Source organism: Apis florea, unplaced genomic scaffold (assembly GCF_048593485.1).
Source record: "Apis florea isolate Af1SG1 unplaced genomic scaffold, ASM4859348v1 contig_2897_pilon, whole genome shotgun sequence".
Lineage (NCBI taxonomy): Eukaryota > Metazoa > Arthropoda > Insecta > Hymenoptera > Apidae > Apis > Apis florea.
The window spans coordinates 1-427,500 of NW_028256665.1; the positions used below are offsets into that span (position 1 = coordinate 1).

At 38.2% G+C, this 427,500-nt stretch overlaps 15 protein-coding genes, 7 long non-coding RNA genes and 1 other non-coding gene across 49 annotated transcripts; 13 read left to right on the forward strand and 10 right to left on the reverse strand.

The window, feature by feature from the left end:
* Positions 1-5,555: 5,555 nt before the first annotated feature.
* On the reverse strand, positions 5,556-37,315 carry barc (RRM1_TatSF1_like and RRM2_TatSF1_like domain-containing protein barc). Its single transcript, XM_003697332.3, has 7 exons — positions 37,129-37,315; positions 36,093-36,456; positions 35,527-35,883; positions 14,349-14,518; positions 8,564-8,750; positions 6,644-6,780; positions 5,556-6,114 (listed from the first exon to the last, which is right to left on the reverse strand). The coding sequence occupies exons 2-7, from the start codon at positions 36,387-36,389 to the stop codon at positions 5,814-5,816; spliced, it is 1,449 nt and encodes a 482-aa protein (XP_003697380.1). The 5' UTR covers positions 36,390-36,456; positions 37,129-37,315; the 3' UTR covers positions 5,556-5,813.
* On the forward strand, positions 26,504-35,094 carry LOC105736564 (uncharacterized). 2 transcript variants are annotated; one of them, XM_012491693.3, is made up of 5 exons: positions 26,504-26,884; positions 32,143-32,412; positions 32,723-32,956; positions 33,108-33,309; positions 33,827-35,094. In XM_012491693.3, the coding sequence occupies exons 1-5, from the start codon at positions 26,848-26,850 to the stop codon at positions 34,044-34,046; spliced, it is 963 nt and encodes a 320-aa protein (XP_012347147.2). In that variant the 5' UTR covers positions 26,504-26,847; the 3' UTR covers positions 34,047-35,094. The 2 variants fall into 2 exon arrangements, with proteins under 2 accessions (XP_012347147.2, XP_086763562.1); XM_086907436.1 differs by lacking the exon at positions 26,504-26,884 and adding an exon at positions 31,225-31,785.
* A 1,586-nt stretch (positions 37,316-38,901) lies between the features above and the next one.
* Positions 38,902-43,308, forward strand: LOC147657693 (uncharacterized). Its single transcript, XR_015291868.1, has 5 exons — positions 38,902-39,033; positions 39,804-40,065; positions 40,156-40,232; positions 41,123-41,177; positions 42,778-43,308. It is a non-coding gene; the product is annotated as an uncharacterized LOC147657693 (long non-coding RNA).
* A 2,475-nt stretch (positions 43,309-45,783) lies between these two features.
* On the forward strand, positions 45,784-106,648 carry vg (transcription factor vestigial). 10 transcript variants are annotated; one of them, XM_086907445.1, is made up of 8 exons: positions 45,784-46,291; positions 46,452-46,954; positions 47,276-47,673; positions 88,327-88,528; positions 88,682-88,834; positions 94,885-95,008; positions 96,004-96,218; positions 105,413-106,648. In XM_086907445.1, the coding sequence occupies exons 3-8, from the start codon at positions 47,470-47,472 to the stop codon at positions 105,457-105,459; spliced, it is 945 nt and encodes a 314-aa protein (XP_086763571.1). In that variant the 5' UTR covers positions 45,784-46,291; positions 46,452-46,954; positions 47,276-47,469; the 3' UTR covers positions 105,460-106,648. The 10 variants fall into 10 exon arrangements, with proteins under 10 accessions (XP_086763571.1, XP_086763565.1, XP_086763566.1 ...); XM_086907439.1 differs by having other exon boundaries at positions 45,793-46,309; positions 88,676-88,834; XM_086907440.1 differs by having other exon boundaries at positions 45,793-46,309; positions 46,489-46,954; positions 88,676-88,834.
* Positions 73,062-73,144, reverse strand: TRNAS-UGA (transfer RNA serine (anticodon UGA)). The gene has a single exon. It is a non-coding gene; the product is annotated as a tRNA-Ser (tRNA).
* A 17,065-nt stretch (positions 106,649-123,713) lies between the features above and the next one.
* eIF3g1 (eukaryotic translation initiation factor 3 subunit g1) lies at positions 123,714-125,578 on the reverse strand. The gene is made up of 3 exons (XM_086907450.1): positions 125,439-125,578; positions 124,596-125,057; positions 123,714-124,504 (listed from the first exon to the last, which is right to left on the reverse strand). Exons 2-3 carry the CDS (start codon positions 125,038-125,040, stop codon positions 124,092-124,094), a joined length of 858 nt encoding a protein of 285 aa, XP_086763576.1. The 5' UTR covers positions 125,041-125,057; positions 125,439-125,578; the 3' UTR covers positions 123,714-124,091.
* Positions 125,579-125,639: 61 nt separating this feature from the next.
* scaf6 (SR-related CTD associated factor 6) lies at positions 125,640-132,951 on the forward strand. 4 transcript variants are annotated; one of them, XM_003697329.4, is made up of 8 exons: positions 125,640-125,782; positions 126,293-126,463; positions 127,072-127,735; positions 127,822-127,893; positions 128,090-128,486; positions 128,565-128,968; positions 129,050-129,415; positions 129,488-132,951. In XM_003697329.4, exons 1-8 carry the CDS (start codon positions 125,764-125,766, stop codon positions 129,780-129,782), a joined length of 2,388 nt encoding a protein of 795 aa, XP_003697377.1. In that variant the 5' UTR covers positions 125,640-125,763; the 3' UTR covers positions 129,783-132,951. The 4 variants fall into 4 exon arrangements, with proteins under 4 accessions (XP_003697377.1, XP_031774859.1, XP_012347124.1 ...); XM_031918999.2 differs by lacking the exon at positions 125,640-125,782 and adding an exon at positions 125,802-126,189; XM_012491670.3 differs by lacking the exon at positions 125,640-125,782 and adding an exon at positions 125,820-125,878.
* Positions 132,952-133,545: 594 nt separating this feature from the next.
* LOC147657694 (uncharacterized) lies at positions 133,546-136,367 on the forward strand. The gene is made up of 3 exons (XR_015291869.1): positions 133,546-133,973; positions 134,561-134,648; positions 135,482-136,367. It is a non-coding gene; the product is annotated as an uncharacterized LOC147657694 (long non-coding RNA).
* Positions 136,368-137,020: 653 nt separating this feature from the next.
* cwo (transcription factor cwo) lies at positions 137,021-172,034 on the forward strand. 3 transcript variants are annotated; one of them, XM_086907449.1, is made up of 6 exons: positions 137,021-137,038; positions 139,171-139,817; positions 158,615-158,744; positions 169,186-169,369; positions 169,451-169,690; positions 169,811-172,034. In XM_086907449.1, exons 2-6 carry the CDS (start codon positions 139,753-139,755, stop codon positions 170,392-170,394), a joined length of 1,203 nt encoding a protein of 400 aa, XP_086763575.1. In that variant the 5' UTR covers positions 137,021-137,038; positions 139,171-139,752; the 3' UTR covers positions 170,395-172,034. The 3 variants fall into 3 exon arrangements, with proteins under 3 accessions (XP_086763575.1, XP_012347069.1, XP_031774886.1); XM_012491615.3 differs by lacking the exon at positions 137,021-137,038 and adding an exon at positions 138,703-138,929; XM_031919026.2 differs by lacking the exons at positions 137,021-137,038; positions 139,171-139,817; positions 158,615-158,744 and adding an exon at positions 168,094-168,730.
* LOC147657695 (uncharacterized) lies at positions 149,715-151,032 on the forward strand. The gene is made up of 2 exons (XR_015291871.1): positions 149,715-150,007; positions 150,417-151,032. It is a non-coding gene; the product is annotated as an uncharacterized LOC147657695 (long non-coding RNA).
* LOC116415042 (uncharacterized) lies at positions 150,226-155,626 on the reverse strand. Its single transcript, XR_015291870.1, has 4 exons — positions 155,442-155,626; positions 154,615-155,366; positions 153,988-154,545; positions 150,226-153,901 (listed from the first exon to the last, which is right to left on the reverse strand). It is a non-coding gene; the product is annotated as an uncharacterized LOC116415042 (long non-coding RNA).
* A 1,021-nt stretch (positions 172,035-173,055) lies between the features above and the next one.
* On the reverse strand, positions 173,056-179,474 carry Ef-1a-f1 (translation elongation factor eEF-1 alpha chain). 4 transcript variants are annotated; one of them, XM_003697321.3, is made up of 4 exons: positions 179,126-179,474; positions 174,975-175,814; positions 174,280-174,773; positions 173,056-173,273 (listed from the first exon to the last, which is right to left on the reverse strand). In XM_003697321.3, the coding sequence occupies exons 2-4, from the start codon at positions 175,795-175,797 to the stop codon at positions 173,205-173,207; spliced, it is 1,386 nt and encodes a 461-aa protein (XP_003697369.1). In that variant the 5' UTR covers positions 175,798-175,814; positions 179,126-179,474; the 3' UTR covers positions 173,056-173,204. The 4 variants fall into 4 exon arrangements, with proteins under 4 accessions (XP_003697369.1, XP_012347071.1, XP_086763573.1 ...); XM_012491617.3 differs by having other exon boundaries at positions 178,636-179,132; XM_086907447.1 differs by lacking the exon at positions 179,126-179,474 and adding an exon at positions 178,180-178,568.
* Positions 179,475-179,811: 337 nt separating this feature from the next.
* On the forward strand, positions 179,812-180,853 carry LOC147657696 (uncharacterized). Its single transcript, XR_015291872.1, has 3 exons — positions 179,812-180,078; positions 180,180-180,347; positions 180,423-180,853. It is a non-coding gene; the product is annotated as an uncharacterized LOC147657696 (long non-coding RNA).
* Positions 180,854-180,972: 119 nt separating this feature from the next.
* Positions 180,973-183,285, forward strand: LOC100868350 (popeye domain-containing protein 3). Its single transcript, XM_086907452.1, has 8 exons — positions 180,973-181,088; positions 181,190-181,257; positions 181,379-181,513; positions 181,604-181,785; positions 182,110-182,349; positions 182,415-182,567; positions 182,683-182,827; positions 182,940-183,285. Exons 2-8 carry the CDS (start codon positions 181,203-181,205, stop codon positions 183,110-183,112), a joined length of 1,083 nt encoding a protein of 360 aa, XP_086763578.1. The 5' UTR covers positions 180,973-181,088; positions 181,190-181,202; the 3' UTR covers positions 183,113-183,285.
* Positions 183,286-185,369: 2,084 nt separating this feature from the next.
* Positions 185,370-185,897, forward strand: LOC147657697 (uncharacterized). The gene is made up of 2 exons (XR_015291873.1): positions 185,370-185,451; positions 185,582-185,897. It is a non-coding gene; the product is annotated as an uncharacterized LOC147657697 (long non-coding RNA).
* Positions 185,898-187,678: 1,781 nt separating this feature from the next.
* On the forward strand, positions 187,679-230,438 carry LOC100868226 (popeye domain-containing protein 1-like). 2 transcript variants are annotated; one of them, XM_086907453.1, is made up of 8 exons: positions 187,679-188,644; positions 188,739-188,979; positions 191,369-191,676; positions 221,381-221,722; positions 222,378-222,775; positions 223,025-223,446; positions 224,023-224,288; positions 226,578-230,438. In XM_086907453.1, exons 4-8 carry the CDS (start codon positions 221,393-221,395, stop codon positions 226,599-226,601), a joined length of 1,440 nt encoding a protein of 479 aa, XP_086763579.1. In that variant the 5' UTR covers positions 187,679-188,644; positions 188,739-188,979; positions 191,369-191,676; positions 221,381-221,392; the 3' UTR covers positions 226,602-230,438. The 2 variants fall into 2 exon arrangements, with proteins under 2 accessions (XP_086763579.1, XP_086763580.1); XM_086907454.1 differs by lacking the exon at positions 188,739-188,979.
* A 4,285-nt stretch (positions 230,439-234,723) lies between these two features.
* Positions 234,724-236,529, reverse strand: LOC105736550 (uncharacterized). Of its 2 annotated transcripts, XM_086907768.1 has the most exons (5): positions 236,247-236,529; positions 235,890-236,101; positions 235,348-235,552; positions 235,160-235,252; positions 234,724-235,073 (listed from the first exon to the last, which is right to left on the reverse strand). In XM_086907768.1, exons 1-5 carry the CDS (start codon positions 236,262-236,264, stop codon positions 235,056-235,058), a joined length of 546 nt encoding a protein of 181 aa, XP_086763894.1. In that variant the 5' UTR covers positions 236,265-236,529; the 3' UTR covers positions 234,724-235,055. The 2 variants fall into 2 exon arrangements, with proteins under 2 accessions (XP_086763894.1, XP_086763895.1); XM_086907769.1 differs by having other exon boundaries at positions 235,019-235,252; positions 236,247-236,394.
* A 3,659-nt stretch (positions 236,530-240,188) lies between these two features.
* On the reverse strand, positions 240,189-243,806 carry LOC100867623 (uncharacterized). Its single transcript, XM_003697320.4, has 4 exons — positions 243,461-243,806; positions 243,168-243,346; positions 241,722-242,001; positions 240,189-241,100 (listed from the first exon to the last, which is right to left on the reverse strand). The coding sequence occupies exons 1-4, from the start codon at positions 243,479-243,481 to the stop codon at positions 240,855-240,857; spliced, it is 726 nt and encodes a 241-aa protein (XP_003697368.1). The 5' UTR covers positions 243,482-243,806; the 3' UTR covers positions 240,189-240,854.
* A 2,255-nt stretch (positions 243,807-246,061) lies between these two features.
* On the reverse strand, positions 246,062-264,328 carry Nep2 (M13 family metallopeptidase neprilysin 2). 2 transcript variants are annotated; one of them, XM_031918996.2, is made up of 10 exons: positions 263,011-264,328; positions 252,061-252,209; positions 250,503-250,640; positions 250,180-250,425; positions 249,847-250,055; positions 249,304-249,480; positions 248,551-249,045; positions 248,141-248,432; positions 247,777-248,027; positions 246,062-247,662 (listed from the first exon to the last, which is right to left on the reverse strand). In XM_031918996.2, exons 1-10 carry the CDS (start codon positions 263,040-263,042, stop codon positions 247,324-247,326), a joined length of 2,328 nt encoding a protein of 775 aa, XP_031774856.1. In that variant the 5' UTR covers positions 263,043-264,328; the 3' UTR covers positions 246,062-247,323. The 2 variants fall into 2 exon arrangements, with proteins under 2 accessions (XP_031774856.1, XP_031774857.1); XM_031918997.2 differs by having other exon boundaries at positions 250,503-250,607; positions 263,011-263,377.
* Positions 264,329-273,771: 9,443 nt separating this feature from the next.
* Positions 273,772-276,815, forward strand: Ada2a (Transcriptional adapter 2A). Of its 3 annotated transcripts, none has more exons than XM_012491611.3 (3): positions 273,772-274,152; positions 276,130-276,310; positions 276,423-276,815. In XM_012491611.3, exons 1-3 carry the CDS (start codon positions 274,089-274,091, stop codon positions 276,595-276,597), a joined length of 420 nt encoding a protein of 139 aa, XP_012347065.1. In that variant the 5' UTR covers positions 273,772-274,088; the 3' UTR covers positions 276,598-276,815. The 3 variants fall into 3 exon arrangements, with proteins under 3 accessions (XP_012347065.1, XP_086763581.1, XP_012347064.1); XM_086907455.1 differs by lacking the exons at positions 276,130-276,310; positions 276,423-276,815 and adding exons at positions 274,340-275,759; positions 275,873-276,003 and having other exon boundaries at positions 273,966-274,152; XM_012491610.3 differs by lacking the exons at positions 276,130-276,310; positions 276,423-276,815 and adding an exon at positions 274,340-276,003 and having other exon boundaries at positions 273,966-274,152.
* Positions 276,816-277,715: 900 nt separating this feature from the next.
* On the reverse strand, positions 277,716-278,534 carry LOC147657698 (uncharacterized). Its single transcript, XR_015291874.1, has 2 exons — positions 278,193-278,534; positions 277,716-278,113 (listed from the first exon to the last, which is right to left on the reverse strand). It is a non-coding gene; the product is annotated as an uncharacterized LOC147657698 (long non-coding RNA).
* A 1,628-nt stretch (positions 278,535-280,162) lies between these two features.
* Pde9 (phosphodiesterase 9) lies at positions 280,163-381,317 on the forward strand. Of its 4 annotated transcripts, none has more exons than XM_086907770.1 (12): positions 280,163-280,409; positions 281,384-281,480; positions 305,730-306,014; positions 342,485-342,727; positions 342,833-343,066; positions 359,747-359,871; positions 360,853-361,060; positions 362,097-362,211; positions 372,588-372,825; positions 373,073-373,459; positions 373,534-373,785; positions 373,874-381,317. In XM_086907770.1, exons 5-12 carry the CDS (start codon positions 342,937-342,939, stop codon positions 375,854-375,856), a joined length of 3,438 nt encoding a protein of 1,145 aa, XP_086763896.1. In that variant the 5' UTR covers positions 280,163-280,409; positions 281,384-281,480; positions 305,730-306,014; positions 342,485-342,727; positions 342,833-342,936; the 3' UTR covers positions 375,857-381,317. The 4 variants fall into 4 exon arrangements, with proteins under 4 accessions (XP_086763896.1, XP_086763898.1, XP_086763897.1 ...); XM_086907771.1 differs by lacking the exon at positions 280,163-280,409 and adding an exon at positions 280,491-280,950; XM_086907772.1 differs by lacking the exon at positions 305,730-306,014.
* Positions 381,164-384,994, reverse strand: CYP6AQ1 (cytochrome P450 6AQ1). The gene is made up of 6 exons (XM_003697371.4): positions 384,837-384,994; positions 383,730-384,263; positions 383,289-383,654; positions 383,026-383,210; positions 382,617-382,905; positions 381,164-381,601 (listed from the first exon to the last, which is right to left on the reverse strand). Exons 2-6 carry the CDS (start codon positions 384,250-384,252, stop codon positions 381,423-381,425), a joined length of 1,542 nt encoding a protein of 513 aa, XP_003697419.2. The 5' UTR covers positions 384,253-384,263; positions 384,837-384,994; the 3' UTR covers positions 381,164-381,422.
* Positions 384,995-427,500: the final 42,506 nt, after the last annotated feature.

The following is a 427,500-nucleotide window of genomic DNA, read 5'->3' on the forward strand; positions in this document are numbered from 1 at the left end:
GAATTGATAAATGACCATGTGAAAGGGAATTGATAAATGATCGTGTGAAAAGGAACTGATAAATGATCCTGTGAAAGGGAATTGATAAACGATCGTGTGAAAGAGAATTGATAAATGATCGTGTGAAAAGGAACTGATAATTGATCGTGTGAAAGGGAATTGATAATTGATCGTGTGAAAGAGAATTGATAAATGACCGTGTGAAGAGGAACTGATAAATTATCGTGTGAAAGGGAATTGATGAATGACCGTGTGAGGAGGAATTGATAAATGACCGTGTGAAGAGGAACTGATAAATTATCGTGTGAAAGGGAATTGATAAATGATCGTGTGAAAGGGAAATTGATAAATGACCGTGTGAAAGGGAATTGATAAAAGATCGTGTGAAAGGGAATTGATGAATGATCGTGTGAAGAGGAACTGATAAATGATCCTGTGAAAGGGAATTGATAAACGATCGTGTGAAGAGGAATTGATAAAGGAGCGTGTGAAGTGGAATTGATAAAGAAGCGTGTGAAAGGGAATTGATAATTGATCGTGTGAAAGAGAATTGATAAATGACCGTGTGAAGAGGAACTGATAAATGACCGTGTGAAAGAGAATTGATAAATGACCGTGTGAAAGGGAATTGATAAAAGATCGTGTGAAAGGGAATTGATAAATGATCGTGTGAAAAGGAACTGATAAATGATCCTGTGAAAGGGAATTGATAAACGATCGTGTGAAGAGGAATTGATAAAGGAGCGTGTGAAGTGGAATTGATAAAGAAGCGTGTGAAAGGGAATTGATAATTGATCGTGTGAAAGAGAATTGATAAATGACCGTGTGAAAGGGAATTGATAAATTATCGTGTGAAGAGGAACTGATAAATGACCGTGTGAAGAGGAATTGATAAAAGAACGTGTGAGAAGGAATTGATAAATGACCCTGTGAAAGAGAATTGATAAATGACCGTGTGAAAGGGAATTGATAAAAGATCGTGTGAAAGGGAATTGATAAATGATCGTGTGAAAAGGAACTGATAAATGATCCTGTGAAAGGGAATTGATAAACGATCGTGTGAAGAGGAATTGATAAAGGAGCGTGTGAAGTGGAATTGATAAAGAAGCGTGTGAAAGGGAATTGATAATTGATCGTGTGAAAGAGAATTGATAAATGACCGTGTGAAAGGGAATTGATAAAAGATCGTGTGAAAGGGAATTGATAAATGATCGTGTGAAAAGGAACTGATAAATGATCGTGTGAAAGGGAAATTGATAAATGACCGTGTGAAGAGGAATTGATAATTTATTCTAAAACACGTGTATCTTAATTTAATTAAATTCAATCGTAGTATGTTTTTCGTTAAAAATATTGGTAATTATATTAATAATGCTAATAATAAGAATAACATTAACGATAATAACATCTAATAACTATTTTTCATCCATATCCATAAAAATCGATAATAAAATTACTATTACTATTAATATTCTCGCCAATATTGTTGACGATATAAACGGAACGAACGTGTTCTTTTTTTCTCTTCCAATTCCTATTTTATCGCTATACGATCTAACGAAATATTATCCTATTAATAATTCTTTCGTAAATAAAATATCGGCGTATGTATCTAAAATCTATATTTTTACTCCAATAAATTATAAATTCTATCCAAAGAAAAATTAAATATTAATGTTAATTCGATGCGATCCAACGATAAAATAAACAAAATCAAAGCTCGAAAAAAAAAGAAAGAAAGAAAGAAAGAAAGGTAGGAAAAAAGAAAACTTCCAATCGTCCTTCCTTCTTTTATTCCATTTCCAATTTTTTTTTTTTGCGTTTTATTAGTTAATAATTCTTTCCCGTATAATACGAATTAATATACGATCAGTGCCATCTATCTTTTTTATAAACCCCGTTAATATAGATCGCGCCACTTGTCCACTTTCGTTCTACCCTCCAAAAGTAGAAAAAATTACCTTTAATATTTCATTCTTCCGGTAATCAATTTTTTTTCATTTTAAATAAAATAAATATCCTAGACGGAATCGTTATCTTCTAAATTCCATTCTTCTTCCTATCTTCCATTAAATATTCCAATTACCAATCCTTTTCTTTTTCTTCCACTGTTTCCTTTAAATATTCTCCTAATAAATTTTCTTTAATTTTAATTTCCGTTTAAAACTTATCTCTCCTTCTTATTAACCGTAATTCTTAAATCTTCTTTTCTTTCCTTTAATTCTCATGTTCTTTCGTTACGCGATGATAAACGATAAATAAAATATGCGAATTTAACTGAATCCATATATTTTAATTCTTAATCGTACCTAATTGTACGTATCGTGAAATCGTGATACTGCTGCCAGTGTTCGATCTTAAAATTATCGATAAAATTTCGGTCGACTTTATGTTCTGTGACGTATTAAAATTACAAATTTCCATTCCATCTCTATGCACACCATAATTATTATATTCTCTTTCTCTTTTCCCCGTTTTAAACTTATATTTTGTTAATATCGAAAAAACAAAGATCCTATTCCTTTTCTCTTTCCTCTCTTGCTTTCTTTGATTCCTGCCGACGGAGCTTCTTCTCCTATTACCGGAAGACACTCGATACCTTTCCGCGCCATTTAGCTAACGTCGAGCCGCGAGTAGAGCCACGGCCCGTGGCCCTGTACCCGGGAGCAAAAGCAGGTAAGAGAGACCCGATATAACCCTCCCCGTCTAACCTCCGCCAGCGTCTCCTCCAAAATTCGAGTCCGGCCCGGGGGACACCCCCCGGACCGGAGAGAGTGGTCTCCTGGGTGAAAAACCCCCTAGACCGGAGAGTGACTTCCCAAGTCCTTAGAGCGGGAGAAAGACACCGAGGGTCATTCCCTCGTGGCAAGTTTAGAAGTTGTCCGTCGCGCGCGAAAAAACTCGAGTTTCGAGAACGAGTCTCGAACCCGAGTTCTTCGCGTGCGGAAGAAGCAGCGTTCCGACTTAGCCACAGCCCCTCTAACGAGAGTTTCTAATTTTTGGCTTTTTAAGTTTCTCCGGAATATTCTTATGAAAATTTTTTTTCATTTTTCCGGATCGTTTTCGTCGTTCCATCGCCGGAAAAAAAAAACATTTTTATTTAAAAAAAAGAAAAAAGAAGAAACTCCGTACTAACCCGTAAAATCCATTCGAGGACTATTCTTGCGTCGTTTCTTCGTCGCCTATTCACTATTTTCTTCCAATTTCATCTATTTTTCGATATCTCTTTTATAACAAATTTAATTTTTATCCTATTTTCCATTTTATTCTTTCTTTTACTTCGTCCGTGTTCCGATACGTAACAATTTTTCTGTCAAGAAGAACAAATCGTTCCAAATTCTACCGATCGAACGAAAATCAAAGATACCAACGAAAATATAATAATAAAAAAAATTATACCGATTCCAATTATTTCGTTTCGTCGTTCCAACTATTAAAGCGCCACGAATAATAAAAAAAAGAAACGATAAATTTCTCCAAAATATATAAAACATATCTTTACCAAAAAAGAAGCGTAACTAAATTTTCACGAATAAATGGAGTTACGATACTGATGATTTAAACGATAATTCAAAAAAAAAAATGATTAAATTAAAAGAAAAGATAAAGAAAAAATATCCTTTTATCAATCTCGTCGATTAATAATGAAAAAAAAAGAAAGAAAATTAAATTAAACTATTCGAAAAATGAAAAAAAAAAAAGAAATGTTAAAATTAATGATCTATAAAAATCTATAGACGTAACGTAAAAAAAAAAAAAAAAAATAAAAAAAGAACCACCGTGATAATGATTGATGTACTAATAAAATGAAATAAATATTAATATTCCTACGAATTATTATAGCGAACGTGAATCGCGGCGCGGTGTCGCGTCGATTGTTATTGTATACGTATCGATTGAACGTAGTCGTTTTTCGAATACGGAGCGGAACGGACGTATTCCTTCTGTTCCCCGAAACATTTTGTCGCTGTATCATGTAATAAAATCTTAAAATACGAGTGATTGTTAAATAAATAAAATATAAAAACGTAATTATAAGTCGATAAATCGTAAATCGATAAGTGAGAAAATTTAATATTCATCCCGTATAAATACCATAAAATAAAGAACGAAATTTAACATTGAGAAAATATTCCAACGTTTGATCCATTTATTTTTCTGTTTAATGTAAAGGTTAAATAAGTTTTCTATTATAAAAAAAAAAAAAATTAAGCGTTGACTTTAATATTCTCTTCTTTCTGTAACGCGTTTTAAACGGTTTCATCGATTAAAAATCATCTTTTTCCATGATAAATTCTTTCTTCTTGTTTTAGACGAATTTATTATTTTTTTTTAATATTATTATTTTTACGCGTTCGATGATTCGATTTATCCCGTAAAAAGTACTTGTCATACGCGATTGCGCGAAACTCGCCGTTTTAATTTGCTCGTCGGGTTAGGTTCCGATCGTACGTTGTTTTTCTTCGACGTTTAGCTTATGAATCGATAAATTCTATTTTTTTAGGTAAACGCGATTTAGAGACGAAATAATTTTTACCAAGGAATATGAAAAAAGAAAAAGAGCTTTTAGAATTGGCAAAATGTTTGTAATGTTTGTAATGCTTATAATATTTCAATTTGTTTCAAAGTTCTTCGTAGGAAAAGCATCGTAGAAGAGAGAAATAATAAAAAAAAAATATGCGATTTTGAATCGAATATATGCATAATCTTAAAAAATGTTAAACAAAGTAATGTAAATAAATAGATTGTTAATGGATAAAATAGTTTGATACTTTGTTTGAGAAATTTTTATTTCGCTTTTTTTTTGTTTTTTCTTTTTTTTTTTTTTTACATTTGTTTAGATTTTATTTTCAGATTTCATCTTCCATTTTTGATACCTCCGTGCGTTTTCTCTCTTATTTTTTTTTCGTTGCACGTAACGCATTTTTATTACGAGTATTAGAAAGGAATAAAATAAAAAAAATAAAAAAAAAAGAAACCAATATTCTTGATCGAGTTTTTCAATTTATAATGATTGACGGCAGCTCTTGCACTAACGATCGTTTATTTCTTGTTCCCGATAATGGAATTCTATAATTCTAGATAGAAATTTGTTACGAAACGAACAACGTGCTTTCGACGTTAAAAAATTAAATAACGATCGAGTTGAAAACTATATTGACGAAACGAGAAATCATCTTCGAAATTTTAATCGAATAGAGCGTAACAGATTTTCAGAAATTTTTCTCGTACGATCCTGCGATACTTTTTAAATACGTATCTCACTTTTAAGATTATAAAATTCGTTTGTTCGTTCTAGGAATCATCTCTGCTTGTAATGTTATATATATATATATGTTATTAAGTATTTTTTATTAAGTATTGGTAATTTAAATATATTAAAAAAATATTTCCAATTTAAACGACTTGTATAAAATTTACTTGCGATTGTAAGAAGATAATTATTTTAAAGACGTATTGTATCTCGTAAATATCGATTGTAAAGTAAATCGTTGAAAACGCAAAATAATAAGAAGCGAAATTGAAAAGGTGAGAAAAAAAAAGTGAAAGAAAAATTACGGGGAAAATTATTTTCCTTTATTTCTTTTGAGTAACGAGAACGTGATTTCCAATTTATACATTTGATATAATATAATATTTGAATGTTCAACGATGAATTACGAGTTACTTGATCAAAAGTTATCGACTGTTCTAATACTTCTCGCTGATCACGATCATCGATGTTACTCTTAATTATGTGTTTCGTACAAAGCATGTGCTTTTCCCGCGATCGGTTCGTGAATGCGTATCTCTCGATAGAATTTTTATTACATCTATTCGATATTTTTTATTGCTTCCTGCGAATTTAATGATATTTCGCTTCGTTTTGTATTTTCCAACGTCTTCGCGTATTTCGCTATATTCGTGAGTTGCGTCGTTTCCGATTTTTCCAATGTCTTCGCTATTGTTTCAGTTAACCCCGTTTTCTCTCTAATTACGGGTCTTTCGTCTTGTTTCGACTCCTTTCGTATCTTGTTTTTCGCAATTTCCTCTTCCTTCTTTTCCTCTTCGCTTTCCAGATATTTGTCCCATTTAGCGATTCGAGCTTCCGTTTCCGCATCTGTTTCTAGAATTCTAAAAAAGAAAAAAAAAAATCGATTTGGAAAATGTTACGTTTTCATCGTTCGTCTTTGTATCTACTCTGTTATAATTTATCGATTCGTTGTCCTACCGATTTTTTGTAAATTCTTAAACGAAAAAAATTAAGATTAATAAAGATTAATTATTATTTCTTGTTAATTATGTAATTTGTATATTTTTTTATAATTTTCTAATGATATGATGATATTATGATCATTAAGTGATAAATGTTATCTTAAATATTAAAATTACTAAATTATTTAAATAATAAAATATTCAAAATATTTGCTAAAATCGTTTTTCCGCTTGAAACGAAGATAAGAAATATTTTCTTTTTATCATCATGAACGCGAGATACGATTAAATCGCTATTTTTTTAATTCATGCGATATGTATGCTATGTAATAATGTTACGTAATAATAAAAAGCAAGCCTCGACGGATAATGAACTGACGTTAAATAAAGTTTTATGTCAGTGGATAAAGACAATGACTACGAAAAATGAGAGAATAACCAAACTCACTTGTATTTCGTTTTACCATCCCAGATTTCAGCCGATATTTTCCTTTGGCTGAACCAACGACCGTTTAATAATTGAATACAAGCCTGTGCTTCTGCTGGTTCCCGAAATGTTACCTGTGCAACACCTTCCGGATGTCTCTGCAAACGTATAATGTAAAAATCGTTTTTGAATTCAAGAAAATTTCCTTTTATAACGATTAAATATTAATCCGTGCAATATTTTTTTCTATATAAAAAAAAAAAAAACTATTATGTTTTGATTTGCACGAAGAATTTCGTTTTTTCAGTTCAAAATTATATGTTACGCGAAACCATAAAACGAAAAATGAGTTGAAAAAACCGGTTAAAATTTCGAATAAAGTTACTTTCGAATAATACCCGTTCAATTGTGAATGACCAAGCCAATCGGGATTATTCGAAGAGCGATTAGTTCGATTAATTTCGAACAAAAGTTTAACAAATGTAATAATAATTTTAACTTAACTTACATATTCGAAGGTTTCGAATAATTTGAATAGATAACAAGGATGGATCGCGCAAAGCACGAAGTCGTTTATCGGTACCTTGGATCGACAACGAATACGAAACTCGACTTTCGTTCGTGTTTCGTTTATCGATACGATAAAGATCGTATAAAATAACAACTACCGAAACACGAAGAGAAATTGAGAGCTCAAACGTTTGAAAGAGCTCAACGAAAAAATTTATGATCTATTGTTTCGATGTCACGTTACACGCTTCGTTGGATGGGGATATGCAAGCGAACAAAAATACTTGACGGCTTTGATAATCCTTTTTTTTTTTTTTTTTTTTGTTACATTTTTTACATTTTTAACCAAGTTTCATTCTTATTCGAGCTAAAGAATAAAACTTACTTTGACATTGAATGATTTCGCGAAACGTATCGATTATGAATGTTTTGTTGTTAAATTTAAAAGATTAGATTATTTTTTTCGGAAGAATATCCGTGAATTTTTTGCGATTGTCATTGTTTCGGCGCATTATCGAAGCGTGTATAAAAATATAAACTATTAAAAAATTAAAATGGAATAATTTTGCGAAATTATGTATTTATATGATTCCATGTGTAACAAAAAAAAAAAAAAATTACGATTTTAAATTTATAATTTTTTAAAAAACATGATATCTTTCTAAAAATGAATTAAACGAAAGAAATTTTATTTTACGAGATTATTCCTTTTCTTTTCATATAAGAAAAATTAAATTTTCAACCTCTGATTTATTTAAATTTGATCACATTTTTATCGATCGCCATTTATTACAATTTTCTTAAATCTATTAATTATTGCCAATATTATTATTGTACATTGGTCCGATACGCGAAGTAAATAATAATTACTTTGATATAAAAGATGAAAAATATTCGATATTGATTCAAGGTATCCGATATTGAAAGAAGAAAGATCTGTTCCATTTTGCATGGGTCATTAGAGAAATCTATAGACAAAACGATTCGATTGTACAGCGCACATACACGGATTGTAAGTACATATATACAGTTATAAAATATTACGTGGCATTACTTCATTAGACGGTGATGATCTAAGCGACACAGAATGCTTTAATAATCGATCTAAATTGATGCTTTAATGATCGATTTTTTATAGATATTCGTGAATTCATTAATATTTCATTAATTATTAAAAGCATGATAGATAAAATAAATTTATTACGTGAAACAGTTTATTAAAAAATCATTGAGATAAGAAAATTTTTTACAAAGTAATATTATTAGATCGAAATATATAGATATAATTTAATTTCATTCTTATTATTCTTATTTTATTAGAATTAAAAATAATACGTTGATACGGACTCGTATATAAAATGATCTAATATTTGGGTGCATCTATTTTTCCGAGAATAATCTAATAAAAACGATCGTATTAGATGTACTTACATCGTAAATAACAACTTTCCGAACGTCACCGCATTTCAAACATTCGGATCTGATGTCCTGTTGATATTCGAGCAGTAAGGATACCTCTTTGTCAAAGTCTTCCGGAGAGAATAGATTTTTTATAATTACTACTCTTTCGTGTTTCGACGGTTCTCCTGGTGCACGTTCAGGCCTCCAATCGAATAATCTGTGACAAAAATAATAAAGATAAATAATAGAAATTTATAAGTAATTGAATATTTTTTTGTGCGTATATTTATAGAAAAATTTAAATCTTTTATTTATTTTTTGTCATATATATTTTTTATATATATTTTAAATTATATTTATCGTATTATCTGTGGATTAAAAATTCTTTTTTTCATTATTTAATAAATAAATAAATAAACTTAGGTAAAAATTCGTAAAATTTTTATAAATTAAAAATATATGTATACATATATATATACTAGAATTTTAGATTTTATTGATTTTACGTTACATTAGTTTTATATTATATCATACAAATTGAAGACATAAATCAATAAACTTCGTATAAATTACGATATATATATTGTTGATAATTTTTAATTTTCCAATTTTATACCTTCGTGTTACGCTTCAACCGTAATTTGTTATAATTATTTAAAAATTATTTCTGTTTCGCGTTTAAAAAGATTTTACGCGTGTAAACGAATTAATTTTTGTAAATTGTGTTTGTTACTTGCATTCAAATTATATTTTATATACATATATAGGTATATTGCAAGAGTCTTTCAATTAAGCGAGAAAATATAAAAAATGAAATTTGCATTTAAAGTAAAGATGTAAAATTTCAAACGTAAATTTGCATGAGCGTAACGAGATAATCAAATTTATTATTTATATACAAAGACTAAAAATATATACGGTATGATATAAGAGTAAATGGCACGTGTGGTCTTTTGTAATTTGCAAATAGACGTAGACTAGAAATTGCAATGATTTTTTACAAGAAATAAATATCGTCAAGTCGGTTTCAATTTTATATATAGTAAAAATATATATAATATATATATATATAAAAAATATATCTAATACGAATCAAAAAATGTTTCTTTAATTATTTAAATTCGTATATGATTGAATGAATTATGATGCATGTAGTATATATCGCGTAATAATATTTATTTTATAATTAAACAAGTATGAAATCGACAATTGTATATCAACAATAATGCATATAGATCAAATGCTTCATTTACAACGTCATGATTGATAAAATTCGCAAGCTGATTTAATTAGAAAAGAAAATAAATTTATCAAGGTATCGGTCAATATTTATCGAAAGTTTATCGAAGTTTGTTTGTATGCGTAATCAGTTTATTAATCATTTATTAATTAAAAGTATTACGTAATTTTTTATGTATAAAATTATATCGATAAAATAAATACATATAGAAATTTATATGTACATATATACGAGTAATAAGAATCGTTAAAATTGGATTAAAAGGATACTCGTCGAATAGAAAATTACAGCATTGGATTTATTATATCCGAAAGTTATTTACTTTATAGTATTTTACAGTTTTTCTTGTTGTATAATATTCACTTATCGCAAGTAATATTTGCGGGAAAAAATTAGAAAAATAAAAATTTTATTTTCAATTGTTATTTTTGTTGCAAAATAACAGGTATACGTCATGTTGATGACCTAAATGACGTAAGCCAGAAATAATGTCCTACTATCGATAATAATACTATCGAATATATTAAATAATCTTAATATATTTCTACATACTTAATATATATATTTTTACGGCATTTTTAGGTTAAAAAGATTTTTATATATATATATTTTTTAATTTCTTATTGTATAAATATTACATAACAAGAGCAATGATAAAGCAATTTTCGATAGGAATCATCGAACGAATTAAATTTATTTTTAACTAATTTTTTCTTTCGTTCAATTCAACATCTCCAAATTTTTTTTTTTTTTTTACAAGAAAAAAGTAAAAATAAGAGTAGCGAAATAAAATCTCATAAATGAAAAATGATTACGTTTCTTTCTATTGATTTCGAATATGAAATCGTATAAAAAATTGAAATACGAATCATGTATAGGATATGTATAGAAACTCAATAATTCGATGGAAAAAACAAATCTATAAAGATACGTGGTATCGTTGAAAACATAGGAATCGTTATGAAATTGATGAAAGCCATGAAAGAAAATTGATTGATCGATATCGAGGCCATGAGAGAAAATTATTCGAATAGGAAAACGACATAGACAAATAGAAACCGATTTGAACACGAAAAGACCGTTAGAGCTGAGACTTCCGGTAAGGAACAGTCGAGATGGACCTCAAGTTCGTTCGTAAATAACTGGTTTTCGCAAAGTTCAGGGCATCGAACTCTCGTCCTTAAGCGGATACCTCGTGCGCACCAATGAAGACGGCAAACACTCGACTAACTGATGATTACGAACACTATCAGTGGATAGAACTACGGATAAGGACCCTCTATTTAAATATATTCACAGATTTTAGAATCTATGCCGATCTTAACCGCGAAATTTTCAAACGCGAAACTATTTCAACTGGAATAGGGAACGGGATAGAAAAAGAGAGAGAGGAAGAGAGAGGAGGAGGAGGAGGAGGAGGAGGAGGAGGAGGAGGAGGAGGAGAGAGAGAGAGAGATCAATTGGAACGATTAATTGATTTACGATACTAAATGATTTAAAAATTTTCAATATAAATTTTATAAATTATCTATCATTTTATCATTTTCCACTTCTTCCATAACAAAATGAGATATTGGAGAAAAAAACAAGTTCGTAACAACAATTTCGTAATATTTTTCATGTTTTTTTCATGTTTCAGATTATTACAAATCAATTGAAAAATCTCCATTTATTTCCAAAAACATTGTAATTTCTACCAAAACAAAAGTGTGACAAAATTTGTATGATATTTCAAAAGATTTCAAAATATCTCCTTTAAAACAAATCCATGCGACGTGCATTTAACAATTTCTTCCTTTTTATTCGTTAAAAAAGAAAACCGAGGAAAAAATTATATTGTATTACGTGAAACATTTATTATCTCTATATCACAGATGGATATCTTCGTCTCTATTAAAAAAAAAATTCTACGCGAATTTTGATATTAATTCCTAAAAAATTATTCAATTTTACGTGAAAAGATTAAAATTGAAAACTTATATATCAAAAATTTCAAGAACTTTCAAATACTTAGAAAAGCTCGATTATATATTTTCTCTATATTTCCTTGGAGAACATGAAGAACGGAAGATCGTTATTGATCATCGCGTTGGCAAAGAAAAAAAAAAGAAACAAAGTTATGATGCATGGTAAGGCAGTATCGCGTATGTCTGGATTACGAGATGAGAAAAGAATCGTTTCTTCTTGCTCATTGAATGGACATGTGTAAGAAAGTGATCTGGATGCAAGAACGATATACTAACATCATGGCGCGTGAGTAATTGAGCCGCGCAGCTGCTTTTACGGGAATTCACCAACGCCAAACAGTCTGGCCCTATTATCTCGAGCCTCTGTGATATCCGGTTTATGGAACGTGATCAAGTTCACCTCTGCCGATCGTTCGATTCCATTCCACAACCTCGAGCACAGAGATGAACGGAGAAGGGAAATGATTTTATTCGTTCGTTTCGAATACATTTTATAATTTTCTATACGCGTATATAAATATATATATATATGTAAAGAAGAAATTTCAATTTTGAAAGGATAAAAAGAGAAAATATACGTTATAAAAGTTTAGAAATTCAGAATTTAGAATTGTTATAATTTTAATATTAAGAACTAATAATTCCTAATTCCAGGAATTAATAATAAAACTTAGAAATTCTAGAGAAATAAATATTGGAACGTTTTTATGTACTTTTTAGCTTTGTGTTTATTATTTATAATGTTTCGTATAATATCTATGTAAAATAATTAATCGTATAGAATATTATTTTGATGCATATTTTTATTTTTGATTTATTCTTATTTTATTTACATATTATATCTTATTTGATTTATATTATTTTATAATATCGATTGGAAAATATATCGATCGATCAATATTTTCGAAATTTTCGATCAAATATTTGAAATTTTAATACAATATCGAGCTTTAATGACACTGAAAATGACTCATTATTATACATATCATGCGAAACTCGTGTAATTTCGTTTCATAATCAAAATGAATACTTACATATTACGTTGTTTATGAAACTTATAGATATTATTATTTTCACATTCGTGAACATTGTTGATTGATAAAAATCCATGAAATGCGATATTGTGATTTCGTGAATACGACTTTTGTGACTATTGACAAATACATTGTCAATAATTCCGTATTCGTGAATGGATATGTGAATACTGATAAATTTTAATAATAACGAAATTTAATTCGTTGATGGATCAACGATTTTACGCGAATTGAGATCTTGGAATTTATGATTTCCGAAACTATGGAAAAGCTATGATAATTTTAATTAATATTCCATAGATCGAAATTATTTCTCGATTGATATTGTTGGACTGTAATTTTATGCCTTCCTATACGTCGAAATAACTTGTAGTCACTTATGATTGAATGGTACAATTTTGGAAACAAACAGCATACCATATTCAAATTTGATATAATTTCTGAAATATACGTCAATTTTTTTCTACCAACTTGTTGTTTCGTAAGAGAAAAATTTAGTTGCACACGATATTTGAATTTTTGTGCTTCGTTCGCTTAAATCAAGCCTTGACGAGAAAAAGATATGTGAATAGTAGTATATAATATACCTAGAGACTATATAGTAGTATATAATATAACTAGAGACTAACTAGCATAAAGATGAAATTATTATATGTATATTGATTCCTAGAAGATTGAGAGGTAACGTGCGTTGTACGGTATTGGAATGAATTCTGAAACAGCTGCCAACAAGATAAGATGAATGAAGATAGACATGAATGAAAAGAAACGCTCGAAATATACTAATCGGATAAGATGCGATTTTAAGATGAAATTATTTGGAACGAAATCAATATTGTGAATTTTTCATATTGAAAAATATTGAAAAAACCGACTTGACATTTCTTTCTACGCTTAGTAATTGTGAAATCACTGAATTTATATATGATAAGTATACATAATTCTTCAAGGTTTTTTGTACAACGAAGAAAATATAAAGAATAATAATAAAATTCTGATAAATACGATTGTGATATATTTTAAATCACTGGATATATTTAAATATATTTAATATCCCTTTAAATTGAAATTAAAATTAAAAATATAATATATATATTTCACGCAAACGGTTATTTTAATACTTTTTATTTTAGTATACTATACTTTTAAAATAATCTTAGGTTTGCATCTTTTTCTGATAAAACATAAATAGAAATCTATGAAATTAATTTGTTTTTTTAAGAATTTAGAATTTAATTAAAATAATTAAATAACTAAACCGAAATCGAACCGAATACGTAGATAATACACGTATACTATGCAGATAATATATGTATATATATTTCAACTGCGATAATTTCATTATTAACATATTAAAGATAGAGATAAAATTTACATTTTTTGCATTTTGTCTTATTTTCATTATTATTCGAGAAGAAAAGAATAATAAAATAAAGAAAAATAAAGCAATTTAGTTAAAAAAAGCCTTACCTTGATCCTATCTTACGATTACCTTACGATTAACTATCCATCTACAATAAGTAAAAAAAAAGAAAGAAATTCTAAAAATGAAATATCTACTGTATGCGACTTACTTTTCTTGCAACTTTTTTTGTCGTTCCTTATCCTTTTTTTTCCGTTTCGGTTTCAAGGCTGGGTCGTACGCGTCTCCTTTCATTTGAAACTTTGCCCTCTGAACAGACAACGTTTTACCCCTGATTTGCGATTTATCCAAGATCTTTAATGCCAAATCCACCGATTCGACCTGAATAAAAAAAAAAGTAAAAAAATGAAAAAAAAAAATCGTAAAGATTAATCAAACGCAGGAGATACATCGCGAGGAAGGCGTAGTATAACATAAATGACTACAAGTTTCTATTTAAAAGATTAAATAGAAAAGAAAATTACGTATTTTAGGAAACTACTAATTGGCAAACTTATTCAAATTTTATTTAAATATTCATTTTATTTCCCATTTATAAATATTTATAACAAATATGTCTTAATTTATTCTATCTAAATTCTAAATTCTAACTTCTAAATTCCTTCCGTTCTATATTATTTTATGATACAATTTTTTCTTTTGATTTTACATTTCTTTTCGTATCTTCTATTCTATCATATTTTCCATTCTTTCATATTTATTCGATCAATTATTAATTATTTAAAATTTTGATTTATTTCATTTCATTTTTTATTATTCAAATTATTTCATTACTCATCCTATTAAAATTATTTCGTTTCTTTTAACGAGAATACTAACTCAGTATTATAAAGGAAAAATAAATGCAAGGCCATTTTAATATCATCATCATTTATATGATATGTATGTCATTGATTCGCCCTCGATTCGTCCATGAACAAATAAATTGACGTTGATTTTTATATAATTCAGATTTTCACGATAATAGTCGGGAATAGTTCGCGCAGTTTTAGTAAGGAGTGTACCATCGACAATTAACGCCCACTGTAAAATATTATCAATCACGTTTAACAGTTTATCGCTTGGGAATATGTGCGGATATCGTCTGCAAGTCGTCTACAAATGCTTTTAATTTTAAATCTTGATAAAAGACAAATAAAAAAACTTGAAAAAAACTCTCCTAATTTGGAATAATATTTTTTCTCTTTACAACATTATCTTTTGAAATAAAAATTAAAAAAGATGGCTAAATATTAAAAAAGAAAATTGCAAATATGATTCGTTTTTCATCGTTTCCGTTTCCTTTTTTTTTGTTTGACATTTCTTATCCTTGTTCTAATAATAATAATAAGAATAAAAATAAGAAATACTGCGTTTAAGTTAAAAGAGATAATTTTTTTTTTATTTTTTTTTTTTCATTTTTCTCAGACAGAAAAGTTGCGAGAAAAATAATTGAAATGTATGCAGATATCGAAATCGTAAAACAATTTCAAATGTGCCTTCGTCGAAAGATGAAGAAAATCGTTATATATTATTATATCTATTGCCATATATTTTAATAAATGAGTGATATATATTTTATTCTCTTATAAAAAGTATAATAAAAAAATGTAGTCGTTCAATGTTTACATGATTGTATCAAAAAAATTATACCTATTTTGCAATGAAACAAAATCGAATTGATGCATAATCACAGATGTATAACTTGAGTTATACAAAAATATAGGATAGATATTAATACTAAAAATAGGAAATTCCGGCTCCATTCCAGCAGAATGGATAGAACCGGTAGTTCTGTCAGATTTATTTTCAAACTACGTGCCAGTTTCAATGTTCGATCAAAGTAGTATCGAAATACTTTTAACCGTGATTTCATATCTTTCACGAAACAAAGCGTACGAGAATCGTTTGTTGGTAAAAATCATTTGAAGGAATTTTATATAGTCAAATTTACGTAGAATCAGAGATAAGTACGATTAACGTATAAAATTATCTTAACCTTAATTTTGAATAAAATGTTTTTATTTTATTCATCCGTTTTGGTGTTGTTATCCAGTTTCTCCTCATTAAAAAAAAAAAAAAAAAAAAATGGTAACGGAAATACATAGGCGTGGTAAACGAATAATTTCGAATGAATGATTAAACGGTAACGGAAATACATAGGTAAATTTACTGGTGCCAAGTTGAACGATGATGTAACGATACCGGAACATATCCGGTAACAATGAAAAATAGAAAAATATTTTTTCACATTATTCGGCTAATAAAAATGTTTAAAATTTACAAGTGATGCGTATTTCTTTCTTTTTGTATTTTTTAAATCTAAATCTAATTTACTAATTTTAAAATCTAAAGTCTTTGTATTTTTCAGTGTAAGAGGAATTTGAAAAAATCCAATTCAACCATGTTAATTTTAGCGATCTTTTAATTTTATAACCGATTATATTAGATATTATCATTTATTATCTATTGTATTGTGTATTATTCTATATAAACAAATTTACAACAAATAATTATTTGAAACGTATAAATATTTAAAATACAATAATATTGTTAATAAAGAAAAATGATTTTTATTACAACATCATAATTGAAGAATTATTATCTACGATAATATTTTTTAGAGACTATCTTCGATATTTGGAAACAATGCATAGAATTTATTTTGCATAGAATCATGCTCGTTAATGATAATCATTTATGAAATGGTTGGAAAATAACAATAATATTATGATGTCTAACAAGGATTAAAGAGAATTTTAAAAGATAAAAATTTCAATAAATAAAGATAATATAAAAATAATATATATATATATATCCCACCCCCATCCACCCACTTCGTCGTTTTATCGTCGTATTTCCACCCACGTGATGACGAACAACAGCGAGGAATAATACAAGTGCCGACAGGCAAAAATCGGGAGAACTCGTCTGGCTGAATGAACCTACGCACGTCTTTTTGCTTCGAGGATGATCTTGCTTCGTTCCTTTCACGAGGACATTCGTATTTCCATTTCCCACTTCGAACATTTCGCTTTCACCTCGCCTAAACGGGCACAAATCGTGTCCGTTTACGCGTATACGTTCCATACTCACGACGGGACACCAATATGCTCGTTTTATGTGCACCATTCTTCATTCCCGTATTACTTGTGTCGTAGTTCGAGCGTTGAAATATCATCTAATTAAACATACTTCTATTTTTAGGGTTCCAACAGAGATTGATTGTCCGAAAGAGGAACATCCTTATAAAGAGATTTATAACGATGATTGTTACACTATGATCAAAATTGGTATCGAATCGATAGATAAAAAGATATATGCATTTACATTTTTTTTAAAAATTCGAATTCGTTCCAATTATGGATATTTGTAAATAAATAATTTATATAACCATTAGCCTGATAGAAGAATGTTAAAATTAATAGTATACTTTGATATTGCATTCGATAAAATATAATAAAAATAAGATGTTATCCTTATATATATATATATTGGTATAGAAAAAACAATTGTAATATTTTTATTTATAGAATATCCTCTAAATGAATTTGTAAACATTAAATCTGATATTTTGTATAATATTCGTACGCATCCTTATATCGATTAAAACTGTCGTTCCCTTTAAGAAGGTAATTTTTAAATTGCTTCACTTTTCCAATAAATGTACGATATGATAAAAGTACGAATATAATAAATAAATACGACAAAAGTATAATATATCGTCATGTATTCTAATATCATTTCAAATTTATTTTCCTTCCATTATATTTTTCTTTTTTTTTTTTGCAATAATTCATTAAAATTAATTTAAGATCTGTATCGATGATTAATAACCAAATCGATCTGTGAATTTCGACTCGTTGAATTTCGACGAGGTAATCAGATATCAATGAAATTTATCGAATATCCTTTAAATTTAAATAAATCTTCGTCATTACCAATAACGTTCGCTTCTCAAATTGTCCCGTATTGTATGCAAATCATGAGAAAAGCATTTTTTATTTTGAAATAATAATACGCTTTGCCTGCCATTGTGAAACATATTATTTAATTCCCATCAAAAAACATCGATCGAGGACAGAGATCACATTAGAATCTTTTCATACATTAAAGAAGAAACAAAAATATTAAAAAAGAAAGAAAAAACGACAAAGAATTATAAATTATTAATATTATTTCTTTCTCTACTATTTGATTAATTACTATTTAAATGAAAAAGATTTATTCGAATTTCATTCAAAAATAACACAATATCTGATTTATTAATATTTATCCTTCCTTATGTGCAAATTTTTCCGTTCTTTTGTTTTTGCGTAAAGTTGTACGTAAACTCACAAAAAGAGCATGAAACAATAAAAAAAAAAAAAAAAAAAAAAAACAGAAATTTGAATGCGCATTGAACGTTAGTTATTTTAGATTGAAATAACGAAGCGTTCGAATTTTACGCCAATCAGGATTGCATGCCTGTGCTATTTGCAAAATTTTAGTATCCGCTATCAAATCGATATCTCGAACATCATACTCTTTGAAGCTGTACTTTTCATCAGAAATTCTATACATGTTTGCGCATTTCGTTATCGTTTAACGTTATTCCGAATGATAAACGCGATTTCGTTTTTCCGTGGAAAAAATAACACGAAAACATTTATAACGCTTCTGTTACAAATTTACGATTCTTAAAATTACCGATTACTATTCGGTAAAGAATAAACGAGATATCTGTGATATTTCGCGAAATAAATATTTGTATCTTGAAGAAAGTTTTAAAACTCGGATGTTTACGATTAATTTTCATAACAGACTTTCAGATTTTTCTATAAATTCTTTCGCTTATTATTCACAGTTATGTTAATGCAATCTAAATAATAAATATCTATGATTAAATTAAACGAAACATCGAAACTCTGAAACGCGATAAAATAATCTCATATATCCAACAACGAATGGAACGAGTCTCTTCTTAAAAATACTACGACCATATCCATAAATAACATCTCTAAATCGAGTCACTGAACTACCGTTTCGATGTCAACCGAAAAGACAAAGGGAATCCATAGTTGATAAAAAGAATAAAAAAGGAAGAAGAAACGAGAAAGAGAGATACGATATAACGGTGCAAGGGAAGTAACGGTGTAGCTAGCTAGTTTCTCTAGATTCTTATACGAAAGAAAATAGGAAAATCATGTAAGTTTTACGGATTACTCCAAACATAGCGCCGCGAAGAATTTTCAAATCTGCATAGCGTGTGATGGATCAATATAAATTCTTGCTAAACATATAACACGTATGAATACGTGTATATGTTTATGCATAATTTTAGTTTGTCTTTTGGCCGAGTAAATTTTTCAAAATGTGTATTTTTCGAAATACTATTCAAATACTTTTCAAAGTATTGAAAAATCGTGTCGCATCGCGTTGAAAGAAAAAGAAGAAGAAATACCATCAAAGTTACCATATGGCACGATTATTAAAAATGATTATTAAAAATAGTCTATTAATAGTCTATCTATTTAATACGTACATTTGAAACGTATTAAAGAACAGTAATTTCGCGATGTTGTAACGTTCATTTAATAATTTATTCGAACACGTTTATATACAATCGATATTCCGTTTAAGTGCATTGGCGGGAAGAAAAGCTTGTATCGACGATGGACAAACTTCTCGCAATAATTCTCTATATTCAATAGTGATTAATTTTACGAAAAAAATAATATAGTGCAATTATGGCTGCCTTATAAATCCAGAGAAATCAAACGATTCGATATTGATAAACGAGAAACATTTATTTTTATTAATATTATTATTACTATTTCTGGATTAATTAATAAGAAGATAATTAATAATAATGTTATTTCAAACATTTCGAATGGAAAATCAATAATCTAGATACATAATTTCGTTAGCTATCAGTATCGAAAAGAGAAGACGTAATGCCAATCTAGATTCATTTAGATTACATTATATATTATCCGTGGTCAATATCGGTATGATACCGCAACCGTGATAAGATATTCCATTAGCAACTATGCGTACGAATCGATTAGTTAAAAAGAAATGGATTCCTCGCATCCAGGCATATCTCGATTAGCGACTCGAATACGCGAAACGAGCCTGATTTGTTTCCCTCTTGAGTATTTCTCCGATACTAATCGTATTATATTTTTACTAAATTTTCTCTGAACTCAGATCAGACATGTAAAAGAAAGCATTTATGTAGTAATTTTTAATCTTGATAGATTAATAATTGATCTTTTGATTAGCGCTCGTATCACGAAAAACACGTCGTGTGGAAAGGAAAACGGCGCGAGGATTAATCGACGATGAACGAACAAACGTAAAGCAAACCATTGAAAAAAAAAAAAGAAGAAACTTGATTCAAAGACCAGCTTATATATAGAAGTATTTTCTAAAAATCATTTCAATAACAATAAATAGATAAATAGTAATCAAAAAATTGCAATGAAAATGTGACGATGAAATTGCAGGCAGAATAGCTTCCGATAGGATACAACAGTATATTGTATTATATATAGCGACTTTAACTTGAAATCGAACTACGGATTCGAAATGCTAATAATTCGCTTCATAATTTACGTTTACTAAACTTTCGAAATATAAATATTCCATTATTAATTATTAATAAAAACGTAAAATGAAATAAATCAATGTATTAAATATCACACATATGTGTGATGAAACACAATTTCCATAAACATAAATTGCTACACATGTGCAAAGGCCTAAATAATGTTACGTAATAAAAATACCTGTAAAAAAAAAAACTTGTCAAAGTTCAAAAATTTATCACGTTATTTAATCAATATACCGAACGATCGGAGAACGATCGAAGAGGAAGTGGTATTAAAAGATGGTCGTGGAAAAACGTTTTTTGGTTTGAAAAAGCGGCAAAATAAATTTTGAGCGTCGACGAAATATCATCTTTTTTTACCTGAGATTTGGGTACACGGAGAGAGAGAGAAGAGAAAAAGAAGGGGAGAGGAGAGGAGAGGAGAGGAGAGGAGAGGAGAGGAGAGGGAGAGGGAGAGAGAGAGAGAGAGAGAGAGAGAGAGAGAGAGAGAGAGCGACAATCATGATAAAAATTTCAACGAAACAGCACTGCGGATGAAATCGCGCGATACTCTCGGTCTGCCCTGAATTCATCGCCGACCTCGGCCGGATCTCATTGGGCTGGTTAAACGCGACGTGAAGGAAAAAGAGGCGATGACGGTATAACGCAACATCTGAATAATCGTGGTGGCGAACAGAGCCGCAGCCAACAGAGAAAACTTGTATATTCTTCGCGTGTCGTCTGAGTCATCCAGGAAAGTACTTATTCGTAAATTTATTCACGGCTAACCGTACGAGATGGCTTCGTTTGCATTGGCCAATATCATCGGGAACACTTTGCAAAATTTCTTTCTAAGAAAATAATTAATTGGAAAATTTGAATAAAAAAGAAGATATTTTCAAAGATTAAAATTTTAAACAAGATTGTAATCAATTTTGAATCGTAATAATATAATAACAATATGAATTCTCCTCTCAAAAAAATTTCATTTTTTTCTAAAGATAATGTTAAAAATTGATACTTATCTATGGATACGATTCATATATATCACTCGAGATTTTGATCATAATGAATAAGTTCTTTCTCAAATAATGTATTTAAACGCGACAAAATCGTATTAATCCAATTATAACAAAATGTCTTATACTACATCTTATCATCGTGAGCGCATTCGTCGTATAGATTAAATGGAGCGTGACAGAATTCTTTGGAAAAAGAAAAAAAAACTAAGAATTTCATGGTTTCGTTTTACAAAATAAAACGATCGCGAGAAAACCGAGTCGAACGTGTAACGATTTTCGAAGTTTTAAACGGTGCGCTGTTCGAAACGCCCTTTGAAACTCGAACTCTTCAATAATTTCTTAGCCATATATAGAGGCCATTTTGACATGTTTGTTAAAAATGTTTTCCCCTCCCTTCCTCCTCTCCCACCTCCAATTCATTGAGAATAATGATACAAATACGTATATAACGAAACAATAACGTTTTTAATTTTGCTTCGATGACAGGATTTTTGATGTTCAACAAATAAAAATAATTGTTCTTTCGATCAATTATTTTTTTCTATATAAATTCGATTAAAATATCGCATTTTTTTAAAATATATATTTATGAAGAAAAAATCCTAAAACAAATTAATAAAGATTGTTGTGTTCCGATCAGATCCATATTATCCCATCAAAGATATTTATTAAATTTATCCGTTTATACGTACTCTTTTAGTATCTTACATAGTATCTTTTTACGAATAAATTCACGTTTAAATCATCGTGCACGGTTTACGGATACAAATGTTTAACATTTAATTGATAACTTTCTTTATTGTGACGTACTTAGATTTTTAAATCGTACGTTTGACTTAAAATAAATATTTGATAACAATGGGATATAAGAATTAAAAGAAAATATGAAAATAATCATAAACATATCATAGACATTGGCAAATTTTAAATTTTTCCAAAATAAATGATGCGGTAATAAAATTATACGGTATTATTTTCAATGCAATCCAATGAAAATTCACTTTCAACGCAAAACGAAAGCGTCGTATACGTATACATGTGAAAGTAAGATGATTTCTATGCGATTAAAAAATTTGAGGAAACATGACGAAATGACTTAGAAGACGATAAATTAAATTTTATAATAAATCAGAGAGATATTGATAAAAATGGTCGCGTGCCAATTGGACAGACGTTTAACAGACCTATCTATTCGATGTGCGATATTGGCGGAATCCGGAACGGAATCTTTTGATGCCGTTACTCTTCCACGCTTGAAGAAATGCTTTCGGACAACTTATTCCAAGAATTTCGAGGTTAATTTCTCCGTTATACGAGTCATTCCATATATTCTTTCCTTTTTTTTCAATGCTGATCATCTATTTACCACGAAATTATTCAATACGAAAATTTCATTATACCTTAAAAGATCCTTTCTTATTATATCCAATTATTTCCTATATATATATGTATATATATATATATATATATAAAATATACCGCAAAAAAATGTAAAATATCCAATAAGTTTTTCGAAAATTGTTATTTCTTCGATTTGAAGCATATACATGCATAGTAATTCTTTTTTTTCTTTCTTTTTAAAGAAAAAAAATTTTTTATAAAGAAAAAGAAAGATAAAAATTTAATTTATCACATTGTTTTCTAGAAGAAAGTTTTTTTGAGCAGAAAGACGCTACACGTATGTAAAAATATTTTTTTTCAAGTATTTTTTTCACCCAATAAAAAATTATTCAAATTTGTTTCATATTTCTCTTTCGTTCTCTTAATTTTTGCATGATCATTGTTCTTTTTATTTACAATGATTAAATTTTTTCATCTGTATATATCATAAAATATTACGTATTACGACACAGTTGTTCTACTTTCTTTCTCGCAGTATTCGAACATGTAGTTTACCCACTGATGAAAAATAGTGTACTGATAAGTAAAATCAACATTATATTCATTGCATTTATAAATCATGTAATTCGTACAATGTATAGGAAAAGTCAGACAATGAAATACAAATCAACAATTTCTTCGTATTTCATCTATCGTTATCAAATGAAACGTGAAACATAAAGATTATATTGAAATTCGAAAAAGAAACAAAGATGATCATGATGAGTATAATTCGCCCAATAATTCGCCCAAGAATTTGTAAATGTAATATACAGATGAATAGAACAGAGATGATTAAGATAGATAGATAGATAAGATAGATAGATAGATAGATAGATAGATAGATAGATAGATAGATAACATAGATAGATAGATAGATAAGATAGATAGATAGATAGATAAGATAGATAGATAGATAGATAAGATAGATAGATAAGATAGATAGATAAGATAGATAGATAGATAGATAAGATAGATAGATAAGATAGATAGATAAGATAGATAGATAGATAGATAAGATAGATAGATAGATAGATAAGATAGATAGATAGATAGATAAGATAGATAGATAGATAGATAAGATAGATAGATAGATAGATAGATAGATAGAATAAAAATGAAATTTTCGAACAAAAGAATTTTTTTTCGTTTCAAATTTAATTTTTTTAAGAAACATCAATTTAATCTATGATTTGATTAAATGTTTATTTATATATAATTATTATATTTATTATAAGTAATAAAGCATTAATTCTAATTTATATTATAGAAATTTTAAATACATTGAACAATCATGAAAATTTCAGTTCATTGAAAGTTATGAATAGTTGACTGTATGGTGGTATGTGTTAAAAGTAAAATTAACTAAAAAATTAATAATAATACAATTGCGATAAAATATTTATTTCAAAATTTGAAATATCGTAACGACAATATTTCGATTTAATTGTATCGAATTTTGATAGAACTTGATGTTTGATTGAAAATATTTATCGGATAGATAAAATATCGTATTTAATAATCCATTTAATTTCAATAGAAATCAATTAATTGAGAATAATGGAAAAATAGTGCGAAAAGCTAAATGCGTTCCATCTCGACCGATTGAAGTGTGACCTATATTTCAAATATCGTTTATTATAATTTTGTACAATGACGAAAAACGATAAAAAAAAAAAAGGAAATATAATGTTTCTAAGAAATACAAAATCACGAATATAAAATTGTTGTATTTTTAAAATATAATTACTTATTTAAATTTATTTTTATCTTTCTCAGTTTATTTTTTCATTTTCGTTTTTTTTTTTTATTCTCCGTTTAACAGAAATGAAATATAGGCGATTATTTTTTATTTTATTTATACTCGTAAAAGTTTAAAAACAATTACAAGAATGAAAAAACGAAACAGATATATTCTCGCTTCGCTCTCGACAAGAAAGAATTATGTATTTATTTTTTTTTGTTAATGCAAATTTTTATTAATGTGCAAAGCACTAGCACTGGCCAGTTGTCAAGTATTGATCGAGTTTAAGGAGAAGAAAATAACACGACAAAGATAATGATATTTGGTCAGTTATTGGCAACCGCGAGGCACGAAAAAGCGGTTTATGGGAAAGTCAACATTCTGCGCATTGTGTTCCATGGAAATTACGAATTCACGATATGCGTCTTTCAATACGTCGTATTCATTGGCAACCTATTGAGGAGAAAACACGAGAAAAGATCACAGATTTTTTTTCTATTCGAAAAAAGTCGAAAGATCGCGTACATTTATCTACGAATTAAATGTACATGTAACGTATATTGTGTACGTATCAAAATTTAAGCATAGATAATAAAATTATTATCACCATAATTTATTCTATTCTTTATTATCGCTTATCACAACCTTCGTTTCAAAGTAAACCGTTATTATGCTATTTTTTTTTTTTTTGAGGTACAGAAAAAAAAAAAGAAAAGAAAGAAAAAAAATTACATCACGAGGAAAAAGTTTTATCGATGTGAATTACAAATATGATAACGGAAGGAATTTTAATTCAATCTTTTTTACAAATTGATTAAAATTATCGAAGAGATTTGCAGATTACGTATGATTTTATTTTATAGCTACCAAGATAAAAACGAAAATAAATTGCAATATGAATAATTAGTTATTATTCGTTGAATGGAATAAATCAAGTTTTATATATATAATTGTAAATTATATGATTCATTTAATAGTAATAATTTACGTAATCATTTCATTCAAGTAACTAATTCAATTTTTAAATGTGTTTCTCGAAATAACCTTCATCTTTCTTGTTTAATTGTGTTATACAATCGTTTTTCGAAAGTGATAAAAATGATCGTATGATCGCATCTTTTTCTATTTTTTTAAAGAAACGAATAACAATAATGAAAATAATTTTCAACTTCTCTACAATAAATATTTTTACGTATTTGATAAAATAGCCAATGAAGCGATAAATTATCATATATTATAAATGATGATTCGATATTTAATAGTTTTATAGCATAGTAAAATTTTAATATAAAGGATTTAAAATTGTGTAGAAAATAATTATTCCTCCATCATCGAAATTTTTAAGATTTTTACGAACATGAGACGCGTAAGAAAATATATAGATAATTATATACGTATAATTTTAAGATTTCATAATCGATAATTTTAATAAATTTGAATAAGATTATTGATAGATTAGAAGAAATCTTTGAAAAGAAAAAATTTGAAAATTTATTCGAAATCGATATTATATTTTATATTATAGTTAGTTTTATATTATAGAAGGCTGAAAAATAGCGTGGAGATCGAGTAAGTATATATAGGGGAGATGTCTGGATCGAAAGCTCGCCTCGCATACTCTCGTACCTTGACATCGAGCGGAATGAAAGTGGCGGCTTCAGTCGCTCGCCAACTTCCACCGTGCAACTTTATCCCGTGTTCGCGTCTACTTCCGTCCGTTTGTCCTTCGGACAATCGCATCAACGAAGAAAATAGCGATTAAAAATCATCGATTAATGAATTTTTTAGTGAAAATTTCGATCAAATTTCAAGATAAGATTACGAAAGGTATTGATGCGTGTGAATCAAAGTGTGACTTGTGAACGAGGATGAAGACGATTTTATTCGTACAAGTATTTTTTGTGCATCGACGAATTCGGCGAATAAATCAATAACAGAGTACGTGAAAATCATGCGGAGGTGTTTGCTTCTCGTTTTTTGTGCCGCAGGTAATGCGTGATTTTGCCGATCCAATATTTGTTCTCTTACTCGCGTTAAATATCGAGGAAAAAAGGAAATTTATTAATTATTAAGATGAATTGATGGATGGATGGATGGATGAATAGAAAGATCGACAAAGAATCGTATAATAAATGTTTTACACGTATTTGTTAGAATTATGATCGATAATCGATGGATTAAATATTTTGATAGGAAAAATCGAACTCGATGTACGTATGTATAAAACATTGATTATACGTGTAAAATTTTTTTAAATGATTTTTAAAAATCGGATTCTATATTTAAATATCAAGTTTTGAACATCAATGTTCGAATCGAAACATTTCGAGGCAAGAAACTTTGAAAAACAAATAAGGAAAAAGTGTACAATTATTATATTGCAAAAGAGCAAAACAGCAAAGAGCAAAAAAAAATTCCGTATTAATGATTCAATGTAAATGTAGTAAGTAATAAGTATCTTAAGTATAATTCTTTCGAAATATTTATTATGAAAATTCTATTTAATTATTATCGTTATCTGAATATATTCCCTAAAACTAAATCTATCCTAAAAATTTCGTCGAATCGAATATTCGAAACTTGTGCAAAATAAAACATTCTTTGATACAACATAAAATTATTAGATAAAAAAAAATTTCATGTAAAATATAATATGAAAAATCTATAGTATAATCGTTGAAAAATATTCAAGAAACAAAATTTAAAAACATCTTAAATAATTTTATTCGTAATTGCGAAATCTGATTATTTATAACTCGAATCTAATAAAAAATGTTTATTGAAAAAAAAAAAGAATGAATAAAATAGGAATAAAAAGTAAATCGTTTCGATGTGACAAATGAGCATCAATTTGATCCTTTTTTCTCGTTTTCTACATTTTTCTATTTATGTACATATATAATTCCTTGTATAAAAGAAAAAGAAAAAATAAAACAAATATATTTCCAACGACTGAAATCACCATGATAAAATGTTATGTTAGTCATTAAGGGTAACGCGATGTAAGCACTAGACAAATATATGAACATACATATATATATACGGTGTATTAAATTGCAAAAAAAATAATTATAACTATTATCATTAATCATTATGAAAAATTATTAACACTGTGTCCCATACGATAACGGAACTCGATCATTTTATCTGTTTACTGAAAAATTTGAGATAGCAAATGAATTATAACTTTATATGACTATAACTTATCTTTTTCTATCGATCATAAAAAAGTTACACGAAAACAAATTTGCATATTCGTAATTTCCATATAAAAAGAATTATCATTATGTGCATTTATCATTATGCAATTATGATAAAATGTTTTTTAATTTCATCTTGAAAGAAAATTAATGAAATATTGCATTTTATAGATTTATATTTGAATGAAAAAAATTGAATTATATTTTTTTTTCTTCTTTGAAATAAAATCATTAGTTTTTTCCGAAAAGAAGAGATTTAGAAAGTAAAACGTTCCGTTACTTATTGTTACATAATAAGATGTGAATACATAATAAAGTTAATAAAAAAAAATAAGATCATGTATACTATAGAATAGGCTAGAACTCAAAGATGAAGAGATCGGGCATCTATTTTCGTTCGAGAATATAATCTGTACGCAGAAAATCGCATACGCTAACGGTATTGAATCAAACGGCAAATATATCGCAAAATTAAGCAAAACTATACGAATTGTCAAAATTGCAAAATACAAATAGATTATAATATAATTATAATCAGGAATCTTATCACGTACACATTTCGTTCTAACTAATTTCTTTAAATCACCTTACCAAAAATGTTTTTATACATTATATATTAGGTACATAATAGTAATAACAGATACTAATATATCATATATTCTCTAAAGTTATCGGAAAGGTCTCGCCAAGAAAGAAATATACACACGAGACACTTGTTGATCGAGACGAATAAATTGTCTGCTAAAATCGATTAGCGATAATACGAAACAATTACACAGAATACGTGTAAATTTAACCTTGTACTGAAAGTAAAAATCGTGGGCATACGTATTACATGTATCGAATATGATGACGCACATGATTCTTATACAATTAGATGAGAAGATCTAAAAAGAACATCTATCTAATGGGATATTGTTTATCTTTGAATATTAATTATTGGCAATGTCCAAGCTAGTACAAATAATAATTATCAATGTACTGGTAATCACTTACGTTATCGTATCGTATCGAATATCTATCAATTGTTGAAATTTAAACCGATTTTGAAAGTTTGCTATTATCGGATTGACGCAATTTTACCATACGGTTATACGTATACGTTGATACGCGAATATTGACAATAGATAAAGATATTTTAATTTATCGGCGCACACTATCGTATAACTATGTATTAATATTTGTTTAATTTACTATCAGTTTGTTAAATTTTTCGAAAAATACAATCGTGCGATTCTAATATTCTATGATAAACATGAAAATTGTTCTTATAGAAAAGTATATTTGTATAATCTAATCTCATCGTTTATATAAAAATTTTGAATTTTCACAAATTTGATTCTTATCAAATATTTATAATCGTTAGATTAGAAATCAGATTTATAGAATTTCACGAATTGAATTTTAATTTAATATTAATAATTAAATCATTTAAATGATGGATAAAAAATCAATTTCCTATTTTTAATATCAAAAAAAGAAGATTGATAATTTGACAATAACGAATAATAAACATGGCATGGGGAATATGGTTTAAAAAAAAATTTGATATAAAAAGCTTGATATGATAGGAAAGTTGGAATATAGCTAAAAATTATCTATTACGTGAAATTATCGATTTATGAGTACAAATTAATACGAATGAATGAATACGATATGTGTATTTATCATAATTGAATATCGTATGAATGAAAGAACAATTTGTCCCCAATATCCGTTGAAAGATGGATTTACATTGAATACATGCTCTGGATATGTAGAAATATCGATGAAGCTATATCTAAAATAGTTGCGAATGAATACGCGAAAAGATAAAGTTTCAAGCCATTCCCATGGCTATGTGTCGTTTATGGTTTCCAGACGGAGAGAAATAAGTAAACGAAACGTGTTCAACGAATGGAAACATTTCGTACGATTCGCTTTCTTGCAAATGAATGAATAGGATATATTTTCAAGGATCGACAATTGGTTTAATCGATCATTATTTTCGGAAAAGATCAAGTTAAAAAAATTATAATGCATCGTTCGAAATGAATGCAAACAACTTATCGTATGAATATTTTTTTCTCTATTGAAATGTCATAAAGTACCTTTTATAATAACAAAAATATAATATACGTACATATCAAGAATATATTAATGAAATTATATATATAAAAAGTAATTCGTAATAAACTTTATTTCAATTTTAAAAAGAGTAAAGAACGAAGAATGAAGATAAAATATCTACGAATAAACGAGAAAATATTATTTCACGATTTAATTAGATTATTGAATTTTACAACTCAAATGAGAAAATAATTTGATCAATTGATAATCATTTCTAAACCCGATAATTGCCATGTATGCATAATTTCTTCGAATGATATCATTCACGTTTCGCGGAATGGACATCAAACACAGCGAATTAGGTTACTAGAAAGAATACTTTGCCATACGCGGAAATTTAACTCGTGTTTCATACTGAAAAATAGATACTGCGTAATCTTTTAGAAAACTTAACAACTTATTTATAGTGTTGGAATATAATCGCTATTTCTTTCTATTACCAGTCATCATTATCTCGTTAAAATTTTTATTAAGATATTACTATTCAACGCAAATTATCGTTTTAATGAATTTTTCATCGATTTCTATCTCTAAGATTTGCCAAGATTTTACTACTCAAGTTCCATGTGCTATTAATTAAAATTTCCTAAGAGAAAATTCTTCTCATACTTGTTAAATTATTTTTTTTTTAACAAATTAATCATAAGAGATTGAAATAAAAAATTTTCTTAATTATAAAAAAATTTCAAATTCTATATAAATAAATTTCCATTGTAACCGAGTTGCTGAATCGCATCGTAAGTATTATAGCGTGAAATACAATGTACAACTCGTATATTTCTATTAAGATAAATAAAATGTAACTATTAATAAATACCAGAGACAATTGACTTTTTTTAACTATTATCATCCGCTATAACGATTCGACATAGCGACACGATAATCAAATACGTATGTAAGTATATATTACTGCCTAAATCAACGAATAAGCTTTTTTCCATGCTTTTCCTATCAAATATACTACTAAATAATCTTTTCCAATTATATATCAAGATTTTTTTATCATTTCATAATTAAAGAGAAACAAAAAAGAGATCAAAGATTAGAAAGTAAAAACTAAAATTAGAGAAATAAATTTTTAAGAATAAATAATCTTAATTGAGAAGATAAGAATATTATCGTATTGTTACTATTATCACAAACGATCTTTGTCGTTTCTCGCAACATTACGTTTATCGAGAAATTTGCATGATGCGAGCATTTGCGATAGCGTATTCCTTAAATGGTATAAAGAACAAGAAATACCATGGAACTCGAATAACTAGGCTGCATCCGACATTTTATACTGGATTTCCTGCGTTTATCTCCTTAAAAGGATAGCCGTAAGAGACGAAAGAAATTATTACACGGAGAGGAGAATGACCGTAACACTGAACTAATTATAAGAATGCTTAATCCTGCTGCACTGTGCATGATGTAATGAATTTGTTATTACGCTACATCCTTGTATCTATGTCTCAACATGAATCATCAATTTTTACCGAGAGATAAAATCGCTCGTAAATGCGATGCATTTGTTTAATACTCGTCGCATGCGACGTGGATGTACACCGAGAGGAAAATTTACGTGGAGTATGTAGGTAAGATTGTTGTATTCTTTCTCTCGAGAATTTCTTTGAACGAGAAATATACCATCCCAATTCTAGAGTAGGTAGTAAAATTCCTTCGTTCGAATAATACGAAAAAAAAAAAAAATAAATATTACTAAAATACAACCCGATATAATTTAAAATGTAAATTTATTTACCAACATGTCAAGTTTTTCATAAATATATTCGCATTTAGCGATAAGATGGAAAAAGAGAAATTGAAAAAATGAGAATGAAATTGAACGAAGATTATACGAATTATGATATTTTATGTGATTATTTATGATATGTATATATATATAATGTAATTTTAACTAAAAACAAAAAATATTTTCCTTTATTTTTCAGGTATATTTGCGGTACAATCGCATAATATCAGTTTTAATGAAACAGCTGCGAACCGGCCTAGAATTGGTCGGCAAAATAATGGCATAAAGCGATACGCGTGTCCCATAGGATTCTTCCGATTGAAGAGATATTGTTATTATTTAAGCGGCGGGACGGCACCCTGGAGAGAAGCCTATTTTCACTGCAAAGATAGAAATGCCACTCTGGCTATTCTCGATAGAAATGGGAAGGATCGAATGTTAAGAAAATATTTGTGGAACGATCAATTTAGTAAGTGAAATTTGAATATTTACGATTAAAAAAATTAATAATTATATTTTTAAATAAATATCTACTATTTATTTTTAATAAGATCGCTTTAAATATTTAATAAATTATATAAAATTGGGATATATTCCATGCCATAAATAAATTATGTATCTATATATATATATATATTATTTACGCTTTCATATTTCTAATTATATTTATATAATATTATAATATTTACATATTATTTATAAATTTTCATAACAATGAATTAAAATTAATTATTTAAAAATTTCGAAATACCTAAAATGATTAAAATATTATATCATAGCGAAATTAGAAAGATGGATCGGTGGAATATACAATTGGCAACAAATGGCTTGGGAATGGGGCATGACTGGAGAAAAAGTGCATTTTCAAAATTTTGGTCAACCTGAATTTAATCGATCGAAACAATACGCGTGGCATTGTATCACGATCGATCCTCGATTAAAGTATAAATGGAGTCCACAAAGTTGCGTCGAACGAAAACATTATGTATGCGAGGTATTGGCAGGACGTATAGGTAAAATTTCCAAAAAAATTGTACATTCAAAAGATATCATTTAAAATATGTTTTCTATATATGTATCAAAATAAAAGATGATGATTCGTTCGTTCTACATTTCGATAACCAAATGAATATAATTCACGAATGTGCTCTGTTTAAATTATAGTCGGAAGACGTAAAAAAACGGCGGATTCTCGTGCGTTGCAAAATCAAAAATCCCGAAAAAAAGGTAAAAAATATTTAAATGAATCGCACAAATCAAATGGACGGAACAAACGACGAAATGCATGGAGAAAAAAAAACTATGTAGAGCAAAATGCAGACGATTGGGCACATGGTGTGAATTTGGGTTCAAGGCCACCATCTTAGTAAGATATCATGTTACATTATTATTATAAAAAATTTTTGTCGACAATATACCACTTCATATATGAAAGATAAATGATTCTTATTAACAAATCGTTCATTGCTTAAATACTAAATAATAATAACTAAAAAATATTACTAAGAGGAAAATTTTGTTAAAAATTATTAGAAATTTCTAAATAAATAAAAAATTCTTATAGTATATATCACAGTATTTTTACAAAAATTTTTTATATTTGTACAAAATTGAACAAAATTCAAAATAACTTGATTGTAATATATGATGATGATGATAATGACGATGATGATGATGATGATGATGATGATGATGATGATGATGATGATGATGATGATGATGATGATGATGATGATGATGATGATGACTAATAATAATAATAATATTAACGACGATTAAGAAATCGTATATTTTAAATAAAAATATTTTTTATCATCATTTTATGTCATCAATTTTTACAGGACCTTTTACTAATTATGAAATTATGAAAATTATAATTTCAGCAACGAAAAAATATACTATTCCAATCCAGGAATGTGGCATCATTCGAATAGAACTCGAGCGATAAAGGCACAAAATTTATTTCGAGAAAAAGAATACAATGGATTTCTAGCCGATGGATCCAATAACGGTCCGCAAAGTCTAATGGATATGAATAGAATTTTTCCTCAAATCTCTGGAATCAACAATTTGGCGAGTGAAGAAGTTTTAAAAAGTTCTTAAAGCCATAACCAAAACGCTATATATTATTAATTCTTTGTATGACTTTAAACATCATTGATCATTGATCATTGATCATTATTATTTTAAAAAAATTGATATGATAATTTACCGAATAATAGATTTACCAAGTAATGAATCGAATAAAATTGATCAAATTAATTCTAGTTTTCATTTTGACTTTGTGGAAGATGAAAATCTTAGATTCTATTAAAGGTCGTCGAGCACAAATTGAAATAATTTATTCACATTAGATTGGCGAAATAATCTCTCGTGTTCCTCTCTTTAAATAAATGTAAGATTTTTGAAAATATATGCAAATATTGTTTAATTAGTTGGTTAGTTAGTTAAAGTTATTTCGATAAAATAATAGTTTAATGTTTGTATCACGTATATATTATACAATTAATATTCGTTCTCATTTTAATTTTATCTATTTCTTTATTTAATTAACATATATGAAATGCGGATTGACTATTTGCGAATTTTATTTTTTAATGTTAATTTTCGTTCATTGCTTGGTATTATATAGTATATATAGTATCATATAGTATCTGAAGATATTTAGATATATGAGAAAAGATAATAAAACGCAAAAATAAGAATATATTTAAATGCATCTGTATTTTTTAAATTTTTTTGTAAAAAAAAAAAAAAAAAAAAAAAAACTAATAATTATTCATAGAAAAATAATTTTTCTCACTTTTTTTTTTACCTTATTTTTGAATGATAAAAATTTATTTTTAAAGAAATATATGCATTGTTCTTTCATTTACATATCAATTTATAGATGTGTGTGTGTATGTGTGTGTGTATTTGCACGTATATCAACATACAGATGTATATATAGTACTATATGTTTTAAAATTGTAAATTATATTTGCTTATATTACATTGTATGATGTAAATGTACGATTTATTCGTGATAAATTATCGATAAATCAATATGTGAAATATTCTTCGCGAAATATAATAATATTACTGAAATCTTTTTTTCATATTGTATTTAATAAGATGTACATTATATCAATAAAAATTCCATGTCAAATTAGTATGACATTATAACTCGTTTCAATGATAATAATTGTACTGGCTAATTTTTAAAAAAATTTACATTCTTTCGTATTATTCAACATATATATTTTAAATTCCGAAAGTTTAATTTATATCTTACCAGATATAAATGTTTCGCGCATGAGTAGGTGCTAGATTGTCATTTCAATATATATTGTTACTACTTTTTCCAAACTTAAACAAGATTAAATTAAAGAGTATGTTAGTGCACAACAATATGTGAAAATATCAGAAACCCAAATATTCGGAAATGCACTTTCATATTCTCGAGAGATAATTATTAACAATAAAAGTATGCGAGAATTCGAAAATATCAATCCGATGCTCGGATTCGAAAATATTTCATAATTCGAACTCAATTATACATATTTACGAACAATTTATATAAATATTATAAATAGTTACTTACCTTTATATAGATACAGAGAGCATCACCCTTTGGTTGTCCATTTGAATCCTTATATAATTTGATCTTGTCTTTTCCTTTTTCGTCTCGTGCTATGAGACCACACTTGTTGAAAAGCTCGGTAAGTTCATCCATAGTAATATCTAATGGTAGACCGGACACATAAATGGCAGTATTATGTGCTTCATCCACTTCGAACCAAGTCGGTGGTTCCTGTGATTTTCTTTTCGCTTCCATCTTCTTTTTCTCTTTATCGATCTTTCCTTGTGATTGAGATTGTTGCACAGGTTTTGTTTCTATGCGATTTGTATCTGTAAATCCATAACTCATTTGATATCTTGCCATAAAATCTTCATCCACCTGAAAAATAATCATTATTTTTAAATATATGGAAAATATATGGAAATATATGGTAATATACAGAAATATTTTGATATGATAACTCATTCAGAAATGTGAATAATAAAATGTTTGTAAAAAAATTAGATTGGTATAAAAATAATGATGATAACAACAACAACAACAACAACAACAATAATAATAATAACAATAATAAAAACATATCTCACCTTTGGAAACCATGCATTTTTCTCTTTGTCCCAAAAGTACACACTGCCATCGTTAGGATCTGTGTATGTATGAGTATCGTTTTCAAAACCAAAAACTCCTTCCTGCGTCTTAGATTCATTATCATTTGAGTTTTTAACATTTGTTTCTTCCGTATTTTTTACCACCCATTCATTCTTTTGTTGATCAAACTTATATGTCACATTATTCGTAGGATCATTATATATATAAGATTGGCCATCAAATTTATAATATTTCATGAAATCTTCAGTCTTATCCGTATCTTGACAATTTGCCATTATAATTATTAGTAATATTTCATTAATAGATAATTAATCCAATAAACTTTGGCATAAAATTCAACACCTATATATAATAATAAAAAATTTTGTATAAGTATCGATTAAAACATTTTTTTTTATCAATTAAATAATTTTTTTTAATGAGCTATCAATTTGTTAACATAAGCAGAATTAATAATATAAATAATTCGTTGATAAATGACATTTACTTATTTAATAAAAATGTTTAAATGATGTCCAAAATATATTTGACTTAACCTAGTCAATTTATTATATTTCATATTAGATTTATATCAAATATCATTAATATAATATTATTTAACATTAATAAAAAAAAAACAAGTTTATAGAATTTCTATATTAAATTAAATAAACTATAATATAAATTTATAAAAAAAAAGTGATGTAATATGTATAGACTCAATATTTAAATATACAGGTTACATGCATAATATTGAAAAACAATATTTAACGTTATGCAATTCTATATGCAATTTCTATATTCATGAATTCTATATAACTACTAAATAAATCGCATTCACATGATCTAATTATTTAATAACAGCACAATTTTCTTTAATATGTCAAAATGTTATTCAGAAAAGTATAAACGTTTTAATATAGGTTAACCATATAACGATATGTAATCGAGATCAATACTAATATCAAACACCTTTGATTATAATTGTCTTAATCTTATATGATAATTCTTATCTAACAGTTAGATAACACTTACTCTTGTCAAAAAATAGTTCTTATTTAAGAAAAAGCAATCAATATTTTTTTAAATTTGACAGCAACGTATCATTTGCAATATACATGGATACCTGTTCGCGATACTAATGCGCTCTACTACATGAGAATTTATTTACATCACATGCGATATTATCGATTCAGAAACGGAATGAGACAATAGCGCTATTGAAATTAAACCACAGATGAGATACTGAATAGATATGGCATGCAATGCTTTTTTGTGTCACAGAAATTTGAATATTGTTATATATCATGATGTTATTGCTCAAGCACAAAAAATGATTGTAGTATTGATTGTAGTATTGAAATTAAAATTTAATTTTATTATAAAAACTTTAAATTAAATATAAATCAAAACAATTTATTATTTATTTAAAGAAAGTACAGTATTGTTTCGATATGAACATGATTCAGGATTGCTTATTAGGACATATTATTGCCTTTATTCTTGAATGAAGTAAGAAAAAACACGAAGAACAATCAAAATAATAGCAAATTATAGAGTAAAGAGACAGAGCAACAATGTTATTTTTCAGAAAATAATAAAACGACATCTTATCTCATTAAACGATTTCGAACGGATGTCAAGATTTATGGTTTTTCACTTTCACATATTTTTCATTCGTAATGAATTTTTTTCTCTTACTTACGAAAATTAAATAATAAATAAATAATTATTTATTAATGTAAAAAATTGTTTTTATACAATATTAAAAATCTGAAAAAATATTGTATGTACATATATTCTTCATAATATTTTATAAAAATAATTTATATATATATATATATATATATATATATATATATATTCTTATTATATTTCTAATTAATGTATCTTTTTAAAACTTCGATGTATAGAAATCTATCTAAATTTAATTATTTAAAATTATTATATTATACTTTAATTTTCATACAATTGAAGTGAGTAAAGAATCAGACGATTCCAACCAATCAGAAAATTGCTAAGACCTAGCAACTAGACGAATCGCTAGTGCGCAGTAATATTAGACTACTGTCAAGAATCGTGAGAATGATATTCGTTATATCGTATAATTATTTATAATATTTGCACATAATAGTGTTAATTTTTTTGATTGTGATATAACTTATAAATTATTATAATTATAATAATCTATTTATTTAATTAATAGATATATATATTTGATCATTTATTAAATATTAATATATCAAAATTTTATCATCGTTTTAACTTTTTTTTGTCATTGTTCGTTGCTCATCTATTTGTCAATTACTGGTAATTTATAAATATTATAAATTTCTAATTATATCTAATTACAAATTAAATATTTGAATTTAAGTATTTATTATATTTAATTTAATTATTTTAATTAATAATTTAATATTAATTATTTTAATATTATTTTAATTTTATACATTTATTTTATAGTATTTTATTTTATAGTTCTGATTTTTATTTAATTACTGAAATATTATACTACAATATAAATATATAAATCAAATTGTATAATATTTGATTACAACATTATAAATCGTGCAAATCGTGGTTGAGAGAGAGAGAGAGAGATTTGATTTATATTTGATGATATTTCTTTCTTAAATATTGCGTCTATTCGTGCGTTTAACTCACATTATTTTTGTTTTGATTTTACGTTCAAAGTTATGTTACGTTTTCTTAGAATTTAATCTTCCTAGAAAATTGGCGACGTATTCTGTTTGTTTTGAAACTACGCTCAAGACCTTTTCAGAAAATTGGTGATTCACATTCGTGTCTTGCTCTCCGTATGTTCGACTTGTCGTAATTTCGAGTATATTCTTTTTGATTCAGTTCGATAATCGAAATTGTGATGCAAAATGTCATTCGTTTATCGAAAGTTGTGGCGTCTAAAAAACTGCATTGCTTCAGGTACGTAATTTATTACATAATACATTTATTTATTTCCCTAATTATCCTTTTATTTTTCTCATATTATTATTTAATTCAGTAATTTATGTATATAATAATTTGTGTATAATTTATATATATATGTATATAATAATTTGAATATTATTATCATTGAGTAATTCTTTGAGAAATGATTCTATTTGCTTTATTGATTTATTTCGACCATAAATTTCATTATTGAAATTTGTCAGTTTTTAAAATTAGATTTAAATTTGTGTATCGTCTTGTCTTTATAATATAATCGATTCTAATTTTATATATTTTATATATTTATTCTAAACATTCGATTATTTTTTCTTTAATTGATTATTAAGACAATATCCTATTATAATGTAGGGAAAAATAAGTTCAATATGGACGCCATAACATAATGATCAATCAAAGAAATAATAATATTTGATTTTTCATATCAAAGTAGATACATTTTTATTTTTATTTTTGTTTGTTTGTTCGTATATATTTGTTAAGTAATTGATAATACATCGATATTTGAATTATTGAAGGAATATTATGAGAAAAATGAAAAAGGTTAAATTATATTTTATTTCGAATATGTTAGGTTATACTTTTTAAAAATATATTCTTTCATCATCTAACTTTCGTTGCATAACTTTGAAAGAATATTTTTTTTAACAAATACTCGGATAGGGAAAAGAATAAACAAATAAAATATGGAAAGAATAATTTTCTTTTTTTCTTAATCTACTCTGTTAACGTAATTTTTCTTTCAGAGAATTGTGATCGTGCGCAATGCGATCTGTAGAGTCAGTGTTTGCTTCGTAGTATAATAGTATTTTAAATATTTTTTAAAGCATAACAACTTTAATTAAATTTAATCGTAATAATCATTCGCGAAATTAAAATCAGTGTTTGTTCGCCAATTTTAATATGAACGATCAATAATAATTTTCTTTTCTCTTTTTTTAAATATTTATTTCGGGTATATATTAGAGTTAGTATTACAAGAACATAAGGCGTCTATCACAAGAAGAGGTAATTATTATTTTCATTTACTTTAATTTTTATATATATATATATATACACATGGCGTTTTAAATTATTATATTGTATTTTTTGTTACAGTTTTTATTTCCTTTTACTCGTTGATGACTTCACGTAGATCAGTATCAATGGCAATATAAATTTTTCGCATCTAATGGGTAAGTCGCATGCATTTTCATTCTATTCGTTTGGACTCAATCAAATCGTAAAATAAATGATCCGAATCGATACAAGTGATTGTTGAGTGTATACGTAGACTTTTGTTATTTTTTATTTATTATATCTGTGAATATAATAGTAAATATTTTCTATGTTTTATTTATTAACATAGGCAACATTAACTCAGGCTAGGTTTTCTTGTGTACATTGCACTTTTAAATATTAATAATTTTCCAAATTAATTATATAAAATTAAATCATAATAAATATCTAAAGATCATAGTAATAACTATAATAATAATCCATAGATATTTCCAAACACTTAAATATTCATGGATATATTAGACACAAATATTCTAATAAATAATAAAGAGTAAGATAATAGATTTTTAATTTTTAATCTTTTCTTTCATATTAATTGTTTTAAACGCTTGATTTTCAAAATAATAAAAATACTAAAGCTTTTATTCTTCTCTTATATTTAAAAATATAGTATAAAAATACATATCATATGTAAGAAGACACTATATAGAATTTTGAATACTTCTTTTATATTCTTTTGAAAATATTCTTTGATGAAAAAGTCGCTTGAGAATATTTTCATTCTTATTAAAATTTTATTTTAAGTCAGTCATTTCATTAAATTGTATTTCAATAATAGGAATATATATTTGTTTAATAGATATTAGAGTTGTTATGAACTTTAAAAAATATTATATTATAGATATTATAATTAAAATTAAAAGATATATACGTATGTGTTTATCGCGTGTCAATGGTAGATAGTCATTCTCAATCGATTTTAGAAAAATTATACGTAAACTTTAAATACATGTAGTGTGATAAAAAATTGGATATTAGATTTTATATTCCGGAACGCTTTCTCTAGTGTAGCATCTTGCATCCGGGCATTATACGTGAAGATCATGGAATGGAGTGTGTTGGTATGTTTGTTTTGCCATTTTTTTAATATAGTATATTAGTATATAATATATAGTATATTAAATAAGGATAGGGATAGTATATTTCCGGTGTGTCTGTTAATTATAAATAAGTAGGTAGAGCCAGTCAAGTTGTCATTAATCTCTAATCGGGTAGGCACGTTCTCGCGTTGTTTCAGAAAATTAAATTTGAAAAAATCAAAAGCTGAGAGAAATGGACAATGCTAACGTCCTCTCTGGCTTTGCTGGTCGATTTTTCGATTTCCAAAGAATGGGAAGTCATTGTTATTATTTTGTCACTGTGCTCGTTTTAGTAATACGTAGTAAATATTGCCTAATTTGATCGATTTATATGCCGGCTCATCGGATCATTCAATCATCATGGGAAAAAAAAAAAAATTTTTTTTTCTAGATATTAATGTTTTTTTTTCAGATATAAATTATATTTTAATTATTAATTCAATAATTAAGTTTTATTACAGATTACAAACTGAAAAAGACGAGAATAGAAGAAAAGAAGATCGATTTGCCATTGAATTTTAATTTTTTCAGAATTTTAATTAGGTTCAGAATTTTAACATTTTAACATCTTTAATAATTAGGAAATCAATGCCATCTCTCGAGAACATATATATTTTCAAAGGTAAGGTAGATTAAGAATCGAAAATCAGTGCCATCTATCGAACACTCTTGGACGTATTTTTTTTTTTTTCATCTATATTTCTTTTTCTACATTTTTTAGAGATGGTATTGAAATTCGCAATTTTTAATCCATCTTTGTCTTTCTCCCTTTTTTTGTTTATATTTGCTGTTGACACGTGATCATAAAATAGGTAGATATAGGATGTGTGAATCGAACACGCATCGTTTCTCTTTCGAAACTACAATGTGTCGTCTTAATCTTTAACGTGAAGAATATAGATATTACGTTCTGGGTTTTACAATGTATTTCTAGAACGATAGATAGATAAAGTTGCGAAACAACGATGCACCGTGATATTTGACGCGCATATTTTGACAGCGATAGGATTCGAACAAACAAAAATTTGGCACGGCAACAAAATAAATATATAAGAAGAAATTTTGAAATAACTTCTTTTAAAAAACAATATTATGGAGAATTCGTTTCTCGATAATATTCTATTCTCTATTCGCTATTTATAATCTCGTCAAGTATTACATTAAATCTATTCTGTATGTCTTGTCCCTGATTTTGTTGTATTATCAATTTTGTCAATTGATAATATAAACCAATGATTATTTTTATTTTCAAGAATATATATTTATTTTCAAGAATATATTCAACAAACAGGTCTTCGAAATATTCGCTTACTTACCAAATTATGAATGTGTCGAGATAAAATGTGACATGCTATTGATCAATCTTGCAATTTCGATGGAATAAATTTAATATAATTAATATAATATATATATATATATATATATAATATAAATGATATTTTATTTAGTTTATTTCAAGTAGTGTCAGTATAGAGATATTTCTTTATTTTTCCAACGAATCCTTTCGAAAGAAATAAAACGATTTCCACGACACGATGGCGATGATACCAATATGATATCAACGGAGAAATCCTTTCCATAGATTCGAATCGGTCGATTCTCATCGACCACAGCAAGATCATGACAACAAGAATTCGGTCGGTTCGCGATGTGGCGACAGAAGAGGAACCGTTTTTTGATAGATCGGCAACAGCCTCTCACGAGCAAGATCCCACGAACTAAACTGAACACACGGATCGATCGGAATGCCGAAATAGCAAATTAGGGGATTCCAGGAGAACTGCCCTCTCTGTCTTGCCTACTTCTTATTCCTTTCTTATTCTGGTTCCAAAGCTTTGTCCTCGTCCGCCTTAAACGCCACGATTCGATTCCGCTGCTCCGTTCCACCCCTTCCGATAAACTTAATAATAGTAATGATCTGTCGCGTGGTTGGGCAGATTATCATTCAACCTTGATAATCGTTTACATAATTTTGTTCGATTCTAAGGATGTTGCCTATCGAAGAAATAATATTTTTATATCGAAATATAATATAAAAATACAAATAGTCGAGCGGAATTTATTTTGGGAAAAAAAAATGTTGTCAAATTGAATAAAGTTGCACAAAGAAAAACCATTTTTATTTCATTTATTTTTAAAAGTTTCATAATGGAAAATCGGTTCATCCATTATCTTCTTCTCGATAATGAAAATTAAGAAGAAAATCCTTTTTACAATAATTGAATTTGGATATAGTTACATTTATGAATACTTTCATAATTAAATACACGTATTAATCCAAATTTCAAATCAATCGTTTCTAGATTCTACTCGCTATAATTACTCGCGTATCGCATAATCGTCATCGTGAAATTGCATTGATTATTTCTCAATCACCGAGTTACTTATCGTCCAAGATAGAGCGCGATATTTGCACTTTGTGAAAAGAAATACAACATCGAAAGTTTCCACATCGAAGAAGATTGCACAACAGGTATGCAACAACTACTCGAAAGATCCATATTTAACACAATGGCTACATACATGTGCATTTCAAGTTTAATCCCTAGGGCACAATCGTGTCGGGTTCGTGCGTTGAATTAATAATGATTTGGCCGGATCGTTACAGATATCTCGTTACAAACAAAAAAGATTACTTTAACTTTTTTCATTGATTAAAATTACATTTGACACGATAGAGATCAAGAATTTGAAATCAATTTAATTCCTTTAATTACAAAGTTTTAGTATTAAAATAGCAATGGAAGAATAATATCTATGTATAAAATAACTAGTATACTGCTGTAATAAATGATATATACATACATATATATATATATATATATAATTTTTATAATATTTTATATATATATAAAAATATATATATAAAAATAGATTATTTTCATATGCATATATATTTATATTATCTTTAATAATAATAAAAAAAAAAAAAAAAAAAGAAAACGAAACGAAACGGAATCGAAATCTATTTATGTATCGACTGTATAAATACAAAATCATCGATCAAAATACCGATCATCCATCACCGTTTAACATGTTTTCTTTCTTGAAACTCGTCGAAAGATTCGATTCGAAAAAAACATCCATTCTTTTACCTTGCTTCGATTCATAATATTACCAATCTAATCATAGATCCGAGTGCACGTATCCCCCTGGATGACGCGCGAGCTAGCATATTTCAAACATCTCGTCCCATTCAATTCGAGTCGAAGGGAGATGCAACCCCTGTCCGGTAATATCACCGACGAATTTAATGTCCGACTATTAGCAGCGGGGTGCGGCTGGCGCATTGTTGGAGTGGCCACGTGCAGGATGACTGGCTCGGGAGGAAACGTTTGATCGTCGACCCGTTGTACGAATGCAAAGAGAAAAAGAGAGAGTAAGAGAGGGGAGAGGGGGGAGGAGAGCGAACGTGAAAAAAAAAAGGGGTCATGCATCGTATCACACTTGTCGAGGGTTATTGGATTTGGTCCACGCTACAGGATATTGTTCACGGACCTGTCGCGTTACACGCGAGATTAGATGGTAGACACGAGACGAGATTCGCCACGGTCAAGTGTTTCGCTTCGTCTTTTCCCGCTATGTAACATTCCCGTTGTGTAACATTACCGGTCGTAATCGGATTTACGATACTGGAAGATGGTGTATAAACGATTATGCTATACGTGAATTTCCGGATATTCGGGTGAATCTTTGCAGCAATGAAACATTTAATGTGAAACACACGTTGTGCTTAAAGATATATAAATAATAAGCAAGATAGATATATACTATTGGTTTTTGATTTTTTTGGATAGTATCGATCGTATCGTAAAAATTTATATCATCGAATGTCATGTAAAATTATATAAAACTAGCGATATTTCGACGCAAAGAAATTCATTATCCATGGATGTAGATGGATCATTACATCGATCCGATCAGAATCACGATCCCGTCCAATCCGCAAAATGGAAGCATCGATTCCTAGCCAGATTTGGCCGATTCGATGCGAGAAAATGAAGGGTAAAAGAGGAGAGAATCTCTTCTTGGAGAGATTCCGCTCGACGCGGCAAATTAAGCTTGGCGAAACACCGCGAAACTGTTAATTAAGACTCATTATGCGCGCGGCCTGGCTGAGCCGCTGTTCGGGTTTGGGGTTGCGAAAGCGGCGAAAGGGTGGCGAACCGAGAAGGCGAACGGATACGCGGACAAACGCGAAGAACGGACAGGCAGGGGGATGTGACGGAGAAACGAGAAGAGGAGCGAAGAAGAAGGGAGCAAGGGAGAAACGGAAAGAGATGGTGGAGGCAAAGTTGAGAGAGAGAGAGAGAGAGAGAGAGAGAGAGAGAGAGAGAGAGAGAGAGAGAGAAGAGACGAAAGTAGTGGAGAGGAGAGGAGAGGAGAGGAGAAGAGAGGAGAGGAGAGGAGTGGTGTGGTGGTGAGAGGTGGAGAGGAGAGGAGAGGGGGCGAGTTGCGGAGGCGGCTGAGGAGTAGGGGGATGGTTTAACCCGAGTAGGAACTTCTTAATACCGTGACGGCAGAGTCGGGTTCATTGTGGGATCAATACAGAGACGACCGGGTGTAGGAGTGGCAACCGTCGCCTCATTGGATGTGCCGTTCCTGGTCGGTGATTGGCCAGTTGTGGAACTACCAGGAGGCGGTTCCATTGCCGGTTGCCCCTCTGTTGGGGGGTGAACGAAAGGGGGAAACAGGCCCTGACCCTCGCCAGGAAGGAGAGAACACGCGGCGAGCGAAAAAGACGGAGCGGCGCGGCTCGACCAGTTGGAAAAAGACGGTGGACTGGTCTACGGTGAGGGTGACACGACGCCGGGGGGTTCAGTCTGTGTTCGCCCATCAGAGACACATCACCAGCCACAATACGGTCCGGTTACGTATCTCTTCGACGCGAGGGTAACTCCTCGCAGCCAGGTGTTGCCCGTATCTTGGACAAACAAGATCTTTGCCTTTCTTCTACACGCTTCGATGCTTGACAACGTTCTGGGACGTTTACGGTGACGTTCGATTACGGTGACGAATTACACGGGTCGGTCCCAGAGATTGGAGCGAGGGAACGATGAGAAACGAGAGTTCGTCGTGATTTCAACGTAAAACAGGTGTTCAACGTAAACCAAGTATCAAATTCGAAATATACGTATATATATATATTTATTTATTTATTTATATATATATATATACGTGTATAATATATAAAGTTTCTTCAAGTTTTGTGATTATATTATATTACGATCGTTCATCGTCGTTTGATCGATAAAGGAGGAAATTTAGATCGAGATTGATCGTCCGATTGTAGAGAAAAATTGGACGAAGAGAATCATTAGTGCATCAAACGTGTTTAATCGCCAGTTTCGGAAACGATACGAGGAAAACATTTTTTTTTTCTTTTCTTTTTTTTTTTTTTTCCTCTCCTCTTGTTCGAAAGAATAACACGTGGATTTTGGAAAGGATCGATTGTAAAACAAACGTTACTTTTACGTATCCGAGTACGAGACAATCCTGTGCTCTGTGTCATCGATTTATTTTTTCGACGTAAAACATTAAAAATAGTTCGATGCAGTGCTAAATACTTACTATGTGAATCAAAGTTGTGACAAACAGCAAATCGTCGTTTCTTCGAATGATCGAAAAGTGATCGTTAAAGTGTATTTATTAAAAAACCGATTATTCGAGAGTATCGTCGAGTTGACAATCGTCGAAAAAAAAGTGATATCATATTTTTCCTCGCGAGCAGAAGAAAAATAAAAACGAATAAAAACGAGGTAAAAATCTTTTTTTCCGTGTTAATAATAATACCAAAATAATCTCGATTTCTCCTCTGATCTAATTTCCAATGTTTCCTTCGATATGGTCAATACGTAAAGCTAAACACGCTAAAGCTCACAACGCTAAAAAAATATTTCGAATCTTGAGAGAAATTCGTGGACGCGCATTCGAAAGACAGATCTCGAGAGCGATCTTTGTCGATGCGATTCGTGGATGCGAACCGCGTGACGTGAAGATGCTCGAATCGGGCTGACACTTTGGCATTTATCGTTTCGATCGATCGAACGACAAACATATATATATATATATATACATAGGGAATTGGAGAAGAGAAGAAAAGAAGAGGAGAAGAAGGAGGAGAAAGAGAAGGAGAAGGAGAAAGAGGAGGAGGAGAAGGAGGTGGAGAGTGGTGGACGAAGTGGAAAGAAAAGATAGTGGACGAACGGGTGGTGCGACGTTCGGGTACGCACGTCGACAGGCCGGCTCTGGGGTGCCGGGCCCGGGCGGGGTGATGAGCTGTTCCGAGGTGATGTATCAATATTATCCTTACCTCTACCAGAGGCCACCGCCGCCACCACCACCGCACCCGACCCACCCTCATACGGCCCCGCACACCCATCCCCACACGAATCCACATGCGGCCCACGATAGCCCTACCAGGTCGGCGTCTTTTCAATCCTTCTCCGCGGCCACGGCGACGCATCAATACGACAGGGTAAGTTCGATATATCTTACCTTATTTTCGTTTCTTATCTTAATGTATCGAGATACATAGTTTTTCATATTTTACCAAGATTCCTACAAAATTATCTCGTTACCTTATACGCGCGAACGATTACTTCGTACGATTATTTCGTACGTATAACAATAAGAGATGTTTCGTTGAGATGTTAGAAAATTTAAACGTCAAATGATTTTTATCAACCTTCTATTTCCGATGCGTTATTCGTAAGCGTATATACGCATATACATGTCGAGTCATGCGCGAACGTGTCATCTCGCGTCTTGTCGCGCGTTCGAGTACAACTCGTCTCTAAAAAGGACCGATCGAGTTCACACTTGCGATTGGTCCGCATCCGTGCCGATACATCCGACATTTCCTTCTTCTCGTAACGCTAACGAAACAAATATAAATCACGTTATTCCTTGATCGACGTTCACTTTTATGCCATAATGTACGTGCGTTACGTACGTATTTATTATTCTTTTTTCCGAACGAAATTTTCTGGCCGATGAATGATATCGCGGGCGTCGAATTATCTCATTAGATAGCTTCCTCACCCCAGATCGTATTTGTCGCTCGTGTATCTCAAACTTGGTACCGTTACTGGATTCGAATTAGCCGAGTTTGTTTCGAAACTGGAGAAACTAGTTTGTCGATTCGAATCGACAACGTGATCCATGGGGTGGTCGAGTAATGGGAAACTTGATTCGAGAAAAGTTTCTCTGGATCGACGTGGATGGTCGGAAAAAAAAAAAATCTCGATCGTTCGTCAAAACGAAGCGTTTCATTGAAAATTTATAGGACAACGTATCGTATGATATAGAATTATCGTGTTTCTTTATCGTTCGTTTTCTTTCATTCTTGAATAATATATGAAAAATAAATTCAAAATAATTTATTCGATGAATCATATTTGTCAAATAAATGTGCGTAATTACAAGAAAGATTTACTTTTTATTTAATACATATTAAAATTATCGAATATCGCAAATACATATTTTATTTTTAATATACGCTATCATTGTGATAATAATAACGACTATTTTATCGAACGAATTTTAAATCTTCGCGATATAGATACGATTTTCGTTAAATTTTCGCGTTAATTCAAATATTTTGCAACGGGAAATTTATCGTTATTAAAATATAATTAAGATATTTGGGGCGAAGGAAGAGATAAAAAACGATGATAGATTGTTATTTAATAGAACGATAGAAATTCTTTATGACGCATTTCAAGCTATAAGTTAAATATACGAGCATTCATTTTCGGCGAGCGTTTTAAAACCATAATTATGAATTTCCATGAACCACGAATTATTTTCTGCATACCTCGCATTCATGAGTTCTGTTTTAATAGGAATACTATTGCGACGTGTCTGATCTCCGCAAGTTGAGCGATCAGCCGATTATCGTTTGTGAAATAGCGATAAATACGAATGTTGGTGAAAATTTGCCGCGCGAAAGAATTCACGAATCGAGCCATAGATTTAGATAAACTCGTCGTTACGAATAATTGTTTGATGAATAATTATCTAGAATTATATTTGAAACATTTTCGATACGATTCATATCGACATCGTGACATATCATCCATAATTTCGAATTAAAAGGATTTAATACATCTATACTATTAATATATCTAAATTCGTACTGGACGCGTATAAAATAAAATAAAATTGATAGATTCGAGTGTTTTTTCTGTATCTATACGCATTATTAAAAATTAATAATGATTTCAAATGATTTAAAAACGATTTTCTCAAAAAGTATCGGAGTGGACTGGAATGAAATGGAAATTGGAAATGTCTTTTTAAAAGTCGCGCGAGCCGACAAAAATAGACCCATTATACGATAATATGTTTGTAAACGATCCAACCAGCTTCTTCGGTGTTTTAGTTTGCGCAGAGTTTACGAATTCTCGCTTTTAGCCGGTTGTCCTGAAATAGTTTACCAGACAAGAGACGAAACGAGAGTTTCTACGAGTTTCATTCCGCGTTGGGATCCTCCGCCGCGTCATTTCAATATCACCGTCTGCTCGAAGATGAACCAAGCCATGGTATTTCTTCCCATTCCATGAACTTATCCGTGAATTACCTTTTTATTGCTTTTTTAAATATCCCTTTTCTCATCTCTCATCTCTCATTTTTTTATTCATCTCGATTTTTTGCTTTTGCTTTTTCGCTTTTTTTCGATCTGATTCAAATAAAAAAAGATGCATTATTCGTGGAAATAATTCCGAAACAAGTTGTTGCATCGAGGATAATGTAGACTCCGCACCGAAGAAAAAAACGTAGCGACGCTTGGATCGACGAGGAATTTCCCTCTAATGCTCCGGCAATGCGTCTTCCTGATCATTCCACTCGTTGTTTGCCCAAATACGACGCGCGTAACGTCTCACTGATTGCCGTTCCATCGGGCATGCTTGCAATTTGTCGTCGTTATATCTGGTTGATCGTCGCGATAAAATCATGAATCGATCTCTATCGTAGAACTGTGATCCGCGATAGAATACTGTGTGAATAAATAAATTTCAATTATTTTCGATAAAATTATATATATGTATATAGATGCGAAACGAGTGATCGAATTAATCGAGTGGATATCCGCAAAAACGTTTCGATCCAAATACGACCGGCTCGCGAATAGGAAGAGTGAGGAAAATGATAAACGCCATCACGCGAGATGGAACGCGATAATATCTTATATAACCGATATCACAGTTGGGGCGATAAATAACAAGTAGTGGCCGGTATTACTCGGTCCACATTGAGAGGAATGTCGGGACCAGGATGAGGTATTATCCACTGTTTATCCACTTGAATTGTTTATCATGCGGTAAATTATACGAGCCGAGTATAATATGGTCGAGAGGAAGTGAGAGATCTAACCGCGTTTAAACGAGATCTTTGATATAGCGAGGATTAGCGAAGAGAAATTTGCAAAGCCGACAGTGGGTGTATCGCTTCTCGCGAAGAAAACATTATTATCTTTTCGACGGTTGTCGAAGGAAAGGACGGTTGAAAGGGAAGCCGATGCTGTTTCGTTGCAGTACCGTTAGACCGAGAGAAGGCGAAAAACGCATGTTCTCCGCGTTCTCCACACGATACTCGGATAACGGAGAGGAATCGCGGTTAGCGCAAGGTCGATCTCGATGCTCGGACAGGTTTCTCGCGAAGGAGCATCACGCGGTCCTCATGGCGGGGTCCATGGTGCGATCTCGAGGCAACTTTTCTTCCCGAAAGTCCCTCGTTTTCGCTCGAGGGAAGTTGACCACGCGGCGGACGGTCCACGGCGACACGAGTTTACTTTTATTTAAACGTTCCTTCTTTCCTTTTATTTAGGGCCTGACCCAAGGGCGCTCATTTTGTTCCTTTGCCGGCGCTGACCGGTGTCCACCGGCTCTGAATTAATAGCCTCGCGTTTTTCGCTGTGCTGTGGCTAATATACGCGCGCGTTTCTCCCTCTTTCTCTCCTTCTTCTTCTTCTTCTTCTTCTTTTGCTTCTTCTAACTATACTTCTCTCTCTCTCTCTCTCTCTCTCTCTCTCTCTCTCTCTCTCTCTCTCTCTCTCTCTCTCTCTCTCTCTCTCTCGTTTCTTCGTCTGGACCTACTATATTCCTTTCTCGTTTTTTCTCTTCCTTCCTGCCGTGGCCATCTTCTCTCGTGTGTACGTATGTCGGTATACGCCTCGACGCGACGGAGTTATACCAACGCGTTAAAAATCTCCGCCAGAGTTTTCTCACGCCGCTACGAAACCGCACGCGTGCTTTATCGTCCAAGCTTTGGGATCCTCCAATCTTGCTTCTCGAATCCCTATCATCGCTATACGATATCGCTGGATCAACATTTATCGTTTTTTCTCGTTTCTTCTAAAGGGAAATCACAATTGAAACAATCACATTGAAAGCAAAAAATATATACAAATCGATCACGCGACAATATCGCGATATAAGGATGCATCGCGAGTTATTAATTCTCGTTACGATCGGTTCTTGATTCGGCGAATGGGCGAGATTTAAAATCCATTTACGATCGCGTTATTTTTCACGGTCGGTCCTCGAACTCGGTTTTAAATGGCCGCGGAAGCCCGTCGATAGATCATGGTCGCGACGCCGGACCTCCGCGTTATTCGATCTTAATCATTTTTACCGCGCGATGGGACAGCCGCGCGTTTGCAGCACCGGGGGCGACCACTCGGTTGGTTATCTTGGGATCGCTGGCGACGAGAACGCTAAATGCCGATAGCAGCGGGACACCCGTGGCTGGCTCGCGACGCCAAACACCGGGATTCACGTGTAAAACAACCGATTCGACCGCAATATCCCCTTCGGAAGGATCGTTAATCCTTCGCGTCCACGCTACCACAACAACCTTGTCTCGAAAAGAGTTTGATTTAACGATCTGTCAAATGCTTCATTTTTAATCCTTTAATCGTTCGATTATGCTCCATACGAATAACGTATTTGCAAAATTCACCCGTACAATTATGTTTCCCTTATAAATAGAAACGTACGTAAGTAAATAAATAAAAAAAATAAATTTCTTACGATAATTCTTTGTAATTAAATATCTTCGTGGATAAATTTCTCACTAGAGATTTTTGTTCGGATAAAACGAATTTTCTCGACGCAAGGTTGAACTCGTATCAGATCCGATCGTTTAATTTTTCGTTTCTCCTTAATACGAGGATATATCTGTTTGGTATATAAAAATTCAAACGTATCGTTGTCGCGAGATAAGGAAAAGCGACAAAGGGAATGTTTGAGCGAGAAATAATCTTGGGAGACTTTCATCGTTTATAGGTGTATTTAACCGTGACCGTATAAATTTCAATCTGTGCAAAAAGTTGCGAAGTTGAGAAACGAAAGTTCTGGGATCGTTCTGGGCCGGATTGATCCGCTACGCGAGTACGAAAGGGAGAAGACAGGTGCAAGCCGTTTAGCTCCGAACCGAGTAAGAACTTTGCCTTCTCCTTCGTTAGCACTCTTATTGCGAACGAACCTCTGTTTCTTGGATCGGATTGAAATCGTTTTTTCTACGGATTCGTAAATTTTATTATTTTTAAAAATTTTGATCAAATAATTTTGCCAAAAACAAGGAAAATTATTCTTCGATATTGGAACGATGTAAAATTCGATGTAATTTGTAAATAATTCTTTCCTGTATTTTTCTAAATGACGAAGTACCGGAGTAACGTTTAAAAGTTAGGCGAAAGCGTCGCTCGTATGATTTCGAGTGTTTCGATATATGGAATAAAAAAAGATTGGACGTTAATCTCGTTCAGTCACAGCCTAAAAACACATAAGGAGTCGTAAGTTTCGGCGCCTCGGAAACCATCGAGCCGTTACTTCCGTCTCCGGTACGCGTTCATTAATCATCGAAAGACCAAAAAGACCAAGAATCTATTTTTAAATAATCCTCTAGTAGGAAAAAAAAATGAATAATAATGAATCTTCTGCTAAAATAGTTTCAAAACAGCGATATTATTTTATATGTAATTAGAAAATGAATTTTAATTATATATATTGGAAATATGTGTTACGAAAAAATGTAACCGTGCCACTAATAATCAACGAATGTTAATTACTGGTAGAAATGATAACTCGTCGCAAGATGGTAGCCAGATTAGAATTCATCGAGGAGAAAAAATAGAAAGATATATTGCTCTTGGAGATCTCTTCTCTCTCTCTCTCTCTCTCTCTCTCTCTCTCTCTCTCTCTGTCTGTCTCTGTCTCTCTGATGACTCATATTTCAGAGAATTTCGCGAATTAAAAATAATATTCCTCTTTTTCGTTTGTATCAGATTATCGATTAATAATGAACGTGATCGATGATATTATAAAGTATCGATCGGAATTAGAAGAGAGTAAAACTTTTGGCGCATAACTAAAAATACTTATGTACGTATCGTATTCAAAGATTATTTAATTCTTGTTATAATTTATCATCGAGAAAATGATAGTTCGAAAAAAATTGGAAGAATAAGCGTAAAAGATACGATAACGACTCAATTATTATTAGATCTTAAAATTTCGGAATCTGTGAATTGGATCGTTTCTCGATATTATCGCGATTATTATTTTTAATCATTGATCGGAAAACAGAGAGACAAGAGTCGTTTATGGATCGCTTGATCGTAATCGCAAAAGATTCTGTTCGAAACGGACGAGAATAGTTGTTGTTCGAGCGGTAGAGAATACCGAGGTAGCTACCAACAAGCGTAGTTGGACGATTCTCGTCAGAGAGAACGTGTGCGCTGAATGATGAGAGAAAGAGAGAGAGAGAGAGAGAGAGAACGAGTGAGGAGGGAGGCCGTAAAAGCGCATTTTTCTCGGGTATCTGGCCGATTAATGAACCGATGTCGTAGCGAGGACCACCCCGAAGGGAACGCGTACGGTACGTGCAGCCCTCGCGATAGACTCGGAGAGCCAGAGAGAGGAGCACTGGTCCCCGGACTATAATACCTAAACTATAAGCAGCTCCCGTCCGTCCTTCCGTAGCATCGGCTTCTCAAACGAACCGCGCCTTTACCTGACCAAGTTTTACGATCGTCGCGTCGAGGTGGCGATGTGTCCTCCCGTTATCGTCCGCCCGGGATCTGCCCAACCTAAAGCAGTCCTTTTGCCACGGACCTTTTTGTTATTTCTCTTTTTTACCGCGCGCGTTGTCTTGTTGCTCCCGTTGTCCTCTTCTCGCTTCTTCCTCCTGGATCACGACCGACAACGAACGACGTTCTGTGGGAAAGAGACGCTATTCACCTCGTCTTCCAATTTCACCACAAAAGGGGAAAAGACGCGATCTTAGATTTAGATTTATTAATTAATTGGATTACCGCTATTTTATCCTTTACGTAATACGTACGGTTACGATCGCGACGATAATCGCGAGTACTTGTTCTATCTTTGCGTAACGATGTAAGATTTCTCCTTTATTATAATAACGATCTATACCGTGTTTTAAAAATGTTATAAGTAAAAATACGAAAAATATAAAATAGATTTTTATGTACTTATATTTAATCGTTAAAACTTTAACTTTTAACTTTCTACTTTAAAATTTAACGTTGAAATATTATATATTGCGTATACATTTTTCTGATAAACGATTGATATTCGATCGATACTGTTATCATTCGACTAATTTTTTCACGCAAGATATGTAGAAAGAACAGATGACTTATAAATCGTACTTATATATTCGTTTTCATTGATTTTCAATATTCTTTCTTCATGGATAGTAGGATGATAGTTTTAGAGGGAGTATATGTACATACTTATTTATATGTATATATATATATATATGAATGATGATCGAGAATTTGCCTAATCTTCACCGTTGAATTTTGTGGGTTCTGTTGATTGTCGAATAAATCGGTGCGTTGAACGGATGGATACGCGCGGAGAACACGCGTACTTTAACATAACGCTGAGTTTCAGTTTTATTTATAACGCTGTTTCTTTTGCCGTTTCTCGTGCGTTCCTTTTCCCTCTTCTCTCGTCTTTTTTATCAGAAAACTCGAAGGAACGATCACGTGGCGTGACCGAGGTCACGCCGCTCTGGAACGCGAAAAACCTGAACCAACATCTTTGTCTTCTTCTTCTTCTTCTTCTTCTTCTTCTTCTTCTTCTTCTTCTTCTTCTTCTTCTTATTCTTCTTCTTCGTTCGCTTTGTTTCGACGAAGAAATAGTTAATTTTGAACGAAGACGTTAAAACGTAACATCGTGCATAAATGCGTTTCGAAGAAGAGCGTTAGCTATACTTATATGTATACGTATACCTAGTTACGCAAGTATTTAGTACTCTACGTCACTCGTCTCGAAGAAAAAAGGGAAGGAAAAATTGGGAAGAGAGAAAGACTTAAAATGAACAATTGATTGAACAAAACTATTTGGAAATATCGTACGATTGTCGGTCCAACAACAGTGTCCAGATTCTCGATTTCGTCGATTTTGCTCCATTCAGCCACGCGATATCGTTGAGTAACGCGAGTTTTACCATTCTCGCCGATGGTGTTCCCCACATTCTTGACATGGTTGCGTGTCGAACGGTAGGAAAAACGAAAAACGAAAGGGAGGAAAAAAGAAGAGAGAAACGAGCGACGGAAAATGTCGAAGCGAAAAGGAAGGAGTGACCACGTGACGAGAGTGAACGAAACCGGGCGAAAACCGGAGAGGGGGCTAGAAAGTGGTTGGTGCACGCGTGTACACGCGGGCCTTTGCCGTATAAATTATAACGGCGGTCGCGCAGGGTTTTTACCGCGTCACATGTTCTGTCTTTTTTTTTTTTTTTCCGCCGGGCTTTCCTAGCTTCCTACATAAATTAAACGCGGAGAAGCGTTTTCTACTCGCGACGAAGGAGGGTTTTAAAAGCCTCTCCTCTCGTAGCTGACCGCGCAAGGGAGACCAAGTTTTGTAGAGATTGTAGAGAAGGGAAAGAGTTGCGCGTATAAAAATATATAGCGCGCATGCGTTCGCGTGCTAGTCGATATTATACGCCCGGTTCGAGCGTATATGTGTGTGCGCGCCGCGGCTATGGCACAAAGCGGACAGAGAGCGTAATTACGTTTAATATGCAGGTATTGCCTGGTGAGCGAGGAGAAAAGTTCCATAATGAATTCGCGGTAATGGCTCCGCTGAAATTTCATAGTTGGCGCGCCGCACCGCGCGCCGCCGCGTCCTTCTTACGCGTAAAATTGTACTCTCGGGTCGCAACGCGCGCAGCTTACGCTCGATCGGTGGAAGAGCGACGATTATTACCGGATCGTGACATTGGGAATAAGTTTTCGTTGCTATGTGTTCGAGATAGGAGATTTTATCGCTGATTCAAAAACATCTAAATTTTTTTTCTTTTTCTTTTTTTCGCATTAATTCAATTTCAGCAATGAATGAATTTTTTTCTTTTCTAAACCGTTTAATTTACGAGCCACTGTTCGAAATAGATGTTCTTTTTTTGTTCACTTTTATGTATCTACTAGACGTTGGTTGTACGAAAGACGAAGGATCGAAATTGTATTCGACGCGACAGATTTCGAGCGAATTCCGTTCGAATCGCGTAATCGAATTAAAATTAACGGCTCGATGTAAAAGGAAGTGGTACGTTTGCTGAGAAAACGATTCGGCAATCGTTGCGAACATAGTAGTAGTAGTAGTAGTAGTAGTAGTAGTAGTAGTAGTAGTAGTAGTAGTAGTAGTAGTAGTAGTAGTAATAGTAATAGTACTAGTAGTATTAGTAGAAATAGTAGTAAAAGTAGTAATAGAAGTAATAATAATAATAGAAGTAGTAGTAATAGTAGTAGTAGTAGTAGTAGTAGTAGTAGTAGTAGTAGTAGTAGTAGTAGTAATAGTAGTAGTAGTAGTAGTAGTAGTAGTAGTAGTAGTGGTTCCTAGAGAGAAAATATATGAACGAAGGTTCGTCGAATGCTTTCTCGCTTTCGTCGCATCTTCGTTTTTCGTGTTTCTTTCTCTAAGTTTGGTTCGAGAGTGATTCACGTTCGACTTTTTCTTCGTCTCGCGATTCCATCGGAACAAGAAATAATCGAGTGACACGAGGTATTGTCTTATTTAAATCGTCTGGCGATTAGCGCAACGTTTTCCTACTTCTGTATTGTATTCTGTTTTCGCTCGGATCGATATTATTTGATGTTATAAAGAAAATATTTGAAAAACTTGTAACGAAATGAAATATCCATCTCGTTTAAAAGGTGAAAAAATGATCTGTTCGATTTTAGAAATTTTAAAAGAAGGAAGTAGGAAATGGTCGATCAAAAGCGCAAAAGCCATCACTCTTCCGTTTCGATTTCATCCTTCTCTCGTTCCTTGATAACAGAAATAAACGTTCGATTCGTCAAATTATTTCACTACTAGAAGATAATTAATTCTGTCGGAGCGAGGAAAAAAGAAAAATGCGAAACGATCGTCGTGTATATATATATAAGAGGAAAATGCCACAACTCCGAAGTAGATACCCGTTTAGCATCGGCAATTAGACGAGCGATTATCGCGAACCAGTCGCGATCCCGTTTCGATTTCTCGGCGATTGTATTTTCCGCGAAAAGTTGCGCGAGACGGCGCAAACACCACGAACGCGAAATGATTTATTCTCGCGTAAATCAATATACGCCGGTGGTGTTTGCCAGCGGATCTAGCGACTCGTCCAGACATTCCCGACGCGTCGTATTAGCAAAGATCGATTACGGTCTGTAATTTGTTGTTCTCGCTTCGCCGGAATAAATTTCTACGGACTAGTTTCTCCATTCCTATATGGCGCACCATCGCGAGAGCTCCCTTGCGTAATCGACGGGGGACGCGCGCGCACGCTGGAAAACCGCGACTAGAATCGCTGGAGACAGGTTTCTTCTCCTCTTTCTCTTTCTTCTTCCTTTCTTCGCTCCTCTCGTCTCATTCGATCGTTCTCCCTTCCTCTCGAACAGTTCTCGTCTCCTTTCTCTTTTTCCACGTGGAGATCGAAGGGCGAAAAAATTTGGAAAAGCGATTTTCGAAAATGATACGGTAAAGGGAAATGGAGAATGGAAAAGAAGAGAAGAACGTTGTCGACGAAAGGTTGAAGAAAATCGGAACGGCGATCCGATCGGGAATTGAAATCGTAGGAGCTGTATCGTAGTGGTGGTGGTGGACCACCTATCGAGCAATGGTCGCGAGTCGTTCGAGCGTGGATTACGATTTCGACGTTCAAATATGTGTGTGTATGCGCGCGCGGCGTTTATAAACGTATAGCAGTTTAATCGCGATTTAACGAGAGTTGCGTTTCTGCGATTCCCGCGATTCCCCGTGTGTGGAATTCGTTGGAAGCATTCGCTCGCGCCGCTCCCAGACCGTGCCCCGGTATCGTGCCGCGTTAATTACGACTGCGTTAAAATTGTTTACCCGCCGGGCGCATAATTGACTTATTAATATAAGGATAATTGAAACGAACGTTCGCGGCGGGGAATGCTCGCGCGGTGAACGATCGTCGTCGAATGTCGCGTTGCCTTATTATCGGGTTATATAGGAATTCCAATTTTCCGGATAAATCTTTTTACCAATAGTGATTTTATGATAATTTGACGAATTCGCGTTTTTTTTTTTTTCTTTCTTTCTTTTAATTTCTCGTCGTTGAACGATACGAGCAAATACAAAAAATTGAAAAGACGGATAATATTTGGTTAAAATAATCAATACGACACGATCCCTAATATTATCCCTCGTCGCTGATGCGAATTTTTCTTAATTTTCGAACCACGATACTACGTTTGCCAATCGACCAACGCTACTTATCTTTGTCCGTAAAACGCGAAGAAAAAGAAGGAGTACGTTTAAACGTGGCTGGTATATCGGAAGTTCCCGTAGGCACGCAGAACGGTACGTCTTTACTTAACCCTTTGACCAGCGTGCAATTGGCAGGATTTTTCCGAGGCAACCAAGCATAGGAAGTGGCTTTTTCTCCCGAGAGCTTTGACTTTCGAAGCGATCCGGCTCATCGATTCGGGCTTCTCATATTCTTCCATGTGCTTTTAATTTATGCACATCGATGTCACAGAGATATTTCGAATACGAAAATCGAGATTAATTTCCGTTCGACGATCCGATATCCGAGTATACTTATTTATCTCGGTGGAGAAAATAATAAACATGTTCTTCCCCGCGTTATATTTCTATAAATGAACGATGAGCGTGTCGAAGAGTGGGCCATTCTTATGGGCCAGTTTACCAGGTACCAGGATTTTATTTTTTATCTCGTACGCGCGAACGGTAGAAGAGGAATCGATGTTAAAGATCGAGCTTTCTCGAACGAACGACATCGTTTAACGCCAAAAGAGTAAACGTAATTGGAAAAGATTCTCGTTTCGGTCGATTGACTCGATGGCTGTTATTGAAATTTCTTTGCTCTTTCAGTTTCGAGATGGTTCGACCTCGTTGAGGATAACGAGAAGCGAGTATTAATTGAAATCGAAGAGATTCGAAGAGATTCGAAGAGAATCGGCGGTGGCCCGTGTTCACCGATTCCTCGTTGATAACGCTTGATTTAGATGACGATAACGCGCCGCGGTTCCGTTAAATTTTATTTACGAATGGAAAAAACGAATCGATATTTCGTACCAAAATCGAATAGAATTTTGACGTTTCATTCGTTTCGTTTCGATCCTCGTCCAATCATTTTCCATCCTGTTTTTCATCTTTTTCCCCCCCGCCCCAACGCTCCAACTCCGTCGTCCCTTCGAGCATTTTCCGAAACGTCGCCGATCGGATATCTCGATCTTCCGACACCGTCCGCCTGTGTTGCTCGTTCGAAACGATCTTTGCCAGCCTTTGGGGAATCGAATCAGGTTTTACCACTGCCGTCCGTTCGCTTTTTACGCGATGAGCAACGGATTGTGTCTTTGCCTGCCACCCGATCCGTGGACCCGGTCGATGCTCGGCCGCGTAACAACCGGTGATCACGGCCGGGTCACGTATGAATTTTTTCGCGGAAACCGGTACGTTGGGTTCACCTTAATTTCGCGATGTTTCGGTGAAAGTTTCGCCACGCCGCGCCTTTCGTTAACGAGATCATCGATTTCCGTCGTTATGTTAACCATGATCGCGAAGATGAATTGAAATCGATCCGAGAAAAGAACGATTGGAAATTACGCCTAAGTCAGGTCATAATTATTTTTTAGATTACGCACGAACGTAGGAAAATACATCGATTATATAATTGCGATTCTCGTTTTACGTCAAAGTGTAGGATCTAATGTTGGGACAAAAAAAAATTTTTTTATTTTTTTAAAATCAAAGCCAAATCCTTATTTTTGGATGTTTTAACTTTGAACAAAAATTTCAAATCGAACAATTATATATATATAAGAAAAAGACGTAGATGTTAATTTAACATTTATACTTTTCCTCGTCAAGTACGCGTCGAATAATTATCCGTATCGAGTAAACGATTCGTCTCGTTCTCGTCGACTAGGCGAAAAAAAAATCGATCGATCAGTCGCACTGTTTTCGATATCGTATCCGTCGGATGGTCCGATCACCTGTTCGTTTTTTCGGCGCATCACGACGATGCCGTCCACGTGTGTCTTGTTAAATGACGTTAATTAAACGAAAAGTGTTTTTCATTCCGTAATAATTTATTCTCGCCGAATGTCTCACTTTTCACCGTATCAGCACACGTTAATTTGAGCGAAATATGTTACACTCAAGCTTACATACAGCGGCGATAAATTTGCGAATTTTTTTCCACCATTCTTGTTTTCTTTTTCCATGAAAAAGAAACGCATCGGTTAGAACAGTATCTTTTATCACGCGATTATCCGCATGATATATAAAAAAGCCGTATTCGCGTAATCGATGAGAAGGATTGATGGAAAACGGGGGAAGGGGAGAAACGCGTAGCGATCGATCGAAAAATATCGCGCGGATATTTCGCGATCGTTCTTCGTGATGTGCCGTGCGCAAACGGTCTACCATGTCCAAGAAAATGTTCTCGCGTCTATTCGCAACAATCTAAAGCCACAAATCACAATTAACCCTGCGCGTCTTCGTCCGGATTTGAATTCTTCCTTATACCATCGCGCATGGATATATTTAAACACAATTACCAGCGGCGAGCTGTCTCTAATCCGCCCAAATCGCGAGTTTCCATCGAGAAAGATTAACGACTTTGCTCCCGTACCGAGAAGCCGAGATCTTAGCCGGTGAAATCGTTTCGTTCTTGCGAACGTTCGACGTCCACTTGGAAATTAAAATTTCCACCGATGTTCGCGTCTAACGCTTTTTTAAGGATGGAAATATGAATTTGTGACACGATCGTGACTAGTTTGTCGAATCGAGAGGGTGATAGAACGAGGGTTGGAAACGCGATCGGTGAAAAAGAAAAAGTGGAAGAAGAAGAAAATTCGATCGCGTGGAAATGGCGAATCGGGGCGATCGAAGAACGAAGGGAAGAATCGAAACGGAAGTCTCCCGGGATCTGTCGACGATAATATATAAACGATCGCAAGATTTCCAGGGTCTCTCGATGCTTTTTATCGATCGTAAGTACTGCAAGTTTGTCGACGGACGTGTTCATCTGTCCATACGAATCTACAATTCAATGACTGGCTGGAAAAGGAACGCGTCGTCCATGGTTTGTCACGAAGGACAGTTAGACGGTGTATAAAGAGTCCGCGCCGCCGCCGCTGTCACGCCGCTTCCTTCTTCTTTCTTTTCTCCTTCCGTTCCCTCGTTTTCACCTCGTTTTTCCTTTCTTCGCCTCTTCGCTCCCCTCCCTCCTTCCCGTGTTGGGAATGGAATTGCTCGCTCGCGTAACCCAAATTTTATTGGCCGTCGATTGGATCGGGTGAGCATTTCGACGAACGCTCGTCCATCTGGTCGTCGATTTGCAATTCTGAATCAGTCCCCCGCCTCACCCTCTCCCATGATCGTATCATTTTTTTCCTTCTTCGTTTTCTTCCCTTCTTCTCGCCGTTGATTCGATGATACAATTTCGAAAAAGAACGGATGAGACGAGCAAGAGAGCAGAGGAATCGCTATTTCGAGAAATAATCGATCATCGATTATACCGTGTGGAAGGTAGGAGGCACGTTATGAATCGTTTGACGGATCGGTACGTATCGGATCGCCCACCTCCTCATCTTGGACGCGTGGAAAGCGAACAATGCGAGCGGTTGCGAGATATCTCGTCTATTATGGTCGAAGGGAAGGCTCCCCGGAAGCGGAGGCGAGATCGAATCGATAGCGAGTAGTAACCTGTTGCCAGCGGAGGACAAAGGAGAGTTGGATGGATTCAGGCGTACGGGAGGGGGAGAAGCGAGTATCGGGAAGTAGAGGGAAACCGCTGGTTCAGCCTTCGAACTGGCACTCGATCTAGGACAATTTCGATAGTGGATCGTTTCAATGCCGAGCGCGGACAAACGGTGATGAAAAATGCATCGGTTATCGGGAATTGTGTAGTAGGTAGTAGTAGATAATATATCGAGTATCATCCGACATCGATTCCGATTTCATTTCGATTTCTCGAGTATCTCTTCCATTTAATTTTCCACGTTTCACGAGTTGAGGCAAAGTCGAAGGTTTGCTTTTTTTTCTCTCTTTTTTTTTTTCTTCTTTCAACTTTTTATCCTCGAGGTGGATAAAAAAAACTCGAGGAAAAACGTCGCTTTAAGCGTTAAGGATCGAAAAATGTCGATCGATTTCGTAATTTTTTATAATGGATCACGAAGGACAGATGACGAAACGGAGGAAATAAAGAGCGGAGAAAAGGATCGTTCGCTTGTGAAAGAGGATCGATAAAACTCGGAAAGACGTATCGTTTCAACGATTCTCGATTAATTCGCGAATACGGGAGGGCGAGAAATTTTTGGCCGGACACGATTCATCGGTCGGTCGCCAAATTCTTCGCGTTCTTCGGCCGCTATTCGCTCGAAATTCACCGACAATGTACCGTAGGAGAGTCGTTGCCGAAATAACGACGTTCACGCTGTCAACGATTCTGTCGCCTAAAAATCTCTGTTATGTTGTCTCGCGTGTGTAAAAGAATTTGATCTAATTGAGAAAGAATTTCGTTCTAATTGAAAATACGCATGCTTTCGTTAATTTGCCTAGATTATTCGTTTATGTTGAAAAGAGATCGTTATTTCATTACGATCAAATTTCGATATCGTATTTCTCAATGTTTATTTAATTTTGCCTTACCTTAGAATATTTGGTACATTGCACGGTACGTATATAAAAATAACGAGAAATAAAATATTTCGCTCGATTACGCTCGATTCGAAGGATAGAGTTAGTTGATATTTCGTATAGGTAACATGGATACAAAGTATCGGAATAATATATTTTCTTCCGTGGAGATACGTCGAATCGAGGAAATCGAGGATCGCGTCGATCTTTGAACGCGACGCGATTAATTATAGAAATTGTTCGACGCGATATCGCATCGAATCTGATCGATTGGGTCGGTATCTCTTTGATACACAGACATCGGTCCAGTCCAGTGCAGGACCAGTTTTGCCGGACGAGTCTTTGCCTACCTATCGATTCAAATAATACGATATTCTTGCGCGTAGCGCGTGGTAGCTGGTTCGATTAAAAATGAATAAAATAAACTCGTTGGAAGGAAGGGGAGGAGAGAAAGAGAGAGAGAGAGAGAGAGAGAGAGATCGGAAGAGCGTTGAGAAAAATCGACGAGAAAATTGATTAATTAAGAATGATGAATTGAAGAGGTGGGGAGGGGTGGTGTCTTCCCTTTCGAGCGGAATGATCGATCAGGACGGGTTCGCGACAAACATCGATCCCGTTGTTGTTCTCTCAAACCAACGATTCCATCGATATCGATTCTCGCGACACGGGATCACGAACGAAAAGGTCCCGCCACGCGTGCAAAAACGCGTTTCGATCGAGGGATTCCGAGAGATGAGCATACTCATGGACATCCCTAATTCCTTCGGAAAGAAGGTAAAAACCGGGTCGTGGCGTGCCGCGGCGCGGTATAACGAGGACTTTGGAACGATTCATGGGCAAAAAGGCCGATAAAGGGAGGGAGAGGGAGGGAGGATAGTTAATTGCAGCGAGAGACGCACTTCACGGTCGCGGTACGTTATTTACGAGTAGCTCCATGGTTTCCATGGCCGCTTTCCAGCTTGCGTTCGCTTATTCCCGCCTCTCCTCCCACCCCTCCGGGACCGTCTGTTTGGACTAAACGCGTCTAATTCCTCATCGATATCGGAAGAACAGAGACCGCGGGCTACGGTTGTTAAGTGGCGAATTAATAAACGCCGTCCAAAGGAGGCAGTGGCAGGCCTGTTGGACGCGACGGGGATTCGTGCGGTAGCAGCGCGCGATAAGCCTCCATTACTGAAATACCGTCCGTTTAACCCCGCGGAACTCGCGCTCCCTGCCGATTCCTCTACCTTCTTCCTCCCTCCATTCTTCCTCCCTCGAAGAGAGAAGCAGTCGAACATGGCATCCGATTAATCAATGGCTCTCGGAAAAGTCGGGGAAATTATTAACCCCTCTATTCGTCTATCTCGAGGCGGGAGATCGAGGAGGTTAGAGAAGAAGAAGAAGAAGAGGAGAGAAACACCGGGAGCAGCGAACCGAGCAGCTTTCTTTTCTCCGCCTTTTCCATGATTTATTCTTGGACGCCGCCGCCACTGCCCTCCTGGAATTCGCCGCGCCGGTGTGCTTTTCGCGCGAAAATACTCGGCCCTTTTTTTCATTCCCTTTCGACGCGTAGACGTGGAGCCGAGAGAGAGAGAGAGAGAGAGAGAGAGAGAATGGTCTCTTTATCTCGCGAACCCGGATCGCGCATCTGGCATCAACAGGGTTCCCGCTTCCGTGGAATTCTCGCGTGGTCTCGGTCTCGATAACGCGCGGCGGATACCTGAGCGTTGTATCGAGTTTGATATACCTAAGATTCTATCGGTAAATAGGATTTTTATCCGAGGAGGAAGGTAGCCCGTACGCGAATGGCGGCACGACGCGTAAGCGATCCGGCAGGTATGATCGGTCGCATCGGCGCGGCGGCCAGCTGCTGCTGTCCTCCCTTTCCGACTTAAACCGGCAAAAATATTTCTATCGCGCGATACGAGCGCACGTTCCATCCGGTCCGGCATCACCACCGCCAAAAAATCTTCCACCGTCTTTTTGCCTCCGTCGTTCCTCGATATCGTCGGATATCATCGGCCTCTGCCTAGATCGATGTAACAGCGGTATTTAATAGTTTTTCGAAAAGAACGGGAGAAATTGCGTTTTGTCGCGATCGCGTTTGCTTCGGATAACAATTTCTAGCGTGGAAAATGGATGGGATGGAACGAAATTCGCGATTTCTCTCCCGATTCGCTAAGAAATTCGAAATCCCCGTTTCCCATCGATGCCGCCGCCGCTCGCGATGACGGCTCATCTTCCAAAAGTGATTTACGACGACACAACTACTTACCGGTTAACTTATGATGTTTACCAATTCAATTAGAGGTACAACCGTGGCTCTCTTAGGACGAGATACATTTGTTTCGACATTAATTTACCGAAACGCCCCGCTGTCATAACAAAACTATAATAAACCGCCGTCGGTCGGTTGGCGAGCGGCCAGGGAGGGGTCGGCCGCTTTTTCGAGTTCATAAAATTCGTCTGAAATTCGTTTCGAGCTGCGTCATTGTTCCCTCGTCCCTTTTTCCATTTTCTCCCTCTCTCCTGGCAATAAACTAATAAATCTCGGCCCGATGATCGCAGTCCATGACGCGATCGAGAACGCATTTTATCAAATTGTCGCGAGAGATCTTATCGCGAAATTTACACGAATTCATCACTATCGATCGAGATCGCGTTCTCTTCCTATGCAACGAACGATAATTTCGATTTAATTTCGATAGAAGAAAGTAAATGTCGAATGATCTTTCGAAATCTCGTAGCGATTTTGTTTTTTTTTTTTTTTTTTTTTTTTTCTCTCTCGCTATCCGTGAGACGGATTTTTTTCCTCTGTCGAAAATATTATATATATCGTAGGAAATGGGCCGAGATGAGAGCGGAAGAGAGACGAAGGACAATCGCTCGACTGCTCTAGGATGCGTTAACGCTCGATTCTCGATAGTCGAGGTAGTCGATCGGTGAGTCGTATTTAGAGCGAAGCGCCGTCGTTATTTTTCCAGTGCGTTGCACGAGGAGGTCGAAGCGGCGACGGAGGGAATGCGGAGAAAAACGAAGGAAAACGGGCGAAAGAGCGCGGCTCGATTTTCGACTCGGCGCTAAACTACAATGCCTGCGAATTCTTAGCGAGCACGACTAGCGGCCGAGGACCGTTCACCGTCTCTATATTTACGGGCGAGAGAGTCACTGGCCCGGTTGCCTCACTGATTCACCGTCCAGATACGGGTTAAATTCGATTGTCACCTGTCTAATTTAAGACGCGATGCTTCCCTCTACAACGATTCGTTTCCGATCTTTCGGAAATCCTTTTTCCATCGTGTTTTTCGCCGGGTCCCGGTGAAATTGAGTGGATGACGGTGTTACGGAAAGAAGAAAGGCAGAGCGCGCGTGTGTAACGGTCGGCGCGCGTAATTCTCGAGTCGGAGAAACGGATCTCCTTATTTTTCTTGCGCGGCTCCGTACTCGGTGCAGAAAGTATAAGTTATAGCGACGAGAGTGAACTCTCGTTGTAATATATATACAGCGGGCAGCGAGCATTAAGAGAGTCATTTGTAAGCGGTTGTAACCGCGCGTCGAGTGCTTTACGATACCCGGCCGGTATTTTATGCCGACAATCGGCAACAGATCCGCGAGCTCATAAACGAGACGACTAGGTTTTACGGAGCCGCGGCTTTTTCTCCGCTTTTCCGAAAGTCGCGTCGCGCCGATCCGCGTTCGATCGAAAACGGAACACGCGCGAGAACTCGTTCCCCTAACGCGCGCGCGCCTTCGCTTTGGCGTCACGTCGCCGACGAAGCATCGGTGAAAGTTTCCTCTCTTGTTTTATTTCCACTCGATCTCGCGAGAGAAATTTTTGCGAAAAAGATGAGAACGCGTTGGGGCACGAAGCGGAAACACACCCGTCCTGGACACGGCGTGTTTCGACTCGTTAACCGACTTCGCGAAAGTAAATCGCGAAACGGCCATCCGTCGACGATTTATAAGGAATTTCGGGATTCGAGATTAGAAGAGATGCCGTTGCAGCCGATGAATCACTCCGGGTTCGTAGTCCGCGATTCGTGGTATTCGAAAGAGGCGTTAAGTGATTAAACGACTAGTTGTCATCGGTGACATTAACATATTGCGTTCCCCGCGGCCGGAGTTAATGACTTGTATCCAAACTACCGGCTGTCACGTAGAAAAGAATTATATATGATCGTTCTCGCTGCGAACGGGGTAAGAGATACGAGGGCCGAATACGACGCACCTTCTTCCCTCCCCTCTTGATCGACAGCCTTCGTCTCCTACGATTTTTCGTAGAATAAAGAAAAAAAAACGCAGGAAGAAAGGGGACAAAGGACACGAGGAGGAGAGGGAAAAAAGAAACGAATTTGGCGAGAGAACGGAAGAGGGTACGCCAGCGTCTTTCGAATGCCGCGTAAAGATCCACGGATAACGGGATATAAATGCGAGTCTCGAAGAGATCCGAGGGCAAATATAGACCAGCGTGTTAGCGAGAGAGTAGTAGTAGTGGCGGTAGTGATGATGGTGATGGTGGTGGTAGGCTGAAATGGCACCGGTATGGAAATGCGATCGGCTTTTAAACGTCGAACCGCGCTCGACTATGTTAATTCCGTACGTGTTAACTCGAGATGTAGCTTCCGTTTATCTTCCGATGTTGCTTAACGAACGCTTTGGACCACCTACGTGTAATTCAACCTAACCCCCTATTTTTCCCTTCCGAAATATATATATATATATATATATATATATTTTTCGCTGATAATCGAAAGCGTCGCGTTCAAAGATTCTCGAATTCCAGCGCGAAGATCACGGTGTTGATTAAGCATTGAAGACTAAGCAGAGCGAATCGATCGATCGAAGGGAAACTCGGCAGAGTCGAGATTCAAGATCGCGGAAGGCGAGAAGCTCGTATGAACTTAATTTGATGGAAGCCGCGGCGTCTGCATAAAACGAGCTAATATAGAGCGAGCCTCCCTCTCGAGCCAGACATTTTGCACGGTTCTCTAGTTTCCGGGGTTAATAGAGACACCTTTGTGCGTGCCGCCGCGGCTTAGACACACACGTTCGCAACTCACGAGCCACCTGCGCCCTGGGATCGCAATTAAGGGATCGCTTCAATTGAGATCATCACCTGTCGAGCGCTTGTCGCGTCCAATTCGATGGAAAACGAAGTTTCGCCAAAAGAGACGACGATGTGGAGAACGCGTACGGATTATCGGATCGAATTATTCTTCCGTCCTAAATTCCTAAATCGATGGATTTAGGTAACGATGGATAATTTGTCGTTTTTTATCCTTCGATTCAAAGGAGCGATTATTGAACTCGGAATCGAATGTATCGTTCTATGCTTTTCCATATCTCTCGTCCGTCTTCCCGTCCAGTTGTCGTATCTTATTCTCTCTCTCTCTCTTTCTTTCTGTCGTTATATTCTATCGATCGTCTAGACGTTCGTTCGATGATTTATCGCTTCGTCATCTTCGTCTTTCCTTCAAGATATATGTTGGGTAAAAATGACAGGGAACAATTTTGAACGCGTTAATTGAAATTTTGTTTGGACGAGTGAGGAGAATGAGCGTAATCGTAGTCGGAGAAATCTGTGCGAAAGAATGCGCAGAAAGTCGTCTCGCGATGCAGTTGGTTGATCAAAGGGGTGTGGTGAAAAAGCGAGGTTTCGGAGCGACGGTGTCAGCATCTGTTTTTCATTGAGGACCGGCAGCTAGCCGCGGATTCTTGGCGTTTTCGGCTTTCGTTGCTTTCGGAACCCGTCGGTCGAAACCAAGATTCCGAGAGAGCTGTTCGGGAATGTCCTCTCATTAATAAGGGCGCGAGAGCGCGAAACGCGTCGCGTTATCGGACGGTGTAACAGATGCGTTTCCCTTTTGCCTGCCCGGTCTCGCCAAACTTGGCCACAACTCGAAACTTTCGTGGAATTCACGCACCCGGCATACTTTCGTCAATTTCGCGTGTCTCGCGATCACCTATCTCGTACGATGACTCGTGGACGGGCGCGCTTTCCACGCCTGATCGCCATCCAATCCTTCGATCCGTATTCTCTGACCAAATATATATATATATAAACGCGTTTCTCGTAGAAACGAATTAAACTAAACGAACTACTATATAGATGATCTTTCGGCGCACAGCGAACAAAGATATCAAGTGTTTATTTGAAAATCAATATTTTCAGTGTATTTCTCAGTGTACGACGAGCAAAGACCGGTAACGAGGTAAAGGATAGACTTGGAAGATAAAGTTTATGAAAGAAGGTCGTCGCGTAAATTGTAGGGGCAGCTAATTTTTAAACAAAGCCTTAATTTTCGCAACTTCATAATATCGTTGCGTACCGGTTATTACTCGCCGGGATAATAAATGATTATTACGTCGAGAAGGATGGCGGCCAAGGGTGAGGAGGCGAACCAGGGATGAGGAGGAATCCTTTGATGTTTTCTCGCTCGACCTGCTTCGAGCGAAGCGACAAATTCTTCGATATTCGCTCGATGAAAAGCTTCTTCTTACGAGGGTTTCTTGTTTCTTTATTGTTTTCGTTCTAATACTTGTGAACGTTTCCTCCTGCGTGAATTCGCGAATTAACGCGAATCGATTCTATTTTTCTCTTCTTTTTCTTTTTTTTCCTTCCCCCAATTAATTCCTCGTGTTTTAAAATATTTTTCAATTTCTCGCGAAGAAAAATAAGGGAAGAGAATTAATTTTATTCGCTAATTTATACGAATACGATTAAAAGTGTACACGTGCGTGATCGAGATTACATACGTGGTATATAATCGTTGTCAGTCGATAAGAATTTACTTTAATTAAGAGCATTAAGTTAGAATTAAGCGCAAAGCGTGTAACACGCGAAAGCAACGCGTGCCTCGTTTCGCGTTATGGTTAAGAGTGATAAGGCCTCTTTATCAAAATTAAGTAGCGTGTAAATGAAAGCGGCGATTTACGTAATCGTATTAACGGATCTTTTGAAACGCGAATTCGATCTCGTTTAGACGAAGAATGTTTATATCGGTGAATCTAGAGGATAAATCTGATTCCAGTATTGGATCGCAAACAATCGTAATACGTAGAATCTTTTTACGAGAAGGAGTTAAACGGTAGAGATCGGAATAGCGGAATTTTCACACTTGGCGATACGATAAAAGAGAAAGAAAGACGGGGAAAAAAGGATAAAGGGAAAAATGGGTTTGTCGCGTTCGAATGTTTGGAAGGAGGGGAAGAGAAGTGGCGAGTGGAAAGAAGCGAGAGAAGAAAGAGGCGAGCGATGGTAAGAAAGGATGGAGATGGGATCGAAGGGGATTTCGGAACGGTGTTGAATCCGCATCGGTGATCACGATCGCCGCGCCGCTACTTATTTCTTGGCAGATACGTCGGGGTTAGCGTTCCTTCGAGGTTGATGAGCGCGCAAACAGGATAACGAAGGCCGTAAACCTTTCCACCGGCTCTGCATGCGATTTTCTGATTCGCTTCCACGATCGAGCCAACGATCGGCCGACGTCTTATTTGCGCTTTCGGATCCTTTCTTTCTTCCCTCTTCTTTTCTTATTTATCTTCTTTTCGCTCGATGCTCGACACGGGGCATTTGTCCTCGAGCGTACAATGGTTCACCGCGATTTTCGCGATAGCCGACAGCTTTACGGTCATCTCCGGTCCGCCACAAAATGTATGGTAATTCGTGAACGGCTGTTTGATTTCTTCTTCTTCTTCTTCTTCTTCTTCTCCTTCTTCTTCTCCTTCTTCTTCCTGTGTTTTGAACGTAAGTCGGAGTGTGCTTGCTCTCGATGTTTCTCGATACGCGATACAGGTAAATTGGAAGCGAATATTGCGATAACGCAATTTTAAATTAATTTTAACGACACGTGAAAAAAAGAGGAGATGAAAGAATTGAAACGTTTCGATAGATGGTTGTTTAACGAAACTTTCTATGATATTTCATACTAGTGATAACACTTTTTCTAATACCTTGAATATTTATTATTTAATCCTATTAGATAATATTAAACATTTTCTCGTTTATATGTAAATATTTTTATCAAATTGCGTGAAATTCGTATTTTATATTATTTTATTTCGTCTCCTTTGATCTTCGAATTCTTTCCTCTCTCATTATCGAGATTATATACATCGGTTTTCTTTACAAATTTTAATCACGGATGATTCGATCTCTTAAACGCTTGAATCGCTATTCATTTATCAGATTGTTGTTTGTTCTCTGCAATTAATATCGAGAGATACGATTTGCGATTATTTATCGTTTACGAAATCGTGTGAAAAATGAGGAAACTTTTCCGTTGAAAGGTTATAATTTATTAATTAATCGAGACATTTACCTTCTATATTTTTTACGATGTAAATTTATACGCGCATATATCTTGTCTTTACTTATTCTTTCCTATTAATAGATTATAATTAATTTAAAAAATATTAATAAACAAATTACAAATAAAGATTTTAGTTAGAGCGCAATAAACGGACACATTGAATTATCGCTGTAACGCATTGCCAACTTTATCACAGTCAACAATTTTATCATCGTCTTTTGAAATTTCGAAGAGAATTGGAATGGAAATCGGAGAATTTTGTATTTGATATTCGAAAATTCGAACGTAATCCGAAATTCGTGATTTCACGATCGAGATTTCAATTCGATTCGGTCTTTTCTTCCAAAAAGTGATTCAAATTGCTTAATTGTGAAACGAGCGATTATTATTGTTATTGAAGAGACGAAGCGCGATTCCGGTACTGGTCGAGTTTGTTGCGGTGCAGCTTTCCGTCTGCCGCCGTTTCCGACAACAACGAAAAACGACTCTTCCGTAGGAAATAATTTCATCAAAAATTGGCGTGGAGCGTGGAAGAAAGCCGCACGCTCGGCCATGCTTCTCCGCTTCGCGCAAGCGCGTTTACGCCGACGTAATTGCCAGCCATAATTACAGTCCCCTTTGTTTCTTCAATTACCGCGAGTCAAGAAGCGGGTAGCGCGAGGGAAATACGAGGGAAGCGCGAGGGATCTGTATAGGAATTTTTATGAAACGGTTTTTGTCTCTTTGCGTCGTCATGCGTCTATCTACGCAATCCTCCCTTAAAAGGGACAGAATTTTACCTATTACTCGGTATATCTTGATATATATATATAAAATATATGATGTATTTCTAGGGAAACGATATTCGACGAGTGGTCGTTTTTGTCGTTTCGTCGCATGGCAATTGTCATCAATCGTGAGAAATAAGGTATTTTTCGCGACGTCAACGCGGGATTTATCGGTGCTCTTTGCGAATTATTATTATTATCGTTATTATCGTGAAACGTATTACGTTGAACGTAACGGAGTTGATTGCGTAGGTGCGATGACGAATCACAACTTGTTAATCGTTTTATAAATCTGCATACTTTCGTGCTTTCGAACGATCGCCTCGCGAAGTTTCGAAAATCTTTCTTTCGTCGTCGTTCATTTACGAACATAACTGGCGGGGAACCAACTTTACAAAAGTGACAAATGAACGTTGGAAACGCGTGAATTAAAAATCTTTCTCATCGTTGTTCTCTTATGCTATCATCTATCCACTTAGCGCTTACCGTGAACTTCGAGAGCGAAGAGGTACGATCGTACTCTTAATTTACTCGTTTAATATCTTTTTTTTATTCTCGTATTAACGATCGAATTGAAAAATCGTACCTTTACGATGCACATTTAACGATTTGTTATCGAATAAATACGATTTTGAAGAAAAAAAAATTTTTCGCTGCGGACAGGATTCGAACCTGTGCGGGTTAACACCCAATGGATTTCAAGTCCATCTCCTTAACCGCTCGGACACCGCAGCTCGTCGCTTCTGGGTTCTTATATTTCGTACTAGAATGGGGATCGAACCCCGATAGAACGTTGGTATTATTCGATCATCGAATCATTTTCTTTCGAACGAATAAAAAAAATGAATTATCCTAATAAATGATATTGAAATGAAATATTAATATAAAGAAAAAAAAAAATTGCATAAAAGAAATCTTGTGCGGAAATCGATAATGCGGAAAAAAAAAACAAAATTTATAAATCGAAAGGAAATATTAAACTTATCGTTTCTTAAATTTTTAAATGAGTGTAATTTAAAAAAATATTGGACTTGATTTTTTTATTTGAAATCGATCGAATCGATATATTTTTCGTTTTAAAATTTACGCCAAACGATCGATGTATCGTCGATGATTTAAGGAAAAAAAGAAATCAGCAAGATCAAAAGATCGTTAACGCGTTAATGATCAAGCATCGTTAATAGAGTCCGGCAAGTTTCTTTCACGACGTTATCGGTACTTGGATAAGAATTTCAATTAGCCAAGGAAACGATCGAACTAAGACAATTACAAGGGTCGCATTTCCGGGTTTTAACGAATGAACTGCGGATTAATTAAATTCACCTCTCTCTTTCTCCTCTCTCCTCTCTCCTCTCCTATCGTCTCCTTTCCTTCAAGATTCCGAGGAAAACGGCACGTCGCGACCGTATTAACGATAATTGAGTCATCTCACGGTTGTTTAATCGCGATCGTTAAACCGAATGATATCGTACGTATAATAGCTTCGGTCTCCGAAAACGAGAAACGAGATTTTTCTTTTCGTCGATATCGTTCTTGTTGGACCTCGTTGTGTTGTCGCCCAAATAAATCACTTTCATGGATGATGAACAAATGACACGCGAATATAGCGATAAGCGATTAATCGATTTGTTATTACAAATTATCTTGTTTTTATCGCAGCGTAATACCTGCTGCGACACACGCTCGCTCCGTAATTTCGTTGATCACGGTTTATCACGGCTTTCCTATCGAGTTACAAGAAAATCGATCCAAGATTTTTCTACTTCGTCATTCCGTATTCACTTATAATAAAATTAGACTCGTTAATATTACGAACGACAAGCGATAAATTTCTTTATGGCGATAACGCGACCCTTCAGAACCAATACGACGCCACGTCTCGTTCGTCGCGTTCGTATTTTTCTCATTTATGAATGCACGTGAGAAAGTAAGAAAAGAAAACGATACGAAAATTAAAAGTAAAATTGCGGTTCTGTATGTATCCAGGAACCCGATACATATTGCGTATATCCCCCGGCGGGAATAGAAGACGAAATATCAAAGGTTTTCGCGGATCATTTTTCATTCTCGTAATCGGTCGTCTCATCTCGCGCAGCTCGTGACACTGCACTAGCTGACAGTGACGAATCGACAGTTGTCGAGTCAACCCTTGAGACACTGGTCGAGAGACGCGCTTCATGACTAATGAAAATGTAGCCTTCTTTCGACCGGACTCTTTTATTCTCGGTATCGTGGAAACTTGCAATTTTATTTTATTTAATTCCGTCGAACGTTTACGCGAATGGCAAATAATGGTTATTTTATCGTTTCGAGTTATCGTATACAAGATCGGTATCGTAGACAAGAACACAGGATCTTTAAAACACAATTTCTCTTCACTTTGAATTTTACCATGCTGTTGATGGATCAAAGCGTTTTATGTCTTTCTTTCTCGCGTATATAAATACGATAATTTATATTATACACGGTTGAAAAACGAAAAAATTAATTCTCAACGATTTTCCCTCGACGATCCAACCAAACGTATTTAATCGTAGCCGGGAGATCAACTTTCTTTGCGGATACGTTACGTGCCCGACAACGGTGAATCGGAAGCGAATGAACAAGATTCATAATTATGGGAGGAAATTAATGCAATTACAAGTGGTCAGTCGTATACCGACGATTACACGCTCTTAAATGGCGACACGGGAAGTTTCGTTCGAACAAAAACGATGGCCCTTCACCTGTCCCCCATAAACGAGCCGAGTTGCTTTCGCGTACCATACTGGTTTTGCACCTTGAGCGTTGAAAAATACGCGGCACGGCCGAGAAATCGGGAAACTCGGATTTATATACGCGTATTTTATACGCGTCGAATCAACGTCGAGTACTATTGAAATAAAAAAATGGAAGGAATCAAGGATTAATCGATACAATCATCGCTATATAGTCTCGGCGAAATAATGCGGACAGAGATGGAGGAAAAGGAATAGAAATTTTGAACCGTCTTTTCCTTCATACGGCTATGCAGTTGCGTTCAGTTATGCTCTTCGTGGAAGATCCACGCAAACTTCAATCTCGATAATTCTCCTCTCCGTCATAGCAGGGAGGAAGCATTCTCCGGAAATTTGCCGTGCCTCCCGATCCACGTAATCTATTCATTTATTATCGTATTTCCGAATACAGAGATAAGAAAAAATCGGCGAGTACGTGCTGCGCGTATAGAAAAATGAAATAAAAAATTGAGAGAGAGAGAGAGAGAGAGAGAGAGAGAGAGAGAGAAAAGTACGGTAAGAGTGAAAGTTCAATCCGTTTGGAATCCTTGTTCGTTCACCCGTATCGAATATAGATGTTTCGCGATAGAAGAGGAAGTCGGCGACCTCATCTCGACGGAATGAATTTTCGAGCGATGATCGCGCCGCAAGGTGGAATGTACCTGCTACGCGAGGTAACGATCTTGGTTCAAAGGTTAAGTGGAAAATGTCGTAGATAGGAAGGCGAGGGATGACGAAGAGGAGGGGGGGGAGGAGGGAGGGAGAAGAGCCCGAGGCTACCGCGGCAGAAGCTAAGCGCATATTAAGCAGGCTCGTAAAATTATAAACATTCCTAAGAATCTGGTAATACGTCGACGCGTACGGTGCGCGACGAACGTGTCCTCCCTTCGAGACTACGTTGTTGTATCGGTTGGCCTCGAAACGCGTGCGCCTGTGTGGGTGTAATTTATATCAACGATGCCAGACCGACGGCTGTGGCGGCTCTTTGAACATACGCCGTAATACGCCGGTGTCGCGGAAAACGTGGTGAGAATACTCTCATTATTCGACGACGGCACAGTAGAGATAGTCCGTTGTCGGGTATTACCGCGAATGCAACTATCCGCGTCATTAGAATTGAATCGAATAAGCTTTTCCTCGAGGGCCAGTTTCCACCGAACACACGCCTCTCACTTTTTTCCCTTCCCGCGTGACCAATTCTTTCTATCCGTAGCGTCTTTCCACCCGTCGCGATCCACTTTTCGAGAACGCTCGAAAATCGAGATTCGTCCTCGAGGCGAGGACAAAGTTTCTCGAGCTTCGTTCGATCGAGTCGGATCGATTTTAATTAAATTCGTGGAACGTGGGTAAAGCACGTTTTCGTTTCGATCACGCGTATCGAAGAACGTGTATTGTATTTGTATTCGAAAAAATGTTTGAACGCGATTCGCGTTCCGTTGGAAATTAATTGTTCGTCGTGATGGATCGCATGGATGGTTCGAGCGCGATCGAGATGGTGGAATGGTTGTTGGCAGAATCGCGGAAGCCACGCGACTCTTGTTCGAGTAAACTGGTTTATTGTTATTTACGATCGCCGACCGGACGCCATTAATCGCCTCGGGTGACTATTGTACCAGTTGGCTCTCGTCGCGTTTCGTCCGAGGACGGCAAACCACTCGGCTCCCTCTACGATAGATCCGCCATTTTCCCACCGAATTTGTTCAACGAAATTTATACCTTCATTGTAATCGTCCACTTTGCGTCGCCTTAGAAATTACTTCCGTTTCTTTGGCCAATTTAATGCTTTCGAACACGCGAACAAACCCCCGTGTTTTCCCCTCCTGTAATACGTATTCGCGTTTCCTCGCGAATATTCTTCTATATTATTTTATTGCGTACTGTATTATCGTAAAAAAAATTACACGCGTATTTCTTATCTATTTTTAGATAGATATAGATTTGAAAAGCAAGTTGTATCGATACGCGTGAAGCGATCGAAAAGATTTAAATCGTTTAACGAGCGATCGTTACGAAGCGAAATAATTTCGGATCGTATCGATTCGCGTTGAATCCGCGTCGAATCGTTGTCGATCGTAGCAAAAAAATCATTCGTTCGAAGGAAAATCGTACGCGTCATACTCATCTGGATCCACCATTTATCTTAATATAATAGACGGATATATTAGACGAGACGTTCGAAACGAAGCGTTGCGTTTAATCCGCGTTGAGCGGTTGAAATTACGAGCGAGAGACTTGGTCGGTTTCTTCTTCGCTCTCTACTGGAAACACGAGAGGAAAGGTAGGTAGGGAAGAATACGATAATCGGACGAGAAGGAAGGATAAGTGAAAATAAATTACGAGTGGTTGGTGTGAGAACGTAATGGGATCGGTGTTGAAGACTTATTTTCAAGCCCTTTGAAGGATAATCCCGAATTCAGTAATAACAGAATAGCACGCGTTGTACGATATTATCGGCGCAGCTGCGGATAGGAGCGCAAATTTGCGTGTCAAGATCAAACGGAAGGTTAGAATCAGAAGAACACGTTAATCGCACGTTTAACATCAAACACTAGGAAGGAGTAGAGAGAAACACCGCTATCCTCGATGGTAATTCATCACGCTGGATGACCCGTTGGATTACACCGAAACGTACCAGAATCGGATCGCGAGCAGCTGTCCTTTTCACTCAACTAGTTGGCTTTGAGAGTAAGATTTACGGCGAAAATTATTGCTCGCTAACGTCGGAAATGGTTTACCTCTTACGGACGAGATCAATTTATTAAGATACAACGATGCTTTTATTTATTTATTTATTTATTTATTTTTAATCGCCGCGAATCGTTCCACAGCACGAATGGAAGATCTGTTCCATTCCACGCTTTCTCCGGAAAAAAAGGAAACGAAAGAGAAAGAGAGAGAGAAAGAGAGAGAGGCAGGCGAGACGAGGCGAGGTATCGTCGAGATGTTGGTAAGACGGCGGAAGTCCGTGACACGTCCGAGAAGAAGGACGATCGAGACGTATTTACACGCGGATGCGATACAGGGACGAAAGGTTGGTGGTGGGAGGAATGGTTGAGAATTATCGGTACGGAATCGGTATATCTGACTCGTTGTGCGCGCGCGACCGCGCCAACTCGTGTCACAGCTCGGGGCAAGGTGTGCTGCAACGTTACATTCCTTGCCGCTGTTCCGTTTTTAGTCTAGGAACGCCATTCTTTGCGACACGCGCTAAAGGGGGCTACGCTTCGTGCCACTGCGTTCACCGGCGGCGGCCACCTCTGTTTTCTAAGGATCGCATTCCGATCGACTTTGCCTTCTCGCTCCGTCCATCGATACCTTCTCGATTCGTTCGAGAAGCGACGGCGCCCCCTCCTTCTTCCTCTCTCTTTGCCCAATTTTTCCTACCTCGATTTTTTTCAATCAAAATTTACCATAATTTACCCATACCCTATAGCATATTTATAATTCGTAAGAAAGAGCATAAAGGTGGTAAATCGGTAAAACTCAGTATCTCTCGATTCTGTCGATCGAGGAAACTGTAGGGAATGTCGGGGAGTGGAAAAGCGGCCACGCTCGGCCGTTCCAACTCGCCGCCTCGGTTTCCAGAAGTCGGTAGTCGGTAATAAGACGTGGTCGCTGCATTCGTCGAGACGCGTCCTCGATATATCGGCGAGCAGTGCGATACCGGTATGGACGAGAAAGAAAAAGAAGAGAGAAAGAGAGAGGGAGAGGAAGAAGGAAAACTGGAGGCAACGTTCGATTATTAATGGATGGAACGGTCGTGCAAAGGAAGGCATTCTCGCGAGTAATCCGGTCGCGGGCCACGTAACCAGCGAGGCAGGTATTCGCGAAGGAATTATTTTCGAAAGGGGATCGCGCGACGCGATCTTTCTTTCGATGGATCGCGCGCGATTGGTTGGCAATCGACGACGACGACCCGCTTCTCCTATCCGCTACGCGCACGGAGATAATCGTTCAACCTTATTTTCATGCCATCGCGTGGATCGCGTGGTCGGCTCCTCGGGTGACTGGTTATGCTTCTTACTTGGGAACGCGCGTAGGGAATGCAAAGGGTGCAAACTGGCAGGCATTGCTAGGTAATGACGCGGAATGGCGACAGTTGGCCTCTTGATGTTTGCGCGAGGTATGGACGTTTTGTCGGTTCGCTCGTTAATTGCCTTGGTTGACGAGTATCTATCTATCTACCTACCTACCTACCTACCTACCTAACTATCTATCTATCTAGAGGGAGACGAACCGATAGGAATTAATAGAAACTCGCGCTGGTAGGTAGATTGCGACTACACGATGTAGGTTTCTGAGTGACCGATATATACGTAACGAGAATAAATCAACGTAGATACGAGATGGGAATTAAAAAGGAGAAATTCTTCGATTCTCAAGACGTTGTAAAATGATGTTTCGGCTAATACGTCATATTTTTTTTATCTCCCGTGTCTCGCATACTATTTACTATTACGTTTTATTACGAACCACGATAAACTTTTTTTTTATTGCAATCGTACGATGAAATTGTCCGTTAGGAAATGATAAAAGAAGGAAGCAGAAGTGGTAGTAATGACGTTAGGTATCTTTTATCCGTGTTTTACGGGAAAACGGAAATGGAATGGTGGGCAAAAATAAAGGAATCGCGTGGAGGTGAGCGATCCCCGTATAGAAAAGCACGCGCGTGGACATTGGTCGGATTCCTAGAGTAGCTCGGCCGCTATTCGATGCGATGAAATGGCAGCAAGGAATTCATATATCGCGCACCAGTCATAAGGAAACGAAAGGTTTCGCGTATCGCGACGTTTAATCGTCGTTTCGTCCACGGATAAGGAAACAATTAGGCGAACGATGGAACGCCGCAACACCATCAAGTTTCTCGTTTCGATTCTGTTGGAAATCGTTCTATCTTGAATGAAGTTGTTGGAATGATTGCTTGGTTGTAAAAATAACGCTATTAATTAGAAGAGCACCAATCATCGAAATTATCCAAATTTTTAACGTTATTTTTTTTTCTTTTCTTTTCTTTTCTTTTCTTTTCGCAAAGTAGAACCGACACGGTTCAATTTTTGTATTATTTCCACCGCGTAAAAATTAGGAGTCAGGATCAGAATTCTTTCCTTTCAAAGCGTGAAAATTGTTGGATCCGAATTGACGAAAACGAATCGAAACGCTCGAGCGAGATGTTTGCGCGTGGAAAGGGAATTTCAGGGAAATATTGTCCGGAACGAATTAATTATCGGTTGGAATTTTGGAATTTTTTTAATATCGATATACGTAATAAATTTCACAGTGGATAATAATTTTAAATGATCGGTTATCGAGATTTCAGATCGCGTTATTTGACAAACGGTGCTTATAAACGATATATTCTAAAAGTTATATTCCTGAGAAAGTTATTTCTACTATACCCACGTTCGTAATTCCGATATACGAGATAATAATCTTTAAGCGCATCTTAAGAATATTTAATGAACCGAGTCCAATATTCGTGGAAATTCCTTTCGCTGCTCCTTCGCTAATCTCGCGCGAAATATCCATACGAAAATATATGCCGGCGTACGAAAGGAAGAAACGTTTACGTAATCGTTGAATCGTAATCTCATCGCGAGAAAAAGAATTCGCGTAAACGAATAGGGGGGAGGAAAAAGAAACTCTTTGGATCGGAGTTCGTTTGGGAAAAACGAACGCTCGTTCGCGCTCGTCTTCGCCTCGTAACCGAATTTCGATCGAAAGCGTTCTCCGTACAAGGAGCAGTGGATCGGTTTAATTAGCGGTGGGATCGCAGGGGACACGAGTGGCAATGATCGGCAAAAACGGAGCAACGGAGGAGTCCCTCCCCCCCTCCCCCTCCCCCCCTTCGATAAACCGCATCGAGTTATGGATCTCGGTTATGGGCGGCGAACGGCGTTACACCGCGGATGTAAAGAGCGAGTTTTTATTGGACAAGTATCGGTCGGTGCGAAGTTGGTGGAACGAGTCGGTGAACGGTGAATGGTAATAAGTTGGTAAACGGTCCGGCGGCCGGTAGCAAAGGTTCGGTGGGAGCGTAACCTTTACGTAGTAGGTTGCGTCGCTGCGGTAGGTAGGCCGAGTTATTGGTGACCGTATCGGATCGGGCCTGATAACAGGACGCTAAAGGCCTCGTCCGTCCGGGTATCTCTCCGCTGGCTTTTAACGCGCCTATTCCACCGCTCCCCCCTCGCGTATTCCACACGACTCTCGCTGGTCCGGACGGAGGTCCGTCGGTTCCCGTCCACGCCATCGCCACCTTCCCGGGATACGTTTTCATTTATATCGCGATGCGCCAATATTACTCAGGGATATCTGGCCGGTGGGGGAGAAACATTAAATACGGATACCGAGGCGTTATCGGGCGGACGAGAGGATTCGTCGTTCGCTTCTTCGTCGAAATCCATTCGAATTTTGCCGCTGCTCGATGAACGGGAAGAAGAAACGATCTGGATTCGAGGAATCGATTTTTTCCATCTTCTTCTTCTTCTTCTTCTTCTTCTTCGTATTGGATTCGTATTTCGAGAACAAAAGATAGCGCGTTGTAATTATCTCATTGATCGATGTACATCAATGTATTGAGGAAAAAAACGAGGATGGCGAGTTGAAGCGAAGTCGCATTTCATCTGGTCGCATTTCGCAAATTCTCGCCGAACTTTTTCGGCATTTAATCGAGACAATTGAGATCGCGTATGTACGCGCGGCGCGTGGCGCGAAACTCGAAAGGAGAAGGATGCGTATTCCTGGTCGATTAAAAGGTGAGAATATGATAAAAATGACGGGTTATTAAGGGGCTCGGGAGGATCCGTGAGTGTTGGAATGCCGCTCTATTTATCGGTTTTACGATTATGTTGCCGCGAAATTCATAGCGGTAGCTCGGTACGCGCAATTTACACGTCGTGAAAATAAGAGATCGGGTTCTTCGGGGTGGAATGTTGAAGCGGAGGCATCGTTGGGTTGACGCGTGGAATCGCGGTCGCCACGTGTTTACTGCCGGAGGCGCGATACTTGTCGCCGTGGTTATCGTTCTCACCGATATTAATGCCGACGAAAAACGAGGGGATTACGGCGTGATAGATCGAGATACTCGACCGATATCGCGGCCAGACCGCGAGCAGCGTTAACGTGCAGGCTTGTTCAACGGGATATCCTTCTCGAATCCCGTCTATTTCTGTCTTTACGCCTACTTTTATCTCGAACGGATACACCGTATGTACGACTTTTCCGTACGGAACTTTTCCACGATATAATATCCTCGTGGATTTCGAGGATGGAATTCGAATAATGCTCGTAGCATGGAAGAGAAAGATGAAGATGGGATGGGATACATTATTCGAACGAGGGAGGAAATATCGGTTGAAATATTGGTTAAGAATCGAGGCGAATCCGGACGAGTTGTGTGGACATTCGGACGCGATACTTTCCCGTATCCCCCCAAAGAGGCCGAGCTCGTTGTAATTTGTCGGTCGGACGAGGGATCGCTCCATCGTCCACCTGTGCCTGGCTGGTTTGCTAATGAACTAAACTTAACCAAAGGGAACTCGTTCACCGGCCCCTTATCAATAGTCGTAATCCAACGGCACGGTCGAGATCTGTGGACTCTCATCTCCGTGGGATGATAGGAGAATCGTGTCGACGAATGGCCGTGTCCGGCAAACAAATTGCGCGATATCCCGTGGTAGCTTGTTACCGACCCCCATCTTCCTCCCCTCTCCTCTCGCCATCCTACGTTCCTGCTCGTCGTTTCGCTCGTTTTTCGCTGCCGAGCCGCGCCTTTTCATCCCTTTTTCGATTTATAGTCGCTTCCTTCCTATCGTTCATCTTCCTTCGCCTTCGTCGTCGGAGTGACCGATCTTTCGATCGATCGAATCTCGATCGTCCAATCGTTGCTTTTTTTCGCTCCCGATCCGTGTCTCGTTTTTACAAACGTTTTCGAGACTGGAGATGTCGTTTTCGCGACGAATCCTATGTATCGCGTATAGAGTTTCTCGATCGTCTATCCAAGGATACGGATAAGGACCGGAATAGGAATATTCGATGGAAGAGAACGGGCGAACGGGTGGTGAAACGTTCCGTCTAAACGAACGACGAATTATCGACACGATTAATCCACCAGGAGGAAGGGACAAAAACTGGTCCCCTGGAAGAGAAAGGTCTTGGGATACTTTGGACGCAGGAACAAACGCAAGAACATCGGTGAGCAATGATCGGTGGATCGTGTACACAATCGGTGAGCAGTCGGTGTTTGGTTCGATTCGCGGTGGAACATAAATCCAAATCAACGTCCAGGATCATCGAGGTATCGAGCATTTTAATGGGGGTTGAAGGACACGAAGGGAAACGAACGAGACGAGGGAGGGGGGGGGAGGGGAGAGAGGATACGAAGATTCAGAGATCTATAAGACAAAAGAGGAAACGAATAAAGACGCGCGCGGTCTTAAGTCGGTGAAGCGAGTCGACACCGGTGGTGGTGGTGATGGTGGTGGTGGTGGGATCGAGGAGGGGATGAAAGAGAGGAAGAAGAGGAAGAGGCGCGCTCGCGCTTTGGAATGCTTTGAAAGACCGCGAGCTCTCTCTCTCTCTCTCTCTCTCTCTCTCTCTCTCTCTCTCGGCGGAGTTAGAGTCGTTGGTTCGCCGCGAGGACATAGACCGTTTCGAGGGAAGGTAAAAGAGGAAGAGAGCGAGCGTCGCGGACAGACTTGCTTCGATTAATTACCACATTGTCGTCCGGACGATGTTGGATGCTTGGCCGCGGTAATCCGTGCAAGATCGGCCTTTTCTTACTTACCTTCGTTTCTCCTCTCTTTTCATCTTTCTCCGCGCGTTTTCGGCGAATCATCCGCTCATCCGTGCGGAATGGGAAGAGAAATTATTCTATTCCATCGCGGCGAAAAGAAAAAAAAAAAGAAAGAGAAGAAATTAGAAACGTAAATCACCGCGAAGTGGGCGAAATGGCGCGGAAAACGAACACGATCGAGATAGCGTGGTATATAAGTTGGGGCTGGTCGCTCAAGTTCATGATCAATTGCGCGTTCCCCGAATACCAGCGGTCATCGTTCGACGTGGCTCGACTCCGCCGCAAGTTTTCGCCGTTTCGGGATCATGGCGGTGATCTACTAGCCCGTGGAATGTCGGCTCTCGGTTTATTATAGCGGATAACGATAACATCTCGGAGTAGCGTAGCGCGCGCGAGTTTGGGTCTGGGGCCACGCGTGGCCCCGGCCCACCCGCCCCCATCGGTCGCACGGTATACATCAGCGTCAGCTTATTTTCGTTGCGCCGCTACGCCACCGCTGATGTATGAACGTAATTGGTTAGGCGGGATACGCGGCTCGCCCCGATATACTCGCGAAAAGGTTCGCTTGTCAACGAGACGAGCGAGCGAGAAGAGGCAGCGGAGATGACAAACCGATTGGAGAGGAGGGGGAGGAGAGGAGAAACGTGGTTTCAACATCGCCGCGACATTGTTGGATGCAACGATATTATTTACTTCCAAGTTTTTCCTTTTTGCCGCGAATATAGATACGCCTTTCGCGTCGAGCGTTCCACGATGTTTCGCGAAAGGGAAAAACGTTTGCAACGCGCGACGGAACGGAATACGCGTGAAATAATGACCGTTTTATTATAATTATCGATGGAGACGCTCGTATATATCGTGAAAAGTAGAGATCCTACGACGATGACATTTTTTTTCGAATCGATAATAACGAGATAATTGGAGATTATTTTTTGCAAACGATAACGATTTGCTTCTCGTTTTCCTTCGCGCGTATTTTCGCGCGAACGATCGACGGGAACGAAAAGAGGCACACACGAGAGAGAATAGAAGAGAGAATCCTGGCAAAGAGTGGCACGACCTAGATAAATGGAACCGCGCAGATCTCTCGATCGATTTGCCAGGGTTAAACTTATACTTAACATCGCTCGCGCGTCCATTTGTCAGCCGAGACGCGACAATCGCGTTCGCAACAATAATGGCTACCACGATGCATACGCAATTGCGCGTATCGTGCCGTCGAACGATGCGAGAATCGCGCGTGCATTTTCTCGGCCGATCGCGATCGTTCGTTAGCGTGTCTGAAGCTCTAATTCATTGCATAAACCGTCGTTTAAGCGGCGAATTAAACGCTCGCGCGGGTCAAGCCTGAATAAACTCCAGTCTCAGCCGAGTTACGAGAAGATTGATGCGTCTTTGATACGAGTTAGATATATATATATATATCTAAGACGATTTCCGAGAGGAAGAAATAATTAAAACGCGTATAATTTACTTTCAATCTCGCTCGTGCTCGAGATTTAAATTTTTGAAAGGAGGGGATACGTTGAAAAATCGATAGATTCTTCGATTTTATTCATTCGTTCAACCGTTTTATTTAACTCTAACGTAGCTCCGATCGAACGAGATCTATCTCGTTCGTTACGGATATCGTTTTCGATAAAAAGAGAAAAGGAAAGGAAAAAAAACGTGAACGACGAAACGTGGCGAAATGTGAAATTCAACGATAGGATAAATTTGTTGGATTGAGCGACGACTCGGTCTCAAAGGGGTTTCAAGGAGAACGAGTTCGAACCGCGATCGAACTCGACGCTATTGCCTATGATGTATCCTCTTTTCCACGTATCAATCCTTCCTCTCTCCCCCCCCCTCCCCCCTCCTCCCTATCTTTCAACGACGCATGCGAACAATTTATTATCTCCGTTTAATCGCCGTGGACGTTGTAAAAATTATTTCTTAAAGTCGTAAACAAAACGAGTATCGGGAAGAAGGGTAACGCGTTCGTTATCGGAAAGAGGAGAAGGAGGAGGAATTCGAGCGTTGCGAAGCGGAGGGACACGAATCACCCGGTGTTTTTCTCGATTCAGCGGGATTCGGGATTATAACTCATGCACGGCCATCCGTCGTCCGACAGATTTATTCGCGATAGTGGCGCAACAATAATGGCTACCGGCTACGTGTACGCGAGGCTGCGATCGCGCGATCCTTTATCATCGCGTCGGGATGGTATGTACCTCGCGCGCGCTACCGAGGCGGTTTCTTGGATCATTACGATCGTGTTCGCCGCGCGTCCCCTCGCCTAACTCTAACGAATATCGGATGGATCTCGCGCCACTCTTCCCGATTTATCTCTCCGCTAATATTCCCGCGTCCCACGAGAAACGAAGTTCGCTCGTATTCGAACGGATTATTTCCGCGACGAATATTCTCTCTTCTACTCTCTTCTTTTCTCGAAAAATGGAAAGAAATTTTTCCTCCTGGTTGCGGGAATAATGCCGCCGCGGCAAATCGTTCCCGCTTGCCTGTGTAAATAAGTAGCCACCGCCGTTCACTTTCGATCGCTCGTCGATCTGTTGACCTTCGACAATAACGGCGACAACGACGACAAAGACACGACCGACTCTCGATAGCCAGCGGGCAAACGAACATCGGCTGGTTAAAATTACATAGCGGTTGGCATGGTTGGCCGGTTTCCGATCGGAACGTTCGCGTCCTCCGAGTTTCTCGAATAATCCACAGCCGGATTATACACAGCGCGGAATTAATCGACGTCGAGGCGCGCGATGCTCCTGCGTTCGATTCGCGACGAACCACGCGACTAACGGTTTCCCGCTCGTCGATCGACGTCCATCTATCCTGGTCGAGATCCTGTAAAATCCCCCCCGATTTCGAGATTGTGCATAGTCTCGCGAGGATTTATAACTTTTTAAACATATTTTTTTTCTATCTCTATTCTTTTTTTTTTTTTATTTTTTATTTATTTATTTTTTTTTTTTTTTTTGGCATTTGGTCGTGCAACGAAAATGAATAGCGGCGAAAATGTGGAGCGGCGAGTCCGAGTCGTTGCGTGGAGCATCTCGAGCACTGGCATCCGTCGTGTTTCGATCGATCGAACGGTGGCCGAATAGTTGGCTTGTCGCGTCGCGTGCGCGATCTTATGGAGGGGAGGGGGGAGGGTTTGGCGCGGTGGAAAAAATTCGAGCAGAATGCCATGACCCAGCGTGGCATTTGCATCCGTAGGATCTAATGAATAGCGAGCATTACGTCCTATTTGGTCTGATTGCGAGCGGCGGCCGTGACGACGATGCCGGTGCGCATAGCATAGCTCTCGCGCTATTTGTGCAGTCTGACCGAGCGGGTGGGAGGTACAATGGACGCCGACGCCTGGCGTCGGTATGCGCTCAATGGAGGCCCCTCTTCTAAGGACGTGGTTCGTACGATTTACCTACTAAACGTGAATCGACGCGTCCGCTCGTCGTCGGATTCGCCAAGTGACTGCCGAGGGTGGTTTACGGTCGGAGGGTGGTAAAATCCCTGGAATTGTGGACGTTGATCGTCGAAGCGATTTCGTCCACCGACCATTCCCTCGATATTTTATCGAGAACTCGAAGGATGTCGCGTCATTCGGGGATCAGCAGGGAGGCTGCTTCGAAATTTCGATCCGAATTCGACGATCGAACGCTCCACCGTTATTCGAACGATCGAGGAAAATAAGGCGACGGATTAGTAGACGCGATAATTTCTTTTTTTTTTTTTTTTTTTTTTTTAAGGAAGGATTTACGAAAATATCGATAGAACGGTGATGAATTCGTCGAAAGACATGGTCGATAAAGAATACTCGAAAGATTATTCGAGTTTATACTGGTTGGTATTTAGAAAATGGAAAATAATATATATATTGTCGATCGATGGAAAATGAAATAAATTTTCCGTTGAATATGTTGAAATTGATTGCATGAATATACGAACGTTTTCCACGTTTGAAATTGTGAAAATTATTGCTTATTCGAACTCTGATAATTATAAATATCACGTAGGTTCGTACAACGTACGCGCGATGTCAGAAGCGTGTGAAAATCGCGAGTGAAAGGAAATTGTTGTGAAATTTATCGAGATACGCGAAAGCGATGAATTGTACTCGTAAACCGCGAGTATTATCTTAATTACCATGTAAATTGTGTAAATACCGAATCGTTAATAATTTATCCGACGTTTTATCAAACTTTGTAACGGTTATTTCGTCGTGTCGAGTCGAATACGACGAAATAATCGTTTATCCCTTTTCGTGCGAAACTCTGATAAAACCCGATGTGTATTTCTCGATGCGCAGACGGATATAGACGAGGAAGAGAAGATATCGCGATTTTTTCCCCTGTTGTTTTTACAGTTGAACGTTCACCAAAGACCACTCGGACAAATTTGTCCAGCTGCTGGTGGAAGTGTTCCACAAGGGCAACAGAGCAGCGCGGGTTCCGTCGGCTCGGCGCCTAGTCCGGCATCGCCAAGGCCGACTCCTCAACCACGGCCACCCGTTGCATCGACCGCTTCGCAACCCTCGAGAACGTTGGACGATGACAGATCGACGGACGGTGAGTTGGAACTGTTGCTGTTACTGCGTAGATCGAAATTACGTACGACACGAGTCATAAAGGAAAGATTTTTTTTACTTGGAGAATATTTATTTCGCGAGATATCGGTCAATCCTGACAAATATCCCCTTTCTAATTGGCTTATAGCTGTAGGTACTGGGACCGCAGCGGAAGATTCGGACGATGGCGAGAGCATAGCGCAATACGTGAGCACAAATTGCGTGGTCTTCACCCATTATCGAGGGGATGCTGCGTCCGAAGTGGAGGAACACTTTCAAAGGGCATTAGCGCACGACAAACCGAAGGGTGAGTTGTCGAAAAATCGAAAACGATAGTATCAACGCGAATTAAATATCACTACGGATAGGTATAGGTATATAATCGTGACCGCGCGTGTCAATTTTCCATACGCGAAAGAAAGAAAGAAAGGAAAAAATTTGAAAAATGTGTGCTCGTATCGCGAAAAAGAGGAGAGTTTGGAAGTGGAACGCGAGCCGACTATTGCGGTGGAATAAAAAATGGTGGCGCGCGATACGTTCCAATTACGATCCTCCCGTTTGGACGGGAAGGGACGTCATCGGAACACGCGTCTCGAGTATCGGAGGACGAAGCGAGTCGGGACCGGGACTAATGCGTCAAAGGGCGGTGATTTAAACGCATCCAGCGCGGATGCAGCCGCGGAGTCCCGGCTGAGGCCGATAATAAAGTGCGCCATTAGGCCGCGACAACTCTAACAAGCCTCGTAACAATTGTATCGTGGTCGTACTCGGGGACTCGAAACCCTTGCCTTGTCCGCTCCGTGGAACGAGACGAGGAGGGGGAGGAGTGCGAGTTTCGCCGCGAAGGAACGAAAGGAAAGGGGAGGAAACGGGAGAGAACCGAATGAAAATGAGAGAGAGAGAGAGAGAGAGAGAGAGTGAGAGAGGATAACGACCGACAACGTTTTTCACAACGTGTGATTCCAAGGAATTCGAAGAGCCGTCTCTCCATATTTCCACCCACACTACTCTGCTACGCGGATAGAAACGATCGATCGGGAAACACGGGATTTTGATTGATCGGTATCCGATAGTTGCGAAGTTGACGAAACGGCAAAAGAAAACACTCGTGCGTCGTTAAACGGGATGAACCCCTGGTCGGGGCTCGAAATAAAGTATCCCGAATGAAGAAAGATGGAATCGGAATGCGCGTTGGAATACGAGGAAAGAATGGGCGGACATGGACGAGTGGAAAGGAAGCAGGGAGAAAGAAAGATTCATATAGTCCAGAAAAGGAGTGGAATCGGTGGAAGACGGATGGGCGAAGGGGCGAAGAAAGGCGAGGAAAGAAAGAGTCGGCGACGTAACGAGAAAGGCGAGTGGAGAGAGGGTATATAGGGGGTTGTCGGCGGTCGAGTCGGTTTGGCAAGCGATCGGCGTAGCAGCCCGTCTATATCGGTATCGTTTAAGGCCGCATTTATCTCGCGACAGTGGCTCACGATCGGTTCACTAGCCTGCTTAGAATTCAACGCAACGCGACCTAATTGTTATGTGCCGTGCGCGTCTCTCCCTCCGTCATCCTCTCCCGCGTTCACCCATCCTCCTTCCCTCCCCTCTCCCCTTCCCCCCGCCTCTCCCCGTTCCATCGAGACCACGGTTTCACGGCGTAGGAAAGGTAAATTAAGAGCTTCTCTTCTCCTCCTCGATCTACGAGGAGGATGCTGCACGTTGACTCGAGGAGAGCCGGCGTGAAGGGTAGCAAGGGGCAGGGATAGGAAGAGGAGGAGGAGGGGAGGGGGTTGGCGAAGAGACAGTTTTAGCCGCGGTATGTTGGCTAACGTACTTACGTACGAAGAGCGAACGTCTCTTACCGGTGAACGTATGCACGGGAACAAAGAACAGCAGCATCGTTATCCCTCCGCGAAAACGGAAAAGAAGAGGAAAGGCGATCGATCGGAAGGGTTGCGTTGCGATCGTTTCGTCGCGGCGTGACGAGCGACGACGAGGAGGCGTCTTATTAAATCGAGTTTACAGACACGCGGATTTCTCTCGTTTCCTCTTTCTGTTTTTTTTTTTTTTTTTTTTCCTCGATTCTTCCGTCCCCGTTTTACCGAGGCGATATATCACGAGTATATATAATTCGCCTCGTAATATAATAAAAGAACGTTCGAGATCGAACGAGATTTTCGCGTCGCGCTCCCAAGGGAATGACTTGTATGCAAGGAAGAAATTGCATTTAGCAGGGTTTTGCGTTGCTACTACCAGCCGGTACCAGGAGCGGCTGGCACACGCTAAAGGGGGACAAGATCGAAGGAGGCGAAACGATACGACTATCCGATAAAACGTTTTGCCCTCGAATACTAGTCGATAGCGATAGGGGGGGGGGGGGATTCGTTCTTTATTAAGGGTTCGTTAACTCGCGCGAATCGAATTAAGACGTATATCGATGAAGAGGAGGGGCGTTGATTAATTATCGTATTCGCTTTACATACGAGAGTACGGGATGTAGTGGAATTTTTTCGAACGATTTTATTTTTAGATATCGTTCGATATCATCGAGGTAACAACGACGAAACAGCTCGACGAAAATAGAATCGATCCAATTCGATCCGAATCGACATCGCGCGCGCTCGACTCGAGCGGAACGAGACGTGTCGCGCGTAAATTAATTTCCTAAAAATACATTTTTAAAAACGGTTACGCTGCATCGTACTGCATGTTTCCACTCGAATTCTTGGTAAAACTTCACCAAGTCAACGACGAATTAACGAGATATCTCGATTCCGGTTCGTAAATAGTCCTCCCCACGACTTTGAAGATCCCACTCTCGCCGAAACTTTTCTTCAAAGCGAAGAAAGGGAGAAAGGTTGTTAATCGTTGGCCGTGGTTGTGGCGACGCTTTGTGAAAAATCACACGCGTTTATCAGCGCGCATCCTTCCGCTCAAAGGGTTAATTCGGAACGTCCGGCGGGAGGGAAGGGTGTCCGTATCGCATGCTGTCGGTCCGATGAGAACACGAGGTTGTTGGGAACGAGGACGTTGGGGAAGGCCGAGTTGGGGAAATTGAGCGCGTCGTTCCAGTCGGTGGCGTCAAATTAACGCCCCGTTCGCCAGCCACCGCGGCGCAACAGAGACGCAATTACTCGACATGGCTCTTACACGACGCCGTAGCGTCTTCAAAGGGGTTGCCGCGAGATTAGCCACGATACCGTGCCTCTCTACGCCCGTCCACGCTTTTTCACCGCTGGATGCTCGCTCGAAAGCAACGGATCACACGGATGAAAATTGCCGTGTAATCTATGACACGCCGCGTAATTTAACGTAAGCGTAATCGAGAATGCCTCTCCACTCGCACGCGATTCCACGCGCGACGATCGATCGATTATTTTCTTGCCGCGTTTCTCGTTTCTCTTTTCCGTCTCGAATATACGACGTAAAATGAATTTTCCTTATTCTCGGTTAAAGGGAATCTTTCGTCGAACGTATTACGATCGACGAACTTTCGGACGTTCTTCTTCTTCTTCTTCTTCTTCCTCTTATTGTTTCGCGCGTATAATCGTAGCCGGGCGTCTGTACAAATCGAAAATAGAGCGGAACGCTGCGAATTTGAATTCCACTCGTCTCGGGTGCGAATCCCTTTGGCCGTGGCAATCGGAATAACGAGGCATCCGCTCGCACCGCCACATCAATCCGGTCTGGGGGTTACGTTTTGACGAATCGCGGGATCGCGTCGCGCCACACATCTTTATACAGCCACCTTTTGGCGGTGCGCCAACACCACGCGTCTCGTCCACCGCGAGGAAACTCGTACTCTCGGCTTCGTGTCAGCCGATTATTTTCCGCGCTCGAGTCGCCGCCAAGATTTACCGACTACATTTGTATCGGGGGTAGTGCCTCGCTGCAGTGGGCGAACGATCGACGTCGAGTCGCTCGTTCAACGGCTGAAAGTGAATCATTACGAACCACCTCGCCGAGAAAATGAATGAACTCGAAAAAAAAAAAATTAACGTTCTTCGCCAGACGATCTTTTCTCTCTTCTCTCCCTCGTCTCATCGTTCGAGTCGAAAGTCGTAAGATTTTTTTTTTTTTTTAATCCGGCAATCTTTCTCTCTTTTTCGAACATTCTTTGAGGATATCCGATTCCGAATAAACTTTATTAATTCTATAATATATCAGAATATACAAAGTTTAGATTTTTCAGAAGTAACGCGCGATTTATCGATTATCGATTGGAGTGAGTTATCGGAAAGATGATGGATGGTCAAGGAGAAGGTTGAAATAGATAATAACTGGAAATATACGTATTCCCTTCGATATCGATGTAATTTGAATACTTAACGAAGCGATATATCTGAAACCGAGAATAATAATTTTCGAACGGTGATTCTCGATTCAACTTTCTATCAACTCGCGATCTTTGCGTCTCTATCGTTCGTCGCGATACAAAATATGCGAGGTATAAGTTTTCGTAGCGCGAGGAGAGGAAAAAAACACGTATTTTGCGTAAAAATCGTGGATCGACGTTGTACGTTTTATATATAACGTGGATGGACATCGGAGGGATAAAAACGGAGGGTTGGAAATGGACGGAACGTCGAATTTTCGCGATGCGAATTCGGTATCGACAACCCTCTCTGCCTCCACGAGCGGCGAATCCGCTTCCCTGCGTATATTCTCCCCGAGCGTTACAGCCGGTTCGCGGCATCGGCATGGTAGAAAGCCGACCGTGGACGCTCGACACTCTGTTTCTTTAATTGCGTTAATAAATAAAGGACAGTCGGGCGGTGGACAGGGAGTCGGGGGGGAGAGGGAGCGAGCGGGGAGGCGGCGAGAAGGGAAGCGGAGGTTGGAGGAAAGACGAAGGACGTGGTGGAGAACGAAGGACCGGTGGGGGCCGGTTTCCTTTCCGCTATCTCGCATCTCCCCCATAAGCAAATTGCAATATTTAACGCGATAGTTAGTCAATCTTTCTTGATACTCGTGTGTAGGAGGATGATGCCGCGATTCGCCTCCGGTTCCCTCCCCCCCCTCCAACTCCGAGAAAGTATATTTTACGAGTTTGGCCGGATACTGGAGGAAACGAGGAGGAGAAGAGGAGGGGGAGGAGGAGGAGGAGGAGGCCCTCCCCTACCCTCCTCCGACTCCGACTTCCATTCCGACATTCCACGCGTGGGAAACAATGCAGTTCCATGGCTTCTTTATATCGAAAGTGTCGCGGGTCAGTGTTGTTACCCGGGGACGAGCCGATACCCAATCGACGTTACGATATCGTCCTGAACCTATTTCGCGATTCCGGGATCGCGAACGAGATTCCGATCCCGATCCATCCCCCCTCTACCCCCTTCGGACGCGTTGAAATTTTATTCCACCGATTAATTTATCTCTTTCTTTTCCGACGTTGTTTTTGATTTGTCGCTCGTCCGACTCGTTAATTATCGCCTATATGTACATACATATGTTGGCGCGATGTGTCGTCTATTAGAGATAAATTACTGTACACCGAGCGGTGTGTATCGATCGATGCTGGATACCGTTGCGCAACGCATAAATGAATAATTCATCCTTCTGTTTTATCTTCTAAACGATCGGTTACAGGTTGCCACTTTTTCCACGACCGAGTTATTCCCGTCGATCCATAAAGAGTATGCTTCTCTAATTAACGCGTTACTCGAGCAAATGAAGATAAATTTTCGCGAATGAAAATAAGACTCGAGCGATTTGATTTTCAAATCAAAAAATTATTATATATCGTATCGCGATATCAAAAGCGTAAACCGAAGGAAGATTTTTGTATAAATTAGTTCCACGTGGGATAGCGGTGGCGCGATGGCGAAGATGAAATCGAGGAAGAGGTAGAGAGGAGAGGAATTAGAAGTATAAATCGTCGGCTGGTTCAACCTTCGAATATGTGTTTGGATTGGCCGAAAGAGGTTGGAGAGAGAGAAAAAGGAATCCCGGGACCAAGGACTCGGGAGACTCGCGGGAGGATACACGACAAGCTTCTGGCTTTGGAGTGGTCGCTTGTAAAACAACCGAGCGGTACCTTTCTGTCGCGCGGTTCGATCCCGTGGGATCCGACTACTACTCGTTTATCGTGAACCCTCGAAAGAATCGCGTGCTGGCCCGTGGGAAACGATACAAATATTTTAATAAACATTCCACCTCGCCTCCGAATCGTCCACATTTCCGATAAAACTTACGTCGCGCTCCGATTATCCGATCCGTCCACGTTTTCAACAATCGAATTATATCGTATTATATACGTCGCAGCCTTTTAAAAAGTCTCTCGCGTCATTATAAAATATAAATTTAACTTGTATTAAAAAGGGTTTATTTATTGAAAAAAAGAATCGCTGAAACAATTTTATTTTGTCGCAGAAAATATCTCTCCTATGTTCATGAGGAACTTCCCCCCTTCCTTCTGGAAGAGTCAGCATCCCGGTGAAGTGTACGAGTGTCCAACGGATCCATGGCATCCGCATTATCCACAATATCACCACAGGTGAGCGTTCCTAACATTCTTTCGTTCGTTCTTCAAATATATTTTATACGCTACGAGGGAATCTGTTCTAAAAATTTTACGTTTCTAGCTAACCTATTAAAATGACACTTGCGTTATTGCTCTCTCCTCCCTCCCTTCCTCCCTCTCTCTCTCTCTCTCTCTATAATTTATTATTAGTTAGATATCGGTTAATTTTGTTAAGGATGATTTGAAAGGATTGGATCTCGTTCGCATCGTTGTTTCACGCGCACCGCGCGAAATTTAACCATGATTAATCGATGAAATAGCGGGAAACGTTATCCGTTCAATTAACAAACGGATAATGGGACCGATCCGGAGGTTGGCGCATTCGAAAAATCTACCTCCGGCAGGCGCGACACGGTCATTACGCGATAGCCTGCCGGGATAAATGGTCGGAAACGAATGTCGCAGCGGGTACGGGGGACGTGGAATGGGCTGCGAAGCGGGATACGAAGGGGGGAACATATTCGAAATGAGAGAAAAATCGAGAGAAATTGAGGAAAGGGAAGGAACGAGTGACGGAGGATGCGGGTTGGGAAGAGCGGGATAGATTAAAGGAGCGTAGAAAAAGCGAGACGATTGGTTTGAACGGAGAGAGAGAGAGAGAGAGAGAGAGAGAGAGAGAGAGAGAGAGAGAGAGAGGGAGAGAGAGGGAACCGGAGGAGAAGGCAAAGAGAAAACGAGACGTGAAAAATACAGAAAACCGTCGGGAGCAGGTACCCCTGCTTCGAGAGATCTTTAGCGCTGATCTCGCGTTGGTCGCCGTATAAATTACCAGTCTGTCACCGTTCTTGAGAAGAGGCACGATATCGAGAATTCTTTCTCTCCCCCCATCTCGCGCCATCTTTTTTTTTTTAATCTCTTTTTTTTTCTTCTTCCTTACCCTTTCCCCTCACTTTCATCGGTTCTCCTCGATTGTTTCGTTTCGTTTCGTTTCGTTTCCTTTCGTCTCACGCGGCTATCTATTTTTGCAGGGCTGTGCACGAGTACCATCACCATAACATGGCGACCGTGACGAGTTACGGCGGTTTGCTTTTGGGTGGTGCGCGAGGACTCGGCCACCATGCGGCGCACCACGCGCACTCCGCGGCCTCCTACAAGGACTGGCCGTCGGCCACGCCGTCGCAGTCGTTCGTCGACGCTTCCTCCGCACCCTCTTACCCGCACGGCTATTACGCACCCCTCTCTGGTGAGTCGAGTCGCACGAATTTCATACGAATCTTTTCGTCTCGAGAATTCAACGACGAGTCGAGGATATGGTGAAGAGTTTCTTTCTTTCCCCCCCCCCCTCCCCCCTCCGTTACATACTCGATAGTTTACTCGTTTGGCTTTTTTCACTCGTTCAACCAAAAATTGAACAAAGATGAAAAATTGAAACGCGTTACTACCGATTTTTTTCAATTCGTTCGCCTCGTCGACGAATTTCCCTCGAAATCGAACGTATCGAAATTCGCTTGGTTCACGCTTGGTTTCTAATGTTCTCGCGAGAAACGAGAGGCTTTCCCCGACTCTTATATAACTGGAAGTTGGACTGCGAGAATGAAAACGGCGCGGCTCTTTTTGCGGCGACGCGTCTTGGATATGTTGGAGCAGAGTCGAAGGGGGGAGGAGGGAGAGCGAAATGTTTTACGGCCATGCCGTGGCTTTTTGTCGTCGGCATCGATGATTTCGGTGGGAGAACAACGAAGAAAGCACGAGTCCCGAGAGCGTGGCACCGCTATATCGGCCCCCATTAAGCTCTTATTAATTGCGAGCATCTGAGGGGCCGACCGACCTTTCTTGCGCGCTACCTGCGCGCCATTCCGCCTCCGTTCCCTCTCCGCTGCCCGCCGCAAACAAACCCGCTGCACTCCTCGGCCTTCCAACTTTGATGTCGAGTCGATCCTCCTCCAAAGAGATTTATCATGTAAATCGTGGGTAAAAAGCCCGCTCATCCTTCCCTATATCGCGACCCATCGCGTCCTCCTCTTTTTTCTTTTTTTTTTCTTTTTTTTTTTTTTTTTCTTTCGTGTCCTCGTCACTGTCCACCGCCTTCTAAGGGATCGTGTATCTCGAAAAGTTAGATCGCAAACGGAAGATTTTTACCGGTGTTTTATTATGGGGATGTTAATAGGTGACACGACGATCGACGATTTTGGAAAAAAAAAAAAAAAAAAAAAAAAGAAAAGAAAAAAGAAAGAAAAATACGCAAAACGTTTGGGAAAGAAGAAAGCGAAGTTTGACGAACGAAATTTGTATCGTGCGATTCGTCCAACGCGTTTAAGTGCAACGTACGAAGAGGCGAGTTGCAGCTGCAACACGTCGTGAAAGCACCACGCCCATCGTGATTGCGGAGACCACTCCCATCTGTCTGCACGTCGTTGCAACCAACACGCCTTCCGTTTTACCTCGGCAGCCAGTCACGCGATTTCCGTAACTTTCGACGCGATGCTCTATCATTCGACGATTTCCGCGTCTTCGTTCGAGCTTTATTTTTATCACGCGCCGTGCACCATCTCAAAGATTCGTATTCGTTGCTTTCGAAGGTGATGTCTTTGGTGATGACTTACGGATAATGGAAAATTTGATCTTCCTTGCATTTTAAAATCGTTTTTTTTTCTTTTTTTTTTTTTTTTTTTTTCTCATTTTTTTCATTTGTATCGGACGTTTAAAATATTTTGACGAGATTGATAGCTAGCGATTCGACGTAAGTTATCGTTATTTTCTCAGTTTATTAAGTTATTTTTGCCAAATTTTAGCTATCGGGAAATTTAAATGTATCGTATTTAGAATATCTCGTAGTTCGTAATTCCTCGTAAAAGGAATTTATTTAAAAAATATGTGGAATTTTCTCGTTGATCGTTTAAAAAATATGGTTAAAATTCGTCCGCTATTCTTTTAACCGTAACTATAATTTTCGAGATATCTGTTCAAATTGTGTCTATTGATCTTATTATAATCAGTTTCGTGTAAATACGAGAAACATTTGTTAGATTTAAAAAGTATTTTATTTATACGTTGGTGTTAAAATAGCTCGATATAAGAAACGATAAGGGGAAAGCAAAAGGGAGAATGATGGCGGTGTGCCGTAGTTTGATGTATGGTGAATTCAAGCGACGAAAATCGATACTAGAGCTTCGCTTTGACATTCTCATCCCTCTCGATGTCACGGATTCGATACGCCGTGTCTTCGATTCTCTTTCGGTAGCCATTTTGTCTATTTCAATTCGAAGAATTGATCGAACTGAAAGAAATCTATGCACGTTTTCTTATTCCACCCACTCACTCTTATAATCAAGCTTATCTTTTACCGTTTGAATTTGAAATTATCGATAGGAAGTTGAGACAAGGTGCACGGTAGACGTGTTTCGAATCGGTTGCATAGTTGTTGTAATAATTAAAGATTTCAAGTTAAAATCAGATTATTCGAGATATGGAAGGATATATACGGAGTATATTCGAATTTTGATAAGTCGATAGAAAATAATCCGTTAAGAAAATAGTAGAAAATTTGATCGCGTCGCGTAGGGATAGATGGCGAGAAAAATTTTTGGCCTCACCTGCTAGAAGAATTGGGAGGAACGTATGCGGTGAGATTTAGGGCCAATTTAGGAAACGCTTACATTCGCACGCGCACGGGTTGGTGTATGGGCGTGCAGATTGAGAGTTGGTTCGCGGATCGGACCGACCAAACGAGTTTTCAAGAATTTACTCGGCGGAATGCCGGCAACGCTCACTATTCTAACTGGCGTGTGCTACCGTAAGGGCCCTGTGCACGCTCGCTACCTTCCAAGTAGCAGCGACCGTGTCGTCGAACATCGATTCTCGAAATTAATGAATAAATAAGGAAGAACTTGCGACTTGTTCGCTCTCTTGTTGGCCCCCGAATGTATATCGATTCCACGATTCGGGAAAATAAAAAACCACGTTGTTGATCGTCATCGACCAGATTTTTCAGAATTTGGTTAAAATACATGAAGGGCGATTTGAAGGATTTCGAGAGATTTCGTGCTCCAGGGAATCGACGGTGACCAACTTTTTCTGCTTTTGCTCTCGTCGTTATCCTTTAAAATTTATCGAAGAATATTTAGAAAGAGATCGCATCGTAAACATCGTATATCGATCTGTGCTACCGAAAGAAAAAAAATTTCCGTTGATGATAAACGCGTGTCCAAAATCGATTTCACTTTTATCTCGTAAAAGTATTTATTGAAAATTGCACCTTTTTCTTTATCAAATGGGATATTAAATTTCACGTTGAACGATTGGAAAAGCGGGGGATAGGCGAGAATAATTTTCGAAAGGATAAGTTTCGACAGGGAGAATCAACGCGCGGTTGATCTTCGAATTGGAAATTGACCGCCATTAGAACGCCCCTTGACACTCGGATTAGGCCGTGCCGCGAGTCCACTGGTAATTATATAATTGCGTAAAATTAACTCGAGCGGCATAAATTGGTTGCCGTTTAAGCGCGATTAAGAGAAATAAATCGCAATTACCGTGTGACATCCGACGACGACGAACAACTGTAGATGGTCATGGTGTACCGCGTCGTGACGTTTCTGTCGGTTGTTTTATGCCTCCCCCTTCCCACTCAACCCCCACTTGTCGCGCGTATGTCTATTACTTCTGCGAAGTGATTAATTTAATTGGCCGTCACCGGCAGCCGCATCGACGAATTCGATGCATCATCGCGCGTTCGATGACGATCGTAGCCGACGCGCCACCGGAAGTCGACTTCTTCGTCGTATCGCGTCGCGCTACTTCCTTCTTCGTTAGTGCTCGGACCAAGTGTAGAAGAGAAAAAATGTAAGAGGACGATTTTAAGGAAAGGAAATAAAACGAAGACGAGGAGAAGAAGAAGAAAGAGTTCATTTCGAACTTGGCTCTTTCGACTCGATCGACTTGTTCAGACTCGTACAAAATGGGTAACGTTTATTTATGGGATATATGTAGAGAATAATATACAAGTGACGAAGAAAAGAACGTTTTTTTATTTTTTTTTTTTTTTTTTTTGTGGGAATCGGGATAAAAGGGATTGTTAGAAATTTGGCGGAAGTAGTGATTTAAAGAGATGCAATAACGGCATTGTTAAGATAATGGTAAGCGCGGGTTTTCTATTCCCACGGTGCAACAAGATTCGTAGAATCGATCGACGAGAAAGAGAAATCTGTCGGAAAGATTGAAATGGATTTCCCGATTGCGTGGAAAAAAGACCGGTGGGAAAATTTGAGAAAATAAAATAATTCGCAAACCGAGATCGTTTTATCGATTCGATTTATCGATTGTATCGATTTTGAAAGTTAAAAATTGAACGGTGATAAGGAAGGAGGATATTTCTCGGAAAAACTGAGCAACGAGAAGTTTCTTCGAAAGAACAGGAAACAGTTGAAAAATTGCGAAAGAACTCGGAGCGGAAATCGGGGAGGGGGCGATGGAACTGGATTCAGAATGTTAATTTAATGCAGTTCACGCAGATACTTTTATCTTTCCGGATTTAAGCATTAATTTCCAGGCGACCGTGAACAGAGACGGATTTATGAGCGAGATTCGTTATCCGAACCGGAAGAGTGACGGGCTGATATCACGAAATCTATTGCTTCCGAACACGCAGCCGCCACGATGTCGACTTTGGATCGACTTAAATCAAAACACACACTCGCCGGCGAATGCCAAATTGAATTCCACGCACTATCCCTTCTTTCTCAAACATTTCGTACGCTTCTTTAATTCACTTTTTCCGATTATAATATCTACTTGTTCCATTTTTTCGTCGAATGATTATTTTATCGATTTTGAAAAACTTTCCATTTAATCTCAACAATTTATCTTGTTGTCCGTAGTGGATAAATGATTAAAATTATTATTTTAATTACGAAATATATATTTGTAGCTTTCGATCATTAAAAATTAATGTTAGCTATTTAATATAAATAGGGGAGAACAGAAACGAGAGTTAACGATTGCAATAAACCACTAACTAATTACGATAAAAATTTATAATATGTATAATCGATATTTGTTTTTCGCTTTATCTACGAGCAATAATAATAATTACTTTCTCCTCTATTACTCTCTATTCTTCGCTCTATATTTTTCAATTATAAAATATTATTGATTCGTACTACTCGTTATAATAACAAAAACATCTAGCGAGGAACAATTTTTTCTCGAGATATATGCTTATATTAATTAATAAGTTTTTGCGTTATTGAAAAAAATTGTTGTTTAAATTAATCGCGAATCATTTATAATTATCACGATTCATATGGTCGTTGCGTTATCGCTAAAAAACTTCAAAGAGATTCTTTCAAGTGATTTTCAATTTTCCAAATCTTTATACAATTGGTATATAATTATCGTCGAAGAATTTGAAAGAAACGATCACTAGTACATTACTTAAAACTCGAAATCACGTTTCGTTTCGTTTTCTCTGTTTCCCTCCCGATCAATCCTTCATTCTTATTATGAATCGCACAACAAACGGATCACCGATCAACTTTCGATCGAGAAACGCATCCCTGAGCAATTGTATCGATTCATCGGCGGGGAAAAAGAAAAGAAGAAAAAAAAAAGAGGAAACGACCGACATACATTGCGAGGCATCGAACGCGTTAAATGGCCGGCCAATTTCGATACTGTTTGGGAGGCATTCGTCGCCGCGTAGCGTCGGTGAAGCGGTTTCGCGCGGTCGAGTGTCGCGAAACAAAGAAAGGGGCCGGTTTGGCGCTCTCAATATTTCCAGGAGAATTAATTCAGGGAATCTTCGCCATAAATTCTAGTCCGTGTGGGACATTCTCTGGGGAGAGAGAGAGAGAGAGAGAGAGAGAGAGAGAGAGAAGGAGAGAAGAGAGAGAAAGAGAGAATATTGCGGATCCGCGTGTTGGTACAGCCGGGTCTTTCTGGCACGCGCCTCGAAAATGGCGTCGGCCGGTGACGTCACGTAATCCACCGTCGTGCTCGTGCACCGTTTCCACGGGTGAGAGCAAAAGGGTAGCCGGGGATGGCTAGCGAGCCTCGATTGGTCAGCCAGCTGGATGGAGGGAGTGGTCGAAAGCTGCCGGTTTATATCGATCTCTCGAAGTCGGTTCGTTCGCGGATGGAGAGACACTACGGTGAACCGGAGCTGGCTCCGCGGCGAACGCGCGTCCTCTTCGTCCTTTAATCCTTTCCTTCGAGGACCTCGAACGGCTTCGTTTCCGTAACATGGATCGCACGGAATCGTTGGGAATGTCGGGCCAAATCATTTCATCATTTGATTCCGCGTTATCGTGGATATCGTGTTGAATTAGCCAAGCGTTGATTTAACCTTGATTCGCAACGCGGGAGAATCGAAATTCATCGGTCGATTAAATTGATTTGTTATTTATCTAATAATTAATCAATTAATAATTATTCGCATTAGTTGTGACGTGAAATATCGATATTGCACGTGCCTGGCAGAGAAGTTTTCTCAATTTTTAATTCGAAGGAGGAAAATTATAAAAATTCGTATTCGTACACGTGGGACGTATAATTTGTCGCTTTTATCGAAAAATTCTCGGAAAGGATTAGGGCCATGGGAAACGTTAAAGGCACAAAGATTTAGAAGCTTAATTTTCAATTAATACTCGTTCATCGGTGCACACACGAGTTTCGAGGTGGGGTGAATCAAAGTGGGGTGAATCTCTCTCCTTTACCACGAGTATATTGGATTTCAGGCTGCGAGGGGTTTGACCCCCATTGATAAGGGTCATCTCTTTCGATACGTAACCCCCGACGTTGGCAAGGCTCCCATTACGACGCGAGGGTCGAGAGTTTGCTTTTTAAAACGGGGGTGTTCGATTTAATTTAATCCAAATGCTCCCGGCTCTCGTCTTTTGACGAACGTTGAAATTCACCATTCGAGATTAAGGATGAACAAAAGGATGATGATAAAATTAGCAAGCGAGGAATTATTAATTTTTAAATAAATCGGGTTCGCGATCGAATCATTTATTTTTCCCTAAATATTTTCTATTTTCTGCGAGTTTTAATAATTTCAGAGAAGCATGAAAACGCAAAGGATAGATTTCGCAAAATTCTCGGGTTAAACGCCGAATTTCCACCGACTTTACGCTTTGTTTCTCCGTTGAAAGGACCGAAGGGAATTCCTCCTTGTACCATCTTGCTGTGCTCTTTGATATCGCGATATTGAATGCCGAAACATTCATAACAGGTGCGTTCGTCCGTAACTTTGTATTCATCGAGTCGCGAACGTCTGAGGTTTCGAATGGAAACACTTGGGCGTGTAGATATTCTTCGTATAATAAAGATTTAACACAACTACGTCTATCAAAGACGGCTCGTTTTCGAGAAGAATATTTTAGAAAAAACTATGATAACTTTTTTAATAATACAAACATACTTGGAAATAGAAGAAATTTTTTTTAACTTAATAAATTTAAGTTAAATTTTTACGTAGCTTCGACCAAGGACACGTTATATGAGATGTATTACCTTCTATTATCTCGCTGAAAAACCATAGCTACATAGTTAAAAAAAAAAAAAAAAAATAATCTTTCGTTCGAGTAATTCGTCAGTTTGTTCAGTTTTATTTCACCAATACCCAAGCATTATATCTACCTGTTCTCCTGTGATCGTAATCTCCGTGAGAGAGCATTCTAATTCGATACGGAGGGCCGGCGAATAACGCCGTATAGCATAAGTGTCAGGACGATTTATGCGAGCCGCGTAAGTGCCTACTTACGTGCCTATAACATTTTCACGGTTCAGTATGCGAAGCCAATATGCCGGAACGAAGTGGAAGAGAGGGTGTTGCTGGTAAATGATGTGTCGGATAACACGGACAATATTGGCCGATGTTGGCTGCTTTTCCCTCTCCTACGCATTTATATGCCGTACAACCCGCGTTGATTACGACTCCCCGCATTTTCTACTCAAATCGAATATGTAATATAAAAGATTTAGAAGTATCGCGATTCGCAACTACGAATTTTTTTTTTTTTTTTTTTTTAACTTTATCGAAACGAAGATAACGTATCGATATAAAGTTTCATCGTGTATCGGAACAATGATTTAAGTTTAAGAATTTTATTTCTATATCATATCAACGATTCGAGTTTCGAATTTATTCTGTATCCAAGTCGAGATTTGATCGATCGATCAAATATTTATTACGATCGTCGAAACGTTGGATTTCTTCTCACGACGCGTTCGTTTTCCGATCGATCGGCTTTCTATAGATTATAGCGCGGTTCGCGTTCCCTTGCTCGTCAACAGAGATCGAATCTTTTGTATCTTTTCGCTCGTGTTTCTTTCTTCTTTTTTTTTTCTTTTTTTTTTGTATATGTGCGTGCGCCGATATGGCAACGCGGCGGACGCACACGTAGACAGCTGACTTTGAAGCAGCAGGTAGATCCACGTGCTGACACGTGTATACGCCGACAGATACAAACTTAATCGGGCGTGACGTACACACCACGTGCCGTGAATTTAAGTATTCGAAAACGTTCATCTTCGTCTCGCTTCGGTTGAAATTACAGCTTACGAAGGGCTATACGTTCGATACAGATGGATACGATGGGACGATGATCAGAGAGTTATGGTCAATTCTGGTCTTCGATCGAGTGGATGAAATTAAAAGGAAATATCGTGGAACGATATTTATTGGGGGATTTTATTGTTATTCGTTTAAAATGAATGAAGAGACGACGCGAGGAGGAGTTGTTGTTAATTACGAACTCTCGAACTCGAGGAATTGGAGAGTCGAGAACCGGAATGATCCGTAGGGTCACCGTTTCGAGATATCGAGATGGGAGATAGGTTGGGACGCATCCGTGCAACCGTTGTAAAGAACGTGAGATCTTAACTGGTCGATCTCGTGACATATTCCGTTGGTTCTCCATCCGTTCCCGCCGGTTTGTCCGTCCGTGTCGCTCAGCGGGTGCCATCACCAGTTCTGCACCCTCGCATCCGTCAAAACGTTGACTCTTCTTTTATTACGTGGCTGGCCACGCGTTAATAAATTTCGATGAACGATCGAAGCCGAACGAAAAATTCGTTCCTATCCTTTCGAATAACCAATTACTCGTCCTGTGCGCCAAAATAGCGTCCTTCCGTCACGCGCTATCTGATCGCGATCGTTACGATCTACAAACTTTGCGCCCATCTTTGAGGGCCGTTTGTAAAATTGATACAATAATGACGCGAATAATGACGAGCGACGAAGATATTATTCGGATGAACGAACGTTTTGTTTTAACGTCTACCATCTCGTTAAATTGTGTAAAAAATTCGTCGAGATTAATAATAATGTATACGACACGTACACACACACGCACGCACGCACGCACACACATACATATGAATAATATAACGATAAATTGTATATTAAAGATTCGTATTTTGTCCTCCGTGTTGCAGGTCTCGAGTCTCAGGTTCAAGATTCCAAAGACCTTTATTGGTTCTAGAAGCGAGTCACGGAGTCTCGTGGGCCGAATTAATTCGCAACACATCCGGTGGGTGGATCCGCGAAAGAAAGAGGCACGAGCTCTTCGAAACGGCGAACAGGAATCGGAGGAACGACGAATTGTCATCCTCGCTCGAACGAACGTAGCGACAAAATGGCGAATACGACGCTGTTGGGAGGACGCGATCGAGGAGAAACGAGCCTGCTCTCAAACGTGATACTAGCGTGCTAAGGAACGACGATCCATCCGGCGAAACGGAGAGCTGATGGACGAAAGGGGGAGAGGAGAGGAAGAAATTTTTGTTATTACGGTCGGACGAACGTATGCGTTCACGCCGAGCAAGTGTACATAGTGTTACCTAATTTACCTTAAGGATCTACTATTAGCGTACAACTCGGATAGTATTAGAGGAAGTACTTTGCGCGCACTATTACCTTTCATAGTGACTGACGACGAAATAATTACGTACTACATATATGTCCGACCGGCCGCTGAAAACGACAGATTCTCTAGTTCGTATAGAGTGTAGGGAATTGTAGGCCATCGAAAGGCGAGTCGAAATTTTCCAAATAATTAGAAATAGTCGAACGATCGAACAACTAATCTAACGGAGTCTGAGTCTATCTCTTCGAACGTTGTCGGACGAAACCTCCTTTTTATTCTCGAATGTCATCGTTGAAACGACGTCGAATCGATGAGTTTCGTTAAAACGTTGTCACGATGAGTCGTTTATTTATCGAAGGAAGGAAAGATGCGTGAAAGAGGATGAAGGAAGAACGACCGATGATTGGATTGGATTATTTGGAGAATTTGAGTACAGATTTAAGTGAAATATTTATTGACCAATGATCTTGCCATATATATATAATAAATATATATATATATATATATTACTATTATTATTGTATCATAACACCGATGCTGCAGAAATTCTGAAATCTCTCCAAGTCGGCAAATTAAAAAAAAAAAAAAAAAAAAAAAAAAAAAAAAATAGTTATTATCCGAATTGTCACAATTATTCTTTACATCCTTTCCCATAGAATTGACAATGAATATCGCGAGGACATGTATACACACGCGCAAACGCAACAAGCACGCACGCACAACCGTCATTTCGCCTAGTGAATTACTCTACCTTAAGCGCATCTCATGTTATCATAGGTGTTAAATAAATGATGCATCAATATTACGTCGTTGCATTTTCTGGCTTCTTGACATCTCACCCGATTCTCAATTCGTCGTTCTGAAACATGAATATATTTCGAAAATATCATCAACTATTCGAGTTATTCGAAGAATAAATCTTATCCGTATTTACTTACTTTACGGACGTACGATTCTCTTTGACGACGCGAAAACGACAAGGGATCGCGTCGAAATTCTTGCCAATCTCTTTTTCAATTCTATTTCCTACAACCGTTTCCTGTCTCTAGGAATATGAGAAACACGTGATATCATGTTAGCGTGGGCCGCGTATCCGCGATTACGTAATTAACAGTGGAGATCGGAGATAAGCGTGGAACGAAAGCGAAGTATACATCTGGCGGAGAAAATAGAATTTTATGCTTTTGCGGTTCGTTACACGGCTGCTGGTTAATTACACACCGTTGAATTTAGTGGCTCTACTCACGCCGGAAAGTTAATCGAGCACGTAATAAGTGGAAGTAATGGGGAATTTAATCTTCTGGAATTCCGCGTGGAACTCTCGCTTTCGTTCGCTTCTTAAGCGACTTTGATCGCGTTTTACGTAGCGCGCGATTCGTATCGATCTATAAGCGTCGATTGTACGTAGCGATCGTTGCGATTCCATTTCGAATTCGTCCATTCTACATGTTTTCGCTTGCGTTTGATATTTGGTGCCGAAGAAAAGAGAAAACGTGGAAAATCCTTGGAGAATTTTCACACGAACCCATCACATTGGACAAATTTTAAAATCGTAATATTACTTGAACACGAGTACAATACACTGGAAACGATAAAATATTCGGGCAAAACATATGGCTAGATTCGTTTGCACGTGCTCCGACGTCATCGACGTTGCGTTCCCCCGTCCAAGGCATAGTTAACGAGATGAGAAAACGAGCAATTAACTTGGTCACCTAAGGGAGACGATGTTTCTCGGATTCGGGTGATCGTTGTTATCACGTGTAAAACACGTGTAGCCTGATTGGTCGTGCTACGGAATGGAAATGGGACTCGTGCGAGAGAAGCAGGTGGCGAGAAATTTTAACGAGATTGCACGAGATATTTTTAGAAATAATGACAACGATGCCAAGTTTCGAAGATTAGAAGTTTAGATTTATGATCGTGTGTACGAGAAGGGAGATCTGGTCGTACGTCGACGCGATTACTTTTAAGGGGAAATATAATTTGCAAGAGGAACGGTGTCTCTCATTCCCCGATATGATATATATGGGTGACGAGAATCATCGTGTTTCTAAAACTGTGAAATATCCGTTCACCCTCGTCCGTCCGCGCGGATATTTCCCATCGAATCGAAACGCACGTTCCGAGATGCGCTCTCTTCTCTCCCTCGATCTCGATACGTCGATCCCTCGAGAGAATAACCGCGATATACGCGTCCAACCCGTTTGGTATGCGGCGATAACGCGGAACAACAAAATCCACTTATTCTGTGGCGAAAAGGAAAGAGATCCGCGGTACGCTCTTTTTTCTTTCTCTTTTTTTTTTTTCGCGTTTCATGTTTCGATAATTCATCCCGTCCTCGATAATTAGCCGTTTCGTAACGCGAGCGAGGAAGCAAGCGCGCATCTGGACGCGTCGTTCGCCTCATAATCTCCGATCGACGTCGTGGATTCCAATAAACGGTAGCCGCCACTAAATCTACCAAATAATAAAATAAATCGTTGGATGTCGTCGAAGGGGCTAGTTCCGATCTACGGATAAGGGGAAAGCTGAAGATATATGCGGGGGGAGGGTTGGAAGGAAGGAGAGGGAAATGGGAGAATGGGAAATGACGAGATTTATTGCGTCGACCGAGGTATTCCATCTTGTTTTAATTACCGCGTTGCCTTCTCCGATCTCTCTCTCTCTCTCTCTCTCTCTCTCTCTCTCTCTCTCTCTTTCTCTCTCTTTCTTTTTTCGTTCGACGATGGACGATAAAAGGAAAAAAGATTGGAAAGTCAAATGATTAAGTTCGATCGCGATTCTACGCTTTATGGAACTTGATTTATCTCGAATAGTACTGTGGATTTTTTTTTTTTTTTTTTCTTTATATCGAGATATCAGTTGACAAGAAAAAGATTTTGAGACAAAGATTTTTAGATTTTTGTCAAAGGAACGATATAATTCGTTAAGATTTGAAAATGAATGGATATTTCAAACGATGGGTTATCGAAAGCGACAACTCTCGCGAAATCTGGCCGATTTGAACACGTGTCCCGCAATACTCGTGTACTTTTCTACTTTTTTCTTTTTTTCGCCGTTTCTCATACATCGCACCGTGGTTCGATGGTTTCTTTTTTTTTTTTTTTTTTTTTTTCGAACGAGTCGAAGAAGCAAGCGATGCTGTTCCATAGGAGGATGGTTTTCGTTTTCGACGTCTGAAAAGACGCATTCCACGGGGAGAGCGATAGCGATTCGTTGAGCCGACCAAACTGCATTTCGTCAGGCGAACAGCGGATAGGCCATCGCTCCTTCAACATAAATCAGTCTGTTCTGTTTCTTCTGTCGCGCGCAGTATGATTTGTGTGTTTTGTTACGCAATCGTGCATATGCTCGCTAGACGTGGAAAAACTCGAAGCAGGAAACCACGTGAGGGCCACGTGAGGGCCCGAACGGTTCGTGGAGAAGCGATGGATACGCGATGACAAATTTCCTGCCTATTTTTCACGTTCGCGATACGAAATACGCGATCGAATTTTCCCACCGATCTTCGCCACGCGATTTATAAAATATATATATATATGTTGAAACGAATTTTCATGTTTGATGGTAGAAAGAAAGAGATCGGACGTTGGATCGGTTCGGAAGAGCGTTAAACAATTTAGAAGGAAACCGCCGTATACTTGTACGGCGGATCACCCCTCGATTCACGGTAATTAAATACCGAGTATCGTCCCCTTCTCGCAAGTGGCATCCCTACGAAGAAGGGGATACTAGTAGTAGGGTCAGGTTATTGATATTGCGCCAGGGGAACAAATGATTCGACCGTGAATATGAATATTAATATTACTTCACCAATGCACCCTTATTTGTCACCATTACGAACGATCGTAACCCGAAACAATTACGCGCCACGTAAAATCCGTTGGACGGCTGTAACGTAATCGATCGATCTTTAAACGATTGAAATGAAAACGATTTTCACGATATTCGCGAGGGAATTGAAAGATAAATTGGTAGATGGATACGTTCCATATTGGATCGTGGAACGGTTGGTCGAGACGGAATATAAATCATAAACGCACGACGGATAAGAATCTCGGTTGGTTTTCGGAACGCGCGTAAGATCGCGATGGAGCGGCATCGTGACGAAGAACGAAGTTGGAGAGAGATCCGAACGTGGAGACTACGATCGAATCGTATCGATCTCGATGACATAGTGACGCCGTGCTTGACAAAGGCCTAAAAAACGTCTAGGAATGCCGACGGAATATTTCGGCGGTGTCACCTAAGAGGAGATACCTATCCTCTTTTCTTCCTTTTGTTCCTATCGCTTGTTCGCTTTCTATTAAACGTTCGCCTACGTTCCGTTTTATCTTGCAACTTCTCTCCGAAGTTAGTTTAATTTGAAATAATGAAAAATTTGGGGACGAAACGCGAATTTAAACGAACGAGTACAAATCGTGCAAATCAATTCTAAATCGTTGATCCTATCCGATTGTTTTCCTTCTCTCTTTTATTAGTTTCGTTTTTTTTTTTTTTTTCGAACGAACGAGTTGTACGAACGATGGATTCGCGCGCATTTTCCAAAAATTTCAAACTTTTACTATGGTCGATATTTTTTTCTCATCTCGTCTTACGATAAAATCGATAAACGTGGAATTTTTCTTGCGAAATTCTTTTTTTTTTTTTTTTTTTTTTTTTTAAACTTTGTCGAAACTTCGACTCGTAATCGTAGAATAGAAAGGTATCGGAGCGGGTTGGCTTGGATGTTAAAAGTCAGTTTCCCTCGTGGTGCTGCTTCATCAGCCGCGGTAGACGTTCCTCGTGGTCGTCTACCTGCGGGAACACACTCGGTTCGCCTTTGCCTCGGCATTGGAGGCATCTCTGCCCTCGTGTTCCCACGGGCTCGAACCTTTGACGTACGATGTCTCGGATACGCGGTACACGACGTCCTCCTTCCCGATATCGTAGCCCCCTCCTCCCGTCTCTTTCTTCCTCTTCCTTTTTTTACCTTGCTCGCGACCCTCTCCTCTCTCTTTTTGTTCGCGTGCACTCGCAGAAAACCGGTAGCCTGCGGCGGCAACTTTTCAAAGAATCGCGACTTCCGGATTTTAGATTCTATTCGTGGAATCGATTCGATCGATTCGTTTATTTCTGATCTTTTATAATAATCGCGATTAATTTCACCTTCTTCCGATATGTCGAACGATAATTTTTTCGTTTCGTTAACGTTGGTTGCGTTGCGTTGGCGGACAAGAATAAAAATATGAAGGGAGATGGCAATTTAATTTGCAAAATTTGCGTATCGTAAGATTAGCTCGAAACAACGCGTTAGATCGATCGAAGGATTGTAAGGAAGGATCCTCGCGAGAAATTGGCGTGGAGTCGAAGAGGGGTGTAATTTGTTTGTTGGCGAATAGCCGGAACGCATCGGAATAAGAATTAAGCGTGGTGGTGGTGGCGATGCACGTGTTCGATGTGGCAGGACCCCTGATATCTTTTCGAGTCACGTCTCATTTGCGCCGTTCAATGGTATCGTCGAGGGTTGGGCCGAGGCCATTGAAATCCGCCACCCGAATAAGGGCAGGTGTATCGTGATTCGTGAAAATCACGGTCACGGCCTGCGCTTCGAAATCGTTCTAAGTAGGATGTTTTTACGCTCCCCGGCCGAGCGTCGTCATTTGCATGAGACCTCGTTCGTATCTTTATTTTCTCCTTCTTTCTCTCTCTCTCTCTCTCTTTCCGAAGGTAAAGAAATTTTTTCGAGGAGAAAGGATTCAACGAAATCTCGCGTGAAAATAGATCGATTCGATTTCGTTCGTTCGGGAGAGGATAAATAAAAAAAAAAAAAAAAAAAAAAGAAGAAGAAAAAAAAGTCGATAGCGATCTCGATGATCGATCCAGTTCCCTGAATCCCCCGTGGAGCGAAAGGCGAAAGGAGGGGAAAAAGCGGAGGAAAATTTCGCAAAAGGAAAGGAGAGAAATTGCCGTTGGCGTAGTCGAGGTATCGAGACGGAAGCGATATCGTAGCGAAATAATTGCGATACACGTGGGACGAGAGGAGGATAGACGGGGAGAGGGACTGGCGAGAGAAGCTTAAACGACGCGTTGAAAGGCTGACAATACGCCAATAGAACAAGGCGGAGCGAGGATGGCCAGGAACGTGTCTATCGAGAGGCCCAGAGGTTGGCCTCTCTCTCCTCTTTCTCTCGCCGTGCGCCAAGGAGCCGGCAAGCGGCCGTGGAATGTCTTCATTAAAATACCCGAGCTCATCATTTATGCAGAGCAAAAACACAACGAGGCGAGGCTCGAGAAGGAGAGATGGCCGTCCTCGACAGGAGGATCTCCGCGCAATCTAGCTTTTAGCTTTTTAATTTCCGCATTGTTTCCTAGCGAGACGTTTCGCGATTTAAACGCGAAGACGTTAGCGAGCGGCGCGACGCTACCGATTTTCGCTTATCCTTGCTTATCAACCGCGAAAAATTATTCCAAACCGTGGAACCAAGATTTTTCTCCTTTTAATAACTTTTAATAATCTTTAAACTTTCGTCCTTTTTTATTCCCCTCGAATAGGATAAACGATTTCGTTGTAATTTAATTCGATACGTACGTTTATTTATCGGGTGTTAAACGACGCTACGACTCGTGCTCTCAACGCAAGGAAATGATAAAAATTCTTTGCCATTTCTTTTTTCTCTCTTTCTCTCTTCCTTAATCGCACGAAATCCGTAATACTATAATCGGAACGAACATACTTAAAATTTTGTGAATAACTGCGGTATAACGCTTCGCGAATTCCTGAATCGAATTTATTATTTTCGAAAAACCCGTATCGCGAGGTGGTTTTCTTGTTGTCCGCATCTGGCGAAATAAGTATGATATCCCGTTGAACCGAAAGCGAACGTCGTTCCCCGGAATTCGTTTTCGCATTCGTAATTAACCGGAAAGTCAAAGATACGACGACTCGCGCGAGCTTGTCGCGTTTGTTATTGCAACATCAATCACGAGGACCGAATTCCGATGTCTTGTGAGCAGAATCGATATCGTAAACTCCGAGTATATACAAGTATATACGAGTATATCGCGTTTTTTTTATACGATTCATGATGCTCGAATCGACGCATCATTAATAATCGTGTATCTTTTGAATTTTGAAATTTACAAAAGCGAGCGAACTTCACGAGTAAAACTTGATTCTTTTAATTCTTCTCGATCTTATTATATTAATTGTAGAAACGAATAAACTCGAGTAGAAATCGCCTTCCACGTACCACGAATCACCGATCAAATCGGAAATGTTTTTTGCCGATTTATGGAATTTTCATACGGTGTTCGATAACCGATCCCGTTCGATCGACTTACAAACCCCCAATTTCTCTTCTTCGAACAACCCTTCTTTCCGATATTCCTCGAACATCGAAGAACATCGCATGCGCGATTGTTCCAATACGTATTCCATTCACCGATGCTCGAGAACTTTCGAACTCTCTGCGAAAACCATTTTCCCGCCGATTTGCTCGTTTTTGGCCAAAGAAATTGGTCGCGACCTTCGTCTCTGGCGCGGACCCCACGCAAGTCGGCCAAACCGATCTTCCACGAGATGAATTTATGAGGAGGGAAATAAAGAGGCGAAGTTGGGATGCGCGTACCTGTTGTGCGGTTACATAAGGAAACGGCGAGGGTGTGTACGTGTACGGGGAGGGGGGAGAGAGAGAGAGGGATCCGAGGGAGTGGTATAGGCTGTAGGTAGATAAACGGGTAGATAACGCGCCACGCTGACAGAAACTCTCCCCGGAGCTACCTGCTCCGCGGGATGTCTGGTGTGTCGCGGGATAGATGGTCTCCTCTATAACGGGCAAAGCTGGAATCATCGGTGAATTAGGGAGCATGATTCGAGCATTCCTTCGATCGTCGCACGATCCATCGGCGATCCACGCTGTTCGAGAGTTGGCATCGGGAGGGGAGGAGAAGGAGGGAACTACGATTTCGCCTTTTCTTTTTTTTTTTTTTTTCTTTTTTTTTCTTTCATGCGTATTTCCTCCGGTTAAAAATCGCTCGTACATTTTCGCGCATTGACGTTTGCTCGAGGACAAAAGAAAAGGCTGGTGGGGGAAAGAAAAAAAAAAAAAAAAAAAGAAGAAAAGAGGGTGGCGCGATGTCCAGATGTGACGCGAAGTGGTGGAGAGACTCGGCAGACTTTTCGCGCAAAAGTGGCGGCGCGATGTCGGCCGCTATGAAACGTCACGTTACGTCCTCGCGCGTCCATTGGCCAGCTGTCTAATATGCATACAATGTTACGAATACCGTATGTCCATCCGCGTGCAAAGCTTCAATGTCGCGTTATCTCGAGGAAAGACCCTTCGTTCGTGCGCGACGTTGATTTATCATTTCGAAGTTGGCGAAAGGAAGCGAAACGTCGTCGTTTCGAACAGCCGACTCTCCTTCTCTCGTCTTATCTATCCTTATCGATCACCTCGCGGCGTTAATCGCGGTTCCCCTCAGATTTATAGCCGCGCAACGTACCTCGTTTCGAAGTGGAGAAAAGATAGAGGGGAGGGGGGAGGAGGAGGAGAGAGAGAGAAAGAAAAATAACTTTTATCCCAATTATGCGAATAATTTTGCAGAAACGCAAACGTTCGACGCTATCCGTTCCGTGGTCGAACGAATTAGAGAATAGTTGGTCCGCGGTGAAAGATAAAAGGGAACGTAAAGGGCTAGTAGAAGTATTCTTATAATCGGAGCGATCGAAGCGATCGCGTAGGTAGAACGGAATAGTTGAGATAGTCGGATGATACGGCATCGCGATGTACGAACCGGATCCGTAGAAATTCGTAGAAACGAACTTTTCCGACCGTCCGTCGTTCAACGATAAATATGAATTGAAAAGAAAAAAAGGAGAAAAAAAGGGAAAGAAAAAAAAAAAAAAGAAAAGATCGGTCGTGGCACGTTTATATCGGTCGTTATCACGGCATTCGGTAATTCGGATCGATCACGTTTTAAGAAGAAAAATCTTGGTTTCAAGGGTAGAGTAAGAAACGAATTTCTCGAATTGGTCGGTTCGTCGCCGTTTTTATCATATTCTATTAAACCGATACTCGGAATTTACGAGACAATTACAAGGTGGGTTTCGTTTGTGATCGTGACCGGCCGGCCTGTCGGCCCGCTCGAAAGAACGAGCGAGCCTGTATTGAGATCGTGGGCCGGCGCAGGGACAGCAGGAAAGAAGTAAAGATTTTATCTCACGCAGCTGATCACCACTCTCGCTTCGGTCGAGAGCCGAGGGAACGATTTCTTTTTTTTCCTCTCCTCTCTTCTTCTTCTTCTTCTTCTTCTTCTTCTTCTTCCTCTTCTTCCTCTTCTTCTTCTTCTTCTTCTTCTTCATCCTTCTCCCCGACGTCGACCCGAGAGGAGGTTTCGCGCGCGAGAAACAGCCGTGGATTTGCATGCGATCAGTTACCGATTAAGCCCGATAGAATCGGGTGTTATTTCGCACGGAATCGATGCCCGCTCGTCGCCTCGTCCTGTCCAACCACGAATAAAACCATCGATAAGGGAATACTTGAAAATTGGAATGGAACGTTTCTCTCTCTCTCTCTCTAATTAACCGTACGTATCCATCGGTAATGCGTGCGAATCCATCGATCGGTAAGAAGAGAAAATTGACGGAAGAATCGTGTAAACGAATCGCCGCGTGGATCGCGCGCGCCACCGAGAATAGAATAGCAGCGTAGCAGATGAAAGGATGGTTCTATCCTCGATCGGCGTATCGATCAGCGGCTGCCGGCGATGGGAAAAAAGGAGAAAAAGGGGGAAGGAGAGGAGAGAAAATCGGGCGGTCGTGTTCGTAGGCCGGATGGAATTCGGCGAGTGACACCACCACGAGTCGGCGGAATTTGAGCGTCGCATAGCCCGGGTGGCTCGCGGTCCAGGGGAGGATGCGTCTCTTTCTCCCTAGGCCTTGGTCGACGTGGCTCGTTACGAGCGTCCTCGCGATCAGTTTCGTTTCTGTATATACGTACGCGCGCGTACGTGTTACACGGAGAGTCCGGATCGGGAGTTGGCAGCCCGATGTTCCAGTTCCCTCGGCTGCATTCAACGCGCGAGCAACGTGCCGCGCGTGCTGATACTCGAGCTTCTGTTTGCACTACTTTAGCCGAGCGAGGTATGCGGTCCACGCCAGCCTTCCCTTTCCGTCTTCCATTCGCGCGATTCTCCTCCTCGTCTCGACCAACTTCTCGGCCCGAAACTCGAGAGAGAGAGAGAGAGAGAGAGAGAGGGAGGGAGGAGATGTCAGGGTTAAATCGAGCAATGGAGAGATTTCTCGAGTCGTGCGTGCAGAAGACGCGAAAGAAAAGTGCGTTCGTTTAGCGTAAGGAGCATCTCGACATAAAGAAGTTATCTTTGTTGGAAGGAAGGGAAAGAATGGATTTTTTTACGAACGATACGAATTAATCGAGTCGGTGTATATCGGTATATATATATATATATCGATAGTGGTAACGAGTGGTAAACGAAATGGTGCGCGTACGAAGTACGTGCAAATGCGTACCATGTTCCTTGACTCGTTGCCAATTCGAAGCGTGCGCGAAACGTACGTACGTACGAATGCGAGTGGACGCTATTTATCACTTTCGCGTACGCGAAAGAAGAGAGGAAACGACGAACTTATCCGTTGGAAGAAGAAAGGAATAATCAGGATCGGCGGGAAAAGTGTTTAGCCGACTAAATGAAATCCAAGTTGGAGGGCAGTCCGCTTAATAACGGAGAAATCTGAAGGGTGCCGATTTAACTCGGCCCATGGCGCGAGCGAAGAAAGGAAGGAAAACCGCCGACTCCGTTGGGTGCGCTTCCCACCACCACCACCATCATCACCACCACCACCACCACCACCACTACCACCCCCTTTCTCTTCCTTCACCATCAATTATTATCGCGTTTCGCACGGGTTCGCAGGGCTGACGCCGACGTCGTACGCGGGCCACGATTGGGCGTCGGAACGCTTCGCGCGTCTCCATGGCGACCGACCCCCTTCGACCAGGCTTGGCCAAACGTGGAGGGGACGAATAACTCGCGAAAACACGTAAATTAAACGCACTATGGGGGTTGATGGGGCGGAATGGGGCCGAGTGGGTGTCTCAGACCGTGAAACATAGCCGTCATAAGCGGATATTAAAACGCGTTTCCGGGATAGGGAGAAGAGGAGGAGGAGGAGGAGCAAGAAGACGAAAAAGAAAAAAAAGGAAAAGGCATCGAAATCTATTTTTTCTTTTTAAATAAATAAATAAACGAAATTATCGGATTTATATAGAACGGATGAAACGAGAAGAGAGAAAAGAGGAGAGAAAAATAGAGATAAGAAGGTGAGAAAGGAGGAAAGAAGGAAGGAAGGAAGGAAGGAAGGAAGGAAGGACCGCGCGAGTACGCGTCCCGAACTCGCGCTACAACTTTCCCTATATGCGTTATTTCGTTCGACGTCGCCGGTTTTTCCGCGTATCGCTCGCGTTGCTACGCCGAGGAATGAAACTACTCCAATTACCTTGTCAATTACCTCGATTGATGGCCGTCGCCATATTGATTTCACGAACGATCGGAGACACTGCTTCTACCTTCTTCCTACCTTGATCCGCTCCCGGTCCGGAGTAAGCGATAATTCTTGGCTTTTGCCACCGGATCACGCCTGCCCTGAACACGCCTCCTATCCCGATCGAACGGATCGCTAATCCCAAGTATTTCTCACTCGCATACGCGATTTCTGCGTATCCTCCGACGGACTAAGATTTACCATCGTATCCGCCGTCGTAAATCTGACTCGGATCTGGGAAAAAGTGTATCTCGGCGCGTAAGACGAGGATCCCGTCGGTTTTCCCGACCGACGAAGCTTCCTTCTGTGGGGACGGTTATCGGACGCTTAATGGAAGGATTGGATATTCTTCTTAACGAGAGACACGGAGCGCGTTGCACAGGTGCACGCGTTTTCGATAACGGTACGGAGGAAGAGGAGACGCATAGATTATCGTGGAGACAAGTTGTGTCGTGTCGTGTCGGGGACGATCGACGGGGACGGGCCCTCCGCCAGCTGACTGCCGACGAATCAAAGCGTTGCAAGGTGTCTCCGCTCTTGTCACGCTCGTTCCAACTTACGAATACCGGCGCGAGACGTTTATTTATATTATTCCCTCTCTCGATTCCGATCTCGCCGATCTACTCTCGTCCTCCTCCTCCTCCTCCTCCTCGATACCGATACGACGACCTCGTCGCGACGAGACGAGACGAGGAGGAGAGAGACAGGCGCGCACCGTTTTCCGTTTCGCGAGTTAAAATTCCTCGCCGTCCGTGTCCGTTCGTGTCTAAACGCGTGTTCGGTTATCGCGTTTGTAGCGCGAACGTACAACCGAGACGTTTGCATCTCGTCGCGAAGAAAATATAACGGAGCGGAGTGGAAATGGCCCGCGCGACTCGAGTCGTGTCGTAAAAACGTAAAAACGATGCGGGACGAAACGAATCGGAGATAATACAAGCGGCGTTGGAACGTTAAACGTTTAACGCGCGTTGACCACATGGCTCGTGTTCTCCAAGTTTACGAATCGCCGCCACCGTTCGTTCGTTGAAACTCTCCAGGACGAGGACGAGGAATGGGAAGTTAAAGAGTAGCGGTTACACGCATTCCACCTCTCCTAATGCCGAAACTTTAAACGGAGGAGAAACGGCCGCGTCCCAAATTAGTCTTCTTCTTCTTTCGCGTTGACGATTCGATATTCCTCGTCGACCGCGCCTCCTTTTCTCGCGTTCGAAACCGAACGGAGTATTATTCGCGGGTGAGTAACGACTAAGCGGTAAAAAAGCGATGATTTCGATTGGATGCGGCGAGAATTGGATGCAAAAGGGAGGATTTGGAAGAAGAGGAGAACGGGAATATTATGAAAGGAGAATATCCGTGCGCTCGAGTTGGACGCGCGTTGGAATTAGGGAGGGTGGCGGGACGGGATACGCTCGGGGTACACCTCGTGGAATGAAAAATCGGTGCGGCGGGGCAGGGTGCGCGCGGAACCACGATGGCCGGTATCCGCACGAAATGGCGGTTCCTTTGTGAGGGCCGGATCCCGAGCGGTGATCGCCCAGGGTTTTTACCCCGTTGGAATCCGCCAAACACTTTTACGTACGCGCTCGGCCCATTGAAATGCAACTCGCGCCCTCGTTTGCTTCGTTCCCCAACTCGACCCCCTCCCACGCTCCATACCTCCTCGCTTCGAAGATCGTTGCTCGATAAACCGTTAATCTGCCTTCCTTTCTTCCTCGCGATCGATCTTTCCGTTTTTCTCCATCCGAGCCGACGCACCGAGCCCACGGATAAACGCTTCGAAATATAGGAAGAGGAGGAGACGGAGGATCGTCCGCCTCGAATTTTTTCCTTCCTTCCTTCCTTCCTCGAATTTTCCCAACAATTTTCGTTCAGCAACGAATACGAGGAGTTTTCTCGCTCCTCGGCCAAATTGATCCCGCCGCTTTGAAATCTAGACGCGCGCGTGAAGGAGAAAGAGGCGGTTCGTTGCGAAAAAGCGACTCGCGAGTTGTGGACACAATAGAGGAAAAAAGTTTATAGGTCGTAAAATAGGTGAGGTAGGTGGGCTCGGGTCGCACGCGGCATCCTGAGAATTCGTTCGTATATTTTCGCGTTGGATCGCCAAATTTTATCCCCGGTTCAGGCGAAATGCGGCAACGATCCGAGATCGACAAGATCGATAAAATCGAAAAATAACGCACGATGGACGATGTTCTTTCCAAAAATCACGGTTGGATGGAGGTGTTGCTCGTCGAAACGAAGATAACTGGGATCGAAAATGTATGTTCCTTTCCGTGTATTTTGCGCGGAAAGAAGGGGATCGGCGCGTGGAAAGAGCGACGTGGAATCCGGAGTTGATTATCGGGGAAAAACGCGACTGGTTGCAACGTCATCGGAGAAAATCGAAGCGACGACGATTAACGGCGCGAGAGAAAACGGGTGGTGGACCGTTTAAAACGGAATGCGCCGATCGATCGACGCGTATGAACCTTGGCCCGATTCCCGCGAGCCCTGTTTTTTCCCCTCCCCCCTCACGTTGGACGCATCCATCGGATAGAACTAGTTTTGTTTCGCGTTTATAGTCAGGTGGTGATCGTAGAAGGGACGATCCCCGTTCGGGAAAACGGGTAGAAGCGAAACGAAGGAGGGATCGCGTTCGTTAACCACGGACATAAGGTGTCTATACGTAGGTGACACGTGTTACACGAAAATACACAGGGTGGAGGCAGCGAGATAAAATTAGAAGGAGAGAAAAGCGCGTGGTCGAAACGTTTGTTTTACGGTCCCGCCCGGTTCCACGACATTCGCCGCAATTTTTCTTTCCAACGTCCGCTAACGCAACCGGCGCAGAGAACGTACCGAACAGGGGAGCCTTCCTCCTTCTCCGTTCCGGGAACGTGTATTAATAATAAAGAAATTTCGAGGAAAAAGCGAACAAAGCGATTCGATCTTTCTTTTTCCTCCGGGTATTAAACGGAATATTAATTAAGCGTCGACCGAAGAGGAATTGTGGGGGAAATAAGTGGTGGAGCGGATTCGAGAAAGAATGAAACGCGAACGCGATCGATTTGATCGGATCGTGGAGCTCGTAAATTGGAGCTCCGTTCGTGTTTACTTTTTCGAAGGGAACGACGCCTCTGAATGAGTTATCGCGGCGAAGCCTTGAACCCACGCTCAATTATCTTAATGAGCAGAAACGCCAATAACGCGCAACATTTTCAGGGCTACGTCTTATTTTTAAACCTGTTCCCGTTGACGAATTTGCGAATGCGAATCCTCGTCCCTAAATACGATACGATACCGTTTAAAGGAAGTGTGAATGAGAAAATGCTTGGAACGGTGAGAGAAGAATTTCGAAAACGCAGCGAGAAAAAGTACGAGGAAAAATGCTGCGACGCAAAATACTCGATGCATACCTCCTTTATGACACACGCAGGGGCAAATATTCCATTAAATCGATGTTTTTCTTTGTAACGGTATCCCGATGTACGCAAGAATCGCGTACACGTAATGCACCGCCTATCCCGTACATCCGCGTTCAATACCTTCCGTCTCGAGTTTTTTTTTCTTCAATTTCACCACGTATGAAATTTCGTTTCGTTCTGCTCGATCCGTTTGGTATTTCGCTTACGCCGTATTAATTCCGATTAGATCCGTAATCGATTCCGTAACCATTGTCACCGTACCTTTGTGGAATCGAGGATGCGCGAATATATCCGACGATATGGAAAATCATCGAGTATATCGAAATATCCAGCCAAATTTCGATTCATCCGTGTTACATCGATCGTACGTCGTGAAAGTAAAATTTAAAAATTTCGAATTTCTCTACTCCGAAACAACGGAATAAGAGTATCGAGATCGGGAGAAGTCGAACTTTCGTTTATAGGATACGACGAGTTGCGAAAATTTGACCTTTCTTTTCTAGAAAAATAGAAAAGGAACACGGAAATCTGGAAAGCAGTCGATCCGTTAAGATTCCAAAGACGAAAAACTATTTTCGGTAGAATCACGTGCGAACCACAATGCAGCAAAAGTCCCCGAGCTTTCCCTTTCCCGCATCGGTTAACTTAGATTCCTCAACGAGCCACCCATCAAAATGATAAACTTCTCTCCTCCCAGACGAGGAAAAAGAAACCGAGACGAGCGAGTCGGTGTATTTATTTTCGTATTATACTTTTTCCCGCGACGCCTCGAGTGGATAATGGCACAAATATCTCGTATGTATCTCGGATAGATAACGAGAAACGCAAAACTTGTTTACTTTGCCATCCGCTGATGCTATAAATTTAATAAATATACCTACTTGTCTTTGACGGAATGATTAAAGATCCTATTTTGTTTTTTTCTCCCCTTTCCCAAGGGATTACGACATTCTTAAACGATTTGGAATAATCCTTCCTTTTTCTCTAAAAAAAAAAAATTCCCTTTCCTTAATTTTTCAAACATCTCTGCTAATTTCGAAAATAGATTCTTATGTTACGCGATATTTCTTGAACGAATATTTTAAATTACTATTGCGTTTCTTCTTTTAATCTTCTAAATTATAAACAAAATATATTTTGCTGGTAAGTTAGGTATTGAAAATTTTTTTTGCATCAACGCCATCTCGCGTTTGGATCATCGAAGCTCCGACTCGTTATTGGCATAGCAGAATATGCAAGGAGGTATTCGAATCCCTGTGACGTCATAGACAAGGAAAGTAACATTGTGCGAGAAGGACAGAGAGCATTTCCCCCACTTCGATACTACATGGAAAATTCGCTAATTACTCCGTTTTTATGCAAAATTTTTGCACATTTAAGCTTGCAATTTACAGCCAAGAGTTCGAACTGACTTCTCGTATCAATTTTAATGTACAATTTTTCTTAATTAATTATTTATTAATAATTAATATGCCGTACTTTCTACCGCGTCGAAAATACTATATGGAAAATTCATTAACCACTCCTTTTTTCTTTAAAAATTTGATATTTTTAAACTTGTATCTTACAACCAGAACTTCAAGTTAGTTTCTTGTATCGATTATAATGTAAAATTTATCTCTAATAATTATTTATTAACGATTAACGTATAATATTTATCTAGAAGAACTATATCGAAGAGACCATATTGAAAATTCATTAATTATCCATCTTTTATTTAAAATTTCGATATTTTCAAGCTCTGAATTTAAAAATATCGAAATTTTAAATGAAAAACTAATAATTAATGAACTTTTTACATGATGTTTTCGCGTTAATAAATATCTCGCGTTAATCGTTAATAAATAATTAATGAAAATAAATTTTATATTATAATTGATACGAGAAACTTATTTGAAGTTTTAATTTGAAGATGTATGTTTAAAAATACTGAATTATAAATTTTCAATATGGCGTTCTCGATATATTAAAACATAACGCGTTAATCGCTAATAAATAATTAATAAAAATGAATTTTTCATTAAAATTGATACGAGAAATTTGTTTGAAGTTCTAGCTACAAGATACGAATTTAAAATTGTCTAAATTTTAAATAAAAAATTAATTATTGATGAATTTTTTAACTGGTATTCTAGAATTGGCGATGGAAATGTCTTTCTATGTATTCTTTTCACACAATGATGTTCTTCTTATCTGCGAGTAACCTCCTTGCATATTCTGCTATGCCAATAACAAGTCGAAGCTTCGGTGATCCAAACGCGAGATGGCGTTGATTCCAGAAATTTTTCGAATCTCGTATACCTTATAGATGAAATATATCCCTTAAAAATTTTTCAACCCGAATAGGATATGTACGTTAATTATAAGTTTTTTATATTAATAATATTGGATAAAACACTCACGATATAAGACATATATAAAATATATGTCGAAAAAAAAAATATTAAAAAATATAATTTTTTTAGGATTTAGTTAATAGCGCCATCTCTTCGAAAAATATTAAAACATATGGAATATCATTATTGATGATAAAGTAAATTTTTTTAAGGTCTTTGATTAATACCGTCATCTCTTAGAAAAGCACTAAAACCTTTTTTCTTTAAATTTTAATATTCTGCGAGAAGATGTCGCCACTTATTAAGAACCATTAAAAAAATTATTTTACTACTATCGATAACATTTACGATATGTTTGAATATTTTTTAAAGAGATAGCGCTATTAGATAAGTTCTATAAAAATTGATTTATATCTTTTTATATATATTACACGCAACTTATGCAATACTACGATATAATTTAAGATCAGATTATCCATTCTGTGTACCATATTTTAATAAAATTTCAATTATTTTTGAAACAAAAAGAAAAAATCTAAGATATTCGGAATGGATATTATCATCATGAAATGAATAGATAAAAAGTTTTATGACAATTTTATATTATTTATTTTTTATCACAAGAATATTAAGGAATAGAAATTACATTTTTACAGTAATGAATGCAAGAACTTGAATTAATAAAAATGGCAATGAATCGTGACATCAGGAAACAAGAAAAAATTATTCTAATTCAATATGAAATATAATTTAATAAAAATTTTATTAATACTATCAATGAAAATTCTTATGAATATTTGTTTACTGTACTCATTCTTGATACATAATACATCAAAAATTGAAATAATATACGCTATAATATACTGTTCCTGATGCAGAGATTAAATAATTGCGTATTTTCTATATTTTCACATGCTGTGAAATCCAAATAATAAGAATTATTGAATTCAATATTTAATATTTTTAATTATTTTGCTGCTGTGGTTTTGACCAATCTACATTCAAAATAAGATGGTCATAACCATAACCATTGAGTGTAGCAATAGCTTTTGCGGCTTCCATCCTATATTTGAAATGTACATATGCAAATCCTTTGCAAAGATTAGTTTGTTTATCCTTAGCGAGATAAAACTTCAATACAGATCCAAATGGCTTAACCAATTCATCCAAATCTGCATCAGTAGTGCTTTCCGACAAATTAGAAATACGAATAGCGGTAGTATCGTCGCGTCTTTGCATTTGCATAGAATCTCCACGTTTGCTCCCTCCATCGCGCATACCAGGTGGTATGTATTTGCTACCTTGAGGTTTCAACTCTGTCATTGTTCCAGGAGCACCAGTATTAACGAGTGGTTTCTTATCATCTGGTACTTTACCTGCAAATTAATTCCATATTTCCCATATATACAATGGCACAAATTTAAATAATTTCTTTTACAAATAATAATTCATAATGATAAAAAATACCTCCAGCAAGAACAGTATCTTTATAAGGACATTTGGATGTCCAATGATCTCCATTGCAATTACGACATTTAACTACACCTTTGTCTCCCATATTCTTCAACTTTTCAAGAGTATCTTCTTCAACTTTATTTTCTTCTTCTTTGCTAGAAATAAATTGCATGAAGACATCTTCACCGCCAACTGTAGTAGCAGGATTGGGTCCAGGTCTGTCATCTGCAGAATCTCCAAATTTGGCCCAATTTTTACGAGCAGCTATAGTTTTGGAAACTACACGTCTTTCTATCTTGTATGTACGAACAACTTTGACTTTTTTGTTGTCTTGATTATATTTATATTCAGTAAGAATTTTAAATCCATTTTCATAGGACTCTGAAGGTGGAGGTAATGCTCCTCCTTCTTCTTCAACTTCATCAGCCCAACTGGATTTTACTTCTGCCACAGGCATTCCAGAAATTTATTCAACTAACATAAAAAAAATTAATATAAATAATATTTTTATATATTGTCTATAAGTAATGAATGAAAAAAGAATAGATTAAAAATTATTTTTAATATGAGTATTTATAATATGACAGACACGACATAATAGGTTAGATAATAAATTAAAATTGATAAATAAAATAAAAATATGATTTTGATGATGTTAAAAAATTATTTATATCATAATATATAAAAAAATAATTAAAATTTAATAAATAAACAATGAATAAAAATAATATAATAAAAGAAATTTATGTATGAACATAATAACAAAAAATATGTTTAAGCTACAAAATAAAATTAATGTGCAAACAGAAATTTAGTGATTCATTTTATTAAATATATTTTGCTACAAATACTTACTGTTCAAAATTAATTGCACAAAGAATCGACGTGAATATGATATATATAAAAAATTGACAAGAAAGTAAATTCTATAATATAAATGAAAATGAGCCGAAATGGAGGAATTTCCGCATGTGATTGAATTGGTTTGTCAGCGGCTCTAGCGGTGATCTTTTGAAGCATGAATTCTCCGAAATTAATGGCGACGTCTAGCGTTGTCGTATTCAGTGTAAAAAAATAATGTTTTCCGGATCCGTACAGCGATCGTGTACGGGAAAGTATTAACAAAAGTAAATATAAACGTAATTGAATTCAGTGTGAAAGTAAAAGAGTAATCGCGATAATGGACCAGGCACCTGCAGGTAAGGAAAGAATGTTGTGATTTGGCGATTTGGCCAAGCGCGGTCTTGCACATTCCCACTCCGGGCGAGCATAACGTTCCATCTTTTTTATTAACCGTAATATCTATGATCTATCGTTCTAGCATTTTAGTTAGTCAGAATTGAGGATTTGTGAGTTTTCACGCAATGGAAATAATGAGATATGTTTAAAAAAGATAAAATGTAGATTTTAAATAGTAGGTTATGTAAACCTGTGCAACGTATTAGGCTACCATTAAAAAGCTATTCACTCGACGAGTTAAATTCTCCTCAAGCGAATCTCCGTAGATATATTTACAAAGTGATAAGTTACAAAACAGATTCAATATTTCAGGTTACGATGGGCTGATTTAGGACTGCATACTTTAAAAATAAGAGATCCTATTTCAGTACTGTATTTAAATATTGCCTTTTATATTGTAATAATTGTATAAGTAACTCATTGTTGTTAGGGTATCGTACTAATTCTTTTCATTTTGGTATAATACCCAGATACAGAGTTACGGAACATCATAGACAAACTGGCTCAGTTCGTGGCTCGCAATGGACCAGAGTTCGAGCAGATGACAAAAAACAAGCAGAAGGACAACCCAAAATTTGGTTTCCTGTTCGGCGGAGAGCACTTCAACTACTATCAATACAAAGTGACTACAGAGCAAGCCAGTAAGTGGGATACAGCCCCTTAACAGCTACAACAATTGAGAAGCATAATGGCCATGCTTTATTCGACGAACAAGGAATGACTTTGAAAAAGAGATACGGGTGAAAGGGTCTGAATTCGTCATAGTGAACATACAAAACTATTATTCATCGAATATGAGCACTTGATTTCAAGATTTTGGGATTACTATTTATTAAGCAGAATGCTTTAGCTAAAGACATATTCTATTTCTTGGCAATGGTGATTTTAAGAAGATGTAGTTTTAAGATTCTTACTGGAGCTTATCTAATATGGACTACATTATTGATATGTTGCTTCAATCTATGTGGGAAGTATAACCCACTAATACCCTGTAATACCCTAGTACTGTAAAAAAAAAAAAGTAAAAAATACATGTATATATATATATATAAATATAATACAGGGAAAGATTATAGTGCTCCTAAAAGACTTACCGAATTTTCAATATAATTCTCTCATAAATGCCAAGAATTTTATTATGCACTGGTAGAAGATAAGACTCAACAGAAATTGGACTATTTGTATACTTTTTCAATATCCATTGAAGGAATCAAACATCTTACAATAATTCACCGTCATTCGTTTACAGTTTTAAAGCAAAAAGGAATAAATCCAATGCAAAATGCAGACCCACGTTTAAACGTTTCGCAGCAGCAGCAAACAGCCGTTACCGTCGCGCAGCCACTGAATAACGTCAATCTTGCACCTGGCCTAAATACTCAAAATAATGGATTAAACCCGGTTGTGGGAATTGGACCAGTGGGAAATCAAGGTGGTCCGGTTATACCTGGAGTACCAGGACAAATTGGAGGGCCAGGAAATGCAGGACCGCCAATTGGACCAGTTCCTGGTGCTATGGGAGGTGTGAATCCATCTATTGGTGGTGTGAATCAACCGGTTAACATTGGAGGACCTCCTGGATGGCTTCAAAATGAGTTAGCAAACCTTCAGTCACAGCAGACCACGTTACAGGAACAAGTTAGACAATCAGAACAAAATTTGGCTGCGCAACATGCTGCATTGATGGCACAACAACAAGGAAGGGTTGAGGATGCTGTGAGACAAGCTCAAGAAACAGCTTTACAAAATAGTGCACAAAGCACAAATACAGATCTTTCTGCATTTGATGCAGTATTACAGCCTATCATTGACAGCTGCACAAAGGACAGTATAAGTGCAGGAAAAGCCTGGATACTCCAAAATTCGGTTACTCCGCAAAGTAATCAAGTCGTTGCGGATCACTTATTGAAAAAGTAAAAATTATATTCGATTTTAACAATATATTATTAATATTAAAAATATATATATATATATATTAATTTTTATTTATCTTTTTCAGAGTGATTCAGGCAACAAATTTTAGTCATAAACTTCACATCATCTATCTGGTCAATGATGTCTTACATCATTGGTAAGTATAATATTTATTTATAACTGCAAATTTTGTATTTTGTAGAGATCGAATTTTTTAAATTAAAGTATATTTTAGTCACTGAATGCAAGATTTAATACTTCAATTTCAGTATAAATAATATTTGTAATTATAAAGTTTGATAATTTTTATGAAATTATTATCGTGCACGATATTTAATTTTAAACTTCTTTAGTGCAAGAAAAAAATCTATGGATCTTCGCAAGGCGATGGAAAGTGTTGTTGTTCCCATGTTCTGTAACACTTCACTAGCTGCATCAGAAGAACAACTTAATAAATTAAATAAACTATTAAGTTTGTGGGAGTCAAAAAATAATTACTTTGATGAAGGAATTATAGATAAATTGAAACAACCAAGTACATCTTGGTCTGAATATCAGGCTAACTTGGTTGCACAACATGCCAGCGCTATTACACCAATCACTACATCAACAAAACAAACTTTTGATAATTATCAAGCACAACATCAAGCATTTGTTACACATGCTTTAAGACAAATTCAAAATATCGAGCAACAAAAAATTGCAATTGATCAACAATTGAAAGCTCCTCCTCCACCACCACCACAATTGGTAAGTTAATTTTATCTCTTATATATATTTTATATATATGTATACATAACATATAGTATGAAATATTTTGTTTTACAGAATCAACAGAATATGTCTATGCCACCTAGTCATTCCGGTCCTCCAGCTCCAATAAGCACAGATGTAAATTTCAGTCAACCACCACCTGGATGGGGTGTACCACCTGGAAATGAACCTCCACCATTTTCAAATGTTCCATTACCAGATTTTTCAAAACCTCCACCTGGATTTGGTCCACCACCTGTTATACACGAGCCTTCTGTTGAAGATTTAATGCCCAGTATGCCTTATTACGAACTTCCTGCTGGCTTGATGGTGCCCTTAATCAAATTAGAAGATGCTGAATATAAACCTTTGGATCCAGAAGCGATTAGATTACCACCTCCTGCCCCTCCAAGCGAACGACTAGTAGCTGCTGTCGAAGCGTTTTATGCACCACCAAATCATGACTCTCCACGGGACAGGTAAGATATAATGCAAATATAGACTAATGTAATATTTAAAATTTTTAAATTTTATATTATAATATTATATTGTAATTACAGTGACGGTTGGGAAAAATTAGGTTTATACGAGTATTACAAAGCAAAGAATGCCGCACGTAAACGTAAAGAAGAAGATATAATAGCTGGTATAAGACAAAAATCAAAATCGCCATCACCAATTTTAAGGCCAAGATCTAAAAGTCCTAGTCCACCAAAGAAACGATATCGAAGTAAATCGCGAAGTAGATCACGTTCAAGATCCAGAGGTAGAAGCAGATCTAGATCTCCCGCTGCCAATCACAGACGTAACAGTCGTAACAGCAATCATAATAACAGAAGCAGAAGAAGGAGAAATAGCAACAAGGATCGAAGTCCTGATAGGAGAATGGATAGGCAAGATCGAAGTCCAACTCCGCCCAGTTTTCTGTGAGTATTACTAAACTAATAGAAAATGATATGTATGAAAGTTCGATTTCTAAAAGAATTAATTTCTTTTAGCGGATCAACTTACAGTAAAGCTCCTCAAGAAATTAGCCTCGACGAAAGTAACAAAGGTCACCAGTTGCTCAAAAAGATGGGTTGGGGAGGTGCGGGACTTGGTGCCAATGAACAGGGTATTGAAGCTCCAATATCGGGAGGTGAAATTAGAGATAAAAATGATCAGTATAAAGGCGTCGGTATTAATCTAAATGATCCATATGAGAACTTTAGAAAGAGTAAAGGTCAAGCATTTATAACTAGAATGAAAGCGAGAGCGGAGGAACGTGCCGAAGAAAGAGGCGAACGGGACTGAATATAATCGAGATAAACAATTAATTTGTCTATAATCGTTTCGATGAATATAATTATCGCATGCAGCATGAATTCGCATGCTCCCACAATTATAATCGACACAAGTTTTCAACAATCAATCTTTTTCAATCAATCGTAACACATATAATGTTTTTATTCAATGATTTTAATATTTTTTTCAATCGCTATTAGGCTAACGAATAGTTTATATCAATTTCCCCATCGCGTTATATCAATATTATATAATAATTGTTTATTATTGAAATTGCAAAGTTATAACTATATATGTTTTAGAATTTTATATTCTCGTTAAAAGTAACGATCAATTATTTCATATTTTTAAATATTTCAAAAAAACAAAAAATACATCATCTAAATATAGTGTCGATCATTCGTGGGTGCAAACCATTTATCTGTATATTTCCAAGTGAGGAAAATACTACGAGTGAATGATGAAAGAAAAGAAGAATTGTTTATAAAAATAATTATGTACTTGTCAATTTATAATTAAGACAAGCGATATATAAGTTTATGATCATATGTGCACCAGGAATATTACAAATTTTATGGTGCATAATGCAAAAAAAATATACGATTTTATGCAATTATCTTGTACATTATGTACAAAACTACTACTCGATTTTCGGCAAGATTATCGTTAATGATAATACATGATTTATCTATTACTAATTTGAGATATCTTGATAAAAATAACCGAAAGATTAATCAAAGTCGACCAACCGCACGGTTAACGTCCATCGCGAATTAAACATGCAACATTATATATTATATTCCATATAACATCTACTAAAATTAATTTTGCTCCAATGTAAAACAGTGATAAACTAATTTGCTAAATGTCTGTATAAGAGAATAAGAGGATCTTCATTGTGCAGTCATCATTCGCACGTGGAAAAAAAAATGGAACTAAAAAAAGTACTTGTATTTAGTAAGTTAATATAATAAATGACTATATTGGATACATAAGAATAAATTGATAAATAAATACTGTATGTTCAAACACAATGATAGAAAAATTATAGAAAAAGAACAAGGAAAAGAAAGGAAGAAATATAGATTAAAATTAACAACTCTTCAATTTAAGAAAATCTCAACATCCGATGGTATTGTTAATTGTCAGAATTGCCTTCTTGAACTCCCCCAGCGGCAGTAGATATTGAAACCGAATAAATCCAACATCAAACCGGTTTCACAGCGATAAGAGTCAGAAGTTACATGCTTGGTGGCGTAAACAAAGCCACTATGTATTCTTAATAGTTATCTTACAAAATCGTCTTCAATTTTAATATTCTTTTTATAATTATGTTTTTTAAGTATTTTTTTATCCGTATACATTTATATTAAAGTATAATATGTTTTTACAGATTTTTAACATAATAATGAGATGTTGGGATTTATTAGATTGGAAAGCGATAATTTATGGTTTTTAAAATGATTGCGTATTTTAATTTTGATTCAATAATCGCTTTTCTTCTTTCAAATACATCATTATATAGTCGAAATATCGTTTCATAACATTTTTCAAAAGTTTTAAAGATAATTAGCTCGAGAACCGTAAACATTAAGATCAACGATGATTCTGCAATATCCAGCGCCCTTCTTCAGAAATAATTTCGTTGATGGCAAAGGTCGATGATAAAATGCAATAAATGAAAAAAGCAAACTGGAATTAATAAATTAAAACACTTGGTTTATAGGAGAATAATTTCTGTTGTACAATCTATGTAGATGGTATTATTGTATCAATATCTTCAGATATAATTGTGTCAATGCACTTGATAGTTATACGATTCCAAAAAGAAAAAATCAAAATAATTTTGACGATTTTATAACGATGCTATAATTAAACACAGTTCAATTCATTTTTTAAAAACTAGGACCACATGTTATGAAAATCAAGATAAATGCAATAAGAAAGAATTACCCAAAAAAAAAACGCGTTTTTTACGAATGGATGCATTGTTTATTTTGAATCGAATGATTCGACTATATTTTAAAAAAAAACCGACTACATTCGTATGTTTTATATACACACATGCATACATATATAAATTGATACAGCACGTTTAAACAAAAAATAATACTGAAACTAAAAAGCATATAAAGAAAAAATAGATTATGTTAATAATTTTGGCATGCATCCACACTGGATATTTGTTGTAAAAGTATTATTCTTAAAAAATATTTCAATTTAAGAATATGTTCTTAAAAAGAAATAATTACCAGAATAAGTGAATTAATATATTTAAAAAGTATATATATATTAATCTCTTTTAAATTAATATTTTACGTATCTGTGAAATTTGAAATCATTTTAATTTATGCTAGTAATCGTTCATTCCGTTCTAAATATGCTAGTAAAAGATGAAATACTGGTTATACTCATGAAACAAGAATCTAATTTTTTGAATTGTAAAATATGAATATTAATAATATTGATAACACTTATAATTGTATATCGTATACAATTTGAACTTCGAAAACAATATTCTGCATAAATGCAATTTATTAAATATTTTACTTCGTATTATCTAAGGATACCAACTTTAACAAAAAGTAACAAATTATGAAATTCCACATTGTGCTTTGATTTTTTCCGCCTAAGATATAAAAAAAAACATTGAAAAAAACCTAATTAATAATAAAATTATAGTTTTCATTTCGTCAGATATCATTTTGATCATGATTGATCACAATTTTTGTATCAAGATAAATTTCATATTATTTACTAGTAGATGCTATCATTTTACTCTTGTTTATCAAGATTTTCATGGATATTGTCAAATTATTAGAACGATTTACCTTGGACGTATTACGTACAGAGATCCATATAAAGACATATCACAATTTTGTTGCAATCAATTGCGACATATTGCAATATTCCATTATGTTATATGATAAAGGTAATAACAGTTTATGAAGTTAGAATATATAATATAAATTTTCACTGAATAATTGAAAAACTTTCGATATTGCAAAATATACACATATAGAATAATTTTAAAAATACAAATTGAATATGTTACCATTAACCATTATATGATCAATGATTTGATGAATAGTAAATTCAATTACTTATATTGCAAAATTTATGCATATTTTTGCATATTTTATAAACATATATATATAAAACAATAATGCAAAGAAAATAAGTTCTTCTTATAATCATTTATTCATCGATTCTTATCGTTACGTACGTTATCTTTTTACGAAAATACAAATCACGATCTATCAAAGATAACAGATGACCTCAAAGTAATTAGAAACCGGATTTTGCACTCGAACCGCGTATTTAGACCGGAAGTGCGTGTCTCTGAAGTTCGCTTTAAATAGTCGCTCACTGTTGACTTCCTTATATGTAGGTATGAATAAGGAGAATTTATTATTAATTTCAAATGAACATTTTTTGGTAGTCTATTTTTAATATTATGATAACAATTATAATTAGCTTTGTATTTTTTTTTAATAGTGTCTTTGATGTGGAATTTTATTAAATTTATTAAAGTTAGACATCGCAAATATTCAATTTTTCAATTTTTACATAAAAAAAGGAAAAATATATTACGTCCTACAAGTAATTTATGAATAAAAATCATTGAGTAAAGTCAGCAAATATTAAAAATATTATCGAAACGAAAATATTAACTTATTTTTATTTATAAATCGATGTCATTACAAGTTCTGCATTTCGGTATATTATATTATATTTATAAAAGAAAAATCTTAAAGAACATAAATATTTTATATTTCTCTTTTTTTTTTTTTTTCGATTGCTTGCCGCCTTTTCTTTTTCTCGCAACCGAAAGGTGCACGCAAAGAGACGCCACAACGAACGTATATATCGGCATACCTACGTGTCGGCTGACTCGGACAGAGAAAACAGGTTAGCGTGACTTGTGAATTAGAGAGAAACGTGTGCATTCGCAACAACGGCAGTGGATCGTGGACGAGGATAGATAGTTGGATACTGGTGAGTAAGACGAGGACAGTAAGAAGGCACCGCGTTGCATTCCACGTGATCGAGAGAAGGGCACGCCTCGGCCGTCGAGTCACGCGCTCAACCACGCGTTTACTCTTACCGACACGTGCACGCAATGTGTCCGGCCGGGCATTCGGTTGAATAGAGATCTTGTTATTTTACGTGTACGAAGCGCAATGACATTTCTTAAAGGTTGGTCCATTATACATATCGATTTACGAAAGATATAATATCGTTTCGTTGCTTCAATTTGATTGATTTTAGAAATTCAGTTTTTTCATGGATCTGTGTAAATAATTCTTCGATTGTGTAATGTCTCATCTATGTGCTGTCTTTTTATATAAAATTATTGATTTCGATTAAAGTGATAGAAAAACGGATAAATATATTAAAATAGTTCACATTAAAAATTTTTTGTTGAATTTGTCAAATAAATCATATATATTAATTAAAAAAAAATATTATTAAATAACTGTTGATTTTTAAAAAAATTGAAATTCTATTATGCAGTTGCATATATTGATTTTTAATTTATCGAGAATATAATATGTATAATGTAGGAATATATAGAGAGTATAATTTCAGAGTTATTATTTTTCATTAATTCTTATATTAGTATTCATACCAGATAGTTTCTTTATTATTTTCAGATATATTGATTCTCGAATCTCGAAAATTAAATTGAATTAAATTTAAATACAAGGTAATAAAATGTACTTGTACATTGTTTAATAAAATTTGCACGATAAAAAGAAGAGAAACATTCGTGGGATTCTCAGGTTCAAGTATGAAACCAGTTCGGAGTTTGTTTCTTGGGAACGTGCGGACCTATCAGGATTTCTTCACGGGAATCGAAATCTACTCAGGGTAAGAAGGGAACATGACGTAACGTCTATAATTATGTATCGGCCAGGCGAATGTTCTAATTTGCCAAGGACAAACGAGCGGACATTTCTGCGAGACGTGATTTTCAGGCGATAATCGAGGGGAAGCACCTCGATGCACTCGACGATGCAATCACCGTGACGTAATTGCTTTCACGTGCCCTCACTCGACCCTTGTGTAACGTTCTTTTTCTCTCTTCCTTTTTTCTTTTTTCTTTTTTTTTTTTTTTTTTCGCCGTTCTAAAACCGTGACCACATCAATTTCACTTTATCACGTCATTATTAATTCAACGTTCTTCGGTTTTACGTAATGCGAATTACGTGTTCTTCGAGCATTACATAAAAATTAATACGAAGGGTCCAAGAAATAAGTGACATATTTCATCTATCAAAACTTCGAAAATAATAAAAATTCTAATCAATAATGAAGTTTATACTTTGTAATTGTAATAGACAATGGCCATCGAAATGCAAATATCGTTGAATATTCATCGACATGCATCCAGCCACAATAGTAGTTATATTTCTAAAAATCACGATAGTCATTGTTTAAACAATGCATAATTTAATCTTTGTTAAAAAAAAATCCGTCAAGTGATAGAATTCAGAATCAAAGATCCGTCACTCTAGAAAGAACTCTAATTGCTCCGTCTCGTGATAGAATTCAGAATCAAAGATTAAAGATCTGGCTATGATAACGACACTATCAGATTTTTTTTTATACGAGTATATATGTACAACTATTCGAGTATGTACCGAAATATTATTGCTTGAACAGTCAATTGACGAACATTGAGTTTAATAATTTCGTTTCAGAACAAGCACGAAGAGCAAGTCGATTAATGCACGACACAGGACACGTAATGGTGTACCAGATCAAGAATAGCACGGAGTTGCCACAGATTGAGTTTATTTTCTCCTGAGCCGTGTAGAAAATAAGACTATCTATTTTCGAATCGGTTGGCGTTATGCACGTACTCATGCATACGTCAAGTTCGTAGTTGCTTTAAAGGGAGAACAAATCAAAAAGTTTATTTTTTTATATTGATTTACACATAATATATATTGAATATATATATTAAAATTTCTTCAATTTGAGCATTGATTGAATACGATCATGATTATTTTAATTAAATATAAATAATGATATAATTTTTGTTTCGCGTAAACATAAAATTTCATTGTTTTGATTATTTTTTAAATTATTATATTTAAATAAAAAAAAAGGAATGTATCATCTTTGACACGTAATTTATGATTGAAAAGTAAGAATTAAGCATTGTATCTTCAATTTGCTAAAGATGTTATAGATGCTCTGTTTACAGATTGAATCGTTCATCTTGAATTTACTTATCCAGTAGTAAGCTAACGTTTACACAAGCACAAATGCTTATACTTTCTAGTTCGTCTATAGACGTTCAACATCATAAAAATGTTTCGTAATGCGTAAATCTCTGCTGGCAAAAACGCATCGTTAGCCACATTCTTTTCACGCGTTCACTATAATTTTTTTTTAATTTTAATGCAGTCGCGCGATCGACTGCATTAAACGCGTGATCACCTGCACGTGTTTAATTGTGTGAGTACGTGCATGTAATGGAAACAAGATCTGGATTCCACAGGTGACCCGCAAAACTAGAAAAGTATGTCGCTTGTAATAAAGCATAATGATCAAGATTAAAATCATTTAATTTTGCAGTTATGTCGGCTAGATACTGTTTCTAATTTTCTCCTTTTTTTTATGTTTCATTGTCCATAATGAAGTCGTATAATGTTACTCATAAAGATTGTCACTTTGTTAAATTCTACTATCATATGTATTTTTTTTTAAAATACGCATGATTGGAAATTAGTCGTAACGCGTTTTCAAATAGTTATGTTAATGATAGATATATAAAATATTGATTTTAATTGTGTCCAAATAAATTTATTATCCATTTTAAAAACTTGATCGTTCTAATCTAATCAAAATCATGTAAAGTACATATATAAAATTTATTTTCCAATTAAATGTGCTCCAATAATTTATATAAATTCGTATTCATGCGAAGTAGCTATATTGATGATGAATAATTAAAATTTAATCTATTCGTTAGAACGATCAAAATATCCGGGAGGATGCGATATAACGTGTACGTGAACGATCCACAGAAAGAACGCAAACGCCACAATATAAACACATCATCGAATCGAGCGCGAACGAGAACTATCATTACCGCGTCCTCGTGTCACAGCGGAGCTTGAATACCCGTCGAGTTTGCGGTCTTGTAAGTACTCTGTTTTAATCCAATCGGAGGAAAGAAGAAAGAAAGAACTCACGACGCATAGATCGTGATCGAGAACAAACAAGGACAAGCGGAATGAAACAAAAGGGTGAGGAGAGATATGATCGATAGTTTCGAGTTAGGAGAAGGGATGCAGCCGTTGAAGAGAACCAAAGGAGAATGATGAGGGAAAGAGAGGTAGAGCGAGCGCGTGACAGAACACGTGACCGGGAGCACACGGTGCTCGCGTGACCGGCCCCGTGACGTCACGCGCACGTGTCACATAGCGTGGTAACCGCTTATCCCTCTCTTCGTTCGACTCCGCGTCCCAACGAGCGTTCCACACCTTCCGTGCCCCTCCACATATTCACCACTCCCCGCGTTGGTCAGTAACGTCTCAAGTCCCCACTTTACCCTCTTCATCATAGACTTTCACCGAGAAAGTTATCTTTTTTTCTTTTATACCTTACCACCCCCGCAATCTTAATACTTTTGTCGTGTTTGTTCAGATGTTATGAACAAATGTGAATTTGCATCATCGCGTGGAATCGTTACGTGATGCGGCACGATCCATCTTCAAATCGACTAAGAATAAAAAAGTAGTTAGTTTCTCTTCAACGAACATTATCGAATCGTATGGACAAGATTCTAAACGAAATGGAAGGGTGAAAGTGTGCGCTTGAGAAATTTACTTGATTTTATCGCATGATATCGGATGATATTAGTTATACTAAAGTGTTTTAGTATCGTGTTTAGTATGGTACTTTCGAGAGTCGTAAAGTAATTTTATCAGTGACACGATTATTTATCATTCAAGGTACATACATTATTCATTTTTTTATTGTCTTCAATGGAAATTTGTGATCCTTAAATTTTTGATATGATCGAAAGAAATAAGTGTATCTATTTGATACACTTAATATTAGATCGGGATACGAATTTATTTTATGTTTATATCATGATGAATGCAATACATAACGATTTTTCATTATTATTATCAATTAATTATTATCTCCATCAATTTATAATTTTAAACTTTTGCAAACAAGATTTTAAATTATCAATGTATTTCATTACTATGGAATCTGTAACTTATCTTGGAACAATACTTTTATATTAAATTATGAAACAATTATTGATTTTTAAAATAAGATAATTGATAAGAGAAAAAATAAGATCGATTAGAAAAATAATGTTTAGGTATAGATTAATCTTTTTTGTTTTTGTTTTTGTAGAATATACAGCATGCGTATCGCGAAAGTTATTTCGAGATCATCATATCGATCCACGCGTAATATTATCAACACGTGATGTGAACTAAGAACACTGAGAACAAATTGTCTTATCAGAGAATTTCGCAAAGCTCCGTAAACGCACACTCATCGGTATGTTATCGTCGCTGAAAGATATCGTAGATTACGAAAAAAATCAAACTACGTAACAATTGTCCAATTACTATCTGTCATAATTTAATTATTTTGATAAATAGATGAAGATAATAATGACAATGGTATCTGTAAACATTCATTTGGAACGAACGGCAAAAATTACTTTACTTTATTAATTTATATTAAAAGTTTGAGTCGCGTGGTTCCGAGATCGATAGTTCCATGCCTGAGATGGTTCTGGATCGCTCCCACCAGTGGCTTGCGTGCCACACCGCGGACCATCGCGAGAATCGAACAGGGCCGCGCATTATACGCGTAGTGTAGCCTGCTAAGGAGACGACACGCGTTTTATATATATATATATATATATATATACACACGTTGTGATACAAACTATTCAAACAAAATCCTTTTTATTTTTATCAATCTTAAGAATTGCAATTACGAATTTATATATGGTACAATGTACCGCGTCAATAATAAAGAAGACGCGTACGATTGATCGAAAATTCAAGCGTGTATGTAACATAATTATTGGTCCAGGAACAACGTCAAGGCCACACGTGAATCACGTGAAATTCGTACAGTGCATATATATGCATCTAAAGAAGGGTATTTATAAGTTCTGAATACAGTGACCGCGAATAAACGCGCCATCCGTTTAATTATTAATTCTGTCAATTAGTTTATTGTAAAATTTCGCGGTTGAAAACGAGTCAACGGCCTTATCGTAGTTCACATTTATAGCTAGGTTGTGTTTCTTTGTTTTTTTCTAGTAATCGTCTCTTTGTATGAAAACGATTTATATACGGACAAGAGATCGAGTTTAAAAATTTGATCGTTATGTTTATAGGAGATCGCTGTAACGAGAGATCGATCTACGATCATCGGTTCCAAAAAAAGAAATCGGGAAGTAGGAAGAAAGACGGAGAAGAAAAGAAGAGGGCGCCAGTACAGATATATCGGTGAGTGTGACTGGACGGAAAGACGTGGGCGATTCCCAAGTACCGGCCTCCTGATCCGTCGTGTCGTTTCGAGTGTGTCAGTGAGTTTGTGGAGGCGAACCTAACCTAGTCGTCGAGTGTGCACTATCGATCAAGAAGTCGGTTTAAAGAGAATTTAACTTTTTTTTGAAAAAACTGATCATGCATACGTAATTTTTAAATCTGTGCAAATTCGTTTGTGCGTATCGTTCAATTTCACGTCCAATTAAAGCAACTTGCTTGTTCAACATACGTGTTATAATCATAAATTGAAAGAAAAAAGTTTTCGGTTCCCGGTGTGAAAACGGAAACGGAGATAATTGAGATAACAAGGTGAAGGAAGATTAATAATAAACGAGAAGAAGAACCGAGAGAAAGAGAAGCTAACGGTGATAGTAATTCGAAATTGGAAGTGATTGTGTTGTGCATTGGAAACGATTCTATGCGGCAAGATGATGGAGACACAAAATTATTGGGAGGATAACTCCGCTCATTCTATGCAAGTAAAATACGAGAGGTAAATATTCAAATTAATAGTATTGATATTTTAAATAACAATTGGCAGAAATTTTTTAATTTAATTAGAAAGCTTAATACATTTTTTTTTTTTACAAAAATAATATTAATTTTAAAATAATTATAACTTCTCAAATATTATGTAAAAAGGACTTATAATTATTATTTTTATTTTATTGTTATCGTTTCGGTCATATATATATATATATATAATATAATAGGACATTATAAAACACTTCGCACGCGACATGAATCACCGCTGCATTCTAGATTCTTTCTCAACGGCAGAGGAACGTTCCACGCTGTCGACCTTGCCGGCATTATTCAATCTAATACTATCCAAAAATATTTACATGGATTTACCACAAGCTACATTGAGAACGCTCATTAAATAGGAACCATTGTTCGCGTGACTCGCATTCGTACTGGTATATTAGCAATCTTAGTTGTATACACGTGGAACTGTTTAAAATAAGCGATCATATAAATTTGATGATATTACACTATGTAGATTTTTGAAAATTTATCTTATTTCAATATATGATTTGTTAGTTATATAAAACCATAAGCGTGGCATAGACAAAATAATACGTATTATTGTGGTTACGCTCCTGATCATGCCGCGCAATTTTATTTAATTAAACTATTTAGATTCATGATAATAATTCTTTTTAGATCAATTAATTTGTGTAAAATTAATTTGATCATTTTCGCGACGATATTTATATCACAAAATCATATAAAAACTGAATAAACTAAATAGCGTCCCCTTGATTTATAGGATAGATTACTATAAACCTATACATTGGCTGATAGAATAACTACACATCTCGTTATCATGAATATATAGCTGTCTGATTTTGACATTCTTGCTCTCCTCTCGCTTAACCCCTCTCGCTCAACGTTCTTTTCCTGATTTTATACGATGTTGATAAGACCAATGCTGATATGACTTCTCTCGTCTCGTCTCGAAAGTCCATATATTGTCAAAAATTCATGGCCGCATCAAAGATAAGATAAATTACGAAGAATTGGCTCTATCGTCGGTGATTGATGTCAATTAAACGCATATACATATGAATATGACGAGTTGTATATGCAAGTGATTGATCGATCGTGGATTCAAATTCAAGGAGATTCAACGATCTGTGAACAGTGCGGCACAGTGAAATGAAAATCATTCATCAAACGCGATAGTAAAAGTAATTATAATTTCATCATAGTTTATTATAATTATAATCTATAAATATTTATATATGAATACGGTATTATACCGAAATAAGTAACAATCTTTTGACTCGAAATAAGCAAATCGCTATGTTTTTTTGTTTAAACACGGCCATAAAATTCGAAAACATTTTAAATTATATAGTGAGATGACAAGCCACTTTTCTTTCAAAAATAACATTGCTCTTAGGAATCATTCGATGATTTGCTCGCTATCTCAAACTTTTCGCTCGTTTTTCATTTTTCATTCCATTCGAGAACAAAAACAAATCGAATAATACATCTGATCGCAAAGAATTGGCCGATTCACTGAAACAATATTGTACTCGATTCTTCGCTCAAATGATATCGTAACAAGATCAATCGTTATTAAGCGTCATTTAAGAATCTATCAAGTTTTTATTAATAATAATACTTTTCACGTTGCATGGGGGGGAGGGGGGGAAAGATAGATATTGCTACAAGAGACATTGACAAGAGATGTAATTTGGTAAAAAAAAATATCATTGGTTATTAGACATTGATATTCGTGGTTTATTTTCTATTTTCTTTATCAAGGAAAGTGAAGGAAAGTAGCGTTTATGTCGCGTATTCATGTCGCTCGTAACGAGTGACTTTCACGAGTATGTCAGCACGGTTGGTCATAACACTTGCGTGAGATCGAGAATAGACTGGAGACACAGTGTACGCATACATACATCGTGACGAGGGGCACGCTGACGACGACGGTCGCAGACAACCGGACAATTTCTTCGAGCTATGCTATAGAATACGGTTTCGCATGTTGGCCGCTTGAACCGTTGCATCGGCCATTGACACTGTAGATCGATCCGTACGGATTTATTTGAGTACCGTTTATACAGCGCGTAAATGTATGCGTACTGCATGTGCTCGCGAACGACTTTTATTTTCCCTTGTTTTTATTCGTCTTTGGAGATACTACACCGATTTCATTACTACATCGTTTCTCGAGTTCAAGTGGAGGTGTAGTTACCGATATAGTGGTTGAAGTAAATCGAAATGATCGATCCAACGTTACTATTCGCAAGGTATATGCGATGAAATCATCGTTTTTTAAAACGATCTGGAATAACGGAATTGGATTTGAATTTGTGAGAATTTATAGGTTTTAAATTTTCGCGGTAATGAAGGCGAATTCTATAAATACGAATGTATGACATTATGTGAAATTTGATTGAATCGATTAACCATATTCGAAGGAGCAATAACTTCATGCTTTTATCGAGTATACGTGCAGATAAGACTATGGTCTCGATTGGCTGTATATAGATACTTCTGATAGTAGACGAACCATTGTGTGACAATGACACCTTGGTTTTCGTGCCATGGAAAATGATCACGTTAATTGACGTAATCTGAGTAAACGACTGCGTCATGGAAACTAACGCATACTTGCTCGAGAATATCTTGTGTGGGCGTATATTACGTATTCAAGCGATTTTGGCGATATCGTATGTACATACGCATTGCGGATGACAGAGAGTACGATAGTGGTAATTTTCCCAAAGCGGGTGTTTTTTTTTTTTATAGATATTTCGATACTTTTATATGTCTTATGTTTTATTAAAGTTATAAAATACTACGTAGAGATTAATGATTAATCATATTTTATTTCATTTATAAAAATAAGACGCCTCCTTAGAGTGATAGAATGAATTTCTCATTGGTAGTTTGATCTTATTAGTGATTTTTAAATTTCTTTCACGCATTTCCTCGAAACGGCAAAAGAAAATCCGTCGATTCGCTCGCTCGTAAGTTGTAACGGCCGCGTTTCACTGCTTTCCGTCACGTAGGCACGGGTCTCTCCTGCTCGCGAGAATTCGCAAACATAGGCCTGCAATATCGATTGGATCGTTAAGATGTCTGCAAGTGTTCTATATTTATCCCTAGGAATGTTATAATAATCGCACACGCGTATGATTTTCCGCAAGCTTTCCAATTTATCTTTTTCCGTTTAAGAAAAGTTGAACCATTAAATGGATCGGTTCGAAAGGAAGATAAATTTTCGAATTTTCTTCGACTTGGAGCACGAGATACGTATTCATTTCGTAGCACGGATTTCTTGGAATGCGATGATGGAAACCGCAAAGCACCTGCATCCTCGAACAATAGAGGCGTGCATATGGAGGTCGATGCAATGGAGAAGGGAATTACATCGATCAGCGATAAATTACGGTCACAGGAGACAACGGCGTCAACCACCCGACAATGACCGTCGTTGTATTCTCGATGCAATTAATGTCTCTCTCCTTCTTACATTTATGCGCGAAACATAGATTCGATCTTTCTATTTCTGTTTCACCAGCATCTTGACACAGATAGTTTCCCCCCTTCGTGATGTCGCATATCGTGGAACAAAGCAAAAGTTCTTTCACGTACTTAAAATGCATCCGGTCAGTTGCTTTTCTCTTCGCGATAAGATGTTACGATGTTACGTATCGTTAAAGAACACTATCGTCATCATTACATCGATGATAAAAGAGAAAAAAATTATGTTTGTACATCATAAACAACTTTTCATCGAACCTGTCCTTCGAAAAATCACGAATATGCACGCGTGCGAACTGGATATTCCCGAATGGGGGCATCGATCGATCGATATTTACTTTTTCGATTGATCAACGTGCAAGCTATGCTATAAAAATGATTACGTTGATTTCGATCGAAGATTTGTTAAATCGTGTCATCAACCAATCATACGATTCTTATTTCCTTCACGCTCCTCTGCATGATATAGATAATACGTTTGAATACGCTTGTGAAGAATAGGTGGAAAATTTCGACGATAAAGCGGTAAGTGCCTGTGATAAGACGAATTTAACGAATGGTGCGCGAAGTTCATGGTACACAATTTCTTCTCTTCTTTATGAAAATTCCGTTCCGTCAACGATTCGTCCATTAATTCCTTTTTATTGGAAATCGGATTGCTGTGGTCGGTATAATTCCCGAGAGACGTTCAGTGTCGTTGAAGAAAAAGTGAGAGTTACCTTGGCAATTCCATCGTCGATCGACCGTATGCGTTTTCATAGGTGCGCGCCTCGGGAAGGTCGGGGGGAGGAATGACTCCCCGCCCGATCAATGTGTGTATGCGACGTGTATAAGCGAGCGTGGTAAATAAGCCGACGATTCGATTAGCGGTAGGGAGATGACTCGTTGTGAAAAACTTTGAATTATTGTGCCAGAAACAAAAGATAAACGTCGCTCGCAGAATACTCGTCCAATTTGTACCTTCTTCGAACACAAGTGAACAAAATGCTCGTGATCGATCAAATCTTTCGATTCGAAAAAATTGGAAATTTTCTACAAACGGAGAAATTGTTTGGTGTGATGATTGAACCATGTTCAATTTATTTCTTTTTCACCTTTATCCGTGATTCATTCCAATGATTACTTTTCTCTAAAATTAATCGTTCGAACGAACGATTCCGTATCGATTCCGCATCATTCTTTTCCTCCAGATATTGGTCGTTTTCGATATTTCGAATCACGATCCTAACAAGTCAAGGTTCAACTCGAGAAATCGAGGTCGGCACGAACAGATTTAACCACACCAGTGAAACTATTCGTAGGATTATGAAATGTAGTTCGTGGCCGTTTCTCGCTGGATAACGAGTTGTTTTGTATCTGTGGCAACGTGGATCAAGTCATTTCTCACAATCTCTTTGATCGTTTATTAATTTCCGATTCCATTACTCGTCTCGATTTCTTTGCGATCAACAAATTTTATGATACTCGGAACGATGAGTTTGCGCCAGATTAATCAGATTTTTAAATTAGAAACTGCTTCATTTTCGAAGAAATTTATAATTTCATTTATTCGGATCGAAGAAAAGAATAATGGAAGTATTTATTTATTTCGAAGAATTTCAAAGAAATATCATTTAAAAGTTTGAAGCAAATCATATCTTTACGTGAAATTATTTATCTCTAATTGCGTATGTCAACTATTTGTGTATGTCAAATTTTAATATTAATCTTCATTTTATAGGCGTAATAGAAGCGATGCGCCGCTATTTGAAATACTTAGCAGCTGTGGATGATTGAGAAACGTATCGCATCAAAATCTTGTAATATTTATGAAAGAATTCAATCTATTTCTGCAACTTATAAATCCTGTTTTAAGTTACGAAGAAAAATTTAACGTCATCTTTATCGTTCGAGGAAGATATGTAACTTTACGTAATTTCTAGTTTTTATAAATAGGTAAAATTAAATCAAAAGATATATATGTGATGAATGCATTTGCAAAAGTATTCAATCGCGTTGCATGGATAAATTTTTAACCAAGTTTTATTATTTAAGTTTTATTCTTGCGAAGAGAAAGAAAGAAAGAAACGTTCCAGTTTTCATTTTTACGAGTAAAGAAAGAGCTACGGTTCCCATCGAGTTATTCAAGACAGAAAAACGAAGACGCGAATGCATCATCGTCGCTCGCGAAAGCGTTAAGTAGAAAATTTTATGTCATCGCGTAGACATTTTTCGCGTTCATCCAACTTTCGTCGTGTCGTCCGATTCCTCCGAATCGCCAAGATACCATTTTTCGCTTTCGTGGACAGAAATCGAAAGAGAAAAGATCAGGGAGGACTGCGAAAAGAACTGGAACTGCGAACGTTACGATTGCTAGCGCTAGAATCGGTTAGACAAGAGTCACGTTGCTTAACACGCGCTTCGAGCTCGATCCGATGTAGGTTAGCATTTTTACGCGGTCGTCCCGGTGTATACAAATACGACATACCGCGGTATGCAAAACAATGCCGGTGTATTATTGACCACGCGTCACATACCAGATGCTGTTCCTACTTTAAAACTTTTCCAATCTGGAATACGAGGAGGAATTTTGATCAATTTCGATCCAATCGTATTCCAATCCTATGGAATACGAATGTCTCGTTTTTCTTCAACAAAGGTAGAGGCGAAGCGATGGATTTCAAATTGATCGAATTCCAAGAAAAATGAATCGAGTCGTTTTTTATATCGCTCTGAAATCCTATTTTCACGTTTCCCCACTCGAACGTTTTAGAATTTTAATTATAACCAAAGTGTGTTGTGTTATTCCACGTTGTATCCTTGATCTTTCCTCGACCCCGACCACACGTCATCTTCGTGTAACTATGCGATTTCGCGAGGGTTTTTGGCGTAGTTGTTTACGCAATTTGCTTGAATTACATGCTCGACACGTGTGGGGAGGTTAATCAACGATACTGTCGCGATATCGTGTACATTGGCCAAACGTACTTCATTTTCAAGAGTTTCTCGGAAATGATTCCTCGATATCCGAAGCAAAGAAAAAAAAGAGACCGTGTTCTTTCGTAATATTTACTCGACTTTTTACCTTCTTATCGAAAAATTAACGATGTTTTAACGATTAACAGATGTTTTTTAGTTTGTTTCCATCGACGATATCCAAAAAACCGATAGTTTATGCGGATAGCGGAATTAAGTTTGACTTTTCTTATCGTTGAATCGTAAATCGATTTTGCGTTCAAATAGAAATAGACTAGATAGAACGCTTCGTAATTGATAATTAAGCGCGATTAAGATCGGTCTGCGTTCAATGTACGATAATTCGTCAAATGTTCATAGACCGAGAAATCGTGCGAACCGATCATTTCTCTCTGGTTTAGTTGCTGATCTAATTGTTTCTTTGCGTGTTTGAATCAGAATGATGATTTGATGGCGAGAAATTGGAAATCGGATTTTCTTTCTGCGAAGCGTATGCGAAGAATGGATAGTTGCGTAGGAAAAATTTCCACTTTATACGAATCACGTTGATCGATCTTTTCCCTTACGATCCTATAATTCTAAAACTTTCAGAAACTTTCATTATCTGTATGAGTTTTCGCTTCTACTATCGATTCTTCTTTATTATTATTTCCAAAAAAAAAAAAAAAAAAAGAAAAAGATTGTCATCATCATCTTCAACATTCTACGTTAAATAAAATTCTTGAAATTCTCTTAATGACGATAAATATAACTGTGCGACTACTAGCGATAAGTCGTTCGTATAACTTACGAACTCGAATAAATTTCCTATTTACCGAGAAGGTTCTGATATACCGAGAAGGCTTGCATCAAAGATAAAGCGTATCGTATTTGTCGTCGGTCAAAGGAAAGTGTTACTCACTCTCATTCCTGGTAGTTACGATGCTTCCGACGCTACGAGGTTACGCAAACGGTAACGAACCATCTAAGATTAGAGAAAGAAAAAATAGAGGAAGAAAGGATAGGGAATAAGAATATCTACGTGTGTCACGTATAGGAGGTGCGCAACGGGTGCAAATCGCAAGTTAGAAATCGAGTCGGATCGGTATAATTGCATCAGCAGACGGATCGTCACGTAGAATTTTTTTTCTTTTTCGACCACCCGTTACGTACCACGTGTGCGTGCATGCAACACAGCGTACATTTATACATCGTGACTTTCTACTCACGAGTTAGACGTTCGTCCAACTATCGTTCACGTAAGGCGCGCAATCGATCGAATTATATACGTATGGTTCACGCCATATAACGAGACGATAAAGAGAGGAGAGTTGTGGCCTTAAATGGCCTATCATCGCGTTCGTCGTCGCGGTTATAATTGCGCGGACATAGGCCCTATTTTGCCCTACGATACACACGGAGGCGTAACATCGTCACGATGCGCGTATGCGAAACGTATTCATTGCTATTCACGTGTCGTCCGACCGACACTGTCGTCGGCCATCCTCGTCGGTTATCGACACACGTAGCACGATAATACGGACGGTATGATGGAACATTCTCGGTCTCGTGAAACCGTTCGTTCCTTCTTTCTAATCAATTATTTCCCGTTTTCGATGATTCATCATTCGTTAGGGGAAATTGCTACAAATATACGGGATGACTCGGTTAAAATTGTTCCATCAGACTGGTTTCGAGACTGTTAAAATATAGTATCTATCTAATATAGTATAAATCCTGTTATTGCGAATTTGTTTCAGTATCGTTCGTATTTTAGATTTAGTTTTTTTTTTTTTTTTTTATAATAATAATATACAATTATTCATAGTTTGAAATGAATTTTGAACCGAGATTCAAGAATGATGACAATTTATTATTTTTCTACGTATATATCATGTGTAATCATTGCGTGATCATTTCTCTCTCTCTCTCTCTCTTTCTCTCAATTTAAATTTCTCTCTCTAAATTTAACGTTCAAAAATAATTCTCTGCTCTTTTGGAAAAGCTAATATTTTCACACGTATACCTAGGAAAAAATTAATCACGTCGAAATTTTATTTTTTTTCCTCAAAATCATTCAACTTGTATAAAATATTTATCTACCCATTCGATTTATATGAGATTTTTGTACATGGTTAATGCGTGAACTGAACGGCCGAGTGATTCATTCGCTGAAAACTAGGTTTACCGTTGATCGTGATTTTTTTCTTTTTTTTAATCTCGCATTTTGTCGAGAACGTTTAATAATTCGAACAATTATCATTTAGTTGTAATGTACATTTAACGCGATGAAATAATCACGTATCATGGAACTGAAGAATTGCACGAAAAAGCGAGAGGATAATCATCGTTGATAAATCGAGACGAAAGTAGTTTGACGTAAATTCACGAAATCGTTGTGCGAATATCGTTTTAAAAGGAATTGCACGTTCAAAAACTGGAAATTTTTACAATTTCTTTAACGAACTTACTTGTTTCAAGTATTATCACGCGTCTATCTATTTTTCCACTTCACGACACTATACCATGTTTGCAAATTTAAAATCTCAACCGATTCGTTCCAGATTTATCGTGGGATTGCTTTGCTATTTACGTATGTGTAAAACTCGCTAACAAGAATGATAAACTGCTTAAAGAAATAATTACCGTGGTGTCGATCGCCCGATAAAAATACCACAAGTTTGTGTGTGGTTACGAACGCATTACGTACCTACTTTACGCACGTGAGTCGATACACGATATGATATAATGCGAAAGTGAATGTCGTTGATGACCGTGTTTTAACAGAGAGATCGTGGAAAGATGTTGAATAACTCTGAATTACTTTCGATCATTTCGAAAAAAGTAAAATACGAGCTAAATTAGTCATCCTTGTTGTTGATAAATCGTTTGATTTTTAAAATTTTAAACGTTAATTATATAGATTCGGAATGCGTTTAATATTAAAATTAATAAAAGATATGACAAATTTTCTGAGTTTGATCCAAAATTATATTTAAACCATATTCTTTTTTATTTTCTTTATCTCAAATTTTATTTCTAATTATTATTATTATAACAAAATGTTGCGCGAGAAAAATGATAGAAATAAAAATGATCTTATTTGAAAGAATTCTATTTGATTTTAGAAATTCAGCTGTAACTTATAACGCGGTTATAACGTTTAAAATGGATTTTATTCTGTCGTTGAATTGAAAAGATAATTCGAGATAATGGATTATTAATCTTGAAACAATGTAGTTAACACGATGACAAGTATGAATTCATTTGGTTCGCGGAGACACGGACAAAAAGATAATACTGCTATTCATCGTTTTCTTTGTTTACGATTCACGTCGTACACAATTTGTTGGAAAACGTAAGGTAACTATTTATTTAACCATTGCCAAATTTACGAATTTATTTGCACTAGTAACGAGTATTTTGTAATTCGAAATGTTGGAGAGTGGAGAGAAACATTTATACACTCGATGTCGCTATTTGTAAACGTGTCGTTTATTTTCTTTGTGGAAGATGAATCGAGATCATTCTCTTAAAATTTCCATCGCGCGACATCGGAAGATGAATAATTCGACACATTTATAAAATGGTCAGGAACGCGAAGAATCGTCGGCATATAAAGAGAGAAAACAGGTCGTCCCCTGACTGGATAGGTGACGCACGTGAACACGAGGCAGCCAATAGTGTGGGTGCAACCATATGTGAAAGTGACAGCACGTACGGGCAGAGCCAACTAAAGTGGTGGGTAGTAAGGTCGACGAAGGACGTTGTGAACTACGAGTATTTAAATTGTTGTCGGATGTTTTGTGACCCGGATTTCGTACTAATTAAAATCCTCTTTGTTGTAATTACGATCGTGCGTTGTAATTTCGATTTGTCCAGCCATCGAAGATCGAAATCTTTTTACATTACGAGCACGCGAATCGAAACGAAAATGGAATGGAAAAATTGGACTCGCGTTTAATAAATAACGAATGTTTATTTTTAATTATTTTGATGAAATAATTTTCGAAATAAATATCGCTCCCGTATCCTCTTTTTTTTTTTTTTTTTTTTTTAACGTTTCGATCGATTTTGATTTGGACGACATTATCCAAACACGGAACACGCTCACTGCCGAAGTTCTTACAACGTTCTTGTATCCATCAAGGTCCACTTATACGTAGAGACCGCTTACTTCAACCGCTCCGCTCCATTTTCTCAAGACAAACAAGGAAGCGTACCGTTCATCGTACGCGAGGATTCCATCTTATTCGACCTCCATTTTTGGACTTCCTTTTCCTTTGTTAATCGGCCGGTTACCGAGAGTACAGTCAGAGTAGGACAATCAAAATTACTTGGTGTGTGTATGTGAAACGCATTACGTGACAAGTACGATTCGGTTTGTCGAGCGTAGTTCGCGGATATTCTTGTTCCAATGGGCGGATCCGTATAATTGTAGCCGCTATTAATGGAGAGTAACTCGTAAATCTCGGCTTACGAAATCACAGCTTCGTGCATCCCGTGCTATTGCGCGCGCAAGATGAATGCCGGCATAATTCATTGGATGGAAAAAAAGGATAAATATCTGGTCGCACGTGTCTCGTAGCGGCGAATCAAGTTCAGATAGTGGAATTCACGGAGCATTTTGCAGTTATCATCAGTTTTGATATAAAATAATCGTTGCGTAACGTTACTTGGCGACACGTGAACTGTGGTAATTTGAAGCGAGCACGAGTATGAAAATGCGACGGATTAATAAATTAGGTTAATTTATGATATAAAAATTCTTCGTTTTATACGTAAATTTTTTCTAAAAATTGCAATTAATTTTTTCATCGTAACTGTTTTAATTTTTTTTCTATTAATTTCCATGTTAATTCAAAATTATTTTCGACTTTGGCACCGAGTCAATTTCAAAATATTATCGTCCAAGGTGCAAAAAATTTAATATTACTAATTATGCTTTTCTGATTCACGATTTTTTATTTAGAATTGCGAAGAATATTCAAGATATTTTTCAGTTTCATCGATTCATTTTTCGATATTAATATCGACCGTATTATAATTTCGAAATTCAAAAATCTTCGAAATTGCTATTTTACGAGTCAATTATTTTTTTTTTTTTTTTTTTTTTTGTAAAATATCCGATTTTGTTGTAATTTGGAATAAAATTTTATGAAAAAATTTTGAAATAAAAAAGAAAAAGAACAAAGTTTCCATTTGGAAAGAAAAGTTGGAAAGTTTAAAAATAAAATTCCAAACTTTCGATTTGGAAGTGAATTGGACGTCAATGACGCATCGTTACGCGACCACGTTATCGTTTATTTACAAGTAGTATAAGTACAGGTGACGAGAAGATGCTTGCTCGTAGATATAGTTACACAGGTGTGCACCGCCGTTACACGATGTGCAAGCGGTGCATGAAATAAAGAAGAAGGAGGGAAATCGAGTCACATGCCGGAAAATGTCAACCACGTGCAGGTACACGAGGTTCTCGCTTATAACACGTTCAACGTGATTATGCTCGTGCAAGAAACGATGCAGAAAATTGTTTCAGATAATTTACTTGCGTGTTACATCATTTACGGTAAAGAGTGTGGAGAAAAACACCGTATAACATATTATGAACCACTCGCTTGTCGATTAAGCCAAGGACGTTGTCATTGATTTTTTGGATAAAAAATACATAATGTTATCGAACTGCAAAAAAGTGTTATTCATCGTCGTAATTATGATATGCATAATTCAACTTGTACAAATTTTTATTTTAACATCACTCGTCGTTATCGTTATCAATCAATGTTATACATCTCCATAAGGGAATTCGAGTTTATTTAAGAGGAATGAAAAATAATATTTTCGCTAATTTTCTTTTTTTTTTTTTTCAAATCCCATCAAATACATAGATTTTTTCAATCTTGAAACGAAAAATTGTTAATATACTTTGACGCAAAATCAAAATTGATCGCTTTACGCAATTATTTTTTCTTCGAAATATTATGAATAAATTCTAGAAATTTTTTTTCCACTTTCTATTATATTTATAATACGAAAATCGTATTAACCGATAACGTTGATTAGATATAAGATTTTTTAAATTATATAATATATATATATATATTGCATAAGTTTTAGCGAGTTCTAAAAACACTTTCATCGTTCACGTATTAGACGATAATCCAAGTTTTCGATATTGCGCTGCGATCGAGGTGGTTAAAATTTTCTATCGTGTTATATCAGTATCATTGTCGTCACATTTCGGTACGGGACATCGCGTAAATAGTTCATAAATTGACGGGAAATGTCAAAGCGAAGTAATATCATTAACGGATAAAGCGTTGCTGGATATTACATCGATAACGATACGTGGTCGTATGATAATCACTCGACAATGATGTTCCTTTCGTTAGAGAAATTACTTGTGACGTGATTAACCGTGAAATTTTCTTAACGCGAATATCGCTTCGTGTCTAATACAATGGGATTTAAATACGTATTCTTATATAAGTGTACTTCAACGTATTCGTTTCTATAAACGACTCATCAAATTTGAGATAGATGTGGAAAACAAATTTGATTAAACAAAGAATTTTCGAATATCAAGAAATAAGAAGAAAATAAAATGACAATTATCTTTGACATTTTTGTTATAATATATAAAAAAAGTGTAACAAAATGTGGAAAATAAAATATCATCGTTTATTATTCATCGAAGTTTGAGCATTCTTTGTTATCCGATAATTTTGTCGCGCGATTGTTTCACATGCGTTATATTTACATATATGTATATGCGCACTGTTATTTATATTCGCATGCTAAATGTACGATAACTATATACTTTAACACGTTATGTGCAGTTATTGCAAATATTGACAAGGAACTTTTTTTTCCTTCGTGTACATACACATACACATCGTGTCCAATTTATCCGTTTTATTTACGTGTGAAAAAAATCATTAATTTGCATATTATCTTAGAATAAATATAAGAATCGTGGTGTCAAAAACGACAAGCATCTCGTAAACGAATCGTTAAACTTAGAGATAGAAAAATAAAGTGCGATGCAGTTAGTATCGCGTACTAGTTATTTCTTCATTATTGTCGACTCTCATCCTTCGTATAAATGGAATTTATCATTAGCGGCGATTATGCAATTCCATATGCCGTAATTGCGTATACGATACAACGATGTTGATGGCCAATGCATGTCGTTTGTGTTACTTTTTACTCCGTGTAATTCCGGAAAACGGCAGAGGAATGACATATACGACCGCGATGCGATCGATTTGCGTAATTCCGAGATGTAATTATATAATGCGAAATCGAATTATGTCTCGTAGTCGGAATAATGCTATAAATAAGGCTTTTGCACAACAAGTGCATTTATATGACCGGGAGAAATGTGTTTCCGTTTACAATTAGGTAAACGATGGTTTCGCTCTGGGTAATATCTTTTATAACAGAGAACGTAACTCTTTTTCCTTTCCCACAAGGAAAGCGTAATATTATTGAATTATCGCGTACGAAACGATCGATTTTAAAAATGTGTAAAAAATTATTCAACGAGACAAATTTACGAACTGTGAGATTAAAATTTTTTTGAATTTTATCCCAATTTTCAATTTAGATTTAAAGCGCGCATCATTACTATTCCTGTGATTGCATAATTATTGAAATTTCGAGATTGTATTGAAATTGGAATATGAAGGAATATTTCTTTAAATAAAAATAAAACTTACGACCAAATTATAATGTTGATTAGATGGAATGAAATTAGTACGATAATTTCGTACCACACTTTGATCCAATGAACCGAATAGCCTCTTGCTATTTTCAGTTACGTTGTTTTGGAACACTGTCACGATTATTGATGAACATAAAAAGTACTTTGCTCGGAGCATGTTTGTTACAGTCTAATTAAGGAAAGATATTTATAGTAAGATAAATGATTAATTACACATTACATATGTTAATTGTAAGTAGTAAGTTGACTGTATTGTATTTTCAATTTAAAACTAATTTAAAGTAAATCTTTAAATTTTAACTTTAATGATCCAAATTATGTAAATTTTATATATAATTTTCCGATTATTTTATCAAAGATTTTCAGATTGGTTTTAAAAGTAAATGGTGTTAAGATGTTAAAATTAAAAATCTATGTTCTTGTAACATCCGTGTACACTGGTTAAAAATATATTTTCTGTACAATATTTCTTTCAATACTTTCAATACTTTTAATTACAGGATGAACTTTATACTCGAACTTTATACTAAAATATCTTGCTTGATTTTGATACCTGTAAAATTTAAAATTATTAAAAAATATTAAACAAAAAATAGAAATTGTAAGAGATAAATATACAAACGACAAATATTCTACATGGAAGTATGTATGTAAAATTTGATATAAAATTTTTGTTCTTAGAAATATCAAAATAATTTCACGTGCCACATTTTCTCGGATTATATTTTCTTGAAACAGAATTATTATATTACAATTTGTTGTGATCCTAAAATGAAATTCAACTTTTTTGCCATTTTCATTTTTTTCTTTCGTTCCTTAACTCCTAAAAAAGTGTTATAAATATGTATATATTAATGTATATATATTATTTTATCATACTAAGAATTATTTGAAATGTAGAATCTAGAACATTTTTTCGATTGACCTTATGTTACACTGATTTATTCATAGTTTCATCTATGACGTGGAGATTGTGCTGATTTCTTAATTTTTAATCTATTTCTGTCCTTCTTTCGTAAATTGTCACGTTATAGCAAGTAATACACACACAAATGCTTATTTTTGTCCGACTGTTATTCCCGATTACTTTTTCAAATAAATTCATTTTCTATTATAATTATCATTATAATCTTTATATTTTTATATAAATTAATTTAACGATTTGTTAACGAATTGTTATCCGATTTCGATTCAGTCATTCATTCATATTGAAATTGCATTGAAAAGATTCAGGAACCAGAATAATTTTTTCCAATGATTACTTAATTATGTTTAGTTTATGATTTTAATAATTTAATATGATATATATATATATATACATATATGTATTGTATCACTTCATTGCATTAATTCTCAACAATAAATGAATAATTACTGTAAAATTGTGAGATTTATTATTAATCGAAAGTTCATAACCTAATCAGAAAAATAAACTACATATTTACTTACATATTACTTTCGTATATTCTCTCTTTTCGTTTATTTCTCCAAAAATATTTCTCCTCTTTATATTATTTATATTTAAATAATTTTAATTAAAATTCGAATCAATATATGCAATGTGTCCTTTTGTTTGAACAATTTTTAACGGAATATATAAGTTGTAGTAGAAAGTTGAAAAAATTTCTGGAATCAACGCCATCTCGCGTTTGGATCACCGAAGCTCCGACTCGTTATTGGCATAGCAGAATATGCAAGGAGGTATTCGAATCCCTGTGACGTCATAGACAAGGAAAGCACTATTGTGCGAGAAAGATAGAGAGGATCTCCCACTATCAAAAGGACGATACATGGAAAATTCATTAATTACTCGTTTTCTACGCAAAATTTCGGCACTTTTAAGCTCGCACCTTAAAGCTAGAACTTGAAGCAACTTTCCTATATAAATTTTAATGCAAAATTCCTTGCCATTAATTAATTATTAACGATTAATAACGATTAACGCGTCATACGTTCTAATAGATCGAAGACGCCATATTGAAAATTCATTAATTACGCGCTTTCTACGCAAAATTTCGGCACTTTTAAGCTCGCATCTTAAAGCTAGAACTTGAAGCAACTTTCCTATATAAATTTTAATGCAAAATTCCTTGCCATTAATTAATTATTAACGATTAATAACGATTAACGCGTCATACGTTCTAATACATCGAAGACGCCATATTGAAAATTCATTAATTACGCGCTTTCTACGCAAAATTTCTATATTTTTAAGATCGCATCTTGAAGCTAGAACTTCAAACAAATTTCTCGTATCAATTTTAATGTAAAATTCTTTGTCGTTAATTAATTATTAACGATTAATGCATCATGTAATAATATATCGTTATAACATATCGACGCGTTATTCGTTATTCATCGTTAATAATTAATTAATGGCAAAGAATTTTACATTAAAATTGATACGAGAAACTCGTGTAATGTTCTGGCTTTAAGATGCGATCTTAAAAGTGTCGAAATTTTGCGTAGAAAACGCGTAATTAATGAATTTTCAATATGGCGTCTTCGATGTATTAGAGCGTATGACGCGTTAATCGTTATTAATCGTTAATAATTAATTAATGGCAAGGAATTTTGCATTAAAATTTATATAGGAAAGTTGCCTGAAGTTCTAGCTTTAAGATGCGAGCCTAAAAGTGCCGGAATTTTGCGTAGAAAACGAGTAATTAATGAATTTTCCATGTATCGTTCCCGTGATGGTGGGAGATGCTCTCTATCTTTCTCGCGCAATAGTGCTTTCCTCGTCTACGACTCCGCATACCTCCTTGCCTATTCTGCTATGCTAATAACGAGTCGGAGCTTCGGTGATCCAAACGCGAGATGGCGTTGATCTAAAAAAATTTTCAATATCTAACTTATCGACCAAATATGTTTCGTTCATAATTTATCGTGTTTTATAGGACTGGAAGAGGAAACGCAGCGAAAAATTTAATTAATAATTTTTGAAAACGTTCATAAGTATTTGCTTGAGAAAAATTTATAATGCAAATATTTCCAAATCGTTGATTATAAATTACGGTGAATTATAATCGGTAAATTATTAATCAATCAACACACGCCATCAACTCGATGTTTTCAATGTTTAATACTTTTTTTTCGAATGTACGATAGAATTTTCAATTTTAAAATTTTCGTTACATGATTATACAAATAATAACGTAATCGAAGTTATTAGAGTGTAGAATCCTGCTTCGATGTGAAATTTTTTACATCGAAACACGTAGAAAAGAAGGAATAAGTGCGGATATTTTTTTCTCTCTCTCTCTCTCTCTCTCTCCTTTTTCCTTGAATCTTACCTGTTCCACACACGTTCGACACACAATGTTTAAGCTGTAAGCCGAGAAAAATGCAGCACGTGTCGCATCGAGAAAATTTTATGTGCAACGTTGGAACAAGGATGACACTAGTCTTTGTCTGAAACGCGCATCGTGTTCAATGTACTTTGTACAAAGATTTCAAATAAATTGCGTGTCATCAGCAACATCAGAATTATTAATTACCGGATTCGTTTTCATCTTTCTCGAGAACGATTGAAAATATAACGACGAATTAAATTTAATAAGGAGTTTATATCACAGAAACGTTGAAAAAACGTAGAATAAAGATGAAAATTGATTTTGCCTTGGATCCAACGAATCACTTACTAACCAAATAACTTATTTACTTCACGATGCAAATAAACTTTTATCTCATTTTCAATTTTTACTTTAGAGCAGAGATAAACGTTCTTAGAAATTCATGCTCGCAAGAAGGATAAAAATCGCACGATTCTTAATACGACACGGTTGCGCACGATTAGTTGGTAACGATATTTCTTACGTATTTATATATAACGAGGTATTTCTTCAGTTAGAACGCATCGAGTTTATTCGCGACTTATAGATTTAATTATGCGCGCATAGTAATTAACTGGTCGCGACAGATAGGTTTGGTACGATACGTTCGAAAGTAGTGGTAGTTGTTTGTCCAAGGCGGAATCGGATCGTTTCTCCGTTTAAAAGAAAAAAAATCGTGGTAAATAATCCGGAGTCGACGCGAATTTTTCGTCGCAAGCAAAGTGAATGGATCGATCGACGAAAAGTGGAGATCGATGGACATGTTTGATCCGTTCTACTCGATTCGTATTCGTGGGAAAAGCAGGAGCAGGGTTAAACGGAAGAAACCTGCAAGTTTTACGACATTGCCGTGGCAATGTTATCAATAATGCGCTGCCTTTTCCGTCCACTCTATTTACGGCGGAAAATCTATAACGGAGCAGAGGACGCGTCGGGTTATTGACGTCGAAACGTTCGCTCGAAAACGTTACGTAAAGCGCGTAGAGGTAGAGGCGACGATCGTTTTCCCGTCTCGAGAACGTCTGATCGCGCGATCGATCGACACGATCGTTCTTCCTTCTATTTATGCTCAACGGTTTTTCCACGGCTATTTTCTACGGATCCTTGTTGAACCGAACTGTGTACACGCGCTTAACTTGACAAGAATTCACGTCACCGACGCGACCGTGGACGAGATTCAAATCAGGATCAGGAATTTTGAAACGGTCGTTTCGATCGTATTGTAACGGAGTAACGCGTCGAGAAATTGAGCAGTCGGTATAAGCGGATACTTTTGTCTGTTTTCAGTTTGGACGCGAGATCTTGCAAAGACGAGATATACAGGATGGGAATAGGCGGTGGATATTGCGAGGGGAACTTGAACTTTGCTACGGCCTCGGAGGACGACGAGGTTTATACGAAGAAGAAAGTTTCCAGGGTAAGTTTTCGCAAGGATTATCGATACGAATTAAATTTCGAATCTCCACCCAGGCAAATGGAAGACGAGGGGATGATACGGCGAGAGGTGTTGTGACGAGAAAGAGGCGAGTAAAATTCGAGGATATCGGTATTTAGGGCAACGGCGCGGAGAAAGGTTTTCCGCGTGGTCGAATCGAATCGACTCGACTCGATGATGCAACGTTGGTTCGATGACAATCACGTTTCTCGAAAACGAGGATTGCGACACGAGGCGAAATTGGATTCGATATCGATTCGGGTCTTATAGAAACGAGTCTTAGATAAATCGAACGCGAAATTTCTTCCCTGTCGAATCCGTTCGAACGAAGGAAGAATCCGTGGGGACGGTTACCTCGAGGAATGCACCTGTTAAAAGTGGTTGACGAATTATTCGGATCGCTGACATATGGTCAACATATGGTTCCAATTTATACGAGTGGTTGCGGCCGTTTCTTCTCGACACGCCAATTTCCATTAATAAATAATCGATACGTAAAAATTTCGATTCGACGAAACGTTGGACGATCCGCGTTCTTTGCACGGAGAGTTGGCAATTTTATTCCCCGCTCGACGTTCCTAACGATCCCTGCGCTTCTAAGAAAAGCATGTCGTCGTCGTACACGCATATATATATATTTCGCGCGGCTCGTGTAGCGAAGTTTGAAAACGACTCGCGACACGACGACAGGCCTCGATCCGTTCTCGTTTAACATCGGTATTTATAGCTCGTCTCTCTCTCTCTCTCTCTCTTTTCCGTCCGGGATGCCTCCGTTCCTTGGCTGCAATTTTTTTTTTTTCTTTCGACTTTTGTTTAAATAGACGTTGCATTCCGGATTTTATATCGAGGCGCGAAAGAATGGAATGGACGTGCGGGGAGGGAAAGTGGAAAGGCGTGTATACGCGGATGGAGAAAATGGGCGGACAAAAGCAAGGCGGGAGGGAGAGATCGTTCCGAATTAATATTTACACGCGACGAACACGCGACACGGTGGTGAAACGATCCGCGCGTATACGCGTTGTAGCGTAATTGCATCGGATCACGTGCAACGCGCACACGTTCGAACGCGGTGTCTGAACGCCGCTTTTGGCGATGGCTGCCCTCCGATTATTAGTAGGACGTGGCGCGGTTATTAGTCGCGTCGAGACGGCCAGATCATTCGAGCCGGGTTGCACAATTGCTTTTGCCTGCGTCGCGTCGGATGCGTCCTTCCAACCACGCACGAGCCGCTCGGATTCACGTGTTCCGAGAGAAACTCACCGTTTTCCATCCTTGTCGCGCGTACCGCTTATCGAACTCGCGCGCCAGGATTTGGTGGAAAGGTAACGGAGATCCAAGATCCATATTGTAGAACGATATGGAAAAGGAAAGTTATTTTTCCTACTCGTAACGCGGTGGAAGGAAAAAGAAGAGACGTCTACGTTCGAAGGAACGCGCCGTCTCTCCTCTCTCTCTCTCTTTCTCGATCGTATCGTTTTTTACGTAAATCCACGATGATTCGATCGGATATGCGGGAATAACGATCCGTTGAAAATGTTGGAAACGACGCGATTACCGAATTATCGATCACTACGATTAGCCAAGCGTAGCAGCAATAATCGAGACCTCGTCTATTTTTATCGAATTTGTCCGTAACGACGACAATGATCCGCGATTCCGTCCGAATAATTTCAATTCTCTTCTTGTCGGAGAAAGTAGAGTGAGAGAAAACGAGAAAAAAATGGACGGATAATATCTATCTCGGCAAAACGCGAAAGATTTATATTTATATATTTATATAAACCGCTGTTCGTAGAATGTATCTATCTTCAAAATCGGAGGGGAATAAATTTCTCTTTTCCACGATTTCGCAATTTTTTTTTTCTTTTTTCGAGATCGTTCGAGACGAGGCATCTTCTCGCGATCGCGTCAACTCGAACTCGACCACGGATCGCGCGGATTCGGATCGCTTGCAAATGAACGGCCGCAGTTTACCGATTCATCGGGGGAGGGGGAGAAACGTCCGCTTTCGGTTTTCACGCGCGCTTCGACCAATCGATTCTGAAAAGTTGGGAATTTCAAGTGGGCCGCTTTCATCGGTACGCCCGTTTTATGTTAATGCGTCGTCGGTTATATTAGAATTTCAAGAGCGGCGGAAGGATTCGGTGACCCCTTTGATTTTCACGCGCGATAACTTTCCAATTTCTCGCCCCGTCCATCCAATTCTGTTCGAGGCGAACCGTTTACCGCTTCAACTAGCTTCGATCGCGCTTCGATCCCAATTAAATTTCCCTCGAAATCGAACGCGTGAATACGATACGCGATTAACGATAAGCGTAAGCTCGCGCTTATTTTAGCGGAGAGAACTTAAAAATAATTTATTTCGCGTCCGTGCACGAGCAACATCTCTTTCCTATCTTTGACTCGATTCTACGGATCGACGCAGAATCGTCGCGATTGCCAATTCGGGTTGTCGCGCCGAATCTCGGCTAAAAATCTCCGACTCTTTATCTTCGCATATTACGCAACCAATTTCCTTTTCGGTCTCTGATTACGTAATCTCGATCAATTTCTCGCCAATTGATCGTTGAAACTCGCATCGATCGACACCTGCGAAATCCTTCTCGTTTTTCGCGAAAACCTATCTTCTCTCTTATTGCCTTTACCAGTCCCGCCACGAGATGTATACATATAAAACGAGCGTTGTCCGGATATCGTCGGATTAAAGGAAAAATTGTGGAACGAAAGTAGAATGCTCGAAATCGGACGATTCGTTCGAATGATTGGCTCGATTGAAATACATTGATCAACTTGGAGGGGAAAAAAAAAAAAAAAAAGGAACACGATTCGTAAAGAATATAAATTCAAGTGTATATTTTTTCCGAGTCTCGAATCGAATCCGTTAAATAATTTGTAAGAACGTGTTTGAGCTTTATAAAGTATGGTATATATTTGTAATTTGCAAGATTCGAGCTCGAATATCGAGTGTTATGGTAATTTTGATTTTTTTATCTTGCTATTTTTATTTTATATTCGTTATATTCGTTATTATCATATGGAAATATTTTCTAAAATTAGAGAATCTAAAAACGTAAAAATATGCGCAACATTTTTTTCTTTTTAAATATCTTCTAATAGTAAGAATTAAAGAAAGAAAAAAAAAAAAAAAAATGGTAACGCAAATACGACTTCGACAAGATTATCCAAAACTTAAAACTTATCGTTCTTATCGTTAAGTGCAAGAATATTCGATATTTTTCCTTTACGAATTCCTCGGAATATTATCATTTATATCATGTGTTTTTTTTATTCCGATCGAATTGATTAACATCTCGATTAATCGAGATTGTAATAAAAAACATGGTGATTATTACGGATATAAAGATACGTAGATATTTTTATTCGAAAATTCGTATATATACGATTTTTATTTTTCAACCATCCATCCAAATTATTAAATACGAGTCAAATAACCATTGATTTGTTATTTATTGCTAATTGCGTTTATTACACATTTTCGAAGCCATGGACATATTTACCAAACGCAAGATATTCGAGTATGATACGAAAGATAAGGTACTAATGGATAAGTTATTTTTCCATGTTCTTTTTTTTTTTTTTTTATCGAGAATTGTAATTTTCCATAATAGTTTTCTTTATCTAGTAGTAGATTTTTAAATATTGTTAAATAACAACAATTACGGAATGGAATTGAAAATTGGAAAAAATTATTAAATAAAAATTAAAAAGTCTCTCTCTCTCTCTCTCTCTCTCTCGGTTCCTTGTTTTTTCGTCGATCGATTATTGCTCGCGAATTTGAAATTATCTTATCTCTCGTTGCAATTATCACATTATCTAATACGTACGACTGAATTCAAGAAATCAGGAATGTATGTAAGCTATATAGTGATATAGTGATCGAGCGAAACTCGAATACGTCGAGAATATTTCCACGAAATTTCGTTCACGCGCGATTTTCTTCGCTCCTTATTCTCCTACGCACGACGTGTCACGGATGTGCACGAACGTGATTTTCACACCATCCCAACGATTCATGCGGGGAAATACCTGACTGAATTCTCGGTCATGGCTCCGGCAATGAGTCAGGGTCTCGATACAGCTTCTACGTCATCGGATGTTACTACAGGCCAATAACGATCTCTAAACTCGTATCGTGCACGCAACATGCTTCAATTTTGTTCTCTTTTTGTAACAGAAATATATATATATATCTCAAACGGTTTGCATACTATTTTGCATATTAAATGTTTACCACGAATATTTTTTTTTTTTTTTTTTTCTTCTTCTTTCCATCGATGTATGTTTTTTCGCATAAGTATTTTCTTTTTTCTATAACGGAAAGAATCTGAAGTTTACTTTGAGTTTTTATGCCGTCTGGAGTACCAATATTTTTTCGTGCATTAAAATATTTGCTCGGTATCTTAATTTTCATTTTTTTTTTCTTTTTCTTTTTTTCTTTTCGTCTCTTAAAAGCTCTCGTCATTGATCGATGGTGATGAACGATTGAAAACGGAATTGTTTGAAAAGTATGAGGACGCGATTTTTGGCACAGTTTTGCCGACGCATTGGGAACGCGGCTTTTAAAGCTTTCTAAACCTCGTAAAATCGATTAGCTGTTAATAATTTACACGTTCGAAGACTAAAACGTGTAACCTGAGACGCTTCATGAAAGATAAAGCTGTTCCAGTCTAATTTAAAACCTGTGCAATGTCAACTCAAGATTATTTTTTTTTTTTTTATTTCTTTTTATTACTCACGTTTCTTATGAGTAGATTTACGTGTCGATTAAGTAGATTCGACATCTACTTAAATACGTAACGAACATGTTTATTTTCAGCGTATTTAACTTACAATAATCGTAAGTATAATAATTTATAAAATTAGAAAGGGGTAATCAAGAATTAATCGTGATTTAATCGATATACTATTATAGTTAATGTATCGTTCGATAGCTACATTTTTTTCTCCTACTCCGTTTTCCAGGAAGGAACGTGGAACGTTCTTTCAATTTCTTCTTCTCAGTAATTTTTCCGTTTTGTCGTTCGCGATTTACACGCGATAGCCGAAATAATTCGAGTCACGCGCCGTTCGTAGCTTTCGAAATTCCACGGAGTAAATACATACACGTGTCGTTTGATTCGTTATGATTCAAAGGAAATCAACCTTGTAGTGGTATACGAAGTACGCCACGAAGTTATATTCGTTTTTCGATCGTATTTCGATATATCGGTATTTCGTATTTCGATACGTCCAATTATCCAAGAAATGATTGTTCGTAAAATAAGATGGGTGAAAAATGGTTGTGTTAGACGCACGAGAAAAAACGCTTATGAAACGATGATTATCGATGACCCAAATAATAATTGCAATGGCATAGAAACGAACGTACACCAAGTTATCCCTGTTCCGACTAAGAGCACCGACCTCCCTCGCCGTGTCCAAGTTATAATCGTGACACAGAAATAATGCCAATAATGTACAATGCTCGTATATATCGCGATAAAAAAATCATCCATGTATTCTAGTTTCGCTGCTCTTCTCAAGTTTGAAATATCCTTTCCTTCTGCTTCATGTTTGATCAAGGAGAGATTATGAATTAAGCGAATTTGATCACATCGACGCGTTTGATCTAAAAAACTTTTAAATTCACCTTCGAATCGTTTGCTCGAGTTATGTTAAATTTCTAACGTCGAGCGATAACTTATTTCTAAAGATAAAATAGCACGATTGAATAAAACGATCGTACAGTGTCGTACGACGCTCGTTACATGGGGAGATACATATACATATGTATGTATCTATATATAATAGTTGGAGGCCGAGTTACATTCGACTATAAGCGAGATCACCGCAAAATAACCTTACGTATCGCGTAATTTCATAGTTAGTGCTTTAAAAATAGTCAACTGAATTGAGAAAGAATCGTGAAATCAGAATTATAAATTATTAAATTACAAACGAATTTCCTTTTGAAGTTGAATGGAATAAATAAAATCTTTGTACGATTTAATTTATTAATATGGAAAGATAATACGTATTATCTCTTCTCTCGATTCGTCATTAGCACGTGTTGTACGTTGCATGTTCATTGATTTGTTCGGCACGTGATACCATCTAGTCATCGACTAGTTGCATTTCTTATTATTTTAAATTTATCCATATGTATTATTCGAAAGAGAAACGATGAAAGTAAAATTATAAACATAAGTAATTTTTTTCCGTGTTTATTATCGCTTTTAGCATAATAATAAGTCATAAACGTTAAAAAAATTATTACTTTATGAAAGATTACTTTTATATTCTATCTTATTCGTTTTGTTTAATCGTCGAATAAATAATCACATTTTCGTCATTTCGATCGTATACACAAATACATACGTAGAAATACACGCTAACGATTCATTCATGGATATCAGTTGTTTATTTTAATAATCGTTGTTTTATATATATATATATATATATATACATACATATAGTGTTTGAAACGCGTAACCACGACGTTACATCGCTGATCACGTTACGGAACTTCGCTTCGTATTTTTGTCTCCAGTGCCTCCCTCCCTTTGCTATTCCTTATCGAGATACAAAAGGAGGAATTCGTATTCTCTTGTCACGTGTTTCATTGGAGCGTCACGAGGACTCGAAGTAAACGTAACGATTATTATACGAGCGAATGAGATACAAGTGCGTCGTTATGGAATATCGTTTTGGACTTCGCGCGGTGCCATTAACAAAGTCGATAACAGAGCTTTCTCGATAACCGATCGGAGGTTAATCGTATTATGGACCGGTACGATGCTGATTCGATTCTGGAAAATAATTAGTTTCGACTTTTATACAAACGCTAACGTGTTCTTTCTTTCCTAATTCTGAAATCGTAATTCTTTTTTTAAAACAAAAAAAATGTATTCCTTTTTAACGTTTAAATTGAATATACAAAGGACAATCGTGACATCATGATTCGAAAAATCTTATTTCTAAATTGAATAATACGATGATATATCGTAACTTATCGTTTCTTCTTCTTCTTCTTCTTCTTCTTCGTTACTTTTCTTCCTTTCTTCGTGAAACATCATTACGCCTTGATAAAAATAATACGTGATCGATTGCGTCAGGATTGCTAAAAACAGCACGTGTCCATTCACACAAGGCGTTATTCGTAATCAACATCGGTCACATGTTTGTTCTCATAAATGCACTTTTCGCAGTCAACGTGATCGTTCGTCCACTAGTAAGATATTAGATAGGCGGTATTCTAGAATTAGACGAGTTATGCGAAAAGGGATACTTGCGTAGCGTCGAAAACGGCAAATAAATAAAATTTCTGTGAGAAACGTTTTTTTCTTTTTTTTATCTTTGTTTAAATTTTTACTTTGATATTTTATCATCTTGACACGGAATTTTATATCATTCGTTTCTCCTTATCAAGGAAATTCATGTTTTTTTTTTTACGTGATGCCGTAAGCTTTTTGTGGGAAACGAAGTTTCCAGGTAGGAGCGACGTGAAAAACACGTTTCGCAATATCTTACGATCCACGACTCGACGTATGTTCTTGTTTTTTGTCTGTTTACTCGGATGAGTCGAGTGACTCTCGCTCTTGAAATAAATTTTCTTCCTTCTTTTTTTATTCCAATTTATTCTCGCTCTTAAAAATTCGATTTACCGCAACGAAGTTAATTGTTATTGTACAACGAGAGAACGAAAGAATCTATATCTATCGCAAATTCCAACTGTACGAATCGTTTATCCCTCTATTCAGTTTCAGATAAATGGATTTTTTCTCTCTATATCGTAATCACACAAACGTAATCGAAACGTAAAAAAAAACACGATCGTTCGTGTCGTATTGGCGTAATTTCTAACGATCATCTCGAGGAAGCTTGCGATCGGCGTAGAGAAAAAAGTGTCGCTACGAAAGAAATTGTCGCTATCGATTCAAGGGGGGAGGGGGAGAGGGGGGAGGGGGGAATCAACGCATGGTTGTTCGCTCGGTATGCAAATTTTCAAGCTCGTGATCGTCGATCGGCAGATGAAGATCAGCATCGGGAAGGAACAATTTGCAACACGCGTTATACAACAAACGCAAAAGAAATGTCGATAGGTTTTGTTTGTTGTTACTAACCACTCGACGAAGTTGGCAGATCCGGTGATTCCCGGTTATCGTTTGAAAAATAGCGTGAGGTCAAGCGTTTGTCGATAAACTTTGGTCATAACACGGGCTTCGATGTCAGCCGCAAAGTTCTCCCTGGTCCGGTTGTATCCGGAATGCCGATAACTCGACCCCGTTAGTGCGGTTCCCCGCTGATTTTTCGCGATCCGGCTCCTTTCCCGGATCGCTGTTCTCGTCGTGTCTCGTCGTCGTGGACAGCGAGCAGAAACTACAAAGTCGAGGGTCAACGAGCAATTCTCGATTACGGTTCGCTGTACCGAGGCTACCGCCAACACGACGCGACGTCGTTCGTTACGAGGTCGAACAATGCTGCGTGCACCAATCTCTCCTGATATCCAATTTATTTTCTACGAAAACATAGAACGTATCGTATTATTTATTTTTCTCTCTTTTTTTTTTTTTTTTTTTTTAATAATATCGCTAATAATATTTTTCATAATTAAGGGAAAGGGAAAGGAAGGAGAATAACGTAATTAATATTTGAACGTATTATATGTATATATATTTTTATAATGAAAGTTACAATAATAAAAAAAAATGCATTACGATTTCATATTCGATCTCGAAACATTCAATATATAAAGAAGTTGAAGTTACATCACGCGAAAAGCTGTTGTTTAAACTTTGTAATGGATCGACAATGGGGACAATGTTGGACGATAAAATGAAAATAAAACGAATGAAAAATTTATCATCGAACGATGTTAGAACTGGGCGAACACTCGGTACAAGAAGTACAAGATCGCAATCGCGTGAGTATATTTGGCTATACTCCACGATTACAATTTCGCGTGGCACCGAATGAAAAATAATTTATTCTATCGGCGTCACGTGCGTAACTAGTCGCGGTTGGTGCGAGTATCTGGTTCAAGGCAGTATTCTGCGTGCTCCACGGCTAGAAAAAAGCATGCTCCTCGTGCCTCGAACGTGATTTTTTTCTCGCGCTGATATCGCGTGGAATACATGGTACGAAACGTGCGCAATCCCAATGTTTTACAAGAAGGGAGAAAAAGATGGTATGGAAGAGAATTGGTGGCCAGGTTTTCTCGATGAAACGTGTTTCCTCACGTGTTGGGCGTTATACGTCTCTTTTACGACACGTGATAGCGCGTCGTCATCATCGAGCGACATCTCTCTCCTCGTTAAAGAAACGTAAGAGTCGTCGGCCGTACATCGCAGTCGTGGTCGTGCCATATCGCAGCACGCATACCGGGTTATGAACGTGTCGCATCGTTCGAATCGTATTGTCTCGTACGATCGATCGTCGATTATCCCTTCCACTTTGGGAAATTTTCGGCAACGGCATAAACGATTCTCTGCTGTTTCTTCGCGCGAATATATCGTATAATCGTCGATATAGATCGACGAACGCTTTTATTTCGAGTGGATAACGTAGTAAAGCGGTAACGTGCGTCAAGATTCGAACGTTAGTGACGTGGTCGAAAAAGGGGGCGATATCTAGGAGGCACGTTTCTAGGAAACGTTTAGGAACGTGCCACTTACAGAAATATTCTTGGATAGGATATAGGATACAGTCTCTACTGTTTCCAATTAAATTGCTAAGAGGTCTTTTTATATCGAAGAACAATTCGAAGAAGTCGTTAGAGCGTGATACTCGGAAGAGGAAGTATAGAAGAGTACAACGTATCGTCTTTCGCGCGTTTTTCATTTTGGAACACGATGGTGACGCATAGCATGGACAACATTTTGAATATGCAATATTATCCTACGAACAGTCAAGTCGATGCGGTACCGCAATCATCGCCGTTGAGGAAGAGACGTTGTTTGAACAAAGAGGTGATGATGCTTCTCTTTTTTCAATTGAGAAAGATTTTTCATTGAGATTGAAATTGATATCGAACTGTGATATGAACGTAGCAACGATAGGTGATAAATGAAAATTCCAAGATTTCACGAAGGGATCGCGAAGTGACGACGACGTCTCTCTTAGGTCTTTTATTATAAGCAAAAAAAAAAAAAAAAAAATAACACTTGTCAAATGCAAATTTAAAAACTTTCAACGTGTACGTTAAAATATTTTATCGTTAATTTGGAATAACAAATATTTAGAAAGTTTGCGATAAATGACAACAATATTATCAATGATGCGATACTTTCTAATTATTTATTTCGTACTATATCGATATACGTTGTAACAATGCGATATTATCGCGTTATTGAGAACACGATTAACACGTTATCGCGCGAAAATGATTGAGATTTCTAACGTGTTGTTATTACGTTCGTTACAGCAAGATCCAATGTCTCATAGGATCATCGAGAAACGAAGACGAGATCGTATGAATAATTGTTTGGCCGATTTGAGCAGACTGATACCGGCCGAATATTTGAAGAAGGGTCGAGGAAGAGTGGAGAAGACGGAAATTATCGAAATGGCTATTCGACACATGAAGCATCTTCAAGGCCTTCGACAAGGTATCGATCGAAAATACGAAGTAAGATAACGCGGAGGGAGTGGATTGGAAATATTAATGAAAATTTATAAAAAAATTGCAGAATCGAAACATCCTGCCGTGACGTCGGTACACGGGATGCATCCCGAGGACAGCGTGGACAGTGTCTCTCATTCGACTGTCGCCTCTACAGCGGCGGAACACTACAGGCTAGGTTTCCAAGAGTGTTTAAGCGAAACCATGCATTTTCTCGTCGAGGTCGAGGGTTTTTTCGCCAGGGATTCTTTGTGCGTTCAACTGATCAATCATCTGCAACAACATTGCGAGAAAATCTTAGCCACCAGTGAGTTGGAATTATTGAAAGAAGAAGCATTAAAAAATCGATGCAGTTTTTGGCGAAAAAAAAAAAAAAAAAAAAAGAAAGAAAGATTTGGCGATATTTACATGTAATTGACGATTGCAGGTGACAGGCTTGGGTTTCCTCATCCCGAGATGCCCACGACGAACGGTGTCGCGAATGGTAGCGGTTATCCTCATACCAGCATTCCCACGATATGTCAGCCGAATGGTCACTCGGATCACGGCTCGAGTTCAGGCGTGAGTTCGTTCGGTGATCCGGAACGCCCTTTGCGACCAACGATCGCAATCCCACCACCGGCGATCGTGAGCGACGATAGCAATCACAGCACGCATTCGCACAGTACGCCACCAAGTACCACCTGTAAACCTTCCAACTACAAGTTTAAGAGCTCTATCAAGCAAAGGTTTTCCGCGGAGAGGATAAAATCTAGCCCGCCACCTACCACCACCAGCATAGAGAAGCCATCTTCCTCCCACGGTGTGCCGATCTTTGCTCTGCACGACGCTGGATCTTACTACGTCCCGTTAACCGTCGAAGCCTCTCTGTTAAGGCCTCATCTGAATTTCATATGGGACACCGGTCCAGACACGGTGCTTCATCCGGTCACGATATCGGTCAATTTCAACCATTCGAATCCGCCGGCGTGGTCGCATCACCATAGTCCCACGCACCAACAACAGACATAAACCAGACCAATGGCCAGCACCCGATGGTTACGTCTCTCATACGCCGCTCATGTTCAAGATTCGCGTTTTCGAAGGGAACGATCTCGGTGGTGAGAACGAGCGACGACGCGCAAATCTATCGTTATATTCGTTGTTCCGGGTAATAATTGATCGATATAATAATCATCGGATCGTCGAACGATTCGTATCAAGGTTTGTTGCGTTCGATCGACACTTCGTAAACGAGGAAACGATCGTCGCAATCGTGATCCCGATTATCATCTTTTTCTTTCCGGTTCTTTATTAGCTATTAAATAATAACCGAGGAACATTGGTATAGCGTGTTTACCGTTTTACGAAAAAAAAGAAAAAAAAGAAAAAAAAAAAGAAGATCGATGAGGATCATTTTTCCTTTCTTTCGTACACACATATATATGTATATATATATATATTTACCGAGGCTGTGGGTTGTCTTAGCATTTACGAGATATCGAGAGAAAGTGCGATATAGAAGTATCGTTGGTAGAGATAGAGTATTAGGGCTTGATCGAAGCCCCGGGTTGCTTTAGCTTCGGTATGTTTTTTTTCTCCTCTTTCGTCGAATGTCGTCGCAATCGAAACCCGTTTCTCTCTCTCTCTCTCTCTCTCTCATTTTCTTTCCTCCTCTCCTCCTCCTTTTCTCACCACCTCAACATCAACCTCTGTTTCGTTCTATCTTCTTTTATCTTCTCCTCCGTTTCTTCCTTTCCTTCGCTTTATTATTTTATTTCTCTTTATTTTTCGGCTGGGCAAATATGAATCGCGCGGTGAATTAAAAAATCTCAAGTTCGTGGACCGGCGTGATTAACATCGGACGACAAAAGTTTCATCGATGCAAATCAATTTGCCGGATCTGTCGTGTAAAAAAAAAAAAAAAAAAAAAAAAAAAAATATCAAATTTTCGCACGAGTGTCGGAAGCCTGGATCGTGCGCAACATCGTTCGATCGGCCGACGAAATTCCGTTTTTTGAAGCTAGCCGACAAAAAGTGCCTACAATATTATTGAGTTTCACAAATTCCATTTACGTGATCGTTCCACGTGCGTGGAAGAAGAAAGTGATTTTTCTTTTCCGCGGATAATTTTGTGTCACGTTGCGATCGCGAAAGAAGATCGAGTTTGTTCGGCGTCCTGAAAAACGGGCCTCGACAATTAAAGACTGATCAAGACCTGCATTACGCTAAATTCTTATAAGATCGTTGCATTAAATATATATATATATTTATACATACTACGTCTAGTTGTAACGTTAACGAAGAATTTATGCGGAATAAATTATATTTACCATATCCCTTTTATCTTTTATCCGTCGTAAATTATCCTCTTATCTTACGAATTTATTATCGTTGTTCGGACAAGTGAAGAATCGAATTTATTAATTGTTCCGATCTTGTCTAAGAATATAGAAAGAAATCAGAGGTGATGTTTTTTTTTTTTTTCCATTTCTTATTATTATCTTAGAAAAATGTAGAAAATAAGAAATTTCAATATTACGAGACACGATTGGAACATTTAGCAATAAAGCAATTATCGATTTAAGATTGAAATACGCGATATAACATCGATCTTTGTGTAAAAGATGATTTCAGGAATTGGAGGAAATAAAGAAACAATGCGATTAAAATTTTTTTTTTATTACATCAACATAATACTGGCTAAGGGTCAAAACAATAGTAGAACGCGTCTATTAGGGGTACCGAGATTAACACAGGCAACTCGGAATGGAAACTCGCTCTCGAGACCAAGGAATCGAAATCGATCGAACCGATCTCCTCGATCGGGAGTGAGTTTCCCTCGAACCGCTAAAGGGATTGGGAGCACAGTCTAATGTTCCCTAACTAGAGATAAATACATTTCTTATACAAGTAATAAAATTATTCGCAGCGAGGCAACCAAGTCTTGGAACAAATCAGCCTTTAATGAATCCTTCGAAAAGAAATCGATTAAAAAGTCGGGGATGCGAGGCAGCAGCGGGGGCAACCAATTGCATGTGTCCAATTCTGAATCGCGTCAGATTCTTTGTGCCGGGTTTCTGATTGGTTAGGTACACGAGAGTGTATATATGTATATGCGCGCGCGGGCGCGCGTATGTGTGTGTGTGTGTGTACAATATATGGGATGCATATACGCGTAATTTACGCGTTCTTTTCGCGTTTCCCTCGTAAAAACTGAGAAGAAAGAGCGTGGACAAGAGTCGTGGTGCGAGAGCGGAATTTCTGCTGATCTCATGACCGGCCGCTGCCTCGTGTTTCGTTTCGCGCAATAAGCTGTGATAATCACACGACATCATCCCGTCTGTGGTCAACTGTTGGTAGTATATAATAATGTTGTTGTTGTTGTTGTTGTTGTTGATACATTTAATTGAAAAACCTAACTACACAGAGTTCAAGGGAACTGAGTATTATGTTTTCTTTTTTTTTTTTTTTTTTTTTTCTTTTTTACTTTATATACGTTTATCATCTTTAAATGGTTGTTTACCTGTAATTGGACACATATTCGTCAATGTAAAGAATTAAGTAAAAACGTAAGAATCCACCTAGCATATGTGGGGTGTGCGCGGGGCATGGGTGAACTGAATGTGCAAATTCGGATAGATGCGCGGATTCAATACTACCGGATAATGTAACGGGGGTAAGCACAACATCTTTTCATTTTTTGTATTATTATTATTAGTCGAGTATGAGTTGAATGGAGCAGCCGCGGCACACTGCATCCTATCCAAGGACCTCCTCGCGGAGGAGACACTCGTCGGGCACCAGCCGGCGGACTGCGAGCTTCCGAGGAAGCTTGATGGTTACTTTTTCTTCTGGGCTTTCTCCGCGGCCTTTGTGACCTTGCCCTGGGTATCTTTAAAGGTGACACTCTACGAAACATAAGAAATTTTAATGTTAATATTTTTTCCAAAATTTTTACGTTATAGTTCGTGCGTGTTATATCATCGATATCAATGGAAAAGAATTTCCATTGATATATCATGTATTTCAAATGTTTATTTCATATCCAAATGCTCAAGTTATCAGTTGCATCGTTAAATATGGCGTATTCGTTCCTTCGAATTGATAAATTGCGTGCTCCATTTGTTATTTTTTTTTTTTATCACAATTGATGTTGCGTTATCACCAATATTTACCAAATATTTCACATTATCGGTTGAACGTCATTTTTTTTTTTTTTTCTTTATATCCTGATGAAGTATTCTCTATAATATTTAAAAAAATAATTCATCTTCTAAATTTTAATCATGCTAAAATTTCTTTGTTATAACTTTCTTCAAAATTCAAAAATATTCTTTACGAAATATTGGCGAAATATCAAAAAGTTATTTTGAAAATTTATTTTTTATTTTTTTTGTATAAAAGTAATTATTAATTCTATTGGAAATGTATTATTATTATTATTATTATTATTATAGATTGTAATCTTTTTTCCTTTTACGACAAATTGAAAAAATATTTTTGTATCGCGGAAACAAAGTTCTGATGGTTTACTATACCCGAAATTAGATTGCATAACAAGAGCGAAGAGATGTCAGAGGCCTGGAATAAAACGAGAAAAGTCATTATACTTTTGTCATGTTGCCATGACATTTGAGTCATTGAAAATTATCAAATATCAAAGGTGAATAGCGACCTGTATCGATTAATCTTTCCAGTTTTTTTCAAATTGATCACGAATCGGCGAATTTTCGACGATTTTAAAAGTCTTTGGCGAATATTTTAAACACGATTGAAAGCGGAAAAGATATATTTTATAAAGGAATGGAAAAATATTATATTGATATATCGATTTTAATTCGTCGATGCGTGATTTCACGTTGAAATTAAAGAAAAGAATAGTGAAAAAAGATGAATACGCGGAGAGAAGCGTACCTTAATCACGCCCACAGCGACAGTCTGACGCATGTCGCGAACCGCGAAGCGACCAAGCGGAGGGAATTCTTGGAAAGCTTCGACGCACATCGGTTTAGTAGGTTGCAACATTACGATCGCGGCATCTCCGCTCTTGATGCTCTTCGGATTCTCCTCGGTGGTCTTTCCTGTACGACGGTCGCATTTTTCCTTGATCTCCGCAAATTTGCAAGCGATATGAGCGGTGTGACAATCGAGCACAGGCGTATAACCGTTGCTGATCTGTCCAGGATGATTGAGGACGATCACCTGCGCTGTGAAATCGGCTGCCCCCCGTGGCGGTTGATTTTTCGAATCTCCCGCCACGTAACCACGCCTCAACTCTTTCACAGAGATGTTCTTCACGTTGAACCCGACGTTGTCCCCGGGTAACGCCTCCGTCAATGCCTCGTGATGCATCTCGACCGATTTCACTTCGGTGGTGAGCGCTGCTGGAGCGAATGTTACCAGCATACCTGCGTCCAAAATTCTAGATTAATGATGCGTGATTCGATAGCAAACTTCGATCAAAAACTACAAAAATTTCTTCCAGTATTTTAAAGCGAAATAATTAATAATAATTTCATAAATTTTCACAAATCCGAGAAACGAAAGATTCTCCGATTCTCTTAGTTCCCTTAGCTCAACAATCTCGTTCTTAATATTAATATTCATACCTGGTTTCAAAATACCGGTCTCCACCCGACCAACCGGCACAGTACCGATACCACCGATCTTGTAAACGTCCTGAAGCGGTAAACGGAGAGCCTTATCGGTAGGTCTGGACGGCGGTAATATAGCGTCAAGGGCTTCGATCAAGGTCTTTCCATCAGCGTTACCGTCTTTGCGCTCCACTTTCCATCCCTTGTACCACGGTGTCTTTGGCGAGGGTTCCAACATGTTATCCCCATGCCATCCGGAGATCGGTACAAACGCAACCGAGGCTGTATTATAACCGATCTTTTTGATGTACGATGACACCTCTTTCTTAATTTCTTCGAAACGAGCCTCCGAATATGGGGGATCGGTCATGTCCATCTTGTTCACTCCAACGATCAACTGCTTAACCCCAAGCGTGAACGCTAGCAAAGCGTGTTCGCGCGTCTGTCCGTTCTTCGATATACCAGCTTCGAATTCACCAATACCAGCCGCGACTATTAACACGGCACAATCGGCTTGACTCGTCCCGGTGATCATATTTTTGATGAAATCGCGATGCCCAGGCGCGTCGATGATCGTCACGTAATATTTCGCAGTCTCGAACTTCCACAGGGCGATATCGATCGTGATACCACGCTCGCGTTCAGCCTTTAGCTTGTCCAATACCCAGGCGTACTTGAACGAGCCCTTGCCCATTTCTTGAGCCTCCTTCTCGAACTTTTCGATCGTGCGCTTGTCGATGCCACCGCATTTGTAAATCAGATGACCGGTAGTCGTCGACTTGCCCGAATCAACGTGACCGATCACCACGATGTTTATATGAATCTTCTCCTTACCCATGTCGACGCTCTAGCTACCTGCAAAATTTACCACCTACGTGAATACTCGGTTTTCGCTATCGATTTCTGCCTCGCTTCGTGGAAACGAGATTAGGCGTCCCGCGCGATATTCTTTTCGCAATGTTAATACTTTTCATTATGAGAGACAGAAAAAAGAAACTTTAACGATATTTTATCCGTATAAAAATAATCGTCTTTTTTTTTTTTTTTTTTTTTAATACACCAAACTTTTAAGATTTTTACTCTCGATTACAACTTTCTTTTGACACGATATAAATAAGCTTGACCACCGTCGACCAAAGATAGATCCCAGATGCACATATATATGTTTTAATCGATAATTTATTTTAAATTAACTTTATACCGATTCCTTCGAAATTTGAAATTCTAACGTGACCATTATTTTTACATTAATTTCACATATCGAATATTTTTTACAAATAATATGTACGTATCATTGATTCATTTTATATAGTCAATTTTTATGATTGAATGCGAATCAAGAAAGACAGACGAGAAATCACTGGATTTACCGAATCCATCTCGTGTATATCCCTGTTCATTTACGTATAATTGACGATGCATGTCATTAATGATTGATTGGAATTCGATATCACGGAAAGGATTATTCGTTATTCGGATGGGAATACGTCGAAACATTGATTCGCGACCAACCGTACGGATCATCGCGGCTGATCGTACGCTTGTCTATACTACTGGCATACCAGATATTCCAGATGGTCGGCAACAGTTTTTCGTTGACAAATTTTGCGTGATCGTAATTGTCTTAATTTTGTGTTTCATTTTGTCACACGATAGAAATATTACATCTTCAAATTAAATATATAACATTTATAACATTTATACAAATAATATTAAACAATTGAACGTGTAAAAACAATTAATACATATCTCTTATTTTCATTGAAAATTTAAGAAATTGAATTACATAATAAGAATATATAAAGTATTGTATAAATTTGTCATTTAAGTCATTTTTACAGTCTATTAAAGAATTTTTTTCTATGACAATTTATCATCTTTATTTTTTTTTATAAATACAATAGTATATGCAATATGATAAACTCGAAACAATGTTTTTTTTTTCAGCTCATGATTTTAAGTCACGAGAAATATTATTTGTATTCATTGAAAAAAGTACTCAAATATCAATTACGTAACAAACGTTTCCTGCGTTGACACGTTTATGTGTACGCTTCACACAGTGACAAGGAGCTGTATCGATTGCTCGAATTCAACGAATCATATAGCTATCTAGAATAATTTGCGTTTGCAATGAATGTATGAAATTAAGCTCGTAAAACATTCGTTATGATTTGAAATTTATCAAATTGAAAATTTTTCAAGATGATATCTAAGAAGATTGGATAAGTTAAATATATCTAATAATAATTTAGATGAAATACATAAAAAAAAAATATCGAAAATAATAATATTATATTCAACAAATTCTACGAAAAAATTTCAATTCGATCGCTAAATTACACGAAAATTTGAAGTTAGATATAATTTTTTCTAAAACCTATACGAGATACTTGGTTTCGTATTACAAACGTTCTGAAAAAAACTGCTTGACTTTATCCTATCCGTATTCTCACCTCGTTGCGTAAAAGAGTGTTGATAAAGACTTACAAATTGAACAGCAACCCTTCAAGAACACATCCCCCACGCTGTAACTATCTTTCTCCAAGGAACAAAACAAAAATTGTTCATTTTTTTCGATTAAATTTCAAATATTCACTCTAAGATCCGTTACATCTGATTAATATTAACATCTTCTATAAAATAATTTGACGAATAACGCAAAATAATCGAATCTTATAATTTTCGTTAAAAATATATTATTAGATGCGAATGTTTGATTATTAAAAAAGAAAACGAGTGAAGTTTCATTGGGTTAGCATGATCGATGGATTCCGTAACACTTTTCCCCTCACGGTAAATACTCGATCGCGATGGGCGGTCACGATTACTCGATCGGATTACAATCCGATTCCTCCCGGATTATTGCATTTTAACTTACATCACTTCGAATCTCTTCGTAATTGCTCGTTCGAACAGAGTTCGTTGTACGTTATCGACTATCGAAGGAACAATTAATATTTACGTGTCAACGGAGGCTAGTTGGCGAACCGCGAAGGGTATTGATTCGACGAAAGGGCCCCATGCGGGCCACATCGAAAATACCATCGGTACGAGTATGCGCGCTTATTCACTCGAGTCCTAACAAAAAAAAAAAAGAAAAAAAAAAGATCAGATTCTCTTTCTGTTTTAATTTTCACTCGACAAAAAATTGATTCTCGCGATCCAATTTCCACTTTCGATCGATGTTATTTTAAATTCTATTATTTATCGTTATCACCTTTTTCTTTTAAATTATTACATTTATTTTTTTCTTCTTCTTTCACATTTTCACTTTTTCCACGAATTTTTTAGATAGAATAAAACTCGAACGACTCAACGATCCCGCAGAATCACGCTAATGAAGCGCACACGTTCGATAGCGTGCAACGATTCGCATACGCCGGCCTCTTCTAATAATAGTCGGAGCGACCGAGCGAAGCAGCCATTTCGCGACCAACAATTTCAAGCTCGCGATTCTTGCATCGCCTATCGAACTACTAAGTAAATATTCGAGAATTTCTCGAAAGAATTCAACGATTCATCGATCCCAATTTTCCGATCCTAGAATCGTATAACACGTTTCGCGACATTTCGATACGCAAACTCGTATGATGCAACTGCTGCTCAGGGGTAAAGAGGTTAAGGCGAGATGAAACAGCCGGTCCACTGTTAAAACGAATTCTTATATGCTTACCTATTTTCCAACAGGATTTTGGAAAATTGAACACAAGATAAAAAGATTAGCGATGATTCGATCTCGTCTTACGAACACGAATCAAACTGGTGCAATACCGTCGCGCAACGATCGCCTTCGACCGCTCGCGTAATGGCCGCGATAACCAACTAGTGGCGCACTTCTCGCCAAGTCCCCGGTCCTCGCCTACTGCTATTCTACCCGACCGATCATTTCTTTCTACCAATATCCTTTGATATAAAATCATGTATACGGAACGAATCAACTGGAAAAATATCGAATTGATTGATTACTGGTGAAATAACGCGAAATATATGCACAGGGCGGATTTGCACCGAATCAATATGTCGGCAAGCGGCCGGCTCTGATTAACTTCCGCGTTGCTCTCTTATAGGATATTCTATTCTAGGTTCAAGATGAATCTCTAATCGCGTCTCGTTATCTCGTAAAATCGTTTCGACCGAGGTTGAATTGGTATGATTTTACTTACCGGTATCGACGGGATGGAGAGGCTGGAAAATCCGCGTGGTATCGCACGTATTTCCGTGGTCGCTTCTAGCCACTAGGACGGGACACGGTGACAGAGAGAGTTGCGAAGGGAGAGAAGAAGAAAGGGCGAGAGGAGAGCGAGAGGAAGAAGCTGGGGTGAAATCGCAGTGTCATCTGCTGGCGTAGCCTCTGGCCAAGGGTGAAAGGCGCATGTGCTATCGGGATAGACGATGGTGGTCCGTAAACCCGATTGGACAGGCCAGTCTCGACCGTCTATTTTTCCCCAAACCTACCGTAGCGTTGCACGGTCTTGACCGATGATGCATCCACGAGAATGTAGATTTCTGAACAGTCGGATGAAACCTCGGTCGGTGTATTACGACCGAGCGGCCGAGCGTATGCTTGCGACCTCTCGCGACGGATGCAATCTTCTATTGGGTTGACGAACGCGTATATTTGCTCGAACGATTGTTCGAGACGTTGACCCTCTTTCTACAACTTTTTCTCGATGGTGTCAGATATCGTTTCAGTAATCATTGTGAATCTTGCTTCGAATTTTTATTTCGTTTATTATTCTCGTATATTTTGATATTTTCTCATTTTTATTTGTTTTTTTTCTTAATATAACATATTTGTTTGCATTATTAATTTTTCATTTTCTATTTAATATATATATATATATATTTTGTTTTAACCTAATTTTCATCAAATACATCATTAATTTTTTATTTGATAATTTTCTATAGATTTTGAAGAATGTTTTATCGATTATCCTTTAGATTAATTCCTGATTCAACGAATAATTATTCGAAGATATAAAGATTATATAACGATTTATGTTGCGTATATTATGTCGAATAATAAATTATATTGTACAAGTTATGCGATTTCAATGCAATATTGATGTTCATTTCATAGTGCAAGATGCGAATTGGATCAAGTGAAATGAAGAAAGTATGATTTTTCATTCTTACTATTTAATAGCTGATCATTATGGTTATGATTCTTGTATTTATAAAAAATTAACTCGAAAAATATTTGTTATAATTATAAAGAAGAAAAAAGATTATTAAATGATATTTAATATTTAATATAAAAAGGATGACAAAGATATAATATTATGGTTCGATCAGTCACAAAGTTGGATTTCAAAATAACGTACATTATGATATATTCGCGCTTCAAATTCTTCTATGTACAAATTTTCCATTAGTTAAAGAAAGGTATCCTTAGCAATCTTTGATATTCGTGGCTATGTGATTTCATTCATTATTTGACATTTTTACTGATTTCAGCAGCATAGTTTAGTGTAACACAATCCTAAAAATAATTTAAAAGCTAAAAAATGACTATCTTCAGATTTAAAAATACGTCATCATAATATTCTAAATAATGTTGAAAAATTTACTGGAGAATATAAAATTAGGAAACTTAGATGACGAGAAACAGATGTTTCTAAGTTTCTAATAAGTATTCATAAGAGATTTTCAAGAAAGAATGGTAAGATTTTTAAAATTTTCTCAAATTCTTAGGAGAATATTAATGGTGGAGAAAAAAGAAATAGAGAAATTGAATCGATTTAATTTTTAAGAATTATGATATATTTAATAAATATTGATATTGAAATATTGAATTTTTTAAAAATTCCAATTTTAAAAATTGGAATTTTAACTTTATTATTTTCAAATAACGTTATTTTCTTTTGCAAATATTCAATTTTCAAATGACATCATAAACGTATGATGAAATTAATTTTTAAATTTATCTATCTGAAAAATCATCTATCCTATCGCGATAAAAATACGATCTGTACAATCAACTTTATCAACGAGTTTCTAACTTGCCTACGATGGATATAACTTGTTGAAAATCATTTGCATCATCAACACGGAAACGAATCGATCTTAAGAGTTGACGCAAGCGCCAAAGGGGGTGGCATACGCCGCGCCCCTGCTTCGAGACTGGTAAATTTCACCAAAACAAATCAGTGAGCATGGACGCTAGGAACGAGTAGCTGTTAGAGATTCATCGTTCTTCTCTTTCCCTTTACATCATTCATCGATAGCGATTTAGTCAACATGAGTCCTGGACTTGGACACGACCCTCTTCCCTCGTATAATATCACCGCATTAGGTAAAATTTAACGCTATATTTATTTTTCTCGTATATAATTTCTGTAATCTGTAATTTATTAAAGTGTACAAATTTTTTAAAACACAATTTTGTTTGTTTTTTTTTTTTATACTATTTTCAGGTAACACGGCATTGTGTTTGTGGCAACAACCGCAGCATATATTATTTCAATTGGCGAATTTTTGCTTTGCGTTGTCGTATTCGGCGCCCTCCTCTAGAAAAGGGATATTATTCATGCATTCTGTTTTAATAATAGGTAAATTGATTTATTATTCTTTTAACGACTAATGATTTTACGGGTATTTAGAATTTAAATTAAATAACGTTTCGAATTCTTTTGTTTCAGGTTTTATGTTATTATCTGGTTGGGCATGGCACGTGATTTGCGCACCGGATATTTTCTCCTGGAACTTTAGTTTCTTGGTGCTAAACATCGGTCAATTGGTTTATATCGTTTATCAAATGAGACCGGTCCGATTCGACCCTGAATTAGAGGAAGCGTATCATACGCTTTTCTATCCCTTTAAAGTGAGTACTTTGAAAAGTTTGTGAACATATTAAAAAACAATGATTACTCACGCGATTCAATTCCTTTCGCGTGTCTGTAGATTATTATCGAATGTTCTTAACGTAAAATATTGTTGTTTTCCTATTATTAATTTAAATGTGACAAAAGTTTTTAAATATTACTCTCGTAACAAAATAATATTTATGATGTATATTTATGATGAGAGAACATCGTAAACATTGACTATGTAAAATGAAATTTCAAAGAAAAGAAAGTTTATAAGGAATCATTGCGTCGTTCAATGATTATAAATAAAAGTTGGTTGACGTTTCTTTTAAAAATAGGTATCTCGGCTGCAATTTAAAAGATTGGTATCTCCAGAATTTGCATCGATAATGTCTTTGCACGCTGGTGAAGCGTACGCAATGCAAAATTTAACGCGTACCGACAGATTGGGATTATTGCTGAGCGGCAAAGTGAATGTTCTTAGTGATTCGAATTTCTTACATCCTATTCTACCTTGCGAATTTTTAGATTCGCCGGAATTCGAGAGTTCTCGAGCATCCGTCGATGACAAATTTAAGGTAAATAAAAAATTGAAAAAAGTAGGGGTATTATTTGAAATAGTTGTAGTTTAATTGTTCTTTAGGTGACGATTGTTGCCGCAAGTTCGTGCAGATATTTATATTGGCAAAGATCTGCGCTAGAATATCTTTTAGTAAAAGAAGCATATCTCGCGACAGTTCTAACAACGCTGGTTGCCAGAGACATCGCGACAAAATTATACGCTATGAACAATAAGGTAACAGTAGTTACTAATTACTAATAAAATTGTCAAGATTTTTTCATCTACAATTGAATCGAATCAAAGACTATCGTCTCGAGAACATCTCGTTCTCAGCCTAATTTTTGGTTAGATTGTTACAGATAAAGGATCACATTTGGATATAAGACTTCCAACGATTAGTGCAGGATTGACGATTAGCGGCGAATATAGAAGTCCAAGAGCATCCAGACAAGCATTGATTCGTAGAAAGGAATCATCTTTGTCTTCCGATAATGGTAATCCTTTGTATTTGTAATTTTTAATCAAAGAAAGGAGAAATAATAATTTGTAAATATATTCCATTTTATTAATAATCTATAATTATTAAATAATTAATAATTTCCGCAGGTATTTCTAATTTAAAAGATCGTCCAGCAAATAATCTATCGAAGAAAGGAGTACCAAACATGGAACCGCTTCCTGAAATGCCATCCTGTGACGATTTGGCATCCAGTGGTGTGGAAAGTTGGTTAGATTCATCGAGCAAGTATCACAGTTGCGAGATTGTGGACGAAGAATAGCAGGAAGCTTCCTTAACGCCGGATACATTTTACGAAGACAGCGATTAGTGTCCGCGTTAAGGTATTGCATATTGTAAGATGAACATTCTAGTATTTTTAACAGGATTATACAGAATTATACAGAAACAACAATTTGATCTATATGAAAGAAAAAAACTGTTTTTTAAAAATTATCCAAAAGTTATTCAAAAGTATTATGTAAGTACTATTTATTACGTCTTTGGATCTATGAACGATACGAACGAACAAATCAATTAATTTGACAAACGAAACATTTTTCACTTATAAAATTTGGAAATCTTTTCATAACATTTTCAAAGAAATGCCGTTTCATTTGCACAAATACAGCTTGAAACAAATAAATTATATTTTACTTCATATAACAATATACAATTATATTACATTATATTAAGTAGATAAAACTATTTAAAGACGTAGTATGGAAGAAAAAAAAATCATAGATAGCCTAAGTGAACGAACACCAAGTGGAATAAAGATATAATCTCTAATTCGTAAAACGAACGGATCCTATAATGTTTACTCGAACAATAAAAATGGGTCTATATTACCGTATATCAAATCATGTGAATGGAAAGTGTTGTACCGTTGCCTATTAAAATATAATACGTTAAGATACACCCACCTTAAGACGCATCGAAATCTCAGGTGTAGTGTTCAAAAATGCATTTTTATGAAATTTATGAAATTTAATAAATTGACGTATATGTTATAATTTTATTTATTTTTAAAATGAATTTTCAACAAGCGTTTTCACGTAAATTTTTTAACTTTCAAATATATGTAAGTTAAAATTTTGAAAAATAATATTAAGATATCGTGAATATGGATGTAACTATCGTGATATTAATTAACAATCTTGTTAATCCATAATGTGTGACTACACAATTACAAGATCAAGAAACTACAGTTCTACACGTTAATTGCGTTTAAGTGCTTATTATACAATAAGATATTTAAAGATAAATTATTATCATTTAATTATATCGCGCGATAAAGATTGAGAGTTTGTAAACTGTTCCTTAGATAAATGCACGAATTATTTTATAAACAAAATTTTCTACTAATTAGGAGCTTTCGTAGATCACTGTACAAATCGTTTGGTTTTTGTCTATTATTAATGTATGTTGTATAATATGGTGAATATTTTTTATAGGAAATATTTGTTTGCGAAATTCATATACACATATAGCTAGAATTTTATAGCAATTTTAAAGTGTAATTATACGTATTGCACACACATATATACATACAATATATATATATATATAACAGATGGAAAAATGTTGATACAAATTGTTGCAATTAAGATTAAGCGATTATACATATATACAAGGATAAATGCACGAAGGGCTTCATATTTTATAATGCACAAATTTATATAGAATGCATAAGTGCATATTGTATACAATCCTATATAAGAAAGATATTTTTTTTTATTTTTAATGTTATCTTTTTAAATATATATATATTTTTTTTTTCATTGCATTTTATCGTTCGACAAAGAATTTCTTTTTTAGAATTTTGTTAAGATTTTTATGTTTTCTTTCAAATTCTACGAGATGTAGATTGAAGGTACTATATTTATTGTGAATTTTTTATCAAAAATATTTACTCGATTTTATAATATCTGCGTGTTTGTAATTTATATGCTAAACTAATAATTAATAAGAGCAGGGTCTGATGTATATATACATTGTTAACTTTGCACACAACGTAGCATCACACTGATGGCAATATGAAGGAACGATCGATACGATCGAGATAGTTTGTAGTATTTAAATACGTGTTTTGTACAAATTTTAATTACTGTTTTCTTGTTGTCAATGAATACAATGAATGAAAACGAAAATTTGTAATGATTATTTATCGTCATTAATCATTCATCCATCAAACTTTGTTTCTAATTAAAAAAAATGTATGTGGTCAATTTGAAAAAAAATAATTGTATCGAAATTAATTTTTAACTAACGCGATTAGTTAGTAAAAATTATCTATTTTACTTTTACAATGTTTTTTAAATATTTCTATAAGAAATAAAATTTTGTAAAAGTCACGTTCATCAATTGCTAGTTAATGTAACAATGAGAAATATTTATTACTTCATCGTAATATCTTATTTAATAATTTTTATTCTATATTCTAGCTACGTTATGTATATATATTCATTTTTTTCTATTTCTAAATACAATAAATTGCAACATACATTTTCTTTGACCGAATAGAATCAAAAACAAATGAAAGTAAAAAATTATTATCATTTGTTTACAAAAATTTATTCACTTGGAGAAGATCAAATAGATTGGCAAAAATGATGATAGGTAATTAATATTTATAGTTTCATTATCTTTTTTCTTTATTTTGTCTTTATAATATGTCATTATCTATAGGTTTAACTTTTTAGCTTAACTATTTTCCTAGTTTAACCATTGTCTAAATATCTTGAAATAGCAGGACTAATTGAAGCCGATCTCGAGCGGAAGAAGATTTATCTTAATGGCGAAATATATCGGTTGAGCCATCCGTAAATCTACTATCAATGGATTTCATTGAAATAGCTCAATTACAGCATCTTCGATTTTACGAATGGCAGAAAATTTGCGATTCATTGCACATTTTATTATCCATCTGTTGAAACATGATTTATCAAATGTGCAATTTATCTTTCTATTTCTCGATATGATCCTACCAATTTATAATTATGAATAATGAATTATAACAATATTTGAGATAAATATATTAATTGTGATATATAAAGTAACCGATATATCGTGTTGATTATAATTTTTTATGAAGATAAAGTTTTATTTGGTAAATTCGAATGGAATGATTATGTAATTAAAAACAGGAATAGAATTTTAATAGGATTTTTGTAACAGATCGATTTTATGAAGTGAAACAATAAAACTGACAGCAAAAATAATTTATTGCTTACAGAATTGATAGTCAAAACTTTGCGTGACAATATTCAATAGATCTTAACTATCAGGCCATAGCATTTGGAATGTAAAAAACTTCATTATGCATTGGATTTAACAATAGTATTACGAAGTAATCTTTATTTGTCAAATCAAGCAAATGCCATACTTGATATATTTATTTGCATTTTATATAACGAAGGATTTGATAGAAAATTTTTATAAAATTTTACATCTATTTTCTATATTACAAATTTATAAATTACAAAATTTTTTTTACATATCTATATTAAATTTTTAAAATTACTGCAATTATAAATAATACAATGAAAATATCGATTATGTTATTTAAAAGTGAAACATAATTTTTATAAAATTTCGAGCTTCCAAATATTTGCCACTGTTTTCCGATTCGCCTCATTTTACTGCAAAGTGTAACGGCTATGGAAACTTCTACACTTCTACAAACGTGTTCTCGACTGTAATATCGAGCAATCGAAACTTGATCATTCCACTTGATCGTGGTACAAAACGCCGATTTACGTTTCTGCTTATGCAATCGAAAGAACAGACAGAAACGCGTAGTATTCCTTCTATGATTGATAACATCGATAAACGATCGATTTCGGTTTTCTGTGCATCCTTGTACATTATTTCTATCTCAAAAATAGTTCTATTATTTCAAGAATTATTAAAATATTTTGAAACTCTTGACAAGAACGATAAAGATATATCAGAAAAGAATGGCATAACAAGAGATATAAAAAGTGATGGAAATAATAAGAGATATGGAAAAAAAACTATGGAATCGAAACAGGAATTAAGAGGATATAAGAGATAGAACGACGTTGGAAGCGCACAAATAAATAATAGGGAAGAAATAGACATGAAATATGCGTTGAGATAATAGAGAAAGCGTGCAACGAAACGATAAATTCATCTCTAACGTAAATATTAAGTTTTTTGTTCTTTGGAATGAACAAAGAGGTTTATTAAAAATAATTGAAATATTAAATCGTAAAATTGCATAAATAAGCAAAAAGTTTGAAATCTCATTTGCAATTATATTTAAACTATCATCGATAAAATTTTAATTCGAATGGATAAATTATAAAAAGACAACGATTTATTATTATTAGTATAAAGGATACTAATGTGCTATCGATATAAGATGACAGAAAATTAAAAGAAGAAGGAAAAAGCATTAAGAAGAATGAAGAGGAAAGCAATGTTGAAAAATAAGTGCGAAGAAAATAAGTTGAAAGATCGAAAGGATAAGATCCAACGAGAAGAGTGACAAAAGTGTACGTAAGTAAATATATATATGTATATATATATATATATATATATATATATATATGTAAAGAAAGAAACACAAGAAGAAGGAACAAGAAACATAGCATGGAAGAGAGTAAGAATAAATCAGTTAAAGGCTTTATCAAGGATAAAAAGAAGAAGGATATAGAAGAGATGATCGTTGTAAAATAGAAACGGTTGATTGAGAATGTAGGGTAAAAAACGAAATTTATGGAAAGTTGGCGAGATGATGACGGTGGGTGCTGCCACCTGCGTGGAGGGCGTGGCGCTAGTTCTATCGGAGTTTAGTTTAACGAGAGCTTTGGCACGCGTCGCACAACTCTGGAGCAGCACTCGTGTCGCTTCGGCCAGCCGCGTGAGAGTGAGAGAGAGAGGGTGGGAGGAGCGCGAGAGGTGAACGATGGTGAAGGAAGAGAGAGGTGAGAAACGGTGAACGCGAGCAAGATAGAGAGAAAGGACAACGACGAGAAGACCAAGGGGAATACGAGACGGAAAAGGACAGATTTATAGAGCGGATTGAGTATATACGATAAGAAGCAGTGAGACGGGTGTATGAGTGTAGAGGAGAAGAGGATTGACGACGACGATGAGGAAAGAAAAGTAATGAACGCGAAGATGAATGAAGAACCATTCGGATGCAGTTGATATTGCGGCGATGAGGAAGGTTCCCGAGTGGAGGACGCGGTACGCGTTGGCGCCGCCAGAACGAAGGATAGCAGATTTGAAATCACAGTGCTGATCGTAGAGACGAGGAAAGCACAGAAGCGGCAGTGACCATGGCGCCCCTGCTCGCATGTAAACAGTGCTTCATGCTCGATGCACGCTTCGAGAATAACGTACCTAGTGCCAGCATTCTTACGGAGAATAAACATAGTTATAGTGGTTGTCACCGTAATCGTTATCGTTACTTCTCACGTTCCAGTCGATTTCCCCGAATCCGATGAACAACCATCGAAATCGCAATCGAGAAGTTGCCGAAAATATCGCAGACGTCCTGAGGCAAGACGGTATGGACGGTAGAGACGAGTCATGATCCTCGTCCTGCCGCGTCACCGTTATCCTCATCCTCGTCCTCGCCGTCGTCGTGGTGGTTGTCGTCGCCGCCGCCGCCGCGCGAAACCGTGCTCCGGTCGTTTGTGTTTGTTGATTCGTCGTCGATGCGTCGAACGTGTGTGCGCGTGCAAGACGCTGAACCGAACTTACGAACGACGGTTAAACGTGATTGATGCGTGACGCATTCAACTGATACCTAACAAGTGGTAACGAATCCGAGAAACAAGTACGTTTTTTTCCTCGACTTACTTTTTTCTTTTCTTTCCTGTGTATCTTTTACGAGATTTTCATTCGTGTTTGCTTATTTTCTTCGCATTCAGTGATAATCGAATAGTGATCGGAGTACAAAAAAGAAGCACATATAACCTAAACGAACATGTACCGTGAGAATAGCGCAAGAATAACGGTGTTATAACAAATATCATCAAATTTTACACGTGTGCAAATTCATCTTCAACCTTGAACCGTTATTCGTGCAAAGAAATTGTCTTGACCTTTTTCTTTTTTGAGAATTGGAATTGATCCGACACGCAAGAGTGAACATAGTCTGTTGCATCAATCGTAAGTGATTCTTATATTTTTTATCGACGTTTTATATTCTATCGTACTTTCCTCGAAACTCACACTAAGAAGGTTATTTGCCGTTAATAATCCTGTGTCGCATTGATTTTTGACAGAGATGTTTCTGTGGACGATCTTGTCGAGACAGATAAAACGAAATATCGTTATTAATGTTAAAATATTTTAATAATTTTATCGGTGAATTGAGGTTATTTTGATCAAACCAACTAGCTTATTTTCTAACGTATAACTTTTAAAATTTAACGACTTTCAACGACATAATTTCAACATCTAATTTTATAAATATTTTTTGGTATATATTTTTTTTTATTTTTTATTTAACAATAAGATTTTTCAATGAATTTTAATAGAAGAGTATAAATGAATATATAAAAATGCAGTGTTTTTAATAATTTCATTTAAAAGAAACGTAAAACGAATTTTACTTGTTTTATATTTTTTTCTCGTATATCGCAACTTCTTTTTGTGCTAATTTCAGAAATCTCTTGAAATTGCCGACCATTTTCAAATGAGTTCACAGCGTATCGAGAATCACAATTGCGAGATTCGATACTCGAATCGAATAGACAGGTGGCTCTGTGCAAATCCTTCGTAGACTTTCTTCAATGTGATTTCGATCTTCTTATTTTATTCGATGTTTTATAAATCTGTGATTTGATATGCCACTTTTTCGTTAAAATTGATATATGGTATATATTTTTTTTTTCACGTATTTTTTTTATATATAATAATATTATTATAATTTAAAATTTATTAGTTTGCAAAAAAATATTCGTTTATGAATAGTTTGAAAAAAAATTGGGGAGAATATATGTAAGCTTTTTTAAAAATATCGTGATGATATTACATAGTTGAACATGAATTTCAGAATCACTGTATTGTAAAATTAAAAAATTGTGATAAATCAATTTTGCCATAACAATCTTTTTTTATATGATTCAAAATGATTCAAATAATTGATTTTGTCATTTCTGATAGATTTGATTTTGAAATCTAAGTTTTATAAATTGCATGATTGGAAACAAATTCGGACGTTTCATTTTGCGATAATTTTATATTCTTGTATATATTTCATAATAATTCATCGTGATTTTTTTTATTGGTAATTTTAATATCGGTAAGTTATTCAAGTTACAAACTATTCGGATTAAAAATGAATTTTTCCTTTGATAAGCAAATTAATTTTTTTATTTATTATTATATGAATTTCCAACTGAAAATTCACGAGAATTATAAAAATTAATTATAACGCATAATTCCGTATATTTAATGGTTAATTAATTTAATTAAATATTTTCTCCGATCAAGTTAAAATATTTAAATTGACTACACGGAACAAAATGCGAGACGATTGGAAGATCGCGTATTGAAATTTCGTTTTTAAAATTTATGATAAAAGAATATATAGGATCGTGGCACATTTACGAAGATTTATTTTTGCTGAATTAGACGGTTAAACTTCCGATTGGGAGGCATAAATCCTAAAAGCTGACCGATCGATCGCGGCTGATAAAAGTCTCAGTCGCAAGACTTGGCGAGCTTCGGTAGCCCGAGTTGAGAGTTTTCGAGTTAAAATTATTAGCTTTCGACTTTCTCTACCGTGTCGATCTTCGGAAACTTTCCGGATGCTAGTTGCTTTCGACTCTATCCGTCGACTTCTTTTTCGTTGTAAAGGGAATCGATACGCTCGACGTCTCGACGCATCTTTCCAACTGTTCAGAGACTAGAGATATTCCGTGAAACTTGGAGAAAATTGTTGAAACTTTGTAAATGGATGTTTTGTCCTTAGATGAGAGAGATTAGGACGTGTCTGCCTGAAAAGTTTGATACTTGAGGATTATAGTTGATAGATACGAGGATCTCTTTCGGAAAATTGTTAAAATTGAGTCAAGAGTTTCCAATAAATTGTTGGATACGTATCGGTTTTCTCTACCGAGAGTTCTCACGAATTGAAAATTTTTAAATCAATTTTTTCTCAATCGAAACATATTTTACTTTATCTCTCTTTTCTCGAGAAATATGTCGATTAAATTGTTCAATCTCTGTCAATCTTTATCGGTGAATATCATTGATATAAATCTATAACTCTCATGTAAAAAAGTTGAGCAAATGTAGACAGATAACGTCGATAAAATATCGTATCATTAATATTTATCAATTACAATTAAGATATCTCGTATGAAGACAAATCTATGTGTAATGTCTAAATTTACACGATTAAAATCAAATATGAAGAATTGGATTATTTTAGTCGGAATAAATGAATGTTGAATTAAGAGAACGTGTAAAATGACGTTTTTTTTTTTTTTTTTTTTTAATCGATGAACAATTATTTAACCGACTCTCTGATCGTTCTGTGATGTTTCAGACGAATCTGGGGCCCGTTCGTGTTACGAAACGAGCCGCGAAATTCAGTGACTCGCACGCTTACGATAGAAAGAACGTGGTTCGTGCGAGTGTTAACACGCGAACGATCGATAAGGAGAATCGATCCGATCGTTGGGCAGTGAGGCAAGTCGATTGCAATGGTGTTGCACGAAGTGATGATCTTCTGCGTGATCGAATTCGGAAGAAACTCAACACCTCTGTGTTGCCCCCTGCTATTCACTCATACGTACAGAAGACTGAGGTGTATTATTCCGCACTCCAAACAACATATCGCTTATCCACCATAAGGTGAGTCATTTCTATTCATATATTTATTATATAATGAAAATTATCTCGGTACATTAATTCTCTTTTACAATTATATGTTATTATGTTATTATGATTGAATTATTACAATTTCGAGATTGTATATATCTAATTTCTGTCGATACAAAAAATTCGATCATGGTTTCAATGAACCAAGCTTCGTCGTAATCGCGATTAAATTTCGATGGGTTAACGATTTTGTAAATTATATATTACATATTTTTTCCATAGCGAAATCTTAATAGAAAGCCAATCGCTAATCGTATCAGTCGCAATAAAATTTGTTCATTCATGAGAACACGAGACGCGTTATTTTCGACAAAGGACGAATTCCTTTCGTTTTCTCTTTGTCTTCGTGATTTGTACCGTTAACTCGCAGAAATGCGTCGCGCGGTTATTTCCATCGATTTTTAAAACAAAGTAGCGTATCTCATGGAGCTCTAGAAAAGTCGAGGTCACGAGTTAGCCATTAAAAAATTAATTGTAGCATGCAATCTTAGCGTATTACCATTTACCTGTTGCGTGCTCGTGTCGACGTGTAAAAAGACGCGATGCGAATTGACTCGCGTTATCAACTGGGGATAAAATTATATAGCAGAAGAAAAATTTTTCGCAGATTAAAGATACGTTTAAGAAAGAATTGAAATTCAATTCTCGGCATTATTTCTTTATTTTAGTAATTGGTATTTTATGCTAATAATGTGGGACAATTTGTGTGCCGATAAAAAGATGGTGTAGGCAATAATTAATAATCAAGAATTATGAAAGAATTATAATCGACGAGTGATTAAAGTTCGAATTAACGCATCATTAAATTTGCAGTATAATGATAGATATAGTAGATCCGCAATTATAATATTCCGCTTTTGAACGATTTTCTTTTCTCGAACAAAAGGGGATTCTGGTGGATCGAATCCAGTATCGTACCAGTCCCACGGACGACGAAGCTCTGAGGTAGACGTGTCTAAAAGAAGTTCCGTGGGTCGACCAATCGAACGATATTTGTTAATCGTTGCAACGCCATTATGGGACAAACAACGCAGTTTACTCGGTTAACATCGTTTGCGCGGAAGTAATGTTTGCTTTCGTCAGCGACCCTTGCTTTAAACGAGATTATAGGCCGCAAAGGCGAGCTTTTATTTTTACCCTTATTCGTTCCGCAGATCGTGATCCGGCTAATAAACGTTTTCCGGATGCTATTCCAACCCTTTCTCGCGTGTACACTAAAAACCTGTGACATTTTTCCCCTAGGCGCGAAGCGTCCTATTTGTGTACACACATGTCCGTGTCATAAGTTTACCTTGTCTTTTCGTTGCATGAATTTTACAAGAGTTTTCCTATTTCTATCCTTCGAACAGAATTCGAGATGGACATTTTTCGAAAAAAGAGAAAAGAAACAACAACGAACGATACTTTTTACGATAAATATAGAATGTTTCTTATCTATAATAGAAAAGTAACAGATATTCTTCCTAAAAGATCGCTATCCTAACGTGATCGCTGATCTTTGCAACTTACCTCCAAAGTCATCGGATTTCATTATCCGTACACGTTTTCCCAGTGAATGAATCTTTGTGGAAATTCTGTTTTCTCGAATAAAAGGTTAGGTAGCTTTCGAAGGAACGACACAATTCGCGATCAAGCCTTTACAGAAACAGAAATATGAAGTATAAAGTCGATGTTTTATGACGTATGGATGAAAATTTGAAAAAAACTCAAAGCCAACTTTTCTCTCTTCGTTTGATTAAATTTTCAATCCATTGAAACTTTCTCGTACGTTGAAATAATTTATATATTTTATTCAACGATTTATATATTCAACGATTTGACTCTTTCTTTAACTTTTCGTCGAATAAATACGAAACGAACAACGAATGTATAAAACATCGAGTTTGATATTGGAAACTCAATAATTTTATACGTATGTGTTGTTTCATCACGTATTCGCAAAATTTTGAAATTATGTTGTTTTTTCTTTTTTTATATTTACACTTCTCCACCACACGTTTCTTCCCTCTTCTTTTCTACTCTAGTTGCCAAGTTTCGCGTAATATTTCCAGTTATATAATGATATTGACGATCTAAGGCCGTTAACGATGTCTCGCATATATATATATAGGCAACATATTGCACAACGGAATTATCACCGAATAATTATTGCACGTGACATTTGCATATACGCGCCACTCGGATCGCAGTTATTTTCGTTATTGTTCGCTGAATGTAATGTTGTTTCTAAACAATTGGTTTCCATTAGAATTGCGCGTCTCCACCCGCTTATATATCGCGCTCGACGGAGCACAGGATGATTAGCAACTTGCTTTCTATCCACTGTTTTAATCGTCATTTATGTTCATTCTATTCTATTAACCATGCGTGATTATTCTTTTTCGACGCGTCATGTTTATCGACGTATTTCTTTCGAAAAGAATCGTGTACGATTCGAACAAGGATAAGAAGTATCGTTTTAACGAGATAGATGAAAATTGATATCCTCCCAAACGAAACGAACATTTTATTGGATTTCTCGTTTCGCGATTATTTTTCCGATGAAATATTTTTTTTTTTTTTTTTTTTTTTCCGAAAATTGTTACCCTTCTTTTATATCAAATGTAAATATTCGAGTAAACAATGATTCATTTATTCGTTTCAATTTGTTCGGTTTTAATTGTTGCGGATGTGGAGAAAAAGAAGGAAACGAAGTCGCCGAAGGGGAATTGTATTTTTGCACCGAAACACTAGTTTCGTTTAATTACTTTTACTTTTCTCCCTCAAAGAGTTGGCAAAATGTCAAAAACTTTTTGTCCTTTCAGTCCATGCATCGTTCCACCATTTAGTTATATTTTTGTTGCAATTTTTTTCTTGCACGGGTTTTAAACATATTGTACGCGTGCTCGAAATATTTATCTATATGGAGAGAAATATAAGATTTTTTTCTTCCTTTTTTATTCGAAATTTTTTTAAGACAATGTAATTTAACGATAACGTCTTTACAATGTTTCCTATCTTTTAATTCATCATCCATATCGACATCGTATACATATTGTTAAAATATTCGTCAAATTGAATGTAAAATGTACATACGCGATTCGGTTGATTTAGGTTTTTCATGAAAATCGAATCGTTGAATTAACGAACAATCGTATTCACGACATTGATCGTTCGAGCTTAAATAATTATGAGACATTACGTAGAAAATGCATCATTTAGATATCGAGAATACGTGTCGATGAAATCTAATCAAACCGAGGAAGGGAGCATTTTCCATGAATTCGAATTTAGCGCGCGAATTTCCAGAAACTTAAAACGCTCTGATATTTTTCTTCGTTTTCGTAAACCGATACGAAATGATACGAGTTCATCGAATATTTTGACAATTATACGAATCGCAATTATTATTCGATACATTTTTTTTTTTTTTTGTAGAATTAATTCAAAAAATCCTGATATTTCCTTGTTCGCGAGTATTATTATTCTTTTTTCTCACGATATAAAACAGATCGAGATTTTTATTTTACTTTACCAACGATACTCGTCACGATGTTGTAACGATCTCGTGTATTCGAACATATCTTGTTTAACTTTGAAGTTTCATCGTCGAATGAAATTTTTTTGTCGCGTTAAAGAGGGTGCGTTCGCACGATATTTTCCCTATGTCTTAGAAGATGTTATCACAATGCACGACAGAAGCCTTTGTTTCACTTTTGACCCCTTGCATCTTGGTTGCTACTTGGACGGTTTTGGAATTTTTATAGCTTAAAGGAGAACATTCCGACGCTATGCATGTTTCGCGTCTTATCTTTCAGGATTTTTTAATAAAACTTGACGATAAATAGGATAAAGTAATCTGTTCCTTTCTTCAAAATGATAAAAACATCTAATTAATTATAGTTTTAACGTTCGTTTAAACGTACTTCTCGCGTAAAATCTTGCATCTGACTTTCGTAACGATCTTAATTCGGAGAAAATGTTTAATTATTAAACGATTAAATCGATTCTCATCGTAGTTTGTTGACCGATTCTATACTCGTTTGGACGAAGAATATAAATTCTTGAGTCGGCATTAACATTTGAATATATTTATTTGAAGAAAAGGGATGGAATTTTAATCGTGAGCTAGTTTATTCTCGCATATTTATGCGATTGATTCGAGGGTGAAAAAACATGGAATAGCGGAATTTTCACTTTCATTTTTCCAGTACACGATATTGAAATTGCAATTTTCGTTTTCCTTCTTCGATGCCATTGTTTTACAGGGAAACTCTTTGCTGCTTCGAATGCTACAAACATGTGTGCTTACGTAATTCTATTTCTAACAAAATTGAGTATAACATTCGTCAGAACTTTTTTTAACCGTATTTTCATCGTATTTATACACGTATATATATATATTTCTCTTTTTCGTACAATTTAGTTCGATGTTGGCAATTAAGTCGCAAAAATAATATTTTATCGAATGATTTTGTTTAAAAAGAAAAGAATCTAATTTTATAAATCGGAGTTTGATTTGTGATTTTTCGTTATCTGATATAACGTTATTTTATGCCAGCGTTAATAAATTTGTTCGAGCAGTATTACTTAAAAGTTTGCATCGCAGAAGATCGATCCACGAGCTGTTAATCTTCCAACATCGTACATCTTTAATGCGTTATCACGTTATCACGCATACATATATCCCTTGTCTATAACTATAATGCGAGTTACCAAAAAATTCCTACATATTTAACGATAACGCTTTTTGTAATCAACACTTTTATCGATATACGATTACAATTGATAATTATAATGAATAATTGAAATACCGTACACGTAACGAATCATGGAACGAGCGTTAGAAGAAATACAATTCGTCTGACATTTGTAAAATCGTAGGTGGGATGTCCGTTTCGATGTCCGATTCGCGGATATATCGGGGATAGCCAGGCTTTGTTTTCGTTGTTGCGGGTTTGATAATTCGGTGTGCGGGCTCGTTAACATAATAGGGGTTAATTTCGAGACAATGGATTCGCTTGGCGTATAAACTCGAATTTTTGGCATCGGTAGTCGGGAAAAATGACAATTAGCCAGATTTAACGAAGTAATTTCTATCCTCTCGACATTGAGAATATCGGAGGGTTGAAAATCGGAGCGTGGAAGGAGTTAAATCATCCGAGAAAGAAGTACGATGATATGCTACTTGTCACGATAACCTAATTTTAAGATTCCGAAATTTATAACACGGGATCCACATGTTCCGCGCTCTGCCATGATTTATCGACGTGTAATGTTCTAAAAGTCAACGGTGTTTCCATCTTCCCTTTTTATCCTTATCCATGAATTCATTTTTCTAAAAAAAAATCCTTTTCGCGAATGGGAGAAGAAAGGAAGTCGTGGAAATTTTTTCAAATTTTCTAGCATAAATATCGTTTAAATTGCTTGAACGTTTTGTTTACGAATGCGTATAATAAGACTCGATAACAAGATAAAAACGATACGATTTATGTTGCTTTTTAATTAGAAAAGTGTTTGTTGATAATTGAAGTCACCGATGTTCTTTTTCTCGATCAATTGTTACGCTTTCTACAACTTTTAATTAGATGTCACTGTTGCTTACCAACTTTGCGGTATCCACTATTCTCTGCCCGCTGCAATTATTTTCTTTGTTGCGATACATTTGAATTGCCAATAATACGTGGAATATCACGACTATTAGGAAACGAATAATTTAAGACGAAAAGAAGATAGATTCCTATAATGTTTTAAGGTAATATTAATAACGTTGTCGTATATATCCGATAATGAAATGATACGCTCGTTTGAAAGAACGAACAAAGTAAAACGAAATCTTTTCTATAAGCGTTTTCGTTTTCGTTGCAAAGATATTCGACGAAATAATATTCTCGAATAACATTTAATATCTATGATGGTTCTATTGTTTTTCGTTTAAAAGGGATAAATAATAATTGCACATTTACCGACCTGTTCGAACTCTCGAATCCAATCTCGAATACGATGCCATAAGATTCGAGCTATTTCAAAGACGGAATTTAAGACGGTCTCTTGGTTCATCTACTCATTAAAAGATAATTAGTGATTAAAAGTTAGTCGACAGGGGTTGAGGGCTTTTGCGACTTTTTGCTCGAATTAATCTCGAGAGGGTTTGATCACCGGTTCATTAACGAAAAGAATCGCGATTGCTTAACGAGTTTTTAGAAATTAGAAATTTTTTTCTCTCGAATGCGAGGATTTTGTATCGTTCAAGTAATTACAACGGTTCACGCGATCAATGTTGAATCCACAAGTGGGTAACGAGTGTAAATATTTGTACATCACATGCGATATCACATTGACGAGAATAACTTTCCCATCTTTCCGTTTCTTCTTCGTATCGAAGTTTTCTCCCACGATTTCGTAATTGGATTCAAAAATTCTATTTCCCTTTTATCATTTTTATTTTGCGCGTATAACGGCAATAAGTTGTGAATTACGTATTTCTAAAAAGTAAAATTCGAAGTTGATCGAATTTTTCTTCCTTCTTAACAAGCGCGTGAAACGACGTTATCCTTTCATTGTTATTCCATTTATATTATTTCTTTCCTGGTGCAGAGGGATTAATAGATCGGAATAAGTTTTCGGAAGAAGTATTCGATTCGTAGACGTGACAAATAATTTTTTTCATTTTATACGTTGAAATTTAATATTTATTTTTCAATCGTTGTTTGATATAAATCAGGATATTTAGATCAGGTTACATAGGTATACTTTTTAAATACGAAACAGCGCAATACGTTTCGAGATAGCAACGTTGAAAATTTCTAAGTAAAGAAACCACACGGTAGGATGTAAAATGATACGGCGAAACTACTAGTGGAATACTAGTGGAGCTTACGCGATAACCTTAAAATAAAGTTTTTTTACGCAGTATAAGATACATATAACGAAACATTTTCGATTGTTGCTAATTTCAGATTCCGACAGCAATGCGTATTATCTTATTGGCATTATTTTCTCATATGTATTTGTACATATATCTATCTTTTCTCCTTTCCTTTCCCTTTCATAATCCTTTTCTTGCAAAAATTGGAAGAATCGTGTGGAAAAATCGTACGACAGCTGTAAAAATTTCTCAAATTCAACTTTTCGTGTAACTAACGTCACATAAAATTCATATTTATCCTCAACTACTCTCCTTTTGAAGTTAGCGGCGAACGGCATTATATTATTCGAGATTCATCGTTTCGTTCGTTCACCGCGAAATGAAACGATCCAACGAATTTCAATTTTTTTTCCATTCGGAACGCAGAGCAGCCGGTCTTGGCTTCGTTAGAAAAAACGCAAGATGTCTTTAAAAACGACGATATTAGTTGGTTGTTTCGTAGAATCGATACGAAAATGGGGAAAATAAATTGGGGAACGCGTTACGCAATAGTGATGGTGCGTAGTGATGGATAGGTAAGTTGGCGAAGTAGACCGCGTGGCTTCTGGCTGGAAGTAGAAAGGGTCGATAGCCCTGCTCGTACGGCGCTCGCGCCATCCGCATACCGTACACAGTTACGAGAGCGTAGACGCGCGAGCGCACGGCTCTCGGTGTACACAGTAGCCATAGCTTTTCAATCGGTCCTCCTCGTGCCCATGTCTACCGCTTGCCCATTGTTATGCGACCCGGCTATCTCGAAATCGCGTACCGATTTCATTGCTTCGAGCGGTATTCTGTCTCGTATTTTCTGATCTTATGCCGATTCTCTCCATTCTCGCTGTAGTGATTTTAGAAATTTTGCGGAGGTGTGTTGAAACGCGCGAAGGAAGGAAACGAATATTCGATAGGGAGATAAAAGTTTGATCGTAGATTGGTTTACTTTCGGAGGACGTGTTTCCAGGCAACTAGTAGATTTACACGATCATTGGCAATTTTTCAAATCAAATTGAATCGAAACTTAGCGATATACCGACGATATATACGGATGATGAATCGAGAAAATCGAGAGGAAATAGCGTTTTCAATTCGTTCGAATCGTCGTGTCGAGTCGAATATTAACTTGCGGACAAAAAGTAAAAAAATATTGTGATTCGCAATAACGAAGCATAAATCCCCTCCTCCCCCTCCCTCCCTCCTCCCTGATTCTCTGTCGTATTAAAATAGAGCGCGAAAAGTTGAGTGTATATATATATATATCTCGCTTTATCATCATTACCAGTGTCTGGATTTATCGGTAATGTGGTTTCGGGATATTGCGTAGAGCTAGGAGAAATTCCCCTAGAGGGAAACGTGACGAGACTAGACGAGGTTAAGGGACTTACGATAAGGCAAACTGGTTGCTCCAACTTGATCCTTCCACGAAATACGATTGGAAGCGGAAAGTGACGTTTTTGAATGGTCGATCGGCCAATATTGGTCGGAAAGCTTATAAGTGAATGATGAATAAAATTGTAAACGTTAGTTATATATCGATGTTAAAGATAACTTTCATGGATTTTTCTCTTTTCACTTTGCCAATAAACTACTCGTAAATTCGCGCAATTGTAACGAATCGAGCACCGCGAACGTTTTTTTTTTTTTTACTCGAGAAAAAGCTCAAGTTTTTTCATCTTTTTATCTGTTTCTATCGGCTTTTTCTCCCGTTTCATTAAGTTCGAGTTCCTTTTTTCTCACATCACGTAAGAGATAAAGTTATCGATAAATGTAAGTCGTTGCTCCGTACAAATGATTTTAAATTAATGAATTCCCGCTGTTGGAAGTTGTTTCATTTCAGAAAAAAAAAAAATAGGATTTGAATATTTTAAAATTATTTTCGCATTTCGATAAATCGACGAATTAACCTTTACGAATTAATTTTACATGGAAAATTCTAATAAACGTAGAATGTGTAGAAAAAATATATCGTAAAATGTATTTTCTTGTTTGAAAGCAAAAATATAGAAATGTTCATCGACGTCTCTAATTTCACGTTACATCGTATTGTGTTACCATTGTATGATTCTATGCTATAATGGAGTTTACCGAAAACGTTCATTTCTGCCATATTTCTTTCTTCCTCAAGATTGCATTCGATATATATATATATATTCTTGAAAATTCTACGACGATATGCATTTTTAAAATTTATTTTTTTTCTTTTAACTACAAATATGGCGTTAATACAAGAAAATAATACACGTCAGTTTTAAACGACTCTCCTTCCTCTAATATTTGGTACGCCGCTGTTATTCGACTCGTTACTCGATCGTGTGTTCAGTTTAGAAGTTTGGTTGAGAAAATAAATGGATTACGTAGCCTATCGCGGTTTTAAACCGCGACAATTTGATTACATAATTTCACCATGGGACAACGTACTTGACGCGAACATCGTTATTCATTTTCCAATTGCGCGAAAAGAATAATTAAAAAAAAATTATTCAAAAAATGTGACAAAACACACCTTGATTGACAACTCGTACTCGTAATCGCGGTTTCAAGCTTAACGTTTTCAAGAATAACGAGACGAATAAATACGTTCTTTATCGACACTTGTCGATGTCGAAGGGATTGTCGTTTATTTTCCATTTATACTTACTTATTCGTTGAATAATTCATTTAATTTTTTTCTTTTTTCATCGAAGTGAAAACGAAACGAACAAAATAAAAAAGTGCGAAGGAAAAAAAAATTCTTTGTCGCGGAAACATTTTCCACAGTTTAACGGGAACACGGAGCAAGTCTGGGATAAAGGGCAGTCATTCGGTTGACAAGCGGGACTTGTTGAATATCGCATTTAATATCGCGAGAATGCCGCGTGCGTTGGCCAGACAATCGAACGAGTACACAGGCGACAAAACATTTTTATGAACGAACATAAAACGCGTGAGTCGCGGCCGGTTCGCATCAATCGTTCTCGGGGCGAGCACACGATCGATCGGTAGAGAAGCAACCGAGTGAGAAAGAAAAAGAGAGAGAGAGAGAGAGAGAGAGAGAGAGAGAGGTTGGAAAAGGTGAAATCTTGGTTGATGCAAGGTTGACGCCTTTACAAAGCGAGGAACACTTGTTGCCCGGCTGGGCTCGTCAACCTCGTCGAGTGTCTCGTGCGTGAGACAACACCGCGTAAATAATTTCACGCCACTTTTCACGACCCTTACTTAGAATTCGTATCCTATTCGTATCCCAGCCTTTGCACAACGATGGCACAACTTTCCGCGTAACGGTCGGCTCGGTCGAAAGAATATTGGATGCGAGATCGTGGTGCGAATTCTGCTCCGCAACGATCGATGGATCGCGCGTTCGATCGTTGGTGGATGGATACAACGCATCAACTCTATTATCGTCCATTGATATTTGACTCGTGAAAAATGAGAGTTTGGAAAAATGAAAAAATATGACGGAACGGGTTAGAGGAAAGTTGACAAATTGGGAACATGATTGAGAACGGCACATCAGAAATTGGATTATTAACCAGTTCGATTTAAAGGATCTTGTTTTATCTGCTTCCGTCAAAGTTTTACCGATGAAATTCCGCCATGGCTCTCGTTCGGGGAGAGAGGGAATGCTTACCTTGACCTAAAACAATATCGGTTCGTTTTCTGTTACTATTATTATTGTCACGAATCGAAATGCAGAGAAATTGTTGAGAAATTTGTAATCCGAAATTCGACAAACGAAAAAGAGAGAGAAAAAGGAAAACGATTAGAATCAAACGGTTTAAAAAAAAATTGTTTCGTCAAATTTACACGTTTCTTTTCTGCTTGATTTCGAAAAAAAATGTGCGAAGACGAACGCGCAGAAAATCTATTGGTTGGTCGAATAGCGGGACAACGCTATGTCGCAATCGTAAATTGTGTATGCGAGCAATTTCATTACTAGGAACATTGTACAACCATAGCTAGCTAGGTAGCCACCGTTACTACTGCTCTAACCGGTTATCGGCGTAATGTAAGTCCTATTGCGTTTAATTATTCACTCGGCTCCCTCGTAAATTAAAGGGAAGGGTGTGTCAACGAAACGTTAATGTCTCGTTGAAACGCAAATTCTTTCGTATTATTACTCGTTATTATCATTTATTTACTCCTCGTCCTTCGATTTTTCCAAACGAATTTGTATGTCCAATCCACGGAATCCACGAGTTTTTTTTCTCTTTTCCGAAAGTAAAAGTAAAAAAAAAAAAATATAAATATACACGATCGATGCACGCACGGTCAAAGCTTGACATCATCGCTTCTAAGAAAAAAATATCTCTGCCAATTCTGTCGTAAATTCTCGAAAACTGGAACGAAGAATCGAGAGAATCGGAAAAATGACGCGAAGAAGTTAAGCTTGGGCGAATAAATTTGATCCACTCGTGGTATAAATCCCCAACGTATTCGCTTCGATCGATTAAACATCTCGTAGGTAGTAAATTCCGATCCGTGAAAGTAATATTTGTATAATAGCCTGTAACGGTGTTCGCGTGACGACAAGGTTTTTTTCGTAATTTCATCTCTGTTCGCCACAATATTTCGGCCTCGAATACGTTCACCAAATGTGCACGAATTACAGTTAAGTGTAATCCAATGACGTTGAATGTAACTGATTTCAATTACTCTACACGGCCCCGTTAAATTCGCACGGGACGGGAACGAATTTCTGCATGCTTCTACTAATTTGACGCGCGCAACTTTAATAACCTGTTTATGCTTTCTTTTCGTTATACGATTTTTTATCAAACGATAAATAGACGATTATACCCGAATATTTAAATTTCGTTTTAGTAAAAAAATCCTCGAATTTTCATTTATCAACAAGATAACATATTTACAAAGATATTTTCGTAATCGTTCGTTGTCAAGATTCACTTTCCCGACACGGTAAATAAAACAGATGCATCGAATTACAACGAACGTGACGCAAAGAAGACGGAAAGAAGTATATGGAATAACAGAATATGGGGAGCACGATGTTTATCGATGCGTTTAAACGAGGATTAATGCCAATCGCGGAGAGTGACGGACACAATTCTCTAATTGTAAGTATCTCGGCAAATTACTGTACGTCAATTAAAAAGTCAGCCTACTATGAAATCGTAATACGACTTTCATTCATTACGTGAGAATGGAATCGAACATCGGGGGGGGGGGGGGCCCTAAATAAACTACTGTGGCGTTGATTAATGCAGTTCTCGTTTCCATCCACCTTTGGTTAGATAGCGATAACCGTTGCGTGCACGTGATCATGTTCCGCGTATCAAATATTGATGCGGATCTATCGCTCGATTATCTTCTTTCGCGATAAATCGAGCATTAAGATGTAAAGCAAAGAAGATACGATATAGAGGAAAAAAAAAAAAAAAAAAAGAGGGAAAAGAATCGATGAAAGTTTCTTTGAATGAAAATATTTGTCCGATTTCTTTTCTTTCTTTTGTCTTTTTTTCTTTTTTTTTTTTTTTTTTTTTTTGCAACGTAAACACGATGCAAGACTCCGTACGAAGATGAATCGAGCTGTAAGCACGAAGATTTACCAGATCGAATCCCCTTAAGACTAGCATTTCCCTGGACACGAACCACCGTTCTCTATTCGTTTACAGTAGATACGGGGGGTTGGACAGGTTTCGAATTGGATTAGTCAGCCAAGTACGTGATGGCTCTACCGACCTTCTACCCTTCGATCCCCCGGCCGGAATGCTTACCGACAATCCGCGGCAGACGACTCGAGTCCCGACTCTTTTTCCACTCTTTTTTTCTTTCGTCGATACTTTTCCAAGATTTTCAACGTGTGTATCGCTTCGAGTATCCCGAGCGTAACGATTATCTTATGCGCTAATTAAGCGCTACCTTGTTGCTCCGTGACTCCTTCGACACCGTTCGTCCGAGGTTTACGGGCTCGGCTTACGCTCCACGGGTCAGGGTAAATCATGTGACGTCATAACAGGGTGTGGTGATTTACGCGAGACATCACGGCTACCCTTGCACGTCTCGCAATTGGGCCATCGTGCGACCGCTTTGCTCGCCATTCCAATTTCTCACCTTCCTCCCTCCGTCGTTTTCCCTCGCTCTTTTCGACGCCACGAGACTCGTCGACTTCTCCTTTTCCTCCGTCTTAATCTTTCTAATATCCACTCTTCGCCAATTTTCATTCCTCCTCTCTTGGCGCGCGCGCGCGTTTTTCAAATGTTTTCTCGCTTCCGGCTATTTGCCATTCCCACGGAAGATTCGTGTCCGAGAACGAAAAATTCTCGTCGTCGATTTACACGGTCGTTTAGCTAGAAGCTAGGATTGATAGAAAGCGTATTATAAACGAATTTAATTCGGACATCGACATAATTTTGAAAGTTTAGAATAATAACTTTCGCTCCTCGATTCCTTCGAATTTCAAACCTCTGAGCTTAATTCTCGCGCTTGGATATCTTAGTTAGAAGTTTGAATTAATCGAATACAAGATACACGAGATTCTTTGCGCGAAAAAGGATTGTGTATTTAATCGATCGATGGTTTTTTTTACGTATAGAAAATATTAATTACGCGTGTAAAGAAGCAGATTTTGGAAAAATTATTTGAGAAAAAGACTCGTTCGAACGTAATAAGGTCCTTTTACTCCTCCCTTCCAAACGGAGACGGGAAATAGCGATTCCTACTTAATTAAAGTATGGCAGGAACGAATCCCTTTCTAGAGCGTACGATTATATTACGACGCAATTATCCACAAGATAATGGAATATTTGGGTTAGAATATTGGCGCGCTTCTTTGATTCGTCCATGTTCCATCGTGGTTCCATCGTTTCGAGCGTGTTGCGGGCACGCGTAAACGGGCATAAAGCGTTAAAGCGGTGGCGGGAAGGGAATCGGTATATTTGTACGTGTGCTAGGCTTGTCTAACACGCGCATACTACCAACCGCAGACTTAATTGTCTGCCCGTTTGTGTTCGTCCAATTCGCGCACACCGTGTCTTATCGTATGCATTTAGGCCGGCGTCCCAACCTTCGTTAACGATCGCTGGAAATGCAGATTTTTCTTTTTTGCTCGAGATGAAAAACAAGAACGTGGTCTCACGCCAGGAATTTGCCACCGAGCTTCTTTCCTCTCTTCCTCGTTTCCTTCCTTGTTGGGGAAAGCCTGCCGAGTTGATAAGAAGTTTGGAGCAGCGGATAAACAGCGTCAACCGTTTCTCAACCTTCAACGACTTCTTTTATCGCGAGAACTGGAACGGTGAGATTTTTGCTCACGATCTACTTCGAATTAATCAAGGATAAAACAATTATGGAATATCGTTGCGTAAAAAAAAGTAAGGCAAAAGAGCGGAGGTTAAAGCGAAAGAACAAATTCTTTCGAAAGCCTAGCAAAATGAGATCCTTCCGTTTCTTTCTCGTTCTTTATTCTTCCTTCTTTTTCCTCCCTTTTCCTCCTCCTTTCGCCTCCGTCGATAACCCTCGATTCTTCACGGAGCGCTTCGCTCCCTTCGCTTTTAATTTCCTTTCGATCATGCGATTTTTTACGGAGAATCGTCCGCGATCGAATTCTTTTCGATATTAAAAAGCTGGAAAGCCTCCCTTCGAGTGGACGATGAACTTGAAAAAAGTTTTCAAACGAGAGAATCGTCGGAAAGAAAGTTTTATTTGGAAGAAACGAATCTGTGCACGGAATTTTTTTAGATATTTCTAAAATTTACTCGCAAAAGGCTGACGAATAAATAAATATATCCTTCGAGCGAAAGAAACCGCCGATCATTTTTTTAACCAACGATAACGAACGATGTTATTACACGCGCTACTTCTTTTTTTTTTTTTTCTATAATAATAAGTATTTTTCACAACGAGTTTTAATAAAAACCAACTTCGTTATCCTTCGATAAAGCGAAGAATCTTGGTCTGAAATCTCTCTCTGAAATACCCAAGGCCTTCTCGAGTGTGTATTTTTAGATTATTTGATAGATGCAATCTCGATCGAAATTATACACCGAACGTGTACGCCGGATTAGAATTAATGGAATACGAAGGAACGACCTTGGGAACGAGCCCGTTTCAACAACCATTTATCTACGAATTTCACGCGGTGCGCTTTGTTTACGAAATTTAAATAATTCGCGAAATAAATCGCGAATCCGCTTCGATGACCAAGGATGATAATTCGTGCGTGACACGAACCTATTAATGCCCGTTCTACCGATTAATTTCTATTCCTGTTACCACGATCGCAAGCTTGAATTTAAATCTATTTAAAATTAGCCCAACTTATTTATCAATCCTTTCTTAATATAGTTTCTTAATATCGTTTTTTTTTTTTTTCCAACTTTCGCCCAAAAATAACTTTCGTTCTCGATCTGCGTTACGTTTCGATTACGTCGAGCTTACTTTCGAGCGTAAAGACGATGTGGAGGAGAAGAAAAGAGTTGGAGGAGGGAGAAAAGATTCGGAATTACAAGTTAAAATTCGAACGAGGACGAGGAGTAGTGGTTTGGAGCGAGTAGCAAGTTCTCCAGGGTCTCATTTATTCTTCTCGCGGTAAGAATCAACGCTAAACATTCTTGCAAAAATTCGTCCTTTATCGCGAGCTGTTCACCGTTCGGGGATTAATTATAATGGCCCTGAACAGAGAAAAATACGCGGTTTTCTGGCGCAACCGAGCAAAGCCTTTTCGAGCTACGTTTCATTCCCTCCCCCCTCCTTTTGTCTCCACCTTTCTTTTTCCACTTCTTTTATACTTCGCTCCGTGAAAATCCATTCGCGTTGTAAAAATTCGCTCGGCGAAATTCCTTTCAAACTTTGCCCTCCATCGCGCACCCATTCGATTCGTTTCTAAAACGATTTCGATCGTCAACCGTTGACGCACGTACAACAGACCTCTTCCGAAAAGGTGGAGTAGTAGTATTTTTTTCCCGTCGAAATTAACGCGTTCACTTTTATCCCTTTTTGCCCTGGGTGTTTTCGCGCATACGAGCCCTGCTGTCTGGCCCTGTAATCTCTTGGCACCGACCAACCCGACCAATCGTCTGCGTTCGTTGCGACCTAACTATAATTCGGATATGACCCGTTGGCGCAACCCCGTTGACAGTCGTTATACCATTGGTCACGTGCCAAACGTATGGGGCAAAAGGTTGCTCCAAACTCGTTCATTTTCCACGCCTTGCTTAACTTTGCCCACTTTGTCTAAACGTAACGCTCGCTCCTTTCTTCTTCTTCTTCTTTTCTCCCACCAGCTTGCTGCCATCTCTGATTCTCGTTCGATCTGATCTATCCCAGCCACGGTCGTATATACGAACGGTCTCGAAAAGGTGAGTGTAAATTACAGCTTGTTACTCCGGTGAGAGGTTTCGAGAACGAGATAACTCGAGCGAAACGTACAGTTGTGGGTCAACCTGTCGCTTATTAGCTTGGCACGTGTTGGTAATTGTGCGAGTAGTTTGGATTTAAAAATTTCTGGCTTGGCAACGTTAATCGGATGTATTAAAGCACTTTAAAGAGAAAAAGAGAAGAAGAAGAAAAAAAAATTACAACGCTCGAAAGAGTATGGAAGCGTTGTATTTAATTTTCGCAATATCGTTGATGTTATTATAAAACGTCGACGCATAAGTTACTTTTATCGGAAACTGGTGAAACTCCGACGAAACATCGATTAATAAATCAGGAAGCGAGGAACAAGCCGTTTCGTTCTATTTCTGCTCGATTCGTATGCTTGTTTTTGATTTCGTTTTAATTTCGAGTTATTCGATGCGAAAAGTTGGAAACACGCTTCGAACGAGAGTATACGAAGTTTATACGAAAGATGAAGATGGAACGCAGCAAACGATAAACGATAAACGATGGCATTCGTTTCGTACGAAGTTGTGCTAAATAAATTTGATTGAACGCGAACGCAATTCGAACGACTTAAAATTCTACTCGAAACCAACAAAATGTATACCTCGTGGAGCGAAGAAGATTTATAGATTTGGAATGGAAAGTAGGGAGTCGTTGTCGCGTGGGAAAGATTGGTATCTCTAAATAAAATTGTCCGAAGATGCTATATTCGACCTATTGAATTCGTTACGATATCGAATTCGTTCGAATCGAACGAGTTGGCCGATCGATCGTCTCAGATGCGGTGAAACGAGAGAAAAATGACGCGAAATGGAGGGATCCGCTCGGAAAAAGTGGAAAAAATCTGTTTGACAGAGATAAGAAGGGAAATCGGAATCGTTCGGACGCGATCGTTTGTCCGTGGCTGTGTTATTAGAAAATTGACGTTCCATCGAGCGCGAAAGGTTGGGGCGGAGAGGCGGCGACAAATTGTCCCACTTTGGAATTTATTTGTTCGAAAGGGAAGAAAGAGCTGGGCGGATCGAGGTCGACTTTGGAAAAGAGAAGTTTTCGAAGGGAACGGGACAAAGAATCGTAACTCGATGCCTGTTCATATCTCATCTGCATATCCCGGTTGTTGGCTCGGCCGGAAAGAATGGTTACCTAATGACGGAGAAAATGCGCAGCGAAACGAGGCAAAAGTTTTGGGTCCAACCTCTTTTTAAATCAACCGTAAAATTTCTTCCTACTGTCGTAACGAGTTGTAATTATCAAAGGACATACACGAAGGGAGGAGGAGGAGAGAAAAGAAAGGAAAGAAGCGAGGATATGATCGTTAAGAAGATGAAATTTTCGAATAGTATCGCGTTTCTTTTTATTGGCGAATAAAGACCGATTGTAGGTAGATATAGCCAGGCTGTTGTAACGAGGCCTTTGCCAAAATATTCGCTTTCTATCGAAATTGGCGATCTATTCGCGTCGTAGGCGCCACAGGATGAATATTTCTTTCGAGCTTATCTCTCTCGTGTACACTACGCTATCGTCTTTTTTCTTCCCTGTGTGTTCTTTTAGAGCCATCGTAAAAATTGATAAGAAAGAGAAATGAGAAAATTTGTTGCGCTTCGGATAAGCTACTTCTCCATGTCTTTTCTATCTATCGACGTCGATCGATACGAATTAACGCGTTAACGCGATATTTTTCTTTCGTATTCGGTTACGACGAGAACGCGAAGAGAAATCGAAGGATATCCTGACCTTTACTACGTACTTTGGGAATGCACGAATCTCGAAGTTAACTTTCTAATTTTCATTCTCTATTTTAAGATCGAATCGAGAATTTCAAGAATGAAAAGTTTTCAAAAGTTTCGTCGAGAGTTTATTTTTAGTTATTTTAACGTGTAACGCGGAAATGAGAAATTCGAACGATTTTACGGTTAAAAAGTTTGGATCGCTGTCGAAATATAAAACTTTCCGATCTTTTCGAAAGGAAGATTATAAAAGTCTGGATGATCGAACGTTTCGCACGGAATTATTTCCTATAGACTTTGTTCTTTTCTTTTTCAATCATCGTCCACGACATTTTGTTAAAGGAGAAACGATCAAATTTCTTACGTTCTATATATCGTTTCTATTTCTCGAATAAAAGATGTCAAAAAAAAAAAAAAAAACACGTACAAATTATTATTGATTCGTATTTGCAGGAGAAACGAATCGGAGAATAATTGTATCCTCCCATTAGGGAAGAAAGGGAGGAAAAAGTAAACGCGCAACGCGATCGATTTAACAATCTTTGGAACACGCGCGGTACTTAAAGGCCGCGCGATATCGGCGTGAAAATGAAAAAGGGTGGAAGGTAACCGGAAAGCGTAGATTAGCACGCGTATCGCTTAATTGCGTAAAGTATAAAATGTATAGAGGAAACGAGGGAGATCCACGGGGATGATAATTAGAGTTTGCGCGACAAACCGAGTTGAAATTTCACTCTTCCCGCACGCCAACCGAGCCGAAAGAAATATCTCGTCTTCGAATCGAGTCGACCGCGCATAATTCATAGGCCTCTAACTATTGCTGACCCGTTCGTATTCGTATTTCGCGAATTCATATTTCGATCGATCGGATGAAACAGACGCGAGATACTCCATGTTTCTTTTTTTAAATTACGTCCATCCACGATTCGCACGCTTTTCGTTTCGTCGTCGCAACAAATCTCAGGGAGTGTATATTATCGATTCGAATCAACAGTTACGCGACAAATTCGGGTAGATAGTAACGAGGAAAGGTAGCGGAAGCAAGGGGAACGAGTGGGTAACTTACGATTGACATTAGCAACTGCGACGTGCATTTAATCTATTGTCGCGCGACGCTCGCTTTTAATTAATGGGAAAGTACGAAAGCGCGAGCGACATCGATACTCTCTCTCTCTCTCTCTCTCTTTATTCGCGCATTGTCACCACGCGCGATTACCCGCTCTCACGATATGCAATATTTATCGCGCGTACGTTACGATTTACGAACGGGTCGCAATGATATCTCGCGTCGTTGGATATTCGGACAAAAAACGCCGTTCCCCCCCCCCCCTCCGCGATTTCTTTTTATCGGCTCGTTCGTTACGTTTATGGTCACGACCGAAAAACGATAGACCACATCAATCTGCCACAATTTATGTTAAAAGCATTGAATCGAATGGAGCTTATAACGCGGCTTATTTTTCTTCTTTTTTTTTTTTTTTTTTCGTAGAATTTATTGGGTTTGGACGAGACCACTTTTCTCCTCTTCTTTTCGATTCAAAAGTTGGGGAGGGGGAGGGAGGGGGGGAAGGGGGATTGGCCAATGATCGGTACTTGGTTTCGCGGATCCGTAACAAGAGACTTATTGCCGTCTTTCGGCCAAACTCATCGGCATTCGAGAAATCTACGTGCATTGTAATTGTTACGAAATAACAACGCGAAACGTAAGTAGTTTTACCCGTTGTTATCCTTATTTCCGCGCTTAATTATTAAAACCACTTTTGGACACGCATTTTCGTCGTGTTTTATTCAACTTTTATCGAGCGGGACGCCGCTTATTATCTCTTCACCGAGATCGTGGTCGCGGCTAAGTGCATGATAAAAGGCGGCCTCGCGGCGAAAGGTAATAAATGAGCGGCACTGGCTACGTATATCTTGTCACGATATCCTTAAACACAGGAACGCTTTGCCGCCGGCCAATAAATGCGGCCCCCGCACGGCCAACAACACGACACACCTCTTAATCCTACAAATTCCCAGCTGACTTTCTCCCCCCTCCTCCCCATTTATGCCATCACGATCCCGTGTTATTGTTATTTCTCTTACAGGTATCGAGATTCTCCCCAAGGATTTCGAATCGTGACACCTGCCGAATTCAATTTTCTTTTTCCATTCATCTTCTCTCCCTTCCGCATTTTACGATCGTTTCAACGATTCCCCCAAAACCCTTCACGATCGGTCATCGATTTCTTCCGATTCGATCGATACCGCGCTCGTACACGGATTGCTTATCACGAAAACGATAAGGCAGCTGGAAATAATTTCGATTCTGATTCACTTAGGGGGGATGCGAACGCGAGGGAGATACGTACGCGAGGATTTTAATTTTGAATATGTGTAATCGTTGTGATATTTTTATGAACGGAGTATCGACTATTGGTCTCACGAATATCTCTCGTACCATCGATTAAATTTTATATTTCGCCTACTCGTTAAAAGTTATTTAACGTTATTTCTGACTAATTCAAGATAACGTACGATTTGTATTGTCGGACTATGCGTTTCGTAGATAATGCTTTTACGATAAAATTTTTTAACTACGTGAAACTTTTTTCGTAAAACGTTCACGCGATTTCTTACTCTATATATATTTCTTTCTCTCGTTTTGATCGAGATAACGAGAATTATAAATTCGTAGTATTAAAAGGTGCGTTTGAATTCCGCGATAGCGTTGAATTTAAATTATTACAGAAGATAAAAAATAGGTCGAACGATATTTTATTAAGAATTTTTGTTTCGAATTTTATGAAGGCAGGTATAAAATTGATACTACGTGCGTTACTACGAAGCGATAATACTTTTCAACTTGTTTTCATCGACAAAATTTTAATCGTGTAATTAATTCATTTCATATTCTGCGTCGGATCGGTATATATTCAACGAAATATCGCAGGGTTTATTCTACGTTAAATATTAATATTCATGGGTAGTGTCGTTTTAAAATTAAGGTATTCGTACAATTAAATCGTATTCTATTCGATTCGATTGAAAAATATTTTATAACGTTATATTTCGTTTCGGTTGCGATATTTTATACAATTTTTCCTAAAGAAATTTCGTTTACTAATAAATTGCTAATCGGACATATTTGCTTCCCAACTGATTTTATAATCTTACTTACTTCATTAAGCGACATTATATGGCGTCTTATGCATTTTATCGGTATGCTTGATATATTTACGAGATAATTAAAGAGGTAATTGACGCGATACGAAACAAGTTTAATCATTACGCGTTACGTATCTACTCAACTGCTCCAACTGCTCAACGAGTAATTATTTTACGTTGGTTTTAAGAGGTATTCGTTTAATTGAATTACGACGTACACACTTTTTGTACACGATATTATTCGATATTTAAAATTGAATAAATTTTTCCTCGATATAAATAATTTTTTTTTTTTTTACTCAACTCAGTAATTGATCGCGTTTAATTATTCGCACAGAATAGTTCTTTGATCCTTCTAGAAAATAACTGAAACTGTCTTGGGAGAAAATTTTAAATTACGTTTCCGATAATACGAAACACGAGATGCATATATCGTAGATTCCAATGTATTATCGCGCAATGGGCGAGATAATTAAGACGTGGGCGCGATGATCTCGTTTCTATTCATTACGGCCGCGTTCCATCTTTATCCTCCCTCGATCTTTCGTTCGCGATATTATTCGCCTTTCATTTTTCGCATCCCATTCGCGAAAACCGCAAAAAGAAAAAGACGAAAAAAGAAAAAGAAAAAAAAGGATGGAAGGGTAAAATGAAATTATCGGCGGAGGGATGAAGCGGCGATTACGGATCTTAACGCGAATTCAGCGCGAGGCAGACACCTCTCCGGATAATTCGATATTACTGTTCGATTCTCAGTATTTCCGTACAAGCCCGGAGTTAATCCGATTTTGCATCGACGAGATTGCGTCGTCTAGCCGGAAATTCGTCAGGGCACTCTTCCGCTCGAATCTCACGGATCGGGAGTACAATCCGGCGTAAACATTGTCGCCCAACGCCATTAATTGTTTCCCATCCTATTCGCGCTATTTTATAATTAGATCTGCCGTGCGAGAGACCATCGTGTTCTCGTTTAATCGAATTTGTTTTAATTACGCGTCGGTTGCCGATCATTTTACGAAAGGATACGACGCGACGCGAAATACATATTATTTCCTTATGATTTCGTTTTCCGGAATTCCGTTCCGTAACAACAATTATCGTTACATTTTTCGAAAACGCTCGAGTTAAGGCAAATATTTGAAATTTACGTTTTTCGAAAAGATGAATACGAAACGAAGGAAATATATACGTGCGTCCGCAAATCCAGTTTGACGAACAGGTATAGACAGATTATTTTACTTTTCAAGCACACGATGCATCGCGTACGATGATTCCCGATGGAAAAATTTGTGAAAATTTATTCGAAATTCGGTCGATTATCTCTCGTCGAAACGCGTATTGAAAGTTCGATTTGAAATAAATAATCGCATCCAATCGTGTCAATTTCGTACACACTTTTTATCGATCTTAGTTTGATGTTGATCGCCGAGATCATTCTCACATTTCAAATGGAAATTTAACGGGGATCAAAATTCGACTTATGAACGATTCATTATCGGAGATTCGTTAAAAAAATGGTAGAGGCGCGTGAAGAATTAGAATGAACTATCGGACTATCGATCGTTTTGCTCTCGATTTTGCCTTCCTTTTGTTAACCTACTTTTACTTTTCGGGACTGTTTCTATTATCTATTTGAAAAAAAGGCGGGTAAAATTTGCCTCGTTACAAACGTAGAGCTGGATACAACGTTCGATCGTTTGTATTTGGGACGAGAAATGGTTGTTCCAAAATTGATGAAAAAAACCCGTTGCTTTCGCGTTTGTCGGCGAAACTTGTTATCAATCGAGAGACTGAGACAGCGATGGATAAAATTAGACAGCGAAAAGAAACGCCATTTTAACGAGGTGTTCGTTGACCCGGAACGCGAAATGCCACGGAAGGTTAGGTGAGATCCTTTTTACCCAACGTTTCTTCTTCCACGGTATGGATTATCGGGGGAAAAAACGTAAAAAAAAAAAAAAAAAAAAAAAAAAGAAATCACGATTTCACGTTCGACGATTAACAAAGATTGGAGCGAGAAAAGCACGCGGTCTCGTTAACCTTTCTTCCCAAAAGGGGAATTTTCTTGGTATCGCGCGGAAACACGCGTTACTTAAAATCTGTGTCGCGATCGATAATTTTAAGAGTCGCGGTGCGCGAAAGCAATTTGCCAAACGACTTTGCTGCTTCTCGGTAAACGGCCATTAGTCGGACGATAGATCGCGGTTTCGACGTCGCTTCGTTCAAAAGCGAAGCTGTGGAAACGTACGTGACGACCGTTCCTCCCGTTTTTCGGACCGAAAAAAATCGGGGAAAAGCACGCGCGGGCGGAAAGGAAGGAAAGTCATATCATATTTTTTATATCGCTTTTATATATTTCGTCGGACGCAAAGTGGAAGGTGAAAAGGGTAAAAAGCGACGAACGAGTTGAGGCGTTCGATCGGCGAGGCTGAGATTACGTAAAATGGGAATTGGTCCGTGACCCAATGGTGGATTTAGAAATCGCCGGTCGGTATCTCGCGTTCTCGATCAGCGTATCGAGCGGCGGCCTCCTGTTCTCTCGGTTATTAACGAATCGACGAACGAGCACCGATCTCATGGTTGGAGAAGAGGTGCGAACGAGGCGCAGGCAGAGGCGATAAGATCTGTATGGTCGGTCCGATCACGTGGCCACGCTATTTCGAGGGAGTAGATTTTCCAGAAAATATCCCGCAAACGTTCGACCCGTAAACCAGCCCGGTTATCGAAACGAAAGTTCGAGTCACGCAGACTTTTGCGCGACCTCGAAGATAATACAGTTCTAGCTATTGCATCCGAGACGATGAATCACGGATAGACGGGGAATCAAGGCTGTTTCGAAAGATCGATACCACTCGGCCGGGATTTCTCGTATTTTTAGACAGCCTTTTGGACCATTTGCATTCTATCCTTCCCTCGTCGATAGAGCGGTTCGTTGGTGGTGGTGGTGGTGGTGGTTCGAGGGCACGCGATCGAACTTTTTTTCCCTTTTATCCACATACGCCCATTTTACGCTACCTATCATCGAACGAACCGAAATTTCAAATTTACTCGATATTCGTTTAACGCCTCGACTCTTCTCGGTCAGTTTCTCGGCTCGCGATTTTACGGGTCGCGAAATATGCGAATCCTGACTAACGTATCGCGCTAACGGATATTCCTCTTCGTGGCAAAGCTACGAAAGTTGGGAAAGCGTAACTTTCCCCAGTAGAAGACTGGGCTGGCTTAAACGAATTCGTTCTCCACCCCGGTATACGGTATCTACCTGCCGCTGGAACCGCAAAGATTTAGCCCGCTCTTACGATGCTTCCACCCTTCGATCGATACCGGCCGCCTCTCTCGCCCTGGCGATTCGGCCGCAACGTCCATCCATCGTCCACCGTTTCTTTTTTCAATCGAAATATCGATACGGATTCGTGTCGTCGTTTCGTAAAATTTTTCCACCCTTTTTTTTAGAATCACCTACCGTGAAATCTAAAGGACTAGAGGAATTTTACTTAACTTTTAATCCTCTTATGCTTCCCTTCGAGCGAATTACTTTTCAGCGGCAAATAAACGGAATAAACCTTGTATTTTAACAGAAAGTTAATTACGAAAGTTGAAATTTCGCAAAGTGCAACGCCGCCTTTCGCCACCGATTTCCTTTCTAATCCAAATAAAAATAAATAACGCGTAAAGGTAGCGAGGCGAGGAGTGGCGGTGAGAATTGTGCGTATTGCGATATCTCGTGACGAGAAGTAATGGTTGGAAAGCTCGGTACGGAACAAAGTTAGCCGTACATAACGAGTAGGTGGTATAGATTTCAATATCTATTAAGCGCATTCGGGTCACGAAGATGTTGCTGGCAACAAGTGTCAGCAACGCTTTCCCAAGATTGGCTTGTGTGCAACGTCCTGTTCTTTCCACTTAATAACTTGCTTATTATATAAAGCGACGACGAGTCCACGAGTTTTTACCACTTTTACAAAATAAAATCGAACACCGGGATGAAATTCGATCGAATTCGAAGGAATATCGAAGAAATTATTACCTCGATCGAAACTCGACTCGAGTCGAAACGATTGTTATAAAAATAATTCGCACTATCCGAATCGATCCGAGCGTAATCCTTCTTCTCCACGTTTACGCTTAACGCGACGCGAATGAAATTAATCGAAGCGAAGCGTTAAAGTGCCTACACGCTTGCTATCGCTATTCCCTCCATCGTAGAAGCGCCAACTACGCTTCTAACTACGCGTTTCTCCGCTCAATCATCGGACAAAGACTGTCCACTCGAACGCTGTCGCGCATCCGTGCGGAAAGTATATCGAGAGGAGAGGGGAAAGAGAGGAGAAAGAAGGGGCGGATAAATGAAATTGCTGAACGAAATAATAATTGTTGGGGTAACATTTATCTCCACGGAAATGCAAATCGGTCGGAAACTAGCGACGAGTGGCTCGTTAAACGTTCGATTTAATACACGAGTGTATGCAAATCGACCTATACGCGAACTCTTCCCTAACCCTCCGTACAAAACGAACGAAGAATCGAGATTTCTTGTTAAACTCGAGATCGAGACTTGTAAATCGTTCTCAACCGCGTAATTTCATTTCGTGCGTTTCATTCGTAATTAAATATTCCGACGTTTAAATTGATCCAAGCTTAAGATAGATTCGAAGAAGAGGAAGATCTGTATAAAAAAAAAAAAAAAATAGGATGACATTTTATAAATTTGGCGACGCATAGGAAGGAATCGCGTCGATATACGCGATCGGTTTTTCACAGCGACGACGAGTCGAGTCGAGTGAAATCGCCATCAATTTTCCCCTGTGCCAAACACGAGAAATCGTCCCCGGCTGGCAGCCGGATCTGGAACGCGAGCGTGTAATCAACGGGGAGCAGAAGGGGATGGAGGAGGAGGAGGAGAATAAGAGCAGTCGCCCGTGATTTATTCGCGGCGAATTAATATTTACGCGAAGGGTTCCTTTCTTAGCAGCGTCAATATTTTCGCGCTGGCGTAAATTGAGATTTAATTCCGCTGCATTTTGCGGATCTCTCTCGTTTCGTCTCATCGTTCGAAACAAAAAACGAGAGAGATAGAGAAAGAAAATTGTGGATGAGGCGACGATTAAAGAATTATCTAAGAGAAGAATTGAAAGGTGGAATTTAGGAAACGAGGAGGAAAGAAAAGAAGCGTTGCTGGTTGGTCGCTTTCTTCGAAACAGGAGTTGGCCAATGGTGAACGCGTTCATCAAAGTTGCAGGCGATGTGCAGGATCGAACGATGGTCGAAAGTTGATCGCCTCGAGCGAATTTAAAACTCGTCGTTCAGCCACACTGGTCGAGTAGCGAGTAAGTAGCGGAGAATGAAGCGGGGTGTAACCGACAGTTTTAAGTGGAATTCAAACAAAATCGCCCCGTTTTGTCGACGATTGTACGAGTTGTTATTTAACTTGCCGCAAATCGTGCTGCATTGGTCCGTTGTTGGAAGAAGCTAGCATTTCCCAACGATTCGGGATTAGATATCGGGATTACTTTTCCAAGTCCAAGAGTTTTCGCGTATCATCGCTTTTTCAAATCGATGATTTCACTTGGCTTTCCCTCGTTTCCGCGCAAAAATCGAGCGCGTTTTCCCACTATTTTCTCGTTGATTTTATACGAAGGTACATTTCAATCGGACGAGTGTCTACACAACAATTAAGAGATTACGCGAGGGATGCGTTTGAATAATTCGATAAACATCTCTAATAAACCGGGGGAACGAGAGATGGTAATAAAAGGGAATACGATAAAGTAAAGAGATGGTCGTAAACTTTTTCCCAGAGCCGAAGTACGCGTATATGCGCGTTCTGGGATCGATACTCGATGCTCGCTCGCATAAACCGGTTGAAACAGTTGTAAAAAGGATATCGCGAGGATAAGGACGCGTTAAACTTGTTACGGTTCCACCCGATACGAAACACCGAGCATAAAAAGTTTGCGAGCCACGCGGTGTCATAAATCGATTGACCTCGACCCTTGCCAGCTGCGGACGGATGAAAAAGATCTTTCAGCTCGAAACGTTTAACGCAATTTTAATCTTTTCTCCCCCAATTTTCTCACTTACTCGCTTACCGTCCATTCTCTCTCTTTTTTCTTTTTTCTACGATTCTCTGAAAAGTGGATCGCACAATTTCTGTGAATCGAAATAAAAGGAAATTGATCCGATCGATTGATATCCGATCGTATCGACTTGGAAATAATAATCCGAGCTTCCATAAGCTTTTCTGGTCCAAGTTTCTCGTATTTCAACAAGAGACGCGCTCGTTGAAATTTGCGAAAGGATGGCGATCTCCTGCGCTCGTGGTATCGCAAAAGGAGACCGCGCGTATAAAAGAGCCGTGTCTCTTTTCTGTAAAAACCGGCCTCGAAGACCTTCCATCCACGGTTGAAAATCCGTGGAAAATCCATTGAGCCAGGACCTTTTCGAATACGCTCGTGCCTCGATGCGCCCGACGTCCATGCTTTGAGATTTTTATCGGAGGAGGTGTATGGATGTAGATACGAGATAACGAAAATTATCGCGAAAGTAAAAGGGAAGAAATATTTTATTTGTCGACGACGATAATTCGTTCGTTTCTTTTCTTTACTCGTTCGAATAATTGTTTTGCATAAATACTTGGGGAAAAATACACGGGGATGCTGTACTCTATAAATTCCGATAGCACTTTGTTCCTCTTCGAAACTTTTCGATGGAAGTGTTCCAAGTTTCGCATTCGTCGCTCGAACCTGCTCTCCAAACAACTTGGACGTTAAAGATTCGAAAACAGATGCGAGGATCCTATATTTTTATCGGTATGGAAATCGAACGAAACTATACTCGTCGTTTGTTCTTGCTATTCTCCTTGTCCATCTATCTCTCGAAAAGGAGGCGGTCAGAGATCAAAAATCATAAATCACGGAAAAGCGATAAGGTAATCCGATTTTAAAATTTAATTCCAAACCGGTAAATTTATTCGCGCTCCTTTCCAATTTTTTTTTTTTCTTTTCTATTATCCAAAATAGTTGAAAATTTTATAAAGTGAAATTCGCTCGTTATTCGCGACGAGTGTCGATTACTTTTTCTCCGAGAGAAAATATCTTTTTTCGATCGATCACTACACCGAAGGGAGTAGAAGAAATAATATTCGAAATCGGAGAGATAATTTGTAGGGAAATTCCTTTTTAAACGATCGATATCATCGGGGTCGTATTCCGCGGTTCGCACGAACGAATCCCGTTCGAAGAAGGGAGATCCGACGAGACGGAAAATGGAAAAGGACGAAGAAGGTGATCCAACATCGATCGATTCGTTCGACGAGGTATAAAAATGTTTGTCGGATGGAGGAGAGATCGAGCCTCGAGTCGGATCAATCCGAGACTATCGATTCTTCGAAAAGATAAAAGATTTGCTTATCGCGAACGAGATGAGATGCTGGACTCGGATGCAAAAATGGGAGGAGGACGTTTAATCGAACGTTGTTGGGTTGATTTCGAACATCGTAGACTCGTCGACTTGCTTTTCTATGAAATGAAAACGGTGAAAAGGAGACGTTGAAACAAGCATCCCCGATAGAAAAATTCCATACGCGAAAAATATGGAAGTCTCGCGCGTTTCCTTTCGCGTCGAAATATGTCGCGAATCAACCGATCGCGCGTTTCGTCCCTCCTCGTACCTTCGTTCCATCGAGATCTCTATTCTCTCGAAACCGTGATTATTTTATTCCTTGGAGACGTTCCGCTATCTTTTGTCGGTCATCTTGCCGCGTTTGACTTCTCGCATTCTTTCTCGTACTTGCCGAGTTGAATATTTCATGCGCGAGATGGGTCGAACGATGATAGATTGGTTTCTCTTTTCGAGTATCTTTTTTAAGCGATGAGAAAAAAATGATACGTTTTCGATTTCTATCGAAAATATATTTTATAAATAGACGAAAAGTGATAATTTGTAGGTAAATTAAGCGGGAGATTAATTCGACAAACGGATTCGAATCGATCGATGCCGTTAAATCGATCGGAGTGGATTCGATTAAATCGAACGATGCTTCGGAATGCGATTTAAACAAATTTTTTATCTCGCGTTTTAAAGTTTAATCTTTTACGAGTAGATACCAAATATTTTGAAAAACGCGTATTTATTTTTTTTTTTAATTCTTTCTACTTTTGAAAGAAACTACTTTTTCATTGCATTAAATAACATCTTTCGATTTTTGTTATTTTTAATCTGCTACGTAAAAAAAAAAAAAAAAAAAAAAAAAAGAAAATATAGAAAGTCGTCCTCTTTCCTGATAACAAACACAAGAATTTCTTTCGAGTATGAGAGAAAGAGAAACTGTCCGACCTACATAAAAGTGATCCATTAATTAACGGTCTAAGAAGGTCTAAAACAATTAGACGAGATGTTTCGTGCTTTTTATCTTTGATTAAAGTAATTAGGACGAGGGGAGGGGAAAAATATACGACGCGAGCGTATACATGACGTGCGCAAGTGGGAAAGACTTAATCTGTCTCGTTTACTCGAAATTAGAGGGTACTCTTCTGGTCGGTACTCTCGCCTCTCCACGACGCTTTCGCTTTCACTCTCCACACTCTGTCTCGGATCGTTTCAGTGGAAGAAGGTGATGGCCCGTACCACGCGCTCGCGACGAAAAATGGCGAACACGACTGATGCTCCCTCGGCCGCGAGCAGCCTTTTGTCGTCCACCACGACAACCCCGTTCACCGGCCCGACATCGACGACCTACTCCACCGAGGGCTACACCTTCAATTACAGCGGCTTGCCCAGCCTGGGTGGCTACTCGTTCGAGGACTTGAATTACACGGAGCTGTGGGTGGACGTATGGAACAGTACAGAGGCCAGTAACGCGACCGAGAGGTTAAACACCACTGTATTGTCATCGGGAGGAGGGTATTGCGACGAATGGGAGGCGGCGCAGCACAAACTCTTCCAGGTAAACTCCGGATCCCTTTGCTCGTCGATCGTAAATCCGGAACCAACGAAATCTAGAATCTAGAACGTTCGAATAAAATTAGAAATTAGAATCGTTCCTTCTTTAACGAAGATGATAGTTTTTAATTTAGAAATGTGTGGATAATAATTTAGCGAGATACGCATAGGAAAGAAAGTTGCGCAGTACGAAAGTTTATTGCGATCGACGAAAATTAATTTGCAAATTAAATCGCACGATGATTGTCGCGCGTGGACGACGAAATTATATTTCGATAATCGAACGGTTGCGCGAGATCGAAAGGCATCGACGTTCGTCGTGTCGAACAGCGGGGACGAAATGCGGGGACGAATCTTTGTCATTCGGCCGAAAGTTTTTATCGCGTTTTAAAGGTTTGTCGCAAAGATTATGAAAAATCGTTTTCGTTTTTGTGGCGAATCGGTGGAACGCGAGAGAACGTAAATATAATGAGATTCGTTTTAAAACGAGATTTATTCAACGCTGACGACGCGACGCTTTCAATTACATTTCGAGTATATCGATTTCTTTTTCTGGTGAAAGATGAAGGGGAGGAAAAACGGAAAGAGACGGTCGCTCGAATTTACTCGGCCGATGGATTTTCTCACGAGGAAATCTGTTTCGATTTGCCTTTTACCAGGCGGCGAATCTGTTCTTCGCAGCGGCGTTCCTGGTGCCGCGCTCGTTCAAGGCTTCGGTGTTGGCGCTTCGCACCTTTCTCACGGCCGGGTTCATGTTGGCCGCCCTATGGGCCGGGATCACGATATGCGCGTTGGACGCGATGCTCTGGTGTCTCGCCCTCGGCCTCCTCAACGGCATCCACTCGCTCATACTGGCCTGCCGATTTCTACCGCCCGCGCTCAGCCCGGAGCTCGCCGAGCTCTATCTCAAACTGTTCAAACCGTACAAGGTCAGCAAGAAACACTTCCAGGAGCTGGCCAAGGAGGCGAGGATACTGAAGCTGGACTCTGGTCAAACGTACGCGACGGAAGGCGTCACACCTGCCGACGAACGGCTGTCGATACTGTTGCGTGGCAAGTGAGTACCGACCACGCCGATATCTCTCTTTTCGTTATTTTCAATTACAATTCTCGTTCGATCAAAAAGAAATTTAACGCTAATTTTCCCAACGTATCGGATCGATACGTTGCTATTTAGAAAAATATCCGGGGGAAAGGAGTGATGTAGCGAAAAGTTGGTTCTCGCGATTGTCGTTGGCGCGATTTCGTAGCGTAGATCGGATGGGGATCGGTGGGCTAATCTAAAACGGTTGCGCGCGGTGTACAGGCTGAAGGTGACCTGCGACGGGACGCACTTGCACTACATCAAAGCTTATCAGTTCGTGGACTCGCCGGAATGGGAGGCCACCCACGTGAACATCAACGACGTGTTCCAAGTGACGATACGGGCCGAGGAATCGAGCACCTACATCTGTTGGACCAGGATCAAGTTGCTCAGGGTACTCAGGCATAGGCCTCTGCTCAAGGTCGTCCTCAACACCCTCATCGGTAAGGACATTACGTCCAAGTTGTACGCCCTTAACGAGCAGCTCGCTGGTGTCGCCGCGACCAGTGAGACAACCACGTCGAATCCTTACAGGGGTGTCGCCAGAAGTCTCAGCGTCGACGCTGTAAACACCGAAACTGCCGGAAGAGTACGATCGACCACGTGGAAGGCACAGAGGAGGCACAGCAATCCGCGTAGCGACAGTAAGTCCTCCCCCTTTCTTCATCCCTACCCCATTTTTCTTCCTTCGTTTTGAAAATTGGGAATAACCCAGCCTACTTTCCCCTACTTTGTACCGTTACGCGTATAAACGACGAGTTGGAATCAATCGAGTTTCAAATCGGGGATAGCTCGAAAATCGAATCGATTCCTCTTCTGTCCCCGAGAGAAATAACTAAAATCCGAGGTTTCCGTTTCAAATTTAACTCGGCCCGACTCGATAAGAATCTTCGAAACGGCGAGTCGGTTATTATCCGAGTATAACGAGTGCACCGTTATTCCCGATTTATATTTCGAGGGATTGGCAACCTCATTTCCATGCAATAACGCAAAAGCTATCGAAGAAAATATCCGCCACCAGCTCGGAACAAACTCGATCGAACGAAAACATCAAATTCCCCTCCCCTTCCTTTCCCCTAAATTTCCAATCTCTTTTCGCGAGAACGCGACTTCTCATCCTTAATTCGCGCGCGAGTTTCTTTCTCTACTCCGTCGGATTCGGATCGATCGCGATGACAGGGATCGACCAAATGACAATGGGCGATTGTCGTGATCCACAGGGAGCTCCCCGTCACGGTACTCGCACCAGTATTGGGCGCCCGTCGTGGCCAACCACTTCCCGCCGACCTCGCCGTTCACCCAAGGCCAGAACCTCGGCTACACGTTACTGCCGCAAGGTGTACAGTTCTCGCCACCGCCACGGGCACCCTTCTTCTCGCACCAGCCGTTGACGAGGCAGCGCAGCGGAGGCGCGAGCGGCGATTACACCCTGCTACCTCAAACACCCAAGCTCGAGAGGAAGCGCTCGAAAAAGGGGACGAGAGAGGTGAGTTGCAGCGCAACCAATCTCGCTGTCGTGTACGCGCCGATGTAGATGGGGGCAGCTGGCCAAGGCAGGCAGATGGAAGGTATCGCGATGGAACAACTCGATTATCGCGCGTACTCGAGGCAGAAAAATGAAGCGATATCGAGTTACCCGCCGCCATCCACCGCCGCCGTCCCCCGAGGCGTCCAACGACTTTATTCTCGAGCCGAAAAAAAAAAAAAAAAAAAAAAAGAAGTTGTCCATTCGCGAACGAAGCAGCGAAAGAGGAGAGGAGAGAGACTCTTGAAGCGACGAGTGTCGGAAAACTAGCTCCCTTCCTTCCTTCCTTCCTTCCTTCCTTCTTTTCTACGAGATGACGCGAGCGAAGAGAATGCTGCCTTTTTTTCTCCCCTCAATTAATCTCCTTCCTTCGTTTTAGTTTAAGATCGTTCGCAAAATTGCTGCGGCGTTCGTCTTTTCGAAAAAATAAAAAAGACGTTCGCGATCATCGTTCGCGTTCTCTTCGAAACGAAACGATCTTTGAACAACTTGAAGTTGAACGATTACGTAATTGTTGTACGATCGTTAGAAACGAATTTGAATCTTAATGTTTCTTACGAAGTAGAAACATTATATTTTGATTATATTTTATGATTAAGTACGTTCCAATGGTTAAAATGGTTGAATTACTCTCCCTACGATTCCTTCGATAAGAATGACAAATTTCTCAATGACGTATCGCGAAACAAATTATTTTCCAACTTTGTTTCTTTCTTCGAATGGGTAATGTAGATTATTTCGAACGATCAAACTTTTTTTATTTTTCCTTCCTTCTCTCTCTCTCTCTCTCTCTCTCTCTCTCTCTCTCTCTCTCTCTCTCTCTCTTATTTCAAGAATCTTACGTTTACCTTTACCTTTTAACGAAATTGAGAAAATTTGTCCCGCGAAAAGAAGAAGGAGAAGGATAAAGAAAAAACTTAATGGAGAGGCAAAGACGATGGCGCGTTAGTACGAATGCTAAGAACGACGAAATCGCATGTGACGCGTGAATATTTCAATAGCACCGTATGCCACGTGTTTTTATATACGTATAATACGTTTAAACTGGTAGAGGAACGATACAATTTTTAGAAAAACCTCGCGACTAATTTACGTTGTTGTTGTCGTGTCACGAATCGAATAAAGAATTGAGTAAAGAGAGAGAGAGAGAGAGGGAGAGAGGGATGGAGGCTTTTTAATTAATTCGGGTAATTCACTTGACAAGTGTGAAAAAATGTCGTTGAACACGATGAGCGATGATCCACGAGATCGATAAAAGAAATGCGACGACAATTTCTATTTTAGCACGTGACAACGCTCGAATTAATCGGGTTATAGAGCACGGATCGTGTGTTACGATAAATTACGGTTACGAAATTCCTCGTTATTTAACCTTTTTTTTTTTTTTCCTTTAATTTACTTTTTATGATAATTGCGATTATCGTAATACGATTTATGTCCTAGTTAAAATTGATTTCTCTTTCGCGTGGTAGTCGTGAAATTAAATATACACGGTTCGAAACGTTATCATCGACATCGAGTCATTTCGCGTATTCATTCTTCGTTCAGGCGAACGAGGCATTAACGCGAAAACGCATCACCTACTAGAAATGACGAATTTCCTTATTACTCCGAGAATACGATCGCGATAATGCCACCCACCCTCTTTCGGCTTTTAGCTTTGACCTTCTCCCACGACTCCTTTTAACCAACATGCCTTTTAACGTTACGAGGCACGTGTCGAGCAAGTATGTACTTGGCGCGACTCTTTAATGCCTTTCATGCCGTCGAAAAACATTTTTAAGCTCTAAGCTGCGATACTAAACACAAAATCGCGTATCTTTTTTTTTCTTTTTTCTTTTTCAATCAATTTTACGCGAGACTCGTACGATTCGATAAATATTGGAAAATATTTCGCTTCGTTGGAATAATAATCGAAATTCGAGCGTCTCCTTAAGAACGGCGAATATACGAATTAATCCATCCGCCTAGCACGCTAACGATCCGTCCTGCTAACTAACCGTCCCTGTAATTAGATTCGCGTAACAGAGCTAAGCGTTACTGAGCGAGTAGTCGAGCGTAATCGAGAAGTGGGTAAAGCAATTAGGGATCGGAATTGAATTAACGCTTAAATTACCATTAAAACGGTAATTTCGCGGAGTGGAAATCGGATGGAACTTTATATCCAACGATAATAGTAATAGTAATAATAATAATAATAATAATAATAATAATAATAATAGGTTTTGTATTTTGTGGAAAATGTTGCAGGTAACGTTCGAGACGCCCGTATGACGGTCGCTCGACGGGGAGGGCCCTGCGAGCGTACCGCTTCTTTCGCTGTCGCCGCAGCGTTCCGCCTAGCCCCGTCGAGATGTCTCGCCGCCACGGTTGCGCTCGTCCTCGAGAGAAGGTGGTCCGCCGCGTCGACCGGTTACGGCCTCGATCGCGCGATCGTGTCGCGTCATCCACGGACGACCACCACGGACGCTCCGAGCACAACGCTTTCTCCGAGTGTGCGCCCATTGTGTGCGTGTGCGCGCGCGTCTGTCTATCCACGTTTCTTGCATAACGCGTGTGTCTGTTTACGTACGTATGCGTGTGTGCGTGCGTGTGTGTATGCGCGCGCCTCGAACTGCTCTCCGTGAACTCGGTGATTAATAATCGAGCGGCCAACTCTTCATTCGCGAAATTCGCCGCTTCGAAACGAAGACGCGCGAAAGATCAGACCATGTTCATATCCCGCAAGTGCTACTACGACGCCTTACACGTAATAACTGGTATAATTATTACACGCAGAGATACGCCACGTGCACCTAAATACCTAATAAATACCGAAATCTTAAACCGTGTGTTCGCGATCGATGTACCGGTGAAAGGAGCGCGCGTGTATGCTGTTCTCCCAGTCCTTCTTCCTTTTCTTCTTCTTCTTCTTCTTCTTCTTCTTTTTTTTCTTCCTCGTCGAAATCTGGGAGGGGAAAGTGAGAGACGAGACTTTGGAAACAGTTTGGAAGAAGGAAAAGGTTCTCGGTTCCACTAGGACCGGGAAACTGGGACGAAGAGGAAAGTTAGGGGCGGGCCAGGTGATGACGAAGGACAAGGAGAAGGGACCGGGAAGGGAGAAGTCTGTCGATAATTGGAATCACCCGCTCGATCGTTGGAACGTCGAAATCCTTCGAGTTTCTTGAAGAGAGGACGGATGAGGAGAAAGTAGTGGAAGAAAGTAGTGGGTTCGCGTTTTACATTGGAAGAGAAAACCGACGAAACGTGGTCGTCCTCCAACCCCTATTGGAGAGATGCTTTGTCTCGTTTTCCAGGTTTCGCGTTCGTTTACACACACACACACGAATGATCTCTCCGATCCATCGTCGTAATAAAAAAAGGAAAAAAAAGAGGAGGAGGAGGAGGAGGAGGAGGAGGAAGAGGTCGAGGGAAATTCAACGCGTTTGCTAATTATCCCTGGAATAGGAACGCGAGAACGGCGAACACGTCACGGTGAACGTTCTAGAGAACGATTTAAACGAAAATTTAAAGGAAGATTAAAAAAAAAAAAAAGAAAATTAGATTATATTGTATACTTCTGACGAGCGTTGTACGCTCGTGTACACATTTACATCGACTGTGATTATAACGGATATAATTATTAAGTCTTTCAGAAAGAATACCGAGTTCTATCTAAACGCACGGGGTACAGAGAATTGGTTATGGGAGAAACCGAGTTCGAGAGATTTAGGGGGTCCTCGAGATCGGTAAGTTCAAACGTGTGACGATTAATCGCTTTCGATATTTTTTTTTCCTTTTTTTTTAAGAAAAAAAAAAATTCTAAATTTTCGAGCTATATATTTTCTCCATCTAAAGGAATCGAGTTACAACGCGAAACAATTTCGATCGTTTCGTTTCTTTAACGAGCCACGTTTTTTTTTTTTTTTTTCCCTCCCTCGAGAAAAATGAATTTTACACAGGTGGTAAGCGTGGAATCGAAAAGGGAACGATCGAAATTTCAAATCGAGTTCATTTAGTTTGACCGGTGAAAAAAAGAAGCGATTAATTTCGGATGGGGGACGAGCGATCGGCTCGTTCCATCAGAAATTCATCGGGTCGCGTGTCTAAACTGCGATATCGTTCTCTCGAGGACAGAGTTAATCGGATAGGCGAGGTCGGGATAAGATGAACGAGTAAAAGGAAAAGAAAGAGGAGAAAGGGGAGAAAAATGCGAGAGAACGCCGAGAACGCAACGCCGAGAAACGTTTCGAACGATGGAGATAAACGACGGGGATCGTTGCATCCATACCTGAAACGATAAGAGAGAGAAATCGAATGCGAACAAAAAGAAAGAAATAGTCGGTAGAAGGAAGGAACAACAGGTAATATCGTTTAGGGGGGGGGGGGAACAATAACGGGAGAAAGAAAAAAAAAGAAACGAATTAAAAGAAGAAAAGGAGGAAACGACGAAGATAAGAGAACGAACGTAATCTCCAGACGTAACGCAATAAGTGCTTCGTTAAAATGAAAAAAAAAAAAAACCTGCAATAAAGTGCTTCGAAAATAAAATAAACCAAATAAATAAAATAAATAAATAAGTAAATAAATAAAATAAACGAATAAATAAATTAAAAGTATAAAATCGTAGTTGATTATCGAGCGAGAGGATTAACGGAGCAGAGGTATCGTTTAAACGCGAACCTTAGGGTTAAATTAATTATTACGTACGCGTCGCGCGAGAACAAAGAAGGGAGGATAAAAGAAAAATAAACAGAGATAAATAGAAGAGCACGCGTAGTAGAAGAAGAAGAAGAAGAAGAAAAAGAGACGAATATTAAAAGAAAAAAAAAAGAAGAAAATAAAACAATGTGTGTTTGTATGTTTCTATGTTTATATAATCCCCGCGTGTGAGAGCGAGGCCGTAGAAGATCTATCGAGACGCACAAGCGATTAAAACGAAAAAAAAAAAAAAAAAAAAAAGGAAAAAAAAAAGAAAAAAAAACGATTTAAAAAAATAAACAAAAGGAAAGGGAAAGAGGAAGGGGAAGGGAGTGAAGAGAGTGCGCGCGATTCGAGTTAAAGTCGTGACAGCGTTGACGATTCCGGACAGAGATTTCCGGAAGTTGCGTGGTGCGTGTTTGATGCAACAACGAACCGTTTACGTTTGCCGTGAACGTGTTCCCGTGTTGCGTCGATCAGACAACTTGTAACTCGTTTACTCTCGCGTTGTTCTTGGGCTACGTTGCTCGTCGGAAAATATATCCTCGCGATCGATAGAACGATCGTTGTAAAACGGACGATGCGTTTGAACGTGGAACATAATGTTGCAGTTGATAGCCACTGCCGTAGAAATTGTGAATATAAATATGGGTAACGTAAATTTAGAGAGATATTGGGTTGTTGAACGGAAGTGAGTTTGGGATCGGAACGGTTCGTTTCGGTTGTCCAACGCGTTATTGGGAAAGCGAATAATTGATTTTTACGCTTCTTTCCTTATTTGCTATAAAATAAAGAATCACGTATTAATTTTTATTAATCTCTTATCGCGAGAGAAAGAGAAAGAGAGAGAAAGAGAGAGAGAGAGAGAGAGAGAGAGAGAGAGAGAGCGAGCGAGAGAAAGAGCGAGAGCGATAATCAATATCATTATATTCGAACGCGTTTAATAAATATTTTTATTATGAACAAATTTCCTTTAATAAGATATATTCTTCGAATGTAAAGTAATTCGCGCAATACAACGAAATTCAAGATATATAATCCCAAACTTACGAACGAGTAGTATAAGGATCGGAGATGAGAAATGTTTCGTTTTGTTATTAAATTATTATTCGTCGAAATGATACGAATGATATTTTTTTAATAATTGTACATAAACGTAAAAAAGAAAAAAAATAAATAAATGAATAAATCGTGTTTACCCGTGTTATCGAACGAAAATGTACCTGTTTTTTAATTAATCTCGAGACGACGTTTATCTCTCTAGATTTACTACCAGCTTAAAAACAACGTTAAAAATATCAATGTTTCGTCTATTTTCAATCGTGTCATATTTTTGACAAGAATCAGCAATTTAGTCATACGTTACATACGTACAACAATATAATTTGCAATTAATATCTTGTTAGCGAAATTAAATATTATTTAACAGTGCGACGCAGAATTTTATTAAAGTTATTGGAACAACTCGCTTCGCGTACACGTACACGAGAATCAATTCGTAAACGCGTAATTATTATTTACCAACGATTTTCAGAAAGGATTTTCGGTTCGATCAGGTAAGTTATCCATTAATTATAATCCAAAAAAAAAAAAAAAAAAAGAAAATACGTTTGGAGAAGATCGGAGACAGTCGAGCAAATTTTCGTTATCCGATAATTCGACAGAGAACGATTTAACGAACTTGTACGATACGCTACTACATCGTCCAATTAATTAAAAATGAAACGTACACGCGCGCAAAAATCACGATTCGCGTTGGAGAAGAGAAAAACGGCCTTTTCCAGCTTGGAATAGTAATCGCTTTTCTAGCAGATGTTACGCTATCGTATACCTTTGATATTTAATCCGCGTAGGAAATAAAGGAGTTCTCGATCGATTTCTATCGACCTAGTGTAAAATACACGCATAATATCGTAATATATACATATAGTCTTCTATGACAATACGTAAGGGTAGTAGAGATCTCGGAAATCTAATTTCTCTGTGGTCGTGTCGAATACAGCGATCGTAGATACATACATATTTACATAACGACGCGCTTATATTTTTATATACGTACGGTAAGAGAATTGTAAAATAATATCGTTATATATTATTGTATATAAGAGACAGTAGTATTATACAGTACGGTGATTAATCGCGCGTTCTAGCGTTTCGAAAATTTTTAACACGTTTCCGTATACTTCGACGTATCCGAATATTCGTCGCGTATAGATCGCCGTGCATCTCTCTTTTCATTTCCAATCGAATCTTTTCCAGTATTTTGTCAATCGATTTGCGTTTGTTTTTTCAACGAGCAGTTTCCTACTTCGTTCGAAAATCATCGTTGAAAAAAACACGTTTTTCCCCCCTTTTCTTCTTCGGGCAAATGGATTTATTCGATTTTGCAAGTTAATATTAATATTAACTTGTACAACAAATTTTACAATTTTGCAACCGCGTTACGTTAAATCTATGCAAGTTATACGAATGATATTGTACATTGGTGTTATATTTTTTTAAAAAATATCGTAAGAAATAGTATAAAATTCGATCGATACGTTTTTAACGTATTAAAGAGAAATTATAACGTTTTCATCATTCCGTAGCGAGAAATTTCAATCACAATTTTATAATATACGTTGAAAATGAATCCACGATTGATACAACTTTTTTTTAACAATTTCAATTTACGATAATTAATTTTTTTCACGATACGTCTCGTACTTTTCCATTTCGTGGGGATTATTTATCCTGAAAGAAAGAACGAGATGCAATCTGAACTGGCAATCTTCATCCACTAGTAGTAGCTCGTTCAACAAGTTACATTATTTCGATTAAAATTTGCAAGGCTGACACTTGTCGCTAGTTCCAATATAAAGTGTCTGGCGATTGATTCGTTGAATACGTCGGATATTGCCAGTCAAAGAGTTAATATTGACTATAGAAAGCAAGACGGCCGGTGTCGATCAGTAGTAATGGTATCAGTAGTAGCGAATCGTACAAATCAGGCACTGCTCCGAGCCATCGGAATACCCTTATTATATCTCGCACGCTTCTTTTTCTTTTTTCTATCGAGTTTCGAAAGAAATAAATGGGAATAAAAATCATCGAAACGATATAAAAATGGATATCCTTCATTTTTGAACAAAAAACTACTTTCCTACGTTGAATTCGATATATGAAAGTGAATATTAATATTAATGTAAAAATTCACGGTAGATAAAATACATCGATAAAATGAAAAGAAAATGTTACAAACGTTACAAATATCATACTTACTTTTATAATTTTATACTTCGTTATACTTATTTTGCGTTATAAAATATATATATACAATAAAAATTAACCAATAACATTTTAAAATTCGACAAAAACGAAATTCGACCAAGTTTAATATTCGCACAGCGTGAAATTTTTATATTCGGTGAATTTATTTATTTATTTTTTTTTTCTTCCAAAGAAGTAAAGAAACATCCCATTCTTCGAAATATTTCTATTATTCTATTTTTGATCATATTAATGATTAAGAAATACGATAATTCGAAGAAGCATCGCCACGATCTGTTATTCCTTATCATCGAGACGGAAATATTTCAATTGAACTCGTAATACGTAGAATTCCTTCCACGTCAACTATACGTTATAGGTCATATTTTTCTCCCATTAACATCATCCGTCACAAATTCACGTGGAAACGTACGATAAAAGAGGAGAAATTAATTATCGTTCTATTTGTTTCGATCAAATTGAAGAGTATCATCGACGAACCATCTGTCTCTCTGTACCGGTATCATTATATCCAATTGTATCGCATGCGTGTTTCTCTAAAGCAACGATCTTAATTCCCGACCGATCATTTTCCAAGAATTCTTATTCTTTGATCCGTTCGTGAAGGATGATCGTTCCGTTTCATGTCATTGATAGAAAAAGATGAAGAATTTTGTGAAAGAACGTAAACAGCAATTACGAACGTCGCGTAACGAGAAAGATGGCGTGGAACACACGTTCTACGTGTCCCGATTCCTCGAACTCGTCGATATTGGCATGAAACCAGCTGACCGACGAACGTCTGGCTTGATTTTAGGCCGAGTTATTTACATACGAATGGAGACCGAACCGAATGCATTTGCCAAACATTTTTTTTTTTTTTTTTTTTTTTTTTTTCCTTCTCAACCCCGGTCCATACGCTCGATATTTTCGACATCCGCAGGCCGGTCGCACGGTATGTCTCGTATAATGCGAACAGCAATGAGTTTGGATAGGGGACGGTTGGTGATTCATCGGATGTGCACGTTCAATCGTTAATTGTTTAACCGATAATGTCGTTTCCGCCCTCCGAGTGTAATTAGCACCTGAAATAGCCTTTTCGCGCGTCCTCTCTATTTTGACGATCGGTTTTCAATTTTAATTTCACCACCTTTAAAATCCCCCAAATAATTCTGCGTATCTGCATAGATTTACATACGCGGTACACAAAATTTTCTCGCCGGATATTCCGTGTTCCCTAATTTTGACAATTTTTGACCACCCATTATATTAATTTCCACCAATTTAAAAGAAAGATCGTTCGCTCGAGTATTTTCCGACGAAACGTAGCGTTTCCATGCCACCACGATAAAACGAAGAATCCTTTTTCAACGTTGTTTCGCGCGAGTAGAGCAGCGAACGGAAAGGCGTGTAAGGGTAATTGGCATCGAGATGAGAGAAGGAGGGAAAATTCGCGCATGAACGAAAGGAGGGAATAAAGGGAATAAAATGATAAAGGAAAAAAAGGGAAAGAGAAAAAGAAAACGAGATGATGGTAAATCAACAACAGCACTGTATATTATATTACTATTATTTATTATTATTACGACATGTTCGTTGACTATTTATTATGTTAGAAATAAAAAGTACATTGAGAAACTGGTCGAGTAAAGTAAATCTCCGACAAAACGTACCACTTTCCTCTCGAGATCTCCCTTGTTCGTCCCATTGTAACGCTTCTTCTACCCCTATCGTCTCAACTCCCGCCCCTTTTCGCTCTCTTTATAGTCGGGGAAACAACGAAGTAGAAGCGCGAGGGCACTCGAGCCGGAAGAAAAGCGGAACAAGAGACGACTGGTGGTGGCAGGGGGCCCGCTTCGGAACACAATATTTGCCATTTCTTCCTCGTCCATCCAAACTCGAGGATGATTCCGCGAGTTTCCACTGTTTCGATCTTTCGCTATTAGATTCATTAGCCTCGAAAATAATCTGTTTCTTTCTTTCTTTTTTTTCTCCTCGAACGAAAAAAAAAAAAAAATATTCTTTCCCAACAATTTCCCTCTCCGCTTTCGCGTATTTATTTTCCCATTTTATTTTGCAAAGATTTTTCCGACCGAATTGCGAGTTGTCGCTTCTTTCGTTACGTGTATTTTTTTCCTATCCTCCTTCCTTCCCTTTTCGACCAAACTTTATTTTCCGTAAATCGAATTTAAAATCAATCGTCGAATTCGCATTCCATTAACCAATTGGAAAAGATGGTGCATTTTCCGAAACAATGCCCCATGTGGAAAAAGCGGTACGGGCAAAAATCAATATGTTGTATTGTTTAAAGGCTTCCGCCCCAGACTCCTGCTATTCGGATTGCATATTTATTCTCTCGACTATCGTTAATTGGTAAATGAACGAAGATAAAACAATTTAACGCGATCGATTCCAATAATTTTATCTTCTTATATTTTTATTTTATACCTTCAAAAAATATTCACGATTTTATTATTTTATTATTTTATTCCACAAATGATTAATACAACAAGAAAATTCATTACATTACATAAACCATTTTTTATATTTTAAATACGGAATATATATTATATATATTACAATCAAGTAAAGTAATGATTGATTTTATAATAATGATATAATATACGATATAATAAATACAGGGGTACGAAATATAAATAATTTCTAAAAATATTGCCTCTTTAATCCTTATAATTCTTGAGATTCGATCAAGAGAGATTTTCGCAAAAGAATTTCCAAAATAATTTTCAAAATATTTTCCAACCGATAGTTAATTTATAATCATTAAAATATTCGTTTTCATCCAAAATTTTTCAACTGAAATATAAAAATTCAATTTTATTCCATCGTGTTAAATTTGTGTATATAAAATTTATTTGTATTTGTCAATAATGGTTTCGTACACTGATATTCAATTTATCCATAATTTTAATATCTTTTTCGTTATCCGATCTTGATATTTTGATATGCAATTTTGGATTTTCACTTTTGACCATCTAAAATCGTGAAAAAAAAAAAAACATATTATTCCAAAGATTGTAGAAAGAGATTAAGCAAATCACTATTATTACTATTAATTTTTCACTTTTACCTGTATTTGCACGTTTCTGTTGTTAATATTGAATATCTTTGATTCGTCGTTGTAATCATTTTCACTGATGTATACAGGAATTCTTTCGTATTTCCTGTTTCTTTTATCGTCTTCGTATTCGTTTCTCCCTTTAGACAATTGTATCACGATGATACAGGGATTATTTTCGGTATGTCCATCAAAATCGTCTCTCGCCAAACCATATCTGAAATGTCAATTTATCGGTCGGGATATTTCTTTTTTTTTTTTTTTTTGTCTCTCTGTCTATTCAGATAAATTAGATAATTTTATAATGGAACAGAGAATGAAACAAGACGATCATAATCGGATAAGTAAAACGGATCAATTTGATAAGTAGAAGATCGGTCGTTGTTGAGCAAGAATAACTCGAATTCTATTACAATAATTTTAATGGATTTATCTAAATATAAGAAGATGAAATTTTGTTACATTTGTATAACGTTTAATATGATAAATAATATGATAAACGGAACGTAAGAAATCACATATTGTCGCACAACTTAACTATATTCATTCCATACCTATTATAGATTGGCCCGCGGGAGTAATAGTCTTCCGGCGATATCTTCTTAGAATGGTAGAACTTGGATGATTTGTGATCCGCGTGCCACCATCCAGACCACCGCAATGGTCTACGTTGATAATACTTGTACGGTCTGATTAGTTTGTAACCATTTCCCATTTCGATAATCTCGAGCGGTAAAACGAAAAGTGCAACTAGTAGAAACCAATTCTAGCGACACGAGAACGATTAATTATTACCCGTTCCCATTAACCCCATTTAAAATGATCGATATCGATTGATTATTCATTTTGCATCGTTGCAAAAATATGTAGTGAAAAAAATGCTATCGACGAATATCGTAATCGTTACTCACTCGTACAAATATGTTCATCTTCGAGGTTCTAAAAGTGCATCCGGTTTATCCAATTATCGGACGAAATGCACGAACGAATTTAAAATATCATAATACGATGGCCGCGAAAATACAAATGTATCGCGTGTCTCGATCGACTCGGGTTGAATTTATTCGCTGTACAAGTTGAAAAGAACAAATTGGAACGCGAAACGTATTTCGTGCATTTCATTCGTAACACGATAACGAATCATCGATGATCTCGTTCTCGACGCGTACGTTCACGTGTATCTTCACATGACTCGAAAGTTTTTATCCGCTAAACTTTCTTTTATATTTTTCCCCACTCTATCGTATTCACGCCTGTTCCCACTATTCGAGAGAAAATTTTGATACTTCTTTCTCTTCTCTCTCTCCCGTCCGACTCAATTTTTTTTATCTCCACTAAATCTCGGCCAACGGGGATAAAGTTTCAGCCTCTGTTAACGAAACGATGCTTGATAATCTTTTTTTCATCGGCCTGTCGTGTTCATCTCGTTCATTCGCGTGGAACTTTTATCGATGAAAAAGTATTCTTTTAGAATACGTCAAATAGTTTCTATTTTAACACGCGTGTTTTATTCGAACATTTCTATTGGTTAGATTTATTCGAAGATAGATTTTTACTAGATAGATGGTGGTTAAGTTCTCTTCGTGGGTAGAGAGAAGTTTGGAAAACGTTGATTTCGTTAATTTCTTTATGCCTATATAACTGAATCATTATGTAACATTTTCTATTATCATTGACCATCTATTGTCCGTTCCATTTTGTCGCTATGAATTCGCTATTCTATTCTACGCTCCATTGTCACGAGGATCCTATTCAACAAATTTTCTATTGTCTCGATGCTTTTCACTCTTTACTAAATATTTTCCTCTGTGAACAAATATTGCCCTTCCTTCGTATTTATCATCTCTTAAACGTTCAACAATCATTATTGAGCAACTGAATCGTCCATGCATTTTCGTATATTTCAACGATGCGTCTACGATTCCATAAATTCCATAAACTGCTATCTTCTTGACCGAACATAAATCAAATCTCCAATACGCGGTCAAATAGATAACACTTTTATTCTTTTACGGTCCCGTAATATTTTTAACTAAAATCCTTTCTTTCGTTTTCCTCTCGTTCGCCTAATTGAGATTACATAATTGGATCGATGATTGAAAATATTGTAAAAATCTATTTCTTATCTTCTTCCTTTATCCCTTTTCATAAATTTCATTCATGTTCATGACGAAATTCTTTCCGTAATTCCATTCCGTAATTTCGATAGATCGATTACATCAACATTGATTCGTGATCGAAATTTTTCCAACGACGATTGAAAGTTAAGTTAGATATCAGCCTACCAAAATTCGCAAAATTCTACACTCTAACACGTATGTACGTTGATGTGCAGACACCTCGTTTCCGGTGTCTAATCCCGCCTTCGCGATTTTACGAAGACCAACTTTAATAATCCTAGAAACTGCACGGATAATAAAAGGATCAGCGAAAACTGGAACGGCGCCGGTGCCAAAAAGTTTGATGGGTTTGAGAGAATTAAAGATACCATATTCTATTGTCGGTAAATCCGAAAACATCGAATGAAAGGAGTTAATAACCCTGAGAGGAAAAATTTTATGATTCGTGAAATATATCTATCTGTTGTTTTAATGAAAATTTCACACACATTAGTGTGAAAAAATTAAAATTATCGTGATTTTTAATACCATCCTAAATATTTTGAAGTAAAAGATACAAGTGTATTTTTTTTTTTTTTTTTTTTACAAGAAACAAATCGAAATATCAGAAATATTATCGTTCGATCGAAATTATAATTCGTTACAAGTAGTTATCAGTTATAATTATATTTCATTTAATTCGAATATGAACTCGAATATCATTGATCGAAGACAGAAAAAATGAAAGATAAATGATAAAATGAGAGGAAGAGAAAGAGTAATGATGAGAATAAGATTGAAGGATGCAATGAAAAATTATCGAGTGACGATATTTTTGATGAACGATGCTCTTCTAATATATTGTTCACTATGTTGAAGTAAGAAGAAAATGGGACAATTTATCCTAAAGGTTCTAATTTGAACGTTAAAAATGTTAAAGGCACGACGGACGACTTTAAGACCATGTGGAAAGTAAGTGGACAAGAGAGATTGCTTTCCTTTGAAGAGGGAAGCAAATGAGGACGGCCATAAAAATATGTTTGTCGTGTGTAAAACTGAATCATTGTGTGCAGACGTAGACAGAGTTGAATTGTGTATTGTGTATAGGCGATTTGTAGGTTTAAAATATTTAAAACACTGAGATATCGGATATAAATTATCAAATTATCAAATTATTTCAATGTCTATCAAAATCAAAAGTATCTGGATTATCGTCCCTCTCAAAAATCTTAAAAACATTATAAAATTAAAAAAGTGATAAATTACATCGTTCTTTTTTTTTCCGTGTTTTATTTAACGACGTGTATGGTTTCAAGAGGCAACTACAATAAATTTAGATCATTCGATAGATCACAAAGTACATTATACATAAATGTGTATCTATGTAAAATATGAGAAATGGTATGTGCATTTCATTTAAAACGAAATAATCGATACAAAAATGTGATGCTAATTAATTATTTTAAGAAGCATAGTATGATGATAACAAATATTATTTTGTTGTATAATTATCCCCATAATCTTTTTTACTAATTTAAATCTTTTGCATTTTTAGTTACTTGACGTTATAAAAAAATCATTGAGACTATTGCTTAACATTTAATAAAATCATAGATAATAAAATCAAGAGGAATTATTGTCAGAAATTATCTTACGATTACGATTAATGGAAATTCGAGAATTAAAACATGATTATTCGATAAAACTACAGGGACAAAATTACTTTTTACTACCATTTATAGAAACGTGGAAATATTAGAAAACATTCGTTCTCGTTAATATCGTGTATAAAAAGCGATATAAATATTCATACAAATAATTATACTATTAAAGCTTTGAAAGAAGCACATCAATGGTATACGTATAATTGTATAGTTTGATGCTTCGAATCAAAGTAATTGCTAGAAATAGAAATGTTTAAGTTTAAATATAAATATAGTAGATACAATTTATAAATACCATTTACAGTCTATATATACAGAATCGCAATAAGACGAATGTTCGTTTCAGAAAAAATAAAAGGGGAAAATCTATTTAAAAATGTTAAATATCATTATAGAGGAAAAAATTTAACTTATTTATAAATTAATTTTTACATTATAAACAAATATTTACACGAATATACAATTAAAGCTATCACAAAAAATATAGATAATAGAAAAAATATGCACGAAATCGACATATATCTTCTTGCTGCGGTTCTGCTTGTGTATAATTTGTGATAAATTCAATCCTTTGCACTTATCATCTATCATACGTGGCAATAAATCGCGATATTAAATTCGCATATAACATTTTTATTTTGCAAGGATTCAAATATAAATATTTAAAATTTCTTAGAAACATTTCATAGATTTATAACTTGATAGAATCATGATATAAATATCATGATTAATAATAAATAATTATTAAAACATACAGTGCAAAGGATTCACACTTATTAATGATAAATTTGATCCTAAAATTTATTATTGCCTAGGTAAATGAAGTCATACGTATAAAGGATGAAGATTCTCACGAATATCAAGCTCCTTATAGGAACAATTTTCACTTAATTTTCGTCTAACTTTTATGAGTTACAATTTCCATGGAAAATTTCATTTTCCTAATTTTCATATCGCTTAGGACACTCTCTTTCATGTACGCTCTCTCTCTCTCTCTCTCTCTCTCTCTCTCTCTCTCTCTCTCTCTCTCTTTGATTTCACATATTTAATCCCGACTTTTTTAATCATTTGCAAAGTCGGAGAGAAGAAATCCTAGTGTAAAATTTTATTCATAATAATACAATTTGTTTTCATTTCTTTACGATAAAATATTAGTATTCATATAGCACGAGATCAAATATAGTATTCATATTTGATCACCGAACTTTTCACATAGCTCAGGTGATGATAGTTTCTTAGCAAAGCGACTTTTACTTGACTAGAAAATCTGTTAATAGAATGAAAGAACAAAGATTTCTAAAAGTTTTTTAAAAAGGGAAGGCAAACTTTCACTGTAATTAATCATTTACCGCGTCTCATTTACGATTCTTGAATCATTTTTAATCAATTTTAAATTCGACAAATTCTTTGTATCTTCGAAATAAAATTTTTCTATCCGTTAAATTCAAAAAACGCATTGCAAATATACATTATTTTTTTATTTTAAATGAAAAAAATTTTATATATATAATTTTCTTCTTAATTCAAATTTTCGAATACAAATCATAATTTCGATTCAAAAACTTGAATTATATATTAGCAAACTTTACGAAATAAAATTATTACTATGAAAAATAAAAAAGATTTCATAATAAAATTGAAGAAAGATATGCATCATTTTGTCTTTTCTTTAGCAGTTCTGGAGAATATTTTCTACTGGCTGTTCGAACGATCTGTTGCTACATTGGGAATACATTGTGTCTAGAAAATTATAATACTACGCAATCGTTTCTTGGGGTTCGGTACAATCGGTGGGTTTCACCTCGAGCCACCAATCGTTGGGATAATGATATTTTTGCAATTCGATGCCTTCTCTAGGGACAGGAATTAATCGACCACCAAATTGCTTAGCCGGTAAAGGAGGAATTACAAGTTGAGGTGGAAAACATTGTAGACTAGGAGAAAATTCGCAATCTGGAGGCAGCACTCTTCTTGTCCAACCGACTCTTCTTAACATTTGTGTCTATAAAAAAGAAAGGATTTCAATTATTTGAATATATAAAGCCAATTTTCAAATAAATTAAATATTTAATTTTTTAATATACATTTCTATATTACTTGTTTTTTGAATATTAATTTTTCTTTCATATCGTTAAAATTATCAATTATTCTTACATTCAAATGGCAAATGTTTGAATCGATTTTAGCGTTCCGGATTCTTATCCTTTGCAACATGACCTTTTAAAATGTAATATCGTATCGTACTAAAGTCGAACAATAATAATAATAATAGAAACGTTCATCGTTTTATTATAATGAATGATGCCAAGCAATGACTTTCATTTGTCCTGGTTGTATAATATCTAAAATACACTTCATAAATTATAGAAGATCTTCACGCCATTTCAACTTTATAACTCATAATATCGTAACTAACATACGAATTTCTTATAGGTATATGAATCATTCTTACCTCAAGGCTTGTGCGAAATAAGACTATTTGCGGGTAATAAAACTTTGTTGTAAAGATTAAATAGTTTTCGAAATGCAAAATTCAAATGGTAGAACTAGTTTTTACTAAATATTCTATCTGTGTTTCGATAATAAAATATTTGAAGCAAAATTATACAATGATTAAACTTACCACGGCATCTTCTTCGAAAACCACGATCTCTACCTTGGCCGCATCTTCTCCAACCTCGTGCTCTTGAATACGATATACTCCAGCCGCGTGTAAGTACGTAGCGCTTAAACCAACTTCGCGGAATGCTTTCGTGATTAAAACATCGTCTCTCAGCGTGTCGACCATGCAAAGCTCGACCTTACGTGCCCATGGCAAGGCACGACCGATCCGAACTTGACCCCATAGCCCTCCAAGGCAGAGAAAGTGCACGATGTCCAGTTTCGCTAGCACCAAATGAACCCTAATCGAGTCACACACTAGATAGAACAGTTCGACGTACGCTAGTTTTGTAAAACTTATCATGAGAGAAAACTATGCCCCGTCAAACAAATCATTTTGATCATCGAGAATGAATTTAATGATTCATTACTTCGTTATTTTAACTTTTGCTGATTTTATCCTATGTTATAAATAGACCGTGGATTTTTATGTAAATGCATATTTATCATATTATATATATATATATATGATGAACGATATAAATATAGAACATTAATGACATTCGATTACAGATATCTAGAAATTTAAGAGCTAATTTCTTCAAAGTAAAATAAGTTTTGGAGTTTGTTTTTTTTAATGATCAATAATTGGAAATCGATTATATATCCTTGAGTACGAGCAATTATCACGTAACTTATCTTAAGAATATATTCGATGAAACCGTATTAAGATATAATTTTAGAGCGCTTCATAACTTCGAATATAATAATTTTCGATCAATGAATAAAAGATCATTAGAAGCGAGAAAATTTTTCTTTTAAAATATTTCTTGATCTTGTTGTATGTTTTTTGTATGTTTTCGCGAGATATCGTCGTATAAAGATAAGAATAATTTTTAATTGTTACTATTTCCATTTGTCATTTATTATTATCGATTCTTTTGCTCGCATCTCATCTCACTGATCTATCTCAAATTCGAGACAAATAGCAGACGCGATTCCTGCAAGTCATACGCACTTCCAGGAAAAAATGTAGGTCATTAAGTTGTCGGTTCGTTCATAATCTTTGTATTAAAATGCAAAGAAAGCCTTATATCTCGGCAACTGATTAAGATATCGGAATAAAACAAAAAACAATTTCAATGGCACGCTTTCTTTTATTTTCTCTTGGTCTTTTATATATATATATATGTGTGTGTGTGTGTGTATTATGAATATTTAAACATATTTTAATTGCATAAAAATCCACAATCCACAAGACATGTAGATAATTCATATAATTGCTAAAAAATACTTTATAAAGTAATTTGTGTGAATATGCACGATACGAATAAAAAAATCTTATTAGTGATTCATTAGAATTTTACATGCTATCGTATCATACATGCATCAACATACCAAAGAAAGAAATATCAACATTCTTAGATAATTTATCTACGGATAGTATCTAGTACTCAAATATATGGACCTGTAGGCAAGTTCGTGTAGTTTTTCCGTAAATTCCTCAGGTACGCTGCATGGTTGCCTGGGTGTTTCTTGCCGACTGAGGCTATACCAGAACAGCATGATCATCAGAAATAATGCCGCTAACGCTCGTAGCGGAGTGATGCGAAATCGTCTGCGAGACCAAAAGCTCATGCTGGTAACCTTGAACACAAAGAAGCGTCCTCGTCAAATCGAGTGTACTCGTTAGAAATCCCAGTTTCAGGGAAATTTCGGCATTAAGATATCAAGTGTTCTCGATCAATTAAATAAACGCACAGTTTGTCCACGATTAACCATCGAGAAATAAAACTGTCGATTGAATGGAGTCACGCGCGGTCCTTATACGAAATGTTTCACATCGTGACGACTGGTTATTGCGTAATTGGCAGGAATGCCGCAAATAAAGACATCAGGATGCTAAGATGCCACCTTGGAAACACGATGTCAGACAGACACATGGTTCACGCGTCGTATAGTAACACCATCCAAATTTGCATTCTCTCGATATCTTTTTTTCTCACTTTCGTCCCGCACCAAAACGTCAACGAATATTTGTAATTCCACTACTAACTCCTACTATCCACTACTAGGAGTTCTTGATAGAAACGGCAACGTTGCAGCCAATCGATTAGTCTACTTTATCAACGCATAGTTCTTGATCGGTGGCGCCATACCTCAATGGATTAATCTATTTTGTTTGTGTTTATCAAATCATGCAGCATCGATCAGTGCGAGATAACATTTTATAAGACTTTATATCATATTTTCTGAAATACCGACCACAAGAAAAAACAGAGCCATCCTTTGTGATTTGTGTTCAAATTGCATTATCCAAAATTTAAGAGTAGAAATTTTAGAAATTTAAATTATACAGGATATTCTAAAAACGTGATGACATCAGTTAATTAAAGATTTTTGTTATTTTAAGCAATATTTTTCTTTGCACAAATTTTTTTTATATTCTTCAATGTTCGGACAAAATTTTGGCACAAAGATGAATCATCATAGATTTGATTAAAGAGAAAAATTTGTCTTGCAATAACCGCGTTATTTTTCAATTTACCAAAATCCATTGTTATTTTATTTCATAGATAATGATTTAATCAAAATTAAATACATAATATTGATGAGTATTTTTTTAAAACTATAAATATATCTTATTATTATACAAATTTGCATATTTTAAAATTTTAAAAAACATTTTTTCCAAAATACTTATTTTCTCATTACTTTTAGAATTTACTGACATTTATTTAAATGAATTTTGTTCCCATTAATATCTAATTGAAAATTATTAACATTAAATATGTAATTATCATATATAAAAAAAAAATAGAAAAAAATGTAACCAAATTCAAAATGATATATCTAAAAAGGAAAAGCCATTTATATGGAAAATTCATTTTCATATGTTAGAAGAGTTCAATTATAAGCGTTATGTGCTATGTTACAAGATAGAATATTTTTTTTGACGTATATGTTCGCGTCATCCGCCATATAATAGAACTTTTCTCGTGACGCGAACCCCCACGTCATCCGCCATACGATAGGACTTTTTTTCGTGACGCGAACCCCCACGTCATCCGCCATACAATAGGACTTTTTTCGTGACGCGAACCCTCACGTCATCCGCCATACGATAGGACTTTTTTCGTGACGCGAACCCCCACGTCATCCGCCATACGGTAGGACTTTTTTTCTATGACGCATACGTCCACGTCATCCGCCATACGGTAGGACTTTTTTTCTATGACGCGTACGTTCACGTCATCCGCCATACGGTAGGACTTTTCTCGTGACGCGAACCCCCACGTCACCCGCCATACGATAGGACTTTTTTCGTGACGCGAACCCCCACGTCATCCGCCATACGATAGGACTTTTTTCGTGACGCGAACCCCCACGTCATCCGCCATACGGTAGGACTTTTTTCTATGACGTGTACGTTCACGTCATCCGCCATACGGTAGGACTTTTTTTCTATGACGCGTACGTCCACGTCATTCGCCATACGATAGGACTTTTTTCGTGACGCGAACCCCCACGTCATCCGCCATACGGTAGGACTTTTTTCGTGACGCGAACCCCCACGTCATCCGCCATACGGTAGGACTTTTTTCGTGACGCGAACCCCCACGTCATCCGCCATACGGTAGGACTTTTTTTCTATGACGTGTACGTTCACGTCATCCGCCATACGGTAGGATTTTTTTTCTATGACGCGTACGTCCACGTCATCCGCCATACGATAGGACTTTTTTCGTGACGCGAACCCCCACGTCATCCGCCATACGGTAGGACTTTTTTCGTGATGCGAACCCCCACGTCATCCGCCATACGGTAGGACTTTTTTTCTATGACGTGTACGTCCACGTCATCCGCCATACGATAGGACTTTTTTTCTATGACGCGTACGTCCACGTCATCCGCCATACGGTAGAACTTTTTTTCTATGACGCGTACGTTCACGTCATCCGCCATACGGTAGGACTTTTTTTCTATGACGCGTACGTCCACGTCATCCGCCATACGATAGGACTTTTTTTTACATGTATTCATTTTATCAATCGTAGATTTTGTTTTACAAATGAATGTCTTTAGTGCTCAATAGATGGTTCTGATGGTCAATTCTTATTCTATCTTTATCTCTCTTTTATCATTTGCTGTCTTTTCTATATGTTTAATTTGCGGCACTCTGAAGATGGCGTTGATTTCAATATTTTTATCCCATCTCTGTTTTTGTTTCATTATTTATTCTTTCTTTTTAATCTATATTTGCTCGTGATCATATATCAATCGAATTATACATTATAATTTATAATTTCTTTTTCGAAATTACAATATTTCTTAATTTTTAATATAAGAAATAGAAATATATTTTCAATATAATATTCCATTTATTATTATCTTTATTATATAACGTATAAAAAAATTTTTATTTAATTCGATTGTTTAATTTAAGACGCAATATTCTTTCTATGTTTTTATATATAAATTTTATATTAAACAAATATACTGAGTACATTTATCTGTTTAAACTTAAAATGATATGATATATTAATAAATATAATTATCGCCGATTCTGATTGTTAAATTCTTACGCATCTGGTGATTGCAATCGAGAAACAAAGAAGTTACGATACAAATTAACGCTTAAGTGATACATAGATGCAAAAAGACAAAATAAAACAGTACAAAAGTAATCACGCAGGTGTTTTTTTCTTTTATCACCTGTACATTAAAAATTATTATGATTAATACTATATTATCTAAGTACTTCGAAATGGTAACTCTATTCAACAACCTTATATTGCTCAACGGAGCCTAAAGAATATTATACAGATAGCAAAAAACATGTATTAATTTTCTTGTCTAATATATGTTTATCAATAAAACAATATGTTACTTGAAAATATAATTAACGATATAATTCTATATATTTTTGTTTGCGCGTCATCATACAACTTAAAGCAAAAAATCTTTTTCTTTATTTTATTGTCAACTTCTATAAAATCATCACAGTTTAAATATATCCATCTTCATCCTTTATTTTTTTTTTTTTTTTTTTTTTCAATTATTCAGAGAATCTTTAATATAGGAGTTTATTCGACTTTCTAAAATGTAATTATAGAAAATTTTAAATCGTCGTGACGCGCCATTTCGTTTCCCGATCTTTCTTTATTTACAATACTTATCGAAACTCGGACGTCTATCTTATAAAAAAGGACTTATATATTAACGAACAATATTAGTAATATGCACCGTGTATTCAAGTCAATTTATGAACGTGAATCTCTTTGGATGTCTTAGTGAGATCTTTCTCGAACACGATCATGTCTTCAAATCGGATTTCATCAGTTTCACTACTACCGAAGCATCGTCACTTCTATCGTTGTTCCTTCTACGAATTCCATCAAGATCTTCGACAATCCGTCAAGATGTGCGGAAATTTTATTTGTAACAATTTTTCTTGATCGAATCAGATCGTCAGTTTCAATGGAACGTACAGAGGAAAACTATTTCAGCCTCAAATGTTCTTTTTCTTCCTTCGCTGAGATTTTAAAGAGATTCCAAATTTCATTTAGTTATCATTTTGCTACAACTTTTGCTATTTCATTGTTCTTCCATTACATTGATTTTTACCAAACGGCGCATTTTTTTTGAGGATTCATCTTCGAGCCTAAAGGACAATTAAAATCCTTGGAGAATTCTTCCATGTTCGAAAGAGGTCCCAGTACGCGGAATTTACCGGGACTGTGAAAGCCTGTTGTAATACGGAGTTTCATCGCTTCTGGTCTGTATTTACTGCACCAAGTATTTGCTGCACTAATCCAGAACAATTGTTGAGGAGTATAAGGAAGTCCTGGCAATTTTGGTTCCACGTGATTGCGCTTTACCCATTCTTGATACGCTAGATAAGCTTCTTTTATTCCACCATTGTCTGCAATATTCTCACCTTGGGTATTGATACCATTTAACTGTAATAAGAAATAAAAAGTGATTCTCATTAGCTATTTATTTTATATATATTATTTTTTAAATGATTAATTTGATTGAAAGAGAATGTGTATATAATAAAAACCGATCATTACATTCAAGTTAACCTCTTCCACGGTATAGTTGCCGTATTGATGAATAATACATTCCGCTTTTTCTAGGTATTTTTCCTTTGTTTGCGGCGCCCACCAATCGACTAGATTTCCATTTTTATCGAATTGTCTGCCTTGATCGTCAAAGCCGTGTGTTATTTCGTGGCCAATAACGAAACCAATGGCGCCATAATTCATATATCTTGGTCGATCGTTATTAAAGAAAGCACCTTGCAAGATACCAGCAGGGAATTCTGAAAAAAAAAAAAAACAACATTACACAAACGTTATCGCACTTTTTTATTGGTCAACGATTTATAACAAAATTATTGTTCTATCAAATTTTATGAAAGCCTAGTATACTCACGTATACTATTTTCAAGAGACGAATAAAAGGCGTTAACGATAGCTGGCCTTCCATGAGTCACCCAGTCACTTTTGTTCACAGGTTGTCTCAATTTATTAAAAGAATATTCAACCCCGAACAAAGTCAAATTTAAAATATCTTCCAGATAATTATCAGTCGTTAATTCCAATCTCTCGTAGAATTGTTCGAGTTTACTATCATCTAACAATTCATCGGGATAAGCAATGTGACTAGACATATTAGCTGCTTTGTCAAGAGCACTCCTTTTTGTATCTTTATCCATCCAATCGACCTAAAAAAAAATTAATTATAATAATATTCTTTAATTTAAATCACAAATTAAAAAGAGGAAGAAAGGAAATGTGGAATCGAAATATATAAGTTTTCAGTTATATTTAAATCTATTATACCTTTTTTAATATCTTGGTGAATTCTTTTCTAATATCAGCCACCATTTCCACGGCATTATTTTTTGCATCCTGTTTAAAGTATTTCCTGACATACATCGCGCCGACACTTATGGCTAAACTACCGGAAACCGTATCAATGCATTCCTTCCATCTAGGTTCTCTCTCAGTTTTTCCACTTAATGCCGTGGAATATTGCAATTGTCTTTTACGAATCTCATCCGTGAGATAGCTTACAGAAGAAGCGGCTGCTCTCCACATCACGTAGTTAGCTTGTACCCTTTTCGGAGTGATGGCTAATAATTTCTCCAAGCTCGCAATATAATTGGGAACGCTGACGATCACTAATTCTTCTTCGTCAACTTGGATCTTAGGCGCCAGAAGGGTGTTGAAGTATTCCTTCCATGGTATAGTGGAATACGTTTTGGATAATTCTTGTACCGTCATGGGATTATAAAGAAGAGTAGCGTTTCGACGTTTTTCATTTGGTAAAGAAATCTGAAGATTTAAGTTTTATATATTATTCCGAGCTTCTTCAAGTAACATATTACGATTTAAATACTATAGATTTCTATTTTTTTTTTTTTTTAATGAGAGAATAATTATGTTTTATATTTTAAAATATTAAAATACAACAAATTTAATATAATATAATTGATATAAAATTAATAAATCTATGGAAAATTGAATATTTATTAAGTAAATAAAGATATAAAATTGCAAAAAAGTCCAGGTTTGATTTAATAATTAACTTACATTGGCAAGATTCATTTCAAATTCCAACGATTCTCTCAATTCGATTTCTGCATCAGTTTTATTAGCTCCAAGAATTACTGCAATATCAACCATATAGCTATAATAAGCTTGTACAATTTTATCATTGAAGCCTTTGGACAAATATTCGCGTGATAATCCAAGAGCAGCTTGATCCAGCTGTAAAAATGAAACAAATTATTTTTCTCTGTTGAACTATGTTGACATAATATTATTATAATCATTATAATCCTAGCAAAGATAATTTAAGTAATCGACCAAATAAATATTGAATAAATATAATCATAAATATATCTTAAACATTATTGTTTCACAGTTCCGCCAAATAGCATATTCTGTAGGAAAAGCAATTTACATTATTACAAATTTACATTAGCAATTCACGCGTTTAACTTTACTACCGATTTCTTCTTCATTACGCTAATTTAATTTTATTTGCAATGACTTCGAGCCGATTCGAGAGATTACGATTTTACGTCTGCGTGTAAATTTCATCGAACGTGGAGTTCTCTCGTGTATACGCACATCGATTATCCGTTTCGTGCTGTTCTTCAAATCAACACCGATGCTGAAATCGATAAAGTAATCGACCGAGTATCCCATCTTACGGAACTTGTACACCGATTCTTTCCAATTGAATTCAGTTTCATTCCATTGGTTTTCCAATATAGGCCAACCACCAAGTTTTCGTAAAATATTCAACAAAGGGTCTAAACCTTGCTGCTCGATCACCGCTGAAATGATTTTTTTTTTAAATTATATGTCGATATTACGTTGGATGTGGATATGGAACGGATATAGCTTTTATTCGTTTTATTACGAGAAAAAGGTACGAATATACATATATCACATACTCACTCTTATTCATACAAGCCTTGTACAAATTCTTGACGAGTCTGAACGGTTTCGGCTCGTTTGGGGGACTCTTCTCCTCGATGCTGGCTCTTAATTGGTTTTGTAGCTCGTCGCTGATACCGGTAAATGTGTTTACAGTGGTCTTGTCGTCTGGGATGATGGTAGATTTTAAGAAACCACCGCAAGCAAAATCGTAAAAATCATCGCACGGTTCTACCTCACGGTCCATGTTTTTTAATAATCTAGAAGCTAAAATTTCTCGATTAATACGATTATTTAATCGCATTTTCACATTCCGATTTTATCGATTGAAAATTTTTACCAACCCGTATGTATGCATTCTTCCGTATAGCATACATCTTCGTCACAGGGGAGTCCTCTATCGACGATTTGAACATCTTTATTCTGTTGATATCCGTTCAAAGCGTTGGCTGTGGATGGTAATCCTTCTGAATTAACAGGATCTACTCTTGCGTAGGCGCGGATGCAGATGCGATTGCAACATAAAAATAATGCGAGACAATTGTTAATAATTGTTATGTGATGGCTATTTAAGCTGTGCAATAAGCAATTTGTTCAATCTATATGAAATAAAATAAAATATAAATAATTTCTTGTCTTTCCATCCATCTTTCGTTAAAAATACTTTATCGAATCTTCGTTCGTTTTTAAAATAATATGAAAAAATAAGAAATCTTTGTGAAAATTTATCCATCTCGATAACGCTCGAAATGAAATAAATCATAAACGAAATGAAATAAATCATTCAAATATTTATGAGATCTACATCCGATTTTCTCTCTTAAACGAATATCGAATTGAAATGAAAAGAGTAGAAAATATTTACGCATTTACGAAAGATTCTAATGGAGCGTAAAAACCAACATGGATCCTCCTCGATCGAAATTTGGCATCTATTCGTGAAAAAAAAAAAGAAAGAAAGATCGTCGGCGGATCGACGATTACTTCTTAAAAACGATTGTTTATCGATGATTCGTAAAAATATTCCGATGATTCAGTAATTGTTTCTTTTATGAAGTTACCAGGTGGTCGATCGACCACGATCGATTCGATAAAAAATATACAAAGTTAGAAACACAGGTTCTTATTCATTTGCGAACTTGGATGATCGAAACAACGACCTAGTGACTAATTGTCAAAATAATAATCACTTGTTTCGATGCATCAGAATCGACACGTTCTTATTTGCGTCACGAATTTTTTTATTTCAAATTAAGATTAGGGAGAAAAGAAAGAGGAAACGTAAATCGTATCGTGGATATAGCCATGTCATACGTCTATCAAAGTAATTGTTACGATATCGAATTAAAATAGAAGAATGCTAATTTTTCCCTCATTCTACGGAAGAATGACATAGTTGAGATCATAATCGCGAAAAAAAAAAATGATCACGATGCGATCACAAGAGTTGCTGATGTTTTAACAAGATGATTAATAATAATAAGTTGCCATTAAACACGACCATTACACATCGTTTTAAGCATTTAAGTTTTGCAAAAGTTTAATAATAATCATTTGCAGATTTTCCGAATGTACGTTCATATTATTTAATAATGTCAGTCATAAACTCGTTTTAAAAGTATGCGTTTGAGTTTATTATTACAAGTATATAATTAACCAAGAGAAAGCATCGAGGATATGAATTCGATGTCAATAGTGTGATGTCGACATTCATTCCGATATTAATGTTCGATAATATGGACCATGTATTAAATGCATCGAATTAACATAATTTCAAGACAAGATGATTTAAAAATTAAAATTAATCATTTAACGATTAAAAGAAGTAAAATAAAACGATTAATTTAATCAATTAGCTTCTTTCAAATTTGAATTTTGATATACTTTTTTTTTTTCTTTTACCGTTTCTAGATGATACGTTGCAAGATGCTATATTCGCGGCTAGAACACCGAATGCGATAGCAAATCCGATAGCTAGAAGCACCGCGCAAACTGCTATCACGGTTAATCCACGTTCCAGCGTCGATCGTCTCTTCCACCATGTTGGATTTCTGAAACAGAATAAAAGTTAAATATACTATCAATGGCTATAAGTAGAGTATATAACGTAATATACGATACACATATAATTATCTACATCACGGTATTACAGGAAATGGACGGTAAATATTTTTTCTATAAAAACATACTTAAATAAAAAGAAATAATCATAGGATAAAATTTTTAAATTTGTTCGATCATTGGAAACCGAAACAAGTATTATGTAGTACTTATTCACAGTTTACGATTCCATTTATAACTGACTTATGGGCTACTAATTCTTATTCCGTATTTCCGAATTGCACGTCGAGCAGTTAGAATTTAAAACGCGACGTTCATTCGCATGATCGTAGATAAGATTTATATGGTTATTTGTGTCGAGGGATCTTTTAATATTTTTCTTCAGTCTGGTAAATAGCAGCAGTAAAAGTCGGTTTTTAATAGACGTATTCACGTCACAATTGTTAATAGTTAATAATTTGAAGATTGTTGAAGTCTGATGTTGAATTAATCGCAAAATATAATTCGTAAAAGAAGCTCGGCAAGATGAGATTCTACGAACGTTTGATAATTATTATTTTCATAGTTTTGCCGTTTCGTATCGAAGAGAGAGAATATAGGAAAGAATTCTTTTTTTTTTTTCGTGAACAAAATACGTTAGAAGTGGAAAAATATCTTAAAATGGATTTAATTTTCTTATTCTTTAAAGAATAAGAAGATTTTCGAGATGAATGATCGTATAGATACGTAGAGGTACACCGACGTTTCTTTTTGTTAACGATAATACGGAGGAAAGAATCATTTTCAGTTTTACTGTTATATCAATCTTTTACGTAAGTTTGGTAAGAAGAAGCGGATGAAAAATTGTATTCTCGCGAATCCTCTCATGAATAAGTATGAATAAATCAGCAATTTGTTTCTCCACGATCATTCGATCTTGTTCGCACAATTGTTCCGGGCGAAATACAATAGTTATCTTGTTATTTTAAAAATATTTTAATCGTATTCGTACACGTGTTCTTTTCATATTCGCACAACAAAAGAAAAACAAAGATTCGAAAGTTATTAATTAATTTAATTTAAAAAAAAAAAAAAGGAAAAAAAAAAGAAAGAGAAAAGAAACGAAATTATGAGTTGAAATTAGCGATATAAAAAAAAAAAAAATCACGATACAAAAGTTTCAAAAACAATTAGGGAAATATAATAGACTCGTCCTGTAAAAAAACAATAACCATTATTGATTCTTATTGTTCCTCCTACCCGCATTGTCACCTCACAAAATAAAGATAGAGAAAAATCATTGGACGTGTCACAACATTGGAACGTACAATTGCTACTATTCTTTATACACTATGTAACAATTGATCGTGGCCATTATTTCTTCATCTTTTGCGAAAACGAACCGTGTCTCTTGTCTATTAATTTTTCGTTGAACGTTTTATTATCTGTTCGCACTCGTAGGAATTCATTCTTTCATCGTTCGTTCGTTCGTAGAAGAAAAAAAACGTGGCGAGTAACTTTGAATTCTAATATATAAAATAACAATATATAAAGCGCAATCTTTTTGTCGCGCAACGTGTAACAACTCGATCGAATTATACGTCAATTCGTTCTTTTTCTTTAACAAATAATTGCCACGGTGCATAGAATATCGAAATCGATTAATAGAGTTTCAAATCGTAACGTAGAATGATCGATGATTTATCTTTCAACAATAAAAGAATAGTTTTGAAATTGGCGATCGAGCGAGGCTTAATATCATTTCATTATTTATTGTGCATTGTTTTTCTGTTAAACGATTAAATATAATTTATAGAAAAAAAATTGTTTACTAATATATATTGCAATAAATATATTAGATTTATTTTTAACGAAACGTGACAAATTTGAGCACGTAATAAAAGAAGGATTTTGTAATACGCTCCGTTAAATATATTTTTCATTCAGATTATACATATCGAGTTGTAGTAACATTCATCGGCAAAGTTAGTCCAAGGCTAACTACTTATTTGCTAGATTCAACTTATTGCTCGACACCAGTAAGGAAACCAAACGGTTTGCCATCAAGCGCATAATCGTGTGAAAAATACCCAATTACTCGTACACGTTTCAGACGTTGGATTTTCTATTGTAGGATACGAGAGCGTAAGGAGATCTCGAAGCGTATACAATATAGGTATAAAGAAATGTCTCGAATATTGTATTTCTCGGGGACATATAATACAGCGCTTTGTTAAACTTTGATCTCTCCTCGTTCGTGAGAAGTTGAATATATCGTTTCATTGCGAATACGCGTTATATAGAAAATATTTTAAAAAATAACAACGTTGTCGATAAAATACATAAATACGTTCCCATATAAGTTGGATATCATTGCTTATTATTTCAACGACTCGTGTAAAATTTATGAAAATAATCTGACAATTATGTAATTTCTGTTTCGCGATAACTAATCATTTCGGTAGTAAAAAAAAAATTTAATACGTAATTTATCCACTTTTTATGTAAAACTTATCGAACAAAGTTGATCGTATTAATCTGTGTTTTGACTTTCAAATCATCAATGAGTTTCAATCTCGATATTTACTTTCCGGAAATTCCAATAATCTTTGCGAGTTATTGGATGGGAATATCGCATTGTTATTCTCATTCTTCCTCTAATGCTAAATCGCACGATAAGATGATCCTTTTCATCGACATTAGAATAATTATACGCAACTTAATTGCATCGTGTAAATTACAATCGGAATGTTTATCCGATAATATCGAAGAATTTCTCTATCGTCGATCGTTATTTTTTCTTGCAATTTTTTTTTCTCTGAACGTGTTTAAAAAATTCTAAGAAAAATTAAAAATGTCGAAGAAATTAAAAGTTGATATCCAGGCAAAGTTTCGATAGGAAAGGAGCGGGCGTATATATATATATATATATATATCATTCTCCCACGCGTGACGCGATGCCATTTCACTGGAACAAAGCCGGGAGTAGGGAATAAATCGGCTCGTTGCGGTAAATATATAAACCGTTCCAACATCTGGAACGACGAGCGTCGGCCAATAAGGTTCGCGACGCGTTGCAACTCGAGTGTATTGACCTCGTCCAGGGACGTGTTGCAGTCAATGACCAACTTAGACCTTAACCAGTTGGTTGAAACCAGGGGAAAATCGTCCCCTAGACGATCGAATTTCCATCCCATTAACGAGCGCGACGCTCATTGTGCCGATCACCCTGACACACTTCCTAACCCAACGAAATAAAGATCGATTAAACGGTAAATATCGCGTGAGCACGATCCATCGATCGATAACTACCAATTTCCAATCGTTTTCAAAAATTCCTCCTCTATCTTTTTTCCATTATTCTCGATCAACCGAATTTTCGTCACCAAGAATTTCCATTTCCAATATTCCATTTATCTCGAATTCCTAATTTTATAGCAGGCAATCTTTTTTTGACAATGCACTCGGTATGAATAATGGATTAAAGATACGAACGTGTAGAGACGTAACGTAATTCTGAATAATTCAAATTATTTCCCGTTTTATAAATGGAAACAATTTGTACGAAAAGGAAATAAATAAGAGATTTTTAAAAATCGAATCGTAGATTTTAACCGGTGGTAGAAGAAGGGTGAGCAAGTATATATATATATATACGTAAAGGGTTGATTTCGTGGTATCTGCCCTCGGGAGGACGAAGGGGTCTGGTCGATTCCAAATTTGTCGCATCAGTGATCAAGCAATCACGCTTGATCGCAAAACACGTCCAATAGATTACTCGAGCCATGTAAACAGGTTCGATGTAAATGAGCACTTGTTGTAATTTTATGCGAAACTTGGCGTAAATGTAGTTCGATTCGTGAAGTTTAAACGACGACAGTTTATTGGAAACAGTGATCGAAGCGAATACTTTTTGATAATATGTTTCGAAACAAGATTTCGACCGTGAAGATAATATTATAAGGATAATTTTTTCCAATTTCTTTGGAGGAGGATAGAATATCGAAATAAACGTTTCGTTGATTTTTTTGGAATTGAAATTGTGCGCAACCAAACCTTTCCAGTAAGAGAGATACTACGATCGCGAAACTGTGTCGAATCGTACAAAGAGAGCGTGGATCGAATGCTAATAATCGAGTCATATCCCTTGCACGCGTCCTCCAAATAAACTCGACCTTCTTCAAGCTTCTTAGTAGTCGCTTTTCCGCTCGGATTCAATAATTAAATATCCATTGAAATTTGTTCGATCGTAGATAGAAGCAAGGAGAAGACGAAGGAGAAAACGATTGAGTCGTAACGGTCTCAAATCTAATCTAAATATTCCAACAGGTTTTTATCCTCGTGATTTCTTCGTTCTTTCTCGACGACTCTCCACGACTTCTTCGATTCCTCGCAATTCTTTCGATCATAATCTTCTTCTCGAGCAGCATAAATGAATCGTAATTATCAATTATTCGAAATTACGCGATCGTACTCATATCCGCAAATTATACGAGTTGGTCAAGTATCTTCTTGCGCGTGTAAAAATCGTGCTCGATTCGGTAAATTCGCGCGACGCATCATTGTAAAACGCGCTTCCTCAATTTTCCACTTTTCGTTCGTAATCGTTCGAGAAAAGTCGCAGTTACGTCGCAGTTTCTTTAATCTTTCTATTGAAAAGATAACGTGGGTGTTTTTTAACTACGTTGTTTTCTTCAAGAAGGAAAAACTCCGTGGTGCAGAGTTTATTCGCCTTTTCAATTAATTCGCATTGAATCGTATTTCAGGAACGACCTCTTGGCCGAGAATTCAGAAAACCGGGGGACCTTGTTCGCCCGTTCTAGAAGGATGAACGGGATAAGGAAACGAATGAGAGTTAACGCGAGGAATACAAATTCGTTCGACCACCTTCGATACACCTAGATAGTGGTAGGTAGCTCCGCTCAGACATAATTCCTTGCGATTTCAAGGTGACTACGAATTCTTGTCGCGGAAGTGAAAAGTATACAGGAAGAGTGGAGATATTGGTGGAGGTGAGAAGAATTGTAAAGTATCGTCTAAAAGAATTATACGACGAAAACGTGTGCTCGTGTGATAAATAAATTTTTAATCGTACGGCTCGTCGCTCGAGACAATTGTGTAGAAATAAAATATCTCTCTTGTTTTTTCTTTTTCTTTTTTTTTTTTTTTTTCAAGAAATACGATTGCGAATAGTAATTTTTCTCGTCAAATCTTCGAAATACGCGATAAAACTTTACGAGCGATCGAATATTTCCAAACTTTTCGACCATAACGTATGGTGTATAGTTATAACACCGGTCGTGGTCGTACGTGGTCGAACAGTGGTTCTACGTCAAACTCGAACCAGTACTACACGGGCAATCACTTCCTGTAGAAAGTAACTGGCTTTTATGCACAAGTCAAAGCGTGGTTGATAAGACAATGATCTACCGGTGAACATAACCGGTTATACGGCAGTAGTAAGTATGTAAACGAAGAATGTCGCGATTCTGTCATAATCACCCACCAAAGCAAAAATTATATTCTTATTTTTTCTTTTTTTTTTTTTTTTTTGAATCTTTGCACGGGTTACAACTTATATCGATACTTCTTTTCTTCTAAAAAAAGATCAAATTATAGCGATAATACGGGATATATTTGAAACTTCCTGCTCTCTTTTTAAATAATAAGAAAATAAATAAAAGGTGTACGCGTTTAGAACGATATTAGACGATCGTACAGGAAACTTATCGCGTTACATTTATTTGATTTCAAGATTGAACGCGCGCATCATGCTCGTGGTTATTTGCAAACATTTATATGATGCATCAGCATACACGTACACCATTGTTTTATTATTCTTCGATTGGCGAAGAATCGCGGCGAAACGCTTGCAACACCGACAACACCAACTTTCATAATTCGTGGCCGCAAATACGGCATGCATCTTTGGTTACCTTTTATTCTAAGTAAGATCGACAAGTTTCTCCGAGTTGGTCACTCGGAAGAATTCGAGCACTTTCACTTTCTTCGTTGCCAGGCGAGCGCAAAAATTTTGACAAAAAGATACGAAGGACGTGTGTTTCTATCTTAAATTATTTCTATATAAATTCTCGTTCAAAGAAGAGTGTTGTAAAATTATTTTATATATACAATTTATGAATTATTCGAAGTTGTCACGTATGATTCATATTGCACACTGTTTTTCCTACAAATGAATTTCAATTAATCGTAACCTTCTTTTCATTCTAGTCTTCTTCTTCTTTTTATTTTTTTATTTTTTTTTTTTCAATCTCTTTATTACGTCGAGATAGAGTAAAGAGAAATTCTACGTTACTACGATTTATTAGTTCACCAAACGAACGCACAGGGGACATGATAAAAGATGTTAACGTTAATGGAGGAAAAGTTTAGTTCGTGTCGCGTTTATTAAATAGCGACGAATTTAATTAAACCATCAACTACGAAATTGTCTACGAACTACGACACTATCCTGGCTTATGCTCGCACAATTCTAACAGGTATTCTAACTGTAACGTTGCCGGGTCTAGGTATCGTGCCATGAAACTGGTAACCAAAAATAATTAACATCGTGGCAAATGATGCCATCATTTCATCGCTCATCTATCATCATCGATACTTTTTTAAATCGATAAAAAAGTATTTTACGTCATCGATAAACTGTGGATATTTATGTAAAGATTAAAGAAAAAAAAAAAGGATTTCGAAATTATTTACAAATTTGCGAGATACGTATAACATGCAAAAGTATATAAAATATTTTGTAACGAACGAACAAATCCTTACTCGAATATCATTTGTACAATTTTATCGATAAAAATATGAATTGATACAAGTAGTCTATGATATAATCGTAATCTAGTTTGTTCGTGGTTACCGATTTTATCTTGGAAAATTAAAAAATTCAAACTTTTGTATGTATTTACGTTACATTTTTATTAAAAGTTTCGATAATCTTTCTTACGTTCATTCTCGATCTTTATTTTCGTAATTTTTTAGATCTTCGTAAACAATTAAACACTTTATCGAATGGCGCCAGACTCGATTTCTTTATTTATTTCTTTCCCCGATCATTTATTTATCAAACATTTCTCAATTTTTTTTTTTTACGATTGAGATCATGGTTTACGCGATTGTTGTATATCATTTGCATGACCTTTTCGAAGTTTATTTAACGTTTTAATTACGTTTCGAAACATCAATTTTATAAACATTTTATATCGTTACGATTATTCTTAACCGCGTTTAATTTTCACTCGTTAATAAGATTATATCTAATAATATTTTTGGCTCTACGTCTAGTAGATTTCCGTTTTGTTTCGTATCAAGATATACTGCTACCTTGAACAAAGGCTGACAATAATATTGTTACAAGACAACTGTTCTTTCCATCTATCATTGAAAGCATATGCGTATATTTTTTAAATTGTTTTTCTATTTTTAAACGTGTCAAGAATGCTGTAATTTATGAATATAGGTTCAAACAGATATAGATACGTTTGAACTATAAAAATTTATATAACATAATACGCGTTATTTACAATTTTTTAATTTGTTCGATATTTTTCTTCTTACGACACCTCGATAATTCACCTCGAATCGTAAATCTATCGACAATTTCTTTGTTAATCGATAAATAATTAATAAGAAGAAAATATGTTCATCAACATACAATGTATAAGATAATTATTTAAAAACGAATCTTCTTCGTACTTTCTTTTTTTTTTTTTTTGCTTTCTCTCTATTTGCATTTATGAATTCCCTTTTACATACTTCATTTCACAGCCTGAGAAAATCGCATCCAAGAAGAATTGATTAAGCGAAACAATGAGATTCTTTTTTATAGACGAATGATGTGTATTAATTAAAGAACATCGCGAGGTTACTTTTTCTTTTTTTTTTTTTTCTCTCTCCAATGGAAAGTCACTCAAGTCGATTTCGCGCTTCTTTCACGTTTCAAGAATAACGCGGCATACATATCGTATTTCCATCGTGCTTCCATTTCGTTTCACTCGATTCGATGGATCCTACTCTATTATCCTATCAATCTCTCATCTATTAGCTGCCAAATGTGAAATAGAGAGGCGAGAAGTGATACAAGGTTGTCAAGATTGTTTGCAAAAATAATTTAGAAGGCCATTTTACGAAGAACTTGGTAGAAGCGATATCGAGGAAGCGATAAAGTGTGCCGCGTGAAATTTAAAATTTGAAACTTGATGCTGCTGCATAGAAAAACGCAAACACTACGAATGGATGACAAAATGTTTTTTTACAACATTATTGATAGAGGAAAGGATAGCGATGTTTTATTCATGAATTTCACATTTAGGAGAAAAAAACTTTGTGATCAGAGTATATAAAATATTAGAAAACATCGAAATAATTACCGAATTTTAAAAGATGAATAATTTAAAATATATTTTATATACGAGAATATTATTTTTGGGAAGACGAGGATAACCTTAGTTACTAGTTAATTTTTTGCATACTTAGACTTATCGCTTTGCTAGATAACTAGTAGAAATAAGTTATCAGTTAAATGTCATTTTCACGTCAAGCGACAGAAAGTTTTTTTTTTTTTTTTCAACAAATTTGTAATATCTCCAATACATGGAAATAAAAAAAAAATTATTTTTATTTAAGAAATTATTAAGAAGGACATATATATATATATATATCCTTTAGATGATAGATATACAAGATCGATTCGCGCGCAGTTATTCGCCAATACACGATACGTGCCCTTGTGTGAAATTGTTTTTAAACGGAGAACTTTCACCGTGATTCGAGTTTAAGCCTCGATCAAAGTATCTTTAGAATCGTGTACGTTCACCGCGCGTTTCCTCTCCTCAAATTCACGTCGCGTTTACAAAATCTCGAATGTAAAACATTTTTGACGCAACCGATTACCACAATGGTTAATCGCAGCCGTGCATAACCAACGAACGACATTCGTGTCGCAAAAGAACCATATCGAGAAATTATATTACAAAAAAAAAAGAAAAAGAAAAAGAAAAAGAAAAAAAACAAAATAGATGCCTCAAGAAAAATTTCTAACTTTTTAAATTTTTAAATTAGCCGTGGAAGATCGCAATATTTCGATATGATTTCGACATTTTTTTCATATGCGAAATTATTTTTATAACGTTTTACTTATTATTCAGTGTCACAAGAAATCATTTAATTTAGATTGTATTAACGCCACGATAAAATCGTTAGTAACGTTCCACTAATTGATTTCGTCGGCCAGGAAGTGAATTAGAGTTAGCAACGAGACGATTTCTGAAATGGATGAATAGATGACGGATGAAATAAATGTACTATATATATATATATATAGCGTGATTTTTTTTTTTTTTTTACAATTGAATTAATATATCGAAATATTTTCAAAAAAATGCAATCGATAAACCAGGAGAAATGTAAACGCGGCACAATCTGCATAACTTGGGAATTTTTTGAACGAAATCGAACTCTACCGAGAATTTATAGATACATTTCAAGGGATTTTTAAATGTTGCGGTTAAAATAATGGCAACTGCGTAACATCAACGCCTGGGTGCCGTGTTTTATCACCAGGAATCTCGACCTGCATTGAAATCACGAAATTTCTCTCACCTCTCTCGTGAAAAATGATAATTCATTCGTGTAAATGGTTAAATCAATTATATGCTCATCGATCGAGATATCGAAACTATGGAAATTCATTAAAGGAATAAGATGGGGACATTATTGTACGATTTATTCGCTTTTGGCGTTTTCGTCGCTTGTTAACGCGTTATTATCGTTATCTTCTTTCGTCGCGATTGTTAACATTTACTTAGCCTAATGTAAAGATCGTAAGAGAGATAAAAAAGAATTTTTTTCCTTTTAAAAAAACAAATTAAGAGAATTTAATCGATACACGTGTGTGGAACGAATCGAATAAGGATAAATATACGTGTATGGATTTTGTTCACGGTACGAGATAATACATTTGACAGTTTTGAGAACTCTTTTTTGATAAACGATTCGAAGCGTTATTTTGGTAAGTCGATGTAATCTCGAATTGTAAATGAACGTCGCGATAAGTTTCTATCTCGGCGCCAAATTCTTTGCCAAATAAACAGAATAATGGTCTCGATGTTCGATGAAAACAAAATGTTATATCTATTCCCGAGATACACGCGTACTCAATCTATCGATATGCAATTAAAAAATTACGCGAGTTTATATTTACCGTAAATAATGATAAATAAATAATGAAGAAATACATGCCTTTTACAGTAATAATCGAACGATTACACTTCGATTACTTTTCATCAAAAATACCTATTTTTAGATCCAACATAATTTTTTTCGTTATAATATAATCTCACATCGCAAGGTTTCCCTCGACTGTTGACTAGTTTTTAACGAATTTTATATAACTTATGTCAAATCATCGACAGCAGAAAAAAAAAAAAGGAAAGAAAAAAACAGCAAAGATCCTACGTTTCTAATTTAGACAAAGCTATAAATAAGAAGGTAAAAAGATATATGTGGATATACGATATGCGCTCAAAGATTCTAAAGATAAATCGAAAAAAAGTATCCGTCAAATCTATCGTTACATTACGTCTCGCTCAAAAATGGTGTATCGATCGAATCCAGTTTTTGGGAAAATTGTTAAAAATTTCCCCGCCAAAATACAAGATCGATGTTTACGTTTTCAGAAATCAAACGATCGCGTACACGAGGAATTGATCGAGTTTGTTATCTCTTATCACGTGTCTACGATTTTTCAAATTCATTGATAAAATTTTATGCAACGATAAACAAATGTTAACTCACTTAATAACAGTTTGCTTCATACTGTTAGTCATACTGTATTTTCTTCTTTCGCGAGATTTTTTCCCTTCGTTTCTCCTCTTGTAACTTTTCACTGACACATTGCTACACGCACTCTTTTCAATCCTTTCAAACAGCTCTCACTGTTATTTTCTTTTATTTCTTTCTTCCCTTTTCTTTTCTTTCCTTTTTTTTTTTTTTTTTTTTTGTTTCTTCTCAAAATAACACGATTCACGTGAATTTCGGAAAACGAGGCTTCTTCGTTTTTTTTTTGTTTACAATTTCTGTGATATTTCGGTGATTCTCGCGATACTTGTTTTCTTGCCTCTGGGTCCGGATATGGATCTGTTTGGACTGTTGGTACCGGACTGAAGAAGCACGCGGCTCTCTCCGTATTTAAACGCCCTCCCTACTTCTCTCGCTCTCTCTTTCTCGTTCCATGCCCTCCTCTTCCTTTTTGCACTCTCGCATTCTCGCCGATTTGCCAAATCCCGCGTCTACGTATAGTGGCGATTGTGGGTCGTTTCGAAGAAAAGAATCCTGCTGTTCGATGCTACGTTTCATCCACGACAAAATCGATCGTACGCTCGAATTTATCGAAAGGAAATTTTACCTTATCCGATCGATCGAACAACTTATCGATCGAGTTCGTTTGATCGATGCGGGTGAATTTATTTAGATATATTGGGGAAAAATCACCGTTCGTGCACGACAATCGAGCAATTTTATTTTTCTTTCACGGCTGCGTTTACGCAACTGTTCGAGCCGTTCTTTTTTTTTTTTCGTTCTCGTTCCTTCGACGTTCGTCCTCTCCATGAAACGATGACACCGTATACATCACTGATTTTTTAAAAAATTATTCTCTTCCTCTGCATGACCGACATTGAGATTACTATGCATCACGGAAATATTTATTTCGTGCCGATGAACGTCCATGAGTAACGTTCGCATGGTCGCGCGGTTAAACCTCGATGCATAATACGAGGATAGCGAATTTCAATTCGGATCGTCGTCGGTCGACATCTTTCGTATCGTGAAATATAATGTGATATTTTTTCCAATTTAATAAAAAAGAAATTTTAATTCGAATTTAAATTCAAAAATGAAATATAAAAAAAAAAGGATTAATTCATTAACGATATATATATATATAATTTCTACCTTATTATTATTATTACGTGCAAGGTAAGGATCACCAGGTTCGAAATAATCCCATTTATTCCCATTTTTTGTTCGAAGTTTGTTCGAGTGATGGGATGAATCGCGATAGGATGAGACGACGCGTCATTCTATTCTTTTCTTCGAATATCGTTGCCCGGTCGGCCACTTTTATATATACTTTTATATATACTATCCTCGTATTTTCTCTTCTCTCGTCCGAGAACAAATCCGATTTGTAATAAGCGACCTGGTCAGTCCCGAGGTTATTTCGAAATAATTCGAAACGTTGTATAATCCATTAGCTTCAATTGTCTTCCAAACACATCGATCGTTCAAGATAAATAACGGATATATAAGCCGAGACTAACGAGACGTTAAATCTTTTACTCAACTTTACGTGCTCCTTAATCGTGGATCGAACACACGATATTACCATCATCATGCTACAATAGTCAAATTTTATATATATATAATCGTCGCTCTTGTCTCTATCTTCGAAGAGAAATGACTCCGATATCCTATTCGCAAGAGTACGACAGGTTTAAAATAAGCGAAGTGAAACTGTTTAAAATACACCCACGCGAGAGATCCCCTCGATCTCGTTCGATTACTCTCGAGCAGTAATTTATTTCAAGAGGGAATCGATTTCTTTCGGGGAATTAGAGTTTATAGACTGGCGAGAATCCCCGACGAGATTCATTTGTTAACGTCTACCGTCTGGCTAGCAGGGAAGCGCGGGTGCGTAAGTTTGGCCGAGTTTCCGAAAGTTACAGAGACCACCAATGGTGTGGTGTGCTCTCTTCCAGCTTCAAAACTATTGCGCGCAAACTTTAAAGAGACTGTCCCAGAAACGGGCGCGGAACTGTGTAGGGCTTCAACCTACATACAGGGTGAACATACGTTCACTGCTCGTTTCACGTTACACGTTCGCCAATACGTATGTGTTTCGCTCGACGATCCAACCACCGAAACCGTTTCAATTTCTCTTCGAAACGATAACGTATCGATTCGTTTCTGCGACCTTTACTTCGATCAACGAAATAATCACGGCGAGTCTCTTACAAGATTAGATTTCATTTTGATTACATTTACGATTACACGAGTCGATTTTTCTTTGTTCTTTTTTTTGTCATTGTAAAATACGTAGTAATTAGCATTTCATTCGATATATTTTATTTTTTTTTTTAAATTTTCTTTCTCTCTCTCTCTCTCTCTCCTTTTTTGGTATTTTTTTTTTTTTTTTTAGCGAGAAATGGAAGACTAATTACAGTTCGTATATTTAGAGAAGATTGCGAACAAATGGAATAAGATCGTGAAGGCTGAAAAGAATTTAGATTACGATTATCATACGGTCGTGCACGGTCGAACATACATTCGAACATAATTCTACTTTCTTTTGTGGAATTGTTCTCCGTGAACAGAAAGACTAAACAATTTCTTGGAACGGTTTCTTCCGTCTTATATCCATATAGAAAATCTTGCGAAGATCTCTAAGATCTTTAAAACAGATATTTTCCACGGTTTTTTTTTTTTTTTTTTCTTTCTTTCTTTCTTTTCGGTTTCATTGAATTCAATCGCGACGAATAAGTTTCTTAATTATTTAATATTTTTATTCGATAACGAACAATTTAATTTTTTGCGATATAAACAATACAATTAAACAAAAGACAGACAGAATTTATTTGCAAGATCGTAAGTCGTGTGTTACTTTTTAAGATACAAAAGATATACCGGAGAGAATAATTTATCCGTTATGCAGCGGATAGAGAATTTATAGATAGTTTACAATTATTCGTTCGTTACGTACACGTAGATCATTAAGATGTAAAAACGGAATACGTGGAGAGTCGATGAGAAGGAATCAATAAGATTTCCACTGTTAATTACATTTAACAGTTTAAGAGAGAGAAGTGAAAAGAGACATTTATCGTAGTTTTATAAAAATCAGCGACAAATATTTAAAAAGAAAAATAATCGCAATAATATTAACGAAAAACGCAACAACGTACGATTTAATATATCAAAGTTGGACGAAATAAGCGAAATGATGGAGGTAACTCGATCTCGTTCCCACGTCTGTATCTGCCGATCTCTACGACCTTCACCTTCTTTTTCCGATTCGTAGAAACCTTTTCTTTGTAAACGCAAGATGCAAGTTTATAGCGAAGTTACGCTATCATCCGTTACAATGCAAAGCATTAAAATCGTACTCGAAGGAATATTTTAACGTCTGCATTAACCTGAATTGCATTCGCGTTTGCTCGAATCGCGCACTTTGATAAAGATCGTTCCATAAATGGAACGTAAATATCGTTAAGGGTCAATTAAGCATCTTGCCAAGATTAATACCGCTTTGACAATTATCGATATAACGATATAACAGGATGGGTCGACATTCGATCGAGAAAAGGAAAGGATTCTTTTTTTCGTTTCTTCTTCTTTCGAAACGAGGAAAAAACACGTCCTTTCCGATCCCATTCCGATCGAAATAAAGAGAATCCACGATTCTTGGGAAAGGAAAGGGAGGGGGAGACGAATGAGATTCTAGAATGAATTTTACGATCGAAGGGAAGAAGCGGTGCGCAATAATCGATCGCGATCGTGGCTTTATCCGGAACGGAAAAACAGCATCATTGCGATAACTAGTTTCAATCGAGGGCATCGGCAATAATAAGCTCTTCTTTCGAGCAATTCATTGATTAGCTTATCGATTGGATAAGCAATACCGTTTGTAACAATAGCTAAGGTCGATTCCGTTATGCATTTCACGTTGCGTTCATGGCGCGACGTCGTAAAATCACGAGGCCTTGCGTAGCGCGTGTTTCTATAGTTCGATATCACGATTCGAAACGAGCGACGAGATGAGAACGAACGAGTCCAAATGGAGTAAGGTCGGTGAACCACGATTCAAAAAGTGTGTCGACGTTAATCGAACAGATCCCATCGATTATTGCTCCACGCTTTACGCCGATTTAACAACTAAAACTCTTTTCAAAACACCCTTTCATCGTGTTCAATCGTGTCAAAGAAAAAGAGAAACCGCAGTATCTATCGTTGATAGACGGACGCACCATCTAAAATCCTTCTTCGAATTTCGTACGTTTCTTTCGTACTTGATCAATTCGCGTTCTCGTTTTTCGTTTATTCGTTCTTTTCGTACCTATCTATCCGGTAATTGTACCATTCGAACCACGCAGTTTAATCCTCCTCCGTACCAACGTACGTTTCGCAAAATTTTCATCGAATATTCGTATCGTATCGATAAAAAAAAATACACGCGTAATTATTAAGTACCGTCCAATCAATTCGTTCAAAGAGGTATATTCGAGATCGTTTTGGGTGGTATATTATCGATCGAAATTGTTTACCGTCTCGGCCTGGATATCTCTGGTTGGTGTACAGTGCATCGAGAAGAGTCGAAGTGAAAGAACGAATGCGTGAATTTGCGTTCGCCAGGAAACGCGCTCTTTTCACCGGAGGAAAGCTTGAACGACTCGAGAGAGATACAGTTATAACCGTTGCACGCGACTCAACCTACTGGTCCCACTACGCGTAGCACAGCGATCTTAGGAAATCGAAGGCTGCGAGAGATAGGTAGGCTTTGGTCCCTCGCGTAATATAATTAGCTGTTATATACGAGAAATCGATCAGCTGCGAGCAGCTTGTGTTGATAACAGGAAACAGCCATTCTCCGACCACCTTTTTCCCATAATCGATTTGCTCGCTCGATCCAACTACTCGCTCTACTTTTAATTTATGTGCTGTACTATGCGCTGTACTATATTTAAAAAAAATTTACCCAGATACGATGTGGAGAATTTTGCGATTAGTTGGAATAGTTGGCGATTGAAATACTCCAACGCTTGGCTGGTATTTATGTAGTTTGCGTAGTTTCGAGTTTAAGATTCTGAATCGACAATCGACAGAGTATAAGTGAAACATCATCCGAGGAATTGCCATCAACGAGATTTTCGTCGAGATAGAATGATGAGAACAACTATCCACCGATTAAATGTTTTTTAACTGGATTTTGTGCATCTTTGGAAACGGAATATGTAAACGATGAAATATAGCGCAGAGATACGCATAGAAAAATGTAAGGTAAAGTGGCGTTACTAGGAGTGGCTTCACAACCATCTACCGATCAAAGTTTATCGAGGTTATCCCGTTAGGCTCGGGTCGTAGTGACCGTTTTATCGAAGATCGGCCACGCGTATACTCTTCTCTCGATTCAAACTATTCGTTTCACCTTTTCGATCGTTTAACATTTTACATCTTGTCGAGAGAAACTGATCCCTCCATTCCAATCGTAGATGGAATGCTCGTAATTTCGATATTTAAATCGTAGGGAAGGAGTTTGTTGGTTATTTTACTTGATCAAAGAAATTTTTTCCTACCAATGAGAGAGAGAGAGAGAGAGAGAGAGAGAGAGAGAGAGAAGAAAAGCTTCGAAACAGAATATTATTATATTCCTTGAAGGTGGGTTTAACGTTTTATTTCTGTCGTAAATTTTTTTTTTTTATTATGAGCTTGCGTTGCTAGGAAATAAGATGATACAACGAACATTGGTTATAGTCAGTCGTTTCGAGAATAACAATCTGTTGAGAGAAACAAAAAAAAAGAAAATCAAGAATCACTAGCGAATGCAAGATGACCTCTAAAATGTTAAATTTATTAAAACTATTAAAAGTGAATAAAATTAGAACATTACGATAAATTAAAATTAATATTAAAATTAAACGAGTACACGTGTAAAAAGAAAGGATTCGAATGATCGATCGCAAAAATTTTAAATCTATCTCTATTTAATGTTAAATGCAGATCGATGATCAAATTGTTACCAATTCTGCTTGATATTTCATTAGCTGAGAAACTAAAGAATATATAACGCGTAACCATCTAGATTTTCACGATGATATGGTTCGAAGTATTCGAATCGTATTTCAACGATATTTCCAGGAAAGTTCAAGATATTTCCAACGGATATAGCAACGATGATCAAATGAAATAATCCACGTATAATCTCGACGAAGAAGAATTAATAAGTGAAATAATAAATCCTCGATATTCCATGAAAATTATATCAAATGATTTTCATGAAAATTGTAGAAATTTTAATCCTAATTTCCCTTCCTTAAATCAAAATCTTACGAAATTTATATTTATTCAACTTGAGAAATAATCGACACGACAAGAAAAGTCAATCCGCCAATTCGTTACCAACCAATATCGATACATTGTTTAAGAGGCTTCGCTCGAGACAATGCAAATTAACGTATAAGAGGAACGAATTGTTGTAACGATCATTTCCGTTCACGCAACGAGTTTCTTTTATTTTAAACGTAACCCATCCCGAGACGGACATAAAAGAAAACTCGACAATTAAAGAATAATTAATTTTCAAGCTAACGAGTCTATTTAAACGTAGTAGTCAAAGAATTCTCGGATTTGTTTCACTTTCGCGGTTTCATGAACGCGGTGTATCAGTTCGCATAGCTTACGTAAGTAAACAATTTGCATCTAGAGTCGCGTAATTTCGTTGTCTAGGAGAATACCGCCACCGTGAATCAACAGGCGCACAACACGCTCCACGATCCGATGAATATTCATTCGTGGCTCTATCGGCTCCTTAATAATCACGCATTATCGGTCGCTATTGTGATTAAAGGAGTGTGTTTACGAAGCGTTTTGGACCAGGTTGGATTATATGCGCAATGGTCACAGATAGATCGAAAAAGATACGTTTGATATAGAATAGGCGTGCCGTATTTGCATAATAGAACAACACTTATCGTTCAACTGTTTTGCGTTATTGTATTTTCGTTGCATTTAAATGAGATCATTTCCGATGATCGAAAAATTTATATCATTCGTGGAAGTGTATTCTTTTGCCAGCTGATTTAAAGAAGCATGAATCGTCAAAAAATAAGAGAAGCGAAAGGAAAGAAAAGATTACGAATTGAACTCTTAATGATATGCAAAAAATATATTTTGAACGAAAGTGAATATTTTGTTCAAATATTTCGGAGAAATATTTTTTAAAATTTCCGATTGTTACAGATATATATCTATTTATATCTATTTTTATCGATAAAAATTTTAATAACTTGTATGTTAGCTCTTCAATTTACTCTGATTTCGAGAAAAAAAATTGACAATGTTTTACGTTATTTATAGTAAATTATTGATTCATAACCATTGATTAATTTGAATGTCTCAACTTTTCTTTGACATGTTACAAAATTATGAGTATACAAATACGAATATTTTATATTCGTTAAAAATAATTAATTCGAAAAATAAGAAATTAACTCGAAATATGAAACTACGAATCCAAATATATAATAAATTAAGTGCAAGTTGCACTATTCGAACACAGTTCCTTTTACATATATATATATAGATGCCGGTTGTTCCGTTATACATAATGCATACATAATGTTAATGAGCTAAACCGAATTTATAAACGTGCCGTAAAAAGTCCGATAACCCTTTCAAAATCTTTTCCTTTTCCTTTTACCGATTGGGGAAAGAATACGATGCGAAGGAGAATAAATCCGAGCCTCAACTCGTATAAAAAAAGATATCTAACGTATTCGTCGACAATCTTAAGTCGTTGGTATACAGATGTCATTCTGATGAACGTCTGGAAATTTATCGTTAAGTATTTTTATACTCGTTTATAAAATTGAAAAAATGAAGAAACACGACTGATATTTATCTTTTTTGATTAATTTTCCAATAATTTCAAATATATAATCTTAATATTTTTGTTTAATAGTAGTTTTTTTTTATAAAAGTAGAGAAAAAGTAAGAATCCTTATTGTTCCGGCAATTTTACAAGAAACAAATGTTCCTGTTTCATGTCAGAACGATGTAAAAATAACGCAGGAAGTTCTGGAAACAATAACATATTTTTCACTGTTGATCACTGTTGTCTGGTTTTTGATTTATCCATGAAAATATCATTCATTTTTATACGCATGATTTAAAATAGAAAAATTTACGATATTAATCGCAAGAAATATGTTATTAAAGTGAAAATTAACAAAAGTTTCTATTGATCTACGTCATTTTGCTATCTGAAAATTATTTCAGAATGAAATTAACGAATAAATATATCGTCCAATATAATTTCCCTTTTGTTTTCGTGTATTTTTGGATTATATATTACTGCACGAGTAACTTATTTTTTAAAAGTATTGCAAGTAAATATTATAAACATTATTTTCAATATGCACATATGTAATTTTAATATATTAATAAATCCAATAATTTTATAAAATCGAATGAAGGAATCTAAAAAAATAATCATACTCTTTATTATTTGAATCAGTATATACAGTATATACAATATATACAGAAGAAATATTTTCCGTATTTCCGTTACATTTTCACTGATTTAATAAAATAGAACGTACCTTTCTACAGTAGTCATTTTATAAACGTTGTCAAAGATATTCCCTCGATCTGATCGAACGCTTTCTTCCATAACGTTATCGCCATCATCGTGAGTTCGGAAGTGCAACGTTCTTGCATTTGAAAAGTTTGGTTGTTCAAGGTTCATTATTTCAAGTCGCGAATACGAAAATCACATCACGATGAAAAGCGAAAAGAATCACATTCGAGCGTATTCAATGATTCGATCCTTCGAGGACTCTCAATGTGTATTCGATCGTCGTATCGCGATAGAAACGCGTTGCTCTTCGCGTTTTAAAAAAGTTTTTTTATCGTAACTGAACTATCGCCTTAAATTATTCTCCTGAAGCCGCGTATTATTCGATGTTTCTTTTGCTTTGTGTAGAACGGTGTGAAATTCATTCACGTGCAAATTCACATTCGTCAAACTTCTGTTCACTTGCGAAAAAAATCAAGAGTGACGCAGAAGTCTATGACTTAATATTGATTAAGATACAATATCGACGAAATTATTTAATACTAATCATTTTTACGTTTTTATCCATTTGCTTTTAGATAATGGAACATAGAATTCGCGAAATGTTAGAAATATTAGAAACAATTTCCACTATTCGATGATAAAACGAAAATACCGAATATTTATCTTAAAAAAGAAAATCATAAGATAGTTTACTAAGAGACAAATTTTCTGTCTTAACCTGATTGGTTGATTCGTAAAAATTTTAATGAAACCGGTTTTCACGCCTAGGGGATCACAGTAAACACACGATATGCATTTTTTCATACCATTATGAGATCTAGAAACAAGTTATTGTCCCGAGTTTAAGTCTTTTGCAAAACTCATGAAGGCCAAGGTTGTATCAATAATCATGTAAATCGACCAGAGAATTATACTTGTAAAGATTATAGTTAGAAAATAATGATCCTTCCTTTTATTACGTGAATATTACGTAATTTAAATTGAAAAATATTGAATGACTATATTAAATGCACACTGTTTTTTATCTGATCATAATATCAAGTAGAAATTACGCAATCATTTCAAAACGTTTTGATTAAATAAGCAATTCTTGTCTTATGATTAAAATCCTATAGTATAGTATTATTTTAAGTATTACTTTAAATATATCTTAAACTTACAATGAAAAGCTGCTTTGACAAACTTCAATTTGAAATCCAATTTTTCTTTTTAGTAGAAAAAACAATTTTCTACTAAATAGATCACTTCTTATGTTTTTGTCTGAATCTGTAAACATAAAACATATTCATTATAAAATTTTATTTCTTCAAATTTCATAATTTCACATGTAAATGGAAAGAAAAAAAAATATAATAGATGAAAATTGATCAATTCCATAAAATTTTTATATATGATTTTCACGAAACTATTGTTAATATTTGCATAGTGATTCTATTATTATTTTCTATTATTTTCGAGCGACTAGTATTATTCTTTTGTAAACTACACATTCTAACAGAGAGTTCAATGTGCGAATGCATTTTCTGTCTATTTTGTGTCTATTTATTTTATAAAAGACAACGTAGACGAACTTGTTCGCACACTTATCTTTCTTTGTCTATTTTTCTGATGTAAGTCTATCTGATTTGAAAGATGTTAAAGTATAAATATAGAGTATAATTATTTATATCTTCGATATGAAATTTTAAGAAAATATCGCAATTTATTTTTCAGATTTTCATGATTTATACATACCTCTATGTATTCACGTTATATTCGTAATTTTATTAATTTTATGGTAAATATATTTTTAAATAATATGTTTAATTTGGAAAACGAATCTTCATATTTTTTTATATTGTTGGTAATAATGTGATATATCTTAACGTTTTTATGAATTTTATAATTTTTTTCTCTAATAATTTTTGAATATTAATTTTAAATATTGAACATGAAATTTTATTTATACATTAATATACAATAGGATTGAAAAAAGTTATTTATAATAATTTTTTTCTGTACTTCTGAATTACTGTATCAATAATTATAATTTACTTTCAACCACACTATAGTAATCTTATTCTTTGACAAATCGGTAATATTGGGAATGATGCTAAAATGGTAAGAAAACCTTAGAATATATAAAATAGATATGAAGTGCATGTCTAGAGGAAATTCTTTAATTGAATGTAATTTCTAAACTCACTGTTTTAAACATAGAGGGCATACCAAACACTCTGATATTTCGCGCAATCGATATTTCAGAATGTGGGATATAAAATTTCATAAAAAGATTTATTATTTAATCGACATCGATTAGTGTAGCCATCAACTGAAAATTTCTAATTTAAGAAATTTTAAAATATAACAAAAAATTAAATAAGTTTTTTACTAGAAGTGTACTAGCTACGCAACTGCCATCTATATACAATTCTTGCTAATTGTGACTGAAAGCATGCTTGTTTGTTAATAGTAAACAGTTTGAAAGAAGTGGTGATTTATTATTATTTAAATATAAAGAAATAATATAAAAAAAAAAAAAATGGCTAATCCGAATTTAACTGATATGACAGAGGAAGACGCGGCAGATTTACAATTTCCAAAAGGTATGTCTTTTTTTCGAGGAAATAAGAGAGAAAGAAAAAAGAATGAAACTTATCTATTTCTAACCTATAATCAAATGATGATGTTTGTTATTGTTTTTTCGATAAAGATTTACGTTTAATAACATAACATGTGAAAATAATGTTTGATTATGCGGCATGGCCTAAAGTAACGATTATCCTCTTTCAGACTGCTCATCGAGTAGAACAGAAATGATCGAGCGTAACATAGAACTCGACGTGTCAGTCGTGAAGGATGAAATCATTACTTCAGACCCAACATGCCGTGTATGTAAATCTGCGTTGACAGAACCGTATATTCGTTGTGCTGTGTGTAGTAGTATGGAACTGTGTCCCTCTTGTTTCTCTAATGGATCAGAAATTGGCAATCATAGAAACGATCATGACTATATCATCATAAAAAACGAATTTCCTTTAATCGAAGAAAGTGGTTGGACAGCAAAACAAGAATTAGAGTTACTAGATGTTTTACTGGAGTGTGGTTTTGGCAATTGGATTGACATGGCGAAACGAATGCAAGACAAGTCACCAGAAGAATGTAAAAATCATTATCTTCAATATTATATAGATAATCAAGCATTACCAGGATTGCCAAAAATTGAAGAAACAAGAGCTAGTTTGTTTGAATGTGAATCCATTCCTTATTCATATAAATTGCAAGATTTAGAAGAACCTCCTCGATTTGCACCTAATACCCTTAATTGTAAACTTTTGGCTGGATATAATCCAGCAAGATCAGATTTTGAAGTGAATTTTGATAATCATGCAGAATTATTAATTTCTGATTTAAACTATAATGAATTTGATATAAATGATGAAAATTATGAATTAGGAAAAACATTGCAAGTAGCTATAGTACAAGCATATAATAATAGACTAAAAGAACGCATGAGAAGAAGAAAGATCATACGTAATCATGGATTGATAGCATTTAGAAGAACTATATCTTGGATACAAAGATACGAATGTACAATAACTAGACCTCTTGTAGAAAGATTATTAATTTACATGCAATTATTAGGAGGTATAGAATTTGATTACTTCATGGAAGGTTTGCACAGAGCAGGAGAACTTAAAAATTATATTAATAAGTTATTTGAATTTCGCACCAATGGTTTAAAATATTTTCATAGTGTTCCAATGTTCCAAAAATTAAGCAAACTTAGACAGGAAAATGAAAAGGAAAGAAAACAATATTTAAATAATCCCGAATATAGTTGGAAGACTATATTACCCGGATGTAACATTAGTTTTAATAATTCTATATCAAATACAATTTCACAACGAAAAGCAGCACCACCACTTGCAATTAAAGGTCTTCCAGGATACGAAAAATTAACCCCGGCTGAAAAAGAACTTTGCTCAGTTACGCGTATAGTTCCTACCAATTATCTTGATTTTAAACAAATTTTAATAGCGGAAAATAAAAAATCTGGTTGCCTTAGATTGGCACAAGCTAGAGTTTTACTTAAGATTGACGTAAATAAGACGCGAAAAATATATGATTTTCTTACGGAAAAAGGATATATAAATAAACCGAATCAATGACATACATACATAAATATATTTCGTTAATATAATTAAAATACGTAAGTTTTGTGCATTATACTTCGTAAGTATGTATTGGATTGTGATATTATATATTAAGGATTTAAAAAATCGACTGAAAATAATGTTATAATATATTATTAAAATTACGCAGATTAATAATATACAACATATGTATGTAAATATATGATAGTTTGCAATTTGTATATTATATAAATAATATAATAAAATGTATTTTATAAAATATATAAATACTTATATAATAAAACTTGTGAATAAAATTTAGAGCAAGTAGTATTTAATTTAAAATCTACCTGGAAATGGATGAAAGTAAATATAAATAAAGTATCGTCGATTGTATAAACGATATGACAATTTAATAAATGTGTTATTTATAATTTTTTTTCTTAGAATTTGAAAATGCAGAGACACTTTTAATTTCGGAAGTATATATGTTATTGGAGCATAGAAAAGCACAAAATGAATCAGCAGAAGAGGAACAGGAATTTTCCGAAGTTTTCATGAAGAGTTTAACATATACAAATAGATTTCGCCGATTTAAAAATAAAGAAACAATTGCTGCTGTGAGAAAGTAAGCGCGATTACATCTTTATAATTAATAAGATTCAAACTCGTAAACTATTTTTTTGAAATGAAAAATATTCATTTCATTGTATAAATTTATAAAAATTTGTATGTTCTAGCTTGCTTATGCAGAAGAAACTTCATAAGTTTGAGTTAGCTTCGCTCGCGAATCTTTGTCCGGAAACTCCAGAAGAAGCGAAAGCCTTGATTCCCAGTTTAGAAGGGCGGTTAGAAGATGAGGAACTTAGAACGATATTGGATGATATACAAACAAAACGATCTTTACAATATTAAAATATAATTTAAAATTATCGTTTCTCTGTGATCATTTCATATAACTTTCAATAAAATTTTATCTAACTGTGTGTCTTTATCTATAATGCAATATATATATATATGCATATATAATGTATGTAGTATACATTCGCATATTTAAGTTTGTCTGTAAAGAATATTCAAATGATCTCTAGTAAATCAAAATAAATGTAATATTTTTTTAAAATTCGATAAAATAGAATGGTTTTGAATTTAACTAATATATAGAAATTTCATTTCAGCATTGGACAAAGAATTAAACGAATCTTGGAAAAAATGGCAAATCTTTCTAATGGCAACTATGCATTATCGTCGGATAATTACATACAATTGACTGCATGCAGAAATGGATCTTCATTACATTGTTTCATTGAACAACTGTTAAGTCGTTTTTAATCCTGTTTTTTTTTTATTGAAAAATAAAATGATCGATAGATCATATTTATTAGATAAAAATGAATATTTTCATTTTTTTTTTCAGAGGCTCATAGTTCAATTCTATTTTTTTGTAAGGAATAAAAATAATCGTGTAATATTTGCCAAAAAATTAATATTTTCTCATAATATTCTAATTACTCTTAAAGAAAAAAATCAAAAAAACTAACAAAACACGAATTTATGGATCTGTTGCATTGTTTCATTTTCATAGTCACGGTATAAAGTTTATCTAGACGCTATTGACGTCTTAAATTTGTATTGGGGCACATCTACAGTTTCTCTTATTGCTGATTGTTCATTACATACAGTTTGATCGAATCGTTTTATATCATAGTATCGGAGAATTTGTGCCAGATAAATGTTGAGTCGATAGAAAATTTAATTGAAAGTTAAAGAGAAGGAGGCAAGACAGAGAACTGTGCCATCGACGTTTCTTTTTGCACAACATGGAACAAGACGCCATCTCCAAAGTATACTAATCCTCTCTTGATAAAATAGAATAGACAGAATCCAAACGAAAAATAAATATTATCCTGTAAAATCTTAACTATTTTATTATAATAATTACTGTTAATTAATGCATCATTGAAAATTTGACGTCTATGCATGAATTAAAAATTACTCCTAATTTATGATTAATGAAAGTAATGTACAAAATGTTTACCTTTGTGATCATTTATTGATCAATTGTGTGTTTGACGAATGTACATGGATATTGTAATTTTCCATTGCTTCTGTGCGTTCTTCGCGAAAATAAGGCAATCGAATTATTTGCCCTCGGCTATTTCCTTTTAATCATCATTGAAATAAGAATTACTATATTTAGTAGAATTCCTTGGTTTCATACATGTTTCTAGTTTATTCGTTGCCAATTTACTTCAATCGTATGCGTGCTATTGAGAAGAGTGACTTCGCCATAGGTGGTATATGATAATTGGTCGATTATTTCCACGGAGGAACTTTTTAAGATAATTACGACAATCGCTTGTAAACTCGAAGAAAATACCGTTCGATTTATCGCGCGAACTTATTTCCGATGCATGTGTGTGTAAGTAAGCTAGGAAGATAGCAAAATCAGTCTGATTTGGAAATAAGCGTTATCTGAACGGGTGCAAACTAATCTTTGTGTCAGATACCTCGATCAAAAGATTATCTTTGTATTTTATTTTATAGGCATTGGCGATAGCTAATGTCTCCGGCCAACAAAACATATTTACAATAATTGAAAATGTAACACAAACATAAGTCTGATTGCTTAATATCGAAATATATGAACATGCTCGCGTCTTCTTAAATATGCGCTATTGAATTTTTCCACATGTCACATGTTGCTGAATTCCTTGACATGTAAATGTTACATGTTGTTGAAATGATAACTGTTAAGTTATGTCATACTTTATAGATTAACAAGACTAATAAGAAGTTCGTAACGAATGTACAACTGATCGTAAAATATCTGACCATGAGAGATAGATATTTTAATCGTCACAATTATTTCTTGATATTATATTTACAATTGATATTATTCGACATTTTGATAGGTAAAGAGATGAAGAAAAAAAAGAGTTAACGATTATATAACGGAAAATTGTTGAAACAGTTACGAACGAAATAAGATTGATTTTCAATTAATCAAGAAAAAAATAAGAGATATGGTAAAGAATATATAGGGAATGTTGCATCGTTGATACGAGAATTATAGGAAAGTGAATCGTAAAACGTGTTTACTCTGAGCAACCTATACTTCTATCCGATTCCTTTTAGTAACCTTTCCAATGCCGCTTCGCTATTGCTTCGCTAGAACGATGCTATTCTCTGGAAATTGTCTGGTAAATGGTGATCCCGGAATAGCCGTATTCTCGAGAGCAGAAGCTAGAGCAAAGTTACTGAAACGCCCGACAAGGCTGCATACAGTCTACCAGCCAATCGATGGAATCAATTTGCATAATGTATACATGCGAAAGTGTATGTTCCACAATGCTCTCCGATACTGCTGTTGTCTTTGCCCGATGATATCGAAGTTAGAGTGGGGATCTCGCGCTATGTTTGTATGCGATGTGATTAAGATTCTTGATAGGATTTTTGTGGTACGAAGAAACGTAATCGTTTAATGACAAATACATATATCGCGTTTTTAACGATCCATCGAAATACATTGATGGAATCATTGGTGAAATTGGCTACGTATCAAATAATCGTTCAATTAAACACACATGAAATGTATTCGATTATTTGTATTACGCATTAATATTTACAATATTTATATATTTTTCCCACGAAATCAAATAAACCTGTAATGCTATTACAGGATTCTCGTTAAGTCTAGTTTATTTTAATCATACGATATATTGAATAAGTGGCGTATAATTAAAAGAGTTCAATTCGTTTATTGAACTCCAATGTATATTCAAAAGAATACGATTATTTCTTTCATTTTCTAATTTGATTCGATTTTGCGTCTTTAATAGATTTCAATATCATGCATTTGTTTGATGTATATTAAACGATATATGATAGCTTTTTAATTTTATCGATTTTATCGAAATTTCTCCAAATTATATTTCTAATATATTTCTAATGAAACAAAATTATATATAAACGATGAATTATGAAAAATAATATTACAATATAATTTTTAAGAAAAATTTTAAATTTAAATTTAAATTTTATAGTTTTTTAAATCATATGTAAAAAAATAAACGCTAAATAATAATATTGAAATAATAATATTGAAATAATTTACAATAATATACGCGATAACGTACATCATTTAAAATTTCTTTATTTTTAAATTACAATGACGAATAAGAAAATCAATAAATAATTTGGGATCTAGATTTCAAATTAGTAATGGTATATATATTAACGTTAATTTAAACGAAGAAAAGAAGAAAGTATTATCAATTCAGTAAATATGAATTGCAGTGCATCGGCCCTGCAAGGTAATTTGCAATCGAGCGAGGGCGCGAGTTTCGTTCGCAGTCGGTCGGGCGTCGTGGTTGGTTCGACTACAGACTACGAACAGAGCCGATCGTAACCGAAAATGGCCGAACGCGCAAAGCGCCAGCGCTGAGCCTGAACGGAGCGCTCGGGTCAAAATATATTCAGTATATTCTAAACAAGCGCGCGACGTGCTTACACGTCTTGTTCGTGCGCGCGAATTCGTGTCTCGTTGGACGAAACGCTGAAATTTCAACGGTGACTTTGTATCAGTGCTACGATTACATAAAATTAGTGCGTACGGAATTAGTTCGAAATGAGTTCATGATTTCTCGATGAATCGAACGGTTTTCGTGTGTTAATTCGGAAGAGAAACAACGCGGTAGAAGATACGAGAGGAAAGACTGCCAACTGTGAGTCCGGTATTATACGCGCCCGCGATCCGTTCTTAACTCTTTCTCTTTCTCATTCTTTCACTTTCTCTTCACTCCTTACTTATTTTCTTCCACCTCTTTCTTTGATTTCATTTCTCTCTTCACTCTATTCTTTTTCCCTTCTCCATTTCTTCGTTCGTCTTTCGTACGCTTCCTCCGATCGTTTCTCTCTCTCTCTCTCTCTCTCTCTCTCTCTATCTATCTATCTGTCTTATTCCTTCTCTTTCTTCTTCGCTTCGACGTCGTCTCGTGGGGTCAGTGCCTGCTCGATCGGATCCTGAGCAGGAACACACATTGGAGGAAGAGGACGATCGTCGCGAGACTTCGAACACGCGCGCGCGCCACGCATGCAACTACGTATCTTCCAAATCAAACGAAACGAAAAATCTTTTTTGATCCCGATGAAAAAGTTGTCGTAGCGAGAATCGTGATTAAAACGAGCAAAAACGTTTGAAAAATCGTGGGTCATCGTGTGGATTCGTTGACGATCATGACGTTGATGGCGTATAGCGAATCATCGGTAAACTAATGAAACGCTTTTGTTTCGGCGAAAATATTTCTCGTGTTTGGTGATCGACGTGTGAAAGAATCTCGTATCTCACATATACATGATTTCAAGTGCAGGAAACTCGTTATCACTAGCTACTTTTCTCGCGTCTTGTTTTTTCATCCTTTTTTTCATTCTTTCTTTTTTCATTCTTTCTTTTTTTTCTTCTCTCTATCTTCTTCTCTCTTTCTCCCTTCGTCTCTTTTTCTTTCTCTTTCTCCGTTTCTCTGACTCTCACGTTACATCTTTGTTTCAACTATGCCACCTCTCTTGTCGCATTTGCTGCCACTCTTCTCGACGACTATTTTTTACTGACCGAAAAAAAAGACCACGCGAGTGATCATATGGAAGAAAACTCTCGTGCAAGGGAATCGACAATTTGAAGTCTGTGTTTTTGTTTACTTAGAGGTGGACTGCCCACGCGACATTGAACATCGAAGAAAAGGCAAAAAGCATCGTCCCATTCGAAGAATACATCGATAGTTGACATTTTTGTAAGAAAGGTGAGCAAATATCATGTATACTTTTTCTCGAACATCGTTATGTCGACGCAAGATTCTTAAACTTGCGTGTTATTTTGGCATTGTGGCATCTTTTTCCCTCATTACGCGCCAAAACGCGTCGTTACGTGTATCGACGAATGAAACATGGTTCCAGTAAACATGGCTCGTTTCGTTGTGTATTTCGTGAATGTAATACGACCATGTTTGCGATATATCGAATGTCTGTGATGGAATTTTTTCTAAAAAAAAAAAAAAAAAAAAATTACACATTTTCATTCTCGAATCTCGATCGTAACGTAGCATTTGTACATTTTATTTTGACGTATATATGATGGAAAATTTGAATTTTAACGGTTAAAATATTATTCCAGAGAGAAATAGTATTTTAATCGGAATCTTTCTAAATTTTTTGTTTAAACATATTAGGTTAGGTTAGCGAGAAGTATTATTGTGCTCGTAAATACAAATCGCGGTTAGTTGGAGCAAAAAATCTCAAAGGAACCGTATTTTTTCTGGCTGAATGGCGGGAAATTTGAATATATTCGAAATCCCTGTGGAATATATGCCCCTCCATCACGCGAACTAGAACTACTACTACTATGCAAATTCTTTATTATTCGTCCGATACCGACAGCATCGACAAACGTGCACGTTTGTCACGCAAATGTACGGAATATAGATTCACTAGCACCATTGTGCTATTAGGCTTGCGTAGTTCTATTCGTACGTCGTATAGACATTCACTCATAAGCTTTTATACATAAATGGTAAATATTATTATCGGTTCATTTTATTCTGAATGAAATCGATCTACTGGTACCTATGCAATCATTAATAATAAATAGCTAGTAGAAAATATTATTCGTGCCTCAAAGAAAAATGTATGTAAATATGCATTTTTCTTTGAACAAAACTTGAAATAGAAAAAAATTGTAAAACTCTATTTATATGAATTCAATTTATTGTGAAATTTTATTTATAGTATTGATAAAATTTTTATAAAGCGTGATCTATGAATTTTAATTAAGCAAATATGATCGAAGATATTTATCGATCGAACTTTTATATTTTTACGGAAACGGAATTGAACATCGGTTAATATCGAATATAATAAATAATAATATTATAATTTAGCAAGATGTCGAATATTTTTTATCATTAATCGATTTTTCGTCAAAAAAAATTTTTAAACGATGAACAAAGATATATTAGATTCCGAACGGTTATACGACGAAACGTTTATCACTATGATTCGTACTGATTTTAGAGACAAGTTGTTTCAAACGATAATCGTTATCTTGACCGAAATCACTTGCATACATAAAATTAATCCAATTATTTATTATTCGTCGGTAAACGGTGAAAAATTAATATATCGTAATTGAAGATGCAAATGGTTGCGAATATTCGTATGACGTTGATATCGAGACGAGAATTATTAGTGGAAATTAGCATACAAGAGGAAGGAAGAATCATCTTCGATTTTCTTTTCTTATTTAAAATTTATATGCCTGGTAATATTCCAATAAATCTATTCGCGAAACAAGGAATTTTTTTCTTTGGAATCAGAATTGTCTCATCGTTTGTTTGAAAAACAAAAAACCGTTTGTCTAACGGTTTTGTTAATACACAGTGTCGAGAATGATGAATTTCATTGTAGTCTTTTTTTTTTTTTTTTTTTTTTTCAATAAATATATATATATATATGTATGTATACTTATTCAAATGAAATATCTTTTAAATTATGCGTTTGATTCCGAGAGATTCGTTAGAGATTCCGAGAAAGAGGTCACTTTTTATTTTATTTCATGGAGATAATTCTGTAATTATAATATTTAAAGTATTTGTATTTTATATTTTTAATATCGTATTTATTCTCCGTAAATATTCCTTTATCCTAAATATTTAATCTCATTTCACTCTTATGATATATTTTTATAATGATTATTTCATGAATTTAAAGCAATATAATTTTCTTTCCGTTATCAAGTTAACGGAAGATATATGGCTATGTTTTTTGATATCGTGTTACATCATTAGCAAAAACAAACGAAATTTTATTTTCACAACAATATTTATTATTTATATATTTATTATTATTAATATTTATTATTATTACGTTACATTACATTGCATTACACATATATAATATTAAATTATTTATATTTTCTTAATCCATTATTCTCTAATTAATTGTACGAATTCACGGATAGTTAATGATAATATCAATAACAATAACAATAACAATAATAATAATAATAATAACAATAATAATAATTTATTCAATTTTCTCCATAAGATTACATATACAAATAATTCAGAGAAAATTTTCTCTTCTAATTAATTCAAATTAATCAAAAGTTATAGAGAGTGAGACGAATCGTATATCCTGATCATTTTTGCAAAGATTTCCGCGAGTTGCAACAAGTGTCTCTCATTGGAATCCAACGACGTATTATTCGTTGAGCGTGAAATCAGGAAGCTGGTCGAAATTCGCCTGCGCACAGACACGGATCGAAAGTCGCGTCGTATTTCCCCGAATCGTTGAATCGGAGATAAAGGGATATTTTATATTTATTGCAATAGAAAAAACAAATTTACAGGGGCGATCTTATCTCTCGCAACAATTTTGTTCATTCTTAGTCGCGGATATCGAACTGGTGGGCTCGACACTCGCGTTTCATCGACCGCGTGTCATGGATTATTAATATGTAACGTGTCACGATACGCCAGAGAAGCGTATAATTGAATTTTAAAAGAGCAAGTTGCAGCCAAGTTCAAATTAAGTGTTATAGTTCGTTTTATTATGCGCGGTTATATTTAATCGTTATTCCACCCTTATAATTAAATGGTTCAGAGTTGGATATATAAACCCGTTGCGATTACATTTTTATGGAAATTGAAGGGATTATATACGAATTGCTCGAAACTCATATTTTACAAATCGAATAACATTCGACTTATTATTTTTCAAGAGGAAGATAGAATATAGAATAATAAAAGTTGAAAAGTTGAGAAATGAAAAGCGAAGTTGATCGAATTAATTTGAAAGTACAAGACGAATAAGAGGATAGAACGAGAGTAATAGTATATATATATATATATCGTTTAACGTAAACAGTGATGGAACGATCTGTTCGTAAACTCGTTTACACGAAAGCGGTGATTCTGCGAATGTCGAGATGTGGAGATTAAATAAAGCATGGAGAAAACTCGGTTAACATTCTATTCCCACGCGTTTTTTCGAGGATGGAAATTTTCCCATTCTCGATCATCTCTCGGGGGGTTGAAAATTTGGCGGGGAAAATGGTTTGGATCGGTCGTAGGAATCGGATCCGCGCGAGTAGGGTCGGTGTGTCTTGCTTATTGCATCATATCCAATGCGAACCAATGCGAGGAAGGTGTTAAAGTCCTTTCTCGGATAATCTTTTATTTACTTCTCGAGAAGCTGGTATCACGGCTACGGACACCGCGATCCAGAACCGCGGCACGTTGGAAAAAACTTCTTACAGGAAATTATGTAATTATCCAGGTATACTTTACGTCTCACAATATATCTACGTATATATATCTGAGCATGGACGCGGTTGAAAAAATGCGAACCGGGGACACCGGTTGCGTGTGCGCGCGCGCGAAATCGTGTCTCTCTTGTCGAAAACTGCGAGTACGGTTTTATTTCGTTTCGATTTATTCGTCGAAGCGAATATTATGAGAAAATTCGCCACGCCACGCTCTTTCCAATTTATTCGCGAAAACAAACCATCTTTTCCCGAGAGTTGGTCCGTATTTGGTATATATACAAGATGATTCATAAGTAACGTTAAACGGTTTGCCGCTATGCTTTGCGCGTCGGAATTAAGAAGAAGATTCTAATTAACGCGAATTACTATGCCAAGGTATGGTCGTTTCGAGTTGTAAAGGAAATTAGGTAGATATAAAGTTAAGCTTTGCGGATGCAATAAGGAACAACTTCCCATGTTCGATGTTTCTTCGACGAGTTATCATCAGTTAAACGTTTCATCTGCAAACGCATTTTTCCGTTGCTAATAAAAGACGAATGCACACGTTTAAATTGTACGTTGACAAATACTTGTTGCCGAATTACAAAACAATGTTTCTGTAATTTAGTATTTTTACGAAACAATCGAATTCTTTTAACGCGTTTAAACGCGTGTAAATAAAAATCGTTGAAAAAATCGTTGGAACAAAAATTTGACCCTCGACTCTTACTTCCATAATTGTGTATCAACGATCGATATCTTTCCATTCGTTTTGCATATTTATAATCACACGATTCGGATTTATCCAACAAAGCGGCATATTTTTAGAAACACGACACTCATCGCACTTCGATCTCTCCTTCTCCTTCCCATATCCGGAAACTATTCCCTCGAATCGAATTCGCGTTACTTAAATACAAGCATTCCTACATCTATATCTTGATTACATTTTCTCGATAAATTTACAAGTTGGCGCGATATAATCGAATCGATCTGTGATACAAAATTCGAATGTGAAAGTCACGAAATGTCTGGTGGGACGAATTTCAAAACCTTGATAGGAATCGATGGAATACCACGTCACGCGTGTCAATCCTCTCTCTCTCTCTCTCTCTCTCTCTCTTTCTGGAGAAAGGCCTCGCCGGTAGATAGATAGACAGATAGAGAGAGAGAGAAAGAGAGAGAGAGCGCGTACAACTAAAAGTTTATAGACGGTAGAGAAACGTGGTGGCGGATCGCATTAGTCAGTCCCATCTGTCAATAATTATTATCGACGAGCACGTAGCCGCCGCGGCGCGGTGCACCGCGATCGCGGCAGACGGCGGCTATACACGTTATCCGAGAAAACACGAGGCGAAGCGATATCAACGACCCGTAGATACGGCGTTTCCAAGTTGGACGGAGAAGGTGCGATTAGGGGACGGCCGAGGAGAGAACGGAGGCGAGGTGAAAGAAACGGCGCGGGAAGAGAGAGAGAGAGAGAGAGAGAGAGAGAGAGAGAGAGAGAGAGAGAGAGAGAGGGAGGGGAAGGGGGAGAGGGAGGGGGGGAGTCTGTGAGAACGCGAGAGATGTTATTTGTTCGCGGTGACTTATAGACGATGACTCGTGACGTATATTTCGCGCGCGTGACCTCGAAATTATCAGTCGATCGAGAGAATTTCGAGGAAGTGGCGTTGCGTGGAGTGGCGCGGCTCCATTCGGCTGGACGTGGCCGTCGTGTCGTTCGTCCGTACCGCCGCCTTTGAATTATTGAAAGTGCAACGCGCCGCTATCGATGGCACGCGTGCGTCTGCGAGATGTTGTCGAGCGATAAGCGATAGCCGTGCCGTGGAAACCGGTTCCGTGGAAATCCGTGAAAATTGCCACGGTTACGAAGCGAAAGAAGAAATCCAGCCGGCCCACCTTTCGGTCACACGCGAAATCCATCGAGATAAAGCGAAACGAAACGAAACGACGAAATGGTTAGGGGGAAGAGGGCTGGACCCGTCCCGTTATCATATTCGCGTTTTCTCTCGCGCGGACAATCCGACGCGAGCCCGTCGCATCGACTTTACGTAACGATCCTCGGATTTACCTCGCGCAGCGTCCGTACAGCGTCTGTTTTTCCATCGATGCGCTCCCCTGGAACGTTGATTGTTCGACGAACGTGCGCCTATACGCAGGGATAGGATAGATTTTTCGTCGTAAACCCGATCATTTCGAGAGAAAACGTTCTTGCCGTTTCGCTCGATCGCCTTCCACGAATCGTTGGATCGTTCGGGGAAAAAAATGAAGAAAAGAAGAAAGATAAATTAAGAAGAGAGAGAGAGAGAGAGAGAAATCAAAAGTCGAAGAGAAATGGACGACATAGCTTGGACGAATATGGGATTTTTGATATTGATGAGCATTTACGTGCCGACTGTCTCGTATAAACGATAAGCGGTAACCGTTTAAACAGATACGAACAGATATAGGAGAGATGTTTTGATCCGTGTTTTTTCTTTCCATCTGTGTTCCGTCGAAGCGAAATTCGAGGCGAATCAATTGTTAACTCGCGTGCAAAAGTTATTATAAATACTTTGAAGAAACATTGAATAACAGGAACAGAATGGTTGGAAATTAAGATCGAATCGTTATTTGGAACGTGAAACGAATTCTATGAATTTAGCCCGAAAGAAACGGATTCTGTTTCCAGCTTTGGCAAAACACGGCGAGAAGCTTTTCCTGTTTACGATTCGGAAAATTTATCGTTGAAATAATTCTCGAGTGCGAACCGATTCGCCAGCTCGAAGTTCAGTTTTAACTTTTATAGGTCGTTTCTCTCTCCCCAATTACGTAAGATCGGATGATACGAAACATTTTGACATCCCCAACAGCTGTCTTCGGCTGTGCTTTGCCCGCTGAAATTTCAAATATTCTCGCAACGTTGCAACTTCAAACAAATATCTTACGATCTTCTTATACAAATATTTTGAAATTTCCCGCCATTGCCGACTGTTTCAAAGGAACTAATTTTTCCCGAGCGTTATGTTAAAGCGTTGGCAGAAAAAGCTCGAGTAATATCGAATGATTTTACGCGCTACTTGCGCGAAAACAATTCTCTACCAGGAAATTTGTTCTCAACGTTTCGTAAATAAATCGTTTATAGATAATCGTTTAGTCCGTGTACACCCTTGCTTTACGGCTACGCTGGAATTTTCACCGCGTGGAGCCAACCTTTTCTCCTTGTATACGTACTTTTCTGCATTGTAAATTTTTCGTCACGCGCGTATTATTTTACATACAATGCAGCGAAACGCGCGAAAACACGAGAGTAGGAACGAACGAGTTTCCAAAGTTTCGTATTTTGTGATTTAGCTTCCGCTAGTTTCAGGCACGTTTCACTTTCTTGTTTCGCGTACAAGTTTAAATCTCGTCGCGGGATCTCTCGAATTGATATGGGAACGAAATCAAATTTCCATCGTGTCGAAATGTGTCGACTATTAAACGTGTCGCGTGATGTAACCTCCAATTATAATAATTTCGATTTATGCGAAAAATTTCATTTTTTTTTATTTTGTATTCGTATTACGTAATTCTCGCTATTACGTATCTCTCACTTTAATCAATATTTATAGAATCAACAATCGTTTATCTTTTCGGTATTCATTATCGGTTAAAAGTCCGATTATTCCGATACGTGTTTGTTTGTAACAACGATATGCCACTTTGTTTCGTCGATTAATATCCATTAATATCCATTTTACGTCGATGATTCATTTATATTTCTTTCGTTTATTTTTTTTTTTTTTTTTTTCATTGAATTCGCGTCGAATTTGCATAAAAACAAATGGTAAAAGGTATATAGGCTGCACGAGTGTCGTTAACCTCGTTCGTGCAGGTGGACTTCGGTAATAATAACGCTCGATCCGTTGGTGGTTAAACCGACTGATATGCTACAAAATGAGACGAGGTTGTCGTTTCTGTTCCCAACCTGTCATTCGTCATCCACGACTCTTTCGCTATTACGGATTAGATCTTAATGAACTGATCGTTCGACCGATTTTTCCCTTCTTCTCTCCTTCCTCCTCTTTTTTGCATCAACGTTACGTTTAATTTTTAATCGTCGATGGACGAAGGAGAAAACATATGCACTGTATATTTTATCGAAATTGTTTAGATTAAATTTAAATTAGATTGATATTTACGATATTTAATTTTTATCCTACGTACGTACTCGTATCTCAACGATAAATGTCATTGATGCTCTTTATCGAGTAAAATACAAACTAAAAAAATTTAATCCAAATTGTTACGGGTCACCTACGATACAACGATAATCGATTAATCTCTCGGAGGATAATAATGCATATGTATACGTTCCTTTTTTTTCTTTTTTTTTTTTTTTTTCAAAAGATAAAACGATCATTATATGTTTATGTTATTTTTCTCTCGGATTTTTGTTTCTTATTATCTATCTCGTTTGATATTTATAAATGTACTTTAAATAAGTATACGTATATATATATATATATATTTTTTTTTAATTCTTATAAAAACAGATCAAAGGATCGATAAATTTAGGCGATACAAAAATTTCTTCGTACGAGAGGCAAATATGCGGGCCGATGTTCAAAAGGATGTATGGAAACGTGTAATTTCGAAATAACATGGAACACGGTTGTATAATAAATGTATTCGCTTAAAGGTACACGCATGGACAAACGACATTGGTCGTTAATGATCTTACGATTAAGAGAAAAAAAGCGTGGCCGATAATTAATCGAGTATCATTGGTATCGGGCCATCATTACCATAAGTATATATCAATAATGTATATCGACACTATGAACATCATCGATATTGAATTAATCCGCAACAATCTTATCGGACCGAGAGTTGGGAATAAAACTCTCTAATTCTTTTCTCGATCTCCGGATATCTACGGATTCTGTTCCACGGAATCTACGATTCAATCGCGATCCAAAAGAGGCAAGAAAAGTTGTTTTCAACTGTTCCCATACATTTTAATGGATTTTTCGAATCGCGGGATAAAACGCGAGTGGCCGTATTATCCGTTAATCACGAAGAACCACGGGTTTCTTTTAATAACATCGATCGTTGACAGATATTGTCACGTGCTTCGATTTATAAAAGAGTACGGGATTCGCGGATTCGTGGTGAATCTTGGAGGGAAAAATGGGAAAAAGAGGAACGAACAAACGGCAACGCAAAAACTTCCTGACGCTTGATGTCGCGGAACACGTTCGATGAATAATACTGCCGCGTTTTCTTTCTTTCTTTCTTTCTAGATAGATAGATAGATGGATAGATAGATAATAGATAGATAGATAGCTAGTCGCGAAACCATAATAACCAGTACTCGTGGTTGCATTTAGAATTGGATTCGATTCGACGCCACTGTTCACGCCATTTTTCTCAAGTTGGGATAGAATGTTTGGGAGAAAATAATAGGGTACGCAATTCGTACGATGCACGTATTTCGAGAAAATCGTTAATATCTATAGAATGCTCGTGTCGCGAGTAATCAGGTTACGAGATCCAATCAGTCGAGGAATAAATGAAGGGCGTTAGAAGCTGTCTACGTTCATTAACGGAAGCTACTGAAGAGGCAGGTTGAAGAGAGGAGATGGGACGATATTCCTATGGGAAAAGATTTTCTTGTAACGGATAGGCTGCGTAATTGGTCGCGACATAAAAAGAGGAAAATTGTCTCGGAGACGCGAAAGGACGATCCTTTTTTTTTTTTTTTTTTTTTTACTTTCCTCTTAACTTCGTTTATTGGACTTGATGTTATTCCAGATAACGAGTGGCACAAACGTTAATAAACGCCATTGACACGCGTAAAAACGTAACCAGAAATGTGATTAAATTTTATAAGATTTTTTTTCTTTTTCGCGATCTCAAAGAAACGAATCGCTTCCTCGTTTCTCGTTCGAAATTCATATTTTTCCATTCAATTAGAAAAGCTTGGGATGTAAATTTCGCTTGTTTGGTTCCGATACGTGTTTTGGAAAAAAACGGTGATAATCGACGATAATCGACATTAGGAGTTGGAGTTGGCGCAAGGAGATCTGGCCGGATTCCAGAAACGTCCGGCGGAGGCGCCGCTTTTATTGTCTCCCGATGCCTTTGCCCACGCGATCCGCGCCGCTTAATCGACGTGCCCTCGGCTAATGCTTTCGTCGGACACGCGTTGCTTCGCATTCGAATTCAGCAACGAGTCGTTTCACGATCGCGTCGAGTCCATCCCTCCCCTTCTCCTCACGAAACGCTCGAACCTAGTAGGATGGCGTGGTAGTGTAGGATAGTGTAGAAGAGCAGTGTTTTCGTTTCTACGCCGTGCATCGTGTGTACGTATACGTCGAAGGAAAAGACCTTGCAACTGGCTCGCAATTAAGATTCTCGTTAACGTTCTCGAGGATTCTCCGGGGAGTTTTCTCTCGGCTAACTACGAATTCGCGCCCTTTGTCTTTTAATTTTTCCCTGCTTCTAATTAGTTTCATATTTAATTTTAAAGGTATTAAGGTATCTTGTGATTTAATCTTAATTAAGTCTTGTTAAAATTTTTTTTTTTTTTTTTTTTACCAGATTAACATCAGAATTATTCTATGTATCAATTATTAAATATCAAGATATGATCAAGATACAAATTTCGTCGGGAATAAAATCTTTGATTTCCGCGAATTTAACCCCTAATCGCACGCTACGTTACATTGGGGGGAAAAAAGGGGAAAAAATTTTCGAATTTATCGTGAAACTTTATTTTTACAAATAGTTACCGTATTTATTTATCTCAAGATAATATGATCGAGGGCAGTTGGAAAATGTAAACGTTAAAATACGTAGATATTTTCGAAGCAGCGATGCACCAGGACTTTAAGCGTCACTTCAACTAGTGGATTAAAACGAGGCAGAAGATACGTATCTCGCGTAACGTGGATAATTTGTACCTGTAGGCTCGAACCAATTACAAATTATACGCGAGTGTAAACTGTTACGGAAGCTCGGGTTATCTTTGATGCGGATCGAGGGCGGAAGAGCAGTAGGGAAAACTTGTGGATCCGTTATAAATGTTAGGTAGCAACGCGAAATTACGTCGTTTAAGCATAATGGAAACGCGTGGTTGGCGTGGAGCGTTTATTATCGAGCGTATCGTCGCGAGTGATTACGTAGCTGAGCAACTTCAACACTTTTGTACACGTACAAAATACATTTCTTGACGAAACTTGAAATACTTAACTTATTATTTCGGCGATGATAAACGGCAACGCGACGTTTTTCATCAAGGAAAAACGTTTTCGCGCCGCGACGCAAGAAAGGAAGATCGAATTGGAATATTGGTTGGTTCGTCACACTTGGTACGATATATATCCGCCCTATTTGGACGCCACGACGCAGAAAGAAGAAGACGAAGAGATCGGTCGAAGGGAAGGACGGCTCGTAAGATCGGGCCTTGTACGTTAAATGGACACGGACGCCCACGCGAAATACGCGAGGCACGTGTGCCTGTTCGAAGACGCATTTATAACACATTTTTATCGGTCACGTCGGCCGGTTAAACGGTTGTTAAAAGATATGCAACATCGCGAAAAAATTCGACTCGCTGCTCTCGGAGCAAGGTCGTCGTTCCGTTCTTGTCTTAATAACTTTCGAACTTTTGATATTTCGAGTAACATTAATGTTACGTTTCGTATTATTAATGACACGAGTTAACGATTCGAAGAAATTATTCTTCGATCGATAGCCTTATAATTTTCCCCGCTTTCTTTTTCGCTCATTCGCTACGTGGATTACGAAGTATGCAGATTGCGGGAGATAAGATCTGATAATATACAAGATGGAAAGAAATAAATAATAATATCCATATGATACAATTCGTACGTTAAAATTATTTTACGTACGATGACTTGCGTTACAAAATGTAACGTCTTTGACAACTAAAAGAGTATTATTATCGATAATTATCATTGACGTTAACATTGCTACTATTATTAGGTACAAATAGTAGGTATTTAAATAGACGCGTGTTTGATAGATTTTCAAAGTTGGTTTTTTTCTTTTTTTTTCTTTTTTTTTTTTTTTGCGAAACGAAGCTTCGAACGAAAGAATCTTACTTTTTACTTTCCTTTATTCAAGCCCGGTTGAAATAACGTCCTCTTTCAATAATCGAACAATTTCCCCGCAAGAACGATTTTCAACGATACCGTGAATCGTTGATCGTTGATTTCATCGGGCGAGAAATTGGCGAAAAAGCGAATGCGCGATCGAATGCACGTCACTCGGCGATAGTGTTGTATCGGTTCGAAAGTCAAAACCCGGTTTACCACGAGATAAAGTTTTCTTGCATCACGTATGCGGTGGGCCTCGTACACGTCCAGTAGGATACCGATACTAATTGAATCGGAACGATTTCCCGTCAAACGTCGACATTTTGTTACACCGTGTTGTCGCCAGACTCTAGAAACTAAGAAACTTTTTTCATCACCTGCACCGTAATCCTATCGTTTCGTATCGGAAAAAAAAAAAAAATTGGACGAACTAGTTGAAAAGAAGAAGAAGAAAAAAAAAAGAAAAAGAAAAAGAACGAAGCGATCGAATCGCTTTCTGTAAACGCGTTTGACCAGTGATTAAGACGCTGTCGAACAATCTCTTTGTAAACGCTAGTAGACGAACGTGATCGCGACAATGCAGCATTGAAATTGTACGTGACGAAGTACGATCGAGATTGGTCGTCGGTTCGTCCCTGATGTGTACATCGATAAACACGTTCATTTACATTCGAATCGAGGATGCGAATCTAAATAACAACTACTTGGAACGTTAATCGTTTGAAATTGTTCCAACTTTAAAGTGGATAAATTTTGAATACTCGATCACTTTCCATTTATACTTTCGCTCGAGAGCAAAAGGTATAATCACGGATGGATTATTTGTATTCCGAAGAAATACGGGGCAAGGTAGGTATCGTATTAAAAGCAGCTTTAACCGTTGGTATAAATCAGGGTGATTTTGCATAAATGCGGTAAAATATGACGTCGACTTTGCCCATCCTTCGCGTAATAATAATCTTGCCGGCTTTTTGAAGATGAAATATATTTTATTTTGTTCCTTTTGTCGTTCGTAGCTTTTTTTTTTTTTCTTTTTCTTTTTTCATACGATTTTAAGAATCAGAAATAGATGGAATCGAGTCAAAGGACGGCACAGAGATAACTGAAATGTCTTCTAATGAAATATTCGAAACTTTTTAAACATTCCATCTCCTTCCTTCCATCTCGATTTATTTTCGTAGGAAAAAAAATTTAATCAAATTTCATTCGTTCAAAGAGAAGGAATTACATTTTTGTACCGTAATGAAAGCACCGTTTGAAGAATTACTCTTTTCTCGTACGCTTTTCAACCAAGTAATTACCATTTTCCTTCGAAGGGAGGAATTTTTCCTCGGCCGAAGATTTCTTACACAACTTTCCCAACTGGCGCGCTCGAATTTCTCTTCGTCCGTTTCCAATCCCCGAGTAATTCGCATACGCGCGAATAACGCGACGACGAACGATCGAACGCCTCTCAGATTTCGCCTCCCCCTTTTTTCCCCTTCGTCGCGCGGAATCCTCCTTTCGAGCTCGCGGATAGGACGGCCGGCCGGCCGGCCTCGAGAAGGTCGAGAGCGCGGTTTCGAGAGCGTGGACGTACACGTCGATGTAGCCGGTGACTGCCGCTAGGTCAATAAGCCTCGCTTTCAGCCGGATAAAACGCCCCTTTCCCTGCCGCGCGCGCGATCACCACCGTATATATACACGTGCTCGATCGATCGGTACGGTTACCGGCGGATCGAACGGCGAAACCGCGCATCCAGTAATTTCGAGGCCTCTCGCTTCTTCTCTCTTCCCCGATCGTCCGTCCCTCCCCCCGTCCCCTTTACCTCGACCTCCTAACCTCGTCTCATCCACGCGCCAATGGAAGATCGTTCGCGTGCACGCGGTCCACGGCTCGTCTCGGCTCGAGAACATCGAGCAGGTGCATCGCCGCTCTCCTTCCTATCTTCTTACGTTCCATTCGATCCTTTTCTCTTCGATTTTCAACGACCACGGTACCCTCTTTTCCTTCGGAATCATCCCTTTTATCGCCGATTCGCGACCGCGTCGAACACATTTTACCACCATCTTCTCTCTCACGATCCCGACGATATATCGGCGTCGAGGATATCGTATCCCTTCGAAGACGATTTGACACGATTACGATCGTACTCTGGGATAGGAAGAGAGAAACGACGTTACACCGTTTACACCGGTTTCGTGGTGAGTGGTCCCATCGAAAGTTTGTCGGACGTTTGCTCGTATCGACCAGTTATACGTGGCTTGATTTGTCGATTTCGATCCTTCCCCTCCTAATAAATATATACGAATATGCGTATATAGAGGAGACCGATATAGGAGGTCGAAGGAAATCTCGATACGCGTTTGGATTTAATTTAATTAGATTTAAGCTCTTCCCTCGTTAATTTCCTTCCACGCTCGAGAACGGGAAGAGGAGAAACGATCTCGGAAAGATACACGATCGAGATACAATATTGATAAAGAAAGGGCTCGCGTCGCGGTATAAATCGTCGAATCGCGCTTTTTCTCTTTTTCTTTCTTTTTTTTTCTTTCCGCAGCGCACGGTTTCAACTGGAAACTCGTTGTATTCGGAACGATAAGGAAGGGAATCGGTCGGTGGCGTGCCGACTAATTAAATCAGCGTTAAATTATTATCCGTGTAACAGGTTCCTTATTTATTGCTGATTAATTTCGCCTTCGACTCGATCGGGATACGAGGAGGAGGAGGAGGAGAGGCTGCAAAAGGACGAGCAGGAATGGACAGGGGAGGAAAAGGGACTCGGCGTGTCCTGACCTTATCTAGCGACGTACGAGTAGCTTGTAACGCTGGTGCAACGTCGCGTAATTATAGTAGACAGGAGTAATTGCTGCGAGAAACTGGGAAGCAGTTCGAGTTGCACGTATATATATATATATACGTGCAGGGTGCAGGGGCAAACTCGGAGTAAACTCGTCGCGTTGCGTTATACGAGGATTTTGATCGCGATACGAGGAATCGTTGTCCGAGCATTTCCATAATCAACAGATTTTATACCTATTTCACCTTGCCGTCACGTGATTTTTGCCGCGTCGTTTCGGCTAATTTCGGTAATTCGCTTCTTTCGAATGGATCCAATTCTTGTATGCACTTTCGTTGGTCTCGAATCTTTTCGGCATTCGAATTTTAAATTATGCGATATTAAGCGTATTTTGCTATTCGGTTTTGCGAGAGTCCAGATATCGAGATTCTTGGCGCTTCCTTTCGCGAACGAATTGACAACGTTAATAAATCGATACAACCGATTTCTTTCGTTTATAATTACATCGACGCGTACGTTTAAATATTCGATGGTTCGATCGATAATTCGTACAACGACGAAAGTTTATCAAACGCGGCGTGAAATCGTTTTCGACGGGAATCGTATAGAAAATTCATCCGATAATACGCAGCGTTCACGGTTTTAACGTTTTAAACGCGTAAATACGCGTTTAACTTTGTCGCGCGTATCTTTTCTTCCTCTTATTTTTCTTTTTTATTTTTTTCACCTATAAATTTCAGAATTATCCGTTTCCTTAATATCTCGTATATCGCTTAAATTCTCGGTACGAGCAATCTAAAAATATAAAATATAAACGCGAATAGGACACGGGGGAGGGGGATTTAATTAAAAAGCGATTGCACCCAAAGGACTCGGGTGGAAAAAAAGCCCGTCCTATTCATTATCCTTAGCTAAGGTAGCGGACGGTGGTTCTCGTAAATTCGTTGCTCCTTATCCGAAACGCCTAATTTTTTCGCGCGATTCTATTAATTTTACACGAGGATGTTATTTCGAAGGTGGTTAGTTGCACGTGCAGCCTGGCCACGATCATTAATAACGTTTAATCTCCCTTGCGAAAGCGACGTAGGTCGGTCGGTTTCCAAGAGGGGGGTCATTATCTGTCCACGACCACTCTCTAATTCGCATAATTCGGTTTAGGCCGAACATTAGGAGCGACGTTTATCCGACGCTTCTGTACCCATCGCTGCCGGCCCTCGAATTTACGATCACCCTGCCCACACGCTCCTCTCCGCCACTTTCTCTCTTTCCTCTCTCTTTCGTCTTGCACGAAAAATTACCTGCACGATAATGACGGCGATACGTAATCAGGACGGAACCCCCGAGAGCCCCCGACGACGCCCCCATCGCGTTCCATCATGGCCGAGACGATCACGATTGACCTTGTGGTAGATGAAAAATACGGATATTTGTTTACGAAACTGTTGGTCTGGAAGGAGAAGGAGATTCGTACGCGGAAGCGGAGATCGTATCGCGACTCGTGTTCTCGCTTGTGTTCTAGTTGTTGTACGGAAAACGTAGCGTTACCCGTTTTGCACTTACGATTGCAATTTACGCCGGTTGTCCGGTAGATCGGTGTTTCGTGTCTTGTCGTCCACGCTTTATCGTTCGGTGGATCGTCGCTTCGATCGTAGTCTCAGCGAGAGACGAGATTTATTACGAAGGTAAATAGCATTTCGTTAATGTGTAAATGTGTAATTATTATCGCGATGCTGCTCGTTTCCGTCTTCGTTATTTAATTATGCAAGCGTTCGCGTTGGAATGTTGCTGAAACGCGCGACGCCCGGTTTATTATCGAAATACTCGCAATTTTGACTGTACAACGGTGGAATACTCGTGGAACGGGTTTGTTAAATCGATCGATATCGCGTATTATTTTCCTTTTTCCTCGAAATTATTTTTTAATTATCTTTCCCGTACAACTGCATCAGCGCGACTCGAATTACGCTTTTCCCTCCCTCTGATCGTTCGAAGTGGCGAACACTCGTTGGAGTGGCGTTTCTCGCAGGGTGCGTGTCGGCGGTGGAGGCCAAGATCGGACGATAGCGACGGTCGAGAGTGGTTCCAGTTATCGATCATCCCGATGTTGCTGCGCCCTGCTATCGCGACAACTTTTCTCCATCTTTCACGCAATTGCTCGCAACTGGTACTTGCTTTCGATAACGCTGTTACGATCTCGTTACGTCCTCTCGCGATATATTTTCCCGATAGTTCGATAATATCTTTTTATCGGTCGAGAATTCGTACGAATTTGTTTCGTGATCGAGTATTCACGTTCCTAGCATATTCGTTTGTAAAACTTCGGTTTGGAAAAATTGTGCGACGCTACTTTGAATCAATTTTATTTCGTAGAAATAATTTTTGATTTTCGCTATTCGTCGCATTACGATTACTATCGTTAAGTTGGAATTTGGCAAATCGCTTCGCCATATTTTCACGAAATGAAAAATGCAACGGCTCGACGCATCTGTACGTGCACGCTTTGCGTGTGGAGAAACGCTTTGTCGTTAACGACGGATCTTTCGACAGTTCGATAGACTGAAACGCGTTACACGAGTCGCAGATCCGACGATTCTCGTCGACTTATTGTTACGCGAAGCGCCTCAACTCGATTCGAGCGAAAATTGCTCGATATTTCACGGATGTTTGCCGCGATTTTTACTCGTACGCGACGAGTATTCTCCGTTATACTACGTTACGTCTCTTCCTTCTTACCGTTTCGCTCCGTGGCTGATTCTCTTCGTTAGTCCTGTGTCACGTCGTACAATAATAATATTCTATTGCCAATTATACGCACTCTCTGACGCACGTTACGCATAAGCGTGGCTTCACCGCGACAAACCGTGGACGTATATTGCGTTTAGACATTTCTAGACAGGTTCCATTATACCTTTGACGTGATGGCTAGCCGGAGGAATAATTTCAGAAACCAATTGCGGTTTCGCGTTGTCTCCTTTCTTGCGTGAGATTACCTCTTGCGTCAGAATATGGTAATAATTTCAGTTCGTTCGCCGGTTCCCCAACCCAACTCTTGCCTTCCCGTCCTATCGATTTTCCGCGCGCGTACGTACATTTCGATCGAAATGTTTTTTCTTTTTCTTTTTCTTTTTTCCTTTCTTCTTAATCTAAAAAGGAAAAGATCAACGCGAAGACACGATTAACGGATCGACTCGTTCCCGAATACTCGGTGGTTTCTTCCGTTTCAATTTCCGGAACGCAGCGGCATTTACGAATCGAAAACTTTAACGGACGCGTCGTTCAGTTTTTTAAGGATCGGAAATGTTTTGAAATTCTCGTTTGCCGCGGTATTGATCGAGGGGTGAGGAGAGAGAGAGAGAGAGAGAGAGACACGTTTTACAGTCAGCAGTGCAGTCTTTATCGATTTCTCGCCACTCTTCTTCAAACGCGCACATTCGTCCCCTCGCGGTATTTTGTCCGCCTCCTTTTCCTTTCCTTTTTCTTTACGCAATCCAATCCCAACGAAGAGCACGTTCTTCTTCTTCGTTTTTCCATATTCAAAATCGAGTTTCGAGCATCTTCGGTTGAACAACCGCGTGGAAGAGCGTATGAAACGACGAGCGAAGCTGAATCGAAAGAAGTTTAATTTACGGTTACAAAGAAACGAGACGGTTGATCTCGTTAGCTTTCTCCGTCTCCGAGTTTTTCTCGACTCGATCGTTTCAAGCGCGAGAAGAAATCCGGCGTCTAACGAATAGACGACGATAATTGAAATTTCTCTGAGGGAGAGTATCTCTCGATCGTTTCTCCTCGCTTCGTTCCATTCTCCATTTCCGCTTCATGTTTCCTTCCACACGCATCTACCACGTAGACTATATATATATATATATACATATATATATAGTCTGTGTTCTCGAATGGCGAGATATCGAACGCAATTTTCCCATCCTCGGGATCGTATTCAGATTCGTAACGTGGAAAACATCGGTCGAAAACTTGAAAATTGAAAGTCGAGAGCGAAGCTTTGTTTCGCCTTTACGTAACGACCGTTCGATTTAACGCGACATAAAACGGTATTTATCATATTGGACGATGAATCATTATTAACCGTTCGATAATAGCGAGGCAACTGATTGCGCGCATTATACATGCGGAAATCGGAAATCACTTGACCAAGATGGTATTCGTAAAATGGTGGGTCGAGCGATGCGGATAAATCGTTGTAAAATGTATTTCGTCGTAAATTTAACAAGCTTTATCCGAATGCGAAAACGTTTCGTACGAGATTATCGAGTTGTAAATCTGAAATCTGGATCGGAAAAATCCATTAATCTATATTTGACGGGTGAAGAGGGTAATTATTAATCAGGCGAGGATTTAAGAATTCGCGATGAAGCGGCTGCTTCAGAGATTTCTCCTATTGTTTCCTCGCGATGGAGAAATCGAAGCTCCAGCTTTCCAAGTAGGAACGTAGGGCGTTTCTAGCCGTGCCACCGAGGAACAGGTCAAATCATTCCCGTTGACGCAGTTTCTACGCGGAAGGGTTAAATTGTTAGGATGTTCCGCGCAACTAATTATCCGTATCTGTTGCTGCTAACGAGACGTCGTTAACGCTCTTCTTTCTTTCTTTTCTCCTTTCTATCCGACCTGTACCGAAAAAGATTTAACGAAACGTAATTATTTGCTGACGTGAATCATTATTATTATTATTATTAAGTGGATCTTTTTTATCGATCGCTCTTTTATCCTTACGTATCGATTCTTGATCGAAATATCTCGCGTGTTATCTAAATTCCTTAGCGATATTTATAGAAGCAATTATCGTGGAAAATAAAGGAGACGAGGTTCGTTGTTATCCGCGTATATCGAACGCGTATATTCGAATATTTAATCGAAATTCCTGGGAACGAGAATAATTACCAAATATTGCCGTTTGAATCCCGTATCGACTCGTGCGTGTTTTTCCTTTTCGTATTCGTTATTCGCAACGTTAACGCTGTAACGGAGTTGAAGAGAATACGCGCGTTCCGTGGTTTCCATTAAACGTTCCATTGCGCGTATTCTTTACTCGCATCAAGTTCGTTCCATCTTGTCCAGGGAACGATCGTTATTGTTTTTTCGGAATGGTAATGAAAAGCGGCGATAGAAGATAAGCAGATAAGTAGATTTTTCGTGATTCGATCGTCGAAGCGGAAAATTAATCGTTAAACGATGTAATAAAATAATCGATCGGGGATGATATTGGAACGATTAATCGAAAGGTGAAAAACAAAGTGGGATTCGGGTAGGTAGAGAATTTTATATCGACACGACAATTTAGAAACACTGGTTTTTAACTGGTTTTATCGGGTCGGATAAATTCGTTCCTCCTCAAAGGTTAAAAACGCGAGTGGAACACGGTTATCTGTCGAGAGAACGAAATCACTCGGTCGAATTGGATCAGTGGAACGAGAAATTTTCTAAAACGTTTTCTCCGTTATTGAGTTTACGTACGGTGAAGTCAGCGCTGCTGTCTGTCTCTCAACTATCCGTGTTCGTCTAACCGATTGACGCCGACGGCCTTTGATTTTTAAGGAACGTGCTTCTCGCCACGAGATAAGGAATTTTCCGTCGTTACATCGTAGATTCGTGGCGCGGCGTTGGTAGCGCGTCAGCCGCTTAATATCGTTTCTCGTGCGCGAGAAATCATCGCTAACAACATCGAATCTTGCCCGAACGAACCTTGTTTTTCTCTTCTCTGCAACGCTCTCGCACACGTCACTGACCCTTCGCTTATTTTCCACAGAAAATAATCTGGGAGGGAATCTAGTTGAAAAATTCGATTACGAGATTTGCGAGAGCGTCGCGATATTTTATCCTCCTCTTGGTATCGAATCTTCGGAGGAAGGAAGGAAGGAAGGAAGGAAGGGAACGAAATTGAGAGCGAGCGTAAAATCGCAGAAATTCTTTTGCCGGTTATTCCGAGAAATATCTATTCCCAAAGGGTTAATTGGCAAGTTGAACGATTGTTCGAAGAAGTACGGTTATACGTACGTATATATATATATGTAACGGGCGCGACGTTGGAAATGTAATTAAGAGAGAATCGTGCGTATCATTGTGCGTCAATTACATTTTGAGCGGGCATTCGTACGACTTCCGGCAACTTTAATTGTCTCTTAATTGTTCGATCATTCGTATTTAGATTACGTGCATGGCGTTTCATTCGATATGAAGGTCGATAATGGGTCGATAATCGATAACGTTCTCATCTCGACTTTAGGTGAAGATCGATCGCATTTGCAATTTTTGCGGATATCTCTTCCGTTCTTCGAGAATCGTTTCTCCACGATTTTTCTCCTTTTCGTTTCGCTACGAGACAGCGAGAAGAATACGAGGCCTCGAGTAAAAATATCGTTCCAACGTAGAAATAACGGTTTATATTTAACTTGGATACGGTCGAGATGGGGGGGAAGATCGATGATAGAAATTATCAATTTTATAAATTTATATTCGCGAGATCATCGAATGTGTGTAATTCAACGTCGATTCACGTTTTCGCCCGAAGAATTGGCGTTATCGTTCGGGAGAGACCCTCCCCTCCTCTCTTTTTCTTGTTTATATCAATATATATCAATATTCCGGTGCCGTAGGATCGCGGTATTGTCGAGAAGCTGGCGATATTTCATTCGCCGGTATGTTAAACGCGCAATAAAAGAGTTGGTAGGTTTGGTTACCAAACTTTGATATCGTGCACGCGCAACAAATCGCAATGTTTTCGTATTTAACCGGTTCGCTTAGATTACGCGCTTTCGAATCGTATCTTTATTCTCGAACGCATTACGCGTTTCGTACGATGGAATACATTGCATGCCAATTGCCATGCCGAGTTCTCCTTTAACGAAATTTATTTTTCTTTTTTCTTTCTTCCTTGTTGTTGGAAAATTTCACGATGAGAAGAGATCTCCTGTTTTTCGAAATTGGAAAAAATCTGGAAAAGGAATGGTTCGTATCCGAATGTATGTTATCCAAGAATGTATAAACCGTGTTGGAACTTTTTCTGTTCGCGCGAGAACGAAGGGGAAGGTAACAAAAATTACGGGACGAAACGGAACGATACATCGCGACGAAATATCTGCCCTCGTTTGTCTGCCTTCTCCCTCGAGAATGGACCATCTTTCCTCGTTTGCCGCTCGATTTTTCCCCCGTCGTCGCTCCAACGAACGTTTCTTTCCAGGGTCAAGGCAAGTTTTCTCCCCATATTTCCTTCTCGACTCTCTCCTCTTCGAAAACTCGTTGTTTTTTAAAATCATATCGCCGAACGGAATTGAAACGGGGGATAAAAGATCTCGAATCGAAATTTCCCGCCCTTGGAGAAGGGGAGGGGAGAAAAAAGGATGGAAAGTTTTCGAAAGTTTCTGAAATATCCGACGAAAGTTGGCGACAACGAAGCGCTGAAACTTTGCCGCTGGAGTTATCCCGCTGCGATTTATTCATGGTCAACGGTCGCATCGCGTTCCCGTCCTTGAATTCCATCGATAAAAATCCCATTTCGTTTTCCCGCCGTTTCTTTCACATTCCTTGCCGCCACTTTCGTTAAATGACCGACTGATTTCACATACAATCGCTTATTCATGCGATCCTCATAAATGAATCATTGTGCATTCGCTCGGACTTTATATAGGGAGCTACAACAACGTTTTGTCCCGATCACAATTACTCGCTCGCGTATCCGTTCACCTTGCTCGAGGGAAGGGGAAACCCCCGACGTTCAAGGACGTTCAACGTTTTACCAATTTCGCGCCATTTCATTTATCAATTTTTTCCCCTAACTTTTTCCCGTTTCCTCCTTCTTTTCTCAACCGGAAACGAAGGGAAGGGAAAAGACTCGAAATGCCGAACCGATTTTCGAAAACCGACGTCTCGAGGGAGTCGTCGCTCCGTTCCTGCCTTCCGTTCCACGAGTCGAGTTTGCACTTCCCTGTTTTTGTCGGGGCGGAAACTCGGCCGAAATTTCGTCGAAGCGAACAAAGTTGCGGGTCTAGATAAGAACGAGTAATTAGGATCGTGAGGAGGGGGGGAAAGGAAGCTGTTATCTAGAGCTAGACCGGTATCCTCGGCGCGAGGACGCGCGATATGCAAAACGTTAACCCACATTTCACCGATGCGTAAATATTTTATTTTATCGGTGGTGGAGCAAGTTTCGCGAATAAGCCCCGTGTAAAATCGGGCGGCCGGTGTTAGTCGCTCTCTGCCATCCTTTCGCTCCGTCTAAACGTTTCAACTTTGTTTTTAACCAAGTGAAATTTTACGAACGCGCCGAGTTGCGACGGAGGATACTTTCGTCAACTCGCGTGTGATGAGAGGAACGCGAAATTGTTTCGTTCGCGTCGCTTTGTTCACCGCTACTTCTCGTCACTTTGTCGAAGAAACATTTTCAAGTCGTGGAGGAGGAGGGAAGTGATAGAGAAAGAAAGAGTCTACGATCAAAGGGTGAAATACGAACGAAGAAAAAGAAAATTAATGACAAGAGAATAACGAGTATTCAAAGTTTGCGTGGCGAAAGTAGGTGGAAAGGATCAGCGCGAACGAAGGTAAACGATAGCGGTACGAAAGTGATAATTGGCTTCACGAGCTCATTGCGATCGTCGAAGAAAGAGAGAAAATTTTCTGCTTTAAAATCGACGTAAAGTGGCGTGTATCTTTCGTCGATGCGGGTACGCGTAATAAATTTCAAAGCGATATTTCTATTAGACATGTGCGACAGTCTCTGATACAGGCAGAAAAATGATAAGCGCGACTCTCGATCTCGGAACGAGAAATTTCGGCTGTCTCACAGTGTTGCCTACTTTGTTTCCGAGATGGAAATAAATTTCTCCGTTCTTTCTCACCCGTTCACCCGTCGTTGGCTAATCCTTGGCGGTCGGAAAGCGATAAATTTCGAAGATGCTTGCTCGATGGCGACGTTCGAGGTTGTCCTTTTTCAAAATCCTATCCTCGATCTTTGTCCGCTTAGACTCGAACTTTTGGCTTTCGCGCGAACCGGCGGAGATTTTTCAAAAACGCCGAAACTTGAATTGAAAATGTTGGAAATGTTGGCTTTTTCCTTCGGATTCGGGTGCAGAGAGGGGGGGAAAAGCGAATCACGCGTCCGTTCCATCTTGGCACGTTTCCATCCGCGCGGTTCGAAAGATAGCGGTTTTCTGGGTGGTCCTTAATTAACTTGTTCCTTTGCATACCCTCGAATACGTCGGAGCGTGACGTTACGTTGGCAAAGTTGCTGCCGACGTTCGCGTTGAAAATCGTTCCAATTGTCTTGTCTTAGATCTTCGCTTCGTTAACGTCGTTTTATCCACGGGTGTGGAAAACGCTTCGATCTTCTCGCCTTTTTCTTTTCTTTTTTTTTTTTTTTTCTTTACGTATATCGATTACGACCCAAAGTTGTCAGATTTTCGAGAGTAACGAGATTGCGCGAGCGTACTTTCTTATACGCGAACATTTTTCTTCTCTCCTCGAGTGCTTTTCCCCCGAGCGCTCCTCTGCCTGTTTGCGCAGTAAATTAATGTTTCCCTAAAAGGAATTCTCGGTTCGTTTAAGAAGATGCTGAAATTGGAAATTGAGAAGCTAAAAAAACTCGAATATTTTCAAATTCAAAAAATTGATACGGCAAAGTTTTTAATTTCGTCCGCGACGAGAAATTATATTTTCGAAATATTTTAGAAAATGAAAAGTTTCTGACCGAATATATTGGTTGACGATATTTCGATACTCTATCTTATTATTACTTTGGGACGTTACGTGACAAGGAATATTCGTTTCGACTGGATGGACGGTCAATTTTTGCACTCGTGGAACGATCGTTTGGTCGGAAAAGAGTCGGCTCGCGCGTATAATCTAATCTAATCGCGCGTCTTTTTGTTCCAGATCGCGGGGAAAGGAGCGGGGAAAGCATGGCCTTCGGGAAATAAAATTGTACGCGCCGTGTGAGATTGCGGGCCGAGCATTCCCACGAAAAAGATATTAGTTCCTCGAACCCCGTTGCGTTCGTTTCCTTTCCAAGTTGTTCGAGTGGTGAACAAAGAGGAAGAGGAGGAAAAGGAGGAGCAGGAGGAGGAGGAGGAGGAGGAGGAGGAGAACGGCGGACGGACGAGGGACGACGAGCAAACAAAAAGGGAAGAATCTTGCCAATTACTGCCGCTCTGAAATAAGGTAACTCGACCGCATTCTCAAATTTTCGACAACCACTTTTCATATCCATCCGAGTAATTATCCGGGATCGACCCCTTCTCTTCCTTCGCGAACTTTCCTCCTTTCTTCCCTCCTTTCCCCGCATTCGTCATTAACCGCGAGTTTCTTTAACTCGTATACTTGCATCTCCGAACGTGGTAGCGATACGTGATATGATTTTCTTTACAGATGATTGCTCTTTACGTTGCGGAAAAGAAAAAATAATAAAAATCTTAATTAAATTTAAATTCGATTCGATGGATTCAAACGACACTGTTAATTCTAAGAATCAGGAAGTTAAAAAAAAAGACGATTAAACTTCATCACGCATCTTGTATAAATTAATAACAACGAAAAAGAAAATTAAAAAATTTCCGATAGAAGAAAATTAAATTTTAAAGAAACGAAAATTATATTTTAATAAAACGAGCGTAACGTGATAATAACGATTGATAAAATAGTAAGATAAAAATTATATAACATTGCGAATATTATTAGAATATTATTACGAATATTGGAGCGGACGTGAATCGCGACACACGAAATAATAACACATCGCTTATAATTGTTTACATTCGTAGTCGGTTTCCGAACGCGGAACGAAACGGACGTGTTTCTCCGTTCTTCGTTCTCCGAGCGAATAGTAGTTTATCGTTGCGAATAAAATATTATAGCGTATAAATTTATTAAGCGAATAAATAATAATGCATATATAAAGATTATTAACAAATTTTATAAGTTGTATAATGTGAGAGAAAGTTTCTTAATATTTCTAATTCTTCTTTTTTTCTCTTTCTTTGAAATTCATCGAATTTCATTTCGTAGCGCGCTAACGAACGAACGAAGAAAGTTTAAGATCTCGTGGTTGGAAGAGAAGAAAGAGATCGTCCCCCTCTTCGAGGTTGACAACTATTGACTCCATTTGTCTACCTCCCTTGTCCCATGTATCTTACTTTGTGCTAACGTTTCGAACGTGACCCTCCGCACTCGCAGCGACGCCTCTCTCGTTCGTCCGAATCTTCGCCATTTCATCCTAATCCGATCGCCGACTTTGAATCGATAATGGAAGGAAAGAACGGTCCGCTGGACGATAAGATGCGAGGCGTAGAGATAAGAGGTAAGAGACCGATTCGAATTAATTTCACAGTTGCTCGAACGGTTCGAGATCTTGGTTGAAAACGGATCCTCCCTCCCTCGGGAGGATTTATTCAGCATTTTTGCGGCGGGGCGAGCCGGTGTATTCCGGTTGTTAGTTCTCTCTTAGCGCGGTCCAAGTGGCAGGCGAAATGGAGAGCCCTCCACGATCTAAAAATGGTTTCCACCACCGGCCAGGAAATGCTTCGTGGCTGTGGAAAATATAATAGAGTTTCTCGGGCAAAGGAATCGAGAACGATTCGAGAAGCACCGCTATTATCGCGCCGTGTTTCTTTCCCATTCTTTTCCGTTTTTCTCTCGTGCAAATAATTTATTTACCATCCTCGAATAATTTTTAACATTCGATCGAATCGCGAATTGGCGATATTCCGTTCTCTTATCTGTTTCTCTATTTCGTAACCACGCGTGTAAATTTATTATAGGCAAGCAAGAAAATATTGCTTGGCGATTACTTTTTATCCAGTAGCTAGTACGTACGTAGTAGATACACGTAGTTCGAAGAAATAAAGTATACTTGGAATCCGTGGCAACTCGTGTCGCAACCGGCACGATTTTTATCTCCACTTTTATCCGTACCATGTTTTGATAAATGTTACGCGAAACAAATTTATCTTTAAATAAGATTTATTTACGCGGTGAATCGCGATTAGATCGATGCTTATCGAGACACAAAGAGCATGGATCGATGCGTTTTTTCGATATCAAAAGTGTCTGCTATTAGCGGTGAGGATGGATCGAAAAATTTGAACAAAGAATACGTATAAAAAGTTTCTCATCGAACGTGGAATAACGTCGATTCAAATTTTTCACCATCGAACAGATCTCGACATCCGTAATTGATCGCCGCAACTCGTCACCGCGAAGATAATTAGATTTATCGTATTTAACGAGCGTATCTCGCACGGGACAGAGACGTCGAGATCGTGGATAAAGGTATTGGCTCGAGTCTATAGGATAATCTTACTCTTTTCGCGCGGTAATAATCTTTCGATAATTATCCGTCGAATATCCTTTTTTTCTTCCTCTTCGTCCTCTTCTTCTTCGTCCAACTTCTTTTCTCAATTTTCCTCCGATACGAAATTGCGGATATCTCGACGAAAGTAGTTTCCATCCTTTGAAAAGATATATCGGCGCAAACTTTGTTCTTTTCCAAGTTTCTGCGATTCATTTCCTCGTACTCTCGTGATATCTCGATCGATTCCCGTGCATCGTTTTTGAAATATTTTCATAAAAACCGATATCGAACCTTCGCGTAAATCGAGATTCCGAGTTTGGAGGGAAAACTGGACGACGGATCGATAATTCCTCGAAAGTTTGCGCGATTTAACGCCGGGATATTCGCGAAATGCTCCCGTCACTCTTCCCTTTAATCGATCTCGAGTCGTTCGAGTTGGTTTCGATAGCGATTCGTGATTTTTCCAGTCGATGATATCGACAGTGGAAACGTACCCACCGCGAGCTAGAGAAATTCTAACGTACTTTGCCTTTTTATCAGAAATTTTATCAGAGGGAGTAAGAAGTACGTTGGTACGTATGTAAAAAAAATTGCATTCGCATTCGAGCTAATTATTTTATCTCTCTCTCTCTCTCGTAATTCGATTCGACGAAAAATTCAAATTACACGCGAAACAATGGAGGTAATTTGGGAAATTGGATAACGAGGATCGATCGTTGCCGCGCTGTTACTCGAATTTCACAAACGCGTTGGTTCGATCGTTATTCCGAGAGAGTTAATCGGAACGGGACGAAACAGCGGTAGCCTGTTTACGTTGTAAGAATCGCGTGAAATAATCGTGGAGGCCGATTCGTAAGTGGATTCAAACGAGCGGCGGGGGGGAGTTGTTAAGATAGCCGAGGAAACGGGAGTAAGAAGCGGAATTTCACCGAAATCCTCGTGGGGATCGCCGTAATTTCATCCCAATCGTAAAAGAAATAATCGCGAAAGAGTGAAAAGGAAGGAGTTATAATTGTCCCCCATGGAGGAATTAGATCGGTATTTTAATTCGCGCGATATCGAGCGTGATAAATTCTGTCCCATCCAGTGTTGGGACCAATTTCGCGTCGATGATAAATGGTGTTCCGATCGGTGGTTGACACTGTAAGAATGTTAATTCGATTTAAATTAAGCGAGGCGGTCGAGGCGGCGATATTAATTGAACGTCTCTCGCGAAGAAAGAGATTGAAAGTTCTTAAGAGAAGATAGATTCGAGGAGCGAGTTGGTCGAACTTTCTCAACGTTGTGACATAATTTATTAGCGGGTAGCGAAGAATGGCGATATCGGTATGAAAGAGGATATTATTCCTTTCATTTGGCCGCTGATAACGTTGTCTCGTTCGGATTGTCAATCACGTTTGTCGATTTTTTTCTCTCTCTCTCTCTCTCTCTCTCAAAGTATTCTCGTCTCGGCTGACGAAGAAAAAGGGAGGAGAAGGAATCTTTTTCAATTTTCGTTTAATCAGTCGGAAAGGATGTATCTTACGACCAATGGTATTCGCACTTTCCATTCGAATATTGAATTAAAATTAAATTGTATTTGTACACGGCACGAGAATCGATCAGACTCGTTACACGATTTTATACGTATTGGATATTTTCTTTAGTAACGGCGAATCGTTTCTTTTGTCCTTAAAAATACATTGGACGTTGCGTTTAATCGCGTAGCTCGGTGTAAAAAATTTAATAAATTTGCAATAAAATTTACCTCTCGCGAAGTTGAAATTAATTTTTATTACCGTTCGATCGATAAAAAAAGGGGGAAAGAAAAAAAGAAAGGACGAAAGCGTGAAAAAATTTATCGATTATTTGTTCAATTTATTACATACGCAATTGATGTTATTGTATTACTTTCGTTGTTTTACCTTCGTATCGTAAAATAATCCATAACGATTATTTTAAGGAAACTAGTTTGCAACATTTTAATTAATTCACTCTCCGCGTATTAATATCCTCGCGTTTAGTCATCCTCTATTTTGGAATCTGTTGCGCGTAATTCTGAAAATTTGTACAAACATTCCCAACGTATATTTAGTCGCGTTCCTTCAAATTCTTCGACGCGTGCCCTTCTTTTTTCCTTCTCCTCTCTTTTCTTCTTTTTTCGCATTCTCGAGCGTACGATCGTATCTCGCGCAAGAGTGGGATTTTTCATATCGTAACATTTGTATGCATCGAACGCGCATCGATATCAGTAGAGGATCTTCACTTCCGATAAACGTTTGTATCGAATTCCACGATATACTCGTCCATCCTCTCGTTCCACGCGTTTGGGATGATCCTTTTCCAGAAAAGAAGAGAAGGAAGGAAAGAGAAAAGAAAGAAAGAAAGAAAGAAAATTGAAAGCGGAGGAAAGCGAGGGAGAAGAGGACAGGAGGTTGGCGGCGGTCGCGTAATCACGCGATAGACGGACGGGTGATAAAATGGCGTACCGGTTCACGTCCGTGTAAATCGATTCGTTATGTGGGTATCGATTATTATCGCAGGTTGGTGCCGATTTATTGCGGGGAGAACGGCTCGTTCCTCTTTGTTGGCGCCACGTTGCACGGGCGGTGGCGCGTACGCGTGTGCACATCGCTCGAGGAACGAGTCCCATTAATATTTCGCAGGTATGCGCGCTGATTGCGCCGCCGCCTGAAAAATCTTCTCTGCAACGAGGAAGTACGCCATCCGTAGGAACGGTTCTTACTCGTGAGAATTCCATCGGGGGAAAAAAGAAGACGCGACGAAAATTTCCGCGATCGTGAAACGATCAATTCGTGCGTCGAAATATTTCTTTTCGAGCGACCCAAGAAGTTTCGTTTACTTCTACTACTTCCTGCTCTCACCTTTATTAAAGGGGGAAAAATTTATTTCCTCGAGTACGCGTTAAAGATTAAACGACAGATCATATTCTCAAGATTTTTCAACGAAAGAGAAGAAGGATCTTGCGTGGTTTTGACGACGAGTCGTTCCATCCCTTTGACTCGATGCTCCAAGATAAATGATCAATTCTTTCTCTGAAACTTGTTGCGTGCATGCACCTTGTACTGCGTCGAAGAAGTTGATTCTTCCAACTCTGCTCTTCGAATGCGAAATGAAGCGATATTTTTAGAGATTTACTTATCGGAGAGGCAGATTACGTAGGAAGTTACAGTTATAATTATTACGATGGATTTCCATTCCAACGTGATCCACGCGATGATACAAGCTCGGATCGGTTGTAAAAAGGGCACGATATCGTGGCGGATCAAAGGGTAGCGCGTTCGTTGAACATTGGTTTGCGTTTAACGCACGTTCCACCGCATCGATCGCTCGCCACTCTTCCCACGCGCTTCTTTCCCCCTTTGAATAACTGCTCGCAAATAATTTATACGATTGGCGTAATAATGCTGTTCGAGGCGGTGCACGAAACGTGTTGTCCGCTCGTCGAACAAAGCAAAGTTGGTGCTTTCGTTCTAATATCGAGATTCGTTCGATTCGAATGAATGCGTTCGTTCGTCGAGAATCCTCTTGACGTATTTCGAATCGACGCATTGGAAGAAATGGCGCGTGTAAGTTGGACCCGGCGACGTTTAGATGCGATCGATAGACGTCCATCCACAAATCGTTTCCCGTCGCTATAAATCGATCATATTAGGCAGCGTCGCTTGGTAAACAATAAGCTGTTTTGCATTAATACCGCGATTTGCAGTCACGCGAGAGATTGACGCTCAACTGCCATATCCGATGGAATATTAAACGGCATCCTAGCGGTCGTCTGTATGCGACTCGTCGTCCTTTTAAACTCTCGCCACCCGTGCTTGCTCCCTCTACTTTACCGTCTCCCTTCTCTATCTTCTGTTTTTCTTACTTTCCTCCAACTTTATTCTTCCATCATTTGCATTTCCACCAACGAGCCGAGTTTACTTTCAACTACAATCGTATCGAAATCGATTCTTCCCCCCCCCCCCAACCTTTTTCCATATTCTACCGTAATTCGTATTTGTTCGTCCATTCCCAATTCGTTCGATCCTTTAGCCGCGATAATTACCTTACCTTTCGTCGTTTTAACGCTCCACGTTTCGTTCGTCGACGTATTTCGCAAGTTAAGGTAAAAATTATAGAAGGAAAATTGCTGAAGAAAACTATAAGACATCCTCGAATTCGAAAGTTTTCTTCGAAAAATCGTTGCGTGGATAATGATTCGCTAGCGGCACGGAAGACACGGGAAACCGGAGGATAAACTGGATAGAAGGGAAAGGAAAAAATGGGGGTGAAATTGGTGCAAGTAGAGTCGCGGGTAATTACGTTATCCGGTAATTGGTTTTGTAACCGGCGTTGATCCGGCCAAGCGAAAAGGACGCGTCGCGCTGCAACAAGTTGGTAGGATCGCGAGCTATTCAACCGTGAGACGGAGAAGCCTGGTACACCGGCTTGTGTGTAACTTTAATTAAACTGCGAGCGAAAGAATGTTGGTAAATTAATCCAACTTCATTCGGCGCGAATCGACAAGAGATCGAATCTGTTTGCCTGCCGATCTCCTTTCGTTTAATTGGCATCGATCTCGTTAGCATCCGCGCTTCCAATCTTATTCTCCCTTATTTTAATATTTTTTCGCGCTACAACGCGAGTATCTTCGAAGGGAAATATAGGGAAATTCAGCAATATTATCGATATTTATCCGAATACGATATCGTTGGATAGAAAGTTACGCTAAGCTCGTTTTCCAGCTTTTTCTCCTCTATCCAAATATTATATTTATCGATCGATAAATTTTCCATAATTTCCGATAAAACTCTTGTCTCGTCGTCTCCACTCGATGCTTGAACTTAACCATTTAGGGACTCGTTAACGAGATAAGATTATCCGCGAAATCGAATAGGCTATGTAAATTTTTACACAGCTCCTCGTTGCTCTACGATTTTTCCACGATCGAAACGTTGGAGGAAGGGATTAATCGAGTCGGAGCGAAAATGAAAATACACGGATCTCGAAGAAGGATGGGAAAAACAGCGTGATCGCGTGACACACGCACGGGGTGTCTCGTTTCTCCGCCGCGTGTTTCCTCTAATTATGGAACACGTGGATCGAGCGAAATGCACGCCACGCGCACGTTCGATCGTTATTAGGGGAATCGTCGGTGTCGTGAAAACTTAATTCCCTGGGCGAGCGTGTGGCCCGTGTTATTACAACGCTAATCTAACCTCGCGCCGTAAACGATATTAAGGTTGCAGCTTGTGCGTACACGGGATGAGAAAGGAGAAAGGAGGCGATACGCTCGTAACAGGGGTCGAGAGTAAATTTATTAGTCGGTCGGAATAATTGCCGGTCCCTTTTCCTTCTCTGATTTGGATGCCTAATGGGGACACGTAATTGCTCGTTGGGGACGTTGCTATGTTAAGTGGTCGGGCTTGATGAAACAGGGCGGAGAATAAGAAGTGGTAGTTTCGTGGCTCGATCGAAATTCGTTGCTTAATTAGAGTCCACCTTCCTCGTTCTTTTTTCTTCTTTTTCTTTTTTCGCTGTCCAATCGAGCGAATTATATAAACGCGAGCCGAGTTGGTCCGTAATCCGTCGAGGCATCCAACTCGTAGAATTTGGCTCTCGCGTCGCAGAGTTTATAAGCAAACGCTTTTTAACGATGTTTACACGAGCGGCTGTTACCCTGGCTGCCAAAACTCAACGAGCCCATCGAACGTTTTTATTATCGATGCGATACACGTATCGCTCGACGTTGTCGTTGTATCGTCCATTCTGATTTTCGCGTGAAATTTTCATTATTATAAATTAGAGGAGAGGAGAGAGAATGAAGAGTGAAATCGAGGGAACGAAAATGGAAAGAGATACGGTATGACGTATGAGAATGTTAATATTGTTACAATTTCAAAAACTAAAATGTCTTTTGTACGCGTTTTAACGCGTTGTAACGAAGAAACGTTGAGGAGGATTAAATTTAAAATGTATAAACTCTAAAAACTTTTTCCCACGAGATCTCTTTTTTTCCCTTCTTTCTCTCTTTAAATTCTACATCTCTCATTCGAAATCTCGAGTGCGATCTCGAAGTATCCGGTTCTGTTCGTTCGTGTCGATGCGATAATTCGGTACGGTTTCCGAGATCGAGATGAACGGAATTAAAAACATTTCGTATCCGCGATGGAAAAATCAATATTTAATACCCAGCGACGTACCCAGGGTTTGTTGCAAGTTGCGCTTTTCATTCAAACTGCACGGTATATGAAAATATTTGCTCGCTAGACAGAGAGAGACAGAGAGAGAATGAGGGAAGGTGGAGAGCGAGTCGCACGGCAGCCAAGTTGGCCGGTACGTGCCGTACTACGCGAGTTAAGCACGTTTATTCCGTAGTAAATGCGGAACATCTTGATATTTCGCGACAATTTCTCGATCCGGTCGCGCAGCTGTTCTCCTTTTTTTTTATTTTTTTTTTCCTTTTTTTCTTTTCTAAGGTACAAACGTCATCGTAAGTTCACCTATTCGCGAACGATCTCACGCCGAGTTTGTTTCGAGAATTCTCTCCAACTACCAGATCTGTGTACGTTTTATCTACTCCGCGATGTTTACGATCGCGATAAACTTTCCGGATTAACGATATCTTTTTTCTTTTTTTATTTCGTTGCATCGCGTCAAAGAGGAAAGAAACGACGCGTTGCGTGAACGACTTGGATTTTCGATTTTCTTCCTTTCTCTCTCTTTTTTTTTTTCTTTCTTTTTTCGTTTCTTCGAAACGATCCTTCCACTCGCCGTTTTCGAATTACTTACGACGCGCTACTAGTCTCGTTATTTGTACCGAGTAAAGCGTTATAGCGAGTTCGGAGCAAAAGTTTTTACGCGGATTTTAAATTATAGAAAAAGAGAGAGAGAGAGAGAGAAAGAGAGCGGAGGAAATTAAAGTCGGAGAATGGAATCGGTTGAGAAAAAAGAGCGGGGAGGGGAATAAGTCGATATTTTAATCTTTGTTATATCTTCTCGAAAGTCGGGATTAACCAATTAAGCTGATTCCGTTGGCGTAAAATTACAAGGCTGGGCGAAAAGTGAAAAACTAATAGACGACGTTAGGTTAAATCGGTGGGAAATTTATTACCGCAGCCATCATAAATTACGACCTCTCCCATTCTTAAGTTTCGATCCTGTATTTATATCCCGGCATAGCGTAATAATACCGGCAATTTATAAACTATCGAACCGAATATATATTACGCGTATCGATCGTTCTCCCTTTCGCGTAATTTATCTCGATGATGTGGACGCGATTGGTGGCACGCCGTATCAACCGACCCGTACCCAACGCTGGAAACGCACTTCCCGTGGAAAATATATAGCAAATTTGCTTAACATACGCTACCTTACTCGACGCAACGGTCGTTGCTTTTTTTTTTTTTTTTTTTACCAAAACTCGATTAAACTGCAGCACACACCCCGTTTCTTCCCTCGTTCGTTCTTCCATCGCGGTCGGAAATTATCGTATACGCGGGGCACAGTTATAATCTCGTCCGATAGACGCGGCGATTCGAACGGACGATCGCGATGAGTTATCATCCAGGTTGGAAGGAAATATTCGTTAGGGATAATTACGTTTAATGGGCGCTTGTATCGCGCGAGGTCGGTACGCAAGCTTGTTCCACGTCTCGATATCGATCCGTCGTGAACTATCGCACCGAAGACGCTACGTGAAATTGATGGGTCGGTGGGTGGGAGGAGTGGTTTACGCGTAATGAAATTCCTACGGGAGTGGAAATTCGTATTCCGTGTTGTCTCGTCGAGGATATCATCGAGGCCGTCGTCGTTTCCTCTTTTGGAAAATGGAAAATTGAAATTATTCGATTCTCGGTCGGACGGAATATGGACGGAGGGAGAAATGGAGATCTCTACCCCCTAGGTGATATCGTTGGAGGATTTTAATATTCGTGAAGTTTTCACTACGTCTCGTGGCTGGAAAAAGAACTCCCTTCGTCTCGAGTTGCTTTGTTTCGTATAACAATGGGTCAGATCGCCGAGATACACGCTGCGTTAAGAGGACATGCTTGAAAGTGCTCCTTTACGTCGCCCGATGAATGAGAAGAGATACAGGATACGACGAACGAACGTTTCGTTTCGAGTGAAAAGGACTCGCTGTCGTTCTTCGCTGCAATTTCAAAGTACATCGTCCGATACTCGTTGAATCGTTTCGCCAACTTATTTTTTACGAATCGTCATCGATCAAGAGGATGGAGGAAAATTTTATCCAAGCAAAGTTATCGATACAATTTCGCGATTGGTCAACGCCACACGTTGGTTCACGCGCGTTTTACGATTCGAACGAGAAAAGAAATCATCGATTTTCGTTCAGAATTTTCTAAAAAAAAAAAAATCACACGCGGGCAAAAAATCCGCTGCACGCGTGAAACAACGCCCACGCTCGTACGAGATTCGATTCGTATTCGTCGTCGAAAATTTGTTCCATTCGATGTCGCACACGATGGAGCTCCGTTCATCCCACGTTCGTTCGTTAAAACGAAATTTTTACCACCGGGTTGAACGTCCCCTCGATCGATATTATTATTCGAACGAAAAATAATCGGAGGGAGTGGAGGTGAGCTCCGTTATTACGCCGTTTAAACGTCGTTTACGATTAATCGTTCGATCGGAGCCGGAGTAAAAACACCGGAGTTTCTTACCTCGTGTCGATCCGTATCGAAAGCAAAGAAATTCTCGAGGATGGAAAACGGAAATTAATATAGAAATAGGTATTCGTAATTACGCACCGCGGGGGGAAGAGGGTCGCGTTTACAAAAGTTTGAGTCGACGTTTTCGCGACTCATGGAATGCGGCGGGCTTATACCCGCTGGCTGACTCGCTCCATTAAATTATGAGTCGAAGTTATACGCGCGAGTTTGAAACTGATTTAATTGAACGTCGGTGCCGGATTACGCGATTATTCCGTAAAGGATAAACTTGGGTTAAATGGATTCAAGCCCCCCCCCCCCCCCGACGATTCCAAGTTTCGCGACGTTCCTCCATATCGTTCCGAAAAAAGGAGAAAAACGAAAGAACGAAAACGTCTGATCGGTGATTAAAAACCCCGTTGATCTGTTGAAGCGAACTCGGTTGATACTCGGTTGGACAGGGAGCGGGGTGAAGGGAGGATTGAAGACAAAGGAAGGATAAATTGAGCGCGTTTCCGCGTCCGTGCGAGGACGACGAGGCGTGGAACGCGCGCGGCTACGATTCGCCGGCGAACAATATAAATTTTCATTCATAAAAGCGGTCGGCTGACCTCGCGAATGCAACACGCTTTTATCAGCCGTAATCTCGTAGTGCATTCGCCTGCCGAGTGGAACGATTGCATAATCTGTTGGCACGGCTGAATGGACGCGGCCGACGTCGTCCCAGGAAAACCCGATTCTTACGCTGCTCTACGCTCCTTTCCCCTCCACTCCAAAATCCCTTCGTCGAAGCGTTTCTTCCCTCCTCGCGATCGTACGCGTCTCGTCGATTTCGACATCCCCTCCAAAGTTTGGACGGAAACGAGAGGTATTCTCGGCGTAAAGGAGAAGAAGAACGGGTCGTTTAAACGAGGGGACAATCGGCCTGATTGCGCGAGTAGCGAAATTACTGGAACAGCCGCAAAATTACTAGCTTCGATTACGCGCTGCAATTTGTACGTTACGCGCGAGACAAATTATTCGAAATCGAACGAACGAATATTACGTCCGTTTTCGCGGTGTCTGTCGTCATCGATACCGCACCCCCCTCCTCCATCCCCCATAAATCGGGGCCGAGAATTAAACGGCGAAGAATTTCGTTTGTTGGCACGCGTTTTCGACTCGCGTTTTCGAGTCAGACTCCACGCTCTCCCTGTTAACCGTCCGTAAATCATTTCTCGCGCGGCTCGCTCGTAAACGGCCCACGGCGACAGCGTTCTCGTCTAGCTAGACAATTTGTCACTTCCTTATCACTCGACCGGCTCTCCTTTCTTCTTTGTCCCGCGTTACCTACGCGCCTGACAAACCGCTCGCCTCGCCTCGCCTCGCCAGGGAAGCCCTATCGAAAACGGCAGCGTCAATGCTCGCGAGCATCCTACGATCCCTGCTTATCACCAACGCTACGCGAGAATGGTAACACCGCGTTGTTTCCTTCCGGCTACTCGCTTCGTTATCGCTCCCGTCTTCGCTTCGAAACGCCGAACGCCACGCCGTTTCATCTCCATTTTTCCACAAGCGTTGCAAAATTATTACAAAACGGACGAGCAAACAAACAGTTATTGGATTGCAATTTCGGAGAAATTGTTTTGTTTTTTTTCAAACACCGTGAATTTTTTTCGATCGCTTTGTTAGCCAGATTCGATTAGTCGTGTGTACTTTATGCGTATTCGGCCGGTATTTTTAGCTAGCTTTTAATTTCGAACGGTGGCAGCGAAATAGGTTGAAAACGGGTATATTTTCTTGAAATAATATATATATATATAGATATTTCGAATTACACTCGTTTCTTCTTCTTCTTCTTCTTCTTCTTCTTCTTTTTCTCTTCCACGTTGGCGTATCAAAGGCTCGAAAAGAGACATTTGTAATAATCGAGATGAAGGGACGCGAAAGATCGTTGAAGTTGAGGATTTTGATGAGATTGCTATGACGACGACGATATAGAGGAAAATAAAGAAAGAAATGAGAAAAAGGAAGAAAAGAGGGAAATGAAAGCAGGGGGGAGGGACAAGTAGGATACACGCGATAACGAGGATAGCGTAGATGAGAAAATAATTGCTGACGTTGATGCAGAGGAACGCTGATGTTGCACCGTAATTCATTACGACGTTTAACAAGTTATATACAAAATGAATGCGGTTCGAACAAGATGGAATGCCCGTGAACGTATTTATAGCCAAGTTTGCGCGTCAAACTGTCGCTCGTTTCGTTTTTTTTTTTTTTTTTCCTTTTTTTTTTTCCTCCTCCCGTGGGAAAAATCCTCGATAACTCGAGGATCGGTCTCGTTGTTCTCTTTCCGATTCGATCCAAAATATTGAAAAATTTTGTTCACAATTTGGCGCACGCGATAAACGAAAAAGATACATCATCGTCGTAAGGAATAAAAAATACTTTGGAAACTTTGTAAATACGCCGCGTCACGAAAGTTGAAATCGTTATGGATTACCGTCAAGTTAACAAGTTTATAGGATCCAATATTTCCATGTACGGCACACACCTTGCCGAGTATAAATTCGTACGATATTTCGCGATATAAACGGGGAAAGATGGAACGTTTCGAGATCGTCCACCTCCGTGCCACCGCCTATCTATCTCAACTTTTTCCTGGCTTCCGGTAAACCGATCCTCGCCGTTCTCGCTCGCGTCTCATTCGTATCTCGTGGCTCGTTCACTCGCCTCGCCTCGTATCTCTAGCTCTTACTTATTCTTCCAACGACCGTTTCCCTTTTTTTTATTCACCGCGTACACGCAACACCCGTCGAGCAATCATCATCCTCCTCCTCCTCCTCCATCCGTGGAGGGACGTCCAAAGTGTTTGACACTCGGAGATGAACGTAAGTGGCGGTTGGCACACTCGTACATACATATATATTTAATGGGAAACAATGCGAAGCAAAGAGGCAAAGATTATTCCTCCGGGTAATAAAGTTTCAGATACGTTGTACGCTAGCTGTTACCGATACCTTATTACAAGGTTGCTACAATGTGGCCAGTTTTATGTCCGCGATATCGCGCGTAATTATTGTCTTTAACCGGCGCGATGCCTATTAACATTCTGACATAATGGCACGCTACGTACGATTCTGCCCTCCTCCTATCTCGCTACGTTTGCTCTTATCTTTGTTAAGAAAAAAAAAAAAAAAAAGAAGAAGAAGAAGAAGGAAGGAAAGAAACTAGACGATATCGAAGCGCATGCTCGGAGCGTTTTTAAGCGGGAACCGTTCGAACCGGTGGAAACAGGGATCGTTTTAACGCGCGATCGTGGCTAGCTTCGCCCTTTCTTTAAAGATAACGGATATTATCGACGCGATAATATTTATATTTATCGCGTTGTATTAACGTTGCCCCCCCTTTGCGAGGATTTCCTTATTGGGTAATTGAAAGTTGGGGAAGTTGGTTTTTCGTTCGAGGATAATGGTAATGACGATAAAGGGGATACGAACGTGGTGTTACGACACGTCGCTCGATCGAAAGAACAAAGAAAGGAGAGAGAGAGAGAGAGAGAGGAGAAAATTTATACGCGATCTCGTTGAGATTAATGCAAACGACTCTATCTTTGATTCGTACGTGTACGCTGGGGTGGGGAAAAAGTAAGGGGAATAACGCACGAGGGTAGGTGCATGTCGGAGAGTTAACGAACCGTGTCTCGAGGCAGCAAATAATTCAACGATTAATTAACATGTGGTGATTTGAAAATGAGAACAAGAATAAAACCGCGAATATGCCCTCTGGCATCGACGAGACCAAGATCAAGTTATAATCGCGATCTGTCCCTGGCTATCGGACGCTCTGCCAAGATTTATTCTCGTTAAAAAAATTTCCGGTAATTCTTTCCGTTCGAACATTGGCCGGCCGTTGTCTCTCTCTCTCTCTCTCTCTTATTTTTAATACGGCTCGCTAAGTAAATCGCTCGTAAACGAGACTTACTCGTACTTACTTACGTACAACTCTCTGCGTTTATCGCGCAGAAGCAATATTCTTGTTCACACGGAATTATACCATCGCGAATTTCTTGTTGGCAAATTAGCTGCGAGGAGACCAACTACATCTTTCGATAGATATTCTCCTCCCTCTCCCCCCCACGGACGCGCTTTCGTGTTCGTGGAATACGGACGAATTATCCATCGTTCTCGATCCTGAATCTATAATGCAAACAGATACGTATTAAGCGGCTACCGATCGATTACGTCGTAAATTTGTTAAAAAAAAAAAAAAAAAGAAAATGCTTTGAAAATAAGCGAGATTACGATTAACGATCGTACGTACGTAGCAGAGATTAAATGAAAAAATTCAAATCGTAGAAAGAAGCAAATCGAGATTCAGCGATTTTAAGATTATTTCCCGCGTATGATGCCGCGTGTATAACGGCGAACGTTAAAAAAAAAAAGAAAGAAAGAAAAAAACACGACTTTGACAAACTCGAACGTATTTGCATATTGGCGATATTGCAATAATCTTGGGATTATAAACACGGAGAAACTGGAACCTCGATATCGCAGGAATGGTGCATTAGCGCGCCTATTCCTCGACAATTTGTCGATCTATTATATTCGGTATCCCGTGCTCTCCACCCCCGCCGATCCTCCCCATTGCGGCGTTAAGTGCCGTGTATATGCACGCGCTATCACGACCGTAATAATGGCGCGTACTTTACGATCGTGCGCGCACGGTATCGGCGCGAGCAACGTAACTACGACAGACAGAGAGAGAGAGAGAGGCGGTACAAGATTCCATTTAAGTGTTCCGCAAATATTGTTACCGCGGCGAGAGGGAAGAATCCGCGGCTACTCGCTTGATAATGCGCCCCACCGTGACCCACCAATAGGATAGCTAATCGCCTCGTTTAGCCTATCGCCGACCTTGCTCGAGAGCGAAAAATCGTTGGAAAACCAGATTTTTATCACCCTTCCCATTCTTTCATCTCGTTCCATCTCGGCGTAATTCGCGAGAATTCGCCATTGATCGATGGGGATAAACGAGCGAACAGCGATTCCGATCAAATTCGATCGTTGCAGTTGGCAAAAGTGGAAGAGGATTCCAACGTAGGGCGATTATGCGTCGAATTGAATTTCTGCGTAACCGTATATTGATCGGAATGTCATATGTCGGTTATGCGTACATCGGATATATGGTAGTACACGTGATACACGAGATTCGGTTAGATCTAACAAGTAGAAAAATTTGTATCGCGGTTATAGAGGGAAGTTCGTTCGTACCGATTTTTCGGGCTCACCGTGTATCTTCGCGTTGGAAGAGGAAATATACCCGATCGGTGTTAACTTCTAATAAGATTTCGCTCCGAGAGACCAGGCAGAAATTAAAACCAGAATCGTAATCGCGCGAAACTCGTCTAATTGCCAGCCAATATGATAATTGTAATATCCTATCGATGGAACTTAATGTTTCAATAAGAAAAAAAAAATCCTTTCCTCTTTATCCTTGGAAAAAGCGTTTAACGGTATATCAGAATTTCTTATTCCGTTTCAGAGAAATCTATTTTGCAAAATTGTTCGTGGAGATATTAATTCGAGCTATTTCAATTGTTAAACGCACCCGCTGGAACGGAATATAACCCACGTTAGATTTGACAAAGTTACACGACCAAATTCTCGGCTGGAACCTCCGTATTAATGAACTTTCGCTCGGGGACCAGGTGGTGGTAGTTGCGGGATTAGCCAACGTACGGCTTTACGTATCATCCGAAACATCGAGTTATCTTGAGAAACTTTGTTACAACCGATTCGACGGAGTGAAAATGTTTGTTTAAAATTCGTAGAGAAATTTGTAGAATTTTATTCGTATATTCAGTGGATGAAAATACGATGGAAGAAAGGATGTCGCATCGACAAAATTACTCTCGCTAGCTCCGTTATTCCCTCGTATTTCCCGGACACCTCGTCGAGTGCTTTCACCACTCGATAGAAGCCCAAACCTTTTTGCCCTTCCCTCGATCGCATCGATGGACAATTTCTATAAGTGTATTCTCTACGACCCCGTCCCGAGCATCTTTTTCTTCGGTTTATCGAGGACGAGGCAAAAGTGGGGACGTCGTTTCGCCATCGATGCAGCCGAATCATCGAATTACGTACGGAAGGATCCCGCAATTCGATTATATTCCTCGAATTTGCTCCCTAATAAATGCAAAGCATCTAAATGTATATATATATATACGAATACGATCGAAGAGACGCAATTTGGAGCGATGTCGAGCCAAGTGGCAATTTGCTCTCGAAGGATTCCTCTCGATGGATGCACATTATTGCGTTGTTCCTTCCGCAATTTTGAATACACGATCCATTCCGATTCCTCTTCTCTTCTTTGCTCCACGAGTCAACTCGTTTCTCTCTCTTTCGATTTTTCCTCTCCTTTTACATCCCTTCGAATATTCACGAGGAGGATCGTTAAATTCGAAAGCTCTCCTTTCCTCTCCTTTTTGTATTCGTTTCGCCGATTAACGAAAGATTAGAAGGATTTCTCAACTCAAACTTGCAAACTCTTTTTCCTTTCTCGCGCGTTTTCCATTCACCGCGTATCTCTTCTCCCTTCTTCTTCGACCACAATCGTAATACGTACGATGTTTGATCGGATAATCAGACGAAATGCACGAATTCATGGGTGGAAAGGAGGACGTTTATCAATGGAGGAGTCCGAATCGCGTCTCATTAACAGCCGAGGGAGGCACACAAAGCGATGAGAAATACTCGATTCAAGATCAAAGCCGTAATTCTAAGATTCACGGTTGATCGGAAACCGAGATCCTATCAAAGCTACGCCGCTCCCCCTTTCACCTGTTTTCGACAACGATAATCCTCCCTCGGTTGGCCGATACACATTTAAATTAATCTCCCTGTCGATGCTCAACGTTTCCCCTCGCGTGAAGGCGTTCGAGCATCGATCGTTCGATTTTCTCGCCCATCGCCGCCATTGTCGATGACGAACACGCACCGAGGGGTTGCGTGCACCCTCCCGACCTATCCCGAGAAACGGGATTTCCATTCACCCCGATGCTGCTATTCAGACCGACGCGATGTCTGGCTGGTGTTGGGTCAGACCGCGTCCACGCCTTCGAGCGCGCATTTCGGGATCGATATCGCCGTTGAATACGGCGAAATCGGGTTTCGCAGTCGGCTACGTGGCTTCCATGTCCATCGCCGTGAACGAGCCACATGGTTGACAAACCTCTCTCTCTTCCATACTTCGTTTCCACGTGGCGAATTATCGCGCGTGTAAAAGGGTAATAAAATCGCACTCGAGAAATTCTGATAAACGTTCGTATAAACGTGTAACGGATCAAGGATGGATTTAATAATGGCGAAAATTCCACTTTGGGAAAGGGTCGAAATAATTTTAGCTACGAGCGAACATACTTTCGTGGAATTGCAGACGTGCCTCGAAGCGTATTCCAAATTATTCCCTCGTTCCAGTCAACTTTTCAACTAATAAAGCTTCCCATCCTGTTTCACCTTCGATTAATCCTCTCCCCATTTCTGAATAATTATACACCGTTTTTTCCACTCGAAGGCGCACGCGTTTGATCCACGGATACTCTTATTATATTCTCTCCGTTTTCTCTTCGATACGCGAGAAATCGCATCTCCTTCGTCATTTTCGTCGATTGGAAATGATCGGAAAGCAAGGAATGACTCCTCCTCGACCTAGGATGTACAATATATTTTTCTCCTCTGGATTGGAAATCGATCGAATCGACGCTTTCGATTAACTCTGAACGAAACGCTGTTTCCGCGAGGATTGCGTGGATTTGCGCGAGGGGAAAGAAAGGGGCGAACGAGCCAGCTTCACGTATGTTGGCACACATATACGCAGCGGCAAAAAGTGGCGGTGACTCGGACTTATAACGCAATTGTGCGACGTTTAATTCGATAAATTAACCTCTGGCCCCGGTCGTCGTCGGGCTACGTACAAGCGAGAGAGAGATGGTCGAACCGCGGCAGGAAATCTCTTCAATCTGCCCTGATGCGACTCGTTAACGAGCGTTTGTTTTCTTCCGTCGCGCTCGCCCTTCCTCCCCCGCTTTCCTTCCGCCCCCTTTCATCCCCTTCGCTCCACTCCAATTTTCCTTACCTTTACGTTTTCCTCTCCATCCTCCCCCACCAAACCTTCCAATTCTCCTCCTTTCGATTTTCTTTCGCGCGGATCCACGTGCTTGCTTTTCCATTTCTGCCAGTTTCTCGAACGATCGATTTCGTTCAAAGCGAATTCGTGGAAAAGAAATCGGGCGATCGACGCTTTTACGATTTTTCGTTTCTTTTTCGTACGGAAAAAGAAGCAATTAGCGGCCGTTGTTTCGGTTGAAAGAGAATTGTCGGGGGAAAGGATTTTCGATAAGGCGAGAGTAGGTAGATTCGAGATAGGCTTTCATTTTTCAAAATGGGTTCCGCCCGAGCGAACCAAGTTGTTTCCCGTCACTGGAACAACGTCAACGTGTCTGCACTTTTTCCATTTTTCGATGATGGACGAGTTGAAATTCGACGAAACGAATTTCTTTTGTCCACGCGTCTCGCGATTCGATTTTCCCGGATGCAAATGTTAAGCGATTGTGTTTTTTTCTTATTACCAGTAGTATCGATATAAAAATGTAGAGCATCGATATTCATTGGTCGCGTCGAAATAAAATCGACGAGGAGTATCTCGGCGCAGAGATTCTTCCCCTGGCGCAACTCCGCTACTTTCGTAAAAGTCAATAAATCCCAGTCGTATATGAAAAATGGCAGGGTCACGTCGGGGAATCAAAGGAGATTATTCTCGATTGAGGAACATCTTTTCCGTGAAAATCCAAAGGAATATCGAGCGTATCGAACGTGTTTTATAATAATAGAGATACCGTTTCAACGACATGGACGAGTCGTACGCGCAATTGCAGAATATTATACGCCCTTCTCGATCTTTCGTTGTTCGACGTTCGCTACATTAGCAAAATTAATTTCGCTCGCTTCTCTCCTAGATGGCTAGACGTTTGTATAAGAAATACAAATCTCTCCTCGTCTCTTTCCCTCCCGAACAACGATTCGAGACGAAGAAGAAAATCGAGAGCCGCGCGTTTTTCTGGCAAAAAAAAGGATTCCAGATTTTTGCTGGAAATATCGAAGGAAAAATTTAAAGCGATAATGCTTAGTATTCCCTGTTGATTGAAAACAGTTTTCGAAAATGGTTTGGTTTGGATTTATTCTCGATCTTTCGAGTTCTTAATACTCGTGTAATAGATCGAAAGATCGAAAGATACAAAATTAGAACGATCGCGGAAATTATCGAATTATCGAAACTTATCAACGTACCCGATTCGATCGTCAAAGATTTTGCACGATAAATTTCAAATCAAATCAAATCCAAATGCAAATCCAATTTTGCAAAAAATTGGAGAGATCCGTTACTTATTTTCCAACAATCGACTCTCTCTTCAAAGTCGACGATTTCGATTACCGTACGAAAATTCAACGTGCCCCGATTACTCGAAAAATCGTGGAAGGAAAACTGCTGCTCGCAAGGAGGACGAGTAGTTCTAGTCCCCAATTCCACTCATCGATGCGATTACCTCGTGGAAGTTGAAAGTTGGAAAAGACCAAGGTTTGCGCGCGACCCTCGACGCGGCACAGACGCGACGGATGCATTCCAATGGGATGCGCGCATCGTGTCATCACGCTCGTGCTGGTCCTTTTACTTGTAACCGTAGCCGCCGATCGGCCACGTATGCTCGAATCCCTCGCGGACCAGTTGCACGTGTAATATTATGTTCCACGGTGTGGAGACGTTCGATGATAAAAGGAATCGATACGCGTGTGTGTAAGTCGGTTCAAAAACAACTAGTGGCGGCGTTCTAGGAAACGCAGGGTTCGTAGAAACCGAGCGAATCGGCCGTTTTCCATTTACGCAACATGTGTGGGGAGACAATTTTCCGAATAATATCGGCGATGGTTCGATTCGAAAATCGATCGCGAATATTTTTTCCGCGAATGGAACGAATTATTTCATTTGCGAAATTAAATCGATATAATTTTACGATAGGGAGAGGCTCGATATTAAGTTTTGCTCGAATTAATTCGAGTTGCCAAACTGTGCTCCGCGTGATTACAGATTAGATTGGTGATTATATAGAAATTGTGCCGCTGGTATTAATGATTCGTAGTCGGGAAGTATTAGGTCAGCATAGGTTATCCGTTAATAACTGCGGCGGGTAATATTAATTAATAGAAACAAACGTTCCAATATTCAGAGGTATCGTTAATTCAATCATTCGTACGTTAGGCTCGTGTTACTTGCGTTAAGGTAAAAATTACGTTTTCGTAATTCGTGTAAACGATGTAGCCGATACGAAATGGGCAATTACAAATTGGATAAAGCGAAAGCTGTATCGAAACTGTTTCGCGATTAAATCGATCTTTTGATTTTTATCACGAGCAATAATTAAATATTCGAGTATCACTCTTTGGGGATCGTTGAATGGTTTATAACAGGATGTCGGTACAATTTGCGATTCGATTGTTAGCCTACGTAGACCGGTACGTGACGTTGACATATTCGAATTATGCGCCTCGTACGCTTAATAGAACCGAATCAAGACGAAGACAATGTATATATATATCTTGAATTATTCCTCCTCCCGTGTCGATCATTAATCGATCATTTTTTTGAAAAACGAATCGATAAAAATTTATTTCTTCTCTTAACGATTCGAAAGTATATTTTTCTCGCCCGAATTAATAATTTTTGAATCGATAATTCGAATATTCGATTATTTCTTCCAAAATTCTCGTGCACGTAGATATGCTGCGTAGAAAAATGATCGCTCGGAAAGAGATCAAAGGGAAATCCTTTCTTCGTTTCTAAAGAAAAAAAAAAAATCCCTTTTATCCCACCGTTCTTTCTCTTCTCCTCCTCTATCTGCAACTATTATAATTTCAAAACTGCCCGTAACAACTTACCTTTCGCGCAAGAATTCCGTCTCGAAACCTTCTCTACCAGAACTTTCTTCCTCGTCGCGCTCGTTTATTTCCCATTATACGTGGTTCGAAAGATGCGTTCCTCGTTTAACTTTCAACACGTGCAATTTTCCCTCGATTCCGGAGAAAAACTTTTTCACACCGGTAATCTTCCTAATGGGTGAAATAATAGTCGGTGACGACGTAGTCGGGCCTCCTTGTCCCCTATTCGCGTCGGCCATTTATCGATTTGACCCGAACGAAGCCGAAGCTTTCACGGTTTGTCGCACACCGACAACTTCGCCTCGTGAAATCATCTGTAAAATAGCCGCTTAATCCGCTATGATCGGGCAAGAAGGATTGCAATTTACCGGATCAAAATGGCCGAGGTTGCACACCACTCCGAGAATCCTCCTTTATTTCCCCCCTTTTTTTCTCTTCCGATCGATATCGCGCCTCTATCGTCAACCGCGACACTCGTATAGCGAGAAAATTTTCTCCCTTTCCTCTCCTTTTTTTACTTGGAATATCCCATTCCATTTTTTCCCCCGACACTTTTCCAACGATGAGTTTGGGCCGTTTTATTATTATTATACGAGAGAAATATAGAGCGACGAGAGGAGACTAATTTTTCGCCTAATTGTTTCATTCATTGGATAAAGAGGTATTATCGATAGGTAGGTTTTTAATATTCCATTGAGCAAACACATTGGGATACGTAAAATACGTTGTTTCCGTAGATATTAATCCGTCGAGTTGAAATTGATCGAGCGCGCGATCGATGGGATATTTACAACTCGATGTTCGCGCTATTTATTTGTTGTAGCAAGAATATGAGTTTATTAATTTCGTTCTTTATCGAGGAGATAAAGCAGAGACGAGCGCTTTTAAATCTCTTCAATGAGAATATTGTAATACCTATTTTATGAGAATATTATAATTTGCGATTAAATTGTAATATGCATTTTATAATATATTCAAAAATGTAATAAAGCGAAACGAGAGAATAAAATTTGAATTTATTATCATATATATATATATATATTTTAAAAAGCAAAATTTTAATTCATCGAAACGATAATGAAAGCAATCTTTCAAACGTTCTTCGTTCCATTCGTGATCCATTTTTTTCAATTCAAATTTTTGCCATCTATAAAATCTATAAAATATTTCGTATACCCTATCAACGCTCGCAATATCGTTGAAGAATCTCAAGATTTTTGCCAGGAAAGGCACGGAGATTTAAGTAAATTAAACGAGGATTTTTCTTTCTGCACAAATTTTTTCCTTCACTGTTTCCACATTCCTGTTATAAAATGTACAATGATAACAACAACGATGCGATAAGCAGCGAGTTTTTTTTATTTTTTTATTTCAGCAGAGAGTTCAATATCGTACGATCTTGTAATGGTCCGACTGAATTTCTAAACGTTATATTTCTATATAGTTTTAGGTTTCATGAGTTGGAAATTGAATTGCTCGAAATGAGATTTCAACGTCTCTGGAGTGAAGATGAACGATACGTTCGTATCTCTTTAAGATATTTTTAAGCGAGATTTATCAGGATCGTGATTACGAGGGAAATATAAATAAAAATTGTAGAATTCTCATCTGATCTCGACGAATCGTAGGATGAGACAATTTCCGTTCGATACGAATGTAAATTAGTCTCGAATGGAGAGTAAAATACGCGGAATAGTTTTTCAACGTTGCTCCAAGAGCGAATATAATTTTGGGATGGCTCGGTAAATTTCGAGCTTTTCCCAAAGCTTTTCTCTACTACTACTAGTCCCCAGAGATTCGTAGAACATGGAAAGTTATCGAGGATCTTTATGCGCCTCGATGGATATTTATTAAAAGATATCGACGTTTCGGTGACTCCCACGCGAGATGAAGAAATTTTTCGAATTTTCGCTCTATTCCTCGTTACATATGTAACAGTTTTCTCATCACCACTCCCTTTTCCATATTTTTACCGCGTATTTTACCTTATATTTTTAAATCTTCTATATATTCTTCTTAAACAATCCTGCTTAATAATCCTGGTTAAATATGTATTTGCAAAGTAACTCGTTAACTTAGCAAATCTATCTGAAGCCGAAGGAAAACTTATTTCAATGCTCTTCGAACGTTTCTCCGTGCACCCTTATTCGAGTATAATCGCGTATAAAACGTATAATACTTTAACAACGAAATTGATGCTTCAGTTGGATGGGATTATTCGAGCAATTACTCGAAAGAATTCCGCACGATCGATTTTCTTTATGCAGATTTGATCCGTCTTTATCATTTACGAATGTGGTATTATCCGCTCTTTGATTCCTCCTTTCGTATCTTTTTTTTTTTCTTCTTCTTCTTCCTTTCTTTTTTCCGTCCAACAATTCGTTCGCCACCACATCGCAACTAGGTTAAACGCTGTATAGGCGCAACGAAATATCGAGGCGAGCCATAAACGTATTTTAATGAAACTACCCTCGATCCACGGCGGAAGCCACTTTTCCTCTGTCGTGTTCCGGGTATCAAAGAAAATTCGAGACCGTCTCGAAGCTTCGTTTTAAATTATGTATCTCGGAACAAGATGGATAACACAAAGGCTTTCGTATTCTCTTCCTCTCTAAATGCACGGAAACCAGACCGAAACGTACGATCCTCTCGACGGAAATATATTTTCGTCTTTCTCGATAATCTTCTTCTTACGTCTTTCGTATAATCCGTTTTTCCTCTTCCCTTGTCCCATTTTATTTTTCATTGAATAAAACTCTATTGACCTATAGAATTTGGTTTGTTTCGAAAAGCGATTCCATGTAAATAAATCCCTTCCCAAGTCGCTTTTTTCTTTTCCAAATCGAATCGTACATTTCTTCGATACGGGCCAAATACGATGGAAATATTAAAAAAGAATATTTTGCAAAGGTCGATCGTGAACTTGACATAATTCCCCCCCTCTTCTATCGTATCTTTTCCTTTTCTTTCTCGTTTCTCTCGTTAAATAAGAATAAGAAGAAACAAGGCGTTATTCGAAGGAAATAATCGCTTTATCTTCGCCGTTTCCGTCCATCCGATTTCTTCTCAAGATAAACCCAACTCGCATCTGTCCGTATTATCCATTGTGAGATTAATTATTCCTACTATAAAATATTCATAATTTATTCAATTACGAGATAATTAATGATCATCCATTAGTCGAATTTCACGCTATTCGATTACAGATAAAGCGGATTATATCGCAGACAAGACGTCATTTCGAATAATCCTTGTTTAACGTATCGAATATCATTTATCCGAAAACTATCCTACTCGTACGTGCATTTTCCGTTCATTTAGAAGTATCCTCCTTTTCCTACTTAAAATCACTACACTCGAATCATCGACACAAATCAATTTATGCACGAGGATCGCGAAAACGCGAGACAGGCATTTGAACAATATGATTAGCCGCACACGCAGAATTTGTGGCTGGAACTGGGTCATAATTGGCAAGTGTGGGATCGATTCCAAGGAATAGGCGATCGATATCGAGGTGGATTGGGACTAAAATCTTGTGCTGTACGCGAAACGTTTGAATAATGCATTCGCGTAATAAACTGCATGCATCGACGACACGCGTCGTTTCGTCTCTGCTCGAGGATGGGACGATTCTGTGGCGAGGAAATAAATTGTATACTTTTCATTTTTTTTTCAACGAATACATCTATCTCCGTTGATATCTTCCGTCATACTTTTTGCGTGGTTTCCGATTCTATACGACGACGATACAAAGGAATTATTTTATAACGCGTGTTGCTAAGTAAGTTATTAGTTTTAATAATCTGAAACTGCATATGACATTTATATATATATATATATACATACCGTTTTCCTAAATGCGAAATTGCGGACTAAGTAGGATTTGGTGTAATGAATCTCATTATAAAGTTTCGTCTTAATTTCTTGTACGCGCGTGTACACGGGAACCATCTTCGCAAGCCAGAAACATTAAAGGCAAACATTTTAATCAAGGAAAAAAATCATTTAAATCTAGGAGGGATTATCCTGTTTTTATTTTATTAATTTAAATTTATCTTTTTTTTCTCTCTCTCTTTTTCAGTACGTATTTCAATTATTATACGAAATACAAGCAAAAATATACGTTTTCGAGGAGAGAAAATTTGTTTTATCGATATAATTTGCTCGAACGTATAATTATCGGTCGATGTTCACCCAGCCTGCGTTATACCGAAGGAAACGTGTATTAATCCAACCTCGATATCTTTATTTCCCGAAGCTTTATTCCGCGATATTCGATAATGCGTCGCCATGTATTTCGTTCATTAGTTAATTAGATTACGCGGATGTTATTGTTCTTGCGGGAATCATGAATATTTGTTACGATACCACGAATATCCTTTCCCTTAAATTACGAAACGATCGATCTGAACGACGAATATATCTATCTCTGAGTTCACGAAACGAAATATCACGGATTAGATAATCGTGGCGTGGAAAGGAAAAACATCGGATATTGGTTTCGAAGGAGAGAGAGAGGGTCCAGGACGACGACGACGACGACGACGACGACGACGACGACGAAACTTCAACCGATCGACATTGCTTCGGGCCCATCGAACGCGTCCATTTTAATTACCGACCGTGTAACGCGTCCGTTTCGACGATGTCACGGCGAATTCGTTTAATTAGACGGCGATAAACTGACGCGAGCTATAATCCCCTGTTTCGTACGCTCGAGCGGAAATATCGACGGTTTATTTCATTTCGCGGCCACGCTCTATTCGATTTACCGTTGTTCGATCGGCGTCATTCAGGAATTAACAATGTTTCATCGAGAAATCACGAACAATGGAGACGTTTCTCGTTTTATAGCCCTGTATCAACGGATAAACCCGATTTATGCCGGATGTTTTTGCGGTCGCGCGATCTCTCTTTCAAAACTTGTACGCCGATTTCATACAGTTCAATTTTACAGAGCGCGCGCGAGGCAAAGTTTCTGTTGTGCGAGCGAGCGTTAACGAGGAGATGGAAATGCTACTGGACGTTGCGAGAGAAGTCAAATAAAGAGAGTCCCGCATATAAAATGAACGCTGCTTTGTAACGTTTTATACATGCGCGCCCCTTCCTTTGTTTCCTACCTACATTGTGCTCGATACGAGCGAATACCTAGTAGACCTACGTGGTTAGCTTTACCGTTTATCAAATATCCAAATTAATTTTTCCCTTTCGTCTTCCTTTTATTATTATCATCATCCTCATCCCCCTTTTTCATCCCACAACACAATTCTCGATCGAAATTCTATTCCATTTCCGTTCGAGAATTTTATGGATAACTTGTTTCCAATTCTTTTTTTTTTTCTTTTCTGAAGAAGATTAATAAAAAAATGATGAAAATATTTCGTCGGAAAATTTTACCTCGAAACGTTGTTTTGTTTTCAATCTTTGAAATACTTTGAAATTGAATTGAAACTAATTGATAAAAAAATATATATATATATATATAAACGCGTCACTAGAAACAAGGAAGTTGCACGATAATGTAGCAACTTTTAGAACCTTGACACATTGTTCAACGATAAGGCTAATCTGATGATTCATAAAGCGAAAAATTCTTCTTCCAGATATTTCACAAAACAAATAACGTTATAAACATTTTTGCAAATTAAATATATATATATATATACTTGCGCGTTATTTTGATGTACGTATTCCTATAATTTAATGACACATCTTTAGTTGGAAGACGTTAATATTAATACGCATCTTTTGTGAACAAAAGAGAATATTAGTAAGCTCTCCTCACTAATAAGAAGGAGAAAGCTTTTTCCAAGCTCTGAAGCTTAACTCGGATCCCTTTGTACTTTTGATTAATGTTTTCGCGTCTTTTAATTAACGTTTTAATACATTTAATCGTATCGTTTATTAATTACAGAGGAATTAAGATTGAAGCGAAAACTGTTCACTTTCTAATCTCTCGTCTTGAAATAGAACCGTGTCGATGAAGTCGGCGCAGAAAAGAAAAGCTTTCAAAAATTTTCCAACTCGATTATACGTACGAAAAATCGAATATCTGCAGGCGATCAAATAATATCCCGTGTTATCATTATTTACCTCGACACGTTGACATTCGATATCGAACGTGGTGCGCTCCCTTCGATTCACATAAGCCCCCCTTCGTCTATTCCTTCTCAAACCATTGAATACACGTCCACCGCGTAGTTGGCCCACTCGAAATTTTCGCCCCCCTTAATTCGTGTCCAGAAACACGATCTCGAAGCAGCTTTTAACATTTTCCCTCGAAGGGTCGGGAGTGGAGGGATCGAACATAATTGTCCTGAAACACGATACGGAACGGTCTCTTTGTTCGTTCGTCAACGTTTACAGCCTGGTTTAATCGCGCGAATTCTTTCCGATTCCGCGCCACGATAATCAGATTCGTGCGCGTATCTCGTTAATTACACTAGTAGCTGGAAGCCCGGTGGAACGTTATTGTACAAACGGCGATGAACGACAGTTTTTGGATCGATCGAATATTCGATATTCCGATCCGTGAAAAACTCGATCGAGTTCGCATCTTGGCCCGAACCGCAAAATTTGATTGGAACGATTGACTCGTTGGTATCTGACGGTTTCCGATGAAAAGGTTATCGAGTCGAGCAGATAAATGGCTGGATCTCGTGAAACTCGCGATGGAAATCAATGTTTAAAAGATTTTTTTATCGGATAATAATAAACGAACGGATCGGTTCTCTCCCCGAAAGTTAAAGTTTGGCCGACGAATTGGAAGGAAATTTATTCGAGGGGGAGATTTCGACGAGTTATCATACGTAACAGCTTCCTTTGTATTCCGATTATCCAAGTGAATGGACATATTATCGGGGAAAATTGGTAATATATCGATACGCGTTCTCGTAATTTCGTTAGAAGAATGGATATGATATTGTAATTTATTCGCGAAATTATCGTTCGCCTGCACATAAGTATGCAACGGATGGATACGTTAAAAGTGTATAAATAATTCGTTGTCGGGAAGGAACGTTTTAAATTATTCATCGCGCGCAGCACGGGAGCGTGGAGCGTTTAATTATCGAGACAAAGAGATCCGCGCAGAAATCGGCATCCGCGATGCTTTCGGTAGAGGAATGGTGTTCTTATTGTATTCTTGCGGTATCTTTGAATCGGTGTTTAACGACAGCCACGATTACCATGATTTATTCGTCGCCCAATAAAACGTGACGTAAGCCTCGTGTTCCTCCACGATGACGTTCGACGCCACGCTATCGATCTCGCGAGATGTTTTGTTTACAGGCGAAGACGTTAAAGTTAACGTGGTTGCTCGTTTCGTAGGCAAGAGCATTGTAAAACTTGTAATGAAGTCACGAAGCTTGCCTGGGAAATTGGCAAAGTTTATGGTTTCCGGTACGAAGAATTTCAACCTAGCGAGATATTCTCTCTTTTTTTTTTTCTTTTTTTTTTTGCATCTCGTATGTTCACTCGCAGCAGCAAGGGGAGGAAGCAATTTCGTTGTTGTCGGGCTTCATAGTTGATGTTGTAGATGTAATAAGTCGTTTATCTTCGTTCGCGAAAAATTGAATTTTTCTTTTCTTTTTTTTTTTTTTTTTTTTTTTTATTATTTTCCTTCCTTCTACCTCTATCAAATATACTCGTGGATTTTTAAATATTTATTTCAATTTACCAGCGGCCACGAAAAATTTCAGAAATATATCGCTTTGTCGGAACAATATCGATCGATGTCTATTTAAAGTATCATTTGCCATACGCGAACGCTAATTTTACGTACTTTTCAATGGCGAATCGTTGAAATTTCGTGTATTTTTTTTTTTTTTTTTCCTTTCGCGATTCGCGATTAAACTCGTAAATTAGAACAGACGTATCGCAAAAATATCTTCCCTTTCGTCCCTGTTCGTAGGTTTCGGGAGATGGGGTGAGTTTAAAAAATTTAATATCAAGAATTCGTCGTCATCGCTTGAGGAAGAAAGGAAACGCTTTGAATGTTATTTCGGGATAACTTTTTAACCACGTTTTAACCACGTTTCATTTTTTCTTCCGCTTTGTTCTTCAACCTCTCGTTCAAGATGTTTCAACAAGTTAAACAGCTTTCTAAAATTATTTCTAACAAGTAAACAAGTATTTCGGAGATATATATACTTTGAAATATTTTACATTTAATTCTTTTTTTTTTTTTTTATATATCTTTTTTCTGCATCAGAACATCGGGAAAATATATTTCTATTATTAATATCTTTCGGAAAAAACCGGTCTCGCGGGCTAAAAATAATTCGATTTTAAAATGGTTAACATTGTAAAATTCTGCACAAACGAGCTTTCAACCGCAATCCCCAACGGATTCGAAATCGAATAAAAGTATTTGCGATTCAACTAATATCGTACGATAAAATTTTAGGAGAGAAATGTCACAATTTAAAAATTATACAGATCTTAAACGGAATATGTTCCAAATTAATTTGGAACACGGAAAATTATTAGATTATCGAGGAAGACCGATTCCTCGGCCAATGACAATAACAATCCATTCCATTTGTCTCTCTCTTTTATAACTTGTCCGTTTATTTTCGAGATAAATATTAAATTAATTGTCATAAGTCACGTTTTTCCTCTCTGATTATTTATCCGCGGCGCGGTGTCAAATTTAAAGCATTGCGCGCTGATTTCTTGCTTCGATGCGCCCGCTTCCTCGCAGGCGCACATTTCACACGGTGCGGACCGGAACGATGGAGACGGACGTTTAACCAGCTCGTAGCTGGAAATTTGAATTAGATTTGTTTATAGAGAAACGTCTCGCGTGACGAACAAACGAGTCTCTAGACTCGGAGATTTCGATTGGAGAGATCGATGGAGAAAGTTGTATTTTCGAGTTGGTGGTGACGATCGATAATAAAACGGGGAATAACAATAAAGGTATACAGTGTATCGTATTGATCGAATCGCGTTCGAGAATTATCGGAAATGGGAAGAAATTACGGCGGTGGTAAGGTACGGGGAAAGATGTAGATAAAAATGGACGGATCGTTTCGAAACGATGGCCGGAGCGACAAACCCCGATAAAGTTTTATCAGGAGGGGGTATTACCCGACTGAATTTTATCGGCGTGCGTGCAATAAAACGAGACCGTAAAACGTGAATCCCGTAGGGAGAAAGGCGCAGGGAGGGCGAGGTTTGTGCTACTTGTAGTAACGTACCCGCATCTCGCGACACGCTCCGGCGTGCGTTGAATTTAATGCGTGTACGGTACCTGTATCCGGAATGAGAGAGTGCTACTGCCTCGGCGCGATGCGCTCTTAAACCGCACCGAAATTCGTTATCTCTCCTCGACGCGTGTATCGAAAGATTTGCGCGAATTTTGGAAAATTCGGGCGAACCGATCGGTGGACGTTAAGGACAAACAGGATGAGGAATATTATTCAATTGAAGCAACCGGTTAAAGTGTACAAGTTCCGAGACGAGAATAAGAAATGGCTCGGTGTGTACTACGAAAGGAAAGGAGCGGAAGCGAAGAAGCGAGAATGATGATTTGATGGAGGAGGGAGGGAGGGAGGAAAATTGGCGCGAAAAAATTTTCACCTCGGCTCGGTGGGGGAGAGGCGGCGTGGAAAGGGCGTATACGAGTCGGTGGGCGCGTGGGCGTTGAGGTCGTCTTGGTAGCTTCCTTCGTTTCAGAGGCGAGGAGATCGCGCGACGGAAGCGGTCCGCTACCGTTGGGAGGATGTTACAATTAATGCTGACCGGGGCTCGTTAGCACGCTTCCTTTTTCCCTGAGTCATCCCGATGGAAGTCATCGCCGAGAAGCCGACGCTCGCCACGGGGTGGTGGGACGACGTTGCCACGGGAGAGCGAAACCATCGTCTCGACGCTCTTAATATCCACTCTCCTCCGCTTTTTATCTCGCCTCCGATCGATCCTAGTCTTATATCGCCCGCTGTATGCATGCAGCTGAGCGTCGTCCCCATACGATCTTGCTAAATCGTATCTTCCAGTAAAAAAAGAAAGAAACTTTGCCTGAATAAATTTTCCGAAAGAAACAATACGTAAAGCTAGGTTTTCTCCGTGGCAATTCTTCTTAATCGTGTCCGAGTTTCTCGTCGCCGTCCATCTCGATATTATTTATCGACCCTCCTCACCTTACAAAGTATTTCACCCTTACCTCGAAAACATCTCTCCTTTTTCTTTCTTTCTTTCTTTCTTTCTTTCTTTCTTTCTTTCTTTCTTTCTTTTTTTAATAACTCGAACCAATAACCCTCGTTGGATTCCAAAGGCTGCTCGGACCAGCCGATGGAGAAAGAATGGCTTTGAATCGGCTTACGAAACAAAATATTCGCGAAATAAAGCGGTCGAAAGAAAGAAAGAAAGAAAAGAGAAAAATGTAGGGACGGCGGGGGAGAAAGGGTGGAGCGAACGAACGAATGGACGAGATGTTATTTAGGAAAGGAAAAATAAAGGAAAACGGTTTCACGGTTAATTAGATCGGTGAAATTGGGTCGTGGCAGTGGTGAAACAGTACGCGAACGAAATTCCGTGCTGTTCGCGCTTTTTGTTTCCGACGTGGAGTCGGTACACTGTCACTGGATCGCGTAATTTGCATTCGAGGAAGCGTTCTAACTCGAGTACCCTCGCCACATCCTGGATAACGCTCTGTTCTCATTGAACGCGTAATTACGCGGTCGTTTAATCGCCTTGAAACGTTCGCAACGGTGGTCTTTCGACCGTTTGATACACTTACGTTAGTCAACTTTAATCGCTTCAAACTTCTTGCTTACTGCGCCACGAATAGTCGAGACTTGCGAGAAATTAATTAATCGCACTAATTTTCGACGACCAACTTTTTTCTCCCCCCTTTTTCCACTAAGAATCTAATTAGAGAAGATTCTAAAATGTTGATACGTTTCTCTGACAAATTCGTCGATACATAATCGACGTTGTATTCGAGTCGTAAACTTGTCGAGTGGAAGGAATGTACGTATAAAAACATACGTGGCTTTTAGCGACGTGAGTTCATTTTTCTTTTTTTTTTTTTTTTTTTTTACGAGAAACATCCTCGATCATATCGCTTCGATGATAATAATTTACTTCTTTTACGCGTGTATCTGCGATCGTAATGCGTTCTGCTTTCTGACAATTTCACGAAGTGCCTTTTTAATGCGCTGCTATTAAAGCGACGCAAACATCCCCACGGTCACGAATCGGAAGTTATACGCGCGAACACACTTTTTGCAAACGCTCGAAATTTCGATATTTTCCTTTTATTATTACGTAGATTTGTCGCCGACAAATAACATCGAAAGTTGTCGTTTCCAATGAAATTTGTTTCGTCGAAAATAAAACGAACGAGTTACAATTATTATATTATTTCAAATAACAAGTGATATTTGCCTTCTACTTTAATCGTTGTTTTCGTACGAGCGTAATTAATATTAAAGAACCTCGAACGAAGATTGATTCAACAAAGATTATTTTATTAACAATGTTTTCAACAAATATACGATCGATGATTATATTTTCCGACGTTTCGTAATTAATTTTACACTTCGAGCGTATCGTCAAATTTCGGGAAAAGAAAATTTTTATTCCTCTCCTTGCTTCCATCGCGTTTTCAATTAAGTTTTAAAATTCGGAAAAACTAGGAGAATCTGGTAGCGTTTATAATTATCGAATTACTCGAAAACGTAAAAAAAAAAAAAGACGACTTTAATTACGTTTAATTAATTCTCTCTTTTTATTAATTACGAAGTAAATTTACGAAGGGAAAAAAAAAGGTAGAACAAAATTCCCTCGATGCCTAAGAGGGAAAAGCTAGTTTTCCCGTCCACGATGAAAATTGAGCACGCGTCAGGATTATTAAAGAGAAATTACTCGGAGCCAAATTCTTTGACGAAAAATATCGCGCGTGTGTTGGATCTAATTATTAATACTCCTTTTCCGTTTTACGTTGAACGAAAGGGGGATTCGTGGTAGATGTACACGCGCGCGCACGAAATTATATATTTAATATTGTTCCCGGCCCAGCTGTTAATATTGACAGTGATGTTTGCGCAAGTGTAACCGCGTTTGCAAATCACGTTGTTTACGTATACAGACACATATTAAAATCCTAGCCGACCGACCGAGATGAGCAGCCTCGATGGAATTTGAAAACGTGAATTGAATTCGAAAACCGTGACGTGAACGCCATCAACGATTCTTCCTTTCTCTCCCCTTCTTAAAAAAAAAAAAAAAAATAGAAGAGCTAAGAAATGTCTCTGCCGTGTGTATGGGCGATAACATCGTCGCATCTCGCGAAGCAACGGATCGAAATTTCCTTCTTTGGCCCAATTATTGGCCCAAGTTTGATTCGGGACGATTTCAACCGGAAGATCGCGTTCAAAATTCGATGTTTGCAAGTTTGGATATCGGTTAATCAATTGGAAGCTATGGAACGGCAGAGATGCATCCGATCGAAGGGTTGGAACGTAAAAACCGTGGAAAGGGTGGGTGGAGGGATGCGCAACACCGATTGGCCGCGCGACTCTTAATCCTGAAAAATCACCTTTTTAGATCGGCCGGCTGGATTAGAGGCGCACGATCCCCCACGGGATCCGTGCACGGTTCAATCTTGGGGTATATTTCACGCTTCGAGCTTTACATCTAAAACGCTTGTCCATTGATCGGTTTCCTCGATCCCTTTCAAACGTTACAACCGTCCAGATTAATGCGGGATTATCGAACCTAAATCGCGATAAAGAAGAGATTTCAAGGATTTCGAGTATTTTATCGGTCTGTTTGCAAACGAGAGGCACGAGTATTAAGGATCTTCGTTGAGCGAACGCGCTTTCAATTTTTTTTTTTTTTTTTTTCCCCTACGAAATTCCCAAGGATTAAAAAAATAACAGAAAGAAAGAAATATGAAATTCAATTTACCAAGATATTAAATCTAGATAGAGGTTAATTTCAATTTCGCGCGAGGAAAAGTTTTTCAAAGTGGTTTCCCTCCCTGTCCAAGATGTCCGCCTGTCGACGTCATCCCGATATCTCTGATTTCGAAAGCCGTCGTGCGATAGACTTCGATCTTTCGATCTGACGCGCCTCACTCGATTATCCACCCATCGTGGCGGTGGATATCTCGTCACGTTATCAAGTACGAACGCTTCGATTCAATTAAAACCGCCGATTCGACGCGAACATGAATTTTCATGCGGATCTCGCACGCGGGTTGAAAACCATTCGGCCGCGCCACGCGTAATAGACATTGTTCCGCAACAGGTTTCCCCGTTCCAGACTTCACGTGACATCTTCCTTTATACGAAATCGACGCGGCACGTTACGCACGACAGGATTTCAGATGGTTGTATCAACTATGAAGAAATAATCGAGCGATATTCGTCGTATATAAGTGGAATTCGTTGAAAATTGAATTTGTAAGGAAGTGACAGTTCGTTTTATAAGTAGGAATGCGAAGAACGTAAAGAGGAGTCGTATTAATTATTCTTGTGTCGTTTAAAATTTATGTAAAGATTAAACGAAAAATAATAAATAATTAAAATATCGTTCCATTTAATCACGCTCCAATATTCAAAATACTATCGATGAATATTCCATCGAATATGCATCGAAATGAATGTCGATATCCTCGACGAGACTTTTAAATTAGAAAGAGATAAATAATTCGTTCTCTCTCTCTCTCTCTCTCTCTCTCTCTCTCTCTCTCTCTCTCTCTCTCTCCATTATTTCTGTATATTATATTCCGAATATTGATATTATAATTAATTCGATCGATACCTCCAGCAGATTACTAGATCAAATATTAATTTCGTAACTGGTTCTCCTTTTGTTCGACTCGATAATGCGATTCAATATGCATGTACGCCGCAATACGTATAATTGGTCTCTTTATTTTCACCTACTATTCACATTTGGGCGTTTTGTCCGAAATTTTGATTTAGAAATTCGATAATTGATAAATCGTATCCCGATATATTATTATTATATTATATATTATTATTATTATTATATTTTATTCTTGATATTATACTCGTGGAACTTGATAAATCGACATAATGCCAATCATCCCCATCGCCAAATTATTCGCCATACTCGACGAACAACGCGGCCTCCCCCGTTTTTATCGAATTCAGTATATAGTATTATATATATATATATATATATAGTAGGCCGTGTAAATTAAAAAATTTACGAAGAAGAAGCAACGCGTACTACACCCGCATCACTTTTTTGTTCGAACGAAACTTTCCAGTTCTCCCATCTATATTCCCACACTTTTTCAATATTCATCCTCGAGTACCACTTCTTGCTCCATCCATCTTTTTGCTTATCTTGAATTTATTGCCTCGTTCCAAGTTTGTACAGTACACCGGTGTTGGGAGGAAAACTCCAACTCTCCAGCTGTTTCGTTGTTCGTCGTTCGGTGTTCGGTGAATTTTTCAAACGGTCCACGCTTTGCATTTCGCTCGACAGGGTTGGACGGAGGGAAGTAAGCAAGTATGTCGGGCCGGCCTGTAATCGATTCGCTCCACGCCTCCAAACGTGCATTTCTTATTCGCGTACCACCGACCGACCGATCAGGGTGGGATCCGTTCTCGGGTGAAATTTCGAGGAAGGGCGGTGTTATTATATACACGAGAGAAAAGAGAAAGTGGAGATAATAGATAAGAGAAAGATGGATAAGAAAGGAACGTTGTTTTGGGAAATTTACAGAATGGACCATGAAGGAGCGCAGCGTGAGCTGGTAGTAGACGAGCGGTCGTCCTCTCGGTTGGCGGCTGGACGGTCATCGACGGGATCCTGCAACGCTGAATCGTTCACCCTGCGGGTGTTGGCCACGGCAGGTACGAAGTCGACAGGTGCGATAATCGGGGGTGACCCGGTTGTTGCCGCCGGGGCGGCGATGCGACGATGAGCTCGCTGAGGATACCGCTATCTCTCTACACCCGACCACAGGTTAGTTGATTCCTCTCCTTCCTTTCTTATCCTTATCTTTTTCCTATCATGATATACATATATATGTCGATTTTGGAACGATTTTCGGTGAAATGATTTGTGCAGCCCCGAGTAATAATAGGAAGGCGGCCGGGTCGGCTCGCGAGTCGTCGCAAGGTCGAGCACAGAGGAGCGGAAGCCGGTTCAAGGCCGATATTAGTCGTTTGGCCATGGACCTCGAGGCGAGGAACGGGACCGGTGGTAACGAAGAGGAATACACGAATATTTATTTCATGGTTGGGGATCGCAGGGAGACGGCCACCTACAAAGCGGATCAGGTCACGGACATGGAGCTTAAGGGCAAGTCCATTTAATTAATCGATCCTTTGATACAACTCCTTTTTTTCTCTCTCCCCGCCATTTTATCGGCTGGATGAGCGTTACGTTTATTAATTTGAGAAGAAAAGAGTACTCGCTTCTATTTTTATTTTTTTATTTTTTTGTCGCTTGACGAACTTGAATTCTTTCATATTCATCGACTCGATTATGAATATTTAATGAAAAATATTATTACCGTGTTATTTTATTATTATTATTATTATTATTACGAATTACGAGGAGAGTGAATTATACAATTATAATTGATTTGCAAACTTTTACGTTTAAATTAGTTTGTTGATGCATTTAATAAAAATAAATTTAAACGTGCGTTGCATCTTGATTATTTCTCTGCAAATCTCGTGCTCTCGTTGGTAAATTTCTTAAAAAATGAAAAGTCTCTGTTCGGTATATGCGACTTCTCCTCCTCGAGTAACGTAAATTATCGCCATCCTCTTCGCTTCTACGAACGCCTTTCTGTGAAAGGGTCTTTGTAAGCACTAGCGAAATTATGTTTGCACATACTTCGAACCATGACCTATCGACCGGGAGAACGTCTCCCGAAAGTAGCCTCCGAGGATCTAACTTGCCAATCAGGCTTGTTTCACCTTCTCCCGTGCGTTGGACGACAAAGCAAACAGGGATTTATGTCCAGTTGCTTGTTCCAGCCAATACCTCAGGCGAAATCTCGAGGATGCTATCTAAATCTTCGAGATATACCGCTCAATTCCAAACTTATTCGCCTTATCGTATCGTTTCTTTTTTTTCTCTCTCTCTTTTTTTTTTATTCTTTTCTATATCCGTTGGAATTTTTTTTAAAAATAAGAGAGGAGGCGTAGAGGATGAGTTGAAGCAGGGTTACATTTAATTGCTCGCTATTTGCGAAATCGAATATTTATCAAGGTAACTAAACGATATCTAGCGATATTGTTTTAACCGTACGCTATTTTTTGCTCTTAAGAAGAAATGCAATTTCTAGTTCTATAAATGTTTCGGATACCTGTTCTCGAAGGTAAACTGAAACTGCTTCGTTGCAAACTTAATTATTTACCGTAAAGAGTTTTAATATTATCCGAGACCCTTTTAGACAATATTTCCATCCCACGGTGTTCCTCGAGGTCGCTATAAAATTCAATGCAAGGAAAATTCTTGCGGAAAATATAAGAAGCATCGAACACGGTAAGGCAACAATTTTTTTTTTTATTATTATTATATTACAAAAAAAGAAGAAGAATTAGTCGATTCCTTGTAACGTAAATTCGTTGAAACTCTGCTCCTAGTTTTTCTTCGAAATATATCTTTTTCTTTTTTCCTCGTCTCTCCTTTTCCTCCCTTTTGTTAACGTTTGCATTCTCTTAGCGAAATTTGTTTAATCGTAACGAGGATACGTTCCTTCCTCTCTCTTCCTCTCTCTCTCTCTCTCTCTCTCTTTGCAATCTTACGAAACTCATTTCGCTGGTTAATGGAAATTATAAAGTTTTCCTCGGTACTCGCGTAGTACTCCAAGAGTTTCGTTAATTTCACTGCTGCGATTTTACGACTACGTGTTATCGTAGCTGCCGATGCTAAAATCATTCGCGATAGCCAGTGACGCGTTTCAATCCTCTATTCGATGAATTATGAAAATTAACCCGAGTGCATCGTTAGTCGATTTTACGCTTGTTTGCTCGTTACTATCTTCGTCTACTTAAACCACGTGCAACTCGATCCGGCATACGCTCGAGATCGAGTGGTAAGCACAGGGTTTCTAAAGGCAATAGACCGTCTAATTGCAAGTTGTTACGCAATTTTCTTCGTGTTTACAAGCTTTATGTTTTAGGTGTCTAATTATCCTCGTAGTAGTAATCTAACGGAATTAACTTGGCAACGTATAATAAAATCTATATAATGTATTTGAAATGCGGATAAATTAAAAACAAGCGATATGGTTATAAATAAACGAGTAATAAAGTTATATAATTAGAAAAGTGATTGGAAATTATGCGAGCGAACGCGAATGAAATTGTCTCTAATGCCTGCCCATTGCCAGTGCAATTCACTTAAATATCAAATACTGTTTTTATCTATTCCCATTCCCTATTAATGCATTCTTTTCCCCTTATTCTATCAGGGATCAAACAATAAAATTATCGCGTTACTCGCATGGAGGAAGATATAAATATCGTTGAAAAAGTTTTTCTAAGAAATAACCAAATTTTGTACGTAATTATCGTAAAAATTTCTATCGTCTGACCATTGTCTATCTAGGTCTACTTAAGCTATTCGATTCCTCGAATTATTTCTAACCCGATGATGGATCAAAAAACGGTTCGTTTCAACCGCTCTTATTCCGAATTTTACAAGAAGAGACAGAAAAGTGCATCGCGTAATGGAGGATGATAATGGTATCACAATTTATATTGGGTTGTAAGTTGGTTAGTGGAAATTGTTTTGCCGTCACACCACGGAGAAAGCATGGTAAAAGGGCACACGAGAGACAGAAACGTTGGTTCGTGTCAAAAACTCTCGGTTCGCCGCAAAAAGTCTTTGTATCCACGCCACGCGATCGTCTTTTCGTCGTTCGTTCTTTAGCCTTGTTCCCGAAACATTCGTGACGGAGAATCTTGAAAGAAAACGGCTTGAAAGAAATCCCTTTATCGATTTTCTCTTCTCTCCCTGTACCTTGCGCGTGCCTTGTGAGATACATCTTACGTACGAATATACGGGGACCAATCGATTAATTCTACTTGGAATTCTACTTTTTTTCTTTCTTTCTTTCTTTTTTTTTTTTTTTTTTTTTTTTTGAATTCAAACACACGCTACACGAGTTTACGACGCATGTTATACATAAATTTAAAGGAATAAGATTATACGAATGATTGTCATGTATCATGAATGAAGCCTAGATAGGAGGCTCTCTGACGTTCATTCATGTTATATTTTAAAACTTTTATGCGTATCTTTCACAAATATTATCGTTCATCTGTGAATAATTCGTAAGTCAGAAACGTCATGGAATATTTTTCAACCGGCGGGACTGATTTTCATTGTTCACGCCACGCACGTTACGATAGTAATTTAAATTTCTTTGCCGAATATTATCGTTAGAATTCGCTTATTCGCAAACAAAATTTGATGGAACAGGAACACGAAGACGTGAAGAAAAAGGTGTGCAATCTCGAAACAACGTTCGTTCCACATCCAGATTGGAAAATTTCGAATTCTATCCCTCTAACGAAGGCAATCCTTATGCAAATCGGTTCTTGAAATCGATCTCGATCGAAATCTGTCCGCCGATTTTTCTCTTTCCGTCACATTTCAACCAAAGTCGAAACGATATGATTACAACCCTCGTTTTTATCCCCCGTGAAATTTCCCCGATTTCACCTTCGGCCGATTATTCTTTCGCATTTCATTCCCCGTGGTTCGCTGTGTCCACGGCGACGATTCATGATCAAGCCTCGTTACGACTCTCGCGATAACCCTGTAATAGACTGATCATTTAGATCTCGCCCCTGTGTCGCGCCGCGCCATCCTCTCTCTCGTCCACGCGAAATTTCCGAGGCGAGCTCCGTTTTATATATATATATATATATATATATGTATTCTTCCTTGTAGTTAATTAGAAAGCTTTTCAACGAGGTCGCTGGTCGTACGGCGAAAAAAATATGCCAACGAGACGCTTTGACGAGAATCGATATCGTTCGTAAGGGTAAATTGACCCTTATTGTCTGGTCACCGTCACGAAATTCGAAATCGTTCTCTCGAAACGAACCATTGAAAGTAAAGGCTCCCTCGTTGCTTCGATCGGAACATTGAATTTTATTTTAAATTTGAATCGTTCTTTTTTTTTTTTTTTTTTTTTTTTTGCTTCTATTTTTTGAAAAGAACATTTACGAATTACACTCGTATAGAATTCGGTAATTCGGTTAATGACACGGTTAATTGGTTTGTTGTATACCGGATGGAATAAATTGATTGTCTTCGTGTTAATTAATTGCAAGCTTGGTAAAATCATTGTTTCACCGATACAACAATCCGTTCGCGAGATCAGTTCGCATTAAGCGTAGCTTTCGAATTATTTACACTTTCGCTTGTAATCTTTCCAAAAAAAAAAGAAAAAATATACGTATTCCGAATTAACAAGTATTTATATTTTAATGAAACGTGGAGTTCAATGAAGTAAAAAAAAAAAAAAAAAAAGGGAAAAAAATTATTCCTCGCGATAATTAACGCACCGCGATATCACGGCTATATCATACCTCCACTCGACAATTATAATGGAGAAACTTGTCTCTACTGCTTTAATGAGTCCAACAAACAGCTGGATTCTCATGGTCATGTTGAATTACCTTTGCATCAGCCTCGGGAAATATATTTCCACGATTCGTTGTTCCGCTCGTTAACGAAAATTCTAAATTATAGGAGGACTCGTGTCATACGTTAAAATCACGAGGCAGAGGATTTTCTCGAACGACAGCAATTGACGGCTTAAACGAAGAACCGAAATTTACGCACGCGTTTATTTCCCTTCGTAATTTTGAACGATAAATTCGTTACATCCATTTTAAGACACGATCCACGGCGTAAATTTATCGGTTCGAATGGTAGGCTCGTTCGAGAAAAACGTTTCGAGCGGTTTTCTTTCCGGGAATTCAAACGATTACGATCTCGACTATTTACACCGACCTGGACACGAAACGACGAACTCGTGGAGTGTACGCTTGCGTATAATACGATATAATCGACCGATCGATCCCTGAACGCGTACAGAAACGAGAATACCGATTCTTCTTTCCTTAGTTTCCGCTCACGATGGATTCGATACGTTCGCGTTCGTACAATCTCTGCCTGCATTAAATCAAAACGCAACTATTTGCCTTACGTCATTAAATGTAACGCGCGTTCGACGGATAGGTAATTTCGTGTCGATTTGGGTGAATGGAATTTGTGACGTTTGATCGAGGCGAATTAAAATTGTTGAAATTGGATAAAAAGTTCGAATCGAATTTTTTCACCTCGCGGTTATGGAATCGAGAATATTTTCTCGTTTTGATTCTGTTATTTCTATTCTAATTTCGTGTCTTTTATTATAAAAAAGAAGAAAGAAAATGGCTAGTTTTGATAATTGATTTAACGTTTTTACAGAAATAATTATGGACAAATAATTGCTATTTTTATTTCAGCTTTAATAAATGTTACAATTATTGCATTGAACGTATATTCTAAATATTGCATGTTGTTGTATGAATTATGTTGTCCTATTTAATTTGAGTTAATATCACATCGTTATATTGATTTTATTATCATAGCGCAAGAAGGCAACAATAATTTCGTTTAAAATTTCTATTCTAATAAACGTTCGAAATCAATTTTATTCGAAAATTGATTTGCAATCTAGCGAATTATATTTTGTGCCTTTCAATTTTCCATATCTCTCTTCGTTTTATCCGTTAAATTAACGACATAGCCAGAATTTTATATCGTAACACACGATGCACACGAAAGTCGTTTACAGTTACAAGATTGGGGATAGTTTTATGAATTTGCATACGCGCCTCTGTCTAAACAATGGAAATAGTTGAATGCAGTATCTAACGTGGAAAAGTTTAAAACGAAAAATTATTTTCTACGAAAACAAATTTCAGCTGAAATTTTCGATAATCGCTGTTACTTCGAGGATCGTGATAAGTTGAAAATTTTGATTCCAAATATTTAAACTTTCTGTACACGACGAAATTCAGGTAATAGCTTTATATATCGCGATAATTATTTTCGAAAAATCGGTGAACCGTAAATCCCGCACAATACCGCGAATATGCGTCGTGGAAGCATTTTCCAACGTTACGCTTTCAATTTTCATTGTAAGGCTTGCAAGACTTTTACACACAACTGTATAACGAAGCGTGCACGGTGTATTTATGCGGTTAGTTGGTACAATAAACCGTGTATATAACCGCGCAAATGTATCGATTAGAGAGATGAAGGTGGCCCCGTGTAACTCCGCCTCGAAATCAATCAAGCCGTAGTTACAAGCATCCTTTATCTCGACCTCGAGCACGTTTGTTCCAAGTGTATCGAGAAGATGGTTTTTCGTGAACATAAGAATGAACTTTAACCTGAAGATTTCTTGCCAATCAAGATACACTCGATGCTCGCTTGAAAAAAAAAGATAAGAATTTTCCACGTTCTTGCCTTCTATTTTTATCGCATTCTTTTTATACGGTTAATTAATTGTAATATTTTTTGAACCACGTAACATTATTTCATATCATCGATTTCAAAAGGTTTTTTATGCATCACGTTCGGCTAAAAGTATTACAATCGAGTTTGCGATATTTTATACGTTCACAGAAAGTTTTCCCAGTTTTTGATGCAACAATGACGCGAATGGATGATAGTCTAAATATCACGAACATACACCGATTTAGAAAGATGAGACGAGTTACGAATGTTATCGATGATGAAAAGAAGTAGATTGAGTAGAAATAAGTGGATTACTCGACAAAATTGCATTGACAAGATTAAAAGTTTTTTCTATGTTTTCTCATCGTCCATTTGTGCGACATTAACTTAATATTCCCTATTCAAGATATATTAACCTTTTTCAGATAATTTTTCATTCGAGAGAAACGAGGGACGATATATATATATATACATATCTCGTAATCTTTCGTTTTCGATTTTCATTATTGTTTAAACGTGAAAAAAAATTACGTATATTCCTTTATCGTGTAACGCAATATATATCGTTTCGAAAAGTTTCAATTTCAAGGGGTTGAAACGAATTTTTATTTTCACTCAATCTGTATAGTTTTTAATGATTGCACGACGTGAAAAAATACACGGGCGGCCGTGTTTTGCACTCCACGAAAGTAACATTTGGTTGACATTTTTGCAATATATCGTCGCGACATTTAGTTGGTCGTGGTGCCTTGGTGGACGAATGCCATATTTCCATTTAAAAACCACGTACCACTGTTCACCAATCGGCTTTGCGTCTCAGTAGTCAATCTCGTAATCCAACGTTTTTGCGCTCTGCGCTACAACATTTATCTTCCTCGCGTTTCTCTCGAGTTACCATTGCGAAAAGAATTGAAGAAGATTCTTTTCACGAAGAAATGTATACTCTAGACTGCTTAAAATTCTCATTTCAATCTTCCTTGGTGAAACTTAGACTCGTCCAGAGGGTCGTAAATATAATTGCATCGTTTAATCGTAACGGAAAGATTTATATCCCCGCGAGAATAAAACGAAGAAAGAAAAAAAAAAAATGAAAAATCAATTAAACAAATTCAACAAAAATTTGATTCATTCCGACTTGAAAATAATTTCTATACAATCGTAATGATTTTATATCCCTACGAGTCGTAACTTTTATACAAAAGAATAAGTTGTAACGATTGTTGTGCACTAAAGTTTGTGCACACTTCCTAAGATCTGTGGCGGTAAAATTTTCTTTTCGACTCTTTTCCCCGTACTCTCTTCTCCAATTTTCCACGTATCTCGAAGCTTTGTTCATTGCTTCGATCACAGCAAATCTGTAGAAAAAAAAAAAAAAAAAAAAAAAAAAGAACAAATAAATCTTAAAATTTGATCACGTAAAATTATATCGTACTTTTCCAATACTCGGGCGAATTCGTGTTCGATTCTTCTGAAAATGGAATAATCGGTCAGTCAATTTTACAGCGTGACAGTCTCATTTACTGGAGAGTTCCGGAAGCCAGCCCCGTCGACTGTCGACAATTTCGATGCAGTCGATTTCCGGTCGGAATCGTGGAAAGTTGGCTCGCGCACCAAGTGAAAATCGACAATGATTGCACACCACCGCGCTAGGATGAACTGGTTTTTTCTGCGGTCAGCACAGGTTTCCGGTCTCCTCGTTCATTCGTTCGAGATTTAATGGGTTTGGGAAGAAGATTTCTAAAAAAAAAAAAAAAAAAAAAATGTCATAAATATTATTTAAAAACTCGGTAAAATTGCTTTAGAAACGTGTACAGTATATTTTGTTTTCCGCTCTATTAATTAACCTTCCTCCTATCTAGAATGTTGTTATATCGTTGTATCGAAATCGATCGATCGATCGAACTCCTTTATCGAAACGAGCTACTCTGTAACGCGCAACACGTTTCGCTCACAAAGTTGGCGGTAACTTGGAAGACAATTAGCGCATATACTATCGCAAAACTTTCGATATAACCACAAGATGGCTCCCTCAATCGCGATTGATCTTCGATCGATAATCGTTGTTAAATCGAATTTAAACGATCTCTCGATTCTTGGGTATCTAATAAATTGGCGAATCGTGGAAGAGAAGGATGAGAATGGGGAGAGGGTTGGCGATGAGGCGATTTCCCGTGAGATCGGTCTTAGCTAATTACACGATCGTTACGAGTACGCGGAGGATGTAGCCAATCCATTTATACGTTTATTTTCTAATTCGTCGTGGTATAATAAAAAGTAATAGTAGCACGGGGACCCGTAGGAACTCTCGAGCGATGCTTTCCGACCAGCAATGGCTTCCTACACCTCGTACCAATGATATTGGCCTCAACAAAATAATGAATAAATTGAGCGTGGGTCACAATAAAAATATAATCGTCCGCCGTACATCCATGATTCACGTTTCATTATCCTATTAGAGCCAATGGACGGGTCGGAAGATAGCTCTCCCCCTTCTTTCGCTCTGTATATGTGCCACCACGTTCGTTTCGTTTCGTTACGGAGCCGCGTCGTGTGAGCCAGGACAAACCAGCCGCAACAACTGTCGCTCGCGCAAACCTCTCGCGCGTACAATCGTGCAAGCGGACGAGCGAAACGAGGAGAAGGTAGGAAGACCAACCATTTGATTTCCATCGGTAACTTAACTTTCGAACCACTTAGATCGAGGGGATGCGGGTTGGGCAGATTTTACTTGGATAGCCAAGTTTAGTTTATTACCACTCGTTTCACCGATACCTTTATGTTTTTCTTCTCTCTCTCTCTCTTGCGGAAACATCGATATGCATCGAATTTCGTTGCGATTTTGCGTATAATTGATCGATACTTTTTGGATATTTTAAACTCTTCTCCTATCTTTGCAAGCTCGTAGAGCTGTGTTTACTCGCGAAACAACGTTTGGTTCGTCGATCAAAGTATCGATCCGGTATAAACAGGATCTTTTAATCGAGGAAGTTTGAACACGATCGACGACTTTGATCGATTCGACCGACCACCGAAAGTTGGCCACCGTAAATGTTCCTTGGAATCGAAAGTGAGGCTGGGGAGGGAGGCTACTTTGGAGAAACAGCCAAAGTCACAGCCGACGTTTCAGGGTAATTTAACCTCATTTCGGGTAATACTCGCGTGCTTTGCATCGTTTGTACGCAACATCACGTAACACGATTGTCGATTGCTCGTTTACCCTACCCTCTGCAATTCGAAGTTTACTCTACGCTGTTTCAAAGGAATTAGGAATCGAGATGGCGGAGAATATAATTCATGGAGTCGACGATTCGTCTGGAAATACCCTTTCGTACATTTGGTCAAATAAATCTCCTTCGAAACGATGGCGAACGCGAAGCGTACATCGCGAAATGGCTTCTATCCCTTCTGCCCATCCCTCTTCCTTTCTCTCCTCTCCTTTTGTTCTTTGAATAAGAAACGTGATTACGATTGGTAAACGTACGTGCGACGAAGAAAGAGGAGATGAACGTACTCGTTCGAGGGACGTACTTTCTTTATTGCGGAAGAGATCGCGATTCACGATCGCTTTATCAGTAACGTTACTCTTTTGCACGGAGAAAGAGGGATTTTCTAAGAATGGCTGTGAGTCTACCGATGGAATTCGAATCGTTACTGATTCAAATAAGTTTTAACGATTTAGATTCGTTGCTAGAGAACAACGTTCTCTTGGGCCATTCCATTTTACGAAAGATTTGTTAAAACCAACCACGTTCCACCGATTTCTTTCGATGAAAATTGAAGGCATCGAAGAATTGCGAATTGATCCGTCCCTCTTAACGAATTCGCGAAATTGGATATCAATTGATAAATGAATATCGGATGAGACGAATATTCCAAACGAAACGATTATTAATAAAATACTTTTAAAATGTCCATCGATATAAATCGAATATGAATTCTACAAAAGATTACAAAAAAAAAAAAAAGAAACAGTACATAACTACAAAAAGCAATAGTTATTTGTCAATCAAAAAAAAAAAAAAAAAAAAAATTACAAAAAAGGTATTGGAAACATCATAGTTCTATAAACTCTAACAACACATACCTAAATCGTCAATTTCGAAATATTGTAAAAATAACTCATCCATTTCGACGATTTCGAAACTTTTGTCCAATCCAATCGTTCGCACGCGCTCTGCATTCTGTGATTCATCGAAAATTACATTCGAGGAAAAATTCTCCTCGATTTCTAAAAAAAAAAAAAAAACTGTTACGCAAAGGATAATCGTAATTTCAAACAGAACGAGAGAATTCTTTCGTTCCGTCGAGCTAATTCTTTCTAATTCCATCCATTGATCGAAATGATCGGTGGTATCTGGAAAGAGCATAGACTCTTAGCCACCCCCGTGTTCAATTAAAAGAGTTTACTCGGCAAACGATAGCGCCCTCGATTTTTATAGGTTGTCCAAGGTACGCCGTCTATTCCATCTTCGACCGTTCCTCCCGTTCTAATTTCAGACTCTATTATCCTCCACGTCGGTGGCCGGCCTAATATTTGATTTCGTAATTTGGACAAGTGTAATTGACGGTGGGGTCGCTTTTTTTCTCGTTTGGAAAATTCCTATTCGCGACCTAAACATCGATTTAATTCCAGTTGTGACGTGACACGAGTTTGGAACGATGTTGGACGAGGGCCGCGCATTAGTGATAGTTAATTTTAGATGGAGGATTCGGTAAGCCGATTTTGCGCTCAAGATGCGCTGGTTGGAAATTTTGAAATATCAAATTTAAGCTAGTTTTCGAATTTAACTTGATTTTCCACGTATTAAACGTTGGTTCGCGATGAACATATGCAAGAAAGAAAAAAATGTATCGAGATTTTTATTTTCGTTATAAAATTTCCATTAATTGGTCCTTTTATTTCGTGAATTTAAAATTTTATCTTTGACTTTTACGAGTCTCGATGAAAGGATAATGAAATGCTTTATGAAATAATTACAACATTTATAGTAAATATGGTATATACAAAATGTTTTATTTCTTTGCATCTCGGTTATTCGAAGAGATTTCACGTCACAAATGCATTCTATTATTCCGCGTAAACGGGTTTTAAATCACAATTTTTTTTTTTTTTTTTTTTTTATATATAATTTTTTTTCATACAAACGATGGACTTTTTTCCAGGATTTTCCAGCAATTATAGTAGACAGCTATTTGGAAAATTTTTTTACGAAATATCGAATTCCAATAGATTTTTGGAACACGTATGGTTGATTTTAATTAAACGTTTAATTCCACGATCTTATCGTGGAAACGTAAATACCTTTATACAACGATTAATATCTAAACTCGATCTTATTCAACGATTTCGTTTTATTTTTATCAACACGTATTTTACGTAGAAATTAAAATTGTTCGTATTTAACACAATAATGTCTTAATCATAGATAGATTTTGCATTAAAATTTCATAAACTGAAATAACTGGATCGCGTTTTAGTTTATTTTTATAAGGGTTGTTCTTCCCATGACTTTATTATTTCGTAAATTTTTTTATCTTTCCTCTTTACTGTTTGCTTTAATACTTATCCACCCACACGTGCAATAATATTAGTGCGAGTGCGATAGTTCGAAGTCAAATAAGGGTGCGTCTATGTTTCTTTTTTTTACTACTTTCCTTCTTCCATCTTCGCGAGTTTCGATATGATTTCAGATGATTATTTATCGATTCGCCCCGATATTTTCAAAGAACGACAAACGATATTTATTCGTTTGGGAAGGAAAAACGAAAAAACGAATCTTTTCCCAGAGAAAAGATCTTTCGAACACCGATCAATCGATTTCGCCAATTTCCACCTGTTAAAGAAACACTGTGCAAAAAGTTAATCAACTCGATTCGAACTGGGGCGGCGTATCCTTTGACGAATTTGGCTTGTCCAGGAAATTTGAACAGAATCGCCGGCAGGTTGGCCAACAACCAATAAACCGGCCACTGTTTCCATCGTTGCCCGCGAATCGTTCATTCGCCCCCTTTTTCTGGGTCGGCTCGTTTTATGTTCGCGCTCAAGATTCCCTCTCGATCGTGAATATTGTCGCGTAAATCTTGAAAAAAAAAAAAAAAAAGAGAGAAAGAAAAAACAAGACGCGTAAGATTTGTCGGGATAAAAATTTTTTAAATTTATAGCGTCGTAAAAAAGAAGAGTCGCGCGGATTTTACAAGTTTTATCGAAAAGTCGTACATTTTTTTTGGTTATATTTTTTTTTAGAAGTGGAAGTAAAATTCGAATTTTAAAAAGTTTGCTCTCCGAAAATTTTTATATCTATCTTAACAATGGTTACATTTTCAACAACGAAATACCGCGAAAGGAATCGAGTTTTCCCAATTGGTTAATTAATTTGATTAATTCGACGAAACGTGGAAAAGAGTCGAATGTTTAATGAAAACAGGCTGGTGTAGTATCATTTCCGTTTTTAGATTTTAAGTGGAATTCGAAAGATAGTAGGGTTGTAAATATCGTTCGCGCCACGCTATGAACAGTTTCGGTTTAATTAGCGGCCTCCATTGAAATGCACGCGTGGGCGTGGGTACGCGAGTCGCACTCCTTGGTCCGCGTTGCTTCTCGTGCACAACGGGTGTACAGGAAGTTCATGAATATTGGAACAACACGAACCGTGCAATTTTTCTTCTCCTCTGCTGCCCGTTTTCATTCCTTTCGTCGCTTTCCTCCTCGCAACTCCGATCTCCGCTATTTTTTATTTATCTAAATTTTTGTAAAAAAAGAAGAAAAAGAAACGAGCTTTTTACGACGAAATCGACGATAATCGGTAAGAAAAATTGGTATCGATTGGATACGATTTCCTTCTTCTTCTAATGCGCATGCACGCGTTTTCTCTCGAAAAATGTTCCCCACGCGCATAACGTGTCTCGTAAGAATCGAAGCACCAGCCGTATTCCACCATCCACTGCCGCTCGAATTCAGGATTTTCTCGTTCGTTCAGGGATGCTTTCTAGTTTTTTTTTCCATTCGGTTCAAATAACCGAAACGATTCCCCACAAGGGGAGAATTTTTACGATTGGGGAGGGGAGAAAATAGAAACCGACATTTCCCGTGGCATTTTTTAAAATTAACGCATGGAACGAGGGTGAAAGTTGAGATAAAACATCCCTGAAATATTTTCCCGCTTCCATTCTTTCATCTCTCCGGTTGATCCACTTTTTTCCCTTCCAATTTTATTCGAGTTTCAACCGTTGAAACGAATTACCACGGGATCTCGTTTTACAAAGGGCTTGTTTTCAAAATTCTATTTCATATTTGGCCGAGGCTGAAAAACGTCAACAAGAAATCTGTTGGCGCCAGTGCCACTTTTCATCGGCGCTGAGGATCAATGCGGAGGATCGTTGAATCAGAATCATCATGGATAGCTTTGATAGCTGGTGTATGATGTTGTGTCCTATCGATTCTTCTTCTTCTTCTTTTTTTTTTTTTTTTTTCTCAATTTGAACCACGAGCAAGAAAATTTAATCAAGTTCGGCGACAAATTTTTTTCTTTCTTCTTTTCTATTCTTTTTCATTCTCTCCTGCCCTGTCTATAAAAAAAAGGTTTTTTTTCTTTTTTTTCTAGACACAAAGAGAATTTTATCAGAGAAATAATCGTTCGTTGGAAAAAGTTATTTTTCACTCGAAGAATTGGGTTTCTTGTAATTTATCTTTAGTATTTAGTTAATTTGTATTACATTTTTAAGCGAAAGAATATTTGTTTGTAAAAACTTTTTTTGTTCGTAATTACTCTTTCTTCTTGCGATCACAGGTGTGATAAAAAAGGAGAAAGATAACGAAGGAAATCATATCGATAAATATTTTTTTCTCATCGATGTCTTTATTGTTGTCTTACTTCTTTGTTCCTTGTTATAATTGAAACTCACGACGCACAAATTTCGAAGGGAGGGATAAATTTATGCAAGTTTTCTTTCGAAGAGGATTCTTTTGAAAAGATTCTTATTAATTAACCCATACAAGTATTTCAGAAGGTTTACTTGGAGCAACCAGTCGATTCAATCTGCGCCAACTTATATTTCGTTAAAGAACATAAAAAGTAAATTCCTTGTTTTTCTCTTCGCGATCTCAAGAAGTAAAAAGTAATTAATTTAATATTTAACAGATACATAAGAGAATGAAAATTAAAGTTGATAAATTAAACGTTATACCTCTCCTCACAATTCTAATTAAATACGAATCGTTTAATATCGTCGTTGTTGAAAAAAAAAAAAGAAAAAAAAGGAAACAAATTGCAGGTTAAAATTAATTCATAACGCGTCCTTCTCAAGTGAAAACGCGCATCTGTTTCTGTTACAACATTTCATTACGTCGTATGAACGTGTTTCGCCAAATTCGCGCGAGGAAGATTTTAATTAAAATCGATAATGGTATATCTTTCCACGTTTCCCATTATGTTTATAAAAAATATATATGGTAAAAAAGAAAAGAGAAAAAAGAAAAAACGAAAAGGAGAAATAAATGAGGGCATAAGCAACAGCTGGATTTTATAAATGATCCTCGTACGACATTCCCGGCTGTGGAAAACTCATTTTTCACGAGGAATCATGAATCTTCGCGTTGAATACGAAGAACGAAGAAGTAAGCTCGCGTTTTGTCGAGTCGATAACTGAAACGACGAGAAACTTTTACCCCCTCCCCCTTCTGTTTTTTTCAACCAACTGCCGAATGCCATTAGCGCTTTCTTCCCTTTTATATCCGAAAGCTACGCGATTTCTCGCTTTTTATCTTCTTTAACGGAATAACGGCTTCATCATCCACTTCGCTCACTTTTCTCCCCGTTTATCCCGCGTTAATCACTTTCAAAGTGGAAGCAAAATAACAATAACGTAATGAAAAAGTTAGCCTCGTCATCATTTTCGCTCGATAATTCGTTGTTTGTTATTATTTTGCATCGCATAAATCGGTATAAATCTACGTTAAAACGGTTTACCAACTTGCGATGAATCGATGATTAAGTGTCGTTGTTCTCGTTCTGGTTATTCATTGGTTGTTGGAAAACATCGGTGTTAATTCTCCTCAATATAATAAAACATTAGGCGGGAACAACTCGAGCGTTTCGTTCGTTTCGAAAACTTTGACGTCTCGCCGAAGTAAGAAACGCACGCACGGTGTTGTTAAATGGTAATTTCATTTGCCCGGGATTTATGCACCGATGTTCTTTGCCTCGATGTTAGTTAATCAAGATCTTGCCGATGTTTGCTCGATCGGTTAAATTTATGGATTATCGGCAGCGAGGGAGTAGCGAAGCCAGAGAGGAGAGGGCCAGAGTGTTCGATATGCGGAATCCTGGTTAACTCCGATCGATCTTTGTTTCACTTTCCTCGCTACTGTGAGATAAATTTCTACGTCAGTTTGGCAAGCCACACCTCCAACGATCGAGCAAACGCTCTCCATTCCTCCCTCGAGTTTTAAGAAGAGAGCTATCGCCACCGGGACGGAAAATGTGGACCCGGGGGACAGATTTGCAACGCGTTTTACAAACAAGAATCATTTTCTCCGGGCTGGCTCTTCTCGATCTCGCGAATAATAATAATTTCGGGTGGAAATTTGGATGGAAACGAGGAGAAGAGTGCGACGGAGCGCTCGTTCCGGCATCGTGGCTGTAATTGCGCCGACATAATGCACGTGTTAGGCCGAGTTACGCGCAACTGCGTTCGGAACGATGAATAAAACATGCACTTATAAAATGTCGTTACGCTCGATATCACCGAAAGGATACACCGCTTGGAGCGGTGCCATTTGAATAATTAATTCACGGCCGACTGTGTGCTTTCCCGTGCCATTTTTCTCCTCCCTCTCCCTCTCTCTCTCTCTCTCTCTCTCTCCCCCCTCCCCTTATTTTTTTCTTTTTAACGCCACGTCGTCGTTTGTTTTCCCCCGTGGAATTGTCACGGGGAAACGTTTGACCCTGACCAGAGTTAACGATCGAAATGATCGTTCGTTCGTTCGAACGGAGCGTAGACGCTCTCTCGTTGCACTCTGTCGGCTCAGGGATGTGTAGGCGATCGAAAATTGTGGAGTGGGGGGGGGGGGGGGGAATTGAATTGCTTTAATCGAGACTTTAACGAGATTTTCGGGTTTATTATCGTATCGAAAAGCTTGTTTATCGAGGCTTTGAAATATTATTAATTGTTAATTGGCCATTGAAAGTTTGGCTATTGGCATAATAATTCTGATTTCGCGCGTTCGTTAAAGTTTCCCCATATCCGTCCGATTAATAATTGGACTTTTATATTTCTATAATTCTATAATTCTGTTATCTCTCCAAATATATTTGTATGAAACTTTTTCGCGACGTTAAACGCGTTTAATCGCGTTTAATATCGTAAGAGCGGATGTTCTCGTATATTCGAGAATAAAATATTTATGACGCTTGTGACGCATGGTTGTTGGAAATTATTATAAAATCCTCCTTTAACGATAACGATTTCTCTGACAATTTCCTTATACGTTTGTTGCAGAACTCTTTAGGAATGCAGCAGAGGCTGGACCTCTGGACATCGTGAAGCTTTGCAAAGGGGACAAACTGTTGAACATTTCGACTAATTTGCCGGCGAACACACCCGATTCTCCCTATGTCCTTCAGGTAACGATTCTTGCGCACTTCTTGTATTATCGCCTATATATATATTTCCATTTCTTTCATACTTTCACCGATCTTTTCGCATTTCCTCGTTTCACTTGTGTAATTTTTTTTTTTAACGTCGATGAAGTCGTTTCGAATCGAAAAACTTTTATCCGATCGTTATACGATAGAATAAGGAATGGCTTTTTCTTCCCTATTGTAATGCCAAGAAACTCGAAGCCCTTTTTTTCCTCTTCTTTTTCTTCTAAATTAACGGCTTTGATCCCGGGATAGAAATTTTTCGAGAATTGTGCATTAAGTTTATTTCTAATTTTAAAAGTAGAGGAGGAATGTGTTTGTCGAAACTTTTCCACCATCTCGTATTGAAAAGTTTCTCTTCGTTTCGCGATGTATCGAGAAGAGACGGTGTCGAGATCCTCTCGATTAATCGATCGACGATAAAATCATGTTCCTTCTTCGAGATTCGGCGGAATCATATCTCGCTCTGCGCTCAATGATCCGCGCGAAATTTAATCTCTCTCCGCGAAATTTCTCTCTTCTCCCTTGACGAGGCATTAATTTTAATAATAAACGTTAAATTGAAGGTGAAAAAATAATTACGATGCAAATGGATATTACACCGGTTGCAGTAATTACGTAGGTATAATTAAATTACGTTGAATTATTTTGTTTCATTATTATTATTATTATTATTATTATTATTATTTCTTTTTTTAATAATTATACGTTGTATACGCGCGTGTAAATTATTTTCAAGTACGCGCATAACGCGTTTCGCGTTAATTTTGGATCGCGGCAGTCCCTTTGTTTCTTCTTTTTTTTTTTTTCTTCTTCTTTAAATTAAAATTGAAAATGGAACGCAACAGCGATACCCTTTTATCATTTAGATTGGAAGAAGGGTGATCGAGGTTGAGATGGTTAAAAGGACGCGGCCGATTTGATGGAAGTTGGCTGGAAGAAGTATATTTCCTCTTTTTTAAGATCGTCGGAGCTCATCCGGCCTCGTCGGGGGTGATCGAGGCGGAAGTGCTGTGGGCTCTCGAGAGACGTGTGGCGGCCTTGGAACGGCAACTTCGGGAGCATCAAGAAGCTCTGTACGCATCGCCTTCGTTCGCTCTTCGTGAACTGAAGCGGCAGGTCGACAGTTTCAAGAACAAGTTGGAGCACAACGACCAACTCAGTTGGCTGAGTAAGTTTGCCTCTATATATATATACATATGTATGTATGTGTGTATGTATACTCTCGCAACCATATTAAATTTGCTTATTAAAAATTTTGATTAATCGAAGAATTTAAGAAGATTGCGAAACGATCGTCTTCTGGCGTTAAAAAAAGGAATATATATTTTTAAAAAGAAGCCCTTTATTGTTACTTTCTTTGCATCTCTCGCGCAACTTTTTCCTTTTTTCGATCGTTCCGAAGGTCGACGATACGAAATTGACCGATTGAAAAATGGGAATTGAATATCTGGAAACAAAGGTGAATCATTCCTGGTTCCGTGTATAATTTAATCCGGTAGACGGTGGCGCGAAAACACCGTTCGTGCGCAAAATTGCACAAAGTGGTCGAAAAATAAAGGATCAAACCTTTCGAATTTTTCATTCTCCTCGCTCCCTCCTCTTCTCTTCTTTTGTCCACGCTCCTCTCTCTCGCCCCCTGTCCGAAAAATGAAACAACGGCCTCGTTCGTTTTTTTCTTTTTTTTTTTTTTTTCGATATCCAATCCAATTTTTCTCGACACAAACGTTTCTTCTCCTTCCTTCCTTCCTTCCTTCCTCCATGAATCATTATTATTATTTTTCCCAACGAAAAGGTGATTTGGAAAAATTTCCAACCACTTAGGGCGAACGGAAAAATCATTGCGATCCGCCCGAGACGATGGATATACGCGCGAATAAACAGCGCATCGGTCCAACGCGTCTGCCGCTGAATAAATATTTGCCCGTGCAAGGAACCGTCCCAGCTATTCCTATCTTCGCTTCCTGGCCAAACGCGTATTATCCGTACCCACACGCGCTCATCGACCTTTACCTCAACGGTACATCAACAATTACACAATTTTTCCCCGCGTAATTTTCTCGTATGACAAACTCTCGAAAATTGGAGATAATAATTGGCGGTGGATAAATAACGGGAAGGGAGGTATTTCGATCAAGGAGGAAAACGTAGGGGAAGGTTGGAAGGATTTTAGAAGGGTTCAATCTCGAGACCGCTGCCACTTTCAGGTTTCTACAAACAGCTTCCGGAGCCTCTCTACGCGGATTCCTGCCGCAGATTGCAGTATCGACGGAAGAGCGACAGCATGAAGCGGAAGGTGCGAGAAAAGTTCCTCAATATCTGGTGAGTCGATACAAATTACTACACTTCTTCTTCTTCTTCTTCTTCTTTTTTCTTTCTTTCTTTTTTTCTTTTACGACTCGCGAGTTACGCCCGTAACGATTCTTCCTTCCTTCTCTCTCTCTCTCTCTCTTTATTTTTTCTCATTTACGAACGGCCATTCGGTCGCCCCTGTTTGCTGCCTCCAGCCGCGATTTAATTCGAGATATCGAAGGGGACAGGTGAAGGAACGATAAACTGGTCGATCGATTTTGTCGTCATCCGACGACGATGTTTACGACGACGAGTAAGCGCGGATCAAGAGGAAAAGTTATTTTTTTCATCCTGTGCACCATTCCTTTTTCCTCTTCCTCTCCCGAAATGACAGGTGATCTCGTATCTCTTTACGATCATTTTAATTAATCGATCATTTCAAGTATACATTTGATAATATGTTCGTGAAACATTTGTTCTTGATTTATTAATTTTTATTTTTTTCTCTTGGTGAAATTAATTACAGGTTCAACTCTATGCATTAACGTAATAATAAAGCTTCGAATTCTAGAAACGAAGCGAAAAATACGATTCGCTCAGGGAACGAGGCTGAAAAAGATTCACGTAGAGAGAGAGAGAGAGAGAGAGAGAGAAAATGTCTCTTAATCCCAGCATTTAGAGATCTCTCTCCGAAAACTGGGAGAGATCTTTTTAATCCTTAATTAGAATTCGCAAGTTCGTCACCCATAAATAACCAAGTTGAAATCTTCTCATAAACAAGAAATTCTATGTGTGTGTGTATATATATATATATACATATATCATAAGTTCCGTTCATGGAATCTATTTTTAATTCATCGTTACAGTTGACGTCACGCTGATTCGCTAAAACGATCACGTTTCATTGAAACTTACCATTTCGAATAAACTAATTTAACGTCTACCGACTACCATTCCGAACGTGAACGGAATAACCAGTATTAAATTAACAGAAATGAATGATTGTTTTAAGGTTCAACGTCAGGATAAACGAGGCAACGAGTCTTGTTTCGCGAAACTAAACGTATATTTATTTTTTGACCAAGTTTCTGACCATTCTTCTAGAAAAGAAGACGATGGATTATTTTGTTTAGAAAGACGATGCCGTCTCGAATTCACGATTAAAACTCGTTCGATCGGTTCGATCGTTAATCTCCCTAATTTCTTTCTTCCTTTTACATCCTCTTTATCCGTTTTGATCTAATCTAATCATAAAATGTTTCGTTTAGTTTTGATAATATTGAAAAATATTTCAGATGGAAAAATGATATGATATGATCTTCTTTGTAAAAGATCGGTCAAATTATTCCTTTTCAATGGAATTATATGACTTTTACTATACTTTTGCATACATTAATAGATGTAATCCATCCTGTTTCTTGTGAAAAAACTTTTAAAAGACTATTTTATTATCCCTTAAACTTAGTACTTTTTTAATTTAATATTTTTAAGATTGACATTTTTTTAGAAAAAAAAAAAAAAAGGAGAATTGCGTTGTTTGGACATTAAAAAACATATAATTCCATATAGGATAACAAGGTTGACTTTTACTAAAAACTTCTACGTGTCCACGTAGGAAAAAATTAATTACATCAGGACGCGTCTTTCTTGGAAGCTATTTCCCTCTGAAATATTTTAACACATTATCAAAAACAATTCAGAAAATATTCTAGATGATAAAAATTAGACGTTCCGGCATATTCCAGTATCCTTTACATTATAACATTATTACATTATAACATTATGACAAAAATTTAGTATTTCAAATACTGAAAGACTCAAAAGGTAAGTATACTTGGAATTAAGAAAACCGTCAAGAAAAAAAAAAAAAAAAAAAATTCAATATCGCAAGAAATGGAAATTGTAGAGGTAAGTATAATAATAAGTATAAAGGTAAGTATATTTCGAAGATTAATGAAACGATCAGAAAAAACGAACGAATTTCGAGAATTCCAGGAATTAATCGTCATTTCCAAGAATTCTCGCAAAAAAAATGTAACTAATAATCATTGAAAAGAGAAACAAACAAATCAGGGTTTGTAAACAAACGAAAATTTCCGAAAATTTTTGTAAATAAGCATTGAAAATCAAAATAAACAGACCGATGTTTGTAAAGAAACGAAAATTCCAAAAATCTGATATTATTTTCGGAAGAATTTCGGAATTTCCAGGAATTTGATGTTACTTCCAAGAAATGGAAAAATATGTTTTAAAATTTAATATACTTACCTTTTATACTTACGTTTATGAACTTTTCAGGCAACACATTTCCAGAAAGAACATTTTTTTCTCCATTTTATTTAATATTAATTATATTTATCCGTCTAGTACTTATCATTTACGTAATTAATCCTTTAAGCTCATATTTTTGAAAAGTACCGAAAAAATACAAAAATATATATGAAAAATATATATATTTAATTTATAAAAAAGTTAATTTATTATAAAAATCTATATAAATCACAAACATAAATAGTAATATTCTTTTCTTACTCTATTATTCCTTTTTACTTTAAATTAAATTTAATATTTTATCCGCTCTAATATTTTTACATTATAATTAATTCGTCTCTATTTCGAATTGTATCTCAATTGTGAATGAAATACATTTTGTCGATAAGTTAGACATCGATTAAAAAGTTTCCGCGGTCAGCGCCATCTCGCGTTTGGATCACCGAAGCTTCGACTCGTTACTAGCATAGCAGAAAAGGCAAGGAGGTATGCGGAGTCGTAGACAAGGAAAGCACTATTGCGCGAGAAAGATAGACAGCTTTCCCCCACCACTACGGAAACGATACATGGAATATTAATTAATTACTCGTTTTTTACGCAAAATTTCTATACTTTTAAGATCGCATCTTGAAGCTAGAACTCCAGACAACTTTCCAGTATCAATTTTAATGGTAAATTCCTTGTCATTAATTAATTATTAACGATTAATGCGTCATGCGTTCTAATCAATCAAAGACGCCATATTGAAAATTCATTAATTACGCGCTTTCTACGCAAAATTTCGACACTTTTGAGATCGCATATTAAAGTGAGAACTTCACACGAGTTTCTCGTATCAATTTTAACATAAAATTCTTCATCATTAATTAATTAATAACGATTAATTACGATTAACGCGTCATACGTTCTAATACATCGAAGACATCATATTGAAGATTCATTAATTACTCGTTTTCTACGCAAAATTTCTATACTTTTAAAATCGCATCTTAAAGCTAAAACTTCAAACAAGTTTCTCGTATTAATTTTAACATAAAATTCCTTGTTATTAATTAATTATTAAAGATTAATGCGTCATATGTTCTAATACATCGAAAACGCCATATTGAAAATTCATTAATTACGCGCTTTCTACACAAAATTTCGATACTTTTAAGATCGCGTATTAAAGCTAGAACTTGACACGAGTTTCTCTTATCAATTTTAATATAAAATTCTTTGTCGTTAATTAATTATAATACGATTAATAACGATAACGTGTCATATATTCTAATATATTGAAGACGCGTTTTCAATAAATTATTAATAAATAATTAATGAAATAAAACATCATATTAAAATTGATACGAGAAACTCGTGTAAAGTTCTGACTTTAATATGCGATCTCAAAAGTGTCGAATTTTTGCGTAGAAAGCGCGTAATTAATGAATTTTCAATATGGCGTTTTCGATGTATTAGAACGTATGATGCGTTAATCGGTATTAATCGTTAATAAATAAATAAATACAAAAGATTTTAGATTGAAATTGATACGAGAAACTTGTTTGAAGTTCTAGCTTCAAGATGCGATCTCAAAAGTGCCGAAATTTTGCGTAGAAAGCGCGTAATTAATGAATTTTCAATATGGCGACTTCGATTGATTAGAACGTAGAACGCATTAATCGTTAATAATTAATTAATGACAAGGAATTTACCATTAAAATTGATACTGGAAAGTTGTCTGAAGTTCTAGCTTCAAGATGCGATCTTAAAAGTATAGAAATTTTGCGTAAAAAACGAGTAATTAATTAATATTCCATGTATCGTTTCCGCAGTGGTGGGGGAAAGCTGTCTATCCTTCTCGCGCAATAGTGCTTTCCTTGTCTACGACTTCGCATACCTCCTTGCCTATTCTGCTATGCTAGTAACGAGTCGAAGCTTCGGTGATCCAAACGCGAGATGGCGCTGACCGCGGAAACTTTTTAATCGATGTCTAACTTACCGGCAATACCTATTTAGTTAACAATTCGGATAGAATTCAGAAAACAAAACGCAGTAGATTAATTATAAAATAAAAATTCTTAAATTTGGAATATGTGATAGAGTAAGAAGGAATATAAAAATAGAGCAAGAAACGAACATTATTATTCGTGTATATGATTTATATGAATTTTTATAAAAAATTAGTTTTTTAAAAAATTTTTTTAAATTACACATATATATTTTTTCTAAATTTATTTAAACATCAATTATTATTAAATTTTGAAAAAATTTCATCGTCTACTTGCATGATAAAAGTAAATGAAACGAAATCTGTTATGATCATTATCTATATAATTATTTGTAAAAAAGCAAAATATATCATTTATCACGAAGTAATTAAATTTAATACGAAATGATAAATTTGAAAGATAGAGAAATTTAATTACGAAAGGTATCACACAAAATTGTATATCTGATTTTATTTATACACTTTAATAATTTTATTAATCAGTTGTTGAAAATACCGATAAATAAATTTTTCATATTAGTAAAAGTTAATTTATACCATCGAAGAATCTTTAGATGGAGTTTGTATCCTGCAGTAGTATAAATCAATCGATAGAGAGACATACAAATATCTCGTTGATATACGTGCTAAAAACAATATTCCATTGAACATTGCGACAATAGCGAACGTGTGACAATATATTTTTACGAAGAATAACTGATATTTCTTATTCCTGATGTTAAAACTTTTTTTTCACTTATCTTTTTATCTTTCCCGGTATATTTATCACCCAAAAAATAGAGAATAACATTAAAGTTGAACAATGAAAATTTTTTTCAAAAATATTAAAAAAGAGATATTTTCTCTGTAATAATTATAACAAAAAAATCAAGCCAACCAGATATAGATAGCGTTTGATGATACGCAACGTGTATCTATATGAATCGCCAACTGTTTTTCGTTATCATCGATTCAGGAAATATCAATTACGATACATTTTTTTCGAATCTGGAATATTTGTTTCGACGTTGTTTGATATTATTTTTTTTTTTTTTTTTTTTTTGGAATATCACCTTTGCGTCGAACATTAACCAAAACAAGAACCGGCGTATGGAACAATGACGACAAATATAAAATATACGGTGAATACTCGATTACGAACCATTCGACCGACGAAAATTTCGTTCGGCGAAGCGATCGTTATCAGAATCGGGAGGAAAAATGGTTCGAACGGAGCGATACATTTCCATTTGGCTAGAAATGATTTTCGTTTCGAAAATATATTGTAGCTTTTTCCGATAAAGCTACACAACATTGTTTATACACGACAAATCGTAAAAAAAATTGCGGCACGCGTTAACGATTCTGCGTTTAATTTTTTAAAGCGAACTCACTCGTAAAACTCACACGCCTAAGGGCACTAAATCAAACTTGGTCGCAAAGAAAGAAAGAAAGAAAGAAAGAAAGAAAGAAAAATAGAATCGCCTTATAAGTTGGTTCGTTTTCACGGTTAATAGTAGGAACAGCTATATTGGAAAAGATTGTAAATCAGCCGTTTCTATTTGAACGGTTGGCACACGCGAGCCAACTTCTTAGCACGAAGTTTAATAATAAATCAAATGATCGGCTCCCTTCGTCGGTCGAGAATTTTATTTAACAAGTTCACGAGGGGCAAAAGGGATGCGTTGTCGCGAGATTATTCATTCATTTATCCGCTAGACTTTATCGAGTTGATCGACAGGATATTGCTTCTTCTTCTTCTTGGAGGCGAAGGAGGAGGAGAACGGTGCGCGTGGAATTTTGAACGGATGACGGAAGGGAAAAAAAGATGAAACGAAACAGCGAGAAAAGAAAGTGGAAGAGAAATTTCTCGTTCCTTCGTTGCGTTCCCTGAATCGTGAACGGACGAAAGAAGAGAAAGAAGCGGAAAGATGGAAGAATCGCGTGATTACGTAATATTTTCATCAGATCGTTTATAATATTTATCAAGTTGCGACGAGTGTGACGAAGAGAGAAATCGATCGAGAAGGAGGAAAAATCGAGGAGGAAAAATACTCGAGATGAGTTCAGTTTTCAACATCACTCGATAAGGAAGGATTATTGCATAATTTATGTCTAGCAAGGTGAATGAAATGTTGTTTAAAGAAAATCTTGTTTCGTTCATTCGAGCGAAAAAAAGTAAATGGAGAATGAAACGAAAGAGAAATTTGTATATTATTTGTTGGAAAATGAAAAAAAATGTTACTCTCTTTCGGAAATACTAGAAATTCTCACAGAGGGCCATTCGACTGTTTAAACAATTGAAAAATGTGATTACGTTAACAAGAGTAGGCATGCCTTTGATCTTGAACCGGTCGTCATCGTATCACGAGAGAGAACGAATATTCATATTTAATTGTGAAACGTAGAATGGAAACGTGAGAAATTAATTTTCTTTGAATTTTCTTAAAGAATAAATAAATTAATTCGTTATCAAATTTAAAGGAATTTCGTCGTGGAATATTTTTTCCAGAGAGATGATCTCGATTACAAACATTTAGTTTTCGAACAAATATTTATATGGATTTAAGAATCCATTAGTCCAGATATCGATAAATCTTTCGAAAAGGAAAAGGAAATGGAGATTCTTGCAACTTTTCTATTAAATAGGAAAATAATTTTTAAAATAATTCTATTAACACGAAATTTCTATTTTTAAATTAAAAATAAGATGAGATTTACGACGAGGAACAGAAGAGATTCAGAGATTCCTTGATAAAATAGAGAATATCTCGACGATTAAACGCAGTCGAGATCCGTTGAAAACATATTCATCGCATTTCGCATTCATCAACTGGCCGACATCGATCTAGACGATCTAGACGTGGCGATCTATCGGATGATCTATGTGCCTTCTGTTCCACGACTCGCTCGTGTGTTTACACCGATGTTGATACCTTTCCGTGTGAATAGCGAGCTTCAGCTTTTCAGAAGAAGATTATCCAGCCGAAAGATCGAATTTCGATGCGATTGTAACGCGTTCCATTGCTGATTCATTTCCATTTCCAACTTGGAGGAATTTTGATGGTTCATATTGGAATTTTTCCGGATGTCGGAGATATCGATAGTATACTACCTTCCTTTCTCTCCCTCTTTTTTTAAATAGAGAAAACATTTTTTTTCTTTCTTAAATTGAAAATTCAACGAATCCATTTTTAAACTTTTTCTCAAGCGTTCGTGCGTAACGTATGGAAAAAATAATTTCAAAGAAGCGTGTTAATCTCGATTCATTACACTCTTCAGGTGTTACTTTATTCGTTATTCTCTCTCATCCTTGTTTATTCTCTCTTTAAGATAAATTTATGAAAAGCTGTTTGTAAACTCAACAACAATAGCGAAAAAGGTTGATCAAATTCTTAACTTTGCGTAATTATTATCACGAGTTATAACGAGACGTTCGTTTCGTTCAACTTCTCTCTACTTTTAATAAAAATATTAAATATATCGTTTCGTGACAACAGTATAACAATATCGCAGTGTGTTAAAATTATGTAACTTTTTAATTTTTAATTCATCAGGAACGTTTTAGTTAGTTAAAAAGCATCTTTCTTTTTTCGTTCCTCTCTCTTTTCCTCTGCAACAATAATTCGATATTTTATATGGAAGCGAATTAAAATTGCTCGCCACGAATCCATGATCGTTCGACACGATTCGTGCACGCGTTTGATTGAAACGCGTCGTTCCATTGTCCCGTTCTTTACGTATTCACATTGCGAAGATCTCGCACGATGCGCAGCAAGCAAACGTTCGAGATCGTTTCATGAGCGATTAAGTTCACGGCCCGTGAGATTTTCGTCAAGATTACCGTCGAATTACGAGAGCAAATTGAATTTCGAAGCGGATCTTGAAGGCTTCGCCCGCCGGGGATTCGAGTTTCACGCTTCAAACAAAACGAGATATCCTCCGAACGCTGTTTTCATTCCTGATTTTCGAACAAAGATCGTTTGAACGTTGCTCGATCAATTTCATTCGAGGAGAAGTGATTTTTTTTTTTTTTTTAAATTGTCGGATACAATCGGATTCGCGCCGATATTTACGATATCGTTCGTTAACAACGATTACACAATCCCATAATACCGATCGAAAAGATCAAATTTATTCGATATTCGCAACATCATCGAACGACCCATAAATATGCATGGACGTTTTTTATACGCGTTTTATTTACTTTTAATTTTCATTCATAAATCACGCGTATCCCGTTAACGAGTGTTTCGCGTACGAAACCGAGATTTCTCTTTTTCAATTTATTCGATCCAATCTTCTCTCTCTCTCTCTCTCTCTCTCTTTCTCGTCTTATTTTAATTTCGTTCCTTTCTTTCGAGGAGAACATCGAAATAATCGTCACGAATATTTTCCCACGGGAGAAATTTTTATTATGAACGTGTTCGATTATTATTTCGCGAATGTTTCCTTTTTTCCGCGGGGGCGGGAAAAAATGCCCGTAAAAAACAAACTGCGATCGATTTTCGCGCGGAAACAGGGCAAATAAACGGGAGCGAACGTGTCGGGTATACGAAACGTTAAACGAACAAATACACATGGGTCGAGGCGTGATGCGAACGTAGCAAATCGCTGTTCGCGGAAATCGTACGAAAATATCGTTTCGGTTCAAGTTGAAATCGTTAATATTACTAACAACGATTTCTACACGATGTCCGCTTGCAACATTTTCCTTATAATACAACCCTAACCCGTTCGATTCCTTACTCTTTTCCTTACTTTTTCTCAGCTTTCTTATTCGTTCATTTAAAAAAGAAATACATTTCTCTTTCGGGATGAAAATTTCGATATCGTTTGGTTGAGAAGTGAAACTTTTGGCAAAAAAAAAAAAAAAGAAAAATACGAATATAATTTGTGTTATGTCGAGGGAAGGAGAATGAAATCGAAGGAAAAATACCGAGTTGGAGAGGCGTGATGAAAAGAGGCGTGTGGGCAAGGGATGAACGGAGCGAAACGAATGGAGAATTCGAATTGTTGGTTCGATTGGATCGGTCCGCGTTGGTAGCAAGCTCCGTAACGTTACCGCGAAATGCCATTAAGCTACCGTTATCTCTATAATAACCTGGTATTGGCGGGTTATAATAGGGAGCGTCACAAAGCGAACATTATCGCGTACCGTGATTTGATGCGCGAGCTAAATGCGGATTGCCAATTAGCGGTCTTCGCTACACACGCTTCTGCTTAATCTCCTTGATCATGCCTCGATCTCGACACATCGACTCCCGCGTAAAACCGTCTAATTGTATTTAGAGATCTGCGATCTGAATTCGCGAAATCTTGAGCGGAATAGTTTAAATTGATTTCCAAGAGGTGAGGCAAATTTGTTTAAGACGAGCTGTTGTACTATCGCGAGCGTGAATAAAATTGTTTCACCGAGATCGAGAAATTATCTCGGTGTTCTTTTCTTTCTTATCCACGTTCGTGAAATAACGCGATTTTTTTTTTCGTAATTTACACAGCGGTTCTTTCCACTTTCCACGTAAAGAAGGGGGAGGGGTGGGGGAAAAACGCGCACACCATACCGATGTTTCATCGATTTTTGAACGCGTCTACCCATATCGCATATTGTATTAATCGCGATCAGACACGTATATGTTATACGGCACGTCGACAAATCGATACATCCCTAATGTAATTCGAATCCGTCGTGTAGGTGCAGGCTCCATGTTGATTTAGTTCAATAAGCGGATAACCCATTATTGCGCAATGTACTAAATACGCCGGTCGAGCGGCGCTCTACGACGAAATGATGAATTTGATTAATTTGACTAATTTCATCCGAGAGATAATGGTTACGATCTCGAAGCGAACTATCTTTGCGAAAAAGAAGGAGGAATCTGTGGAATTTATAACGCGATATCGTTCCACCGAATATCGTAGTATATGTAGTATCGTATACGTGAAATTATTTGATACGTGATATTTTACGACCGCTGCTAACATTTGAAACCTTTGTTCTTCGTCAACAGGTTACATTCGACACCCGGCAATTGTCGAACTTTGCCGTGGTGGTACAACAATGACGATCGATTTACGGACGATAGAGAAGAAATAAACGATCGAGGCGAATTTTTCAGTTTCCCCGAAACGAGGAAATTAATATCGATGATGATCGTGTTTGCAGCGACGTGTCGATATCGTCGAGCGTTCGGGAGTGGCTACGTTCACCCGCTTTCGACGCCCGGCAATGGGAGGACGAAGAGCTTCTCCTTATGCTGCAAACCATGTTCGTCGAGCTGGACCTACCTCAAAAGTTTAACATTCCTTTACCAATCCTGAGGAACTTCCTCTACGAAGTTTACAACAACTATAACGAAGTGCCGTTTCATAACTTCAGGCACTGTTTCTGCGTGGCGCAAATGGCAAGTATATACATATACATACATACAGTACGTACGTACATTTCTGTTAAAACGCGATGCGCATTTACACGTAACGAGTATAAACAGCGACAATGTAAACACGACGTAAAATATTGTAATATATCTTCATATTTTCATTCGAATCGAGAGACGTTGATTAAATTCGAGGAATTTTCGTGGAAAAAGAGGGAAATTCCTCCATCGCGTATCGAGAATAACAACAATAATGAGAAATATCCTGTTGCAGATGTACGCGATAGCTTGGGCGGTGGATCTACCGTCACGGATCGGTGATCTGGAGGTTTTTATATTAATCGTCTCCTGCATCTGCCACGACTTGGATCATCCGGGATACAACAACATTTATCAAATAAACGCCCGTACCGAGTTGGCGCTCCGTTACAACGACATCTCGCCGCTCGAGAATCACCATTGCTCGGTGGCGTTCCGCGTCCTCGAGGCCCCCGAGTGCAACATATTGGCGTCGTTGGACAATCCCACCTATCGGGTGGTACGCGAAGGGATCATCAGATGTATCCTTGCCACGGACATGGCCAGACACAACGAGATTCTCGGCCAATTCACCGACATTATCCCGGAATTCGATTATTCGAGCAAGGCCCATATCAATCTCGTGAGTTCGTGAATCGCGTACATTTTCTATAATAAACATAATAGCCACCGAATCTCGACAACTCGTCGTTCCAGTTATCGATGATCCTGATCAAAGTGGCGGACATCAGCAACGAGGCACGGCCCATGGAAGTGGCGGAACCTTGGTTGGACAGGCTGCTCCAGGAATTCTTCAAGCAGAGCGACGCCGAGAAGCTGGAAGGATTGCCGGTCACGCCGTTCATGGACCGCGACAAAGTGACCAAACCCTCGTCCCAAGTGAGCTTCATCGGCCTCGTCTTGCTCCCCCTTTTCGAGGCCCTGGGTGAACTGTTTCCGGAACTGCAGGTATCATCCCTCCTCCTTATTATACTTGTTATCATTGTACTTGTTATGCATTATTCGAAACGAAAAGACGACGAACACGGATTTGCAGGGGCTGATAGTGCAGCCGGTGAGGGAGGCGTTGGAGTATTATCGGAGATTGAACGAGGCCGCGAAGGACGAGCGGCATCATCGGAAGAGCGTTGCGGACGTTGGGGAATCGACGTGCGCGAACACGGGGGGGGTTGGGGGGGCGTCGAGCGTGGCGAAGTCGAGCTCGTCGCACAGCATGCGGTCGAAACGGTCGGCGGGCACGATTCGGTCGCGGTCGCGTTCCACCGACGAGGACGTGACGGAGAACTTGACCGGGGAAGACGCGGAGAATCTGGAGAGCTCGGATCCGGAAACGGCGACCGAGGTGGAGGTGAGCGAGAAAACGTTGAAGTTCAAGATCTCGACGGAGGGGAGCCTGTCCGGGGCTGGAACAGGTAGGAAAAGCTACCCGGGTAGCCGGAAGGGTAGCCGTGAGAAATCGTCACTGGATTATCATAATCACGACCTGGCCAGGGCTGTGAGGGAGCACGAGAGGAAACGGGGCGGTAAGGGAGAGAGCCTGGGCAGCGATCTCAGCTCGCCCGCCAGCGCTTGGTCCGCGGAGGAGACGAGGATCTTGGAGGAGTTGGAGAGAGCGGACGCGGAGAGCGTTGTCCGCGAGTCGGAGGGGAAAAGTTGGAGCGAGCGTAGAACGGCGACGACCACGGCGACCACGATGATCGAGGGTAACGGTAACGTGGTGGTGGTCGAGGGCCAGGAGCGGAGGAACAAGTTGAGGAAGGGGAGCGGTTCGGTGGAGAACGATCGGGAGAACTCGAGGCCCGGAACTCGAGGCTCGAAGGAGGTTCGGAGGGAGTCGGTGGTCGGGTCGCGGTGTTGCTGCGAGGACAAAACCGGTTCCAACAATCACAGATCCATCTTCTCGAGATTGAGAAACTTCACGGATCGATTGAGCATCAGCTTCGACTCGAAGGATCCGCCCACGCCCAAGCCGACCAAACACATCGCGACCACGAACAAAACGTTGAACAAGAGCAACTCGTTGACCGCGGCGAGCCCTCGCTCGTCGGCCGCTACCTCGTCCAGCCAGTGCAACAACTCCGTGACGGAGTTTTGCAAGCGGTGCAATCTCGCCAAGAGCTCGTCGAAGGAGGGCAAAGGTGTGGCGAGCGTGGTGGAATTATCCTCGATGGAGAAACGGGCGATGACGTTGCCGAAGGTGAGAAACAAGGCCGACTACAAAAACAAAAGTTGGAGGACGGTGTTCGCCAAGGAGAAACGATCGTCCGCCTCGTTGGAGGCTTTGCCCGCGGCCGTTTCGTCCGATTCGTCGTTGTCGAAACATCGGCGGAATTCCTCGAATCCGGAGGGCAAATCGCACAGCCTGAAAACGGTCAAGGATCAGAGGTGTTTGGGCATGGAGTTCGCGGAGATCGACGTGCCCACGAAGAAGCAGCAACAGCATAATCGTCACCACAATCGCCACCATCCGCACCACCACCACCACCACCACCACCACCATCATCATCATCACAATCAACCGGAGATAATCGTGAAGGGGGTTGAGTACGGGTCTAGAGAGGTCGTGGAACGAGACGTGGAAAGTAAGGTAGAGATCAGAAGAAGCTCGGCTAGTATGGAGGATATATCGAAGATGGCGAAACAGGCTGAAAGCGCGATGCTCGGTTCGTTGGAGCCAAAGAAGACGTCGGAGGAACGTCCTCACGCGGGTAGTTTGGACTCGATGCTGTACAAGGATTCGTCGAAATCTCGAAAGAAGGCCGCGTGCTCCTCGCCCACGACCTCCTCGAAAAAATCATCCCCCGGCCTGTTGTCCCGGTTCAAGTCAGGCATGAGCATGGACAGCACGAGGAGCAACAGCAACAGCGACTCGTTGCACGATCAAAGCTCCCAATCCCCGAGCGGTTGGATCTCCTCGTTGACGGCGAGCTTTCGACCGAAGAGGCAGGTGGCCTCGGAAGCGCCGCCCTTGTCGTCCTCCCATCCTCCGCGTTCACCCAGCCGAGAGGAGATCAAGTGATACGGTCTACGATTGGTCGAGGACTCTTCCGAGAAACAATTGTCGGGCCTGCACAGGTGGCTGGCCGAGAATATCTTCTGCTGCAGCGGTTGAAACGCGTTTCGTTCGTGCCGTTTATTCGAGCCAAGTAATAATCTGTAATAATAATAATAATCGGGTGGAGAATACGGGAGAAGCCAAAGATCGTTGACTGAGATTGAAAAGGAGATTGAGCGGGGGAGGAGACGGATGTGGTGAGCATTGGACACAGAGAAGGGAATATATGGAAAGGAAGGAAGCGTTCGCGTTTTGCCGAAATAATCGACTCGAGTCGGATCCGCGTCTGTTGGCCGAAGAAACTCGATTATTATCTCAACGATCTCAAGCGTCGGACACTTATCGAGGTCACAAGAGAGCATATCCGACCAAGCTTCTCTCCCCATCAATTCTCGGCCAAGAATTAAAAGATATCTCCTCTGTGCGACGATCTTCTGCCCGCGTTCTGGATCCGCGTTTAAATTAAAACGCGCCTCGGTGTTGCGGACGAAGCAAGCAACAGTTCACCGAATTTTTCGCGTGGAACTCGAGCGATTAGATATCCGGTCAAACACCGGATGGAGGTAGAGAGGAGAGAACATTCGCACAAACAATCTGACTGTATTCCGTCGCGTCGCGTCACGGATGATTATTGGAACGATTATTAGAAATTGGAGAGAAATGAAGATGGACAGGTTCTCGAACGTTGTACGAGGATCGAAGCGCGATTTAAAAGGGAAAAATAATATAGTACGTCTTCGTATAGTAAGTCGATTAGCTGTTTCCAAATGTAGCCAGAGAATGTGTGAGTGTAATTAACGTTCGTATCGAAGCCAAACTGTCGAACAGCTGGCCAATACCAAATATATGTATATTGCTCCTAATTATCGATCTCCGTTCCGAGAGCAGAGTTGTGTGAAAGAGCGGGAGAGAGCGAGAGGAGAGACTGTGAAGAGGAGTGAAAGAGAGGGAGAGAAAGGTAGAAAAGAAAATATTGCGTACGATGAAATATAATAATTTGTCGAGATCGAGCGGTTCGAACTGGCATAGAGATTGAAACGAAAATATGAAATATTGAAAAAAAGAAAAAAAGAATCGAAGCGAGGAACGAAACGAAAATGGACGGCCTGAAAGAAGAAGAAGAAGAAGAAGAAGAAAAAAAAGGCGCGTTATATAAACTATTTTATTTATTGTCCAATTAAAAAAAAAAAAAAGAATAGCCTAATGAGTAATCATTAATGTTGTTCGTTATTATACATATATATATATATATATATATACATATATATATATATATATATATATATATATATATATATACACATAAAATATATGCAAAACGCAATGTATACAAAGACGTGAAAAGAAAGATGTGCGATTCCCATCGAGACGAGAACATAACGTATATAAATATATTATAAAAAATACATAAGAAAAGAATCTCTCTCTCGTACGAAAAAAGCAGGTCTATTGTAATAGAAAAAGAGTTCAACGTGTAGATATAGATAGTGAAATGAAAAGAATCAAGACGGATGTGTCGCGTTGAATTAGAATTAAAAATTTATCCCCCCCCCCGTTTGAAAAGATAAAATTCCCTCTGTCACGGAAAAAAAAAAAAGGAAAAAAAAGAAAATAAGAAGGAAGGGAAGAAAAGAAAGCAGAAAGAGAAAGAGAGAGCGAGAGAGAGAGAGGAAAAAAGGAAATAATTTATCGCGTTTATCTCGAACGTCGCGGGGAAAGAGACGAAATCAATCGGTTCCAATTATTTCGAGGCAATCATTCGCACGAAAAAAACGATTTTGTTGATCTGTGAAAAATTTAGATGAATGTTAAATAAATGTTGTTTCCTCGTTGAAAAAAAGAAAAAAATGTCTTCCTATGATTTAAAAGATATTATATAAACACGTATATTTTCATCGAAATATTGTTGTGTAAAAATCGGTGGAATCTTTCGATCTAACGATTATTATTTTAATTCTTTTATCCACGAATACTCTATATTTATTTCTTATAACGATCACGTTAGCTCATCTAATCGCTAAATTTATAATGGATCGACAAAAATACTACACTCTTGGTCTATTTTCCAACGCGTTTAGAACGAGGATAAAAAAAAAAAAAAAAAAAAAAGGCGAAATAAAAGAGAAAAATCGGCTAGATGGATAAACGGTATAACGGTAGAAGAAGAAGAAAAAAAAAGAAAACTCTCGTGATACACGCATTTTTTTTCATACTCGACGCAAAAATTATTATTTTTCAACGTCTAAACGACGTCTCGCTTCTTCGTTTTTAGATGTTTATATTTTTATACTCCACCAACAATGTGTCTCTACGGCGATGAAGAACCGCATGTATTGTTGAAGTCTAGTCTTACGTTATTGTCTTCATCTCCCCCTTCCACCCCTCCCCCAAAAAGAAAAGGAAAAAAACTGTTTTTTTTTCGAAGAGGAAGATCCTTCGTTTTTCTACAACGATCGTAGAACAACGGGAAGATAAAAGCCTGAGCCTTATATATCCAATCACCCGATCGGCGTCCTCTGTATAACGCTCGTTCGAATTTTTCTTCCCCAACGAGAAGAGAAGCCGCGAGAAGAGAATTTCGTTCGAAATTGAAAAAATTGAATTTATAATCACGTAACGATCCATCGATTCTAAAACGTTCGTTCGTCAATTGTTAAATCTCTTCCCACGGCGCGTCAAGAATTGCGCGCGAATCCATCGTCGATCCATCATCAATCTTCCATCATTTCGTCGTCGAAAGTTTTTTGTGGTCCACTGTAGGCAAATACAGGGACAGTATATGTAGAGACGAGTGTGTTCGTTGCCACGTTGAATCATCCAACGTTGCGTGCAGGCTATAATGTAAATTATTAAACTTTCAGTGATACGAGGCAAAAAAAGTATTTGATCTTGAACAACCGGTGACAAACGAATCCAAAAATCCGTATCTAATAACACCCAACGATCGATCGATTTCGATTCGTTTGATGATCATCGACTGATAAAAAAGAAAAAAAAAAAAAAAGAAAAGAAAAAAAATATCAAATGCTTTTTTCGTTCTATCACTCGCTATCTGTGCCTGACCTTTGTCAATATTTATTTGTCTCTTCCTAGACGATAAATCGTATTATACGCATATCGGTATAATCGGATTTTTCCTAAGAAACTCTCGGACCACCCCGTGTCGACAATCGAATTATACCTCCTCGTTGAATCGTCGAAGTGTTACGCGATAACTTTCGAGAATAAAACGCGGTCAGCCGAATTTTAATATCTTTTTAATCAAGATGTTGAGCCGTGAGGAGGAGAAGGCGAAGACGGGACGAAACTCGATGATCCAATGGATCACAGTGGTAGACAGGATGAATTTCCACTCGTCGATTGATCGTTTAATCGTGGAGCGGCGAGAGGTAGCGCGTCCCACCTCGTATCCCAATTATTCTCGTCAATTACCGTAATCGATCGTACGTTTTCTCCTGCCGATGGTCATCGGAAAGAAGGGATAGTGGCGTGCCGCGATCGGAAATTGTGAACGAAACTAGGCCATAGCGTGTAATTTTCTGGGATAAGCCGGGTAGAATAGCCGCGATCTTGGTGCAATCCTCGTCGTTTCGTCGCCCATTCCACGCACCCATCCTCGCAGCGAGAAATGCAGTGTTAATTAGCGTGTAAGGAATCAACGTTCCTTGCGATAATGTTGTGAATCGAGCCGCGCCCGGGATCATTTCCTCGATCCTTCGCTCGTTGAGAAGAAAATTGGCAGAGATCGCGGGAATTCGAACGAATTGAGCGGGTTGAAGTGTACGCTCCGATTTCGAGAGAGGGGGTAGAGGAGAAGAAACGGGGCCAAAATTTAGAGATTCGAGTTTATCGATCGAACTGAGGTTTGACTGAAGTTTCGAAATTTTTAAAGTTTAAAGTACAAATTAGCGATGCCACGTTGACACGATCTCTTAGAGGCTATCTTTTATCAATTTTTAGGTTAAGAATCGATGAAGTTTTAAACGCTATTGAAATTCGCCGTGTTATAATAATATCGTAATATCATGTGTTTCTTTTATCCGTAATGACGTAATGACGATGAAATTATTAAATTTACTTGTGATTTATTTCTTCTTTTTGTTTAAGTGACGTTTTAAATTATCAAATCTTCGCGTTTCCACCATAATATTTTAAACTTGGGGAAAAATTTTCGAATCGAAACTATTCTATTTTATTCAACGTCGCATCGCTAATCCACGTTAGATTTTAATCGGCGCGCAAGTGAAAGTAGTAGATTTGCAAAATTATCACAAAGAGAGGAACAGCGATAATTATAATAAAAAAAAAAAAAAAAAAAAAGAAAGAAAAAGAAAAAGAAGGTGAAGGAGAAGAAAAACGGGTCAAGAGATATGAGTGATGTGACGAACAAAAACGATAAGCTAAGCTCGCGGGCGAGTTAATATCAAGATATTGTAAACGATGAATTGTATAGTTATTATTTGTGTGTAAAACTATCGTGGAACAAATTCAAGCACGTTGCAGAGGCGTGTACACTCGATGTTCGTGCGTTGTTCGACGATGACGATCGATCGTATTGTTTGTCTGCAATAAATAAATGAAAAAGGAAAAAGAAAAAATATATATATATATATTCGCATAATTCTGCGCTTGGTCGGTATGAATAAATATAATTGATAGATTCCATGACATAAATAGATTCCCTATTTGTTTATCTCTTGAAATTGTTATTATTAAAAAATATTCAATCTAAGTTAATAAAATAAATACTGAATCTAGATAAAATACTCTATAATTGAAGAGAGAAGAAATACGAAGAAGTAATTATATAATTTTAACCGAGAGAGAGACAGACAAGAGAGAGAGAGAGAGAGAGAGAGAGAGAGAGAGGGGTATAAATAGAATTTTAATCGGAATATTATTTCGGAAGATAATTGATTCGATCTTTTCTCGAATCGGAATCAACGTGGAATCAACAATTCTACAACTAATATTCGATGTTTCTCTTTGTACGTAGTGCCGACCGTATCAATCATGGTTAATTTGTGGGTAAATGTCGAATGTCATTTTCGAACAAACGCGCTCAAACTTGGTGCCGGGATACCGCACGGTATCCGCCATTCCAATTTAACTTTAAGGTGTCGTACTAATATATTACAGAGATTTAATTGTAAGATAAACGGCGGTTACATGCGCACGGGCCACGATCGGCCGGTTAGTCTCTTTTGTAAATGAGAATAAGTGAATGAAATAAATACATATACGTGACCGCGTAAATGAAACAAACACAACTCTGTCCCCCTGCGTACATGTTATATTCTCTTCTCCCCACAGTGATACATAAATTAAAATTTTACACATTTGAATACTTTCGTTTGAATAATCGACATCTTTACGATCTTCTTCTTTAAAATTAATATTACGTTAGTTTTTTTTTTTTTTCAAATTGATCGAAAAATAAAACTTATTAAAAATAAAATAACAATAAATCAAAAATATTACAAACGTAATAAAACTAAAAAATGAAATAGATTCTGCAACTGGTAAGAATTTAACCACCCGCGATTGTGATCTTTCGTATATTTAGGTATAATCCTCCTAATGCTGTGGTTGTAAGTCCTTTGGGATCCAGAACCATCGGGATTCTTGTTTTCTCGCACGGTGTAATTTCATAATTTTTCAATATTTCAATAATTCCAAGCTTCGATTGTAACAGTCCTAATCGCATACCTAAAATAAAAAAAAAAAGGAATAATAATAAGATGATATAATATAATCGATACTTATTATGTTTTTTTTTTTTTTCTTTTTAGTATTATATTTTATCAGTTTATTATTGAATTTTATACCTTGAACATTCATTCATAAATACGATATGAAAATAAACAAAAATGCCGAAATAATTTTATATAAATATATATATATATATATTTCATGATTAATCGATCAAGTATAAACGAATTAATATAAAATATTCATATATACATATATATGTTGATATTTGTTAGCAAAGAAAAATATTATATTTTTTCAAATTGAATGGCTCGTGTACGTTGTTAATATGAAAAAATTACACGATCATTTGCTAATCTTCAGTGTGATAAAATTACGTAAAATAAACATTTTGATATAATATACATCCAATAATGATTATCGTACGTAGAATTAATATTATTAATGAAATATATATTATTATTATAATCGCGATTTATAAGTTATCACTTAATAATCTTACATAAAAAAAATCTAACAAAATAAGCAAATTCTGTAAATTGATTGATCGATTATTATATTATATCGATGATTCCGCTAATTTATAAAAAAATACTTATGAAAAAAAATTATCAATTTTCCATAATTTAAGATTGAAAAATTTAAACATCCTAATTAATCGTATAAAAGAAAAAAAATGTTGAATCTTGCATCGATATCGATAATATTTATATATTTATCATTTTTATTTTATTTATCATAACTTTGTAAATTTATCACGTTATATTAAATGTTTTCTATGTACGGACTTTCAAACAAACGAAACGTAATTTACTTTCCAAATTGATAATGTTATCAACAATTTGTTAGATTTTTTTGGCATAGAGCGAGAAGAATTATTAAAATTATTGATTAAATCGAAATCTCAAAAAAATTTCTCCCCTGTGTTGGGTATTAATAAACGATGAACTAGATAGTGTGACATAAGTGTTCGATATTAAACGTATCGAGAAGTAGAAGAAAAAAAACTTACCGATACAAATGTGAGGTCCCTCACCGAAGGGCATGTATACGAAATTTGGCCTGGACTTTTTAACATTTTCGGAAAATCTGAGCGGATCGTATTTTTCTGGATTTGGAAAGTATTTGGGATCGTAGTGCAAACCTATCATAGGAATGTAGATAGGAGTACCTTTCTCTAACGTCACATCAGAATTGGGTATTTTATAATTCTGAAGAGCGACTCGATCCAAAAATCCTAGAGGTGGATATTTGCGAAGAGTTTCCGAAATTACCATATCCAAATACGGTAGGTTTGTTATCTAGAAAAGATTAAGATTATACAGTCTTATAAACAAGTGTTTCGGTTTTTTTTTATTTTATTCATTTCTTGAAAGGTCAAACGCTGATTCTGCTTGAATGATTATTCGTAATGCTCGTACCATATCATACGTGATTTTTCCATCAGTTTGCGTTAAAGCCTCGTGAATCTCGGTTCTGAGAGTTTTTTGTACCTCTTGATTCAATGCTAATTCGTACAATGTAAAAGATATGGTGGTGGAGGATGTTTCGAATCCACCGGTGAAGAATACACCCGCTTGAGATACTAAATCATCACCGTCGAATTCTGAAATCATAATTTCTCGTTATCTTAGCATTTTTACATTACATATTCCATAATGAATAAAATATCAAAAATACTTACTGAAATCATGGATTTGTTCGCCCTTGTGTTTCTCTCTCAATTCGATCAGACAATCGATAAGATCGTTCCGTTTCACATTCGATTCGATTCGTTCGTTGATCACGTTCCAAAAAGCATTTCGGAGAAGATTGGTCGCTTTTCCGAAAAATTTTACAGACAGATATTTCGTCAAATAAGGGGCGAAGAATATTGAAAGGAAATCTATGGCACGTTTAATATTGTAATCGAAGATAATTCTTCCGTATACACGGAAATCGGCATTCGGATCCTTCAATGAATTCAAATTCACTCCAAACGCAGTGCTAGCGATCAAATCAGTGGTGAAGTTCGCGCAAAGATCCTTGAATTCTATTACTTTTCCATTGCCTGAAAAATACGTTTATAAAATCATAATTGATACATTTTTGTGATTGTAATATGAATGATAAATGCAATATTTACCATCCAAATTCAACGATTCCAGATGATTCTCCAGATTTTTACTGATCATCAACATTAGATCGAACATTTTTTTTATCTTGCCCGAGGTAAAGATCGGCGTAAGTTTCGTTCTGAGATATTTCCATGCGGGATTCTTCATTATGAACAGATTTGAATATCCGATACGATCATTTTTACTATCCGTTGACGCGAATTTATCCGCAAATATATTAAAATCTTTCACCAAGATATGTTTTATGAGTTCAGGATCACGAACTAACAAGAATGGTTTGTCGAAAATATAAAAACCCATGAAAGGCAATCCTTCGCTTTGTTCGTATAACTCCTTTATAAATTCTGAAGCTGATTTCTTTAACAATAAGCAATCTCCAAAGTTGCCAAGGAAGGGCGTAGGAGTAATCTCCATAACGCCTTTTTTCGACCAATATTTGAATTTTCGAGTCATGAACAAGTAAGCGGCTATCATCAAGGATGAGGAAACGATGAGGATATCCAGACTCCAATATGGCGTTAAGAGAGTCATTTTGAAAGAATCTATAAAAGCAGATATATAGTAGATATATATATATAAAATAGAAAAATAGGATTAATTTTTGTTTGAGATTTGAAATTTCGATAGCGATAGAAAAAATAATAATGAAAAGTAATCACAATAACATGAATAAATAAGAAAATTGATAGATGAAAATATTCCATTTAAAAAACGAATATATAATCATAACTTTATATCGATATCGAGTTAAGATGTGTAAATAGATTGATAGATTGATAGATAGATAGATAGATAGATAGATAGATAGATAGATAGATATATAGTGGAGATGAAAAATAATATTTATTATTAATCAAATATGGAAAAAAAGGATTTTAAATAGATACGGAGAAAAGTGTAATGAAAGTAAAAAGTAATGAATCAGTGAATTATAATAAGAAATAAGAATAATAAGCAACAAAGATAGTTGGATAATAATAATAATTAACAATAATAATAACAAAATCAAAATTTTTGTCACACTTCACGATAAAATATATAAATTCGTATGGAATAAAAATATAAAACGAAAATTTCGAAAATGAAGCACTAGAACAAAATGTATGTCAAATTACATTTTTCACCACAAATATCTTCCGATCTTGTGAACTTCGTGATTCGAACTGAACTTGATACCGTCAAACGAAATATATATATAGACGCACTGTATATTTAGTTATCTATGCTAGGTTTCCTTCTAAACTCTTCCTTTGCATTTTTTCTTTCTTGCGTGTCATTGATAATAGAGCGTTAATGCAAGTTGTCTCGCATTAAGTAAGTAAGTAATAATCATCAAAATATATAGAAATAATTTTTTAAAAATAAAATTTTTCTTTTTCTAATAAATAAGAATTATATCTTTTCCTATATTAATTGATATAATTATTCCATCTTCTTCGATAAAATAATTTAACTTATCTTAATTTAAATTAAATAATTTATCTTAAAAATTATTTATTTTTTTTTATTTAAAATAAGTTTATATCATAATTTGATTAAATAAATGCCAAGCAAGGAAAATATAATGGTATGGTACATAATTTCAAGGATGAATTGTTGAACTTTGTATTACAAACACGCAAATATATTATATAACAATTGAACATAGTAGAAAAAAGATAATGGTTAAGTTCGTTGCACTCGATACATTAACAAATATTATTGACAAAAAATATCACATCTATAGATAAAGTTAATAATTAAAATATTGCGGAGTATTTCGCTTCTTTCCGTTTCTTCTTTATAATATTATTTAAAAAATATTTAAAGGATGGTGAATAAATGATGAAAGTGAATAATGTAGTAATTCTATATATAAAAATGATTTTATATTCAAAATTTTAACTTTGAATTTTAGGAAATCGATTATCTATATATTTAAAAATATATATTTTCTTGAAAAAAATAAAATTGATCTTCATTCAAAAATTTCTTTCATAGTTTATGTACAAAAAAATTTCATTATACGAAATTAGTTTTCTCATCTTTTTTAAAATCTTCTTTAAATTAAAATCATATTTGAAATATATTTGTATAATAATTTAAAAGATGATTAAGAAAATCTATTTATTGTATATACATCATAGTCAAGATTACTACGCAGCAGGAATGAAGGATTCTATTCACATTCTTAACATGACATAACGAATACGTACTTACACTATATGAATTTATTTTATTTTATTTAATGTTATCGTTACATTTATATATTATATTATATTTAATATTCAATTAATTTTATTGATTGTTTATTTAAATATGATACTTTAATACTTTTAATAATTAATACTTTTTAACTTAATATCATAGTTCTTTTCCATTTTCTGACCTTCGATAAACCTAAAATTATGTGCATAATTATCTGCATTAATTTGAATAAAGATTAACTTCACTGAGAAACATACTATCATTGTATAAATATGTTATAGTATATTATACTATAAATTATATGATGTTAAATATATTTATTTATTACAAGAAATGAAATATTTAATAAATAATAAATATTTTAAATAAATATTTAAACATTTGTATGGTATATATAAATTATTGAAATGCGTATCAGCACAAATTATTTCTTGTAATATATATTTCAGAAAATTTGTATCTTTTATTTTTTTTATTTTCTCTTTTATTATACAATATTATTCTTCTATAATTTTATATATAATATTTTTATCTGTTTTGTCTATTTATTTTTTACATAATATTTATTTTCCTATAAAGTGTAACTTTATGATTTTTCATTGTTAAAAAAAAATCTCAAATCTTTTTAACTTATAAAATTTATTAAATCGCGTAATAAATAAGAAATAAATGATAGTAATTAAGAAAAATTATGCTAAGTTTGCTAAATCATCTAATATATTACAAAATTTCCATTGAATCATATCCATTCTATCATCAAAACAGACAATTATTTTATTTCACGATAAATATATATATGTATGTATGATTTATATAACTAATTAATAATATAGAATTATACAAGATAGATAGACACGATAATAATTGAATAATAAGAAATATTTAAAATATTTCTTGCTTTATCGAAAATATCTAAAATATTCATTTACACGTTAAAAAAAAAATATTTTATTAATCATTTTATACACAATGATTTCACACAAAATTGAAACTAATGGTGTTAATTTTGTAAGCAAACAACGTTTTGAAAGCAAATAATCAATAATTCACGAGATTTTATTTAATATTCTTCTTTCATTGTCATCGTCTTCGAGTAATCGTAAAATCTTTAGGAATTGAACATAGATCATTCATCTACGTTCAAATATATCGAATGATTTTTTTCTACTCGATATACATTGCATTGACAGGTTCGACGTAAGATCAAAAAAACTGCATGCGTTTTAGTCTAACGCGCGCACGTTTCGTTAGATTTTAATAAAAGTATTTCATTTCCTTCGATATTCTTCGTTTACCAAAATCCATTGATGATAAATCTATTCTTAGGCTTAGTTTGTGACGAAAGGCAAGCGATTTACATCGATTCAAGGGAAGGAAGGAAACGACAGGTACGAAAAGAGCGTCGGTAACAGGAAATGAAGACGGTAGGTAAAGTATGGAACTCATTTCCTGTTTCTCTCTTATGGTTCTTTTAATTCTCCATAGATGGCAGAAAAGAAAAGTTTGGATTTAAACTTGATTAATTATATATTTAAATGTTAGAACGAACATGTACAACAATATGATTTTAATACGAAAAAATATTATATAAATTATATAAGGTATTATATAATTATATATATATATATATAAGAAATTGAAATTACTAATTAATATTTTGAGTGATAATTATTTCATCGATAACAATAATGATGTGTTCAAATGACAAACAAAATGACATTTCAATTCATTATCATTTATCTTATTAAAAATTTCTCTCTGATCTCATAGTTTAAAAGTTTATCTTTATTAATTTCTCTTTTTATCTTGGTTTAAAATAACATTAAAAATACAAATAATCTTTCATTAAAAATATATTATTTTGCTTGCTCCGAGCTTCTCCTCAACGATATTGGAGGAGAATCGTTTATCAAAAATTTTTTTCTTCTTCTTCTTCTTCTTCTTCTTCTTCTTGTTTCGAATCAAAACCGTTTCCCCGATCGGATACGAATTCTTCCGTGGATCAAGATGAAGAAAGAGGCACGGTATCGCGGCCCGGTCTCATGAATTAGGCATCGGACAAGTTAATGAAAGTTTTCCCGGCCCATTACGGCTAATAATAGAGCGGACCGCCGCTGTCTTCTGCTCGACTCTCGGGCTCCGTCCATGGAATCCCGAAACCGTGATTCCTCGTATATCCGCACCGCTCGTCCGTTGATGGACAGAGACGGAGCGAAATAAAATTGCCAACTTAAATAACTCGCGGTTGATTATAATTTTCGACGGTCCCGGGGCCTGTGCGCAAATACTTTACGACCGTGCCACGGCATACGGAATAAGGTGATACACGTAAATTATAGTTATTTCGCGTCTCGACCTATTACGAGCATGCGTAATAGGCGCGACCGATGCGTGTAATTATTATGGTAAACTTTACCGCTGGTGATCGCTTTCTCGCTTTTTTCGCCCGTTTCACGTGCCACACTCCGCTCCTTCCTTATTTACATGATTCTCGCATAAATAACTATCACGATGCCCCCGGTTCCAATCATTTTTTCGCAAATTCGCGCGAAACGAAATATGGATTCGAAAGTGATCGATCGTTGAATACCTCTTCGAGAGGGAGAAACCATATATTTTTAATATCGCTATCTGTGAAAAAAAATCTTGATAAAATTATCGTTCGTATATTAAATTGTTATTGAAATTATCTCTTATCTATATCGGGCGATATATTTTACGATAAAATTCTTATTTATTTGTGTCGATGATACTTGTCGTACATTTGTAGATTAGATCGTGTATTGTGCGTTTTATATTTTGAACGCATGACATTTCGCCGTGTACATCGAGAGCGTAGAAAATTGAATCGGAATTCGGATCGATACGCGACAGAAAGTTCACTTATCTGGAGTCGACGATGGACCATTGCATCGGATAGAGTCGGACGATTTAATCGTACGTTCGACGATTTATTTAAAAAGAAAATAAATGAATGAAACTAAACTCTTCCCTTTCTATAACTTATCATCTAGCTCTTGATTTTTACCGTTGTAATTATTTGCTTACCACTGTAGATATTTCGGTAAATTTTCAACGGTAAATATAGTATTGAATCGAAAACGAGTTAACTAGCTTATCGCTATGGAAAGAAAGTCTGTAGTATCAGGCGGAACGACAAAGTTTTCTCTGCAACTAGATTTTCGTTTAGACGAGGTGCTCGGATTGGCTGAGCCGTTTCGCAGGAAAGACGAAACCGGAAGCGGTGAGTTGCGAATTCGGAATCCGCTCGAAATTGCCGCTAGCTCATTCGTCTGCGCGCCAGACGAATGGAATTTCCGCTTCGAAGTTTAGTTTTGCTTGTTTTTCAAGGACGAAGGAAGAATACGCTCGAACTCGAGACATCGATTTTGCGTAAAAAATCTCTCTCTGCGTACTCTCTGCGTAATAAAACGAGAAATTTGTTGTTCGTGTGCAAAGATCAAAAGTTGGAACGAATTATTTCCGAAAAGTTTTCGAAAACTTCGTATGTGAAACTTTTAGATTCAAAGATGCGAGTGTTGAAAAATAATCGATGAATCGAGAAAGTTTTATAAAGAAGAAGAAGAAAAAAAAAAGATCTATAGCATAATTAATATTATGACGGCTAATATTTTTGATTGCAAAAAACACGTTTAATCCCGAAACCAAAGAAAAAGAGAGTTTTTTTAGTAATATGAGATTGGTCGGTCGAGTATTAAATTTCAATATTGCTGTCCTATAAAAAACGAGTAATATGATTGATCGTGCTTGTCTCCCGTTGTATTAAAATACGAATAATTTTATGGAAATTTGATTTTACAAAACTAAACCGAACGTTTCGCCGAGATTAAAATATTTTTTTGAAGCGAGCAGAGAAAACTATCGGAACGATCGATTTTAAATTTTAAAGGTAAATCCCTTATATCCCTTTAAACAGAAATCTATACTTTTTCTTTGATGATACCATCTAACGTTGACCTTTATCCTTTAAATAGTAGTAAGTGTCGTATGGATCACTGGTGACCCATACGTTATCTATTCGAAGCAGAAGTATTCCAATCACGGCAACAAAGCGAACTTATCCCTCGACAATCATCCCTTGGTTGAAAAGCGGCCAAAATTTCCTCCCAATCTCATCGTAATAATTTCATCGATCGTCGAAAGCTTTCGCGACACGGAGCTGTCACGATTCCTCCTTCTTCGAACGCTCTAATTGAAATTAAATCGAGGCAAGCGCGAAGACAACGTCAACAATCCCAACCGACTCTGTTGGGAAAATACACGAGGTTCAAGTCTCGAATTAGTACGATGTTCTAAGTTTCTATTTCTCCACGCGAAACGCACGATGCAATGCGCGCGCAATTTCTCATTGGCCAACTCTGACCTGGCCCCTTCTTTCCCCTTCTTTCCTCTTCTCTTCCGTTATTACTCGCGCCACTAAATTCTTTCCATCGTTCTCGTATCTCTCTTTGGATTGTTGGTCGTTGTATCAAGGGGTTCGCAGCGTCCCTCTTCGATACCCTTTCGAACCTCGACGAGGGTCTTGCCGGACGACGGATTTATGATAGAAAATACACGCGATAAAACACCGGTACAAACACAATCACGAAAATACGAGCGCCTAGAAATTATGCGGAAACAGGCCACCGGTCGCCGTTTAAATTAAATGGTTTGTCTCAGGTTGGCGAGCTTCTATTCCTGTGTCGGCTATTATTCCATTTCCTCTTCGAAAGTGGAATGCAATCGTTGTTATATACAAAATCGACGAATTTATACCAAGAAAGATATTTAATCGTGCGAAATTCGTGAAAAACAAATCAAACGCGTGGAAGGATCGACGCGTGGATCCTTCCTTTCCTTCCGTTGTCCCTGTTCCTCTCGAGACGAGGGGTAAGGAGGATCGGTGAATTTATAACGTAAAATACACGCAATAAAATCGAGGCCCGAGAAACACCAATACTCACGCGATAAAACAACCCCGGGTGGCGTACTTACTCGCTTCCATCACGACTACCCTATTTTTTCAACCGTGCCAGTTCGTCCTTTAACCCATCGCCACGATTTAAATATTATCTTGTAAAGGGGATGGGTTTAATACATTTATAATTGTACACGGGAGTGTCAGGGCGGGGCTGGGTCATTGGTCGGACATCAGTGACCCTTTTGGATGACCTCAGCAAGGGTCATCGTCCATCGCGTCTTGTAACCTTTTTCCTTCTTTCTTTCTTTCTTTCTTTTTTTTTTTTTTTTTTTTTGAAACTAGGGGACCTCGATCACTTCACTTGGAAACTACCGAGTCGATCGAGCGAAATTTAGGGCACGGGCCTTACCGGTTTCTCACTTTCCTCCCTTCCTCCCTGGAAAGGGAAAGACGCCAGGCCAAAGGGATGCTCTGCGCGACGTTGTTCAGGGTGGTCATCGGGGAGGGGGAAACGTGTCAAACGGACTGACGTATCCTGATGTTATTAGGGATTATTCTGGACGAGTGGCTGTTCCGACGAACTTTTCCCTTTCGACGATACGCGCCTTTTTAAAATTTCTTTGACTCGAGTCCGACCTCGAACAAATTGAAAAATTCGTTTAGATTTTGATCTGTCTGAAGCGCGACGAAACGCCTCCACGCGAAGGCGAATCGATCCATTGTCTGGTCGAGTCGAGAAACGCGGGAAGAGAATCGTTCCCGAATTCGTGGCTTCGCGATTATCCACGCATAGTTCTCGAACGAATTCACGGGACATTTTAAATGGTTCGGTGGAAGCGTCTCACGAGAAATGTATTCTTCCCCTTTCCTCCTCGTCCCGGCCATTCGCACACGTTGGAAGCAGTCCAAGCGTTTTAATTTCGGAAGACGTTGCAATATAACGGTTCCTAGCGAAATTGAAACGCAACCCCTACGTCGCCAGCCCTCGCCGCTGGCCGTTCTCGTACGCCACGCCATCACGGACCCTTTCTAATTGTTTGGGAGGCCAACGACGACGACCACGACGAGGCTGCCATGCGCTGCCATGCCTCCTCTCTCGCGTATCGCATACATTACGCATGAATTTCGCCTCTGTCCGTTCCTCCTTCTCCGGGACATCGGCCGTGTCAGCCCCGAGTTATTACCATCCCCTCTTTCCACACCCTTCGCCGCTACGTTCCTCCACTTTTCCACTCCTTCCCGATTCCTTCCCTTCGACCACCACTCTTTGTCGCCTTTCCTTCACCCTTCGATCTTCCCACATTTTTCGACCTTCCCACTGCTGAGAAATGCAGGGAAACGCCGCGAAAATTCCTCGAAAATTATTGGAACGTGAAAGTAGTGAGCGGGGTAATTGGAAAATATTCACGAAAAAGAAGGGGAGAGGAAAGTGAAAAAAAAAAAAAAGAAAAGAAAGAAAAAAAAATGGATAATTGGAAGAGTGGAAGGGAATGGAAAATGATGGAGTTTTGGAGCGCAAATTTGACCGTTCTTTCTTTGGGGCAGCGGGTGCAACGCGCGCTGCTTATATTATTAGCGTCCTTCGCGTACCCCCGTGTGCCGGTGCCATTACGCTCGTCCACCTTGGACCCCGTGCATTGTTCTTCTAATTTATGCCAAGGTGGGTCTAGCCGCCGCTCTTCCATCTCCGCTCGCCTTCCCTCTACCCGTCCTCTCCATTTCTATTTCACTCGTACGGTGCACCGGTGAATTATGGAGTCCGTGCTACTAAATCTTCGGGGCTAATTGAATTATTGCTTGAATCTCTACAATACTTCGCTTCGCCTTCCAAGATAAAAAAAAAAAAAAAAAAAGAAAAGAAGAAGAAGAAAAGAGGGGAGGAGGAGGGGAAGAGAGAGAGAGAGAGAGAGAATAAATGGCAGAGAAGAAATCCTTCCTACTTTTCTACCTTTCGTTCTCTTATTGCCCGATCATCCACCAAGGGGACGACCTTGTTTTTTCTTAAGTTACTTGTGTAAATTTATACACGTATAAATATAAGAATACGGGGGAGGGGGGGAAGGATGGGAACGATGGAAACAAAGTTTTTATCAATCCGTGTATCGCATACGCGTAGACAGATATAGATATTTTGGCGAAGTAGCAATTTTGGCGAGGAGACGAGGATTGTGCAAAGTGCAAATAAATTATTCAATTTCGAGAATCAAATATATTCGGGCGAGGTTGTTGGCCTTTTCAAAAAAGCGAGAATACAAGTGGACTGGTTCCACGAGAGTCGAAAGGTTTATAAAGTCAAGCTTTCAAGAGTTTTTTTAGGCAGAACAAATCTCAAATCTTTTTATAGCTCCGACGTGGGCGATAATGTTCGACTGTTTTCTTTTTTTTTTTTTTTTTTCGTCGATCTTGATAATAATTTATAATCCAATGTTTACGATTGATTTATAATAATGATGAAGTATTAAAATAACAAATCATAGGTGAGGAATATTTTTTTTTTTTTTTGATTTATAAACGAATTGCGGAAAAAAAAAGAAATTCCAATATATGTATTTCGTCTCGAAAACTATTCGATTTAAACAAAAAGAAAAAAAAAAAAAGAGATTAGAATAAGAAAAGTTTACTCGAGTTTTCGCGTTGATCGAAAATCGAGAAAAGAAAAAGAGATTTCGAAAGGTTTTGAAATTCCTTCCAGAAAAGTAATTCGAATCGATGGCAAGATTTACGAAATTACACGATGGTCAACTATCAAAAATTTTAAAATAGAGAAAATAGGATTTTTCTCGATCGAAAATCGAACGATGGTGTCTATCGTATAATAATAGAGCGATGTAGCTACGGGTCGTTCGATAATTAACGAAGAGGATGGAAGAGCACGGGATTCTTTGTAAATGACTAGCTTCGAGTTTTCAAAATCATAGGAAAAGACCGACTTCCACGAACGCGTGTGATTTATAATCGATGCCGTAGGATATTCGTCGGGGGCACGCATGAATAATGCGACGATGACACGCCGGTATTAATATGATAATTCGTTTTATTCGAGGCACCCGCTCCCACGATTTCCACGCCGGCGATCGGCGGATTTCAGCCGGCCGAGTCGGCACCTATTAAAAGCCGATACAACAGCCGAAAGATGAAAGAAAAAAAAGGGGAGGGGAGGGGAGAAGAGGGGAGAAAAAGAAGAAGAAAGAAAGAGAAATACACAGAAGAAGAAACGAAGGAGGAATCTAGAGACGTGGACCGATCAATTCTCGAATATATTCCTCTTTCTCACTGTCGTCCGCGAATCCGTACATTGTAATTACGACATAATAACTCGTTGCCGGACGAAAGCGGAATCGTTAATTTCTCTTTCCAAGAATTTGGGAGAACGTTCAAAAAATCTTTCCTTGAGAATCGACCAACTCTTCTTCGCCGATCCTTTCCACGTCATTCTCGTAACGATTACACACGGCTACACACCTTCTCACATATATCTTGGAAATTTATCTACTTTTCTTTTTCCCCCCTATCGCGCGATTCAATACGATATATTTTTTCAAAATCCTTTCAGCCAATCCGAATTAGGAAAATGAATGAACGAATCCGACAGAGAGAGAGAGAGAGAGAGAGAGAGAGAGAGAGATAGGCTTATAATACCCGTTACAAACGTTCGTTACGTAATATCTGATCTACAAATCAAGCGAAAGGTGGTGGCTCTTTATTAACAGACTGCAACGTATACCGAGGCGATCCTTCTTTCGGACCTGCCGCTTGCCCAGGGACGGTCTTAAATTAATATTCAAATCTGTATCAACTGAATGCCTGCCCGAATTCTGGCCAACGGCCTAGAACCATTGTCAACGTCGAATTTCACGTGTCTCCCCGCCGCTGTCCTTCCTCGATCGTCCGAGGATTCGACTCCGATTCAATTCCCCCTCACGCTTTCCTACCCTTCGTTCCACTCACGATCCACTGGTCGAGAATCCTTTTCCGAACCATTTTTTCCTTCTTCTTCGAACGAACGCGATTGGTCGAGAGATGAAAGGTCGCACCGCTGACCTAATTATTCCGACCTACTTCTCGAACGATCCTCAACTACGATCAAGCATTTTCGCTTCTGCTTCCAAATCTAATATATTAAACTGTAATGTTTTTCACTTTCATTCATAGCTACGCGCTACATTTCGATCGACATTTAAAAAAAAAAAAAAAAATCTCTTCCACAAGTGTCACGTAACGCGAGTCGACATCGTTGAACTCGTGCGCGTTCCATCCATTCACATTTCACCTATTTTATTTTTCCGTAGATCCGTGACGCGATATCGTACAATCTGAAAATCTTCCAAATTTCCACGCTGCTTGGTCGCGGTTACTGGCGTTTGAACCTACGACGATATATCTCGTCGTTTGAAAGAGAAAAAAAAAAAAAAAAAAAGGAAAAAAGAGCAGCGCGAAAAGAAGCAAAAAAAGAAAAAGGAAAAAAAAAAATAGAAAGGAGAACGAGAAGAGGAAAAAGAAATACTGCGTGAAAAACTGCTTCGCACTCCGGTAAATATTCCCATGGTTGGCTCCATTTATGGTCAAATTGCGGACAAATGACCGCGTCTCAATACCGCGTGCTGTCTCGAAAATCGTAGAAAGAAGCGGGGAGGAAAAAAAAAACAGATAGAGAGGGAAGAGAAGAAGAAAAATTGTCGTTGCTCCAAGTCAGGTTACGAATTTGAGGTGAAAACGAGAACCGCGGATAGAAAGTTTTGGGGTGCAGCGGCGAATAGAAAACGGCACGCAGACGAGCATTGTCCCCGCGACGAGTGGAATCGTGAAATACGATCGGCTTTTAGTAAAATGAGACCAAAATATAGGGTGTCGGCTCGCCTCTATCTTGCCCCTCGCATTTCCTTCTCCCGTTCCTGCGCTGCTTCCACCTCTGCTCCTTCGCAGGACAACGCGGGACGAACCATGAAATGACCATGACGATTCGCCTTTTCTGGAAATCCATTTTCGTTTCGATTGATCGCGATCCAGAGTCTTCTTCTCTCTCCTGCTCCCTTTTTATCAGGGGAAAGTATTTATTTACCACGCCTTCGGTTCTATTTTCACGCGGTGTCTTTGATTTTTCCGTATTCCTGGCGTGAAGCGCCGTTTGACCGATACAACGGCAAAACGAATCGCATCACGTCCCTGTTCAATGTCCTGCGAGATCACGGCTGGGATTCCCCCAGCTTTGCTACGAACGAGATTGAAACTTTTTTCAAAACAGACTCTTGCATGACTCGTGTACTACTCTTATCTATCTTGATACAAAAAGGAAAAGTTTTTGGAACAATAAATAATATACGATGGATCGTTTCGATTCTGATAAAACACTTGGATACAGTGTACGATCGATCTCAAGAGAAATTGAGAGCGATTCGCTTGAAAGCATCTCGATGGACGCACTGCAAAGAATCTATTTAAGAGGCAAATTGATGGTCGAGAGGCGTAGCGATGAATGGATCTGTCTCTTTTTTTTCTTTTTTTTTTTTTTTCAGATATCATTACACTAAAGGGGCAGATGCAGCGAGAACAGAAACAGCAGCATCCCTCTTAACCACCACCCTTCGCGGAACCACCACAAGAAGCGAGAAGACCCTTCGTTTTCAGGCATCCCTCCAAGCAGAATGGAGCCAGAACAATCTTCCCTTTATAAGAGACATACGAGGCCATTCGAATCCTGGGAACCGTTTTTTCTTTTCTCTCCTTTCTTTATTTATTTTCACCTTTCCTTTCTTCCTTCCTTCCTTCCTTCCTTCCTTCCTTCCTTCCTTCCTTCCTTCCTTCCTTCCTATCTTCTTTCCTTCTTTCCACCGACTCGTCCCGACGTTTCTGACACGTCTCCGTCTTTCGACGAGCAATTATTTTCGCAGCTTGGCGTCCTCTTACACGAGCCAGGAGACAATGCATCGTCAGCATTCAGCGGAAGAGGAAAACGTGCCAACTAGAGAAGTTTGCAGCTGTCCCCGAACTTTCATCGGGGGAAAAAAAACATTGAAAAATTGTTTAGATAAAAATGCGCGATAATTCTATTGTCTCGTTTTCGGAAAGAGAAAGAAAATATATACAACATCCTCGTTCGAACAACAATTCCAACAACAATTCGAATAACAAGTCGGAACGTTCACTTTTAATCACAGCTATCGTTCCACGGGATCGAGCGACTACTCGCTATCGCATAAAAAATTCATCCCTTATCCAAGGAGGAGGACGAGGCGAAGAAAGAGCGCGGTGTATGGAAAGTATACGCCGCAGCAACAAGTGCATTCTCCGCGGCCGGTCGTTTCTTTTTATCTCGCGGCTGTTTCATCGGCGATGCATCGTCGATGCATCGCGGCGCCGAACCCCTCCAGGAGGACGAGTCCAACGAAAGCGAAGTATGCTAATGCCCCTCATAAACCTCCGCAACAGGTTCATTTCTCTGAGACGCGGTGGGCCGGGCCGCGCGGCTGCGAAAATCCACCAAGAAATGTATCCGCACGTACGACGATCGTTTGTCACCTGGACACCTGAAAAATCTGACGGGGGCCAGCAAGGATTCGTTTCGTTAACGAGCAACAACCTTCGCCTATGCGGGATCGAATTCTCTTCTTATCCGCTTGGCTTTTCGCCCACCAATTTTTACTTTTATCTCGCGATAAAGCACGCGAGGAAACGTTGCCAATTAATCGGAACGTCTCGTATATCGAGATTAAAATTTTTCCCTCCTCCGTTCAAGGAATACGCAAAGAAGTTATCGAAATCGTTGCGGCCGGTTGCGGAAAAGGATAAGACGCGTGGCTGATGCGTGCTCGAAAGATAGTTTCCCGATAGTTTCGATCGAGAGGATGAAATCGACTTGGATGAAATCAGAAACGGATACCCTAGGAGAGCGAACCCTTTCCGCGGTGGAGATTACTTGGACTAATCTGGCAATCAATCTTGGGGTAGGCACAGAAGCCAACATCTGCCTTGCTGCGTTGACTGGAAAAGGAAGATCACTCCCTTCACCAGCATCCCATTCCAAGTAAACGTAGCCACCATTTTCCCACCCTTGGCCGCACCTTGTCACTTTCGCACATCTGTTTAATCGTGTAATCGTTTCCTCGCTCTTATCGAAACCTTCTTCCCTCCGATTCTTTTCGACCCGTAAATCGCGTTTTACCATCCCGTTGTTAATCATGGACGAGCAAACTTTGTTACAACTTGTTTGCGAGCTCGCGGTCGAGGTAATTTACGCGATATTTGCAGTCGTAAGTTCGGTTTTATTGCTTGTTTGGAAAGCCGGGACCCCTATCAACCGTGCCCCGCACGACCCATGTGGCCAGCGACGGATTACACGCTCGTGTCTCACGGGTCAAGATCATCGTACGACCATTAGCCGCGCTCGTCACCTCGTAATCCGTCGACACATGACCCCGGCTGACCGGAAGGAGTCCTACCGGACTTCCATCGGGAACAAACACGCCTCTTAAATTCCTGTTCTACCACCTCGTGACAAACTAATTACGCCCGTGTACAACGATTATTCCTACGAGTAATCTCTTCCTCCTATCGTTTCCTTTCATCTCTCTATCACGAACCGTGTACGAAACTCGAACGAAAGTATTTTTCTTTTCTTTTCTTCGTGGGGAACGAAGACGCGTATGAATAGCGAATTATCGACGAAAGGAGGTGAAAGGAGTGGACGGTTCCCAGGTTTTCGAGCTGTCTCGAAGTTCGATCAAGATTCGAGAACCAGTCGTATTTAAAAATCATTTCCTGTATCCGGCAGAATAGCGAAGCCTTCATTAGCTACGCTGATCGTCCGGTAATCCGTTGCCACGCGATCTGGAAACCTTTCACCCTTCTCTAACGAGTCGTCCACGCGAGCGTGGATGACCCTTGGCCAGATCCTGACCCTGTCCAAGGAACGACCGTTGACAAAGTTTTCCAAGTCTTGACGTGGTGGCGTCTTCCCGGGAAACCGGTGATTCAGGAACGGGCGAGTTCGAATTTCCTGTTGGACGGCAACCTGCGGCAACGGCGCGCGTGCTCGTCATATCGTTGATCCTCTCGAAAACGAGGGATCGTTGCTGATTCGTTCGTTTCCGGTTCGTTGGACGACCAGTTGGTCCCCATTATTCGTGTCCCTCGACTTCGTTGACCCGTGGCTCCCACGGGGATGACCCCGACCTCCTCCTCCTCCTCCTCCTTCTCTTCGTCCCAATCGCTTCTACATTCTTAATCCGGCAACGAAATAATTCGAAACGATTCGTAACGATTTCGCTGGGATCGAATCGCGTCGAGGATCAGAATTAAACGTTGTTCGCGCGTGAAAAATTGAAACGATTTGAATTGTATCTCGATTATATAGGTATAGATTTCCGTTATTTGCATAGCTTGTGGACAGGCGGATAACCCGTGAAAAAGTGAAACGCCTCCCCACCCCTCTCGTTCCGGAAGGATTCGATTTGACGAGCGAAGAATTCCAGAAACCAGCTGAGATGGTGATCGCGATGGATACCGGGGTCCCGTGCCTGGATACCAGTTTGAATTAAGAGGGCTCCTTAAGCCGGTGACACATGAACAGGATCCTCGAGGCAGGACCCTCGTCCTTCGTGTCCAGATCCATAGATATATATATATATATTACGACTTATGAGAGACCGAATCCTCCATTTTTACCGTACGAGAATTTTGTTCCTCCATTCTCTCTCTATTTGTTATTCTAATCGCCTTCTTATCTGTATCGAATAATTTCGAGTGTTGCGCGTACACAATCCTTCGAATTCTAGAAAAAAAAAAAAAAATTCTAAAAAATATAATACGAAATATAAACGAGATTAATAAAAGCGAAAGTAAGGGGATCGAAATTACGTTAAACTCCGCGATCTACGACAATTGAGACTCGATTGAAATTCAAATTTCGAATGTTCGCAATCTAAAAAGTCTATTGAACTAACTAACGAGAAGAAGAGGAGGAAGAAATCGAGTATTCTTGCTCGAACAAAGGACTCATTGAACATAGCAATCGGGCTATGATTTCGTGCGGGGAACCGGATGAAAATAATCTTCTTGCGAATCGTTGGATCGTTCGAGTTCCGCGTAAAGGGTTCCACGATTCCCGTTTCTTTTTCTAGGAGGTTGGAATCCGTGAAACGATATCCTAATGGGGCAGTGACAGGGACCTGTCCTGTTGGTCAGAGGTCCGCTGGATGACGAACCGGAAATCGGGTCACAGGGGTCGGAATGCGAGCGAGTGGACGAATCTGGTTTCGAAACGAGTCAATTCTCCTCGACGTTCGACCTTTGCTCCCAGCATATAAAAGATCGATTCTTCGCAACGGGAAGGAAATGCGTTGCATCCACCTGTTTCGACCCGCGTCGATACCTGTCCACGCGTTTCTTCCACGCGAATCTTCTTTTCCTATTTATTTTCGTACAATTATCCGAAGGAAATAAAAATTGGTTGGCAAAGCATCCATTTTGACAATTATTATCAAAGTGTACGATTATCGTGGAAGATAATGGACGGAAGAACGGAGAGAAAGAGAAAGTAATCGATCCATCGATACACCGGCCGAGATCCTTTATTTTTCGATGAAAGGGGGAATAATAGGTGGTGGAAGAAAGAAAAGAGGAGGGAGGGGAGAGAGAAGAGACTATTCATGCGTTTGTTTAAAGATCTGGCCCCACGAGTTTTCACCAATCTCCCTCTCCTCGTCGAAGGAAAACACGGTGGGAATCGTTCAGGTAAAGATGAGCCGGCGAATCGTTTCTGTTGTCGGTCCTCCTATCTCCGGTACAATGGCGTCCTGTCGTCGTCTCGTATTCTCGTCGGCCTAATATTTCTCTCGAAACACAACGGCGGCGTAACGCGATGAACCGAGAGGAAACGAACGAAAGGAATGAAAAGGGAAAGGAGAGTAGGAAAGAGGGGGATGGAAGGAGCAGATACACGACGGCAGGAAAATATCTCGCGACGGTCCCCGGAAGAAATATATCCCTAACCGTCTCCCATTCTGCGATCCTGCACAGTTGAGAGAGACGAGGAGGGGTACGTTGCTACTCGACGACGATCGTCCAAGTTATTTGGACGACGACGAAAAGGGGTGCGTGGCACCTTAACCACCTTGGATCGGAAAGAAAGAAAGAAAGAAAGAAAGAAAGGTGAAAGAGGGAGAGAGAGAGAGTCGAAAGGTGGTCGACGAAACAGCAGGAAACACGGAGAAAGGGGGAAGAAGTAGGCTGCGCGCGGAAGGGGTGACACGTCGTCGCACGGATGCTGTGGGAATGTTCTCACAGAGGAGAGGAGATCACCTGTACCCGTTACCTTCTTACCCCCCAGCGATCGGTGTCATCTGCCGTCTCGCCGTTTTCGAGATTTTCGCGAAAGTATTCGGAAAAAAGCGTTGGAATTTTTCTTCCTCGAAATGGAACGAGACGCGGGTCAGTTTGGAGGGAAACGCGATCGGATCGCGGGTAAAAGTTGGGCGGATCTCGGAGAGATAACCGTATTTTCTTTCGGGCGAGAGAGCACCCCTCCGTGCGAGCTTGTATCCCTTTTAATTTTAATTTCCTACCGAAATCCCTTTCCTTATAAGCGCGACCAGGCGGGGCCAGTCGATGACTGTGAGACGAGAGCGGAGAGAAAAATGCGGCCGGGCGAGGGAAGAAGAGAGAAGCAGCCGCTCCGCTTTTCCACGCACATCATCCCTTTTACATTTTAATTTCTCCCCTTTCGCGTCGGCCTTTCAAAGCCTTCTGTCCTCCCTCCCTCCCTCCCTCCCTCCCTCCTCCTCTCTCTCTCTCTCTCTCTCTCTCTCTCTCTCTCCCGCTCCTCCCTTCCTTCCCTTCTACCACGACTAGATGGTGGCATCCCTTTAACATTATAATGCTCCCCATCTCTGCTCTCCCATCTTTCTCTGCGACCTCGCTGTCTCTCTTTCTTACGACGGTGTTCCACCCCTTCGTTATGGTGTAACGTACCGATTTATGGGTTACCAAGCGAATTCTAAGGAAATGTTATGCCACCGACCTGGAATCGATGCGGAACCGTTGGAAACGATCCTCCTCGTGGACGTGGAACGGCCGCGTTTACTCAATTTCCTGGCCCTTTCCGGGGCAACCGTTTAACCTAGATTAAATTAACAACGAAAGTAACTGGTCCGTGTTTAAACGTTACGTAACCAGCACATATTTCTAACGCCCCGAATGACGAAATTCGTGTCTTCCGTTCCGGCGAATTTTGCCCCCTTCGAAACAGCAACCCACCGCTTTCATCCCTAATCCTCGCGTCCCGGTTAATTTTATCCTCTTCTTTTCTCCGTTCCCTGATAATTCCTATTAATTAAATTGCTTTTTAAACAAAGAAAGAAAGGAATGGAGAATCGACTCTCCATATTCTTCCAAACCGGTTCTTTCCACCATCGCGTTGATAGGGAAATGAAAATATTCGGTTGGATCGTCGAAAAGAATATTGACGGAGGTGTCGATCGATAATTATAAATTCGTTGGCGCGTCTCTCTGTTAGGAAGGACATGGTCCCCCGGAAGTCACGAAATCGTAGTTGCATCGGGGAACGAAATTGCCGGGCGAGAAGAGAGCGGGGAAGGGTTGAAAACGCTTGGAAACGTTGGTTCGGCCGCATTCGTCCAGGATTATCGAATACCTGGGGGGGATTTCGTATCGATCGAGACGAGAAAGAGTCCGTCCGAGGGAATGTGTGCCGAACGAGGGCCGGCATATATTAACGGACGGAAATTGGATTAAACCGATGGAATTATCGGCGACGGATTTTGCATACATCTCGCGCGATTCCTTTCCTTTGCCAACACGCAACAACGCAACGTTTTCTCCTCTCTCGAACGAATCCTCGATCCTTTCGAACACTGAAAGATCGCGAGAAACGCGATCGTTTTCCAAACGATCCGGCAGCGCGAAAAGTATGGAAAAGTATGTAATCGAATTTTCGATTCGAAATATATAATATATATTGGAGAACGAGTCGAATTTAATTTCAATTTCACTCTCGAAGTTAAATTAGAGCGGAGGAGCAAGGTGCCGGCGAGAAGAATGGTTCTTCTAAATAATTCCCCCGAAAGAGGGAAATTTAATTCTCTTAATGAGAACTGTAATTTTTACGCGAGAGAGATACGCGTTAAAAAATCGACCGGTCTCGAGCTCGCCATTCGACGCGAAACGATTCTTCCGAAAATTCATCGTTGAAAAGCAACGAACTTTCCCAAGAACTTTGCGCTCGCACCGGATACTCCCCTAAATCACGGCAAAACTTGGGGGCAAACTGCAGCACGAACTTCGTCGAACGCCGGCAACTTAAACCTCGCCTCGACTCGACTCGGGTAGAAGGACTTGGATAAACAGATTATATCCCCTCTCGAATCGAGGACGCGCTCGATTTTTCAACGTTTGACCAAAGTTCGAGGCACGATCGTCGTTATCGCGCGTCGCAACAAAGGGGGGAGAAGGGTAGTTGGGTAGAAGGGTAGGAAGGGAGGAGCGCAAAAAAAGATTGGTGATTGATGCACCGCTTGACGGACTGCTGTCTCGTCGAGGGGAAGAGAAAACGTGCGAAAGACGCAACGTCTGCGGTGCGCCGCGCGATTTATTTCCAGGTGGAAAAAAATATACTACTCTTGACCACGTGTCGAATACGATACGACGACAACGGAATTTATTCGCCACGCGTCTCACCATGATCGATCTACTCCGCTCGAAACGGTGGAAAACGGGTTCCGCTTCTCTTTCGGTATCGAGAACGAAATTTCCATTTTAAATCGCTTCTTGATTCTTGACAACGGGACGAGGTGGAATTTTCTCTCTTTCTCCCCTTTGATTCGCGTTTGAATTTGAATTAAATATATTGGAATCTCGAATGGAATATCGAGGCGACGATTGTGAGATTATCTCTCTCATAATCTCGAAACTACGAGCGGTGGAGGAATTGTCAAGAACAGGATCGAGGAATGGTGCGAATATCGATGGTTCGTCATCTTCACCGTTCGAGTTGCCTCGTGATATCCGGTTGCTTCGCATAAATTCCAAGTTAGGAAGAGAAGGGGGGAGGGGGTGGAGAGGGGAGGACACGTGAGCGGGATTAGCGCAGCGACCACGCGCTACGTAAGGGCGAAGAAGGGGGAAAGAAGAAGGAAACGATTGAAAGTTCACCCGACGTGTCTCCGTTGCGAATCTTGGGATTAAGACGAGCTGACGAGGCACGTGCTAGATCTCCCGAATGCTCCACCAACCCGAGTGACCATTGGTCATTGTCGCAGGAGGGAACGCAAAAGGAAAAGAAGAACCGGTTACCTCCCGTCAAGAAGAACGTCGCGGCACGTGCTGGCAACCGTGGTCCAGAGATCGTTTTAAACGAGCTGATTCCGAATAATAGGGAGCGTGCTAATATCGAGCACCTGTTCATTTGGAAAGATCGCGTCGTTGATCTCCTCGTGAGGCGAAAGGAGAATAGAAAAGAAAATCCGCGAGTAGAATAATCCAAGAGTGGAAATAAAAGAAACCGGCGCCACGGTTCACCGATCACTTTCAACGACGAGGTTTGAAATGGAATCATTTTTTGGAACGAACGAAAAGTTCCACCCTGAACATTCGACGCGGAGAAAAATCCGTTGGTCGGTCACGGCTGGAAATTCCTATAATTTGCATATTATCCGTTACGACGGTTGCTCGCCTTTTCCTCTCGCAGCAGCTTTAAAGGTTTGCTTTTTTCTCTCTTTCTCCCTCTCTCTCTCTCTCTCTCTCCGGTCATCAGAGTCGACTCGCTAGGTCCGTCGATTCGCTACATATTCTCAAAGGGCATCCTACTAACGTACCCCCGTCATCCCTGTCGTTCGACCGCGAGGTCGTTTCCTGCGACGAGCACGTGCTGGAATCACGCTTACACGCAGCTTCGTACGTGCACGCACATCCACATCCTATGCGACACCAGCGTTTTACCTGCAAACAATAGAAAAATTTTGGCCGGCGGCCGGTGCGGCATCGACCTGCCAACCGAAATCGGATAGGATCGGGCAACGCCCAGATCGTGACCCGTGGTCCTCGATGTAAAACACCTTTCCGCCGGTGGACGGTCGAGGGGAAGGGGTAGCACCGAATTCAATTCCATCGTGGACGACGTCGCCGCCGGATGCGAGCAGTTTCTTTCAACCGGCGTTCCACCATCGTATTTCCCGTCCAATTTCCACTCCTAACGCGTCCATTCACGCGTATCTTATCACTGCACGTCCGACGTTTCGCGATCGTGGTGAATTAATTCGACGAAAAACTTTGGCGCGCGAACGACGAGGTGAAAAAGTTCAAGTTGTTCGACCGTGACCCTCGTCGTACTCGAGAACGTGAAAAGCACGGGAGGAGCGTTGCACGATTAATCAGGATTAGGCGCAAAGAAGCGACCCTTAACCTCGCACTGTCCACCGTTCGCGCGATGGCCATCAGTCATCCGTGTCCCTCTCGCCGTGCCTCGGACATCATCCCCTTCCTCTTGCGCTCGCCTTCGCGGCCACCTATAAGCCGGACGATCATTACCGTGTCATTAACTTTGACGAGCGTGTAATCGTGACGGGCCACAGGTCAGGGGGTGAACCCAAGTCGAGGTCACGTCGGTAAGGTCACGGTACCACGTGGACGTGGTCCTCGATCCTTGGAAATTAATCGACCTCCCCTCGAGGATCCACCCGTTCGAAACTTCCCAAGTCGAGTCGAGTAACTCCGCCACGAGTTTTCCCTATTCACTAGGACTGCGCCTACTCTCCCCTTTCCATCGTTTTCACGGATATATACAAACGAGACTTTCCTCCAAAATTACGCGCACGTAATTCGAATTTATCGCTTCCCTTCGAAGCGATCGATTTCGATAAATCGATTCCAATCCCTCTCCCCGCCAATTTTAACCGTTTCTCTTCCCCCTCCCCCCTCCTCTCTCTTTGTTTCCTCGCGACGACACGGTGGAAAAGAATCTCGGTGGAGGATTAAAGCGTAATCCCCTTTTATAAATTCTCGCGCCTGGAGACGCTCGTCTCGTGGTTTGTTACGAAAAGTGTTGGCAGGCGGGGAGAAAGAGGGGGGAGAGAGAGAGAGAGAGAGAGAGAGAGAGAGAGAGACAGGCTGTTTAACAATGCAGACACGGAACGGCGGTGGTCGCGTTCACACGGCGCAACGCGGACGCGAGATGACGCAGGTCATCATCTCACGGGGACTTCTCCCCTCCCCGTTTAATGAAACACACCGGACCAGAAGACGCGACACGTAATGGAAGAAGAAAAGAGAGACGGGCGGGCAGAGAGGTATTGTCCTGGAGGACGTTGGGCGCCAGGTGGCTAGGATCAGGGCCATTACCTCGATGGATTAATTGCCATGCAAAAACTCACGATGGCTAACGGAATGATAGGAGTGTGTCCGTCTTCTGGACCGGGCCCGTCCAGGTCGCTTTTTGCGCCAAGGAGACCAGCATAAGTTATCGGGATGATTGAACAGGGGATCGTGATGCGCCGCGAAACTCGAAGGGGAATACGCGTGGTAATGTCGGATGAAGGGTTCGGTTGAGATGCCGGTCAAGATGCTGGCGGAAAATATTCTTCGTGGGATACTTTTCCCCCTTCGAATCGTTCCACGGCGACATCGTTGAACAATCGTCAGGGGAATTGTAATTAAACTGGATATTACAAACTGCGTCGACTGCTTTTGCGTTCGATCGTCTTAGACGTTCTTCCACTCCCTAAAATTCAAGCTTTCAACGAGGAATTTTCAAACTCGATTCTCCGAAATCAAGGCTTCTTTTTATCGATCGATCGAACGAAGTTCACGTTTATTTTCATATTCGAAAAATTGCGTGGTTTCCGAACGAGCGGCGAGCCTGTAAATTTTTTTTCGCACAGCTAGGTTCGCCAGGCCTCCTTCCAGCAGGCCTAATACGGATACATCGCTTTAAAGCGGCGAAGGGTGAGAGCGAATGTTCGGAGGGTGGTTGCCACGGCGGTGGCCGTGAGGCAGCAGCGTAGGCGGCTGGGTTTTTGGGGGTTGGTGATTCTAAGAGGTCCGGCTCTCACACGCGTGGGCCTCGTTTCGCCTTCCATCTCTCTCTCTCTCCCTCTCCCTCTCTATCTCTCTCTCTCTCTCTCCCTCTCCCTCTTCCTCTCCCTCTCCCTTTCTCCTTCTCTTCGTTCCGTTCGCTAGGAGGGTTGAGGAAGGGGGTGAAAAAGGGGGGGTCGGTGGCGGCTCTGGTCCAGGGGGCGCCAGTATTGATCTCACAGCCCACTCCTCCGCTTCGACCACCGTTGAAGGAAGGCGGAGGCGGTTGAAAGGGTGGGTAAGATGTCAGCATGCGTACATACAAAGTAGCCCAACGCTCGTCCTGCTGGCCGGCCTGCTCTACGCGCTATCTCCTACGTTGTCTCCCTTAAATAAGTTATCCACGGCGTGGTGCATGAATCGTCCCGATGCTCGTTTAAACGTTATTCTCGAATTTATAGGCCCGATATAGATATCCATCGTCTTCGCGTAAGATAATCCTTTCGCACTGAGGAAAAGAAAATCGTTGTTGAAAAAAAAAGGATTCGAACGTTTCTTCCATCCGAGCGTTCGATAATTTCACTCGACGCACCGTGAGAATAATCAACGGCACATCTCTCTCATCGATTTCTCTCGACCTCCTCGACGACCAGGACACGCTCGATCTTCGAAGCGAGGAACGATCGTTTTATCCGTGGAAAGCGATGATTTACGCCTACGTTGCGCATACGTTGATACGCGAGCAAGGCGAATAGGATAAGAATAGGAACGGTGCGAATACGAATATCCCGCGAAACGAAGGATGAATCGGGGAAGGGGGTGGAAAGGACAAAGGCGGGCGTGAAGGACACGGGCTGGTAATTATCTGGTCGGAGGGACGCGGCCGCGCTCGCGATGTTCATTAGCGTTGGGACGGGGCGCGAGGTTTCCTCGTTACGGTGATGCGGCGTACACACACGCGTGGTACACAAGCGTGAATAATGTAAGGAAAGCCGGGCAAAAGGGATACACGCCGGGGGAGAAAAAAGCCAATAAGGGCTTTGTCCAACGGGGTGGCTCGAGTGCACAAGATGTTGTGCCACCCCCACGCTCCAAACGGGGCAATGTTTCCCCAAGAAAAAATTATTTTTTATTCACCCGCTGAAAAGTCTTTATCTTCCTCTCTGTCGCGTTTCTTTCGCGCTTTTTGTTTCTTTCCTCTTCTTTTTCTTCCTCTTCTTTTAACTCCACAACAACAGGCAAGCGCGCGCGAGCGTGAGTAATGAAAAGGAGAGAGAGAGAGAGAGAGAGAGAGGAGGAGGAAAGAAGTTAAGGGATGATGCGAGGTGAAAAACCGATAAGGGCTTGGTGCAAGTTCTTCGTGGCGTTGTTTCTGCGTGCGAAGAACAAGCATCTTTTTTGGTAAACGTGAAAAGTCTTTTCTACTCCGTTCGGCAGCCTGTACGCGAGAACGAGCGCGACACGAGGAGAGGAAGATCGGTGGTAAAGTGGAGGGAAACAGGCGATGAAGGACTTTGCCCGGACAGGAGACCGAAGAAAATTATTCCTCGCTACGAAACGAGTTTCGTTTCCATCCTCTTCTCACGGATCGATAAACGATATAATCGATCGATCTCCGTTCTCCAACATTTTCCATCACGACCCGTTAAAATTACTTTTTCCTCCCTTCGAGCAACGGGGAGGAAAAATTTCGCCCGGCCACGCGAGACAAAGCGCGCAAACTCGTCGAAACAAAAGATATTATACTCGGCGGATAGTTGGATATCAAATAATTAAAGTCCGTGGCGACCGTTTCCCCGCGATCCGTTCAACCGCGTCATTTAAATTACTTTAATTAAACATCTCGCAACTTCTCCTTGCTCGAGGTCAGGCACAACGATCGAGAAACTTCCCCCTCCCCCTCCTCCCCCGTGGTTTCTCGCGTTAAACCGAATCCGGTTAAATTCCCCTCCCAGCCCACGAACGGCCAACCGATCCAATAATCGTCGTTCGAATCCTATTCCAATTTCTCCGAAATCATCTTCTCGCGAATGATCGAGCGTGAAACTCTCCTCGATCGCGCCCCACCACGAAAACAACGAATTTCACCCCTCGCCGCAGCTCTGTGTATTTGATAGGGGATAAGGGGAGGGGGGGGAGGGCGAGTTGTCGAAAATGTGACCGTGACGCGAGACCACGATTCGCCTCGTATTCGATATTGTGACGGATAGATAAACGTACGCGTCGGCCACTTGCGCGCAAACTTGGCTCTGCAAAGCAATTTACGTGGCAGCGTCTCTCCTTCGGAAGGACGAAGGGTGGCTGGATATAGGCGGGTGTCGGGGATGCGAAGGGAGCGTAGTACGAGACGGTACTGGAGCATTGTAATTCAAGTAATGTAAGCTTTATGCAAAATACATGTTAGTTAGGAGTGCAGGAGATAGAGCCACCTCCGCCCAACCTCCGACCCTTGTCCGTCTTTACGTCGCTCTCTGTCTTACTTACCACCCTTCCCTCCACCCTCCCTCCCTCTCACTCTCTCCCTTCGCGCGTTCGCCTCCTTCCTCCGCCTGGGATATACCCTATATACGTAGCCTGGACGCCGCGGCTACTCTCACGCGCGCGCGCACACACACACACCATCTCCAACCGACGACGTTTCGGTGTAATTTATGCGTGGATGTACGAGGCTCGGTGCACGAACGACCGACCACCTTGTACGTACGTGTGGTGGTCGACGGTGGTGGTCGACGCTTTATGCAAAAGTGTACGTTACCTGGATACGTGTAAGGGTAAGTGCGTAAGGGCGTACGCACACCCTCCGCTCCCTTTCCACCCTCCCCCGCCTTCGTTCCATCTTTTCTCCTCTCCACCCTAAACCATCCTTGACCAAGGGGTGGACCAGAGACATTGGCGTAGCTCGTCCATTCCTCTCTATTTTCTTTTTCTCGCTCTCTCTCTCTCTCTCTCTCTCTCTCTCTCTCTCTCTCCCCCTCTCTCTCTCTCTCTCTCGTTTCCCTCTCCTCTCGTCCGATCTTGATTCGATCTTTGTTCCAGACGTCCATTCGAATAAGGAACGTCCCGTTTTAAAGTTAATTCGTCGTACGGATTGAATTGGAAATAGGGAATAGGGAAAGGGAGGGGGGATATCTCGGCGACGATTCGATTCGCTTTCACGAGTCGTCGTAATTATTCGAACGGATCCGGAGAGAGGAGAATTTTATTCGAACGAAGAAAGTCTCGCTTTTACGCCAATGCGCGCGACGAACGAGTCCAAGGGTGTCGAGCGGACGTAGAAGCCAAAGGGGTGGTCCGGTCCTTTACCGTGGACCGTGGCGCACGCGAGAACTCCACGGAGGCTCCCGAAAAAACGGACGCGCACCCTCTCAGAACTTCGTAAATAATCTGGAAGGCGAGCATCCCCACCCCGGCGAACGACTCTACGATTCTGGAAAATCGATTCTGGAACTGGAAACGAGGGGACGAACGAAATAGCTTTCTCTTTCTTTTCTTTTCTTTTCTTTTTTTTTTTTTCGTTACTCGGAAGGTAGAGAGGAAAAAAAAATAATTTTAAAGTCCCCGAAAATTCGTATCGCGCGAAGAAGCGATTCAAAGGCGAGGCGTAATGTCGTTTAACGACACGTTACGCTTTGCATAATCGCGTCGAACAACGATCCGTGGAAAAATTTTCGAATGTATTCGAAACGCTGTATTCGAGTCGCGTGACGTAGAAAGATGTCGTTCGGGACGGAATAAAATTCGATCATCCATGGAGAATAAACGTTCCATGATCGTACGAATTTTAAACGTTAGAAAAGAAAAAAAGAAAAAAAGAGACTCGAAATACGAATTTCGAATCGAGCAGGAGGGAAACGATGCAACGTACGACACACCGTTATCACCGCGAGCGGATTGGATTCGGGTTGAATTAATAAGAGCAACAGGACGACTGGTAATCTATACAAGGCTATAAATGATTAACGCGTTGGTCGAGTGACCAGGCGGCAGTGGCTCATCCCCTTTCTGTGACGCGGCTCGTATCTATATCAACGGTCTTACGGCTATACTATACATCCATAAGATCCCGCATCTAATTTGCATGGGGCTTAAGCCGAGCTCCGTGGCCCCTAAGATCGTGGAAACGACTTTCGGCCATGGGGGTTGGTGGGCCAAGTGGCCACGGGGGTGGTACGTATACGCCGTAGAGATGAGCTACGGGCAGTTGTGACCCCCTCGGTGAACAGAAATTACCCCCTTATCTCCCAGCGGCAAGGCCGGCACCATATACTGAATCCTAATGCTCAATCTCAAGATAAACGGGGCCAAACCACTACCACCGCCCCTCTCTGCGAATCGAGAGGGGATAGTTTCGCGTTCCCCTCCCTTATTCGACGATCGAGCTAGAAATTGATAATCTTCTCCCGGCAAATGTCAAGGAACGCGACGCGATCAAATGATCTCGATTAGACGTCTCGTCGATATCGATTCTCTCGCGTTAAAAGATAACGTAAGATAGGGAGCGAAGATGAGGGAGTGATTTTAAGGTGGACGGAAGATAGAAAATTACTCGAATCGGGATGCTGTGAATCGGCGTCGAGTCGAATGCTCGATAACCGGAATCAACCGGTGATTTCGAAGGAACGGAAACAAGGATCGAAGTAGAAATTGATAACGCGAATTACGTGGAACGTTGAATGTTAAATTGGGACGCGGTGATAGACACGCCGCGCGCGATAATGGTGGACGATGTTCGAGTATAATACATTACGGAGATGATAGTGCAATTACGCGAATGTAATATTATGCTCTGAATTATTACATCATAAGTACGTCAAGCTTGTAATATACGCAGTAATAACAGTTACGATGTATACACGGTGTATGCTAACGTTTCCATTAAATTATTCATCGAATAATCAGTAGAACAATATTATCCCGGAATTATAATTTTATTATTAGAGCCAATTAAGTTGTACGAAATCACCAAAGGGTTACGAATTGTATTACATATTCAATTAAACATCGAGTTTGGAGAAGATTTATTATTATTATAATTATCAACGGAGATAATTACGTAATCCGCTACGTTCACTTTTTCTTCTTCTTCTTCTTCTTCTTCTCTCTCTCTCTCTCTCTCTCTCTCTCCCTAATTTCATTCAAGTAAGTTACACGAATTCTATCCGAACGCTATATCGATCGGAATGTCTATCGCTACGATGAAGCAAAAATGAGATTGACGATGAAATAACAGAAGAATATTCTCGATACGAATCAATTAAAATTCTTCGAAACATCGACGCGAGCTTTCGAATTTTCGGAGACAAGGTTGAACGCGACGGGAAAGACAGAGGGGGAGAGAAAGGGATCGGAAATTTCGGAGAATCACCGATCGATCGCAGGAGGACCATCCCCTGGAAATTTCTGGAACGAACGGACAACCGTTGGATATTCCATGAGATTAAAGCAACGTGCGACGTAGCAACGATGTGCTCTCGTCCCGAAACCTCTTGTGCTTCTTCTCTGTTCAAACCAAGAAAAAAAAAAAAAAAAAAAAATCAATCCTCCTCGACCGTTCCTTCCTTCTTCGAGGCCATCGAGCCATAGTCGAAATTGCCCTTAAACTAGACTCGCGCGTAAAATCTAGCGTATCCCCTGGTAAAATCCAGAAAACCCATATAACGGTGGCATGCAATTACGGAGGGGCGCGCTGTTGCGGCCATCAACGGGTCCAGACCGAGGCTCCCTCGCACGCATACGAATGGGGCGCGCGCGCGCGCGCACACATGGGCCGCGTAGGGACACGAGGCGCACACTGGCCCGCCGCCCGACGCGCGTAGAATGTAATTAAGATAAATTAGCGTTAAGGGGAATTGGGTTGAAGCTGGAGGGTGGAGGCTGAAAGGGTGGACGAAACGCGCAGATACGCTGGTGTCCTCCTGGTGCGTGTGTGCGGGTTCTCGTTTGGCGAGGAGGAGGAGGAGGCAGGTGGAATAAAGAGGGCGAAGCTAGGTGTGCGCGCGCGCGTGGTGGGTCGTGCAGGAGGTCCGCGCGAGTAAGCTTCGGTCGGCGTTACGGCACGCTGGAAGCTTAATGATGCATGCCGCCGGCGCCAAACGAGCATTCACTGATAAAACGATGACCAGGGGGCGAGAAGAAGGGGACACGAAACTCTTTCCGTAGCAAGCCCGGACCAAGGTTATCGGGTGGGCTATCGATCGGTTGCATCCGGCCGGTTGCATGTTTCGCCGATAACTCTCCTCCTCGAGCTTGCGCGACTTTCTAAACTTGTCACGCCGCGGGAGATCGTTAAAACCGATCGTTTTTTTCCAACTCGCGGAAGAAGTCAATTTCTTTCCCCGAAAGAATTGAATCCGCACGCAATCTCCGCACCATTTCTTCTTCATCTCGGCGGGACGAGAAGCGTCAACTTTTTAATCTTCGCGCTGTCGATTCAACGCGGAAATAATTCAACGCGTAGCAGGGATATATCTCCGTCATAAATCAAACGTGTTGTTTCTCGCGTTGGCAAGAAAAAAAAAAACGCGCGAGCCGAACGTTTGAACAACCCGTTCGAAAATTTCGGCCGCTTTTGCTGGAAGACGAAAAAGCTAGAAAGGGCTAGAAACGTAAACACGGAAGGGAGGGAAGGTGGGAGGAGAAATGACGCAATTACATACCGAAGCGATATCTAGTAGTGCGTTCGCCATGAGGTTTGGACAGCGGGAAGGAACAACGCCCGGGGGATGCTGCCTCTGATGGACGTTTCCGATACGAGAGGACGAGAGAGAGAAATGGAGAAGGGACAGTAGCAGACCCGGCCGAGAGAACGAGAGAAAGCGGTTGTTCCCCAGTTTCTCCGGCTATTATATTATTTAATTAATTAAGTTCGCAAGACCCTCGGCAACCCGTTCGCGTGATTAATAACATTGTACGGGCGTAGTAGCACTATTAGCCCGACCTTGGTTTGTGGATTTACGTTGTTCCACATCTATATATCACGTTTCTGGCCATCGAATAGATCCGGCCCGTGCGTCAAACGCAGCATACGGGCTTGTTGCGATCAACGTTCCTCGCCTCCTTCCTTTCCACGAGAATAGAATCTCGGGATAATATCGCGCCACGTTCGACGGACTTTCGTCCGTTCGAATCGACGATTCTTCAAGGTCGGTGATTCGTCGTGGAAACGAACGTAGAAACGATTCATTCGTTCGAAAATCGGGTCCATCAGTTTATCTTATAGCTCGTAGACGAAATTTTCTTTTATTGATGAGGGACGAGTTAAGTGCTCGTTAAAGACTCGTTTTTATCTCGGTTCTCGGGGATAAAACTGTTATCTTCCGCGTGAGAAAAAAAAAAAAAAAAAAAGGGAAGAGTTCTTCGAGTTTACTTTCACACCCTTTTTGTTTGAAAAACATCCGTTCGTTTCGATCGGACGAAAAGAAAAAAGAAAAAAGTACCTTTAAAAATTATTTCCCACTCGATTACCCGATCGATTACGATTTAAAATCACCCGTTCCAAATCTCTCTCTACATTTAACTCCTCTTTTCTTTCTTTATCCCCTCATCATTTTCATCATCGAACTATATGCGAATCATCCGACGGATTAATTTCTTTTCCTTCTTTTTTTTTTTCTTGGATCTTGAACGGGAAAATTGGCGAATCGAATTTTTTATTGCGCGATTATGGAAGTCGATCCGCGTCGAAACGTTTGTTCAACGAGAAGAGAAAAGGCTTGGTCGAGCAGGGATCGAACAGAGAGGGAGAGGATGGGAGAGAAAATTTGGGAAAAATGCAAATGCGGTGGTCCACGCGTCGAATCGTAAAAGAGGGCGCGAAATCCTGGCGGAGTTGTTGTTATCGCGGTCTGAAGTCCGACCGGTCGTTTCGCCCGAGATAAGCCACGTCCATTTGCAATATCTAATCTCGTTGTGGACGGCGCCTAAAGAGTCCCAGGACGGTTCTTCTTCTCTCCGCTTCGACTCGCTTCGTTAACACAACGAAAGACCGTGGTCGATTCTTTCATTTCCACGGAGAGAGGGCACGGGAAAGGGGAGACGGGAAAAGGTTTTTTCGCTACGAAATTGCAAAATGACGTTTCAACCGTTTCATCCCGTTCAAGCATCGTTAAATCCGACGGTTTTTTTCGCGTCTTTCGATAAGCATAATTTCTACAATTACGTAGATTCACGTGGAGAGGGAGGGAGAGAAATTGAAAGAAACCTTCGACAAAGGAAAAACTGGAACATAAGCTGCTCGAGTTTTATACCGGTAAATAACCCTCTCCTACAGGAGTTTCATCCTCCTTTTTCTGGCGTATCTTAAATCAGAAGGCGGCGTTCGTGCGCCGACCTATCCCAAAGTAGCAACGACAGCAGCTCATCACCCTCTCCTCCCCTTTCTCGGTAGAGGAAGCCAGTCAGAAAAATGCCGAAACACGCCGGTCCCCCCTCCCCTTCTACTCATCCCCCGAATCCGAGGGCCACCCCCGTGTGTCGGCCCTCGACGACGACGACGACGACGACAGACTTGCTTAGGGTCGTTGACATGCACCCTCGTAAAGAGAATGCACAACCCGCATCCTCGTAAGCGGATACCGGCGAAACGTTTGCATTATTCCGGGATCGGGGTCCCCTCTTTAAATTAACTGTTCGGCTCGTGCGTTAACTCGGTGCTGCGCCGATGCTGTTTGACAAAAGTCGAACGACCGATACGAATTCCATCCTACTCGTCTTCGAATAAATGAACTTTTTCTCCTTCGAGAAGATATCTTTTTTTTTTCTAACTTCGTCAATCTCATATCCGAGATACGATATCGTGAGATTTCGATCGAGAAGATGGACGGAGATAATTTTAATCGCCGGATGGATGCTCGTTCTATTTTTTCGTTCCTAACGTCATCGGCCCGTTAAATCGGCGCGTCCTTTCTGCCCCCGATAACCATTTGGAAAAGTTTCGAAACGGCGAAAAATCGTTTCACCCGGCAGGATCGGCTCACCTGCAAAAATAGCTCGATCGTCGCTCCATTGTTGGGAGCGCACCCTCCTATGAAAATTTCGTCGTCGGAGCGTTGAACGGTGTGGTGCAGCCGATGCATTATTTACGCGCTACGAAAATATGCAACGACGAATACGCAACGTTTCGTGGCGCGTCATCGGCCGCGATGAATCGAAAGAAAAAAAAGGAGAGGATTTTTCAATTTTCACCTCCGATTCTATTCTCGTGACGATTTTGTTCGAAAACGAAACGATTGGAAGGATCGATCGAATCGAGGCGATTGGATAAACGAATCATTTCGAAGGAAAGATAATGGATAAAATCGTGAAAGGAAGGAAGTCACGGATGAGTCGCGAATGAACGCGTTTAAAATTCGCGAATAGGGAAGCATGGTTGGTCGGATCGGCAGAAAAGGAAAATGGGAAGAAAGAAAAAAAAAAAGAACGTCATTGCGATAAATCATCTCGCTCGACAGGCATTCACCATTCCCGCGGAAGATTTTCTCACACTTGGCACGAGCCAATCAGAGGTCCGAATTCCATCGGCAACCCCGAAACGTCGGCCAATCCCATCGCGTTGCACGATGATCGATGACCGATGAAATTACCGATTGTCGCCGACACCACCACGATCGCTCCTCTTTTTATTTTTTCCTTCTTTCTTTCTTTCTTTCTTTCTTTCTTTCTTTCTTCCTCTCCTTCTCTCTTCCCCGTGCATTCGTTTTCTCGTTTTCTTCCCCCCTTCCCCGATCCCTTTCCCTCCCCGTGATATTATTATTAATCGAAACGCTGGACGCGTTCGTTGCGGATCGAGATAATACTAACATCGAACGATGGGTGAAGTTATGCGGACGGTGAATATCGCGGAAGAAGAGAATCGACGGTTGGATAGCAGCTACTGTAAATTAATTAATCGTCTAAACGCGGTTGCAATTAGTCGGGCCGAGGGAATATTGGAGGATTCCTGGAAAGCGTGGATCCGTGAATACCGTTTGGCGAATTAATCTGGCGAATTGTGTGGTAATAAAGCAATCGATAGCCTGGTCGAGGAGGGTTGAGACAAGCTAGTGGAAGCAAGTGGTGGAAATACGAGCGTATACGGTTTTCTACCTGGATTCTGGCACAATGGAGGAACGACGGCGACGACGACGACGACGACGACGACGACGACGTCGCGATGCACTTCTTCGAGCTCTTCGACTCGACAGAGGTGTTGGTTCAGTGGTACTGGGTATACAACATTGTTCGTGGAAACAAAGGGACTCACCACCTCCCTGCCGCTTGCTCGCCCTCACCCACGGGGCGTTCGACCACCCCTCTGTAGCGCACCAACGAGTGCACTTGTCCTTTCTTATCGCCATTGCACCACGGCAAATTATGATTGCCCTAATTTCTTTTCACTCACGGTTGCCACGTCCTTGGCTGCGATACGCGCCGTTTCAACAATCCGTGCGAGAGAAGGGTGCCGACACACGCCCAGATAAGCCTCCTCCTCCTCCTCCTCCTCCTCCTCCTTGCCTCCTTCTTTCTTTCTTTCTATCTCTCTCGAGTGATTGGTCTCACCGTTAATAACGCGTTAATAATCGGATCTCGATCCACGAAGAAACGTGGAAATTTCACAAGTACAGGTAGAGAGTTTCGATACATTTTTGCGACCACTCGTTCGTCCATCACACGATCGCGATTCGATTAAGAAGTCGATTAAGAACGGTTATATTCGTTTATTCGTTTATTCATTTATTTTCTTCCTTTTATTTAAGGTAATCAAGTTTACCCCGCCGCCTAAACTAAACGGCAAAAACAAACTTATTAAGTCGTATAAAAATTAGTCGTAAATCCATTCTTACCGTCGTTCCATAGTTAGGATTTATAGCACCGGAAACGGACAAAAGGAGCGCATGTAAATTTACGACGCTATTAAACTTAGTGAAATTCCAAACATTTTAGTCACTAAATTTAACTGTCCATTTTCCATCCTCGTTGCTCCTAATTGTTATCGACACGGAAGAGGGGGAGGAGGGGAAGAGGGGACAGGAAAAGAATCGTCAGAAGAGGAAAGAAAAGCACGGCTTGGGCCTTGATGACCGCGAGCACAAGGGCGCGAACAAAGGATTTTTGCGGCTCGTTTCTCGTGGCATTTCGTGTTTCCGAGAGGCGAAACCTCGTGGAAAAGAGAAAAGAGAGAGAGAGAGAGAGAGAGAGAGAGGGGTCGGCGTCTCTCGACTAGGCAGAAAAAGAAGGAACGAGCGCGACCAAGAAGAAGAAGAAATCGAACGAGCGCCCGGCCATGCCGGATCGACGACGCATCGAAAATTAATGTGAATACCACGAAACTGGTCTCCGCGGCATTCGCCCGCGGGAACGGTATTTCTGTATTTACTAATAGTATCGATGATATTTCTTCCTTTTTTCTCCCTCTCTCTCTCTCTCTCTCTCTCTTTCTCTCCGTCTTATCCGTTCCTTTCTTCTTCGACATCGATAAGATCTTCGGCGGAACACGACGAACGAAAATTATAGGTTTTCGCGGTTTGAATTATTTCTCGATGTAGTGACGGCTCGACAAGAAGAATGGCCGGGAATTTTCGTGTTTGTGGAACGGAGAGTTTGACGTCCGCCGTGTTCGGGGAACACGCTCGTTAATTGCCGAAGAAAATAGTGGATTATATTGGAAAATACGACGATAAAAACGACTCGTCGATTCTCGTCGTTGAAGAAAAAAAGATCGATACGTTTACGCGCTGCGAATTGAAAGCGAATCGAAAGGAGGGAGGGTATTGCGTTAACAGCGTTGATTACGCAATTTTTCTTCGAAAAAAAAAAAAAAAAGAAAAACCGATCCAGATACCCTTGACAAATTAAATCCCGAACGCATCTCGACGAGCAAATAGCCGATCGATTAAAAAATCAAACGCGCGGAACATCGACCGCTCAAATTCTCGTTGTTTACAACTTTTACAATGTTTTCGAACGTCCCGTTCGATTAAAATTCGATTTAATCGTATCGATCGTGTTGGGAACCGGTATCGTCGAACGCGATAACGACGTATATCAACGTATATCGCGAGCCGGATAAATCGTCGTGCGTGTACATACATATATACGTGTCCATGTGTGTCGATGCGATCGATATCAAGGTCACCGACGTATACCCGACGTATACGGGTCCGCGTTGGGAATTTTCACAATCGATACGCGGCTCGGTGTCGGAGGGCGGCCCCCCTCCCCCCTCCCCCGCCCCTCCAAAACTTCGTGCCTCGAAATTCGTGGAAAACTCGTGTGAACGAACTTTAATTGTGCCGTCCGAGTTGCTCCAAACAAAAGGACCTCGCCGTTCCTCGCCCCATCCTCCTCCCCTCCCCGCGTTATCCTGCCTCCTTTCCTTCCTCTCGCCGCGAAAACGCGCGGGGGGGGGGAGGGCGAGGGGCGAGGGGCGAGGGGGGAGGAGTAAGAGGAGAAAGAGAAAGGGCGAGGGAGGGAGGGAGGGAGGGGGAGTGGTGGAGGGAGAGGACGAGATGGGGGAGAAGCGAAAGAGCGTCCAAGGTTAAGGCAAATCACGCCGCGGGATGACGTCACGATGCAGTTAGACTAGTTTTAGTTTTAGTTCGGGGTCCGAGCTCTCTCTCTCTCTCTCCTCTTTCCACCTCTCTCTCTGTCTCTCTCTCTCTCTCCCTCCCTCCGCCTCTCGTTTCTCGTCTCCGTTACACGCAGCTCGAGACTCGCGGCTCTCCTTCTCCACCGTTCTGCGGCCAGACTGGACAAAGGATGTTGTGGGAACCGTGGTGCCGGCGAGTCTCTCGCGGCTCTGTATCTCGCGAGGATGAAGAAGACGAAGAAGGGAAGAAGTTGAGGGGGAAAGGATTAAAAAAAAAAAAAAGAAAGAAAGAAAGAAAGAAAGAAAAAGAGGAACGTAAGGTACGCGAGGAAAAAAGGTGGGCGAAGGGAGGAGGGGCGCCGTTTCGATTTTTTCCGAACGACGAGGAGGTTTCTTTCTTTTTTTTCCTTTTCCGATTCGGTCGGCTCGTTTCTCTTAATTAACTCTCGATCGTTGTTCGAGACGGCGAAAAAACGGATCGCGTTTGACCTTGAGCTGTCAGGACCGCTTTGATTAACTGGCGCGCTCGTTATTAACCGTGGCGGCATGGCGCGGCGGCCGCCGGCGTCGGGCCAGGGCAGATATTTTATGCGCTCGCGGGACACCACGCGTGACGTAACAAGCGCCCCGCGAGAAAAGGGGGGAAACCTCGAGAAGTGGTTTTCGTTATTGGCGATCGAAATCGAAACAAGACGAGGGGGGGGGGGGGGGCAAAAATTGGGACCAGGTTTGGGAAAGGGAGGGAAGAGGACGTGGCGTAACGGAATCGCGGTACACGGATTACCGATGCCTTCGCTTCGAAAAGGATTCTTTGAAAAAGGTTTTAAAGGATTAAAGGTATACGGAGAAGGGATTAAGCAGTTCCACGATCGAATTCGAAGGAGAGAGAGAAAGATTTAAAATGCGTGTAATATTGAATTTTGCCAAGTGGAGATAAATTCGTAGTAAAGATTTCGTAGAAAGTTGTCGGAGGGGGGAGGGGGGGGGGAATGAAAAGAAAAGAAAAGAAAGGGAACGAGAAATTTTCAAACGATACCGTTGATATCGTCATACCTCGATAAAAATAAACTCCCTCGAACCAATTCCTGGAAACGTTTCTAACGTCGTTTTTTTTAAAATTGTCGCGTGTTCTCCGTTTGGAAGAAAAGGATGAAAAAGAAAAAAAATTGGAATCGTTTGGAAGACACGTGCCTCGAAAGTCCCGGTAGGAGTCGTTGGCCTTCTAATGCAGTAGAAAACTATAAGGTCCGTGCGATCGTCGAATGTAACCCAGCAATCATACGGTGGTCCAATTACCATAAGAAGGGCTCTAATTTCACACAATGCCCCCTTTTTTTCCCCTATACCGTTCTCTCTGTCCGCGGGCCACGGTTGCTCTCCACGGTGGATGCCGGACGAGTTGCACGTGGTCGACAATGGCACCCAAGGGTCGAGCGCCGATCGACTTTCGACGATTTCTCAATAAATTTTCAATAGCCACGAGGATCGTCCCCTCGATCTCTCTCTCTCTCTCTCTCTCTCTCTCTCTCTCTCTGCCCGCACGAGTCCGCGTACCGTGAACGAGAAAAATTTGATACGGACCACGGGGTAAGGAAGACCCGTGAACGAGAGTCCTTGGAGCGTCGTCTTTGAAGCGATCCGTTTTTCGTCAGGTGCGGTTCAGGTTCCTGCCCGATTCTTCGCTCCACGTAACGTGCCCCCTCACCTTCGCTTCGTTTCGCTCCTATTTTTTTTTTTTTTTTTTTTTCCACCACGTCCGTTCCTTCGTTTCTCGGTCTGCGAAATAGTCGATCGTCGCCCAACGTTCTCGCTCGTCGTGTGTACGTACACGCGCGCTTTACCGGTTTTTACGTGTCGAATAATTTTCAAAAGAGGTACGGGGGCAACCGAATACCCCCGAACGAACACGTGAAATGCTTACCGGTGACCGGTTGTCGGTAAAAACCGGTAAAAATCGGTTTCGAGCGAACCGAAATGAGACGCGCGTAAAAATTAGACTCAAAGAAAGTTCGAAGGCGATACGTTTTCAACGCGATTTATTATCGAGTTGGATAACAGGGGAACAGGAGCGAAAATGACCGCTAAAATAAACGCTAAGCCGGTAAAAAAGAGACGAAGAGAAGGAAAGAGACGTAATAGCGAGGCGCGTAAAAGCGTTTACCCCGTTCCGAAAAAAAAGGTGGTGATGGGGAGGGGGGAGAAAGGAGAAGGAAGGAAAGGAGAGAGAGGGGGGGGAGGGGAAGGAGGAGATAAAAGAGAAGAAGAGAAGTGGGAGGCGAGGGGAAAAAGTAGGGTGGCAGGAAGAAGGGATTGTTACGGTGGAGGAAGGACGGGCGCATTTTGTCCGCGGGGGTGGGCGATTAAAATTTCAATTCGTTTTCCGCGCGAACTGAGTCAGCCCTTCTTCCTTCTCGCCCTTCCTCCATCTCGCGTCCGTCTTCTCTCCTCTTATAAAGCTTGATCCACGGGCCAACGGCGGGACTGCAGAGGACCCACTTTGTTATAATTTCCTTTAATGACGCGCTCCTGCCACCCCTCCCTCTGTCTACTTTCTCTCCCCCCTGCCTGCCGCCGCTGCGGAATATTTTTATCGCTTGCCCTCCGTCTAGATGGCCGCCACGGAGTTCAGAGCCGCGGGGAAAATGGAAAATCTCTGCCCGAATTCGATCTCTCGTTTTACCCGGTTGACGAGCGAGAGAGAGGATGCGCCGTCGTTGTATCGTTAATTGATATAGATTTTGATACAGATTTTTGAAGGAAGGAAAAGACGCGCGAATGAATGGATCGCCATTTTATAAAAATATAGGAGAAAAATACGGGTTGTTAATAAATGCGCTCGGGAATTGAACTCGGGAGCAAAACTCGGCTCATCGATATGCACGACGTTGAAGCGAATCAGACATTGCCGCACACACACACACACACACGCATCTTCTCTGCCTCTGGCTTCTTCGTCCGCCGCGTACTCGCGAGAAAAATGTTCCATCCCGGGGAAAACAATTGCTCGGTCGGGATGGAAAGGTGGAGAGGCGGGATCGGTGGGAATGCACGTCGTCGCACGTGTTACGACGGGGAAATCTCCTCCCTCGTCTCGGAGGATCTAGGTGAGGTAGGGTACGGGTTGGACAGGGTAGGATTTCCTTAATAAAATGGGGCGCAAACGCCACGCCAGCGAATATCTAGCTGATAGTGATTCGGTCAGCTCGGCGTCCACCTCGAAAATGCCGAGCGGAAGCAAGAGGGGGTTGCTAGGATGAAATTCGTGGGAGGGTTGGTGTTGCTTAGGCCGATTCCATCTATCCCGTTTTCTCGCTCGGTTATGAAGAGGTAGATTTTCAACGGATCGTTCGAGATCGTGTCGCAGATCGTCGATCTCGATGGAAACCCTTTGCCCTTTCGTATCTTCCTTCAAATTTTCGTAATCGATAAAATATCGAGGGGAAAAGATATTAAGAAAAGAAAAAGAAAAGAAAAACAATCGCGACGCTTTATTTCGTTAACGTCCTTTCCTAGTCGTCGAGGGTGAGAAACGAGGAGAACGCGATACGAAAGGTGAAAATATCAAGAGGAAGTGAATTTAGTTCGATGGTTTAAAGGACACGGCAAACATGCAGAAAAGTCGAATTTCGAGGGTCGAGGAGATGCGGTTTTCCTGGCAGAAAGGCGAGAAGATTTCCACGAGGGTGACCATCCCCTTCTGTCAAGTTAGCGTTATCCAAATCTAACACGTAGTCCAGAGATGCAGGGGAGCTCGTGATAACGTTAGTATGGAAATTATTGTTCGTCGTGGTTCCGCGTATGTACAGTCGTGTGTGTTTGTGTGCCTGCGAGGGTGAGAATGCCTCGAGTCGATAGCTGCCGCCAACCTCTCTGAAAATGCGTTAGCGTTAGCTTTACGATATTGTTCGTACCTTCAGATCCTTGGAAAAATTGTTGTCGACGAAAAATCAAATCCGTATTTAAGAGTTTTCTTCTGATAAAATTATCTGTCTTCGTCTTTCTGTACCGTGTTGCAATTTTTGCAATTACTCGACTATAACGGCTCGGCGAAAGAAAGTCCTCTCGTCTTGGATAATTTGTTTCCACACTCTATCGTCCTTTTTACTCTGTTTCGCTTCGCCATAAAGAATATTTTTCCAACGTTGCAAAAGAAAACTTTTGCATCGAGAATGTTAATAAGTTTCCTCAATCGTAAGAAGTTATTGTGGAGAGGAATAAAAACTTTTTCAATGAATAAGTTTCGATAAAAGTTTTTAAATAGAGTTAGAGAAAATGAGGTAGAACCCTTCTCGGACACGATTGTTGTATTCCGATTGACATTACGTGTCGCTTTACGTGTCAAAGGTAGGGGATTGACGCGATAAGTTTGTTCGAAAATTGACGCGATTGCCCGATCGTTTCGCCACCTTCCCAGCCACGTAGATCGCGTTATTTTCGCGTCCAAGTCTATCTTCCAGAAGCTCCGGCTCCAGAAGCTGTTCTCTTCGGCCGATCGAACGTGCGCGAAATACAAAAAGCGGCGTGCAACGACCAAATCGACGAGATTGGTAACGAATATTCGAATAAATTTATACGGGAAAAAAAATTTCGATAAATAATTTATTCCGCGTGCTCGAGCGTGTCCGATCGTTAAAAGATTCGAAATATTTTTCGAACGTTCGAAAGAAAAGATAATATTGTTTCGTAATAAATCACATCGATCCGGTAAAGGAAATAAATCTTGCTCTTATCGAGGCAAGCCGGAGTCGATGATGGAAGAAAAGATCGTTCTATCCTCGTTCTGGATAGACTATGTTTACCAAGGCTCAACCATATTTACCTTTCTTTCGACGGCTTCTCGCGTCGCGTGTGATCGAGCGATGTATTATTCAAATCTTGTATACTTCGTCCCCCATTATGTATAACAAACACGATAACAAACTCGATGTGCAACGACTACGATCGGAATTCCGTGTACGAAAAGTGAGGATTTCGAAGGAACGATCGGGAAATACACGAAGAATTTTCGAACCGCGAGATGGAAGGATCGCTCGTCCGCGCACTCATGAATGATTTCGTTGGAAAAGAAAATTGAAACCCAGAATTAATTACGTTGCACGGTTAAGGCGGCCACAATGGGTCGCAATAAAACATCCAAGTACAAAGTAGAACAATAAGGACGAAGTACAAAGGCGCGTCGTACAATTAGATTTGTGAACAATTTCCACTTTCCGCTTGCGTCACCAACCCCACCAAATCCACCACTCGCGGCTTTTACCCTTCTCGTGCGCCGCGACTCGCAACCCCCACCACTTACGTCACCTAAACTCCCAGTTTCGCCGTTCCTTCTTCTAACCTAACCTAACGCTTCCTCCCACCCTGTCTTTCAAGATTATTTCGAAATAGCGCTCGCCCCTAAAAACTCGATTACGCGATTCTCGATAATAATCCAAGTCGATCCGTATAACTTTCCTCCCCTCCCCTATTATCTCCTATTGGACGCAACGATTCGACCCACGTTCCCTCGAAAAAAGTTATAATTTCGTCGATTCGAGTTTTCCTGTCGTGTACTTAACTGGCAACCGCCGATTTTTATTACCCCTTATTGAACCCGTGTTAAATTACGATTCGCGCGCGCGAATATAACACTGTTCGTTTATCCGGCCCTCCAGCAATTCCTCTGCCAAGGAAATACGAAATGACCGGTCAATTTAACTTTGCTCCGATACTCGCCCTGTAATTCGACGACGATTGCGATATCGTAAAAAAAAAAAAAAAAAATTGTCGATATTGTTTGCGGATATATCGGTATTCTTATATCGGAGAAATGATAAAAGTTTTGGCCGGGTTTAACGAGTTTCGTAGGATTAAAAGAAACTGTTTCGCTTCAACTTGAGCGTAAGATATTTTTTCGACGATCGGATTATCGCCGCTTCAAATGTTTGAGTAAACTACACGCAATTTAACGCATAAATTAACGCGTATATCCGCTTTTTAATCAATCAATTACTCACTACCTTTGTATTATCGGGGATCTCCTTTCCATCTCGTGCAAACCCTCCTCTCCTGTTCCCTTTTCGCAACATTTTCGTCCCCGCAAGTACCGCGCGGGGCGGTTAAACAACCAAGGTTACGTAACAAACAGGGCGAACGGGGCGTTCCGTCTAATTGAATCGAGATGAAAGGAAGCGCGATCGCGATCGACGTTTATCCGTGGTGACAGCACGTGGTCCTGGCCACACACACGGCCCGAATTTCTTTCTCGCGTCAGGTGGTCGCGATGCAACGTAATAAACGTATTCATAAATGGAATAAATTGGCGCGATGAAAAAAGAAGAAGAGAAAAGAGGAAGAGAAGAGAAGAGAGTAAGAGAGAGACGAATCGTGGATCGTATAGACTGTACCATAGGATAGCGAGACTGGCAAAGGGTATCGGGGAAGAGGAGGTTGTCGCATTCGGTATGCAAAGTGCACGGGCCACGGGGACCCGCTTCGTCGCGTGGAAAAAAAAAAAAAAGAAAAGAAAGAAAGAAAGAAAAGGAGAGAAAAAAAAAAAAGGTATGATAAAAAAATGCAAGGTTACCCACATTTTTTTTTATTCTCCCGAGCAGCTCGGTGGCCGTGTGCGGGGTACAATCCGATCCAGGGGAGAGTTGCGTGATGGAAGAGAGGAGGGGAGGGGAGGAGAGATAGCGTTTGGTTATCGGTGAATAATACCGACGCACTTTTCACGCAGACACCTACGGGCGGCCGACTCGTGCCCGCTTTGAACCTGTTAAGCGGGTAATTCCTTGAGACAAAACGCCCTCCCGTGCCGCCAATTCGACGTGAGCTACGACGCGTACGCGATTTTAACACGAAGGGAACTCGCTGTGATATACGAGCCTAGCTCCATTCTCTTTAAACGAACGAACAAATAAATCGTTTGCTTGGAAAATTATCGAAGCTTGGGCAAATAGAAATTTTGTAAACGTCGGGAGTAATTATCGGAATCGGTTGCTGGACGTGTTGCCACGCTACACACCGGAGTTTTCGACACACTGTGAGTTTTATTTGCAAAAAGGAAAAATGCAAATTGTGATTTTGACTTCGATAATTAACTTTGATTACGCGTTAGGGGAATATAACGTTTTCGAAGACGAAAGAGTAACTCGTCTTCTTCGGTTAACAGGTTAATAGGAAGTTAGGTGAACCGCGTTTACTGGGTGAACTGGGTCGGTTGACCTTTCTCCGAGGGAATGAATTCTTTTTTTTTTTTTTTTCTTTCGATGAAAGAAAGAAGCCACGTTACGGGCGTTAGGAGGGCGAAAAAAAATACGCAATCGACATCTTCGATAAAAACTTGTAGATATTACATATACGGTTGTTGAAAAAGTCGAGTTTATCACGAATATTTTCTAAGAAATTTTCAAACAAGCGTCAAGTTCCCATAATAAAGAAGAAATTAAAAAATATTCTTCGACATTTCAAAAACTTACCTTATCTTTCTATTTTTATTTTTTTTTTATTTTTTTTTTTTTTGTGATTTTTAATGCTGCACAATTATTTACCAAGCCCCGTGATAGTTCATAAATTTTCAAAAGATAATTAAAGTGTCCGTGCAATGTTTTGAAAAAAACCGACACAAGCAATTAAATTATCCCGCAATATAAAATTCAAATGACTATAAATTACGGACTTATAAGCCCGAATACGTGCTAGGCCATTTTCAACCTTTAGTCACGAGGAATATTTTCTACAAAAAAAAAAGAAAGAAAAAAAAAGAAATTATTCCAACCGAAGAATTTCAGAACAAAATGAAAGATCCGCGCAGCACCGTCTAAGTTAGGTTTCGTCTAAAATTTCCCGCTCTAAGGACATCGTCAAGGACACGTCGCGTCGGAGCAAAGGCAAATTTCGGTACGGTGAAACCAACTACGACCGAGGTGCAGTTCTCGATCTCGTGGATGCGAAGGAAATAAAAGTAGCGAGAGGAAATGAAACGCGGTAGAGAGAGAGAGAGAAAGAAAGAGAGAGAGAATGATCGTCGACGAAAATTCCATCGAAAAAAAGCGGTAGAGTTCCGAAAAATCTCTTCGGATAAAGTTTCGCGTGTAAGGACAACGTC

What these genes read in the sequence shown, in the direction of transcription:
- LOC105736564 (XM_012491693.3), top strand. Translation starts at nt 26,848, where the DNA reads ATGCGGAGGTGTTTGCTTCTCGTTTTTTGTGCCGCAG. An exon ending in TTTGTGGAACGATCAATTTA is followed by an intron (nt 32,413 to 32,722) that starts GTAAGTGAAATT and finishes ATTATATCATAG; the next exon opens with CGAAATTAGAAAGATGGATC. An exon ending in GGTTCAAGGCCACCATCTTA is followed by an intron (nt 33,310 to 33,826) that starts GTAAGATATCAT and finishes TTATAATTTCAG; the next exon opens with CAACGAAAAAATATACTATT.
- barc (XM_003697332.3), bottom strand. Translation starts at nt 36,389, where the DNA reads ATGGCAAATTGTCAAGATACGGATAAGACTGAAGATTTCATGAAATAT. An exon ending in AAAATGCATGGTTTCCAAAG is followed by an intron (nt 35,884 to 36,092) that starts GTGAGATATGTT and finishes ATTATTTTTCAG; the next exon opens with GTGGATGAAGATTTTATGGC. An exon ending in CTCTCTGTATCTATATAAAG is followed by an intron (nt 14,519 to 35,526) that starts GTAAGTAACTAT and finishes TTTTTTATTCAG; the next exon opens with GTCGAATCGGTGGATTTGGC.
- vg (XM_086907439.1), top strand. Translation starts at nt 47,470, where the DNA reads ATGAGCTGTTCCGAGGTGATGTATCAATATTATCCTTACCTCTACCAG. An exon ending in AGCGCACGACAAACCGAAGG is followed by an intron (nt 88,835 to 94,884) that starts GTGAGTTGTCGA and finishes ATTTTGTCGCAG; the next exon opens with AAAATATCTCTCCTATGTTC. An exon ending in CTATTACGCACCCCTCTCTG is followed by an intron (nt 96,219 to 105,412) that starts GTGAGTCGAGTC and finishes TCCGTGTTGCAG; the next exon opens with GTCTCGAGTCTCAGGTTCAA.
- eIF3g1 (XM_086907450.1), bottom strand. Translation starts at nt 125,040, where the DNA reads ATGCCTGTGGCAGAAGTAAAATCCAGTTGGGCTGATGAAGTTGAAGAA. An exon ending in AGATACTGTTCTTGCTGGAG is followed by an intron (nt 124,505 to 124,595) that starts GTATTTTTTATC and finishes ATTAATTTGCAG; the next exon opens with GTAAAGTACCAGATGATAAG.
- scaf6 (XM_003697329.4), top strand. An exon ending in AGTGACTACAGAGCAAGCCA is followed by an intron (nt 126,464 to 127,071) that starts GTAAGTGGGATA and finishes ATTCGTTTACAG; the next exon opens with TTTTAAAGCAAAAAGGAATA. An exon ending in AATGATGTCTTACATCATTG is followed by an intron (nt 127,894 to 128,089) that starts GTAAGTATAATA and finishes AAACTTCTTTAG; the next exon opens with TGCAAGAAAAAAATCTATGG.
- cwo (XM_086907449.1), top strand. Translation starts at nt 139,753, where the DNA reads ATGATGGAGACACAAAATTATTGGGAGGATAACTCCGCTCATTCTATG. An exon ending in TCTTCAAGGCCTTCGACAAG is followed by an intron (nt 169,370 to 169,450) that starts GTATCGATCGAA and finishes AAAAAATTGCAG; the next exon opens with AATCGAAACATCCTGCCGTG. An exon ending in CGAGAAAATCTTAGCCACCA is followed by an intron (nt 169,691 to 169,810) that starts GTGAGTTGGAAT and finishes TGACGATTGCAG; the next exon opens with GTGACAGGCTTGGGTTTCCT.
- Ef-1a-f1 (XM_003697321.3), bottom strand. Translation starts at nt 175,797, where the DNA reads ATGGGTAAGGAGAAGATTCATATAAACATCGTGGTGATCGGTCACGTT. An exon ending in GACCGGTATTTTGAAACCAG is followed by an intron (nt 174,774 to 174,974) that starts GTATGAATATTA and finishes TTTTGGACGCAG; the next exon opens with GTATGCTGGTAACATTCGCT. An exon ending in TCGCTGTGGGCGTGATTAAG is followed by an intron (nt 173,274 to 174,279) that starts GTACGCTTCTCT and finishes TATGTTTCGTAG; the next exon opens with AGTGTCACCTTTAAAGATAC.
- LOC100868350 (XM_086907452.1), top strand. Translation starts at nt 181,203, where the DNA reads ATGAGTCCTGGACTTGGACACGACCCTCTTCCCTCGTATAATATCACC. An exon ending in GCATTCTGTTTTAATAATAG is followed by an intron (nt 181,514 to 181,603) that starts GTAAATTGATTT and finishes CTTTTGTTTCAG; the next exon opens with GTTTTATGTTATTATCTGGT. An exon ending in CCGTCGATGACAAATTTAAG is followed by an intron (nt 182,350 to 182,414) that starts GTAAATAAAAAA and finishes ATTGTTCTTTAG; the next exon opens with GTGACGATTGTTGCCGCAAG.
- LOC100868226 (XM_086907453.1), top strand. Translation starts at nt 221,393, where the DNA reads ATGGCCCGTACCACGCGCTCGCGACGAAAAATGGCGAACACGACTGAT. An exon ending in CAGCAATCCGCGTAGCGACA is followed by an intron (nt 223,447 to 224,022) that starts GTAAGTCCTCCC and finishes CGTGATCCACAG; the next exon opens with GGAGCTCCCCGTCACGGTAC. An exon ending in CGAAAAAGGGGACGAGAGAG is followed by an intron (nt 224,289 to 226,577) that starts GTGAGTTGCAGC and finishes AAAATGTTGCAG; the next exon opens with GTAACGTTCGAGACGCCCGT.
- LOC105736550 (XM_086907768.1), bottom strand. An exon ending in CGCGGGCCAATCTATAATAG is followed by an intron (nt 235,553 to 235,889) that starts GTATGGAATGAA and finishes TTGACATTTCAG; the next exon opens with ATATGGTTTGGCGAGAGACG. An exon ending in ACAGAAACGTGCAAATACAG is followed by an intron (nt 235,253 to 235,347) that starts GTAAAAGTGAAA and finishes TCACGATTTTAG; the next exon opens with ATGGTCAAAAGTGAAAATCC.
- LOC100867623 (XM_003697320.4), bottom strand. Translation starts at nt 243,481, where the DNA reads ATGGTTAATCGTGGACAAACT. An exon ending in CTACACGAACTTGCCTACAG is followed by an intron (nt 242,002 to 243,167) that starts GTCCATATATTT and finishes TGACTCGATTAG; the next exon opens with GGTTCATTTGGTGCTAGCGA. An exon ending in TTTTCGAAGAAGATGCCGTG is followed by an intron (nt 241,101 to 241,721) that starts GTAAGTTTAATC and finishes TCTTTTTTATAG; the next exon opens with ACACAAATGTTAAGAAGAGT.
- Nep2 (XM_031918996.2), bottom strand. Translation starts at nt 263,042, where the DNA reads ATGACTAACAGTATGAAGCAAACTGTTATTAA. An exon ending in TCACCAAGATATTAAAAAAG is followed by an intron (nt 248,433 to 248,550) that starts GTATAATAGATT and finishes ATTTTTTTTTAG; the next exon opens with GTCGATTGGATGGATAAAGA. An exon ending in TGGAAGAGGTTAACTTGAAT is followed by an intron (nt 247,663 to 247,776) that starts GTAATGATCGGT and finishes TTCTTATTACAG; the next exon opens with TTAAATGGTATCAATACCCA.
- Ada2a (XM_012491610.3), top strand. Translation starts at nt 274,089, where the DNA reads ATGGCTAATCCGAATTTAACTGATATGACAGAGGAAGACGCGGCAGAT. An exon ending in AGATTTACAATTTCCAAAAG is followed by an intron (nt 274,153 to 274,339) that starts GTATGTCTTTTT and finishes ATCCTCTTTCAG; the next exon opens with ACTGCTCATCGAGTAGAACA.
- Pde9 (XM_086907770.1), top strand. Translation starts at nt 342,937, where the DNA reads ATGGACCTCGAGGCGAGGAACGGGACCGGTGGTAACGAAGAGGAATAC. An exon ending in CACGGACATGGAGCTTAAGG is followed by an intron (nt 343,067 to 359,746) that starts GCAAGTCCATTT and finishes CGTTTGTTGCAG; the next exon opens with AACTCTTTAGGAATGCAGCA. An exon ending in CGACCAACTCAGTTGGCTGA is followed by an intron (nt 361,061 to 362,096) that starts GTAAGTTTGCCT and finishes TGCCACTTTCAG; the next exon opens with GTTTCTACAAACAGCTTCCG.
- CYP6AQ1 (XM_003697371.4), bottom strand. Translation starts at nt 384,252, where the DNA reads ATGACTCTCTTAACGCCATATTGGAGTCTGGATATCCTCATCGTTTCC. An exon ending in GAAAAATCACGTATGATATG is followed by an intron (nt 382,906 to 383,025) that starts GTACGAGCATTA and finishes AATCTTTTCTAG; the next exon opens with ATAACAAACCTACCGTATTT. An exon ending in GGGACCTCACATTTGTATCG is followed by an intron (nt 381,602 to 382,616) that starts GTAAGTTTTTTT and finishes TTTTTATTTTAG; the next exon opens with GTATGCGATTAGGACTGTTA.